A 576,716-nucleotide genomic window follows, 5' to 3' on the forward strand; every position below is an offset into this window, starting at 1 on the left:
ATCGAAACTCTAGTAACGAGGCATTGGCTACCTTAAGAGAGACATAGTTACTCGTCCCAATTGCTCACCCAGTCCAACATTTTCTCTTACTGCAGCCAGTCTGCCAGAAGCAATTTGTCACTAGTTGTATATCATAAAAGAGTCATCGTTACTCCTCCCAGGGCTTATTCGAGATATCTTAATCGAAACCCTAGTAACGAGGCATTGGCTACCTAAAGAGAGTCATAGTTACTCGTCCCAATTGCTCACCGATTCTGCCATTTTTTCTTACTGTGGCCAGTCTGCCAGAAGCGATATGTCACTAGCTGTGTATCGTAAAAGAGTCATCGTTATTCCTCAAAGGGGTTATTCGAGATATCTTAATCGAAACCCTAGTAACGAGGCATTGGCTACCTTAAGAGAGTCATAGTTACTCGTCCCAATTGCTCACCCAGTCCAACATTTTTTCTTACTGCGACCTGTCTGCCAGAAGCGATATGTCACTAGTTGTGTATCATAAAAGAGTGATCGTTACTCCTCCCAGGGGTTATTCGAGATATCTAAATCGAAACCCTAGTAACGAGGCATTGGCTACCTTAAGAGAGTCATAGTTACTCATCCCAATTGCTTACCGATTCTGCAATTTTGTCTTATTGTGGCCAGTCTGCCAGAAGCGATATGTCACTAGTTGTGTATCATAAAAGAATCATCGTTACCCCCCCCCCCCCCAACGGTTATTCGAGATATCTTAATCGAAACCCTTTTAACGAGGCATTGGCTACCTTAAGAGAGTCATAGTTACTTGTCCCAATTGCTCACCCAGTTCAACATTTTTTATGACTGCAGCCAGTCTGCAAGAAGCGATATGTCACTAGTAGTGTATTATAAAAGAGTGATCGTTATTCCCCCCAGGGGTTATTCGAGATATCTTAATCGAAACCCTAGTAACGAGGCATTGGCTACCTTAAGAGAGTCATAGTTACTCGTCCCAATGGCTCACCCAGTAAAACATTTTTTCTAACTGCAGCCAGTCTGCCAGAAGCGATATGTCACTAGTTGTGTATCTTTAAAGAGTGATTGTTACTCCTCCCAAAGGTTATTCGAGATATCTTAATCGAAACCCTAGTAACGAGGCATTGGATACCTTAAGAGAGTCATAGTTACTCGTCGCAATTGCTCACCCAGTCTGCCATTTGTTCTTACTGCAGCCAGTCTGCCAGAAGCGATATGTCACTAGTTGTGTATTATAAAAGAGTCGTCGTTACTCCTCCGAGGGGTTATTCGAGATATCTTAATCGAAACCCTAGTAACGAGGCATTGGCTACCTTAAGAGAGTCGTAGTAACTCGTCCCAATTGCTCACCCAGTCCAACATTTTGTCTTACTGCGGCCAGTCTGCCAGAAGCGATATGTCACTAGTTGTGTATCATAAAAGAGTCATCGTTACTCCACCGATTGGTTATTCGAGATATGTTAATCGAAACCCTAGTAACGAGGCATTGGCTACCTTAAGAGAGTCATAGTTACTCGTCCCAATTGCTCACCGATTCTGCCATTATTTCTTACTGTGGCCAGTCTGCCAGAAGCGATATGTCACTAGTTGTGTATCATAAAAGAGTCATCGTTACTCTTCCCAGGGGTTATTCGAGATATCTAAATCGAAACCCTAGTAACGAGGCATAGGCTACCTTAAGAGGGTCATAGTTACTCGTCCCAATTGCTCACCCAGTCCGACATTTTCTCTTACTGCAGCCAGTCTGCCAGAAGCAATTTGCCGCTAGTTGTGTATCATAAAAGAGTCATCGTTTCTCCTCCCAGGGGTTATTCGAGATATCTTAATCGAAACTCTAGTAACGAGGCATTGGCTACCTTAAGAGAGACATAGTTACTCGTCCCAATTGCTCACCCAGTCCAACATTTTCTCTTACTGCAGCCAGTCTGCCAGAAGCAATTTGTCATTAGTTGTGTATCATAAAAGAGTCATCGTTACTCCTCCCAGGGCTTATTCGAGATATCTTAATCGAAACCCTAGTAACGAGGCATTGGCTACCTAAAGAGAGTCATAGTTACTCGTCCCAAATGCTCACCGATTCTGCCATTTTTTCTTACTGTGGCCAGTCTGCCAGAAGCGATATGTCACTAGCTGTGTATCATAAAAGAGTCATCGTTATTCCTCAAAGGGGTTATTCGAGATATCTTAATCGAAACCCTAGTAACGAGGCATTGGCTACCTTAAGAGAGTCATAGTTACTCGTCCCAATTGCTCACCCAGTCCAACATTTTTTCTTACTGCGACCAGTCTGCCAGAAGCGATATGTCACTAGTTGTGTATCATAAAAGAGTGATCGTTACTCCTCCCAGGGGTTATTCGAGATATCTTAATCGAAACCCTAGTAACGAGGCATTGGCTACCTTAAGAGAGTCATAGTTACTCATCCCAATTGCTTACCGATTCTGCAATTTTGTCTTATTGTGGCCAGTCTGCCAGAAGCGATATGTCACTAGTTGTGTATCATAAAAGAGTCATCGTTACTCTTCCCAGGGGTTATTCGAGATATCTTAATCGAAACCCTAGTAACGAGGCATTGGCTACCTTAAGAGAGTCATAGTTACTCGTCCCAATTGCTCACCCAGTCTGCCATTTTTTCTCACTGCAGCCAGTCTGCAAGAAGCGATATGTCACTAGTTGTGTATCATAAAAGAATCATCGTTACCCCCCCCCCCCCCCAGCGGTTATTCGAGATATCTTAATCGAAACCCTAGTAACGAGGCATTGGCTACCTTAAGAGAGTCATAGTTACTTGTCCCAATTGCTCACCCAGTTCAACATTTTTTATGACTGCAGCCAGTCTGCAAGAAGCGATATGTCACTAGTAGTGTATTATAAAAGAGTGATCGTTATTCCCCCCAGGGGTTATTCGAGATATCTTAATCGAAACCCTAGTAACGAGGCATTGGCTACCTTAAGAGAGTCATAGTTACTCGTCCCAATGGCTCACCCAGTCTGCCATTTGTTCTTACTGCAGCCAGTCTGCCAGAAGCGATATGTCACTAGTTGTGTATTATAAAAGAGTCGTCGTTACTCCTCCGAGGGGTTGTTCGAGATATCTTAATCGAAACCCTAGTAACGAGGCATTGGCTACCTTAAGAGAGTCGTAGTAACTCGTCCCAATTGCTCACCCAGTCCAACATTTTGTCTTACTGCGGCCAGTCTGCCAGAAGCGATATGTCACTAGTTGTGTATCATAAAAGAGTGATTGTTACTCCTCCCAGAGGTTATTCGAGATATCTTAATCGAAACCCTAGTAACGAGGCATTGGCTACCTTAAGAGAGTCATAGTTACTCGACCCAATTGCTCACTCAGTCTGCCATTTTTTCTTACTGCGGCCAGTCTGCCAGAAGCGATATGTCACTAGTTGTGTATCATAAAAGAGTGATCGTTACTCCTCCCAGGGGTTATTCGAGATATCTTAATCGAAACCCTAGTAACGAGGCATTGGCTACCTTAAGAGAGTCATAGTTACTCGTCTCAATAGCTCAACCAGTCCAACATTTTTTCTTACTGCAGCCAGTCTGCCAGCAACGAAATGTCACTAGTTGTGTATCATAAAAGAGTCATCGTTACTCCACCGATTGGTTATTCGAGATATCTTGATCGAAACCCTAGTAACGAGGCATTGGCTACCTTAAGAGAGTCATAGTTACTCGTCGCAATTGCTCACCGATTCTGCCATTATTTCTTACTGTGGCCAGTCTGCCAGAAGCGATATGTCACTAGTTGTGTATCATAAAAGAGTCATCGTTACTCTTCCCAGGGGTTATTCGAGATATCTAATTCGAAACCCTAGTAACGAGGCATAGGCTACCTTAAGAGAGTCATAGTTACTCGTCCCAATTGCTCACCCAGTCCGACATATTCTCTTACTGCAGCCAGTCTGCCAGAAGCAATTTGTCACTAGTTGTGTATCATAAAAGAGTCATCGTTACTCCTCCGATTGGTTATTCGAGATATCTTAATCGAAACCCTAGTAACGAGGCATTGGCTACCTTAAGAGAGTCATAGTTACTCATCCCAATTGCTCACCGATTCTGCCATTTTGTCTTATTGTGGCCAGTCTGCCAGAAGCGATATGTCACTAGTTGTGTATCATAAAAGAGTCATCGTTACTCTTCCCAGGGGTTATTCGAGATATCTTAATCGAAACCCTAGTAACGAGGCATTGGCTACCTTAAGAGAGTCATAGTTACTCGTCCCTATTGCTCACACAGTCCTACATTTTCTCTTACTGCAGCCAGTCTGCCAGAAGCAATTTGTCGCTAGTTGTGTATCATAAAAGAGTCATCGTTTCTCCTCCCAGGGGTTATTCGAGATATCTTAATCGAAACTCTAGTAACGAGGCATTGGCTACCTTAAGAGAGACATAGTTACTCGTCCCAATTGCTCACCCAGTCCAACATTTTCTCTTACTGCAGCCAGTCTGCCAGAAGCAATTTGTCACTAGTTGTATATCATAAAAGAGTCATCGTTACTCCTCCCAGGGCTTATTCGAGATATCTTAATCGAAACCCTAGTAACGATGCATTGGCTACCTAAAGAGAGTCATAGTTACTCGTCCCAATTGCTCACCGATTCTGCCATTTTTTCTTACTGTGGCCAGTCTGCCAGAAGCGATATGTCACTAGCTGTGTATCATAAAAGAGTCATCGTTATTCCTCAAAGGGGTTATTCGAGATATCTTAATCGAAACCCTAGTAACGAGGCATTGGCTACCTTAAGAGAGTCATAGTTACTCGTCCCAATTGCTCACCCAGTCCAACATTTTTTCTTACTGCGACCTGTCTGCCAGAAGCGATATGTCACTAGTTGTGTATCATAAAAGAGTGATCGTTACTCCTCCCAGGGGTTATTCGAGATATCTTAATCGAAACCCTAGTAACGAAGCATTGGCTACATTAAGAGAGTCATAGTTACTCATCCCAATTGCTTACCGATTCTGCAATTTTGTCTTATTGTGGCCAGTCTGCCAGAAGCGATATGTCACTAGTTGTGTATCATAAAAGAGTCATCGTTACTCTTCCCAGGGGTTATTCGAGATATCTTAATCGAAACCCTAGTAACGAGGCATTGGCTACCTTAAGAGAGTCATAGTTACTCGTCCCAATTGCTCACCCAGTCTGCCATTTTTTCTCACTGCAGCCAGTCTGCAAGAAGCGATATGTCACTAGTTGTGTATCATAAAAGAATCATCGTTACCCCCCCCCCCCCCCAACGGTTATTCGAGATATCTTAATCGAAACCCTAGTAACGAGGCATTGGCTACCTTAAGAGAGTCATAGTTACTTGTCCCAATTGCTCACCCAGTTCAACATTTTTTATGACTGCAGCCAGTCTGCAAGAAGCGATATGTCACTAGTAGTGTATTATAAAAGAGTGATCGTTATTCCCCCCAGGGGTTATTCGAGATATCTTAATCGAAACCCTAGTAACGAGGCATTGGCTACCTTAAGAGAGTCATAGTTACTCGTCCCAATGGCTCACCCAGTAAAACATTTTTTCTTACTGCAGCCAGTCTGCCAGAAGCGATATGTCACTAGTTGTGTATCTTTAAAGAGTGATTGTTACTCCTCCCAAAGGTTATTCGAGATATCTTAATCGAAACCCTAGTAACGAGGCATTGGATACCTTAAGAGAGGCATAGTTACTCGTCGCAATTGCTCACCCAGTCTGCCATTTGTTCTTACTGCAGCCAGTCTGCCAGAAGCGATATGTCACTAGTTGTGTATTATAAAAGAGTCGTCGTTACTCCTCCGAGGGGTTATTCGAGATATCTTAATCGAAACCCTAGTAACGAGGCATTGGCTACCTTAAGAGAGTCGTAGTAACTCGTCCCAATTGCTCACCCAGTCCAACATTTTGTCTTACTGCGGCCAGTCTGCCAGAAGCGATATGTCACTAGTTGTGTATCATAAAAGAGTCATCGTTACTCCACCGATTGGTTATTCGAGATATGTTAATCGAAACCCTAGTAACGAGGCATTGGCTACCTTAAGAGAGTCATAGTTACTCGTCCCAATTGCTCACCGATTCTGCCATTATTTCTTACTGTGGCCAGTCTGCCAGAAGCGATATGTCACTAGTTGTGTATCATAAAAGAGTCATCGTTACTCTTCCCAGGGGTTATTCGAGATATCTAAATCGAAACCCTAGTAACGAGGCATAGGCTACCTTAAGAGAGTCATAGTTACTCGTCCCAATTGCTCACCCAGTCCGACATTTTCTCTTACTGCAGCCAGTCTGCCAGAAGCAATTTGCCGCTAGTTGTGTATCATAAAAGAGTCATCGTTTCTCCTCCCAGGGGTTATTCGAGATATCTTAATCGAAACTCTAGTAACGAGGCATTGGCTACCTTAAGAGAGACATAGTTACTCGTCCCAATTGCTCACCCAGTCCAACATTTTCTCTTACTGCAGCCAGTCTGCCAGAAGCAATTTGTCATTAGTTGTGTATCATAAAAGAGTCATCGTTACTCCTCCCAGGGCTTATTCGAGATATCTTAATCGAAACCCTAGTAACGAGGCATTGGCTACCTAAAGAGAGTCATAGTTACTCGTCCCAATTGCTCACCGATTCTGCCATTTTTTCTTACTGTGGCCAGTCTGCCAGAAGCGATATGTCACTAGTTGTGTATCATAAAAGAGTGATCGTTACTCCTCCCAGGGGTTATTCGAGATATCTTAATCGAAACCCTAGTAACGAGGCATTGGCTACCTTAAGAGAGTCATAGTTACTCATCCCAATTGCTTACCGATTCTGCAATTTTGTCTTATTGTGGCCAGTCTGCCAGAAGCGATATGTCACTAGTTGTGTATCATAAAAGAGTCATCGTTCCTCTTCCCAGGGGTTATTCGAGATATCTTAATCGAAACCCTAGTAACGAGGCATTGGCTACCTTAAGAGAGTCATAGTTACTCGTCCCAATTGCTCACCCAGTCTGCCATTTTTTCTCACTGCAGCCAGTCTGCAAGAAGCGATATGTCACTAGTTGTGTATCATAAAAGAATCATCGTTACCCCCCCCCCCCCAGCGGTTATTCGAGATATCTTAATCGAAACCCTAGTAACGAGGCATTGGCTACCTTAAGAGAGTCATAGTTACTTGTCCGAATTGCTCACCCAGTTCAACATTTTTTATGACTGCAGCCAGTCTGCAAGAAGCGATATGTCACTAGTAGTGTATTATAAAAGAGTGATCGTTATTCCCCCCAGGGGTTATTCGAGATATCTTTATCGAAACCCTAGTAACGAGGCATTGGCTACCTTAAGAGAGTCATAGTTACTCGTCCCAATGGCTCACCCAGTAAAACATTTTTTCTTACTGCAGCCAGTCTGCCAGAAGCGATATGTCACTAGTTGTGTATCTTTAAAGAGTGATTGTTACTCCTCCCAAAGGTTATTCGAGATATCTTAATCGAAACCCTAGTAACGAGGCATTGGATACCTTAAGAGAGTCATAGTTACTCGTCCCAATTGCTCACCCAGTCTGCCATTTGTTCTTACTGCAGCCAGTCTGCCAGAAGCGATATGTCACTAGTTGTGTATTATAAAAGAGTCGTCGTTACTCCTCCGAGGGGTTATTCGAGATATCTTAATCGAAACCCTAGTAACGACGCATTGGCTACCTTAAGAGAGTCGTAGTAACTCGTCCCAATTGCTCACCCAGTCCAACATTTTGTATTACTGCGGCCAGTCTGCCAGAAGCGATATGTCACTAGTTGTGTATCATAAAAGAGTGATTGTTACTCCTCCCAGAGGTTATTCGAGATATCTTAATCGAAACCCTAGTAACGAGGCATTGGCTACCTTAAGAGAGTCATAGGTACTCGACCCAATTGCTCACTCAGTCTGCCATTTTTTCTTACTGCGGCCAGTCTGCCAGAAGCGATATGTCACTAGTTGTGTATCATAAAAGAGTGATCGTTACTCCTCCCAGGGGTTATTCGAGATATCTTAATCGAAACCCTAGTAACGAGGCATTGGCTACCTTAAGAGAGTCATAGTTACTCGTCTCAATAGCTCAACCAGTCCAACATTTTTTCTTACTGCAGCCAGTCTGCCAGCAACGAAATGTCACTAGTTGTGTATCATAAAAGAGTCATCGTTACTCCACCGATTGGTTATTCGAGATATCTTAATCGAAACCCTAGTAACGAGGCATTGGCTACCTTAAGAGAGTCATAGTTACTCGTCCCAATTGCTCACCGATTCTGCCATTATTTCCTACTGTGGCCAGTCTGCCAGAAGCGATATGTCACTAGTTGTGTATCATAAAAGAGTCATCGTTACTCTTCCCAGGGGTTATTCGAGATATCTAAATCGAAACCCTAGTAACGAGGCATAGGCTACCTTAAGAGAGTCATAGTTACTCGTCCCAATTGCTCACCCAGTCCGACATATTCTCTTACTGCAGCCAGTCTGCCAGAAGCAATTTGTCACTAGTTGTGTATCATAAAAGAGTCATCGTTACTCCTCCCAGGGCTTATTCGAGATATCTTAATCGAAACCCTAGTAACGAGGCATTGGCTACCTAAAGAGAGTCATAGTTACTCGTCCCAATTGCTCACCGATTCTGCCATTTGTTCTTACTGTGGCCAGTCTGCCAGAAGCGATATGTCACTAGTTGTGTATCATAAAAGAGTGATCGTTACTCCTCCCAGGGGTTATTCGAGATATCTTAATCGAAACCCTAGTAACGAGGCATTGGCTACCTTAAGAGAGTCATAGTTACTCATCCCAATTGCTTACCGATTCTGCAATTTTGTCTTATTGTGGCCAGTCTGCCAGAAGCGATATGTCACTAGTTGTGTATCATAAAAGAGTCATCGTTACTCTTCCCAGGGGTTATTCGAGATATCTTAATCGAAACCCTAGTAACGAGGCATTGGCTACCTTAAGAGAGTCATAGTTACTCGTCCCAATTGCTCACCCAGTCTGCCATTTTTTCTCACTGCAGCCAGTCTGCAAGAAGCGATATGTCACTAGTTGTGTATCATAAAAGAATCATCGTTACCCCCCCCCCCCCCCAGCGGTTATTCGAGATATCTTAATCGAAACCCTAGTAACGAGGCATTGGCTACCTTAAGAGAGTCATAGTTACTTGTCCGAATTGCTCACCCAGTTCAACATTTTTTATGACTGCAGCCAGTCTGCAAGAAGCGATATGTCACTAGTAGTGTATTATAAAAGAGTGATCGTTATTCCCCCCAGGGGTTATTCGAGATATCTTTATCGAAACCCTAGTAACGAGGCATTGGCTACCTTAAGAGAGTCATAGTTACTCGTCCCAATGGCTCACCCAGTAAAACATTTTTTCTTACTGCAGCCAGTCTGCCAGAAGCGATATGTCACTAGTTGTGTATCTTTAAAGAGTGATTGTTACTCCTCCCAAAGGTTATTCGAGATATCTTAATCGAAACCCTAGTAACGAGGCATTGGATACCTTAAGAGAGTCATAGTTACTCGTCCCAATTGCTCACCCAGTCTGCCATTTGTTCTTACTGCAGCCAGTCTGCCAGAAGCGATATGTCACTAGTTGTGTATTATAAAAGAGTCGTCGTTACTCCTCCGAGGGGTTATTCGAGATATCTTAATCGAAACCCTAGTAACGAGGCATTGGCTACCTTAAGAGAGTCGTAGTAACTCGTCCCAATTGCTCACCCAGTCCAACATTTTGTATTACTGCGGCCAGTCTGCCAGAAGCAATATGTCACTAGTTGTGTATCATAAAAGAGTGATTGTTACTCCTCCCAGAGGTTATTCGAGATATCTTAATCGAAACCCTAGTAACGAGGCATTGGCTACCTTAAGAGAGTCATAGGTACTCGACCCAATTGCTCACTCAGTCTGCCATTTTTTCTTACTGCGGCCAGTCTGCCAGAAGCGATATGTCACTAGTTGTGTATCATAAAAGAGTCATCGTTACTCCACCGATTGGTTATTCGAGATATCTTAATCGAAACCCTAGTAACGAGGCATTGGCTACCTTAAGAGAGTCATAGTTACTCGTCCCAATTGCTCACCGATTCTGCCATTATTTCCTACTGTGGCCAGTCTGCCAGAAGCGATATGTCACTAGTTGTGTATCATAAAAGAGTCATCGTTACTCTTCCCAGGGGTTATTCGAGATATCTAAATCGAAACCCTAGTAACGAGGCATAGGCTACCTTAAGAGAGTCATAGTTACTCGTCCCAATTGCTCACCCAGTCCGACATATTCTCTTACTGCAGCCAGTCTGCCAGAAGCAATTTGTCACTAGTTGTGTATCATAAAAGAGTCATCGTTACTCCTCCCAGGGCTTATTCGAGATATCTTAATCGAAACCCTAGTAACGAGGCATTGGCTACCTAAAGAGAGTCATAGTTACTCGTCCCAATTGCTCACCGATTCTGCCATTTGTTCTTACTGTGGCCAGTCTGCCAGAAGCGATATGTCACTAGCTGTGTATCATAAAAGAGTCATCGTTACTCCTCAAAGGGTTTATTCGAGATATCTTAATCGAAACCCTAGTAACGAGGCATTGGCTACCTTAAGAGAGTCATAGTTACTCGTCCCAATTGCTCACCCAGTCCAACATTTTTTCTTACTGCGACCAGTCTGCCAGAAGCGATATGTCACTAGTTGTGTATCATAAAAGAGTCATCGTTACTCTTCCCAGGGGTTATTCGAGATATCTTAATCGAAACCCTAGTAACGAGGCATTGGCTACCTTAAGAGAGTCATAGTTACTCGTCCCAATTGCTCACCCAGTCCTACATTTTCTCTTACTGCAGCCAGTCTGCCAGAAGCAATTTGTCACTAGTTGTGTATCATTAAAGAGTCATCGTTTCTCCTCCCAGGGGTTATTCGAGATATCTTAATCGAAACCCTAGTAACGAGGCATTGGCTACCTTAAGAGAGTCATAGTTACTCGTCCCAATTGCTCACCCAGTCTGCCATTTTTTCTCACTGCAGCCAGTCTGCCAGAAGCGATATGTCACTAGTTGTGTATCATAAAAGAGTGATCGTTACTCCTCCCAGGGGTTATTCGAGATATCTTAATCGAAACCCTAGTAACGAGGCATTGGCTACCTTAAGAGAGTCATAGTTACTCGTCCCAATTTCTCACCCAGTCCAACATTTTTTCTTACTGCGACCAGTCTGCCAGAAGCGATATGTTACTAGCTGTGTATCATAAAAGAGTCATCGTTACTCCTCGCAGGGATTATTCGATATATCTTAATCGAAACCCTAGTAACGATGCATTAGCTACCTTAAGAGAGTCATAGTTACTCGACCCAATTGCTCACTCAGTCTGCCATTTTTTCTTACTGCGGCCAGTCTGCCAGAAGCGATATGTCACTAGTTGTGTATCATAAAATAGTGATCGTTACTCCTCCCAGTGGTTATTCGAGATATCTTAATCGAAACCCTAGTAACGAGGCATTGGCTACCTTAAGAGAGTCATAGTTACTCGTCCCAATAGCTCAACCAGTCCAACATTTTTTCTTACTGCAGCCAGTCTGCCAGAAGCGAAATGTCACTAGTTGTGTATCATAAAAGAGTCATCGTTACTCTCCGATTGGTTATTCGAAATATCTTAATCGAAACCCTAGTAACGAGGGCATTAGCTACCTTAAGAGAGTCATAGTTACTCGTCCCAATTGCTCACCGATTCTGCCATTTTGTCTTACTGTGGCCAGTCTGCCAGAAGCGATATGTCACTAGTTGTGTATCATAAAAGAGACATCGTTACTCTCTGATTGGTTATTCGAGATATCTTAATCGGAACCCTAGTAACGAGGCATTGGCTACCTTAAGAGAGTCATAGTTACTCGTCCCAATTGCTCACCGATTTTGCCATTTTGTCTTACTGTGGCCAGTCTGCCAGAAGCGATATGTCACTAGTTGTGTATCATAAAAGAGTCATCGTTACTCTTCCCAGGGGTTATTCGAGATATCTTAATCGAAACCCTAGTAACGAGGCATTGGCTACCTTAAGAGAGTCATAGTTACTCGTCCCAATTTCTCACCCAGTCCAACATTTTTTCTTACTGCGACCAGTCTGCCAGAAGCGATATGTCACTAGTTGTGTATCATAAAAGAGAGATCGTTACTCCTCCCAGGGGTTATTCGAGATATCTTAATCGAAACCCTAGAAACGAGGCATTGGCTACCTTAAGAGAGTCATAGTTACACGTCCCAATTGCTCACCCAGTCTGCCATTTTTTGTTACTGCAGCCAGTCTGCCAGAAGCGATATGTCACTTGTTGTGTATCATAAAAGAGTGATTGTTACTCCTCCCAGGGGTTATTCGAGATATCTTAATCGAAACCCTAGTAACAAGGCATTGGATACCTTAAGAGATTCATAGTTACTCGTCCCAATTGCTCACCCAGTCTGCCATTTTTTTCTTAAAGTGGCCAGTCGGCCAGAAGCGATATGTCACTAGTTGTGTATCATAAAAGAGTCATCGTTACCCCCCCCCCCCCCAGGAGTTATTCGAGATATCTTAATCGAAGCCCTAGTAACGAGGCATTGGCTACCTTAAGAGAGTCATAGTTACTCGTCCCAATTGCTCACCCAGTCCAACATTTTTTCTTACTGCAGCCAGTCTGCAGGAAGCGATATGTCACTAGTTGTGTATTACAAAAGAGTGATCGTTATTCCTCCCAGGGGTTATTCGAGATATCTTAATCGAAACCCTAGTAACGAGGCATTGGCTACCTTAAGAGAGTCATAGTTACTCGTCCCAATTTCTCACGCAGTCTGCCATTTTTTCTTACTGCAGCCAGTCTGCCAGAAGCGATATGTCACTAGTTGTGTATCATAAAATAGTGATGGTTACTCCTCCCAAGGCTTATTCGAGATATCTTAATCGAAACCCTAGTAACGAGGCATTGGCTACCTAAAGAGAGTCATAGTTACTCGTCCCAATTGCTCACCGATTCTGCCATTTGTTCTTACTGTGGCCAGTCTGCCAGAAGCGATATATCACTAGCTGTGTATCATAAAAGAGTCATCGTTACTCCTCAAAGGGGTTATTCGAGATATCTTAATCGAAACCCTAGTAACGAGGCATTGGCTACCTTAAGAGAGTCATAGTTACTCGTCCCAATTGCTCACCCAGTCCAACATTTTTTCTTACTGCGACCAGTCTGCCAGAAGCGATATGTCACTAGTTGTGTATCATAAAAGAGTCATCGTTACTCTTCCCAGGGGTTATTCGAGATATCTTAATCGAAACCCTAGTAACGAGGCATTGGCTACCTTAAGAGAGTCATAGTTACTCGTCCCAATTGCTCACCCAGTCCTACATTTTCTCTTACTGCAGCCAGTCTGCCAGAAGCAATTTGTCACTAGTTGTGTATCATAAAAGAGTCATCGTTTCTCCTCCCAGGGGTTATTCGAGATATCTTAATCGAAACCCTAGTAACGAGGCATTGGCTACCTTAAGAGTGTCATAGTTACTCGTCCCAATTGCTCACCCAGTCTGCCATTTTTTCTCACTGCAGCCAGTCTGCCAGAAGCGATATGTCACTAGTTGTGTATCATAAAAGAGTGATTGTTACTCCTCCCAGGGGTTATTCGAGATATCTTAATCGAAACCCCAGTAACGAGGCATTGGATACCTTAAGAGCGTCATAGTTACTCGTCCCAATTGCTCACCCAGTCTGCCATTTTCTCTTACTGTGGCCAGTCTGCCAGAAGCGATATGTCACTAGTTGTGTATCATAAAAGAGTCATCGTTACCCCCCCCCCCAGGGGTTATTCGAGATATCTTAATCGAAACCCTAGTAACTAGGCATTGGCTACCTTAAGAGAGTCATAGTTACTCGTCCCAATTGCTCACCCAGTCCAACATTTTGTCTTACTGCGGCCAGTCTGCCAGAAGCGATATGTCACTAGTTGTGTATCATAAAAGAGTGATCGTTACTCCTCCCAGGGGTTATTCGAGATATCTTAATCGAAACCCTAGTAACGAGTCATTGGCTACCTTAAGAGAGTCATAGTTACTCGTCCCAATAGCTCAACCAGTCCAACATTTTTTCCTACTGCTGCCAGTCTGCCAGAAGCGATATGTCACTAGTTGTGTATCATAAAAGAGTCATCGTTACTCTTCCCAAGGGTTATTCGAGATATCTTAATCGAAACCCTAGTAACGAGGCATTGGCTACCTTAAGAGAGTCATAGTTACTCGTCCCAATTGCTCACCCAGTCCTACATTTTCTCTTACTGCAGCCAGTCTGCCAGAAGCAATTTGTCACTAGTTGTGTATCATAAAAGAGTCATCGTTTCTCCTCCCAGGGGTTATTCGAGATATCTTAATCGAAACCCTAGTAACGAGGCATTGGCTACCTTAAGAGAGTCATAGTTACTCGTCCCAATTGCTCACCCAGTCTGCCATTTTTTCTCACTGCAGCCAGTCTGCCAGAAGCGATATGTCACTAGTTGTGTATCATAAAAGAGTGATTGTTACTCCTCCCAGGGGTTATTCGAGATATCTTAATCGAAACCCCAGTAACAAGGCATTGGATACCTTAAGAGCGTCATAGTTACTCGTCCCAATTGCTCACCCAGTCTGCCATTTCCTCTTACTGTGGCCAGTCTGCCAGAAGCGATATGTCACTAGTTGTGTATCATAAAAGAGTCATCGTTACCCCCCCCCCCCCCCAGGGGTTATTCGAGATATCTTATTCGAAACCCTAGTAACGAGGCATTGGCTACCTTAAGAGAGTCATAGTTACTCGTCCCAATTGCTCACCCAGTCCAACATTTTGTCTTACTGCGGCCAGTCTGCCAGAAGCGATATGTCACTAGTTGTGTGTCATAAAAGAGTGATTGTTACTCCTCCCAGAGGTTATTCGAGATATCTTAATCGAAACCCTAGTAACGAGGCATTGGCTACCTTAAGAGAGTCATAGTTACTCGACCCAATTGCTCACTCAGTCTGCCATTTTTTCTTACTGCGCCCAGTCTGCCAGAAGCCATATGTCACTAGTTATGTATCATAAAAGAGTGATCGTTACTCCTCCCAGGGGTTATTCGAGATATCTTAATCGAAACCCTAGTAACGAGGCATTGGCTACCTTAAGAGAGTCATAGTTACTCGTCCCAATAGCTCAACCAGTCCAACATTTTTTCTTACTGCAGCCAGTCTGCCAGAAGCGAAATGTCACTAGTTGTGTATCATAAAAGAGTCATCGTTACTCTCCGATTGGTTATTCGAAATATCTTAATCGAAACCCTAGTAACGAGGGCATTAGCTACCTTAAGAGAGTCATAGTTACTCGTCCCAATTGCTCACCGATTCTGCCATTTTGTCTTACTGTGGCCAGTCTGCCAGAAGCGATATGTCACTAGTTGTGTATCATAAAAGAGTCATCGTTACTCTCCGATTGGTTATTCGAGATATCTTAATCGAAACCCTAGTAACGAGGCATTGGCTACCTTAAGAGAGTCATAGTTACTCGTCCCAATCGCTCACCGATTTTGCCATTTTGTCTTACTGTGGCCAGTCTGCCAGAAGCGATATGTCACTAGTTGTGTATCATAAAACAGTCATCGTTACTCTTCCCAGGGGTTATTCGAGATATCTTAATCGAAACCCTAGTAACGAGGCATTGGCTACCTTAAGAGAGTCATAGTTACTCGTCCCAATTTCTCACCCAGTCCAACATTTTTTCTTACTGCGACCAGTCTGCCAGAAGCGATATGTCACTAGTTGTGTATCATAAAAGAGAGATCGTTACTCCTCCCAGGGGTTATTCGAGATATCTTAATCGAAACCCTAGTAACGAGGCATTGGCTACCTTAAGAGAGTCATAGTTACTCGTCCAAATTGCTCACCGATTCTGCCATTTTGTTTTATTGTGGCCAGTCTGCCAGAAGCGATATGTCACTAGTTGTGTATCATAAAAGAGTCATCGTTACACTTCCCAGTGGTTATTCGAGATATCTTAATCGAAACCCTTGTAACGAGGCATTGGCTACCTTAAGAGAGTCATAGTTACTCGTCCCAAATGCTCACCCAGTCCAACATTTTCTCTTACTGCAGCCAGTCTGCCAGAAGCAATTTGTCACTAGTTGTGTATCATAAAAGAGTCATCGTTTCTCTTCCCAGGGGTTATTCGAGATATCTTAATCGAAACCCTAGTAACGAGGCATTGGCTACCTTAAGAGAGTCATAGTTACTCGTCCCAATTTCTCACGCAGTCTGCCATTTTTTCTTACTGCAGCCAGTCTGCCAGAAGCGATATGTCACTAGTTGTGTATCATAAAATAGTGATTGTTACTCCTCCCAGGGGTTATTCGAGATATCTTAATCAAAACCCTAGTAACGAGGCATTGGCTACCTTAAGAGAGACATAGTTACTCGTCCCAATGGCTCACCCAGTAAAACGTTTTTTCTTACTGCAGCCAGTCTGCCAGATGCGATATGTCACTAGTTGTGTATCTTTAAAGAGTGATTGTTACTCCTCCCAGGGGTTACTCGAGATATCTTAATCGAAACCCTAGTAACGAGGCATTGGATACCTTAAGAGAGTCATAATTACTCGTCCCAATTGCTCACCCAGTCTGCCATTTGTTCTTACTGTGGCCAGTCTGCCAGAAGCGATATGTCACTAGTTGTGTATCATCAAAGAGTCATCGTTACTCTTCCCAGGGGTTATTCGAGATATCTTAATCGAAACCCTAGTATCGAGGCATTGGCTACCATAAGAGAATCATAGTTACTCGTCCCAATTGCTCACCCAGTCCAACATTTTTTCTTACTGCAGCCAGTCTGCCAGAAGCGATATGTCACTAGTTGTGTATTATAAAAGAGTCGTCGTTATTCCTCCGAAGGGTTAGTTGAGATATCTTAATCGAAACCCTAGTAACGAGGCATTGGCTACCTTAAGAGAGTCATAGTTACTCGTCCCAATTGCTCACCCAGTCCAACATTTTGTCTTACTGCGGCCAGTCTGCCAGAAGCGATATGTCACTAGTTGTGTATCATAAAAGAGTGATTGTTACTCCTCCCAGAGGTTATTCGAGATATCTTAATCGAAACCATAGTAACGAGGAATTGGCTACCTTAAGAGAGTCATAGTTACTCGACCCAATTGCTCACTCAGTCTGCCATTTTTTCTTACTGCGGCCAGTCTGCCAGAAGCGATATGTCACTAGTTGTGTATCATAAAAGAGTGATCGTTACTCCTCCCAGGGGTTATTCGAGATATCTTAATCGAAACCCTAGTAACGAGTCATTGGCTACCTTAAGAGAGTCATAGTTACTCGTCCCAATAGCTCAACCAGTCCAACATTTTTTCTTACTGCAGCCAGTCTGCCAGAAGCGAAATGTCACTAGTTGTGTATCATAAAAGAGTCATCGTTACTCTCCGATTGGTTATTCGAGATATCTTAATCGAAACCCTAGTAACGAGGCATTGGCTACCTTAAGAGAGTCATAGTTACTCGTCCCAATTGCTCACCCAGTCTGCCATTTTGTCTTACTGTGGCCAGTCTGCCAGAAGCGATATGTCACTAGTTGTGTATCATAAAAGAGTCATCGTTACTCTTCCCATGGGTTGTTCGAGATATCTTAATCGAAACCCTAGTAACGAGGCATTGGCTACCTTAAGAGAGTCGTAGTTACTCGTCCCAATTGCTCACCCAGTCCAACATTTTCTCTTACTGCAGCCAGTCTGCCAGAAGCAATTTGTCACTAGTTGTGTATCATAAAAGAGTCATCATTTCTCCTCCCAGGGGTTATTCGAGATATCTTAATCGAAACCCTAGTAACGAGGCATTGGCTACCTTAAGAGAGTCATAGTTACTCGTCCCAATTGCTCACCCAGTCTGCCATTTTGTCTTACTGTGGCCAGTCTGCCAGAAGCGATATGTCACTAGTTGTGTATCATAAAAGAGTCATCGTTACTCCTCCCAGGGGTTATTCGAGATATCTTAATCGAAACCCTAGTAACGAGGCATTGGCTACCTAAAGAGAGTCATAGTTACTCGTCCCAATTGCTCACCAATTCTGCCATTTTTTCTTACTGTGGCCAGTCTGCCAGAAGCGATATGTCAGTAGTTGTGTATCATAAAAGAGTCATCGTTACTCTCCGATTGGTTATTCGAGATATCTTAATCGGAACCCTAGTAACGAGGCATTGGCTACCTTAAGAGAGTCATAGTTACTCGTCCCAATTGCTCACCGATTTTGCCATTTTGTCTTACTGTGGCCAGTCTGCCAGAAGCGATATGTCACTAGTTGTGTATCATAAAAGAGTCATCGTTACTCTTCCCAGGGGTTATTCGAGATATCTTAATCGAAACCCTAGTAACGAGGCATTGGCTACCTTAAGAGAGTCATAGTTACTCGTCCCAATTTCTCACCCAGTCCAACATTTTTTCTTACTGCGACCAGTCTGCCAGAAGCGATATGTCACTAGTTGTGTATCATAAATGATTAGATTAGATTAGATTAGATTAATACTTGTTCCATAGATCATGAATACGACACTTCGTAATGATGTGGAACGTGTCAGGTTAATAAAAGATGTCTGTACAAGAAATTACATTACACAAAATATTGCATGACACTAATGATTAAGTTTTTTTTTTTTTTTTTTTTTTTTTTTTTACTTACTTTATATCTAAAAATTCAGCCAATGAGTAGAAGGAGTTGTCATCTAGAAATTCTTTTAATTTATTTTTAAATGTTAGTTGGCTATCTGTCAGGCTTTTGATGCTGTTTGGTAGGTGCCCAAAGACTTTTGTGGCAGCATAATTTACCCCTTTCTGTGCCAAAGTCAGATTTAACCCTGCATAGTGAAGATCATCCTTTCTCCTGGTGTTATAGGTATGCACACTGCTATTACTTTTGAATTGGGTTGGATTATTATCAACAAATTTCATAAGGGAATATATATACTGTGAGGTTACTGTGAGGATCCCTAGATCCTTAAATAGATGTCTGCAGGATGACCGTGGGTGGGCTCCAGCAATTATTCTGATTACACGTTTTTGTGCAATGAATACTTTTCTACTCAACGATGAATTACCCCAGAATATGATGCCATACGAAAGCAGTGAATGAAAGTAGGCATAGTAAGCTAATTTACTGAGATTCTTATCACCAAAATTTGCAATAACCCTAATAGCATACGTAGCTGAACTCAGACGTTTCAGCAGACCATCAATGTGTTGCTTCCAGTTTAACCTCTCATCAATGGACACACCTAAAAATTTTGAAAATTCTACCTTAGCTACAGACTTCTGTTCAAATTCTATATTTATTACTGGAGTTTTGCCATTTACTGTACGGAACTGTATATACTGTGTTTTATCAAAATTTAAAGAGAGTCCGTTTGCTGAGAACCACTTAATAATTTTGTGAAAAACATCATTTACAATTACATCACTTAGTTCTTGGTTTTTGGATGTTATTACTATACTTGTATCATCAGCAAAAAGAACTAACTTTGCATCTTCATCAATGTGGAATGGTAAGTCATTAATGTATATCAAGAACAGTAAAGGACCTAAGACCGAACCCTGTGGGACCCCGTGCTTGATAGCACCCCAGTTTGAGGAATCAGCTGTTTTAACATTACACGAACCACTTATTTCAACTTTCTGCATTCTTCCAGTTAAGTATGAATTAAACCATTTGTGCACTGCCCCACTCAAACCATAATGATTTAGCTTATCTAAAAGAATTCCATGATTTACACAATCAAAGGCCTTTGAGAGATCACAAAAAATACCAATGGGTGATGTCCGGTTATTCAGAGCATTTAATATTTGATCAGTGAAAGCATATATAGCATTTTCTGTTGAAAAGCCTTTCTGAAAACCAAACTGACATTTTGTTAGTACTTTATTTTTACAAATATGGGAGGCTACTCTTGAATACATTACTTTCTCAAAAATTTTTGATAGAGCTGTCAGAAGAGAGATTGGGCGGTAGTTGTTGACATCCGACATATCCCCCTTTTTATGCAATGGTTTTACAATGGCATATTTCAGTCTATCAGGGAAAACACCCTGCTCCAAAGAGCTATTACATACGTGGCTGAGAATTCTACTTATCTGTGGGGAACAAGCTTTAAGTACTTTGCTGGAAATGCCATCAATTCCGTAAGAGCTTTTACTTTTCAGTGAGTTTATTATTTTACTGATTTCAGAGGGAGAGGTTGGTGGAATTACAGCTGTTTCAAACTGTGCAGGTATGGCCTCTTCTATTAATAGCCTTGCCTCTTCTAGTGAAGATCTAGATCCTATTTTCTCCACAACATTTAAAAAATGATTATTCAAAATATTTTCAATTTCTGATTGTTTGTTAGTGCACTTGTCATTCAATTTTATTGCACTAAAGTCTTCCTGTGCTCTTGGTTGCCCTGTTTCCCTTTCAATAATATTCCAAATTGCTTTAATTTTATTATCAGAGTTACTGATCTCAGACATGATACACATGCTTCTGGACTTTTTAATAACTTTTCTTAGTACCGCACAATAGTTTTTATAATATTGAACAATTTCGGGGTCAGTACTCCATCTTGCTGTTAGATACAGTTCTCTTTTGCGGTTGCAAGATATTCTTATTCCTTTAGTTAGCCAAGGTTTTTTATATGTTTTCTTGGAATTATGTTTAACTATTTTCTTGGGAAAACAATTTTCAAATACCCTTAAAAATGTATTGTGAAATAAGTTATATTTCAAGTTTGCATCGGGTTCCTTATACACTTCATCCCAGTCTAGCTGCTGTAGGCTTTCCCTAAAGTTTGCAATATTTATATTGTTAATTGAACGCACTGCTTTGAAAGTCTGATTTATTATACTGCATGGAGCTATGTCATGTACTGTAACAAGCTGTGCACTATGATCTGAAAGACCATTCTCAACAGGATAAGCATTTATGTCCTTAAACTTATCTTGGTCTATAAAAAAGTTATCTATCAATGTACTGCTGTTCTTTGTTATCCGAGTAGGAAAATCAATGACGGAGCTCAAATTGAAAGAACTGAGTAATACTAAAAGGTCATTCTTCCTATTACACTCTTTCAGGGAATCAACATTGAAATCCCCACAAATGATAATTTGCTTCCCCCTGTCTGACAGATAGCACAACAAAGCATCCAAGTTTTCCAGAAATAGCTGGAAATTCCCTGAGGGGGACCTATACACTGTTACAATTATGAAAGTGCCATCCTTTAGTTTAAGTTCAGTGGCACATGCTTCCATATGTTGCTCTACACAAAATTTTTTAGTTTCTAAATTTTTTGCACTGTGGAAGCTTTTGACATATATGGCAACTCCTCCTCTCATCATATTATCTCTACTTACATGTGCAGCTAATTTGTACCCATTGATGCTAACCTTTTGCATATCAGTGACAATGTGATGCTCAGACAGGCATAGTACATCTATTACATTCTCAGTTTCTATATCTTCTAAACAAAGCAGAAGCTCATCAATTTTATTGTTCAATCCCCCAATATTTTGATGAAATATACTAACATTTTTCATTTTACTTTTGCAACTATCTTGAACTTTTTTGACATCTTTAGTACTTGCATGGCTGAGTTTCCCACTGGACACTGATCTTACACTAAAAAAGAGTTTCCACCATGAGATGTAGTTCCTCCCCCCTTTAAATTTCCTGCTATCAGCCCAGCCAGTTTACCCTTCCCTTTCCTGTTGAGGTGTAGGCCATGTCTAGTATAGTCCCACCTACAGAGTGAATCAACACGAACCACACCAATGTGTGACCCCGCACCAGATCCAAGTAGCCGTTCCAACTCCAAATTAACTCTCCTGACAGAAGAGGTCAAATGAGGTCGGTCGTGGCGCTCCAGAACCGACACAAACCCAACACTGGTATGATTCGATGCCGATGCAATCTTTGCCAGGTCACACTCTATGCTGTACCCCGGATCTCTGTCAATACTGTTGCCCGGCCCACCCACAATAACCACGGTGTCTTCCTTAGTAAAACCTTTACATAGTGAACCTAAATCCTCTGTAACCTGCCCAAGTTCAGCACTAGGTTTGAAAAAACTTGTGACCTGGTAATCCAACCCTAATTCATCCTGCAGAAGTTGGCCCACACCCCTAGCATGCGAACTACCTAGCAACAAGACTTTCTTTCTCTTTGCAGACTTCCCTACATTCTTAATCAATTTGCTGCTGAAAGCTTGTTGAGCCCTGTGTACATCTACTTCTGTGAGAGGCTCATCAGTTTCTGACTGAGGCAACAGGTCAAACCTATTTTGTACATTAATAACAAAGCGGTCAGAAGAATTTCTTGGCCTGTTCCTCATGCCTGTTGCCACTTCCCACCCCTGTTTACCCTTCTCCCCCCTTAACCTGCCCAGTTCTCGCCTAGCCTCATCTAACTCAGCCTGAAGGGCAGCAATTTTCCCCTCCTGTTCCACAATCTTCCTATCTCTACTGCATAGCCTACAGAACCACTGATGAGTCTCGCTCATTTTCCCAATTCCCACGCCACTACAGTCGCCCCAATGAAAAAAGTTACTACATCCATCACACCAGACCCCGGAGCTAACGATCCTACGGCACGTCAGGCACTTTACACTCATGGTACAAATCTATTTTAGTGACAGAAAGACAATTAAGTTACCGGAAAACAATGAAAATACGTGTACGAAAAATTAGGCCTACTCGCGACTATGTAAACAGTGGTTCAGAAGTTTTTTACTGGAAATTACTTAAGAGATGACGATACTCTACAGATATAAAGGGGCAGCAAACGTATTTAGCACACTAAACTATCAGTAAATGCACTTAAGATTGCGGTATGAAGTTTAATCTGAAAACTCAAAAGTTCGGCCTGGCCGCGATATGTAAACAAAATGAACTTTACGTGATTACTGTGAAAATACGCGAGTAAGACAAAAACCTTTAATGGTATGCTTGCAGAGCACTATAATTAACGTAATAAATTAGTTTAAAGTGTTAAAAAACAGTTTATTACTACTTAAATTACTTATCTTGTACAAGAGCTGTGACTCAGACGTCCGTGTAGCAGGCGCAGGGCTACCAACTTGAGAGATCGTTACTCCTCCCAGGGGTTATTCGAGATATCTTAATCGAAACCCTAGTAACGAGGCATTGGCTACATTAAGAGAGTCATAGTTACTCGTCCCAATAGCTCAACCAGTCCAACATTTTTTCTTACTGCAGCCAGTCTGCCAGAAGCGAAATGTCACTAGTTGTGTATCATAAAAGAGTCATCGTTACTCCTCCGATTGGTTATTCGAGATATCTTAATCGAAACCCTAGTAACGAGGCATTGGCTACCTTAAGAGAGTCATAGTTACTCGTCCAAATTGCTCACCGATTCTGCCATTTTGTTTTATTGTGGCCAGTCTGCCAGAAGCGATATGTCACTAGTTGTGTACCATAAAAGAGTCATCTTTACTCTTCCCAGGGGTTATTCGAGATATCTTAATCGAAACCCTTGTAACGAGGCATTGGCTACCTTAAGAGAGTCATAGTTACTCGTCCCAAATGCTCACCCAGTCCAACATTTTCTCTTACTGCAGCCAGTCTGCCAGAAGCAATTTGTCACTAGTTGTGTATCATAAAAGAGTCATCGATTCTCCTCCCAGGGGTTATTCGAGATATCTTAATCGAAACCCTAGTAACGAGGCATTGGCTACCTTAAGAGAGTCATAGTTACTCGTCCCAATTTCTCACGCAGTCTGCCATTTTTTCTTACTGCAGCCAGTCTGCCAGAAGCGATATGTCACTAGTTGTGTATCATAAAATAGTGATTGTTACTCCTCCCAGGGCTTATTCGAGATATCTTAATGGAAACCCTAGTAACGAGGCATTGGCTACCTAAAGAGAGTCATAGTTACTCGTCCCAATTGCTCACCGATTCTGCCATTTGTTCTAACTGTGGCCAGTCTGCCAGAAGCGATATGTCACTAGCTGTGTATCATAAAAGAGTCATCGTTACTCCTCAAAGGGGTTATTCGAGATATCTTAATCGAAACCCTAGTAACGAGGCATTGGCTACCTTAAGAGAGTCATAGTTACTCGTCCCAATTGCTCACCCAGTCCAACATTTTTTCTTACTGCGACCAGTCTGCCAGAAGCGATATGTCACTAGTTGTGTATCATAAAAGAGTCATCGTTACTCCTCCGATTGGTTATTCGAGATATCTTAATCGAAACCCTAGTAACGAGGCATTGGCTACCTTAAGAGAGTCATAGTTACTCGTCCAAATTGCTCACCGATTCTGCCATTTTGTTTTATTGTGGCCAGTCTGCCAGAAGCGATATGTCACTAGTTGTGTATCATAAAAGAGTCATCGTTACACTTCCCAGTGGTTATTCGAGATATCTTAATCGAAACACTTGTAACGAGGCATTGGCTACCTTAAGAGAGTCATAGTTACTCGTCCCAAATGCTCACCCAGTCCAACATTTTCTCTTACTGCAGCCAGTCTGCCAGAAGCAATTTGTCACTAGTTGTGTATCATAAAAGAGTCATCGTTTCTCTTCCCAGGGGTTATTCGAGATATCTTAATCGAAACCCTAGTAACGAGGCATTGGCTACCTTAAGAGAGTCATAGTTACTCGTCCCAATTTCTCACGCAGTCTGCCATTTTTTCTTACTGCAGCCAGTCTGCCAGAAGCGATATGTCACTAGTTGTGTATCATAAAATAGTGATTGTTACTCCTCCCAGGGGTTATTCGAGATATCTTAGTCAAAACCCTAGTAACGAGGCATTGGCTACCTTAAGAGAGACATAGTTACTCGTCCCAATGGCTCACCCAGTAAAACGTTTTTTCTTACTGCAGCCAGTCTGCCAGATGCGATATGTCACTAGTTGTGTATCTTTAAAGAGTGATTGTTACTCCTCCCAGGGGTTACTCGAGATATCTTAATCGAAACCCTAGTAACGAGGCATTGGATACCTTAAGAGAGTCATAATTACTCGTCCCAATTGCTCACCCAGTCTGCCATTTGTTCTTACTGTGGCCAGTCTGCCAGAAGCGATATGTCACTAGTTGTGTATCATCAAAGAGTCATCGTTACTCTTCCCAGGGGTTATTCGAGATATCTTAATCGAAACCCTAGTAACGAGGCATTGGCTACCATAAGAGAATCATAGTTACTCGTCCCAATTGCTCACCCAGTCCAACATTTTTTCTTACTGCAGCCAGTCTGCCAGAAGCGATATGTCACTAGTTGTGTATTATAAAAGAGTCGTCGTTATTCCTCCGAAGGGTTAGTTGAGATATCTTAATCGAAACCCTAGTAACGAGGCCTTGGCTACCTTAAGAGAGTCATAGTTACTCGTCCCAATTGCTCACCCAGTCCAACATTTTGTCTTACTGCGGCCAGTCTGCCAGAAGCGATATGTCACTAGTTGTGTATCATAAAAGAGTGATTGTTACTCCTCCCAGAGGTTATTCGAGATATCTTAATCGAAACCATAGTAACGAGGAATTGGCTACCTTAAGAGAGTCATAGTTACTCGACCCAATTGCTCACTCAGTCTGCCATTTTTTCTTACTGCGGCCAGTCTGCCAGAAGCGATATGTCACTAGTTGTGTATCATAAAAGAGTGATCGTTACTCCTCCCAGGGGTTATTCGAGATATCTTAATCGAAACCCTAGTAACGAGTCATTGGCTACCTTAAGAGAGTCATAGTTACTCGTCCCAATAGCTCAACCAGTCCAACATTTTTTCTTACTGCAGCCAGTCTGCCAGAAGCGAAATGTCACTAGTTGTGTATCATAAAAGAGTCATCGTTACTCTCCGATTGGTTATTCGAGATATCTTAATCGAAACCCTAGTAACGAGGCATTGGCTACCTTAAGAGAGTCATAGTTACTCGTCCCAATTGCTCACCCAGTCTGCCATTTAGTCTTACTGTGGCCAGTCTGCCAGAAGCGATATGTCACTAGTTGTGTATCATAAAAGAGTCATCGTTACTCTTCCCATGGGTTGTTCGAGATATCTTAATCGAAACCCTAGTAACGAGGCATTGGCTACCTTAAGAGAGTCGTAGTTACTCGTCCCAATTGCTCACCCAGTCCAACATTTTCTCTTACTGCAGCCAGTCTGCCAGAAGCAATTTGTCACTAGTTGTGTATCATAAAAGAGTCATCATTTCTCCTCCCAGGGGTTATTCGAGATATCTTAATCGAAACCCTAGTAACGAGGCATTGGCTACCTTAAGAGAGTCATAGTTACTCGTCCCAATTGCTCACCCAGTCTGCCATTTTGTCTTACTGTGGCCAGTCTGCCAGAAGCGATATGTCACTAGTTGTGTATCATAAAAGAGTCATCGTTACTCCTCCCAGGGGTTATTCGAGATATCTTAATCGAAACCCTAGTAACGAGGCATTGGCTACCTAAAGAGAGTCATAGTTACTCGTCAGAATTGCTCACCAATTCTGCCATTTTTTCTTACTGTGGCCAGTCTGCCAGAAGCGATATGTCAGTAGTTGTGTATCATAAAAGAGTCATCGTTACTCTCCGATTGGTTATTCGAGATATCTTAATCGGAACCCTAGTAACGAGGCATTGGCTACCTTAAGAGAGTCATAGTTACTCGTCCCAATTGCTCACCGATTTTGCCATTTTGTCTTACTGTGGCCAGTCTGCCAGAAGCGATATGTCACTAGTTGTGTATCATAAAAGAGTCATCGTTACTCTTCCCAGGGGTTATTCGAGATATCTTAATCGAAACCCTAGTAACGAGGCATTGGCTACCTTAAGAGAGTCATAGTTACTCGTCCCAATTTCTCACCCAGTCCAACATTTTTTCTTACTGCGACCAGTCTGCCAGAAGCGATATGTCACTAGTTGTGTATCATAAATGAGAGATCGTTACTCCTCCCAGGGGTTATTCGAGATATCTTAATCGAAACCCTAGTAACGAGGCATTGGCTACATTAAGAGAGTCATAGTTACTCGTCCCAATAGCTCAACCAGTCCAACATTTTTTCTTACTGCAGCCAGTCTGCCAGAAGCGAAATGTCACTAGTTGTGTATCATGAAAGAGTCATCGTTACTCCTCCGATTGGTTATTCGAGATATCTTAATCGAAACCCTAGTAACGAGGCATTGGCTACCTTAAGAGAGTCATAGTTACTCGTCCAAATTGCTCACCGATTCTGCCATTTTGTTTTATTGTGGCCAGTCTGCCAGAAGCGATATGTCACTAGTTGTGTACCATAAAAGAGTCATCTTTACTCTTCCCAGGGGTTATTCGAGATATATTAATCGAAACCCTTGTAACGAGGCATTGGCTACCTTAAGAGAGTCATAGTTACTCGTCCCAAATGCTCACCCAGTCCAACATTTTCTCTTACTGCAGCCAGTCTGCCAGAAGCAATTTGTCACTAGTTGTGTATCATAAAAGAGTCATCGTTTCTCCTCCAGGGGTTATTCGAGATATCTTAATCGAAACCCTAGTAACGAGGCATTGGCTACCTTAAGAGAGTCATAGTTACTCGTCCCAATTTCTCACGCAGTCTGCCATTTTTTCTTACTGCAGCCAGTCTGCCAGAAGCGATATGTCACTAGTTGTGTATCATAAAATAGTGATTGTTACTCCTCCCAGGGCTTATTCGAGATATCTTAATGGAAACCCTAGTAACGAGGCATTGGCTACCTAAAGAGAGTCATAGTTACTCGTCCCAATTGCTCACCGATTCTGCCATTTGTTCTTACTGTGGCCAGTCTGCCAGAAGCGATATGTCACTAGCTGTGTATCATAAAAGAGTCATCGTTACTCCTCAAAGGGGTTATTCGAGATATCTTAATCGAAACCCTAGTAACGAGGCATTGGCTACCTTAAGAGAGTCATAGTTACTCGTCCCAATTGCTCACCCAGTCCAACATTTTTTCTTACTGCGACCAGTCTGCCAGAAGCGATATGTCACTAGTTGTGTATCATAAAAGAGTCATCGTTACTCTTCCCAGTGATTATTCGAGATATCTTAATCGAAACCCTAGTAACGAGGCATTGGCAACCTTAAGAGAGTCATAGTTACTCGTCCCAATTGCTCACCCAGTCCTACATTTTCTCTTACTGCAGCCAGTCTGCCAGAAGCAATTTGTCACTAGTTGTGTATCATAAAAGAGTCATCGTTTCTCCTCCCAGGGGTTATTCGAGATATCTTAATCGAAACCCTAGTAACGAGGCATTGGCTATCTTAAGAGAGTCATAGTTACTCGTCCCAATTGCTCACCCAGTCTGCCATTTTTTCTCACTGCAGCCAGTCTGCCAGAAGCGATATGTCACTAGTTGTGTATCATAAAAGAGTGATTGTTACTCCTCCCAGGGGTTATTCGAGATATCTTAATCGAAACCCCAGTAACGAGGCATTGGATACCTTAAGAGCGTCATAGTTACTCGTCCCAATTGCTCACCCAGTCTGCCAATTTCTCTTACTGTGGCCAGTCTGCCAGAAGCGATATGTCACTAGTTGTGTATCATAAAAGAGTCATCGTTACCCCCCCCCCCAGGGGTTATTCGAGATATCTTAATCGAAACCCTAGTAACGAGGCATTGGCTACCTTAAGAGAGTCATAGTTACTCGTCCCAATTGCTCACCCAGTCCTACATTTTCTCTTACTGCAGCCAGTCTGCCAGAAGCAATTTGTCACTAGTTGTGTATCATAAAAGAGTCATCGTTTCTCCTCGCAGGGGTTATTCGAGATATCTTAATCGAAACCCTAGTAACGAGGCATTGGCTACCTTAAGAGAGTCATAGTTACTCGTCCCAATTGCTCACCCAGTCTGCCATTTTTTCTCACTGCAGCCAGTCTGCCAGAAGCGATATGTCACTAGTTGTGTATCATAAAAGAGTGATTGTTACTCCTCCCAGGGGTTATTCGAGATATCTTAATCGAAACCCCAGTAACAAGGCATTGGATACCTTAAGAGCGTCATAGTTACTCGTCCCAATTGCTCACCCAGTCTGCCATTTCCTCTTACTGTGGCCAGTCTGCCAGAAGCGATATGTCACTAGTTGTGTATCATAAAAGAGTCATCGTTACCCCCCCCCCCCCCAGGGGTTATTCGAGATATCTTATTCGAAACCCTAGTAACGAGGCATTGGCTACCTTAAGAGAGTCATAGTTACTCGTCCCAATTGCTCACCCAGTCCAACATTTTGTCTTACTGCGGCCAGTCTGCCAGAAGCGATATGTCACTAGTTGTGTATCATAAAAGAGTGATTGTTACTCCTCCCAGAGGTTATTCGAGATATCTTAATCGAAACCCTAGTAACGAGGCATTGGCTACCTTAAGAGAGTCATAGTTACTCGACCCAATTGCTCACTCAGTCTGCCATTTTTTCTTACTGTGGCCAGTCTGCCAGAAGCGATATGTCACTAGTTGTGTATCATAAAAGAGTGATCGTTACTCCTCCCAGGGGTTATTCGAGATATCTTAATCGAAACCCTAGTAACGAGGCATTGGCTACCTTAAGAGAGTCATAGTTACTCGTCCCAATAGCTCAACCAGTCCAACATTTTTTCTTACTGCAGCCAGTCTGCCAGAAGCGAAATGTCACTAGTTGTGTATCATAAAAGAGTCATCGTTACTCTCCGATTGGTTATTCGAAATATCTTAATCGAAACCCTAGTAACGAGGGCATTAGCTACCTTAAGAGAGTCATAGTTACTCGTCCCAATTGCTCACCGATTCTGCCATTTTGTCTTACTGTGGCCAGTCTGCCAGAAGCGATATGTCACTAGTTGTGTATCATAAAAGAGTCATCGTTACTCTCCGATTGGTTATTCGAGATATCTTAATCGAAACCCTAGTAACGAGGCATTGGCTACCTTAAGAGAGTCATAGTTACTCGTCCCAATTGCTCACCGATTTTGCCATTTTGTCTTACTGTGGCCAGTCTGCCAGAAGCGATATGTCACTAGTTGTGTATCATAAAAGAGTCATCGTTACTCTTCCCAGGGGTTATTCGAGATATCTTAATCGAAACCCTAGTAACGAGGCATTGGCTACCTTAAGAGAGTCATAGTTACTCGTCCCAATTTCTCACCCAGTTCAACATTTTTTCTTACTGCGACCAGTCTGCCAGAAGCGATATGTCACTAGTTGTGTATCATAAAAGAGAGATCGTTACTCCTCCCAGGGATTATTCGAGATATCTTAATCGAAACCCTAGTAACGAGGCATTGGCTACCTTAAGAGAGTCATAGTTACTCGTCCCAATAGCTCAACCAGTCCAACATATTTTCTTACTGCAGCCAGTCTGCCAGAAGCGAAATGTCACTAGTTGTGTATCATAAAAGAGTCATCGTTACTCCTCCGATTGGTTATTCGAGATATCTTAATCGAAATCCTAGTAACGAGGCATTGGCTACCTTAAGAGAGTCATAGTTACTCGTCCCAATTTCTCACGCAGTCTGCCATTTTTTCTTACTGCAGCCAGTCTGCCAGAAGCGATATGTCACTAGTTGTGTATCATAAAATAGTGATTGTTACTCCTCCCAGGGGTTATTCGAGATATCTTAATCAAAACCCTAGTAACGAGGCATTGGCTACCTTAAGAGAGACATAGTTACTCGTCCCAATGGCTCACCCAGTAAAACGTTTTTTCTTACTACTGCCAGTCTGTCAGATGCGATATGTCACTAGTTGTGTATCTTTAAAGAGTGATTGTTACTCCTCCCAGGGGTTACTCGAGATATCTTAATCGAAACCCTAGTAACGAGGCATTGGATACCTTAAGAGAGTCATAGTTACTCGACCCAATTGCTCACTCAGTCTGCCATTTTTTCTTACTGCGGCCAGTCTGCCAGAAGCGATATGTCACTAGTTGTGTATCATAAAAGAGTGATCGTTACTCCTCCCAGGGGTTATTCGAGATATCTTAATCGAAACCCTAGTAACGAGGCATTGGCTACCTTAAGAGAGTCATAGTTACTCGTCCAAATTGCTCACCGATTCTGCCATTTTGTTTTATTGTGGCCAGTCTGCCAGAAGCGATATGTCACTAGTTGTGTATCATAAAAGAGTCATCGTTACTCTTCCCAGTGGTTATTCGTGATATCTTAATCGAAACCCTTGTAACGAGGCATTGGCTACCTTAAGAGAGTCATAGTTACTCGTCCCAAATGCTCACCCAGTCCAACATTTTCTCTTACTGCAGCCAGTCTGCCAGAAGCAATTTGTCACTAGTTGTGTATCATAAAAGAGTCATCGTTTCTCCTCCCAGGGGTTATTCGAGATATCTTAATCGAAACCCTAGTAACGAGGCATTGGCTACCTTAAGAGAGTCATAGTTACTCGTCCCAATTTTTCACGCAGTCTGCCATTTTTTCTTACTGCAGCCAGTCTGCCAGAAGCGATATGTCACTAGTTGTGTATCATAAAATAGTGATTGTTACTCCTCCCAGGGGTTATTCGAGATATCTTAATCAAAACCCTAGTAACGAGGCATTGGCTACCTTAAGAGAGACATAGTTACTCGTCCCAATGGCTCACCCAGTAAAACGTTTTTTCTTACTACAGCCAGTCTGCCAGATGCGATATGTCACTAGTTGTGTATCTTTAAAGAGTGATTGTTACTCCTCCCAGGGGTTACTCGAGATATCTTAATCGAAACCCTAGTAACGAGGCATTGGATACCTTAAGAGAGTCATAGTTACTCGTCCCAATTGCTCACCCAGTCTGCCATTTGTTCTTACTGTGGCCAGTCTGCCAGAAGCGATATGTCACTAGTTGTGTATCATCAAAGAGTCATCGTTACTCTTCCCAGGGGTTATTCGAGATATCTTAATCGAAACCCTAGTAACGAGGCATTGGCTACCATAAGAGAATCATAGTTACTCGTCCCAATTGCTCACCCAGTCCAACATTTTTTCTTACTGCAGCCAGTCTGCCAGAAGCGATATGTCACTAGTTGTGTATTAAAAAAGAGTCGTCGTTATTCCTCCGAGGGGTTATTCGAGATATCTTAATCGAAACCCTAGTAACGAGGCATTGGCTACCTTAAGAGAGTCATAGTTACTCGTCCCAATTGCTCACCCAGTCCAACATTTTGTCTTACTGCGGCCAGTCAGCCAGAAGCGATATGTCACTAGTTGTGTATCATAAAAGAGTGATTGTTACTCCTCCCAGAGGTTATTCGAGATATCTTAATCGAAACCCTAGTAACGAGAAATTGGCTACCTTAAGAGAGTCATAGTTACTCGACCCAATTGCTCACTCAGTCTGCCATTTTTTCTTACTGCGGCCAGTCTGCCAGAAGCGATATGTCACTAGTAGTGTATCATAAAAGAGTGATCGTTACTCCTCCCAGGGGTTATTCGAGATATCTTAATCGAAACCCTAGTAACGAGTCATTGGCTACCTTAAGAGAGTCATAGTTACTCGTCCCAATAGCTCAACCAGTCCAACATTTTTTCTTACTGCAGCCAGTCTGCCAGAAGCGAAATGTCACTAGTTGTGTATCATAAAAGAGTCATCGTTACTCTCCGATTGGTTATTCGAGATATCTTAATCGAAACCCTAGTAACGCGGCATTGGCTACCTTAAGAGAGTCATAGTTACTCGACCCAATTGCTCACTCAGTCTGCCATTTTGTCTTACTGCGGCCAGTCTGCCAGAAGCGATATGTCACTAGTTGTGTATCATAAAAGAGTGATTGTTACTCCTCCCAGAGGTTATTCGAGATATCTTAATCGAAACCCTAGTAACGAGGAATTGGCTACCTTAAGAGAGTCATAGTTACTCGACCCAATTGCTCACTCAGTCTGCCATTTTTTCTTACTGCGGCCAGTCTGCCAGAAGCGATATGTCACTAGTTGTGTATCATAAAAGAGTGATCGTTACTCCTCCCAGGGGTTATTCGAGATATCTTAATCGAAACCCTAGTAACGAGTCATTGGCTACCTTAAGAGAGTCATAGTTACTCGTCCCAATAGCTCAACCAGTCCAACATTTTTTCTTACTGCAGCCAGTCTGCCAGAAGCGAAATGTCACTAGTTGTGTATCATAAAAGAGTCATCGTTACTCTCCGATTGGTTATTCGAGATATCTTAATCGAAACCCTAGTAACGCGGCATTGGCTACCTTAAGAGAGTCATAGTTACTCGACCCAATTGCTCACTCAGTCTGCCATTTTGTCTTACTGCGGCCAGTCTGCCAGAGGCGATATGTCACTAGTTGTGTATCATAAAAGAGTGATTGTTACTCCTCCCAGAGGTTATTCGAGATATCTTAATCGAAACCCTAGTAACGAGGAATTGGCTACCTTAAGAGAGTCATAGTTACTCGACCCAATTGCTCACTCAGTCTGCCATTTTTTCTTACTGCGGCCAGTCTGCCAGAAGCGATATGTCACTAGTTGTGTATCATAAAAGAGTGATCGTTACTCCTCCCAGGGGTTATTCGAGATATCTTAATCGAAACCCTAGTAACGAGTCATTGGCTACCTTAAGAGAGTCATAGTTACTCGTCCCAATAGCTCAACCAGTCCAACATTTTTTCTTACTGCAGCCAGTCTGCCAGAAGCGAAATGTCACTAGTTGTGTATCATAAAAGAGTCATCGTTACTCTCCGATTGGTTATTCGAGATATCTTAATCGAAACCCTAGTAACGAGGCATTGGCTACCTTAAGAGAGTCATAGTTACTCGTCCCAATTGCTCACCCAGTCTGCCATTTTGTCTTACTGTGGCCAGTCTGCCAGAAGCGATATGTCACTAGTTGTGTATCATAAAAGAGTCATCGTTACTCTTCCCATGGGTTATTCGAGATATCTTAATCGAAACCCTAGTAACGAGGCATTGGCTACCTTAAGAGAGTCATAGTTACTCGTCCCAATTGCTCACCCAGTCCAACATTTTCTCTTACTGCAGCCAGTCTGCCAGAAGCAATTTGTCACTAGTTGTGTATCATAAAAGAGTCATCATTTCTCCTCCCAGGGGTTATTCGAGATATCTTAATCGAAACCCTAGTAACGAGGCATTGGCTACCTTAAGAGAGTCATAGTTACTCGTCCCAATTGCTCACCCAGTCTGCCATTTTGTCTTACTGTGGCCAGTCTGCCAGAAGCGATATGTCACTAGTTGTGTATCATAAAAGAGTCATCGTTACTCCTCCCAGGGGTTATTCGAGATATCTTAATCGAAACCCTAGTAACGAGGCATTGGCTACCTAAAGAGAGTCATAGTTACTCGTCAGAATTGCTCACCAATTCTGCCATTTTTTCTTACTGTGGCCAGTCTGCCAGAAGCGATATGTCACTAGCTGTGTATCATAAAAGAGTCATCGTTAGTCCTCAAAGGGGTTATTCGAGATATCTTACTCGAAACCCTAGTAACGAGGCATTGGCTACTTTAAGAGAGTCATAGTTACTCGTCCCAATTTCTCACTCAGTCCAACATTTTTTCTTACAGCGACCAGTCTGCCAGAAGCGATATGTCACTAGTTGTGTATCATAAAAGAGAGATCGTTACTCCTCCCAGGGGTTATTCGAGATATCTTTATCGAAACCCTAGTAACGAGGCATTGGCTACCTTAAGAGACTCATAGTTACTCGTCCCAATTGCTCACCGATTCTGCCATTTTGTCTTACTGTGGCCAGTCTGCCAGAAGCGATATGTCACTAGTTGTGTATCATAGAAGAGTCATCGTTACTCTCCGATTGGTTATTCGAGATATCTTAATCGAAACCCTAGTAACGAGGCATTGGCTACCTTAAGAGAGTCATAGTTACTCGTCCCAATTGCTCACCGATTTTGCCATTTTGTCTTACTGTGGCCAGTCTGCCAGAAGCGATATGTCACTAGTTGTGTATCATAAAAGAGAGATCGTTACTCCTCCCAGGGGTTATTCGAGGTATCTTAATCGAAACCCTAGTAACAAGGCATTGGCTACCTTAAGAGAGTCATAGTTACTCGTCCCAATAGCTCAACCAGTCCAACATATTTTCTTACTGCAGCCAGTCTGCCAGAAGCGAAATGTCACTAGTTGTGTATCATAAAAGAGTCATCGTTACTCCTCCGATTGGTTATTCGAGATATCTTAATCGAAATCCTAGTAACGAGGCATTGGCTACCTTAAGAGAGTCATAGTTACTCGTCCAAATTGCTCACCGATTCTGCCATTTTGTTTTATTGTGGCCAGTCTGCCAGAAGCGATATGTCACTAGTTGTGTATCATAAAAGAGTCATCGTTTCTCCTCCCAGGGGTTATTCGAGATATCTTAATCGAAACCCTAGTAACGAGGCATTGGCTACCTTAAGAGAGTCATAGTTACTCGTCCCAATTTCTCACGCAGTCTGCCATTTTTTCTTACTGCAGCCAGTCTGCCAGAAGCGATATGTCACTAGTTGTGTATCATAAAATAGTGATTGTTACTCCTCCCAGGGGTTATTCGAGATATCTTAATCAAAACCCTAGTAACGAGGCATTGGCTACCTTAAGAGAGACATAGTTACTCGTCCCAATGGCTCACCCAGTAAAACGTTTTTTCTTACTACAGCCAGTCTGCCAGATGCGATATGTCACTAGTTGTGTATCTTTAAAGAGTGATTGTTACTCCTCCCAGGGGTTACTCGAGATATCTTAATCGAAACCCTAGTAACGAGGCATTGGATACCTTAAGAGAGTCATAGTTACTCGTCCCAATTGCTCACCCAGTCTGCCATTTGTTCTTACTGTGGCCAGTCTGCCAGAAGCGATATGTCACTAGTTGTGTATCATCAAAGAGTCATCGTTACTCTTCCCAGGGGTTATTCGAGATATCTTAATCGAAACCCTAGTAACGAGGCATTGGCTACCATAAGAGAATCATAGTTACTCGTCCCAATTGCTCACCCAGTCCAACATTTTTTCTTACTGCAGCCAGTCTGCCAGAAGCGATATGTCACTAGTTGTGTATTATAAAAGAGTCGTCGTTATTCCTCCGAGGGGTTATTCGAGATATCTTAATCGAAACCCTAGTAACGAGGCATTGGCTACCTTAAGAGAGTCATAGTTACTCGTCCCAATTGCTCACCCAGTCCAACATTTTGTCTTACTGCGGCCAGTCTGCCAGAAGCGATATGTCACTAGTTGTGTATCATAAAAGAGTGATTGTTACTCCTCCCAGAGGTTATTCGAGATATCTTAATCGAAACCCTAGTAACGAGGAATTGGCTACCTTAAGAGAGTCATTGTTACTCGACCCAATTGCTCACTCAGTCTGCCATTTTTTCTTACTGCGGCCAGTCTGCCAGAAGCGATATGTCACTAGTTGTGTATCATAAAAGAGTGATCGTTACTCCTCCCAGGGGTTATTCGAGATATCTTAATCGAAACCCTAGTAACGAGTCATTGGCTACCTTAAGAGAGTCATAGTTACTCGTCCCAATAGCTCAACCAGTCCAACATTTTTTCTTACTGCAGCCAGTCTGCCAGAAGCGAAATGTCACTAGTTGTGTATCATAAAAGAGTCATCGTTACTCTCCGATTGGTTATTCGAGATATCTTAATCGAAACCCTAGTAACGAGGCATTGGCTACCTTAAGAGAGTCATAGTTACTCGTCCCAATTGCTCACCCAGTCTGCCATTTTGTCTTACTGTGGCCAGTCTGCCAGAAGCGATATGTCACTAGTTGTGTATCATAAAAGAGTCATCGTTACTCTTCCCATGGGTTATTCGAGATATCTTAATCGAAACCCTAGTAACGAGGCATTGGCTACCTTAAGAGAGTCATAGTTACTCGTCCCAATTGCTCACCCAGTCCAACATTTTCTCTTACTGCAGCCAGTCTGCCAGAAGCAATTTGTCACTAGTTGTGTATCATAAAAGAGTCATCATTTCTCCTCCCAGGGGTTATTCGAGATATCTTAATCGAAACCCTAGTAACGAGGCATTGGCTACCTTAAGAGAGTCATAGATACTCGTCCCAATTGCTCACCCAGTCTGCCATTTTGTCTTACTGTGGCCAGTCTGCCAGAAGCGATATGTCACTAGTTGTGTATCATAAAAGAGTCATCGTTACTCCTCCCAGGGGTTATTCGAGATATCTTAATCGAAACCCTAGTAACGAGGCATTGGCTACCTAAAGAGAGTCATAGTTACTCGTCAGAATTGCTCACCAATTCTGCCATTTTTTCTTACTGTGGCCAGTCTGCCAGAAGCGATATGTCACTAGCTGTGTATCATAAAAGAGTCATCGTTAGTCCTCAAAGGGGTTATTCGAGATATCTTAATCGAAACCCTAGTAACGAGGCATTGGCTACTTTAAGAGAGTCATAGTTACTCGTCCCAATTTCTCACCCAGTCCAACATTTTTTCTTACTGCGACCAGTCTGCCAGAAGCGATATGTCACTAGTTGTGTATCATAAAAGAGAGATCGTTACTCCTCCCAGGGGTTATTCGAGATATCTTTATCGAAACCCTAGTAACGAGGCATTGGCTACCTTAAGAGACTCATAGTTACTCGTCCCAATTGCTCACCGATTCTGCCATTTTGTCTTACTGTGGCCAGTCTGCCAGAAGCGATATGTCACTAGTTGTGTATCATAGAAGAGTCATCGTTACTCTCCGATTGGTTATTCGAGATATCTTAATCGAAACCCTAGTAACGAGTCATTGGCTACCTTAAGAGAGTCATAGTTACTCGTCCCAATTGCTCACCGATTTTGCCATTTTGTCTTACTGTGGCCAGTCTGCCAGAAGCGATATGTCACTAGTTGTGTATCATAAAAGAGTCATCGTTACTCTTCCCAGGGGTTATTCGAGATATCTTAATCGAAACCCTAGTAACGAGGCATTGGCTACCTTAAGAGAGTCATAGTTACTCGTCCCAATTTCTCACCCAGTCCAACATTTTTTCTTACTGCGACCAGTCTCCCAGAAGCGATATGTCACTAGTTGTGTATCATAAAAGAGAGATCGTTACTCCTCCCAGGGGTTATTCGAGGTATCTTAATCGAAACCCTAGTAACGAGGCATTGGCTACCTTAAGAGAGTCATAGTTACTCGTCCCAATAGCTCAACCAGTCCAACATTTTTTCTTACTGCAGCCTGTCTGCCAGAAGCGAAATGTCACTAGTTGTGTATCATAAAAGAATCATCGTTACTCCTCCGATTGGTTATTCGAGATATCTTAATCGAAACCCTAGTAACGAGGCATTGGCTACCTTAAGAGAGTCATAGTTACTCGTCCAAATTGCTCACCGATTCTGCCATTTTGTTTTATTGTGGCCAGTCTGCCAGAAGCGATATGTCACTAGTTGTGTATCATAAAAGAGTCATCGTTACTCTTCCCAGGGGTTATTCGAGATATCTTAATCGAAACCCTTGTAACGAGGCATTGGCTACCTTAAGAGAGTCATAGTTACTCGTCCCAAATGCTCACCCAGTCCAACATTTTCTCTTACTGCAGCCAGTCTGCCAGAAGCAATTTGTCACTAGTTGTGTATCATAAAAGAGTCATCGTTTCTCCTCCCAGGGGTTATTCGAGATATCTTAATCGAAACCCTAGTAACGAGGCATTGGCTACCTTAAGAGAGTCATAGTTACTCGTCCCAATTGCTCACGCAGTCTGCCATTTTTTCTTACTGCAGCCAGTCTGCCAGAAGCGATATGTCACTAGTTGTGTATCATAAAATAGTGATTGTTACTCCTCCCAGGGGTTATTCGAGATATCTTAATCAAAACCCTAGTAACGAGGCATTGGCTACCTTAAGAGAGTCATAGTTACTCGTCCCAATGGCTCACCCAGTAAAACGTTTTTTCTTACTGCTGCCAGTCTGCCAGATGCGATATGTCACTAGTTGTGTATCTTTAAAGAGTGATTGTTACTCCTCCCAGGGGTTATTCGAGATATCTTAATCGAAACCCTAGTAACGAGGCATTGGATACCTTAAGAGAGTCATAGTTACTCGTCCCAATTGCTCACCTAGTCTGCCATTTCCTCTTACTGTGGCCAGTCTGCCAGAAGCGATATGTCACTAGTTGTGTATCATAAAAGAGTCATCGTTACCCCCCCCCCAGGGGTTATTCGAGATATCTTATTCGAAACCCTAGTAACGAGGCATTGGCTACCTTAAGAGAGTCATAGTTACTCGTCCCAATTGCTCACCCAGTCCAACATTTTGTCTTACTGCGGCCAGTCTGCCAGAAGCGATATGTCAGTAGTTGTGTATCATAAAAGAGTGATTGTTACTCCTCCCAGAGGTTATTCGAGACATCTTAATCGAAACCCTAGTAACGCGGCATTGGCTACCTTAAGAGAGTCATAGTTACTCGACCCAATTGCTCACTCAGTCTGCCATTTTTTCTTACTGCGGCCAGTCTGCCAGAAGCGATATGTCACTAGTTGTGTATCATAAAAGAGTGATCGTTACTCCTCCCAGGGGTTATTCGAGATATCTTAATCGAAACCCTAGTAACGAGGCATTGGCTACCTCAAGAGAGTCATAGTTACTCGTCCCAATAGCTCAACCAGTCCAACATTTTTTCTTACTGCAGCCAGTCTGCCAGAAGCGAAATGTCACTAGTTGTGTATCATAAAAGAGTCATCGTTACTCTCCGATTGGTTATTCGAAATATCTTAATCGAAACCCTAGTAACGAGGGCATTAGCTACCTTAAGAGAGTCATAGTTACTCGTCCCAATTGCTCACCGATTCTGCCATTTTGTCTTACTGTGGCCAGTCTGCCAGAAGCGATATGTCACTAGTTGTGTATCATAAAAGAGTCATCGTTACTCTCCGATTGGTTATTCGAGATATCTTAATCGAAACCCTAGTAACGAGGCATTGGCTACCTTAAGAGAGTCATAGTTACTCGTCCCAATTGCTCACCGATTTTGCCATTTTGTCTTACTGTGGCCAGTCTGCCAGAAGCGATATGTCACTAGTTGTGTATCATAAAAGAGTCATCGTTACTCTTCCCAGGGGTTATTCGAGATATCTTAATCGAAACCCTAGTAACGAGGCATTGGCTACCTTAAGAGAGTCATAGTTACTCGTCCCAATTTCTCACCCAGTCCAACATTTTTTCTTACTGCGACCAGTCTGCCAGAAGCGATATGTCACTAGTTGTGTATCATAAAAGAGAGATCGTTACTCCTCCCAGGGGTTATTCGAGATATCTTAATCGAAACCCTAGTAACGAGGCATTGGCTACCTAAAGAGAGTCATAGTTACTCGTCAGAATTGCTCACCAATTCTGCCATTTTTTCTTACTGTGGCCAGTCTGCCAGAAGCGATATGTCACTAGCTGTGTATCATAAAAGAGTCATCGTTAGTCCTCAAAGGGGTTATTCGAGATATCTTAATCGAAACCCTAGTAACGAGGCATTGGCTACTTTAAGAGAGTCATAGTTACTCGTCCCAATTTCTCACCCAGTCCAACATTTTTTCTTACTGCGACCAGTCTGCCAGAAGCGATATGTCACTAGTTGTGTATCATAAAAGAGAGATCGTTACTCCTCCCAGGGGTTATTCGAGATATCTTTATCGAAACCCTAGTAACGAGGCATTGGCTACCTTAAGAGACTCATAGTTACTCGTCCCAATTGCTCACCGATTCTGCCATTTTGTCTTACTGTGGCCAGTTTGCCAGAAGCGATATGTCACTAGTTGTGTATCATAGAAGAGTCATCGTTACTCTCCGATTGGTTATTCGAGATATCTTAATCGAAACCCTAGTAACGAGGCATTGGCTACCTTAAGAGAGTCATAGTTACTCGTCCCAATTGCTCACCGATTTTGCCATTTTGTCTTACTGTGGCCAGTCTGCCAGAAGCGATATGTCACTAGTTGTGTATCATAAAAGAGTCATCGTTACTCTTCCCAGGGGTTATTCGAGATATCTTAATCGAAACCCTAGTAACGAGGCATTGGCTACCTTAAGAGAGTCATAGTTACTCGTCCCAATTTCTCACCCAGTCCAACATTTTTTCTTACTGCGACCAGTCTGCCAGAAGCGATATGTCACTAGTTGTGTATCATAAAAGAGAGATCGTTACTCCTCCCAGGGGTTATTCGAGGTATCTTAATCGAAACCCTAGTAACGAGGCATTGGCTACCTTAAGAGAGTCATAGTTACTCGTCCCAATAGCTCAACCAGTCCAACATTTTTTCTTACTGCAGCCTGTCTGCCAGAAGCGAAATGTCACTAGTTGTGTATCATAAAAGAGTCATCGTTACTCCTCCGATTGGTTATTCGAGATATCTTAATCGAAACCCTAGTAACGAGGCATTGGCTACCTTAAGAGAGTCATAGTTACTCGTCCAAATTGCTCACCGATTCTGCCATTTTGTTTTATTGTGGCCAGTCTGCCAGAAGCGATATGTCACTAGTTGTGTATCATAAAAGAGTCATCGTTACTCTTCCCAGGGGTTATTCGAGATATCTTAATCGAAACCCTTGTAACGAGGCATTGGCTACCTTAAGAGAGTCATAGTTACTCGTCCCAAATGCTCACCCAGTCCAACATTTTCTCTTACTGCAGCCAGTCTGCCAGAAGCAATTTGTCACTAGTTGTGTATCATAAAAGAGTCATCGTTTCTCCTCCCAGGGGTTATTCGAGATATCTTAATCGAAAACCTAGTAACGAGGCATTGGCTACCTTAAGAGAGTCATAGTTACTCGTCCCAATTGCTCACGCAGTCTGCCATTTTTTCTTACTGCAGCCAGTCTGCCAGAAGCGATATGTCACTTGTTGTGTATCATAAAATAGTGATTGTTACTCCTCCCAGGGGTTATTCGAGATATCTTAATCAAAACCCTAGTAACGAGGCATTGGCTACCTTAAGAGAGTCATAGTTACTCGTCCCAATGGCTCACCCAGTAAAACGTTTTTTCTTACTGCTGCCAGTCTGCCAGATGCGATATGTCACTAGTTGTGTATCTTTAAAGAGTGATTGTTACTCCTCCCAGGGGTTATTCGAGATATCTTAATCGAAACCCTAGTAACGAGGCATTGGATACCTTAAGAGAGTCATAGTTACTCGTCCCAATTGCTCACCTAGTCTGCCATTTCCTCTTACTGTGGCCAGTCTGCCAGAAGCGATATGTCACTAGTTGTGTATCATAAAAGAGTCATCGTTACTCTTCCCATGGGTTATTCGAGATATCTTAATCGAAACCCTAGTAACGAGGCATTGGCTACCTTAAGAGAGTCATAGTTACTCGTCCCAATTGCTCACCCAGTCCAACATTTTGTCTTACTGCGGCCAGTCTGCCAGAAGCGATATGTCAGTAGTTGTGTATCATAAAAGAGTGATTGTTACTCCTCCCAGAGGTTATTCGAGACATCTTAATCGAAACCCTAGTAACGAGGCATTGGCTACCTTAAGAGAGTCATAGTTACTCGACCCAATTGCTCACTCAGTCTGCCATTTTTTCTTACTGCGGCCAGTCTGCCAGAAGCGATATGTCACTAGTTGTGTATCATAAAAGAGTGATCGTTACTCCTCCCAGGGGTTATTCGAGATATCTTAATCAAAACCCTAGTAACGAGGCATTGGCTACCTCAAGAGAGTCATAGTTACTCGTCCCAATAGCTCAACCAGTCCAACATTTTTTCTTACTGCAGCCAGTCTGCCAGAAGCGAAATGTCACTAGTTGTGTATCATAAAAGAGTCATCGTTACTCTCCGATTGGTTATTCGAAATATCTTAATCGAAACCCTAGTAACGAGGGCATTAGCTACCTTAAGAGAGTCATAGTTACTCGTCCCAATTGCTCACCGATTCTGCCATTTTGTCTTACTGTGGCCAGTCTGCCAGAAGCGATATGTCACTAGTTGTGTATCATAAAAGAGTCATCGTTACTCTCCGATTGGTTATTCGAGATATCTTAATCGAAACCCTAGTAACGAGGCATTGGCTACCTTAAGAGAGTCATACTTACTCGTCCCAATTGCTCACCGATTTTGCCATTTTGTCTTACTGTGGCCAGTCTGCCAGAAGCGATATGTCACTAGTTGTGTATCATAAAAGAGTCATCGTTACCCCCCCCCCCCCCAAGGGGTTATTCGAGATATCTTATTCGAAACCCTAGTAACGAGGCATTGGCTACCTTAAGAGAGTCATAGTTACTCGTCCCAATTGCTCACCCAGTCCAACATTTTGTCTTACTGCGGCCAGTCTGCCAGAAGCGATATGTCAGTAGTTGTGTATCATAAAAGAGTGATTGTTACTCCTCCCAGAGGTTATTCGAGACATCTTAATCGAAACCCTAGTAACGAGGCATTGGCTACCTTAAGAGAGTCATAGTTACTCGACCCAATTGCTCACTCAGTCTGCCATTTTTTCTTACTGCGGCCAGTCTGCCAGAAGCGATATGTCACTAGTTGTGTATCATAAAAGAGTGATCGTTACTCCTCCCAGGGGTTATTCGAGATATCTTAATCAAAACCCTAGTAACGAGGCATTGGCTACCTCAAGAGAGTCATAGTTACTCGTCCCAATAGCTCAACCAGTCCAACATTTTTTCTTACTGCAGCCAGTCTGCCAGAAGCGAAATGTCACTAGTTGTGTATCATAAAAGAGTCATCGTTACTCTCCGATTGGTTATTCGAAATATCTTAATCGAAACCCTAGTAACGAGGGCATTAGCTACCTTAAGAGAGTCATAGTTACTCGTCCCAATTGCTCACCGATTCTGCCATTTTGTCTTACTGTGGCCAGTCTGCCAGAAGCGATATGTCACTAGTTGTGTATCATAAAAGAGTCATCGTTACTCTCCGATTGGTTATTCGAGATATCTTAATCGAAACCCTAGTAACGAGGCATTGGCTACCTTAAGAGAGTCATACTTACTCGTCCCAATTGCTCACCGATTTTGCCATTTTGTCTTACTGTGGCCAGTCTGCCAGAAGCGATATGTCACTAGTTGTGTATCATAAAAGAGTCATCGTTACTCTTCCCAGGGGTTATTCGAGATATCTTAATCGAAACCCTAGTAACGAGGCATTGGCTACCTTAAGAGAGTCATAGTTACTCGTCCCAATTTCTCACCCAGTCCATCATTTTTTCTTACTGCGACCAGTCTGCCAGAAGCGATATGTCACTAGTTGTGTATCATAAAAGAGAGATCGTTACTCCTCCCAGGGGTTATTCGAGATATCTTAATCGAAACCCTAGTAACGAGGCATTGGCTACCTTAAGAGAGTCATAGTTACTCGTCCCAATAGCTCAACCAGTCCAACATATTTTCTTACTGCAGCCAGTCTGCCAGAAGCGAAATGTCACTAGTTGTGTATCATAAAAGAGTCAACGTTACTCCTCCGATTGGTTATTCGAGATATCTTAATCGAAATCCTAGTAACGAGGCATTGGCTACCTTAAGAGAGTCATAGTTACTCGTCCAAATTGCTCACCGATTCTGCCATTTTGTTTTATTGTGGCCAGTCTGCCAGAAGCGATATGTCACTAGTTGTGTATCATAAAAGAGTCATCGTTACCCTTCCCAGTGGTTATTCGAGATATCTTAATCGAAACCCTTGTAACGAGGCATTGGCTACCTTAAGAGAGTCATAGTTACTCGTCCCAAATGCTCACCCAGTCCAACATTTTCTCTTACTGCAGCCAGTCTGCCAGAAGCAATTTGTCACTAGTTGTGTATCATAAAAGAGTCATCGTTTCTCCTCCCAGGGGTTATTCGAGATATCTTAATCGAAACCCTAGTAACGAGACATTGGCTACCTTAAGAGAGTCATAGTTACTCGTCCCAATTTCTCACGCAGTCTGCCATTTTTTCTTACTGCAGCCAGTCTGCCAGAAGCGATATGTCACTAGTTGTGTATCATAAAATAGTGATTGTTACTCCTCCCAGGGGTTATTCGAGATATCTTAATCAAAACCCTAGTAACGAGGCATTGGCTACCTTAAGAGAGACATAGTTACTCGTCCCAATGGCTCACCCAGTAAAACGTTTTTTCTTACTGCAGCCAGTCTGCCAGATGCGATATGTCACTAGTTGTGTATCTTTAAAGAGTGATTGTTACTCCTCCCAGGGGTTACTCGAGATATCTTAATCGAAACCCTAGTAACGAGGCATTGGATACCTTAAGAGAGTCATAGTTACTCGTCCCAATTGCTCACCCAGTCTGCCATTTGTTCTTACTGTGGCCAGTCTGCCAGAAGCGATATGTCACTAGTTGTGTATCATCAAAGAGTCATCGTTACTCTTCCCAGGGGTTATTCGAGATATCTTAATCGAAACCCTAGTAACGAGGCATTGGCTACCATAAGAGAATCATAGTTACTCGTCCCAATTGCTCACCCAGTCCAACATTTTTTCTTACTGCAGCCAGTCTGCCAGAAGCGATATGTCACTAGTTGTGTATTATAAAAGAGTCGTCGTTATTCCTCCGAGGGGTTATTCGAGATATCTTAATCGAAACCCTAGTAACGAGGCATTGGCTACCTTAAGAGAGTCATAGTTACTCGTCCCAATTGCTCACCCAGTCCAACATTTTGTCTTACTGCGGCCAGTCTGCCAGAAGCGATATGTCACTAGTTGTGTATCATAAAAGAGTGATTGTTACTCCTCCCAGAGGTTATTCGAGATATCTTAATCGAAACCCTAGTAACGAGGAATTGGCTACCTTAAGAGAGTCATAGTTACTCGTCCCAATTGCTCACCCAGTCTGCCATTTTGTCTTACTGTGGCCAGTCTGCCAGAAGCGATATGTCACTAGTTGTGTATCATAAAAGAGTCATCGTTACTCTTCCCATGGGTTATTCGAGATATCTTAATCGAAACCCTAGTAACGAGGCATTGGCTACCTTAAGAGAGTCATAGTTACTCGTCCCAATTGCTCATCCAGTCCAACATTTTCTCTTACTGCAGCCAGTCTGCCAGAAGCAATTTGTCACTAGTTGTGTATCATAAAAGAGTCATCATTTCTCCTCCCAGGGGTTATTCGAGATATCTTAATCGAAACCCTAGTAACGAGGCATTGGCTACCTTAAGAGAGTCATAGTTACTCGTCCCAATTGCTCACCCAGTCTGCCATTTTGTCTTACTGTGGCCAGTCTGCCAGAAGCGATATGTCACTAGTTGTGTATCATAAAAGAGTCATCGTTACTCCTCCCAGGGGTTATTCGAGATATCTTAATCGAAACCCTAGTAACGAGGCATTGGCTACCTAAAGAGAGTCATAGTTACTCGTCAGAATTGCTCACCAATTCTGCCATTTTTTCTTACTGTGGCCAGTCTGCCAGAAGCGATATGTCACTAGCTGTGTATCATAAAAGAGTCATCGTTAGTCCTCAAAGGGGTTATTCGAGATATCTTAATCGAAACCCTAGTAACGAGGCATTGGCTACTTTAAGAGAGTCATAGTTACTCGTCCCAATTTCTCACTCAGTCCAACATTTTTTCTTACTGCGACCAGTCTGCCAGAAGCGATATGTCACTAGTTGTGTATCATAAAAGAGAGATCGTTACTCCTCCCAGGGGTTATTCGAGATATCTTTATCGAAACCCTAGTAACGAGGCATTGGCTACCTTAAGAGACTCATAGTTACTCGTCCCAATTGCTCACCGATTCTGCCATTTTGTCTTACTGTGGCCAGTCTGCCAGAAGCGATATGTCACTAGTTGTGTATCATAGAAGAGTCATCGTTACTCTCCGATTGGTTATTCGAGATATCTTAATCGAAACCCTAGTAACGAGGCATTGGCTACCTTAAGAGAGTCATAGTTACTCGTCCCAATTGCTCACCGATTTTGCCATTTTGTCTTACTGTGGCCAGTCTGCCAGAAGCGATATGTCACTAGTTGTGTATCATAAAAGAGTCATCGTTACTCTTCCCAGGGGTTATTCGATTTATCTTAATCGAAACCCTAGTAACGAGGCATTGGCTACCTTAAGAGAGTCATAGTTACTCGTCCCAATTTCTCACCCAGTCCAACATTTTTTCTTACTGCGACCAGTCTGCCAGAAGCGATATGTCACTAGTTGTGTATCATAAAAGAGAGATCGTTACTCCTCCCAGGGGTTATTCGAGGTATCTTAATCGAAACCCTAGTAACGAGGCATTGGCTACCTTAAGAGAGTCATAGTTACTCGTCCCAATAGCTCAACCAGTCCAACATTTTTTCTTACTGCAGCCAGTCTGCCAGAAGCGAAATGTCACTAGTTGTGTATCATAAAAGAGTCATCGTTACTCCTCCGATTGGTTATTCGAGATATCTTAATCGAAACCCTAGTAACGAGGCATTGGCTACCTTAAGAGAGTCATAGTTACTCGTCCAAATTGCTCACCGATTCTGCCATTTTGTTTTATTGTGGCCAGTCTGCCAGAAGCGATATGTCACTAGTTGTGTATCATAAAAGAGTCATCGTTACTCTTCCCAGGGGTTATTCGAGATATCTTAATCGAAACCCTTGTAACGAGGCATTGGCTACCTTAAGAGAGTCATAGTTACTCGTCCCAAATGCTCACCCAGTCCAACATTTTCTCTTACTGCAGCCAGTCTGCCAGAAGCAATTTGTCACTAGTTGTGTATCATAAAAGAGTCATCGTTTCTCCTCCCAGGGGTTATTCGAGATATCTTAATCGAAACCCTAGTAACGAGGCATTGGCTACCTTAAGAGAGTCATAGTTACTCGTCCCAATTGCTCACGCAGTCTGCCATTTTTTCTTACTGCAGCCAGTCTGCCAGAAGCGATATGTCACTAGTTGTGTATCATAAAATAGTGATTGTTACTCCTCCCAGGGGTTATTCGAGATATCTTAATCAAAACCCTAGTAACGAGGCATTGGCTACCTTAAGAGAGTCATAGTTACTCGTCCCAATGGCTCACCCAGTAAAACGTTTTTTCTTACTGCTGCCAGTCTGCCAGATGCGATATGTCACTAGTTGTGTATCTTTAAAGAGTGATTGTTACTCCTCCCAGGGGTTATTCGAGATATCTTAATCGAAACCCTAGTAACGAGGCATTGGATACCTTAAGAGAGTCATAGTTACTCGTCCCAATTGCTCACCTAGTCTGCCATTTCCTCTTACTGTGGCCAGTCTGCCAGAAGCGATATGTCACTAGTTGTGTATCATAAAAGAGTCATCGTTACCCCCCCCCCCCAGGGGTTATTCGAGATATCTTATTCGAAACCCTAGTAACGAGGCATTGGCTACCTTAAGAGAGTCATAGTTACTCGTCCCAATTGCTCACCCAGTCCAACATTTTGTCTTACTGCGGCCAGTCTGCCAGAAGCGATATGTCAGTAGTTGTGTATCATAAAAGAGTGATCGTTACTCCTCCCAGGGGTTATTCGAGATATCTTAATCGAAACCCTAGTAACGAGGCATTGGCTACCTCAAGAGAGTCATAGTTACTCGTCCCAATAGCTCAACCAGTCCAACATTTTTTCTTACTGCAGCCAGTCTGCCAGAAGCGAAATGTCACTAGTTGTGTATCATAAAAGAGTCATCGTTACTCTCCGATTGGTTATTCGAAATATCTTTATCGAAACCCTAGTAACGAGGCATTGGCTACCTTAAGAGAGTCATAGTTACTCGTCCCAATTGCTCACCGATTTTGCCATTTTGTCTTACTGTGGCCTGTCTGCCAGAAGCGATATGTCACTAGTAGTGTATCATAAAAGAGTCATCGTTACTCTTCCCAGGGGTTATTCGAGATATCTTAATCGAAACCCTAGTAACGAGGCATTGGCTACCTTAAGAGAGTCATAGTCACTCGTCCCAATTTCTCACCCAGTCCAACATTTTTTCTTACTGCGACCAGACTGCCAGAAGCGATATGTCACTAGTTGTGTATCATAAAAGAGAGATCGTTACTCCTCCCAGGGGTTATTCGAGATATCTTAATCGAAACCCTAGTAACGAGGCATTGGCTACCTTAAGAGAGTCATAGTTACTCGTCCCAATAGCTCAACCAGTCCAACATATTTTCTTACTGCAGCCAGTCTGCCAGAAGCGAAATGTCACTAGTTGTGTATCATAAAAGAGTCAACGTTACTCCTCCGATTGGTTATTCGAGATATCTTAATCGAAATCCTAGTAACGAGGCATTGGCTACCTTAAGAGAGTCATAGTTACTCGTCCAAATTGCTCACCGATTCTGCCATTTTTTTTATTGTGGCCAGTCTGCCAGAAGCGATATGTCACTAGTTCTGTATCATAAAAGAGTCATCGTTACCCTCCCAGTGGTTATTCGAGATATCTTAATCGAAACCCTTGTAACGAGGCATTGGCTACCTTAAGAGAGTCATAGTTACTCGTCCCAAATGCTCACCCAGTCCAACATTTTCTCTTACTGCAGCCAGTCTGCCAGAAGCAATTTGTCACTAGTTGTGTATCATAAAAGAGTCATCGTTTCTCCTCCCAGGGGTTATTCGAGATATCTTAATCGAAACCCTAGTAACGAGGCATTGGCTACCTTAAGAGAGTCATAGTTACTCGTCCCAATTTCTCACGCAGTCTGCCATTTTTTCTTACTGCAGCCAGTCTGCCAGAAGCGATATGTCACTAGTTGTGTATCATAAAATAGTGATTGTTACTCCTCCCAGGGGTTATTCGAGATATCTTAATCAAAACCCTAGTAACGAGGCATTGGCTACCTTAAGAGAGACATAGTTACTCGTCCCAATGGCTCACCCAGTAAAACGTTTTTTCTTACTGCAGCCAGTCTGCCAGATGCGATATGTCACTAGTTGTGTATCTTTAAAGAGTGATTGTTACTCCTCCCAGGGGTTACTCGAGATATCTTAATCGAAACCCTAGTAACGAGGCATTGGATACCTTAAGAGAGTCATAGTTACTCGTCCCAATTGCTCACCCAGTCTGCCATTTGTTCTTACTGTGGCCAGTCTGCCAGAAGCGATATGTCACTAGTTGTGTATCATCAAAGAGTCATCGTTACTCTTCCCAGGGGTTATTCGAGATATCTTAATCGAAACCCTAGTAACGAGGCATTGGCTACCATAAGAGAATCATAGTTACTCGTCCCAATTGCTCACCATTCCAACATTTTTTCTTACTGCAGCCAGTCTGCCAGAAGCGATATGTCACTAGTTGTGTATTATAAAAGAGTCGTCGTTATTCCTCCGAGGGGTTATTCGAGATATCTTAATCGAAACCCTAGTAACGAGGCATTGGCTACCTTAAGAGAGTCATAGTTACTCGTCCCAATTGCTCACCCAGTCCAACATTTTGTCTTACTGCGGCCAGTCTGCCAGAAGCGATATGTCACTAGTTGTGTATCATAAAAGAGTGATTGTTACTCCTCCCAGAGGTTATTCGAGATATCTTAATCGAAACCCTAGTAACGAGGAATTGGCTACCTTAAGAGAGTCATAGTTACTCGACCCAATTGCTCACTCAGTCTGCCATTTTTTCTTACTGCGGCCAGTCTGCCAGAAGCGATATGTCACTAGTTGTGTATCATAAAAGAGTGATCGTTACTCCTCCCAGGGGTTATTCGAGATATCTTAATCGAAACCCTAGTAACGAGTCATTGGCTACCTTAAGAGAGTCATAGTTACTCGTCCCAATAGCTCAACCTGTCCAACATTTTTTCTTACTGCAGCCAGTCTGCCAGAAGCGAAATGTCACTAGGTGTATCATAAATGAGTCATCGTTACTCTCCGATTGGTTATTCGAGATATCTAAATCGAAACCCTAGTAACGAGGCATTGGCTACCTTAAGAGAGTCATAGTTACTCGTCCCAATTGCTCACCCAGTCTGCCATTTTATCTTACTGTGGCCAGTCTGCCAGAAGCGATATGTCACTAGTTGTGTATCATAAAAGAGTCATCGTTACTCTTCCCATGGGTTATTCGAGATATCTTAATCGAAACCCTAGTAACGAGGCATTGGCTACCTTAAGAGAGTCATAGTTACTCGTCCCAATTGCTCACCCAGTCCAACATTTTCTCTTACTGCAGCCAGTCTGCCAGAAGCAATTTGTCACTAGTTGTGTATCATAAAAGAGTCATCATTTCTCCTCCCAGGGGTTATTCGAGATATCTTAATCGAAACCCTAGTAACGAGGCATTGGCTACCTTAAGAGAGTCATAGTTACTCGTCCGAATTGCTCACCCATTCTGCCATTTTGTCTTACTGTGGCCAGTCTGCCAGAAGCGATATGTCACTAGTTGTGTATCATAAAAGAGTCATCGTTACTCTCCGATTGGTTATTCGAGATATCTTAATCGAAACCCTAGTAACGAGGCATTGGCTACCTTAAGAGAGTCATAGTTACTCGTCCCAATTGCTCACCGATTTTGCCATTTTGTCTTACTGTGGCCAGTCTGCCAGAAGCGATATGTCACTAGTTGTGTATCATAAAAGAGTCATCGTTACTCTTCCCAGGGGTTATTCGAGATATCTTAATCGAAACCCTAGTAACGAGGCATTGGCTACCTTAAGAGAGTCATAGTTACTCGTCCCAATTTCTCACCCAGTCCAACATTTTTTCTTACTGCGACCAGTCTGCCAGAAGCGATATGTCACTAGTTGTGTATCAAAAAAGAGAGATCGTTACTCCTCCCAGGGGTTATTCGAGATATCTTAATCGAAACCCTAGTAACGAGGCATTGGCTACCTTAAGAGAGTCATAGTTACTCGTCCCAATAGCTCAACCAGTCCAACATTTTTTCTTACTGCAGCCAGTCTGCCAGAAGCGAAATGTCACTAGTTGTGTATCATAAAACAGTCATCGTTACTCCTCCGATTGGTTATTCGAGATATCTTAATCGAAACCCTAGTAACGAGGCATTGGCTACCTTAAGAGAGTCATAGTTACTCGTCCAAATTGCTCACCGATTCTGCCATTTTGTTTTATTGTGGCCAGTCTGCCAGAAGCGATATGTCACTAGTTGTGTATCATAAAAGAGTCATCGTTACTCTTCCCAGGGGTTATTCGAGATATCTTAATCGAAACCCTTGTAACGAGGCATTGGCTACCTTAAGAGAGTCATAGTTACTCGTCCCAAATGCTCACCCAGTCCAAGATTTTCTCTTACTGCAGCCAGTCTGCCAGAAGCAAATTGTCACTAGTTGTGTATCATAAAAGAGTCATCGTTTCTCCTCCCAGGGGTTATTCGAGATATCTTAATCGAAACCCTAGTAACGAGGCATTGGCTACCTTAAGAGAGTCATAGTTACTCGTCCCAATTGCTCACGCAGTCTGCCATTTTTTCTTACTGCAGCCAGTCTGCCAGAAGCGATATGTCACTAGTTGTGTATCATAAAATAGTGATTGTTACTCCTCCCAGGGGTTATTCGAGATATCTTAATCAAAACCCTAGTAACGAGGCATTGGCTACCTTAAGAGAGTCATAGTTACTCGTCCCAATGGCTCACCCAGTAAAACGTTTTTTCTTACTGCTGCCAGTCTGCCAGATGCGATATGTCACTAGTTGTGTATCTTTAAAGAGTGATTGTTACTCCTCCCAGGGGTTATTCGAGATATCTTAATCGAAACCCTAGTAACGAGGCATTGGATACCTTAAGAGAGTCATAGTTACTCGTCCCAATTGCTCACCCAGTCTGCCATTTGTTCCTACTGTGGCCAGTCTGCCAGAAGCGATATGTCACTAGTTGTGTATCATAAAAGAGTCATCGTTACTCTTCCCAGGGGTTATTCGAGATATCTTAATCGAAACCCTAGTAACGAGGCATTGGCTACCATAAGAGAATCATAGTTACTCGTCCCAATTGCTCACCCAGTCCAACATTTTTTCTTACTGCAGCCAGTCTGCCAGAAGCGATATGTCACTAGTTGTGTATTATAAAAGAGTCGTCGTTATTCCTCCGAGCGGTTTTTCGAGATATCTTAATCGAAACCCTAGTAACGAGGCATTGGCTACCTTAAGAGAGTCATAGTTACTCGTCCCAATTGCTCACCCAGTCCAACATTTTGTCTTACTGCGGCCAGTCTGCCAGAAGCGATATGTCACTAGTTGTGTATCATAAAAGAGTGATTGTTACTCCTCCCAGAGGTTATTCGAGATATCTTAATCGAAACCCTAGTAACGAGGAATTGGCTACCTTAAGAGAGTCATAGTTACTCGACCCAATTGCTCACTCAGTCTGCCATTTTTTCTTACTGCGGCCAGTCTGCCAGAAGCGATATGTCACTAGTTGTGTATCATAAAAGAGTGATCGTTACTCCTCCCAGGGGTTATTCGAGATATCTTAATCGAAACCCTAGTAACGAGTCATTGGCTACCTTAAGAGAGTCATAGTTACTCGTCCCAATAGCTCAAGCAGTCCAACATTTTTTCTTACTGCAGCCAGTCTGCCAGAAGCGAAATGTCACTAGTTGTGTATCATCAAAGAGTCATCGTTACTCTCCGATTGGTTATTCGAGATATCTTAATCGAAACCCTAGTAACGAGGCATTGGCTACCTTAAGAGAGTCATAGTTACTCGTCCCAATTGCTCACCCAGTCTGCCATTTTGTCTTACTGTGGCCAGTCTGCCAGAAGCGATATGTCACTAGTTGTGTATCATAAAAGACTCATCGTTACTCTTCCCATGGGTTATTCGAGATATCTTAATCGAAACCCTAGTAACGAGGCATTGGCTACCTTAAGAGAGTCATAGTTACTCGTCCCAATTGCTCACCCAGTCCAACATTTTCTCTTACTGCAGCCAGTCTGCCAGAAGCAATTTGTCACTAGTTGTGTATCATAAAAGAGTCATCATTTCTCCTCACAGGGGTTATTCGAGATATCTTAATCGAAACCCTAGTAACGAGGCATTGGCTACCTTAAGAGAGTCATAGTTACTCGTCCCAATTGCTCACCCAGTCTGCCATTTTGTCTTACTGTGGCCAGTCTGCCAGAAGCGATATGTCACTAGTTGTGTATCATAAAAGAGTCATCGTTACTCCTCCCAGGGGTTATTCGAGATATCTTAATCGAAACCCTAGTAACGAGGCATTGGCTACCTAAAGAGAGTCATAGTTACTCGTGAGAATTGCTCACCAATTCTGCCATTTTTCTTACTGTGGCCAGTCTGCCAGAAGCGATATGTCACTAGCTGTGTATCATAAAAGAGTCATCGTTACTCCTCAAAGGGGTTATTCGAGATATCTTAATCGAAACCCTAGTAACGAGGCATTGGCTACTTTAAGAGAGTCATAGTTACTCGTCCCAATTTCTCACCCAGTCCAACATTTTTTCTTACTGCGACCAGTCTGCCAGAAGCGATATGTCACTAGTTGTGTATCATAAAAGAGAGATCGTTACTCCTCCCTGGGGTTATTCGAGATATCTTTATCGAAACCCTAGTAACGAGGCATTGGCTACCTTAAGAGAGTCATAGTTACTCGTCCCAATAGCTCAACCAGTCCAACATTTTTTCTTACTGCAGCCAGTCTGCCAGAAGCGAAATGTCACTAGTTGTGTATCATAAAAGAGTCATCGTTACTCCTCCGATTGGTTATTCGAGATATCTTAATCGAAACCCTAGTAACGAGGCATTGGCTACCTTAAGAGAGTCATAGTTACTCGTCCCAATTGCTCACCGATTCTGCCATTTTGTCTTATTGTGGCCAGTCTGCCAGAAGCGATATGTCACTAGTTGTGTATCATAAAAGAGTCATCGTTACTCTTCCCAGGGGTTATTCGAGATATCTTAATCGAAACCCTAGTAACGAGGCATTGGCTACCTTAAGAGAGTCATAGTTACTCGTCCCAAATGCTCACCCAGTCCAACATTTTCTCTTACTGCAGCCAGTCTGCCAGAAGCAATTTGTCACTAGTTGTGTATCATAAAAGTGACATCGTTTCTCCTCCCAGGGGTTATTCGAGATATCTTAATCTAAACCCTAGTAACGAGGCATTGGCTACCTTAAGAGAGTCGTAGTTACTCGTCCCAATTGCTCACGCAGTCTGTCATTTTTTCTTACTGCAGCCAGTCTGCCAGAAGCGATATGTCACTAGTTGTGTTTCATAAAAGAGTGATTGTTACTCCTCCCAGGGGTTATTCGAGATATCTTAATCGAAACCCTAGTAACGAGGCATTGGATACCTTAAGAGAGTCATAGTTACTTATCCCAATTGCTCACCCAGTCTGCCATTTTTTCATACTGTGGCCAGTCTGCCAGAAGCAATATGTCACTAGTTGTGTATCATAAAAGAGTCATCGTTACCCCCCCCCCCCCCCCCCAGTGGTTATTCGAGATATCTTAATCGAAACCCTAGTAACGAGGAATTGGCTACCTTAAGAGAGTCATAGTTACTCGACCCAATTGCTCACTCAGTCTGCCATTTTTTCTTACTGCGGCCAGTCTGCCAGAAGCGATATGTCACTAGTTGTGTATCATAAAAGAGTGATCGTTACTCCTCCCAGGGGTTATTCGAGATATCTTAATCGAAACCCTAGTAACGAGTCATTGGCTACCTTATGAGAGTCATAGTTACTCGTCCCAATAGCTCAACCAGTCCAACATTTTTTCTTACTGCAGCCAGTCTGCCAGAAGCGAAATGTCACTAGTTGTGTATCATCAAAGAGTCATCGTTACTCTCCGATTGGTTATTCGAGATATCTTAATCGAAACCCTAGTAACGAGGCATTGGCTACCTTAAGAGAGTCATAGTTACTCGTCCCAATTGCTCACCCAGTCTGCCATTTTGTCTTACTGTGGCCAGTCTGCCAGAAGCGATATGTCACTAGTTGTGTATCATAAAAGAGTCATCGTTACTCTTCCCATGGGTTATTCGAGATATCTTAATCGAAACCCTAGTAACGAGGCATTGGCTACCTAAAGAGAGTCATAGTTACTCGTGAGAATTGCTCACCAATTCTGCCATTTTTCTTACTGTGGCCAGTCTGCCAGAAGCGATATGTCACTAGCTGTGTATCATAAAAGAGTCATCGTTACTCCTCAAAGGGGTTATTCGAGATATCTTAATCGAAACCCTAGTAACGAGGCATTGGCTACTTTAAGAGAGTCATAGTTACTCGTCCCAATTTCTCACCCAGTCCAACATTTTTTCTTACTGCGATCAGTCTGCCAGAAGCGATATGTCACTAGTTGTGTATCATAAAAGAGAGATCGTTACTCCTCCCTGGGGTTATTCGAGATATCTTAATCGAAACCCTAGTAACGAGGCATTGGCTACCTTAAGAGAGTCATAGTTACTCGTCCCAATTGCTCACCTAGTCTGCCATTTCCTCTTACTGTGGCCAGTCTGCCAGAAGCGATATGTCACTAGTTGTGTATCATAAAAGAGTCATCGTTACCCCCCCCCCCCCCCAGGGGTTATTCGAGATATCTTATTCGAAACCCTAGTAACGAGGCATTGGCTACCTTAAGAGAGTCATAGTTACTCGTCCCAATTGCTCACCCAGTCCAACATTTTGTCTTACTGCGGCCAGTCTGCCAGAAGCGATATGTCAGTAGTTGTGTATCATAAAAGAGTGATTGTTACTCCTCCCAGAGGTTATTCGAGACATCTTAATCGAAACCCTAGTAACGAGGCATTGGCTACCTTAAGAGAGTCATAGTTACTCGACCCAATTGCTCACTCAGTCTGCCATTTTTTCTTACTGCGGCCAGTCTGCCAGAAGCGATATGTCACTAGTTGTGTATCATAAAAGAGTGATCGTTACTCCTCCCAGGGGTTATTCGAGATATCTTAATCGAAACCCTAGTAACGAGTCATTGGCTACCTTAAGAGAGTCATAGTTACTCGTCCCAATAGCTCAAGCAGTCCAACATTTTTTCTTACTGCAGCCAGTCTGCCAGAAGCGAAATGTCACTAATTGTGTATCATCAAAGAGTCATCGTTACTCTCCGATTGGTTATTCGAGATATCTTAATCGAAACCCTAGTAACGAGGCATTGGCTACCTTAAGAGAGTCATAGTTACTCGTCCCAATTGCTCACCCAGTCCAACATTTTGTCTTACTGCGGCCAGTCTGCCAGAAGCGATATGTCACTAGTTGTGTATCATAAAAGAGTGATTGTTACTCCTCCCAGAGGTTATTCGAGATATCTTAATCGAAACCCTAGTAACGAGGAATTGGCTACCTTAAGAGAGTCATAGTTACTCGACCCAATTGCTCACTCAGTCTGCCATTTTTTCTTACTGCGGCCAGTCTGCCAGAAGCGATATGTCACTAGTTGTGTATCATAAAAGAGTGATCGTTACTCCTCCCAGGGGTTATTCGAGATATCTTAATCGAAACCCTAGTAACGAGTCATTGGCTACCTTAAGAGAGTCATAGTTACTCGTCCCAATAGCTCAACCTGTCCAACATTTTTTCTTACTGCAGCCAGTCTGCCAGAAGCGAAATGTCACTAGTTGTGTATCATCAAAGAGTCATCGTTACTCTCCGATTGGTTATTCGAGATATCTTAATCGAAACCCTAGTAACGAGGCATTGGCTACCTTAAGAGAGTCATAGTTACTCGTCCCAATTGCTCACCCAGTCTGCCATTTTGTCTTACTGTGGCCAGTCTGCCAGAAGCGATATGTCACTAGTTGTGTATCATAAAAGACTCATCGTTACTCTTCCCATGGGTTATTCGAGATATCTTAATCGAAACCCTAGTAACGAGGCATTGGCTACCTTAAGAGAGTCATAGTTACTCGTCCCAATTGCTCACCCAGTCCAACATTTTCTCTTACTGCAGCCAGTCTGCCAGAAGCAATTTGTCACTAGTTGTGTATCATAAAAGAGTCATCATTTCTCCTCACAGGGGTTATTCGAGATATCTTAATCGAAACCCTAGTAACGAGGCATTGGCTACCTTAAGAGAGTCATAGTTACTCGTCCCAATTGCTCACCCAGTCTGCCATTTTGTCTTACTGTGGCCAGTCTGCCAGAAGCGATATGTCACTAGTTGTGTATCATAAAAGAGTCATCGTTACTCCTCCCAGGGGTTATTCGAGATATCTTAATCGAAACCCTAGTAACGAGGCATTGGCTACCTAAAGAGAGTCATAGTTACTCGTGAGAATTGCTCACCAATTCTGCCATTTTTCTTACTGTGGCCAGTCTGCCAGAAGCGATATGTCACTAGCTGTGTATCATAAAAGAGTCATCGTTACTCCTCAAAGGGGTTATTCGAGATATCTTAATCGAAACCCTAGTAACGAGGCATTGGCTACTTTAAGAGAGTCATAGTTACTCGTCCCAATTTCTCACCCAGTCCAACATTTTTTCTTACTGCGACCAGTCTGCCAGAAGCGATATGTCACTAGTTGTGTATCATAAAAGAGAGATCGTTACTCCTCCCTGGGGTTATTCGAGATATCTTTATCGAAACCCTAGTAACGAGGCATTGGCTACCTTAAGAGAGTCATAGTTACTCGTCCCAATAGCTCAACCAGTCCAACATTTTTTCTTACTGCAGCCAGTCTGCCAGAAGCGAAATGTCACTAGTTGTGTATCATAAAAGAGTCATCGTTACTCCTCCGATTGGTTATTCGAGATATCTTAATCGAAACCCTAGTAACGAGGCATTGGCTACCTTAAGAGAGTCATAGTTACTCGTCCCAATTGCTCACCGATTCTGCCATTTTGTCTTATTGTGGCCAGTCTGCCAGAAGCGATATGTCACTAGTTGTGTATCATAAAAGAGTCATCGTTACTCTTCCCAGGGGTTATTCGAGATATCTTAATCGAAACCCTAGTAACGAGGCATTGGCTACCTTAAGAGAGTCATAGTTACTCGTCCCAAATGCTCACCCAGTCCAACATTTTCTCTTACTGCAGCCAGTCTGCCAGAAGCAATTTGTCACTAGTTGTGTATCATAAAAGTGACATCGTTTCTCCTCCCAGGGGTTATTCGAGATATCTTAATCTAAACCCTAGTAACGAGGCATTGGCTACCTTAAGAGAGTCGTAGTTACTCGTCCCAATTGCTCACGCAGTCTGTCATTTTTTCTTACTGCAGCCAGTCTGCCAGAAGCGATATGTCACTAGTTGTGTTTCATAAAAGAGTGATTGTTACTCCTCCCAGGGGTTATTCGAGATATCTTAATCGAAACCCTAGTAACGAGGCATTGGATACCTTAAGAGAGTCATAGTTACTTATCCCAATTGCTCACCCAGTCTGCCATTTTTTCATACTGTGGCCAGTCTGCCAGAAGCAATATGTCACTAGTTGTGTATCATAAAAGAGTCATCGTTACCCCCCCCCCCCCCAGTGGTTATTCGAGATATCTTAATCGAAACCCTAGTAACGAGGAATTGGCTACCTTAAGAGAGTCATAGTTACTCGACCCAATTGCTCACTCAGTCTGCCATTTTTTCTTACTGCGGCCAGTCTGCCAGAAGCGATATGTCACTAGTTGTGTATCATAAAAGAGTGATCGTTACTCCTCCCAGGGGTTATTCGAGATATCTTAATCGAAACCCTAGTAACGAGTCATTGGCTACCTTATGAGAGTCATAGTTACTCGTCCCAATAGCTCAACCAGTCCAACATTTTTTCTTACTGCAGCCAGTCTGCCAGAAGCGAAATGTCACTAGTTGTGTATCATCAAAGAGTCATCGTTACTCTCCGATTGGTTATTCGAGATATCTTAATCGAAACCCTAGTAACGAGGCATTGGCTACCTTAAGAGAGTCATAGTTACTCGTCCCAATTGCTCACCCAGTCTGCCATTTTGTCTTACTGTGGCCAGTCTGCCAGAAGCGATATGTCACTAGTTGTGTATCATAAAAGAGTCATCGTTACTCTTCCCATGGGTTATTCGAGATATCTTAATCGAAACCCTAGTAACGAGGCATTGGCTACCTAAAGAGAGTCATAGTTACTCGTGAGAATTGCTCACCAATTCTGCCATTTTTCTTACTGTGGCCAGTCTGCCAGAAGCGATATGTCACTAGCTGTGTATCATAAAAGAGTCATCGTTACTCCTCAAAGGGGTTATTCGAGATATCTTAATCGAAACCCTAGTAACGAGGCATTGGCTACTTTAAGAGAGTCATAGTTACTCGTCCCAATTTCTCACCCAGTCCAACATTTTTTCTTACTGCGATCAGTCTGCCAGAAGCGATATGTCACTAGTTGTGTATCATAAAAGAGAGATCGTTACTCCTCCCTGGGGTTATTCGAGATATCTTAATCGAAACCCTAGTAACGAGGCATTGGCTACCTTAAGAGAGTCATAGTTACTCGTCCCAATTGCTCACCTAGTCTGCCATTTCCTCTTACTGTGGCCAGTCTGCCAGAAGCGATATGTCACTAGTTGTGTATCATAAAAGAGTCATCGTTACCCCCCCCCCCCCCCCAGGGGTTATTCGAGATATCTTATTCGAAACCCTAGTAACGAGGCATTGGCTACCTTAAGAGAGTCATAGTTACTCGTCCCAATTGCTCACCCAGTCCAACATTTTGTCTTACTGCGGCCAGTCTGCCAGAAGCGATATGTCAGTAGTTGTGTATCATAAAAGAGTGATTGTTACTCCTCCCAGAGGTTATTCGAGACATCTTAATCGAAACCCTAGTAACGAGGCATTGGCTACCTTAAGAGAGTCATAGTTACTCGACCCAATTGCTCACTCAGTCTGCCATTTTTTCTTACTGCGGCCAGTCTGCCAGAAGCGATATGTCACTAGTTGTGTATCATAAAAGAGTGATCGTTACTCCTCCCAGGGGTTATTCGAGATATCTTAATCGAAACCCTAGTAACGAGGCATTGGCTACCTCAAGAGAGTCATAGTTACTCGTCCCAATAGCTCAACCAGTCCAACATTTTTTCTTACTGCAGCCAGTCTGCCAGAAGCGAAATGTCACTAGTTGTGTATCATAAAAGAGTCATCGTTACTCTCCGATTGGTTATTCGAAATATCTTTATCGAAACCCTAGTAACGAGGCATTGGCTACCTTAAGAGAGTCATAGTTACTCGTCCCAATTGCTCACCGATTTTGCCATTTTGTCTTACTGTGGCCTGTCTGCCAGAAGCGATATGTCACTAGTAGTGTATCATAAAAGAGTCATCGTTACTCTTCCCAGGGGTTATTCGAGATATCTTAATCGAAACCCTAGTAACGAGGCATTGGCTACCTTAAGAGAGTCATAGTCACTCGTCCCAATTTCTCACCCAGTCCAACATTTTTTCTTACTGCGACCAGTCTGCCAGAAGCGATATGTCACTAGTTGTGTATCATAAAAGAGAGATCGTTACTCCTCCCAGGGGTTATTCGAGATATCTTAATCGAAACCCTAGTAACGAGGCATTGGCTACCTTAAGAGAGTCATAGTTACTCGTCCCAATAGCTCAACCAGTCCAACATATTTTCTTACTGCAGCCAGTCTGCCAGAAGCGAAATGTCACTAGTTGTGTATCATAAAAGAGTCAACGTTACTCCTCCGATTGGTTATTCGAGATATCTTAATCGAAATCCTAGTAACGAGGCATTGGCTACCTTAAGAGAGTCATAGTTACTCGTCCAAATTGCTCACCGATTCTGCCATTTTTTTTATTGTGGCCAGTCTGCCAGAAGCGATATGTCACTAGTTGTGTATCATAAAAGAGTCATCGTTACCCTCCCAGTGGTTATTCGAGATATCTTAATCGAAACCCTTGTAACGAGGCATTGGCTACCTTAAGAGAGTCATAGTTACTCGTCCCAAATGCTCACCCAGTCCAACATTTTCTCTTACTGCAGCCAGTCTGCCAGAAGCAATTTGTCACTAGTTGTGTATCATAAAAGAGTCATCGTTTCTCCTCCCAGGGGTTATTCGAGATATCTTAATCGAAACCCTAGTAACGAGGCATTGGCTACCTTAAGAGAGTCATAGTTACTCGTCCCAATTTCTCACGCAGTCTGCCATTTTTTCTTACTGCAGCCAGTCTGCCAGAAGCGATATGTCACTAGTTGTGTATCATAAAATAGTGATTGTTACTCCTCCCAGGGGTTATTCGAGATATCTTAATCAAAACCCTAGTAACGAGGCATTGGCTACCTTAAGAGAGACATAGTTACTCGTCCCAATGGCTCACCCAGTAAAACGTTTTTTCTTACTGCAGCCAGTCTGCCAGATGCGATATGTCACTAGTTGTGTATCTTTAAAGAGTGATTGTTACTCCTCCCAGGGGTTACTCGAGATATCTTAATCGAAACCCTAGTAACGAGGCATTGGATACCTTAAGAGAGTCATAGTTACTCGTCCCAATTGCTCACCCAGTCTGCCATTTGTTCTTACTGTGGCCAGTCTGCCAGAAGCGATATGTCACTAGTTGTGTATCATCAAAGAGTCATCGTTACTCTTCCCAGGGGTTATTCGAGATATCTTAATCGAAACCCTAGTAACGAGGCATTGGCTACCATAAGAGAATCATAGTTACTCGTCCCAATTGCTCACCCAGTCCAACATTTTTTCTTACTGCAGCCAGTCTGCCAGAAGCGATATGTCACTAGTTGTGTATTATAAAAGAGTCGTCGTTATTCCTCCGAGGGGTTATTCGAGATATCTTAATCGAAACCCTAGTAACGAGGCATTGGCTACCTTAAGAGAGTCATAGTTACTCGTCCCAATTGCTCACCCAGTCCAACATTTTGTCTTACTGCGGCCAGTCTGCCAGAAGCGATATGTCACTAGTTGTGTATCATAAAAGAGTGATTGTTACTCCTCCCAGAGGTTATTCGAGATATCTTAATCGAAACCCTAGTAACGAGGAATTGGCTACCTTAAGAGAGTCATAGTTACTCGACCCAATTGCTCACTCAGTCTGCCATTTTTTCTTACTGCGGCCAGTCTGCCAGAAGCGATATGTCACTAGTTGTGTATCATAAAAGAGTGATCGTTACTCCTCCCAGGGGTTATTCGAGATATCTTAATCGAAACCCTAGTAACGAGTCATTGGCTACCTTAAGAGAGTCATAGTTACTCGTCCCAATAGCTCAACCTGTCCAACATTTTTTCTTACTGCAGCCAGTCTGCCAGAAGCGAAATGTCACTAGGTGTATCATAAATGAGTCATCGTTACTCTCCGATTGGTTATTCGAGATATCTAAATCGAAACCCTAGTAACGAGGCATTGGCTACCTTAAGAGAGTCATAGTTACTCGTCCCAATTGCTCACCCAGTCTGCCATTTTGTCTTACTGTGGCCAGTCTGCCAGAAGCGATATGTCACTAGTTGTGTATCATAAAAGAGTCATCGTTACTCTTCCCATGGGTTATTCGAGATATCTTAATCGAAACCCTAGTAACGAGGCATTGGCTACCTTAAGAGAGTCATAGTTACTCGTCCCAATTGCTCACCCAGTCCAACATTTTCTCTTACTGCAGCCAGTCTGCCAGAAGCAATTTGTCACTAGTTGTGTATCATAAAAGAGTCATCATTTCTCCTCCCAGGGGTTATTCGAGATATCTTAATCGAAACCCTAGTAACGAGGCATTGGCTACCTTAAGAGAGTCATAGTTACTCGTCCGAATTGCTCACCCAGTCTGCCATTTTGTCTTACTGTGGCCAGTCTGCCAGAAGCGATATGTCACTAGTTGTGTATCATAAAAGAGTCATCGTTACTCCCCCCAGGGGTTATTCGAGATATCTTAATCGAAACCCTAGTAACGAGGCATTGGCTACCTAAAGAGAGTCATAGTTACTCGTCAGAATTGCTCACCAATTCTGCCATTTTTTCTTACTGTGGCCAGTCTGCCAGAAGCGATATGTCACTAGCTGTGTATCATAAAAGAGTCATCGTTAGTCCTCAAAGGGGTTATTCGAGATATCTTAATCGAAACCCTAGTAACGAGGCATTGGCTACTTTAAGAGAGTCATAGTTACTCGTCCCAATTTCTCACCCAGTCCAACATTTTTTCTTACTGCGACCAGTCTGCCAGAAGCGATATGTCACTAGTTGTGTATCATAAAAGAGAGATCGTTACTCCTCCCAGGGGTTATTCGAGATATCTTTATCGAAACCCTAGTAACGAGGCATTAGCTACCTTAAGAGACTCATAGTTACTCGTCCCAATTGCTCACCGATTCTGCCATTTTGTCTTACTGTGGCCAGTCTGCCAGAAGCGATATGTCTCTAGTTGTGTATCATAAAAGAGTCATCATTACTCTCCGATTGGTTATTCGAGATATCTTAATCGAAACCCTAGTAACGAGGCATTGGCTACCTTAAGAGAGTCATAGTTACTCGTCCCAATTGCTCACCGATTTTGCCATTTTGTCTTACTGTGGCCAGAGTGCCAGAAGCGATATGTCACTAGTTGTGTATCATAAAAGAGTCATCGTTACTCTTCCCAGGGGTTATTCGAGATATCTTAATCGAAACCCTAGTAACGAGGCATTGGCTACCTTAAGAGAGTCATAGTTACTCGTCCCAATTTCTCACCCAGTCCAACATTTTTTCTTACTGCGACCAGTCTGCCAGAAGCGATATGTCACTAGTTGTGTATCAAAAAAGAGAGATCGTTACTCCTCCCAGGGGTTATTCGAGATATCTTAATCGAAACCCTAGTAACGAGGCATTGGCTACCTTAAGAGAGTCATAGTTACTCGTCCCAATAGCTCAACCAGTCCAACATTTTTTCTTACTGCAGCCAGTCTGCCAGAAGCGAAATGTCACTAGTTGTGTATCATAAAACAGTCATCGTTACTCCTCCGATTGGTTATTCGAGATATCTTAATCGAAACCCTAGTAACGAGGCATTGGCTACCTTAAGAGAGTCATAGTTACTCGTCCAAATTGCTCACCGATTCTGCCATTTTGTTTTATTGTGGCCAGTCTGCCAGAAGCGATATGTCACTAGTTGTGTATCATAAAAGAGTCATCGTTACTCTTCCCAGGGGTTATTCGAGATATCTTAATCGAAACCCTTGTAACGAGGCATTGGCTACCTTAAGAGAGTCATAGTTACTCGTCCCAAATGCTCACCCAGTCCAAGATTTTCTCTTACTGCAGCCAGTCTGCCAGAAGCAAATTGTCACTAGTTGTGTATCATAAAAGAGTCATCGTTTCTCCTCCCAGGGGTTATTCGAGATATCTAAATCGAAACCCTAGTAACGAGGCATTGGCTACCTTAAGAGAGTCATAGTTACTCGTCCCAATTGCTCACGCAGTCTGCCATTTTTTCTTACTGCAGCCAGTCTGCCAGAAGCGATATGTCACTAGTTGTGTATCATAAAATAGTGATTGTTACTCCTCCCAGGGGTTATTCGAGATATCTTAATCAAAACCCTAGTAACGAGGCATTGGCTACCTTAAGAGAGTCATAGTTACTCGTCCCAATGGCTCACCCAGTAAAACGTTTTTTCTTACTGCAGCCAGTCTGCCAGAAGCGATATGTCACTAGTTGTGTATTATAAAAGAGTCGTCGTTATTCCTCCGAGCGGTTTTTCGAGATATCTTAATCGAAACCCTAGTAACGAGGCATTGGCTACCTTAAGAGAGTCATAGTTACTCGTCCCAATTGCTCACCCAGTCCAACATTTTGTCTTACTGCGGCCAGTCTGCCAGAAGCGATATGTCACTAGTTGTGTATCATAAAAGAGTGATTGTTACTCCTCCCAGAGGTTATTCGAGATATCTTAATCGAAACCCTAGTAACGAGGAATTGGCTACCTTAAGAGAGTCATAGTTACTCGACCCAATTGCTCACTCAGTCTGCCATTTTTTCTTACTGCGGCCAGTCTGCCAGAAGCGATATGTCACTAGTTGTGTATCATAAAAGAGTGATCGTTACTCCTCCCAGGGGTTATTCGAGATATCTTAATCGAAACCCTAGTAACGAGTCATTGGCTACCTTAAGAGAGTCATAGTTACTCGTCCCAATAGCTCAACCAGTCCAACATTTTTTCTTACTGCAGCCAGTCTGCCAGAAGCGAAATGTCACTAGTTGTGTATCATCAAAGAGTCATCGTTACTCTCCGATTGGTTATTCGAGATATCTTAATCGAAACCCTAGTAACGAGGCATTGGCTACCTTAAGAGAGTCATAGTTACTCGTCCCAATTGCTCACCCAGTCTGCCATTTTGTCTTACTGTGGCCAGTCTGCCAGAAGCGATATGTCACTAGTTGTGTATCATAAAAGACTCATCGTTACTCTTCCCATGGGTTATTCGAGATATCTTAATCGAAACCCTAGTAACGAGGCATTGGCTACCTTAAGAGAGTCATAGTCACTCGTCCCAATTGCTCACCCAGTCCAACATTTTCTCTTACTGCAGCCAGTCTGCCAGAAGCAATTTGTCACTAGTTGTGTATCATAAAAGAGTCATCATTTCTCCTCACAGGGGTTATTCGAGATATCTTAATCGAAACCCTAGTAACGAGGCATTGGCTACCTTAAGAGAGTCATAGTTACTCGTCCCAATTGCTCACCCAGTCTGCCATTTTGTCTTACTGTGGCCAGTCTGCCAGGAGCGATATGTCACTAGTTGTGTATCATAAAAGAGTCATCGTTACTCCTCCCAGGGGTTATTCGAGATATCTTAATCGAAACCCTAGTAACGAGGCATTGGCTACTTTAAGAGAGTCATAGTTACTCGTCCCAATTTCTCACCCAGTCCAACATTTTTTCTTACTGCGACCAGTCTGCCAGAAGCGATATGTCACTAGTTGTGTATCATAAAAGAGAGATCGTTACTCCTCCCTGGGGTTATTCGAGATATCTTTATCGAAACCCTAGTAACGAGGCATTGGCTACCTTAAGAGAGTCATAGTTACTCGTCCCAATAGCTCAACCAGTCCAACATTTTTTCTTACTGCAGCCAGTCTGCCAGAAGCGAAATGTCACTAGTTGTGTATCATAAAAGAGTCATCGTTACTCCTCCGATTGGTTATTCGAGATATCTTAATCGAAACCCTAGTAACGAGGCATTGGCTACCTTAAGAGAGTCATAGTTACTCGTCCCAATTGCTCACCGATTCTGCCATTTTGTCTTATTGTGGCCAGTCTGCCAGAAGCGATATGTCACTAGTTGTGTATCATAAAAGAGTCATCGTTACTCTTCCCAGGGGTTATTCGAGATATCTTAATCGAAACCCTAGTAACGAGGCATTGGCTACCTTAAGAGAGTCATAGTTACTCGTCCCAAATGCTCACCCAGTCCAACATTTTCTCTTACTGCAGCCAGTCTGCCAGAAGCAATTTGTCACTAGTTGTGTATCATAAAAGTGACATCGTTTCTCCTCCCAGGGGTTATTCGAGATATCTTAATCTAAACCCTAGTAACGAGGCATTGGCTACCTTAAGAGAGTCGTAGTTACTCGTCCCAATTGCTCACGCAGTCTGTCATTTTTTCTTACTGCAGCCAGTCTGCCAGAAGCGATATGTCACTAGTTGTGTTTCATAAAAGAGTGATTGTTACTCCTCCCAGGGGTTATTCGAGATATCTTAATCGAAACCCTAGTAACGAGGCATTGGATACCTTAAGAGAGTCATAGTTACTTATCCCAATTGCTCACCCAGTCTGCCATTTTTTCATACTGTGGCCAGTCTGCCAGAAGCAATATGTCACTAGTTGTGTATCATAAAAGAGTCATCGTTACCCCCCCCCCCCAGTGGTTATTCGAGATATCTTAATCGAAACCCTAGTAACGAGGAATTGGCTACCTTAAGAGAGTCATAGTTACTCGACCCAATTGCTCACTCAGTCTGCCATTTTTTCTTACTGCGGCCAGTCTGCCAGAAGCGATATGTCACTAGTTGTGTATCATAAAAGAGTGATCGTTACTCCTCCCAGGGGTTATTCGAGATATCTTAATCGAAACCCTAGTAACGAGTCATTGGCTACCTTAAGAGAGTCATAGTTACTCGTCCCAATAGCTCAACCAGTCCAACATTTTTTCTTACTGCAGCCAGTCTGCCAGAAGCGAAATGTCACTAGTTGTGTATCATCAAAGAGTCATCGTTACTCTCCGATTGGTTATTCGAGATATCTTAATCGAAACCCTAGTAACGAGGCATTGGCTACCTTAAGAGAGTCATAGTTACTCGTCCCAATTGCTCACCCAGTCTGCCATTTTGTCTTACTGTGGCCAGTCTGCCAGAAGCGATATGTCACTAGTTGTGTATCATAAAAGAGTCATCGTTACTCTTCCCATGGGTTATTCGAGATATCTTAATCGAAACCCTAGTAACGAGGCATTGGCTACCTAAAGAGAGTCATAGTTACTCGTGAGAATTGCTCACCAATTCTGCCATTTTTCTTACTGTGGCCAGTCTGCCAGAAGCGATATGTCACTAGCTGTGTATCATAAAAGAGTCATCGTTACTCCTCAAAGGGGTTATTCGAGATATCTTAATCGAAACCCTAGTAACGAGGCATTGGCTACTTTAAGAGAGTCATAGTTACTCGTCCCAATTTCTCACCCAGTCCAACATTTTTTCTTACTGCGATCAGTCTGCCAGAAGCGATATGTCACTAGTTGTGTATCATAAAAGAGAGATCGTTACTCCTCCCTGGGGTTATTCGAGATATCTTAATCGAAACCCTAGTAACGAGGCATTGGCTACCTTAAGAGAGTCATAGTTACTCGTCCCAATAGCTCAACCAGTCCAACATTTTTTCTTACTGCAGCCAGTCTGCCAGAAGCGAAATGTCACTAGTTGTGTATCATAAAAGAGTCATCGTTACTCCTCCGATTGGTTATTCGAGATATCTTAATCGAAACCCTAGTAACGAGGCATTGGCTACCTTAAGAGAGTCATAGTTACTCGTCCCAATTGCTCACCGATTCTGCCATTTTGTCTTATTGTGGCCAGTCTGCCAGAAGCGATATGTCACTAGTTGTGTATCATAAAAGAGTCATCGTTACTCTTCCCAGGGGTTATTCGAGATATCTTAATCGAAACCCTAGTAACGAGGCATTGGCTACCTTAAGAGAGTCATAGTTACTCGTCCCAAATGCTCACCCAGTCCAACATTTTCTCTTACTGCAGCCAGTCTGCCAGAAGCAATTTGTCACTAGTTGTGTATCATAAAAGTGACATCGTTTCTCCTCCCAGGGGTTATTCGAGATATCTTAATCGAAACCCTAGTAACGAGGCATTGGCTACCTTAAGAGAGTCATAGTTACTCGTCCCAATTGCTCACCCAGTCCAACATTTTTTCTTACTGCAGCCAGTCTGCCAGAAGCGATATGTCACTAGTTGTGTATTATAAAAGAGTCGTCGTTATTCCTCCGAGCGGTTTTTCGAGATATCTTAATCGAAACCCTAGTAACGAGGCATTGGCTACCTTAAGAGAGTCATAGTTACTCGTCCCAATTGCTCACCCAGTCCAACATTTTGTCTTACTGCGGCCAGTCTGCCAGAAGCGATATGTCACTAGTTGTGTATCATAAAAGAGTGATTGTTACTCCTCCCAGAGGTTATTCGAGATATCTTAATCGAAACCCTAGTAACGAGGAATTGGCTACCTTAAGAGAGTCATAGTTACTCGACCCAATTGCTCACTCAGTCTGCCATTTTTTCTTACTGCGGCCAGTCTGCCAGAAGCGATATGTCACTAGTTGTGTATCATAAAAGAGTGATCGTTACTCCTCCCAGGGGTTATTCGAGATATCTTAATCGAAACCCTAGTAACGAGTCATTGGCTACCTTAAGAGAGTCATAGTTACTCGTCCCAATAGCTCAACCAGTCCAACATTTTTTCTTACTGCAGCCAGTCTGCCAGAAGCGAAATGTCACTAGTTGTGTATCATCAAAGAGTCATCGTTACTCTCCGATTGGTTATTCGAGATATCTTAATCGAAACCCTAGTAACGAGGCATTGGCTACCTTAAGAGAGTCATAGTTACTCGTCCCAATTGCTCACCCAGTCTGCCATTTTGTCTTACTGTGGCCAGTCTGCCAGAAGCGATATGTCACTAGTTGTGTATCATAAAAGACTCATCGTTACTCTTCCCATGGGTTATTCGAGATATCTTAATCGAAACCCTAGTAACGAGGCATTGGCTACCTTAAGAGAGTCATAGTCACTCGTCCCAATTGCTCACCCAGTCCAACATTTTCTCTTACTGCAGCCAGTCTGCCAGAAGCAATTTGTCACTAGTTGTGTATCATAAAAGAGTCATCATTTCTCCTCACAGGGGTTATTCGAGATATCTTAATCGAAACCCTAGTAACGAGGCATTGGCTACCTTAAGAGAGTCATAGTTACTCGTCCCAATTGCTCACCCAGTCTGCCATTTTGTCTTACTGTGGCCAGTCTGCCAGGAGCGATATGTCACTAGTTGTGTATCATAAAAGAGTCATCGTTACTCCTCCCAGGGGTTATTCGAGATATCTTAATCGAAACCCTAGTAACGAGGCATTGGCTACTTTAAGAGAGTCATAGTTACTCGTCCCAATTTCTCACCCAGTCCAACATTTTTTCTTACTGCGACCAGTCTGCCAGAAGCGATATGTCACTAGTTGTGTATCATAAAAGAGAGATCGTTACTCCTCCCTGGGGTTATTCGAGATATCTTTATCGAAACCCTAGTAACGAGGCATTGGCTACCTTAAGAGAGTCATAGTTACTCGTCCCAATAGCTCAACCAGTCCAACATTTTTTCTTACTGCAGCCAGTCTGCCAGAAGCGAAATGTCACTAGTTGTGTATCATAAAAGAGTCATCGTTACTCCTCCGATTGGTTATTCGAGATATCTTAATCGAAACCCTAGTAACGAGGCATTGGCTACCTTAAGAGAGTCATAGTTACTCGTCCCAATTGCTCACCGATTCTGCCATTTTGTCTTATTGTGGCCAGTCTGCCAGAAGCGATATGTCACTAGTTGTGTATCATAAAAGAGTCATCGTTACTCTTCCCAGGGGTTATTCGAGATATCTTAATCGAAACCCTAGTAACGAGGCATTGGCTACCTTAAGAGAGTCATAGTTACTCGTCCCAAATGCTCACCCAGTCCAACATTTTCTCTTACTGCAGCCAGTCTGCCAGAAGCAATTTGTCACTAGTTGTGTATCATAAAAGTGACATCGTTTCTCCTCCCAGGGGTTATTCGAGATATCTTAATCTAAACCCTAGTAACGAGGCATTGGCTACCTTAAGAGAGTCGTAGTTACTCGTCCCAATTGCTCACGCAGTCTGTCATTTTTTCTTACTGCAGCCAGTCTGCCAGAAGCGATATGTCACTAGTTGTGTTTCATAAAAGAGTGATTGTTACTCCTCCCAGGGGTTATTCGAGATATCTTAATCGAAACCCTAGTAACGAGGCATTGGATACCTTAAGAGAGTCATAGTTACTTATCCCAATTGCTCACCCAGTCTGCCATTTTTTCATACTGTGGCCAGTCTGCCAGAAGCAATATGTCACTAGTTGTGTATCATAAAAGAGTCATCGTTACCCCCCCCCCCCCCCCAGTGGTTATTCGAGATATCTTAATCGAAACCCTAGTAACGAGGAATTGGCTACCTTAAGAGAGTCATAGTTACTCGACCCAATTGCTCACTCAGTCTGCCATTTTTTCTTACTGCGGCCAGTCTGCCAGAAGCGATATGTCACTAGTTGTGTATCATAAAAGAGTGATCGTTACTCCTCCCAGGGGTTATTCGAGATATCTTAATCGAAACCCTAGTAACGAGTCATTGGCTACCTTAAGAGAGTCATAGTTACTCGTCCCAATAGCTCAACCAGTCCAACATTTTTTCTTACTGCAGCCAGTCTGCCAGAAGCGAAATGTCACTAGTTGTGTATCATCAAAGAGTCATCGTTACTCTCCGATTGGTTATTCGAGATATCTTAATCGAAACCCTAGTAACGAGGCATTGGCTACCTTAAGAGAGTCATAGTTACTCGTCCCAATTGCTCACCCAGTCTGCCATTTTGTCTTACTGTGGCCAGTCTGCCAGAAGCGATATGTCACTAGTTGTGTATCATAAAAGAGTCATCGTTACTCTTCCCATGGGTTATTCGAGATATCTTAATCGAAACCCTAGTAACGAGGCATTGGCTACCTAAAGAGAGTCATAGTTACTCGTGAGAATTGCTCACCAATTCTGCCATTTTTCTTACTGTGGCCAGTCTGCCAGAAGCGATATGTCACTAGCTGTGTATCATAAAAGAGTCATCGTTACTCCTCAAAGGGGTTATTCGAGATATCTTAATCGAAACCCTAGTAACGAGGCATTGGCTACTTTAAGAGAGTCATAGTTACTCGTCCCAATTTCTCACCCAGTCCAACATTTTTTCTTACTGCGATCAGTCTGCCAGAAGCGATATGTCACTAGTTGTGTATCATAAAAGAGAGATCGTTACTCCTCCCTGGGGTTATTCGAGATATCTTAATCGAAACCCTAGTAACGAGGCATTGGCTACCTTAAGAGAGTCATAGTTACTCGTCCCAATAGCTCAACCAGTCCAACATTTTTTCTTACTGCAGCCAGTCTGCCAGAAGCGAAATGTCACTAGTTGTGTATCATAAAAGAGTCATCGTTACTCCTCCGATTGGTTATTCGAGATATCTTAATCGAAACCCTAGTAACGAGGCATTGGCTACCTTAAGAGAGTCATAGTTACTCGTCCCAATTGCTCACCGATTCTGCCATTTTGTCTTATTGTGGCCAGTCTGCCAGAAGCGATATGTCACTAGTTGTGTATCATAAAAGAGTCATCGTTACTCTTCCCAGGGGTTATTCGAGATATCTTAATCGAAACCCTAGTAACGAGGCATTGGCTACCTTAAGAGAGTCATAGTTACTCGTCCCAAATGCTCACCCAGTCCAACATTTTCTCTTACTGCAGCCAGTCTGCCAGAAGCAATTTGTCACTAGTTGTGTATCATAAAAGTGACATCGTTTCTCCTCCCAGGGGTTATTCGAGATATCTTAATCGAAACCCTAGTAACGAGGCATTGGCTACCTTAAGAGAGTCGTAGTTACTCGTCCCAATTGCTCACGCAGTCTGTCATTTTTTCTTACTGCAGCCAGTCTGCCAGAAGCGATATGTCACTAGTTGTGTTTCATAAAAGAGTGATTGTTACTCCTCCCAGGGGTTATTCGAGATATCTTAATCGAAACCCTAGTAACGAGGCATTGGATACCTTAAGAGAGTCATAGTTACTTATCCCAATTGCTCACCCAGTCTGCCATTTTTTCATACTGTGGCCAGTCTGCCAGAAGCAATATGTCACTAGTTGTATATCATAAAAGAGTCATCGTTACCCCCCCCCCCCCCCCAGTGGTTATTCGAGATATCTCAATCGAAACCCTAGTAACGAGGCATTGGCTACCTTAAGAGAGTCATAGTTACTCGTCCCAATTGCTCACCCAGTCCAACATTTTTTCTTACTGCAGCCAGTCTGCAAGAAGCGATATGTCTCTAGTTGTGTATTATAAAAGAGTGATCGATATTCCTCCCAGGGGTTATTCGAGATATCTTAATCGAAACCCTAGTAACGAGGCATTGGCTACCTTAAGAGAGTCATAGTTACTCGTCCCAATTGCTCACCCAGTAAAACGTTTTTTCTTACTACAGCCAGTCTGCCAGAAGCGATATGTCACTAGTTGTGTATCATAAAAGAGTGATTGTTACTCCTCCCAGGGGTTATTCGAGATATCTTAATCGAAACCCTAGTAACGAGGCATTGGATACCTTAAGAGAGTCATAGTTACTCGTCCCAATTGCTCACCCAGTCCAACATTTTTTCTTACTGCAGCCAGTCTGCAAGAAGCGATATGTCACTAGTTGTGTATTATAAAAGAGTGATCGTTATTCCTCCCAGGGGTTATTCGAGATATCTTAATCGAAACCCTAGTAACGAGGCATTGGCTACCTTAAGAGGGTCATAGTTACTCGTCCCAATTGCTCACCCAGTAAAACGTTTTTTCTTACTGCAGCCAGTCTGCCAGAAGCGATATGTCACTAGTTGTGTATCTTAAAAGAGTGATTGTTACTCCTCCCAGGGGTTATTCGAGATATCTTAATCGAAACCCTAGTAACGAGGCATTGGCTACCTTAAGAGAGTCATAGTTACTCGTCCCAATTGCTCACCCAGTAAAACATTTTTTCTTACTGCAGCCAGTCTGCCAGAAGCAATATGTCACTAGTTGTGTATCTTAAAAGAGAGATCGTTACTCCTCCCAGGGGTTATTCGAGATATCTTAATCGAAACCCTAGTAACGAGGCATTGGCTACCTTAAGAGAGTCATAGTTACTCGTCCCAATAGCTCAACCAGTCCAACATTTTTTCTTACTGCAGCCAGTCTGCCAGAAGCGAAATGTCACTAATTGTGTATCATAAAAGAGTCATCGTTACTCCTCCAATTGGTTATTCGAGATATCTTAATCGAAACCCTAGTAACGAGGCATTGGCTACGTTAAGAGAGTCATAGTTACTCGGCCAAATTGCTCACCGATTCTGCCATTTTGTCTTATTGTGGTCAGTCTGCCAGAAGCGATATGTCACTAGTAGTGTATCATAAAAGAGTCATCGTTACTCTTCCCAGGGGTTATTCGAGATATCTTAATCGAAACCCTAGTAACGAGGCATTGGCTACCTTAAGAGAGTCATAGGTACTCGTCCCAAATGCTCACCCAGGCCAACATTTTCTCTTACTGCAGCCAGTCTGCCAGAAGCAATTTGTCACTAGTTGTGTATCATAAAAGAGTCATCGTTTCTCCTCAACGGTGTTATTCGAGATATCTTAATCGAAACCCTAGTAACGAGGCATTGGCTACCTTAAGAGAGTCATAGTTACTCGTCCCAATTGCTCACGCAGTCTGCCATTTTTTCTTACAGCAGCCAGTCTGCCAGAAGCGATATGTCACTAGTTGTGTATCATAAAAGAGTGATTGTTACTCCTCCCAGGGGTTATTCGAGATATCTTAATCGAAACCCTAGTAACGAGGCATTGGATACCTTAAGAGAGTCATAGTTACTCGTCCCAATTGCTCATCCAGTCTGCCATTTTTTCATACTGTGGCCAGTCTGCCAGAAGCGATATGTCACTAGTTGTGTATCATAAAAGAGTCATCGTTACCCCCCCCCCCCCCCACAGGTTATAAGAGATATCTTAATCGAAACCCTAGTAACGAGGCATTGGCTACCTTAAGAGAGTCATAGTTACTCGTCAGAATTGCTCACCCAGTCCAACATTTTTTCTTACTGCAGCCAGTCTGCCAGAAGCGATATATCACTAGTTGTGTATTATAAAAGAGTGATCGTTCTTCCTCCCAGGGGTTATTCGAGATATCTTAATCGAAACCCTAGTAACGAGGCATTGGCTACCTTAAGAGAGTCATAGTTACTCGTCCCAATTGCTCACTCAGTTTGCCATTTTTTCTTACTGCGGCCAGACTGCCAGAAGCGAAATGTCACAAGTTGTGTATCATAAAAGAGTGATCGTTTCTCCTCCCAGGGGTTATTCGAGATATCTTAATCGAAACCCTAGTAACGAGGCATTGGCTACCTTATGAGAGTCATAGGTACTCATCCCAATTGCTCACCCGGTCTGCCATTTTTTCTTACTGCGGCCAGTCTGCCAGAAGCGATATGTCGCTACTTGTGTATCATAACAGAGTGATCGTTACTCCTCCCAGGGGTTATACGAGATATCTTAATCGAAACCCTAGTAACGAAGCATTGGCTACCTTAAGAGAGTCATAGTTACTCGTCCCAATTGCTCACCCAGTAAAACGTTTTTTCTTACTGCAGCCAGTCTGCCAGAAGCGATATGTCACTAGTTGTGTATCATAAAAGAGTGATTGTTACTCCTCCCAGGGGTTATTCGAGATATCTTAATCGAAACCCTAGTAACGAGGTATTGGCTACCTTAAGAGAGTCATAGTTACTCGTCCCAATTGCTCAACCAGTCCAACATTTTTTCTTACTGCAGCCAGTCTGCCAGAAGCGATATGTCACTAGTTGTGTATCATAAAAGAGTGATTGTTACTCCTCCCAGGGGTTATTCGAGATATCTTAATCGAAACCCTAGTAACGAGGCATTGGCTACCTTAAGAGAGTCATAGTTACTCGTAACAATTGCTCACCCAGTAAAACGTCTTTTCTTACTGCAGCCAGTCTGCCAGAAGCGATATGTCACTAGTTGTGTATCTTAAAAGAGAGATCGTTACTCCTCCCAGGGGTTATTCGAGATATCTTAATCGAAACCCTAGTAACGAGGCATTGGCTACCTTAAGAGAGTCATAGTTACTCGTCCCAATAGCTCAACCAGTCCAACATTTTTTCTTACTGCAGCCAGTCTGCCAGAAGCGAAATGTCACTAGTTGTGTATCATAAAAGAGTCATCGTTACTCCTCCGATTGGTTATTCGAGATATCTTAATCGAAACCCTAGTAACGAGGCATTGGCTACGTTAAGAGAGTCGTAGTTACTCGGCCCAATTGCTCACCGATTCTGCCATTTTGTCTTATTGTGGTAAGTCTGCCAGAAGCGATATGTCACTAGTAGTGTATCATAAAAGAGTCATCGTTACTCTTCCCAGGGGTTATTCGAGATATCTTAATCGAAACCCTTGTAACGAGGCATTGGATACCTTAAGAGAGTCATAGTTACTCGCCCCAATTGCTCACCCAGTCTGCCATTTTTTCTTACTGTGGCCAGTCTGCCAGAAGCGATATGTCACTAGTTGTGTATCATAAAAGAGTCATCGTTTCTCCTCCCAGGGGTTATTCGAGATATCTTAATCGAAACCCTAGTAACGAGGCATTGGCTACCTTAAGAGAGTCATAGTTACTCGTCCCAATTGCTCACCCAGTAAAACGTCTTTTCTTACTGCAGCCAGTCTACCAGAAGCGATATGTCACTAGTTGTGTATCACAAAAGAGTGATTGTTACTCCTCCCAGGGGTTATTCGAGATATCTTAATCGAAACCCTAGTAACGAGGCATTGGATACCTTAAGAGAGTCATAGTTACTCGTCCCAATTGCTCACCCAGTCTGCCATTTTTTCTTACTGTGGCCAGTCTGCCAGAAGCGATATGTCACTAGTTGTGTATCATAAAAGAGTCATCGTTACTCCTCCCAGGGGTTATTCGAGATATCTTAATCGAAACCCTAGTAACGAGGCATTGGCTACCAAAAGAGAGTCATAGTTACTCGTCCCAATTGCTCACCCAGTCCAACATTTTTTCTTACTGCAGCCAGTCTGCCAGAAGCGATATGTCACTAGTTGTGTATTATAAAAGAGTCGTCGTTATTCCTCCGAGGGGTTATTCGAGATATCTTAATCGTAACCCTAGTAACGAGGCATTGGCTACCTTAAGAGAGTCATAGTTACTCGTCCTAATTGCTCACTCAGTCTGCAATTTTTTCTTACTGCGGCCAGACTGCCAGAAGCGAAATGTCACTAGTGGTGTATCATAAAAGAGTGATCGTTTCTCCTCCCAGGGGTTATTCGAGATATCTTAATCGAAACCCTAGTAACGAGGCATTGGCTACCTTATGAGAGTCATAGGTACTCATCCCAATTGCTCACCCGGTCTGCCATTTTTTCTTACTGCGGCCTGACTGCCAGAAGCGATATGTCGCTACTTGTGTATCATAACAGAGTGATCGTTACTCCTCCCAGGGGTTATACGAGATATCTTAATCGAAACCCTAGTAACGAAGCATTGGCTTCCTTAAGAGGGTCATAGTTACTCGTCCCAATTGCTCACCCAGTAAAACGTTTTTTCTTACTGCAGCCAGTCTGCCAGAAGCGATATGTCACTAGTTGTGTATCATAAAAGAGTGATCGTTTCTCCTCCCAGGGGTTATTCGAGATATCTTAATCGAAACCCTAGTAACAAGGCATTGGCTACCTTAAGACAGTCATAGTTACTCGTCCCAATTGCTCACTCAGTCTGCCATTTTTTCTTACTGCGGCCAGTCTGCCAGAAGCGATATGTCACTAGCTGTGTATCATAAAAGAGTGATCGTTTCTCCTCCCAGGGGTTATTCGAGATATCTTAATCGAAACCCTAGTAACGAGGCATTGGCTACCTTAAGAGAGTCATAGTTACTCGTCCCAATTGCTCACCCAGTAAAACGTCTTTTCTTACTGCAGCCAGTCTGCCAGATGCGATATGTCACTAGTTGTGTATCATAAAAGAGTGATTGTTACTCCTCCCAGGGGTTATTCGAGATATCTTAATCGAAACCCTAGTAACGAGGCATTGGCTACCTTAAGAGAGTCATAGCTACTCGTCCCAATTGCTCACCCAGTCTGCCATTTTTTCTTACTGTGGCCAGTCTGCCAGAAGCGATATGTCACTAGTTGTGTATCATAAAAGAGTCATCGTTACTCCTCCGAGGGGTTATTCGGGATATCTTAATCAAAACCCTAGTAACGAGGCATTGGCTACCTTAAGAGAGTCATAGTTACTCGTCCCAATTGCTCACACAGTCTGCCATTTTTTCTTACTGCAGCCAGTCTGGCAGAAGCGATATGTCACTAGTTGTGTATCGTAAAAGAGTGATTGTTACTCCTCCCAGGGGTTATTCGAGATATCTTAATCGAAACCCTAGTAACGAGGCATTGGCTACCTAATGAGAGTCATAGTTACTCGTCCCAATTGCTCACCGATTCTGCCATTTTTTCTTACTGCAGCCAGTCTGCCAGAAGCGATGTGTCACTAGTTGTGTATCATAAAAGAGTGATTGTTACTCCTCCCAGGGGTTATTCGAGATATCTTAATCGAAACTCTAGTAACGAGGCATTGGCTACCTAAAGAGAGTCATAGTTACTCGTCCCAATTGCTCACCGATTCTGCAATTTTTTCTTACTGCAGCCAGTCTGCCAGAAGCGATATGTCACTAGTTGTGTATCATAAAAGAGTCATCGTTTCTCCTCCCAGGGGTTATTCGAGATATCTTAATCGAAACCCTAGTAACGAGGCATTGGCTACCTTAAGAGAGTCATAGTTACTCGTCCCAATTGCTCACCCAGTAAAACGTCTTTTCTTACTGCAGCCAGTCTACCAGAAGCGATATGTCACTAGTTGTGTATCACAAAAGAGTGATTGTTACTCCTCCCAGGGGTTATTCGAGATATCTTAATCGAAACCCTAGTAACGAGGCATTGGATACCTTAAGAGAGTCATAGTTACTCGTCCCAATTGCTCACCCAGTCTGCCATTTTTTCTTACTGTGGCCAGTCTGCCAGAAGCGATATGTCACTAGTTGTGTATCATAAAAGAGTCATCGTTACTCCTCCCAGGGGTTATTCGAGATATCTTAATCGAAACCCTAGTAACGAGGCATTGGCTACCATAAGAGAGTCATAGTTACTCGTCCCAATTGCTCACCCAGTCCAACATTTTTTCTTACTGCAGCCAGTCTGCCAGAAGCGATATGTCACTAGTTGTGTATTATAAAAGAGTCGTCGTTATTCCTCCGAGGGGTTATTCGAGATATCTTAATCGTAACCCTAGTAACGAGGCATTGGCTACCTTAAGAGAGTCATAGTTACTCGTCCTAATTGCTCACTCAGTCTGCAATTTTTTCTTAATGCGGCCACACTGCCAGAAGCGAAATGTCACTAGTTGTGTATCATAAAAGAGTGATCGTTTCTCCTCCCAGGGGTTATTCGAGATATCTTAATCGAAACCCTAGTAACGAGGCATTGGCTACCTTATGAGAGTAATAGGTACTCATCCCAATTGCTCACCCGGTCTGCCATTTTTTCTTACTGCGGCCTGACTGCCAGAAGCGATATGTCGCTACTTGTGTATCATAACAGAGTGATCGTTACTCCTCCCAGGGGTTATACGAGATATCTTAATCGAAACCCTAGTAACGAAGCATTGGCTACCTTAAGAGAGTCATAGTTACTCGTCCCAATTGCTCACCCAGTAAAACGTTTTTTCTTACTGCAGCCAGTCTGCCAGAAGCGATATGTCACTAGTTGTGTATCATAAAAGAGTGATTGTTACTCCTCGAAGGGGTTATTCGAGATATCTTAATCGAAACCCTAGTAACGAGGTATTGGCTCCCTTAAGAGAGTCATAGTTTCTCGTCCCAATTGCTCAACCAGTCCAACATTTTTTCTTACTGCAGCCAGTCTGCCAAAAGCGATATGTCACTAGTTGTGTATCATAAAAGAGTCATCGTTACTCCTCCGAGGGGTTATTCGAGATATCTTAATCGAAACCCTAGTAACGAGGCATTGGATACCTTAAGAGAGTCATAGTTACTCGTCCCAATTGCTCACCCAGTCTGCCATTTTTTCATACTGTGGCCAGTCTGCCAGAAGCGATATGTCACTAGTTGTGTATCATAAAAGAGTGATCGTTTCTCCTCCCAGGGGTTATTCGAGATATCTTAATCGAAACCCTAGTAACGAGGCATTGGCTACCTTAAGACCGTCATAGTTACTCGTCCCAATTGCTCACCCAGTCTGCCATTTTTTCTTACTGTGGCCAGTCTGCCAGAAGCGATATGTCACTAGTTGTGTATCATAAAAGAGTCATCGTTACTCCTCCCAGGGGTTATTCGAGATATCTTAATCGAAACCCTAGTAACGAGGCATTGGCTACCATAAGAGAGTCATAGTTACTCGTCCCAATTGCTCACCCAGTCCAACATTTTTTCTTACTGCAGCCAGTCTGGCAGAAGCGATATGTCACTAGTTGTGTATCGTAAAAGAGTGATTGTTACTCCTCCCAGGGGTTATTCGAGATATCTTAATCGAAACCCTAGTAACGAGGCATTGGCTACCTAATGAGAGTCATAGTTACTCGTCCCAATTGCTCACCGATTCTGCCATTTTTTCTTACTGCAGCCAGTCTGCCAGAAGCGATGTGTCACTAGTTGTGTATCATAAAAGAGTGATTGTTACTCCTCCCAGGGGTTATTCGAGATATCTTAATCGAAACTCTAGTAACGAGGCATTGGCTACCTAAAGAGAGTCATAGTTACTCGTCCCAATTGCTCACCGATTCTGCAATTTTTTCTTACTGCAGCCAGTCTGCCAGAAGCGATATGTCACTAGTTGTGTATCATAAAAGAGTGATTGTTACTCCTCCCAGGGGTTATTCGAGATATCTTAATCGAAACTCTAGTAACGAGGCATTGGCTACCTAAAGAAAGTCATAGTTACTCGTCCCAATTGCTCACCGATTCTGCAATTTTTTCTTACTGTGGCCAGTCTGCCAGAAGCGATATGTCACTAGCTGTGTATCATAAAAGAGTCATCGTTACTCCTCAAAGGGGTTATTCGAGATATCTTAATCGAAACACTAGTAACGAGGCATTGGCTACCTTAAGAAAGTCAGAGTTACTCGCCCCAATTGCTCACCCAGTCCAACACTTTTTCTTACTGCGACCAGTCTGCCAGAAGCGATATGTCACTAGTTGTGTATCATAAAAGAGTGATCGCTACTCCTCCCAGGGGTTATTCGAGATATCTTAATCGAAACCCTAGTAACGAGGCATTGGCTACCTTAAGAGAGTCATAGTTACTCGTCCCAATTGCTCACCCAGTCTGCCATTTTTTCTTACTGTAGCCAATCTGCCAGAAGCGATATGTCACTAGTTGTGTATCATAAAAGAGTGATTGTTACTCCTCCCAGGTGTTATTCGAGATATCTTAATCGAAACCCTAGTAACGAGGCATTGGCTACCTCAAGAGAGTCATAGTTACTCGTCCCAATTGCTCACCCAATCTGCCATTTTTTCTTACTGCAGCCAGTCTGCCAGAAGCAATATGTCACTAGTTGTGTATCATAAAAGAGTGATAGTTACTCCTCCCAGGGGTTATTCGAGATATCTTAATCGAAACTCTAGTAACGGGGCAATGGCTACCTAAAGAGAGTCACAGTTACTCGTCCCAATTGCTCACCGATTCTGCCATTTTTTCTTACTGTGGCCAGTCTGCCAGAAGCGATATGTCACTAGTTGTGTATCATAAAAGAGTGATTGTTACTCCTCCCAGGGGTTATTCGAGATATCTTAATCGAAACTCTAGTGACGAGGCATTGGCTACCTAAAGAGAGTCATAGTTACTCGTCCCAATTGCTTACCCAGTCCAACATTTTTTCTTACTGCAGCCAGTCTGCCAGAAGCGATATGTCACTAGTTGTGTATCATAAAAGAGTTATCGTTACTCCTCCCAGGGGTTATTCGAGATATCTTAATCGAAACCCTAGTAACGAGGCATTGGCTACCTTAAGAGAGTCATAGTTACTGGTCCCAATTGCTCGAACAGTCCAACATTTTTTCTTACTGCAGCCAGTCTGCCAGAAGCGATATGTCACTAGTTGTGTATCATAAAAGAGTCATCGTTACTCCTCCCAGGGGTTATTCGAGATATCTTAATCGAAACTCTAGTAACGAGGCATTGGCTACCTTAAGAGAGTCATAGTTACTCGTCCCAATTGCTCACCCAGTCAAACATTTTTTCTTACTGCGACCAGTCTGCCAGAAGCGATATGTCACTAGTTGTGCACCATAAAAGAGTGATTGTTACTCCTCCCAGGGGTTATTCGAGATATCTTAATCGAAACCCTAGTAACGAGGCATTGGCTACCTTAAGAGAGTCATAGTTACTCGTCCCAATTGCTCACCCAGTCTGCCATTTTTTCTTACTGTGGCCAGTCTGCCAGAAGCGATATGTCACTAGTTGTGTATCATAAAAGAGTCATCGTTACTCCCCCGAGGGGTTATTCGAGATATCTTAATCAAAACCCTAGTAACGAGGCATTGGCTACCTTAAGAGAGTCATAGTTACTCGTCCCAATTGCTCACCCAGTCTGCCATTTTTTCTTACTGCAGCCAGTCTGCCAGAAGCGATATGTCACTAGTTGTGTATCATAAAAGAGTGATTGTTACTCCTCCCAGGGGTTATTCGAGATATCTTAATCGAAACTCTAGTAACGAGGCATTGGCTAACTAAAGAGAGTCATAGTTACTCGTCCCAATTGCTCACCGATTCTGCCATTTTTTCTTACTGCAGCCAGTCTGCCAGAAGCGATATGTCACTAGTTGTGTATCATAAAAGAGTGATAGTTACTCCTCCCAGGGGTTATTCGAGATATCTTAATCGAAACTCTAGTAACGAGGCATTGGCTACCTAAAGAGAGTCATAGTTACTCGTCCCAATTGCTCACCGATTCTGCTATTTTTTCTTACTGCAGCCAGTATGCCAGAAGTGATATGTCACTAGTTGTGTATCATAAAAGAGTGATTGTTACTCCTCCCAGGGGTTATTCGAGATATCTTAATCGAAACTCTAGTAACGAGGCATTGTCTACCTAAAGAGAGTCATAGTTACTCGTCCCAATTGCTTACACAGTCCAACATTTTTTCTTACTGCAGCCAGTCTGCCAGAAGCGATATGTCACTAGTTGTGTATCATAAAAGAGTCATCGTTACTCCTCCGAGGGGTTATTCGAGATATCTTAATCAAAACCCTAGTAACGAGGCATTGGCTACCTTAAAAGAGTCATAGTTACTCGTCCCAATTGCTCACCCAGTCTGCCATTTTTTCTTACTGCAGCCAGTCTGGCAGAAGCGATATGTCACTAGTTGTGTATCGTAAAAGAGTGATTGTTACTCCTCCCAGGGGTTATTCGAGATATCTTAATCGAAACCCTAGTAACGAGGCATTGGCTACCTTAAGAGAGTCATAGTTACTCGACCCAATTGCTCACCCAGTCTGCCATTTTTTCTTACTGCAGCCAGTCTGCCAGAAGCGATATGTCACTAGTTGTGTATCATAAAAGAGTGATTGTTACTCCTCCCAGGGGTTATTCGAGATATCTTAATCGAAACTCTAGTAACGAGGCATTGGCTACCTAATGAGAGTCATAGTTACTCGTCCCAATTGCTCACCGATTCTGCCATTTTTTCTTACTGCAGCCAGTCTGCCAGAAGCGATATGTCACTAGTTGTGTATCATAAAAGAGTCATCGTTACTCCTCCCAGGGGTTATTCGAGATATCTTAATCGAAACTCTAGTAACGAGGCATTGGCTACCTTAAGAGAGTCATAGTTACTCGTCCCAATTGCTCACCCAGTCAAACATTTTTTCTTACTGCGACCAGTCTGCCAGAAGCGATATGCCACTAGTTGTGCACCATAAAAGAGTGATCGCTACTCCTCCCAGGGGTTATTCGAGATATCTTAATCGAAACCCTAGTAACGAGGCATTGGCTACCTTAAGAGAGTCATAGTTACTCGTCCCAATTGCTCACCCAGTCTGCCATTTTTTCTTACTGTGGCCAGTCTGCCAGAAGCGATATGTCACTAGTTGTGTATCATAAAAGAGTCTTCGTTACTCCCCCGAGGGGTTATTCGAGATATCTTAATCAAAACCCTAGTAACGAGGCATTGGCTACCTTAAGAGGGTCATAGTTACTCGTCCCAATTGCTCACCCAGTCTGCCATTTTTTCTTACTGCAGCCAGTCTGCCAGAAGCGATATGTCACTAGTTGTGTATCATAAAAGAGTGATTGTTACTCCTCCCAGGGGTTATTCGAGATATCTTAATCGAAACTCTAGTAACGAGGCATTGGCTAACTAAAGAGAGTCATAGTTACTCGTCCCAATTGCTCACCGATTCTGCCATTTTTTCTTACTGCAGCCAGTCTGCCAGAAGCGATATGTCACTAGTTGTGTATCATAAAAGAGTGATAGTTACTCCTCCCAGGGGTTATTCGAGATATCTTAATCGAAACTCTAGTAACGAGGCATTGGCTACCTAAAGAGAGTCATAGTTACTCGTCCCAATTGCTCACCGATTCTGCTATTTTTTCTTACTGCAGCCAGTCTGCCAGAAGTGATAAGTCACTAGTTGTGTATCATAAAAGAGTGATTGTTACTCCTCCCAGGGGTTATTCGAGATATCTTAATCGAAACTCTAGTAACGAGGCATTGTCTACCTAAAGAGAGTCATAGTTACTCGTCCCAATTGCTTACACAGTCCAACATTTTTTCTTACTGCAGCCAGTCTGCCAGAAGCGATATGTCACTAGTTGTGTATCATGAAAGAGTCATCGTTACTCCTCCGAGGGGTTATTCGAGATATCTTAATCAAAACCCTAGTAACGAGGCATTGGCTACCTTAAAAGAGTCATAGTTACTCGTCCCAATTGCTCACCCAGTCTGCCATTTTTTCTTACTGCAGCCAGTCTGGCAGAAGCGATATGTCACTAGTTGTGTATCGTAAAAGAGTGATTGTTACTCCTCCCAGGGGTTATTCGAGATATCTTAATCGAAACCCTAGTAACGAGGCATTGGCTACCTTAAGAGAGACATAGTTACTCGACCCAATTGCTCACCCAGTCTGCCATTTTTTCTTACTGCAGCCAGTCTGCCAGAAGCGATATGTCACTAGTTGTGTATCATAAAAGAGTGATTGTTACTCCTCCCAGGGGTTATTCGAGATATCTTAATCGAAACCCTAGTAACGAGGCATTGGCTACCTTAAGAGAGTCATAGTTACTCGTCCCAATTGCTCGACCAGTCCAACATTTTTTCTTACTGCAGCCAGTCTGCCAGAAGCGATATGTCACTAGTTGTGTATCATAAAAGAGTCATCGTTACTCCTCCCAGAGGTTATTCGAGATATCTTAATCGAAACTCTAGAAACGAGGCATTGGCTACCTTAAGAGAGTCATAGTTACTCGTCCCAATTGCTCACCCAGTCCATCATTTTTTCTTACTGCGACCAGTCTGACAGAAGCGATATGTCACTAGTTGTGTATCATAAAAGAGTGATCGCTACTCCTCCCAGGGGTTATTCGAGATATCTTAATCGAAACCCTAGTAACGAGGCATTGGCTACCTTAAGAGAGTCATAGTTACTCGTCCCAATTGCTCATCCAGTCTGCCATTTTTTGTTACTGTGGCCAGTCTGCCAGAAGCGATATGTCACTAGTTGTGTATCATAAAAGAGTCATCGTTACTCCTCCGAGGGGTTATTCGAGATATCTTAATCAAAACCCTAGTAACGAGGCATTGGCTACCTTAAGAGAGTCATAGTTACTCGTCCCAATTGCTCACCCAGTCTGCCATTTTTTCTTACTGCAGCCAGTCTGGCAGAAGCGATATGTCACTAGTTGTGTATCGTAAAAGAGTGATTGTTACTCCTCCCAGGGGTTATTCGAGATAACTTAATCGAAACCCTAGTAACGAGGCATTGGCTACCTTAAGAGAGTCATAGTTACTCGACCCAATTGCTCACCCAGTCTGCCATTTTTTCTTACTGCAGCCAGTCTGCCAGAAGCGATATGTCACTAGTTCTGTATCATAAAAGAGTGATTGTTACTCCTCCCAGGGGTTATTCGAGATATCTTAATCGAAACTCTAGTAACGAGGCATTGGCTAACTAAAGAGAGTCATAGTTACTCGTCCCAATTGCTCACCGATTCTGCCATTTTTTCTTACTGCAGCCAGTCTGCCAGAAGCGATATGTCACTAGTTGTGTATCATAAAAGAGTGATAGTTACTCCTCCCAGGGGTTATTCGAGATATCTTAATCGAAACTCTAGTAACGAGGCATTGGCTACCTAAAGAGAGTCATAGTTACTCGTCCCAATTGCTCACCGATTCTGCTATTTTTTCTTACTGCAGCCAGTCTGCCAGAAGTGATATGTCACTAGTTGTGTATCATAAAAGAGTGATTGTTACTCCTCCCAGGGGTTATTCGAGATATCTTAATCGAAACTCTAGTAACGAGGCATTGTCTACCTAAAGAGAGTCATAGTTACTCGTCCCAATTGCTTACACAGTCCAACATTTTTTCTTACTGCAGCCAGTCTGCCAGAAGCGATATGTCACTAGTTGTGTATCATAAAAGAGTCATCGTTACTCCTCCGAGGGGTTATTCGAGATATCTTAATCAAAACCCTAGTAACGAGGCATTGGCTACCTTAAGAGAGTCATAGTTACTCGTCCCAATTGCTCACCCAGCCTGCCATTTTTTCTTACTGCAGCCAGTCTGGCAGAAGCGATATGTCACTAGTTGTGTATCGTAAAAGAGTGATTGTTACTCCTCCCAGGGGTTATTCGAGATATCTTAATCGAAACACTAGTAACGAGGCATTGGCTACCTTAAGAGAGTCATAGTTACTCGACCCAATTGCTCACCCAGTCTGCCATTTTTTCTTACTGCAGCCAGTCTGCCAGAAGCGATATGTCACTAGTTGTGTATCATAAAAGAGTGATTGTTACTCCTCCCAGGGGTTATTCGAGATATCTTAATCGAAACCCTAGTAACGAGGCATTGGCTACCTAAAGAGAGTCATAGTTACTCGTCCCAATTGCTCACCGATTCTGCCATTTTTTCTTACTGCAGCCAGTCTGCCAGAAGCGATATGTCACTAGTTGTGTATCATAAAAGAGTGATTGTTACTCCTCCCAGGGGTTATTCGAGATATCTTAATCGAAACTCTAGTAACGAGGCATTGGCTACCTAAAGGGAGTCATAGTTACTCGTCCCAATTGCTCACCGATTCTGCCATTTTTTCTTACTGCAGCCAGTCTGCCAGAAGCGATATGTCACTAGTTGTGTATCATAAAAGAGTGATTGTTACTCCTCCCAGGGGTTATTCGAGATATCTTAATCGAAACTCTAGTAACGAGGCATTGGCTACCTAAAGAGAGTCATAGTTACTCGTCCCAATTGCTCACCGATTCTGCCATTTTTTCTTACTGCAGCCAGTCTGCCAGAAGCGATATGTCACTAGTTGTGTATCATAAAAGAGTGATAGTCACTCCTCCCAGGGGTTATTCGAGATATCTTAATCGAAACTCTAGTAACGAGGCATTGGCTACCTAAAGAGAGTCGTAGTTACTCGTCCCAATTGCTCAGCGATTCTGATATTTTTTCTTACTGTGGCCAGTCTGCCAGAAGCGATATGTCACTAGCTGTGTATCATAAAAGAGTCATCGGTACTCCTCAAAGGGGTTATTCGAGATATCTTAATCGAAACCCTAGTAACGAGGCATTGGCTACCTTAAGAGGTTCATAGTTACTCGCCCCAATTGCTCACCCAGTCCAACACTTTTTCTTACTGCGACCAGTCTGCCAGAAGCGATATGTCACTAGTTGTGTATCATAAAAGAGTGATCGCTACTCCTCCCAGGGGTTATTCGAGATATCTTAATCGAAACCCTAGTAACGAGGCATTGGCTACCTTAAGAGAGTCATAGTTACTCGTCCCAATTGCTCACCCAGTCTGCCATTTTTTCTTACTGTGGCCAGTCTGCCAGAAGCGATATGTCACTAGTTGTGTATCATAAAAGAGTCATCATTACTCCTCCGAGGGGTTATTCGAGATATCTTAATCAAAACGCTAGTAACGAGGCACTGGCTACCTTAAGAGAGTCATAGTTACTCGTCCCAATTGCTCACCCAGTCTGCCATTTTTTCTTACTGCAGCCAGTCTGCCAGAAGCGATATGTCACTAGTTGTGTATCATAAAAGCGTGATTGTTACTCCTCCCAGGGGTTATTCGAGATATCTTAATCGAAACCCTAGTAACGAGGCATTGGCTACCTTAAGAGAGTCATAGTTACTCGTCCCAATTGCTCACCCAGTCTGCCATTTTTTCTTACTGCAGCCAGTCTGCCAGAAGCGATATGTCACTAGTTGTGTATCATAAAAGAGTGATTGTTACTCCTCCCAGGGGTTATTCGAGATATCTTAATCGAAACTCTAGTAACGAGGCATTGGCTACCTAAAGAGAGTCATAGTTACTCGTCCCAATTGCTCACCGATTCTGCCATTTTTTCTTACTGCAGCCAGTCTGCCAGAAGCGATATGTCACTAGTTGTGTATCATAAAAGAGTGATTGTTACTCCTCCCAGGGGTTATTCGAGATATCTTAATCGAAACTCTAGTAACGAGGCATTGGCTACCTAAAGAGAGTCATAGTTACTCGTCCCAATTGCTTACCCAGTCCAACATTTTTTCTTACTGCAGCCAGTCTGCCAGAAGCGATATGTCACTAGTTGTGTATCATAAAAGAGTTATCGTTACTCCTCCCAGGGGTTATTCGAGATATCTTAATCGAAACCCTAGTAACGAGGCATTGGCTACCTTAAGAGAGTCATAGTTACTCGTCTCAATTGCTCACCCAGTCCAACATTTTTTCTTAATGCAGCCAGTCTGCCAGAAGCGATATGTCACTAGTTGTGTATCATAAAAGAGTGATTGTTACTCCTCCCAGGGGTTATTCGAGATATCTTAATCGAAACTCTAGTAACGAGGCATTGGCTACCTAAAGAGAGTCATAGTTACTCGTCCCAATTGCTCACCCAGTCTGCCATTTTTTCTTACTGTGGCCAGTCTGCCAGAAGCGATATGTCACTAGCTGTGTATCATAAAAGAGTCATCGTTACTCCTCAAAGGGGTTATTCGAGATATCTTAATCAAAACCCTAGTAACGAGGCATTGGCTACCTTAAGAGAGTCATAGTTACTCGCCCCAATTGCTCACCCAGTCCAAAACTTTTTCTTACTGCGACCAGTCTGCCAGAAGCGATATGTCACTAGTTGTGTATCATAAAAGAGTGATCGCTACTCCTACCAGGGGTTATTCAAGATATCTTAATCGAAACCCTAGTAACGAGGCATTGGCTACCTTAAGAGAGTCATAGTTACTCGTCCCAATTGCTCACCGATTCTGCCATTTTTTCTTACTGCAGCCAGTCTGCCAGAAGCGATATGTCACTAGTTGTGTATCATAAAAGAGTGATAGTTACTCCTCCCAGGGGTTATTCGAGATATCTTAATCGAAACTCTAGTAACGAGGCATTGGCTACCTAAAGAGAGTCATAGTTACTCGTCCCAATTGCTCACCGATTCTGCTATTTTTTCTTACTGCAGCCAGTCTGCCAGAAGTGATATGTCACTAGTTGTGTATCATAAAAGAGTGATTGTTACTCCTCCCAGGGGTTATTCGAGATATCTTAATCGAAACTCTAGTAACGAGGCATTGTCTACCTAAAGAGAGTCATAGTTACTCGTCCCAATTGCTTACACAGTCCAACATTTTTTCTTACTGCAGCCAGTCTGCCAGAAGCGATATGTCACTAGTTGTGTATCATAAAAGAGTCATCGTTACTCCTCCGAGGGGTTATTCGAGATATCTTAATCAAAACCCTAGTAACGAGGCATTGGCTACCTTAAGAGAGTCATAGTTACTCGTCCCAATTGCTCACCCAGCCTGCCATTTTTTCTTACTGCAGCCAGTCTGGCAGAAGCGATATGTCACTAGTTGTGTATCGTAAAAGAGTGATTGTTACTCCTCCCAGGGGTTATTCGAGATATCTTAATCGAAACACTAGTAACGAGGCATTGGCTACCTTAAGAGAGTCATAGTTACTCGACCCAATTGCTCACCCAGTCTGCCATTTTTTCTTACTGCAGCCAGTCTGCCAGAAGCGATATGTCACTAGTTGTGTATCATAAAAGAGTGATTGTTACTCCTCCCAGGGGTTATTCGAGATATCTTAATCGAAACCCTAGTAACGAGGCATTGGCTACCTAAAGAGAGTCATAGTTACTCGTCCCAATTGCTCACCGATTCTGCCATTTTTTCTTACTGCAGCCAGTCTGCCAGAAGCGATATGTCACTAGTTGTGTATCATAAAAGAGTGATTGTTACTCCTCCCAGGGGTTATTCGAGATATCTTAATCGAAACTCTAGTAACGAGGCATTGGCTACCTAAAGGGAGTCATAGTTACTCGTCCCAATTGCTCACCGATTCTGCCATTTTTTCTTACTGCAGCCAGTCTGCCAGAAGCGATATGTCACTAGTTGTGTATCATAAAAGAGTGATTGTTACTCCTCCCAGGGGTTATTCGAGATATCTTAATCGAAACTCTAGTAACGAGGCATTGGCTACCTAAAGAGAGTCATAGTTACTCGTCCCAATTGCTCACCGATTCTGCCATTTTTTCTTACTGCAGCCAGTCTGCCAGAAGCGATATGTCACTAGTTGTGTATCATAAAAGAGTGATAGTCACTCCTCCCAGGGGTTATTCGAGATATCTTAATCGAAACTCTAGTAACGAGGCATTGGCTACCTAAAGAGAGTCGTAGTTACTCGTCCCAATTGCTCAGCGATTCTGATATTTTTTCTTACTGTGGCCAGTCTGCCAGAAGCGATATGTCACTAGCTGTGTATCATAAAAGAGTCATCGGTACTCCTCAAAGGGGTTATTCGAGATATCTTAATCGAAACCCTAGTAACGAGGCATTGGCTACCTTAAGAGGTTCATAGTTACTCGCCCCAATTGCTCACCCAGTCCAACACTTTTTCTTACTGCGACCAGTCTGCCAGAAGCGATATGTCACTAGTTGTGTATCATAAAAGAGTGATCGCTACTCCTCCCAGGGGTTATTCGAGATATCTTAATCGAAACCCTAGTAACGAGGCATTGGCTACCTTAAGAGAGTCATAGTTACTCGTCCCAATTGCTCACCCAGTCTGCCATTTTTTCTTACTGTGGCCAGTCTGCCAGAAGCGATATGTCACTAGTTGTGTATCATAAAAGAGTCATCATTACTCCTCCGAGGGGTTATTCGAGATATCTTAATCAAAACCCTAGTAACGAGGCACTGGCTACCTTAAGAGAGTCATAGTTACTCGTCCCAATTGCTCACCCAGTCTGCCATTTTTTCTTACTGCAGCCAGTCTGCCAGAAGCGATATGTCACTAGTTGTGTATCATAAAAGCGTGATTGTTACTGCTCCCAGGGGTTATTCGAGATATCTTAATCGAAACCCTAGTAATGAGGCATTGGCTACCTTAAGAGAGTCATAGTTACTCGTCCCAATTGCTCACCCAGTCTGCCATTTTTTCTTACTGCAGCCAGTCTGCCAGAAGCGATATGTCACTAGTTGTGTATCATAAAAGAGTGATAGTCACTCCTCCCAGGGGTTATTCGAGATATCTTAATCGAAACTCTAGTAACGAGGCATTGGCTACCTAAAGAGAGTCGTAGTTACTCGTCCCAATTGCTCAGCGATTCTGATATTTTTTCTTACTGTGGCCAGTCTGCCAGAAGCGATATGTCACTAGCTGTGTATCATAAAAGAGTCATCGGTACTCCTCAAAGGGGTTATTCGAGATATCTTAATCGAAACCCTAGTAACGAGGCATTGGCTACCTTAAGAGGTTCATAGTTACTCGCCCCAATTGCTCACCCAGTCCAACACTTTTTCTTACTGCGACCAGTCTGCCAGAAGCGATATGTCACTAGTTGTGTATCATAAAAGAGTGATCGCTACTCCTCCCAGGGGTTATTCGAGATATCTTAATCGAAACCCTAGTAACGAGGCATTGGCTACCTTAAGAGAGTCATAGTTACTCGTCCCAATTGCTCACCCAGTCTGCCATTTTTTCTTACTGTGGCCAGTCTGCCAGAAGCGATATGTCACTAGCTGTGTATCATAAAAGAGTCATCGTTACTCCTCAAAGGGGTTATTCGAGATATCTTAATCAAAACCCTAGTAACGAGGCATTGGCTACCTTAAGAGAGTCATAGTTACTCGCCCCAATTGCTCACCCAGTCCAAAACTTTTTCTTACTGCGACCAGTCTGCCAGAAGCGATATGTCACTAGTTGTGTATCATAAAAGAGTGATCGCTACTCCTACCAGGGGTTATTCAAGATATCTTAATCGAAACCCTAGTAACGAGGCATTGGCTACCTTAAGAGAGTCATAGTTACTCGTCCCAATTGCTCACCGATTCTGCCATTTTTTCTTACTGCAGCCAGTCTGCCAGAAGCGATATGTCACTAGTTGTGTATCATAAAAGAGTGATAGTTACTCCTCCCAGGGGTTATTCGAGATATCTTAATCAAAACTCTAGTAACGAGGCATTGGCTACCTAAAGAGAGTCATAGTTACTCGTCCCAATTGCTCACCGATTCTGCTATTTTTTCTTACTGCAGCCAGTCTGCCAGAAGTGATATGTCACTAGTTGTGTATCATAAAAGAGTGATTGTTACTCCTCCCAGGGGTTATTCGAGATATCTTAATCGAAACTCTAGTAACGAGGCATTGTCTACCTAAAGAGAGTCATAGTTACTCGTCCCAATTGCTTACACAGTCCAACATTTTTTCTTACTGCAGCCAGTCTGCCAGAAGCGATATGTCACTAGTTGTGTATCATAAAAGAGTCATCGTTACTCCTCCGAGGGGTTATTCGAGATATCTTAATCAAAACCCTAGTAACGAGGCATTGGCTACCTTAAGAGAGTCATAGTTACTCGTCCCAATTGCTCACCCAGCCTGCCATTTTTTCTTACTGCAGCCAGTCTGGCAGAAGCGATATGTCACTAGTTGTGTATCGTAAAAGAGTGATTGTTACTCCTCCCAGGGGTTATTCGAGATATCTTAATCGAAACACTAGTAACGAGGCATTGGCTACCTTAAGAGAGTCATAGTTACTCGACCCAATTGCTCACCCAGTCTGCCATTTTTTCTTACTGCAGCCAGTCTGCCAGAAGCGATATGTCACTAGTTGTGTATCATAAAAGAGTGATTGTTACTCCTCCCAGGGGTTATTCGAGATATCTTAATCGAAACCCTAGTAACGAGGCATTGGCTACCTAAAGAGAGTCATAGTTACTCGTCCCAATTGCTCACCGATTCTGCCATTTTTTCTTACTGCAGCCAGTCTGCCAGAAGCGATATGTCACTAGTTGTGTATCATAAAAGAGTGATTGTTACTCCTCCCAGGGGTTATTCGAGATATCTTAATCGAAACTCTAGTAACGAGGCATTGGCTACCTAAAGGGAGTCATAGTTACTCGTCACAATTGCTCACCGATTCTGCCATTTTTTCTTACTGCAGCCAGTCTGCCAGAAGCGATATGTCACTAGTTGTGTATCATAAAAGAGTGATTGTTACTCCTCCCAGGGGTTATTCGAGATATCTTAATCGAAACTCTAGTAACGAGGCATTGGCTACCTAAAGAGAGTCATAGTTACTCGTCCCAATTGCTCACCGATTCTGCCATTTTTTCTTACTGCAGCCAGTCTGCCAGAAGCGATATGTCACTAGTTGTGTATCATAAAAGAGTGATAGTCACTCCTCCCAGGGGTTATTCGAGATATCTTAATCGAAACTCTAGTAACGAGGCATTGGCTACCTAAAGAGAGTCGTAGTTACTCGTCCCAATTGCTCAGCGATTCTGATATTTTTTCTTACTGTGGCCAGTCTGCCAGAAGCGATATGTCACTAGCTGTGTATCATAAAAGAGTCATCGGTACTCCTCAAAGGGGTTATTCGAGATATCTTAATCGAAACCCTAGTAACGAGGCATTGGCTACCTTAAGAGGTTCATAGTTACTCGCCCCAATTGCTCACCCAGTCCAACACTTTTTCTTACTGCGACCAGTCTGCCAGAAGCGATATGTCACTAGTTGTGTATCATAAAAGAGTGATCGCTACTCCTCCCAGGGGTTATTCGAGATATCTTAATCGAAACCCTAGTAACGAGGCATTGGCTACCTTAAGAGAGTCATAGTTACTCGTCCCAATTGCTCACCCAGTCTGCCATTTTTTCTTACTGTGGCCAGTCTGCCAGAAGCGATATGTCACTAGTTGTGTATCATAAAAGAGTCATCATTACTCCTCCGAGGGGTTATTCGAGATATCTTAATCAAAACCCTAGTAACGAGGCACTGGCTACCTTAAGAGAGTCATAGTTACTCGTCCCAATTGCTCACCCAGTCTGCCATTTTTTCTTACTGCAGCCAGTCTGCCAGAAGCGATATGTCACTAGTTGTGTATCATAAAAGCGTGATTGTTACTGCTCCCAGGGGTTATTCGAGATATCTTAATCGAAACCCTAGTAATGAGGCATTGGCTACCTTAAGAGAGTCATAGTTACTCGTCCCAATTGCTCACCCAGTCTGCCATTTTTTCTTACTGCAGCCAGTCTGCCAGAAGCGATATGTCACTAGTTGTGTATCATAAAAGAGTGATTGTTACTCCTCCCAGGGGTTATTCGAGATATCTTAATCGAAACTCTAGTAACGAGGCATTGGCTACCTAAAGAGAGTCATAGTTACTCGTCCCAATTGCTCACCGATTCTGCCATTTTTTCTTACTGCAGCCAGTCTGCCAGAAGCGATATGTCACTAGTTGTGTATCATAAAAGAGTGATTGTTACTCCTCCCAGGGGTTATTCGAGATATCTTAATCGAAACTCTAGTAACGAGGCATTGGCTACCTAAAGAGAGTCATAGTTACTCGTCCCAATTGCTTACCCAGTCCAACATTTTTTCTTACTGCAGCCAGTCTGCCAGAAGCGATATGTCACTAGTTGTGTATCATAAAAGAGTTATCGTTACTCCTCCCAGGGGTTATTCGAGATATCTTAATCGAAACCCTAGTAACGAGGCATTGGCTACCTTAAGAGAGTCATAGTTACTCGTCTCAATTGCTCACCAAGTCCAACATTTTTTCTTAATGCAGCCAGTCTGCCAGAAGCGATATGTCACTAGTTGTGTATCATAAAAGAGTGATTGTTACTCCTCCCAGGGGTTATTCGAGATATCTTAATCGAAACTCTAGTAACGAGGCATTGGCTACCTAAAGAGAGTCATAGTTACTCGTCCCAATTGCTCACCCAGTCTGCCATTTTTTCTTACTGTGGCCAGTCTGCCAGAAGCGATATGTCACTAGCTGTGTATCATAAAAGAGTCATCGTTACTCCTCAAAGGGGTTATTCGAGATATCTTAATCAAAACCCTAGTAACGAGGCATTGGCTACCTTAAGAGAGTCATAGTTACTCGCCCCAATTGCTCACCCAGTCCAAAACTTTTTCTTACTGCGACCAGTCTGCCAGAAGCGATATGTCACTAGTTGTGTATCATAAAAGAGTGATCGCTACTCCTACCAGGGGTTATTCGAGATATCTTAATCGAAACCCTAGTAACGAGGCATTGGCTACCTTAAGAGAGTCATAGTTACTCGTCCCAATTGCTCACCCAGTCTGCCATTTTTTCTTACTGTGGCCAGTCTGCCAGAAGCGATATGTCACTAGTTGTGTATCATAAAAGAGTCATCATTACTCCTCCGAGGGGTTATTCGAGATATCTTAATCAAAACCCTAGTAACGAAGCATTGGCTACCTTAAGAGAGTCATAGTTACTCGTCCCAATTGCTCACCCAGTCTGCCATTTTTTCTTACTGCAGCCAGTCTGCCAGAAGCGATATGTCACTAGTTGTGTATCATAAAAGCGTGATTGTTACTCCTCCCACGGGTTATTCGAGATATCTTATTCGAAACCCTAGTAACGACGCATTGGCTGCCTTAAGAGAGTCATACTTACTCGTCCCAATTGCTCACCGATTCTGCCATTTTTTCTTACTGCAGCCAGTCTGCCAGAAGCGATATGTCACTAGTTGTGTATCATAAAAGAGTGATTGTTACTCCTCCCAGGGGGTTATTCGAGATATCTTAATCGAAACTCTAGTAACGAGGCATTGGCTACCTAAAGAGAGTCATAGTTACTCGTCCCAATTGCTCACCGATTCTGCCATTTTTTCTTACTGCAGCCAGTCTGCCAGAAGCGATATGTCACTAGTTGTGTATCATAAAAGAGTGATTGTTACTCCTCCCAGGGGTTATTCGAGATATCTTAATCGAAACTCTAGTAACGAGGCATTGGCAACCAAAAGAGTGTCATAGTTACTCGTCCCAATTGCTTACCCAGTCCAACATTTTTTCTTACTGCAGCCAGTCTGCCAGAAGCGATATGTCACTAGTTGTGTATCATAAAAGAGTGATTGTTACTCCTCCCAGGGGTTATTCGAGATATCTTAATCGAAACTCTAGTAACGAGGCATTGGCTACCAAAAGAGAGTCATAGTTACTCGTCCCAATTGCTTACCCAGTCCAACATTTTTTCTTACTGCAGCCAGTCTGCCAGAAGGGATATGTCACTAGTTGTGTATCATAAAAGAGTGATTGTTACTCCTCCCAGGGGTTATTCGAGATATCTTAATCGAAACTCTAGTAACGAGGCATTGGCTACCAAAAGAGAGTCATAGTTACTCGTCCCAATTGCTTACCCAGTCCAACATTTTTTCTTACTGCAGCCAGTCTGCCAGAAGCGATATGTCACTAGTTGTGTATCATAAAAGAGTGATTGTTACTCCTCCCAGGGGTTATTCGAGATATCTTAATCGAAACTCTAGTAACGAGGCATTGGCTACCTAAAGAGAGTCATAGTTACTCGTCCCAATTGCTCACCGATTCTGCCATTTTTTCTTACTGTGGCCAGTCTGCCAGAAGCGATATGTCACTAGCTGTGTATCATAAAAGAGTCATCGTTACTCCTCAAAGGGGTTATTCGAGATATCTTAATCGAAACCCTAGTAACGTGGCATTGGCTACCTTAAGAGAGTCATAGTTACTCGCCCCAATTGCTCACCCAGTCCAACACTTTTTCTTACTGCGACCAGTCTGCCAGAAGCGATATGTCACTAGTTGTGTATCATAAAAGAGTGATCGCTACTCCTCCCAGGGGTTATTCGAGATATCTTAATCGAAACCCTAGTAACGAGGCATTGGCTACCTTAAGAGAGTCATAGTTACTCGTCCCAATTGCTCACCCAGTCTGCCATTTTTTCTTACTGTGGCCAGTCTGCCAGAAGCGATAAGTCACTAGTTGTGTATCATAAAAGAGTTATCGTTACTCCTCCCAGGGGTTATTCGAGATATCTTAATCGAAACTCTAGTAACGAGGCATTGGCTACCTAAAGAGAGTCATAGTTACTCGTCCCAATTGCTCACCGATTCTGCCATTTTTTCTTACTGTGGGAGTCTGCCAGAAGCGATATGTCACTAGTTGTGTATCATAAAAGAGTGATTGTTACTCCTCCCAGGGGTTATTCGAGATATCTTAATCGAAACTCTAGTAACGAGGCATTGGCTACCTAAAGAGAGTCATAGTTACTCGTCACAATTGCTCACCGATTCTGCCATTTTTTCTTACTGCAGCCAGTCTGCCAGAAGCGATATGTCACTAGTTGTGTATCATAAATGCGTGATTGTTACTCCTCCCAGGGGTTATTCGAGATATCTTAATCGAAACCCTAGTAACGAGGCATTGGCTACCTTAAGAGAGTCATAGTTACTCGTCCCAATTGCTCACCCAGTCTGCCATTTTTTCTTACTGCAGCCAGTCTGCCAGAAGCGATATGTCACTAGTTGTGTATCATAAAAGAGTGATTGTTACTCCTCCCAGGGGTTATTCGAGATATCTTAATCGAAACTCTAGTAACGAGGCATTGGCTACCTAAAGAGAGTCATAGTTACTCGTCCCAATTGCTTACCCAGTCCAACATTTTTTCTTACTGCAGCCAGTCTGCCAGAAGCGATATGTCACTAGTTGTGTATCATAAAAGAGTTATCGTTACTCCTCCCAGGGGTTATTCGAGATATCTTAATCGAAACTCTAGTAACGAGGCATTGGCTACCTAAAGAGAGTCATAGTTACTCGTCCCAATTGCTCACCCAGTCCAACATTTTTTCTTAATGCAGCCAGTCTGCCAGAAGCGATATGTCACTAGTTGTGTATCATAAAAGAGTGATTGTTACTCCTCCCAGGGGTTATTCGAGATATCTTAATCGAAACTCTAGTAACGAGGCATTGGCTACCTAAAGAGAGTCATAGTTACTCGTCCCAATTGCTCACCGATTCTGCCATTTTTTCTTACTGTGGCCAGTCTGCCAGAAGCGATATGTCACTAGCTGTGTATCATAAAAGAGTCATCGTTACTCCTCAAAGGGGTTATTCGAGATATCTTAATCGAAACCCTAGTAACGTGGCATTGGCTACCTTAAGAGAGTCATAGTTACTCGTCCCAATTGCTCACCCAGTCTACCATTTTTTCTTACTGCAGCCAGTCTGCCAGAAGCGATATGTCACTAGTTGTGTATCATAAAAGAGTGATCGCTACTCCTCCCAGGGGTTATTCGAGATATCTTAATCAAAACCCTAGTAACGAGGCATTGGCTACCTTAAGAGAGTCATAGTTACTCGTCCCAATTGCTCACCCAGTCTGCCATTTTTTCTTACTGCAGCCAGTCTGCCAGAAGCGATATGTCACTAGTTGTGTATCATAAAAGCGTGATTGTTACTCCTCCCAGGGGTTATTCGAGATATCTTAATCGAAACCCTAGTAACGAGGCATTGGCTACCTTAAGAGAGTCATAGTTACTCGTCCCAATTGCTCACCCAGTCTGCCATTTTTTCTTACTGCAGCCAGTCTGCCAGAAGCGATATGTCACTAGTTGTGTATCATAAAAGAGTGATTGTTACTCCTCCCAGGGGTTATTCGAGATATCTTAATCGAAACTCTAGTAACGAGGCATTGGCTACCTAAAGAGAGTCATAGTTACTCGTCCCAATTGCTTACCCAGTCCAACATTTTTTCTTACTGCAGCCAGTCTGCCAGAAGCGATATGTCACTAGTTGTGTATCATAAAAGAGTTATCGTTACTCCTCCCAGGGGTTATTCGAGATATCTTAATCGAAACTCTAGTAACGAGGCATTGGCTACCTAAATAGATTCATAGTTACTCGTCCCAATTGCTCACCGATTCTGCCATTTTTTCTTACTGTGGGAGTCTGCCAGAAGCGATATGTCACTAGTTGTGTATCATAAAAGAGTGATTGTTACTCCTCCCAGGGGTTATTCGAGATATCTTAATCGAAACTCTAGTAACGAGGCATTGGCTACCTAAAGAGAGTCATAGTTGCTCGTCCCAATTGCTCACCGATTGTGCCATTTTTTTCTTACTGCAGCCAGTCTGCCAGAAGCGATATGTCACTAGTTGTGTTTCATAAAAGAGTGATTGTTACTCCTCCCAGGGGTTATTCGAGATATCTTAATCGAAACTCTAGTAACGAGGCATTGGCTACCAAAAGAGAGTCATAGTTACTCGTCCCAATTGCTTACCCAGTCCAACATTTTTTCTTACTGCAGCCAGTCTGCCAGAAGCGATATGTCACTAGTTGTGTATCATAAAAGAGTTATCGTTACTCCTCCCAGGGGTTATTCGAGATATCTTAATCGAAACCCTAGTAACGTGGCATTGGCTACCTTAAGAGAGTCATAGTTACTCGCTCCAATTGCTCACCCAGTCCAACACTTTTTCTTACTGCGACCAGTCTGCCAGAAGCGATATGTCACTAGTTGTGTATCATAAAAGAGTGATCGCTACTCCTCCCAGGGGTTATTCGAGATATCTTAATCGAAACCCTAGTAACGAGGCATTGGCTACCTTAAGAGAGTCATAGTTACTCGTCCCAATTGCTCACCCAGTCTGCCATTTTTTCTTACTGTGGCCAGTCTGCCAGAAGCGATAAGTCACTAGTTGTGTATCATAAAAGAGTTATCGTTACTCCTCCCAGGGGTTATTCGAGATATCTTAATCGAAACTCTAGTAACGAGGCATTGGCTACCTAAAGAGAGTCATAGTTACTCGTCCCAATTGCTCACCGATTCTGCCATTTTTTCTTACTGTGGGAGTCTGCCAGAAGCGATTTGTCACTAGTTGTGTATCATAAAAGAGTGATTGTTACTCCTCCCAGGGGTTATTCGAGATATCTTAATCGAAACTCTAGTAACGAGGCATTGGCTACCTAAAGAGAGTCATAGTTACTCGTCCCAATTGCTCACCGATTCTGCCATTTTTTCTTACTGCAGCCAGTCTGCCAGAAGCGATATGTCACTAGTTGTGTATCATAAAAGCGTGATTGTTACTCCTCCCAGGGGTTATTCGAGATATCTTAATCGAAACCCTAGTAACGAGGCATTGGCTACCTTAAGAGAGTCATAGTTACTCGTCCCAATTGCTCACCCAGTCTGCCATTTTTTCTTACTGCAGCCAGTCTGCCAGAAGCGATATGTCACTAGTTGTGTATCATAAAAGAGTGATTGTTACTCCTCCCAGGGGTTATTCGAGATATCTTAATCGAAACTCTAGTAACGAGGCATTGGCTACCTAAAGAGAGTCATAGTTACTCGTCCCAATTGCTTACCCAGTCCAACATTTTTTCTTACTGCAGCCAGTCTGCCAGAAGCGATATGTCACTAGTTGTGTATCATAAAAGAGTTATCGTTACTCCTCCCAGGGGTTATTCGAGATATCTTAATCGAAACCCTAGTAACGAGGCATTGGCTACCTTAAGAGAGTCATAGTTACTCGTCCCAATTGCTCACCCAGTCTGCCATTTTTTCTTACTGCAGCCAGTCTGCCAGAAGCGATATGTCACTAGTTGTGTATCATAAAAGAGTGATTGTTACTCCTCCCAGGGGTTATTCGAGATATCTTAATCGAAACTCTAGTAACGAGGCATTGGCTACCTAAAGAGAGTCATAGTTACTCGTCCCAATTGCTCACCGATTCTGCCATTTTTTCTTACTGCAGCCAGTCTGCCAGAAGCGATATGTCACTAGTTGTGTATCATAAAAGAGTGATTGTTACTCCTCCCAGGGGTTATTCGAGATATCTTAATCGAAACTCTAGTAACGAGGCATTGGCTACCTAAAGAGAGTCATAGTTACTCGTCCCAATTGCTCACCCAGTCCAACGTTTTTTCTTAATGCAGCCAGTCTGCCAGAAGCGATATGTCACTAGTTGTGTATCATAAAAGAGTGATTGTTACTCCTCCCAGGGGTTATTCGAGATATCTTAATCGAAACTCTAGTAACGAGGCATTGGCTACCTAAAGAGAGTCATAGTTACTCGTCCCAATTGCTCACCGATTCTGCCATTTTTTCTTACTGTGGCCAGTCTGCCAGAAGCGATATGTCACTAGCTGTGTATCATAAAAGAGTCATCGTTACTCCTCAAAGGGGTTATTCGAGATATCTTAATCGAAACCCTAGTAACGTGGCATTGGCTACCTTAAGAGAGTCATAGTTACTCGTCCCAATTGCTCACCCAGTCTGCCATTTTTTCTTACTGCAGCCAGTCTGCCAGAAGCGATATGTCACTAGTTGTGTATCATAAAAGAGTGATCGCTACTCCTCCCAGGGGTTATTCGAGATATCTTAATCAAAACCCTAGTAACGAGGCATTGGCTACCTTAAGAGAGTCATAGTTACTCGTCCCAATTGCTCACCCAGTCTGCCATTTTTTCTTACTGCAGCCAGTCTGCCAGAAGCGATATGTCACTAGTTGTGTATCATAAAAGCGTGATTGTTACTCCTCCCAGGGGTTATTCGAGATATCTTAATCGAAACCCTAGTAACGAGGCATTGGCTACCTTAAGAGAGTCATAGTTACTCGTCCCAATTGCTCACCCAGTCTGCCATTTTTTCTTACTGCAGCCAGTCTGCCAGAAGCGATATGTCACTAGTTGTGTATCATAAAAGAGTGATTGTTACTCCTCCCAGGGGTTATTCGAGATATCTTAATCGAAACTCTAGTAACGAGGCATTGGCTACCTAAAGAGAGTCATAGTTACTCGTCCCAATTGCTTACCCAGTCCAACATTTTTTCTTACTGCAGCCAGTCTGCCAGAAGCGATATGTCACTAGTTGTGTATCATAAAAGAGTTATCGTTACTCCTCCCAGGGGTTATTCGAGATATCTTAATCGAAACTCTAGTAACGAGGCATTGGCTACCTAAATAGATTCATAGTTACTCGTCCCAATTGCTCACCGATTCTGCCATTTTTTCTTACTGTGGGAGTCTGCCAGAAGCGATATGTCACTAGTTGTGTATCATAAAAGAGTGATTGTTACTCCTCCCAGGGGTTATTCGAGATATCTTAATCGAAACTCTAGTAACGAGGCATTGGCTACCTAAAGAGAGTCATAGTTGCTCGTCCCAATTGCTCACCGATTGTGCCATTTTTTTCTTACTGCAGCCAGTCTGCCAGAAGCGATATGTCACTAGTTGTGTTTCATAAAAGAGTGATTGTTACTCCTCCCAGGGGTTATTCGAGATATCTTAATCGAAACTCTAGTAACGAGGCATTGGCTACCAAAAGAGAGTCATAGTTACTCGTCCCAATTGCTTACCCAGTCCAACATTTTTTCTTACTGCAGCCAGTCTGCCAGAAGCGATATGTCACTAGTTGTGTATCATAAAAGAGTTATCGTTACTCCTCCCAGGGGTTATTCGAGATATCTTAATCGAAACCCTAGTAACGAGGCATTGGCTACCTTAAGAGAGTCATAGTTACTCGTCCCAATTGCTCACCCAGTCCAACATTTTTTCTTAATGCAGCCAGTCTGCCAGAAGCGATATGTCACTATTTGTGTATCATAAAAGAGTGATTGTTACTCCTCCCAGGGGTTATTCGAGATATCTTAATCGAAACTCTAGTAACGAGGCATTGGCTACCTAAAGAGAGTCATAGTTACTCGTCCCAATTGCTCACCGATTCTGCCATTTTTTCTTACTGCAGCCAGTCTGCCAGGAGCGATATGTCACTAGTTGTGTATCATAAAAGAGTGATTGTTACTCTTCCCAGGGGTTATTCGAGATATCTTAATCGAAACTCTAGTAACGAGTCATTGGCCACCTAAAGAGAGTCATAGTTACTCGTCCCAATTGCTCACCGATTCTGCCATTTTTTCTTACTGTGGCCAGTCTGCCAGAAGCGATATGTCACTAGCTGTGTATCATAAAAGAGTCATCGTTAATCCTCAAATGGGTTATTCGAGATATCTTAATCGAAACCCTAGTAACGAGGCATTGGCTACCTTAAGAGAGTCATAGTTACTCGCCCCAATTGCTCACCCAGTCCAAAACTTTTTCTTACTGCGACCAGTCTGCCAGAAGCAATATGTCACTAGTTGTGTATCATAAAAGAGTGATCGCTACTCCTCCCAGGGGTTATTCGAGATATCTTAATCAAAACCCTAGTAACGAGGCATTGGCTACCTAAAGAGAGTCATAGTTACTCGTCCCAATTGCTCACCGATTCTGCCATTTTTTCTTACTGTGGCCAGTCTGCCAGAAGCGATATGTCACTAGCTGTGTATCATAAAAGAGTCATCGTTACTCCTCAAAGGGGTTATTCGAGATATCTTAATCGAAACCCTAGTAACGTGGCATTGGCTACCTTAAGAGAGTCATAGTTACTCGTCCCAATTGCTCACCCAGTCTGCCATTTTTTCTTACTGTGGCCAGTCTGCCAGAAGCGATATGTCACTAGCTGTGTATCATAAAAGAGTCATCGTTACTCCTCAAAGGGGTTATTCGAGATATCTTAATCGAAACCTTAGTAACGAGGCATTGGCTACCTTAAGAGAGTCATAGTTACTCGCCCCAATTGCTCACCCAGTCCAAAACTTTTTCTTACTGCGACCAGTCTGCCAGAAGCGATATGTCACTAGTTGTGTATCATAAAAGAGTGATCGCTACTCCTCCCAGGGGTTATACGAGATATCTTAATCAAAACCCTAGTAACGAGGCATTGGCTACCTTAAGAGAGTCATAGTTACTCGTCCCAATTGCTCACCCAGTCTGCCATTTTTTCTTACTGCAGCCAGTCTGCCAGAAGCGATATGTCACTAGTTGTGTATCATAAAAGCGTGATTGTTACTCCTCCCAGGGGTTATTCGAGATATCTTAATCGAAACCCTAGTAACGAGGCATTGGCTACCTTAAGAGAGTCATAGTTACTCGTCCCAATTGCTCACCCAGTCTGCCATTTTTTCTTACTGCAGCCAGTCTGCCAGAAGCGATATGTCACTAGTTGTGTATCATAAAAGAGTGATTGTTACTCCTCCCAGGGGTTATTCGAGATATCTTAATCGAAACTCTAGTAACGAGGCATTGGCTACCTAAAGAGAGTCATAGTTACTCGTCCCAATTGCTTACCCAGTCCAACATTTTTTCTTACTGCAGCCAGTCTGCCAGAAGCGATATGTCACTAGTTGTGTATCATAAAAGAGTTATCGTTACTCCTCCCAGGGGTTATTCGAGATATCTTAATCGAAACTCTAGTAACGAGGCATTGGCTACCTAAATAGATTCATAGTTACTCGTCCCAATTGCTCACCGATTCTGCCATTTTTTCTTACTGTGGGAGTGTGCCAGAAGCGATATGTCACTAGTTGTGTATCATAAAAGAGTGATTGTTACTCCTCCCAGGGGTTATTCGAGATATCTTAATCGAAACTCTAGTAACGAGGCATTGGCTACCTAAAGAGAGTCATAGTTGCTCGTCCCAATTGCTCACCGATTCTGCCATTTTTTTCTTACTGCAGCCAGTCTGCCAGAAGCGATATGTCACTAGTTGTGTATCATAAAAGAGTGATTGTTACTCCTCCCAGGGGTTATTCGAGATATCTTAATCGAAACTCTAGTAACGAGGCATTGGCTACCAAAAGAGAGTCATAGTTACTCGTCCCAATTGCTTACCCAGTCCAACATTTTTTCTTACTGCAGCCAGTCTGCCAGAAGCGATATGTCACTAGTTGTGTATCATAAAAGAGTTATCGTTACTCCTCCCAGGGGTTATTCGAGATATCTTAATCGAAACCCTAGTAACGAGGCATTGGCTACCTTAAGAGAGTCATAGTTACTCGCCCCAATTGCTCACCCAGTCCAAAACTTTTTCTTACTGCGACCAGTCTGCCAGAAGCGATATGTCACTAGTTGTGTATCATAAAAGAGTGATCGCTACTCCTCCCAGGGGTTATTCGAGATATCTTAATCGAAACCCTAGTAACGAGGCATTGGCTACCTTAAGAGAGTCATAGTTACTCGTCCCAATTGCTCACCCAGTCTGCCATTTTTTCTTACTGTGGCCAGTCTGCCAGAAGCGATATGTCACTAGTTGTGTATCATAAAAGAGTCATCGTTACTCCTCCGAGGGTTATTCGAGATATCTTAATCAAAACCCTAGTAACGAGGCATTGGCTACCTTAAGAGAGTCATAGTTACTCGTCCCAATTGCTCACCCAGTCTGCCATTTCTTCTTACTGCAGCCAGTCTGCCAGAAGCGATATGTCACTAGTTGTGTATCATAAAAGCGTGATTGTTACTCCTCCCAGGGGTTATTCGAGATATCTTAATCGAAACCCTAGTAACGAGGCATTGGCTACCTTAAGAGAGTCATAGTTACTCGTCCCAATTGCTCACCGATTCTGCCATTTTTTCTTACTGCAGCCAGTCTGCCAGAAGCGATATGTCACTAGTTGAGTATCATAAAAGAGTGATTGTTACTCCTCCCAGGGGTTATTCGAGATATCTTAATCGAAACTCTAGTAACGAGGCATTGGCTACCTAAAGAGAGTCATAGTTACTCGTCCCAATTGCTCACCGATTATGCCATTTTTTCTTACTGCAGCCAGTCTGCCAGAAGCGATATGTCACTAGTTGTGTATCATAAAAGAGTGATTGTTACTCCTCCCAGGGGTTATTCGAGATATCTTAATCGAAACTCTAGTAACGAGGCATTGGCTACCTAAAGAGAGTCATAGTTACTCGTCCCAATTGCTTACCCAGTCCAACATTTTTTCTTACTGCAGCCAGTCTGCCAGAAGCGATATGTCACTAGTTGTGTATCATAAAAGAGTTATCGTTACTCCTCCCAGGGGTTATTCGAGATATCTTAATCGAAACTCTAGTAACGAGGCATTGGCTACCTAAATAGATTCATAGTTACTCGTCCCAATTGCTCACCGATTCTGCCATTTTTTCTTACTGTGGGAGTCTGCCAGAAGCGATATGTCACTAGTTGTGTATCATAAAAGAGTGATTGTTACTCCTCCCAGGGGTTATTCGAGATATCTTAATCGAAACTCTAGTAACGAGGCATTGGCTACCTAAAGAGAGTCATAGTTGCTCGTCCCAATTGCTCACCGATTCTGCCATTTTTTTCTTACTGCAGCCAGTCTGCCAGAAGCGATATGTCACTAGTTGTGTATCATAAAAGAGTGATTGTTACTCCTCCCAGGGGTTATTCGAGATATCTTAATCGAAACTCTAGTAACGAGGCATTGGCTACCAAAAGAGAGTCATAGTTACTCGTCCCAATTGCTTACCCAGTCCAACATTTTTTCTTACTGCAGCCAGTCTGCCAGAAGCGATATGTCACTAGTTGTGTATCATAAAAGAGTTATCGTTACTCCTCCCAGGGGTTATTCGAGATATCTTAATCGAAACCCTAGTAACGAGGCATTGGCTACCTTAAGAGAGTCATAGTTACTCGTCCCAATTGCTCACCCAGTCCAACATTTTTTCTTAATGCAGCCAGTCTGCCAGAAGCGATATGTCACTATTTGTGTATCATAAAAGAGTGATTGTTACTCCTCCCAGGGGTTATTCGAGATATCTTAATCGAAACTCTAGTAACGAGGCATTGGCTACCTAAAGAGAGTCATAGTTACTCGTCCCAATTGCTTACCCAGTCCAACATTTTTTCTTACTGCAGCCAGTCTGCCAGAAGCGATATGTCACTAGTTGTGTATCATAAAAGAGTTATCGTTACTCCTCCCAGGGGTTATTCGAGATATCTTAATCGAAACCCTAGTAACGAGGCATTGGCTACCTTAAGAGAGTCATAGTTACTCGTCCCAATTGCTCACCCAGTCCAACATTTTTTCTTAATGCAGCCAGTCTGCCAGAAGCGATATGTCACTATTTGTGTATCATAAAAGAGTGATTGTTACTCCTCCCAGGGGTTATTCGAGATATCTTAATCGAAACTCTAGTAACGAGGCATTGGCTACCTAAAGAGAGTCATAGTTACTCGTCCCAATTACTCACCGATTCTGCCATTTTTTCTTACTGCAGCCAGTCTGCCAGGAGCGATATGTCACTAGTTGTGTATCATAAAAGAGTGATTGTTACTCTTCCCAGGGGTTATTCGAGATATCTTAATCGAAACTCTAGTAACGAGTCATTGGCCACCTAAAGAGAGTCATAGTTACTCGTCCCAATTGCTCACCGATTCTGCCATTTTTTCTTACTGTGGCCAATCTGCCAGAAGCGATATGTCACTAGCTGTGTATCATAAAAGAGTCATCGTTAATCCTCAAATGGGTTATTCGAGATATCTTAATCGAAACCCTAGTAACGAGGCATTGGCTACCTTAAGAGAGTCATAGTTACTCGCCCCAATTGCTCACCCAGTCCAAAACTTTTTCTTACTGCGACCAGTCTGCCAGAAGCAATATGTCACTAGTTGTGTATCATAAAAGAGTGATCGCTACTCCTCCCAGGGGTTATTCGAGATATCTTAATCAAAACCCTAGTAACGAGGCATTGGCTACCTAAAGAGAGTCATAGTTACTCGTCCCAATTGCTCACCGATTCTGCCATTTTTTCTTACTGTGGCCAGTCTGCCAGAAGCGATATGTCACTAGCTGTGTATCATAAAAGAGTCATCGTTACTCCTCAAAGGGGTTATTCGAGATATCTTAATCGAAACCCTAGTAACGTGGCATTGGCTACCTTAAGAGAGTCATAGTTACTCGTCCCAATTGCTCACCCAGTCTGCCATTTTTTCTTACTGTGGCCAGTCTGCCAGAAGCGATATGTCACTAGCTGTGTATCATAAAAGAGTCATCGTTACTCCTCAAAGGGGTTATTCGAGATATCTTAATCGAAACCTTAGTAACGAGGCATTGGCTACCTTAAGAGAGTCATAGTTACTCGCCCCAATTGCTCACCCAGTCCAAAACTTTTTCTTACTGCGACCAGTCTGCCAGAAGCGATATGTCACTAGTTGTGTATCATAAAAGAGTGATCGCTACTCCTCCCAGGGGTTATTCGAGATATCTTAATCAAAACCCTAGTAACGAGGCATTGGCTACCTTAAGAGAGTCATAGTTACTCGTCCCAATTGCTCACCCAGTCTGCCATTTTTTCTTACTGCAGCCAGTCTGCCAGAAGCGATATGTCACTAGTTGTGTATCATAAAAGCGTGATTGTTACTCCTCCCAGGGGTTATTCGAGATATCTTAATCGAAACCCTAGTAACGAGGCATTGGCTACCTTAAGAGAGTCGTAGTTACTCGTCCCAATTGCTCACCCAGTCTGCCATTTTTTCTTACTGCAGCCAGTCTGCCAGAAGCGATATGTCACTAGTTGTGTATCATAAAAGAGTGATTGTTACTCCTCCCAGGGGTTATTCGAGATATCTTAATCGAAACTCTAGTAACGAGGCATTGGCTACCTAAAGAGAGTCATAGTTACTCGTCCCAATTGCTTACCCAGTCCAACATTTTTTCTTACTGCAGCCAGTCTGCCAGAAGCGATATGTCACTAGTTGTGTATCATAAAAGAGTTATCGTTACTCCTCCCAGGGGTTATTCGAGATATCTTAATCGAAACTCTAGTAACGAGGCATTGGCTACCTAAATAGATTCATAGTTACTCGTCCCAATTGCTCACCGATTCTGCCATTTTTTCTTACTGTGGGAGTCTGCCAGAAGCGATATGTCACTAGTTGTGTATCATAAAAGAGTGATTGTTACTCCTCCCAGGGGTTATTCGAGATATCTTAATCGAAACTCTAGTAACGAGGCATTGGCTACCTAAAGAGAGTCATAGTTGCTCGTCCCAATTGCTCACCGATTCTGCCATTTTTTTCTTACTGCAGCCAGTCTGCCAGAAGCGATATGTCACTAGTTGTGTATCATAAAAGAGTGATTGTTACTCCTCCCAGGGGTTATTCGAGATATCTTAATCGAAACTCTAGTAACGAGGCATTGGCTACCAAAAGAGAGTCATAGTTACTCGTCCCAATTGCTTACCCAGTCCAACATTTTTTCTTACTGCAGCCAGTCTGCCAGAAGCGATATGTCACTAGTTGTGTATCATAAAAGAGTTATCGTTACTCCTCCCAGGGGTTATTCGAGATATCTTAATCGAAACCCTAGTAACGAGGCATTGGCTACCTTAAGAGAGTCATAGTTACTCGTCCCAATTGCTCACCGATTCTGCCATTTTTTCTTACTGCAGCCAGTCTGCCAGAAGCGATATGTCACTAGTTGAGTATCATAAAAGAGTGATTGTTACTCCTCCCAGGGGTTATTCGAGATATCTTAATCGAAACTCTAGTAACGAGGCATTGGCTACCTAAAGAGAGTCATAGTTACTCGTCCCAATTGCTCACCGATTATGCCATTTTTTCTTACTGCAGCCAGTCTGCCAGAAGCGATATGTCACTAGTTGTGTATCATAAAAGAGTGATTGTTACTCCTCCCAGGGGTTATTCGAGATATCTTAATCGAAACTCTAGTAACGAGGCATTGGCTACCTAAAGAGAGTCGTAGTTACTCGTCCCAATTGCTCACCGATTCTGCCATTTTTTCTTACTGCAGCCAGTCTGCCAGTAGCGATATGTCACTAGTTGTGTATCATAAAAGAGTGATTGTTACTCCTCCCAGGGGTTATTCGAGATATCTTAATCGAAACGCTAGTAACGAGGCATTGGCTACCAAAAGAGAGTCATAGTTACTCGTCCCAATTGCTTACCCAGTCCAACATTTTTTCTTACTGCAGCCAGTCTGCCAGAAGCGATATGTCACTAGTTGTGTATCATAAAAGAGTTATCGTTACTCCTCCCAGGGGTTATTCGAGATATCTTAATCGAAACCCTAGTAACGAGGCATTGGCTACCTTAAGAGAGTCATAGTTACTCGTCCCAATTGCACACCCAGTCCAACATTTTTTCTTAATGCAGCCAGTCTGCCAGAAGCGATATGTCACTAGTTGTGTATCATAAAAGAGTGATTGTTACTCCTCCCAGGGGTTATTCGAGATATCTTAATCGAAACTCTAGTAACGAGGCATTGGCTACCTAAAGAGAGTCATAGTTACTCGTCCCAATTGCTCACCGATTCTGCCATTTTTTCTTACTGCAGCCAGTCTGCCAGAAGCGATATGTCACTAGTTGTGTATCATAAAAGAGTGATTGTTACTCCTCCCAGGGGTTATTCGAGATATCTTAATCGAAACTCTAGTAACGAGGCATTGGCTACCTAAAGAGAGGCATAGTTACTCGTCCCAATTGCTCACCGATTCTGCCATTTTTTCTTACTGCAGCCAGTCTGCCAGAAGCGATATGTCACTAGTTGTGTATCATAAAAGAGTGATTGTTACTCCTCCCAGGGGTTATTCGAGATATCTTAATCGAAACTCTAGTAACGAGGCATTGGCTACTTAAAGAGAGTCATAGTTACTCGTCCCAATTGCTTACCCAGTCCAACATTTTTTCTTACTGCAGCCAGTCTGCCAGAAGCGATATGTCACTAGTTGTGTATCATAAAAGAGTTATCGTTACTCCTCCCAGGGATTATTCGAGATATCTTAATCGAAACTCTAGTAACGAGGCATTGGCTACCTAAAGAGAATCATAGTTACTCGTCCCAATTGCTCACCGATTCTGCCATTTTTTCTTACTGTGGGAGTCTGCCAGAAGCGATATGTCACTAGCTGTGTATCATAAAAGAGCCATCGTTACTCCTCAAAGGGGTTATTCGAGATATCTTAATCGAAACACTAGTAACGAGGCATTGGCTACCTAAAGAGAGTCATAGTTACTCGTCCCAATTGCTCACCCAGTCTGCCATTTTTTCTTACTGCATCCAGAATGCCAGAAGCGATATGTCATTAGTTGTGTATCATAAAAGAGTGATTGTTACTCCTCCCAGGGGTTATTCGAGATATCTTAATCGAAACCCTAGTAACGAGGCATTGGCTACCTTAAGAGAGTCATAGTTACTCGTCCCAATTGCTCACCCAGTCTGCCATTTATTCTTACTGCAGCCAGTCTGCCAGAAGCGATATGTCACTAGTTGTGTATCATAAAAGAGTGATTGTTACTCCTCCCAGGGGTTATTCGAGATATCTTAATCGAAACTCTAGTAACGAGGCATTGGCTACCTAAAGAGAGTCATAGTTACTCGTCCCAATTGCTTACCCAGTCCAACATTTTTTCTTACTGCAGCCAGTCTACCAGAAGCGATATGTCACTAGTTGTGTATCATAAAAGAGTTATCGTTACTCCTCCCAGGGGTTATTCGAGATATCTTAATCGAAACCCTAGTAACGAGGCATTGGCTACCTTAAGAGAGTCATAGTTACTCGTCCCAATTGCTCACCCAGTCCAACATTTTTTCTTAATGCAGCCAGTCTGCCAGAAGCGATATGTCACTATTTGTGTATCATAAAAGAGTGATTGTTACTCCTCCCAGGGGTTATTCGAGATATCTTAATCGAAACTCTAGTAACGAGGCATTGGCTACCTAAAGAGAGTCATAGTTACTCGTCCCAATTGCTCACCGATTCTGCCATTTTTTCTTACTGCAGCCAGTCTGCCAGGAGCGATATGTCACTAGTTGTGTATCATAAAAGAGTGATTGTTACTCTTCCCAGGGGTTATTCGAGATATCTTAATCGAAACTCTAGTAACGAGTCATTGGCTACCTAAAGAGAGTCATAGTTACTCGTCCCAATTGCTCACCGATTCTGCCATTTTTTCTTACTGTGGCCAGTCTGCCAGAAGCGATATGTCACTAGCTGTGTATCATAAAAGAGTCATCGTTAATCCTCAAATGGGTTATTCGAGATATCTTAATCGAAACCCTAGTAACGAGGCATTGGCTACCTTAAGAGAGTCATAGTTACTCGCCCCAATTGCTCACCCAGTCCAAAACTTTTTCTTACTGCGACCAGTCTGCCAGAAGCGATATGTCACTAGTTGTGTATCATAAAAGAGTGATCGCTACTCCTCCCAGGGGTTATTCGAGATATCTTAATCGAAACCCTAGTAACGAGGCATTGGCTACCTTAAGAGAGTCATAGTTACTCGTCCCAATTGCTCACCCAGTCTGCCATTTTTTCTTACTGTGGCCAGTCTGCCAGAAGCGATATGTCACTAGTTGTGTATCATAAAAGAGTCATCGTTACTCCTCCGAGGGGTTATTCGAGATATCTTAATCAAAACCCTAGTAACGAGGCATTGGCTACCTTAAGAGAGTCATAGTTACTCGTCCCAATTGCTCACCCAGTCTGCCATTTCTTCTTACTGCAGCCAGTCTGCCAGAAGCGATATGTCACTAGTTGTGTATCATAAAAGCGTGATTGTTACTCCTCCCAGGGGTTATTCGAGATATCTTAATCGAAACCCTAGTAACGAGGCATTGGCTACCTTAAGAGAGTCATAGTTACTCGTCCCAATTGCTCACCGATTCTGCCATTTTTTCTTACTGCAGCCAGTCTGCCAGAAGCGATATGTCACTAGTTGAGTATCATAAAAGAGTGATTGTTACTCCTCCCAGGGGTTATTCGAGATATCTTAATCGAAACTCTAGTAACGAGGCATTGGCTACCTAAAGAGAGTCATAGTTACTCGTCCCAATTGCTCACCGATTATGCCATTTTTTCTTACTGCAGCCAGTCTGCCAGAAGCGATATGTCACTAGTTGTGTATCATAAAAGAGTGATTGTTACTCCTCCCAGGGGTTATTCGAGATATCTTAATCGAAACTCTAGTAACGAGGCATTGGCTACCTAAAGAGAGTCGTAGTTACTCGTCCCAATTGCTCACCGATTCTGCCATTTTTTCTTACTGCAGCCAGTCTGCCAGAAGCGATATGTCACTAGTTGTGTATCATAAAAGAGTGATTGTTACTCCTCCCAGGGGTTATTCGAGATATCTTAATCGAAACGCTAGTAACGAGGCATTGGCTACCAAAAGAGAGTCATAGTTACTCGTCCCAATTGCTTACCCAGTCCAACATTTTTTCTTACTGCAGCCAGTCTGCCAGAAGCGATATGTCACTAGTTGTGTATCATAAAAGAGTTATCGTTACTCCTCCCAGGGGTTATTCGAGATATCTTAATCGAAACCCTAGTAACGAGGCATTGGCTACCTTAAGAGAGTCATAGTTACTCGTCCCAATTGCACACCCAGTCCAACATTTTTTCTTAATGCAGCCAGTCTGCCAGAAGCGATATGTCACTAGTTGTGTATCATAAAAGAGTGATTGTTACTCCTCCCAGGGGTTATTCGAGATATCTTAATCGAAACTCTAGTAACGAGGCATTGGCTACCTAAAGAGAGTCATAGTTACTCGTCCCAATTGCTCACCGATTCTGCCATTTTTTCTTACTGCAGCCAGTCTGCCAGAAGCGATATGTCACTAGTTGTGTATCATAAAATAGTGATTGTTACTCCTCCCAGGGGTTATTCGAGATATCTTAATCGAAACTCTAGTAACGAGGCATTGGCTACCTAAAGAGAGGCATAGTTACTCGTCCCAATTGCTCACCGATTCTGCAATTTTTTCTTACTGCAGCCAGTCTGCCAGAAGCGATATGTCACTAGTTGTGTATCATAAAAGAGTGATTGTTACTCCTCCCAGGGGTTATTCGAGATATCTTAATCGAAAATCTAGTAACGAGGCATTGGCTACTTAAAGAGAGTCATGGTTACTCGTCCCAATTGCTTACCCAGTCCAACATTTTTTCTTACTGCAGCCAGTCTGCCAGAAGCGATATGTCACTAGTTGTGTATCATAAAAGAGTTATCGTTACTCCTCCCAGGGGTTATTCGAGATATCTTAATCGAAACTCTAGTAACGAGGCATTGGCTACCTAAAGAGAATCATAGTTACTCGTCCCAATTGCTCACCGATTCTGCCATTTTTTCTTACTGTGGGAGTCTGCCAGAAGCGATATGTCACTAGCTGTGTATCATAAAAGAGTCATCGTTACTCCTCAAAGGGGTTATTCGAGATATCTTAATCGAAACCCTAGTAACGAGGCATTGGCTACCTAAAGAGAGTCATAGTTACTCGTCCCAATTGCTCACCCAGTCTGCCATTTTTTCTTACTGCATCCAGAATGCCAGAAGCGATATGTCATTAGTTGTGTATCATAAAAGAGTGATTGTTACTCCTCCCAGGGGTTATTCGAGATATCTTAATCGAAACTGTAGTAACGAGGCATTGGCTACCTTAAGAGAGTCATAGTTACTCGTCCCAATTGCTCACCCAGTCTGCCATTTATTCTTACTGCAGCCAGTCTGCCAGAAGCGATATGTCACTAGTTGTGTATCATAAAAGAGTGATTGTTACTCCTCCCAGGGGTTATTCGAGATATCTTAATCGAAACTCTAGTAACGAGGCATTGGCTACCTAAAGAGTGTCATAGTTACTCGTCCCAATTGCTCACCGATTCTGCCATTTTTTCTTACTGCAGCCAGTCTGCCAGAAGCGATATGTCACTAGTTGTGTATCATAAAAGAGTGATTGTTACTCTTCCCAGGGGTTATTCGAGATATCTTAATCGAAACTCTAGTAACGAGGCATTGGCTACCTAAATAGAGTCATAGTTACTCGTCCCAATTGCTCACCGATTCTGCCATTTTTTCTTACTGTGGGAGTCTGCCAGAAGCGATATGTCACTAGTTGTGTATCATAAAAGAGTGATTGTTACTCCTCCCAGGGGTTATTCGAGATATCTTAATCGAAACTCTAGTAACGAGGCATTGGCTACCTAAAGAGAGTCATAGTTACTCGTCCCAATTGCTCACCGATTCTGCCATTTTTTTCTTACTGCAGCCAGTCTGCCAGAAGCGATATGTCACTAGTTGTGTATCATAAAAGAGTGATTGTTACTCCTCCCAGGGGTTATTCGAGATATCTTAATCGAAACTCTAGTAACGAGGCATTGGCTACCAAAAGAGAGTCATAGTTACTCGTCCCAATTGCTTACCCAGTCCAACATTTTTTCTTACTGCAGCCAGTCTGCCAGAAGCGATATGTCACTAGTTGTGTATCATAAAAGAGTTATCGTTACTCCTCCCAGGGGTTATTCGAGATATCTTAATCGAAACCCTAGTAACTTGGCATTGGCTACCTTAAGAGAGTCATAGTTACTCGTCCCAATTGCTCACCCAGTCCAACATTTTTTCTTAATGCAGCCAGTCTGCCAGAAGCGATATGTCACTATTTGTGTATCATAAAAGAGTGATTGTTACTCCTCTTAGGGGTTATTCGAGATATCTTAATCGAAACTCTAGTAACGAGTCATTGGCTACCTAAAGAGAGTCATAGTTACTCGTCCCATTTGCTCACCGATTCTGCCATTTTTTCTTACTGTGACCAGTCTGCCAGAAGCGATATGTCACTAGCTGTGTATCATAAAAGAGTCATCGTTAATCCTCAAAGGGGTTATTCGAGATATCTTAATCGAAACCCTATTAACGAGGCATTGGCTACCTTAAGAGTGTCATAGTTACTCGCCCCAATTGCTCACCCAGTCTGCCATTTTTTCTTACTGTGGCCAGTCTGCCAGAAGCGATATGTCACTAGTTGTGTATCATAAAAGAGTCATCGTTACTCCTCCGAGGGCATATTCGAGATATCTTAATCAAAACCCTAGTAACGAGGCATTGGCTACCTTAAGAGAGTCATAGTTACTCGTCCCAATTGCTCACCCAGTCTGCCATTTCTTCTTACTGCAGCCAGTCTGCCAGAAGCGATATGTCACTAGTTGTGTATCATAAAAGAGTGATTGTTACTCCTCCCAGGGGTTATTCGAGATATCTTAATCGAAACTCTAGTAACGAGGCATTGGCTACCTAAATAGAGTCATAGTTACTCGTCCCAATTGCTCACCGATTCTGCCATTTTTTCTTACTGTGGGAGTCTGCCAGAAGCGATATGTCACTAGTTGTGTATCATAAAAGAGTGATTGTTACTCCTCCCAGGGGTTATTCGAGATATCTTAATCGAAACTCTAGTAACGAGTCATTGGCTACCTAAAGAGAGTCATAGTTACTCGTCCCATTTGCTCACCGATTCTGCCATTTTTTCTTACTGTGACCAGTCTGCCAGAAGCGATATGTCACTAGCTGTGTATCATAAAAGAGTCATCGTTAATCCTCAAAGGGGTTATTCGAGATATCTTAATCGAAACCCTATTAACGAGGCATTGGCTACCTTAAGAGTGTCATAGTTACTCGCCCCAATTGCTCACCCAGTCCAAAACTTTTTCTTACTGCGACCAGTCTGCCAGAAGCGATATGTCACTAGTTGTGTATCATAAAAGAGTGATCGCTACTCCTCCCAGGGGTTATTCGAGATATCTTAATCGAAACCCTAGTAACGAGGCATTGGCTACCTTAAGAGAGTCATAGTTACTCGTCCCAATTGCTCACCCAGTCTGCCATTTTTTCTTACTGTGGCCAGTCTGCCAGAAGCGATATGTCACTAGTTGTGTATCATAAAAGAGTCATCGTTACTCCTCCGAGGGGTTATTCGAGATATCTTAATCAAAACCCTAGTAACGAGGCATTGGCTACCTTAAGAGAGTCATAGTTACTCGTCCCAATTGCTCACCCAGTCTGCCATTTCTTCTTACTGCAGCCAGTCTGCCAGAAGCGATATGTCACTAGTTGTGTATCATAAAAGCGTGATTGTTACTCCTCGCAGGGGTTATTCGAGATATCTTAATCGAAACCCTAGTAACGAGGCATTGGCTACCTTAAGAGAGTCATAGTTACTCGTCCCAATTGCTCACCCAGTCTGCCATTTTTTCTTACTGCAGCCAGTCTGCCAGAAGCGATATGTCACTAGTTGTGTATCATAAAAGAGTGATTGTTACTCCTCCCAGGGGTTATTCGAGATATCTTAATCGAAACTCTAGTAACGAGGCATTGGCTACCTAAAGAGAGTCATAGTTACTCGTCCCAATTGCTCACCCAGTCTGCCATTTTTTCTTACTGCAGCCAGTCTGCCAGAAGCGATATGTCACTAGTTGTGTATCATAAAAGAGTGATTGTTACTCCTCCCAGGGGTTATTCGAGATATCTTAATCGAAACTCTAGTAACGAGGCATTGGCTACCTAAAGAGAGTCATACTTACTCGTCCCAATTGCTCACCGATTCTGCAATTTTTTCTTACTGCAGCCAGTCTGCCAGAAGCGATATGTCACTAGTTGTGTATCATAAAAGAGGGATTGTTACTCCTCCCAGGGGTTATTCGAGATATCTTAATCGAAACGCTAGTAACGAGGCATTGGCTACCAAAAGAGAGTCATAGTTACTCGTCCCAATTGCTTACCCAGTCCAACATTTTTTCTTACTGCAGCCAGTCTGCCAGAAGCGATATGTCACTAGTTGTGTATCATAGAAGAGTTATCGTTACTCCTCCCAGGGGTTATTCGAGATATCTTAATCGAAACCCTAGTAACGAGGCATTGGCTACCTTAAGAGAGTCATAGTTACTCGTCCCAATTGCTCACCCAGTCCAACATTTTTTCTTAATGCAGCCAGTCTGCCAGAAGCGATATGTCACTAGTTGTGTATCATAAAAGAGTGATTGTTACTCCTCCAAGGGGTTATTCGAGATATCTTAATCGAAACTCTAGTAACGAGGCATTGGCTACCTAAAGAGAGTCATAGTTACTCGTCCCAATTGCTCACCGATTCTGCCATTTTTTCTTACTGCAGCAAGTCTGCCAGAAGCGATATGTCACTAGTTGTGTATCATAAAAGAGTGATTGTTACTCCTCCCAGGGGTTATTCGAGATATCTTAATCGAAACTCTAGTAACGAGGCATTGGCTACCTAAAGAGAGGCATAGTTACTCGTCCCAATTGCTCACCGATTCTGCCATTTTTTCTTACTGCAGCCAGTCTGCCAGAAGCGATATGTCACTAGTTGTGTATCATAAAAGAGTGATTGTTACTCCTCCCAGGGGTTATTTGAGATATCTTAATCGAAACTCTAGTAACGAGGCATTGGCTACCTAAAGAGAGTCATAGTTACTCGTCCCAACTGCACACCGATTCTGCCATTTTTTCTTACTGCAGCCAGTCTGCCAGAAGCGATATGTCACTAGTTGTGTATCATAAAAGAGTGATTGTTACTCCTCCCAGGGGTTATTCGAGATATCTTAAACGAAACTCTAGTAACGAGGCATTGGCTACCTAAAGAGAGTCATAGTTACTCGTCCCAATTGCTTACCCAGTCCAACATTTTTTCTTACTGCAGCCAGTCTGCCAGAAGCGATATGTCACTAGTTGTGTATCATAAAAGAGTTATCGTTACTCATCGCAGGGTTTATACGAGATATCTTAATCGAAACCCTAGTAACGAGGCATTGGCTACCTTAAGAGAGTCATAGTTACTCGTCCCAATTGCTCACCCAGTCCAACATATTTTCTTACTGCATCCAGTCTGCCAGAAGCGATATGTCACTAGTTGTGTATCATAAAAGAGTCATCGTTACTCCTCCCAGGGGTTATTCGAGATATCTTAATCGAAACTCTAGTAACGAGTCATTGGCTACCTTAAGAGAGTCATAGTTACTCGTCCCAATATTTACCCAGTCCAACATTTTTTCTTACTGCGACCAGTCTGCCAGAAGCGATATGTCACTAGTTGTGTATCATAAAAGAGTGATTGCTACTCCTCCCAGGGGTTATTCGAGATATCTTAATCGAAACCCTAGTAACGAGGCATTGGCTACCTTAAGAGAGTCATAGTTACTCGTCCCAACTGCTCACCCAGTCTGCCATATTTTCTTACTGTGGCCAGTCTGCCAGAAGCGATATGTCACTAGTTGTGTATCATAAAAGAGTGATTGTTACTCCTCCCAGGGGTTATTCGAGATATCTTAATCGAAACTCTAGTAACGAGGCATTGGCTACCTAAAGAGAGTCATAGTTACTCGTCCCAATTGCTCACCGGTTCTGCAATTTTTTCTTACTGTGGCCAGTCTGCCAGAAGCGATATGTCACTAGCTGTGTATCATAAAAGAGTCATCGTTACTCCTCAAAGGGGTTATTCGAGATATCTTAATCGAAACACTAGTAACGAGGCATTGGCTACCTTAAGAGAGTCAGAGTTACTCGCCCCAATTGCTCACCCAGTCCAACACTTTTTCTTACTGCGACCAGTCTGCCAGAAGCGATATGTCACTAGTTGTGTATCATAAAAGAGTGATCGCTACTCCTCCCAGGGGTTATTCGAGATATCTTAATCGAAACCCTAGTAACGAGGCATTGGCTACCTTAAGAGAGTCATAGTTACTCGTCCCAATTGCTCACCCAGTCTGCCATTTTTTCTTACTGTGGCCAGTCTGCCAGAAGCGATATGTCACTAGCTGTGTATCATAAAAGAGTCATCGTTACTCCTCCCAGGGGTTATTCGAGATATCTTAATCGAAACTCTAGTAACGAGGCATTGGCTACCTAAAGAGAGTCATAGTTACTCGTCCCAATTGCTCACCGATTCTGCCATTTTTTGTTACTGCAGCCAGTCTGCCAGAAGCGATATGTCACTAGTTGTGTATCATAAAAGAGTGATTGTTACTCCTACCAGGGGTTATTGGAGATATCATAATCGAAACTCTAGTAACGAGGCATTGGCTACATAAAGAGAGTCATAGTTACTCGTCCCAATTGCTCACCGATTCTGCCATTTTTTCTTACTGCAGCCAGTCTGCCAGAAGCGATATGTCACTAGTTGTGTATCATAAAAGAGTGATTGTTACTCCTCCCAGGGGTTATTCGAGATATCTTAATCGAAACTCTAGTAACGAGGCATTGGCTACCTAAAGAGAGTCATAGTTACTCGTCCCAATTGCTTACCCAGTCCAACATTTTTTCTTACTGCAGCCAGTCTGCCAGAAGCGATATGTCACTAGTTGTGTATCATAAAAGAGTTATCGTTACTCCTCCCAGGGGTTATTCGAGATATCTTAATCGAAACCCTAGTAACGAGGCATTAGCTACCTTAAAAGAGACATAGTTACTCGTCCCAATTGCTCACCCAGTCCAATATTTTTTCTTAATGCAGCCAGTCTGCCAGAAGCGATATGTCACTAGTTGTGTATCATAAAAGAGTGATTGTTACTCCTCCCAGGGGTTATTCGAGATATCTTAATCGAAACTCTAGTAACGAGGCATTGGCTACCTAAAGAGAGTCATAGTTACTCGTCCCAATTGCTCACCGATTCTGCATTTTTTCTTACTGTGGCCAGTCTGCCAGAAGCGATATGTCACTAGCTGTGTATCATAAAAGAGTCATCGTTACTCCTCAAAGGGGTTATTCGAGATATCTTAATCGAAACCCTAGTAACGAGGCATTGGCTACCTTAAGAGAGTCATAGTTACTCGTCCCAATTGCTCACCCAGTCTGCCATTTTTTCTTACTGCAGCCAGTCTGGCAGAAGCGATATGTCACTAGTTGTGTATCGTAAAAGAGTGATCGCTACTCCTCCCAGGGGTTATTCGAGATATCTTAATCGAAACTCTAGTAACGAGTCATTGGCTACCTTAAGAGAGTCATAGGTACTCGCCCCAATTGCTCACCCAGTCCAACATTTTTTCTTACTGCGACCAGTCTGCCAGAAGCGATATGTCACTAGTTGTGTATCATAAAAGAGTGATCGCTACTCCTCCCAGGGGTTATTCGAGATATCTTAATCGAAACCCTAGTAACGAGGCATTGGCTACCTTAAGAGAGTCATAGTTACTCGTCCCAATTGCTCACCCAGTCTGCCATTTTTTCATACTGTGGCCAGACTGCCAGAAGCGATATGTCACAAGTTGTGTATCATAAAAGAGTCATCGTTACTCCTCCGAGGGGTTATTCGATATTTCTTAATCAAAACCCTAGTAACGAGGCATTGGCTACCTTAAGAGAGTCATAGTTACTCGTCCCAATTGCTCACCCAGTCTGCCATTTTTTCTTACTGCAGCCAGTCTGCCAGAAGCGATATGTCACTAGTTGTGTATCATAAAAGAGTGATTGTTACTCCTCCCAGGGGTTATTCGAGATACCTTAATCGAAACCCTAGTAACGAGGCATTGGCTACCTTAAGAGAGTCGTAGTTACTCGTCCCAATTGCTCACCCAGTCCGCCATTTTTTCTTACTGCAGCCAGTCTGCCAGAAGCGATATGTCACTAGTTGTGTATCATAAAAGAGTGATTGTTACTCCTCCCAGGGGTTATTCGAGATATCTTAATCGAAACTGTAGTAACGAGGCATTGGCTACCTAAAGAGAGTAATAGTTACTCGTCCCAATTGCTCACCGATTCTGCCATTTGTTCTTACTGCAGCCAGTCTGCCAGAAGCGATATGTCACTAGTTGTGTATCATAAAAGAGTCAACATTACTCCTCCGAGGGGTTATTCGAGATATCTTAATCAAAACCCTAGTAACGAGGCATTGGCTACCTTAAGAGAGTCATAGTTACTCGTCCCAATTGCTCACCCAGTCTGCCATTTTTTCTTACTGTGGGAGTCTGCCAGAAGCGATATGTCACTAGCTGTGTATCATAAAAGAGTCATCGTTACTCCTCAAAGGGGTTATTCGAGATATCTTAATCGAAACCCTAGTAACGAGGCATTGGCTACCTTAAGAGAGTCATAGATACTCGCCCCAATTGCTCACCCAGTCCAACACTTTTTCTTACTGCGACCAGTCTGCCAGAAGCGATATGTCACTAGTTGTGTATCATAAAAGAGTGATTGTTACTCCTACCAGGGGTTATTGGAGATATCATAATCGAAACTCTAGTAACGAGGCATTGGCTACATAAAGAGAGTCATAGTTACTCGTCCCAATTGCTCACCGATTCTGCCATTTTTTCTTACTGCAGCCAGTCTGCCAGAAGCGATATGTCACTAGTTGTGTATCATAAAAGAGTGATTGTTACTCCTCCCAGGGGTTATTCGAGATATCTTAATCGAAACTCTAGTAACGAGGCATTGGCTACCTAAAGAGAGTCATAGTTACTCGTCCCAATTGCTTACCCAGTCCAACATTTTTTCTTACTGCAGCCAGTCTGCCAGAAGCGATATGTCACTAGTTGTGTATCATAAAAGAGTTATCGTTACTCCTCCCAGGGGTTATTCGAGATATCTTAATCGAAACCCTAGTAACGAGGCATTAGCTACCTTAAAAGAGACATAGTTACTCGTCCCAATTGCTCACCCAGTCCAATATTTTTTCTTATCGCAGCCAGTCTGCCAGAAGCGATATGTCACTAGTTGTGTATCATAAAAGAGTGATTGTTACTCCTCCCAGGGGTTATTCGAGATATCTTAATCGAAACTCTAGTAACGAGGCATTGGCTACCTAAAGAGAGTCATAGTTACTCGTCCCAATTGCTCACCGATTCTGCATTTTTTCTTACTGTGGCCAGTCTGCCAGAAGCGATATGTCACTAGCTGTGTATCATAAAAGAGTCATCGTTACTCCTCAAAGGGGTTATTCGAGATATCTTAATCGAAACCCTAGTAACGAGGCATTGGCTACCTTAAGAGAGTCATAGTTACTCGTCCCAATTGCTCACCCAGTCTGCCATTTTTTCTTACTGCAGCCAGTCTGGCAGAAGCGATATGTCACTAGTTGTGTATCGTAAAAGAGTGATCGCTACTCCTCCCAAGGGTTATTCGAGATATCTTAATCGAAACTCTAGTAACGAGTCATTGGCTACCTTAAGAGAGTCATAGGTACTCGTCCCAATTGCTCACCCAGTCCAACATTTTTTCTTACTGCGACCAGTCTGCCAGAAGCGATATGTCACTAGTTGTGTATCATAAAAGAGTGATCGCTACTCCTCCCAGGGGTTATTCGAGATATCTTAATCGAAACCCTAGTAACGAGGCATTGGCTACCTTAAGAGAGTCATAGTTACTCGTCCCAATTGCTCACCCAGTCTGCCATTTTTTCATACTGTGGCCAGACTGCCAGAAGCGATATGTCACTAGTTGTGTATCATAAAAGAGTCATCGTTACTCCTCAAAGGGGTTATTCGAGATATCTTAATCGAAACCCTAGTAACGAGGCATTGGCTACCTAAAGAGAGTCATAGTTACTCGTCCCAATTGCTCACCCAGTCTGCCATTTTTTCTTACTGCATCCAGAATGCCAGAAGCGATATGTCATTAGTTGTGTATCATAAAAGAGTGATTGTTACTCCTCCCAGGGGTTATTCGAGATATCTTAATCGAAACCCTAGTAACGAGGCATTGGCTACCTTAAGAGAGTCATAGTTACTCGTCCCAATTGCTCACCCAGTCTGCCATTTATTCTTACTGCAGAAAGTCTGCCAGAAGCGATATGTCACTAGTTGTGTATCATAAAAGAGTGATTGTTACTCCTCCCAGGGGTTATTCGAGATATCTTAATCGAAACTCTAGTAACGAGGCATTGGCTACCTAAAGAGAGTCATAGTTACTCGTCCCAATTGCTCACCGATTCTGCCATTTTTTCTTACTGCAGCCAGTCTGCCAGAAGCGATATGTCACTAGTTGTGTATCATAAAAGAGTGATTGTTACTCTTCCCAGGGGTTATTCGAGATATCTTAATCGAAACTCTAGTAACGAGGCATTGGCTACCTAAATAGAGTCATAGTTACTCGTCCCAATTGCTCACCGATTCTGCCATTTTTTCTTACTGTGGGAGTCTGCCAGAAGCGATATGTCACTAGTTGTGTATCATAAAAGAGTGATTGTTACTCCTCCCAGGGGTTATTCGAGATATCTTAATCGAAACTCTAGTAACGAGGCATTGGCTACCTAAAGAGAGTCATAGTTACTCGTCCCAATTGCTCACCGATTCTGCCATTTTTTTCTTACTGCAGCCAGTCTGCCAGAAGCGATATGTCACTAGTTGTGTATCATAAAAGTGTGATTGTTACTCCTCCCAGGGGTTATTCGAGATATCTTAATCGAAACTCTAGTAACGAGGCATTGGCTACCAAAAGAGAGTCATAGTTACTCGTCCCAATTGCTTACCCAGTCCAACATTTTTTCTTACTGCAGCCAGTCTGCCAGAAGCGATATGTCACTAGTTGTGTATCATAAAAGAGTTATCGTTACTCCTCCCAGGGGTTATTCGAGATATCTTAATCGAAACCCTAGTAACTTGGCATTGGCTACCTTAAGAGAGTCATAGTTACTCGTCCCAATTGCTCACCCAGTCCAACATTTTTTCTTAATGCAGCCAGTCTGCCAGAAGCGATATGTCACTATTTGTGTATCATAAAAGAGTGATTGTTACTCCTCTTAGGGGTTATTCGAGATATCTTAATCGAAACTCTAGTAACGAGGCATTGGCTACCTAAAGAGAGTCATATTTACTCGTCCCAATTGCTCACCGATTCTGCCATTTTTTCTTACTGCAGCCAGTCTGCCAGAAGCGATATGTCACTAGTTGTGTATCATAAAAGAGTGATTGTTACTCTTCCCAAGGGTTATTCGAGATATCTTAATCGAAACTCTAGTAACGAGTCATTGGCTACCTAAAGAGAGTCATAGTTACTCGTCCCAATTGCTCACCGATTCTGCCATTTTTTCTTACTGTGACCAGTCTGCCAGAAGCGATATGTCACTAGCTGTGTATCATAAAAGAGTCATCGTTAATCCTCAAAGGGGTTATTCGAGATATCTTAATCGAAACCCTATTAACGAGGCATTGGCTACCTTAAGAGTGTCATAGTTACTCGCCCCAATTGCTCACCCAGTCCAAAACTTTTTCTTACTGCGACCAGTCTGCCAGAAGCGATATGTCACTAGTTGTGTATCATAAAAGAGTGATCGCTACTCCTCCCAGGGGTTATTCGAGATATCTTAATCGAAACCCTAGTAACGAGGCATTGGCTACCTTAAGAGAGTCATAGTTACTCGTCCCAATTGCTCACCCAGTCTGCCATTTTTTCTTACTGTGGCCAGTCTGCCAGAAGCGATATGTCACTAGTTGTGTATCATAAAAGAGTCATCGTTACTCCTCCGAGGGGTTATTCGAGATATCTTAATCAAAACCCTAGTAACGAGGCATTCGCTACCTTAAGAGAGTCATAGTTACTCGTCCCAATTGCTCACCCAGTCTGCCATTTCTTCTTACTGCAGCCAGTCTGCCAGAAGCGATATGTCACTAGTTGTGTATCATAAAAGCGTGATTGTTACTCCTCGCAGGGGTTATTCGAGATATCTTAATCGAAACCCTAGTAACGAGGCATTGGCTACCTTAAGAGAGTCATAGTTACTCGTCCCAATTGCTCACCCAGTCTGCCATTTTTTCTTACTGCAGCCAGTCTGCCAGAAGCGATATGTCACTAGTTGTGTATCATAAAAGAGTGATTGTTACTCCTCCCAGGGGTTATTCGAGATATCTTAATCGAAACTCTAGTAACGAGGCATTGGCTACCTAAAGAGAGTCATAGTTACTCGTCCCAATTGCTCACCCAGTCTGCCATTTTTTCTTACTGCAGCCAGTCTGCCAGAAGCGATATGTCACTAGTTGTGTATCATAAAAGAGTGATTGTTACTCCTCCCAGGGGTTATTCGAGATATCTTAATCGAAACTCTAGTAACGAGGCATTGGCTACCTAAAGAGAGTCATACTTACTCGTCCCAATTGCTCACCGATTCTGCAATTTTTTCTTACTGCAGCCAGTCTGCCAGAAGCGATATGTCACTAGTTGTGTATCATAAAAGAGGGATTGTTACTCCTCCCAGGGGTTATTCGAGATATCTTAATCGAAACGCTAGTAACGAGGTATTGGCTACCAAAAGAGAGTCATAGTTACTCGTCCCAATTGCTTACCCAGTCCAACATTTTTTCTTACTGCAGCCAGTCTGCCAGAAGCGATATGTCACTAGTTGTGTATCATAGAAGAGTTATCGTTACTCCTCCCAGGGGTTATTCGAGATATCTTAATCGAAACCCTAGTAACGAGGCATTGGCTACCTTAAGAGAGTCATAGTTACTCGTCCCAATTGCTCACCCAGTCCAACATTTTTTCTTAATGCAGCCAGTCTGCCAGAAGCGATATGTCACTAGTTGTGTATCATAAAAGAGTGATTGTTACTCCTCCAAGGGGTTATTCGAGATATCTTAATCGAAACTCTAGTAACGAGGCATTGGCTACCTAAAGAGAGTCATAGTTACTCGTCCCAATTGCTCACCGATTCTGCCATTTTTTCTTACTGCAGCAAGTCTGCCAGAAGCGATATGTCACTAGTTGTGTATCATAAAAGAGTGATTGTTACTCCTCCCAGGGGTTATTCGAGATATCTTAATCGAAACTCTAGTAACGAGGCATTGGCTACCTAAAGAGAGGCATAGTTACTCGTCCCAATTGCTCACCGATTCTGCCATTTTTTCTTACTGCAGCCAGTCTGCCAGAAGCGATATGTCACTAGTTGTGTATCATAAAAGAGTGATTGTTACTCCTCCCAGGGGTTATTTGAGATATCTTAATCGAAACTCTAGTAACGAGGCATTGGCTACCTAAAGAGAGTCATAGTTACTCGTCCCAACTGCACACCGATTCTGCCATTTTTTCTTACTGCAGCCAGTCTGCCAGAAGCGATATGTCACTAGTTGTGTATCATAAAAGAGTGATTGTTACTCCTCCCAGGGGTTATTCGAGATATCTTAAACGAAACTCTAGTAACGAGGCATTGGCTACCTAAAGAGAGTCATAGTTACTCGTCCCAATTGCTTACCCAGTCCAACATTTTTTCTTACTGCAGCCAGTCTGCCAGAAGCGATATGTCACTAGTTGTGTATCATAAAAGAGTTATCGTTACTCATCGCAGGGTTTATACGAGATATCTTAATCGAAACCCTAGTAACGAGGCATTGGCTACCTTAAGAGAGTCATAGTTACTCGTCCCAATTGCTCACCCAGTCCAACATTTTTTCTTACTGCATCCAGTCTGCCAGAAGCGATATGTCACTAGTTGTGTATCATAAAAGAGTCATCGTTACTCCTCCCAGGGGTTATTCGAGATATCTTAATCGAAACTCTAGTAACGAGTCATTGGCTACCTTAAGAGAGTCATAGTTACTCGTCCCAATATTTACCCAGTCCAACATTTTTTCTTACTGCGACCAGTCTGCCAGAAGCGATATGTCACTAGTTGTGTATCATAAAAGAGTGATTGCTACTCCTCCCAGGGGTTATTCGAGATATCTTAATCGAAACCCTAGTAACGAGGCATTGGCTACCTTAAGAGAGTCATAGTTACTCGTCCCAACTGCTCACCCAGTCTGCCATATTTTCTTACTGTGGCCAGTCTGCCAGAAGCGATATGTCACTAGTTGTGTATCATAAAAGAGTGATTGTTACTCCTCCCAGGGGTTATTCGAGATATCTTAATCGAAACTCTAGTAACGAGGCATTGGCTACCTAAAGAGAGTCATAGTTACTCGTCCCAATTGCTCACTGGTTCTGCAATTTTTTCTTACTGTGGCCAGTCTGCCAGAAGCGATATGTCACTAGCTGTGTATCATAAAAGAGTCATCGTTACTCCTCAAAGGGGTTATTCGAGATATCTTAATCGAAACACTAGTAACGAGGCATTGGCTACCTTAAGAGAGTCAGAGTTACTCGCCCCAATTGCTCACCCAGTCCAACACTTTTTCTTACTGCGACCAGTCTGCCAGAAGCGATATGTCACTAGTTGTGTATCATAAAAGAGTGATCGCTACTCCTCCCAGGGGTTATTCGAGATATCTTAATCGAAACCCTAGTAACGAGGCATTGGCTACCTTAAGAGAGTCATAGTTACTCGTCCCAATTGCTCACCCAGTCTGCCATTTTTTCTTACTGTGGCCAGTCTGCCAGAAGCGATATGTCACTAGCTGTGTATCATAAAAGAGTCATCGTTACTCCTCAAAGGGGTTATTCGAGATATCTTAATCGAAACCCTAGTAACGAGGCATTGGCTACCTTAAGAGAGTCATAGTTACTCGTCCCAATTGCTCACCCAGTCTGCCATTTTTTCTTACTGCAGCCAGTCTGGCAGAAGCGATATGTCACTAGTTGTGTATCGTAAAAGAGTGATCGCTACTCCTCCCAGGGGTTATTCGAGATATCTTAATCGAAACTCTAGTAACGAGTCATTGGCTACCTTAAGAGAGTCATAGGTACTCGCCCCAATTGCTCACCCAGTCCAACATTTTTTCTTACTGCGACCAGTCTGCCAGAAGCGATATGTCACTAGTTGTGTATCATAAAAGAGTGATCGCTACTCCTCCCAGGGGTTATTCGAGATATCTTAATCGAAACCCTAGTAACGAGGCATTGGCTACCTTAAGAGAGTCATAGTTACTCGCCCCAATTGCTCACCCAGTCTGCCATTTTTTCATACTGTGGCCAGACTGCCAGAAGCGATATGTCACAAGTTGTGTATCATAAAAGAGTCATCGTTACTCCTCCGAGGGGTTATTCGATATTTCTTAATCAAAACCCTAGTAACGAGGCATTGGCTACCTTAAGAGAGTCATAGTTACTCGTCCCAATTGCTCACCCAGTCTGCCATTTTTTCTTACTGCAGCCAGTCTGCCAGAAGCGATATGTCACTAGTTGTGTATCATAAAAGAGTGATTGTTACTCCTCCCAGGGGTTATTCGAGATACCTTAATCGAAACCCTAGTAACGAGGCATTGGCTACCTTAAGAGAGTCATAGTTACTCGTCCCAATTGCTCACCCAGTCCGCCATTTTTTCTTACTGCAGCCAGTCTGCCAGAAGCGATATGTCACTAGTTGTGTATCATAAAAGAGTGATTGTTACTCCTCCCAGGGGTTATTCGAGATATCTTAATCGAAACTGTAGTAACGAGGCATTGGCTACCTAAAGAGAGTAATAGTTACTCGTCCCAATTGCTCACCGATTCTGCCATTTGTTCTTACTGCAGCCAGTCTGCCAGAAGCGATATGTCACTAGTTGTGTATCATAAAAGAGTCAACATTACTCCTCCGAGGGGTTATTCGAGATATCTTAATCAAAACCCTAGTAACGAGGCATTGGCTACCTAAAGAGAGTCATAGTTACTCGTCCCAATTGCTCACCGATTCTGCCATTTTTTTCTTACTGCAGCCAGTCTGCCAGAAGCGATATGTCACTAGTTGTGTATCATAAAAGTGTGATTGTTACTCCTCCCAGGGGTTATTCGAGATATCTTAATCGAAACTCTAGTAACGAGGCATTGGCTACCAAAAGAGAGTCATAGTTACTCGTCCCAATTGCTTACCCAGTCCAACATTTTTTCTTACTGCAGCCAGTCTGCCAGAAGCGATATGTCACTAGTTGTGTATCATAAAAGAGTTATCGTTACTCCTCCCAGGGGTTATTCGAGATATCTTAATCGAAACCCTAGTAACTTGGCATTGGCTACCTTAAGAGAGTCATAGTTACTCGTCCCAATTGCTCACCCAGTCCAACATTTTTTCTTAATGCAGCCAGTCTGCCAGAAGCGATATGTCACTATTTGTGTATCATAAAAGAGTGATTGTTACTCCTCTTAGGGGTTATTCGAGATATCTTAATCGAAACTCTAGTAACGAGGCATTGGCTACCTAAAGAGAGTCATATTTACTCGTCCCAATTGCTCACCGATTCTGCCATTTTTTCTTACTGCAGCCAGTCTGCCAGAAGCGATATGTCACTAGTTGTGTATCATAAAAGAGTGATTGTTACTCTTCCCAAGGGTTATTCGAGATATCTTAATCGAAACTCTAGTAACGAGTCATTGGCTACCTAAAGAGAGTCATAGTTACTCGTCCCAATTGCTCACCGATTCTGCCATTTTTTCTTACTGTGACCAGTCTGCCAGAAGCGATATGTCACTAGCTGTGTATCATAAAAGAGTCATCGTTAATCCTCAAAGGGGTTATTCGAGATATCTTAATCGAAACCCTATTAACGAGGCATTGGCTACCTTAAGAGTGTCATAGTTACTCGCCCCAATTGCTCACCCAGTCCAAAACTTTTTCTTACTGCGACCAGTCTGCCAGAAGCGATATGTCACTAGTTGTGTATCATAAAAGAGTGATCGCTACTCCTCCCAGGGGTTATTCGAGATATCTTAATCGAAACCCTAGTAACGAGGCATTGGCTACCTTAAGAGAGTCATAGTTACTCGTCCCAATTGCTCACCCAGTCTGCCATTTTTTCTTACTGTGGCCAGTCTGCCAGAAGCGATATGTCACTAGTTGTGTATCATAAAAGAGTCATCGTTACTCCTCCGAGGGGTTATTCGAGATATCTTAATCAAAACCCTAGTAACGAGGCATTGGCTACCTTAAGAGAGTCATAGTTACTCGTCCCAATTGCTCACCCAGTCTGCCATTTCTTCTTACTGCAGCCAGTCTGCCAGAAGCGATATGTCACTAGTTGTGTATCATAAAAGCGTGATTGTTACTCCTCGCAGGGGTTATTCGAGATATCTTAATCGAAACCCTAGTAACGAGGCATTGGCTACCTTAAGAGAGTCATAGTTACTCGTCCCAATTGCTCACCCAGTCTGCCATTTTTTCTTACTGCAGCCAGTCTGCCAGAAGCGATATGTCACTAGTTGTGTATCATAAAAGAGTGATTGTTACTCCTCCCAGGGGTTATTCGAGATATCTTAATCGAAACTCTAGTAACGAGGCATTGGCTACCTAAAGAGAGTCATAGTTACTCGTCCCAATTGCTCACCCAGTCTGCCATTTTTTCTTACTGCAGCCAGTCTGCCAGAAGCGATATGTCACTAGTTGTGTATCATAAAAGAGTGATTGTTACTCCTCCCAGGGGTTATTCGAGATATCTTAATCGAAACTCTAGTAACGAGGCATTGGCTACCTAAAGAGAGTCATACTTACTCGTCCCAATTGCTCACCGATTCTGCAATTTTTTCTTACTGCAGCCAGTCTGCCAGAAGCGATATGTCACTAGTTGTGTATCATAAAAGAGGGATTGTTACTCCTCCCAGGGGTTATTCGAGATATCTTAATCGAAACGCTAGTAACGAGGTATTGGCTACCAAAAGAGAGTCATAGTTACTCGTCCCAATTGCTTACCCAGTCCAACATTTTTTCTTACTGCAGCCAGTCTGCCAGAAGCGATATGTCACTAGTTGTGTATCATAGAAGAGTTATCGTTACTCCTCCCAGGGGTTATTCGAGATATCTTAATCGAAACCCTAGTAACGAGGCATTGGCTACCTTAAAAGAGTCATAGTTACTCGTCCCAATTGCTCACCCAGTCCAACATTTTTTCTTAATGCAGCCAGTCTGCCAGAAGCGATATGTCACTAGTTGTGTATCATAAAAGAGTGATTGTTACTCCTCCAAGGGGTTATTCGAGATATCTTAATCGAAACTCTAGTAACGAGGCATTGGCTACCTAAAGAGAGTCATAGTTACTCGTCCCAATTGCTCACCGATTCTGCCATTTTTTCTTACTGCAGCAAGTCTGCCAGAAGCGATATGTCACTAGTTGTGTATCATAAAAGAGTGATTGTTACTCCTCCCAGGGGTTATTCGAGATATCTTAATCGAAACTCTAGTAACGAGGCATTGGCTACCTAAAGAGAGGCATAGTTACTCGTCCCAATTGCTCACCGATTCTGCCATTTTTTCTTACTGCAGCCAGTCTGCCAGAAGCGATATGTCACTAGTTGTGTATCATAAAAGAGTGATTGTTACTCCTCCCAGGGGTTATTTGAGATATCTTAATCGAAACTCTAGTAACGAGGCATTGGCTACCTAAAGAGAGTCATAGTTACTCGTCCCAACTGCACACCGATTCTGCCATTTTTTCTTACTGCAGCCAGTCTGCCAGAAGCGATATGTCACTAGTTGTGTATCATAAAAGAGTGATTGTTACTCCTCCCAGGGGTTATTCGAGATATCTTAAACGAAACTCTAGTAACGAGGCATTGGCTACCTAAAGAGAGTCATAGTTACTCGTCCCAATTGCTTACCCAGTCCAACATTTTTTCTTACTGCAGCCAGTCTGCCAGAAGCGATATGTCACTAGTTGTGTATCATAAAAGAGTTATCGTTACTCATCGCAGGGTTTATACGAGATATCTTAATCGAAACCCTAGTAACGAGGCATTGGCTACCTTAAGAGAGTCATAGTTACTCGTCCCAATTGCTCACCCAGTCCAACATTTTTTCTTACTGCATCCAGTCTGCCAGAAGCGATATGTCACTAGTTGTGTATCATAAAAGAGTCATCGTTACTCCTCCCAGGGGTTATTCGAGATATCTTAATCGAAACTCTAGTAACGAGTCATTGGCTACCTTAAGAGAGTCATAGTTACTCGTCCCAATATTTACCCAGTCCAACATTTTTTCTTACTGCGACCAGTCTGCCAGAAGCGATATGTCACTAGTTGTGTATCATAAAAGAGTGATTGCTACTCCTCCCAGGGGTTATTCGAGATATCTTAATCGAAACCCTAGTAACGAGGCATTGGCTACCTTAAGAGAGTCATAGTTACTCGTCCCAACTGCTCACCCAGTCTGCCATATTTTCTTACTGTGGCCAGTCTGCCAGAAGCGATATGTCACTAGTTGTGTATCATAAAAGAGTGATTGTTACTCCTCCCAGGGGTTATTCGAGATATCTTAATCGAAACTCTAGTAACGAGGCATTGGCTACCTAAAGAGAGTCATAGTTACTCGTCCCAATTGCTCACCGGTTCTGCAATTTTTTCTTACTGTGGCCAGTCTGCCAGAAGCGATATGTCACTAGCTGTGTATCATAAAAGAGTCATCGTTACTCCTCAAAGGGGTTATTCGAGATATCTTAATCGAAACACTAGTAACGAGGCATTGGCTACCTTAAGAGAGTCAGAGTTACTCGCCCCAATTGCTCACCCAGTCCAACACTTTTTCTTACTGCGACCAGTCTGCCAGAAGCGATATGTCACTAGTTGTGTATCATAAAAGAGTGATCGCTACTCCTCCCAGGGGTTATTCGAGATATCTTAATCGAAACCCTAGTAACGAGGCATTGGCTACCTTAAGAGAGTCATAGTTACTCGTCCCAATTGCTCACCCAGTCTGCCATTTTTTCTTACTGTGGCCAGTCTGCCAGAAGCGATATGTCACTAGCTGTGTATCATAAAAGAGTCATCGTTACTCCTCAAAGGGGTTATTCGAGATATCTTAATCGAAACCCTAGTAACGAGGCATTGGCTACCTTAAGAGAGTCATAGTTACTCGTCCCAATTGCTCACCCAGTCTGCCATTTTTTCTTACTGCAGCCAGTCTGGCAGAAGCGATATGTCACTAGTTGTGTATCGTAAAAGAGTGATCGCTACTCCTCCCAGGGGTTATTCGAGATATCTTAATCGAAACTCTAGTAACGAGTCATTGGCTACCTTAAGAGAGTCATAGGTACTCGCCCCAATTGCTCACCCAGTCCAACATTTTTTCTTACTGCGACCAGTCTGCCAGAAGCGATATGTCACTAGTTGTGTATCATAAAAGAGTGATCGCTACTCCTCCCAGGGGTTATTCGAGATATCTTAATCGAAACCCTAGTAACGAGGCATTGGCTACCTTAAGAGAGTCATAGTTACTCGTCCCAATTGCTCACCCAGTCTGCCATTTTTTCATACTGTGGCCAGACTGCCAGAAGCGATATGTCACAAGTTGTGTATCATAAAAGAGTCATCGTTACTCCTCCGAGGGGTTATTCGATATTTCTTAATCAAAACCCTAGTAACGAGGCATTGGCTACCTTAAGAGAGTCATAGTTACTCGTCCCAATTGCTCACCCAGTCTGCCATTTTTTCTTACTGTGGCCAGTCTGCCAGAAGCGATATGTCACTAGTTGTGTATCATAAAAGAGTGATTGTTACTCCTCCCAGGGGTTATTCGAGATACCTTAATCGAAACCCTAGTAACGAGGCATTGGCTACCTTAAGAGAGTCATAGTTACTCGTCCCAATTGCTCACCCAGTCCGCCATTTTTTCTTACTGCAGCCAGTCTGCCAGAAGCGATATGTCACTAGTTGTGTATCATAAAAGAGTGATTGTTACTCCTCCCAGGGGTTATTCGAGATATCTTAATCGAAACTGTAGTAACGAGGCATTGGCTACCTAAAGAGAGTAATAGTTACTCGTCCCAATTGCTCACCGATTCTGCCATTTGTTCTTACTGCAGCCAGTCTGCCAGAAGCGATATGTCACTAGTTGTGTATCATAAAAGAGTCAACATTACTCCTCCGAGGGGTTATTCGAGATATCTTAATCAAAACCCTAGTAACGAGGCATTGGCTACCTTAAGAGAGTCATAGTTACTCGTCCCAATTGCTCACCGATTCTGCCATTTTTTCTTACTGTGGGAGTCTGCCAGAAGCGATATGTCACTAGCTGTGTATCATAAAAGAGTCATCGTTACTCCTCAAAGGGGTTATTCGAGATATCTTAATCGAAACCCTAGTAACGAGGCATTGGCTACCTTAAGAGAGTCATATATACTCGCCCCAATTGCTCACCCAGTCCAACACTTTTTCTTACTGCGACCAGTCTGCCAGAAGCGATATGTCACTAGTTGTGTATCATAAAAGAGTGATTGTTACTCCTACCAGGGGTTATTGGAGATATCATAATCGAAACTCTAGTAACGAGGCATTGGCTACATAAAGAGAGTCATAGTTACTCGTCCCAATTGCTCACCGATTCTGCCATTTTTTCTTACTGCAGCCAGTCTGCCAGAAGCGATATGTCACTAGTTGTGTATCATAAAAGAGTGATTGTTACTCCTCCCAGGGGTTATTCGAGATATCTTAATCGAAACTCTAGTAACGAGGCATTGGCTACCTAAAGAGAGTCATAGTTACTCGTCCCAATTGCTTACCCAGTCCAACATTTTTTCTTACTGCAGCCAGTCTGCCAGAAGCGATATGTCACTAGTTGTGTATCATAAAAGAGTTATCGTTACTCCTCCCAGGGGTTATTCGAGATATCTTAATCGAAACCCTAGTAACGAGGCATTAGCTACCTTAAAAGAGACATAGTTACTCGTCCCAATTGCTCACCCAGTCCAATATTTTTTCTTATCGCAGCCAGTCTGCCAGAAGCGATATGTCACTAGTTGTGTATCATAAAAGAGTGATTGTTACTCCTCCCAGGGGTTATTCGAGATATCTTAATCGAAACTCTAGTAACGAGGCATTGGCTACCTAAAGAGAGTCATAGTTACTCGTCCCAATTGCTCACCGATTCTGCATTTTTTCTTACTGTGGCCAGTCTGCCAGAAGCGATATGTCACTAGCTGTGTATCATAAAAGAGTCATCGTTACTCCTCAAAGGGGTTATTCGAGATATCTTAATCGAAACCCTAGTAACGAGGCATTGGCTACCTTAAGAGAGTCATAGTTACTCGTCCCAATTGCTCACCCAGTCTGCCATTTTTTCTTACTGCAGCCAGTCTGCCAGAAGCGATATGTCACTAGTTGTGTATCGTAAAAGAGTGATCGCTACTCCTCCCAGGGGTTATTCGAGATATCTTAATCGAAACTCTAGTAACGAGTCATTGGCTACCTTAAGAGAGTCATAGGTACTCGCCCCAATTGCTCACCCAGTCCAACATTTTTTCTTACTGCGACCAGTCTGCCAGAAGCGATATGTCACTAGTTGTGTATCATAAAAGAGTGATCGCTACTCCTCCCAGGGGTTATTCGAGATATCTTAATCGAAACCCTAGTAACGAGGCATTGGCTACCTTAAGAGAGTCATAGTTACTCGTCCCAATTGCTCACCCAGTCTGCCATTTTTTCATACTGTGGCCAGACTGCCAGAAGCGATATGTCACAAGTTGTGTATCATAAAAGAGTCATCGTTACTCCTCCGAGGGGTTATTCGATATTTCTTAATCAAAACCCTAGTAACGAGGCATTGGCTACCTTAAGAGAGTCATAGTTACTCGTCCCAATTGCTCACCCAGTCTGCCATTTTTTCTTACTGCAGCCAGTCTGCCAGAAGCGATATGTCACTAGTTGTGTATCATAAAAGAGTGATTGTTACTCCTCCCAGGGGTTATTCGAGATACCTTAATCGAAACCCTAGTAACGAGGCATTGGCTACCTTAAGAGAGTCATAGTTACTCGTCCCAATTGCTCACCCAGTCCGCCATTTTTTCTTACTGCAGCCAGTCTGCCAGAAGCGATATGTCACTAGTTGTGTATCATAAAAGAGTGATTGTTACTCCTCCCAGGGGTTATTCGAGATATCTTAATCGAAACTGTAGTAACGAGGCATTGGCTACCTAAAGAGAGTAATAGTTACTCGTCCCAATTGCTCACCGATTCTGCCATTTGTTCTTACTGCAGCCAGTCTGCCAGAAGCGATATGTCACTAGTTGTGTATCATAAAAGAGTCAACATTACTCCTCCGAGGGGTTATTCGAGATATCTTAATCAAAACCCTAGTAACGAGGCATTGGCTACCTTAAGAGAGTCATAGTTACTCGTCCCAATTGCTCACCGATTCTGCCATTTTTTCTTACTGTGGGAGTCTGCCAGAAGCGATATGTCACTAGCTGTGTATCATAAAAGAGTCATCGTTACTCCTCAAAGGGGTTATTCGAGATATCTTAATCGAAACCCTAGTAACGAGGCATTGGCTACCTTAAGAGAGTCATAGATACTCGCCCCAATTGCTCACCCAGTCCAACACTTTTTCTTACTGCGACCAGTCTGCCAGAAGCGATATGTCACTAGTTGTGTATCATAAAAGAGTGATTGTTACTCCTACCAGGGGTTATTGGAGATATCATAATCGAAACTCTAGTAACGAGGCATTGGCTACATAAAGAGAGTCATAGTTACTCGTCCCAATTGCTCACCGATTCTGCCATTTTTTCTTACTGCAGCCAGTCTGCCAGAAGCGATATGTCACTAGTTGTGTATCATAAAAGAGTGATTGTTACTCCTCCCAGGGGTTATTCGAGATATCTTAATCGAAACTCTAGTAACGAGGCATTGGCTACCTAAAGAGAGTCATAGTTACTCGTCCCAATTGCTTACCCAGTCCAACATTTTTTCTTACTGCAGCCAGTCTGCCAGAAGCGATATGTCACTAGTTGTGTATCATAAAAGAGTTATCGTTACTCCTCCCAGGGGTTATTCGAGATATCTTAATCGAAACCCTAGTAACGAGGCATTAGCTACCTTAAAAGAGACATAGTTACTCGTCCCAATTGCTCACCCAGTCCAATATTTTTTCTTATCGCAGCCAGTCTGCCAGAAGCGATATGTCACTAGTTGTGTATCATAAAAGAGTGATTGTTACTCCTCCCAGGGGTTATTCGAGATATCTTAATCGAAACTCTAGTAACGAGGCATTGGCTACCTAAAGAGAGTCATAGTTACTCGTCCCAATTGCTCACCGATTCTGCATTTTTTCTTACTGTGGCCAGTCTGCCAGAAGCGATATGTCACTAGCTGTGTATCATAAAAGAGTCATCGTTACTCCTCAAAGGGGTTATTCGAGATATCTTAATCGAAACCCTAGTAACGAGGCATTGGCTACCTTAAGAGAGTCATAGTTACTCGTCCCAATTGCTCACCCAGTCTGCCATTTTTTCTTACTGCAGCCAGTCTGGCAGAAGCGATATGTCACTAGTTGTGTATCGTAAAAGAGTGATCGCTACTCCTCCCAAGGGTTATTCGAGATATCTTAATCGAAACTCTAGTAACGAGTCATTGGCTACCTTAAGAGAGTCATAGGTACTCGTCCCAATTGCTCACCCAGTCCAACATTTTTTCTTACTTCGACCAGTCTGCCAGAAGCGATATGTCACTAGTTGTGTATCATAAAAGAGTGATCGCTACTCCTCCCAGGGGTTATTCGAGATATCTTAATCGAAACCCTAGTAACGAGGCATTGGCTACCTTAAGAGAGTCATAGTTACTCGTCCCAATTGCTCACCCAGTCTGCCATTTTTTCATACTGTGGCCAGACTGCCAGAAGCGATATGTCACAAGTTGTGTATCATAAAAGAGTCATCGTTACTCCTCCGAGGGGTTATTCGATATTTCTTAATCAAAACCCTAGTAACGAGGCATTGGCTACCTTAAGAGAGTCATAGTTACTCGTCCCAATTGCTCACCCAGTCTGCCATTTTTTCTTACTGCAGCCAGTCTGCCAGAAGCGATATGTCACTAGTTGTGTATCATAAAAGAGTGATTGTTACTCCTCCCAGGGGTTATTCGAGATACCTTAATCGAAACCCTAGTAACGAGGCATTGGCTACCTTAAGAGAGTCATAGTTACTCGTCCCAATTGCTCACCCAGTCCGCCATTTTTTCTTACTGCAGCCAGTCTGCCAGAAGCGATATGTCACTAGTTGTGTATCATAAAAGAGTGATTGTTACTCCTCCCAGGGGTTATTCGAGATATCTTAATCGAAACTGTAGTAACGAGGCATTGGCTACCTAAAGAGAGTAATAGTTACTCGTCCCAATTGCTCACCGATTCTGCCATTTGTTCTTACTGCAGCCAGTCTGCCAGAAGCGATATGTCACTAGTTGTGTATCATAAAAGAGTCAACATTACTCCTCCGAGGGGTTATTCGAAATATCTTAATCAAAACCCTAGTAACGAGGCATTGGCTACCTTAAGAGAGTCATAGTTACTCGTCCCAATTGCTCACCGATTCTGAAATTTTTTCTTACTGTGGGAGTCTGCCAGAAGCGATATGTCACTAGCTGTGTATCATAAAAGAGTCATCGTTACTCCTCAAAGGGGTTATTCGAGATATCTTAATCGAAACCCTAGTAACGAGGCATTGGCTACCTTAAGAGAGTCATAGATACTCGCCCCAATTGCTCACCCAGTCCAACACTTTTTCTTACTGCGACCAGTCTGCCAGAAGCGATATGTCACTAGTTGTGTATCATAAAAGAGTGATCGCTACTCCTCCTAGGGGTTATTCGAGATATCTTAATTGAAACACTAGTAATGAGGCATTGGCTAACTTAAGAGAGTCATAGTTACTCGTCCCAATTGCTCACCGATTCTGCCATTTTTTCTTACTGCAGCCAGTCTGCCAGAAGCGATATGTCACTAGTTGTGTATCATAAAAGAGTGATTGTTACTCCTCCCAGGGGTTATTCGAGATATCTTAATCGAAACTCTAGTAATGAGGCATTGGCTACCAAAAGAGAGTCATAGTTACTCGTCCCAATTGCTTACCCAGTCCAACATTTTTTCTTACTGCAGCCAGTCTGCCAGAAGCGATATGTCACTAGTTGTGTATCATAAAAGAGTTATCGTTACTCCTCCCAGGGGTTATTCGAGATATCTTAATCGAAACCCTAGTAACGAGGCATTGGCTACCTTAAGAGAGTCATAGTTACTCGTCCCAATTGCTCACCCAGTCTGCCATTTTTTCTTACTGCAGCCAGTCTGCCAGAAGCGATATGTCACTAGTTGTGTATCATAAAAGAGTGATTGTTACTCCTCCCAGCGGTTATTCGAGATATCTTAATCGAAACTCTAGTAACGAGGCATTGGCTACCTAAAGAGAGTCATAGTTACTCGTCCCAATTGCTCACCGATTCTGCCATTTTTTCTTACTGCAGCCAGTCTGCCAGAAGCGATATGTCACTAGCTGTGTATCATAAAAGAGTCATCGTTAATCCTCAAAGGGGTTATTCGAGATGTCTTAATCGAAACCCTAGTAACGAGGCATTGGCTACCTTAAGAGAGTCATAGTTACTCGCCCCAATTGCTCACCCAGTCCAAAACTTTTTCTTACTGCGACCAGTCTGCCAGAAGCGATATGTCATGAGTTGTGTATCATTAAAGAGTGATCGCTACTCCTCCCAGGGGTTATTCGAGATATCTTAATCGAAACCCTAGTAACGAGGCATTGGCTACCTTAAGAGAGTCATAGTTACTCGTCCCAATTGCTCACCCAGTCTGCCATTTTTTCTTACTGTGGCCAGTCTGCCAAAAGCGATATGTCACTAGTTGTGTATCATAAAAGAGTCATCGTTACTCCTCCGAGGGGTTATTCGAGATATCTTAATCAAAACCCTAGTAACGAGGCATTGGCTACCTTAAGAGAGTCATAGTTACTCGTCCCAATTGCTCACCCAGTCTGCCATTTCTTCTTACTGCAGCCAGTCTGCCAGAAGCGATATGTCACTAGTTGTGTATCATAAAAGCGTGATTGTTACTCCTCCCAGGGGTTATTCGAGATATCTTAATCGAAACCCTAGTAACGAGGCATTGGCTACTTTATGAGAGTCATAGTTACTCGTCCCAATTGCTCACCCAGTCTGCCATTTTTTCTTACTGCAGCCAGTCTGCCAGAAGCGATATGTCACTAGTTGTGTATCATAAAAGAGTGATTGTTACTCCTCCCAGGGGTTATTCGAGATATCTTAATCGAAACTCTAGTAACGAGGCATTGGCTACCTAAAGAGAGTCATAGTTACTCGTCCCAATTGCTCACCGATTCTGCCATTTTTTCTTACTGCAGCCAGTCTGCCAGAAGCGATATGTCACTAGTTGTGTATCATAAAAGAGTGGTTGTACTCCTCCCAGGGGTTATTCGAGATATCTTAATCGAAACTCTAGTAACGAGGCATTGGCTACCTAAAGAGAGTCATACTTACTCGTCCCAATTGCTCACCGATTCTGCCATTTTTTCTTACTGCAGCCAGTCTGCCAGAAGCGATATGTCACTAGTTGTGTATCATAAAAGAGTGATTGTTACTCCTCCCAGGGGTTATTCGAGATATCTTAATCGAAACGCTAGTAACGAGGCATTGGCTACCAAAAGAGTGTCATAGTTACTCGTCCCAATTGCTTACCCAGTCCAACATTTTTTCTTACTGCAGCCAGTCTGCCAGAAGCGATATGTCACTAGTTGTGTATCATAAAAGAGTTATCGTTACTCCTCCCAGGGGTTATTCGAGATATCTTAATCGAAACCCTAGTAACGAGGCATTGGCTACCTTAAGAGAGTCATAGTTACTCGTCCCAATTGCTCACCCAGTCCAACATTTTTTCTTAATGCAGCCAGTCTGCCAGAAGCGATATGTCACTAGTTGTGTATCATAAAAGAGTGATTGTTACTCCTCCCAGGGGTTATTCGAGATATCTTAATCGAAACTCTAGTAACGAGGCATTGGCTACCTAAAGAGAGTCATAGTTACTCGTCCCAATTGCTCACCGATTCTGCCATTTTTTCTTACTGCAGCAAGTCTGCCAGAAGCGATATGTCACTAGTTGTGTATCATAAAAGAGTGATTGTTACTCCTACCAGCGGTTATTCGAGATATCTTAATCGAAACTCTAGTAACGAGGCATTGGCTACCTAAAGAGAGTCATAGTTACTCGTCCCAATTGCTCACCGATTCTGCCATTTTTTCTTACTGCAGCCAGTCTGCCAGAAGCGATATGTCACTAGCTGTGTATCATAAAAGAGTCATCGTTAATCCTCAAAGGGGTTATTCGAGATATCTTAATCGAAACCCTAGTAACGAGGCATTGGCTACCTTAAGAGAGTCATAGTTACTCGCCCCAATTGCTCACCCAGTCCAAAACTTTTTCTTACTGCGACCAGTCTGCCAGAAGCGATATGTCATGAGTTGTGTATCATTAAAGAGTGATCGCTACTCCTCCCAGGGGTTATTCGAGATATCTTAATCGAAACCCTAGTAACGAGGCATTGGCTACCTTAAGAGAGTCATAGTTACTCGTCCCAATTGCTCACCCAGTCTGCCATTTTTTCTTACTGTGGCCAGTCTGCCAAAAGCGATATGTCACTAGTTGTGTATCATAAAAGAGTCATCGTTACTCCTCCGAGGGGTTATTCGAGATATCTTAATCAAAACCCTAGTAACGAGGCATTGGCTACCTTAAGAGAGTCATAGTTACTCGTCCCAATTGCTCACCCAGTCTGCCATTTCTTCTTACTGCAGCCAGTCTGCCAGAAGCGATATGTCACTAGTTGTGTATCATAAAAGCGTGATTGTTACTCCTCCCAGGGGTTATTCGAGATATCTTAATCGAAACCCTAGTAACGAGGCATTGGCTACTTTATGAGAGTCATAGTTACTCGTCCCAATTGCTCACCCAGTCTGCCATTTTTTCTTACTGCAGCCAGTCTGCCAGAAGCGATATGTCACTAGTTGTGTATCATAAAAGAGTGATTGTTACTCCTCCCAGGGGTTATTCGAGATATCTTAATCGAAACTCTAGTAACGAGGCATTGGCTACCTAAAGAGAGTCATAGTTACTCGTCCCAATTGCTCACCGATTCTGCCATTTTTTCTTACTGCAGCCAGTCTGCCAGAAGCGATATGTCACTAGTTGTGTATCATAAAAGAGTGGTTGTACTCCTCCCAGGGGTTATTCGAGATATCTTAATCGAAACTCTAGTAACGAGGCATTGGCTACCTAAAGAGAGTCATACTTACTCGTCCCAATTGCTCACCGATTCTGCCATTTTTTCTTACTGCAGCCAGTCTGCCAGAAGCGATATGTCACTAGTTGTGTATCATAAAAGAGTGATTGTTACTCCTCCCAGGGGTTATTCGAGATATCTTAATCGAAACGCTAGTAACGAGGCATTGGCTACCAAAAGAGAGTCATAGTTACTCGTCCCAATTGCTTACCCAGTCCAACATTTTTTCTTACTGCAGCCAGTCTGCCAGAAGCGATATGTCACTAGTTGTGTATCATAAAAGAGTTATCGTTACTCCTCCCAGGGGTTATTCGAGATATCTTACTCGAAACCCTAGTAACGAGGCATTGGCTACCTTAAGAGAGTCATAGTTACTCGTCCCAATTGCTCACCCAGTCCAACATTTTTTCTTAATGCAGCCAGTCTGCCAGAAGCGATATGTCACTAGTTGTGTATCATAAAAGAGTGATTGTTACTCCTCCCAGGGGTTATTCGAGATATCTTAATCGAAACTCTAGTAACGAGGCATTGGCTACCTAAAGAGAGTCATAGTTACTCGTCCCAATTGCTCACCGATTCTGCCATTTTTTCTTACTGCAGCAAGTCTGCCAGAAGCGATATGTCACTAGTTGTGTATCATAAAAGAGTGATTGTTACTCCTACCAGGGGTTATTCGAGATATCTTAATCGAAACTCTAGTAACGAGGCATTGGCTACCTAAAGAGAGGCATAGTTACTCGTCCCAATTGCTCACCGATTCTGCCATTTTTTCTTACTGCAGCCAGTCTGCCAGAAGCGATATGTCACTAGTTGTGTATCATAAAAGAGTGATTGTTACTCCTCCCAGGGGTTATTCGAGATATCTTAATCGAAACTCTAGTAACGAGGCATTGGCTACTTAAAGAGAGTCATAGTTACTCGTCCCAATTGCTTACCCAGTCCAACATTTTTTCTTACTGCAGCCAGTCTGCCAGAAGCGATATGTCACTAGTTGTGTATCATAAAAGAGTTATCGTTACTCCTCCCAGGGGTTATTCGAGATATCTTAATCGAAACTCTAGTAACGAGGCATTGGCTACCTTAAGAGAGTCATAGTTACTCGTCCCAATTGCTCACCCAGTCTGCCATTTTTTCTTACTGCAGCCAGTCTGCCAGAAGCGATATGTCACTAGTTGTGTATCATAAAAGAGTGATTGTTACTCCTCCCAGCGGTTATTCGAGATATCTTAATCGAAACTCTAGTAACGAGGCATTGGCTACCTAAAGAGAGTCATAGTTACTCGTCCCAATTGCTCACCGATTCTGCCATTTTTTCTTACTGCAGCCAGTCTGCCAGAAGCGATATGTCACTAGCTGTGTATCATAAAAGAGTCATCGTTAATCCTCAAAGGGGTTATTCGAGATATCTTAATCGAAACCCTAGTAACGAGGCATTGGCTACCTTAAGAGAGTCATAGTTACTCGCCCCAATTGCTCACCCAGTCCAAAACTTTTTCTTACTGCGACCAGTCTGCCAGAAGCGATATGTCATGAGTTGTGTATCATTAAAGAGTGATCGCTACTCCTCCCAGGGGTTATTCGAGATATCTTAATCGAAACCCTAGTAACGAGGCATTGGCTACCTTAAGAGAGTCATAGTTACTCGTCCCAATTGCTCACCCAGTCTGCCATTTTTTCTTACTGTGGCCAGTCTGCCAAAAGCGATATGTCACTAGTTGTGTATCATAAAAGAGTCATCGTTACTCCTCCGAGGGGTTATTCGAGATATCTTAATCAAAACCCTAGTAACGAGGCATTGGCTACCTTAAGAGAGTCATAGTTACTCGTCCCAATTGCTCACCCAGTCTGCCATTTCTTCTTACTGCAGCCAGTCTGCCAGAAGCGATATGTCACTAGTTGTGTATCATAAAAGCGTGATTGTTACTCCTCCCAGGGGTTATTCGAGATATCTTAATCGAAACCCTAGTAACGAGGCATTGGCTACTTTATGAGAGTCATAGTTACTCGTCCCAATTGCTCACCCAGTCTGCCATTTTTTCTTACTGCAGCCAGTCTGCCAGAAGCGATATGTCACTAGTTGTGTATCATAAAAGAGTGATTGTTACTCCTCCCAGGGGTTATTCGAGATATCTTAATCGAAACTCTAGTAACGAGGCATTGGCTACCTAAAGAGAGTCATAGTTACTCGTCCCAATTGCTCACCGATTCTGCCATTTTTTCTTACTGCAGCCAGTCTGCCAGAAGCGATATGTCACTAGTTGTGTATCATAAAAGAGTGGTTGTACTCCTCCCAGGGGTTATTCGAGATATCTTAATCGAAACTCTAGTAACGAGGCATTGGCTACCTAAAGAGAGTCATACTTACTCGTCCCAATTGCTCACCGATTCTGCCATTTTTTCTTACTGCAGCCAGTCTGCCAGAAGCGATATGTCACTAGTTGTGTATCATAAAAGAGTGATTGTTACTCCTCCCAGGGGTTATTCGAGATATCTTAATCGAAACGCTAGTAACGAGGCATTGGCTACCAAAAGAGAGTCATAGTTACTCGTCCCAATTGCTTACCCAGTCCAACATTTTTTCTTACTGCAGCCAGTCTGCCAGAAGCGATATGTCACTAGTTGTGTATCATAAAAGAGTTATCGTTACTCCTCCCAGGGGTTATTCGAGATATCTTAATCGAAACCCTAGTAACGAGGCATTGGCTACCTTAAGAGAGTCATAGTTACTCGTCCCAATTGCTCACCCAGTCCAACATTTTTTCTTAATGCAGCCAGTCTGCCAGAAGCGATATGTCACTAGTTGTGTATCATAAAAGAGTGATTGTTACTCCTCCCAGGGGTTATTCGAGATATCTTAATCGAAACTCTAGTAACGAGGCATTGGCTACCTAAAGAGAGTCATAGTTACTCGTCCCAATTGCTCACCGATTCTGCCATTTTTTCTTACTGCAGCAAGTCTGCCAGAAGCGATATGTCACTAGTTGTGTATCATAAAAGAGTGATTGTTACTCCTACCAGGGGTTATTCGAGATATCTTAATCGAAACTCTAGTAACGAGGCATTGGCTACCTAAAGAGAGGCATAGTTACTCGTCCCAATTGCTCACCGATTCTGCCATTTTTTCTTACTGCAGCCAGTCTGCCAGAAGCGATATGTCACTAGTTGTGTATCATAAAAGAGTGATTGTTACTCCTCCCAGGGGTTATTCGAGATATCTTAATCGAAACTCTAGTAACGAGGCATTGGCTACTTAAAGAGAGTCATAGTTACTCGTCCCAATTGCTTACCCAGTCCAACATTTTTTCTTACTGCAGCCAGTCTGCCAGAAGCGATATGTCACTAGTTGTGTATCATAAAAGAGTTATCGTTACTCCTCCCAGGGGTTATTCGAGATATCTTAATCGAAACTCTAGTAACGAGGCATTGGCTACCTAAAGAGAGTCATAGTTACTCGTCCCAATTGCTCACCGATTCTGCCATTTTTTCTTACTGTGGGAGTCTGCCAGAAGCGATATGTCACTAGCTGTGTATCATAAAAGAGTCATCGTTACTCCTCAAAGGGGTTATTCGAGATATCTTAATCGAAACCCTAGTAACGAGGCATCGGCTACCTTATGAGAGTCATAGTTACTCGTCCCAATTGCTCACCCAGTCTGCCATTTTTTCTTACTGCATCCAGAATGCCAGAAGCGATATGTCATTAGTTGTGTATCATAAAAGAGTGATTGTTACTCCTCCCAGGGGTTATTCGAGATATCTTAAACGAAACTCTAGTAACGAGGCATTGGCTACCTAAAGAGAGTCATAGTTACTCGTCCCAATTGCTTACCCAGTCCAACATTTTTTCTTACTGCAGCCAGTCTGCCAGAAGCGATATGTCACTAGTTGTGTATCATAAAAGAGTTATCGTTACTCATCGCAGGGGTTATACGAGATATCTTAATCGAAACCCTAGTAACGAGGCATTGGCTACCTTAAGAGAGTCATAGTTACTCGTCCCAATTGCTCACCCAGTGCAACATTTTTTCTTACTGCATCCAGTCTGCCAGAAGCGATATGTCACTAGTTGTGTATCATAAAAGAGTCATCGTTACTCCTCCCAGGGGTTATTCGAGATATCTTAATCGAAACTCTAGTAACGAGTCATTGGCTACCTTAAGAGGGTCATAGTTACTCGTCCCAATATTTACCCAGTCCAACATTTTTTCTTACTGCGACCAGTCTGCCAGAAGCGATATGTCACTAGTTGTGTATCATAAAAGAGTGATTGTTACTCCTCTTAGGGGTTATTCGAGATATCTTAATCGAAACCCTAGTAACGAGGCATTGGCTACCTTAAGAGAGTCATAGTTACTCGTCCCAATTGCTCACCCAGTCTGCCATTTTTTCTTACTGTGGCCAGTCTGCCAGAAGCGATATGTCACAAGTTGTGTATCATAAAAGAGTCATCGTTACTCCTACGAGGGGTTATTCGATATTTCTTAATCAAAACCCTAGTAACGAGGCATTGGCTACCTTAAGAGAGTCATAGTTACTCGTCCCAATTGCTCATCCAGTCTGCCATTTTTTCTTACTGCAGCCAGTCTGCCAGAAGCGATATGTCACTAGTTGTGTATCATAAAAGAGTGATTGTTACTCCTCCCAGGGGTTATTCGAGATACCTTAATCGAAACCCTAGTAACGAGGCATTGGCTACCTTAAGAGAGTCATAGTTACTCGTCCCAATTGCTCACCCAGTCTGCCATTTTTTCTTACTGCAGCCAGTCTGCCAGAAGCGATATGTCACTAGTTGTGTATCATAAAAGAGTGATTGTTACTCCTCCCAGGGGTTATTCGAGATATCTTAATCGAAACTCTAGTAACGAGGCATTGGCTACCTAAAGAGAGTCATAGTTACTCGTCCCAATTGCTCACCGGTTCTGCAATTTTTTCTTACTGTGGACAGTCTGCCAGAAGCGATATGTCACTAGCTGTGTATCATAAAAGAGTCATCGTTACTCCTCAAAGGGGTTATTCGAGATATCTTAATCGAAACACTAGTAACGAGGCATTGGCTACCTTAAGAGAGTCAGAGTTACTCGCCCCAATTGCTCACCCAGTCCAACACTTTTTCTTACTGCGACCAGTCTGCCAGAAGCGATATGTCACTAGTTGTGTATCATAAAAGAGTGATCGCTACTCCTCCCAGGGGTTATTCGAGATATCTTAATCGAAACCCTAGTAACGAGGCATTGGCTACCTTAAGAGAGTCATAGTTACTCGTCCCAATTGCTCACCCAGTCTGCCATTTTTTCTTACTGTGGCCAGTCTGCCAGAAGCGATATGTCACTAGCTGTGTATCATAAAAGAGTCATCGTTACTCCTCCCAGGGGTTATTCGAGATATCTTAATCGAAACTCTAGTAACGAGGCATTGGCTACCTAAAGAGAGTCATAGTTACTCGTCCCAATTGCTCACCGATTCTGCCATTTTTTGTTACTGCAGCCAGTCTGCCAGAAGCGATATGTCACTAGTTGTGTATCATAAAAGAGTGATTGTTACTCCTACCAGGGGTTATTCGAGATATCATAATCGAAACTCTAGTAACGAGGCATTGGCTACATAAAGAGAGTCATAGTTACTCGTCCCAATTGCTCACCGATTCTGCCATTTTTTCTTACTGCAGCCAGTCTGCCAGAAGCGATATGTCACTAGTTGTGTATCATAAAAGAGTGATTGTTACTCCTCCCAGGGGTTATTCGAGATATCTTAATCGAAACTCTAGTAACAAGGCATTGGCTACCTAAAGAGAGTCATAGTTACTCGTCCCAATTGCTTACCCAGTCCAACATTTTTTCTTACTGCAGCCAGTCTGGCAGAAGCGATATGTCACTAGTTGTGTATCGTAAAAGAGTGATCGCTACTCCTCTAAGGGGTTATTCGAGATATCTTAATCGAAACTCTAGTAACGAGTCATTGGCTACCTTAAGAGAGTCATAGGTACTCGTCCCAATTGCTCACCCAGTCCAACATTTTTTCTTACTGCGACCAGTCTGCCAGAAGCGATATGTCACTAGTTGTGTATCATAAAAGAGTGATCGCTACTCCTCCCAGGGGTTATTCGAGATATCTTAATCGAAACCCTAGTAACGAGGCATTGGCTACCTTAAGAGAGTCATAGTTACTCGTCCCAATTGCTCACCCAGTCTGCCATTTTTTCATACTGTGGCCAGACTGCCAGAAGCGATATGTCACAAGTTGTGTATCATAAAAGAGTCATCGTTACTCCTCCGAGGGGTTATTCGATATTTCTTAATCAAAACCCTAGTAACGAGGCATTGGCTACCTTAAGAGAGTCATAGTTACTCGTCCCAATTGCTTACCCAGTCTGCCATTTTTTCTTACTGCAGCCAGTCTGCCAGAAGCGATATGTCACTAGTTGTGTATCATAAAAGAGTGATTGTTACTCCTCCCAGGGGTTATTCGAGATACCTTAATCGAAACCCTAGTAACGAGGCATTGGCTACCTTAAGAGAGTCATAGTTACTCGTCCCAATTGCTCACCCAGTCTGCCATTTTTTCTTACTGCAGCCAGTCTGCCAGAAGCGATATGTCACTAGTTGTGTATCATAAAAGAGTGATTGTTACTCCTCCCAGGGGTTATTCGAGATATCTTAATCGAAACTCTAGTAACGAGGCATTGGCTACCTAAAGAGAGTCATAGTTACTCGTCCCAATTGCTCACCGATTCTGCCATTTTTTCTTACTGCAGCCAGTCTGCCAGAAGCGATATGTCACTAGTTGTGTATCATAAAAGAGTGATTGTTACTCCTCCCAGGGGTTATTCGAGATATCTTAATCGAAACTCTAGTAACGAGGCATTGGCTACCTAAAGAGAGTCATAGTTACTCGTCCCAATTGCTCACCGGTTCTGCAATTTTTTCTTACTGTGGCCAGTCTGCCAGAAGCGATATGTCACTAGCTGTGTATCATAAAAGAGTCATCGTTACTCCTCAAAGGGGTTATTCGAGATATCTTAATCGAAACACTAGTAACGAGGCATTGGCTACCTTAAGAGAGTCAGAGTTACTCGCCCCAATTGCTCACCCAGTCCAACACTTTTTCTTACTGCGACCAGTCTGCCAGAAGCGATATGTCACTAGTTGTGTATCATAAAAGAGTGATCGCTACTCCTCACAGGGGTTATTTGAGATATCTTAATCGAAACCCTAGTAACGAGGCATTGGCTACCTTAAGAGAGTCATAGTTACTCGTCCCAATTGCTCACCCAGTCTGCCATTTTTTCTTACTGTGGCCAGTCTGCCAGAAGCGATATGTCACTAGCTGTGTATCATAAAAGAGTCATCGTTACTCCTCCCAGGGGTTATTCGAGATATCTTAATCGAAACTCTAGTAACGAGGCATTGGCTACCTAAAGAGAGTCATAGTTACTCGTCCCAATTGCTCACCCAGTCTGCCATTTTTTCTTACTGCAGCCAGTCTGGCAGAAGCGATATGTCACCAGTTGTGTATCATAAAAGAGTGATTGTTACTCCTACCAGGGGTTATTCGAGATATCATAATCGAAACTCTAGTAACGAGGCATTGGCTACATAAAGAGAGTCATAGTTACTCGTCCCAATTGCTCACCGATTCTGCCATTTTTTCTTACTGCAGCCAGTCTGCCAGAAGCGATATGTCACTAGTTGTGTATCATAAAAGAGTGATTGTTACTCCTCCCAGGGGTTATTCGAGATATCTTAATCGAAACTCTAGTAACGAGGCATTGGCTACCTAAAGAGAGTCATAGTTACTCGTCCCAATTGCTCACCGATTCTGCATTTTTTCTTACTGTGGCCAGTCTGCCAGAAGCGATATGTCACTAGCTGTGTATCATAAAAGAGTCATCGTTACTCCTCAAAGGGGTTATTCGAGATATCTTAATCGAAACCCTAGTAACGAGGCATTGGCTACCTTAAGAGAGTCATAGTTACTCGTCCCAATTGCTCACCCAGTCTGCCATTTTTTCTTACTGCAGCCAGTCTGGCAGAAGCGATATGTCACTAGTTGTGTATCGTAAAAGAGTGATCGCTACTCCTCCCAGGGGTTATTCGAGATATCTTAATCGAAACTCTAGTAACGAGTCATTGGCTACCTTAAGAGAGTCATAGGTACTCGTCCCAATTGCTCACCCAGTCCAACATTTTTTCTTACTGCGACCAGTCTGCCAGAAGCGATATGTCACTAGTTGTGTATCATAAAAGAGTGATCGCTACTTCTCCCAGGGGTTATTCGAGATATCTTAATCGAAACCCTAGTAACGAGGCATTGGCTACCTTAAGAGAGTCATAGTTACTCGTCCCAATTGCTCACCCAGTCTGCCATTTTTTCATACTGTGGCCAGACTGCCAGAAGCGATATGTCACAAGTTGTGTATCATAAAAGAGTCATCGTTACTCCTCCGAGGGGTTATTCGATATTTCTTAATCAAAACCCTAGTAACGAGGCATTGGCTACCTTAAGAGAGTCATAGTTACTCGTCCCAATTGCTCACCGATTCTGCCATTTTTTCTTACTGCAGCCAGTCCGCCAGAAGCGATATGTCACTAGTTGTGTATCATAAAAGAGTGATTGTTACTCCTCCCAGGGGTTATTCGAGATATCTTAATCGAAACCCTAGTAACGAGGCATTGGCTACCAAAAGAGAGTCATAGTTACTCGTCCCAATTGCTTACCCAGTCCAACATTTTTTCTTACTGCAGCCAGTCTGCCAGAAGCGATATGTCACTAGTTGTGTATCATAAAAGAGTTATCGTTACTCCTCCCAGGGGTTATTCGAGATATCTTAATCGAAACCCTAGTAACGAGGCATTGGCTACCTTAAGAGAGTCATAGTTACTCGTCCCAATTGCTCACCCAGTCTGCCATTTTTTCTTACTGCAGCCAGTCAGCCAGAAGCGATATGTCACTAGTTGTGTATCATAAAAGAGTGATTGTTACTCCTCCCAGGGGTTATTCGAGATATCTTAATCGAAACTCTAGTAACGGGGCATTGGCTACCTAAAGAGAGTCATAGTTACTCGTCCCAATTGCTCACCGATTCTGCCATTTTTTCTTACTGCAGCCAGTCTGCCAGAAGCGATATGTCACTAGTTGTGTATCATAAAAGAGTGATTGTTACTCCTCCCAGGGGTTATTCGAGATATCTTAATCGAAACTCTAGTAACGAGGCATTGGCTACCTAAAGAGAGTCATAGTTACTCGTCCCAATTGCTCACCGATTCTGCTATTTTTTCTTACTGCAGCCATTCTGCCAGAAGCGATATGTCACTAGTTGTGTATCATAAAAGAGTGATTGTTACTCCTCCCAGGGTTATTCGAGATATCTTAATCGAAACTCTAGTAACGAGGCATTGGCTACCTAAAGAGAGTCATAGTTACTCGTCCCAATTGCTTACCCAGTCCAACATTTTTTCTTACTGCAGCCAGTCTGCCAGAAGCGATATGTCACTAGTTGTGTATCATAAAAGAGTGATTGTTACTCCTCCCAGGGGTTATTCGAGATATCTTAATCGAAACTCTAGTAACGAGGCATTGGCTACCTAATGAGAGTCATAGTTACTCGTCCCAATTGCTCACCGATTCTGCCATTTTTTCTTACTGCAGCCAGTCTGCCAGAAGCGATATGTTACTAGTTGTGTATTAGAAAAGAGTGATTGTTACTCCTCCCAGGGGTTATTCGAGATATCTTAATCGAAACTCTAGTAGCGAGGCATTGGCTACCTAAAGAGAGTCATAGTTACTCGTCCGAATTGCTCAGCGGTTCTGCAATTTTTTCTTACTGTGGCCAGTCTGCCAGAAGCGATATGTCACTAGCTGTGTATCATAAAAGAGTCATCGTTACTCCTCAAAGGGGTTATTCGAGATATCTTAATCGAAACTCTAGTAACGAGTCATTGGCTACCTTAAGAGAGTCATAGGTACTCGTCCCAATTGCTCACACAGTCCAACATTTTTTCTTACTGCGACCAGTCTGCCAGAAGCGATATGTCACTAGTTGTGTATCATAAAAGAGTGATCGCTACTCCTCCCAGGGGTTATTCGAGATATCTTAATCGAAACCCTAGTAACGAGGCATTGGCTACCTTAAGAGAGTCATAGTTACTCGTCCCAATTGCTCACCCAGTCTGCCATTTTTTCTTACTGCGGCCAGACTGCCAGAAGCGATATGTCACAAGTTGTGTATCATAAAAGAGTCATCGTTACTCCTCCGAGGGGTTATTCGATATTTCTTAATCAAAACCCTAGTAACGAGGCATTGGCTACCTTAAGAGAGTCATAGTTACTCGTCCCAATTGCTCACCCAGTCTGCCATTTTTTCTTACTGCAGCCAGTCTGCCAGAAGCGATATGTCACTAGTTGTGTATCATAAAAGAGTGATTGTTACTCCTCCCAGGGGTTATTCGAGATACCTTAATCGAAACCCTAGTAACGGTGCATTGGCTACCTTAAGAGAGTCATAGTTACTCGTCACAATTGCTCACCCAGTCCGCCATTTTTTCTTACTGCAGCCAGTCTGCCAGAAGCGATATGTCACTAGTTGTGTATCATAAAAGAGTGATTGTTACTCCTCCCAGGGGTTATTCGAGATATCTTAATCGAAACTGTAGTAACGAGGCATTGGCTACCTAAAGAGAGTAATAGTTACTCGTCCCAATTGCTCACCGATTCTGCCATTTGTTCTTACTGCAGCCAGTCTGCCAGAAGCGATATGTCACTAGTTGTGTATCATAAAAGAGTCATCATTACTCCTCCGAGGGGTTATTCGAGATATCTTAATCAAAACCCTAGTAACGAGGCATTGGCTACCTTAAGAGAGTCATAGTTACTCGTCCCAATTGCTCACCGATTCCGCCATTTTTTCTTACTGTGGGAGTCTGCCAGAAGCGATATGTCACTAGCTGTGTATCATAAAAGAGTCATCGTTACTCCTCAAAGGGGTTATTCGAGATATCTTAATCGAAACCCTAGTAACGAGGCATTGGCTACCTTAAGAGAGTCATAGATACTCGCCCCAATTGCTCACCCAGTCCAACACTTTTTCTTACTGCGACCAGTCTGCCAGAAGCGATATGTCACTAGTTGTGTATCATAAAAGAGTGATTGTTACTCCTCCCAGGGGTTATTCGAGATATCTTAATCGAAACTCTAGTAACGAGGCATTGGCTACCAAAAGAGAGTCATAGTTACTCGTCCCAATTGCTTACCCAGTCCAACATTTTTTCTTACTGCAGCCAGTCTGCCAGAAGCGATATGTCACTAGTTGTGTATCATAAAAGAGTTATCGTTACTCCTCCCAGGGGTTATTCGAGATATCTTAATCGAAACCCTAGTAACGAGGCATTGGCTACCTTAAGAGAGTCATAGTTACTCGTCCCAATTGCTCACCCAGTCTGCCATTTTTTCTTACTGCAGCCAGTCTGCCAGAAGCGATATGTCACTAGTTGTGTATCATAAAAGAGTGATTGTTACTCCTCCCAGGGGTTATTCGAGATATCTTAATCGAAACTCTAGTAACGAGGCATTGGCTACCTAAAGAGAGTCATAGTTACTCGTCCCAATTGCTCACCGATTCTGCCATTTTTTCTTACTGCAGCCAGTCTGCCAGAAGCGATATGTCACTAGTTGTGTATCATAAAAGAGTGATTGTTACTCCTCCCAGGGGTTATTCGAGATATCTTAATCGAAACTCTAGTAACGAGGCATTGGCTACCTAAAGAGAGTCATAGTTACTCGTCCCAATTGCTCACCGATTCTGCCATTTTTTCTTCCTGCAGCCATTCTGCCAGAAGCGATATGTCACTAGTTGTGTATCATAAAAGAGTGATTGTTACTCCTCCCAGGGGTTATTCGAGATATCTTAATCGAAACTCTAGTAACGAGGCATTGGCTACCTAAAGAGGGTCATAGTTACTCGTCCCAGTTGCTTACCCAGTCCAACATTTTTTCTTACTGCAGCCAGTCTGGCAGAAGCGATATGTCACTAGTTGTGTATCATAAAAGAGTGATTGTTACTCCTCCCAGGGGTTATTCGAGATATCTTAATCGAAACTCTAGTAACGAGGCATTGGCTACCTAAAGAGAGTCATAGTTACTCGTCCCAATTGCTCACTGATTCTGCCATTTTTTCTTACTGCAGCCAGTCTGCCAGAAGCGATATGTTACTAGTTGTGTATCATAAAAGAGTGATTGTTACTCCTCCCAGGGGTTATTCGAGATATCTTAATCGAAACTCTAGTAACGAGGCATTGGCTACCTAAAGAGAGTCATAGTTACTCGTCCCAATTGCTCAGCGGTTCTGCAATTTTTTCTTACTGTGGCCAGTCTGCCAGAAGCGATATGTCACTAGCTGTGTATCATAAAAGAGTCATCGTTACTCCTCAAAGGGGTTATACGAGATATCTTAATCGAAACACTAGTAACGAGGCATTGGCTACGTTAAGAGAGTCAGAGTTACTCGCCCCAATTGCTCACCCAGTCCAACACTTTTTCTTACTGCGACCAGTCTGCCAGAAGCGATATGTCACTAGTTGTGTATCATAAAAGAGTGATCGCTACTCCTCCTAGGGGTTATTCGAGATATCTTAATCGAAACCCTAGTAATGAGGCATTGGCTAACTTAAGAGAGTCATAGTTACTCTTCCCAATTGCTCACCCAGTCTGCCATTTTCTCTTACTGTGGCCAGTCTGCCAGAAGCGATATGTCACTAGTTGTGTATCATAAAAGAGTCATCGTTACTCCTCCGAGAGGTTATTCGAGATATCTTAATCAAAACCCTAGTAACGAGGCATTGGCTACCTTAAGAGAGTCATAGTTACTCGTCCCAATTGCTCACCCAGACTGCCATTTTTTCTTACTGCATCCAGAATGCCAGAAGCGATATGTCATTAGTTGTGTATCATAAAAGAGTGATTGTTACTCCTCCCAGGGGTTATTCGAGATATCTTAATCGAAACCCTAGTAACGAGGCATTGGCTACCTTAAGAGAGTAATAGTTACTCGTCCCAATTGCTCACCCAGTCTGCCATTTATTCTTACTGCAGCCAGTCTGCCAGAAGCGATATGTCACTAGTTGTGTATCTTAAAAGAGTGATTGTTACTCCTCCCAGGGGTTATTCGAGATATCTTAATCGAAACTCTAGTAACGAGGCATTCGCTACCTAAAGAGAGTCATAGTTACTCGTCCCAATTGCTCACCGATTCTGCCATTTTTTCTTACTGCAGCCAGTCTGCCAGAAGCGATATGTCACTAGTTGTGTATCATAAAAGAGTGATTGTTACTCCTCCCAGGGGTTATTTGAGATATCTTAATCGAAAATCTAGTAACGAGGCATTGGCTACCTAAAGAGAGTCATAGTTACCCGTCCCAACTGCTCACCGATTCTGCCATTTTTTCTTACTGCAGCCAGTCTGCCAGAAGCGATATGTCACTAGTTGTGTATCATAAAAGAGTGATTGTTACTCCTCCCAGGGGTTATTCGAGATATCTTAAACGAAACTCTAGTAACGAGGCATTGGCTACCTAAAGAGAGTCATAGTTACTCGTCCCAATTGCTTACCCAGTCCAACATTTTTTCTTACTGCAGCCAGTCTGCCAGAAGCGATATGTCACTAGTTGTGTATCATAAAAGAGTTATCGTTACTCATCCCAGGGGTTATACGAGATATCTTAATCGAAACCCTAGTAACGAGGCATTGGCTACCTTAAGAGAGTCATAGTTACTCGTCCCAATTGCTCACCCAGTCCAACATTTTTTCTTACTGCAGCCAGTCTGCCAGAAGCGATATGTCACTAGTTGTGTATCATAAAAGAGTCATCGTTACTCCTCCCAGGGGTTATTCGAGATATCTTAATCGAAACTCTAGTAACGAGTCATTGGCTACCTTAACAGAGTCATAGTTACTCGTCCCAATTGCTCACCCAGTCCAACATTTTTTCTTACTGCGACCAGTCTGCCAGAAGCGATATGTCACTAGTTGTGTATCATAAAAGAGTGATCGCTACTCCTCCCAGGGGTTATTCGAGATATCTTAATCGAAACCCTAGTAACGAGGCATTGGCTACCTTAAGAGAGTCATAGTTACTCGTCCCAATTGCTCACCCAGTCTGCCATTTTTTCTTACTGTGGCCAGTCTGCCAGAAGCGATATGTCACAAGTTGTGTATCATAAAAGAGTCATCGTTACTCCTCCGAGGGGTTATTCGATATTTCTTAATCAAAACCCTAGTAACGAGGCATTGGCTACCTTAAGAGAGTCATAGTTACTCGTCCCAATTGCTCACCCAGTCTGCCATTTTTTCTTACTGCAGCCAGTCTGCCAGAAGCGATATGTCACTAGTTGTGTATCATAAAAGAGTGATTGTTACTCCTCCCAGGGGTTATTCGAGATACCTTAATCGAAACCCTAGTAACGAGGCATTGGCTACCTTAACAGAGTCATAGTTACTCGTCCCAATTGCTCACCCAGTCTGCCATTTTTTCTTACTGCAGCCAGTCTGCCAGAAGCGATATGTCACTAGTTGTGTATCATAAAAGAGTGATTGTTACTCCTCCCAGGGGTTATTCGAGATATCTTAATCGAAATTCTAGTAACGAGGCATTGGCTACCTAAAGAGAGTCATAGTTATTCGTCCCAATTGCTCACCGATTCTGCCATTTTTTCTTACTGCAGCCAGTCTGCCAGAAGCGATATGTCACTAGTTGTGTATCATAAAAGAGTGATTGTTACTCCTCCCAGGGGTTATTCGAGATATCTTAATCGAAACTCTAGTAACGAGGCATTGGCTACCTAAAGAGAGTCATAGTTACTCGTCCCAATTGCTCGTCGGTTCTGCAATTTTTTCTTACTGTGGCCAGTCTGCCAGAAGCGATATGTCACTAGCTGTGTATCATAAAAGAGTCATCGTTACTCCTCAAAGGGGTTATTCGAGATATCTTAATCGAAACACTAGTAACGAGGCATTGGCTACCTTAAGAGAGTCAGAGTTACTCGCCCCAATTACTCACCCAGTCCAACACTTTTTCTTACTGCGACCAGTCTGCAAGAAGCGATATGTCACTAGTTGTGTATCATAAAAGAGTGATCGCTACTCCTCCCAGGGGTTATTCGAGATATCTTAATCGAAACCCTAGTAACGAGGCATTGGCTACCTTAAGAGAGTCATAGTTACTCGTACCAATTGCTCACCCAGTCTGCCATTTTTTCTTACTGTGGCCAGTCTGCCAGAAGCGATATGTCACTAGTTGTGTATCATAAAAGAGTCATCGTTACTCCTCCGAGGGGTTACTCGAGATATCTTAATCAAAACCCTAGTAACGAGGCATTGGCTACATAAAGAGAGTCATAGTTACTCGTCCCAATTGCTCACCGATTCTGCCATTTTTTCTTACTGCAGCCAGTCTGCCAGAAGCGATATGTCACTAGGTGTGTATCATAAAAGAGTGATTGTTACTCCTCCCAGGGGTTATTCGAGATATCTTAATCGAAACTCTAGTAACGAGGCATTGGCTACCTAAAGAGAGTCATAGTTACTCGTCCCAATTGCTTACCCAGTCCAACATTTTTTCTTACTGCAGCCAGTCTGCCAGAAGCGATATGTCACTAGTTGTGTATCATAAAAGAGTTATCGTTACTCCTCCCAGGGGTTATTCGAGATATCTTAATCGAAACCCTAGTAACGAGGCATTGGCTACCTTAAAAGAGTCATAGTTACTCGTCGCAATTGCTCACCCAGTCCAATATTTTTTCTTAATGCAGCCAGTCTGCCAGAAGCGATATGTCACTAGTTGTGTATCATAAAATAGTGATTGTTACTCCTCCCAGGGGTTATTCGAGATATCTTAATCGAAACTCTAGTAACGAGGCATTGGCTACCTAAAGAGAGTCATAGTTACTCGTCCCAATTGCTCACCGATTCTGCATTTTTTCTTACTGTGGCCAGTCTGCCAGAAGCGATATGTCACTAGCTGTGTATCATAAAAGAGTCATCGTTACTCCTCAAAGGGGTTATTCGAGATATCTTAATCGAAACCCTAGTAACGAGGCATTGGCTACCTTAAGAGAGTCATAGTTACTCGTCCCAATTGCTCACCCAGTCTGCCATTTTTTCTTACTGCAGCCAGTCTGGCAGAAGCGATATGTCACTAGTTGTGTATCGTAAAAGAGTGATCGCTACTCCTCCCAGGTGTTATTCGAGATATCTTAATCGAAACCCTAGTAATGAGGCATTGGCTAACTTAAGAGAGTCATAGTTACTCTTCCCAATTGCTCACCCAGTCTGCCATTTTCTCTTACTGTGGCCAGTCTGCCAGAAGCGATATGTCACTAGTTGTGTATCATAAAAGAGTCATCGTTACTCCTCCGAGAGGTTATTCGAGATATCTTAATCAAAACCCTAGTAACGAGGCATTGGCTACCTTAAGAGAGTCATAGTTACTCGTCCCAATTGCTCACCCAGACTGCCATTTTTTCTTACTGCATCCAGAATGCCAGAAGCGATATGTCATTAGTTGTGTATCATAAAAGAGTGATTGTTACTCCTCCCAGGGGTTATTCGAGATATCTTAATCGAAACCCTAGTAACGAGGCATTGGCTACCTTAAGAGAGTAATAGTTACTCGTCCCAATTGCTCACCCAGTCTGCCATTTATTCTTACTGCAGCCAGTCTGCCAGAAGCGATATGTCACTAGTTGTGTATCTTAAAAGAGTGATTGTTACTCCTCCCAGGGGTTATTCGAGATATCTTAATCGAAACTCTAGTAACGAGGCATTCGCTACCTAAAGAGAGTCATAGTTACTCGTCCCAATTGCTCACCGATTCTGCCATTTTTTCTTACTGCAGCCAGTCTGCCAGAAGCGATATGTCACTAGTTGTGTATCATAAAAGAGTGATTGTTACTCCTCCCAGGGGTTATTTGAGATATCTTAATCGAAAATCTAGTAACGAGGCATTGGCTACCTAAAGAGAGTCATAGTTACCCGTCCCAACTGCTCACCGATTCTGCCATTTTTTCTTACTGCAGCCAGTCTGCCAGAAGCGATATGTCACTAGTTGTGTATCATAAAAGAGTGATTGTTACTCCTCCCAGGGGTTATTCGAGATATCTTAAACGAAACTCTAGTAACGAGGCATTGGCTACCTAAAGAGAGTCATAGTTACTCGTCCCAATTGCTTACCCAGTCCAACATTTTTTCTTACTGCAGCCAGTCTGCCAGAAGCGATATGTCACTAGTTGTGTATCATAAAAGAGTTATCGTTACTCATCCCAGGGGTTATACGAGATATCTTAATCGAAACCCTAGTAACGAGGCATTGGCTACCTTAAGAGAGTCATAGTTACTCGTCCCAATTGCTCACCCAGTCCAACATTTTTTCTTACTGCAGCCAGTCTGCCAGAAGCGATATGTCACTAGTTGTGTATCATAAAAGAGTCATCGTTACTCCTCCCAGGGGTTATTCGAGATATCTTAATCGAAACTCTAGTAACGAGTCATTGGCTACCTTAACAGAGTCATAGTTACTCGTCCCAATTGCTCACCCAGTCCAACATTTTTTCTTACTGCGACCAGTCTGCCAGAAGCGATATGTCACTAGTTGTGTATCATAAAAGAGTGATCGCTACTCCTCCCAGGGGTTATTCGAGATATCTTAATCGAAACCCTAGTAACGAGGCATTGGCTACCTTAAGAGAGTCATAGTTACTCGTCCCAATTGCTCACCCAGTCTGCCATTTTTTCTTACTGTGGCCAGTCTGCCAGAAGCGATATGTCACAAGTTGTGTATCATAAAAGAGTCATCGTTACTCCTCCGAGGGGTTATTCGATATTTCTTAATCAAAACCCTAGTAACGAGGCATTGGCTACCTTAAGAGAGTCATAGTTACTCGTCCCAATTGCTCACCCAGTCTGCCATTTTTTCTTACTGCAGCCAGTCTGCCAGAAGCGATATGTCACTAGTTGTGTATCATAAAAGAGTGATTGTTACTCCTCCCAGGGGTTATTCGAGATACCTTAATCGAAACCCTAGTAACGAGGCATTGGCTACCTTAACAGAGTCATAGTTACTCGTCCCAATTGCTCACCCAGTCTGCCATTTTTTCTTACTGCAGCCAGTCTGCCAGAAGCGATATGTCACTAGTTGTGTATCATAAAAGAGTGATTGTTACTCCTCCCAGGGGTTATTCGAGATATCTTAATCGAAATTCTAGTAACGAGGCATTGGCTACCTAAAGAGAGTCATAGTTATTCGTCCCAATTGCTCACCGATTCTGCCATTTTTTCTTACTGCAGCCAGTCTGCCAGAAGCGATATGTCACTAGTTGTGTATCATAAAAGAGTGATTGTTACTCCTCCCAGGGGTTATTCGAGATATCTTAATCGAAACTCTAGTAACGAGGCATTGGCTACCTAAAGAGAGTCATAGTTACTCGTCCCAATTGCTCGTCGGTTCTGCAATTTTTTCTTACTGTGGCCAGTCTGCCAGAAGCGATATGTCACTAGCTGTGTATCATAAAAGAGTCATCGTTACTCCTCAAAGGGGTTATTCGAGATATCTTAATCGAAACACTAGTAACGAGGCATTGGCTACCTTAAGAGAGTCAGAGTTACTCGCCCCAATTACTCACCCAGTCCAACACTTTTTCTTACTGCGACCAGTCTGCAAGAAGCGATATGTCACTAGTTGTGTATCATAAAAGAGTGATCGCTACTCCTCCCAGGGGTTATTCGAGATATCTTAATCGAAACCCTAGTAACGAGGCATTGGCTACCTTAAGAGAGTCATAGTTACTCGTACCAATTGCTCACCCAGTCTGCCATTTTTTCTTACTGTGGCCAGTCTGCCAGAAGCGATATGTCACTAGTTGTGTATCATAAAAGAGTCATCGTTACTCCTCCGAGGGGTTACTCGAGATATCTTAATCAAAACCCTAGTAACGAGGCATTGGCTACATAAAGAGAGTCATAGTTACTCGTCCCAATTGCTCACCGATTCTGCCATTTTTTCTTACTGCAGCCAGTCTGCCAGAAGCGATATGTCACTAGGTGTGTATCATAAAAGAGTGATTGTTACTCCTCCCAGGGGTTATTCGAGATATCTTAATCGAAACTCTAGTAACGAGGCATTGGCTACCTAAAGAGAGTCATAGTTACTCGTCCCAATTGCTTACCCAGTCCAACATTTTTTCTTACTGCAGCCAGTCTGCCAGAAGCGATATGTCACTAGTTGTGTATCATAAAAGAGTTATCGTTACTCCTCCCAGGGGTTATTCGAGATATCTTAATCGAAACCCTAGTAACGAGGCATTGGCTACCTTAAAAGAGTCATAGTTACTCGTCGCAATTGCTCACCCAGTCCAATATTTTTTCTTAATGCAGCCAGTCTGCCAGAAGCGATATGTCACTAGTTGTGTATCATAAAATAGTGATTGTTACTCCTCCCAGGGGTTATTCGAGATATCTTAATCGAAACTCTAGTAACGAGGCATTGGCTACCTAAAGAGAGTCATAGTTACTCGTCCCAATTGCTCACCGATTCTGCATTTTTTCTTACTGTGGCCAGTCTGCCAGAAGCGATATGTCACTAGCTGTGTATCATAAAAGAGTCATCGTTACTCCTCAAAGGGGTTATTCGAGATATCTTAATCGAAACCCTAGTAACGAGGCATTGGCTACCTTAAGAGAGTCATAGTTACTCGTCCCAATTGCTCACCCAGTCTGCCATTTTTTCTTACTGCAGCCAGTCTGGCAGAAGCGATATGTCACTAGTTGTGTATCGTAAAAGAGTGATCGCTACTCCTCCCAGGTGTTATTCGAGATATCTTAATCGAAACTCTAGTAACGAGTCATTGGCTACCTTAAGAGAGTCATAGTTACTCGTCCCAATTGCTCACCCAGTCCAACATTTTTTCTTACTGCGACCAGACTGCCAGAAGCGATATGTCACTAGTTGTGTATCATAAAAGAGTGATCGCTACTCCTCCCAGGGGTTATTCGAGATATCTTAATCGAAACCCTAGTAACGAGGCATTGGCTACCTTAAGAGAGTCATAGTTACTCGTCCCAATTGCTCACCCAGTCTGCCATTTTTTCTTACTGTGGCCAGACTGCCAGAAGCGATATGTCACAAGTTGTGTATCATAAAAGAGTCATCGTTACTCCTCCGAGGGGTTATTCGATATTTCTTAATCAAAACCCTAGTAACGAGGCATTGGCTACCTTAAGAGAGTCATAGTTACTCGTCCCAATTGCTCACCCAGTCTGCCATTTTTTCTTACTGCAGCCAGTCTGCCAGAAGCGATATGTCACTAGTTGTGTATCATAAAAGAGTGATTGTTACTCCTCCCAGGGGTTATTCGAGATACCTTAATCGAAACCCTAGTAACGAGGCATTGGCTACCTTAAGAGAGTCATAGTTACTCATCCCAATTGCTCACCCAGTCTGCCATTTTTTCTTACTGCAGCCAGTCTGCCAGAAGCGATATGTCACTAGTTGTGTATCATAAAAGAGTGATTGTTACTCCTCCCAGGGGTTATTCGAGATATCTTAATCGAAACTGTAGTAACGAGGCATTGGCTACCTAAAGAGAGTCATAGTTACTCGTCCCAATTGCTCACCGATTCTGCCATTTTTTCTTACTGCAGCCAGTCTGCCAGAAGCGATATGTCACAAGCTGTGTATCATAAAAGAGTCATCGTTACTCCTCAAAGTGGTTATTCGAGATATCTTAATGGAAACACTAGTAACGAGGCATTGGCTACCTTAAGAGAGTCAGAGTTACTCGCCCCAATTGCTCACCCAGTCCAACACTTTTTCTTACTGCGACCAGTCTGCCAGAAGCGATATGTCACTAGTTGTGTATCATAAAAGAGTGATCGCTACTCCTCCCAGGGGTTATTCGAGATATCTTAATCGAAACCCTAGTAACGAGGCATTGGCTACCTTAAGAGACTCATAGTTACTCGTCCCAATTGCTCACCCAGTCTGCCATTTTTTCTTACTGTGGCCAGTCTGCCAGAAGCGATATGTCACTAGTTGTGTATCATAAAAGAGTCCTCATTACTCCTCCGAGGGGTTATTCGAGATATCTTAATCAAAACCCTAGTAACGAGGCATTGGCTACCTTAAGAGAGTCATAGTTACTCGTCCCAATTGCTCACCCAGTCTGCCATTTTTTCTTACTGCAGCCAGTCTGCCAGAAGCGATATGTCACTAGTTGTGTATCATAAAAGCGTGATTGTCACTCCTCCCAGGGGTTATTCGAGATATCTTAATCGAAACCCTAGTAACGAGGCATTGGCTACCTTAAGAGAGTCATAGTTACTCGTCCCAATTGCTCACCCAGTCTGCCATTTTTTCTTACTGCAGCCAGTCTGCCAGAAGCGATATGTCACTAGTTGTGTATCATAAAAGAGTGATTGTTACTCCTTCCAGGGGTTATTCGAGATATCTTAATCGAAACTCTAGTAACGAGGCATTGGCTACCTAAAGAGAGTCATAGTTACTCGTCCCAATTGCTCACCGATTCTGCCATTTTTTCTTACTGCAGCCATTCTGCCAGAAGCGATATGTCACTAGTTGTGTATCATAAAAGAGTGATTGTTACTCCTCTCAGGGGTTATTCGAGACATCTTAATCGAAACTCTAGTAATGAGGCATTGGCTACCTAAAGAGAGTCACAGTTACTCGTCCCAATTGCTTACCCAGTCCAACATTTTTTCTTACTGCAGCCAGTCTGCCAGAAGCGATATGTCACTAGTTGTGTATCATAAATGAGTTATCGTTACTCCTCCCAGGGGTTATTCGAGATATCTTAATCGAAACCCTAGTAACGAGGCATTGGCTACCTTAAGAGAGTCATAGTTACTCGTCCCAATTGCTCACCCAGTCCAACATCTTTTCTTACTGCAGCCAGTCTGCCAGAAGCGATATGTCACTAGTTGTGTATCATAAAAAAGTGATTGTTACTCCTCCCAGGGGTTATTCGAGATATCTTAATCGAAACTCTAGTAACGAGGCATTGGCTACCTAAAGAGAGTCATAGTTACTCGTCCCAATTGCTCACCGATTCTGCCATTTTTTCTTACTGCAGCCAGTCTGCCAGAAGCGATATGTCACTAGTTGTGTATCATAAAAGAGTGATTGTTACTCCTCCCAGGGGTTATTCGAGATATCTTAATCGAAACTCTAGTAACGAGGCATTGGATACCTAAAGAGAGTCATAGTTACTCGTCCCAATTGCTCACCGGTTCTGCAATTTTTTCTTACTGTGGCCAGTCTGCCAGAAGCGATATGTCACTAGCTGTGTATCATAAAAGAGTCATCATTACTCCTCAAAGGGGTTATTCGAGATATCTTAATCGAAACACTAGTAACGAGGCATTGGCTACCTTAAGAGAGTCAGAGTTACTCGCCCCAATTGCTCACCCAGTCCAACACGTTTTCTTACTGCGACCAGTCTGCCAGAAGCGATATGTCACTAGTTGTGTATCATAAAAGAGTGATCGCTACTCCTCCCAGGGGTTATTCGAGATATCTTAATCGAAACCCTAGTAACGAGGCATTGGCTACCTTAAGAGAGTCATAGTTACTCGTCCCAATTGCTCACCCAGTCTGCCATTTTTTCTTACTGTGGCCAGTCTGCCAGAAGCGATATGTCACTAGTTGTGTATCATAAAAGAGTCATCGTTACTCCTCCGAGGGGTTACTCGAGATATCTTAATCAAAACCCTAGTAACGAGGCATTGGCTACCTTAAGAGAGTCATAGTTACTCGTCCCAATTGCTCACCCAGTCTGCCTTTTTTTCTTACTGCAGCCAGTCTCCCAGAAGCGATAAGTCACTAGTTGTGTATCATAAAAGAGTGATTGTTACTCCTCCCAGGGGTTATTCGAGCTATCTTAATCGAAACCCTAGTAACGAGGCATTGGCTACCTTAAGAGAGTCATAGTTACTCGTCCCAATTGCTCACCCAGTCTGCCATTTTTTCTTACTGCAGCCAGTCTGCCAGAAGCGATATGTCACTAGTTGTGTATCATAAAAGAGTGATTGTTACTCCTCCCAGGGGTTATTCGAGATATCTTAATCGAAACTCTAGTAACGAGGCATTGGCTACCTAAAGAGAGTCATAGTTACTCGTCCCAATTGCTCACCGGTTCTGCAATTTTTTCTTACTGTGGCCAGTCTGCCAGAAGCGATATGTCACTAGCTGTGTATCATAAAAGAGTCATCGTTACTCCTCAAAGTGGTTATTCGAGATATCTTAATCGAAACACTAGTAACGAGGCATTGGCTACCTTAAGAGAGTCAGAGTTACTCGCCCCAATTGCTCACACAGTCCAACACTTTTTCTTACTGCGACCAGTCTGCCAGAAGCGATATGTCACTAGTTGTGTATCATAAAAGAGTGATCGCTACTCCTCCCAGGGGTTATTCGAGATATCTTAATCGAAACCCTAGTAACGAGGCATTGGCTACCTTAAGAGAGTCATAGTTACTCGTCCCAATTGCTTACCCAGTCCAACATTTTTTCTTACTGCAGCCAGTCTGCCAGAAGCGATATGTCACTAGTTGTGTATCATAAAAGAGTTATCGTTACTCCTCCCAGGGGTTATTCGAGATATCTTAATCGAAACCCTAGTAACGAGGCATTGGCTACCTTAAGAGAGTCATAGTTACTCGTCCCAATTGCTCACCCAGTCCAACATTTTTTCTTACTGCAGCCAGTCTGCCAGAAGCGATATGTCACTAGTTGTGTATCATAAAAAAGTGATTGTTACTCCTCCCAGGGGTTATTCGAGATATCTTAATCGAAACTCTAGTAACGAGGCATTGGCTACCTAAAGAGAGTCATAGTTACTCGTCCCAATTGCTCACCGGTTCTGCAATTTTTTCTTACTGTGGCCAGTCTGCCAGAAGCGATATGTCACTAGCTGTGTATCATAAAAGAGTCATCGTTACTCCTCAAAGTGGTTATTCGAGATATCTTAATCGAAACACTAGTAACGAGGCATTGGCTACCTTAAGAGAGTCAGAGTTACTCGCCCCAATTGCTCACCCAGTCCAACACTTTTTCTTACTGCGACCAGTCTGCCAGAAGCGATATGTCACTAGTTGTGTATCATAAAAGAGTGATCGCTACTCCTCCCAGGGGTTATTCGAGATATCTTAATCGAAACCCTAGTAACGAGGCATTGGCTACCTTAAGAGAGTCATAGTTACTCGTCCCAATTGCTTACCCAGTCCAACATTTTTTCTTACTGCAGCCAGTCTGCCAGAAGCGATATGTCACTAGTTGTGTATCATAAAAGAGTTATCGTTACTCCTCCCAGGGGTTATTCGAGATATCTTAATGGAAACCCTAGTAACGAGGCATTGGCTACCTTAAGAGAGTCATAGTTACTCGTCCCAATTGCTCACCCAGTCCAACATCTTTTCTTACTGCAGCCAGTCTGCCAGAAGCGATATGTCACTAGTTGTGTATCATAAAAAAGTGATTGTTACTCCTCCCAGGGGTTATTCGAGATATCTTAATCGAAACTCTAGTAACGAGGCATTGGCTACCTAAAGAGAGTCATAGTTACTCGTCCCAATTGCTCACCGATTCTGCCATTTTTTCTTACTGCAGCCAGTCTGCCAGAAGCGATATGTCACTAGCTGTGTGTCATAAAAGAGTGATTGTTACTCCTCCCAGGGGTTATTCGAGATATCTTAATCGAAACTCTAGTAACGAGGCATTGGATACCTAAAGAGAGTCATAGTTACTCGTCCCAATTGCTCACCGGTTCTGCAATTTTTTCTTACTGTGGCCAGTCTGCCAGAAGCGATATGTCACTAGCTGTGTATCATAAAAGAGTCATCATTACTCCTCAAAGGGGTTATTCGAGATATCTTAATCGAAACACTAGTAACGAGGCATTGGCTACCTTAAGAGAGTCAGAGTTACTCGCCCCAATTGCTCACCCAGTCCAACACGTTTTCTTACTGCGACCAGTCTGCCAGAAGCGATATGTCACTAGTTGTGTATCATAAAAGAGTGATCGCTACTCCTCCCAGGGGTTATTCGAGATATCTTAATCGAAACCCTAGTAACGAGGCATTGGCTACCTTAAGAGAGTCATAGTTACTCGTCCCAATTGCTCACCCAGTCTGCCATTTTTTCTTACTGTGGCCAGTCTGCCAGAAGCGATATGTCACTAGTTGTGTATCATAAAAGAGTCATCGTTACTCCTCCGAGGGGTTACTCGAGATATCTTAATCAAAACCCTAGTAACGAGGCATTGGCTACCTTAAGAGAGTCATAGTTACTCGTCCCAATTGCTCACCCAGTCTGCCTTTTTTTCTTACTGCAGCCAGTCTGCCAGAAGCGATAAGTCACTAGTTGTGTATCATAAAAGAGTGATTGTTACTCCTCCCAGGGGTTATTCGAGCTATCTTAATCGAAACCCTAGTAACGAGGCATTGGCTACCTTAAGAGAGTCATAGTTACTCGTCCCAATTGCTCACCCAGTCTGCCATTTTTTCTTACTGCAGCCAGTCTGCCAGAAGCGATATGTCACTAGTTGTGTATCATAAAAGAGTGATTGTTACTCCTCCCAGGGGTTATTCGAGATATCTTAATCGAAACTCTAGTAACGAGGCATTGGCTACCTAAAGAGAGTCATAGTTACTCGTCCCAATTGCTCACCGGTTCTGCAATTTTTTCTTACTGTGGCCAGTCTGCCAGAAGCGATATGTCACTAGCTGTGTATCATAAAAGAGTCATCGTTACTCCTCAAAGTGGTTATTCGAGATATCTTAATCGAAACACTAGTAACGAGGCATTGGCTACCTTAAGAGAGTCAGAGTTACTCGCCCCAATTGCTCACACAGTCCAACACTTTTTCTTACTGCGACCAGTCTGCCAGAAGCGATATGTCACTAGTTGTGTATCATAAAAGAGTGATCGCTACTCCTCCCAGGGGTTATTCGAGATATCTTAATCGAAACCCTAGTAACGAGGCATTGGCTACCTTAAGAGAGTCATAGTTACTCGTCCCAATTGCTTACCCAGTCCAACATTTTTTCTTACTGCAGCCAGTCTGCCAGAAGCGATATGTCACTAGTTGTGTATCATAAAAGAGTTATCGTTACTCCTCCCAGGGGTTATTCGAGATATCTTAATCGAAACCCTAGTAACGAGGCATTGGCTACCTTAAGAGAGTCATAGTTACTCGTCCCAATTGCTCACCCAGTCCAACATTTTTTCTTACTGCAGCCAGTCTGCCAGAAGCGATATGTCACTAGTTGTGTATCATAAAAAAGTGATTGTTACTCCTCCCAGGGGTTATTCGAGATATCTTAATCGAAACTCTAGTAACGAGGCATTGGCTACCTAAAGAGAGTCATAGTTACTCGTCCCAATTGCTCACCGGTTCTGCAATTTTTTCTTACTGTGGCCAGTCTGCCAGAAGCGATATGTCACTAGCTGTGTATCATAAAAGAGTCATCGTTACTCCTCAAAGTGGTTATTCGAGATATCTTAATCGAAACACTAGTAACGAGTCATTGGCTACCTTAAGAGAGTCAGAGTTACTCGCCCCAATTGCTCACCCAGTCCAACACTTTTTCTTACTGCGACCAGTCTGCCAGAAGCGATATGTCACTAGTTGTGTATCATAAAAGAGTGATCGCTACTCCTCCCAGGGGTTATTCGAGATATCTTAATCGAAACCCTAGTAACGAGGCATTGGCTACCTTAAGAGAGTCATAGTTACTCGTCCCAATTGCTCACCCAGTCTGCCATTTTTTCTTACTGTGGCCAGTCTGCCAGAAGCGATATGTCACTAGTTGTGTATCATAAAAAAGTCATCGTTACTCCTCCGAGGGGTTACTCGAGATATCTTAATCGAAACCCTAGTAACGAGGCATTGGCTACCTTAAGAGAGTCATAGTTACTCGTCCCAATTGCTTACCCAGTCCAACATTTTTTCTTACTGCAGCCAGTCTGCCAGAAGCGATATGTCACTAGTTGTGTATCATAAAAGAGTTATCGTTACTTCTCCCAGGGGTTATTCGAGATATCTTAATCGAAACCCTAGTAGCGAGGCATTGGCTACCTTAAGAGAGTCATAGTTACTCGTCCCAATTGCTCACCCAGTCCAACATTTTTTCTTACTGCAGCCAGTCTGCCAGAAGCGATATGTCACTAGTTGTGTATCATAAAAAAGTGATTGTTACTCCTCCCAGGGGTTATTCGAGATATCTTAATCGAAACTCTAGTAACGAGGCATTGGCTACCTAAAGAGAGTCATAGTTACTCGTCCCAATTGCTCACCGATTCTGCCATTTTTTCTTACTGCAGCCAGTCTGCCAGAAGCGATATGTCACTAGTTGTGTATCATAAAAGAGTGATTGTTACTCCTCCCAGGGGTTATTCGAGATATCTTAATCGAAACTCTAGTAACGAGGCATTGGATACCTAAAGAGAGTCATAGTTACTCGTCCCAATTGCTCACCGGTTCTGCAAGTTTTTCTTACTGTGGCCAGTCTGCCAGAAGCGATATGTCACTAGCTGTGTGTCATAAAAGAGTCATCATTACTCCTCAAAGGGGTTATTCGAGATATCTTAATCGAAACACTAGTAACGAGGCATTGGCTACCTAAAGAGAGTCAGAGTTACTCGCCCCAATTGCTCACCCAGTCCAACACTTTTTCTTACTGCGACCAGTCTGCCAGAAGCGATATGTCACTAGTTGTGTATCATAAAAGAGTGATCGCTACTCCTCCCAGGGGTTATTCGAGATATCTTAATCGAAACCCTAGTAACGAGGCATTGGCTACCTTAAGAGAGTCATAGTTACTCGTCCCAATTGCTCACCCAGTCTGCCATTTTTTCTTACTGTGGCCAGTCTGCCAGAAGCGATATGTCACTAGTTGTGTATCATAAAAGAGTCATCGTTACTCCTCCGAGGGGTTACTCGAGATATCTTAATCAAAACCCTAGTAACGAGGCATTGGCTACCTTAAGAGAGTCATAGTTACTCGTCCCAATTGCTCACCCAGTCTGCCTTTTTTTCTTACTGCAGCCAGTCTGCCAGAAGCGATATGTCACTAGTTGTGTATCATAAAAGAGTGATTGTTACTCCTCCCAGGGGTTATTCGAGCTATCTTAATCGAAACCCTAGTAACGAGGCATTGGCTACCTTAAGAGAGTCATAGTTACTCGTCCCAATTGCTCACCCAGTCTGCCATTTTTTCTTACTGCAGCCAGTCTGCCAGAAGCGATATGTCACTAGTTGTGTATCATAAAAGAGTCATCGTTACTCCTCCCAGGGGTTATTCGAGATATCTTAATCGAAACTCTAGTAACGAGGCATTGGCTACCTAAAGAGAGTCATAGTTACTCGTCCCAATTGCTCACCGATTCTGCCATTTTTTCTTACTGCAGCCAGTCTGCCAGAAGCGATATGTCACTAGTTGTGTATCATAAAAGAGTGATTGTTACTCCTCCCAGGGGTTATTCGAGATATCTTAATCGAAACTCTAGTAACGAGGCATTGGCTACCTAAAGAGAGTCATAGTTACTCGTCCCAATTGCTCACCGGTTCTGCAATTTTTTCTTACTGTGGCCAGTCTGCCAGAAGCGATATGTCACTAGCTGTGTATCATAAAAGAGTCATCGTTACTCCTCAAAGTGGTTATTCGAGATGTCTTAATCGAAACACTAGTAACGAGGCATTGGCTACCTTAAGAGAGTCAGAGTTACTCGCCCCAATTGCTCACCCAGTCCAACACTTTTTCTTACTGCGACCAGTCTGCCAGAAGCGATATGTCACTAGTTGTGTATCATAAAAGAGTGATCGCTACTCCTCCCAGGGGTTATTCGAGATATCTTAATCGAAACCCTAGTAACGAGGCATTGGCTACCTTAAGAGAGTCATAGTTACTCGTCCCAATTGCTCACCCAGTCTGCCATTCTTTCTTACAGTGGCCAGTCTGCCAGAAGCGATATGTCACTAGTTGTGTATCATAAAAGAGTCTTCATTACTCCTCCGAGGGGTTATTCGAGATATCTTAATCAAAACCCTAGTAACGAGGCATTGGCTACCTTAAGAGAGTCATAGTTACTCGTCCCAATTGCTCACCCAGTCTGCCATTTTTTCTTACTGCAGCCAGTCTGCCAGAAGCGATATGTCACTAGTTGTGTATCATAAAAGAGTGATTGTTACTCCTCCCAGGGGTTATTCGAGCTATCTTAATCGAAACCCTAGTAACGAGGCATTGGCTACCTTAAGAGAGTCATAGTTACTCGTCCCAATTGCTCACCCAGTCTGCCATTTTTTCTTACTGCAGCCAGTCTGCCAGAAGCGATATGTCACTAGTTGTGTATCATAAAAGAGTGATTGTTACTCCTCCCAGGGGTTATTCGAGATATCTTAATCGAAACTCTAGTAACGAGGCATTGGATACCTAAAGAGAGTCATAGTTACTCGTCCCAATTGCTCACCGGTTCTGCAATTTTTTCTTACTGTGGCCAGTCTGCCAGAAGCGATATGTCACTAGCTGTGTATCATAAAAGAGTCATCGTTACTCCTCAAAGTGGTTATTCGAGATATCTTAATCGAAACACTAGTAACGAGGCATTGGCTACCTTAAGAGAGTCAGAGTTACTCGCCCCAATTGCTCACCCAGTAAAACACTTTTTCTTACTGCGACCAGTCTGCCAGAAGCGATATGTCACTAGTTGTGTATCATAAAAGAGTGATCGCTACTCCTCCCAGGGGTTATTCGAGATATCTTAATCGAAACCCTAGTAACGAGGCATTGGCTACCTTAAGAGAGTCATAGTTACTCGTCCCAATTGCTTACCCAGTCCAACATTTTTTCTTACTGCAGCCAGTCTGCCAGAAGCGATATGTCACTAGTTGTGTATCATAAAAGAGTTATCGTTACTCCTCCCAGGGGTTATTCGAGATATCTTAATCGAAACCCTAGTAGCGAGGCATTGGCTACCTTAAGAGAGTCATAGTTACTCGTCCCAATTGCTCACCCAGTCCAACATTTTTTCTTACTGCAGCCAGTCTGCCAGAAGCGATATGTCACTAGTTGTGTATCATAAAAAAGTGATTGTTACTCCTCCCAGGGGTTATTCGAGATATCTTAATCGAAACTCTAGTAACGAGGCATTGGCTACCTAAAGAGAGTCATAGTTACTCGTCCCAATTGCTCACCGATTCTGCCATTTTTTCTTACTGCAGCCAGTCTGCCAGAAGCGATATGTCACTAGTTGTGTATCATAAAAGAGTGATTGTTACTCCTCCCAGGGGTTATTCGAGATATCTTAATCGAAACTCTAGTAACGAGGCATTGGATACCTAAAGAGAGTCATAGTTACTCGTCCCAATTGCTCACCGGTTCTGCAAGTTTTTCTTACTGTGGCCAGTCTGCCAGAAGCGATATGTCACTAGCTGTGTGTCATAAAAGAGTCATCATTACTCCTCAAAGGGGTTATTCGAGATATCTTAATCGAAACACTAGTAACGAGGCATTGGCTACCTTAAGAGAGTCAGAGTTACTCGCCCCAATTGCTCACCCAGTCCAACACTTTTTCTTACTGCGACCAGTCTGCCAGAAGCGATATGTCACTAGTTGTGTATCATAAAAGAGTGATCGCTACTCCTCCCAGGGGTTATTCGAGATATCTTAATCGAAACCCTAGTAACGAGGCATTGGCTACCTTAAGAGAGTCATAGTTACTCGTCCCAATTGCTCACCCAGTCTGCCATTTTTTCTTACTGTGGCCAGTCTGCCAGAAGCGATATGTCACTAGTTGTGTTTCATAAAAGAGTCATCGTTACTCCTCCGAGGGGTTACTCGAGATATCTTAATCAAAACCCTAGTAACGAGAGATTGGCTACCTTAAGAGAGTCATAGTTACTCGTCCCAATTGCTCACCCAGTCTGCCTTTTTTTCTTACTGCAGCCAGTCTGCCAGAAGCGATATGTCACTAGTTGTGTATCATAAAAGAGTGATTGTTACTCCTCCCAGGGGTTATTCGAGCTATCTTAATCGAAACCCTAGTAACGAGGCATTGGCTACCTTAAGAGAGTCATAGTTACTCGTCCCAATTGCTCACCCAGTCTGCCATTTTTTCTTACTGCAGCCAGTCTGCCAGAAGCGATATGTCACTAGTTGTGTATCATAAAAGAGTCATCGTTACTCCTCCCAGGGGTTATTCGAGATATCTTAATCGAAACTCTAGTAACGAGGCATTGGCTACCTAAAGAGAGTCATAGTTACTCGTCCCAATTGCTCACCGATTCTGCCATTTTTTCTTACTGCAGCCAGTCTGCCAGAAGCGATATGTCACTAGTTGTGTATCATAAAAGAGTGATTGTTACTCCTCCCAGAGGTTATTCGAGATATCTTAATCGAAACTCTAGTAACGAGGCATTGGCTACCTAAAGAGAGTCATAGTTACTCGTCCCAATTGCTCACCGGTTCTGCAATTTTTTCTTACTGTGGCCAGTCTGCCAGAAGCGATATGTCACTAGCTGTGTATCATAAAAGAGTCATTGTTACTCCTCAAAGTGGTTATTCGAGATATCTTAATCGAAACACTAGTAACGAGGCATTGGCTACCTTAAGAGAGTCAGAGTTACTCGCCCCAATTGCTCACCCAGTCCAACACTTTTTCTTACTGCGACCAGTCTGCCAGAAGCGATATGTCACTAGTTGTGTATCATAAAAGAGTGATCGCTACTCCTCTCAGGGGTTATTCGAGATATCTTAATCGAAACCCTAGTAACGAGGCATTGGCTACCTTAAGAGAGTCATAGTTACTCGTCCCAATTGCTCACCCAGTCTGCCATTCTTTCTTACAGTGGCCAGTCTGCCAGAAGCGATATGTCACTAGTTGTGTATCATAAAAGAGTCTTCATTACTCCTCCGAGGGGTTATTCGAGATATCTTAATCAAAACCCTAGTAACGAGGCATTGGCTACCTTAAGAGAGTCATAGTTACTCGTCCCAATTGCTCACCCAGTCTGCCATTTTTTCTTACTGCAGCCAGTCTGCCAGAAGCGATATGTCACTAGTTGTGTATCATAAAAGCGTGATTGTCACTCCTCCCAGGGGTTATTCGAGATATCTTAATCGAAACCCTAGTAACGAGGCATTGGCTACCTTAAGAGAGTCATAGTTACTCGTCCCAATTGCTCACCCAGTCTGCCATTTTTTCTTACTGCAGCCAGTCTGCCAGAAGCGATATGTCACTAGTTGTGTATCATAAAAGAGTGATTGTTACTCCTCCCAGGGGTTATTCGAGATATCTTAATCGAAACTCTAGTAACGAGGCATTGGCTACCTAAAGAGAGTCATAGTTACTCGTCCCAATTGCTCACCGATTCTGCCATTTTTTCTTACTGCAGCCATTCTGCCAGAAGCGATATGTCACTAGTTGTGTATCATAAAAGAGTGATTGTTACTCCTCCCAGGGGTTATTCGAGATATCTTAATCGAAACTCTAGTAACGAGGCATTGGCTACCTAAAGAGAGTCATAGTTACTCGTCCCAATTGCTTACCCAGTCCAACATTTTTTCTTACTGCAGCCAGTCTGCCAGAAGCGATATGTCACTAGTTGTGTATCATAAAAGAGTTATCGTTACTCCTCCCAGGGGTTATTCGAGATATCTTAATCGAAACCCTAGTAACGAGGCATTGGCTACCTTAAGAGAGTCATAGTTACTCGTCCCAATTGCTCACCCAGTCCAACATTTTTTCTTACTGCAGCCAGTCTGCCAGAAGCGATATGTCACTAGTTGTGTATCATAAAAGAGTGATTGTTACTCCTCCCAGGGGTTATTCGAGCTATCTTAATCGAAACCCTAGTAACGAGGCATTGGCTACCTTAAGAGAGTCATAGTTACTCGTCCCAATTGCTCACCCAGTCTGCCATTTTTTCTTACTGCAGCCAGTCTGCCAGAAGCGATATGTCACTAGTTGTGTATCATAAAAGAGTCATCGTTACTCCTCCCAGGGGTTATTCGAGATATCTTAATCGAAACTCTAGTAACGAGGCATTGGCTACCTAAAGAGAGTCATAGTTACTCGTCCCAATTGCTCACCGATTCTGCCATTTTTTCTTACTGCAGCCAGTCCGCCAGAAACGATATGTCACTAGTTGTGTATCATAAAAGAGTGATTGTTACTCCTCCCAGGGGTTATTCGAGATATCTTAATCGAAACTCTAGTAACGAGGCATTGGCTACCTAAAGAGAGTCATAGTTACTCGTCCCAATTGCTCACCGGTTCTGCAATTTTTTCTTACTGTGGCCAGTCTGCCAGAAGCGATATGTCACTAGCTGTGTATCATAAAAGAGTCATCGTTACTCCTCAAAGTGGTTATTCGAGATATCTTAATCGAAACACTAGTAACGAGGCATTGGCTACCTTAAGAGAGTCATAGTTACTCGTCCCAATTGCTTACCCAGTCCAACATTTTTTCTTACTGCAACCAGTCTGCCAGAAGCGATATGTCACTAGTTGTGTATCATAAAAGAGTTATCGTTACTCCTCCCAGGGGTTATTCGAGATATCTTAATCGAAACCCTAGTAGCGAGGCATTGGCTATCTTAAGAGAGTCATAGTTACTCGTCCCAATTGCTCACCCAGTCCAACATTTTTTCTTACTGCAGCCAGTCTGCCAGAAGCGATATGTCACTAGTTGTGTATCATAAAAAAGTGATTGTTACTCCTCCCAGGGGTTATTCGAGATATCTTAATCGAAACTCTAGTAACGAGGCATTGGCTACCTAAAGAGAGTCATAGTTACTCGTCCCAATTGCTCACCGATTCTGCCATTTTTTCTTACTGCAGCCAGTCTGCCAGAAGCGATATGTCACTAGTTGTGTATCATAAAAGAGTGATTGTTACTCCTCCCAGGGGTTATTCGAGATATCTTAATCGAAACTCTAGTAACGAGGCATTGGATACCTAAAGAGAGTCATAGTTACTCGTCCCAATTGCTCACCGGTTCTGCAATTTTTTCTTACTGTGGCCAGTCTGCCAGAAGCGATATGTCACTAGCTGTGTGTCATAAAAGAGTCATCATTACTCCTCAAAGGGGTTATTCGAGATATCTTAATCGAAACACTAGTAACGAGGCATTGGCTACCTTAAGAGAGTCAGAGTTACTCGCCCCAATTGCTCACCCAGTCCAACACTTTTTCTTACTGCGACCAGTCTGCCAGAAGCGATATGTCACTAGTTGTGTATCATAAAAGAGTGATCGCTACTCCTCCCAGGGGTTATTCGAGATATCTTAATCGAAACCCTAGTAACGAGGCATTGGCTACCTTAAGAGAGTCATAGTTACTCGTCCCAATTGCTCACCCAGTCTGCCATTTTTTCTTACTGTGGCCAGTCTGCCAGAAGCGATATGTCACTAGTTGTGTATCATAAAAGAGTCATCGTTACTCCTCCGAGGGGTTACTCGAGATATCTTAATCAAAACCCTAGTAACGAGGCATTGGCTACCTTAAGAGAGTCATAGTTACTCGTCCCAATTGCTCACCCAGTCTGCCTTTTTTTCTTACTGCAGCCAGTCTGCCAGAAGCGATATGTCACTAGTTGTGTATCATAAAAGAGTGATTGTTACTCCTCCCAGGGGTTATTCGAGCTATCTTAATCGAAACCCTAGTAACGAGGCATTGGCTACCTTAAGAGAGTCATAGTTACTCGTCCCAATTGCTCACCCAGTCTGCCATTTTTTCTTACTGCAGCCAGTCTGCCAGAAGCGATATGTCACTAGTTGTGTATCATAAAAGAGTCATCGTTACTCCTCCCAGGGGTTATTCGAGATATCTTAATCGAAACTCTAGTAACGAGGCATTGGCTACCTAAAGAGAGTCATAGTTACTCGTCCCAATTGCTCACCGATTCTGCCATTTTTTCTTACTGCAGCCAGTCTGCCAGAAGCGATATGTCACTAGTTGTGTATCATAAAAGAGTGATTGTTACTCCTCCCAGAGGTTATTCGAGATATCTTAATCGAAACTCTAGTAACGAGGCATTGGCTACCTAAAGAGAGTCATAGTTACTCGTCCCAATTGCTCACCGGTTCTGCAATTTTTTCTTACTGTGGCCAGTCTGCCAGAAGCGATATGTCACTAGCTGTGTATCATAAAAGAGTCATCGTTACTCCTCCCAGGGGTTATTCGAGATATCTTAATCGAAACACTAGTAACGAGGCATTGGCTACCTTAAGAGAGTCAGAGTTACTCGCCCCAATTGCTCACCCAGTCCAACACTTTTTCTTACTGCGACCAGTCTGCCAGAAGCGATATGTCACTAGTTGTGTATCATAAAAGAGTGATCGCTACTCCTCCCAGGGGTTATTCGAGATATCTTAATCGAAACCCTAGTAACGAGGCATTGGCTACCTTAAGAGAGTCATAGTTACTCGTCCCAATTGCTCACCCAGTCTGCCATTCTTTCTTACAGTGGCCAGTCTGCCAGAAGCGATATGTCACTAGTTGTGTATCATAAAAGAGTCTTCATTACTCCTCCGAGGGGTTATTCGAGATATCTTAATCAAAACCCTAGTAACGAGGCATTGGCTACCTTAAGAGAGTCATAGTTACTCGTCCCAATTGCTCACCCAGTCTGCCATTTTTTCTTACTGCAGCCAGTCTGCCAGAAGCGATATGTCACTAGTTGTGTATCATAAAAGAGTGATTGTTACTCCTCCCAGGGGTTATTCGAGCTATCTTAATCGAAACCCTAGTAACGAGGCATTGGCTACCTTATGAGAGTCATAGTTACTCGTCCCAATTGCTCACCCAGTCTGCCATTTTTTCTTACTGCAGCCAGTCTGCCAGAAGCGATATGTCACTAGTTTTGTATCATAAAAGAGTGATTGTTACTCCTCCCAGGGGTTATTCGAGATATCTTAATCGAAACTCTAGTAACGAGGCATTGGATACCTAAAGAGAGTCATAGTTACTCGTCCCAATTGCTCACCGGTTCTGCAACTTTTTCTTACTGTGGCCAGTCTGCCAGAAGCGATATGTCACTAGCTGTGTATCATAAAAGAGTCATCATTACTCCTCAAAGGGGTTATTCGAGATATCTTAATCGAAACACTAGTAACGAGGCATTGGCTACCTAAAGAGAGTCAGAGTTACTCGCCCCAATTGCTCACCCAGTCCAACACTTTTTCTTACTGCGACCAGTCTGCCAGAAGCGATATGTCACTAGTTGTGTATCATAAAAGAGTGATCGCTACTCCTCCCAGGGGTTATTCGAGATATCTTAATCGAAACCCTAGTAACGAGGCATTGGCTACCTTAAGAGAGTCATAGTTACTCGTCCCAATTGCTCACCCAGTCTGCCATTTTTTCTTACTGTGGCCAGTCTGCCAGAAGCGATATGTCACTAGTTGTGTATCATAAAAAAGTCATCGTTACTCCTCCGAGGGGTTACTCGAGATATCTTAATCAAAACCCTAGTAACGAGGCATTGGCTATCTTAAGAGAGTCTTAGTTACTCGTCCCAATTGCTCACCCAGTCTGCCTTTTTTTCTTACTGCAGCCAGTCTGCCAGAAGCGATATGTCACTAGTTGTGTATCATAAAAGAGTGATTGTTACTCCTCCCAGGGGTTATTCGAGCTATCTTAATCGAAACCCTAGTAACGAGGCATTGGCTACCTTAAGAGAGTCATAGTTACTCGTCCCAATTGCTCACCCAGTCTGCCATTTTTTCTTACTGCATCCAGTCTGCCAGAAGCGATATGTCACTAGTTGTGTATCATAAAAGAGTCATCGTTACTCCTCCCAGGGGTTATTCGAGATATCTTAATCGAAACTCTAGTAACGAGGCATTGGCTACCTAAAGAGAGTCATAGTTACTCGTCCCAATTGCTCACCGATTCTGCCATTTTTTCTTACTGCAGCCAGTCCGCCAGAAACGATATGTCACTAGTTGTGTATCATAAAAGAGTGATTGTTACTCCTCCCAGGGGTTATTCGAGATATCTTAATCGAAACTCTAGTAACGAGGCATTGGCTACCTAAAGAGAGTCATAGTTACTCGTCCCAATTGCTCACCGGTTCTGCAATTTTTTCTTACTGTGGCCAGTCTGCCAGAAGCGATATGTCACTAGCTGTGTATCATAAAAGAGTCATCGTTACTCCTCAAAGTGGTTATTCGAGATATCTTAATCGAAACACTAGTAACGAGGCATTGGCTACCTTAAGAGAGTCAGAGTTACTCGCCCCAATTGCTCACCCAGTCCAACACTTTTTCTTACTGCGACCAGTCTGCCAGAAGCGATATGTCACTAGTTGTGTATCATAAAAGAGTGATCGCTACTCCTCCCAGGGGTTATTCGAGATATCTTAATCGAAACCCTAGTAACGAGGCATTGGCTACCTTAAGAGAGTCATAGTTACTCGTCCCAATTGCTTACCCAGTCCAACATTTTTTCTTACTGCAGCCAGTCTGCCAGAAGCGATATGTCACTAGTTGTGTATCATAAAAGAGTTATCGTTACTCCTCCCAGGGGTTATTCGAGATATCTTAATCGAAACCCTAGTAGCGAGGCATTGGCTACCTTAAGAGAGTCATAGTTACTCGTCCCAATTGCTCACCCAGTCCAACATTTTTTCTTACTGCAGCCAGTCTGCCAGAAGCGATATGTCACTAGTTGTGTATCATAAAAAAGTGATTGTTACTCCTCCCAGGGGTTATTCGAGATATCTTAATCGAAACTCTAGTAACGAGGCATTGGCTACCTAAAGAGAGTCATAGTTACTCGTCCCAATTGCTCACCGATTCTGCCATTTTTTCTTACTGCAGCCAGTCTGCCAGAAGCGATATGTCACTAGTTGTGTATCATAAAAGAGTGATTGTTACTCCTCCCAGGGGTTATTCGAGATATCTTAATCGAAACTCTAGTAACGAGGCATTGGATACCTAAAGAGAGTCATAGTTACTCGTCCCAATTGCTCACCGGTTCTGCAAGTTTTTCTTACTGTGGCCAGTCTGCCAGAAGCGATATGTCACTAGCTGTGTGTCATAAAAGAGTCATCATTACTCCTCAAAGGGGTTATTCGAGATATCTTAATCGAAACACTAGTAACGAGGCATTGGCTACCTTAAGAGAGTCAGAGTTACTCGCCCTAATTGCTCACCCAGTCCAACACTTTTTCTTACTGCGACCAGTCTGCCAGAAGCGATATGTCACTAGTTGTGTATCATAAAAGAGTGATCGCTACTCCTTCCAGGGTTATTCGAGATATCTTAATCGAAACCCTAGTAACGAGGCATTGGCTACCTTAAGAGAGTCATAGTTACTCGTCCCAATTGCTCACCCAGTCTGCCATTTTTTCTTACTGTGGCCAGTCTGCCAGAAGCGATATGTCACTAGTTGTGTATCATAAAAGAGTCATCGTTACTCCTCCGAGGGGTTACTCGAGATATCTTAATCAAAACCCTAGTAACGAGGCATTGGCTACCTTAAGAGAGTCATAGTTACTCGTCCCAATTGCTCACCCAGTCTGCCATTTTTTCTTACTGCAGCCAGTCTGCCAGAAGCGATATGTCACTAGTTGTGTATCATAAAAGAGTGATTGTTACTCCTCCCAGGGGTTATTCGAGATATCTTAATCGAAACTCTAGTAACGAGGCATTGGATACCTAAAGAGAGTCATAGTTACTCGTCCCAATTGCTCACCGGTTCTGCAACTTTTTCTTACTGTGGCCAGTCTGCCAGAAGCGATATGTCACTAGCTGTGTATCATAAAAGAGTCATCATTACTCCTCAAAGGGGTTATTCGAGATATTTTAATCGAAACACTAGTAACGAGGCATTGGCTACCTAAAGAGAGTCAGAGTTACTCGCCCCAATTGCTCACCCAGTCCAACACTTTTTCTTACTGCGACCAGTCTGCCAGAAGCGATATGTCACTAGTTGTGTATCATAAAAGAGTGATCGCTACTCCTCCCAGGGGTTATTCGAGATATCTTAATCGAAACCCTAGTAACGAGGCATTGGCTACCTTAAGAGAGTCATAGTTACTCGTCCCAATTGCTCACCCAGTCTGCCATTTTTTCTTACTGTGGCCAGTCTGCCAGAAGCGATATGTCACTAGTTGTGTATCATAAAAAAGTCATCGTTACTCCTCCGAGGGGTTACTCGAGATATCTTAATCAAAACCCTAGTAACGAGGCATTGGCTATCTTAAGAGAGTCTTAGTTACTCGTCCCAATTGCTCACCCAGTCTGCCTTTTTTTCTTACTGCAGCCAGTCTGCCAGAAGCGATATGTGACTAGTTGTGTATCATAAAAGAGTGATTGTTACTCCTCCCAGGGGTTATTCGAGCTATCTTAATCGAAACCCTAGTAACGAGGCATTGGCTACCTTAAGAGAGTCATAGTTACTCGTCCCAATTGCTCACCCAGTCTGCCATTTTTTCTTACTGCAGCCAGTCTGCCAGAAGCGATATGTCACTAGTTGTGTATCATAAAAGAGTCATCGTTACTCCTCCCAGGGTTTATTCGAGATATCTTAATCGAAACTCTAGTAACGAGGCATTGGCTACCTAAAGAGAGTCATAGTTACTCGTCCCAATTGCTCACCGATTCTGCCATTTTTTCTTACTGCAGCCAGTCCGCCAGAAACGATATGTCACTAGTTGTGTATCATAAAAGAGTGATTGTTACTCCTCCCAGGGGTTATTCGAGATATCTTAATCGAAACTCTAGTAACGAGGCATTGGCTACCTAAAGAGAGTCATAGTTACTCGTCCCAATTGCTCACCGGTTCTGCAATTTTTTCTTACTGTGGCCAGTCTGCCAGAAGCGATATGTCACTAGCTGTGTATCATAAAAGAGTCATCGTTACTCCTCAAAGTGGTTATTCGAGATATCTTAATCGAAACACTAGTAACGAGGCATTGGCTACCTTAAGAGAGTCAGAGTTACTCGCCCCAATTGCTCACCCAGTCCAACACTTTTTCTTACTGCGACCAGTCTGCCAGAAGCGATATGTCACTAGTTGTGTATCATAAAAGAGTGATCGCTACTCCTCCCAGGGGTTATTCGAGATATCTTAATCGAAACCCTAGTAACGAGGCATTGGCTACCTTAAGAGAGTCATAGTTACTCGTCCCAATTGCTTACCCAGTCCAACATTTTTTCTTACTGCAGCCAGTCTGCCAGAAGCGATATGTCACTAGTTGTGTATCATAAAAGAGTTATCGTTACTCCTCCCAGGGGTTATTCGAGATATCTTAATCGAAACCCTAGTAGCGAGGCATTGGCTACCTTAAGAGAGTCATAGTTACTCGTCCCAATTGCTCACCCAGTCCAACATTTTTTCTTACTGCAGCCAGTCTGCCAGAAGCGATATGTCACTAGTTGTGTATCATAAAAAAGTGATTGTTACTCCTCCCAGGGGTTATTCGAGATATCTTAATCGAAACTCTAGTAACGAGGCATTGGCTACCTAAAGAGAGTCATAGTTACTCGTCCCAATTGCTCACCGATTCTGCCATTTTTTCTTACTGCAGCCAGTCTGCCAGAAGCGATATGTCACTAGTTGTGTATCATAAAAGAGTGATTGTTACTCCTCCCAGGGGTTATTCGAGATATCTTAATCGAAACTCTAGTAACGAGGCATTGGATACCTAAAGAGAGTCATAGTTACTCGTCCCAATTGCTCACCGGTTCTGCAAGTTTTTCTTACTGTGGCCAGTCTGCCAGAAGCGATATGTCACTAGCTGTGTGTCATAAAAGAGTCATCATTACTCCTCAAAGGGGTTATTCGAGATATCTTAATCGAAACACTAGTAACGAGGCATTGGCTACCTTAAGAGAGTCAGAGTTACTCGCCCCAATTGCTCACCCAGTCCAACACTTTTTCTTACTGCGACCAGTCTGCCAGAAGCGATATGTCACTAGTTGTGTATCATAAAAGAGTGATCGCTACTCCTTCCAGGGGTTATTCGAGATATCTTAATCGAAACCCTAGTAACGAGGCATTGGCTACCTTAAGAGAGTCATAGTTACTCGTCCCAATTGCTCACCCAGTCTGCCATTTTTTCTTACTGTGGCCAGTCTGCCAGAAGCGATATGTCACTAGTTGTGTATCATAAAAGAGTCATCGTTACTCCTCCGAGGGGTTACTCGAGATATCTTAATCAAAACCCTAGTAACGAGGCATTGGCTACCTTAAGAGAGTCATAGTTACTCGTCCCAATTGCTCACCCAGTCTGCCTTTTTTTCTTACTGCAGCCAGTCTGCCAGAAGCGATATGTCACTAGTTGTGTATCATAAAAGAGTGATTGTTACTCCTCCCAGGGGTTATTCGAGCTATCTTAATCGAAACCCTAGTAACGAGGCATTGGCTACCTTAAGAGAGTCATAGTTACTCGTCCCAATTGCTCACCCAGTCTGCCATTTTTTCTTACTGCAGCCAGTCTGCCAGAAGCGATATGTCACTAGTTGTGTATCATAAAAGAGTCATCGTTACTCCTCCCAGGGGTTATTCGAGATATCTTAATCGAAACTCTAGTAACGAGGCATTGGCTACCTAAAGAGAGTCATAGTTACTCGTCCCAATTGCTCACCGATTCTGCCATTTTTTCTTACTGCAGCCAGTCTGCCAGAAGCGATATGTCACTAGTTGTGTATCATAAAAGAGTGATTGTTACTCCTCCCAGGGGTTATTCGAGATATCTTAATCGAAACTCTAGTAACGAGGCATTGGCTACCTAAAGAGAGTCATAGTTACTCGTCCCAATTGCTCACCGGTTCTGCAATTTTTTCTTACTGTGGCCAGTCTGCCAGAAGCGATATGTCACTAGCTGTGTATCATAAAAGAGTCATCGTTACTCCTCAAAGTGGTTATTCGAGATATCTTAATCGAAACACTAGTAACGAGGCATTGGCTACCTTAAGAGAGTCAGAGTTACTCGCCCCAATTGCTCACCCAGTCCAACACTTTTTCTTACTGCGACCAGTCTGCCAGAAGCGATATGTCACTAGTTGTGTATCATAAAAGAGTGATCGCTACTCCTCCCAGGGGTTATTCGAGATATCTTAATCGAAACCCTAGTAACGAGGCATTGGCTACCTTAAGAGAGTCATAGTTACTCGTCCCAATTGCTCACCCAGTCCAACATTTTTTCTTACTGCAGCCAGTCTGCCAGAAGCGATATGTCACTAGTTGTGTATCATAAAAAAGTGATTGTTACTCCTCCCAGGGGTTATTCGAGATATCTTAATCGAAACTCTAGTAACGAGGCATTGGCTACCTAAAGAGAGTCATAGTTACTCGTCCCAATTGCTCACCGATTCTGCCATTTTTTCTTACTGCAGCCAGTCTGCCAGAAGCGATATGTCACTAGTTGTGTATCATAAAAGAGTGATTGTTACTCCTCCCAGGGGTTATTCGAGATATCTTAATCGAAACTCTAGTAACGAGGCATTGGATACCTAAAGAGAGTCATAGTTACTCGTCCCAATTGCTCACCGGTTCTGCAATTTTTTCTTACTGTGGCCTGTCTGCCAGAAGCGATATGTCACTAGCTGTGTATCATAAAAGAGTCATCATTACTCCTCAAAGGGGTTATTCGAGATATCTTAATCGAAACACTAGTAACGAGGCATTGGCTACCTTAAGAGAGTCAGAGTTACTCGCCCCAATTGCTCACCCAGTCCAACACTTTTTCTTACTGCGACCAGTCTGCCAGAAGCGATATGTCACTAGTTGTGTATCATAAAAGAGTGAGCGCTACTCCACCCAGGGGTTATTCGAGATATCTTAATCGAAACCCTAGTAACGAGGCATTGGCTACCTTAAGAGAGTCATATTTACTCGTCCCAATTGCTCACCCAGTCTGCCATTTTTTCTTACTGTGGCCAGTCTGCCAGAAGCGATATGTCACTAGTTGTGTATCATAAAAGAGTCATCGTTACTCCTCCGAGGGGTTACTCGAGATATCTTAATCAAAACCCTAGTAACGAGGCATTGGCTACCTTAAGAGAGTCATAGTTACTCGTCCCAATTGCTCACCCAGTCTGCCTTTTTTTCTTACTGCAGCCAGTCTGCCAGAAGCGATATGTCACTAGTTGTGTATCATAAAAGAGTGATTGTTACTCCTCCCAGGGGTTATTCGAGCTATCTTAATCGAAACCCTAGTAACGAGGCATTGGCTACCTTAAGAGAGTCATAGTTACTCGTCCCAATTGCTCACCCAGTCTGCCATTTTTTCTTACTGCAGCCAGTCTGCCAGAAGCGATATGTCACTAGTTGTGTATCATAAAAGAGTCATCGTTACTCCTCCCAGGGGTTATTCGAGATATCTTAATCGAAACTCTAGTAACGAGGCATTGGCTACCTAAAGAGAGTCATAGTTACTCGTCCCAATTGCTCACCGATTCTGCCATTTTTTCTTACTGCAGCCAGTCTGCCAGAAGCGATATGTCACTAGTTGTGTATCATAAAAGAGTGATTGTTACTCCTCCCAGGGGTTATTCGAGATATCTTAATCGAAACTCTAGTAACGAGGCATTGGCTACCTAAAGAGAGTCATAGTTACTCGTCCCAATTGCTCACCGGTTCTGCAATTTTTTCTTACTGTGGCCAGTCTGCCAGAAGCGATATGTCACTAGCTGTGTATCATAAAAGAGTCATCGTTACTCCTCAAAGTGGTTATTCGAGATATCTTAATCGAAACACTAGTAACGAGGCATTGGCTACCTTAAGAGAGTCAGAGTTACTCGCCCCAATTGCTCACCCAGTCCAACACTTTTTCTTACTGCGACCAGTCTGCCAGAAGCGATATGTCACTAGTTGTGTATCATAAAAGAGTGATCGCTACTCCTCCCAGGGGTTATTCGAGATATCTTAATCGAAACCCTAGTAACGAGGCATTGGCTACCTTAAGAGAGTCATAGTTACTCGTCCCAATTGCTCACCCAGTCCAACATTTTTTCTTACTGCAGCCAGTCTGCCAGAAGCGATATGTCACTAGTTGTGTATCATAAAAAAGTGATTGTTACTCCTCCCAGGGGTTATTCGAGATATCTTAATCGAAACTCTAGTAACGAGGCATTGGCTACCTAAAGAGAGTCATAGTTACTCGTCCCAATTGCTCACCGATTCTGCCATTTTTTCTTACTGCAGCCAGTCTGCCAGAAGCGATATGTCACTAGTTGTGTATCATAAAAGAGTGATTGTTACTCCTCCCAGGGGTTATTCGAGATATCTTAATCGAAACTCTAGTAACGAGGCATTGGATACCTAAAGAGAGTCATAGTTACTCGTCCCAATTGCTCACCGGTTCTGCAATTTTTTCTTACTGTGGCCTGTCTGCCAGAAGCGATATGTCACTAGCTGTGTATCATAAAAGAGTCATCATTACTCCTCAAAGGGGTTATTCGAGATATCTTAATCGAAACACTAGTAACGAGGCATTGGCTACCTTAAGAGAGTCAGAGTTACTCGCCCCAATTGCTCACCCAGTCCAACACTTTTTCTTACTGCGACCAGTCTGCCAGAAGCGATATGTCACTAGTTGTGTATCATAAAAGAGTGAGCGCTACTCCACCCAGGGGTTATTCGAGATATCTTAATCGAAACCCTAGTAACGAGGCATTGGCTACCTTAAGAGAGTCATATTTACTCGTCCCAATTGCTCACCCAGTCTGCCATTTTTTCTTACTGTGGCCAGTCTGCCAGAAGCGATATGTCACTAGTTGTGTATCATAAAAGAGTCATCGTTACTCCTCCGAGGGGTTACTCGAGATATCTTAATCAATACCCTAGTAACGAGGCATTGGCTACCTTAAGAGAGCCATAGTTACTCGTCCCAATTGCTCACCCAGTCTGCCTTTTTTTCTTACTGCAGCCAGTCTGCCAGAAGCGATATGTCACTAGTTGTGTATCATAAAAGAGTGATTGTTACTCCTCCCAGGGGTTATTCGAGCTATCTTAATCGAAACCCTAGTAACGAGGCATTGGCTACCTTAAGAGAGTCATAGTTACTCGTCCCAATTGCTCACCCAGTCTGCCATTTTTTCTTACTGCAGCCAGTCTGCCAGAAGCGATATGTCACTAGTTGTGTATCATAAAAGAGTCATCGTTACTCCTCCCAGGGGTTATTCGAAATATCTTAATCGAAACTCTAGTAACGAGGCATTGGCTACCTAAAGAGAGTCATAGTTACTCGTCCCAATTGCTCACCGATTCTGCCATTTTTTCTTACTGCAGCCAGTCTGCCAGAAGCGATATGTCAGTAGTTGTGTATCATAAAAGAGTGATTGTTACTCCTCCCAGGGGTTATTCGAGACATCTTATTCGAAACTCTAGTAACGAGGCATTGGCTACATAAACAGAGTCATAGTTACTCGACCCAATTGCTCACCGATTCTGCCATTTTTTCTTACTGCAGCCAGTCTGCCAGAAGCGATATGTCACTAGTTGTGTATCATAAAAGAGTGATTGTTACTCCTCCCAGGGGTTATTCGAGATATCTTAATCGAAACTCTAGTAACGAGGCATTGGCTACCTAAAGAGAGTCATAGTTACTCGTCCCAATTGCTTACCCAGTCCAACATTTTTTCTTACTGCAGCCAGTCTGCCAGAAGCGATATGTCACTAGTTGTGTATCATAAAAGAGTTATCGTTACTCCTCCCAGGGGTTATTCGAGATATCTTAATCCAAACCCTAGTAACGAGGCATTGGCTTCCTTAAAAGAGTCATAGTTACTCGTCCCAATTGCTCACCCAGTCCTACATTTGTTCTTAATGCAGCCAGTCTGCCAGAAGCGATATGTCACTAGTTGTGTATCATAAAAGAGTGATTGTTACTCCTCCCAGGGGTTATTCGAGATATCTTAATCGAAACTCTAGTAACGAGGCATTGGCTACCTTAAGAGAGTCATAGTTACTCGTCCCAATTGCTCACCGATTCTGCCATTTTTTCTTACTGTGGCCAGTCTGCCAGAAGCGATATGTCACTAGCTGTGTATCATAAAAGAGTCATCGTTACTCCTCAAAGGGGTTATTCGAGATATCTTAATCGAAACCCTAGTAACGAGGCATTGGCTACCTTAAGAGAGTCATAGTTACTCGCCCCAATTGCTCACCCAGTCCAACACTTTTTCTTACTGCGACCAGTCTGCCAGAAGCGATATGTCACTAGTTGTGTATCATAAAAGAGTGATCGCTACTCCTCCCAGGGGTTATTCGAGATATCTTAATCGAAACCCTAGTAACGAGGCATTGGCTACCTTAAGAGAGTCATAGTTACTCGTCCCAATTGCTCACCCAGTCTGCCATTTTTTCTTACTGTATCCAGTCTGCCAGAAGCGATATGTCACTAGTTGTGTATCATAAAAGAGTGATTGTTACTCCTCCCAGGGGTTATTCGAGATATCTTAATCGAAACTCTAGTAACGAGGCATTGGCTACCTTAAGAGAGTCATAGTTACTCGTCCCAATTGCTCACCGATTCTGCCATTTTTTCTTACTGTGGCCAGTCTGCCAGAAGCGATATGTCACTAGCTGTGTATCATAAAAGAGTCATCGTTACTCCTCAAAGTGGTTATTCGAGATATCTTAATCGAAACCCTAGTAACGAGGCATTGGCTACCTTAAGAGAGTCATAGTTACTCGCCCCAATTGCTCACCCAGTCCAACACTTTTTCTTACTGCGACCAGTCTGCCAGAAGCGATATGTCACTAGTTGTGTATCATAAAAGAGTGATCGCTACTCCTCCCAGGGGTTATTCGAGATATCTTAATCGAAACCCTAGTAACGAGGCATTGGCTACCTTAAGAGAGTCATAGTTACTCGTCCCAATTGCTCACCCAGTCTGCCATTTTTTCTTACTGTATCCAGTCTGCCAGAAGCGATATGGCACTAGTTGTGTATCATAAAAGAGTCATCATTACTCCTCCGAGGGGTTATTCGAGATATCTTAATCAAAACCCTAGTAACGAGGCATTGGCTACCTTAAGAGAGTCATAGTTACTCGTCCCAATTGCTCACCCAGTCTGCCATTTTTTCTTACTGCAGCCAGTCTGCCAGAAGCGATATGTCACTAGTTGTGTATCATAAAAGCGTGATTGTCACTCCTCCCAGGGGTTATTCGAGAAATCTTAATCGAAACCCTAGTAACGAGGCATTGGCTACCTTAAGAGAGTCATAGTTACTCGTCCCAATTGCTCACCCAGTCTGCCATTTTTTCTTACTGCAGCCAGTCTGCCAGAAGCGATATGTCACTAGATGTGTATCATAAAAGAGTGATTGTTACTCCTCCCAGGGGTTATTCGAGATATCTTAATCGAAACTCTAGTAACGAGGCATTGGCTACCTAAAGAGAGTCATAGTTACTCGTCCCAATTGCTCACCGATTCTGCCATTTTTTCATACTGCAGCCAGTCTGCCAGAAGCGATATGTCACTAGTTGTGTATCATAAAAGAGTGATTGTTACTCCTCCCAGGGGTTATTCGAGATATCTTAATCGAAACTCTAGTAACGAGGCATTGGCTACCTAAAGAGAGTCATAGTTACTCGTCCCAATTGCTCACCGATTCTGCCATTTTTTCCTACTGCAGCCATTCTGCCAGAAGCGATATGTCACTAGTTGTGTATCATAAAAGAGTGATTGTTACTCCTCCCAGGGGTTATTCGAGATATCTTAATCGAAACACTAGTAACGAGGCATTGGCTACCTAAAGAGAGTCATAGTTACTCGTCCCAATTGCTTACCCAGTCCAACATTTTTTCTTACTGCAGCCAGTCTGCCAGAAGCGATATGTCACTAGTTGTGTATCATAAAAGAGTCATCGTTACTCTTCCCAGGGGTTATTCGAAATATCTTAATCGAAACTCTAGTAACGAGGCATTGGCTACCTAAAGAGAGTCATAGTTACTCGTCCCAATTGCTCACCGATTCTGCCATTTTTTCTTACTGCAGCCAGTCTGCCAGAAGCGATATGTCACTAGTTGCGTATCATAAAAGAGTGATTGTTACTCCTCCCAGGGGTTATTCGAGATATCTTAATCGAAACTCTAGTAACGAGGCATTGGCTACCTAAAGAGAGTCATAGTTACTCGTCCCAATTGCTTACCCAGTCCAACATTTTTTCTTACTGCAGCCAGTCTGCCAGAAGCGATATGTCACTAGTTGTGTATCATAAAAGAGTTATCGTTACTCCTCCCAGGGGTTATTCGAGATATCTTAATCCAACCCTAGTAACGAGGCATTGGCTACCTTAAAAGAGTCATAGTTACTCGTCCCAATTGCTCACCCAGTCCTACATTTGTTCTTAATGCAGCCAGTCTGCCAGAAGCGATATGTCACTAGTTGTGTATCATAAAAGAGTGATTGTTACTCCTCCCAGGGGTTATTCGAGATATCTTAATCGGAACTCTAGTAACGAGGCATTGGCTACCTTAAGAGAGTCATAGTTACTCGTCCCAATTGCTCACCGATTCTGCCATTTTTTCTTACTGTGGCCAGTCTGCCAGAAGCGATATGTCACTAGCTGTGTATCATAAAAGAGTCATCGTTACTCCTCAAAGGGGTTATTCGAGATATCTTAATCGAAACCCTAGTAACGAGGCATTGGCTACCTTAAGAGAGTCATAGTTACTCGCCCCAATTTCTCACCCAGTCCAACACTTTTTCTTACTGCGACCAGTCTGCCAGAAGCGATATGTCACTAGTTGTGTATCATAAAAGAGTGATCGCTACTCCTCCCAGGGGTTATTCGAGATATCTTAATCGAAACCCTAGTAACGAGGCATTGGCTACCTTAAGAGAGTCATAGCTACTCGTCCCAATTGCTCACCCAGTCTGCCATTTTTTCTTACTGTATCCAGTCTGCCAGAAGCGATATGTCACTAGTTGTGTATCATAAAAGAGTGATTGTTACTCCTCCCAGGGGTTATTCGAGATATCTTAATCGAAACTCTAGTAACGAGGCATTGGCTACCTTAAGAGAGTCATAGTTACTCGTCCCAATTGCTCACCGATTCTGCCATTTTTTCTTACTGTGGCCAGTCTGCCAGAAGCGATATGTCACTAGCTGTGTATCATAAAAGAGTCATCGTTACTCCTCCCAGGGGTTATTCGAGATATCTTAATCGAAACCCTAGTAACGAGGCATTGGCTACCTTAAGAGAGTCATAGTTACTCGCCCCAATTGCTCACCCAGTCCAACACTTTTTCTTACTGCGACCAGTCTGCCAGAAGCGATATGTCACTAGTTGTGTATCATAAAAGAGTGATCGCTACTCCTCCCAGGGGTTATTCGAGATATCTTAATCGAAACCCTAGTAACGAGGCATTGGCTACCTTAAGAGAGTCATAGTTACTCGTCCCAATTGCTCACCCAGTCTGCCATTTTTTCTTACTGTATCCAGTCTGCCAGAAGCGATATGTCACTAGTTGTGTATCATAAAAGAGTCATCATTACTCCTCCGAGGGGTTATTCGAGATATCTTAATCAAAACCCTAGTAACGAGGCATTGGCTACCTTAAGAGAGTCATAGTTACTCGTCCCAATTGCTCACCCAGTCTGCCATTTTTTCTTACTGCAGCCAGTCTGCCAGAAGCGATATGTCACTAGTTGTGTATCATAAAAGCGTGATTGTCACTCCTCCCAGGGGTTATTCGAGAAATCTTAATCGAAACCCTAGTAACGAGGCATTGGCTACCTTAAGAGAGTCATAGTTACTCGTCCCAATTGCTCACCCAGTCTGCCATTTTTTCTTACTGCAGCCAGTCTGCCAGAAGCGATATGTCACTAGATGTGTATCATAAAAGAGTGATTGTTACTCCTCCCAGGGGTTATTCGAGATATCTTAATCGAAACTCTAGTAACGAGGCATTGGCTACCTAAAGAGAGTCATAGTTACTCGTCCCAATTGCTCACCGATTCTGCCATTTTTTCATACTGCAGCCAGTCTGCCAGAAGCGATATGTCACTAGTTGTGTATCATAAAAGAGTGATTGTTACTCCTCCCAGGGGTTATTCGAGATATCTTAATCGAAACTCTAGTAACGAGGGATTGGCTACTTAAAGAGAGTCATAGTTACTCGTCCCAATTGCTCACCGATTCTGCCATTTTTTCCTACTGCAGCCATTCTGCCAGAAGCGATATGTCACTAGTTGTGTATCATAAAAGAGTGATTGTTACTCCTCCCAGGGGTTATTCGAGATATCTTAATCGAAACTCTAGTAACGAGGCATTGGCTACCTAAAGAGAGTCATAGTTACTCGTCCCAATTGCTTACCCAGTCCAACATTTTTTCTTACTGCAGCCAGTCTGCCAGAAGCGATATGTCACTAGTTGTGTATCATAAAAGAGTCATCGTTACTCCTCCCAGGGGTTATTCGAAATATCTTAATCGAAACTCTAGTAACGAGGCATTGGCTACCTAAAGAGAGTCATAGTTACTCGTCCCAATTGCTCACCGATTCTGCCATTTTTTCTTACTGCAGCCAGTCTGCCAGAAGCGATATGTCACTAGTTGTGTATCATAAAAGAGTGATTGTTACTCCTCCCAGGGGTTATTCGAGACATCTTATTCGAAACTCTAGTAACGAGGCATTGGCTACATAAAGAGAGTCATAGTTACTCGTCCCAATTGCTCACCGATTCTGCCATTTTTTCTTACTGCAGCCAGTCTGCCAGAAGCGATATGTCACTAGTTGTGTATCATAAAAGAGTGATTGTTACTCCTCCCAGGGGTTATTCGAGATATCTTAATCGAAACTCTAGTAACGAGGCATTGGCTACCTAAAGAGAGTCATAGTTACTCGTCCCAATTGCTTACCCAGTCCAACATTTTTTCTTACTGCAGCCAGTCTGCCAGAAGCGATATGTCACTAGTTGTGTATCATAAAAGAGTTATCGTTACTCCTCCCAGGGGTTATTCGAGATATCTTAATCCAAACCCTAGTAACGAGGCATTGGCTACCTTAAAAGAGTCATAGTTACTCGTCCCAATTGCTCACCCAGTCCTACATTTGTTCTTAATGCAGCCAGTCTGCCAGAAGCGATATGTCACTAGCTGTGTATCATAAAAGAGTGATTGTTACTCCTCCCAGGGGTTATTCGAGATATCTTAATCGAAACTCTAGTAACGAGGCATTGGCTACCTTAAGAGAGTCATAGTTACTCGTCCCAATTGCTCACCGATTCTGCCATTTTTTCTTACTGTGGCCAGTCTGCCAGAAGCGATATGTCACTAGCTGTGTATCATAAAAGAGTCATCGTTACTCCTCAAAGGGGTTATTCGAGATATCTTAATCGAAACCCTAGTAACGAGGCATTGGCTACCTTAAGGGAGTCATAGTTACTCGTCCCAATTGCTCACAGATTCTGCCATTTTTTCTTACTGCAGCCAGTCTGCCAGAAGCGATATGTCACTAGTTGTGTATCATAAAAGAGTGATTGTTACTCCTCCCAGGGGTTATTCGAGATATCTTAATCGAAACTCTAGTAACGAGGCATTGGCTACCTAAAGAGAGTCATAGTTACTCGTCCCAATTGCTCACCGGTTCTGCAATTTTTTCTTACTGTGGCCAGTCTGCCAGAAGCGATATGTCACTAGCTGTGTATCATAAAAGAGTCATCGTTACTCCTCAAAGTGGTTATTCGAGATATCTTAATCGAAACACTAGTAACGAGGCATTGGCTACCTTAAGAGAGTCAGAGTTACTCGCCCCAATTGCTCACCCAGTCCAACACTTTTTCTTACTGCGACCAGTCTGCCAGAAGCGATATGTCACTAGTTGTGTATCATAAAAGAGTGATTGCTACTCCTCCCAGGGGTTATTCGAGATATCTTAATCGAAACCCTAGTAACGAGGCATTGGCTACCTTAAGAGAGTCATAGTTACTCGTCCCAATTGCTCACCCAGTCTGCCATTTTTTCTTACTGTATCCAGTCTGCCAGAAGCGATATGTCACTAGTTGTGTATCATAAAAGAGTCATCATTACCCCTCCGAGGGGTTATTCGAGATATCTTAATCAAAACCCTAGTAACGAGGCATTGGCTACCTTAAGAGAGTCATAGTTACTCGTCCCAATTGCTCACCCAGTCTGCCATTTTTTCTTACTGCAGCCAGTCTGCCAGAAGCGATATGTCACTAGTTGTGTATCATAAAAGCGTGATTGTCACTCCTCCCAGGGGTTATTCGAGAAATCTTAATCGAAACCCTAGTAACGTGGCATTGGCTACCTTAAGAGAGTCATAGTTACTCGTCCCAATTGCTCACCCAGTCTGCCATTTTTTCTTACTGCAGCCAGTCTGCCAGAAGCGATATGTCACTAGATGTGTATCATAAAAGAGTGATTGTTACTTCTCCCAGGGGTTATTCGAGATATCTTAATCGAAACTCTAGTAACGAGGCATTGGCTACCTAAAGAGAGTCATAGTTACTCGTCCCAATTGCTCACCGATTCTGACATTTTTTCATACTGCAGCCAGTCTGCCAGAAGCGATATGTCACTAGTTGTGTATCATAAAAGAGTGATTGTTACTCCTCCCAGGGGTTATTCGAGATATCTTAATCGAAACTCTAGTAACGAGGCATTGGCTACCTAAAGAGAGTCATAGTTACTCGTCCCAATTGCTCACCGATTCTGCCATTTTTTCCTACTGCAGCCATTCTGCCAGAAGCGATATGTCACTAGTTGTGTATCATAAAAGAGTGATTGTTACTCCTCCCAGGTGTTATTCGAGATATCTTATTCGAAACTCTAGTAACGAGGCATTGGCTACCTAAAGAGAGTCATAGTTACTCGTCCCAATTGCTTACACAGTCCAACATTTTTTCTTACTGCAGCCAGTCTGCCAGAAGCGATATGTCACTAGTTGTGTATCATAAAAGAGTTATCGTTACTCCTCTTAGGGGTTATTCGAGATATCTTAATCGAAACCCTAGTAACGAGGCATTGTCTACCTTAAGAGAGTCATAGTTACTTGTCCCAATTGCTCACCCAGTCCAACATTTTTTCTTACTGCAGCCAGTCTGCCAGAAGCGATATGTCACTAGTTCTGTATCATAAAATTGTCATCGTTACTCTTCCCAGGGGTTATTCGAGATATCTTAATCGAAACTCTAGTAACGAGGCATTGGCTACCTAAAGAGAGTCATAGTTACTCGTCCCAATTGCTCACCGATTCTGCCATTTTTTCTTACTGTGGCCAGTCTGCCAGAAGCGATATGTCACTAGCTGTGTATCATAAAAGAGTCATCGTTACTCCTCATAGGGGTTATTCGAGATATCTTAATCGAAACCCTAGTAACGAGGCATTGGCTACCTTAAGAGAGTCATAGTTACTCGAGCCAATTGCTCACCGATTCTGCCATTTTTTCTTACTGTGGCCAGTCTGCCAGAAGCGATATGTCACTAGTTGTGTATCATAAAAGAGTGATTGTTACTCCTCCCAGGGGTTATTCGAGATATCTTAATCGAAACTCTAGTAACGACGCATTGGCTACCTAAAGAGAGTCATAGTTACTCGTCCCAATTGCTCACCCAGTCCAACACTTTTTCTTACTGCGACCAGTCTGCCAGAAGCGATATGTCACTAGTTGTGTATCATAAAAGAGTGATCGCTACTACTCCCAGGGGTTATTCGAGATATCTTAATCGAAACCCTAGTAACGAGGCATTGGCTACCTTAAGAGAGTCATAGTTACTCGCCCCAATTGCTCACCCAGTCCAACACTTTTTCTTACTGTTACCAGTCTGCCAGAAGCGATATGTCACTAGTTGTGTATCATAAAATTGTCATCGTTACCCTTCCCAGGGGTTATTCGAGATATCTTAATCGAAACTCTAGTAACGAGGCATTGGCTACCTAAATAGAGTCATAGTTACTCGTCCCAATTGCTCACCGATTCTGCCATTTTTTCTTACTGTGGCCAGTCTGCCAGAAGCGATATATCACTAGCTGTGTATCATAAAAGAGTCATCGTTACTCCTCATAGGGGTTATTCGATATATCTTAATCGAAACCCTAGTAACGAGGCATTGGCTACCTTAAGAGAGTCATAGTTACTCGCCCCAATTGCTCACCCAGTCCAACACTTTTTCTTACTGTTACCAGTCTGCCAGAAGCGATATGTCACTAGTTGTGTATCATAAAAGAGTGATCGCTACTCCTCCCAGGGGTTATTCGAGATATCTTAATCGAAACCCTAGTAACGAGGCATTGGCTACCTTAAGAGAGTCATAGTTACTCGTCCCAATTGCTCACCCAGTCTGCCATTTTTTCTTACTGTGGCCAGTCTGCCAGAAGCGATATGTCACTAGTTGTGTATCATAAAAGAGTGATTGTTACTCCTCCCAGGGGTTATTCGAGATATCTTAATCGAAACTCTAGTAACGAGGCATTGGCTACCTAAAGAGAGTCATAGTTACTCGTCTGAATTGCTCACCGATTCTGCCATTTTTTCCTACTGCAGCCAGTCTGCCAGAAGCGATATGTCACTAGTTGTGTATCATAAAAGAGTTATCGTTACTCCTCCCAGGGGTTATTCGAGATATCTTAATCGAAACCCTAGTAACGAGGCATTGGCTACCTTAAGAGAGTCATAGTTACTTGTCCCAATTGCTCACCCAGTCCAACATTTTTTCTTACTGCAGCCAGTCTGCCAGAAGCGATATGTCACTAGTTGTGTATCATAAAATTGTCATCGTTACTCTTCCCAGGGGTTATTCGAGATATCTTAATCGAAACTCTAGTAACGAGGCATTGGCTACCTAAAGAGAGTCATAGTTACTCGTCCCAATTGCTCACCGATTCTGCCATTTTTTGTTACTGTGGCCAGTCTGCCAGAAGCGATATGTCACTAGCTGTGTATCATAAAAGAGTCATCGTTACTCCTCAAAGGGGTTATTCGAGATATCTTAATCGAAACCCTAGTAACGAGGCATTGGCTACCTTAAGAGAGTCATAGTTACCCGCCCCAATTGCTCACCCAGTCCAACACTTTTTCTTACTGTTACCAGTCTACCAGAAGCGATATGTCACTAGTTGTGTATCATAAAAGAGTGATCGCTACTCCTCCCAGGGGTTATTCGAGATATCTTAATCGAAACCCTAGTAACGAGGCATTGGCTACCTTAAGAGAGTCATAGTTACTCGCCCCAATTGCTCACCCAGTCCAACACTTTTTCTTACTGCGACCAGTCTGCCAGAAGCGATATGTCATTAGTTGTGTATCATAAAAGATCGATCGCTACTCCTCCCAGGGGTTATTCGAGATATCTTAATCGAAACCCTAGGAACGAGGCATTGGCTACCTTAAGAGAGTCATAGTTACTTGTCCCAATTGCTCACCCAGTCTGCCATTTTTTCTTACTGTGGCCAGTCTGCCAGAAGCGATATGTCACTAGTTGTGTATCATAAAAGAGTCATCGTTACTCCTCCGAGGGGTTATTCGAGATATCTTAATCAAAACCCTAGTAACGAGGCATTGGCTACCTTAAGAGAGTCATAGTTACTCGTCCCAATTGCTCATACAGTCTGCCATTTTTTCTTACTGCAGCCAGTCTGCCAGAAGCGATATGTCACTAGTTGTGTATCATAAAAGAGTGATTGTTACTCCTCCCAGGGGTTATTCGGGATATCTTAATCGAAACCCTAGTAACGAGGCATTGGCTACCTTAAGAGAGTCATAGTTACTCGTCCCAATTGCTCACCCAGTCTGCCATTTTTTCTTACTGCAGCCAGTCTGCCAGAAGCGATATGTCACTAGTTGTGTATCATAAAAGAGTGATTGTTACTCCTCCCAGGGGTTATTCGAGATATCTTAATCGAAACTCTAGTAACGAGGCATTGGCTACCTAAAGAGAGTCATAGTTACTCGCCCCAATTGCTCACCGATTCTGCCATTTTTTCTTACTGCATCCAGTCTGCCAGAAGCGATATGTCACTAGTTGTATATCATAAAAGAGTGATTGTTACTCCTCCCAGGGGTTATTCGAGATATCTTAATCGAAACCCTAGTAACGAGGCATTGGCTACCTTAAGAGAGTCATAGTTACTCGTCCCAATTGCTCACCCAGTCCAACATTTTTTCTTACTGCAGCCAGTCTGCCAGAAGCGATATGTCACTAGTTGTGTATCATAAAAGAGTGATTGTTACTCCTCCCAGGGGTTATTCGAGATATCTTAATCGAAACTCTAGTAACGAGGCATTGGCTACCTAAAGAGAGTCATAGCTACTCGTCCCAATTGCTCACCGATTCTGCCATTTTTTCTTACTGTGGCCAGTCTGCCAGAAGCGATATGTCACTAGCTGTGTATCATAAAAGAGTCATCGTTACTCCCTCCAGGGGTTATTCGAGATATCTTAATCGAAACCCTAGTAACGAGGCATTGGCTACCTTAAGAGAGTCATAGTTACTCGCCCCAATTGCTCACCCAGTCCAACACTTTTTCTTACTGCGACCAGTCTGCCAGAAGCGATATGTCACTAGTTGTGTATCATAAAAGAGTGATCGCTACTCCTCCCAGGGGTTATTCGAGATATCTTAATCGAAACCCTAGTAACGAGGCATTGGCTACATTAAGAGAGTCATAGTTACTCGTCCCAATTGCTCACCCAGTCTGCCATTTTTTCTTACTGCAGCCAGTCTGCCAGAAGCGATATGTCACTAGTTGTGTATCATAAAAGAGTGATTGTTACTCCTCCCAGGGGTTATTCGAGATATCTTAGTTGAAACCCTAGTAACGAGGCATTGGCTACCTTAAGAGAGTCATAGTTACTCGTCCCAATTGCTCACCCAGTCTATCATTTTGTCTTACTGCAGCCAGTCTGCCAGAAGCGATATGTCACTAGTTGTGTATCATAAAAGAGTGATTGTTACTCCTCCCAGGGGTTATTCGAGATATTTTAATCGAAACCCTAGTAACGAGGCATTGGATACCTTAAGAGAGTCATAGTTACTCGTCCCAATTGCTCACCCAGTCTGCCATTTTTTCTTACTGTGGCCAGTCTGCCAGAAGCGATATGTCACTAGTTGTGTATCATAAAAGAGTCATCTTTACTCCTCCCAGGGGTTATTCGAGATATCTTAATGGAAACCCTAGTAACGAGGCATTGGCTACCTTAAGAGAGTCATAGTTACTCGTCCCAATTGCTCACCCAGTCTGCCATTTTTTCTTACTGCAGCCAGTCTGCCAGAAGCGATATGTCACTAGTTGTGTAACACAAAAGAGTGATTGTTACTCCTCCCAGGGGTTATTCGAGATATCTTAGTTGAAACCCTAGTAACGAGGCATTGGCTACCTAAAGAGAGTCATAGCTACTCGTCCCAATTGCTCACCGATTCTGCCATTTTTTCTTACTGTGGCCAGTCTGCCAGAAGCGATATGTCACTAGTTGTGTATCATAAAATTGTCATCGTTACCCTTCCCAGGGGTTATTCGAGATATCTTAATCGAAACTCTAGTAACGAGGCATTGGCTACCTAAAAAGAGTCATAGTTACTCGTCCCAATTGCTCACCGATTCTGCCATTTTTTCTTACTGTGGCCAGTCTGCCAGAAGCGATATGTCACTAGCTGTGTATCATAAAAGAGTCATCGTTACTCCTCATAGGGGTTATTCGATATATCTTAATCGAAACCCTAGTAACGAGGCATTGGCTACCTTAAGAGAGTCATAGTTACTCGCCCCAATTGCTCACCCAGTCCAACACTTTTTCTTACTGTTACCAGTCTGCCAGAAGCGATATGTCACTAGTTGTGTATCATAAAAGAGTGATCGCTACTCCTCCCAGGGGTTATTCGAGATATCTTAATCGAAACCCTAGTAACGAGGCATTGGCTACCTTAAGAGAGTCATAGTTACTCGTCCCAATTGCTCACCCAGTCTGCCATTTTTTCTTACTGTGGCCAGTCTGCCAGAAGCGATATGTCACTAGTTGTGTATCATAAAAGAGTGATTGTTACTCCTCCCAGGGGTTATTCGAGATATCTTAATCGAAACTCTAGTAACGAGGCATTGGCTACCTAAAGAGAGTCATAGTTACTCGTCTGAATTGCTCACCGATTCTGCCATTTTTTCCTACTGCAGCCATTCTGCCAGAAGCGATATGTCACTAGTTGTGTATCATAAAAGAGTTATCGTTACTCCTCCCAGGGGTTATTCGAGATATCTTAATCGAAACCCTAGTAACGAGGCATTGGCTACCTTAAGAGAGTCATAGTTACTTGTCCCAATTGCTCACCCAGTCCAACATTTTTTCTTACTGCAGCCAGTCTGCCAGAAGCGATATGTCACTAGTTGTGTATCATAAAATTGTCATCGTTACTCTTCCCAGGGGTTATTCGAGATATCTTAATCGAAACTCTAGTAACGAGGCATTGGCTACCTAAAGAGAGTCATAGTTACTCGTCCCAATTGCTCACCGATTCTGCCATTTTTTGTTACTGTGGCCAGTCTGCCAGAAGCGATATGTCACTAGCTGTGTATCATAAAAGAGTCATCGTTACTCCTCAAAGGGGTTATTCGAGATATCTTAATCGAAACCCTAGTAACGAGGCATTGGCTACCTTAAGAGAGTCATAGTTACCCGCCCCAATTGCTCACCCAGTCCAACACTTTTTCTTACTGTTACCAGTCTGCCAGAAGCGATATGTCACTACTTGTGTATCATAAAAGAGTGATCGCTACTCCTCCCAGGGGTTATTCGAGATATCTTAATCGAAACCCTAGTAACGAGGCATTGGCTACCTTAAGAGAGTCATAGTTACTCGCCCCAATTGCTCACCCAGTCCAACACTTTTTCTTACTGCGACCAGTCTGCCAGAAGCGATATGTCATTAGTTGTGTATCATAAAAGATCGATCGCTACTCCTCCCAGGGGTTATTCAAGATATCTTAATCGAAACCCTAGGAACGAGGCATTGGCTACCTTAAGAGAGTCATAGTTACTTGTCCCAATTGCTCACCCAGTCTGCCATTTTTTCTTACTGTGGCCAGTCTGCCAGATGCGATATGTCACTAGTTGTGTATCATAAAAGAGTCATCGTTACTCCTCCGAGGGGTTATTCGAGATATCTTAATCAAAACCCGAGTAACGAGGCATTGGCTACCTTAAGAGAGTCATAGTTACTCGTCCCAATTGCTCATCCAGTCTGCCATTTTTTCTTACTGCAGCCAGTCTGCCAGAAGCGATATGTCACTAGTTGTGTATCATAAAAGAGTGATTGTTACTCCTCCCAGGGGTTATTCGGGATATCTTAATCGAAACCCTAGTAACGAGGCATTGGCTACCTTAAGAGAGTCATAGTTACTCGTCCCAATTGCTCACCGATTCTGCCATTTTTTCTTACTGCAGCCAGTCTGCCAGAAGCGATATGTCACTAGTTGTGTATCATAAAAGAGTGATTGTTACTCCTCCCAGGGGTTATTCGAGATATCTTAATCGAAACTCTAGTAACGAGGCATTGGCTACCTAAAGAGAGTCATAGTTACTCGCCCCAATTGCTCACCGATTCTGCCATTTTTTCTTACTGCATCCAGTCTGCCAGAAGCGATATGTCACTAGTTGTATATCATAAAAGAGTGATTGTTACTCCTCCCAGGGGTTATTCGAGATATCTTAATCGAAACCCTAGTAACGAGGCATTGGCTACCTTAAGAGAGTCATAGTTACTCGTCCCAATTGCTCACCCAGTCCAACATTTTTTCTTACTGCAGCCAGTCTGCCAGAAGCGATATGTCACTAGTTGTGTATCATAAAAGAGTGATTGTTACTCCTCCCAGGGGTTATTCGAGATATCTTAATCGAAACTCTAGTAACGAGGCATTGGCTACCTAAAGAGAGTCATAGCTACTCGTCCCAATTGCTCACCGATTCTGCCATTTTTTCTTACTGTGGCCAGTCTGCCAGAAGCGATATGTCACTAGCTGTGTATCATAAAAGAGTCATCGTTACTCCCTCCAGGGGTTATTCGAGATATCTTAATCGAAACCCTAGTAACGAGGCATTGGCTACCTTAAGAGAGTCATAGTTACTCGCCCCAATTGCTCACCCAGTCCAACACTTTTTCTTACTGCGACCAGTCTGCCAGAAGCGATATGTCACTAGTTGTGTATCATAAAAGAGTGATCGCTACTCCTCCCAGGGGTTATTCGAGATATCTTAATCGAAACCCTAGTAACGAGGCATTGGCTACCTTAAGAGAGTCATAGTTACTCGTCCCAATTACTCACCCAGTCTGCCATTTTTTCTTACTGCAGCCAGTCTGCCAGAAGCGATATTTCACTAGTTGTGTATCATAAAAGAGTGATTGTTACTCCTCCCAGGGGTTATTCGAGATATCTTAGTTGAAACCCTAGTAACGAGGCATTGGCTACCTTAAGAGAGTCATAGTTACTCGTCCCAATTGCTCACCCAGTCTATCATTTTGTCTTACTGCAGCCAGTCTGCCAGAAGCGATATGTCACTAGTTGTGTATCATAAAAGAGTGATTGTTACTCCTCCCAGGGGTTATTCGAGATATTTTAATCGAAACCCTAGTAACGAGGCATTGGATACCTTAAGAGAGTCATAGTTACTCGTCCCAATTGCTCACCCAGTCTGCCATTTTTTCTTACTGTGGCCAGTCTGCCAGAAGCGATATGTCACTAGTTGTGTATCATAAAAGAGTCATCTTTACTCCTCCCAGGGGTTATTCGAGATATCTTAATGGAAACCCTAGTAACGAGGCATTGGCTACCTTAAGAGAGTCATAGTTACTCGTCCCAATTGCTCACCCAGTCTGCCATTTTTTCTTACTGCAGCCAGTCTGCCAGAAGCGATATGTCACTAGTTGTGTAACACAAAAGAGTGATTGTTACTCCTCCCAGGGGTTATTCGAGATATCTTAGTTGAAACCCTAGTAACGAGGCATTGGCTACCTAAAGAGAGTCATAGCTACTCGTCCCAATTGCTCACCGATTCTGCCATTTTTTCTTACTGTGGCCAGTCTGCCAGAAGCGATATGTCACTAGCTGTGTATCATAAAAGAGTCATCGTTACTCCCTCCAGGGGTTATTCGAGATATCTTAATCGAAACCCTAGTAACGAGGCATTGGCTACCTTAAGAGAGTCATAGTTACTCGCCCCAATTGCTCACCCAGTCCTACACTTTTTCTTACTGCGACCAGTCTGCCAGAAGCAATATGTCACTAGTTGTGTATCATAAAAGAGTGATCGCTACTCCTCCCAGGGGTTATTCGAGATATCTTAATCGAAACCCTAGTAACGAGGCATTGGCTACCTTAAGAGAGTCATAGTTACTCGTCCCAATTGCTCACCCAGTCTGCCATTTTTTCTTACTGTGGCCAGTCTGCCAGAAGCGATATGTCACTAGTTGTGTATCATAAAATTGTCATCGTTACCCTTCCCAGGGGTTATTCGAGATATCTTAATCGAAACTCTAGTAACGAGGCATTGGCTACCTAAAAAGAGTCATAGTTACTCGTCCCAATTGCTCACCGATTCTGCCATTTTTTCTTACTGTGGCCAGTCTGCCAGAAGCGATATGTCACTAGCTGTGTATCATAAAAGAGTCATCGTTACTCCTCATAGGGGTTATTCGATATATCTTAATCGAAACCCTAGTAACGAGGCATTGGCTACCTTAAGAGAGTCATAGTTACTCGCCCCAATTGCTCACCCAGTCCAACACTTTTTCTTACTGTTACCAGTCTGCCAGAAGCGATATGTCACTAGTTGTGTATCATAAAAGAGTGATCGCTACTCCTCCCAGGGGTTATTCGAGATATCTTAATCGAAACCCTAGTAACGAGGCATTGGCTACCTTAAGAGAGTCATAGTTACTCGTCCCAATTGCTCACCCAGTCTGCCATTTTTTCTTACTGTGGCCAGTCTGCCAGAAGCGATATGTCACTAGTTGTGTATCATAAAAGAGTGATTGTTACTCCTCCCAGGGGTTATTCGAGATATCTTAATCGAAACTCTAGTAACGAGGCATTGGCTACCTAAAGAGAGTCATAGTTACTCGTCTGAATTGCTCACCGATTCTGCCATTTTTTCCTACTGCAGCCATTCTGCCAGAAGCGATATGTCACTAGTTGTGTATCATAAAAGAGTTATCGTTACTCCTCCCAGGGGTTATTCGAGATATCTTAATCGAAACCCTAGTAACGAGGCATTGGCTACCTTAAGAGAGTCATAGTTACTTGTCCCAATTGCTCACCCAGTCCAACATTTTTTCTTACTGCAGCCAGTCTGCCAGAAGCGATATGTCACTAGTTGTGTATCATAAAATTGTCATCGTTACTCTTCCCAGGGGTTATTCGAGATATCTTAATCGAAACTCTAGTAACGAGGCATTGGCTACCTAAAGAGAGTCATAGTTACTCGTCCCAATTGCTCACCGATTCTGCCATTTTTTGTTACTGTGGCCAGTCTGCCAGAAGCGATATGTCACTAGCTGTGTATCATAAAAGAGTCATCGTTACTCCTCAAAGGGGTTATTCGAGATATCTTAATCGAAACCCTAGTAACGAGGCATTGGCTACCTTAAGAGAGTCATAGTTACCCGCCCCAATTGCTCACCCAGTCCAACACTTTTTCTTACTGTTACCAGTCTGCCAGAAGCGATATGTCACTACTTGTGTATCATAAAAGAGTGATCGCTACTCCTCCCAGGGGTTATTCGAGATATCTTAATCGAAACCCTAGTAACGAGGCATTGGCTACCTTAAGAGAGTCATAGTTACTCGCCCCAATTGCTCACCCAGTCCAACACTTTTTCTTACTGCGACCAGTCTGCCAGAAGCGATATGTCATTAGTTGTGTATCATAAAAGATCGATCGCTACTCCTCCCAGGGGTTATTCAAGATATCTTAATCGAAACCCTAGGAACGAGGCATTGGCTACCTTAAGAGAGTCATAGTTACTTGTCCCAATTGCTCACCCAGTCTGCCATTTTTTCTTACTGTGGCCAGTCTGCCAGATGCGATATGTCACTAGTTGTGTATCATAAAAGAGTCATCGTTACTCCTCCGAGGGGTTATTCGAGATATCTTAATCAAAACCCGAGTAACGAGGCATTGGCTACCTTAAGAGAGTCATAGTTACTCGTCCCAATTGCTCATCCAGTCTGCCATTTTTTCTTACTGCAGCCAGTCTGCCAGAAGCGATATGTCACTAGTTGTGTATCATAAAAGAGTGATTGTTACTCCTCCCAGGGGTTATTCGGGATATCTTAATCGAAACCCTAGTAACGAGGCATTGGCTACCTTAAGAGAGTCATAGTTACTCGTCCCAATTGCTCACCGATTCTGCCATTTTTTCTTACTGCAGCCAGTCTGCCAGAAGCGATATGTCACTAGTTGTGTATCATAAAAGAGTGATTGTTACTCCTCCCAGGGGTTATTCGAGATATCTTAATCGAAACTCTAGTAACGAGGCATTGGCTACCTAAAGAGAGTCATAGTTACTCGCCCCAATTGCTCACCGATTCTGCCATTTTTTCTTACTGCATCCAGTCTGCCAGAAGCGATATGTCACTAGTTGTATATCATAAAAGAGTGATTGTTACTCCTCCCAGGGGTTATTCGAGATATCTTAATCGAAACCCTAGTAACGAGGCATTGGCTACCTTAAGAGAGTCATAGTTACTCGTCCCAATTGCTCACCCAGTCCAACATTTTTTCTTACTGCAGCCAGTCTGCCAGAAGCGATATGTCACTAGTTGTGTATCATAAAAGAGTGATTGTTACTCCTCCCAGGGGTTATTCGAGATATCTTAATCGAAACTCTAGTAACGAGGCATTGGCTACCTAAAGAGAGTCATAGCTACTCGTCCCAATTGCTCACCGATTCTGCCATTTTTTCTTACTGTGGCCAGTCTGCCAGAAGCGATATGTCACTAGCTGTGTATCATAAAAGAGTCATCGTTACTCCCTCCAGGGGTTATTCGAGATATCTTAATCGAAACCCTAGTAACGAGGCATTGGCTACCTTAAGAGAGTCATAGTTACTCGCCCCAATTGCTCACCCAGTCCAACACTTTTTCTTACTGCGACCAGTCTGCCAGAAGCGATATGTCACTAGTTGTGTATCATAAAAGAGTGATCGCTACTCCTCCCAGGGGTTATTCGAGATATCTTAATCGAAACCCTAGTAACGAGGCATTGGCTACCTTAAGAGAGTCATAGTTACTCGTCCCAATTACTCACCCAGTCTGCCATTTTTTCTTACTGCAGCCAGTCTGCCAGAAGCGATATTTCACTAGTTGTGTATCATAAAAGAGTGATTGTTACTCCTCCCAGGGGTTATTCGAGATATCTTAGTTGAAACCCTAGTAACGAGGCATTGGCTACCTTAAGAGAGTCATAGTTACTCGTCCCAATTGCTCACCCAGTCTATCATTTTGTCTTACTGCAGCCAGTCTGCCAGAAGCGATATGTCACTAGTTGTGTATCATAAAAGAGTGATTGTTACTCCTCCCAGGGGTTATTCGAGATATTTTAATCGAAACCCTAGTAACGAGGCATTGGATACCTTAAGAGAGTCATAGTTACTCGTCCCAATTGCTCACCCAGTCTGCCATTTTTTCTTACTGTGGCCAGTCTGCCAGAAGCGATATGTCACTAGTTGTGTATCATAAAAGAGTCATCTTTACTCCTCCCAGGGGTTATTCGAGATATCTTAATGGAAACCCTAGTAACGAGGCATTGGCTACCTTAAGAGAGTCATAGTTACTCGTCCCAATTGCTCACCCAGTCTGCCATTTTTTCTTACTGCAGCCAGTCTGCCAGAAGCGATATGTCACTAGTTGTGTAACACAAAAGAGTGATTGTTACTCCTCCCAGGGGTTATTCGAGATATCTTAGTTGAAACCCTAGTAACGAGGCATTGGCTACCTAAAGAGAGTCATAGCTACTCGTCCCAATTGCTCACCGATTCTGCCATTTTTTCTTACTGTGGCCAGTCTGCCAGAAGCGATATGTCACTAGCTGTGTATCATAAAAGAGTCATCGTTACTCCCTCCAGGGGTTATTCGAGATATCTTAATCGAAACCCTAGTAACGAGGCATTGGCTACCTTAAGAGAGTCATAGTTACTCGCCCCAATTGCTCACCCAGTCCTACACTTTTTCTTACTGCGACCAGTCTGCCAGAAGCAATATGTCACTAGTTGTGTATCATAAAAGAGTGATCGCTACTCCTCCCAGGGGTTATTCGAGATATCTTAATCGAAACCCTAGTAACGAGGCATTGGCTACCTTAAGAGAGTCATAGTTACTCGTCCCAATTGCTCACCCAGTCTGCCATTTTTTCTTACTGCAGCCAGTCTGCCAGAAGCGATATGTCACTAGTTGTGTATCATAAAAGAGTGATTGTTACTCCTCCCAGGGGTTATTCGAGATATCTTAGTTGAAACCCTAGTAACGAGGCATTGGCTACCTTAAGAGAGTCATAGTTACTCGTCCCAATTGCTCACCCAGTCCATCATTTTGTCTTACTGCAGCCAGTCTGCCGGAAGCGATATGTCACTAGTTGTGTATCATAAAAGAGTGATTGTTACTCCTCCCAGGGGTTATTCGAGATATTTTAATCGAAACCCTAGTAACGAGGCATTGGATACCTTAAGAGAGTCATAGTTACTCGTCCCAATTGCTCACCCAGTCTGCCATTTTTTCTTACTGTGGCCAGTCTGCCAGAAGCGATATGTCACTAGTTGTGTATCATAAAAGAGTCATCTTTACTCCTCCCAGGGGTTATTCGAGATATCTTAATGGAAACCCTAGTAACGAGGCATTGGCTACCTTAAGAGAGTCATAGTTACTCGTCCCAATTGCTCACCCAGTCTGCCATTTTTTCTTACTGCAGCCAGTCTGCCAGAAGCGATATGTCACTAGTTGTGTAACACAAAAGAGTGATTGTTACTCCTCCCAGGGGTTATTCGAGATATCTTAATCGAAACCCTAGTAACGAGGCATTGGCTACCTTAAGAGAGTCATAGTTACTCGCCCCAATTGCTCACCCAGTCCAACACTTTTTCTTACTGCGACCAGTCTGCCAGAAGCGATATGTCACTAGTTGTGTATCATAAAAGAGTGATCGCTACTACTCCCAGGGGTTATTCGAGATATCTTAATCGAAACCCTAGTAACGAGGCATTGGCTACCTTAAGAGAGTCATAGTTACTCGTCCCAATTGCTCACCCAGTCTGCCATTTTTTCTTACTGCAGCCAGTCTGCCAGAAGCGATATGTCACTAGTTGTGTATCATAAAAGACTGATTGTTACTCCTCCCAGGGATTATTCGAGATATCTTAATCGAAACCCTAGTAACGAGGCATTGGATACCTTAAGAGAGTCATAGTTACTCGTCCCAATTGCTCACCGTCTCTGCCATTTTTTCTTACTGTGGCCAGTCTGCCACAAGCGGTATGTCACTAGTTGTGTATCATAAAAGAGTCATCGTTACTCCTCAAAGGGGTTATTCGAGATATCTTAATCGAAACCCTAGTAACGAGGCATTGGCTACCTTAAGAGAGTCATAGTTACTCGCCCCAATTGCTCACCCAGTCCAACACTTTTTCTTACTGCGACCAGTCTGCCAGAAGCGATATGTCACTAGTTGTGTATCATAAAAGAGTGATCGCTACTCCTCCCAGGGGTTATTCGAGATATCTTAATCGAAACCCTAGTAACGAGGCATTGGCTACCTTAAGAGAGTCATAGTTACTCGTCCCAATTGCTCACCCAGTCTGCCATTTTTTCTTACTGTGGCCAGTCTGCCAGAAGCGATATGTCACTAGTTGTGTATCATAAAAGAGTCATCGTTACTCCTCCGAGGGGTTATTCGAGATATCTTAATCAAAACCCTAGTAACGAGGCATTGGCTACCTTAAGAGAGTCATAGTTACTGGTCCCAATTGCTCACCCAGTCTGCCATTTTTTCTTACTGCAGCCAGTCTGCCAGAAGCGATATGTCACTAGTTGTGTATCATAAAAGAGTGATTGTTACTCCTCCGAGGGGTTATTCGGGATATCTTAATCGAAACCCTAGTAACGAGGCATTGGCTACCTTAAGAGAGTCATAGTTACTCGCCCCAATTGCTCAACCAGGCCAACACTTTTTCTTATTGCGACCAGTCTGCCAGAAGCGATATGTCACTAGTTGTGTATCATAAAAGAGTGATCGCTACTCCTCCCAGGGGTTATTCGAGATATCTTAATCTAAATCCTAGTAACGAGGCATTGGCTACCTTAAGAGAGTCATAATTACTCGTCCCAATTGCTCACCCAGTCTGCCATTTTTTCTTACTGTGGCCAGTCTGCCAGAAGCGATATGTCACTAGTTGTGTATCATAAAAGAGTGATCGCTACTCCTCCCAGGGGTTATTCGAGATATCTTAATCGAAACCCTAGTAACGAGGCATTGGCTACCTTAAGAGAGTCATAGTTACTCGTCCCAATTGCTCACCCAGTCTGCCATTTTTTCTTACTGCAGCCAGTCTGCCAGAAGCGATATGTCACTAGTTGTGTATCATAAAAGAGTGATTGTTACTCCTCCCAGGGGTTATTCGAGATATCTTAATCGAAAACCTAGTAACGAGGCATTGGCTTCCTTAAGAGAGTCATAGTTACTCGTCCCAATTGCTCACCCAGTCTATCATTTTTTCTTACTGCAGCCAGTCTGCCAGAAGCGATATGTCACTAGTTGTGTATCATAAAAGAGTGATTGTTACTCCTCCCAGGGGTTATTCGAGATATCTTAATCGAAACCCTAGTAACGAGGCATTGGCTACCTTAAGAGAGTCATAGTTACTCGCCCCAATTGCTCACCCAGTCCAACACTTTTTCTTACTGCGACCAGTCTGCCAGAAGCGATATGTCACTAGTTGTGTATCATAAAAGAGTGATCGCTACTACTCCCAGGGGTTATTCGAGATATCTTAATCGAAACCCTAGTAACGAGGCATTGGCTACCTCAAGAGAGTCATAGTTACTCGTCCCAATTGCTCACCCAGTCTGCCATTTTTTCTTACTGCAGCCAGTCTGCCAGAAGCGATATGTCACTAGTTGTGTATCATAAAAGAGTGATTGTTACTCCTCCCAGGGATTATTCGAGATATCTTAATCGAAACTCTAGTAACGAGGCATTGGCTACCTAAAGAGAGTCATAGTTACTCGTCCCAATTGCTCACCGATTCTGCCATTTTTTCTTACTTTGGCCAGCCTGCCAGAAGCGATATGTCACTAGCTGTGTATCATAAAAGAGTCATCGTTACTCCTCAAAGGGGTTATTCGAGATATCTTAATCGAAACCCTAGTAACGAGGCATTGGCTACCTTAAGAGAGTCATAGTTACTCGCCCCAATTGCTCACCCAGTCCAACACTTTTTCTTACAGCGACCAGTCTGCCAGAAGCGATATGTCACTAGTTGTGTATCATAAAAGAGTGATCGCTACTCCTCCCAGGGGTTATTCGAGATATCTTAATCGAAACCCTAGTAACGAGGCATTGGCTACCTTAAGAGAGTCATAGTTACTCGTCCCAATTGCTCACCCAGTCTGCCATTTTTTCTTACTGCAGCCAGTCTGCCTGAAGCGATATGTCACTAGTTGTGTATCATAAAAGAGTGATTGTTACTCCTCCCAGGGGTTATTCGAGATATCTTAGTTGAAACCCTAGTAACGAGGCATTGGCTACCTTAAGAGAGTCATAGTTACTCGTCCCAATTGCTCACCCAGTCTATCATTTTGTCTTACTGCAGCCAGTCTGCCAGAAGCGATATGTCACTAGTTGTGTATCATCTTATTGTGATTGTTACTCCTCCCAGGGGTTATTCGAGATATCTTAATCGAAACCCTAGTAACGAGGCATTGGATACCTTAAGAGAGTCATAGTTACTCGTCCCAATTGCCCACCCAGTCTGCCATTTTTTCTTACTGTGGCCAGTCTGCCAGAAGCGATATGTCACTAGTTGTGTATCATAAAAGAGTCATCTTTACTCCTCCAAGGGGTTATTCGAGATATCTTAATGGAAACCCTAGTAACGAGGCATTGGCTACCTTAAGAGAGTCATAGTTACTCGCCCCAATTGCTCACCCAGTCCAACACTTTTTCTTACTGCGACCAGTCTGCCAGAAGCGATATGTCGCTAGTTGTGTATCATAAAAGAGTGATCGCTACTCCTCCCAGGGGTTATGCGAGATATCTTAATCGAAACCCTAGTAACGAGGCATTGGCTACCTTAAGAGAGTCATAGTTACTCGTCCCAATTGCTCACCCAGTCTGCCATTTTTTCTTACTGCAGCCAGTCTGCCAGAAGCGATATGTCACTAGTTGTGTATCATAAAAGAGTGATTGTTACTCCTCCCAGGGGTTATTCGAGATATCTTAGTTGAAACCCTAGTAACGAGGCTTTGGCTACCTTAAGAGAGTCATAGTTACTCGTCCCAATTGCTCACCCAGTCTATCATTTTGTCTTACTGCAGCCAGTCTGCCAGAAGCGATATGTCACTAGTTGTGTATCATAAAAGAGTGATTGTTACTCCTCCCAGGGGTTATTCGAGATATCTTCATCGAAACCCTAGTAACGAGGCATTGGATACCTTAAGAGAGTCATAGTTACTCGTCCCAATTGCTCACCCAGTCTGCCATTATTTCTTACTGTGGCCAGTCTGCCAGAAGCGATATGTCACTAGTTGTGTATCATAAAAGAGTCATCTTTACTCCTCCCAGGGGTTATTCGAGATATCTTAATGGAAACCCTAGTAACGAGGCATTGGCTACCTTAAGAGAGTCATAGTTACTCGTCCCAATTGCTCACCCAGTCTGCCATTTTTTTTACTGCAGCCAGTCTGCCAGAAGCGATATGTCACTAGTTGTGTAACACAAAAGAATGATTGTTACCCCTCCCAGGGGTTATTCGAGATAACTTAATCGAAACCCTAGTAACGAGGCATTGGCTACTTTAAGAGAGTCATAGTTACACGCCCCAATTGCTCACCCAGTCCAACACTTTTTCTTACTGCGACCAGTCTGCCAGAAGCGATATGTCACTAGTTGTGTATCATAAAAGAGTGATCGCTACTACTCCCAGGGGTTATTCGAGATATCTTAATCGAAACCCTAGTAACGAGGCATTGGCTACCTTAAGAGAGTCATAGTTACTCGTCTCAATTGCTCACCCAGTCTGCCATTTTTTCTTACTGCAGCCAGTCTGCCAGAAGCGATATGTCACTAGTTGTGTATCATAAAAGAGTGATTGTTACTCCTCCCAGGGATTATTCGAGATAATTTAATCGAAACCCTAGTAACGAGGCATTGGATACCTTAAGAGAGTCATAGTTACTCGTCCCAATTGCTCACCAGTCCAACACTTTTTCTTACTGCGACCAGTCTGCCAGAAGCGATATGTCACTAGTTGTGTATCATAAAAGAGTGATCGCTACTACTCCCAGGGGTTATTCGAGACATCTTAATCGAAACCCTAGTAACGAGACATTGGCTACCTTAAGAGAGTCATAGTTACTCGTCCCAATTGCTCACCCAGTCTGCCATTTTTTCTTAGTGCAGCCAGTCTGCCAGAAGCGATATGTCACTAGTTGTGTATCATAAAAGAGTGATTGTTACTCCTCCCAGGAGTTATTCGAGATATCTTAATCGAAACTCTAGTAACGAGGCATTGGCTACCTAAAGAGAGTCATAGTTACTCGTCCCAATTGCTCACCGATTCTGCCATTTTTTCTTACTGTGGCCAGTCTGCCACAAGCGATATGTCACTAGTTGTGTATCATAAAAGAGTCATCGTTACTCCTCAAAGAGGTTATTCGAGATATCTTAATCGAAACCCTAGTAACGAGGCATTGGCTACCTTAAGAGAGTCATAGTTACTCGCCCCAATTGCTCACCCAGTCCAACACTTTTTCTTACTGCGACCAGTCTGCCAGAAGCGATATGTCACTAGTTGTGTATCATAAAAGAGTGATCGCTACTCCTCCCAGGGGTTATTCGAGATATCTTAATCGAAACCCTAGTAACGAGGCATTGGCTACCTTAAGAGAGTCATAGTTACTCGTCCCAATTGCTCACCCAGTCTGCCATTTTTTCTTACTGTGGCCAGTCTGCCAGAAGCGATATGTCACTAGTTGTGTATCATAAAAGAGTCATCGTTACTCCTCCGAGGGGTTATTCGAGATATCTTAATCAAAACCCTAGTAACGAGGCATTGGCTACCTTAAGAGAGTCATAGTTACTCGTCCCAATTGCTCACCCAGTCTGCCATTTTTTCTTACTGCAGCCAGTCTGCCAGAAGCGATATGTCACTAGTTGTGTATCATAAAAGAGTGATTGTTACCTCTCCGAGGGGTTATTCGGGATATCTTAATCGAAACCCTAGTAACGAGGCATTGGCTACCTTAAGAGAGTCATAGTTACTCGCCCCAATTGCTCACCCAGGCCAACACTTCTTCTTATTGCGACCAGTCTGCCAGAAGCGATGTGTCACTAGTTGTGTATCATAAAAGAGTGATCGCTACTCCTCCCAGGGGTTATTCGAGATATCTTAATCTAAATCCTAGTAACGAGGCATTGGCTACCTTAAGAGAGTCATAGTTACTCGCCCCAATTGCTCACCCAGGCCAACACTTCTTCTTATTGCGACCAGTCTGCCAGAAGCGATATGTCACTAGTTGTGTATCATAAAAGAGTGATCGCTACTACTCCCAGGGGTTATTCGAGATATCTTAATCGAAACCCTAGTAACGAGGCATTGGCTACCTTAAGAGAGTCATAGTTACTCGTCCCAATTGCTCACCCAGTCTGCCATTTTTTCTTACTGCAGCCAATCTGCCAGAAGCGATATGTCACTAGTTGTGTATCATAAAAGAGTGATTGTTACTCCTCCCAGGGGTTATTCGAGATATCTTTGTTGAAACCCTAGTAACGAGGCATTGGCTACCTTAAGAGAGTCATAGTTACTCGTCCCAATTGCTCACCCAGTCTATCATTTTGTCTTACTGCAGCCAGTCTGCCAGAAGCGATATGTCACTAGTTGTGTATCATAAAAGAGTGATTGTTACTCCTCCCAGGGGTTATTCGAGATATCTTAATCGAAACCCTAGTAACGAGGCATTGGATACCTTAAGAGATTCATAGTTACTCGTCCCAATTGCTCACCCAGTCGGCCATTTTTTCTTACTGTGGCCAGTCTGCCAGAAGCGATATGTCACTAGTTGTGTATCATAAAAGAGTCATGTTTACTCCTCCAAGGGGTTATTCGAGATATCTTAATGGAAACCCTAGTAACGAGGCATTGGCTACCATAAGAGAGTCATAGTTACTCGTCCCAATTGCTCACCCAGTCTGCCATTTTTTCTTACTGCAGCCAGTCTGCCAGAAGCGATATGTCACTAGTTGTGTAACACAAAAGAGTGATTGTTACTCCTCCCAGGGGTTATTCGAGATATCTTAATCGAAACCCTAGTAACGAGGCATTGGCTACCTTAAGAGAGTCATAGTTACTCGCCCCAATTGCTCACCCAGTCCAACACTTTTTCTTACTGCGACCAGTCTGCCAGAAGCGATATGTCACTAGTTGTGTATCATAAAAGAGTGATCGCTACTACTCCCAGGGGTTATTCGAGATATCTTAATCGAAACCCTAGTAACGAGGCATTGGCTACCTTAAGAGAGTCATAGTTACTCGTCCCAATTGCTCACCCAGTCTGCCATTTTTTCTTACTGCAGCCAGTCTGCCAGAAGCGATATGTCACTAGTTGTGTATCATAAAAGAGTGATTGTTACTCCTCCCAGGGATTATTCGAGATATCTTAATCGAAACCCTAGTAACGAGGCATTGGATACCTTAAGAGAGTCATAGTTACTCGTCCCAATTGCTCACCCAGTCCAACACTTTTTCTTACTGCGACCAGTCTGCCAGAAGCGATATGTCACTAGTTGTGTATCATAAAAGAGTGATCGCTACTACTCTTAGGGGTTATTCGAGATATCTTAATCGAAACCCTAGTAACGAGGCATTGGCTACCTTAAGAGAGTCATAGTTACTCGTCCCAATTGCTCACCCAGTCTGCCATTTTTTCTTAGTGCAGCCAGTCTGCCAGAAGCGATATGTCACTAGTTGTGTATCATGAAAGAGTGATTGTTAATCCTCCCAGGGGTTATTCGAGATATCTTAATCGAAACTCTAGTAACGAGGCATTGGCTACCTAAAGAGAGTCATAGTTACTCGTCCCAATTGCTCACCGATTCTGCCATTTTTTCTTACTGTGGCCAGTCTGCCAGAAGCGATATGTCACTAGTTGTGTATCATAAAAGAGTCATCGTTACTCCTCAAAGGGGTTATTCGAGATATCTTAATCGAAACCCTAGTAACGAGGCATTGGCTACCTTAAGAGAGTCATAGTTACTCGCCCCAATTGCTCACCCAGTCCAACACTTTTTCTTACTGCGACCAGTCTGCCAGAAGCGATATGTCACTAGTTGTGTATCATAAAAGAGTGATCGCTACTCCTCCCAGGGGTTATTCGAGATATCTTAATCGAAACCCTAGTAACGAGGCATTGGCTACCTTCAGAGAGTCATAGTTACTCGTTCCAATTGCTCACCCAGTCTGCCATTTTTTCTTACTGTGGCCAGTCTGCCAGAAGCGATATGTAACTAGTTGTGTATCATAAAAGAGTCATCGTTACTCCTCCGAGGGGTTATTCGAGATATCTTAATCAAAACCCTAGTAACGAGGCATTGGCTACCTTAAGAGAGTCATAGTTACTCGTCCCAATTGCTCACCCAGTCTGCCATTTTTTCTTACTGCAGCCAGTCTGCCAGAAGCGATATGTCACTAGTTGTGTATCATAAAAGAGTGATTGTTACTCCTCCCAGGGGTTATTCGGGATATCTTAATCGAAACCCTAGTAACGAGGCATTGGCTACCTTAAGAGAGTCATAGTTACTCGCCCCAATTGCTCACCCAGGCCAACACTTTTTCTTATTGCGACCAGTCTGCCAGAAGCGATATGTCACTAGTTGTGTATCATAAAAGAGTGATCGCTACTCCTCCCAGGGGTTATTCGAGATATCTTAATCTAAATCCTAGTAACGAGGCATTGGCTACCTTAAGAGAGTCATAATTACTCGTCCCAATTGCTCACCCGGTCTGCCATTTTTTCTTACTGTGGCCAGTCTGCCAGAAGCGATATGTCACTAGTTGTGTATCATAAAAGAGTGATCGCTACTCCTCCCAGGGGTTATTCGAGATATCTTAATCGAAACCCTAGTAACAAGGCATTGGCTACCTTAAGAGAGTCATAGTTACTCGTCCCAATTGCTCACCCAGTCTGCCATTTTTTCTTACTGCAGCCAGTCTGCCAGAAGCGATATGTCACTAGTTGTGTATCATAAAAGAGTGATTGTTACTCCTCCCAGGGGTTATTCGATACATCTTAAACGAAACCCTAGTAATAAGGCATTGGCTACCTTAAGAGAGTCATAGTTACTCGTCCCAATTGCTCACCCAGTCTATCATTTTTTCTTACTGCAGCCAGTCTGCCAGAAGCGATATGTCACTAGTTGTGTATCATAAAAGAGTGATTGTTACTCCTCCCAGGGGTTATTCGAGATATCTTAATCGAAACCCTAGTAACGAGGCATTGGATACCTTAAGAGAGTCATAGTTACTCGTCCCAATTGCTCACCCAGTCTGCCATTTTTACTGACTGTGGCCAGTCTGCCAGAAGCATTATGTCACTAGTTGTGTATCATAAAAGAGTCATATACTCCTCCCAGGGGTTATTCGAGATATCTTAATGGAAACCCTAGTAACGAGGCATTGGCTACCTTAAGAGAGTCATAGTTACTCGTCCCAATTGCTCACCCAGTCTGCCATTTTTTCTTACTGCTGCCAGTCTGCCAGAAGCGATATGTCACTAGTTGTGTAACACAAAAGAGTGATTGTTACTCCTCCCAGAGGTTATTCGAGATATCTTAATCGAAACCCTAGTAACGAGGCATTGGCTACCTTAAGAGAGTAATAGTTACTCGCCCAAATTACTCACCCAGTCCAACACCTTTTCTTACTGCGACCAGTCTGCCAGAAGCGATATGTCACTAGTTGTGTATCATAAAAGAGTGATCGCTACTACTCCCAGGGGTTATTCGAGATATCTTAATCGAAACCCTAGTAACGAGGCATTGGCTACCTTAAGAGAGTCATAGTTACTGGTCCTAATTGCTCACCCAGTCTGCCATTTTTTCTTACTGCAGCCAGTCTGCCCGAAGCGATATGTCACTAGTTGTGTATCATAAAAGAGTGATTGTTACTCCTCCCAGGGATTATTCGAGATATCTTAATCGAAACTCTAGTAACGAGGCATTGGCTACCTAAAGAGAGTCATAGCTACTCGTCCCAATTGCTCACCGATTCTGCCATTTTTTCTTACTGTGGCCAGTCTGCCAGAAGCGATATGTCACTAGCTGTGTATCATAAAAGAGTCATCGTTACTCCTCAATGGGGTTATTCGAGATATCTTAATCGAAACCCTAGTAACGAGGCATTGGCTACCTTAAGAGAGTCATAGTTACTCGTCCCAATTGCTCACCCATTCTGCATTTTTTCTTACTGCAGCCAGTCTGCTAGAAGCGATATGTCACTAGTTGTGTATCATAAAAGAGTGATTGTTACTCCTCCCAGGGGTTATTCGAGAAATCTTAATCGAAACCCTAGTAACGAGGCATTGGCTACCTTAAGAGAGGCATAGTTACTCGTCCCAATTGCTCACCGATTCTGCCACTTTTCTTACTGTGGGAGTCTGCCAGAAGCGATACGTAACTAGCTGTGTATCATTAAAGAGTAATCGTTACTCCTCAAAGGGGTTATTCGAGATATCTTAATCGAAAACCCTAGTAACGAGGCATTGGCTACCTTAAGAGAGTCATAGTTACTCGTTCCAATTGCTCACCCAGTCTGCCATTTTTTCTTACTGCAGCCAGTCTGCCAGAAGCGATATGTCACTAGTTGTGTATCATAAAAGAGTGATTGTTACTCCTCCCAGGGGTTATTCGAGATATCTTAATCGAAACCCTAGTAACGAGGCATTGGCTACCTTAAGAGAGTCATAGTTACTCGCCCCAATTGCTCACCCAGTCCAACACTTTTTCTTACTGCGACCAGTCTGCCAGAAGCGATATGTCACTAGTTGTGTATCATAAAAGAGTGATCGCTACTACTCCCAGGGGTTATTCGAGATATCTTAATCGAAACCCTAGTAACGAGGCATTGGCTACCTTAAGAGAGTCATAGTTACTCGTCCCAATTGCTCACCCAGTCTGCCATTTTTTCTTACTGCTGCCAGTCTGCCAGAAGCGATATGTCACTAGTTGTGTAACACAAATAAGTGATTGTTACTCCTCCCAGGGGTTATTCGAGATATCTTAATCGAAACCCTAGTAACGAGGCATTGGCTACCTTAAGAGAGTAATAGTTACTCGCCCAAATTGCTCACCCAGTCCAACACCTTTTCTTACTGCGACCAGTCTGCCAGAAGCGATATGTCACTAGTTGTGTATCATAAAAGAGTGATCGCTACTACTCCCAGGGGTTATTCGAGATATCTTAATCGAAACCCTAGTAACGAGGCATTGGCTACCTTAAGAGAGTCATAGTTACTCGTCCCAATTGCTCACCCAGTCTGCCATTTTTTCTTACTGCAGCCAGTCTGCCCGAAGCGATATGTCACTAGTTGTGTATCATAAAAGAGTGATTGTTACTCCTCCCAGGGATTATTCGAGATATCTTAATCGAAACTCTAGTAACGAGGCATTGGCTACCTAAAGAGAGTCATAGCTACTCGTCCCAATTGCTCACCGATTCTGCCATTTTTTCTTACTGTGGCCAGTCTGCCAGAAGCGATATGTCACTAGCTGTGTATCATAAAAGAGTCATCGTTACTCCTCAATGGGGTTACTCGAGATATCTTAATCGAAACCCTAGTAACGAGGCATTGGCTACCTTAAGAGAGTCATAGTTACTCTCCCCAATTGCTCACCCAGTCCAACACTTTTTCTTACTGCGACCAGTCTGCCAGAAGCGATATGTCACTAGTTGTGTATCATAAAAGAGTGATCGCTACTCCTCCCAGGGGTTATTCGAGATATCTTAATCGAAACCCTAGTAACGAGGCATTGGCTACCTTAAGAGAGTCATAGTTACTCGTCCCAATTGCTCACCCATTCTGCATTTTTTCTTACTGCAGCCAGTCTGCTAGAAGCGATATGTCACTAGTTGTGTATCATAAAAGAGTGATTGTTACTCCTCCCAGGGGTTATTCGAGAAATCTTAATCGAAACCCTAGTAACGAGGCATTGGCTACCTTAAGAGAGGCATAGTTACTCGTCCCAATTGCTCACCGATTCTGCCATTTTTTCTTACTGTGGCCAGTCTGCCACAAGTGATATGTCACTAGTTGTGTATCATAAAAGAGTCATCGTTACTCCTCAAAGGGGTTATTCGAGATATCTTAATCGAAACCCTAGTAACGAGGCATTGGCTACCTTAAGAGAGTCATAGTTACTCGCCCCAATTGCTCACCCAGTCCAACACTTTTTCTTACTGCGACCAGTCTGCCAGAAGCGATATGTCACTAGTTGTGTATCATAAAAGAGTGATCGCTACTCCTCCCAGGGGTTATTCGAGATATCTTAATCGAAACCCTAGTAATGAGGCATTGGCTACCTTAAGAGAGTCATAGTTACTCGTCCCAATTGCTCACCCAGTCTGCCATTTTTTCTTACTGCAGCCAGTCTGCCAGAAGCGATATGTCACTAGTTGTGTATCATAAAAGAGTGATTGTTACTCCTCCCAGGTGTTATTCGATACATCTTAAACGAAACCCTAGTAATAAGGCATTGGCTACCTTAAGAGAGTCATAGTTACTCGTCCCAATTGCTCACCCAGTCTATCATTTTTTCTTACTGCAGCCAGTCTGCCAGAAGCGATATGTCACTAGTTGTGTATCATAAAAGAGTGATTGTTACTCCTCCCAGGGGTTATTCGAGATATCTTAATCGAAACCCTAGTAACGAGGCATTGGATACCTTAAGAGAGTCATAGTTACTCGTCCCAATTGCTCACCCAGTCTGCCATTTTTACTTACTGTGGCCAGTCTGCCAGAAGCATTATGTCACTAGTTGTGTATCATAAAAGAGTCATATACTCCTCCCAGGGGTTATTCGAGATATCTTAATGGAAACCCTAGTAACGAGGCATTGGCTACCTTAAGAGAGTCATAGTTACTCGTCCCAATTGCTCACCCAGTCTGCCATTTTTTCTTACTGCTGCCAGTCTGCCAGAAGCGATATGTCACTAGTTGTGTAACACAAAAGAGTGATTGTTACTCCTCCCAGGGGTTATTCGAGATATCTTAATCGAAACCCTAGTAACGAGGCATTGGCTACCTTAAGAGAGTAATAGTTACTCGCCCAAATTGCTCACCCAATCCAACACCTTTTCTTACTGCGACCAGTCTGCCAGAAGCGATATGTCACTAGTTGTGTATCATAAAAGAGTGATCGCTACTACTCCCAGGGGTTGTTCGAGATATCTTAATCGAAACCCTAGTAACGAGGCATTGGCTACCTTAAGAGAGTCATAGTTACTGGTCCCAATTGCTCACCCAGTCTGCCATTTTTTCTTACTGCAGCCAGTCTGCCCGAAGCGATATGTCACTAGTTGTGTATCATAAAAGAGTGATTGTTACTCCTCCCAGGGATTATTCGAGATATCTTAATCGAAACTCTAGTAACGAGGCATTGGCTACCTAAAGAGAGTCATAGTTACTCGTCCCAATTGCTCACCGATTCTGCCATTTTTTCTTACTGTGGCCAGTCTGCCACAAGTGATATGTCACTAGTTGTGTATCATAAAAGAGTCATCGTTACTCCTCAAAGGTGTTATTCGAGATATCTTAATCGAAACCCTAGTAACGAGGCATTGGCTACCTTAAGAGAGTCATAGTTACTCGCCCCAATTGCTCACCCAGTCCAACACTTTTTCTTACTGCGACCAGTCTGCCAGAAGCGATATGTCACTAGTTGTGTATCATAAAAGAGTGATCGCTACTCCTCCCAGGGGTTATTCGAGATATCTTAATCGAAACCCTAGTAATGAGGCATTGGCTACCTTAAGAGAGTCATAGTTACTCGTCCCAATTGCTCACCCAGTCTGCCATTTTTTCTTACTGCAGCCAGTCTGCCAGAAGCGATATGTCACTAGTTGTGTATCATAAAAGAGTGATTGTTACTCCTCCCAGGTGTTATTCGATACATCTTAAACGAAACCCTAGTAATAAGGCATTGGCTACCTTAAGAGAGTCATAGTTACTCGTCCCAATTGCTCACCCAGTCTATCATTTTTTCTTACTGCAGCCAGTCTGCCAGAAGCGATATGTCACTAGTTGTGTATCATAAAAGAGTGATTGTTACTCCTCCCAGGGGTTATTCGAGATATCTTAATCGAAACCCTAGTAACGAGGCATTGGATACCTTAAGAGAGTCATAGTTACTCGTCCCAATTGCTCACCCAGTCTGCCATTTTTACTTACTGTGGCCAGTCTGCCAGAAGCATTATGTCACTAGTTGTGTATCATAAAAGAGTCATATACTCCTCCCAGGGGTTATTCGAGATATCTTAATGGAAACCCTAGTAACGAGGCATTGGCTACCTTAAGAGAGTCATAGTTACTCGTCCCAATTGCTCACCCAGTCTGCCATTTTTTCTTACTGCTGCCAGTCTGCCAGAAGCGATATGTCACTAGTTGTGTAACACAAAAGAGTGATTGTTACTCCTCCCAGGGGTTATTCGAGATATCTTAATCGAAACCCTAGTAACGAGGCATTGGCTACCTTAAGAGAGTAATAGTTACTCGCCCAAATTGCTCACCCAGTCCAACACCTTTTCTTACTGCGACCAGTCTGCCAGAAGCGATATGTCACTAGTTGTGTATCATAAAAGAGTGATCGCTACTACTCCCAGGGGTTATTCGAGATATCTTAATCGAAACCCTAGTAACGAGGCATTGGCTACCTTAAGAGAGTCATAGTTACTGGTCCCAATTGCTCACCCAGTCTGCCATTTTTTCTTACTGCAGCCAGTCTGCCCGAAGCGATATGTCACTAGTTGTGTATCATAAAAGAGTGATTGTTACTCCTCCCAGGGATTATTCGAGATATCTTAATCGAAACTCTAGTAACGAGGCATTGGCTACCTAAAGAGAGTCATAGCTACTCGTCCCAATTGCTCACCGATTCTGCCATTTTTTCTTACTGTGGCCAGTCTGCCAGAAGCGATATGTCACTAGCTGTGTATCATAAAAGAGTCATCGTTACTCCTCAATGGGGTTACTCGAGATATCTTAATCGAAACCCTAGTAACGAGGCATTGGCTACCTTAAGAGAGTCATAGTTACTCTCCCCAATTGCTCACCCAGTCCAACACTTTTTCTTACTGCGCCCAGTCTGCCAGAAGCGATATGTCACTAGTTGTGTATCATAAAAGAGTGATCGCTACTCCTCCCAGGGGTTATTCGAGATATCTTAATCGAAACCCTAGTAACGAGGCATTGGCTACCTTAAGAGAGTCATAGTTACTCGTCCCAATTGCTCACCCATTCTGCATTTTTTCTTACTGCAGCCAGTCTGCTAGAAGCGATATGTCACTAGTTGTGTATCATAAAAGAGTGATTGTTACTCCTCCCAGGGGTTATTCGAGAAATCTTAATCGAAACCCTAGTAACGAGGCATTGGCTACCTTAAGAGAGGCATAGTTACTCGTCCCAATTGCTCACCGATTCTGCCATTTTTTCTTACTGTGGGAGTCTGCCAGAAGCGATACGTAACTAGCTGTGTATCATAAAAGAGTAATCGTTACTCCTCAAAGGGGTTATTCGAGATATCTTAATCGAAAACCCTAGTAACGAGGCATTGGCTACCTTAAGAGAGTCATAGTTACTCGTTCCAATTGCTCACCCAGTCTGCCATTTTTTCTTACTGCAGTCAGTCTGCCAGAAGCGATATGTCACTAGTTGTGTATCATAAAAGAGTGATTGTTACTCCTCCCAGGGGTTATTCGAGATATCTTAATCGAAACTCTAGTAACGAGGCATTGGCTACCTTAAGAGAGTCATAGTTACTCGTCCCAATTGCTCACCCAGTCTGCCATTTTTTCTTACTGCAGCCAGTCTGCCCGAAGCGATATGTCACTAGTTGTGTATCATAAAAGAGTGATTGTTACTCCTCCCAGGGATTATTCGAGATATCTTAATCGAAACCCTAATAACGAGGCATTGGATACCTTAAGAGAGTCATAGTTACTCGTCCCAATTGCTCACCCAGTCCAACACTTTTTCTTACTGCGACCAGTCTGCCAGAAGCGATATGTCACTAGATGTGTATCATAAAAGAGTGATCGCTACTACTCCCAGGGGTTATTCGAGATATCTTAATCGAAACCCTAGTAATGAGGCATTGCCTACCTTAAGAGAGGCATAGTTACTCGTCCCAATTGCTCACCGATTCTGCCATTTTTTCTTACTGTGGGAGTCTGCCAGAAGCGATACGTAACTAGCTGTGTATAATAAAAGAGTAATCGTGACTCCTCAAAGGGGTTATTCGAGATATCTTAATCGAAACCCTAGTAACGAGGCATTGGCTACCTTAAGAGAGTCATAGTTACTCGTCCCAATTGCTCACCCAGTCTGCAATTTTTTTTTACTGCAGTCAGTCTGCCAGAAGCGATATGTCACTAGTTGTGTATCATAAAAGAGTGATTGTTACTCCTCCCAGGGGTTATTCGAGATATCTTAATCGAAACTCTAGTAACGAGGCATTGGCTACCTAAAGAGAGTCATAGTTACTCGTCCCAATTGCTCACCGATTCTGCCATTTTTTCTTACTGTGGCCAGTCTGCCAGAAGCGATATGTCACTAGCTGTGTATCATAAAAGAGTCATCGTTACTCCTCAAAGGGGTTATTCGAGATATCTTAATCGAAACCCTAGTAACGAGGCATTGGCTACCTTAAGAGAGTCATAGTTACTCGCCCCAATTGCTCACCCAGTCCAACACTTTTTCTTACTGCGACCAGTCTGCCAGAAGCGATATGTCACTAGTTGTGTATCATAAAAGAGTGATTGTTACTCCTCCCAGGGGTTATTCGAGATATCTTAATCGAAACCCTAGTAGCGAGGCATTGGATACCTTAAGAGTGTCATAGTTACTCGTCCCAATTGTTCACCCAGTCTGCCATTTTTTCTTACTGTGGCCAGTCTGCCAGAAGCGATATGTCACTAGTTGTGTATCATAAAAGAGTCATCGTTACTCCTCCCACGGGTTATTCTAGATATCTTAATCGAAACCCTAGTAACGAGGCATTGGCTACCTTAAGAGTGTCATAGTTACTGGTCCCAATTGCTTACCCAGTCCAACATTTTTTCTTACTGCAGCCAGTCTGCTAGAAGCGATATGTCACTAGTTGTGTATCATAAAAGAGTTATCGTTACTCCTCCCAGGGGTTATTCGAGATATCTTAATCGAAACCCTAGTAACGAGGCATTGGCTACCTTAAGAGAGTCATAGTTACTCGTCCAAATTGCTCACCCAGTCCAACATTTTTTCTTACTGCAGCCAGTCTGCCAGAAGCGATATGTCACTAGTTGTGTATCATAAAAGAGTCATCGTTACTCCTCCCAGGGGTTATTCGAGATATCTTAATCGAAACTCTAGTAACGAGCCATTGGCTACCTAAAAAGAGTCATAGTTATTCGTCCCAATTGCTCACCGATTCTGCAATTTTTTCTTACTGTGGCCTGTCTGCCAGAAGCGATATGTCACTAGCTGTGTATCATAAAAGAGTCATCGGTACTTCTCAAAGGGGTTATTCGAGATATCTTAATCGAAACCCTAGTAACGAGGCATTGGCTACCTTAAGAGAGTCATAGTTACTCGTCCCAATTGCTCACCCAGTCTGCCATTTTTTCTTACTGTGGCCAGTCTGCCAGAAGCGATATGTCACTAGTTGTGTATCATAAAAGAGTCATCGTTACTCCTCCGAGGGGTTATTCGAGATATCTTAATCAAAACCCTAGTAACGAGGCATTGGCTACCTTCAGAGAGTTATAGTTACTCGTCCCAATTGCTCACCCAGTCTGCCATTTTTTCTTACTGCAGCCAGTCTGCCAGAAGCGATATGTCACTAGTTGTGTATCATAAAAGAGTGATTGTTACTCCTCCCAGGGGTTATTCGAGATATCTTAATCGAAACTCTAGTAACGAGGCATTGGCTACCTAAAGAGAGTCATAGTTACTCGTCCCAATTGCTCACCGATTCTGGCATTTTTTCTTACTGTGGCCAGTCTGCCACAAGCGATATGTCACTAGTTGTGTATCATAAAAGAGTCATCGTTACTCCTCAAAGGGGTTATTCGAGATATCTTAATCGAAACCCTAGTAACGAGGCATTGGCTACCTTAAGAGAGTCATAGTTACTCGCCCCAATTGCTCACCCAGTCCAACACTATTTCTTACTGCGACCAGTCTGCCAGAAGCGATATGTCACTAGTTGTGTATCATAAAAGAGTGATCGCTACTCCTCCCAGGGGTTATTCGAGATATCTTAATCGAAACCCTAGTAACGACGCATTGGCTACCTTAAGAGAGTCATAGTTACTCTCCCCAATTGCTCACCCAGTCCAACACTTTTTCTTACTGCGACCAGTCTGCCAGAAGCGGTATGTCACTAGTTGTGTATCATAAAAGAGTGATTGTTACTCCTCCCAGGGGTTATTCGAGAAATCTTAATCGAAACCCTAGTAACGAAGCATTGGCTACCTTAAGAGAGGCATAGTTACTCGTCCCAATTGCTCACCGATTCTGCCATTATTTCTTACTGTGGGAGTCTGCCAGAAGCGATACGTAACTAGCTGTGTATCATAAAAGAGTAATCGTTACTCCTCAAAGGGGTTATTCGAGATATCTTAATCGAAAACCCTAGTAACGAGGCATTGGCTACCTTAAGAGAGTCATAGTTACTCGTCCCAATTGCTCACCCAGTCTGCCATTTTTTCTTACTGCAGTCAGTCTGCCAGAAGCGATATGTCACTAGTTGTGTATCATAAAAGAGTGATTGTTACTCCTCCCAGGGGTTATTCGAGATATCTTAATCGAAACTCTAGTAACGAGGCATTGGCTACCTTAAGAGGGTCATAGTTACTCGTCCCAATTGCTCACCCAGTCTGCCATTTTTTCTTACTGCAGCCAGTCTGCCCGAAGCGATATGTCACTAGTTGTGTATCATAAAAGAGTGATTGTTACTCCTCCCAGGGATTATTCGAGATATCTTAATCGAAACCCTAGTAACGAGCCATTGGATACCTTAAGAGAGTCATAGTTACTCGTCCCAATTGCTCACCCAGTCCAACACTTTTTCTTACTGCGACCAGTCTGCCAGAAGCGATATGTCACTAGTTGTGTATCATAAAAGAGTGATCGCTACTACTCCCAGGGGTTATTCGAGATATCTTAATCGAAACCCTAGTAACGAGGCATTGGCTACCTTAAGAGAGGCATAGTTACTCGTCCCAATTGCTCACCGATTCTGCCATTTTTTCTTACTGCAGTCAGTCTGCCAGAAGCGATATGTCACTAGTTGTGTATCATAAAAGAGTGATTGTTACTCCTCCCAGGGGTTATTCGAGATATCTTAATCGAAACTCTAGTAACGAGGCATTGGCTACCTTAAGAGAGTCATAGTTACTCGTCCCAATTGCTCACCCAGTCTGCCATTTTTTCTTACTGCAGCCAGTCTGCCCGAAGCGATATGTCACTAGTTGTGTATCATAAAAGAGTGATTGTTACTCCTCCCAGGGATTATTCGAGATATCTTAATCGAAACCCTAATAACGAGGCATTGGATACCTTAAGAGAGTCATAGTTACTCGTCCCAATTGCTCACCCAGTCCAACACTTTTTCTTACTGCGACCAGTCTGCCAGAAGCGATATGTCACTAGTTGTGTAACACAAAAGAGTGATTGTTACTCCTCCCAGGGGTTATTCGAGATATCTTAATCGAAACCCTAGTAACGAGGCATTGGCTACCTTAAGAGAGTAATAGTTACTCGCCCAAATTGCTCACCCAGTCCAACACCTTTTCTTACTGCGACCAGTCTGCCAGAAGCGATATGTCACTAGTTGTGTATCATAAAAGAGTGATCGCTACTACTCCCAGGGGTTATTCGAGATATCTTAATCGAAACCCTAGTAACGAGGCATTGGCTACCTTAAGAGAGTCATAGTTACTGGTCCCAATTGCTCACCCAGTCTGCCATTTTTTCTTACTGCAGCCAGTCTGCCCGAAGCGATATGTCACTAGTTGTGTATCATAAAAGAGTGATTGTTACTCCTCCCAGGGATTATTCGAGATATCTTAATCGAAACTCTAGTAACGAGGCATTGGCTACCTAAAGAGAGTCATAGCTACTCGTCCCAATTGCTCACCGATTCTGCCATTTTTTCTTACTGTGGCCAGTCTGCCAGAAGCGATATGTCACTAGCTGTGTATCATAAAAGAGTCATCGTTACTCCTCAATGGGGTTACTCGAGATATCTTAATCGAAACCCTAGTAACGAGGCATTGGCTACCTTAAGAGAGTCATAGTTACTCTCCCCAATTGCTCACCCAGTCCAACACTTTTTCTTACTGCGACCAGTCTGCCAGAAGCGATATGTCACTAGTTGTGTATCATAAAAGAGTGATCGCTACTCCTCCCAGGGGTTATTCGAGATATCTTAATCGAAACCCTAGTAACGAGGCATTGGCTACCTTAAGAGAGTCATAGTTACTCGTCCCAATTGCTCACCCATTCTGCATTTTTTCTTACTGCAGCCAGTCTGCTAGAAGCGATATGTCACTAGTTGTGTATCATAAAAGAGTGATTGTTACTCCTCCCAGGGGTTATTCGAGAAATCTTAATCGAAACCCTAGTAACGAGGCATTGGCTACCTTAAGAGAGGCATAGTTACTCGTCCCAATTGCTCACCGATTCTGCCATTTTTTCTTACTGTGGGAGTCTGCCAGAAGCGATACGTAACTAGCTGTGTATCATAAAAGAGTAATCGTTACTCCTCAAAGGGGTTATTCGAGATATCTTAATCGAAAACCCTAGTAACGAGGCATTGGCTACCTTAAGAGAGTCATAGTTACTCGTTCCAATTGCTCACCCAGTCTGCCATTTTTTCTTACTGCAGTCAGTCTGCCAGAAGCGATATGTCACTAGTTGTGTATCATAAAAGAGTGATTGTTACTCCTCCCAGGGGTTATTCGAGATATCTTAATCGAAACTCTAGTAACGAGGCATTGGCTACCTTAAGAGAGTCATAGTTACTCGTCCCAATTGCTCACCCAGTCTGCCATTTTTTCTTACTGCAGCCAGTCTGCCCGAAGCGATATGTCACTAGTTGTGTATCATAAAAGAGTGATTGTTACTCCTCCCAGGGATTATTCGAGATATCTTAATCGAAACCCTAATAACGAGGCATTGGATACCTTAAGAGAGTCATAGCTACTCGTCCCAATTGCTCACCCAGTCCAACACTTTTTCTTACTGCGACCAGTCTGCCAGAAGCGATATGTCACTAGTTGTGTATCATAAAAGAGTGATCGCTACTACTCCCAGGGGTTATTCGAGATATCTTAATCGAAACCCTAGTAACGAGGCATTGCCTACCTTAAGAGAGGCATAGTTACTCGTCCCAATTGCTCACCGATTCTGCCATTTTTTCTTACTGTGGGAGTCTGCCAGAAGCGATACGTAACTAGCTGTGTATAATAAAAGAGTAATCGTGACTCCTCAAAGGGGTTATTCGAGATATCTTAATCGAAACCCTAGTAACGAGGCATTGGCTACCTTAAGAGAGTCATAGTTACTCGTCCCAATTGCTCACCCAGTCTGCAATTTTTTTTTACTGCAGTCAGTCTGCCAGAAGCGATATGTCACTAGTTGTGTATCATAAAAGAGTGATTGTTACTCCTCCCAGGGGTTATTCGAGATATCTTAATCGAAACTCTAGTAACGAGGCATTGGCTACCTAAAGAGAGTCATAGTTACTCGTCCCAATTGCTCACCGATTCTGCCATTTTTTCTTACTGTGGCCAGTCTGCCAGAAGCGATATGTCACTAGCTGTGTATCATAAAAGAGTCATCGTTACTCCTCAAAGGGGTTATTCGAGATATCTTAATCGAAACCCTAGTAACGAGGCATTGGCTACCTTAAGAGAGTCATAGTTACTCGCCCCAATTGCTCACCCAGTCCAACACTTTTTCTTACTGCGACCAGTCTGCCAGAAGCGATATGTCACTAGTTGTGTATCATAAAAGAGTGATTGTTACTCCTCCCAGGGGTTATTCGAGATATCTTAATCGAAACCCTAGTAACGAGGCATTGGATACCTTAAGAGTGTCATAGTTACTCGTCCCAATTGTTCACCCAGTCTGCCATTTTTTCTTACTGTGGCCAGTCTGCCAGAAGCGATATGTCACTAGTTGTGTATCATAAAAGAGTCATCGTTACTCCTCCCACGGGTTATTCTAGATATCTTAATCGAAACCCTAGTAACGAGGCATTGGCTACCTTAAGAGTGTCATAGTTACTGGTCCCAATTGCTTACCCAGTCCAACATTTTTTCTTACTGCAGCCAGTCTGCTAGAAGCGATATGTCACTAGTTGTGTATCATAAAAGAGTTATCGTTACTCCTCCCAGGGGTTATTCGAGATATCTTAATCGAAACCCTAGTAACGAGGCATTGGCTACCTTAAGAGAGTCATAGTTACTCGTCCAAATTGCTCACCCAGTCCAACATTTTTTCTTACTGCAGCCAGTCTGCCAGAAGCGATATGTCACTAGTTGTGTATCATAAAAGAGTCATCGTTACTCCTCCCAGGGGTTATTCGAGATATCTTAATCGAAACTCTAGTAACGAGCCATTGGCTACCTAAAAAGAGTCATAGTTATTCGTCCCAATTGCTCACCGATTCTGCAATTTTTTCTTACTGTGGCCTGTCTGCCAGAAGCGATATGTCACTAGCTGTGTATCATAAAAGAGTCATCGGTACTTCTCAAAGGGGTTATTCGAGATATCTTAATCGAAACCCTAGTAACGAGGCATTGGCTACCTTAAGAGAGTCATAGTTACTCGTCCCAATTGCTCACCCAGTCTGCCATTTTTTCTTACTGTGGCCAGTCTGCCAGAAGCGATATGTCACTAGTTGTGTATCATAAAAGAGTCATCGTTACTCCTCCGAGGGGTTATTCGAGATATCTTAATCAAAACCCTAGTAACGAGGCATTGGCTACCTTCAGAGAGTTATAGTTACTCGTCCCAATTGCTCACCCAGTCTGCCATTTTTTCTTACTGCAGCCAGTCTGCCAGAAGCGATATGTCACTAGTTGTGTATCATAAAAGAGTGATTGTTACTCCTCCCAGGGGTTATTCGAGATATCTTAATCGAAACTCTAGTAACGAGGCATTGGCTACCTAAAGAGAGTCATAGTTACTCGTCCCAATTGCTCACCGATTCTGGCATTTTTTCTTACTGTGGCCAGTCTGCCACAAGCGATATGTCACTAGTTGTGTATCATAAAAGAGTCATCGTTACTCCTCAAAGGGGTTATTCGAGATATCTTAATCGAAACCCTAGTAACGAGGCATTGGCTACCTTAAGAGAGTCATAGTTACTCGCCCCAATTGCTCACCCAGTCCAACACTATTTCTTACTGCGACCAGTCTGCCAGAAGCGATATGTCACTAGTTGTGTATCATAAAAGAGTGATCGCTACTCCTCCCAGGGGTTATTCGAGATATCTTAATCGAAACCCTAGTAACGACGCATTGGCTACCTTAAGAGAGTCATAGTTACTCTCCCCAATTGCTCACCCAGTCCAACACTTTTTCTTACTGCGACCAGTCTGCCAGAAGCGGTATGTCACTAGTTGTGTATCATAAAAGAGTGATTGTTACTCCTCCCAGGGGTTATTCGAGAAATCTTAATCGAAACCCTAGTAACGAAGCATTGGCTACCTTAAGAGAGGCATAGTTACTCGTCCCAATTGCTCACCGATTCTGCCATTATTTCTTACTGTGGGAGTCTGCCAGAAGCGATACGTAACTAGCTGTGTATCATAAAAGAGTAATCGTTACTCCTCAAAGGGGTTATTCGAGATATCTTATTCGAAAACCCTAGTAACGAGGCATTGGCTACCTTAAGAGAGTCATAGTTACTCGTCCCAATTGCTCACCCAGTCTGCCATTTTTTCTTACTGCAGTCAGTCTGCCAGAAGCGATATGTCACTAGTTGTGTATCATAAAAGAGTGATTGTTACTCCTCCCAGGGGTTATTCGAGATATCTTAATCGAAACTCTAGTAACGAGGCATTGGCTACCTTAAGAGGGTCATAGTTACTCGTCCCAATTGCTCACCCAGTCTGCCATTTTTTCTTACTGCAGCCAGTCTGCCCGAAGCGATATGTCACTAGTTGTGTATCATAAAAGAGTGATTGTTACTCCTCCCAGGGATTATTCGAGATATCTTAATCGAAACCCTAGTAACGAGCCATTGGATACCTTAAGAGAGTCATAGTTACTCGTCCCAATTGCTCACCCAGTCCAACACTTTTTCTTACTGCGACCAGTCTGCCAGAAGCGATATGTCACTAGTTGTGTATCATAAAAGAGTGATCGCTACTACTCCCAGGGGTTATTCGAGATATCTTAATCGAAACCCTAGTAACGAGGCATTGGCTACCTTAAGAGAGGCATAGTTACTCGTCCCAATTGCTCACCGATTCTGCCATTTTTTCTTACTGTGGGAGTCTGCCAGAAGCGATACGTAACTAGCTGTGTATAATAAAAGAGTAATCGTGACTCCTCAAAGGGGTTATTCGAGATATCTTAATCGAAACCCTAGTAACGAGGCATTGGCTACCTTAAGAGAGTCATAGTTACTCGTCCCAATTGCTCACCCAGTCTGCCATTTTTTCTTACTGCAGTCAGTCTGCCAGAAGCGATATGTCACTAGTTGTGTATCATAAAAGAGTGATCGCTACTCCTCCCAGGGGTTATTCGAGATATCTTAATCGAAACCCTAGTAACGACGCATTGGCTACCTTAAGAGAGTCGTAGTTACTCGTCCCAATTGCTCACCCAGTCTGCCATTTTTTCTTACTGTGGCCAGTCTGCCAGAAGCGATATGTCACTAGCTGTGTATCATAAAAGAGTCATCGTTACTCCTCAATGGGGTTATTCGAGATATCTTAATCGAAACCCTAGTAACGAGGCATTGGCTACCTTAAGAGAGTCATAGTTACTCTCCCCAATTGCTCACCCAGTCCAACACTTTTTCTTACTGCGACCAGTCTGCCAGAAGCGGTATGTCACTAGTTGTGTATCATAAAAGAGTGATCGCTACTCCTCCCAGGGGTTATTCGAGATATCTTAATCGAAACCCTAGTAACGAGGCATTGGCTACCTTAAGAGAGTCATAGTTACTCGTCCCAATTGCTCACCCATTCTGCCATTTTTTCTTACTGCAGCCAGTCTGCTAGAAGCGATATGTCACTAGTTGTGTATCATAAAAGAGTGATTGTTACTCCTCCCAGGGGTTATTCGAGAAATCTTAATCGAAACCCTAGTAACGAAGCATTGGCTACCTTAAGAGAGGCATAGTTACTCGTCCCAATTGCTCACCGATTCTGCCATTTTTTCTTACTGTGGGAGTCTGCCAGAAGCGATACGTAACTAGCTGTGTATCATAAAAGAGTAATCGTTACTCCTCAAAGGGGTTATTCGAGATATCTTAATCGAAAACCCTAGTAACGAGGCATTGGCTACCTTAAGAGAGTCATAGTTACTCGTCCCAATTGCTCACCCAGTCTGCCATTTTTTCTTACTGCAGTCAGTCTGCCAGAAGCGATATGTCACTAGTTGTGTATCATAAAAGAGTGATTGTTACTCCTCCCAGGGGTTATTCGAGATATCTTAATCGAAACTCTAGTAACGAGGCATTGGCTACCTTAAGAGAGTCATAGTTACTCGTCCCAATTGCTCACCCAGTCTGCCATTTTTTCTTACTGCAGCCAGTCTGCCCGAAGCGATATGTCACTAGTTGTGTATCATAAAAGAGTGATTGTTACTCCTCCCAGGGATTATTCGAGATATCTTAATCGAAACCCTAGTAACGAGCCATTGGATACCTTAAGAGAGTCATAGTTACTCGTCCCAATTGCTCACCCAGTCCAACACTTTTTCTTACTGCGACCAGTCTGCCAGAAGCGATATGTCACTAGTTGTGTATCATAAAAGAGTGATCGCTACTACTCCCAGGGGTTATTCGAGATATCTTAATCGAAACCCTAGTAACGAGGCATTGGCTACCTTAAGAGAGGCATAGTTACTCGTCCCAATTGCTCACCGATTCTGCCATTTTTTCTTACTGTGGGAGTCTGCCAGAAGCGATACGTAACTAGCTGTGTATAATAAAAGAGTAATCGTGACTCCTCAAAGGGGTTATTCGAGATATCTTAATCGAAACCCTAGTAACGAGGCATTGGCTACCTTAAGAGAGTCATAGTTACTCGTCCCAATTGCTCACCCAGTCTGCCATTTTTTCTTACTGCAGTCAGTCTGCCAGAAGCGATATGTCACTAGTTGTGTATCATAAAAGAGTGATTGTTACTCCTCCCAGGGGTTATTCGAGAAATCTTAATCGAAACCCTAGTAACGAGGCATTGGCTACCTTAAGAGAGGCATAGTTACTCGTCCCAATTGCTCACCGATTCTGCCATTTTTTCTTACTGTGGGAGTCTGCCAGAAGCGATACGTAACTAGCTGTGTATCATAAAAGAGTAATCGTTACTCCTCAAAGGGGTTATTCGAGATATCTTAATCGAAAACCCTAGTAACGAGGCATTGGCTACCTTAAGAGAGTCATAGTTACTCGTTCCAATTGCTCACCCAGTCTGCCATTTTTTCTTACTGCAGTCAGTCTGCCAGATGCGATATGTCACTAGTTGTGTATCATAAAAGAGTGATTGTTACTCCTCCCAGGGGTTATTCGAGATATCTTAATCGAAACTCTAGTAACGAGGCATTGGCTACCTTAAGAGAGTCATAGTTACTCGTCCCAATTGCTCACCCAGTCTGCCATTTTTTCTTACTGCAGCCAGTCTGCCCGAAGCGATATGTCACTAGTTGTGTATCATAAAAGAGTGATTGTTACTCCTCCCAGGGATTATTCGAGATATCTTAATCGAAACCCTAGTAACGAGGCATTGGATACCTTAAGAGAGTCATAGTTACTCGTCCCAATTGCTCACCCAGTCCAACACTTTTTCTTACTGCGACCAGTCTGCCAGAAGCGATATGTCACTAGTTGTGTATCATAAAAGAGTGATCGCTACTACTCCCAGGGGTTATTCGAGATATCTTAATCGAAACCCTAGTAACGAGGCATTGCCTACCTTAAGAGAGGCATAGTTACTCTTCCCAATTGCTCACCGATTCTGCCATTTTTTCTTACTGTGGGAGTCTGCCAGAAGCGATACGTAACTAGCTGTGTATAATAAAAGAGTAATCGTGACTCCTCAAAGGGGTTATTCGAGATATCTTAATCGAAACCCTAGTAACGAGGCATTGGCTACCTTAAGAGAGTCATAGTTACTCGTCCCAATTGCTCACCCAGTCTGCCATTTTTTCTTACTGCAGTCAGTCTGCCAGAAGCGATATGTCACTAGTTGTGTATCATAAAAGAGTGATTGTTACTCCTCCCAGGTGTTATTCGAGATATCTTAATCGAAACTCTAGTAACGAGGCATTGGCTACCTAAAGAGAGTCATAGTTACTCGTCCCAATTGCTCACCGATTCTGCCATTTTTTCTTACTGTGGCCAGTCTGCCAGAAGCGATATGTCACTAGCTGTGTATCATAAAAGAGTCATCGTTACTCCTCAAAGGGGTTATTCGAGATATCTTAATCGAAACCCTAGTAACGAGGCATTGGCTACCTTAAGAGAGTCATAGTTACTCGCCCCAATTGCTCACCCAGTCCAACACTTTTTCTTACTGCGACCAGTCTGCCAGAAGCGATATGTCACTAGTTGTGTATCATAAAAGAGTGATTGTTACTCCTCCCAGGGGTTATTCGAGATATCTTAATCGAAACCCTAGTAACGAGGCATTGGATACCTTAAGAGTGTCATAGTTACTCGTCCCAATTGTTCACCCAGTCTGCCATTTTTTCTTACTGTGGCCAGTCTGCCAGAAGCGATATGTCACTAGTTGTGTATCATAAAAGAGTCATCGTTACTCCTCCCACGGGTTATTCTAGATATCTTAATCGAAACCCTAGTAACGAGGCATTGGCTACCTTAAGAGTGTCATAGTTACTCGTCCCAATTGCTTACCCAGTCCAACATTTTTTCTTACTGCAGCCAGTCTGCTAGAAGCGATATGTCACTAGTTGTGTATCATAAAAGAGTTATCGTTACTCCTCCCAGGGGTTATTCGAGATATCTTAATCGAAACCCTAGTAACGAGGCATTGGCTACCTTAAGAGAGTCATAGTTTCTCGTCCAAATTGCTCACCCAGTCCAACATTTTTTCTTACTGCAGCCAGTCTGCCAGAAGCGATATGTCACTAGTTGTGTATCATAAAAGAGTCATCGTTACTCCTCCCAGGGGTTATTCGAGATATCTTAATCGAAACTCTAGTAACGAGCCATTGGCTACCTAAAAAGAGTCATAGTTACTCGTCCCAATTGCTCACCGATTCTGCCATTTTTTCTTACTGTGGCCTGTCTGCCAGAAGCGATATGTCACTAGCTGTGTATCATAAAAGAGTCATCGGTACTTCTCAAAGGGGTTATTCGAGATATCTTAATCGAAACCCTAGTAACGAGGCATTGGCTACCTTAAGAGAGTCATAGTTACTCGTCCCAATTGCTCACCCAGTCTGCCATTTTTTCTTACTGCAGCCAGTCTGCCAGAAGCGATATGTCACTAGTTGTGTATCATAAAAGAGTGATTGTTACTCCTCCCAGGGGTTATTCGAGATATCTTAATCGAAACTCTAGTAACGAGGCATTGGCTATCTAAAGAGAGTCATAGTTACTCGTCCCAATTGCTCACCGATTCTGCCATTTTTTCTTACTGTGGCCAGTCTGCCACAAGCGATATGTCACTAGCTGTGTATCATAAAAGAGTCATCGTTACTCCTCAAAGGGGTTATTCGAGATATCTTAATCGAAACCCTAGTAACGAGGCATTGGCTACCTTAAGAGAGTCATAGTTACTCGCCCCAATTGCTCACCCAGTCCAACACTTTTTCTTACTGCGACCAGTCTGCCAGAAGCGATATGTCACTAGTTGTGTATCATAAAAGAGTGATCGCTACTCCTCCCAGGGGTTATTCGAGATATCTTAATCGAAACCCTAGTAACGACGCATTGGCTACCTTAAGAGAGTCGTAGTTACTCGTCCCAATTGCTCACCCAGTCTGCCATTTTTTCTTACTGTGGCCAGTCTGCCAGAAGCGATATGTCACTAGCTGTGTATCATAAAACAGTCATCGTTACTCCTCAATGGGGTTATTCGAGATATCTTAATCGAAACCCTAGTAACGAGGCATTGGCTACCTTAAGAGAGTCATAGTTACTCTCCCCAATTGCTCACCCAGTCCAACACTTTTTCTTACTGCGACCAGTCTGCCAGAAGCGATATGTCACTAGTTGTGTATCATAAAAGAGTGATCGCTACGCCTCCCAGGGGTTATTCGAGATATCTTAATCGAAACCCTAGTAACGAGGCATTGGCTACCTTAAGAGAGGCATAGATACTCGTCCCAATTGCTCACCGATTCTGCCACTTTTTCTTACTGTGGGAGTCTGCCAGAAGCGATACGTAAGTAGCTGTGTATCATAAAAGAGTAATCGTTACTCCTCAAAGGGGTTATTCGAGATATCTTAATCGAAAACCCTAGTAACGAGGCATTGGCTACCTTAAGAAAGTCATAGTTACTCGTCCCAATTGCTCACCCAGTCTGCCATTTTTTCTTACTGCAGTCAGTCTGCCAGAAGCGATATGTCACTAGTTGTGTATCATAAAAGAGTGATCGCTACTCCTCCCAGGGGTTATTCGAGATATCTTAATCGAAACCCTAGTAACGACGCATTGGCTACCTTAAGAGAGTCGTAGTTACTCGTCCCAATTGCTCACCCAGTCTGCCATTTTTTCTTACTGTGGCCAGTCTGCCAGAAGCGATATGTCACTAGCTGTGTATCATAAAAGAGTCATCGTTACTCCTCAATGGGGTTATTCGAGATATCTTAATCGAAACCCTAGTAACGAGGCATTGGCTACCTTAAGAGAGTCATAGTTACTCTCCCCAATTGCTCACCCAGTCCAACACTTTTTCTTACTGCGACCAGTCTGCCAGAAGCGGTATGTCACTAGTTGTGTATCATAAAAGAGTGATCGCTACTCCTCCCAGGGGTTATTCGAGATATCTTAATCGAAACCCTAGTAACGAGGCATTGGCTACCTTAAGAGAGTCATAGTTACTCGTCCCAATTGCTCACCCATTCTGCCATTTTTTCTTACTGCAGCCAGTCTGCTAGAAGCGATATGTCACTAGTTGTGTATCATAAAAGAGTGATTGTTACTCCTCCCAGGGGTTATTCGAGAAATCTTAATCGAAACCCTAGTAACGAAGCATTGGCTACCTTAAGAGAGGCATAGTTACTCGTCCCAATTGCTCACCGATTCTGCCATTTTTTCTTACTGTGGGAGTCTGCCAGAAGCGATACGTAACTAGCTGTGTATCATAAAAGAGTAATCGTTACTCCTCAAAGGGGTTATTCGAGATATCTTAATCGAAAACCCTAGTAACGAGGCATTGGCTACCTTAAGAGAGTCATAGTTACTCGTCCCAATTGCTCACCCAGTCTGCCATTTTTTCTTACTGCAGTCAGTCTGCCAGAAGCGATATGTCACTAGTTGTGTATCATAAAAGAGTGATTGTTACTCCTCCCAGGGGTTATTCGAGATATCTTAATCGAAACTCTAGTAACGAGGCATTGGCTACCTTAAGAGAGTCATAGTTACTCGTCCCAATTGCTCACCCAGTCTGCCATTTTTTCTTACTGCAGCCAGTCTGCCCGAAGCGATATGTCACTAGTTGTGTATCATAAAAGAGTGATTGTTACTCCTCCCAGGGATTATTCGAGATATCTTAATCGAAACCCTAGTAACGAGCCATTGGATACCTTAAGAGAGTCATAGTTACTCGTCCCAATTGCTCACCCAGTCCAACACTTTTTCTTACTGCGACCAGTCTGCCAGAAGCGATATGTCACTAGTTGTGTATCATAAAAGAGTGATCGCTACTACTCCCAGGGGTTATTCGAGATATCTTAATCGAAACCCTAGTAACGAGGCATTGGCTACCTTAAGAGAGGCATAGTTACTCGTCCCAATTGCTCACCGATTCTGCCATTTTTTCTTACTGTGGGAGTCTGCCAGAAGCGATACGTAACTAGCTGTGTATAATAAAAGAGTAATCGTGACTCCTCAAAGGGGTTATTCGAGATATCTTAATCGAAACCCTAGTAACGAGGCATTGGCTACCTTAAGAGAGTCATAGTTACTCGTCCCAATTGCTCACCCAGTCTGCCATTTTTTCTTACTGCAGTCAGTCTGCCAGAAGCGATATGTCACTAGTTGTGTATCATAAAAGAGTGATTGTTACTCCTCCCAGGGGTTATTCGAGAAATCTTAATCGAAACCCTAGTAACGAGGCATTGGCTACCTTAAGAGAGGCATAGTTACTCGTCCCAATTGCTCACCGATTCTGCCATTTTTTCTTACTGTGGGAGTCTGCCAGAAGCGATACGTAACTAGCTGTGTATCATAAAAGAGTAATCGTTACTCCTCAAAGGGGTTATTCGAGATATCTTAATCGAAAACCCTAGTAACGAGGCATTGGCTACCTTAAGAGAGTCATAGTTACTCGTTCCAATTGCTCACCCAGTCTGCCATTTTTTCTTACTGCAGTCAGTCTGCCAGATGCGATATGTCACTAGTTGTGTATCATAAAAGAGTGATTGTTACTCCTCCCAGGGGTTATTCGAGATATCTTAATCGAAACTCTAGTAACGAGGCATTGGCTACCTTAAGAGAGTCATAGTTACTCGTCCCAATTGCTCACCCAGTCTGCCATTTTTTCTTACTGCAGCCAGTCTGCCCGAAGCGATATGTCACTAGTTGTGTATCATAAAAGAGTGATTGTTACTCCTCCCAGGGATTATTCGAGATATCTTAATCGAAACCCTAGTAACGAGGCATTGGATACCTTAAGAGAGTCATAGTTACTCGTCCCAATTGCTCACCCAGTCCAACACTTTTTCTTACTGCGACCAGTCTGCCAGAAGCGATATGTCACTAGTTGTGTATCATAAAAGAGTGATCGCTACTACTCCCAGGGGTTATTCGAGATATCTTAATCGAAACCCTAGTAACGAGGCATTGCCTACCTTAAGAGAGGCATAGTTACTCTTCCCAATTGCTCACCGATTCTGCCATTTTTTCTTACTGTGGGAGTCTGCCAGAAGCGATACGTAACTAGCTGTGTATAATAAAAGAGTAATCGTGACTCCTCAAAGGGGTTATTCGAGATATCTTAATCGAAACCCTAGTAACGAGGCATTGGCTACCTTAAGAGAGTCATAGTTACTCGTCCCAATTGCTCACCCAGTCTGCCATTTTTTCTTACTGCAGTCAGTCTGCCAGAAGCGATATGTCACTAGTTGTGTATCATAAAAGAGTGATTGTTACTCCTCCCAGGTGTTATTCGAGATATCTTAATCGAAACTCTAGTAACGAGGCATTGGCTACCTAAAGAGAGTCATAGTTACTCGTCCCAATTGCTCACCGATTCTGCCATTTTTTCTTACTGTGGCCAGTCTGCCAGAAGCGATATGTCACTAGCTGTGTATCATAAAAGAGTCATCGTTACTCCTCAAAGGGGTTATTCGAGATATCTTAATCGAAACCCTAGTAACGAGGCATTGGCTACCTTAAGAGAGTCATAGTTACTCGCCCCAATTGCTCACCCAGTCCAACACTTTTTCTTACTGCGACCAGTCTGCCAGAAGCGATATGTCACTAGTTGTGTATCATAAAAGAGTGATTGTTACTCCTCCCAGGGGTTATTCGAGATATCTTAATCGAAACCCTAGTAACGAGGCATTGGATACCTTAAGAGTGTCATAGTTACTCGTCCCAATTGTTCACCCAGTCTGCCATTTTTTCTTACTGTGGCCAGTCTGCCAGAAGCGATATGTCACTAGTTGTGTATCATAAAAGAGTCATCGTTACTCCTCCCACGGGTTATTCTAGATATCTTAATCGAAACCCTAGTAACGAGGCATTGGCTACCTTAAGAGTGTCATAGTTACTGGTCCCAATTGCTTACCCAGTCCAACATTTTTTCTTACTGCAGCCAGTCTGCTAGAAGCGATATGTCACTAGTTGTGTATCATAAAAGAGTTATCGTTACTCCTCCCAGGGGTTATTCGAGATATCTTAATCGAAACCCTAGTAACGAGGCATTGGCTACCTTAAGAGAGTCATAGTTTCTCGTCCAAATTGCTCACCCAGTCCAACATTTTTTCTTACTGCAGCCAGTCTGCCAGAAGCGATATGTCACTAGTTGTGTATCATAAAAGAGTCATCGTTACTCCTCCCAGGGGTTATTCGAGATATCTTAATCGAAACTCTAGTAACGAGCCATTGGCTACCTAAAAAGAGTCATAGTTACTCGTCCCAATTGCTCACCGATTCTGCCATTTTTTCTTACTGTGGCCTGTCTGCCAGAAGCGATATGTCACTAGCTGTGTATCATAAAAGAGTCATCGGTACTTCTCAAAGGGGTTATTCGAGATATCTTAATCGAAACCCTAGTAACGAGGCATTGGCTACCTTAAGAGAGTCATAGTTACTCGTCCCAATTGCTCACCCAGTCTGCCATTTTTTCTTACTGCAGCCAGTCTGCCAGAAGCGATATGTCACTAGTTGTGTATCATAAAAGAGTGATTGTTACTCCTCCCAGGGGTTATTCGAGATATCTTAATCGAAACTCTAGTAACGAGGCATTGGCTATCTAAAGAGAGTCATAGTTACTCGTCCCAATTGCTCACCGATTCTGCCATTTTTTCTTACTGTGGCCAGTCTGCCACAAGCGATATGTCACTAGCTGTGTATCATAAAAGAGTCATCGTTACTCCTCAAAGGGGTTATTCGAGATATCTTAATCGAAACCCTAGTAACGAGGCATTGGCTACCTTAAGAGAGTCATAGTTACTCGCCCCAATTGCTCACCCAGTCCAACACTTTTTCTTACTGCGACCAGTCTGCCAGAAGCGATATGTCACTAGTTGTGTATCATAAAAGAGTGATCGCTACTCCTCCCAGGGGTTATTCGAGATATCTTAATCGAAACCCTAGTAACGACGCATTGGCTACCTTAAGAGAGTCGTAGTTACTCGTCCCAATTGCTCACCCAGTCTGCCATTTTTTCTTACTGTGGCCAGTCTGCCAGAAGCGATATGTCACTAGCTGTGTATCATAAAACAGTCATCGTTACTCCTCAATGGGGTTATTCGAGATATCTTAATCGAAACCCTAGTAACGAGGCATTGGCTACCTTAAGAGAGTCATAGTTTTCTCCCCAATTGCTCACCCAGTCCAACACTTTTTCTTACTGCGACCAGTCTGCCAGAAGCGATATGTCACTAGTTGTGTATCATAAAAGAGTGATCGCTACGCCTCCCAGGGGTTATTCGAGATATCTTAATCGAAACCCTAGTAACGAGGCATTGGCTACCTTAAGAGAGGCATAGATACTCGTCCCAATTGCTCACCGATTCTGCCACTTTTTCTTACTGTGGGAGTCTGCCAGAAGCGATACGTAAGTAGCTGTGTATCATAAAAGAGTAATCGTTACTCCTCAAAGGGGTTATTCGAGATATCTTAATCGAAAACCCTAGTAACGAGGCATTGGCTACCTTAAGAAAGTCATAGTTACTCGTCCCAATTGCTCACCCAGTCTGCCATTTTTTCTTACTGCAGTCAGTCTGCCAGAAGCGATATGTCACTAGTTGTGTATCATAAAAGAGTGATTGTTACTCCTTTCAGGGGTTATTCGAGATATCTTAATCGAAACTCTAGTAACGAGGCATTGGCTACCTTAAGAGAGTCATAGTTACTCGTCCCAATTGCTCACCCAGTCTGCCATTTTTTCTTACTGCAGCCAGTCTGCCCGAAGCGATATGTCACTAGTTGTGTATCATAAAAGAGTGATTGTTACTCCTCCCAGGGATTATTCGAGATATCTTAATCGAAACCCTAGTAACGATTCATTGGATACCTTAAGAGAGTCATAGTTACTCGTCCCAATTGCTCACCCAGTCCAACACTTTTTCTTACTGCGACCAGTCTGCCAGAAGCGATATGTCACTAGTTGTGTATCATAAAAGAGTGATCGCTACTACTCCCAGAGGTTATTCGAGATATCTTAATCGAAACCCTAGTAACGAGGCATTGGCTACCTTAAGAGAGGCATAGTTACTCTTCCCAATTGCTCACCGATTCTGCCATTTTTTCTTACTGTGGGAGTCTGCCAGAAGCGATACGTAACTAGCTGTGTATAATAAAAGAGTAATCGTGACTCCTCAAAGGGGTTATTCGAGATATCTTAATCGAAACCCTAGTAACGAGGCATTGGCTACCTTAAGAGAGTCATAGTTACTCGTCCCAATTGCTCACCCAGTCTGCCATTTTTTCTTACTGCAGTCAGTCTGCCAGAAGCGATATGTCACTAGTTGTGTATCATAAAAGAGTGATTGTTACTCCTCCCAGGTGTTATTCGAGATATCTTAATCGAAACTCTAGTAACGAGGCATTGGCTACCTAAAGAGAGTCATAGTTACTCGTCCCAATTGCTCACCGATTCTGCCATTTTTTCTTACTGTGGCCAGTCTGCCAGAAGCGATATGTCACTAGCTGTGTATCATAAAAGAGTCATCGTTAGTCCTCAAAGGGGTTATTCGAGATATCTTAATCGAAACCCTAGTAACGAGGCATTGGCTACCTTAAGAGAGTCATAGTTACTCGCCCCAATTGCTCACCCAGTCCAACACTTTTTCTTACTGCGACCAGTCTGCCAGAAGCGATATGTCACTAGTTGTGTATCATAAAAGAGTGATTGTTACTCCTCCCAGGGGTTATTCGAGATATCTTAATCGAAACCCTAGTAACGAGGCATTGGATACCTTAAGAGTGTCATAGTTACTCGTCCCAATTGTTCACCCAGTCTGCCATTTTTTCTTACTGTGGCCAGTCTGCCAGAAGCGATATGTCACTAGTTGTGTATCATAAAAGAGTCATCGTTACTCCTCCCACGGGTTATTCTAGATATCTTAATCGAAACCCTAGTAACGAGGCATTGGCTACCTTAAGAGTGTCATAGTTACTGGTCCCAATTGCTTACCCAGTCCAACATTTTTTCTTACTGCAGCCAGTCTGCTAGAAGCGATATGTCACTAGTTGTGTATCATAAAAGAGTTATCGTTACTCCTCCCAGGGGTTATTCGAGATATCTTAATCGAAACCCTAGTAACGAGGCATTGGCTACCTTAAGAGAGTCATAGTTTCTCGTCCAAATTGCTCACCCAGTCCAACATTTTTTCTTACTGCAGCCAGTCTGCCAGAAGCGATATGTCACTAGTTGTGTATCATAAAAGAGTCATCGTTACTCCTCCCAGGGGTTATTCGAGATATCTTAATCGAAACTCTAGTAACGAGCCATTGGCTACCTAAAAAGAGTCATAGTTACTCGTCCCAATTGCTCACCGATTCTGCCATTTTTTCTTACTGTGGCCTGTCTGCCAGAAGCGATATGTCACTAGCTGTGTATCATAAAAGAGTCATCGGTACTTCTCAAAGGGGTTATTCGAGATATCTTAATCGAAACCCTAGTAACGAGGCATTGGCTACCTTAAGAGAGTCATAGTTACTCGTCCCAATTGCTCACCCAGTCTGCCATTTTTTCTTACTGTGGCCAGTCTGCCAGAAGCGATATGTCACTAGTTGTGTATCATAAAAGAGTCATCGTTACTCCTCCGAGGGGTTATTCGAGATATCTTAATCGAAAACCCTAGTAACGAGGCATTGGCTACCTTCAGAGAGTTATAGTTACTCGTCCCAATTGCTCACCCAGTCTGCCATTTTTTCTTACTGCAGCCAGTCTGCCAGAAGCGATATGTCACTAGTTGTGTATCATAAAAGAGTGATTGTTACTCCTCCCAGGGGTTATTCGAGATATCTTAATCGAAACTCTAGTAACGAGGCATTGGCTATCTAAAGAGAGTCATAGTTACTCGTCCCAATTGCTCACCGATTCTGCCATTTTTTCTTACTGTGGCCAGTCTGCCACAAGCGATATGTCACTAGCTGTGTATCATAAAAGAGTCATCGTTACTCCTCAAAGGGGTTATTCGAGATATCTTAATCGAAACCCTAGTAACGAGGCATTGGCTACCTTAAGAGAGTCATAGTTACTCGCCCCAATTGCTCACCCAGTCCAACACTTTTTCTTACTGCGACCAGTCTGCCAGAAGCGATATGTCACTAGTTGTGTATCATAAAAGAGTGATCGCTACTCCTCCCAGGGGTTATTCGAGATATCTTAATCGAAACCCTAGTAACGACGCATTGGCTACCTTAAGAGAGTCGTAGTTACTCGTCCCAATTGCTCACCCAGTCTGCCATTTTTTCTTACTGTGGCCAGTCTGCCAGAAGCGATATGTCACTAGCTGTGTATCATAAAACAGTCATCGTTACTCCTCAATGGGGTTATTCGAGATATCTTAATCGAAACCCTAGTAACGAGGCATTGGCTACCTTAAGAGAGTCATAGTTACTCTCCCCAATTGCTCACCCAGTCCAACACTTTTTCTTACTGCGACCAGTCTGCCAGAAGCGATATGTCACTAGTTGTGTATCATAAAAGAGTGATCGCTACGCCTCCCAGGGGTTATTCGAGATATCTTAATCGAAACCCTAGTAACGAGGCATTGGCTACCTTAAGAGAGGCATAGATACTCGTCCCAATTGCTCACCGATTCTGCCACTTTTTCTTACTGTGGGAGTCTGCCAGAAGCGATACGTAAGTAGCTGTGTATCATAAAAGAGTAATCGTTACTCCTCAAAGGGGTTATTCGAGATATCTTAATCGAAAACCCTAGTAACGAGGCATTGGCTACCTTAAGAAAGTCATAGTTACTCGTCCCAATTGCTCACCCAGTCTGCCATTTTTTCTTACTGCAGTCAGTCTGCCAGAAGCGATATGTCACTAGTTGTGTATCATAAAAGAGTGATTGTTACTCCTCCCAGGGGTTATTCGAGATATCTTAATCGAAACTCTAGTAACGAGGCATTGGCTACCTTAAGAGAGTCATAGTTACTCGTCCCAATTGCTCACCCAGTCTGCCATTTTTTCTTACTGCAGCCAGTCTGCCCGAAGCGATATGTCACTAGTTGTGTATCATAAAAGAGTGATTGTTACTCCTCCCAGGGATTATTCGAGATATCTTAATCGAAACCCTAGTAACGATTCATTGGATACCTTAAGAGAGTCATAGTTACTCGTCCCATTTGCTCACCCAGTCCAACACTTTTTCTTACTGCGACCAGTCTGCCAGAAGCGATATGTCACTAGTTGTGTATCATAAAAGAGTGATCGCTACTACTCCCAGGGGTTATTCGAGATATCTTAATCGAAACCCTAGTAACGAGGCATTGGCTACCTTAAGAGAGGCATAGTTACTCGTCCCAATTGCTCACCGATTCTGCCATTTTTTCTTACTGTGGGAGTCTGCCAGAAGCGATACGTAACTAGCTGTGTATAATAAAAGAGTAATCGTGACTCCTCAAAGGGGTTATTCGAGATATCTTAATCGAAACCCTAGTAACGAGGCATTGGCTACCTTAAGAGAGTCATAGTTACTCGTCCCAATTGCTCACCCAGTCTGCCATTTTTTCTTACTGCAGTCAGTCTGCCAGAAGCGATATGTCACTAGTTGTGTATCATAAAAGAGTGATTGTTACTCCTCCCAGGGGTTATTCGAGATATCTTAATCGAAACTCTAGTAACGAGGCATTGGCTACCTAAAGAGAGTCATAGTTACTCGTCCCAATTGCTCACCGATTCTGCCATTTTTTCTTACTGTGGCCAGTCTGCCAGAAGCGATATGTCACTAAATGTGTATCATAAAAGAGTCATCGTTACTCCTCAAAGGGGTTATTCGAGATATCTTAATCGAATCCCTAGTAACGAGGCATTGGCTACCTTAAGAGAGTCATAGTTACTCGCCCCAATTGCTCACCCAGTCCAACACTTTTTCTTACTGCGACCAGTCTGCCAGAAGCGATATGTCACTAGTTGTGTATCATAAAAGAGTGATTGTTACTCCTCCCAGGGGTTATTCGAGATATCTTAATCGAAACCCTAGTAACGAGGCATTGGATACCTTAAGAGTGTCATAGTTACTCGTCCCAATTGTTCACCCAGTCTGCCATTTTTTCTTACTGTGGCCAGTCTGCCAGAAGCGATATGTCACTAGTTGTGTATCATAAAAGAGTCATCGTTACTCCTCCCACGGGTTATTCTAGATATCTTAATCGAAACCCTAGTATCGAGGCATTGGCTACCTAAGGAGTGTCATAGTTACTGGTCCCAATTGCTTACCCAGTCCAACATTTTTTCTTACTGCAGCCAGTCTGCTAGAAGCGATATGTCACTAGTTGTGTATCATAAAAGAGTTATCGTTACTCCTCCCAGGGGTTATTCGAGATATCTTAATCGAAACCCTAGTAACGAGGCATTGGATACCTTAAGAGAGTCATAGTTACTCGTCCCAATTGCTCACCCAGTCCAACACTTTTTCTTACTGCGACCAGTCTGCCAGAAGCGATATGTCACTAGTTGTGTATCATAAAAGAGTGATCGCTACTACTCCCAGGGGTTATTCGAGATATCTTAATCGAAACCCTAGTAACGAGGCATTGGCTACCTTAAGGGAGGCATAGTTACTCGTCCCAATTGCTCACCGATTCTGCCATTTTTTCTTACTGTGGCCTGTCTGCCAGAAGCGATATGTCACTAGCTGTGTATCATAAAAGAGTCATCGGTACTTCTCAAAGGGGTTATTCGAGATATCTTAATCGAAACCCTAGTAACGAGGCATTGGCTACCTTAAGAGAGTCATAGTTACTCGTCCCAATTGCTCACCCAGTCTGCCATTTTTTCTTACTGTGGCCAGTCTGCCAGAAGCGATATGTCACTAGTTGTGTATCATAAAAGAGTCATCGTTACTCCTCCGAGGGGTTATTCGAGATATCTTAATCAAAACCCTAGTAACGAGGCATTGGCTACCTTCAGAGAGTTATAGTTACTCGTCCCAATTGCTCACCCAGTCTGCCATTTTTTCTTACTGCAGCCAGTCTGCCAGAAGCGATATGTCACTAGTTGTGTATCATAAAAGAGTGATTGTTACTCCTCCCAGGGGTTATTCGAGATATCTTAATCGAAACTCTAGTAACGAGGCATTGGCTACCTAAAGAGAGTCATAGTTACTCGTCCCAATTGCTCACCGATTCTGCCATTTTTTCTTACTTTGGCCAGTCTGCCACAAGCGATATGTCACTAGTTGTGTATCATAAAAGAGTCATCGTTACTCCTCAAAGGGGTTATTCGAGATATCTTAATCGAAACCCTAGTAACGAGGCATTGGCTACCTTAAGAGAGTCATAGTTACTCGCCCCAATTGCTCACCCAGTCCAATACTTTTTCTTACTGCGACCAGTCTGCCAGAAGCGATATGTCACTAGTTGTGTATCATAAAAGAGTGATCGCTACTCCTCCCATCGGTTATTCGAGATATCTTAATCGAAACCCTAGTAACGACGCATTGGCTACCTTAAGAGAGTCGTAGTTACTCGTCCCAATTGCTCACCCAGTCTGCTATTTTTTCTTACTGTGGCCAGTCTGCCAGAAGCGATATGTCACTAGTTGTGTATCATAAAAGAGTCATCGTTACTCCTCCGAGGGGTTATTTGAGATATCTTAATCAAAACCCTAGTAACGAGGCATTGGCTACCTTAAGAGAGTCATAGTTACTCGACCCAATTGCTCACCCAGTCTGCCATTTTTTCTTACTGCAGCCAGTCTGCCAGAAGCGATATGTCACTAGTTGTGTATCATAAAAGAGTGATTGTTACTCCTCCCAGGGTTATTCGAGATATCTTAATCGAAACCCTAGTAACGAGGCATTGGCTACCTTAAGAGAGTCACCCAGTCCAACACTTTTTCTTACTGCGACCAGTGTGCCAGAAGCGATATATCACTATATGTGTATCATAAAAGAGTGATCGCTACTCCTCCCAGGGGTTATTCGAGATATCTTAATCGAAACCCTAGTAACGAGGCATTGGCTACCTTAAGAGAGTCATAGTTACTCGTCCCAATTGCTCACCCAGTCTATCATTTTTTCTTACTGCAGCCAGTCTGCCAGAAGCGATATGTCACTAGTTGTGTATCATAAAAGAGTGATTGTTACTCCTCCCAGGGGTTATTCGAGATATCTTAATCGAAACCCTAGTAACGAGGCATTGGATACCTTAAGAGAGTCATAGTTACTCGTCCCAATTGCTCACCGATTCTGCCATTTTTTCTTACTGTGGGAGTCTGCCAGAAGCGATATGTCAATAGCTGTGTATCATAAAAGAGTAATCGTTACTCCTCAAAGGGGTTATTCGAGATATCTTAATCGAAACCCTAGTAACGAGGCATTGGCTACCTTAAGAGAGTCATAGTTACTCGTCCCAATTGCTCACCCAATCTGCCATTTTTTCTTACTGCAGCCAGTCTGCCAGAAACGATATGTCACTAGTTGTGTATCATAAAAGAGTGATTGTTACTCCTCCCAGTGGTTATTCGAGATATCTTAATCGAAACTCTAGTAACGAGGCATTGGCTACCTAAAGAGAGTCATAGTTACTCGTCCCAATTGCTCATCGATTCTGCCATTTTTTCTTACTGTGGCCAGTCTGCCAGAAGCGATATGTCACTAGCTGTGTATCATAAAAGAGTCATCGTTACTCCTCAAAGGGGTTATTCGAGATATCTTAATCGAAACCCTAGTAACGAGGCATTGGCTACCTTAAGAGAGTCATAGTTACTCGCCCCAATTGCTCACCCAGTCCAACACTTTTTCTTACTGCGACCAGTCTGCCAGAAGCGATATGTCACTAGTTGTGTATCATAAAAGTGTGATCGCTACTACTCCCAGGCGTTATTCGAGATATCTTAATCGAAACCCTAGTAACGAGGCATTGGCTACCTTAAGAGAGTCATAGTTACTCGTCCCAATTGCTCACCCAGTCTGCCATTTTTTCTTACTGCAGCCAGTCTGCCAGAAGCGATATGTCACTAGTTGTGTATCATAAAAGAGTGATTGTTACTCCTCCCAGGGGTTATTCGAGATATCTTAATCGAAACCCTAGTAACGAGGCATTGGATACCTTAAGAGAGTCATAGTTACTCGTCCCAATTGTTCACCCAGTCTGCCATTTTTTCTTACTGTGGCCAGTCTGCCAGAAGCGATATGTCACTAGTTGTGTATCATAAAAGAGTCATCGTTACTCCTCCCACGGGTTATTCGAGATATCTTAATCGAAACCCTAGTAACGAGGCATTGGCTACCTTAAGAGAGTCATAGTTACTCGTCCCAATTGCTTACCCAGTCCAACATTTTTTCTTACTGCAGCCAGTCTGCTAGAAGCGATATGTCACTTGTTGTGTATTATAAAAGAGTTATCGTTACTCCTCCCAGGGGTTATTCGAGATATCTTAATCGAAACCCTAGTAACGAGGCATTGGCTACCTTAAGAGAGTCATAGTTACTCGTCCAAATTGCTCACCCAGTCCAACATTTTTTCTTACTGTGGCCAGTCTGCCAGAAGCGATATGTCACTAGTTGTGTATCATAAAAGAGTCATCGTTACTCCTCCCAGGGGTTATTCGAGATATCTTAATCGAAACTCTAGTAACGAGCCATTGGCTACCTAAAAAGAGTCATAGTTACTCGTCCCAATTGCTCACCGATTCTGCCATTTTTTCTTACTGTGGCCTGTCTGCCAGAAGCGATATGTCACTAGCTGTGTATCATAAAAGAGTCATCGTTACTCCTCTAAGGGGTTATTCGAGATATCTTAATCGAAACCCTAGTAAAGAGGCATTGGCTACCTTAAGAGAGTCATAGTTACTCGTCACAATTGCTCACCCAGTCTGCCATTTTTTCTTACTGTGTCCAGTCTGCCAGAAGCGATATGTCACTAGTTGTGTATCATAAAAGAGTGATTGTTACTCCTCCGAGGGGTTATTCGAGATATCTTAATCAAAACCCTAGTAACGAGGCATTGGCTACCTTAAGAGAGTCATAGTTACTCGTCCCAATTGCTCACACAGTCTGCCATTTTTTCTTACTGTGGCCAGTCTGCCAGAAGCGATATGACACTAGTTGTGTATCATAAAAGAGTCATCGTTACTCCTCCCACGGGTTATTCGAGATATCTTAATCGAAACCCTAGTAACGAGGCATTGGCTACCTTAAGAGAGTCATAGTTACTCGTCCCAATTGCTTACCCAGTCCAACATTTTTTCTTACTGCAGCCAGTCTGCTAGAAGCGATATGTCACTAGTTGTGTATCATAAAAGAGTTATCGTTACTCCTCCCACGGGTTATTCGAGATATCTTAATCGAAACCCTAGTAACGAGGCATTGGCTACCTTAAGAGAGTCATAGTTACTCGTCCAAATTGCTCACCCAGTCCTACATTTTTTCTTACTGCAGCCAGTCTGCCAGAAGCGATATGTCACTAGTTGTGTATCATAAAAGAGTCATCGTTACTCCTCCCAGGGGTTATTCGAGATATCTTAATCGAAACTCTAGTAACGAGCCATTGGCTACCTAAAAAGAGTCATAGTTACTCGTCCCAATTGCTCACCGATTCTGCCATTTTTTCTTACTGTGGCCTGTCTGCCAGAAGCGATATGTCACTAGCTGTGTATCATAAAAGAGTCATCGTTACTCCTCAAAGGGGTTATTCGAGATATCTTAATCGAAACCCTAGTAACGAGGCATTGGCTACCTTAAGAGAGTCATAGTTACTCGTCACAATTGCTCACCCAGTCTGCCATTTTTTCTTACTGTGGCCAGTCTGCCAGAAGCGATATGTCACTAGTTGTGTATCATAAAAGAGTCATCGTTACTCCTCCGAGGGGTTATTCGAGATATCTTAATCAAAACCCTAATAACTAGGCATTGGCTACCTTAAGAGAGTCATAGTTACTCGTCCCAATTGCTCACCCAGTCTGCCATTTTTTCTTACTGCAGCCAGTCTGCCAGAAGCGATATGTCACTAGTTGTGTATCATAAAAGAGTGATTGTTACTCCTCCCAGGGGTTATTCGAGATATCTTAATCGAAACCCTAGTAACGAGGCATTGGCTACCTTAAGAGAGTCATAGTTACTCGTCCCAATTGCTCACCCAGTCTGCCATTTTTTCTTACTGCAGCCAGTCTGCCAGAAGCGATATGTCACTAGTTGTGTATCATAAAAGAGTGACTGTTACTACTCTCACTGGTTATTCGAGATATCTTAATCGAAACTCTAGTAACGAGGCATTGGCTACCTAAAGAGGGTCATAGTTACTCGTCCCAATTGCTCACCGATTCTGCCATTTTTTCTTACTGCAGCCAGTCTGCCAGAAGCGATATGTCACTAGTTGTGTATCATAAAAGAGTGATCGCTACTCCTCCCAGGGGTTATTCGAGATATCTTAATCGAAACTCTAGTAACGAGGCATTGGCTACCTAAAGAGAGTCATAGTTACTCCTCCCAATTGCTCACCGATTCTGCCATTTTTTCTTACTGTGGCCAGTCTGCCAGAAGCGATATGTCACTAGCTGTGTATCATAAAAGAGTCATCGTTACTCCTCAAAGGGGTTATTCGAGATATCTTAATCGAAACCCTAGTAACGAGGCATTGGCTACCTTAAGAGAGTCATAGTTACTCGCTCCAATTGCTCACCCAGTCCAACACTTTTTCTTACTGCGACCAGTCTGCCAGAAGCGATATGTCACTAGTTGTGTATCATAAAAGTGTGATCGCTACTACTCCCAGGCGTTATTCGAGATATCTTAATCGAAACCCTAGTAACGAGGCATTGGCTACCTTAAGAGAGTCATAGTTACTCGTTCCAATTGCTCACCCAGTCTGCCATTTTTTCTTACTGCAGCCAGTCTGCCAGAAGCGATATGTCACTAGTTGTGTATCATAAAAGAGTGATTGTTACTCCTCCCAGGGGTTATTCGAGATATCTTAATCGAAACCCTAGTAACGAGGCATTGGATACCTTAAGAGAGTCATAGTTACTCGTCCCAATTGTTCACCCAGTCTGCCATTTTTTCTTACTGTGGCCAGTCTGCCAGAAGCGATATGTCACAAGTTGTGTATCATAAAAGAGTCATCGTTACTCCTCCCACGGGTTATTCGAGATATCTTAATCGAAACCCTAGTAACGAGGCATTGGCTACCTTAAGAGAGTCATAGTTACTCGTCTAAATTGCTTACCCAGTCCAACATTTTTTCTTACTGCAGCCAGTCTGCTAGAAGCGATATGTCACTAGTTGTGTATCATAAAAGAGTCATCGTTACTCCTCCGAGGGGTTATTCGAGATATCTTAATCAAAACCCTAATAACTAGGCATTGGCTACCTTAAGAGAGTCATAGTTACTCGTCCCAATTGCTCACCCAGTCTGCCATTTTTTCTTACTGCAGCCAGTCTGCCAGAAGCGATATGTCACTAGTTGTGTATCATAAAAGAGTGATTGTTACTCCTCCCAGGGGTTATTCGAGATATCTTAATCGAAACCCTAGTAACGAGGCATTGGCTACCTTAAGAGAGTCATAGTTACTCGTCCCAATTGCTCACCCAGTCTGCCATTTTTTCTTACTGCAGCCAGTCTGCCAGAAGCGATATGTCACTAGTTGTGTATCATAAAAGAGTGACTGTTACTCCTCTCACTGGTTATTCGAGATATCTTAATCGAAACTCTAGTAACGAGGCATTGGCTACCTAAAGAGGGTCATAGTTACTCGTCCCAATTGCTCACCGATTCTGCCATTTTTTCTTACTGCAGCCAGTCTGCCAGAAGCGATATGTCACTAGTTGTGTATCATAAAAGAGTGATCGCTACTCCTCCCAGGGGTTATTCGAGATATCTTAATCGAAACTCTAGTAACGAGGCATTGGCTACCTAAAGAGAGTCATAGTTACTCGTCCCAATTGCTCACCGATTCTGCCATTTTTTCTTACTGTGGCCAGTCTGCCAGAAGCGATATGTCACTAGCTGTGTATCATAAAAGAGTCATCGTTACTCCTCAAAGGGGTTATTCGAGATATCTTAATCGAAACCCTAGTAACGAGGCATTGGCTACCTTAAGAGAGTCATAGTTACTCGCTCCAATTGCTCACCCAGTCCAACACTTTTTCTTACTGCGACCAGTCTGCCAGAAGCTATATGTCACTAGTTGTGTATCATAAAAGAGTGATCGCTACTACTCCCAGGGGTTATTCGAGATATCTTAATCGAAACCCTAGTAACGAGGCATTGGCTACCTTAAGAGAGTCATAGTGACTCGTCCAAATTGCTCACCCAGTCTGCCATTTTTTCTTACTGCAGCCAGTCTGCCAGAAGCGATATGTCACTAGTTGTGTATCATAAAAGAGTGATTGTTACTCCTCCCAGGGGTTATTCGAGATATCTTAATCGAAACCCAAGTAACGAGGCATTGGATACCTTAAGAGAGTCATAGTTACTCGTCCCAATTGCTCACCCTGTCCAACATTTTTTCTTACTGCAGCCAGTCTGCCAGAAGCGATATGTCACTAGTTGTGTATCATAAAAGAGTGACTGTTACTCCTCTCACTGGTTATTCGAGATATCTTAATCGAAACTCTAGTAACGAGGCATTGGCTACCTAAAGAGGGTCATAGTTACTCGTCCCAATTGCTCACCGATTCTGCCATTTTTTCTTACTGCAGCCAGTCTGCCAGAAGCGATATGTCACTAGTTGTGTATCATAAAAGAGTGATCGCTACTCCTCCCAGGGGTTATTCGAGATATCTTAATCGAAACTCTAGTAACGAGGCATTGGCTACCTAAAGAGAGTCATAGTTACTCCTCCCAATTGCTCACCGATTCTGCCATTTTTTCTTACTGTGGCCAGTCTGCCAGAAGCGATATGTCACTAGCTGTGTATCATAAAAGAGTCATCGTTACTCCTCAAAGGGGTTATTCGAGATATCTTAATCGAAACCCTAGTAACGAGGCATTGGCTACCTTAAGAGAGTCATAGTTACTCGCTCCAATTGCTCACCCAGTCCAACACTTTTTCTTACTGCGACCAGTCTGCCAGAAGCAATATGTCACTAGTTGTGTATCATAAAAGTGTGATCGCTACTACTCCCAGGCGTTATTCGAGATATCTTAATCGAAACCCTAGTAACGAGGCATTGGCTACCTTAAGAGAGTCATAGTTACTCGTTCCAATTGCTCACCCAGTCTGCCATTTTTTCTTACTGCAGCCAGTCTGCCAGAAGCGATATGTCACTAGTTGTGTATCATAAAAGAGTGATTGTTACTCCTCCCAGGGGTTATTCGAGATATCTTAATCGAAACCCTAGTAACGAGGCATTGGATACCTTAAGAGAGTCATAGTTACTCGTCCCAATTGTTCACCCAGTCTGCCATTTTTTCTTACTGTGGCCAGTCTGCCAGAAGCGATATGTCACAAGTTGTGTATCATAAAAGAGTCATCGTTACTCCTCCCACGGGTTATTCGAGATATCTTAATCGAAACCCTAGTAACGAGGCATTGGCTACCTTAAGAGAGTCATAGTTACTCGTCCCAATTGCTTACCCAGTCCAACATTTTTTCTTACTGCAGCCAGTCTGCTAGAAGCGATATGTCACTAGTTGTGTATCATAAAAGAGTCATCGTTACTCCTCCGAGGGGGTATTCGAGATATCTTAATCAAAACCCTAATAACTAGGCATTGGCTACCTTAAGAGAGTCATAGTTACTCGTCCCAATTGCTCACCCAGTCTGCCATTTTTTCTTACTGCAGCCAGTCTGCCAGAAGCGATATGTCACTAGTTGTGTATCATAAAAGAGTGATTGTTACTCCTCCCAGGGTTTATTCGAGATATCTTAATCGAAACCCTAGTAACGAGGCATTGGCTACCTTAAGAGAGTCATAGTTACTCGTCCCAATTGCTCACCCAGTCTGCCATTTTTTCTTACTGCAGCCAGTCTGCCAGAAGCGATATGTCACTAGTTGTGTATCATAAAAGAGTGACTGTTACTCCTCTCACTGGTTATTCGAGATATCTTAATCGAAACTCTAGTAACGAGGCATTGGCTACCTAAAGAGGGTCATAGTTACTCGTCCCAATTGCTCACCGATTCTGCCATTTTTTCTTACTGCAGCCAGTCTGCCAGAAGCGATATGTCACTAGTTGTGTATCATAAAAGAGTGATCGCTACTCCTCCCAGGGGTTATTCGAGATATCTTAATCGAAACTCTAGTAACGAGGCATTGGCTACCTAAAGAGAGTCATAGTTACTCGTCCCAATTGCTCACCGATTCTGCCATTTTTTCTTACTGTGGCCAGTCTGCCAGAAGCGATATGTCACTAGCTGTGTATCATAAAAGAGTCATCGTTACTCCTCAAAGGGGTTATTCGAGATATCTTAATCGAAACCCTAGTAACGAGGCATTGGCTACCTTAAGAGAGTCATAGTTACTCGCTCCAATTGCTCACCCAGTCCAACACTTTTTCTTACTGCGACCAGTCTGCCAGAAGCTATATGTCACTAGTTGTGTATCATAAAAGAGTGATCGCTACTACTCCCAGGGGTTATTCGAGATATCTTAATCGAAACCCTAGTAACGAGGCATTGGCTACCTTAAGAGAGTCATAGTGACTCGTCCAAATTGCTCACCCAGTCTGCCATTTTTTCTTACTGCAGCCAGTCTGCCAGAAGCGATATGTCACTAGTTGTGTATCATAAAAGAGTGATTGTTACTCCTCCCAGGGGTTATTCGAGATATCTTAATCGAAACCCAAGTAACGAGGCATTGGATACCTTAAGAGAGTCATAGTTACTCGTCCCAATTGCTCACCCTGTCCAACATTTTTTCTTACTGCAGCCAGTCTGCCAGAAGCGATATGTCACTAGTTGTGTATCATAAAAGTGTGATCGCTACTACTCCCAGGCGTTATTCGAGATATCTTAATCGAAACCCTAGTAACGAGGCATTGGCTACTTTAAGAGAGTCATAGTTACTCGTCCCAATTGCTCACCCAGTCTGCCATTTTTTCTTACTGCAGCCAGTCTGCCAGAAGCGATATGTCACTAGTTGTGTATCATAAAAGAGTGATTGTTACTCCTCCCAGGGGTTATTCGAGATATCTTAATCGAAACCCTAGTAACGAGGCATTGGATACCTTAAGAGAGTCATAGTTACTCGTCCCAATTGTTCACCCAGTCTGCCATTTTTTCTTACTGTGGCCAGTCTGCCAGAAGCGATATGTCACAAGTTGTGTATCATAAAAGAGTCATCGTTACTCCTCCCACGGGTTATTCGAGATATCTTAATCGAAACCCTAGTAACGAGGCATTGGCTACCTTAAGAGAGTCATAGTTACTCGTCCCAATTGCTTACCCAGTCCAACATTTTTTCTTACTGCAGCCAGTCTGCTAGAAGCGATATGTCACTAGTTGTGTATCATAAAAGAGTCATCGTTACTCCTCCGAGGGGTTATTCGAGATATCTTTATCAAAACCCTAATAACTAGGCATTGGCTACCTTAAGAGAGTCATAGTTACTCGTCCCAATTGCTCACCCAGTCTGCCATTTTTTCTTACTGCAGCCAGTCTGCCAGAAGCGATATGTCACTAGTTGTGTATCATAAAAGAGTGATTGTTACTCCTCCCAGGGGTTATTCGAGATATCTTAATCGAAACCCTAGTAACGAGGCATTGGCTACCTTAAGAGAGTCATAGTTACTCGTCCCAATTGCTCACCCAGTCGGCCATTTTTTCTTACTGCAGCCAGTCTGCCAGAAGCGATATGTCACTAGTTGTGTATCACAAAAGAGTGACTGTTACTCCTCTCACTGGTTATTCGAGATATCTTAATCGAAACTCTAGTAACGAGGCATTGGCTACCTAAAGAGGGTCATAGTTACTCGTCCCAATTGCTCACCGATTCTGCCATTTTTTCTTACTGCAGCCAGTCTGCCAGAAGCGATATGTCACTAGTTGTGTATCATAAAAGAGTGATCGCTACTCCTCCCAGGGGTTATTCGAGATATCTTAATCGAAACCCTAGTAACGAGGCATTGGCTACCTAAAGAGAGTCATAGTTACTCTTCCCAATTGCTCACCGATTCTGCCATTTTTTCTTACTGTGGCCAGTCTGCCAGAAGCGATATGTCACTAGCTGTGTATCATAAAAGAGTCATCGTTACTCCTCAAAGGGGTTATTCGAGATATCTTAATCGAAACCCTAGTAACGAGGCATTGGCTACCTTAAGAGAGTCATAGTTACTCGCTCCAATTGCTCACCCAGTCCAACACTTTTTCTTACTGCGACCAGTCTGCCAGAAGCGATATGTCACTAGTTGTGTATCATAAAAGAGTCATCGTTACTCCTCCCAGGGGTTATTCGAGATATCTTAATCGAAACTCTAGTAACGAGCCATTTGCTACCTAAAAAGAGTCATAGTTACTCGTCCCAATTGCTCACCGATTCTGCCATTTTTTCTTACTGTGTCCAGTCTGCCAGAAGCGATATGTCACTAGTTGTGTATCATAAAAGAGTGATTGTTACTCCTCCGAGGGGTTATTCGAGATATCTTAATCAAAACCCTAGTAACGAGGCATTGGCTACCTTAAGAGAGTCATAGTTACTCGTCCCAATTGCTCACCCAGTCTGCCATTTTTTCTTACTGTGGCCAGTCTGCCAGAAGCGATATGTCACTAGTTGTGTATCATAAAAGAGTCATCGTTACTCCTCCCACGGGTTATTCGAGATATCTTAATCGAAACCCTAGTAACGAGGCATTGGCTACCTTAAGAGAGTCATAGTTACTCGTCCCAATTGCTTACCCAGTCCAACATTTTTTCTTACTGCAGCCAGTCTGCTAGAAGCGATATGTCACTAGTTGTGTATCATAAAAGAGTTATCGTTACTCCTCCCACGGGTTATTCGAGATATCTTAATCGAAACCCTAGTAACGAGGCATTGGCTACCTTAAGAGAGTCATAGTTACTCGTCCAAATTGCTCACCCAGTCCTACATTTTTTCTTACTGCAGCCAGTCTGCCAGAAGCGATATGTCACTAGTTGTGTATCATAAAAGAGTCATCGTTACTCCTCCCAGGGGTTATTCGAGATATCTTAATCGAAACTCTAGTAACGAGCCATTGGCTACCTAAAAAGAGTCATAGTTACTCGTCCCAATTGCTCACCGATTCTGCCATTTTTTCTTACTGTGGCCTGTCTGCCAGAAGCGATATGTCACTAGCTGTGTATCATAAAAGAGTCATCGTTACTCCTCAAAGGGGTTATTCGAGATATCTTAATCGAAACCCTAGTAACGAGGCATTGGCTACCTTAAGAGAGTCATAGTTACTCGTCACAATTGCTCACCCAGTCTGCCATTTTTTCTTACTGTGGCCAGTCTGCCAGAAGCGATATGTCACTAGTTGTGTATCATAAAAGAGTCATCGTTACTCCTCCGAGGGGTTATTCGAGATATCTTAATCAAAACCCTAATAACGAGGCATTGGCTACCTTAAGAGAGTCATAGTTACTCGTCCCAATTGCTCACCCAGTCTGCCATTTTTTCTTACTGCAGCCAGTCTGCCAGAAGCGATATGTCACTAGTTGTGTATCATAAAAGAGTGATTGTTACTCCTCCCAGGGGTTATTCGAGATATCTTAATCGAAACCCTAGTAACGAGGCATTGGCTACCTTAAGAGAGTCATAGTTACTCGTCCCAATTGCTCACCCAGTCTGCCATTTTTTCTTACTGCAGCCAGTCTGCCAGAAGCGATATGTCACTAGTTGTGTATCATAAAAGAGTGACTGTTACTCCTCTCACTGGTTATTCGAGATATCTTAATCGAAACTCTAGTAACGAGGCATTGGCTACCTAAAGAGGGTCATAGTTACTCGTCCCAATTGCTCACCGATTCTGCCATTTTTTCTTACTGCAGCCAGTCTGCCAGAAGCGATATGTCACTAGTTGTGTATCATAAAAGAGTGATCGCTACTCCTCCCAGGGGTTATTCGAGATATCTTAATCGAAACTCTAGTAACGAGGCATTGGCTACCTAAAGAGAGTCATAGTTACTCGTCCCAATTGCTCACCGATTCTGCCATTTTTTCTTACTGTGGCCAGTCTGCCAGAAGCGATATGTCACTAGCTGTGTATCATAAAAGAGTCATCGTCACTCCTCAAAGGGGTTATTCGAGATATCTTAATCGAAACCCTAGTAACGAGGCATTGGCTACCTTAAGAGAGTCATAGTTACTCGCTCCAATTGCTCACCCAGTCCAACACTTTTTCTTACTGCGACCAGTCTGCCAGAAGCGATATGTCACTAGTTGTGTATCATAAAAGAGTGATCGCTACTACTCCCAGGGGTTATTCGAGATATCTTAATCGAAACCCTAGTAACGAGGCATTGGCTACCTTAAGAGAGTCATAGTGACTCGTCCAAATTGCTCACCCAGTCTGCCATTTTTTCTTACTGCAGCCAGTCTGCCAGAAGCGATATGTCACTAGTTGTGTATCATAAAAGAGTGATTGTTACTCCTCCCAGGGGTTATTCGAGATATCTTAATCGAAACCCAAGTAACGAGGCATTGGATACCTTAAGAGAGTCATAGTTACTCGTCCCAATTGCTCACCCTGTCCAACATTTTTTCTTACTGCAGCCAGTCTGCCAGAAGCGATATGTCACTAGTTGTGTATCATAAAAGAGTCATCGTTACTCCTCCCAGGGGTTATTCGAGATATCTTAATCGAAACTCTAGTAACGAGCCATTGGCTACCTAAAGAGAGTCATAGTTACTCGTCCCAATTGCTCACCGATTCTGCCATTGTTTCTTACTGTGGCCAGTCTGCCAGAAGCGATATGTCACTAGCTGTGTATCATAAAAGAGTCATCGTTACTCCTCAAAGGGGTTATTCGAGATATCTTAATCGAAACCCTAGTAACGAGGCATTGGCTACCTTAAGAGAGTCATAGTTACTCGCCCCAATTGCTCACCCTGTCCAACACTTTTTCTTACTGCGACCAGTCTGCCAGAAGCGATATGTCACAAGTTGTGTATCATTAAAGAGTGATCGCTACTCCTCCCAGGGGTTATTCGAGATATCTTAATCGAAACCCTAGTAACGAGCCATTGGCTACCTTAAGAGAGTCATAGTTACTCGTCCCAATTGCTCACCCAGTCTGCCATTTTTTCTTACTGCAGCCAGTCTGCCAGAAGCGATATGTCACTAGTTGTGTATCATAAAAGAGTGATTGTTACTCCTCCCAGGGGTTATTCGAGATATCTTAATCGAAACCCTAGTAACGAGGCATTGGCTACCTTAAGAGAGTCATAGTTACTCGTCCCAATTGCTCACCCAGTCTATCATTTTTTCTTACTGCAGCCAGTCTGCCAGAAGCGATATGTCACTAGTTGTGTATCATAAAAGAGTGATTGTTACTCCTCCCAGGGGTTTTCGATATATCTTAATCGAAACCCTAGTAACGAGGCATTGGATACCTTAAGAGAGTCATAGTTACTCGTCCCAATTGCTCACCGATTCTGCCATTTTTTCTTACTGTGGGAGTCTGCCAGAAGCGATATGTCACTAGCTGTGTATCATAAAAGAGTAATCGTTACTCCTCAAAGGGGTTATTCGAGATATCTTAATCGAAACCCTAGTAACGAGGCATTGGCTACCTTAAGAGAGTCATAGTTACTCGTCCCAATTGCTCACCCAATCTGCCATTTTTTCTTACTGCAGCCAGTCTGCCAGAAGCGATATGACACTAGTTGTGTATCATGAAAGAGTGATTGTTACTCCTCCCAGGGGTTATTCGAGATATCTTAATCGAAACTCTAGTAACGAGGCATTGGCTACCTAAAGAGAGTCATAGTTACTCGTCCCAATTGCTCATCGATTCTGCCATTTTTTCTTACTGTGGCCAGTCTGCCAGAAGCGATATGTCACTAGCTGTGTATCATAAAAGAGTCATCGTTACTCCTCAAAGGGGTTATTCGAGATATCTTAATCGAAACCCTAGTAACGAGGCATTGGCTACCTTAAGAGAGTCATAGTTACTCGCCCCAATTGCTCACCCAGTCCAACACTTTTTCTTACTGCGACCAGTCTGCCAGAAGCGATATGTCACTAGTTGTGTATCATAAAAGTGTGATCGCTACTACTCCCAGGCGTTATTCGAGATATCTTAATCGAAACCCTAGTAACGAGGCATTGGCTACCTTAAGAGAGTCATAGTTACTCGTCCCAATTGCTCACCCAGTCTGCCATTTTTTCTTAATGCAGAAAGTCTGCCAGAAGCGATATGTCACTAGTTGTGTATCATAAAAGAGTGATTGTTACTCCTCCCAGCGGTTATTCGAGATATCTTAATCGAAACCCTAGTAACGAGGCATTGGATACCTTAAGAGAGTCATAGTTACTCGTCCCAATTGTTCACCCAGTCTGCCATTTTTTCTTACTGTGGCCAGTCTGCCAGAAGCGATATGTCACTAGTTGTGTATCATAAAAGAGTCATCGTTACTCCTCCCACGGGTTATTCGAGATATCTTAATCGAAACCCTAGTAACGAGGCATTGGCTACCTTAAGAGAGTCATAGTTACTCGTCACAATTGCTCACCCAGTCTGCCATTTTTTCTTACTGTGGCCAGTCTGCCAGAAGCGATATGTCGCTAGTTGTGTATCATAAAAGAGTCATCGTTACTCCTCCGAGGGGTTATTCGAGATATCTTAATCAAAACCCTAGTAACGAGGCATTGGCTACCTTAAGAGAGTCATAGTTACTCGTCCCAATTGCTCACCCAGTCTGCCATTTTTTCTTACTGCAGCCAGTCTGCCAGAAGCGATATGTCACTAGTTGTGTATCATAAAAGAGTGATTGTTACTCCTCCCAGGGGTTATTCGAGATATCTTAATCGAAACCCTAGTAACGAGGCATTGGCTACCTTAAGAGAGTCATAGTTACTCGTCCCAATTGCTCACCCAGTCTGCCATTTTTTCTTACTGCAGCCAGTCTGCCAGAAGCGATATGTCACTAGTTGTGTATCATAAAAGAGTGACTGTTACTCCTCTCACTGGTTATTCGAGATATCTTAATCGAAACTCTAGTAACGAGGCATTGGCTACCTAAAGAGAGTCATAGTTACTCGTCCCAATTGCTCACCGATTCTGCCATTTTTTCTTACTGCAGCCAGTCTGCCAGAAGCGATATGTCACTAGTTGTGTATCATAAAAGAGTGATTGTTACTCCTCCCAGGGGTTATTCGAGATATCTTAATCGAAACTCTAGTAACGAGGCATTGGCTACCTAAAGAGAGTCATAGTTACTCGTCCCAATTGCTCACCGATTCTGCCATTTTTTCTTACTGTGGCCAGTCTGCCAGAAGCGATATGTCACTAGCTGTGTATCATAAAAGAGTCATCGTTACTCCTCAAAGGGGTTATTCGAGATATCTTAATCGAAACCCTAGTAACGAGGCATTGACTACCTTAAGAGAGTCATAGTTACTCGCTCCAATTGCTCACCCAGTCCAACACTTTTTCTTACTGCGACCAGTCTGCCAGAAGCGATATGTCACTAGTAGTGTATCATAAAAGAGTGATCGCTACTACTCCCAGGGGTTATTCGAGATATCTTAATCGAAACCCTAGTTACGAGGCATTGGCTACCTTAAGAGAGTCATAGTGACTCGTCCCAATTGCTCACCCAGTCTGCCATTTTTTCTTACTGCAGCCAGTCTGCCAGAAGCGATATGTCACTAGTTGTGTATCATAAAAGAGTGATTGTTACTCCTCCCAGGGGTTATTCGAGATATCTTAATCGAAACCCAAGTAACGAGGCATTGGATACCTTAAGAGAGTCATAGTTACTCGTCCCAATTGCTCACCCTGTCCAACATTTTTTCTTACTGCAGCCAGTCTGCCAGAAGCGATATGTCACTAGTTGTGTATCATAAAAGAGTCATCGTTACTCCTCCCAGGGGTTATTCGAGATATCTTAATCGAAACTCTAGTAACGAGCCATTGGCTACCTAAAGGGAGTCATAGTTACTCGTCCCAATTGCTCACCGATTCTGCCATTTTTTCTTACTGTGGCCAGTCTGCCAGAAGCGATATGTCACTAGCTGTGTATCATAAAAGAGTCATCGTTACTCCTCAAAGGGGTTATTCGAGATATCTTAATCGAAACCCTAGTAACGAGGCATTGGCTACCTTAAGAGAGTCATAGTTACTCGCCCCAATTGCTCACCCAGTCCAACACTTTTTCTTACTGCGACCAGTCTGCCAGAAGCGATATGTCACAAGTTGTGTATCATAAAAGAGTGATCGCTACTGCTCCCAGGGGTTATTCGAGATATCTTAATCGAAACCCTAGTAACGAGGCATTGGCTACCTTAAGAGAGTCATAGTTACTCGTCCCAATTGCTCACCCAGTCTGCCATTTTTTCTTACTGTGGCCAGTCTGCCAGAAGCGATATGTCACTAGTTGTGTATCATAAAAGAGTGACTGTTACTCCTCCCAGGGGTTATTCGAGATATCTTAATCGAAACTCTAGTAACGAGGCATTGGCTACCTAAAGAGAGTCATAGTTACTCGTCCCAATTGCTCACCGATTCTGCCATTTTTTCTTACTGCAGCCAGTCTGCCAGAAGCGATATGTAACTAGTTGTGTATCATAAAAGAGTGATTGTTACTCCTCCCAGGGGTTATTCGAGATATCTTAATCGAAACTCTAGTAACGAGGCATTGGCTACCTAAAGAGAGTCATAGTTACTCGTCCCAATTGCTCACCGATTCTGCAATTTTTTCTTACTGTGGCCAGTCTGCCAGAAGCGATATGTCACTAGCTGTGTATCATAAAAGAGTCATCGTTACTCCTCAAAGGGGTTATTCGAGATATCTTAATCGAAACCCTAGTAACGAGGCATTGGCTACCTTAAGAGAGTCATAGTTACTCGTCACAATTGCTCACCCAGTCTGCCATTTTTTCTTACTGTGGCCAGTCTGCCAGAAGCGATATGTCACTAGTTGTGTATCATAAAAGAGTCATCGTTACTCCTCCGAGGGGTTATTCGAGATATCTTAATCAAAACCCTAATAACGAGGCATTGGCTACCTTAAGAGAGTCATAGTTACTCGTCCCAATTGCTCACCCAGTCTGCCATTTTTTCTTACTGCAGCCAGTCTGCCAGAAGCGATATGTCACTAGTTGTGTATCATAAAAGAGTGATTGTTACTCCTCCCAGGGGTTATTCGAGATATCTTAATCGAAACCCTAGTAACGAGGCATTGGCTACCTTAAGAGAGTCATAGTTACTCGTCCCAATTGCTCACCCAGTCTGCCATTTTTTCTTACTGCAGCCAGTCTGCCAGAAGCGATATGTCACTAGTTGTGTATCATAAAAGAGTGACTGTTACTCCTCTCACTGGTTATTCGAGATATCTTAATCGAAACTCTAGTAACGAGGCATTGGCTACCTAAAGAGGGTCATAGTTACTCGTCCCAATTGCTCACCGATTCTGCCATTTTTTCTTACTGCAGCCAGTCTGCCAGAAGCGATATGTCACTAGTTGTGTATCATAAAAGAGTGATCGCTACTCCTCCCAGGGGTTATTCGAGATATCTTAATCGAAACTCTAGTAACGAGGCATTGGCTACCTAAAGAGAGTCATAGTTACTCGTCCCAATTGCTCACCGATTCTGCCATTTTTTCTTACTGTGGCCAGTCTGCCAGAAGCGATATGTCACTAGCTGTGTATCATAAAAGAGTCATCGTCACTCCTCAAAGGGGTTATTCGAGATATCTTAATCGAAACCCTAGTAACGAGGCATTGGCTACCTTAAGAGAGTCATAGTTACTCGCTCCAATTGCTCACCCAGTCCAACACTTTTTCTTACTGCGACCAGTCTGCCAGAAGCGATATGTCACTAGTTGTGTATCATAAAAGAGTGATCGCTACTACTCCCAGGGGTTATTCGAGATATCTTAATCGAAACCCTAGTAACGAGGCATTGGCTACCTTAAGAGAGTCATAGTGACTCGTCCAAATTGCTCACCCAGTCTGCCATTTTTTCTTACTGCAGCCAGTCTGCCAGAAGCGATATGTCACTAGTTGTGTATCATAAAAGAGTGATTGTTACTCCTCCCAGGGGTTATTCGAGATATCTTAATCGAAACCCAAGTAACGAGGCATTGGATACCTTAAGAGAGTCATAGTTACTCGTCCCAATTGCTCACCCTGTCCAACATTTTTTCTTACTGCAGCCAGTCTGCCAGAAGCGATATGTCACTAGTTGTGTATCATAAAAGAGTCATCGTTACTCCTCCCAGGGGTTATTCGAGATATCTTAATCGAAACTCTAGTAACGAGCCATTGGCTACCTAAAGAGAGTCATAGTTACTCGTCCCAATTGCTCACCGATTCTGCCATTGTTTCTTACTGTGGCCAGTCTGCCAGAAGCGATATGTCACTAGCTGTGTATCATAAAAGAGTCATCGTTACTCCTCAAAGGGGTTATTCGAGATATCTTAATCGAAACCCTAGTAACGAGGCATTGGCTACCTTAAGAGAGTCATAGTTACTCGCCCCAATTGCTCACCCTGTCCAACACTTTTTCTTACTGCGACCAGTCTGCCAGAAGCGATATGTCACAAGTTGTGTATCATTAAAGAGTGATCGCTACTCCTCCCAGGGGTTATTCGAGATATCTTAATCGAAACCCTAGTAACGAGCCATTGGCTACCTTAAGAGAGTCATAGTTACTCGTCCCAATTGCTCACCCAGTCTGCCATTTTTTCTTACTGCAGCCAGTCTGCCAGAAGCGATATGTCACTAGTTGTGTATCATAAAAGAGTGATTGTTACTCCTCCCAGGAGTTATTCGAGATATCTTAATCGAAACCCTAGTAACGAGGCATTGGCTACCTTAAGAGAGTCATAGTTACTCGTCCCAATTGCTCACCCAGTCTATCATTTTTTCTTACTGCAGCCAGTCTGCCAGAAGCGATATGTCACTAGTTGTGTATCATAAAAGAGTGATTGTTACTCCTCCCAGGGGTTATTCGAGATATCTTAATCGAAACCCTAGTAACGAGGCATTGGATACCTTAAGAGAGTCATAGTTACTCGTCCCAATTGCTCACCGATTCTGCCATTTTTTCTTACTGTGGGAGTCTGCCAGAAGCGATATGTCACTAGCTGTGTATCATAAAAGAGTAATCGTTACTCCTCAAAGGGGTTATTCGAGATATCTTAATCGAAACCCTAGTAACGAGGCATTGGCTACCTTAAGAGAGTCATAGTTACTCGTCCCAATTGCTCACCCAATCTGCCATTTTTTCTTACTGCAGCCAGTCTGCCAGAAGCGATATGTCACTAGTTGTGTATCATGAAAGAGTGATTGTTACTCCTCCCAGGGGTTATTCGAGATATCTTAATCGAAACTCTAGTAACGAGGCATTGGCTACCTAAAGAGAGTCATAGTTACTCGTCCCAATTGCTCATCGATTCTGCCATTTTTTCTTACTGTGGCCAGTCTGCCAGAAGCGATATGTCACTAGCTGTGTATCATAAAAGAGTCATCGTTACTCCTCAAAGGGGTTATTCGAGATATCTTAATCGAAACCCTAGTAACGAGGCATTGGCTACCTTAAGAGAGTCATAGTTACTCGCCCCAATTGCTCACCCAGTCCAACACTTTTTCTTACTGCGACCAGTCTGCCAGAAGCGATATGTCACTAGTTGTGTATCATAAAAGTGTGATCGCTACTACTCCCAGGCGTTATTCGAGATATCTTAATCGAAACCCTAGTAACGAGGCATTGGCTACCTTAAGAGAGTCATAGTTACTCGTCCCAATTGCTCACCCAGTCTGCCATTTTTTCTTAATGCAGAAAGTCTGCCAGAAGCGATATGTCACTAGTTGTGTATCATAAAAGAGTGATTGTTACTCCTCCCAGCGGTTATTCGAGATATCTTAATCGAAACCCTAGTAACGAGGCATTGGATACCTTAAGAGAGTCATAGTTACTCGTCCCAATTGTTCACCCAGTCTGCCATTTTTTCTTACTGTGGCCAGTCTGCCAGAAGCGATATGTCACAAGTTGTGTATCATAAAAGAGTGATCGCTACTGCTCCCAGGGGTTATTCGAGATATCTTAATCGAAACCCTAGTAACGAGGCATTGGCTACCTTAAGAGAGTCATAGTTACTCGTCCCAATTGCTCACCCAGTCTGCCATTTTTTCTTACTGCGACCAGTCTGCCAGAAGCGATATGTCACTAGCTGTGTATCATAAAAGAGTCATCGTTACTCCTCAAAGGGGTTATTCGAGATATCTTAATCGAAACCCTAGTAACGAGGCATTGGCTACCTTAAGAGAGTCATAGTTACTCGTCACAATTGCTCACCCAGTCTGCCATTTTTTCTTACTGTGGCCAGTCTGCCAGAAGCGATATGTCACTAGTTGTGTATCATAAAAGAGTCATCGTTACTCCTCCGAGGGGTTATTCGAGATATCTTAATCAAAACCCTAATAACGAGGCATTGGCTACCTTAAGAGAGTCATAGTTACTCGTCCCAATTGCTCACCCAGTCTGCCATTTTTTCTTACTGCAGCCAGTCTGCCAGAAGCGATATGTCACTAGTTGTGTATCATAAAAGAGTGATTGTTACTCCTCCCAGGGGTTATTCGAGATATCTTAATCGAAACCCTAGTAACGAGGCATTGGCTACCTTAAGAGAGTCATAGTTACTCGTCCCAATTGCTCACCCAGTCTGCCATTTTTTCTTACTGCAGCCAGTCTGCCAGAAGCGATATGTCACTAGTTGTGTATCATAAAAGAGTGACTGTTACTCCTCTCACTGGTTATTCGAGATATCTTAATCGAAACTCTAGTAACGAGGCATTGGCTACCTAAAGAGGGTCATAGTTACTCGTCCCAATTGCTCACCGATTCTGCCATTTTTTCTTACTGCAGCCAGTCTGCCAGAAGCGATATGTCACTAGTTGTGTATCATAAAAGAGTGGTCGCTACTCCTCCCAGGGGTTATTCGAGATATCTTAATCGAAACTCTAGTAACGAGGCATTGGCTACCTAAAGAGAGTCATAGTTACTCGTCCCAATTGCTCACCGATTCTGCCATTTTTTCTTACTGTGGCCAGTCTGCCAGAAGCGATATGTCACTAGCTGTGTATCATAAAAGAGTCATCGTCACTCCTCAAAGGGGTTATTCGAGATATCTTAATCGAAACCCTAGTAACGAGGCATTGGCTACCTTAAGAGAGTCATAGTTACTCGCTCCAATTGCTCACCCAGTCCAACACTTTTTCTTACTGCGACCAGTCTGCCAGAAGCGATATGTCACTAGTTGTGTATCATAAAAGAGTGATCGCTACTACTCCCAGGGGTTATTCGAGATATCTTAATCGAAACCCTAGTAACGAGGCATTGGCTACCTTAAGAGAGTCATAGTGACTCGTCCAAATTGCTCACCCAGTCTGCCATTTTTTCTTACTGCAGCCAGTCTGCCAGAAGCGATATGTCACTAGTTGTGTATCATAAAAGAGTGATTGTTACTCCTCCCAGGGGTTATTCGAGATATCTTAATCGAAACCCAAGTAACGAGGCATTGGATACCTTAAGAGAGTCATAGTTACTCGTCCCAATTGCTCACCCTGTCCAACATTTTTTCTTACTGCAGCCAGTCTGCCAGAAGCGATATGTCACTAGTTGTGTATCATAAAAGAGTCATCGTTACTCCTCCCAGGGGTTATTCGAGATATCTTAATCGAAACTCTAGTAACGAGCCATTGGCTACCTAAAGAGAGTCATAGTTACTCGTCCCAATTGCTCACCGATTCTGCCATTGTTTCTTACTGTGGCCAGTCTGCCAGAAGCGATATGTCACTAGCTGTGTATCATAAAAGAGTCATCGTTACTCCTCAAAGGGGTTATTCGAGATATCTTAATCGAAACCCTAGTAACGAGGCATTGGCTACCTTAAGAGAGTCATAGTTACTCGCCCCAATTGCTCACCCTGTCCAACACTTTTTCTTACTGCGACCAGTCTGCCAGAAGCGATATGTCACAAGTTGTGTATCATTAAAGAGTGATCGCTACTCCTCCCAGGGGTTATTCGAGATATCTTAATCGAAACCCTAGTAACGAGCCATTGGCTACCTTAAGAGAGTCATAGTTACTCGTCCCAATTGCTCACCCAGTCTGCCATTTTTTCTTACTGCAGCCAGTCTGCCAGAAGCGATATGTCACTAGTTGTGTATCATAAAAGAGTGATTGTTACTCCTCCCAGGGGTTATTCGAGATATCTTAATCGAAACCCTAGTAACGAGGCATTGGCTACCTTAAGAGAGTCATAGTTACTCGTCCCAATTGCTCACCCAGTCTATCATTTTTTCTTACTGCAGCCAGTCTGCCAGAAGCGATATGTCACTAGTTGTGTATCATAAAAGAGTGATTGTTACTCCTCCCAGGGGTTATTCGAGATATCTTAATCGAAACCCTAGTAACGAGGCATTGGATACCTTAAGAGAGTCATAGTTACTCGTCCCAATTGCTCACCGATTCTGCCATTTTTTCTTACTGTGGGAGTCTGCCAGAAGCGATATGTCACTAGCTGTGTATCATAAAAGAGTAATCGTTACTCCTCAAAGGGGTTATTCGAGATATCTTAATCGAAACCCTAGTAACGAGGCATTGGCTACCTTAAGAGAGTCATAGTTACTCGTCCCAATTGCTCACCCAATCTGCCATTTTTTCTTACTGCAGCCAGTCTGCCAGAAGCGATATGTCACTAGTTGTGTATCATGAAAGAGTGATTGTTACTCCTCCCAGGGGTTATTCGAGATATCTTAATCGAAACTCTAGTAACGAGGCATTGGCTACCTAAAGAGAGTCATAGTTACTCGTCCCAATTGCTCATCGATTCTGCCATTTTTTCTTACTGTGGCCAGTCTGCCAGAAGCGATATGTCACTAGCTGTGTATCATAAAAGAGTCATCGTTACTCCTCAAAGGGGTTATTCGAGATATCTTAATCGAAACCCTAGTAACGAGGCATTGGCTACCTTAAGAGAGTCATAGTTACTCGCCCCAATTGCTCACCCAGTCCAACACTTTTTCTTACTGCGACCAGTCTGCCAGAAGCGATATGTCACTAGTTGTGTATCATAAAAGTGTGATCGCTACTACTCCCAGGCGTTATTCGAGATATCTTAATCGAAACCCTAGTAACGAGGCATTGGCTACCTTAAGAGAGTCATAGTTACTCGTCCCAATTGCTCACCCAGTCTGCCATTTTTTCTTAATGCAGAAAGTCTGCCAGAAGCGATATGTCACTAGTTGTGTATCATAAAAGAGTGATTGTTACTCCTCCCAGCGGTTATTCGAGATATCTTAATCGAAACCCTAGTAACGAGGCATTGGATACCTTAAGAGAGTCATAGTTACTCGTCCCAATTGTTCACCCAGTCTGCCATTTTTTCTTACTGTGGCCAGTCTGCCAGAAGCGATATGTCACTAGTTGTGTATCATAAAAGAGTCATCGTTACTCCTCCCACGGGTTATTCGAGATATCTTAATCGAAACCCTAGTAACGAGGCATTGGCTACCTTAAGAGAGTCATAGTTACTCGTCACAATTGCTCACCCAGTCTGCCATTTTTTCTTACTGTGGCCAGTCTGCCAGAAGCGATATGTCGCTAGTTGTGTATCATAAAAGAGTCATCGTTACTCCTCCGAGGGGTTATTCGAGATATCTTAATCAAAACCCTAGTAACGAGGCATTGGCTACCTTAAGAGAGTCATAGTTACTCGTCCCAATTGCTCACCCAGTCTGCCATTTTTTCTTACTGCAGCCAGTCTGCCAGAAGCGATATGTCACTAGTTGTGTATCATAAAAGAGTGATTGTTACTCCTCCCAGGGGTTATTCGAGATATCTTAATCGAAACCCTAGTAACGAGGCATTGGCTACCTTAAGAGAGTCATAGTTACTCGTCCCAATTGCTCACCCAGTCTGCCATTTTTTCTTACTGCAGCCAGTCTGCCAGAAGCGATATGTCACTAGTTGTGTATCATAAAAGAGTGACTGTTACTCCTCTCACTGGTTATTCGAGATATCTTAATCGAAACTCTAGTAACGAGGCATTGGCTACCTAAAGAGAGTCATAGTTACTCGTCCCAATTGCTCACCGATTCTGCCATTTTTTCTTACTGCAGCCAGTCTGCCAGAAGCGATATGTCACTAGTTGTGTATCATAAAAGAGTGATTGTTACTCCTCCCAGGGGTTATTCGAGATATCTTAATCGAAACTCTAGTAACGAGGCATTGGCTACCTAAAGAGAGTCATAGTTACTCGTCCCAATTGCTCACCGATTCTGCCATTTTTTCTTACTGTGGCCAGTCTGCCAGAAGCGATATGTCACTAGCTGTGTATCATAAAAGAGTCATCGTTACTCCTCAAAGGGGTTATTCGAGATATCTTAATCGAAACCCTAGTAACGAGGCATTGACTACCTTAAGAGAGTCATAGTTACTCGCTCCAATTGCTCACCCAGTCCAACACTTTTTCTTACTGCGACCAGTCTGCCAGAAGCGATATGTCACTAGTAGTGTATCATAAAAGAGTGATCGCTACTACTCCCAGGGGTTATTCGAGATATCTTAATCGAAACCCTAGTTACGAGGCATTGGCTACCTTAAGAGAGTCATAGTGACTCGTCCCAATTGCTCACCCAGTCTGCCATTTTTTCTTACTGCAGCCAGTCTGCCAGAAGCGATATGTCACTAGTTGTGTATCATAAAAGAGTGATTGTTACTCCTCCCAGGGGTTATTCGAGATATCTTAATCGAAACCCAAGTAACGAGGCATTGGATACCTTAAGAGAGTCATAGTTACTCGTCCCAATTGCTCACCCTGTCCAACATTTTTTCTTACTGCAGCCAGTCTGCCAGAAGCGATATGTCACTAGTTGTGTATCATAAAAGAGTCATCGTTACTCCTCCCAGGGGTTATTCGAGATATCTTAATCGAAACTCTAGTAACGAGCCATTGGCTACCTAAAGGGAGTCATAGTTACTCGTCCCAATTGCTCACCGATTCTGCCATTTTTTCTTACTGTGGCCAGTCTGCCAGAAGCGATATGTCACTAGCTGTGTATCATAAAAGAGTCATCGTTACTCCTCAAAGGGGTTATTCGAGATATCTTAATCGAAACCCTAGTAACGAGGCATTGGCTACCTTAAGAGAGTCATAGTTACTCGCCCCAATTGCTCACCCAGTCCAACACTTTTTCTTACTGCGACCAGTCTGCCAGAAGCGATATGTCACAAGTTGTGTATCATAAAAGAGTGATCGCTACTGCTCCCAGGGGTTATTCGAGATATCTTAATCGAAACCCTAGTAACGAGGCATTGGCTACCTTAAGAGAGTCATAGTTACTCGTCCCAATTGCTCACCCCGTCTGCCATTTTTTCTTACTGTGGCCAGTCTGCCAGAAGCGATATGTCACTAGTTGTGTATCATAAAAGAGTGACTGTTACTCCTCCCAGGGGTTATTCGAGATATCTTAATCGAAACTCTAGTAACGAGGCATTGGCTACCTAAAGAGAGTCATAGTTACTCGTCCCAATTGCTCACCGATTCTGCCATTTTTTCTTACTGCAGCCAGTCTGCCAGAAGCGATATGTAACTAGTTGTGTATCATAAAAGAGTGATTGTTACTCCTCCCAGGGGTTATTCGAGATATCTTAATCGAAACTCTAGTAACGAGGCATTGGCTACCTAAAGAGAGTCATAGTTACTCGTCCCAATTGCTCACCGATTCTGCAATTTTTTCTTACTGTGGCCAGTCTGCCAGAAGCGATATGTCACTAGCTGTGTATCATAAAAGAGTCATCGTTACTCCTCAAAGGGGTTATTCGATATATCTTAATCGAAACCCTAGTAACGAGGCATTGGCTACCTTAAGAGAGTCATAGTTACTCGCCCCAATTGCTCACCCAGGCCAACATTTTTTCTTACTGCGACCAGTCTGCCAGAAGCGATATGTCACTAGTTGTGTATCATAAAAGAGTGATCGCTACTCCTCCCAGGGGTTATTCGAGATATCTTAATCTAAACCCTAGTAACGAGGCATTGGCTACCTTAAGAGAGTCATAGTTACTCGTCCCAATTGCTCACCCAGTCTGCCATTTTTTCTTACTGTGGCCAGTCTGCCAGAAGCGATATGTCACTAGTTGTGTATCATAAAAGAGTCATCGTTACTCCTCCGAGGGGTTATTCGAGATATCTTAATCGAAACCCTAGTAACGAGGCATTGGCTACCTTAAGAGTGTCATAGTTACTCGCCCCAATTGCTCACCCAGTCCAACACTTTTTCTTACTGCGACCAGTCTGCCAGAAGCGATATGTCACTAGTTGTGTATCATAAAAGAGTGATCGCTACTCCTCCCAGGGGTTATTCGAGATATCTTAATCGAAACCCTAGTAATGAGGCATTGGCTACCTTAAGAGAGTCATAGTTACTCGTCCCAATTGCTCACCCAGTCTGCCATTTTTTCTTACTGCAGCCAGTCTGCCAGAAGCGATATGTCACTAGTTGTGTATCATAAAAGAGTGATTGTTACTCCTCCCAGGGGTTATTCGAGATATCTTAATCGAAACCCTAGTAACGAGGCATTGGCTACCTTAAGAGAGTCATAGTTACTCGTCCCAATTGCTCACCCAGTCTGCCATTTTTTCTTACTGCAGCCAGTCTGCCAGAAGCGATATGTCACTAGTTGTGTATCATAAAAGAGTGATTGTTACTCCTCCCAGGGGTTATTCGAGATATCTTCATTGAAACTCTTGTAACGAGGCATTGGCTACCTAAAGAGAGTCGTAGTTACTCGTCCCAATTGCTCACCGATTCTGCCATTTTTTCATACTGTGGCCAGTCTGCCAGAAGCGATATCTCACTAGCTGTGTATCATAAAAGAGTCATCGTTACTCCTCAAAGGGGTTATTCGAGATATCTTAATCGAAACCCTAGTAACGAGGCATTGGCTACCTTAAGAGTGTCATAGTTACTCGCCCCAATTGCTCACCCAGTCCAACACTTTTTCTTACTGCGACCAGTCTGCCAGAAGCGATATGTCACTAGTTGTGTATCATAAAAGAGTGATCGCTACTCCTCCCAGGGGTTATTCGAGATATCTTAATCGAAACCCTAGTAATGAGGCATTGGCTACCTTAAGAGAGTCATAGTTACTCGTCCCAATTGCTCACCCAGTCTGCCATTTTTTCTTACTGCAGCCAGTCTGCCAGAAGCGATATGTCACTAGTTGTGTATCATAAAAGAGTGATTGTTACTCCTCCCAGGGGTTATTCGAGATATCTTAATCGAAACCCTAGTAACGAGGCATTGGCTACCTTAAGAGAGTCATAGTTACTCGTCCCAATTGCTCACCCAGTCTATCATTTTTTCTTACTGCAGCCAGTCAGCCAGAAGCGATATGTCACTAGTTGTTATCATAAAAGAGTGATTGTTACTCCTCCCAGGGGTTATTCGAGATATCTTAATCGACACCCTAGTAACGAGGCATTGGATACCTTAAGAGAGTCATAGTTACTCGTCCCAGTTGCTCACCCAGTCTGCCATTTTTTCTTACTGTGGCCAGTCTGCCAGAAGCGATATGTCACTAGTTGTGTATCATAAAAGAGTCATCTTTACTCCTCCCAGGGGTTATTCGAGATATCTTAATCGAAACCCTAGTAACGAGGCATTGGCTACCTTAAGAGAGTCATAGTTACTCGTCCCAATTGCTCACCCAGTCTGCCATTTTTTCTTACTGCAGCCAGTCTGCCAGAAGCGATATGTCACTAGTTATGTATCACAAAAGAGTGATTGTTACTCCTCCCAGGGGTTATTCGAGATATCTTAATCGAAACCCTAGTAACGAGGCATTGGCTACCTTAAGAGAGTCATGGTTACTCGTCCCAATTGCTCACCCAGTCTGCCATTTTTTCTTACTGCAGCTAGTCTGCCAGAAGCGATATGTCACTAGTTGTGTATCATAAAAGAGTGATTGTTACTCCTCCCAGGGGGTATTCGAGATATCTTAATCGAAACTCTAGTAACGAGGCATTGGCTACATAAAGAGAGTCATAGTTACTCGTCCCAATTGCTCACCGATTCTGCCATTTTTTCTTACTGTTGCCAGTCTGCCAGAAGCGATATGTCACTAGCTGTGTATCATAAAAGAGTCATCGTTACTCCTCAAAGGGGTTATTCGAGATATCTTAATCGAAACCCTAGAAACGAGGCATTGGCTACCTTAAGAGAGTCATAGTTACTCGCCCCAATTGCTCACCCAGTCCAACACTTTTTCTTACTGCGACCAGTCTGCCAGAAGCGATATGTCACTAGTTGTGTATCATAAAAGAGTGATCGATACTACTCCCAGGGGTTATTCGGGATATCTTAATCGAAACCCTAGTAACGAGGCATTGGCTACCTAAAGAGAGTCGTAGTTACTCGTCCCAATTGCTCACCGATTCTGCCATTTTTTCTTACTGTGGCCAGTCTGCCAGAAGCGATATGTCACTAGCTGTGTATCATAAAAGAGTCATCGTTACTCCTCAAAGGGGTTATTCGAGATATCTTAATCGAAACCCTAGTAACGAGGCATTGACTACCTTAAGAGAGTCATAGTTACTCGCTCCAATTGCTCACCCAGTCCAACACTTTTTCTTACTGCGACCAGTCTGCCAGAAGCGATATGTCACTAGTTGTGTATCATAAAAGAGTGATCGCTACTACTCCCAGGGGTTATTCGAGATATCTTAATCGAAACCCTAGTTACGAGGCATTGGCTACCTTAAGAGAGTCATAGTGACTCGTCCCAATTGCTCACCCAGTCTGCCATTTTTTCTTACTGCAGCCAGTCTGCCAGAAGCGATATGTCACTAGTTGTGTATCATAAAAGAGTGATTGTTACTCCTCCCAGGGGTTATTCGAGATATCTTAATCGAAACCCAAGTAACGAGGCATTGGATACCTTAAGAGAGTCATAGTTACTCGTCCCAATTGCTCACCCTGTCCAACATTTTTTCTTACTGCAGCCAGTCTGCCAGAAGCGATATGTCACTAGTTGTGTATCATAAAAGAGTCATCGTTACTCCTCCCAGGGGTTATTCGAGATATCTTAATCGAAACTCTAGTAACGAGCCATTGGCTACCTAAAGGGAGTCATAGTTACTCGTCCCAATTGCTCACCGATTCTGCCATTTTTTCTTACTGTGGCCAGTCTGCCAGAAGCGATATGTCACTAGCTGTGTATCATAAAAGAGTCATCGTTACTCCTCAAAGGGGTTATTCGAGATATCTTAATCGAAACCCTAGTAACGAGGCATTGGCTACCTTAAGAGAGTCATAGTTACTCGCCCCAATTGCTCACCCAGTCCAACACTTTTTCTTACTGCGACCAGTCTGCCAGAAGCGATATGTCACAAGTTGTGTATCATAAAAGAGTGATCGCTACTGCTCCCAGGGGTTATTCGAGATATCTTAATCGAAACCCTAGTAACGAGGCATTGGCTACCTTAAAAGAGTCATAGTTACTCGTCCCAATTGCTCACCCAGTCTGCCATTTTTTCTTACTGTGGCCAGTCTGCCAGAAGCGATATGTCACTAGTTGTGTATCATAAAAGAGTGACTGTTACTCCTCCCAGGGGTTATTCGAGATATCTTAATCGAAACTCTAGTAACGAGGCATTGGCTACCTAAAGAGAGTCATAGTTACTCGTCCCAATTGCTCACCGATTCTGCCATTTTTTCTTACTGCAGCCAGTCTGCCAGAAGCGATATGTAACTAGTTGTGTATCATAAAAGAGTGATTGTTACTCCTCCCAGGGGTTATTCGAGATATCTTAATCGAAACTCTAGTAACGAGGCATTGGCTACCTAAAGAGAGTCATAGTTACTCGTCCCAATTGCTCACCGATTCTGCAATTTTTTCTTACTGTGGCCAGTCTGCCAGAAGCGATATGTCACTAGCTGTGTATCATAAAAGAGTCATCGTTACTCCTCAAAGGGGTTATTCGATATATCTTAATCGAAACCCTAGTAACGAGGCATTGGCTACCTTAAGAGAGTCATAGTTACTCGCCCCAATTGCTCACCCAGGCCAACATTTTTTCTTACTGCGACCAGTCTGCCAGAAGCGATATGTCACTAGTTGTGTATCATAAAAGAGTGATCGCTACTCCTCCCAGGGGTTATTCGAGATATCTTAATCTAAACCCTAGTAACGAGGCATTGGCTACCTTAAGAGAGTCATAGTTACTCGTCCCAATTGCTCACCCAGTCTGCCATTTTTTCTTACTGTGGCCAGTCTGCCAGAAGCGATATGTCACTAGTTGTGTATCATAAAAGAGTCATCGTTACTCCTCCGAGGGGTTATTCGAGATATCTTAATCAAAACCCTAGTAACGAGGCATTGGCTACCTTAAGAGAGTCATAGTTACTCGTCCCAATTGCTCACCCAGTCTGCCATTTTTTCTTACTGCAGCCAGTCTGCCAGAAGCGATATGTCACTAGTTGTGTATCATAAAAGAGTGATTGTTACTCCTCCCAGGGGTTATTCGAGATATCTTAATCGAAACCCTAGTAACGAGGCATTGGCTACCTTAAGAGAGTCATAGTTACTCGTCCCAATTGCTCACCCAGTCTGCCATTTTTTCTTACTGCAGCCAGTCTGCCAGAAGCGATATGTCACTAGTTGTGTATCATGAAAGAGTGATTGTTACTCCTCCCAGGGGTTCTTCGAGATATCTTAATCGAAACTCTAGTAACGAGGCATTGGCTACCTAAAGAGTGTCATAGTTACTTGTCCCAATTGCTCACCGATTCTGCCATTTTTTCTTACTGCAGCCAGTCTGCCAGAAGCGATATGTCACTAGTTGCGTATCATAAAAGAGTGATTGTTACTCCTCCCAGGGGTTATTCGAGATATCTTAATCGAAACCCTAGTAACGAGGCATTGGCTACCTTAAGAGAGTCATAGTTACTCGTCCCAATTGCTCACCCAGTCCAACATTTTTCTTACTGGCGCCAGTCTGCCAGAAGCGATATGTCACTAGTTGTGTATCATAAAAGAGCCATCGTTACTCCTCCCAGGGGTTATTCGAGATATCTTCATTGAAACTCTTGTAACGAGGCATTGGCTACCTAAAGAGAGTCGTAGTTACTCGTCCCAATTGCTCACCGATTCTGCCATTTTTTCATACTGTGGCCAGTCTGCCAGAAGCGATATCTCACTAGCTGTGTATCATAAAAGAGTCATCGTTACTCCTCAAAGGGGTTATTCGAGATATCTTAATCGAAACCCTAGTAACGAGGCATTGGCTACCTTAAGAGTGTCATAGTTACTCGCCCCAATTGCTCACCCAGTCCAACACTTTTTCTTACTGCGACCAGTCTGCCAGAAGCGATATGTAACTAGTTGTGTATCATAAAAGAGTGATCGCTACTCCTCCCAGGGGTTATTCGAGATATCTTAATCGAAACCCTAGTAATGAGGCATTGGCTACCTTAAGAGAGTCATAGTTACTCGTCCCAATTGCTCACCCAGTCTGCCATTTTTTCTTACTGCAGCCAGTCTGCCAGAAGCGATATGTCACTAGTTGTGTATCATAAAAGAGTGATTGTTACTCCTCCCAGGGGTTATTCGAGATATCTTAATCGAAACCCTAGTAACGAGGCATTGGCTACCTTAAGAGAGTCATAGTTACTCGTCCCAATTGCTCACCCAGTCTATCATTTTTTCTTACTGCAGCCAGTCAGCCAGAAGCGATATGTCACTAGTTGTGTATCATAAAAGAGTGATTGTTACTCCTCCCAGGGGTTATTCGAGATATCTTAATCGAAACCCTAGTAACGAGGCATTGGCTACCTTAAGAGAGTCATAGTTACTCGTCCCAATTGCTCACCCAGTCTGCCATTTTTTCTTACTGCAGCCAGTCTGCCAGAAGCGATATGTCACTAGTTGTGTATCATGAAAGAGTGATTGTTACTCCTCCCAGGGGTTCTTCGAGATATCTTAATCGAAACTCTAGTAACGAGGCATTGGCTACCTAAAGAGTGTCATAGTTACTTGTCCCAATTGCTCACCGATTCTGCCATTTTTTCTTACTGCAGCCAGTCTGCCAGAAGCGATATGTCACTAGTTGCGTATCATAAAAGAGTGATTGTTACTCCTCCCAGGGGTTATTCGAGATATCTTAATCGAAACCCTAGTAACGAGGCATTGGCTACCTTAAGAGAGTCATAGTTACTCGTCCCAATTGCTCACCCAGTCCAACATTTTTCTTACTGGCGCCAGTCTGCCAGAAGCGATATGTCACTAGTTGTGTATCATAAAAGAGCCATCGTTACTCCTCCCAGGGGTTATTCGAGATATCTTCATTGAAACTCTTGTAACGAGGCATTGGCTACCTAAAGAGAGTCGTAGTTACTCGTCCCAATTGCTCACCGATTCTGCCATTTTTTCATACTGTGGCCAGTCTGCCAGAAGCGATATCTCACTAGCTGTGTATCATAAAAGAGTCATCGTTACTCCTCAAAGGGGTTATTCGAGATATCTTAATCGAAACCCTAGTAACGAGGCATTGGCTACCTTAAGAGTGTCATAGTTACTCGCCCCAATTGCTCACCCAGTCCAACACTTTTTCTTACTGCGACCAGTCTGCCAGAAGCGATATGTAACTAGTTGTGTATCATAAAAGAGTGATCGCTACTCCTCCCAGGGGTTATTCGAGATATCTTAATCGAAACCCTAGTAATGAGGCATTGGCTACCTTAAGAGAGTCATAGTTACTCGTCCCAATTGCTCACCCAGTCTGCCATTTTTTCTTACTGCAGCCAGTCTGCCAGAAGCGATATGTCACTAGTTGTGTATCATAAAAGAGTGATTGTTACTCCTCCCAGGGGTTATTCGAGATATCTTAATCGAAACCCTAGTAACGAGGCATTGGCTACCTTAAGAGAGTCATAGTTACTCGTCCCAATTGCTCACCCAGTCTATCATTTTTTCTTACTGCAGCCAGTCAGCCAGAAGCGATATGTCACTAGTTGTTATCATAAAAGAGTGATTGTTACTCCTCCCAGGGGTTATTCGAGATATCTTAATCGACACCCTAGTAACGAGGCATTGGATACCTTAAGAGAGTCATAGTTACTCGTCCCAGTTGCTCACCCAGTCTGCCATTTTTTCTTACTGTGGCCAGTCTGCCAGAAGCGATATGTCACTAGTTGTGTATCATAAAAGAGTCATCTTTACTCCTCCCAGGGGTTATTCGAGATATCTTAATCGAAACCCTAGTAACGAGGCATTGGCTACCTTAAGAGAGTCATAGTTACTCGTCCCAATTGCTCACCCAGTCTGCCATTTTTTCTTACTGCAGCCAGTCTGCCAGAAGAGATATGTCACTAGTTATGTATCACAAAAGAGTGATTGTTACTCCTCCCAGGGGTTATTCGAGATATCTTAATCGAAACCCTAGTAACGAGGCATTGGCTACCTTAAGAGAGTCATGGTTACTCGTCCCAATTGCTCACCCAGTCTGCCATTTTTTCTTACTGCAGCTAGTCTGCCAGAAGCGATATGTCACTAGTTGTGTATCATAAAAGAGTGATTGTTACTCCTCCCAGGGGTTATTCGAGATATCTTAATCGAAACTCTAGTAACGAGGCATTGGCTACCTAAAGAGAGTCATAGTTACTCGTCCCAATTGCTCACCGATTCTGCCATTTTTTCTTACTGTGGCCAGTCTGCCAGAAGCGATATGTCACTAGCTGTGTATCATAAAAGAGTCATCGTTACTCCTCAAAGGGGTTATTCGAGATATCTTAATCGAAACCCTAGAAACGAGGCATTGGCTACCTTAAGAGAGTCATAGTTACTCGCCCCAATTGCTCACCCAGTCCAACACTTTTTCTTACTGCGACCAGTCTGCCAGAAGCGATATGTCACTAGCTGTGTATCATAAAAGAGTCATCGTTACTCCTCAAAGGGGTTATTCGATATATCTTAATCGAAACCCTAGTAACGAGGCATTGGCTACCTTAAGAGTGTCATAGTTACTCGCCCCAATTGCTCACCCAGTCCAACACTTTTTCTTACTGTGACCAGTCTGCCAGAAGCGATATGTCACTAGTTGTGTATCATAAAAGAGTGATCGCTACTCCTCCCAGGGGTTATTCGAGATATCTTAATCGAAACCCTAGTAACGAGGCATTGGCTACCTTAAGAGAGTCATAGTTACTCGTCCCAATTGCTCACCCAGTCTGCCATTTTTTCTTACTGCAGCCAGTCTGCCAGAAGCGATATGTCACTAGTTGTGTATCATAAAAGAGTGATTGTTACTCCTCCCAGGGGTTATTCGAGATATCTTAATCGAAACCCTAGTAACGAGGCATTGGCTACCTTAAGAGAGTCATAGTTACTCGTCCCAATTGCTCACCCAGTCTATCATTTTTTCTTACTGCAGCCAGTCAGCCAGAAGCGATATGTCACTAGTTGTGTATCATAAAAGAGTGATTGTTACTCCTCCCAGGGGTTATTCGAGATATCTTAATCGACACCCTAGTAACGAGGCATTGGATACCTTAAGAGAGTCACAGTTACTCGTCCCAATTGCTCATCCAGTCTGCCATTTTTTCTTACTGTGGCCAGTCTGCCAGAAGCGATATGTCACTAGTTGTGTATCATAAAAGAGTCATCTTTACTCCTCCCAGGGGTTATTCGAGATATCTTAATCGAAACCCTAGTAACGAGGCATTGGCTACCTTAAGAGAGTCATAGTTACTCGTCCCAATTGCTCACCCAGTCTGCTATTTTTTCTTACTGCAGCCAGTCTGCCAGAAGCGATATGTCACTAGTTATGTATCACAAAAGAGTGATTGTTACTCCTCCCAGGGGTTATTCGAGATATCTTAATCGAAACCCTAGTAACGAGGCATTGGCTACCTTAAGAGAGTCATGGTTACTCGTCCCAATTGCTCACCCAGTCTGCCATTTTTTCTTACTGCAGCTAGTCTGCCAGAAGCGATATGTCACTAGTTGTGTATCATAAAAGAGTGATTGTTACTCCTCCCAGGGGTTATTCGAGATATCTTAATCGACACTCTAGTAACGAGGCATTGGCTACCTAAAGAGAGTCATAGTTACTCGTCCCAATTGCTCACCGATTCTGCCATTTTTTCTTCCTGTGGCCAGTCTGCCAGAAGCGATATGTCACTAGCTGTATATCATAAAAGAGTCATCGTTACTCCTCAAAGGGGTTATTCGAGATATCTTAATCGAAACCCTAGAAACGAGGCATTGGCTACCTTAAGAGAGTCATAGTTACTCGCCCCAATTGCTCACCCAGTCCAACACTTTTTCTTACTGCGACCAGTCTGCCAGAAGCGATATGTCACTAGTTGTGTATCATAAAAGAGTGATCGATACTACTCCCAGGGGTTATTCGAGATATCTTAATCGAAACCCTAGTAACGAGGCATTGGCTACCTTAAGAGAGTCACCCAGTCTGCCATTTTTTCTTACTGCAGCGAATCTGCCAGAAGCGATATGTCACTAGTTGTGTATCATAAAAGAGTGATTGTTGCTCCTCCCAGGGGTTATTCGAGATATCTTAATCGAAACCCTAGTAACGAGGCATTGGATACCTTAAGAGAGTCATAGTTACTCGTCCCAATTGCTCACCCAGTCTGCCATTTTTTCTAACTGTGGCCAGTCTGCCAGAAGCGATATGTCACTAGTTGTGTATCATAAAAGAGTCATCGTTACTCCTCCCAGGGGTTATTCGAGATATCTTAATCGAAATAATAGTAACGAGGCATTGGCTACCTTAAGAGAGTCATAGTTACTCGTCCCAATTGCTTACCCAGTCCAACATTTTTTCTTACTGCAGCCAGTCTGACAGAAGCGATATGTCACTAGTTGTGTATCATAAAAGAGTCATCTTTACTCCTCCCAGGGGTTATTCGAGATATCTTAATCGAAACCCTAGTAATGAGGCATTGGCTACCTTAAGAGTGTCATAGTTACTCGTCCCAATTGCTCAACCAGTCCAACACTTTTTCTTACTGCGACCAGTCTGCCAGAAGCGATATGTCACTAGTTGTGTATCATAAAAGAGTGATCGCTACTCCTCCCAGGGATTATTCGAGATATCTTAATCGAAACCCTAGTAACGAGGCATTGGCTACCTTAAGAGAGTCATAGTTACTCGACCCAATTGCTCACCCAGTCTGCCATTTTTTCTTACTGTGGCCAGTCTGCCAGAAACGATATGTCACTAGCTGTGTATCATAAAAGAGTCATCGTTACTCCTCCCAGGGGTTATTCGAGATATCTTAATCGAAACCCTAGTAACGAGGCATTGGCTACCTTAAGAGAGTCATAGTTACTCGTCCCAATTGCTCACCCAGTCCAACATTTTTCTTACTGGCGCCAGTCTGCCAGAAGCGATATGTCACTAGTTGTGTATCATAAAAGAGCCATCGTTACTCCTCCCAGGGGTTATTCGAGATATCTTCATTGAAACTCTTGTAACGAGGCATTGGCTACCTAAAGAGAGTCGTAGTTACTCGTCCCAATTGCTCACCGATTCTGCCATTTTTTCTTACTGTGGCCAGTCTGCCAGAAGCGATATCTCACTAGCTGTGTATCATAAAAGAGTCATCGTTACTCCTCAAAGGGGTTATTCGAGATATCTTAATCGAAACCCTAGTAACGAGGCATTGGCTACCTTAAGAGTGTCATAGTTACTCGCCCCAATTGCTCACCCAGTCCAACACTTTTTCTTACTGCGACCAGTCTGCCAGAAGCGATATGTCACTAGTTGTGTATCATAAAAGAGTGATCGCTACTCCTCCCAGGGGTTATTCGAGATATCTTAATCTAAACCCTAGTAACGAGGCATTGGCTACCTTAAGAGAGTCATAGTTACTCGTCCCAATTGCTCACCCAGTCTGCCATTTTTTCTTACTGTGGCCAGTCTGCCAGAAGCGATATGTCACTAGTTGTGTATCATAAAAGAGTCATCGTTACTCCTCCGAGGGGTTATTCGAGATATCTTAATCAAAACCCTAGTAACGAGGCATTGGCTACCTTAAGAGAGTCATAGTTACTCGTCCCAATTGCTCACCCAGTCTGCCATTTTTTCTTACTGCAGCCAGTCTGCCAGAAGCGATATGTCACTAGTTGTGTATCATAAAAGAGTGATTGTTACTCCTCCCAGGGGTTATTCGAGATATCTTAATCGAAACCCTAGTAACGAGGCATTGGCTACCTTAAGAGAGTCATAGTTACTCGTCCCAATTGCTCACCCAGTCTGCCATTTTTTCTTACTGCAGCCAGTCTGCCAGAAGCGATATGTCACTAGTTGTGTATCATGAAAGAGTGATTGTTACTCCTCCCAGGGGTTCTTCGAGATATCTTAATCGAAACTCTAGTAACGAGGCATTGGCTACCTAAAGAGAGTCATAGTTACTCGTCCCAATTGCTCACCGATTCTGCCATTTTTTCTTACTGCAGCCAGTCTGCCAGAAGCGATATGTCACTAGTTGCGTATCATAAAAGAGTGATTGTTACTCCTCCCAGGGGTTATTCGAGATATCTTAATCGAAACCCTAGTAACGAGGCATTGGCTACCTTAAGAGAGTCATAGTTACTCGTCCCAATTGCTCACCCAGTCCAACATTTTTTCTTACTGGCGCCAGTCTGCCAGAAGCGATATGTCACTAGTTGTGTATCATGAAAGAGTGATTGTTACTCCTCCCAGGGGTTCTTCGAGATATCTTAATCGAAACTCTAGTAACGAGGCATTGGCTACCTAAAGAGTGTCATAGTTACTTGTCCCAATTGCTCACCGATTCTGCCATTTTTTCTTACTGCAGCCAGTCTGCCAGAAGCGATATGTCACTAGTTGCGTATCATAAAAGAGTGATTGTTACTCCTCCCAGGGGTTATTCGAGATATCTTAATCGAAACCCTAGTAACGAGGCATTGGCTACCTTAAGAGAGTCATAGTTACTCGTCCCAATTGCTCACCCAGTCCAACATTTTTCTTACTGGCGCCAGTCTGCCAGAAGCGATATGTCACTAGTTGTGTATCATAAAAGAGCCATCGTTACTCCTCCCAGGGGTTATTCGAGATATCTTCATTGAAACTCTTGTAACGAGGCATTGGCTACCTAAAGAGAGTCGTAGTTACTCGTCCCAATTGCTCACCGATTCTGCCATTTTTTCATACTGTGGCCAGTCTGCCAGAAGCGATATCTCACTAGCTGTGTATCATAAAAGAGTCATCGTTACTCCTCAAAGGGGTTATTCGAGATATCTTAATCGAAACCCTAGTAACGAGGCATTGGCTACCTTAAGAGTGTCATAGTTACTCGCCCCAATTGCTCACCCAGTCCAACACTTTTTCTTACTGCGACCAGTCTGCCAGAAGCGATATGTCACTAGTTGTGTATCATAAAAGAGTGATCGCTACTCCTCCCAGGGGTTATTCGAGATATCTTAATCGAAACCCTAGTAATGAGGCATTGGCTACCTTAAGAGAGTCATAGTTACTCGTCCCAATTGCTCACCCAGTCTGCCATTTTTTCTTACTGCAGCCAGTCTGCCAGAAGCGATATGTCACTAGTTGTGTATCATAAAAGAGTGATTGTTACTCCTCCCAGGGGTTATTCGAGATATCTTAATCGAAACCCTAGTAACGAGGCATTGGCTACCTTAAGAGAGTCATAGTTACTCGTCCCAATTGCTCACCCAGTCTATCATTTTTTCTTACTGCAGCCAGTCAGCCAGAAGCGATATGTCACTAGTTGTTATCATAAAAGAGTGATTGTTACTCCTCCCAGGGGTTATTCGAGATATCTTAATCGACACCCTAGTAACGAGGCATTGGATACCTTAAGAGAGTCATAGTTACTCGTCCCAGTTGCTCACCCAGTCTGCCATTTTTTCTTACTGTGGCCAGTCTGCCAGAAGCGATATGTCACTAGTTGTGTATCATAAAAGAGTCATCTTTACTCCTCCCAGGGGTTATTCGAGATATCTTAATCGAAACCCTAGTAACGAGGCATTGGCTACCTTAAGAGAGTCATAGTTACTCGTCCCAATTGCTCACCCAGTCTGCCATTTTTTCTTACTGCAGCCAGTCTGCCAGAAGCGATATGTCACTAGTTATGTATCACAAAAGAGTGATTGTTACTCCTCCCAGGGGTTATTCGAGATATCTTAATCGAAACCCTAGTAACGAGGCATTGGCTACCTTAAGAGAGTCATGGTTACTCGTCCCAATTGCTCACCCAGTCTGCCATTTTTTCTTACTGCAGCTAGTCTGCCAGAAGCGATATGTCACTAGTTGTGTATCATAAAAGAGTGATTGTTACTCCTCCCAGGGGTTATTCGAGATATCTTAATCGAAACTCTAGTAACGAGGCATTGGCTACCTAAAGAGAGTCATAGTTACTCGTCCCAATTGCTCACCGATTCTGCCATTTTTTCTTACTGTGGCCAGTCTGCCAGAAGCGATATGTCACTAGCTGTGTATCATAAAAGAGTCATCGTTACTCCTCAAAGGGGTTATTCGAGATATCTTAATCGAAACCCTAGAAACGAGGCATTGGCTACCTTAAGAGAGTCATAGTTACTCGCCCCAATTGCTCACCCAGTCCAACACTTTTTCTTACTGTGACCAGTCTGCCAGAAGCGATATGTCACTAGTTGTGTATCATAAAAGAGTGATCGATACTACTCCCAGGGGTTATTCGGGATATCTTAATCGAAACCCTAGTAACGAGGCATTGGCTACCTAAAGAGAGTCATAGTTACTCGTCCCAATTGCTCACCGATTCTGCCATTTTTTCTTACTGTGGCCAGTCTGCCAGAAGCGATATGTCACTAGCTGTGTATCATAAAAGAGTCATCGTTACTCCTCAAAGGGGTTATTCGATATATCTTAATCGAAACCCTAGTAACGAGGCATTGGCTACCTTAAGAGTGTCATAGTTACTCGCCCCAATTGCTCACCCAGTCCAACACTTTTTCTTACTGTGACCAGTCTGCCAGAAGCGATATGTCACTAGTTGTGTATCATAAAAGAGTGATCGCTACTCCTCCCAGGGGTTATTCGAGATATCTTAATCGAAACCCTAGTAACGAGGCATTGGCTACCTTAAGAGAGTCATAGTTACTCGTCCCAATTGCTCACCCAGTCTGCCATTTTTTCTTACTGCAGCCAGTCTGCCAGAAGCGATATGTCACTAGTTGTGTATCATAAAAGAGTGATTGTTACTCCTCCCAGGGGTTATTCGAGATATCTTAATCGAAACCCTAGTAACGAGGCATTGGCTACCTTAAGAGAGTCATAGTTACTCGTCCCAATTGCTCACCCAGTCTATCATTTTTTCTTACTGCAGCCAGTCAGCCAGAAGCGATATGTCACTAGTTGTGTATCATAAAAGAGTGATTGTTACTCCTCCCAGGGGTTATTCGAGATATCTTAATCGACACCCTAGTAACGAGGCATTGGATACCTTAAGAGAGTCACAGTTACTCGTCCCAATTGCTCATCCAGTCTGCCATTTTTTCTTACTGTGGCCAGTCTGCCAGAAGCGATATGTCACTAGTTGTGTATCATAAAAGAGTCATCTTTACTCCTCCCAGGGGTTATTCGAGATATCTTAATCGAAACCCTAGTAACGAGGCATTGGCTACCTTAAGAGAGTCATAGTTACTCGTCCCAATTGCTCACCCAGTCTGCTATTTTTTCTTACTGCAGCCAGTCTGCCAGAAGCGATATGTCACTAGTTATGTATCACAAAAGAGTGATTGTTACTCCTCCCAGGGGTTATTCGAGATATCTTAATCGAAACCCTAGTAACGAGGCATTGGCTACCTTAAGAGAGTCATGGTTACTCGTCCCAATTGCTCACCCAGTCTGCCATTTTTTCTTACTGCAGCTAGTCTGCCAGAAGCGATATGTCACTAGTTGTGTATCATAAAAGAGTGATTGTTACTCCTCCCAGGGGTTATTCGAGATATCTTAATCGACACTCTAGTAACGAGGCATTGGCTACCTAAAGAGAGTCATAGTTACTCGTCCCAATTGCTCACCGATTCTGCCATTTTTTCTTCCTGTGGCCAGTCTGCCAGAAGCGATATGTCACTAGCTGTATATCATAAAAGAGTCATCGTTACTCCTCAAAGGGGTTATTCGAGATATCTTAATCGAAACCCTAGAAACGAGGCATTGGCTACCTTAAGAGAGTCATAGTTACTCGCCCCAATTGCTCACCCAGTCCAACACTTTTTCTTACTGCGACCAGTCTGCCAGAAGCGATATGTCACTAGTTGTGTATCATAAAAGAGTGATCGATACTACTCCCAGGGGTTATTCGAGATATCTTAATCGAAACCCTAGTAACGAGGCATTGGCTACCTTAAGAGAGTCACCCAGTCTGCCATTTTTTCTTACTGCAGCGAATCTGCCAGAAGCGATATGTCACTAGTTGTGTATCATAAAAGAGTGATTGTTGCTCCTCCCAGGGGTTATTCGAGATATCTTAATCGAAACCCTAGTAACGAGGCATTGGATACCTTAAGAGAGTCATAGTTACTCGTCCCAATTGCTCACCCAGTCTGCCATTTTTTCTAACTGTGGCCAGTCTGCCAGAAGCGATATGTCACTAGTTGTGTATCATAAAAGAGTCATCGTTACTCCTCCCAGGGGTTATTCGAGATATCTTAATCGAAATAATAGTAACGAGGCATTGGCTACCTTAAGAGAGTCATAGTTACTCGTCCCAATTGCTTACCCAGTCCAACATTTTTTCTTACTGCAGCCAGTCTGACAGAAGCGATATGTCACTAGTTGTGTATCATAAAAGAGTCATCTTTACTCCTCCCAGGGGTTATTCGAGATATCTTAATCGAAACCCTAGTAATGAGGCATTGGCTACCTTAAGAGTGTCATAGTTACTCGTCCCAATTGCTCAACCAGTCCAACACTTTTTCTTACTGCGACCAGTCTGCCAGAAGCGATATGTCACTAGTTGTGTATCATAAAAGAGTGATCGCTACTCCTCCCAGGGATTATTCGAGATATCTTAATCGAAACCCTAGTAACGAGGCATTGGCTACCTTAAGAGAGTCATAGTTACTCGACCCAATTGCTCACCCAGTCTGCCATTTTTTCTTACTGTGGCCAGTCTGCCAGAAACGATATGTCACTAGCTGTGTATCATAAAAGAGTCATCGTTACTCCTCCCAGGGGTTATTCGAGATATCTTAATCGAAACCCTAGTAACGAGGCATTGGCTACCTTAAGAGAGTCATAGTTACTAGTCCCAATTGCTCACCCAGTCCAACATTTTTCTTACTGGCGCCAGTCTGCCAGAAGCGATATGTCACTAGTTGTGTATCATAAAAGAGTCATCGTTACTCCTCCGAGGGGTTATTCGAGATATCTTAATCAAAACCCTAGTAACGAGGCATTGGCTACCTTAAGAGAGTCATAGTTACTCGTCCCAATTGCTCACCCAGTCTGCCATTTTTTCTTACTGCAGCCAGTCTGCCAGAAGCGATATGTCACTAGTTGTGTATCATAAAAGAGTGATTGTTACTCCTCCCAGGGGTTATTCGAGATATCTTAATCGAAACCCTAGTAACGAGGCATTGGCTACCTTAAGAGAGTCATAGTTACTCGTCCCAATTGCTCACCCAGTCTGCCATTTTTTCTTACTGCAGCCAGTCTGCCAGAAGCGATATGTCACTAGTTGTGTATCATGAAAGAGTGATTGTTACTCCTCCCAGGGGTTCTTCGAGATATCTTAATCGAAACTCTAGTAACGAGGCATTGGCTACCTAAAGAGAGTCATAGTTACTCGTCCCAATTGCTCACCGATTCTGCCATTTTTTCTTACTGCAGCCAGTCTGCCAGAAGCGATATGTCACTAGTTGCGTATCATAAAAGAGTGATTGTTACTCCTCCCAGGGGTTATTCGAGATATCTTAATCGAAACCCTAGTAACGAGGCATTGGCTACCTTAAGAGAGTCATAGTTACTCGTCCCAATTGCTCACCCAGTCCAACATTTTTTCTTACTGGCGCCAGTCTGCCAGAAGCGATATGTCACTAGTTGTGTATCATGAAAGAGTGATTGTTACTCCTCCCAGGGGTTCTTCGAGATATCTTAATCGAAACTCTAGTAACGAGGCATTGGCTACCTAAAGAGTGTCATAGTTACTTGTCCCAATTGCTCACCGATTCTGCCATTTTTTCTTACTGCAGCCAGTCTGCCAGAAGCGATATGTCACTAGTTGCGTATCATAAAAGAGTGATTGTTACTCCTCCCAGGGGTTATTCGAGATATCTTAATCGAAACCCTAGTAACGAGGCATTGGCTACCTTAAGAGAGTCATAGTTACTCGTCCCAATTGCTCACCCAGTCCAACATTTTTCTTACTGGCGCCAGTCTGCCAGAAGCGATATGTCACTAGTTGTGTATCATAAAAGAGCCATCGTTACTCCTCCCAGGGGTTATTCGAGATATCTTCATTGAAACTCTTGTAACGAGGCATTGGCTACCTAAAGAGAGTCGTAGTTACTCGTCCCAATTGCTCACCGATTCTGCCATTTTTTCATACTGTGGCCAGTCTGCCAGAAGCGATATCTCACTAGCTGTGTATCATAAAAGAGTCATCGTTACTCCTCAAAGGGGTTATTCGAGATATCTTAATCGAAACCCTAGTAACGAGGCATTGGCTACCTTAAGAGTGTCATAGTTACTCGCCCCAATTGCTCACCCAGTCCAACACTTTTTCTTACTGCGACCAGTCTGCCAGAAGCGATATGTCACTAGTTGTGTATCATAAAAGAGTGATCGCTACTCCTCCCAGGGGTTATTCGAGATATCTTAATCGAAACCCTAGTAATGAGGCATTGGCTACCTTAAGAGAGTCATAGTTACTCGTCCCAATTGCTCACCCAGTCTGCCATTTTTTCTTACTGCAGCCAGTCTGCCAGAAGCGATATGTCACTAGTTGTGTATCATAAAAGAGTGATTGTTACTCCTCCCAGGGGTTATTCGAGATATCTTAATCGAAACCCTAGTAACGAGGCATTGGCTACCTTAAGAGAGTCATAGTTACTCGTCCCAATTGCTCACCCAGTCTATCATTTTTTCTTACTGCAGCCAGTCAGCCAGAAGCGATATGTCACTAGTTGTTATCATAAAAGAGTGATTGTTACTCCTCCCAGGGGTTATTCGAGATATCTTAATCGACACCCTAGTAACGAGGCATTGGATACCTTAAGAGAGTCATAGTTACTCGTCCCAGTTGCTCACCCAGTCTGCCATTTTTTCTTACTGTGGCCAGTCTGCCAGAAGCGATATGTCACTAGTTGTGTATCATAAAAGAGTCATCTTTACTCCTCCCAGGGGTTATTCGAGATATCTTAATCGAAACCCTAGTAACGAGGCATTGGCTACCTTAAGAGAGTCATAGTTACTCGTCCCAATTGCTCACCCAGTCTGCCATTTTTTCTTACTGCAGCCAGTCTGCCAGAAGCGATATGTCACTAGTTATGTATCACAAAAGAGTGATTGTTACTCCTCCCAGGGGTTATTCGAGATATCTTAATCGAAACCCTAGTAACGAGGCATTGGCTACCTTAAGAGAGTCATGGTTACTCGTCCCAATTGCTCACCCAGTCTGCCATTTTTTCTTACTGCAGCTAGTCTGCCAGAAGCGATATGTCACTAGTTGTGTATCATAAAAGAGTGATTGTTACTCCTCCCAGGGGTTATTCGAGATATCTTAATCGAAACTCTAGTAACGAGGCATTGGCTACCTAAAGAGAGTCATAGTTACTCGTCCCAATTGCTCACCGATTCTGCCATTTTTTCTTACTGTGGCCAGTCTGCCAGAAGCGATATGTCACTAGCTGTGTATCATAAAAGAGTCATCGTTACTCCTCAAAGGGGTTATTCGAGATATCTTAATCGAAACCCTAGAAACGAGGCATTGGCTACCTTAAGAGAGTCATAGTTACTCGCCCCAATTGCTCACCCAGTCCAACACTTTTTCTTACTGTGACCAGTCTGCCAGAAGCGATATGTCACTAGTTGTGTATCATAAAAGAGTGATCGATACTACTCCCAGGGGTTATTCGGGATATCTTAATCGAAACCCTAGTAACGAGGCATTGGCTACCTAAAGAGAGTCATAGTTACTCGTCCCAATTGCTCACCGATTCTGCCATTTTTTCTTACTGTGGCCAGTCTGCCAGAAGCGATATGTCACTAGCTGTGTATCATAAAAGAGTCATCGTTACTCCTCAAAGGGGTTATTCGATATATCTTAATCGAAACCCTAGTAACGAGGCATTGGCTACCTTAAGAGTGTCATAGTTACTCGCCCCAATTGCTCACCCAGTCCAACACTTTTTCTTACTGTGACCAGTCTGCCAGAAGCGATATGTCACTAGTTGTGTATCATAAAAGAGTGATCGCTACTCCTCCCAGGGGTTATTCGAGATATCTTAATCGAAACCCTAGTAACGAGGCATTGGCTACCTTAAGAGAGTCATAGTTACTCGTCCCAATTGCTCACCCAGTCTGCCATTTTTTCTTACTGCAGCCAGTCTGCCAGAAGCGATATGTCACTAGTTGTGTATCATAAAAGAGTGATTGTTACTCCTCCCAGGGGTTATTCGAGATATCTTAATCGAAACCCTAGTAACGAGGCATTGGCTACCTTAAGAGAGTCATAGTTACTCGTCCCAATTGCTCACCCAGTCTATCATTTTTTCTTACTGCAGCCAGTCAGCCAGAAGCGATATGTCACTAGTTGTGTATCATAAAAGAGTGATTGTTACTCCTCCCAGGGGTTATTCGAGATATCTTAATCGACACCCTAGTAACGAGGCATTGGATACCTTAAGAGAGTCACAGTTACTCGTCCCAATTGCTCATCCAGTCTGCCATTTTTTCTTACTGTGGCCAGTCTGCCAGAAGCGATATGTCACTAGTTGTGTATCATAAAAGAGTCATCTTTACTCCTCCCAGGGGTTATTCGAGATATCTTAATCGAAACCCTAGTAACGAGGCATTGGCTACCTTAAGAGAGTCATAGTTACTCGTCCCAATTGCTCACCCAGTCTGCTATTTTTTCTTACTGCAGCCAGTCTGCCAGAAGCGATATGTCACTAGTTATGTATCACAAAAGAGTGATTGTTACTCCTCCCAGGGGTTATTCGAGATATCTTAATCGAAACCCTAGTAACGAGGCATTGGCTACCTTAAGAGAGTCATGGTTACTCGTCCCAATTGCTCACCCAGTCTGCCATTTTTTCTTACTGCAGCTAGTCTGCCAGAAGCGATATGTCACTAGTTGTGTATCATAAAAGAGTGATTGTTACTCCTCCCAGGGGTTATTCGAGATATCTTAATCGACACTCTAGTAACGAGGCATTGGCTACCTAAAGAGAGTCATAGTTACTCGTCCCAATTGCTCACCGATTCTGCCATTTTTTCTTCCTGTGGCCAGTCTGCCAGAAGCGATATGTCACTAGCTGTATATCATAAAAGAGTCATCGTTACTCCTCAAAGGGGTTATTCGAGATATCTTAATCGAAACCCTAGAAACGAGGCATTGGCTACCTTAAGAGAGTCATAGTTACTCGCCCCAATTGCTCACCCAGTCCAACACTTTTTCTTACTGCGACCAGTCTGCCAGAAGCGATATGTCACTAGTTGTGTATCATAAAAGAGTGATCGATACTACTCCCAGGGGTTATTCGAGATATCTTAATCGAAACCCTAGTAACGAGGCATTGGCTACCTTAAGAGAGTCACCCAGTCTGCCATTTTTTCTTACTGCAGCGAATCTGCCAGAAGCGATATGTCACTAGTTGTGTATCATAAAAGAGTGATTGTTGCTCCTCCCAGGGGTTATTCGAGATATCTTAATCGAAACCCTAGTAACGAGGCATTGGATACCTTAAGAGAGTCATAGTTACTCGTCCCAATTGCTCACCCAGTCTGCCATTTTTTCTAACTGTGGCCAGTCTGCCAGAAGCGATATGTCACTAGTTGTGTATCATAAAAGAGTCATCGTTACTCCTCCCAGGGGTTATTCGAGATATCTTAATCGAAATAATAGTAACGAGGCATTGGCTACCTTAAGAGAGTCATAGTTACTCGTCCCAATTGCTTACCCAGTCCAACATTTTTTCTTACTGCAGCCAGTCTGACAGAAGCGATATGTCACTAGTTGTGTATCATAAAAGAGTCATCTTTACTCCTCCCAGGGGTTATTCGAGATATCTTAATCGAAACCCTAGTAATGAGGCATTGGCTACCTTAAGAGTGTCATAGTTACTCGTCCCAATTGCTCAACCAGTCCAACACTTTTTCTTACTGCGACCAGTCTGCCAGAAGCGATATGTCACTAGTTGTGTATCATAAAAGAGTGATCGCTACTCCTCCCAGGGATTATTCGAGATATCTTAATCGAAACCCTAGTAACGAGGCATTGGCTACCTTAAGAGAGTCATAGTTACTCGTCCCAATTGCTCACCCAGTCTGCCATTTTTTCTTACTGTGGCCAGTCTGCCAGAAACGATATGTCACTAGCTGTGTATCATAAAAGAGTCATCGTTACTCCTCAAAGGGGTTATTCGAGATATCTTAATCGAAACCCTAGTAACGAGGCATTGGCTACCTTAAGAGAGTCATAGTTACTCGCCCCAATTGCTCACCCAGGCCAACATTTTTTCTTACTGCGACCAGTCTGCCAGAAGCGATATGTCACTAGTTGTGTATCATAAAAGAGTGATCGCTACTCCTCCCAGGGGTTATTCGAGATATCTTAATCTAAACCCTAGTAACGAGGCATTGGCTACCTTAAGAGAGTCATAGTTACTCGTCCCAATTGCTCACCCAGTCTGCCATTTTTTCTTACTGTGGCCAGTCTGCCAGAAGCGATATGTCACTAGTTGTGTATCATAAAAGAGTCATCGTTACTCCTCCGAGGGGTTATTCGAGATATCTTAATCAAAACCCTAGTAACGAGGCATTGGCTACCTTAAGAGAGTCATAGTTACTCGCCCCAATTGCTCACCCAGTCTGCCATTTTTTCTTACTGCAGCCAGTCTGCCAGAAGCGATATGTCACTAGTTGTGTATCATAAAAGAGTGATTGTTACTCCTCCCAGGGGTTATTCGAGATATCTTAATCGAAACCCTAGTAACGAGGCATTGGCTACCTTAAGAGAGTCATAGTTACTCGTCCCAATTGCTCACCCAGTCTGCCATTTTTTCTTACTGCAGCCAGTCTGCCAGAAGCGATATGTCACTAGTTGTGTATCATGAAAGAGTGATTGTTACTCCTCCCAGGGGTTCTTCGAGATATCTTAATCGAAACTCTAGTAACGAGGCATTGGCTACCTAAAGAGAGTCATAGTTACTCGTCCCAATTGCTCACCGATTCTGCCATTTTTTCTTACTGCAGCCAGTCTGCCAGAAGCGATATGTCACTAGTTGCGTATCATAAAAGAGTGATTGTTACTCCTCCCAGGGGTTATTCGAGATATCTTAATCGAAACCCTAGTGACGAGGCATTGGCTACCTTAAGAGAGTCATAGTTACTCGTCCCAATTGCTCACCCAGTCCAACATTTTTTCTTACTGGCGCCAGTCTGCCAGAAGCGATATGTCACTAGTTGTGTATCATAAAAGAGCCATCGTTACTCCTCCCAGGGGTTATTCGAGATATCTTCATTGAAACTCTTGTAACGAGGCATTGGCTACCTAAAGAGAGTCGTAGTTACTCGTCCCAATTGCTCACCGATTCTGCCATTTTTTCTTACTGTGGCCAGTCTGCCAGAAGCGATATGTCACTAGCTGTGTATCATAAAAGAGTCATCGTTACTCCTCAAAGGGGTTATTCGAGATATCTTAATCGAAACCCTAGTAACGAGGCATTGGCTACCTTAAGAGTGTCATAGTTACTCGCCCCAATTGCTCACCCAGTCCAACACTTTTCCTTACTGCGACCAGTCTGCCAGAAGCGATATGTCACTAGTTGTGTATCATAAAAGAGTGATCGCTATTCCTCCCAGGGGTTATTCGAGATATCTTAATCGAAACCCTAGTAACGAGGCATTGGCTACCTTAAGAGAGTCATAGTTACTCGTCCCAATTGCTCACCCAGTCTGCCATTTTTTCTTACTGCAGCCAGTCTGCCAGAAGCGATATGTCACTAGTTGTGTATCATAAAAGAGTGATTGTTACTCCTCCCAGGGGTTATTCGAGATATCTTAATCGAAACCCTAGTAACGAGGCATTGGCTACCTTAAGAGAGTCATAGTTACTCGTCCCAATTGCTCACCCAGTCTATCATTTTTTCTTACTGCAGCCAGTCAGCCAGAAGCGATATGTCACTAGTTGTGTATCATAAAAGAGTGATTGTTACTCCTCCCAGGGGTTATTCGAGATATCTTAATCGACACCCTAGTAACGAGGCATTGGATACCTTAAGAGAGTCGTAGTTACTCGTCCCAATTGCTCACCCAGTCTGCCATTTTTTCTTACTGTGGCCAGTCTGCCAGAAGCGATATGTCACTAGTTGTGTATCATAAAAGAGTCATCTTTACTCCTCCGAGGGGTTATTCGAGATATCTTAATCTAAACCCTAGTAACGAGGCATTGGCTACCTTAAGAGAGTCATAGTTACTCGTCCCAATTGCTCACCCAGTCTGCCATTTTTTCTTACTGTGGCCAGTCTGCCAGAAGCGATATGTCACTAGCTGTGTATCATAAAAGAGTCATCGTTACTCCTCAAAGGGGTTATTCGAGATATCTTAATCGAAACCCTAGAAACGAGGCATTGGCTACCTTAAGAGAGTCATAGTTACTCGCCCCAATTGCTCACCCAGTCCAACACTTTTTCTTACTGCGACCAGTCTGCCAGAAGCGATATGTCACTAGTTGTGTATCATAAAAGAGTGATCGATACTACTCCCAGGGGTTATTCGGGATATCTTAATCGAAACCCTAGTAACGAGGCATTGGCTACCTAAAGAGAGTCGTAGTTACTCGTCCCAATTGCTCACTGATTCAGCCATTTTTTCTTACTGTGGCCAGTCTGCCAGAAGCGATATGTCACTAGCTGTGTATCATAAAATAGTCATCGTTACTCCTCAAAGGGGTTATTCGAGATATCTTAATCGAAACCCTAGTAACGAGGCATTGGCTACCTTAAGAGTGTCATAGTTACTCGCCCCAATTGCTCACCCAGTCCAACACTTTTTCTTACTGCGACCAGTCTGCCAGAAGCGATATGTCACTAGTTGTGTATCATAAAAGAGTGATCGCTACTCCTCCCAGGGGTTATTCGAGATATCTTAATCGAAACCCTAGTAACGAGGCATTGGCTACCTTAAGAGAGTCATAGTTACTCGTCCCAACTGCTCACCCAGTCTGCCATTTTTTCTTACTGCAGCCAGTCTGCCAGAAGCGATATGTCACTAGTTGTGTATCATAAAAGAGTGATTGTTACTCCTCCCAGGGGTTATTCGAGATATCTTAATAGAAACCCTAGTAACGAGGCATTGGCTACCTTAAGAGAGTCATAGTTACTCGTCCCAATTGCTCACCCAGTCTATCATTTTTTCTTACTGCAGCCAGTCAGCCAGAAGCGATATGTAACTAGTTGTGTATCATAAAAGAGTGATTGTTACTCCTCCCAGGGGTTATTCGGGATATCTTAATCGACACCCTAGTAACGAGGCATTGGATACCTTAAGAGAGTCACAGTTACTCGTCCCAATTGCTCACCCAGTCTGCCATTTTTTCTTACTGTGGCCAGTCTGCCAGAAGCGATATGTCACTAGTTGTGTATCATAAAAGAGTCATCTTTACTCCTCCCAGGGGTTATTCGAGATATCTTAATCGAAACCCTAGTAACGAGGCATTGGCTACCTTAAGAGAGTCATAGTTACTCGTCCCAATTGCTCACCCAGTCTGCCATTTTTTCTTACTGCAGCCAGTCTGCCAGAAGCGATATGTCACTAGTTATGTATCACAAAAGAGTGATTGTTACTCCTCCCAGGGGTTATTCGAGATATCTTAATCGAAACCCTAGTAACGAGGCATTGGCTACCTTAAGAGAGTCATGGTTACTCGTCCCAATTGCTCACCCAGTCTGCCATTTTTTCTTACTGCAGCTAGTCTGCCAGAAGCGATATGTCACTAGTTGTGTATCATAAAAGAGTGATTGTTACTCCTCCCAGGGGTTATTCGAGATATCTTAATCGACACTCTAGTAACGAGGCATTGGCTACCTAAAGAGAGTCATAGTTACTCGTCCCAATTGCTCACCGATTCTGCCATTTTTTCTTCCTGTGGCCAGTCTGCCAGAAGCGATATGTCACTAGCTGTATATCATAAAAGAGTCATCGTTACTCCTCAAAGGGGTTATTCGAGATATCTTAATCGAAACCCCAGAAACGAGGCATTGGCTACCTTAAGAGAGTCATAGTTACTCGCCCCAATTGCTCACCCAGTCCAACACTTTTTCTTACTGCGACCAGTCTGCCAGAAGCGATATGTCACTAGTTGTGTATCATAAAAGAGTGATCGATACTACTCCCAGGGTTATTCGAGATATCTTAATCGAAACCCTAGTAACGAGGCATTGGCTACCTTAAGAGAGTCACCCAGTCTGCCATTTTTTCTTACTGCAGCGAGTCTGCCAGAAGCGATATGTCACTAGTTGTGTATCATAAAAGAGTGATTGTTACTCCTCCCAGGGGTTATTCGAGATATCTTAATCGAAACCCTAGTAACGAGGCATTGGATACCTTAAGAGAGTCATAGTTACTCGTCCCAATTGCTCACCCAGTCTGCCATTTTTCTAACTGTGGCCAGTCTGCCAGAAGCGATATGTCACTAGTTGTGTATCATAAAAGAGTCATCGTTACTCCTCCCAGGGGTTATTCGAGATATCTTAATCGAAATAATAGTAACGAGGCATTGGCTACTTTAAGAGAGTCATAGTTACTCGTCCCAATTGCTTACCCAGTCCAACATTTTTTCTTACTGCAGCCAGTCTGACAGAAGCGATATGTCACTAGTTGTGTATCATAAAAGAGTCATCTTTACTCCTCCCAGGGGTTATTCGAGATATCTTAATCGAAACCCTAGTAATGAGGCATTGGCTACCTTAAGAGTGTCATAGTTACTCGTCCCAATTGCTCAACCAGTCCAACACTTTTTCTTACTGCGACCAGTCTGCCAGAAGCGATATGTCACTAGTTGTGTATCATAAAAGAGTGATCGCTACTCCTCCCAGGGACTATTCGAGATATCTTAATCGAAACCCTAGTAACGAGGCATTGGCTACCTTAAGAGAGTCATAGTTACTCGTCCCAATTGCTCACCCAGTCTGCCATTTTTTCTTACTGTGGCCAGTCTGCCAGAAGCGGTATGTCACTAGTTGTGTATCATAAAAGAGTCAACGTTACTCCTCCCAGGTTTTATTCGAGATATCTTAATCAAAACCCTAGTAACGAGGCATTGGCTACCTTAAGAGAGTCATGGTTACTCGTCCCAATTGCTCACCCAGTCTGCCATTTTTTCTTACTGCAGCCAGTCTGCCAGAAGCGATATGTCACTAGTTGTGTGTCATAAAAGAGTGATTGTTACTCCTCAAAGGGGTTATTCGAGATATCTTAATCGAAACTCTAGTAACGAGGCATTGGCTACCTAAAGAGAGTCATAGTTACTCGTCCCAATTGTTCACCGATTCTGCCATTTTTTCTTACTGTGGCCAGTCTGCCAGAAGCGATATGTCACTAGCTGTGTATCATAAAAGAGTCATCGTTACTCCTCTAAGGGGTTATTCGAGATATCTTAATCGAAACCCTAGTAACGAGGCATTGGCTACCTTAAGAGAGTCATAGTTACTCGCCCCAATTGCTCACCCAGTCCAACACTTTTTCTTACTGCGACCAGTCTGCCAGAAGCGATATGTCACTAGTTGTGTATCATAAAAGAGTGATCGCTACTCCTCCCAGGGGTTATTCGAGATATCTTAATCGAAACCCTAGTAACGAGGCATTGGCAACCTTAAGAGAGTCATAGTTACTCGTCCCAATTGCTCATCCAGTCTGCCATTTTTTCTTACTGCAGCCAGTCTGCCAGAAGCGATATGTCACTAGTTGTGTATCATAAAAGAGTGATTGTTACTACTCCCAGGGGTTATTCGAGATATCTTAATCGAAACCCTAGTAACGAGGCATTGGATACCTTAAGAGAGTCATAGTTACTCGCCCCAATTGCTCACCCAGTCCAACACTTTTTCTTACTGCGACCAGTCTGCCAGAAGCGATATGTCACCAGTTGTTTCTCATAAAAGAGTGATCGCTACTCCTCCCAGGGGTTATTCGAAATATCTTAATCGATACCCTAGTAACGAGGCATTGGCTACCTTAAGAGAGTCATAGTTACTCGTCCAAATTGCTCACCCAGTCTGCCATTTTTTCTTACTGTGGCCAGTCTGACAGAATCGATATGTCACTAGTTGTGTATCATAAAAGAGTCATCGTTACTCCTCCGAGGGGTTATTCGAGATATCTTAATCAAAACCCTAGTAACAAGGCATTGGCTACCTTAAGAGAGTCATAGTTACTCGTCCCAATTGCTCACCCAGTCTGCCATTTTTCTTACTGCAGCCAGTCTGCCAGAAGCGATATGTCACTAGTTGTGTATCATAAAAGAGTGATTGTTACTCCTCCCAGGGGTTATTCGAGATATCTTAATCGAAACCCTAGTAACGAGGCATTGGCTACCTTAAGAGAGTCATAGTTACTCGTCCCAATTGCTCACCGATTCTGCCATTTTTTCTTACTGTGGCCAGTCTGCCAGAAGCGATATGTCACTAGCTGTGTATCATAAAAGAGTCATCGTTACTCCTCTAAGGGGTTATTCGAGATATCTCAATCGAAACCCTAGTAACGAGGCATTGGCTAGCTTAAGAGAGTCATAGTTACTGGCCCCAATTGCTCACCCAGTCCAACACTTTTTCTTACTGCAGCCAGTCTGCCAGAAGCGATATGTCACTAGTTGTGTATCATAAAAGAGTCCTCGTTTCTCCTCCCAGGGGTTATTCGAAATATCTTAATAGAAACTCTAGTAACGAGGCATTGGATACCTTAAGAGAGTCATAGTTACTCGTCCCAATTGCTCACCCAGAATGCCATTTTTTCTTACTGTGGCCAGTCTGCCAGAAGCGATATGTCACTAGTTGTGTATCATAAAAGAGCCATCGTTACTCCTCCCAGGGGTTATTCGAGATAAATTTATCGAAACCCTAGTAACGAGGCATTGGCTACCTTAAGAGAGTCATAGTTACTCGTCCCAATTGCTTACCCAGTCCAACATTTTTTCTTACTGCAGCCAGTCTGCCAGAAGCGATATGTCACTAGTTGTGTATCATAAAAGAGTCATCGTTACTCCTCCCAGGGGTTATTCGAGATATCTTAATCGAAACCCTAGTAATGAGGCATTGGCTACCTTACGAGGTTCATAGTTACTCGTCCCAATTGCTCACCTAGTCCAACATTTTTTCTTACTGCAGCCAGTCTGCCAGAAGCGATATGTCACTAGTTGTGTATCATAAAAGAGTCATCGTTTCTCCTCCCAGGGGTTATTCGAAATATCTTAATAGAAACTCTAGTAACGAGGCATTGGCTACCTAAAGAGAGTCATAGTTACTCGTCCCAATTGCTCACCGATTCTGCCATTTTTTCTTACTGTGGCCAGTCTGCCAGAAGCGATATGACACTAGCTGTGTATCATAAAAGAGTCATCGTTACTCCTCAAATGGGTTATTCGAGATATCTTAATCGAAACCCTAGTAACGAGGCATTGGCTACCTTAAGAGAGTCATAGTTACTCGCCCCAATTGCTCACCCAGTCCAACACTTTTTCTTACTGCGACCAGTCTGCCAGAAGCGATATGTCACTAGTTGTGTATCATAAAAGAGTGATCGCTACTCCTCCCAGGGGTTATTCGAGATATCTTAATCGAAACCCTAGTAACGAGGCATTGGCTACCTAAAGAGAGTCATAGTTACTCGTCCCAATTGCTCACCGATTCTGCCATTTTTTCTTACTGTGGCCAGTCTGCCAGAAGCGATATGTCACTAGCTGTGTATCATAAAAGAGTCATCGTTACTCCTCAAAGGGGTTATTCGAGATATCTTAATCGAAACCCTAGTAACGAGGCATTGGCTACCTTAAGAGAGTCATAGTTACTCGTCCCAATTGCTCATCCAGTCTGCCATTTTTTCTTACTGCAGCCAGTCTGCCAGAAGCGATATGTCACTAGTTGTGTATCATAAAAGAGTGATTGTTACTCCTCCCAGGGGTTATTCGAGATATCTTAATCGAAACCCTAGTAACGAGGCATTGGATACCTTAAGAGAGTCATAGTTACTCGCCCCAATTGCTCACCCAGTCCAACACTTTTTCTTACTGCGACCAGTCTGCCAGAAGCGATATGTCACTAGTTGTGTATCATAAAAGAGTGATCGCTACTCCTCCCAGGGGCTTTTCGAAATATCTTAATCGAAACCCTAGTAACGAGGCATTGGCTACCTTAAGAGAGTCATAGTTACTCGTCCCAATTGCTCACCCAGTCTGCCATTTTTTCTTACTGTGGCCAGTCTGACAGAATCGATATGTCACTAGTTGTGTATCATAAAAGAGTCATCGTTACTCCTCCGAGGGGTTATTCGAGATATCTTAATCAAAACCCTAGTAACGAGGCATTGGCTACCTTAAGAGAGTCATAGTTACTCGTCCCAATTGCTCACCCAGTCTGCCATTTTTCTTACTGCAGCCAGTCTGCCAGAAGCGATATGTCACTAGTTGTGTATCATAAAAGAGTGATTGTTACTCCTCCCAGGGGTTATTCGAGATATCTTAATCGAAACCCTAGTAACGAGGCATTGGCTACCTTAAGAGAGTCATAGTTACTCGTCCCAATTGCTCACCGATTCTGCCATTTTTTCTTACTGTGGCCAGTCTGCCAGAAGCGATATGTCACTAGCTGTGTATCATAAAAGAGTCATCGTTACTCCTCTAAGGGGTTATTCGAGATATCTTAATCGAAACCCTATTAACGAGGCATTGGCTACCTTAAGAGAGTCATAGTTACTGGCCCCAATTGCTCACCCAGTCCAACACTTTTTCTTACTGCGACCAATCTGCCAGAAGCGATATATCACTAGTTGTGTATCATAAAAGAGTGATCGATACTACTCACAGGGGTTATTCGAGATATCTTAATCGAAACCCTAGTAACGAGGCATTGGCTACCTTAAGAGAGTCATAGTTACTCGTCCCAATTGCTCACCCAGTCTGCCATTTTTTCTTACTGTGGCCAGTCTGCCAGAAGCGATATGTCACTAGTTGTATATCATAAAAGAGTGATCGCTACTCCTCCCTGGGGTTATTCGAGATTTCTTAATCGAAACCCTAGTAACGAGCCATTGGCTACCTTAAGAGAGTCATAGTTACTCGTCCCAATTGCTCATCCAGTCTGCCATTTTTTCTTACTGCAGCCAGTCTGCCAGAAGCGATATGTCACTAGTTGTGTATCATAAAAGAGTGATTGTTACTCCTCCCAGGGGTTATTCGAGATATCTTAATCGAAACCCTAGTAACGAGGCATTGGATACCTTAAGAGAGTCATAGTTACTCGCCCCAATTGCTCACCCAGTCCAACACTTTTTCTTACTGCGACCAGTCTGCCAGAAGCGATATGTCACTAGTTGTGTATCATAAAAGAGTGATCGCTACTCCTCCCAGGGGTTATTCGAAATATCTTAATCGAAACCCTAGTAACGAGGCATTGGCTACCTTAAGAGAGTCATAGTTACTCGTCCCAATTGCTCACCCAGTCTGCCATTTTTTCTTACTGTGGCCAGTCTGACAGAATCGATATGTCACTAGTTGTGTATCATAAAAGAGTCATCGTTACTCCTCCGAGGGGTTATTCGAGATATCTTAATCAAAACCCTAGTAACGAGGCATTGGCTACCTTAAGAGAGTCATAGTTACTCGTCCCAATTGCTCACCCAGTCTGCCATTTTTCTTACTGCAGCCAGTCTGCCAGAAGCGATATGTCACTAGTTGTGTATCATAAAAGAGTGATTGTTACTCCTCCCAGGGGTTATTCGAGATATCTTAATCGAAACCCTAGTAACGAGGCATTGGCTACCTTAAGAGAGTCATAGTTACTCGTCCCAATTGCTCACCGATTCTGCCATATTTTCTTACTGTGGCCAGTCTGCCAGAAGCGATATGTCACTAGCTGTGTATCATAAAAGAGTCATCGTTACTCCTCTAAGGGGTTATTCGAGATATCTTAATCGAAACCCTAGTAACGAGGCATTGGCTACCTTAAGAGAGTCATAGTTACTGGCCCCAATTGCTCACCCAGTCCAACACTTTTTCTTACTGCGACCAGTCTGCCAGAAGCGATATATCACTAGTTGTGTATCATAAAAGAGTGATCGATACTACTCCCAGGGGTTATTCGAGATATCTTAATCGAAACCCTAGTAACGAGGCATTGGCTACCTTAAGAGAGTCATAGTTACTCGTCCCAATTGCTCACCCAATCTGCCATTTTTTCTTACTGCAGCCAGTCTGCCAGAAGCGATATGTCACTAGTTGTGTATCATAAAAGGGTGATTGTTACTCCTCCCAGGGGTTATTCGAGATATCTTAATCGAAACCCTAGTAACGAGGCATTGGATACCTTAAGAGAGTCATAGTTACTCGTCCCAATTGCTCACCCAGAATGCCATTTTTTCTTACTGTGGCGAGTCTGCCAGAAGCGATATGTCACTAGTTGTGTATCATAAAAGAGCCATCGTTACTCCTCCCAGGGGATATTCGAGATAAATTAATCGAAACCCTAGTAACGAGGCATTGGCTACCTTAAGAGAGTCATAGTTACTCGTCCCAATTGCTTACCCAGTCCAACATTTTTTCTTACTGCAGCCAGTCTGCCAGAAGCGATATGTCACTAGTTGTGTATCATAAAAGAGTCATCGTTACTCCTCCCAGGGGTTATTCGAGATATCTTAATCGAAACCCTAGTAATGAGGCATTGGCTACCTTACGAGGTTCATAGTTACTCGTCCCAATTGCTCACCCAGTCCAACATTTTTTCTTACTGCAGCCAGTCTGCCAGAAGCGATATGTCACTAGTTGTGTATCATAAAAGAGTCATCGTTACTCCTCCCAGGGGTTATTCCAAATATCTTAATAGAAACTCTAGTAACGAGGCATTGGCTACCTAAAGAGAGTCATAGTTACTCGTCCCAATTGCTCACCGATTCTGCCATTTTTTCTTACTGTGGCCAGTCTGCCAGAAGCGATATGTCACTAGCTGTGTATCATAAAAGAGTCATCGTTACTCCTCAAAGGGGTTATTCGAGATATCTTAATCGAAACCCTAGTAACGAGGCATTGGCTACCTTAAGAGAGTCATAGTTACTCGCCCCAATTGCTCACCCAGACCAACACTTTTTCTTACTGCGACCAGTCTGCCAGAAGCGATATGTCACTAGTTGTGTATCATAAAAGAGTGATCGCTACTCCTCCCAGGGGTTATTCGAGATATCTTAATCGAAACCCTAGTAACGAGGCATTGGCTACCTAAAGAGAGTCATAGTTACTCGTCCCAATTGCTCACCGATTCTGCCATTTTTTCTTACTGTGGCCAGTCTGCCAGAAGCGATATGTCACTAGCTGTGTATCATAAAAGAGTCATCGTTACTCCTCCCAGGGGTTATTCGAGATATCTTAATCGAAACCCTAGTAACGAGGCATTGGATACCTTAAGAGAGTCATAGTTACTCGTCCCAATTGCTCACCCAGTCTGCCATTTTTTCTTACTGTGGCCAGTCTGCCAGAAGCGATATGTCACTAGTTGTGTATCATAAAAGAGTCATCGTTACTCCTCCCAGGGGTTATTCGAGATATCTTAATCAAAACCCTAGTAACGTGGCATTGGCTACCTTAAGAGAGTCATAGTTACTCGTCCCAATTGCTCACCCAGTCTGCCATTTTTTCTTACTGCAGCCAGTCTGCCACAAGCGATATGTCACTAGTTGTGTATCATAAAAGAGTGATTGTTACTCCTCCCAGGGGTTATTCGAGATATCTTAATCGAAACCCTAGTAACGAGGCATTGGCTACCTTAAGAGAGTCATAGTTACTCGTCCCAATTGCTCACCCAGTCTGCCATTTTTTCTTACTGCAGCCAGACTGCCAGAAGCGATATGTCAATAGTTGTGTATCACAAAAGAGTGATTGTTACTCCTCCCAGGGGTTATTCGAGATATCTTAATCGAAACCATAGTAACGAGGCATTGGCTACCTTAAGAGAGTCGTAGTTACTCGTCCCAATTGCTCACCCAGTCTGCCATTTTTTCTTACTGCAGCCAATCTGCCAGAAGCGATATGTCACTAGTTGTGTATCATAAAAGAGTGATTGTTACTCCTCCCAGGGGTTATTCGAGATATCTTAATCGAAACCCTAGTAACGAGGCATTTGCTACCTTAAGAGAGTCATAGTTACTCGTCCCAATTGCTCACCGATTCTGCCATTTTCTCTTACTGTGGCCAGTCTGCCAGAAGCGATATGTCACTAGCTGTGTATCATAAAAGAGTCATCGTTACTCCTCTAAGGGGTTATTCGAGATATCTTAATCGAAACCCTAGTAACGAGGCATTGGCTACCTTAAGAGAGTCATAGTTACTGGCCCCAATTGCTCACCCAGTCCAACACTTTTTCTTACTGCGACCAGTCTGCCAGAAGCGATATATCACTAGTTGTGTATCATAAAAGAGTGATCGATACTACTCCCAGGGGTTATTCGAGATATCTTAATCGAAACCCTAGTAACGAGACATTGGCTACCTTAAGAGAGTCATAGTTACTCGTCCCAATTGCTCACCCAGTCTGCCATTTTTTCTTACTGCAGCCAGTCTGCCAGAAGCGATATGTCACTAGTTGTGTATCATAAAAGGGTGATTGTTACTCCTCCCAGGGGTTATTCGAGATATCTTAATCGAAACCCTAGTAACGAGGCATTGGATACCTTAAGACAGTCATAGTTACTCGTCCCAATTGCTCACCCAGAATGCAATTTTTTCTTACTGTGGCCAGTCTGCCAGAAGCGATATGTCACTAGTTGTGTATCATAAAAGAGCCATCGTTACTCCTCCCAGGGGTTATTCGAGATAAATTAATCGAAACCCTAGTAACGAGGCATTGGCTACCTTAAGAGAGTCATAGTTACTCGTCCCAATTGCTTACCCAGTCCAACATTTTTTCTTACTGCAGCCAGTCTGCCAGAAGCGATATGTCACTAGTTGTGTATCATAAAAGAGTCATCGTTACTCCTCCCAGGGGTTATTCGAGATATCTTAATCGAAACCCTAGTAATGAGGCATTGGCTACCTTACGAGGTTCATAGTTACTCGTCCCAATTGCTCACCCAGTCCAACATTTTTTCTTACTGCAGCCAGTCTGCCAGAAGCGATATGTCACTAGTTGTGTATCATAAAAGAGTCATCGTTACTCCTCCCAGGGGTTATTCGAAATATCTTAATAGAAACTCTAGTAACGAGGCATTGGCTACCTAAAGAGAGTCATAGTTACTCGTCCCAATTGCTCACCGATTCTGCCATTTTTTCTTACTGTGGCCAGTCTGCCAGAAGCGATATGTCACTAGCTGTGTATCATAAAAGAGTCATCGTTACTCCTCAAAGGGGTTATTCGAGATATCTTAATCGAAACCCTAGTAACGAGGCATTGGCTACCTTAAGAGAGTCATAGTTACTCGCCCCAATTGCTCACCGATTCTGCCATTTTTTCTTACTGTGGCCAGTCTGCCAGAAGCGATATGTCACTAGCTGTGTATCATAAAAGAGTCATCGTTACTCCTCTAAGGGGTTATTCGAGATATCTTAATCGAAACCCTAGTAACGAGGCATTGGCTACCTTAAGAGAGTCATAGTTACTGGCCCCAATTGCTCACCCAGTCCAACACTTTTTCTTACTGCGACCAGTCTGCCAGAAGCGATATATCACTAGTTGTGTATCATAAAAGAGTGATCGATACTACTCCCAGGGGTTATTCGAGATATCTTAATCGAAACCCTAGTAACGAGGCATTGGCTACCTTAAGAGAGTCATAGTTGCTCGTCCCAATTGCTCACCCAGTCTGCCATTTTTTCTTACTGCAGCCAGTCTGCCAGAAGCGATATGTCACTAGTTGTGTATCATAAAAGGGTGATTGTTACTCCTCCCAGGGGTTATTCGAGATATCTTAATCGAAACCCTAGTAACGAGGCATTGGATACCTTAAGAGAGTCATAGTTACTCGTCCCAATTGCTCACCCAGAATGCCATTTTTTCTTACTGTGGCCAGTCTGCCAGAAGCGATATGTCACTAGTTGTGTATCATAAAAGAGCCATCGTTACTCCTCCCAGGGGTTATTCGAGATAAATTAATCGAAACCCTAGTAACGAGGCATTGGCTACCTTAAGAGAGTCATAGTTACTCGTCCCAATTGCTTACCCAGTCCAACATTTTTTCTTACTGCAGCCAGTCTGCCAGAAGCGATATGTCACTAGTTGTGTATCATAAAAGAGTCATCGTTACTCCTCCCAGGGGTTATTCGAGATATCTTAATCGAAACCCTAGTAATGAGGCATTGGCTACCTTACGAGGTTCATAGTTACTCGTCCCAATTGCTCACCCAGTCCAACATTTCTTCTTACTGCAGCCAGTGTGCCAGAAGCGATATGTCACTAGTTGTGTATCATAAAAGAGTCATCGTTACTCCTCCCAGGGGTTATTCGAAATATCTTAATAGAAACTCTAGTAACGAGGCATTGGCTACCTAAAGAGAGTCATAGTTACTCGTCCCAATTGCTCACCGATTCTGCCATTTTTTCTTACTGTGGCCAGTCTGCCAGAAGCGATATGTCACTAGCTGTGTATCATAAAAGAGTCATCGTTACTCCTCAAAGGGGTTATTCGAGATATCTTAATCGAAACCCTAGTAACGAGGCATTGGCTACCTTAAGAGAGTCATAGTTACTCGCCCCAATTGCTCACCCAGACCAACACTTTTTCTTACTGCGACCAGTCTGCCAGAAGCGATATGTCACTAGTTGTGTATCATAAAAGAGTGATCGCTACTCCTCCCAGGGGTTATTCGAGATATCTTAATCAAAACCCTAGTAACGAGGCATTGGCTACCTTAAGAGAGTCATAGTTACTCGTCCCAATTGCTCACCCAGTCTGCCATTTTTTCTTACTGCAGCCAGTCTGCCAGAAGCGATATGTCACTAGTTGTGTATCATAAAAGAGTGATTGTTACTCCTCCCAGGGGTTATTCGAGATATCTTAATCGAAACCCTAGTAACGATTCATTGGCTACCTTAAGAGAGTCATAGTTACTCGTCCCAATTGCTCACCCAGTCTGCCATTTTTTCTTACTGCAGCCAGACTGCCAGAAGCGATATGTCACTAGTTGTGTATCACAAAAGAGTGATTGTTACTCCTCCCAGGGGTTATTCGAGATATCTTAATCGAAACCCTAGTAACGAGGCATTGGCTACCTTAAGAGAGTCGTAGTTACTCGTCCCAATTGCTCACCCAGTCTGCCATTTTTTCTTACTGCAGCCAATCTGCCAGAAGCGATATGTCACTAGTTGTGTATCATAAAAGAGTGATTGTTACTCCTCCCAGGGGTTATTCGAGATATCTTAATCGAAACTCTAGTAACGAGGCATTGGCTACCTAAAGAGAGTCATAGTTACTCGTCCCAATTGCTCACCGATTCTGCATTTTTTCTTACTGTGGCCTGTCTGCCAGAAGCGATATGTCACTAGCTGTGTATCATAAAAGAGTCATCGTTACAGCTCAAAGGGGTTATTCGAGATATCTTAATCGAAACCCTAGTAACGAGGCATTGGCTACCTTAAGAGAGTCATAGTTACTCGCCCCAATTGCTCACCCAGTCCAACACTTTTTCTTACTGCGACCAGTCTGCCAGAAGCGATATGTCACTAGTTGTGTATCATAAAAGAGTGATCGATACTACTCCCAGGGGTTATTCGAGATATCTTAATCGAAACCCTAGTAACGAGGCATTGGCTACCTTAAGAGAGTCATAGTTACTCGTCCCAATTGCTCACCCAGTCTGCCATTTTTTCTTACTGCAGCCAGTCTGCCAGAAGCGATATGTCACTAGTTGTGTATCATAAAAGAGTGATTGTTACTCCTCCCAGGGGTTATTCGAGATATCTTAATCGAAACCCTAGTAACGAGGCATTGGATACCTTAAGAGAGTCATAGTTACTCGTCCCAATTGCTCACCCAGAATGCCATTTTTTCTTACTGTGGCCAGTCTGCCAGAAGCGATATGTCACTAGTTGTGTATCATAAAAGAGCCATCGTTACTCCTCCCAGGGGTTATTCGAGATAAATTAATCGAAACCCTAGTAACGAGGCATTGGCTACCTTAAGAGAGTCATAGTTACTCGTCCCAATTGCTTACCCTGTCCAACATTTTTCTTACTGCAGCCAGTCTCCAGAAGCGATATGTCACTAGTTGTGTATCATAAAAGAGTCATCGTTACTCCTCCCAGGGGTTATTCGAGATATCTTAATCGAAACCCTAGTAATGAGGCATTGGCTACCTTACGAGGTTCACAGTTACTCGTCCCAATTGCTCACATAGTCCAACATTTTTTCTTACTGCAGCCAGTCTGCCAGAAGCGATATGTCACTAGTTGTGTATCATAAAAGAGTCATCGTTACTCCTCCCAGGGGTTATTCGAAATATCTTAATAGAAACTCCAGTAACGAGGCATTGGCTACCTAAAGAGAGTCATAGTTACTCGTCCCAATTGCTCACCGATTCTGCCATTTTTTCTTACTGTGGCCAGTCTGCCAGAAGCGATATGTCACTAGTTGTGTATCATAAAAAGTGATCGCTACTCCTCCCAGGGGTTATTCGAGATATCTTAATCGAAACCCTAGTAACGAGGCATTGGCTACCTTAAGAGAGTCATAGTTACTCGTCCCAATTGCTCACCCAGTCTGCCATTTTTTCTTACTGTGGCCAGTCTGCCAGAAGTGATATGTCACTAGTTGTGTATCATAAAAGAGTCATCGTTACTCCTCCCAGGGGTTATTCGAGATATCCTAATCAAATCCCTAGTAACGAGGCATTGGCTACCTTAAGAGAGTCATAGTTACTCGTCCCAATTGCTCATCCAGTCTGCCATTTTTTCTTACTTCAGCCAGTCTGCCAGAAGCGATATGTCACTAGTTGTGTATCATAAAAGAGTGATTGTTACTCCTCCCAGGGGTTATTCGAGATATCTTAATCGAAACCCTAGTAACGAGGCATTGGCTACCTTAAGAGAGTCATAGTTACTCGTCCCAATTGCTCACCCAGTCTGCCATTTTTTCTTATTGCAGCCAGTCTGCCAGAAGCGATATGTCACTAGTTGTGTATCATAAAAGAGTGATTGTTACTCCTCCCAGGGGTTATTCGAGATATCTTAATCAAAACCCTAGTAACGAGGCATTGGATACCTTAAGAGAGTCATAGTTACTCGCCCCAATTGCTCACCCAGTCCAACACTTTTTCTTACTGCGACCAGTCTGCCAGAAGCGATATGTCACTAGTTGTGTATCATAAAAGAGTGATCGCTACTCCTCCCAGGGGTTATTCGAAATATCTTAATCGAAACCCTAGTAACGAGGCATTGGCTACCTTAAGAGAGTCATAGTTACTCGTCCCAATTGCTCACCCAGTCTGCCATTTTTTCTTACTGCAGCCAGTCTGCAAGAAGCGATATGTCACTAGTTGTGTATCACAAAAGAGTGATTGTTACTCCTCCCAGGGGTTCTTCGAGATATCTTAATCGAAACCCTAGTAACGAGGCATTGGATACCTTAAGAGAGTCATAGTTACTCGTCCCAATTGCTCACCCAGTCTGCCATTTTTTCTTACTGCAGCTAGTCTGCCAGAAGCGATATGTCACTAGTTGTGTATCATAAAAGAGTGATTGTTACTCCTCCCAGGGGTTATTCGAGATATCTTAATCGAAACTCTAGTAACGAGGCATTGGCTACCTAAAGAGAGTCATAGTTACTCGTCCCAATTGCTCACCGATTCTGCCATTTTTCCTTACTGTCTCCAGTCTGCCAGAAGCGATATGTCACTAGCTGTGTATCATAAAAGAGTGATTGTTACTCCTCCCAGGGGTTATTCGAGATATCTTAATCGAAACCCTAGTAACGAGGCATTGGCTACCTTAAGAGAGTCATAGTTACTCGTCCCAATTGCTCACCCAGTCTGCCATTTTTTCTTACTGCAGCCAGTCTGCCAGAAGCGATATGTCACTAGTTGTATATCATAAAAGAGTGATTGTTACTCCTCCCAGGGGTTATTCGAGATATCTTAATCGAAACTCTAGTAACGAGGCATTGGCTACCTAAAGAGAGTCATAGTTACTCGTCCCAATTGCTCACCGATTCTGCCATTTTTTCTTACTGTGGCCAGTCTGCCAGAAGCGATATGTCACTAGCTGTGTATCATAAAAGAGTCATCGTTACTCCTCAAAGGGGTTATTCGAGATATCTTAATCGAAACCCTAGTAACGAGGCATTGGCAACCTTAAGAGAGTCATAGTTACTCGCCCCAATTGCTCACCCAGTCCAACACTTTTTCTTACTGCGACCAGTCTGCCAGAAGCGATATGTCACTAGTTGTGTATCATAAAAGAGTGATCGATACTACTCCCAGGGGTTATTCGAGATATCTTAATCGAAACCCTAGTAACGAGGCATTGGCTACCTTAAGAGAGTCATAGTTACTCGTCCCAATTGCTCACCCAGTCTGCCATTTTTTCTTACTGCAGCCACACTGCCAGAAGCGATATGTCACTAGTTGTGTATCACAAAAGAGTGATTGTTACTCCTCCCAGGGGTTATTCGAGATATCTTAATCGAAACCCTAGTAACGAGGCATTGGCTACCTTAAGAGAGTCGTAGTTACTCGTCCCAATTGCTCACCCAGTCTGCCATTTTTTCTTACTGCAGCCAGTCTGCCAGAAGCGATATGTCACTAGTTGTGTATCATAAAAGAGTGATTGTTACTCCTCCCAGGGGTTATTCGAGATATCTTAATCGAAACTCTAGTAACGAGGCATTGGCTACCTAAAGAGAGTCATAGTTACTCGTCCCAATTGCTCACCGATTCTGCATTTTTTCTTACTGTGGCCTGTCTGCCAGAAGCGATATGTCACTAGCTGTGTATCATAAAAGAGTCATCGTTACACCTCAAAGGGGTTATTCGAGATATCTTAATCGAAACCCTAGTAACGAGGCATTGGCTACCTTAAGAGAGTCATAGTTACTCGCCCCAATTGCTCACCCAGTCCAACACTTTTTCTTACTGCGACCAGTCTGCCAGAAGCGATATGTCACTAGTTGTGTATCATAAAAGAGTGATCGATACTACTCCCAGGGGTTATTCGAGATATCTTAATCGAAACCCTAGTAACGAGGCATTGGCTACCTTAAGAGAGTCATAGTTACTCGTCCCAATTGCTCACCCAGTCTGCCATTTTTTCTTACTGCAGCCAGTCTGCCAGAAGCGATATGTCACTAGTTGTGTATCATAAAAGAGTGATTGTTACTCCTCCCAGGGGTTATTCGAGATATCTTAATCGAAACCCTAGTAACGAGGCATTGGATACCTTAAGAGAGTCATAGTTACTCGTCCCAATTGCTCCCCCAGAATGCCATTTTTTCTTACTGTGGCCAGTCTGCCAGAAGCGATATGTCACTAGTTGTGTATCATAAAAGAGCCATCGTTACTCCTCCCAGGGGTTATTCGAGATAAATTAATCGAAACCCTAGTAACGAGGCATTGGCTACCTTAAGAGAGTCATAGTTACTCGTCCCAATTGCTTACCCTGTCCAACAGTTTTTCTTACTGCAGCCAGTCTCCAGAAGCGATATGTCACTAGTTGTGTATCATAAAAGAGTCATCGTTACTCCTCCCAGGGGTTATTCGAGATATCTTAATCGAAACCCTAGTAATGAGGCATTGGCTACCTTACGAGGTTCATAGTTACTCGTCCCAATTGCTCACCCTGTCCAACATTTTTTCTTACTGCAGCCAGTCTGCCAGAAGCGATATGTCACTAGTTGTGTATCATAAAAGAGTCATCGTTACTCCTCCCAGGGGTTATTCGAAATATCTTAATAGAAACTCCAGTAACGAGGCATTGGCTACCTAAAGAGAGTCATAGTTACTCGTCCCAATTGCTCACCGATTCTGCCATTTTTTCTTACTGTGGCCAGTCTGACAGAAGCGATATGTCACTAGCTGTGTATCATAAAAGAGTCATCGTTACTCCTCAAAGGGGTTATTCGAGATAACTTAATCGAAACCCTAGTAACGAGGCATTGGCTACCTTAAGAGAGTCATAGTTACTCGTCCCAATTGCTCACCGATTCTGCATTTTTTCTTACTGTGGCCAGTCTGCCAGAAGTGATATGTCACTAGTTGTGTATCATAAAAGAGTCATCGTTACTCCTCCCAGGGGTTATTCGAGATATCTTAATCAAAACCCTAGTAACGAGGCATTGGCTACCTTAAGAGAGTCATAGTTACTCGTCCCAATTGCTCATCCAGTCTGCCATTTTTTCTTACTGCAGCCAGTCTGCCAGAAGCGATATGTCACTAGTTGTGTATCATAAAAGAGTGATTGTTACTCCTCCCAGGGGTTATTCGAGATATCTTAATCGAAACCCTAGTAACGAGGCATTGGCTACCTAAAGAGAGTCATAGTTACTCGTCCCAATTGCTCACCGATTCTGCATTTTTTCTTACTGTGGCCAGTCTGCCAGAAGCGATATGTCACTAGCTGTGTATCATAAAAGAGTCATCGTTACACCTCAAAGGGGTTATTCGAGATATCTTAATCGAAACCCTAGTAACGAGGCATTGGCTACCTTAAGAGAGTCATAGTTACTCGCCCCAATTGCTCACCCAGTCCAACACTTTTTCTTACTGCGACCAGTCTGCCAGAAGCGATATGTCACTAGTTGTGTATCATAAAAGAGTGATCGATACTACTCCCAGGGGTTATTCGAGATATCTTAATCGAAACCCTAGTAACGAGGCATTGGCTACCTTAAGAGAGTCATAGTTACTCGTCCCAATTGCTCACCCAGTCTGCCATTTTTTCTTACTGCAGCCAGTCTGCTAGAAGCGATATGTCACTAGTTGTGTATCATAAAAGAGTGATTGTTACTACTCCCAGGGGTTATTCGAGATATCCTAATCGAAACCCTAGTAACGAGGCATTGGATACCTTAAGAGAGTCATAGTTACTCGTCCCAATTGCTCACCCAGTTTGCTATTTTTTCTTACTGTGGCCAGTCTGCCAGAAGCGATATGTCACTAGTTGTGTATCATAAAAGAGTCATCGTTACTCCTCCCAGGGGTTATTCGAGATATCTTAATCGAAACCCTAGTAACGAGGCATTGGCTACCTTAAGAGAGTCATAGTCACTCGTCCCAATTGCTTACCCAGTCCAACATTTTTTCTTACTGCAGCCAGTCTGACAGAAGCGATATGTCACTAGTTGTGTATCATAAAAGTGTCATCGTTACTCCTCCCAGGGGTTATTCGAGATATCTTAATCGAAACCCTAGTAATGAGGCATTGGCTACCTTAAGAGAGTCATAGTTACTCGCCCCAATTGCTCACCCAGTCCAACACTTTTTCTTACTGCGACCAGTCTGCCAGAATCGATATGTCACTAGTTGTGTATCATAAAAGAGTGATCGCTACTCCTCCCTGGGGTTATTCGAGATATCTTAATCGAAACCCTAGTAACGAGGCATTGGCTACCTTAAGAGAGTCGTAGTTACTCGTCCCAATTGCTCACCCAGTCTGCCATTTTTTCTTACTGCAGCCAGTCTGCCAGAAGCGATATGTCACTAGTTGTGTATCATAAAAGAGTGATCGCTACTCCTCCCAGGGGTTATTCGAGATATCTTAATCAAAACCCTAGTAACGAGGCATTGGCTACCTTAAGAGAGTCATAGTTACTCGTCCCAATTGCTCACCCAGTCTGCCATTTTTTCTTACTGCAGCCAGTCTGCCAGAAGCGATATGTCACTAGTTGTGTATCACAAAAGAGTGATTGTTACTCCTCCCAGGGGTTATTCGAGATATCTTAATCGAAACCCTAGTAACGAGGCATTGGATACCTTAAGAGAGTCATAGTTACTCGTCCCAATTGCTCACCCAGTCTGCCATTTTTTCTTACTGCAGCCAGTCTGCCAGAAGCGATATGTCACTAGTTGTGTATCATAAAAGAGTGATTGTTACTCCTCCCAGGGGTTATTCGAGATATCTTAATCGAAACTCTAGTAACGAGGCATTGGCTACCTAAAGAGAGTCATAGTTACTCGTCCCAATTGCTCACCGATTCTGCATTTTTTCTTACTGTGGCCAGTCTGCCAGAAGCGATATGTCACTAGCTGTGTATCATAAAAGAGTCATCGTTACACCTCAAAGGGGTTATTCGAGATATCTTAATCGAAACCCTAGTAACGAGGCATTGGCTACCTTAAGAGAGTCATAGTTACTCGCCCCAATTGCTCACCCAGTCCAACACTTTTTCTTACTGCGACCAGTCTGCCAGAACCGATATGTCACTAGTTGTGTATCATAAAAGAGTGATCGATACTACTCCCAGGGGTTATTCGAGATATCTTAATCGAAACCCTAGTAACGAGGCATTGGCTACCTTAAGAGAGTCATAGTTACTCGTCCCAATTGCTCACCCAGTCTGCCATTTTTTCTTACTGCAGCCAGTCTGCTAGAAGCGATATGTCACTAGTTGTGTATCATAAAAGAGTGATTGTTACTACTCCCAGGGGTTATTCGAGATATCCTAATCGAAACCCTAGTAACGAGGCATTGGATACCTTAAGAGAGTCATAGTTACTCGTCCCAATTGCTCACCCAGTCTGCTATTTTTTCTTACTGTGGCCAGTCTGCCAGAAGCGATATGTCACTAGTTGTGTATCATAAAAGAGTCATCGTTACTCCTCCCAGGGGTTATTCGAGATATCTTAATCGAAACCCTAGTAACGAGGCATTGGCTACCTTAAGAGAGTCATAGTCACTCGTCCCAATTGCTTACCCAGTCCAACATTTTTTCTTACTGCAGCCAGTCTGACAGAAGCGATATGTCACTAGTTGTGTATCATAAAAGTGTCATCGTTACTCCTCCCAGGGGTTATTCGAGATATCTTAATCGAAACCCTAGTAATGAGGCATTGGCTACCTTAAGAGAGTCATAGTTACTCGCCCCAATTGCTCACCCAGTCCAACACTTTTTCTTACTGCGACCAGTCTGCCAGAATCGATATGTCACTAGTTGTGTATCATAAAAGAGTGATCGCTACTCCTCCCAGGGGTTATTCGAGATATCTTAATCGAAACCCTAGTAACGAGGCATTGGCTACCTTAAGAGAGTCATAGTTACTCGTCCCAATTGCTCACCCAGTCTGCCATTTTTTCTTACTGCAGCCAGTCTGCCAGAAGCGATATGTCACTAGTTGTGTATCATAAAAGAGTGATTGTTACTCCTCCCAGGGGTTATTCGAGATATCTTAATCAAAACCCTAGTAACGAGGCATTGGATACCTTAAGAGAGTCATAGTTACTCGCCCCAATTGCTCACCCAGTCCAACACTTTTTCTTACTGCGACCAGTCTGCCAGAAGCGATATGTCACTAGTTGTGTATCATAAAAGAGTGATCGATACTACTCCCAGGGGTTATTCGAGATATCTTAATCGAAACCCTAGTAACGAGGCATTGGCTACCTTAAGAGAGTCATAGTTACTCGTCCCAATTGCTCACCCAGTCTGCCATTTTTTCTTACTGCAGCCAGTCTGCTAGAAGCGATATGTCACTAGTTGTGTATCATAAAAGAGTGATTGTTACTACTCCCAGGGGTTATTCGAGATATCCTAATCGAAACCCTAGTAACGAGGCATTGGATACCTTAAGAGAGTCATAGTTACTCGTCCCAATTGCTCACCCAGTCTGCTATTTTTTCTTACTGTGGCCAGTCTGCCAGAAGCGATATGTCACTAGTTGTGTATCATAAAAGAGTCATCGTTACTCCTCCCAGGGGTTATTCGAGATATCTTAATCGAAACCCTAGTAACGAGGCATTGGCTACCTTAAGAGAGTCATAGTCACTCGTCCCAATTGCTTACCCAGTCCAACATTTTTTCTTACTGCAGCCAGTCTGACAGAAGCGATATGTCACTAGTTGTGTATCATAAAAGTGTCATCGTTACTCCTCCCAGGGGTTATTCGAGATATCTTAATCGAAACCCTAGTAATGAGGCATTGGCTACCTTAAGAGAGTCATAGTTACTCGCCCCAATTGCTCACCCAGTCCAACACTTTTTCTTACTGCGACCAGTCTGCCAGAATCGATATGTCACTAGTTGTGTATCATAAAAGAGTGATCGCTACTCCTCCCAGGGGTTATTCGAGATATCTTAATCGAAACCCTAGTAACGAGGCATTGGCTACCTTAAGAGAGTCATAGTTACTCGTCCCAATTGCTCACCCAGTCTGCCATTTTTTCTTACTGCAGCCAGTCTGCCAGAAGCGATATGTCACTAGTTGTGTATCATAAAAGAGTGATTGTTACTCCTCCCAGGGGTTATTCGAGATATCTTAATCAAAACCCTAGTAACGAGGCATTGGATACCTTAAGAGAGTCATAGTTACTCGCCCCAATTGCTCACCCAGTCCAACACTTTTTCTTACTGCGACCAGTCTGCCAGAAGCGATATGTCACTAGTTGTGTATCATAAAAGAGTGATCGCTACTCCTCCCAGGGGTTATTCGAAATATCTTAATCGAAACCCTAGTAACGAGGCATTGGCTACCTTAAGAGAGTCATAGTTACTCGTCCCAATTGCTCACCCAGTCTGCCATTTTTTCTTACTGCAGCCAGTCTGCCAGAAGCGATATGTCACTAGTTGTGTATCACAAAAGAGTGATTGTTACTCCTCCCAGGGGTTATTCGAGATATCTTAATCGAAACCCTAGTAACGAGGCATTGGATACCTTAAGAGAGTCATAGTTACTCGTCCCAATTGCTCACCCAGTCTGCCATTTTTTCTTACTGCAGCCAGTCTGCCAGAAGCGATATGTCACTAGTTGTGTATCACAAAAGAGTGATTGTTACTCCTCCCAGGGGTTATTCGAGATATCTTAATCGAAACCCTAGTAACGAGGCATTGGATACCTTAAGAGAGTCATAGTTACTCGTCCCAATTGCTCACCCAGTCTGCCATTTTTTCTTACTGCAGCCAGTCTGCCAGAAGCGATATGTCACTAGTTGTGTATCATAAAAGAGTGATTGTTACTCCTCCCAGGGGTTATTCGAGATATCTTAATCGAAACTCTAGTAACGAGGCATTGGCTACCTAAAGAGAGTCATAGTTACTCGTCCCAATTGCTCACCGATTCTGCATTTTTTCTTACTGTGGCCAGTCTGCCAGAAGCGATATGTCACTAGCTGTGTATCATAAAAGAGTCATCGTTACACCTCAAAGGGGTTATTCGAGATATCTTAATCGAAACCCTAGTAACGAGGCATTGGCTACCTTAAGAGAGTCATAGTTACTCGCCCCAATTGCTCACCCAGTCCAACACTTTTTCTTACTGCGACCAGTCTGCCAGAAGCGATATGTCACTAGTTGTGTATCATAAAAGAGTGATCGATACTACTCCCAGGGGTTATTCGAGATATCTTAATCGAAACCCTAGTAACGAGGCATTGGCTACCTTAAGAGAGTCATAGTTACTCGTCCCAATTGCTCACCCAGTCTGCCATTTTTTCTTACTGCAGCCAGTCTGCTAGAAGCGATATGTCACTAGTTGTGTATCATAAAAGAGTGATTGTTACTACTCCCAGGGGTTATTCGAGATATCCTAATCGAAACCCTAGTAACGAGGCATTGGATTCCTTAAGAGAGTCATAGTTACTCGTCCCAATTGCTCACCCAGTCTGCTATTTTTTCTTACTGTGGCCAGTCTGCCAGAAGCGATATGTCACTAGTTGTGTATCATAAAAGAGTCATCGTTACTCCTCCCAGGGGTTATTCGAGATATCTTAATCGAAACCCTAGTAACGAGGCATTGGCTACCTTAAGAGAGTCATAGTCACTCGTCCCAATTGCTTACCCAGTCCAACATTTTTTCTTACTGCAGCCAGTCTGACAGAAGCGATATGTCACTAGTTGTGTATCATAAAAGTGTCATCGTTACTCCTCCCAGGGGTTATTCGAGATATCTTAATCGAAACCCTAGTAATGAGGCATTGGCTACCTTAAGAGAGTCATAGTTACTCGCCCCAATTGCTCACCCAGTCCAACACTTTTTCTTACTGCGACCAGTCTGCCAGAATCGATATGTCACTAGTTGTGTATCATAAAAGAGTGATCGCTACTCCTCCCAGGGGTTATTCGAGATATCTTAATCGAAACCCTAGTAACGAGGCATTGGCTACCTTAAGAGAGTCATAGTTACTCGTCCCAATTGCTCACCCAGTCTGCCATTTTTTCTTACTGCAGCCAGTCTGCCAGAAGCGATATGTCACTAGTTGTGTATCATAAAAGAGTGATTGTTACTCCTCCCAGGGGTTATTCGAGATATCTTAATCAAAACCCTAGTAACGAGGCATTGGATACCTTAAGAGAGTCATAGTTACTCGCCCCAATTGCTCACCCAGTCCAACACTTTTTCTTACTGCGACCAGTCTGCCAGAAGCGATATGTCACTAGTTGTGTATCATAAAAGAGTGATCGCTACTCCTCCCAGGGGTTATTCGAAATATCTTAATCGAAACCCTAGTAACGAGGCATTGGCTACCTTAAGAGAGTCATAGTTACTCGTCCCAATTGCTCACCCAGTCTGCCATTTTTTTTTACTGCAGCCAGTCTGCCAGAAGCGATATGTCACTAGTTGTGTATCACAAAAGAGTGATTGTTACTCCTCCCAGGGGTTATTCGAGATATCTTAATCGAAACCCTAGTAACGAGGCATTGGATACCTTAAGAGAGTCATAGTTACTCGTCCCAATTGCTCACCCAGTCTGCCATTTTTTCTTACTGCAGCCAGTCTGCCAGAAGCGATATGTCACTAGTTGTGTATCATAAAAGAGTGATTGTTACTCCTCCCAGGGGTTATTCGAGATATCTTAATCGAAACTCTAGTAACGAGGCATTGGCTACCTAAAGAGAGTCATAGTTACTCGTCCCAATTGCTCACCGATTCTGCCATTTTTTCTTACTGTGGCCAGTCTGCCAGAAGCGATATGTCACTAGCTGTGTATCATAAAAGAGTGATTGTTACTCCTCCCAGGGGTTATTCGAGATATCTTAATCGAAACCCTAGTAACGAGGCATTGGCTACCTTAAGAGAGTCATAGTTACTCGTCCCAATTGCTCACCCAGTCTGCCATTTTTTCTTACTGCAGCCAGTCTGCCAGAAGCGATATGTCACTAGTTGTGTATCATAAAAGAGTCATCGTTACACCTCAAAGGGGTTATTCGAGATATCTTAATCGAAACCCTAGTAACGAGGCATTGGCTACCTTAAGAGAGTCATAGTTACACGCCCCAATTGCTCACCCAGTCCAACACTTTTTCTTACTGCGACCAGTCTGCCAGAAGCGATATGTCACTAGTTGTGTATCATAAAAGAGTGATCGATACTACTCCCAGGGGTTATTCGAGATATCTTAATCGAAACCCTAGTAACGAGGCATTGGCTACCTTAAGAGAGTCATAGTTACTCGTCCCAATTGCTCACCCAGTCTGCCATTTTTTCTTACTGCATCCAGTCTGCCAGAAGCGATATGTCACTAGTTGTGTATCATAAAAGAGTGATTGTTACTCCTCCCAGGGGTTATTCGAGATATCTTAATCGAAACCCTAGTAACGAGGCATTGGATACCTTAAGAGAGTCATAGTTACTCGTCCCAATTGCTCACCGATTCTGCCATTTTTTCTTACTGTGGCCAGTCTGCCAGAAGCGATATGTCACAAGTTGTGTATCATAAAAGAGCCATCGTTACTCCTCCCAGGGGTTATTTGAGATAAATTAATCGAAACCCTAGTAACGAGGCATTGGCTACCTTAAGAGAGTCATAGTTACTCGTCCCAATTGCTTACCCTGTCCAACATTTTTTCTTACTGCAGCCAGTCTCCAGAAGCGATATGTCACTAGTTGTGTATCATAAAAGAGTCATCGTTACTCCTCCCAGGGGTTATTCGAGATATCTTAATCGAAACCCTAGTAATGAGGCATTGGCTACCTTACGAGGTTCATAGTTACTCGTCCCAATTGCTCACCCAGTCCAACATTTTTTCTTACTGCAGCCAGTCTGCCAGAAGCGATATGTCACTAGTTGTGTATCATAAAAGAGTCATCGTTACTCCTCCCAGGGGTTATTCGAAATATCTTAATAGAAACTCCAGTAACGAGGCATTGGCTACCTAAAGAGAGTCATAGTTACTCGTCCCAATTGCTCACCGATTCTGCCATTTTTTCTTACTGTGGCCAGTCTGACAGAAGCGATATGTCACTAGCTGTGTATCATAAAAGAGTCATCGTTACTCCTCAAAGGGGTTATTCGAGATATCTTAATCGAAACCCTAGTAACGAGGCATTGGCTACCTTAAGAGAGTCATAGTTACTCGTCCCAATTGCTCACCCAGTCTGCCATTTTTTCTTACTGTGGCCAGTCTGCCAGAAGTGATATGTCACTAGTTGTGTATCATAAAAGAGTCATCGTTACTCCTCCCAGGGGTTATTCGACATATCTTAATCAAAACCCTAGTAACGAGGCATTGGCTACCTTAAGAGAGTCATAGTTACTCGTCCCAATTGCTCACCCAGTCTGCCATTTTTTCTTACTGCAGCCAGTCTGCCAGAAGCGATATGTCACTAGTTGTGTATCACAAAAGAGTGATTGTTACTCCTCCCAGGGGTTATTCGAGATATCTTAATCGAAACCCTAGTAACGAGGCATTGGATACCTTAAGAGAGTCATAGTTACTCGTCCCAATTGCTCACCCAGTCTGCCATTTTTTCTTACTGCAGCCAGTCTGCCAGAAGCGATATGTCACTAGTTGTGTATCATAAAAGAGTGATTGTTACTCCTCCCAGGGGTTATTCGAGATATCTTAATCGAAACTCTAGTAACGAGGCATTGGCTACCTAAAGAGAGTCATAGTTACTCGTCCCAATTGCTCACCGATTCTGCATTTTTTCTTACTGTGGCCAGTCTGCCAGAAGCGATATGTCACTAGCTGTGTATCATAAAAGAGTCATCGTTACACCTCAAAGGGGTTATTCGAGATATCTTAATCGAAACCCTAGTAACGAGGCATTGGCTACCTTAAGAGAGTCATAGTTACTCGCCCCAATTGCTCACCCAGTCCAACACTTTTTCTTACTGCGACCAGTCTGCCAGAAGCGATATGTCACTAGTTGTGTATCATAAAAGAGTGATCGATACTACTCCCAGGGGTTATTCGAGATATCTTAATCGAAACCCTAGTAACGAGGCATTGGCTACCTTAAGAGAGTCATAGTTACTCGTCCCAATTGCTCACCCAGTCTGCCATTTTTTCTTACTGCAGCCAGTCTGCTAGAAGCGATATGTCACTAGTTGTGTATCATAAAAGAGTGATTGTTACTACTCCCAGGGGTTATTCGAGATATCCTAATCGAAACCCTAGTAACGAGGCATTGGATACCTTAAGAGAGTCATAGTTACTCGTCCCAATTGCTCACCCAGTCTGCTATTTTTTCTTACTGTGGCCAGTCTGCCAGAAGCGATATGTCACTAGTTGTGTATCATAAAAGAGTCATCGTTACTCCTCCCAGGGGTTATTCGAGATATCTTAATCGAAACCCTAGTAACGAGGCATTGGCTACCTTAAGAGAGTCATAGTCACTCGTCCCAATTGCTTACCCAGTCCAACATTTTTTCTTACTGCAGCCAGTCTGACAGAAGCGATATGTCACTAGTTGTGTATCATAAAAGTGTCATCGTTACTCCTCCCAGGGGTTATTCGAGATATCTTAATCGAAACCCTAGTAATGAGGCATTGGCTACCTTAAGAGAGTCATAGTTACTCGCCCCAATTGCTCACCCAGTCCAACACTTTTTCTTACTGCGACCAGTCTGCCAGAATCGATATGTCACTAGTTGTGTATCATAAAAGAGTGATCGCTACTCCTCCCAGGGGTTATTCGAGATATCTTAATCGAAACCCTAGTAACGAGGCATTGGCTACCTTAAGAGAGTCATAGTTACTCGTCCCAATTGCTCACCCAGTCTGCCATTTTTTCTTACTGCAGCCAGTCTGCCAAAAGCGATATGTCACTAGTTGTGTATCATAAAAGAGTGATTGTTACTCCTCCCAGGGGTTATTCGAGATATCTTAATCAAAACCCTAGTAACGAGGCATTGGATACCTTAAGAGAGTCATAGTTACTCGCCCCAATTGCTCACCCAGTCCAACACTTTTTCTTACTGCGACCAGTCTGCCAGAAGCGATATGTCACTAGTTGTGTATCATAAAAGAGTGATCGCTACTCCTCCCAGGGGTTATTCGAAATATCTTAATCGAAACCCTAGTAACGAGGCATTGGCTACCTAAAGAGAGTCATAGTTACTCGTCCCAATTGCTCACCGATTCTGCATTTTTTCTTACTGTGGCCAGTCTGCCAGAAGCGATATGTCACTAGCTGTGTATCATAAAAGAGTCATCGTTACACCTCAAAGGGGTTATTCGAGATATCTTAATCGAAACCCTAGTAACGAGGCATTGGCTACCTTAAGAGAGTCATAGTTACTCGCCCCAATTGCTCACCCAGTCCAACACTTTTTCTTACTGCGACCAGTCTGCCAGAAGCGATATGTCACTAGTTGTGTATCATAAAAGAGTGATCGATACTACTCCCAGGGGTTATTCGAGATATCTTAATCGAAACCCTAGTAACGAGGCATTGGCTACCTTAAGAGAGTCATAGTTACTCGTCCCAATTGCTCACCCAGTCTGCCATTTTTTCTTACTGCAGCCAGTCTGCTAGAAGCGATATGTCACTAGTTGTGTATCATAAAAGAGTGATTGTTACTACTCCCAGGGGTTATTCGAGATATCCTAATCGAAACCCTAGTAACGAGGCATTGGATTCCTTAAGAGAGTCATAGTTACTCGTCCCAATTGCTCACCCAGTCTGCTATTTTTTCTTACTGTGGCCAGTCTGCCAGAAGCGATATGTCACTAGTTGTGTATCATAAAAGAGTCATCGTTACTCCTCCCAGGGGTTATTCGAGATATCTTAATCGAAACCCTAGTAACGAGGCATTGGCTACCTTAAGAGAGTCATAGTCACTCGTCCCAATTGCTTACCCAGTCCAACATTTTTTCTTACTGCAGCCAGTCTGACAGAAGCGATATGTCACTAGTTGTGTATCATAAAAGTGTCATCGTTACTCCTCCCAGGGGTTATTCGAGATATCTTAATCGAAACCCTAGTAATGAGGCATTGGCTACCTTAAGAGAGTCATAGTTACTCGCCCCAATTGCTCACCCAGTCCAACACTTTTTCTTACTGCGACCAGTCTGCCAGAATCGATATGTCACTAGTTGTGTATCATAAAAGAGTGATCGCTACTCCTCCCAGGGGTTATTCGAGATATCTTAATCGAAACCCTAGTAACGAGGCATTGGCTACCTTAAGAGAGTCATAGTTACTCGTCCCAATTGCTCACCCAGTCTGCCATTTTTTCTTACTGCAGCCAGTCTGCCAGAAGCGATATGTCACTAGTTGTGTATCATAAAAGGGTGATTGTTACTCCTCCCAGGGGTTATTCGAGATATCTTAATCAAAACCCTAGTAACGAGGCATTGGATACCTTAAGAGAGTCATAGTTACTCGCCCCAATTGCTCACCCAGTCCAACACTTTTTCTTACTGCGACCAGTCTGCCAGAAGCGATATGTCACTAGTTGTGTATCATAAAAGAGTGATCGCTACTCCTCCCAGGGGTTATTCGAAATATCTTAATCGAAACCCTAGTAACGAGGCATTGGCTACCTTAAGAGAGTCATAGTTACTCGTCCCAATTGCTCACCCAGTCTGCCATTTTTTTTTACTGCAGCCAGTCTGCCAGAAGCGATATGTCACTAGTTGTGTATCACAAAAGAGTGATTGTTACTCCTCCCAGGGGTTATTCGAGATATCTTAATCGAAACCCTAGTAACGAGGCATTGGATACCTTAAGAGAGTCATAGTTACTCGTCCCAATTGCTCACCCAGTCTGCCATTTTTTCTTACTGCAGCCAGTCTGCCAGAAGCGATATGTCACTAGTTGTGTATCATAAAAGAGTGATTGTTACTCCTCCCAGGGGTTATTCGAGATATCTTAATCGAAACTCTAGTAACGAGGCATTGGCTACCTAAAGAGAGTCATAGTTACTCGTCCCAATTGCTCACCGATTCTGCCATTTTTTCTTACTGTGGCCAGTCTGCCAGAAGCGATATGTCACTAGCTGTGTATCATAAAAGAGTGATTGTTACTCCTCCCAGGGGTTATTCGAGATATCTTAATCGAAACCCTAGTAACGAGGCATTGGCTACCTTAAGAGAGTCATAGTTACTCGTCCCAATTGCTCACCCAGTCTGCCATTTTTTCTTACTGCAGCCAGTCTGCCAGAAGCGATATGTCACTAGTTGTGTATCATAAAAGAGTCATCGTTACACCTCAAAGGGGTTATTCGAGATATCTTAATCGAAACCCTAGTAACGAGGCATTGGCTACCTTAAGAGAGTCATAGTTACTCGCCCCAATTGCTCACCCAGTCCAACACTTTTTCTTACTGCGACCAGTCTGCCAGAAGCGATATGTCACTAGTTGTGTATCATAAAAGAGTGATCAATACTACTCCCAGGGGTTATTCGAGATATCTTAATCGAAACCCTAGTAACGAGGCATTGGCTACATTAAGAGAGTCATAGTTACTCGTCCCAATTGCTCACCCAGTCTGCCATTTTTTCTTACTGCAGCCAGTCTGCCAGAAGCGATATGTCACTAGTTGTGTATCATAAAAGAGTGATTGTTACTCCTCCCAGGGGTTATTCGAGATATCTTAATCGAAACCCTAGTAACGAGGCATTGGATACCTTAAGAGAGTCATAGTTACTCGTCCCAATTGCTCACCCAGAATGCCATTTTTTCTTACTGTGGCCAGTCTGCCAGAAGCGATATGTCACAAGTTGTGTATCATAAAAGAGCCATCGTTACTCCTCCCAGGGGTTATTCGAGATAAATTAATCGAAACCCTAGTAACGAGGCATTGGCTACCTTAAGAGAGTCATAGTTACTCGTCCCAATTGCTTACCCTGTCCAACATTTTTTCTTACTGCAGCCAGTCTCCAGAAGCGATATGTCACTAGTTGTGTATCATAAAAGAGTCATCGTTACTCCTCCCAGGGGTTATTCGAGATATCTTAATCGAAACCCTAGTAATGAGGCATTGGCTACCTTACGAGGTTCATAGTTACTCGTCCCAATTGCTCACCCAGTCCAACATTTTTTCTTACTGCAGCCAGTCTGCCAGAAGCGATATGTCACTAGTTGTGTATCATAAAAGAGTCATCGTTACTCCTCCCAGGGGTTATTCGAAATATCTTAATAGAAACTCCAGTAACGAGGCATTGGCTACCTTAAGAGAGTCATAGTTACTCGTCCCAATTGCTCACCCAGTCTGCCATTTTTTCTTACTGCAGCCAGTCTGCCAAAAGCGATATGTCACTAGTTGTGTATCATAAAAGAGTGATTGTTACTCCTCCCAGGGGTTATTCGAGATATCTTAATCAAAACCCTAGTAACGAGGCATTGGATACCTTAAGAGAGTCATAGTTACTCGCCCCAATTGCTCACCCAGTCCAACACTTTTTCTTACTGCGACCAGTCTGCCAGAAGCGATATGTCACTAGTTGTGTATCATAAAAGAGTGATCGCTACTCCTCCCAGGGGTTATTCGAAATATCTTAATCGAAACCCTAGTAACGAGGCATTGGCTACCTTAAGAGAGTCATAGTTACTCGTCCCAATTGCTCACCCAGTCTGCCATTTTTTCTTACTGCAGCCAGTCTGCCAGAAGCGATATGTCACTAGTTGTGTATCACAAAAGAGTGATTGTTACTCCTCCCAGGGGTTATTCGAGATATCTTAATCGAAACCCTAGTAACGAGGCATTGGATACCTTAAGAGAGTCATAGTTACTCGTCCCAATTGCTCACCCAGTCTGCCATTTTTTCTTACTGCAGCCAGTCTGCCAGAAGCGATATGTCACTAGTTGTGTATCACAAAAGAGTGATTGTTACTCCTCCCAGGGGTTATTCGAGATATCTTAATCGAAACCCTAGTAACGAGGCATTGGATACCTTAAGAGAGTCATAGTTACTCGTCCCAATTGCTCACCCAGTCTGCCATTATTTCTTACTGCAGCCAGTCTGCCAGAAGCGATATGTCACTAGTTGTGTATCATAAAAGAGTGATTGTTACTCCTCCCAGGGGTTATTCGAGATATCTTAATCGAAACTCTAGTAACGAGGCATTGGCTACCTAAAGAGAGTCATAGTTACTCGTCCCAATTGCTCACCGATTCTGCATTTTTTCTTACTGTGGCCAGTCTGCCAGAAGCGATATGTCACTAGCTGTGTATCATAAAAGAGTCATCGTTACACCTCAAAGGGGTTATTCGAGATATCTTAATCGAAACCCTAGTAACGAGGCATTGGCTACCTTAAGAGAGTCATAGTTACTCGCCCCAATTGCTCACCCAGTCCAACACTTTTTCTTACTGCGACCAGTCTGCCAGAAGCGATATGTCACTAGTTGTGTATCATAAAAGAGTGATCGATACTACTCCCAGGGGTTATTCGAGATATCTTAATCGAAACCCTAGTAACGAGGCATTGGCTACCTTAAGAGAGTCATAGTTACTCGTCCCAATTGCTCACCCAGTCTGCCATTTTTTCTTACTGCAGCCAGTCTGCTAGAAGCGATATGTCACTAGTTGTGTATCATAAAAGAGTGATTGTTACTACTCCCAGGGGTTATTCGAGATATCCTAATCGAAACCCTAGTAACGAGGCATTGGATTCCTTAAGAGAGTCATAGTTACTCGTCCCAATTGCTCACCCAGTCTGCTATTTTTTCTTACTGTGGCCAGTCTGCCAGAAGCGATATGTCACTAGTTGTGTATCATAAAAGAGTCATCGTTACTCCTCCCAGGGGTTATTCGAGATATCTTAATCGAAACCCTAGTAACGAGGCATTGGCTACCTTAAGAGAGTCATAGTCACTCGTCCCAATTGCTTACCCAGTCCAACATTTTTTCTTACTGCAGCCAGTCTGACAGAAGCGATATGTCACTAGTTGTGTATCATAAAAGTGTCATCGTTACTCCTCCCAGGGGTTATTCGAGATATCTTAATCGAAACCCTAGTAACGAGGCATTGGCTACCTTAAGAGAGTCATAGTTACTCGTCCCAATTGCTCACCCAGTCTGCCATTTTTTTTTACTGCAGCCAGTCTGCCAGAAGCGATATGTCACTAGTTGTGTATCACAAAAGAGTGATTGTTACTCCTCCCAGGGGTTATTCGAGATATCTTAATCGAAACCCTAGTAACGAGGCATTGGATACCTTAAGAGAGTCATAGTTACTCGTCCCAATTGCTCACCCAGTCTGCCATTTTTTCTTACTGCAGCCAGTCTGCCAGAAGCGATATGTCACTAGTTGTGTATCATAAAAGAGTGATTGTTACTCCTCCCAGGGGTTATTCGAGATATCTTAATCGAAACTCTAGTAACGAGGCATTGGCTACCTAAAGAGAGTCATAGTTACTCGTCCCAATTGCTCACCGATTCTGCCATTTTTTCTTACTGTGGCCAGTCTGCCAGAAGCGATATGTCACTAGCTGTGTATCATAAAAGAGTGATTGTTACTCCTCCCAGGGGTTATTCGAGATATCTTAATCGAAACCCTAGTAACGAGGCATTGGCTACCTTAAGAGAGTCATAGTTACTCGTCCCAATTGCTCACCCAGTCTGCCATTTTTTCTTACTGCAGCCAGTCTGCCAGAAGCGATATGTCACTAGTTGTGTATCATAAAAGAGTCATCGTTACACCTCAAAGGGGTTATTCGAGATATCTTAATCGAAACCCTAGTAACGAGGCATTGGCTACCTTAAGAGAGTCATAGTTACTCGCCCCAATTGCTCACCCAGTCCAACACTTTTTCTTACTGCGACCAGTCTGCCAGAAGCGATATGTCACTAGTTGTGTATCATAAAAGAGTGATCAATACTACTCCCAGGGGTTATTCGAGATATCTTAATCGAAACCCTAGTAACGAGGCATTGGCTACATTAAGAGAGTCATAGTTACTCGTCCCAATTGCTCACCCAGTCTGCCATTTTTTCTTACTGCAGCCAGTCTGCCAGAAGCGATATGTCACTAGTTGTGTATCATAAAAGAGTGATTGTTACTCCTCCCAGGGGTTATTCGAGATATCTTAATCGAAACCCTAGTAACGAGGCATTGGATACCTTAAGAGAGTCATAGTTACTCGTCCCAATTGCTCACCCAGAATGCCATTTTTTCTTACTGTGGCCAGTCTGCCAGAAGCGATATGTCACAAGTTGTGTATCATAAAAGAGCCATCGTTACTCCTCCCAGGGGTTATTCGAGATAAATTAATCGAAACCCTAGTAACGAGGCATTGGCTACCTTAAGAGAGTCATAGTTACTCGTCCCAATTGCTTACCCTGTCCAACATTTTTTCTTACTGCAGCCAGTCTCCAGAAGCGATATGTCACTAGTTGTGTATCATAAAAGAGTCATCGTTACTCCTCCCAGGGGTTATTCGAGATATCTTAATCGAAACCCTAGTAATGAGGCATTGGCTACCTTACGAGGTTCATAGTTACTCGTCCCAATTGCTCACCCAGTCCAACATTTTTTCTTACTGCAGCCAGTCTGCCAGAAGCGATATGTCACTAGTTGTGTATCATAAAAGAGTCATCGTTACTCCTCCCAGGGGTTATTCGAAATATCTTAATAGAAACTCCAGTAACGAGGCATTGGCTACCTTAAGAGAGTCATAGTTACTCGTCCCAATTGCTCACCCAGTCTGCCATTTTTTCTTACTGCAGCCAGTCTGCCAAAAGCGATATGTCACTAGTTGTGTATCATAAAAGAGTGATTGTTACTCCTCCCAGGGGTTATTCGAGATATCTTAATCAAAACCCTAGTAACGAGGCATTGGATACCTTAAGAGAGTCATAGTTACTCGCCCCAATTGCTCACCCAGTCCAACACTTTTTCTTACTGCGACCAGTCTGCCAGAAGCGATATGTCACTAGTTGTGTATCATAAAAGAGTGATCGCTACTCCTCCCAGGGGTTATTCGAAATATCTTAATCGAAACCCTAGTAACGAGGCATTGGCTACCTTAAGAGAGTCATAGTTACTCGTCCCAATTGCTCACCCAGTCTGCCATTTTTTCTTACTGCAGCCAGTCTGCCAGAAGCGATATGTCACTAGTTGTGTATCACAAAAGAGTGATTGTTACTCCTCCCAGGGGTTATTCGAGATATCTTAATCGAAACCCTAGTAACGAGGCATTGGATACCTTAAGAGAGTCATAGTTACTCGTCCCAATTGCTCACCCAGTCTGCCATTTTTTCTTACTGCAGCCAGTCTGCCAGAAGCGATATGTCACTAGTTGTGTATCACAAAAGAGTGATTGTTACTCCTCCCAGGGGTTATTCGAGATATCTTAATCGAAACCCTAGTAACGAGGCATTGGATACCTTAAGAGAGTCATAGTTACTCGTCCCAATTGCTCACCCAGTCTGCCATTATTTCTTACTGCAGCCAGTCTGCCAGAAGCGATATGTCACTAGTTGTGTATCATAAAAGAGTGATTGTTACTCCTCCCAGGGGTTATTCGAGATATCTTAATCGAAACTCTAGTAACGAGGCATTGGCTACCTAAAGAGAGTCATAGTTACTCGTCCCAATTGCTCACCGATTCTGCATTTTTTCTTACTGTGGCCAGTCTGCCAGAAGCGATATGTCACTAGCTGTGTATCATAAAAGAGTCATCGTTACACCTCAAAGGGGTTATTCGAGATATCTTAATCGAAACCCTAGTAACGAGGCATTGGCTACCTTAAGAGAGTCATAGTTACTCGCCCCAATTGCTCACCCAGTCCAACACTTTTTCTTACTGCGACCAGTCTGCCAGAAGCGATATGTCACTAGTTGTGTATCATAAAAGAGTGATCGATACTACTCCCAGGGGTTATTCGAGATATCTTAATCGAAACCCTAGTAACGAGGCATTGGCTACCTTAAGAGAGTCATAGTTACTCGTCCCAATTGCTCACCCAGTCTGCCATTTTTTCTTACTGCAGCCAGTCTGCTAGAAGCGATATGTCACTAGTTGTGTATCATAAAAGAGTGATTGTTACTACTCCCAGGGGTTATTCGAGATATCCTAATCGAAACCCTAGTAACGAGGCATTGGATTCCTTAAGAGAGTCATAGTTACTCGTCCCAATTGCTCACCCAGTCTGCTATTTTTTCTTACTGTGGCCAGTCTGCCAGAAGCGATATGTCACTAGTTGTGTATCATAAAAGAGTCATCGTTACTCCTCCCAGGGGTTATTCGAGATATCTTAATCGAAACCCTAGTAACGAGGCATTGGCTACCTTAAGAGAGTCATAGTCACTCGTCCCAATTGCTTACCCAGTCCAACATTTTTTCTTACTGCAGCCAGTCTGACAGAAGCGATATGTCACTAGTTGTGTATCATAAAAGTGTCATCGTTACTCCTCCCAGGGGTTATTCGAGATATCTTAATCGAAACCCTAGTAATGAGGCATTGGCTACCTTAAGAGAGTCATAGTTACTCGCCCCAATTGCTCACCCAGTCCAACACTTTTTCTTACTGCGACCAGTCTGCCAGAATCGATATGTCACTAGTTGTGTATCATAAAAGAGTGATCGCTACTCCTCCCAGGGGTTATTCGAGATATCTTAATCGAAACCCTAGTAACGAGGCATTGGCTACCTTAAGAGAGTCATAGTTACTCGTCCCAATTGCTCACCCAGTCTGCCATTTTTTCTTACTGCAGCCAGTCTGCCAGAAGCGATATGTCACTAGTTGTGTATCATAAAAGGGTGATTGTTACTCCTCCCAGGGGTTATTCGAGATATCTTAATCAAAACCCTAGTAACGAGGCATTGGATACCTTAAGAGAGTCATAGTTACTCGCCCCAATTGCTCACCCAGTCCAACACTTTTTCTTACTGCGACCAGTCTGCCAGAAGCGATATGTCACTAGTTGTGTATCATAAAAGAGTGATCGCTACTCCTCCCAGGGGTTATTCGAAATATCTTAATCGAAACCCTAGTAACGAGGCATTGGCTACCTTAAGAGAGTCATAGTTACTCGTCCCAATTGCTCACCCAGTCTGCCATTTTTTTTACTGCAGCCAGTCTGCCAGAAGCGATATGTCACTAGTTGTGTATCACAAAAGAGTGATTGTTACTCCTCCCAGGGGTTATTCGAGATATCTTAATCGAAACCCTAGTAACGAGGCATTGGATACCTTAAGAGAGTCATAGTTACTCGTCCCAATTGCTCACCCAGTCTGCCATTTTTTCTTACTGCAGCCAGTCTGCCAGAAGCGATATGTCACTAGTTGTGTATCATAAAAGAGTGATTGTTACTCCTCCCAGGGGTTATTCGAGATATCTTAATCGAAACTCTAGTAACGAGGCATTGGCTACCTAAAGAGAGTCATAGTTACTCGTCCCAATTGCTCACCGATTCTGCCATTTTTTCTTACTGTGGCCAGTCTGCCAGAAGCGATATGTCACTAGCTGTGTATCATAAAAGAGTGATTGTTACTCCTCCCAGGGGTTATTCGAGATATCTTAATCGAAACCCTAGTAACGAGGCATTGGCTACCTTAAGAGAGTCATAGTTACTCGTCCCAATTGCTCACCCAGTCTGCCATTTTTTCTTACTGCAGCCAGTCTGCCAGAAGCGATATGTCACTAGTTGTGTATCATAAAAGAGTCATCGTTACACCTCAAAGGGGTTATTCGAGATATCTTAATCGAAATCCTAGTAACGAGGCATTGGCTACCTTAAGAGAGTCATAGTTACTCGCCCCAATTGCTCACCCAGTCCAACACTTTTTCTTACTGCGACCAGTCTGCCAGAAGCGATATGTCACTAGTTGTGTATCATAAAAGAGTGATCAATACTACTCCCAGGGGTTATTCGAGATATCTTAATCGAAACCCTAGTAACGAGGCATTGGCTACCTTAAGAGAGTCATAGTTACTCGTCCCAATTGCTCACCCAGTCTGCCATTTTTTCTTACTGCAGCCAGTCTGCCAGAAGCGATATGTCACTAGTTGTGTATCATAAAAGAGTGATTGTTACTCCTCCCAGGGGTTATTCGAGATATCTTAATCGAAACCCTAGTAACGAGGCATTGGATACCTTAAGAGAGTCATAGTTACTCGTCCCAATTGCTCACCCAGAATGCCATTTTTTCTTACTGTGGCCAGTCTGCCAGAAGCGATATGTCACAAGTTGTGTATCATAAAAGAGCCATCGTTACTCCTCCCAGGGGTTATTCGAGATAAATTAATCGAAACCCTAGTAACGAGGCATTGGCTACCTTAAGAGAGTCATAGTTACTCGTCCCAATTGCTTACCCTGTCCAACATTTTTTCTTACTGCAGCCAGTCTCCAGAAGCGATATGTCACTAGTTGTGTATCATAAAAGAGTCATCGTTACACCTCCCAGGGGTTATTCGAGATATCTTAATCGAAACCCTAGTAATGAGGCATTGGCTACCTTACGAGGTTCATAGTTACTCGTCCCAATTGCTCACCCAGTCCAACATTTTTTCTTACTGCAGCCAGTCTGCCAGAAGCGATATGTCACTAGTTGTGTATCATAAAAGAGTCATCGTTACTCCTCCCAGGGGTTATTCGAAATATCTTAATAGAAACTCCAGTAACGAGGCATTGGCTACCTAAAGAGAGTCATAGTTACTCGTCCCAATTGCTCACCGATTCTGCCATTTTTTCTTACTGTGGCCAGTCTGACAGAAGCGATATGTCACTAGCTGTGTATCATAAAAGAGTCATCGTTACTCCTCAAAGGGGTTATTCGAGATATCTTAATCGAAACCCTAGTAACGAGGCATTGGCTACCTTAAGAGAGTCATAGTTACTCGTCCCAATTGCTCACCCAGTCTGCCATTTTTTCTTACTGTGGCCAGTCTGCCAGAAGTGATATGTCACTAGTTGTGTATCATAAAAGAGTCATCGTTACTCCTCCCAGGGGTTATTCGACATATCTTAATCAAAACCCTAGTAACGAGGCATTGGCTACCTTAAGAGAGTCATAGTTACTCGTCCCAATTGCTCATCCAGTCTGCCATTTTTTCTTACTGCAGCCAGTCTGCCAGAAGCGATATGTCACTAGTTGTGTATCATAAAAGAGTGATTGTTACTCCTCCCAGGGGTTATTCGAGATATCTTAATCGAAACCCTAGTAACGAGGCATTGGCTACCTTAAGAGAGTCATAGTTACTCGTCCCAATTGCTCACCCAGTCTGCCATTTTTTCTTACTGCAGCCAGACTGCCAGAAGCGATATGTCACTAGTTGTGTATCACAAAAGAGTGATTGTTACTCCTCCCAGGGGTTATTCGAGATATCTTAATCGAAACCCTAGTAACGAGGCATTGGCTACCTTAAGAGAGTCATAGTTACTCGTCCCAATTGCTCACCCAGTCTGCCATTTTTTCTTACTGCAGCCAGTCTGCCAGAAGCGATATGTCACTAGTTGTGTATCATAAAAGAGTGATTGTTACTCCTCCCAGGGGTTATTCGAGATATCTTAATCGAAACTCTAGTAACGAGGCATTGGCTACCTAAAGAGAGTCATAGTTACTCGTCCCAATTGCTCACCGATTCTGCATTTTTTCTTACTGTGGCCAGTCTGCCAGAAGCGATATGTCACTAGCTGTGTATCATAAAAGAGTCATCGTTACACCTCAAAGGGGTTATTCGAGATATCTTAATCGAAACCCTAGTAACGAGGCATTGGCTACCTTAAGAGAGTCATAGTTACTCGCCCCAATTGCTCACCCAGTCCAACACTTTTTCTTACTGCGACCAGTCTGCCAGAAGCGATATGTCACTAGTTGTGTATCATAAAAGAGTGATCGATACTACTCCCAGGGGTTATTCGAGATATCTTAATCGAAACCCTAGTAACGAGGCATTGGCTACCTTAAGAGAGTCATAGTTACTCGTCCCAATTGCTCACCCAGTCTGCCATTTTTTCTTACTGCAGCCAGTCTGCTAGAAGCGATATGTCACTAGTTGTGTATCATAAAAGAGTGATTGTTACTACTCCCAGGGGTTATTCGAGATATCCTAATCGAAACCCTAGTAACGAGGCATTGGATACCTTAAGAGAGTCATAGTTACTCGTCCCAATTGCTCACCCAGTCTGCTATTTTTTCTTACTGTGGCCAGTCTGCCAGAAGCGATATGTCACTAGTTGTGTATCATAAAAGAGTCATCGTTACTCCTCCCAGGGGTTATTCGAGATATCTTAATCGAAACCCTAGTAACGAGGCATTGGCTACCTTAAGAGAGTCATAGTCACTCGTCCCAATTGCTTACCCAGTCCAACATTTTTTCTTACTGCAGCCAGTCTGACAGAAGCGATATGTCACTAGTTGTGTATCATAAAAGTGTCATCGTTACTCCTCCCAGGGGTTATTCGAGATATCTTAATCGAAACCCTAGTAATGAGGCATTGGCTACCTTAAGAGAGTCATAGTTACTCGCCCCAATTGCTCACCCAGTCCAACACTTTTTCTTACTGCGACCAGTCTGCCAGAATCGATATGTCACTAGTTGTGTATCATAAAAGAGTGATCGCTACTCCTCCCAGGGGTTATTCGAGATATCTTAATCGAATCCCTAGTAACGAGGCATTGGCTACCTTAAGAGAGTCATAGTTACTCGTCCCAATTGCTCACCCAGTCTGCCATTTTTTCTTACTGCAGCCAGTCTGCCAGAAGCGATATGTCACTAGTTGTGTATCATAAAAGAGTGATTGTTACTCCTCCCAGGGGTTATTCGAGATATCTTAATCAAAACCCTAGTAACGAGGCATTGGATACCTTAAGAGAGTCATAGTTACTCGCCCCAATTGCTCACCCAGTCCAGCACTTTTTCTTACTGCGACCAGTCTGCCAGAAGCGATATGTCACTAGTTGTGTATCATAAAAGAGTGATCGCTACTCCTCCCAGGGGTTATTCGAAATATCTTAATCGAAACCCTAGTAACGAGGCATTGGCTACCTTAAGAGAGTCATAGTTACTCGTCCCAATTGCTCACCCAGTGTGCCATTTTTTCTTACTGCAGCCAGTCTGCCAGAAGCGATATGTCACTAGTTGTGTATCACAAAAGGGTGATTGTTACTCCTCCCAGGGGTTATTCGAGATATCTTAATCGAAACCCTAGTAACGAGGCATTGGATACCTTAAGAGAGTCATAGTTACTCGTCCCAATTGCTCACCCAGTCTGCCATTTTTTCTTACTGCAGCCAGTCTGAAAGAAGCGATATGTCACTAGTTGTGTATCATAAAAGAGTGATTGTTACTCCTCCCAGGGGTTATTCGAGATATCTTAATCGAAACTCTAGTAACGAGGCATTGGCTACCTAAAGAGAGTCACAGTTACTCGTCCCAATTGCTCACCGATTCTGCCATTTTTTCTTACTGTGGCCAGTCTGCCAGAAGCGATATGTCACTAGCTGTGTATTATAAAAGAGTGATTGTTACTCCTTCCAGGGGTTATTCGAGATATCTTAATCGAAACCCTAGTAACGAGGCATTGGCTACCTTAAGAGAGTCATAGTTACTCGCCCCAATTGCTCACCCAGTCCAACACTTTTTCTTACTGCGACCAGTCTGCCAGAAGCGATATGTCACTAGTTGTGTATCATAAAAGAGTGATCGATACTACTCCCAGGGGTTATTCGAGATATCTTAATCGAAACCCTAGTAACGAGGCATTGGCTACCTTAAGAGAGTCATAGTTACTCGTCCCAATTGCTCACCCAGTCAGCCATTTTTTCTTACTGCAGCCAGTCTGCTAGAAGCGATATGTCACTAGTTGTGTATCATAAAAGAGTGATTGTTACTACTCCCAGGGGTTATTCGAGATATCCTAATCGAAACCCTAGTAACGAGGCATTGGATACCTTAAGAGAGTCATAGTTACTCGTCCCAATTGCTCACCCAGTCTGCTATTTTTTCTTACTGTGGCCAGTCTGCCAGAAGCGATATGTCACTAGTTGTGTATCATAAAAGAGTCATCGTTACTCCTCCCAGGGGTTATTCGAGATATCTTAATCGAAACCCTAGTAACGAGGCATTGGCTACCTTAAGAGAGTCATAGTCACTCGTCCCAATTGCTTACCCAGTCCAACATTTTTTCTTACTGCAGCCAGTCTGACAGAAGCGATATGTCACTAGTTGTGTATCATAAAAGTGTCATCGTTACTCCTCCCAGGGGTTATTCGAGATATCTTAATCGAAACCCTAGTAATGAGGCATTGGCTACCTTAAGAGAGTCATAGTTACTCGCCCCAATTGCTCACCCAGTCCAACACTTTTTCTTACTGCGACCAGTCTGCCAGAATCGATATGTCACTAGTTATGTATCATAAAAGAGTGATCGCTACTCCTCCCAGGGGTTATTCGAGATATCTTAATCGAAACCCTAGTAACGAGGCATTGGCTACCTTAAGAGAGTCATAGTTACTCGTCCCAATTGCTCACCCAGTCTGCCATTTTTTCTTACTGCAGCCAGTCTGCCAGAAGCGATATGTCACTAGTTGTGTATCATAAAAGAGTGATTGTTACTCCTCCCAGGGGTTATTCGAGATATCTTAATCAAAACCCTAGTAACGAGGCATTGGATACCTTAAGAGAGTCATAGTTACTCGCCCCAATTGCTCACCCAGTCCAGCACTTTTTCTTACTGCGACCAGTCTGCCAGAAGCGATATGTCACTAGTTGTGTATCATAAAAGAGTGATCGCTACTCCTCCCAGGGGTTATTCGAAATATCTTAATCGAAACCCTAGTAACGAGGCATTGGCTACCTTAAGAGAGTCATAGTTACTCGTCCCAATTGCTCACCCAGTGTGCCATTTTTTCTTACTGCAGCCAGTCTGCCAGAAGCGATATGTAACTAGTTGTGTATCATAAAAGAGTGATTGTTACTACTCCGAGGGGTTATTCGAGATATCTTAATCTAAACCCTAGTAACGAGGCATTGGATACCTTAAGAGAGTCATAGTTACTCGTCCGAATTGCTCACCCAGTCCAACATTTTTTCTTACTGCAGCCAGTCTGCCAGAAGCGATATGTCACTAGTTGTGTATCATAAAAGAGTCATCGTTACTCATCCCATAGGTTATTCGAGATATCTTAATCGAAACTCTAATAACGAGGCATTGGCTACCTAAAGAGAGTCATAGTTACTCGTCTCAATTGCTCGCCGATTCTGCCATTTTTTCTTACTGTGGCCAGTCTGCCAGAAGCGATATGTCACTAGCTGTGTATCATAAAAGAGTCATCGTTACTCCTCAAAGGGGTTATTCGAGATATCTTAATCGAAACCCTAGTAACGAGGCATTGGCTACCTTAAGAGAGTCATAGTTACTCGCCCCAATTGCTCACCCAGTCCAACACTTTTTCTTACTGCGACCAGTCTGCCAGAAGCGATATGTCACTAGCTGTGTATCATAAAAGAGTGATCGCTACTCCTCCCAGGGGTTATTCGAGATATCTTAATCGAAACCCTAGTAACGAGGCATGGGCTACCTTAAGAGAGTCATAGTTACTCGTCCCAATTGCTCACCCACTCTGCCATTTTTTCTTACTGTGGCCAGTCTGCCAGAAGCGATATGTAACTAGTTGTGTATCATAAAAGAGTCATCGTTACTCCTCCCAGGGGTTATTCGAGATATCTTAATCAAAACCCTAGTAACGAGGCATTGGCTACCTTAAGAGAGTCATAGTTACTCGTCCCAATTGCTCACCCAGTCTGCCATTTTTTTTTACTGCAGCCAGTCTGCCAGAAGAGATATGTCACTAGTTGTGTATCATAAAAGAGTGATTGTTACTCCTCCCAGGGGTTATTCGAGATATCTTAATCGAAACCCTAGTAACGAGACATTGGCTACCTTAAGAGAGTCATAGTTACTCGTCCCAATTGCTCACCCAGTCTGCCATTTTTTCTTACTGCAGCCAGTCTGCCAGAAGCGATATGTCACTAGTTGTGTATCATAAAAGAGTGATTGTTACTCCTCAAAGGGGTTATTCGAGATATCTTAATCGAAACTCTAGTAACGAGGCATTGGCTACCTAAAGAGAGTCATAGTTACTCGTCCCAATTGCTCACCGATTCTACCATTTTTTCTTACTGTGGCCAGTCTGCCAGAAGCGATATGTCACTAGCTGTGTATCATAAAAGAGTCATCGTTACTCCTCTAAGGGGTTATTCGAGATATCTTAATCGAAACCCTAGTAACGAGGCATTGGCTACCTTAAGAGAGTCGTAGTTACTCGCCCCAATTGCTCACCCAGTCCAACACTTTTTCTTACTGCGACCAGTCTGCCAGAAGCGATATGTCACTAGTTGTGTATCATAAAAGAGTGATCGCTACTCCTCCCAGGGGTTATTCGAGATATCTTAATCGAAACCCTAGTAACGAGGCATTGGCTACCTTAAGAGAGTCATAGTTACTCGTCCCAATTGCTCACCCAGTGTGCCATTTTTTCTTACTGCAGCCAGTCTGCCAGAAGCGATATGTCACTAGTTGTGTATCATAAAAGAGTGATTGTTATTCCTCCCAGGGGTTATTCGAGATATCTTAATCGAAACCCTAGTAACGAGGCATTGGCTACCTTAAGAGAGTCATAGGTACTCGTCCCAATTGCTCACCCAGTCTATCATTTTTTCTTACTGCAGCCAGTCTGCCAGAAACGATATGTCACTAGTTGTGTATCATAAAAGAGTGATTGTTACTCCTCCCAGGGGTTATTCGAGATATCTTAATCGAAACCCTAGTAACGAGGCATTGGCTACCTTAAGAGAGTCATAGTTACTCGTCCCAATTGCTCACCCAGTCTGCCATTTTTTCTTACTGCAGCCAGTCTGCCAGAAACGATATGTCACTAGTTGTGTATCATAAAAGAGTGATTGTTACTCCTCCCAGGGGTTATTCGAGATATCTTAATCGAAACTCTAGTAACGAGGCATTGGCTACCTAAAGAGAGTCATAGTTACTCGTCCCAATTGCTCACCGATTCTGCCATTTTTTCTTACTGTGGCCAGTCTGCCAGAAGCGATATGTCACTATCTGTGTATCATAAAAGAGTCATCGTTACTCCTCAAAGGGGTTATTCGAGATATTTTAATCGAAACCCTAGTAACGAGGCATTGGCTACCTTAAGAGAGTCATAGTTACTCGCCCCAATTGCTCACCCAGTCCAACACTTTTTCTTACTGCGACCAGTCTGCCAGAAGCGATATGTCACTAGTTGTGTATCATAAAAGAGTGATCGCTACTCCTCCCAGGGGTTATTCGTGATATCTTAATCGAAACCCTAGTAACGAGGCATTGGCTACCTTAAGAGAGTCATAGTTACTCGTCCCAATTGCTCACCCAGTCTGTCATTTTTTCTTACTGCAGCCAGTCTGCCAGAAGCGATATGTCACTAGTTGTGTATCATAAAAGAGTGATTGTTACTCCTCCCAGGGGTTATTCGAGATATCTTAATCGAAACTCTAGTAACGAGGCATTGGCTACCTAAAGAGAGTCATAGTTACTCGTCCCAATTGCTCACCGATTCTGCCATTTTTTCTTACTGTGGCCAGTCTGCCAGAAGCGATATGTCACTAGCTGTATATCATAAAAGAGTCATCGTTACTCGTCAAAGGGGTTATTCGAGATATCTTAATCGAAACCCTAGTAACGAGGCATTGGCTACCTTAAGAGAGTCATAGTTACTCGCCCCAATTGCTCACCCAGTCCAACACTTTTTCTTACTGCGACCAGTCTGCCAGAAGCGATATGTCACTAGTTGTGTATCATAAAAGAGTGATCGCTACTCCTCCCAGGGGTTATTCGAGATATCTTAATCGAAACCCTAGTAACGAGGCACTGGCTACCTTAAGAGAGTCATAGTTACTCGTCCCAATTGCTCACCCAGTCTGCCATTTTTTCTTACTGCAGCCAGTCTGCCAGAAGCGATATGTCACTAGTTGTGTATCATAAAAGAGTGATTGTTACTCCTCCCAGGGGTTATTCGAGATATCTTAATCAAAACCCTAGTAACGAGGCATTGGATACCTTAAGAGAGTCATAGTTACTCGCCCCAATTGCTCACCAAGTCCAACACATTTTCTTACTGAGACCAGTCTGCCAGAAGCGATATGTCACTAGTTGTGTATCATAAAAGAGTGATCGCTACTCCTCCCAGGGGTTATTCGAAATATCTTAATGGAAACCCTAGTAACGAGGCATTGGCTACCTTAAGAGAGTCATAGTTACTCGTCCCAATTGCTCACCCAGTCTGCCATTTTTTCTTACTGTGGCCAGTCTGACAGAAGCGATATGTCACTAGTTCTGTATCACAAAAGAGTCATCGTTACTCCTCCGAGGGGTTATTCGAGATATCTTAATCAAAACCCTAGTAACGAGGCATTGGCTACCTTAAGAGAGTCATAGTTACTCTTCCCAATTGCTCACCGATTCTGCCATTTTTTCTTACTGTGGCCAGTCTGCCAGAAGCGATATGTCACTAGCTGTGTATCATAAAAGAGTCATCGTTACTCCTCTAAGGGGTTATTCGAGATATCTTAATCGAAACCCTAGTAACGAGGCATTGGCTACCTTAAGAGAGTCATAGTTACTCGCCCCAATTGCTCACCCAGTCCAACACTTTTTCTTACTGCGACCAGTCTGCCAGAAGCGATATGTCACTAGTTGTGTATCATAAAAGAGTGATCGCTACTCCTCCCAGGGGTTATTCGAGATATCTTAATCGAAACCCTAGTAACGAGGCACTGGCTACCTTAAGAGAGTCATAGTTACTCGTCCCAATTGCTCAACCAGTCTGCCATTTTTTCTTACTGCAGCCAGTCTGCCAGAAGCGATATGTCACTAGTTGTGTATCATAAAAGAGTGATTGTTACTCCTCCCAGGGGTTATTCGAGATATCTTAATCAAAACCCTAGTAACGAGGCATTGGATACCTTAAGAGAGTCATAGTTACTCGCCCCAATTGCTCACCAAGTCCAACACATTTTCTTACTGAGACCAGTCTGCCAGAAGCGATATGTCACTAGTTGTGTATCATAAAAGAGTGATCGCTACTCCTCCCAGGGGTTATTCGAAATATCTTAATGGAAACCCTAGTAACGAGGCATTGGCTACCTTAAGAGAGTCATAGTTACTCGTCCCAATTGCTCACCCAGTCTGCCATTTTTTCTTACTGTGGCCAGTCTGACAGAAGCGATATGTCACTAGTTCTGTATCACAAAAGAGTCATCGTTACTCCTCCGAGGGGTTATTCGAGATATCTTAATCAAAACCCTAGTAACGAGGCATTGGCTACCTTAAGATAGTCATAGTTACTCGTCCCAATTGCTCACCCAGTCTGCCATTTTTCTTGCTGCAGCCAGTCTGCCAGAAGCGATATGTCACTAGTTGTGTATCATAAAAGAGTGATTGTTACTCCTCCCAGGGGTTATTCGAGATATCTTAATCGAAACCCTAGTAACGAGGCATTGGCTACCTTAAGAGAGTCATAGTTACTCTTCCCAATTGCTCACCGATTCTGCCATTTTTTCTTACTGTGGCCAGTCTGCCAGAGCGATAAGTCACTAGTTGTGTATCATAAAAGAGTGATCGATACTACTCCCAGGGGTTATTCCAGATATCTTAATCGAAACCCTAGTAACGAGGCATTGGCTACCTTAAGAGAGTCATAGTTACTCGTCCCAATTGCTCACCCAGTCTGCCATTTTTTCTTACTGCAGCCAGTCTGCCAGAAGCGATATGTCACTAGTTGTGTATCATAAAATAGTGATTGTTACTCCTCCCAGGGGTTATTCGAGATATCTTAATCGAAACCCTAGTAACGAGGCATTGGATACCTGAAGAGAGTCATAGTTACTCGTCCCAATTGCTCACCCAGTCTGCCATTTTTTCTTACTGTGGCCAGTCTGAAAGAAGCGATATGTCACTAGTTGTGTATCATAAAAGAGTCATCGTTACTCCTCCCAGGGGTTATTCGAGATATCTTAATCGAAACCCTAGTAACGAGGCATTGGCTACCTTAAGAGAGTCATAGTTACTCGTCCCAATTGCTTACCCAGTCCAACATTTTTTCTTACTGCAGCCAGTCTGCCAGAAGCGATATGTCACTAGTTGTGTATCATAAAAGAGTCATCGTTACTCCTCCCAGGGGTTATTCGAGATATCTTAATCGAAACCCTAGTAATGAGGCATTGGCTACCTTAAGAGGGTCATAGTTACTCGTCCCAATTGGTCACCCAGTCCAACATTTTTTCTTACTGCAGCCAGTCTGCCAGAAGCGATATGTCACTAGTTGTGTATCATAAAAGAGTCATCGTTACTCCTCCCAGGGGTTATTCGAGATATCTTAATCGAAACTCTAGTAACGAGGCATTGGCTACATAAAGAGAGTCATAGTTACTCGTCCCAATTGCTCACCGATTCTGCCATTTTTTCTTACTGTGGCCAGTCTGCCAGAAGCGATATGTCACTAGCTGTGTATCATAAAAGAGTCATCGTTACTCCTCAAAGGGGTTATTCGAGATATCTTAATCGAAACCCTAGTAACGAGGCATCTTAAGAGAGTCATAGTTACTCGCCCCAATTGCTCACCCAGTCCAACACTTTTTCTTACTGCGACCAGTCTGCCAGAAGCGATATGTCACTAGTTGTGTATCATAAAAGAGTGATCGTTACTCCTCCCAGGTGTTATTCGAGATATCTTAATCGAAACCCTAGTAACGAGGCATTGGCTATCTTAAGAGAGTCATAGTTACTCGTCCCAATTGCTCACCCAGTCTGCCATTTTTTCTTACTGTGGCCAGTCTGCCAGAAGCGATATGTCACTAGTTGTGTATCATAAAAGAGTCATCGTTACTCCTCCCAGGGGTTATTCGAGATATCTTAATCAAAACCCTAGTAACGAGGCATTGGCTACCTTAAGAGAGTCATAATAACTCGTCCCAATTGCTCACCCAGTCTGCCATTTTTTCTTACTGCAGCCAGTCTGCCAGAAGCGATATGTCACTAGTTGTGTATCATAAAAGAGTGATTGTTACTCCTCCCAGGGGTTATTCGAGATATCTTAATCGTAACCCTAGTAACGAGGCATTGGATACCTTAAGAGAGCCATAGTTACTCGTCCCAAATGCTCACCCAGTCTGCCATTTTTTCTTACTGCAGCCAGTCTGCCAGAGGCGATATGTCACTAGTTGTGTATCATAAAAGAGTGATTGTTACTCCTCCCAGGGGTTATTCGAGATATCTTAATCGAAACTCTAGTAACGAGGCATTGGCTACCTAAAGAGAGTCATAGTTACTCGTCCCAATTGCTCACCGATTCTGACATTTTTTCTTACTGTGGCCAGTCTGCCAGAAGCGATATGTCACTATATGTGTATCATAAAAGAGTCATCGTTACTCCTCAAAGGGGTTATTCGAGATATCTTAATCGAAACCCTAGTAACGAGGCATTGGCTACCTTAAGAGAGTCATAGTTACTCGCCACAATTGCTCACCCAGTCCAACACTTTTTCTTAGTGCGACCAGTCTCCCAGAAGCGATATGTCACTAGTTGTGTATCATAAAAAGTGATCGCTACTCCTCCCAGGGGTTATTCGAGATATCTTAATCGAAACCCTAGTAACGAGGCATTGGCTACCTTTAGAGAGTCATAGTTACTCGTCCCAATTGCTCACCCAGTCTGCCATTTTTTCTTACTGCAGCCAGTCTGCCAGAAGCGATATGTCACTAGTTGTGTATCATAAAAGAGTGATTGTTACTCCTCCCAGGGGTTATTCGAGATATCTTAATCGAAACTCTAGTAACGAGCATTGGCTACCTAAAGAGAGTCATAGTTACTCGTCCCAATTGCTCACCGATTCTGCCATTTTTTCTTACTGTGGCCAGTCTGCCAGAAGCGATATGTCACTAGCTGTATATCATAAAAGAGACATCGTTACTCGTCAAAGGGGTTATTCGAGATATCTTAATCGAAACCCTAGTAACGAGGCATTGGCTACCTTAAGAGAGTCATAGTTACTCACCCCAATTGCTCACCCAGTCCAACACTTTTTCTTACTGCGACCAGTCTGCCAGAAGCGATATGTCACTAGTTGTGTATCATAAAAGAGTGATCGATACTACTCCCAGGGGTTATTCGAGATATCTTAATCGAATCCCTAGTAACGAGGCATTTGCTACCTTAAGAGAGTCATAGTTACTCGTCCCAATTGCTCACCCAGTCTGCCATTTTTTCTTACTGCAGCCAGTCTGCCAGAAGCGATATGTCACTAGTTGTGTATCATAAAAGAGTGATTGTTACTCCTCCCAGCGGTTATTCGAGATATCTTAATCGAAACCCTAGTAATGAGGCATTGGCTACCTTAAGAGAGTCATAGTTACTCGTCAAAATTGCTCACCCAGTCCAACATTTTTTCTTACTGCAGCCAGTCTGCCAGAAGCGATATGTCACTAGCTGTGTATCATAAAAGAGTCATCGTTACTCCTCAAAGGGGTTATTCGAGATATCTTAATCGAAACCCTAGTAACGAGGCATAGGCTACCTTAAGAGAGTCATAGTTACTCGCCCCAATTGCTCACCCAGTCCAACACTTTTTCTTACTGCGACCAGTCTGCCAGAAGCGATATGTCACTAGTTGTGTATCATAAAAGAGTGATTGTTACTCCTCCCAGGGGTTATTCGAGATATCTTAATCAAAACCCTAGTAACGAGGCATTGGATACCTTAAGAGAGTCATAGTTACTCGCCCCAATTGCTCACCAAGTCCAACACATTTTCTTACTGAGACCAGTCTGCCAGAAGCGATATGTCACTAGTTGTGTATCATAAAAGAGTGATCGCTACTCCTCCCAGGGGTTATTCGAAATATCTTAATGGAAACCCTAGTAACGAGGCATTGGCTACCTTAAGAGAGTCATAGTTACTCGTCCCAATTGCTCACCCAGTCTGCCATTTTTTCTTACTGTGGCCAGTCTGACAGAAGCGATATGTCACTAGTTCTGTATCACAAAAGAGTCATCGTTACTCCTCCGAGGGGTTATTCGAGATATCTTAATCAAAACCCTAGTAACGAGGCATTGGCTACCTTAAGAGAGTCATAGTTACTCGTCCCAATTGCTCACCCAGTCTGCCATTTTTCTTGCTGCAGCCAGTCTGCCAGAAGCGATATGTCACTAGTTGTGTATCATAAAAGAGTGATTGTTACTCCTCCCAGGGGTTATTCGAGATATCTTAATCGAAACCCTAGTAACGAGGCATTGGCTACCTTAAGAGAGTCATAGTTACTCTTCCCAATTGCTCACCGATTCTGCCATTTTTTCTTACTGTGGCCAGTCTGCCAGAAGCGATAAGTCACTAGTTGTGTATCATAAAAGAGTGATCGATACTACTCCCAGGGGTTATTCCAGATATCTTAATCGAAACCCTAGTAACGAGGCATTGGCTACCTTAAGAGAGTCATAGTTACTCGTCCCAATTGCTCACCCAGTCTGCCATTTTTTCTTACTGCAGCCAGTCTGCCAGAAGCGATATGTCACTAGTTGTGTATCATAAAATAGTGATTGTTACTCCTCCCAGGGGTTATTCGAGATATCTTAATCGAAACCCTAGTAACGAGGCATTGGATACCTTAAGAGAGTCATAGTTACTCGTCCCAATTGCTCACCCAGTCTGCCATTTTTTCTTACTGTGGCCAGTCTGAAAGAAGCGATATGTCACTAGTTGTGTATCATAAAAGAGTCATCGTTACTCCTCCCAGGGGTTATTCGAGATATCTTAATCGAAACCCTAGTAACGAGGCATTGGCTACCTTAAGAGAGTCATAGTTACTCGTCCCAATTGCTTACCCAGTCCAACATTTTTTCTTACTGCAGCCAGTCTGCCAGAAGCGATATGTCACTAGTTGTGTATCATAAAAGAGTCATCGTTACTCCTCCCAGGGGTTATTCGAGATATCTTAATCGAAACCCTAGTAATGAGGCATTGGCTACCTTAAGAGGGTCATAGTTACTCGTCCCAATTGGTCACCCAGTCCAACATTTTTTCTTACTGCAGCCAGTCTGCCAGAAGCGATATGTCACTAGTTGTGTATCATAAAAGAGTCATCGTTACTCCTCCCAGGGGTTATTCGAGATATCTTAATCGAAACTCTAGTAACGAGGCATTGGCTACATAAAGAGAGTCATAGTTACTCGTCCCAATTGCTCACCGATTCTGCCATTTTTTCTTACTGTGGCCAGTCTGCCAGAAGCGATATGTCACTAGCTGTGTATCATAAAAGAGTCATCGTTACTCCTCAAAGGGGTTATTCGAGATATCTTAATCGAAACCCTAGTAACGAGGCATCTTAAGAGAGTCATAGTTACTCGCCCCAATTGCTCACCCAGTCCAACACTTTTTCTTACTGCGACCAGTCTGCCAGAAGCGATATGTCACTAGTTGTGTATCATAAAAGAGTGATCGTTACTCCTCCCAGGTGTTATTCGAGATATCTTAATCGAAACCCTAGTAACGAGGCATTGGCTATCTTAAGAGAGTCATAGTTACTCGTCCCAATTGCTCACCCAGTCTGCCATTTTTTCTTACTGTGGCCAGTCTGCCAGAAGCGATATGTCACTAGTTGTGTATCATAAAAGAGTCATCGTTACTCCTCCCAGGGGTTATTCGAGATATCTTAATCAAAACCCTAGTAACGAGGCATTGGCTACCTTAAGAGAGTCATAATAACTCGTCCCAATTGCTCACCCAGTCTGCCATTTTTTCTTACTGCAGCCAGTCTGCCAGAAGCGATATGTCACTAGTTGTGTATCATAAAAGAGTGATTGTTACTCCTCCCAGGGGTTATTCGAGATATCTTAATCGTAACCCTAGTAACGAGGCATTGGATACCTTAAGAGAGCCATAGTTACTCGTCCCAAATGCTCACCCAGTCTGCCATTTTTTCTTACTGCAGCCAGTCTGCCAGAGGCGATATGTCACTAGTTGTGTATCATAAAAGAGTGATTGTTACTCCTCCCAGGGGTTATTCGAGATATCTTAATCGAAACTCTAGTAACGAGGCATTGGCTACCTAAAGAGAGTCATAGTTACTCGTCCCAATTGCTCACCGATTCTGACATTTTTTCTTACTGTGGCCAGTCTGCCAGAAGCGATATGTCACTATATGTGTATCATAAAAGAGTCATCGTTACTCCTCAAAGGGGTTATTCGAGATATCTTAATCGAAACCCTAGTAACGAGGCATTGGCTACCTTAAGAGAGTCATAGTTACTCGCCACAATTGCTCACCCAGTCCAACACTTTTTCTTAGTGCGACCAGTCTCCCAGAAGCGATATGTCACTAGTTGTGTATCATAAAAAGTGATCGCTACTCCTCCCAGGGGTTATTCGAGATATCTTAATCGAAACCCTAGTAACGAGGCATTGGCTACCTTTAGAGAGTCATAGTTACTCGTCCCAATTGCTCACCCAGTCTGCCATTTTTTCTTACTGCAGCCAGTCTGCCAGAAGCGATATGTCACTAGTTGTGTATCATAAAAGAGTGATTGTTACTCCTCCCAGGGGTTATTCGAGATATCTTAATCGAAACTCTAGTAACGAGCATTGGCTACCTAAAGAGAGTCATAGTTACTCGTCCCAATTGCTCACCGATTCTGCCATTTTTTCTTACTGTGGCCAGTCTGCCAGAAGCGATATGTCACTAGCTGTATATCATAAAAGAGACATCGTTACTCGTCAAAGGGGTTATTCGAGATATCTTAATCGAAACCCTAGTAACGAGGCATTGGCTACCTTAAGAGAGTCATAGTTACTCACCCCAATTGCTCACCCAGTCCAACACTTTTTCTTACTGCGACCAGTCTGCCAGAAGCGATATGTCACTAGTTGTGTATCATAAAAGAGTGATCGATACTACTCCCAGGGGTTATTCGAGATATCTTAATCGAATCCCTAGTAACGAGGCATTTGCTACCTTAAGAGAGTCATAGTTACTCGTCCCAATTGCTCACCCAGTCTGCCATTTTTTCTTACTGCAGCCAGTCTGCCAGAAGCGATATGTCACTAGTTGTGTATCATAAAAGAGTGATTGTTACTCCTCCCAGCGGTTATTCGAGATATCTTAATCGAAACCCTAGTAATGAGGCATTGGCTACCTTAAGAGAGTCATAGTTACTCGTCAAAATTGCTCACCCAGTCCAACATTTTTTCTTACTGCAGCCAGTCTGCCAGAAGCGATATGTCACTAGCTGTGTATCATAAAAGAGTCATCGTTACTCCTCAAAGGGGTTATTCGAGATATCTTAATCGAAACCCTAGTAACGAGGCATAGGCTACCTTAAGAGAGTCATAGTTACTCGCCCCAATTGCTCACCCAGTCCAACACTTTTTCTTACTGCGACCAGTCTGCCAGAAGCGATATGTCACTAGTTGTGTATCATAAAAGAGTGATTGTTACTCCTCCCAGGGGTTATTCGAGATATCTTAATCAAAACCCTAGTAACGAGGCATTGGATACCTTAAGAGAGTCATAGTTACTCGCCCCAATTGCTCACCAAGTCCAACACATTTTCTTACTGAGACCAGTCTGCCAGAAGCGATATGTCACTAGTTGTGTATCATAAAAGAGTGATCGCTACTCCTCCCAGGGGTTATTCGAAATATCTTAATGGAAACCCTAGTAACGAGGCATTGGCTACCTTAAGAGAGTCATAGTTACTCGTCCCAATTGCTCACCCAGTCTGCCATTTTTTCTTACTGTGGCCAGTCTGACAGAAGCGATATGTCACTAGTTCTGTATCACAAAAGAGTCATCGTTACTCCTCCGAGGGGTTATTCGAGATATCTTAATCAAAACCCTAGTAACGAGGCATTGGCTACCTTAAGAGAGTCATAGTTACTCGTCCCAATTGCTCACCCAGTCTGCCATTTTTCTTGCTGCAGCCAGTCTGCCAGAAGCGATATGTCACTAGTTGTGTATCATAAAAGAGTGATTGTTACTCCTCCCAGGGGTTATTCGAGATATCTTAATCGAAACCCTAGTAACGAGGCATTGGCTACCTTAAGAGAGTCATAGTTACTCTTCCCAATTGCTCACCGATTCTGCCATTTTTTCTTACTGTGGCCAGTCTGCCAGAAGCGATAAGTCACTAGTTGTGTATCATAAAAGAGTGATCGATACTACTCCCAGGGGTTATTCCAGATATCTTAATCGAAACCCTAGTAACGAGGCATTGGCTACCTTAAGAGAGTCATAGTTACTCGTCCCAATTGCTCACCCAGTCTGCCATTTTTTCTTACTGCAGCCAGTCTGCCAGAAGCGATATGTCACTAGTTGTGTATCATAAAATAGTGATTGTTACTCCTCCCAGGGGTTATTCGAGATATCTTAATCGAAACCCTAGTAACGAGGCATTGGATACCTTAAGAGAGTCATAGTTACTCGTCCCAATTGCTCACCCAGTCTGCCATTTTTTCTTACTGTGGCCAGTCTGAAAGAAGCGATATGTCACTAGTTGTGTATCATAAAAGAGTCATCGTTACTCCTCCCAGGGGTTATTCGAGATATCTTAATCGAAACCCTAGTAACGAGGCATTGGCTACCTTAAGAGAGTCATAGTTACTCGTCCCAATTGCTTACCCAGTCCAACATTTTTTCTTACTGCAGCCAGTCTGCCAGAAGCGATATGTCACTAGTTGTGTATCATAAAAGAGTCATCGTTACTCCTCCCAGGGGTTATTCGAGATATCTTAATCGAAACCCTAGTAATGAGGCATTGGCTACCTTAAGAGGGTCATAGTTACTCGTCCCAATTGGTCACCCAGTCCAACATTTTTTCTTACTGCAGCCAGTCTGCCAGAAGCGATATGTCACTAGTTGTGTATCATAAAAGAGTCATCGTTACTCCTCCCAGGGGTTATTCGAGATATCTTAATCGAAACTCTAGTAACGAGGCATTGGCTACATAAAGAGAGTCATAGTTACTCGTCCCAATTGCTCACCGATTCTGCCATTTTTTCTTACTGTGGCCAGTCTGCCAGAAGCGATATGTCACTAGCTGTGTATCATAAAAGAGTCATCGTTACTCCTCAAAGGGGTTATTCGAGATATCTTAATCGAAACCCTAGTAACGAGGCATCTTAAGAGAGTCATAGTTACTCGCCCCAATTGCTCACCCAGTCCAACACTTTTTCTTACTGCGACCAGTCTGCCAGAAGCGATATGTCACTAGTTGTGTATCATAAAAGAGTGATCGTTACTCCTCCCAGGTGTTATTCGAGATATCTTAATCGAAACCCTAGTAACGAGGCATTGGCTATCTTAAGAGAGTCATAGTTACTCGTCCCAATTGCTCACCCAGTCTGCCATTTTTTCTTACTGTGGCCAGTCTGCCAGAAGCGATATGTCACTAGTTGTGTATCATAAAAGAGTCATCGTTACTCCTCCCAGGGGTTATTCGAGATATCTTAATCAAAACCCTAGTAACGAGGCATTGGCTACCTTAAGAGAGTCATAATAACTCGTCCCAATTGCTCACCCAGTCTGCCATTTTTTCTTACTGCAGCCAGTCTGCCAGAAGCGATATGTCACTAGTTGTGTATCATAAAAGAGTGATTGTTACTCCTCCCAGGGGTTATTCGAGATATCTTAATCGTAACCCTAGTAACGAGGCATTGGATACCTTAAGAGAGCCATAGTTACTCGTCCCAAATGCTCACCCAGTCTGCCATTTTTTCTTACTGCAGCCAGTCTGCCAGAGGCGATATGTCACTAGTTGTGTATCATAAAAGAGTGATTGTTACTCCTCCCAGGGGTTATTCGAGATATCTTAATCGAAACTCTAGTAACGAGGCATTGGCTACCTAAAGAGAGTCATAGTTACTCGTCCCAATTGCTCACCGATTCTGACATTTTTTCTTACTGTGGCCAGTCTGCCAGAAGCGATATGTCACTATATGTGTATCATAAAAGAGTCATCGTTACTCCTCAAAGGGGTTATTCGAGATATCTTAATCGAAACCCTAGTAACGAGGCATTGGCTACCTTAAGAGAGTCATAGTTACTCGCCACAATTGCTCACCCAGTCCAACACTTTTTCTTAGTGCGACCAGTCTCCCAGAAGCGATATGTCACTAGTTGTGTATCATAAAAAGTGATCGCTACTCCTCCCAGGGGTTATTCGAGATATCTTAATCGAAACCCTAGTAACGAGGCATTGGCTACCTTTAGAGAGTCATAGTTACTCGTCCCAATTGCTCACCCAGTCTGCCATTTTTTCTTACTGCAGCCAGTCTGCCAGAAGCGATATGTCACTAGTTGTGTATCATAAAAGAGTGATTGTTACTCCTCCCAGGGGTTATTCGAGATATCTTAATCGAAACTCTAGTAACGAGCATTGGCTACCTAAAGAGAGTCATAGTTACTCGTCCCAATTGCTCACCGATTCTGCCATTTTTTCTTACTGTGGCCAGTCTGCCAGAAGCGATATGTCACTAGCTGTATATCATAAAAGAGACATCGTTACTCGTCAAAGGGGTTATTCGAGATATCTTAATCGAAACCCTAGTAACGAGGCATTGGCTACCTTAAGAGAGTCATAGTTACTCACCCCAATTGCTCACCCAGTCCAACACTTTTTCTTACTGCGACCAGTCTGCCAGAAGCATTATGTCACTAGTTGTGTATCATAAAAGAGTGATCGCTACTCCTCCCAGGTGTTATTCGAGATATCTTAATCGAAACCCTAGTAACGAGGCATTGGCTACCTTAAGAGAGTCATAGTTACTCGTCCCAATTGCTCACCCAGTCTGCCATTTTTTGTTACTGCAGCCAGTCTGCCAGAAGCGATATGTCACTAGTTGTGTATCATAAAAGAGTGATTGTTACCCCTCCCAGGGGTTATTCGAGATATCTTAATCGAAACCCTCGTAACGAGGCATTGGATACCTTAAGAGACTCATAGTCACTCGCCCCAATTGCTCACCCAGTCCAACACTTTTTCTTACTGCGACCAGTCTGCCAGAAGCGATATGTCACTAGTTGTGTATCATAAAAGAGTGATCGCTACTCCTCCCAGGGGTTGTTCGAGATATCTTAATCGAAACCCTAGTAACGAGGCATTGGCTACCTTAAGAGAGTCATAGTTACTCGTCCCAATTGCTCACCCAGTCTGCCATTATTTCTTACTGTGGCCAGTCTGACAGAAGCGATATGTCACTAGTTGTGTATCATAAAAGAGTCATCGTTACTCCTCTGAGGGGTTATTCGAGATATCTTAATCAAAACCCTAGTAACGAGGCATTGGCTACCGTAAGAGAGTCATAGTTACTCGTCCCAATTGCTCACCCAGTCTGCCATTTTTTCTTACTGCAGCCAGTCTGCCAGAAGCGATATGTCACTAGTTGTGTATCATAAAAGAGTGATTGTTACTCCTCCCAGGGGTTATTCGAGATATCTTAATCGAAACCCTAGTAACGAGGCATTGGCTACCTTAAGAGAGTCATAGTTACTCGTCCCAATTGCTCACCCAGTCCAAAATTTTTTCTTACTGCAGCCAGTCTGCCAGAAGCGATATGTCACTAGTTGTGTATCATAAAAAAATGATTGTTACTCCTCCGAGGGGTTATTCGAGATATCTTAATCGAAACTCTAGTAACGAGGCATTAGCTACCTAAAGAGAGTCATAGTTACTCGTCCCAATTGCTCACCGATTATGCCATTTTTTCTTACTGTGGCCAGTCTGCCAGAAGCGATATGTCACTAGCTGTGTATCATAAAAGAGTCATCGTTACTCCTCTAAGGGGTTATTCGAGATATCTTAATCGAAACCATAGTAACGAGGCATTGGCTACCTTAAGTGAGTCATAGTTTCTGGCCCCAATTGCTCACCCAGTCCAACACTTTTTCTTACTGCGACCAGTCTGCCAGAAGCGATATGTCACTAGTTGTGTATCATAAAAGAGTGATCGATACTACTCCCAGGGGTTATTCGAGATATCTTAATCGAATCCCTAGTAACGAGGCATTTGCTACCTTAAGAGAGTCATAGTTACTCGTCCCAATTGCTCACCCAGTCTGCCATTTTTTCTTACTGCAGCCAGTCTGCCAGAAGCGATATGTCACTAGTTGTGTATCATAAAAGAGTGATTGTTACTCCTCCCAGCGGTTATACGAGATATCTTAATCGAAACCCTAGTAATGAGGCATTGGCTACCTTAAGAGAGTCATAGTTACTCGTCAAAATTGCTCACCCAGTCCAACACTTTTTCTTACTGCGACCAGTCTGCCAGAAGCATTATGTCACTAGTTGTGTATCATAAAAGAGTGATCGCTACTCCTCCCAGGTGTTATTCGAGATATCTTAATCGAAACCCTAGTAACGAGGCATTGGCTACCTTAAGAGAGTCATAGTTACTCGTCCCAATTGCTCACCCAGTCTGCCATTTTTTGTTACTGCAGCCAGTCTGCCAGAAGCGATATGTCACTAGTTGTGTATCATAAAAGAGTGATTGTTACCCCTCCCAGGGGTTATTCGAGATATCTTAATCGAAACCCTCGTAACGAGGCATTGGATACCTTAAGAGACTCATAGTCACTCGCCCCAATTGCTCACCCAGTCCAACACTTTTTCTTACTGCGACCAGTCTGCCAGAAGCGATATGTCACTAGTTGTGTATCATAAAAGAGTGATCGCTACTCCTCCCAGGGGTTGTTCGAGATATCTTAATCGAAACCCTAGTAACGAGGCATTGGCTACCTTAAGAGAGTCATAGTTACTCGTCCCAATTGCTCACCCAGTCTGCCATTTTTTCTTACTGTGGCCAGTCTGACAGAAGCGATATGTCACTAGTTGTGTATCATAAAAGAGTCATCGTTACTCCTCTGAGGGGTTATTCGAGATATCTTAATCAAAACCCTAGTAACGAGGCATTGGCTACCGTAAGAGAGTCATAGTTACTCGTCCCAATTGCTCACCCAGTCTGCCATTTTTTCTTACTGCAGCCAGTCTGCCAGAAGCGATATGTCACTAGTTGTGTATCATAAAAGAGTGATTGTTACTCCTCCCAGGGGTTATTCGAGATATCTTAATCGAAACCCTAGTAACGAGGCATTGGCTACCTTAAGAGAGTCATAGTTACTCGTCCCAATTGCTCACCCAGTCCAAAATTTTTTCTTACTGCAGCCAGTCTGCCAGAAGCGATATGTCACTAGTTGTGTATCATAAAAAAATGATTGTTACTCCTCCGAGGGGTTATTCGAGATATCTTAATCGAAACTCTAGTAACGAGGCATTAGCTACCTAAAGAGAGTCATAGTTACTCGTCCCAATTGCTCACCGATTATGCCATTTTTTCTTACTGTGGCCAGTCTGCCAGAAGCGATATGTCACTAGCTGTGTATCATAAAAGAGTCATCGTTACTCCTCTAAGGGGTTATTCGAGATATCTTAATCGAAACCATAGTAACGAGGCATTGGCTACCTTAAGTGAGTCATAGTTTCTGGCCCCAATTGCTCACCCAGTCCAACACTTTTTCTTACTGCGACCAGTCTGCCAGAAGCGATATGTCACTAGTTGTGTATCATAAAAGAGTGATCGATACTACTCCCAGGGGTTATTCGAGATATCTTAATCGAATCCCTAGTAACGAGGCATTTGCTACCTTAAGAGAGTCATAGTTACTCGTCCCAATTGCTCACCCAGTCTGCCATTTTTTCTTACTGCAGCCAGTCTGCCAGAAGCGATATGTCACTAGTTGTGTATCATAAAATAGTGATTGTTACTCCTCCCAGCGGTTATTCGAGATATCTTAATCGAAACCCTAGTAATGAGGCATTGGCTACCTTAAGAGAGTCATAGTTACTCGTCAAAATTGCTCACCCAGTCCAACATTTTTTCTTACTGCAGCCAGTCTGCCAGAAGCGATATGTCACTAGCTGTGTATCATAAAAGAGTCATCGTTACTCCTCAAAGGGGTTATTCGAGATATCTTAATCGAAACCCTAGTAACGAGGCATAGGCTACCTTAAGAGAGTCATAGTTACTCGCCCCAATTGCTCACCCAGTCCAACACTTTTTCTTACTGCGACCAGTCTGCCAGAAGCGATATGTCACTAGTTGTGTATCATAAAAGAGTGATCGCTACTCCTCCCAGGGGTTATTCGAGATATCTTAATCGAAACCCTAGTAACGAGTCATTGGCTACCTTAAGAGGGTCATAGTTACTCGTCCCAATTGCTCACCGATTCTGCCATTTTTTCTTACTGTGGCCAGTCTGCCAGAAGCGATATGTCACTAGTTGTGTATCATAAAAGAGTGATTGTTACTCCTCCCAGGGGTTATTCGAGATATCTTAATCGAAACCCTAGTAACGAGGCATTGGCTACCTTAAGAGAGTAATAGCTACTCGTCCCAATTGCTCACCCAGTCTATCATTTTTTCTTACTGCAGCCTGTCTGCCAGAAGCGATATGTCACTAGTTGTGTATCATAAAAGAGTGATTGTTACTCCTCCCAGGGGTTATTCGAGATATCTTAATCGAAACCCTAGTAACGAGGCATTGGATACCTTAAGAGAGTCATAGTTACTCGTCCCAATTGCTCACCCAGTCTGCCATTTTTTCTTACTGTGGCCAGTCTGCCAGAAGCGATATGTCACTAGTTGTGTATCATAAAAGAGTCATCGTTACTCCTCCCAGGGGTTATTCGAGATATCTTAATGAAAACCCGTGTAACGAGGCATTGGCTACCTTAAGAGAGTCATAGTTACTCGTCCCAATTGCTCACCCAGTCTGCCATTTTTTCTTACTGCAGCCAGCCTGCCAGAAGCGATATGTCACTAGTTGTGTATCATAAAAGAGTGATCGATACTACTCCCAGGGGTTATTCGAGATATCTTAATCGAATCCCTAGTAACGAGGCATTGGCTACCTTAAGAGAGTCATAGTTACTCGTCCCAATTGCTCACCCAGTCCAACACTTTTTCTTACTGCGACCAGTCTGCCAGAAGCGATATGTCACTAGTTGTGTATCATAAAAGAGTGATCGCTACTCCTCCCAGGGGTTATTCGAGATATCTTAATCGAAACCCTAGTAACGAGGCATTGGCTACCTTAAGAGGGTCATAGTTACTCGTCCCAATTGCTCACCGATTCTGCCATTTTTTCTTACTGCAGCCAGTCTGCCAGAAGCGATATGTCACTAGTTGTGTATCATAAAAGAGTGATTGTTACTCCTCCCAGGGGTTATTCGAGATATCTTAATCGAAACCCTAGTAAAGAGGCATTGGCTACCTTAAGAGAGTAATAGCTACTCGTCCCAATTGCTCACCCAGTCTATCATTTTTTCTTACTGCAGCCTGTCTGCCAGAAGCGATATGTCACTAGTTGTGTATCACAAAAGAGTGATTGTTACTCCTCCCAGGGGTAATTCGAGATATCTTAATCGAAACCCTAGTAACGAGGCATTGGATACCTTAAGAGAGTCATAGTTACTCGTCCCAATTGCTCACCCAGTCTGCCATTTTTTCTTACTGTGGCCAGTCTGCCAGAAGCGATATGTCACTAGTTGTGTATCATAAAAGAGTCATCGTTACTCCTCCCAGGGGTTATTCGAGATATCTTAATCAAAACCCGAGTAACGAGGCATTGGCTACCTTAAGAGAGTCATAGTTACTCGTCCCAATTGCTCACCCAGTCTGCCATTTTTTCTTACTGCAGCCAGTCTGCCAGAAGCGATATGTCACTAGTTGTGTATCATAAAAGAGTGATTGTTACTCCTCCCAGGGGTTATTCGAGATATCTTAATCGAAACCCTAGTAACGAGGCATTGGCTACCTTAAGAGAGTCATAGATACTTGTCCCAATTGCTCACCCAGTCTGCCATTTTTTCTTACTGTGGCCAGTCTGACAGAAGCGATATGTCACTAGTTGTGTATCATAAAAGAGTCATCGTTACTCCTCCGAGGGGTTATTCGAGATATCTTAATCAAAACCCTAGTAACGAGGCATTGGCTACCTTATGAGAGTCATAGTTACTCGTCCCAATTGCTCACCCAGTCTGCCATTTTTTCTTACTGCAGCCAGCCTGCCAGAAGCGATATGTCACTAGTTGTGTATCATAAAATAGTGAATGTTACTCCTCCCAGGGGTTATTCGAGATATCTTAATCGAAACCCTTGTAACGAGGCATTGGATACCTTAAGAGAGTCATAGTTACTCGTCCCAATTGCTCACCCAGTCTGCCATTTTTTCTTACTGTGGCCAGTCTGAAAGAAGCGATATGTCACTAGTTGTGTATCATAAAAGAGTCATCGTTACTCCTCCCAGGGGTTATTCGAGATATCTTAATCGAAACCCTAGTAACGAGGCATTGGCTACCTTAAGAGAGTCATAGTTACTCGTCCCAATTGCTTACCCAGTCCAACATTTTTTCTTACTGCAGCCAGTCTGCCAGAAGCGATATGTCACTAGTTGTGTATCATAAAAGAGTCATCGTTACTCCTCCCAGGGGTTATTCGAGATATCTTAATCGAAACCCTAGTAATGAGGCATTGGCTACCTTAAGAGGGTCATAGTTACTCGTCCCAATTGGTCAATCAGTCCAATATTTTTTCTTACTGCAGCGAGTCTGCCAGAAGCGATATGTCACTAGTTGTGTATCATAAAAGAGTCATCGTTACTCCTCCCAGGGGTTATTCGAGATATCTTAATCGAAACTCTAGTAACGAGGCATTGGCTACATAAAGAGAGTCATAGTTACTCGTCCCAATTGCTCACCGATTCTGCCATTTTTTCTTACTGTGGCCAGTCTGCCAGAAGCGATATGTCACTAGCTGTGTATCATAAAAGAGTCATCGTTACTCCTCAAAGGGGTTATTCGAGATATCTTAATCGAAACCCTAGTAACGAGGCATCTTAAGAGAGTCATAGTTACTCGCCCCAATTGCTCACCCAGTCCAACACTTTTTCTTACTGCGACCAGTCTGCCAGAAGCGATATGTCACTAGTTGTGTATCATAAAAGAGTGATCGTTACTCCTCCCAGGGGTTATTCGAGATATCTTAATCGAAACCCTAGTAACGAGGCATTGGCTATCTTAAGAGAGTCATAGTTACTCGTCCCAATTGCTCACCCAGTCTGCCATTTTTTCTTACTGTGGCCAGTCTGCCAGAAGCGATATGTCACTAGTTGTGTATCATAAAAGAGTCATCGTTACTCCTCCCAGGGGTTATTCGAGATATCTTAATCAAAACCCTAGTAACGAGGCATTGGCTACCTTAAGAGAGCCATAATTACTCGTCCCAATTGCTCACCCAGTCTGCCATTTTTTCTTACTGCAGCCAGTCTGCCAGAAGCGATATGTCACTAGTTGTGTATCATAAAAGAGTGATTGTTACTCCTCCCAGGGGTTATTCGAGATATCTTAATCGTAACCCTAGTAACGAGGCATTGGATACCTTAAGAGAGCCATAGTTACTCGTCCCAAATGCTCACCCAGTCTGCCATTTTTTCTTACTGCAGCCAGTCTGCCAGAGGCGATATGTCACTAGTTGTGTATCATAAAAGAGTGATTGTTACTCCTCCCAGGGGTTATTCGAGATATCTTAATCGAAACTCTAGTAACGAGGCATTGGCTACCTAAAGAGAGTCTTAGTTACTCGTCCCAATTGCTCACCGATTCTGACATTTTTTCTTACTGTGGCCAGTCTGCCAGAAGCGATATGTCACTATATGTGTATCATAAAAGAGTCATCGTTACTCCTCAAAGGGGTTATTCGAGATATCTTAATCGAAACCCTAGTAACGAGGCATTGGCTACCTTAAGAGAGTCATAGTTACTCGCCACAATTGCTCACCCAGTCCAACACTTTTTCTTAGTGCGACCAGTCTGCCAGAAGCGATATGTCACTAGTTGTGTATCATAAAAAGTGATCGCTACTCCTCCCAGGGGTTATTCGAGATATCTTAATCGAAACCCTAGTAACGAGGCATTGGCTACCTTTAGAGAGTCATAGTTACTCGTCCCAATTGCTCACCCAGTCTGCCATTTTTTCTTACTGCAGCCAGTCTGCCAGAAGCGATATGTCACTAGTTGTGTATCATAAAAGAGTGATTGTTACTCCTCCCAGGGGTTATTCGAGATATCTTAATCGAAACTCTAGTAACGAGCATTGGCTACCTAAAGAGAGTCATAGTTACTCGTCCCAATTGCTCACCGATTCTGCCATTTTTTCTTACTGTGGCCAGTCTGCCAGAAGCGATATTTCACTAGCTGTATATCATAAAAGAGACATCGTTACTCGTCAAAGGGGTTATTCGAGATATCTTAATCGAAACACTAGTAACGAGGCATTGGCTACCTTAAGAGAGTCATAGTTACTCACCCCAATTGCTCACCCAGTCCAACACTTTTTCTTACTGCGACCAGTCTGCCAGAAGCATTATGTCACTAGTTGTGTATCATAAAAGAGTGATCGCTACTCCTCCCAGGTGTTATTCGAGATATCTTAATCGAAACCCTAGTAACGAGGCATTGGCTACCTTAAGAGAGTCATAGTTACTCGTCCCAATTGCTCACCCAGTCTGCCATTTTTTGTTACTGCAGCCAGTCTGCCAGAAGCGATATGTCACTAGTTGTGTATCATAAAAGAGTGATTGTTACCCCTCCCAGGGGTTATTCGAGATATCTTAATCGAAACCCTCGTAACGAGGCATTGGATACCTTAAGAGACTCATAGTTACTCGCCCCAATTGCTCACCCAGTCCAACACTTTTTCTTACTGCGACCAGTCTGCCAGAAGCGATATGTCACTAGTTGTGTATCATAAAAGAGTGATCGCTACTCCTCCCAGGGGTTGTTCGAGATATCTTAATCGAAACCCTAGTAACGAGGCATTGGCTACCTTAAGAGAGTCATAGTTACTCGTCCCAATTGCTCACCCAGTCTGCCATTTTTTCTTACTGTGGCCAGTCTGACAGAAGCGATATGTCACTAGTTGTGTATCATAAAAGAGTCATCGTTACTCCTCTGAGGGGTTATTCGAGATATCTTAATCAAAACCCTAGTAACGAGGCATTGGCTACCGTAAGAGAGTCATAGTTACTCGTCCCAATTGCTCACCCAGTCTGCCATTTTTTCTTACTGCAGCCAGTCTGCCAGAAGCGATATGTCACTAGTTGTGTATCATAAAAGAGTGATTGTTACTCCTCCCAGGGGTTATTCGAGATATCTTAATCGAAACCCTAGTAACGAGGCATTGGCTACCTTAAGAGAGTCATAGTTACTCGTCCCAATTGCTCACCCAGTCCAAAATTTTTTCTTACTGCAGCCAGTCTGCCAGAAGCGATATGTCACTAGTTGTGTATCATAAAAGAGTGATTGTTACTCCTCCGAGGGGTTATTCGAGATATCTTAATCGAAACTCTAGTAACGAGGCATTAGCTACCTAAAGAGAGTCATAGTTACTCGTCCCAATTGCTCACCGATTATGCCATTTTTTCTTACTGTGGCCAGTCTGCCAGAAGCGATACGTCACTAGCTGTGTATCATAAAAGAGTCATCGTTACTCCTCTAAGGGGTTATTCGAGATATCTTAATCGAAACCCTAGTAACGAGGCATTGGCTACCTTAAGTGAGTCATAGTTTCTATCCCCAATTGCTCACCCAGTCCAACACTTTTTCTTACTGCGACCAGTCTGCCAGAAGCGATATGTCACTAGTTGTGTATCATAAAAGAGTGATCGATACTACTCCCAGGGGTTATTCGAGATATCTTAATCGAATCCCTAGTAACGAGGCATTGGCTACCTTAAGAGAGTCATAGTTACTCGTCCCAATTGCTCACCCAGTCTGCCATTTTTTCTTACTGCAGCCAGTCTGCCAGAAGCGATATGTCACTAGTTGTGTATCAGAAAAGAGTGATTGTTACTCCTCCCAGCGGTTATTCGAGATATCTTAATCGAAACCCTAGTAATGAGGCATTGGCTACCTTAAGAGAGTCATAGTTACTCGTCAAAATTGCTCACCCAGTCCAACATTTTTTCTTACTGCAGCCAGTCTGCCAGAAGCGATATGTCACTAGCTGTGTATCATAAAAGAGTCATCGTTACTCCTCAAAGGGGTTATTCGAGATATCTTAATCGAAACCCTAGTAACGAGGCATAGGCTACCTTAAGAGAGTCATAGTTACTCGCCCCAATTGCTCACCCAGTCCAACACTTTTTCTTACTGCGACCAGTCTGCCAGAAGCGATATGTCACTAGTTGTGTATCATAAAAGAGTGATCGCTACTCCTCCCAGGGGTTATTCGAGATATCTTAATCGAAACAATAGTAACGAGGCATTGGCTACCTTAAGAGGGTCATAGTTACTCGTCCCAATTGCTCACCGATTCTGCCATTTTTTCTTACTGCAGCCAGTCTGCCAGAAGCGATATGTCACTAGTTGTGTATCATAAAAGAGTGATTGTTACTCCTCCCAGGGGTTATTCGAGATATCTTAATCGAAACCCTAGTAACGAGGCATTGGCTACCTTAAGAGAGTAATAGCTACTCGTCCCAATTGCTCACCCAGTCTATCATTTTTTCTTACTGCAGCCAGTCTGCCAGAAGCGATATGTCACTAGTTGTGTATCATAAAAGAGTGATTGTTACTCCTCCCAGGGGTTATTCGAGATATCTTAATCGAAACCCTAGTAACGAGGCATTGGATACCTTAAGAGAGTCATAGTTACTCGTCCCAATTGCTCACCCAGTCTGCCATTTTTTCTTACTGTGGCCAGTCTGCCAGAAGCGATATGTCACTAGTTGTGTATCATAAAAGAGTCATCGTTACTCCTCCGAGGGGTTATTCGAGATATCTTAATCAAAACCCTAGTAACGAGGCATTGGCCACCTTAAGAGAGTCATAGTTACTCGTCCCAATTCCTCACCCAGTCTGCCATTTTTTCTTACTGCAGCCAGTCTGCCAGAAGCGATATGTCACTAGTTGTGTATCATAAAAGAGTGATTGTTACTCCTCCCAGGGGTTATTCGAGATATCTTAATCGAAACCCTAGTAACGAGGCATTGGCTACCTTAAGAGTGTCATAGTTACTCGTCCCAATTGCTCACCCAGTCTGCCATTTTTTCTTACTGCAGCCAGTCTGCCAGAAGCGATATGTCACTAGTTGTGTATCATAAAAGAGTGATTGTTACTCCTCCCAGGGGTTATTCGAGATATCTTAATCGAAACCCTAGTAACGAGGCATTGGCTACCTTAAGAGAGTCATAGTTACTCGTCCCAATTGCTTACCCAGTCCAACATTTTTTCTTACTGCAGCCAGTCTGCCAGAAGCGATATGTCACTAGTTGTGTATCATAAAAGAGTCGTCGTTACTCCTCCCAGGGGTTATTCGAGATATCTTAATCGAAACCCTAGTAATGAGGCATTGGCTACCTTAAGAGAGTCATAGTTACTCGTCCCAATTGCTCACCCAGTCCAACATTTTTTCTTACTGCAGCCAGTCTGCCAGAAGCGATATGTCACTAGTTGTGTATCATAAAAGAGTGATTGTTACTCCTCCCAGGGGTTATTCGAGATATCTTAATCGAAACCCTAGTAACGAGGCATTGGCTACCTTAAGAGAGTCATAGTTACTCGTCCCAATTGCTCACCCAGTCTGCCATTTTTTCTTACTGCAGCCAGTCTGCCAGAAGCGATATGTCACTAGTTGTGTATCATAAAAGAGTGATTGTTATTCCTCCCAGGGGTTATTCGAGATATCTTAATCGAAACTCTAGTAACGAGGCATTGGCTACCTAAAGAGAGTCATAGTTACTCGTCCCAATTGCTCACCGATTCTGCCATTTTTTCTTACTGTGGCCAGTCTGCCAGAAGCGATATGTCACTAGCTGTGTATCATAAAAGAGTCATCGTTACTCCTCAAAGGGGTTATTCGAGATATCTTAATCGAAACCCTAGTAACGAGGCATTGGCTACCTTAAGAGAGTCATAGTTACTCGCCCCAATTGCTCACCCAGTCCAACACTTTTTCTTACTGCGACCAGTCTGCCAGAAGCGATATGTCACTAGTTGTGTATCATAAAAGAGTGATCGATACTACTCCCAGGGGTTATTCGAGATATCTTAACCGAAACCCTAGTAACGAGGCATTGGCTACCTTAAGAGAGTCATAGTTACTCGTCCCAATTGCTCACCCAGTCTGCCATTTTTTCTTACTGCAGCCAGTCTGCTAGAAGCGATATGTCACTAGTTGTGTATCATAAAAGAGTGATTGTTACTACTCCCAGGGGTTATTCAAGATATCTTAATCGAAACCCTAGTAACGAGGCATTGGATACCTTAAGAGAGTCATAGTTACTCGTCCCAATTGCTCACCCAGTCTGCTATTTTTTCTTACTGTGGCCAGTCTGCCAGAAGCGATATGTCACTAGTTGTGTATCATAAAAGAGTCATCGTTACTCCTCCCAGGGGTTATTCGAGATATTTTAATCGAAACTCTAGTAACGAGTCATTGGCTACCTTAAGAGAGTCATAGTTACTCGTCCCAATATTTACCCAGTCCAACATTTTTTCTTACTGCGACCAGTCTGCCAGAAGCGATATGTCACTAGTTGTGTATCATAAAAGAGTGATCGCTACTCCTCCCAGGGGTTATTCGAGATATCTTAATCGAAACCCTAGTAACGAGGCATTGGCTACCTTAAGAGAGTCATAGTTACTCGTCCCAATTGCTTACCCAGTCCAACATTTTTTCTTACTGCAGCCAGTCTGACAGAAGCGATATGTCACTAGTTGTGTATCATAAAAGAGTCATCGTTACTCCTCCCAGGGGTTATTCGAGATATCTTAATCGAAACCCTAGTAATGAGGCATTGGCTACCTTAAGAGAGTCATAGTTACTCGTCCGAATTGCTTACCCAGTCCAACATTTTTTCTTACTGCAGCCAGTCTGCCAGAAGCGATATGTCACTAGTTGTGTAACATAAAAGAGTCATCGTTACTCATCCCAGGGGTTATTCGAGATATCTTAATCGAAACTCTAATAACGAGGCATTGGCTACCTAAAGAGAGTCATAGTTACTCGTCCCAATTGCTCACCGATTCTGCCATTTTTTCTTACTGTGGCCAGTCTGCCAGAAGCGATATGTCACTAGCTGTGTATCATAAAAGAGTCATCGTTACTCCTCAAAGGGGTTATTCGAGATATCTTAATCGAAACCCTAGTAACGAGGCATTGGCTACCTTAAGAGAGTCATAGTTACTCGCCCCAATTGCTCACCCAGTCCAACACTTTTTCTTACTGCGACCAGTCTGCCAGAAGCGATATGTCACTAGTTGTGTATCATAAAAGAGTGATCGCTACTCCTCCCAGGGGTTATTCGAGATATCTTAATCGAAACCCTAGTAACGAGGCATGGGCTACCTTAAGAGAGTCATAGTTACTCGTCCCAATTGCTCACCCAGTCTGCCATTTTTTCTTACTGCAGCCAGTCTGCCAGAAGCGATATGTCACTAGTTGTGTATCATAAAAGAGTGATTGTTACTCCCCCCAGGGGTTATTCGAGATATCTTAATCGAAACCCTAGTAACGAGGCATTGGCTACCTTAAGAGAGTCATAGTTACTCGTCCCAATTGCTCACCCAGTCTGCCATTTTTTCTTACTGCAGCCAGTCTGCCAGAAGCGATATGTCACTAGTTGTGTATCATAAAAGAGTGATTGTTACTCCTCAAAGGGGTTATTCGAGATATATTAATCGAAACTCTAGTAACGAGGCATTGGCTACCTAAAGAGAGTCATAGTTACTCGTCCCAATTGCTCACCGATTCTACCATTTTTTCTTACTGTGGCCAGTCTGCCAGAAGCGATATGTCACTAGCTGTGTATCATAAAAGAGTCATCGTTACTCCTCTAAGGGGTTATTCGAAATATCGTAATCGAAACCCTAGTAACGAGGCATTGGCTACCTTAAGAGAGTCATAGTTACTCGCCCCAATTGCTCACCCAGTCCAACACTTTTTCTTACTGCGACCAGTCTGCCAGATGCGATATGTCACTAGTTGTGTATCATAAAAGAGTGATCGCTACTCCTCCCAGGGGTTATTCGAGATATCTTAATCAAAACCCTAGTAACGAGGCATTGGCTACCTTAAGAGAGTCATAGTTACTCGTCCCAATTGCTCACCCAGTCCAAAATTTTTTCTTACTGCAGCCAGTCTGCCAGAAGCGATATGTCACTAGTTGTGTATCATAAAAGAGTGATTGTTACTCCTCCGAGGGGTTATTCGAGATATCTTAATCGAAACTCTAGTAACGAGGCATTAGCTACCTAAAGAGAGTCATAGTTACTCGTCCCAATTGCTCACCGATTATGCCATTTTTTCTTACTGTGGCCAGTCTGCCAGAAGCGATACGTCACTAGCTGTGTATCATAAAAGAGTCATCGTTACTCCTCTAAGGGGTTATTCGAGATATCTTAATCGAAACCCTAGTAACGAGGCATTGGCTACCTTAAGTGAGTCATAGTTTCTATCCCCAATTGCTCACCCAGTCCAACACTTTTTCTTACTGCGACCAGTCTGCCAGAAGCGATATGTCACTAGTTGTGTATCATAAAAGAGTGATCGATACTACTCCCAGGGGTTATTCGAGATATCTTAATCGAATCCCTAGTAACGAGGCATTGGCTACCTTAAGAGAGTCATAGTTACTCGTCCCAATTGCTCACCCAGTCTGCCATTTTTTCTTACTGCAGCCAGTCTGCCAGAAGCGATATGTCACTAGTTGTGTATCAGAAAAGAGTGATTGTTACTCCTCCCAGCGGTTATTCGAGATATCTTAATCGAAACCCTAGTAATGAGGCATTGGCTACCTTAAGAGAGTCATAGTTACTCGTCAAAATTGCTCACCCAGTCCAACATTTTTTCTTACTGCAGCCAGTCTGCCAGAAGCGATATGTCACTAGCTGTGTATCATAAAAGAGTCATCGTTACTCCTCAAAGGGGTTATTCGAGATATCTTAATCGAAACCCTAGTAACGAGGCATAGGCTACCTTAAGAGAGTCATAGTTACTCGCCCCAATTGCTCACCCAGTCCAACACTTTTTCTTACTGCGACCAGTCTGCCAGAAGGGATATGTCACTAGTTGTGTATCATAAAAGAGTGATCGCTACTCCTCCCAGGGGTTATTCGAGATATCTTAATCGAAACAATAGTAACGAGGCATTGGCTACCTTAAGAGGGTCATAGTTACTCGTCCCAATTGCTCACCGATTCTGCCATTTTTTCTTACTGCAGCCAGTCTGCCAGAAGCGATATGTCACTAGTTGTGTATCATAAAAGAGTGATTGTTACTCCTCCCAGGGGTTATTCGAGATATCTTAATCGAAACCCTAGTAACGAGGCATTGGCTACCTTAAGAGAGTAATAGCTACTCGTCCCAATTGCTCACCCAGTCTATCATTTTTTCTTACTGCAGCCAGTCTGCCAGAAGCGATATGTCACTAGTTGTGTATCATAAAAGAGTGATTGTTACTCCTCCCAGGGGTTATTCGAGATATCTTAATCGAAACCCTAGTAACGAGGCATTGGATACCTTAAGAGAGTCATAGTTACTCGTCCCAATTGCTCACCCAGTCTGCCATTTTTTCTTACTGTGGCCAGTCTGCCAGAAGCGATATGTCACTAGTTGTGTATCATAAAAGAGTCATCGTTACTCCTCCCAGGGGTTATTCGAGATATCTTAATCAAAACCCGAGTAACGAGGCATTGGCTACCTTAAGAGAGTCATAGTTACTCGTCCCAATTGCTCACCCAGTCTGCCATTTTTTCTTACTGCAGCCAGTCTGCCAGAAGCGATATGTCACTAGTTGTGTATCATAAAAGAGTGATTGTTACTCCTCCCAGGGGTTATTCGAGATATCTTAATCGAAACCCTAGTAACGAGGCATTGGCTACCTTAAGAGAGTCATAGTTACTCGTCCCAATTGCTCACCCAGTCTGCCATTTTTTCTTACTGTGGCCAGTCTGACAGAAGCGATATGTCACTAGTTGTGTATCATAAAAGAGTCATCGTTACTCCTCCGAGGGGTTATTCGAGATATCTTAATCAAAACCCTAGTAACGAGGCATTGGCCACCTTAAGAGAGTCATAGTTACTCGTCCCAATTCCTCACCCAGTCTGCCATTTTTTCTTACTGCAGCCAGTCTGCCAGAAGCGATATGTCACTAGTTGTGTATCATAAAAGAGTGATTGTTACTCCTCCCAGGGGTTATTCGAGATATCTTAATCGAAACCCTAGTAACGAGGCATTGGCTACCTTAAGAGTGTCATAGTTACTCGTCCCAATTGCTCACCCAGTCTGCCATTTTTTCTTACTGCAGCCAGTCTGCCAGAAGCGATATGTCACTAGTTGTGTATCATAAAAGAGTGATTGTTACTCCTCCCAGGGGTTATTCGAGATATCTTAATCGAAACTCTAGTAACGAGGCATTGGCTACCTAAAGAGAGTCATAGTTACTCGTCCCAATTGCTCACCGATTCTGCCATTTTTTCTTACTGTGCCCAGTATGCCAGAAGCGATATGTCACTAGCTGTGTATCATAAAAGAGTCATCGTTACTCCTCCCAGGGGTTATTCGAGATATCTTAATCGAAACCCTAGTAACGAGGCATTGGCTACCTTAAGAGAGTAATAGCTACTCGTCCCAATTGCTCACCCAGTCTATCATTTTTTCTTACTGCAGCCAGTCTGCCAGAAGCGATATGTCACTAGTTGTGTATCATAAAAGAGTGATTGTTACTCCTCCCAGGGGTTATTCGAGATATCTTAATCGAAACCCTAGTAACGAGGCATTGGATACCTTAAGAGAGTCATAGTTACTCGTCCCAATTGCTCACCCAGTCTGCCATTTTTTCTTACTGTGGCCAGTCTGCCAGAAGCGATATGTCACTAGTTGTGTATCATAAAAGAGTCATCGTTACTCCTCCCAGGGGTTATTCGAGATATCTTAATCAAAACCCGAGTAACGAGGCATTGGCTACCTTAAGAGAGTCATAGTTACTCGTCCCAATTGCTCACCCAGTCTGCCATTTTTTCTTACTGCAGCCAGTCTGCCAGAAGCGATATGTCACTAGTTGTGTATCATAAAAGAGTGATTGTTACTCCTCCCAGGGGTTATTCGAGATATCTTAATCGAAACCCTAGTAACGAGGCATTGGCTACCTTAAGAGAGTCATAGTTACTCGTCCCAATTGCTCACCCAGTCTGCCATTTTTTCTTACTGTGGCCAGTCTGACAGGAGCGATATGTCACTAGTTGTGTATCATAAAAGAGTCATCGTTACTCCTCCGAGGGGTTATTCGAGATATCTTAATCAAAACCCTAGTAACGAGGCATTGGCCACCTTAAGAGAGTCATAGTTACTCGTCCCAATTCCTCACCCAGTCTGCCATTTTTTCTTACTGCAGCCAGTCTGCCAGAAGCGATATGTCACTAGTTGTGTATCATAAAAGAGTGATTGTTACTCCTCCCAGGGGTTATTCGAGATATCTTAATCGAAACCCTAGTAACGAGGCATTGGCTACCTTAAGAGTGTCATAGTTACTCGTCCCAATTGCTCACCCAGTCTGCCATTTTTTCTTACTGCAGCCAGTCTGCCAGAAGCGATATGTCACTAGTTGTGTATCATAAAAGAGTGATTGTTACTCCTCCCAGGGGTTATTCGAGATATCTTAATCGAAACCCTAGTAACGAGGCATTGGCTACCTTAAGAGAGTCATAGTTACTCGTCCCAATTGCTTACCCAGTCCAACATTTTTTCTTACTGCAGCCAGTCTGCCAGAAGCGATATGTCACTAGTTGTGTATCATAAAAGAGTCGTCGTTACTCCTCCCAGGGGTTATTCGAGATATCTTAATCGAAACCCTAGTAATGAGGCATTGGCTACCTTAAGAGAGTCATAGTTACTCGTCCCAATTGCTCACCCAGTCCAACATTTTTTCTTACTGCAGCCAGTCTGCCAGAAGCGATATGTCACTAGTTGTGTATCATAAAAGAGTGATTGTTACTCCTCCCAGGGGTTATTCGAGATATCTTAATCGAAACCCTAGTAACGAGGCATTGGCTACCTTAAGAGAGTCATAGTTACTCGTCCCAATTGCTCACCCAGTCTGCCATTTTTTCTTACTGCAGCCAGTCTGCCAGAAGCGATATGTCACTAGTTGTGTATCATAAAAGAGTGATTGTTATTCCTCCCAGGGGTTATTCGAGATATCTTAATCGAAACTCTAGTAACGAGGCATTGGCTACCTAAAGAGAGTCATAGTTACTCGTCCCAATTGCTCACCGATTCTGCCATTTTTTCTTACTGTGGCCAGTCTGCCAGAAGCGATATGTCACTAGCTGTGTATCATAAAAGAGTCATCGTTACTCCTCAAAGGGGTTATTCGAGATATCTTAATCGAAACCCTAGTAACGAGGCATTGGCTACCTTAAGAGAGTCATAGTTACTCGCCCCAATTGCTCACCCAGTCCAACACTTTTTCTTACTGCGACCAGTCTGCCAGAAGCGATATGTCACTAGTTGTGTATCATAAAAGAGTGATCGATACTACTCCCAGGGGTTATTCGAGATATCTTAACCGAAACCCTAGTAACGAGGCATTGGCTACCTTAAGAGAGTCATAGTTACTCGTCCCAATTGCTCACCCAGTCTGCCATTTTTTCTTACTGCAGCCAGTCTGCTAGAAGCGATATGTCACTAGTTGTGTATCATAAAAGAGTGATTGTTACTACTCCCAGGGGTTATTCAAGATATCTTAATCGAAACCCTAGTAACGAGGCATTGGATACCTTAAGAGAGTCATAGTTACTCGTCCCAATTGCTCACCCAGTCTGCTATTTTTTCTTACTGTGGCCAGTCTGCCAGAAGCGATATGTCACTAGTTGTGTATCATAAAAGAGTCATCGTTACTCCTCCCAGGGGTTATTCGAGATATTTTAATCGAAACTCTAGTAACGAGTCATTGGCTACCTTAAGAGAGTCATAGTTACTCGTCCCAATATTTACCCAGTCCAACATTTTTTCTTACTGCGACCAGTCTGCCAGAAGCGATATGTCACTAGTTGTGTATCATAAAAGAGTGATCGCTACTCCTCCCAGGGGTTATTCGAGATATCTTAATCGAAACCCTAGTAACGAGGCATTGGCTACCTTAAGAGAGTCATAGTTACTCGTCCCAATTGCTTACCCAGTCCAACATTTTTTCTTACTGCAGCCAGTCTGACAGAAGCGATATGTCACTAGTTGTGTATCATAAAAGAGTCATCGTTACTCCTCCCAGGGGTTATTCGAGATATCTTAATCGAAACCCTAGTAACGAGGCATTGGCTACCTTAAGAGTGTCATAGTTACTCGTCCCAATTGCTCACCCAGTCTGCCATTTTTTCTTACTGCAGCCAGTCTGCCAGAAGCGATATGTCACTAGTTGTGTATCAGAAAAGAGTGATTGTTACTCCTCCCAGCGGTTATTCGAGATATCTTAATCGAAACCCTAGTAATGAGGCATTGGCTACCTTAAGAGAGTCATAGTTACTCGTCAAAATTGCTCACCCAGTCCAACATTTTTTCTTACTGCAGCCAGTCTGCCAGAAGCGATATGTCACTAGCTGTGTATCATAAAAGAGTCATCGTTACTCCTCAAAGGGGTTATTCGAGATATCTTAATCGAAACCCTAGTAACGAGGCATAGGCTACCTTAAGAGAGTCATAGTTACTCGCCCCAATTGCTCACCCAGTCCAACACTTTTTCTTACTGCGACCAGTCTGCCAGAAGCGATATGTCACTAGTTGTGTATCATAAAAGAGTGATCGCTACTCCTCCCAGGGGTTATTCGAGATATCTTAATCGAAACAATAGTAACGAGGCATTGGCTACCTTAAGAGGGTCATAGTTACTCGTCCCAATTGCTCACCGATTCTGCCATTTTTTCTTACTGCAGCCAGTCTGCCAGAAGCGATATGTCACTAGTTGTGTATCATAAAAGAGTGATTGTTACTCCTCCCAGGGGTTATTCGAGATATCTTAATCGAAACCCTAGTAACGAGGCATTGGCTACCTTAAGAGAGTAATAGCTACTCGTCCCAATTGCTCACCCAGTCTATCATTTTTTCTTACTGCAGCCAGTCTGCCAGAAGCGATATGTCACTAGTTGTGTATCATAAAAGAGTGATTGTTACTCCTCCCAGGGGTTATTCGAGATATCTTAATCGAAACCCTAGTAACGAGGCATTGGATACCTTAAGAGAGTCATAGTTACTCGTCCCAATTGCTCACCCAGTCTGCCATTTTTTCTTACTGTGGCCAGTCTGCCAGAAGCGATATGTCACTAGTTGTGTATCATAAAAGAGTCATCGTTACTCCTCCCAGGGGTTATTCGAGATATCTTAATCAAAACCCGAGTAACGAGGCATTGGCTACCTTAAGAGAGTCATAGTTACTCGTCCCAATTGCTCACCCAGTCTGCCATTTTTTCTTACTGCAGCCAGTCTGCCAGAAGCGATATGTCACTAGTTGTGTATCATAAAAGAGTGATTGTTACTCCTCCCAGGGGTTATTCGAGATATCTTAATCGAAACCCTAGTAACGAGGCATTGGCTACCTTAAGAGAGTCATAGTTACTCGTCCCAATTGCTCACCCAGTCTGCCATTTTTTCTTACTGTGGCCAGTCTGACAGAAGCGATATGTCACTAGTTGTGTATCATAAAAGAGTCATCGTTACTCCTCCGAGGGGTTATTCGAGATATCTTAATCAAAACCCTAGTAACGAGGCATTGGCCACCTTAAGAGAGTCATAGTTACTCGTCCCAATTCCTCACCCAGTCTGCCATTTTTTCTTACTGCAGCCAGTCTGCCAGAAGCGATATGTCACTAGTTGTGTATCATAAAAGAGTGATTGTTACTCCTCCCAGGGGTTATTCGAGATATCTTAATCGAAACCCTAGTAACGAGGCATTGGCTACCTTAAGAGTGTCATAGTTACTCGTCCCAATTGCTCACCCAGTCTGCCATTTTTTCTTACTGCAGCCAGTCTGCCAGAAGCGATATGTCACTAGTTGTGTATCATAAAAGAGTGATTGTTACTCCTCCCAGGGGTTATTCGAGATATCTTAATCGAAACCCTAGTAACGAGGCATTGGCTACCTTAAGAGAGTCATAGTTACTCGTCCCAATTGCTTACCCAGTCCAACATTTTTTCTTACTGCAGCCAGTCTGCCAGAAGCGATATGTCACTAGTTGTGTATCATAAAAGAGTCGTCGTTACTCCTCCCAGGGGTTATTCGAGATATCTTAATCGAAACCCTAGTAATGAGGCATTGGCTACCTTAAGAGAGTCATAGTTACTCGTCCCAATTGCTCACCCAGTCCAACATTTTTTCTTACTGCAGCCAGTCTGCCAGAAGCGATATGTCACTAGTTGTGTATCATAAAAGAGTGATTGTTACTCCTCCCAGGGGTTATTCGAGATATCTTAATCGAAACCCTAGTAACGAGGCATTGGCTACCTTAAGAGAGTCATAGTTACTCGTCCCAATTGCTCACCCAGTCTGCCATTTTTTCTTACTGCAGCCAGTCTGCCAGAAGCGATATGTCACTAGTTGTGTATCATAAAAGAGTGATTGTTATTCCTCCCAGGGGTTATTCGAGATATCTTAATCGAAACTCTAGTAACGAGGCATTGGCTACCTAAAGAGAGTCATAGTTACTCGTCCCAATTGCTCACCGATTCTGCCATTTTTTCTTACTGTGGCCAGTCTGCCAGAAGCGATATGTCACTAGCTGTGTATCATAAAAGAGTCATCGTTACTCCTCAAAGGGGTTATTCGAGATATCTTAATCGAAACCCTAGTAACGAGGCATTGGCTACCTTAAGAGAGTCATAGTTACTCGCCCCAATTGCTCACCCAGTCCAACACTTTTTCTTACTGCGACCAGTCTGCCAGAAGCGATATGTCACTAGTTGTGTATCATAAAAGAGTGATCGATACTACTCCCAGGGGTTATTCGAGATATCTTAACCGAAACCCTAGTAACGAGGCATTGGCTACTTTAAGAGAGTCATAGTTACTCGTCCCAATTGCTCACCCAGTCTGCCATTTTTTCTTACTGCAGCCAGTCTGCTAGAAGCGATATGTCACTAGTTGTGTATCATAAAAGAGTGATTGTTACTACTCCCAGGGGTTATTCAAGATATCTTAATCGAAACCCTAGTAACGAGGCATTGGATACCTTAAGAGAGTCATAGTTACTCGTCCCAATTGCTCACCCAGTCTGCTATTTTTTCTTACTGTGGCCAGTCTGCCAGAAGCGATATGTCACTAGTTGTGTATCATAAAAGAGTCATCGTTACTCCTCCCAGGGGTTATTCGAGATATTTTAATCGAAACTCTAGTAACGAGTCATTGGCTACCTTAAGAGAGTCATAGTTACTCGTCCCAATATTTACCCAGTCCAACATTTTTTCTTACTGCGACCAGTCTGCCAGAAGCGATATGTCACTAGTTGTGTATCATAAAAGAGTGATCGCTACTCCTCCCAGGGGTTATTCGAGATATCTTAATCGAAACCCTAGTAACGAGGCATTGGCTACCTTAAGAGAGTCATAGTTACTCGTCCCAATTGCTTACCCAGTCCAACATTTTTTCTTACTGCAGCCAGTCTGACAGAAGCGATATGTCACTAGTTGTGTATCATAAAAGAGTCATCGTTACTCCTCCCAGGGGTTATTCGAGATATCTTAATCGAAACCCTAGTAATGAGGCATTGGCTACCTTAAGAGAGTCATAGTTACTCGTCCGAATTGCTTACCCAGTCCAACATTTTTTCTTACTGCAGCCAGTCTGCCAGAAGCGATATGTCACTAGTTGTGTAACATAAAAGAGTCATCGTTACTCATCCCAGGGGTTATTCGAGATATCTTAATCGAAACTCTAATAACGAGGCATTGGCTACCTAAAGAGAGTCATAGTTACTCGTCCCAATTGCTCACCGATTCTGCCATTTTTTCTTACTGTGGCCAATCTGCCAGAAGCGATATGTCACTAGCTGTGTATCATAAAAGAGTCATCGTTACTCCTCAAAGGGGTTATTCGAGATATCTTAATCGAAACCCTAGTAACGAGGCATTGGCTACCTTAAGAGAGTCATAGTTACTCGCCCCAATTGCTCACCCAGTCCAACACTTTTTCTTACTGCGACCAGTCTGCCAGAAGCGATATGTCACTAGTTGTGTATCATAAAAGAGTGATCGCTACTCCTCCCAGGGGTTATTCGAGATATCTTAATCGAAACCCTAGTAACGAGGCATGGGCTACCTTAAGAGAGTCATAGTTACTCGTCCCAATTGCTCACCCAGTCTGCCATTTTTTCTTACTGCAGCCAGTCTGCCAGAAGCGATATGTCACTAGTTGTGTATCATAAAAGAGTGATTGTTACTCCCCCCAGGGGTTATTCGAGATATCTTAATCGAAACCCTAGTAACGAGGCATTGGCTACCTTAAGAGAGTCATAGTTACTCGTCCCAATTGCTCACCCAGTCTGCCATTTTCTCTTACTGCAGCCAGTCTGCCAGAAGCGATATGTCACTAGTTGTGTATCATAAAAGAGTGATTGTTACTCCTCAAAGGGGTTATTCGAGATATATTAATCGAAACTCTAGTAACGAGGCATTGGCTACCTAAAGAGAGTCATAGTTACTCGTCCCAATTGCTCACCGATTCTACCATTTTTTCTTACTGTGGCCAGTCTGCCAGAAGCGATATGTCACTAGCTGTGTATCATAAAAGAGTCATCGTTACTCCTCTAAGGGGTTATTCGAGATATCGTAATCGAAACCCTAGTAACGAGGCATTGGCTACCTTAAGAGAGTCATAGTTACTCGCCCCAATTGCTCACCCAGTCCAACACTTTTTCTTACTGCGACCAGTCTGCCAGATGCGATATGTCACTAGTTGTGTATCATAAAAGAGTGATCGCTACTCCTCCCAGGGGTTATTCGAGATATCTTAATCAAAACCCTAGTAACGAGGCATTGGCTACCTTAAGAGAGTCATAGTTACTCGTCCCAATTGCTCACCCAGTCCAAAATTTTTTCTTACTGCAGCCAGTCTGCCAGAAGCGATATGTCACTAGTTGTGTATCATAAAAGAGTGATTGTTACTCCTCCGAGGGGTTATTCGAGATATCTTAATCGAAACTCTAGTAACGAGGCATTAGCTACCTAAAGAGAGTCATAGTTACTCGTCCCAATTGCTCACCGATTATGCCATTTTTTCTTACTGTGGCCAGTCTGCCAGAAGCGATACGTCACTAGCTGTGTATCATAAAAGAGTCATCGTTACTCCTCTAAGGGGTTATTCGAGATATCTTAATCGAAACCCTAGTAACGAGGCATTGGCTACCTTAAGTGAGTCATAGTTTCTATCCCCAATTGCTCACCCAGTCCAACACTTTTTCTTACTGCGACCAGTCTGCCAGAAGCGATATGTCACTAGTTGTGTATCATAAAAGAGTGATCGATACTACTCCCAGGGGTTATTCGAGATATCTTAATCGAATCCCTAGTAACGAGGCATTGGCTACCTTAAGAGAGTCATAGTTACTCGTCCCAATTGCTCACCCAGTCTGCCATTTTTTCTTACTGCAGCCAGTCTGCCAGAAGCGATATGTCACTAGTTGTGTATCAGAAAAGAGTGATTGTTACTCCTCCCAGCGGTTATTCGAGATATCTTAATCGAAACCCTAGTAATGAGGCATTGGCTACCTTAAGAGAGTCATAGTTACTCGTCAAAATTGCTCACCCAGTCCAACATTTTTTCTTACTGCAGCCAGTCTGCCAGAAGCGATATGTCACTAGCTGTGTATCATAAAAGAGTCATCGTTACTCCTCAAAGGGGTTATTCGAGATATCTTAATCGAAACCCTAGTAACGAGGCATAGGCTACCTTAAGAGAGTCATAGTTACTCGCCCCAATTGCTCACCCAGTCCAACACTTTTTCTTACTGCGACCAGTCTGCCAGAAGCGATATGTCACTAGTTGTGTATCATAAAAGAGTGATCGCTACTCCTCCCAGGGGTTATTCGAGATATCTTAATCGAAACAATAGTAACGAGGCATTGGCTACCTTAAGAGGGTCATAGTTACTCGTCCCAATTGCTCACCGATTCTGCCATTTTTTCTTACTGCAGCCAGTCTGCCAGAAGCGATATGTCACTAGTTGTGTATCATAAAAGAGTGATTGTTACTCCTCCCAGGGGTTATTCGAGATATCTTAATCGAAACCCTAGTAACGAGGCATTGGCTACCTTAAGAGAGTAATAGCTACTCGTCCCAATTGCTCACCCAGTCTATCATTTTTTCTTACTGCAGCCAGTCTGCCAGAAGCGATATGTCACTAGTTGTGTATCATAAAAGAGTGATTGTTACTCCTCCCAGGGGTTATTCGAGATATCTTAATCGAAACCCTAGTAACGAGGCATTGGATACCTTAAGAGAGTCATAGTTACTCGTCCCAATTGCTCACCCAGTCTGCCATTTTTTCTTACTGTGGCCAGTCTGCCAGAAGCGATATGTCACTAGTTGTGTATCATAAAAGAGTCATCGTTACTCCTCCCAGGGGTTATTCGAGATATCTTAATCAAAACCCGAGTAACGAGGCATTGGCTACCTTAAGAGAGTCATAGTTACTCGTCCCAATTGCTCACCCAGTCTGCCATTTTTTCTTACTGCAGCCAGTCTGCCAGAAGCGATATGTCACTAGTTGTGTATCATAAAAGAGTGATTGTTACTCCTCCCAGGGGTTATTCGAGATATCTTAATCGAAACCCTAGTAACGAGGCATTGGCTACCTTAAGAGAGTCATAGTTACTCGTCCCAATTGCTCACCCAGTCTGCCATTTTTTCTTACTGTGGCCAGTCTGACAGAAGCGATATGTCACTAGTTGTGTATCATAAAAGAGTCATCGTTACTCCTCCGAGGGGTTATTCGAGATATCTTAATCAAAACCCTAGTAACGAGGCATTGGCCACCTTAAGAGAGTCATAGTTACTCGTCCCAATTCCTCACCCAGTCTGCCATTTTTTCTTACTGCAGCCAGTCTGCCAGAAGCGATATGTCACTAGTTGTGTATCATAAAAGAGTGATTGTTACTCCTCCCAGGGGTTATTCGAGATATCTTAATCGAAACCCTAGTAACGAGGCATTGGCTACCTTAAGAGTGTCATAGTTACTCGTCCCAATTGCTCACCCAGTCTGCCATTTTTTCTTACTGCAGCCAGTCTGCCAGAAGCGATATGTCACTAGTTGTGTATCATAAAAGAGTGATTGTTACTCCTCCCAGGGGTTATTCGAGATATCTTAATCGAAACTCTAGTAACGAGGCATTGGCTACCTAAAGAGAGTCATAGTTACTCGTCCCAATTGCTCACCGATTCTGCCATTTTTTCTTACTGTGCCCAGTATGCCAGAAGCGATATGTCACTAGCTGTGTATCATAAAAGAGTCATCGTTACTCCTCCCAGGGGTTATTCGAGATATCTTAATCGAAACCCTAGTAACGAGGCATTGGCTACCTTAAGAGAGTAATAGCTACTCGTCCCAATTGCTCACCCAGTCTATCATTTTTTCTTACTGCAGCCAGTCTGCCAGAAGCGATATGTCACTAGTTGTGTATCATAAAAGAGTGATTGTTACTCCTCCCAGGGGTTATTCGAGATATCTTAATCGAAACCCTAGTAACGAGGCATTGGATACCTTAAGAGAGTCATAGTTACTCGTCCCAATTGCTCACCCAGTCTGCCATTTTTTCTTACTGTGGCCAGTCTGCCAGAAGCGATATGTCACTAGTTGTGTATCATAAAAGAGTCATCGTTACTCCTCCCAGGGGTTATTCGAGATATCTTAATCAAAACCCGAGTAACGAGGCATTGGCTACCTTAAGAGAGTCATAGTTACTCGTCCCAATTGCTCACCCAGTCTGCCATTTTTTCTTACTGCAGCCAGTCTGCCAGAAGCGATATGTCACTAGTTGTGTATCATAAAAGAGTGATTGTTACTCCTCCCAGGGGTTATTCGAGATATCTTAATCGAAACCCTAGTAACGAGGCATTGGCTACCTTAAGAGAGTCATAGTTACTCGTCCCAATTGCTCACCCAGTCTGCCATTTTTTCTTACTGTGGCCAGTCTGACAGAAGCGATATGTCACTAGTTGTGTATCATAAAAGAGTCATCGTTACTCCTCCGAGGGGTTATTCGAGATATCTTAATCAAAACCCTAGTAACGAGGCATTGGCCACCTTAAGAGAGTCATAGTTACTCGTCCCAATTCCTCACCCAGTCTGCCATTTTTTCTTACTGCAGCCAGTCTGCCAGAAGCGATATGTCACTAGTTGTGTATCATAAAAGAGTGATTGTTACTCCTCCCAGGGGTTATTCGAGATATCTTAATCGAAACCCTAGTAACGAGGCATTGGCTACCTTAAGAGTGTCATAGTTACTCGTCCCAATTGCTCACCCAGTCTGCCATTTTTTCTTACTGCAGCCAGTCTGCCAGAAGCGATATGTCACTAGTTGTGTATCATAAAAGAGTGATTGTTACTCCTCCCAGGGGTTATTCGAGATATCTTAATCGAAACCCTAGTAACGAGGCATTGGCTACCTTAAGAGAGTCATAGTTACTCGTCCCAATTGCTTACCCAGTCCAACATTTTTTCTTACTGCAGCCAGTCTGCCAGAAGCGATATGTCACTAGTTGTGTATCATAAAAGAGTCGTCGTTACTCCTCCCAGGGGTTATTCGAGATATCTTAATCGAAACCCTAGTAATGAGGCATTGGCTACCTTAAGAGAGTCATAGTTACTCGTCCCAATTGCTCACCCAGTCCAACATTTTTTCTTACTGCAGCCAGTCTGCCAGAAGCGATATGTCACTAGTTGTGTATCATAAAAGAGTGATTGTTACTCCTCCCAGGGGTTATTCGAGATATCTTAATCGAATACCTAGTAACGAGGCATTTGCTACCTTAAGAGAGTCATAGTTACTCGTCCCAATTGCTCACCCAGTCTGCCATTTTTTCTTACTGCAGCCAGTCTGCCAGAAGCGATATGTCACTAGTTGTGTATCATAAAAGAGTGATTGTTACTCCTCCCAGCGGTTATTCGAGATATCTTAATCGAAACCCTAGTAATGAGGCATTGGCTACCTTAAGAGAGTCATAGTTACTCGTCAAAATTGCTCACCCAGTCCAACATTTTTTCTTACTGCAGCCAGTCTGCCAGAAGCGATATGTCACTAGCTGTGTATCATAAAAGAGTCATCGTTACTCCTCAAAGGGGTTATTCGAGATATCTTAATCGAAACCCTAGTAACGAGGCATAGGCTACCTTAAGAGAGTCATAGTTACTCGCCCCAATTGCTCACCCAGTCCAACACTTTTTCTTACTGCGACCAGTCTGCCAGAAGCGATATGTCACTAGTTGTGTATCATAAAAGAGTGATCGCTACTCCTCCCAGGGGTTATTCGAGATATCTTAATCGAAACCCTAGTAACGAGTCATTGGCTACCTTAAGAGGGTCATAGTTACTCGTCCCAATTGCTCACCGATTCTGCCATTTTTTCTTACTGTGGCCAGTCTGCCAGAAGCGATATGTCACTAGTTGTGTATCATAAAAGAGTGATTGTTACTCCTCCCAGGGGTTATTCGAGATATCTTAATCGAAACCCTAGTAACGAGGCATTGGCTACCTTAAGAGAGTAATAGCTACTCGTCCCAATTGCTCACCCAGTCTATCATTTTTTCTTACTGCAGCCTGTCTGCCAGAAGCGATATGTCACTAGTTGTGTATCATAAAAGAGTGATTGTTACTCCTCCCAGGGGTTATTCGAGATATCTTAATCGAAACCCTAGTAACGAGGCATTGGATACCTTAAGAGAGTCATAGTTACTCGTCCCAATTGCTCACCCAGTCTGCCATTTTTTCTTACTGTGGCCAGTCTGCCAGAAGCGATATGTCACTAGTTGTGTATCATAAAAGAGTCATCGTTACTCCTCCCAGGGGTTATTCGAGATATCTTAATGAAAACCCGTGTAACGAGGCATTGGCTACCTTAAGAGAGTCATAGTTACTCGTCCCAATTGCTCACCCAGTCTGCCATTTTTTCTTACTGCAGCCAGCCTGCCAGAAGCGATATGTCACTAGTTGTGTATCATAAAAGAGTGATCGATACTACTCCCAGGGGTTATTCGAGATATCTTAATCGAATCCCTAGTAACGAGGCATTGGCTACCTTAAGAGAGTCATAGTTACTCGTCCCAATTGCTCACCCAGTCCAACACTTTTTCTTACTGCGACCAGTCTGCCAGAAGCGATATGTCACTAGTTGTGTATCATAAAAGAGTGATCGCTACTCCTCCCAGGGGTTATTCGAGATATCTTAATCGAAACCCTAGTAACGAGGCATTGGCTACCTTAAGAGGGTCATAGTTACTCGTCCCAATTGCTCACCGATTCTGCCATTTTTTCTTACTGCAGCCAGTCTGCCAGAAGCGATATGTCACTAGTTGTGTATCATAAAAGAGTGATTGTTACTCCTCCCAGGGGTTATTCGAGATATCTTAATCGAAACCCTAGTAACGAGGCATTGGCTACCTTAAGAGAGTAATAGCTACTCGTCCCAATTGCTCACCCAGTCTATCATTTTTTCTTACTGCAGCCTGTCTGCCAGAAGCGATATGTCACTAGTTGTGTATCACAAAAGAGTGATTGTTACTCCTCCCAGGGGTAATTCGAGATATCTTAATCGAAACCCTAGTAACGAGGCATTGGATACCTTAAGAGAGTCATAGTTACTCGTCCCAATTGCTCACCCAGTCTGCCATTTTTTCTTACTGTGGCCAGTCTGCCAGAAGCGATATGTCACTAGTTGTGTATCATAAAAGAGTCATCGTTACTCCTCCCAGGGGTTATTCGAGATATCTTAATCAAAACCCGAGTAACGAGGCATTGGCTACCTTAAGAGAGTCATAGTTACTCGTCCCAATTGCTCACCCAGTCTGCCATTTTTTCTTACTGCAGCCAGTCTGCCAGAAGCGATATGTCACTAGTTGTGTATCATAAAAGAGTGATTGTTACTCCTCCCAGGGGTTATTCGAGATATCTTAATCGAAACCCTAGTAACGAGGCATTGGCTACCTTAAGAGAGTCATAGTTACTTGTCCCAATTGCTCACGCAGTCTGCCATTTTTTCTTACTGTGGCCAGTCTGACAGAAGCGATATGTCACTAGTTGTGTATCATAAAAGAGTCATCGTTACTCCTCCGAGGGGTTATTCGAGATATCTTAATCAAAACCCTAGTAACGAGGCATTGGCTACCTTATGAGAGTCATAGTTACTCGTCCCAATTGCTCACCCAGTCTGCCATTTTTTCTTACTGCAGCCAGCCTGCCAGAAGCGATATGTCACTAGTTGTGTATCATAAAATAGTGAATGTTACTCCTCCCAGGGGTTATTCGAGATATCTTAATCGAAACCCTTGTAACGAGGCATTGGATACCTTAAGAGAGTCATAGTTACTCGTCCCAATTGCTCACCCAGTCTGCCATTTTTTCTTACTGTGGCCAGTCTGAAAGAAGCGATATGTCACTAGTTGTGTATCATAAAAGAGTCATCGTTACTCCTCCCAGGGGTTATTCGAGATATCTTAATCGAAACCCTAGTAACGAGGCATTGGCTACCTTAAGAGAGTCATAGTTACTCGTCCCAATTGCTTACCCAGTCCAACATTTTTTCTTACTGCAGCCAGTCTGCCAGAAGCGATATGTCACTAGTTGTGTATCATAAAAGAGTCATCGTTACTCCTCCCAGGGGTTATTCGAGATATCTTAATCGAAACCCTAGTAATGAGGCATTGGCTACCTTAAGAGGGTCATAGTTACTCGTCCCAATTGGTCAATCAGTCCAATATTTTTTCTTACTGCAGCGAGTCTGCCAGAAGCGATATGTCACTAGTTGTGTATCATAAAAGAGTCATCGTTACTCCTCCCAGGGGTTATTCGAGATATCTTAATCGAAACTCTAGTAACGAGGCATTGGCTACATAAAGAGAGTCATAGTTACTCGTCCCAATTGCTCACCGATTCTGCCATTTTTTCTTACTGTGGCCAGTCTGCCAGAAGCGATATGTCACTAGCTGTGTATCATAAAAGAGTCATCGTTACTCCTCAAAGGGGTTATTCGAGATATCTTAATCGAAACCCTAGTAACGAGGCATCTTAAGAGAGTCATAGTTACTCGCCCCAATTGCTCACCCAGTCCAACACTTTTTCTTACTGCGACCAGTCTGCCAGAAGCGATATGTCACTAGTTGTGTATCATAAAAGAGTGATTGCTACTCCTCCCAGGGTTTATTCGAGATATCTTAATCGAAACCCTAGTAACGAGGCATTGGCTACCTTAAGAGAGTCATAGTTACTCGTCCCAATTGCTCACCCAGTCTGCCATTTTTTCTTACTGCAGCCAGACTGCCAGAAGCGATATGTCACTAGTTGTGTATCATAAAAGAGTGATTGTTACTCCTCCCAGGGGTTATTCGAGATATCTTAATCGAAACTCTAGTAACGAGGCATTGGCTACCTAAAGAGAGTCATAGTTACTCGTCCCAATTGATCACCCAGTGTGCCATTTTTTCTTACTGCAGCCAGTCTGCCAGAAGCGATATGTCACTAGTTGTGTATCATAAAAGAGTGATTGTTATTCCTCCCAGGGGTTATTCGAGATATCTTAATCGAAACCCTAGTAACGAGGCATTGGCTACCTTAAGAGAGTCATAGGTACTCGTCCCAATTGCTCACCCAGTCTATCATTTTTTCTTACTGCAGCCAGTCTGCCAGAAGCGATATGTCACTAGTTGTGTATCTTAAAAGAGTGATTGTTACTCCTCCGAGGGGTTATTCGAGATATCTTAATCGAAACCCTAGTAACGAGGCATTGGATACCTTAAGAGAGTCATAGTTACTCGTCCCAATTGCACACCCAGTCTGCCATTTTTTCTTACTGTGGCCAGTCTGCCAGAAGCGATATGTCACTAGTTGTGTATCATAAAAGAGTCATCGTTACCCCCCCCCCCCAGGGGTTATTAGAGATATCTTAATCGAAACCCTAGTAACGAGGCATTGGCTACCTTCAGAGAGTCATAGTTACTCGTCCCAATTGCTCACCCAGTCCAACATTTTTTCTTACTGCAGCCAGTCTGCACGAAGCGATATGTCACTAGTTGTGTATTATTAAAGAGTGATCGTTATTCCTCCCAGGGGTTATTCGAGATATCTTAAACGAAACCCTAGTAACGAGGCATTGGCAACCTTAAGAGAGTCATAGTTACTCGTCCCAATTGCTCACCCAGTAAAACGTTTTTTCTTACTGCAGCCAGTCTGCCAGAAGCGATATGTCACTAGTTGTGTATCTTAAAAGAGTGATTGTTACTCCTCCCAGGGGTTATTCGAGATATCTTAATCGAAACCCTAGTAACGAGGCATTGGCTACCTTAAGAGAGTCATAGTTACTCGTCCCAATTGCTCATCCAGTCTGCCATTTTTTCTTACTGCAGCCAGTCTGCTAGAAGCGATATGTCACTAGTTGTGTATCATAAAAGAGTGATTGTTACTCCTCCCAGGGGTTATTCGAGATATCTTAATCGAAACTCTAGTAACGAGGCATTGGCTACCTAAAGAGAGTCATAGTTACTCGTCCCAATTGCTCACCGATTCTGCCATTTTTTCTTACTGTGGCCAGTCTGCCAGAAGCGATATGTCACTAGCTGTATATCATAAAAGAGTCATCGTTACTCGTCAAAGGGGTTATTCGAGATATCTTAATCGAAACCCTAGTAACGAGGCATTGGCTACCTTAAGAGAGTCATAGTTACTCGCCCCAATTGCTCACCCAGTCCAGCACTTTTTCTTACTGCGACCAGTCTGCCAGAAGCGATATGTCACTAGTTGTGTATCATAAAAGAGTGATTGCTACTCCTCCCAGGGTTTATTCGAGATATCTTAATCGAAACCCTAGTAACGAGGCATTGGCTACCTTAAGAGAGTCATAGTTACTCGTCCCAATTGCTCACCCAGTCTGCCATTTTTTCTTACTGCAGCCAGTCTGCCAGAAGCGATATGTCACTAGTTGTGTATCATAAAAGAGTGATTGTTACTCCTCCCAGGGGTTATTCGAGATATCTTAATCAAAACACTAGTAACGAGGCATTGGATACCTTAAGAGAGTCATAGTTACTCGCCCCAATTGCTCACCCAGTCCAACACTTTTTCTTACTGCGACCAGTCTGCCAGAAGCGATATGTCACTAGTTGTGTATCATAAAAGAGTGATCGCTACTCCTCCCAGGGGTTATTCGAAATATCTTAATCGAAACCCTAGTAACGAGGCATTGGCTACCTAAAGAGAGTCATAGTTACTCGTCCCAATTGCTCACCCAGTCTGCCATTTTTTCTTACTGTGGCCAGTCTGACAGAAGCGATATGTCACTAGTTCTGTATCACAAAAGAGTCATCGTTACTCCTCCGAGGGGTAATTCGAGATATCTTAATCAAAACCCTAGTAACGAGGCATTGGCTACCTTAAGAGAGTCATAGTTACTCGTCCCAATTGCTCACCCAGTCTGCCATTTTTTCTTACTGCAGCCAGCCTGCCAGAAGAGATATGTCACTAGTTGTGTATCATAAAATAGTGATTGTTACTCCTCCCAGGGGTTATTCGAGATATCTTAATCGAAACCCTAGTAACGAGGCATTGGATACCTTAAGAGAGTCATAGTTACTCGTCCCAATTGCTCACCCAGTCTGCCATTTTTTCTTACTGTGGCCAGTCTGCCAGAAGCGATATGTCACTAGTTGTATATCATAAAAGAGTCATCGTTACTCCTCACAGGGGTTATTCGAGATATCTTAATCGAAACCCTAGTAACGAGGCATTGGCTACCTTAAGAGAGTCATAGTTACTCGTCCCAATTGCTTACCCAGTCCAACATTTTTTCTTACTGCAGCCAGTCTGCCAGAAGCGATATGTCACTAGTTGTGTATCATAAAAGAGTCATCGTTACTCCTCCCAGGGGTTATTCGAGATATCTTAATCGAAACCCTAGTAATGAGGCATTGGCTACCTTAAGAGGGTCATAGTTACTCGTCCCAATTGCTCACCCAGTCCAACATTTTTTCTTACTGCAGCCAGTCTGCCAGAAGCGATATGTCACTAATTGTGTATCATAAAAGAGTCATCGTTACTCCTCCCAGGGGTTATTCGAGATATCTTAATCAAAACTCTAGTAACGAGGCATTGGCTACATAAAGAGAGTCATAGTTACTCTTCCCAATTGCTCACCGATTCTGCCATTTCTTCTTACTGTGGCCAGTCTGCCAGAAGCGATATGTCACTAGCTGTGTATCATAAAAGAGTCATCGTTACTCCTCAAAGGGGTTATTCGAGATATCTTAATCGAAACCCTAGTAACGAGGCATCTTAAGAGAGCCATAGTTAGTCGCCCCAATTGCTCACCCAGTCCAACACTTTTTCTTACTGCGACCAGTCTGCCAGAAGCGATATGTCACTAGTTGTGTATCATAAAAGAGTGATCGTTACTCCTCCCAGGGGTTATTCGAGATATCTTAATCGAAACCCTAGTAACGAGGCATTGGCTATCTTAAGAGAGTCATAGTTACTCGTCCCAGTTGCTCACCCAGTCTGCCATTTTTTCTTACTGCAGCCAGCCTGCCAGAAGCGATATGTCACTAGTTGTGTATCATAAAATAGTGATTGTTACTCCTCCCAGGGGTTATTCGAGATATCTTAATCGAAACCCTAGTAACGAGGCATTGGATACCTTAAGAGAGTCATAGTTACTCGTCCCAATTGCTCACCCAGTCTGCCATTTTTTCTTACTGTGGCCAGTCTGCCAGAAGCGATATGTCACTAGTTGTATATCATAAAAGAGTCATCGTTACTCCTCACAGGGGTTATTCGAGATATCTTAATCGAAACCCTAGTAACGAGGCATTGGCTACCTTAAGAGAGTCATAGTTACTCGTCCCAATTGCTTACCCAGTCCAACATTTTTTCTTACTGCAGCCAGTCTGCCAGAAGCGATATGTCACTAGTTGTGTATCATAAAAGAGTCATCGTTACTCCTCCCAGGGGTTATTCGAGATATCTTAATCGAAACCCTAGTAATGAGGCATTGGCTACCTTAAGAGGGTCATAGTTACTCGTCCCAATTGCTCACCCAGTCCAACATTTTTTCTTACTGCAGCCAGTCTGCCAGAAGCGATATGTCACTAATTGTGTATCATAAAAGAGTCATCGTTACTCCTCCCAGGGGTTATTCGAGATATCTTAATCGAAACTCTAGTAACGAGGCATTGGCTACATAAAGAGAGTCATAGTTACTCTTCCCAATTGCTCACCGATTCTGCCATTTCTTCTTACTGTGGCCAGTCTGCCAGAAGCGATATGTCACTAGCTGTGTATCATAAAAGAGTCATCGTTACTCCTCAAAGGGGTTATTCGAGATATCTTAATCGAAACCCTAGTAACGAGGCATCTTAAGAGAGCCATAGTTAGTCGCCCCAATTGCTCAATCAGTCCAACACTTTTTCTTACTGCGACCAGTCTGCCAGAAGCGATATGTCACTAGTTGTGTATCATAAAAGAGTGATCGTTACTCCTCCCAGGGGTTATTCGAGATATCTTAATCGAAACCCTAGTAACGAGGCATTGGCTATCTTAAGAGAGTCATAGTTACTCGTCCCAGTTGCTCACCCAGTCTGCCATTTTTTCTTACTGTGGCCAGTCTGCCAGAAGCGATATGTCACTAGTTGTGTATCATAAAAGAGTCATCGTTACTCCTCCCAGGGGTTATTCGAGATATCTTAATCGAAACCCTAGTAACGAGGCATTGGCTACCTTAAGAGAGTCATAATTACTCGTCCCAATTGCTCACCCAGTCTTTCATTTTTTCTTACTGCGACCAGTCTGCCAGAAGCGATATGTCACTAGTTGTGTATCATAAAAGAGTGATCGCTACTCCTCCCAGGTGTTATTCGAGATATCTTAATCGAAACCCTAGTAACGAGGCATTTGCTACCTTAAGAGAGTCATAGTTACTCGTCCCAATTGCTCACCCAGTCTGCCATTTTTTCTTACTGCAGCCAGCCTGCCAGAAGCGATATGTCACTAGTTGTGTATCATAAAAGTGTGATTGTTACTCCTCCCAGGGGTTATTCCAGATATCTTAATCGAAACCCTAGTAACGAGGCATTGGCTACCTTAAGAGAGTCATAGTTACTCGTCCCAATTGCTCACCGATTCTGCCATTTTTTCTTACTGTGGCCAGTCTGCCAGAAGCGATATGTCACTAGCTGTATATCCTAAAAGAGACATCGTTACTCGTCAAAGGGGTTATTCGAGATATCTTAATCGAAACCCTAGTAACGAGGCATTGGCTACCTTAAGAGAGTCATAGTTACTCGTCCCAATTGCTCACCCAGTCTGCCATTTTTTCTTACTGCAGCCAGTCTGCCAGAAGCGATATGTCACTAGTTGTGTATCATAAAAGAGTGATTGTTACTCCTCCCAGGGGTTATTCGAGATATCTTAATCGAAACCCTAGTAACGAGGCATTGGCTACCTTAAGAGAGTCATAGTTACTCGTCCCAATTGCTCACCCAGTCCAACATTTTTTCTTACTGCAGCCAGTCTCCCAGAAGCGATATGTCACTAGTTGTGTATCATAAAAGAGTGATTGTTACTCCTCCGAGGGGTTATTCGAGATATCTTAATCGAAACTCTAGTAACGAGGCATTGGCTACCTAAAGAGAGTCATAATTACTCGTCCCAATTGCTCACCGATTCTGCCATTTTTTCTTACCGTGGCCAGTCTGCCAGAAGCGATATGTCACTAGCTGTGTATCATAAAAGAGTCATCGTTACTCCTCTAAGGGGTTATTCGAGATATCTTAATCGAAACCATAGTAACGAGGCATTGGCTACCTTAAGTGAGTCATAGTTTCTGGCCCCAATTGCTCACCCAGTCCAACACTTTTTCTTACTGCGACCAGTCTGCCAGAAGCGATATGTCACTAGTTGTGTATCATAAAAGAGTGATCGATACTACTCCCAGGGGTTATTCGAGATATCTTAATCGAATCCCTAGTAACGAGGCATTGGCTACCTTAAGAGAGTCATAGTTACTCGTCCCAATTGCTCACCCAGTCTGCCATTTTTTCTTACTGCAGCCAGTCTGCCAGAAGCGATATGTCACTAGTTGTGTATCATAAAAGAGTGATTGTTACTCCTCCCAGGGGTTATTCGAGATATCTTAATCGAAACTCTAGTAACGAGGCATTGGCTACATAAAGAGAGTCATAGTTACTCGTCCCAATTGCTCACCGATTCTGCCATTTTTTTTACTGTGGCCAGTCTGCCAGAAGCGATATGTCACTAGCTGTGTATCATAAAAGAGTCATCGTTACTCCTCAAAGGGGTTATTCGAGATATCTTAATCGAAACCCTAGTAACGAGGCATCTTAAGAGAGTCATAGTTACTCGCCCCAATTGCTCACCCAGTCCAACACTTTTTCTTACTGCGACCAGTCTGCCAGAAGCGATATGTCACTAGCTGTGTATCATAAAAGAGTCATCGTTACTCCTCTAAGGGGTTATTCGAGATATCTTAATCGAAACCCTAGTAACGAGGCATTGGCTACCTTAAGAGAGTCATAGTTACTCGTCCCAATTGCTCACCCAGTCTGCCATTTTTTCTTACTGTGGCCAGTCTGACAGAAGCGATATGTCACTAGTTGTGTATCATAAAAGAGTCATCGTTACTCCTCCGAGGGGTTATTCGAGATATCTTAATCAAAACCCTAGTAACGAGGCATTGGCTACCTTAAGAGAGTCATAGTTACTCGTCCCAATTGCTCACCCAGTCTGCCATTTTTTCTTACTGCAGCCAGTCTGCCAGAAGCGATATGTCACTAGTTGTGTATCATAAAAGAGTGATTGTTACTCCTCCCAGGGGTTATTCGAGATATCTTAATCGAAACCCTAGTAACGAGGCATTGGCTACCTTAAGAGAGTCATAGTTACTCGTCCCAATTGCTCACCCAGTCCAACATTTTTTCTTACTGCAGCCAGTCTGCCAGAAGCGATATGTCACTAGTTGTGTATCATAAAAGAGTGATTGTTACTCCTCCGAGGGGTTATTCGAGATATCTTAATCGAAACTCTAGTAACGAGGCATTGGCTACCTAAAGAGAGTCATAATTACTCGTCCCAATTGCTCACCGATTCTGCCATTTTTTCTTACTGTGGCCAGTCTGCCAGAAGCGATATGTCACTAGCTGTGTATCATAAAAGAGTCATCGTTACTCCTCTAAGGGGTTATTCGAGATATCTTAATCGAAACCATAGTAACGAGGCATTGGCTACCTTAAGTGAGTCATAGTTTCTGGCCCCAATTGCTCACCCAGTCCAACACTTTTTCTTACTGCGACCAGTCTGCCAGAAGCGATATGTCACTAGTTGTGTATCATAAAAGAGTGATCGATACTACTCCCAGGGGTTATTCGAGATATCTTAATCGAATCCCTAGTAACGAGGCATTGGCTACCTTAAGAGAGTCATAGTTACTCGTCCCAATTGCTCACCCAGTCTGCCATTTTTTCTTACTGCAGCCAGTCTGCCAGAAGCGATATGTCACTAGTTGTGTATCATAAAAGAGTGATTGTTACTCCTAACAGCGGTTATTCGATATATCTTAATCGAAACCCTAGTAAAGAGGCATTGGCTACCTTAAGAGAGTCATAGTTACTCGTCCCAATTGCTCACCCAGTCCAACATTTTTTCTTACTGCAGCCAGTCTGCCAGAAGCGATATGTCACTAGCTGTGTATCATAAAAGAGTCATCGTTACTCCTCAAAGGGGTTATTCGAGATATCTTAATCGAAACCCTAGTAACGAGGCATTGGCTACCTTAAGAGAGTCATAGTTACTCGCCCCAATTGCTCACCCAGTCCAACACTTTTTCTTACTGCGACCAGTCTGCCAGAAGCGATATGTCACTAGTTGTGTATCATAAAAGTATGATCGCTACTCCTCCCAGGGGTTATTCGAGATATCTTAATCGAAACCCTAGTAACGATGCATTGGCTACCTTAAGAGAGTCATAGTTACTCGTCCCAATTGCTCACCCAGTCTGCCATTTTTTCTTACTGCAGCCAGTCTGCCAGAAGCGATATGTCACTAGTTGTGTATCATAAAAGAGTGATTGTTACTCCTCCCAGAGGTTATTCGAGATATCTTAATCGAAACCCTAGTAACGAGGCATTGGCTACCTTAAGAGAGTCATAATTACTCGTCCCAATTGCTCACCCAGTCTTTCATTTTTTCTTACTGCGACCAGTCTGCCAGAAGCGATATGTCACTAGTTGTGTATCATAAAAGAGTGATCGCTACTCCTCCCAGGTGTTATTCGAGATATCTTAATCGAAACCCTAGTAACGAGGCATTTGCTACCTTAAGAGAGTCATAGTTACTCGTCCCAATTGCTCACCCAGTCTGCCATTTTTTCTTACTGCAGCCAGCCTGCCAGAAGCGATATGTCACTAGTTGTGTATCATAAAAGTGTGATTGTTACTCCTCCCAGGGGTTATTCCAGATATCTTAATCGAAACCCTAGTAACGAGGCATTGGCTACCTTAAGAGAGTCATAGTTACTCGTCCCAATTGCTCACCGATTCTGCCATTTTTTCTTACTGTGGCCAGTCTGCCAGAAGCGATATGTCACTAGCTGTATATCCTAAAAGAGACATCGTTACTCGTCAAAGGGGTTATTCGAGATATCTTAATCGAAACCCTAGTAACGAGGCATCTTAAGAGAGTCATAGTTACTCGCCCCAATTGCTCACCCAGTCCAACACTTTTTCTTACTGCGACCAGTCTGCCAGAAGCGATATGTCACTAGTTGTGTATCATAAATGAGTGATCGTTACTCCTCCCAGGGGTTATTCGAGATATCTTAATCGAAACCCTCGTAACGAGGCATTGGATACCTTAAGAGAGTCATAGTTACTCGCCCCAATTGCTCACCCAGTCCAACACTTTTTCTTACTGCGACCAGTCTGCCAGAAGCGATATGTCACTAGTTGTGTATCATAAAAGAGTGATCGCTACTCCTCCCAGGGGTTATTCGAGATATCTTAATCGAAACCCTAGTAACGAGGCATTGGCTACCTTAAGAGAGTCATAGTTACTCGTCCCAATTGCTCACCCAGTCTGCCATTTTTTCTTACTGCAGCCAGTCTGCCAGAAGCGATATGTCACTAGTTGTGTATCATAAAAGAGTGATTGTTACTCCTCCCAGGGGTTATTCGAGATATCTTAATCGAAACCCTAGTAACGAGGCATTGGCTACCTTAAGAGAGTCATAGTTACTCGTCCCAATTGCTCACCCAGTCCAACATTTTTTCTTACTGCAGCCAGTCTGCCAGAAGCGATATGTCACTAGTTGTGTATCATAAAAGAGTGATTGTTACTCCTCCGAGGGGTTATTCGAGATATCTTAATCGAAACTCTAGTAACGAGGCATTGGCTACCTAAAGAGAGTCATAATTACTCGTCCCAATTCCTCACCGATTCTGCCATTTTTTCTTACTGTGGCCAGTCTGCCAGAAGCGATATGTCACTAGCTGTGTATCATAAAAGAGTCATCGTTACTCCTCTAAGGGGTTATTCGAGATATCTTAATCGAAACCATAGTAACGAGGCATTGGCTACCTTAAGTGAGTCATAGTTTCTGGCCCCAATTGCTCACCCAGTCCAACACTTTTTCTTACTGCGACCAGTCTGCCAGAAGCGATATGTCACTAGTTGTGTATCATAAAAGAGTGATCGATACTACTCCCAGGGGTTATTCGAGATATCTTAATCGAATCCCTAGTAACGAGGCATTGGCTACCTTAAGAGAGTCATAGTTACTCGTCCCAATTGCTCACCCAGTCTGCCATTTTTTCTTACTGCAGCCAGTCTGCCAGAAGCGATATGTCACTAGTTGTGTATCATAAAAGAGTGATTGTTACTCCTCCCAGGGGTTATTCGAGATATCTTAATCGAAACTCTAGTAACGAGGCATTGGCTACATAAAGAGAGTCATAGTTACTCGTCCCAATTGCTCACCGATTCTGCCATTTTTTTTACTGTGGCCAGTCTGCCAGAAGCGATATGTCACTAGCTGTGTATCATAAAAGAGTCATCGTTACTCCTCAAAGGGGTTATTCGAGATATCTTAATCGAAACCCTAGTAACGAGGCATCTTAAGAGAGTCATAGTTACTCGCCCCAATTGCTCACCCAGTCCAACACTTTTTCTTACTGCGACCAGTCTGCCAGAAGCGATATGTCACTAGTTGTGTATCATAAAAGAGTGATCGTTACTCCTCCCAGGGGTTATTCGAGATATCTTAATCGAAACCCTCGTAACGAGGCATTGGATACCTTAAGAGAGTCATAGTTACTCGCCCCAATTGCTCACCCAGTCCAACACTTTTTCTTACTGCGACCAGTCTGCCAGAAGCGATATGTCACTAGTTGTGTATCATAAAAGAGTGATCGCTACTCCTCCCAGGGGTTATTCGAGATATCTTAATCGAAAACCTAGTAACGAGGCATTGGCTACCTTAAGAGAGTCATAGTTACTCGTCCCAATTGCTCACCCAGTCTGCCATTTTTTCTTACTGTGGCCAGTCTGACAGAAGCGATATGTCACTAGTTGTGTATCATAAAAGAGTCATCGTTACTCCTCCGAGGGGTTATTCGAGATATCTTAATCAAAACCCTAGTAACGAGGCATTGGCTACCTTAAGAGAGTCATAGTTACTCGTCCCAATTGCTCACCCAGTCTGCCATTTTTTCTTACTGCAGCCAGTCTGCCAGAAGCGATATGTCACTAGTTGTGTATCATAAAAGAGTGATTGTTTCTCCTCCTAGGGGTTATTCGAGATATCTTAATCGAAACCCTAGTAACGAGGCATTGGCTACCTTAAGAGAGTCATAGTTACTCGTCCCAATTGCTCACCCAGTCCAACATTTTTTCTTACTGCAGCCAGTCTGCCAGAAGCGATATGTCACTAGTTGTGTATCATAAAAGAGTGATTGTTACTCCTCCGAGGGGTTATTCGAGATATCTTAATCGAAACTCTAGTAACGAGGCGTTGGCTACCTAAAGAGAGTCATAATTACTCGTCCCAATTGCTCACCGATTCTGCCATTTTTTCTTACTGTGGCCAGTCTGCCAGAAGCGATATGTCACTAGCTGTGTATCATAAAAGAGTCATCGTTACTCCTCTAAGGGGTTATTCGAGATATCTTAATCGAAACCATAGTAACGAGGCATTGGCTACCTTAAGTGAGTCATAGTTTCTGGCCCCAATTGCTCACCCAGTCCAACACTTTTTCTTACTGCGACCAGTCTGCCAGAAGCGATATGTCACTAGTTGTGTATCATAAAAGAGTGATCGATACTACTCCCAGGGGTTATTCGAGATATCTTAATCGAATCCCTAGTAACGAGGCATTGGCTACCTTAAGAGAGTCATAGTTACTCGTCCCAATTGCTCACCCAGTCTGCCATTTTTTCTTACTGCAGCCAGTCTGCCAGAAGCGATATGTCACTAGTTGTGTATCATAAAAGAGTGATTGTTACTCCTAACAGCGGTTATTCGAGATATCTTAATCGAAACCCTAGTAAAGAGGCATTGGCTACCTTAAGAGAGTCATAGTTACTCGTCCCAATTGCTCACCCAGTCCAACATTTTTTCTTACTGCAGCCAGTCTGCCAGAAGCGATATGTCACTAGCTGTGTATCATAAAAGAGTCATCGTTACTCCTCAAAGGGGTTATTCGAGATATCTTAATCGAAACCCTAGTAACGAGGCATTGGCTACCTTAAGAGAGTCATAGTTACTCGCCCCAATTGCTCACCCAGTCCAACACTTTTTCTTACTGCGACCAGTCTGCCAGAAGCGATATGTCACTAGTTGTGTATCATAAAAGAGTGATCGCTACTCCTCCCAGGGGTTATTCGAGATATCTTAATCGAAACCCTAGTAACGATGCATTGGCTACCTTAAGAGAGTCATAGTTACTCGTCCCAATTGCTCACCCAGTCTGCCATTTTTTCTTACTGCAGCCAGTCTGCCAGAAGCGATATGTCACTAGTTGTGTATCATAAAAGAGTGATTGTTACTCCTCCCAGGGGTTATTCGAGATATCTTAATCGAAACCCTAGTAACGAGGCATTGGCTACCTTAAGAGAGTAATAGTTACTCGTCCCAATTGCTCACCCAGTCTATCATTTTTTCTTACTGCAGCCAGTCTGCCAGAAGCGATATGTCACTAGTTGTGTATCATAAAAGAGTGATTGTTACTCCTCCCAGGGGTTATTCGAGATATCTTAATCGAAACCCTAGTAACGAGGCATTAGATACCTTAAGAGAGTCATAGTTACTCGTCCCAATTGCTCACCCAGTCTGCCATTTTTTCTTACTGTGGCCAGTCTGCCAGAAGCGATATGTCACTAGTTGTGTATCATAAAAGAGTCATCGTTACTCCTCCCAGGGGTTATTCGAGATATCTTAATCGAAACCCTAGTAACGAGGCATTGGCTACCTTAAGAGAGTCATAGTTACTCGTCCCAATTGCTCACCCAGTCTGCCATTTTTTCTTACTGCAGCCAGTCTGCCAGAAGCGATATGTCACTAGTTGTGTATCATAAAAGAGTGATTGTTACTCCTCCCAGGGGTTATTCGAGATATCTTAATCGAAACCCTAGTAACGAGGCATTGGCTACCTTAAGAGAGTCATAGTTACTCGTCCCAATAGCTCACCCAGTCTGCCATTTTTTCTTACTGTGGCCAGTCTGACAGAAGCGATATGTCACTAGTTGTGTATCATAAAAGAGTCATCGTTACTCCTCCGAGGGGTTATTCGAGATATCTTAATCAAAACCCTAGTAACGAGGCATTGGCTACCTTAAGAGAGTCATAGTTACTCGTCCCAATTCCTCACCCAGTCTGCCATTTTTTCTTACTGCAGCCAGTCTGCCAGAAGCGATATGTCACTAGTTGTGTATCATAAAAGAGTGATTGTTATTCCTCCCAGGGGTTATTCGAGATATCTTAATCGAAACCCAAGTAACGAGGCATTGGCTACCTTGAGAGTGTCATAGTTACTCGTCCCAATTGCTCACCCAGTCTGCCATTTTTTCTTACTGCAGCCAGTCTGCCAGAAGCGATATGTCACTAGTTGTGTATCATAAAAGAGTGATTGTTACTCCTCCCAGGGGTTATTCGAGATATCTTAATCGAAACTCTAGTAACGAGGCATTGGCTACCTAAAGAGAGTCATAGTTACTCGTCCCAATTGCTCACCGATTCTGCCATTTTTTCTTACTGTGCCCAGTATGCCAGAAGCGATATGTCACTAGCTGTGTATCATAAAAGAGTCATCGTTACTCCTCCCAGGGGTTATTCGAGATATCTTAATCGAAACCATAGTAATGAGGCATTGGCTACCTTAAGAGAGTCATAGTTACTCGTCCCAATTGCTCACCCAGTCCAACATTTTTTCTTACTGCAGCCAGTCTGCCAGAAGCGATATGTCACTAGTTGTGTATCATAAAAGAGTCATCGTTACTCCTCCCAGGGGTTATTCGAGATATCTTAATTGAAACTCTAGTATTGAGGCATTGACTACCTAAAGAGAGTCATAGTTACTCGTCCCAATTGCTCATCGATTCTGCCATTTTTTCTTTCTGTGGCCAGTCTGCCAGAAGCGATATGTCACTAGCTGTGTATCATAAAAGAGTCATCGTTACTCCTCAAAGGGGTTATTCGAGATATCTTAATCGAAACCCTAGTAATGAGGCATTGGCTACCTTAAGAGAGTCATAGTTACTCGCCCCAATTGCTCACCCAGTCCAACACTTTCTCTTACTGCGACCAGTCTGCCAGAAGCGATATGTCACTAGTTGTGTATCATAAAAGAGCGATCGCTACTCCTCCCAGAGGTTACTCGAGATATCTTAATCGAAACCCTAGTAACAAGGCATTGGCTACCTTAAGAGAGTCATAGTTACTCGTCCCAATTGCTCACCCAGTCTGCCATTTTTTCTTACTGTGGCCAGTCTGCCAGAAGCGATATGTCACTAGTTGTGTATCATAAATAGTCATCGTTACTCCACCCAGGGGTTATTCGAGATATCTTAATCAAAACCCTAGTAACGAGGCATTGGCTACCTTAAGAGAGTCATAGTTACTCGTCCCAATTGCTCACCCAGTCTGCCATTTTTTCTTACTGCAGCCAGTCTGCCAGAAGCGGTATGTCACTAGTTGTGTATCTTAAAAGAGTGATTGTTACTCCTCCCAGGGGTTATTCGAGATATCTTAATCGAAACCCTAGTAACGAGGCATTGGATACCTTAAGAGAGTCATAGTTACTCGTCCCAATTGCACACCCAGTCTGCCATTTTTTCTTACTGTGGCCAGTCTGCCAGAAGCGATATGTCACTAGTTGTGTAGCATAAAAGAGTCATCGTTACCCCCCCCCCCCCCAGGGGTTATTAGAGATATCTTAATCGAAACCCTAGTAACGAGGCATTGGCTACCTTAAGAGAGTCATAGTTACTCGTCCCAATTGCTCACCCAGTCCAACATTTTTTCTTACTGCAGCCAGTCTGCACGGAGCGATATGTCACTAGTTGTGTATTATAAAAGAGTGATCGTTATTCCTCCCAGGGGTTATTCGAGATATCTTAAACGAAACCCTAGTAACGAGGCATTGGCAACCTTAAGAGAGTCATAGTTACTCGTCCCAATTGCTCACCCAGTAAAACGTTTTTTCTTACTGCAGCCAGTCTGCCAGAAGCGATATGTCACTAGTTGTGTATCTTAAAAGAGTGATTGTTACTCCTCCCAGGGGTTATTCGAGATATCTTAATCGAAACCCTAGTAACGAGGCATTGGATACCTTAAGAGAGTCATAGTTACTCGTCCCAATTGCTCACCCAGTCTGCCATTTTTTCTTACTGTGGCCAGTCTGCCAGAGGCGATATGTCACTAGTTGTGTATCATAAAAGAGTCATCATCACTCCTCCCAGGGGTTATTCGAGATATCTTAATCGAAACCCTAGTAACGAGGCATTGGCTACCATAAGAGAGTCATAGTTACTCGTCCCAATTGCTCATCCAGTCTGCCATTTTTTCTTACTGCAGCCAGTCTGCCAGAAGCGATATGTCACTAGTTGTGTATCATAAATAGTCATCGTTACTCCACCCAGGGGTTATTCGAGATATCTTAATCAAAACCCTAGTAACGAGGCATTGGCTACCTTAAGAGAGTCATAGTTACTCGTCCCAATTGCTCACCCAGTCTGCCATTTTTTCTTACTGCAGCCAGTCTGCCAGAAGCGGTATGTCACTAGTTGTGTATCTTAAAAGAGTGATTGTTACTCCTCCCAGGGGTTATTCGAGATATCTTAATCGAAACCCTAGTAATGAGGCATTGGATACCTTAAGAGAGTCATAGTTACTCGTCCCAATTGCACACCCAGTCTGCCATTTTTTCTTACTGTGGCCAGTCTGCCAGTAGCGATATGTCACTAGTTGTGTAGCATAAAGGAGTCATCGTTACCCCCCCCCCCAGGGGTTATTAGAGATATCTTAATCGAAACCCTAGTAACGAGGCATTGGCTACCTTAAGAGAGTCATAGTTACTCGTCCCAATTGCTCACCCAGTCCAACATTTTTTCTTACTGCAGCCAGTCTGCACGGAGCGATATGTCACTAGTTGTGTATTATAAAAGAGTGATCGTTATTCCTCCCAGGGGTTATTCGAGATATCTTAAACGAAACCCTAGTAACGAGGCATTGGCAACCTTAAGAGAGTCATAGTTACTCGTCCCAATTGCTCACCCAGTAAAACGTTTTTTCTTACTGCAGCCAGTCTGCCAGAAGCGATATGTCACTAGTTGTGTATCTTAAAAGAGTGATTGTTACTCCTCCCAGGGGTTATTCGAGATATCTTAATCGAAACCCTAGTAACGAGGCATTGGATACCTTAAGAGAGTCATAGTTACTCGTCCCAATTGCTCACCCAGTCTGCCATTTTTTCTTACTGTGGCCAGTCTGCCAGAGGCGATATGTCACTAGTTGTGTATCATAAAAGAGTCATCATCACTCCTCCCAGGGGTTATTCGAGATATCTTAATCGAAACCCTAGTAACGAGGCATTGGCTACCATAAGAGAGTCATAGTTACTCGTCCCAATTGCTCACCCAGTCTGCCATTTTTTCTTACTGCAGCCAGTCTGCCAGAAGCGATATGTCACTAGTTGTGTATTATAAAAGAGTCGTCGTTACTCCTCCGAGGGGTTATTCGAGATATCTTAATCGAAACCCTAGTAACGAGGCATTGGCTACCTTAAGAGAGTCATAGTTAATCGTCCCAATTGCTCACCCAGTCTGCCATTTTTTCTTACTGCAGCCAGTCTGCACGAAGCGATATGTCACTAGTTGTGTATTATAAAAGAGTGATCGTTATTCCTCCCAGGGGTTATTCGAGATATCTTAAACGAAACCCTAGTAACGAGGCATTGGCTACCTTAAGAGAGTCATAGTTACTCGTCCCAATTGCTCACCCAGTAAAACGTTTTTTCTTACTGCAGCCAGTCTGCCAGAAGCGATATGTCACTAGTTGTGTATCATAAAAGAGTCATCGTTACTCCTCCCAGGGGTTATTCGAGATATCTTAATCGAAACCCTAGTAATGAGGCATTGGCTACCTTAAGAGAGTCATAGTTACTCGTCCCAATTGCTCACCCAGTCCAACATTTTTTCTTACTGCAGCCAGTCTGCCAGAAGCGATATGTCACTAGTTGTGTATCATAAAAGAGTCATCGTTACTCCTCCCAGGGGTTATTCGAGATATATTAATCGAAACTCTAGTAACGAGGCATTGACTACCTAAAGAGAGTCATAGTTACTCGTCCCAATTGCTCATCGATTCTGCCATTTTTTCTTACTGTGACCAGTCTGCCAGAAGCGATATGTCACTAGTTGTGTATCATAAATAGTCATCGTTACTCCACCCAGGGGTTATTCGAGATATCTTAATCAAAACCCTAGTAACGAGGCATTGGCTACCTTAAGAGAGTCATAGTTACTCGTCCCAATTGCTCACCCAGTCTGCCATTTTTTCTTACTGCAGCCAGTCTGCCAGAAGCGGTATGTCACTAGTTGTGTATCTTAAAAGAGTGATTGTTACTCCTCCCAGGGGTTATTCGAGATATCTTAATCGAAACCCTAGTAACGAGGCATTGGATACCTTAAGAGAGTCATAGTTACTCGTCCCAATTGCACACCCAGTCTGCCATTTTTTCTTACTGTGGCCAGTCTGCCAGAAGCGATATGTCACTAGTTGTGTAGCATAAAAGAGTCATCGTTACACCCCCCCCAGGGGTTATTAGAGATATCTTAATCGAAACCCTAGTAACGAGGCATTGGCTACCTTAAGAGAGTCATAGTTACTCGTCCCAATTGCTCACCCAGTCCAACATTTTTTCTTACTGCAGCCAGTCTGCACGGAGCGATATGTCACTAGTTGTGTATTATAAAAGAGTGATCGTTATTCCTCCCAGGGGTTATTCGAGATATCTTAAACGAAACCCTAGTAACGAGGCATTGGCAACCTTAAGAGAGTCATAGTTACTCGTCCCAATTGCTCACCCAGTAAAACGTTTTTTCTTACTGCAGCCAGTCTGCCAGAAGCGATATGTCACTAGTTGTGTATCTTAAAAGAGTGATTGTTACTCCTCCCAGGGGTTATTCGAGATATCTTAATCGAAACCCTAGTAACGAGGCATTGGATACCTTAAGAGAGTCATAGTTACGCGTCCCAATTGCTCACCCAGTCTGCCATTTTTTCTTACTGTGGCCAGTCTGCCAGAGGCAATATGTCACTAGTTGTGTATCATAAAAGAGTCATCATCACTCCTCCCAGGGGTTATTCGAGATATCTTCATCGAAACCCTAGTAACGAGGCATTGGCTACCATAAGAGAGTCATAGTTACTCGTCCCAATTGCTCACCCAGTCTGCCATTTTTTCTTACTGCAGCCAGTCTGCCAGAAGCGATATGTCACTAGTTGTGTATTATAAAAGAGTCGTCGTTACTCCTCCGAGGGGTTATTCGAGATATCTTAATCGAAACCCTAGTAACGAGGCATTGGCTACCTTAAGAGAGTCATAGTTAATCGTCCCAATTGCTCACCCAGTCTGCCATTTTTTCTTACTGCAGCCAGTCTGCATGAAGCGATATGTCACTAGTTGTGTATTATAAAAGAGTGATCGTTATTCCTCCCAGGGGTTATTCGAGATATCTTAAACGAAACCCTAGTAACGAGGCATTGGCTACTTTAAGAGAGTCATAGTTACTCGTCCCAATTGCTCACCCAGTAAAACGTTTTTTCTTACTGCAGCCAGTCTGCCAGAAGCGATATGTCACTAGTTGTGTATCTTAAAAGATTGATTGTTACTCCTCCCAGGGGTTATTCGAGATATCTTAATCGAAACCCTAGTAACGAGGCATTGGATACCTTAAGAGAGTCATAGTTACTCGTCCCAATTGCTCACCCAGTCTGCCATTTTTTCTTACTGTGGCCAGTCTGCCAGAGGCGATATGTCATTAGTTGTGTATCATAAAAGAGTCATCATCACTCCTATCAGGGGTTATTCGAGATATCTTAATCGAAATTCTAGTAACGAGGCATTGGCTACCATAAGAGAGTCATAGTTACTCGTCCCAATTGCTCACCCAGTCCAACATTTTTTCTTACTGCAGCCAGTCTGCACGAAGCGATATGTCACTAGTTGTGTATTATAAAAGAGTGATCGTTATTCCTCCCAGGGGTTATTCGAGATATCTTAAACGAAACCCTAGTAACGAGGCATTGGCTACCTTAAGAGAGTCATAGTTACTCGTCCCAATTGCTCACCCAGTAAAACGTTTTTTCTTACTGCAGCCAGTCTGCCAGAAGCGATATGTCACTAGTTGTGTATCATAAAAGAGTCATCGTTACTCCTCCCAGGGGTTATTCGAGATATCTTAATCGAAACCCTAGTAATGAGGCATTGGCTACCTTAGGAGAGTCATAGTTACTCGTCCCAATTGCTCACCCAGTCCAACATTTTTTCTTACTGCAGCCAGTCTGCCAGAAGCGATATGTCACTAGTTGTGTATCATAAAAGAGTCATCGTTACTCCTCCCAGGGGTTATTCGAGATATATTAATCGAAACTCTAGTAACGAGGCATTGACTACCTAAAGAGAGTCATAGTTACTCGTCCCAATTGCTCATCGATTCTGCCATTTTTTCTTACTGTGACCAGTCTGCCAGAAGCGATATGTCACTAGTTGTGTATCATAAATAGTCATCGTTACTCCACCCAGGGGTTATTCGAGATATCTTAATCAAAACCCTAGTAACGAGGCATTGGCTACCTTAAGAGAGTCATAGTTACTCGTCCCAATTGCTCACCCAGTCTGCCATTTTTTCTTACTGCAGCCAGTCTGCCAGAAGCGGTATGTCACTAGTTGTGTATCTTAAAAGAGTGATTGTTACTCCTCCCAGGGGTTATTCGAGATATCTTAATCGAAACCCTAGTAACGAGGCATTGGATACCTTAAGAGAGTCATAGTTACTCGTCCCAATTGCACACCCAGTCTGCCATTTTTTCTTACTGTGGCCAGTCTGCCAGAAGCGATATGTCACTAGTTGTGTAGCATAAAAGAGTCATCGTTACACCCCCCCCAGGGGTTATTAGAGATATCTTAATCGAAACCCTAGTAACGAGGCATTGGCTACCTTAAGAGAGTCATAGTTACTCGTCCCAATTGCTCACCCAGTCCAACATTTTTTCTTACTGCAGCCAGTCTGCACGGAGCGATATGTCACTAGTTGTGTATTATAAAAGAGTGATCGTTATTCCTCCCAGGGGTTATTCGAGATATCTTAAACGAAACCCTAGTAACGAGGCATTGGCAACCTTAAGAGAGTCATAGTTACTCGTCCCAATTGCTCACCCAGTAAAACGTTTTTTCTTACTGCAGCCAGTCTGCCAGAAGCGATATGTCACTAGTTGTGTATCTTAAAAGAGTGATTGTTACTCCTCCCAGGGGTTATTCGAGATATCTTAATCGAAACCCTAGTAACGAGGCATTGGATACCTTAAGAGAGTCATAGTTACTCGTCCCAATTGCTCACCCAGTCTGCCATTTTTTCTTACTGTGGCCAGTCTGCCAGAGGCAATATGTCACTAGTTGTGTATCATAAAAGAGTCATCATCACTCCTCCCAGGGGTTATTCGAGATATCTTCATCGAAACCCTAGTAACGAGGCATTGGCTACCATAAGAGAGTCATAGTTACTCGTCCCAATTGCTCACCCAGTCTGCCATTTTTTCTTACTGCAGCCAGTCTGCCAGAAGCGATATGTCACTAGTTGTGTATTATAAAAGAGTCGTCGTTACTCCTCCGAGGGGTTATTCGAGATATCTTAATCGAAACCCTAGTAACGAGGCATTGGCTACCTTAAGAGAGTCATAGTTAATCGTCCCAATTGCTCACCCAGTCTGCCATTTTTTCTTACTGCAGCCAGTCTGCACGAAGCGATATGTCACTAGTTGTGTATTATAAAAGAGTGATCGTTATTCCTCCCAGGGGTTATTCGAGATATCTTAAACGAAACCCTAGTAACGAGGCATTGGCTACTTTAAGAGAGTCATAGTTACTCGTCCCAATTGCTCACCCAGTAAAACGTTTTTTCTTACTGCAGCCAGTCTGCCAGAAGCGATATGTCACTAGTTGTGTATCTTAAAAGATTGATTGTTACTCCTCCCAGGGGTTATTCGAGATATCTTAATCGAAACCCTAGTAACGAGGCATTGGATACCTTAAGAGAGTCATAGTTACTCGTCCCAATTGCTCACCCAGTCTGCCATTTTTTCTTACTGTGGCCAGTCTGCCAGAGGCGATATGTCATTAGTTGTGTATCATAAAAGAGTCATCATCACTCCTATCAGGGGTTATTCGAGATATCTTAATCGAAATTCTAGTAACGAGGCATTGGCTACCATAAGAGAGTCATAGTTACTCGTCCCAATTGCTCACCCAGTCCAACATTTTTTCTTACTGCAGCCAGTCTGCACGAAGCGATATGTCACTAGTTGTGTATTATAAAAGAGTGATCGTTATTCCTCCCAGGGGTTATTCGAGATATCTTAAACGAAACCCTAGTAACGAGGCATTGGCTACCTTAAGAGAGTCATAGTTACTCGTCCCAATTGCTCACCCAGTAAAACGTTTTTTCTTACTGCAGCCAGTCTGCCAGAAGCGATATGTCACTAGTTGTGTATCATAAAAGAGTCATCGTTACTCCTCCCAGGGGTTATTCGAGATATCTTAATCGAAACCCTAGTAATGAGGCATTGGCTACCTTAGGAGAGTCATAGTTACTCGTCCCAATTGCTCACCCAGTCCAACATTTTTTCTTACTGCAGCCAGTCTGCCAGAAGCGATATGTCACTAGTTGTGTGTTATAAAAGAGTCATCGTTACTCCTCCCAGGGGTTATTCGAGATATCTTAATCGAAACTCTAGTAACGAGGCATTGACTACCTAAAGAGAGTCATAGTTACTCGTCCCAATTGCTCATCGATTCTGCCATTTTTTCTTACTGTGGCCAGTCTGCCAGAAGTGATATGTCACTAGCTGTGTATCATAAAGGGTCATCGTTACTCCTCAAAGGGGTTATTCGAGATATCTTAATCGAAACCCTAGTAACAAGGCATTGGCTACCTTAAGAGAGTCATAGTTACTCGCCCCAATTGCTCACCCAGTCCAACACTTTCTCTTACTGCGACCAGTCTGCCAGAAGCGATATGTCACTAGTTGTGTATCATAAAAGAGTGATCGCTACTCCTCCCAGGGGTTATTCGAGATATCTTAATCGAAACCCTAGTAACAAGGCATTGGCTACCTTAAGAGAGTCATAGTTACTCGTCCCAATTGCTCACCCAGTCTGCCATTTTTTCTTACTGTGGCCAGTCTGGCAGAAGCGATATGTCACTAGTTGTGTATCATAAAAGAGTCATCGTTACTCCACCCAGGGGTTATTCGAGATATCTTAATCAAAACCCTAGTAACGAGGCATTGGCTACCTTAAGAGAGTCATAGTTACTCGTCCCAATTGCTCACCCAGTCTGCCATTTTTTCTTACTGCAGCCAGTCTGCCAGAAGCGATATGTCACTAGTTGTGTATCTTAAAAGAGTGATTGTTACTCCTCCCAGGGGTTATTCGAGATATCTTAATCGAAACCCTAGTAACGAGGCATTGGATACCTTAAGAGAGTCATAGTTACTCGTCCCAATTGCTCACCCAGTCTGCCACTTCTTCTTACTGTGGCCAGTCTGCCAGAGGCGATATGTCACTAGTTGTGTATCATAAAAGAGTCATCATCACTCCTCCCAGTGGTTATTCGAGATATCTTAATCGAAACTCTAGTAACGAGGCATTGGCTACCTTAAGAGGGTCATAGTTACTCGTCCCAATTGCTCACCCAGTCTGCCATTTTTTCTTACTGCAGCCAGTCTGCCAGAAGCGATATGTCACTAGTTGTGTATTATAAAAGAGTCGTCGTTACTCCTCCGAGGGGTTATTCGAGATATCTTAATCGAAACCCTAGTAACGAGACATTGGCTACCTTAAGAGAGTCATAGTTACTCGTCCCAATTGCTCACCCAGTCCAACATTTTTTCTTACTGCAGCCAGTCTGCACGAAGCGATATGTCACTAGTTGTGTATTATAAAAGAGTGATCGTTATTCCTCCCAGGGGTTATTCGAGATATCTTAAACGAAACCCTAGTAACGATGCATTGGCTACCTTAAGAGAGTCATAGTTACTCGTCCCAATTGCTCACCCAGTAAAACGTTTTTTCTTACTGCAGCCAGTCTGCCAGAAGCGATATGTCACTAGTTGTGTATCTTAAAAGAGTGATTGTTACTCCTCCCAGGGGTTATTCGAGATATCTTAATCGAAACCCTAGTAACGAGGCATTGGATACCTTAAGAGAGTCATAGTTACTCGTCCCAATTGCTCACCCAGTCTGCCATTTTTTCTTACTGTGGCCAGTCTGCCAGAGGCGATATGTCACTAGTTGTGTATCATAAAAGAGTCATCATCACTCCTCCCAGGGGTTATTCGAGATATCTTAATCGAAACCCTAGTAATGAGGCATTGGCTACCATAAGAGAGTCATAGTTACTCGTCCCAATTGCTCACCCAGTCCAACATTTTTCTTACTGCAGCCAGTCTGCACGAAGCGATATGTCACTAGTTGTGTATTATAAAAGAGTGATCGTTATTCCTCCCAGGGGTTATTCGAGATATCTTAAACGAAACCCTAGTAACGATGCATTGGCTACCTTAAGAGAGTCATAGTTACTCGTCCCAATTGCTCACCCAGTAAAACGTTTTTTCTTACTGCAGCCAGTCTGCCAGAAGCGATATGTCACTAGTTGTGTATCTTAAAAGAGTGATTGTTACTCCTCCCAGGGGTTATTCGAGATATCTTAATCGAAACCCTAGTAACGAGGCATTGGATACCTTAAGAGAGTCATAGTTACTCGTCCCAATTGCTCACCCAGTCTGCCATTTTTTCTTACTGTGGCCAGTCTGCCAGAGGCGATATGTCACTAGTTGTGTATCATAAAAGAGTCATCATCACTCCTCCCAGGGGTTATTCGAGATATCTTAATCGAAACCCTAGTAATGAGGCATTGGCTACCATAAGAGAGTCATAGTTACTCGTCCCAATTGCTCACCCAGTCCAACATTTTTCTTACTGCAGCCAGTCTGCCAGAAGCGATATGTCATTAGTTGTGTATCATAAAAGAGTCATCGTTACTCCTCCCAGGGGTTATTCGAGATATCTTAATCGAAACCCTAGTAATGAGGCATTGGCTACCTTAAGAGAGTCATAGTTACTCGTCCCAATTGCTCACCCAGTCCAACATTTTTTCTTACTGCAGCCAGTCTGCCAGAAGCGATATGTCACTAGTTGTGTATCATAAAAGAGTCATCGTTACTCCTCCCAGGGGTTATTCGAGATATCTTAATCGAAACTCTAGTAACGAGGCATTGACTACCTAAAGAGAGTCATAGTTACTCGTCCCAATTGCTCATCGATTCTGCCATTTTTTCTTACTGTGGCCAGTCTGCCAGAAGCGATATGTCACTAGCTGTGTATCATAAAAGAGTCATCGTTACTCCTCAAAGGGGTAATTCGAGATATCTTAATCGAAACCCTAGTAACGAGGCATTGGCTACCTTAAGAGAGTCATAGTTACTCGTCCCAATTGCTCACCCAGTAAAACGTTTTTTCTTACTGCAGCCAGTCTGCCAGAAGCGATATGTCACTAGTTGTGTATCATAAAAGAGTCATCGTTACTCCTCCCAGGGGTTATTCGAGATATCTTAATCGAAACCCTAGTAATGAGGCATTGGCTACCTTAAGAGAGTCATAGTTACTCGTCCCAATTGCTCACCCAGTCCAACATTTTTTCTTACTGCAGCCAGTCTGCCAGAAGCGATATGTCACTAGTTGTGTATCATAAAAGAGTCATCGTTACTCCTCCCAGGGGTTATTCGAGATATCTTAATCGAAACTCTAGTAACGAGGCATTGACTACCTAAAGAGAGTCATAGTTACTCGTCCCAATTGCTCATCGATTCTGCCATTTTTTCTTACTGTGGCCAGTCTGCCAGAAGCGATATGTCACTAGCTGTGTATCATAAAAGAGTCATCGTTACTCCTCAAAGGGGTTATTCGAGATATCTTAATCGAAACCCTAGTATCGAGGCATTGGCTACCTTAAGAGAGTCATAGTTACTCGCCCCAATTGCTCACCCAGTCCAACACTTTCTCTTACTGCGACCAGTCTGCCAGAAGCGATATGTCACTAGTTGTGTATCATAAAAGAGTGATCGCTACTCCTCCCAGGGGTTATTCGAGATATCTTAATCGAAACCCTAGTAACAAGGCATTGGCTACCTTAAGAGAGTCATAGTTACTCGTCCCAATTGCTCACCCAGTCTGCCATTTTTTCTTACTGTGGCCAGTCTGCCAGAAGCGATATGTCACTAGTTGTGTATCATAAAAGAGTCATCGTTACTCCACCCAGGGGTTATTCGAGATATCTTAATCAAAACCCTAGTAACGAGGCATTGGCTACCTTAAGAGAGTCATAGTTACTCGTCCCAATTGCTCACACAGTCTGCCATTTTTTCTTACTGCAGCCAGTCTGCCAGAAGCGATATGTCACTAGTTGTGTATCTTAAAAGAGTGATTGTTACTCCTCCCAGGGGTTATTCGAGATATCTTAATCGAAACCCTAGTAACGAGGCATTGGATACCTTAAGAGAGTCATAGTTACTCGTCCCAATTGCTCACCCAGTCTGCCATTTTTTCTTACTGTGGCCAGTCTGCCAGAGGCGATATGTCACTAGTTGTGTATCATAAAAGAGTCATCATCACTCCTCCCAGGGGTTATTCGAGATATCTTAATCGAAACTCTAGTAACGAGGCATTGGCTACCTTAAGAGGGTCATAGTTACTCGTCCCAATTGCTCACCCAGTCTGCCATTTTTTCTTACTGCAGCCAGTCTGCCAGAAGCGATATGTCACTAGTTGTGTATTACAAAAGAGTCATCGTTACCCCCCCCCCCCAGGGGTTATTCGAGATATCTTAATCGAAACCCTAGTAACGAGGCATTGGCTACTATAAGAGAGTCATAGTTACTCGTCCCAATTGCTCACCCAGTCTGCCATTTTTTCTTACTGCAGCCAGTCTGCCAGAAGCGATATGTCACTAGTTGTGTATTATAAGAGAGTCGTCGTTACTCCTCCGAGGGGTTATTCGAGATATCTTAATCGAAACCCTAGTAACGAGGCATTGGCTACCTTAAGAGAGTCATAGTTACTCGTCCCAATTGCTCACCCAGTCTGCCATTTTTTCTTACTGCAGCCAGTCTGCCAGAAGCGATATGTCACTAGTTGTGTATCTTAAAAGAGTGATTGTTACTCCTCCCAGGGGTTATTCGAGATATCTTAATCGAAACCCTAGTAACGAGGCATTGGATACCTTAAGAGAGTCATAGTTACTCGTCCCAATTGCTCACCCAGTCTGCCATTTTTTCTTACTGTGGCCAGTCTGACAGAAGCGATATGTCACTAGTTGTGTATCATAAAAGAGTCATCGTTACACCCCCCCCCCCCCAGGGGTTATTAGAGATATCTTAATCGAAACTCTAGTAACGAGGCATTGGCTACCTTAAGAGAGTCATAGTTACTCGTCCCAATTGCTCACCCAGTCTGCCATTTTTTCTTACTGTGGCCAGTGTGACAGAAGCGATATGTCACTAGTTGTGTATCGTAAAAGAGTCATCATTACTCCTCCGAGGGGTTATTCGAGATATCTTAATCAAAACCCTAGTAACGAGGCATTGGCTACCTTAAGAGAGTCATAGTTACTCGTCCCAATTGCTCACCCAGTCTGCCATTTTTTCTTACTGCAGCCAGTCTGCCAGAAGCGATATGTCACTAGTTGTGTATCATAAAAGAGTGATTGTTACTCCTCCCAGGGGTTATTCGAGATATCTTCATCGAAACCCTAGTAACGAGGCATTGGCTACCTTAAGAGAGTCATAGTTACTCGTCCCAATTGCTCACCCAGTCTGCCATTTTTTCTTACTGCAGCCAGTCTGCCAGAAGCGATATGTAACTAGTTGTGTATCATAAAAGAGTGATTGTTACTCCTCCCAGGGGTTATTCGAGATATCTTAATCGAAACTCTAGTAACGAGGCATTGGCTACCTAAAGAGAGTCATAGTTACTCGTCCCAATTGCTCACCGATTCTGCCATTTTTTATTACTGTGCCCAGTCTGCCAGAAGCGATATGTCACTAGCTGTGTATCATAAAAGAGTCATCGTTACTCCTCCCAGGGGTTATTCGAGATATCTTAATCGAAACCCTAGTAACGAGGCATTGGCTACCTTAAGAGAGTCATAGTTACTCGTCCCAATTGCTTACCCAGTCCAACATTTTTTCTTACTGCAGCCAGTCTGCCAGAAGCGATATGTCACTAGTTGTGTATCATAAAAGAGTCATCGTTACTCCTCCCAGGGGTTATTCGAGATATCTTAATCGAAACCCTAGTAATGAGGCATTGGCTACCTTAAGAGAGTCATAGTTACTCGTCCCAATTGCTCACCCAGTCCAACATTTTTTCTTACTGCAGCCAGTCTGCCAGAAGCGATATGTCACTAGTTGTGTATCATAAAAGAGTCATCGTTACTCCTCCCAGGGGTTATTCGAGATATCTTAATCGAAACTCTAGTAACGAGGCATTGACTACCTAAAGAGAGTCATAGTTACTCGTCCCAATTGCTCACCGATTCTGCCATTTTTTCTTACTGTGGCCAGTCTGCCAGAAGCGATATGTCACTAGCTGTGTATCATAAAAGAGTCATCGTTACTCCTCAAAGGGGTTATTCGAGATATCTTAATCGAAACCCTAGTAACGAGGCATTGGCTACTTTAAGAGAGTCATAGTTACTCGCCCCAATTGCTCACCCAGTCCAACACTTTTTCTTACTGCGACCAGTCTGCCAGAAGCGATATGTCACTAGTTGTGTATTATAAAAGAGTGATCGCTACTCCTCCAAGGGTTATTCGAGATATCTTAATCGAAACCCTAGTAACAAGGCATTGGCTACCTTAAGAGAGTCATAGTTACTCGTCCCAATTGCTCACCCAGTCTGCCATTTTTTCTTACTGTGGCCAGTCTGCCAGAAGCGATATGTCACTAGTTGTGTATCATAAAAGAGTCATCGTTACTCCACCCAGGGGTTATTCGAGATATCTTAATCAAAACCCTAGTAACGAGGCATTGGCTACCTTAAGAGAGTCATAGTTACTTTTCCCAATTTCTCACCCAGTCTGCCATTTTTTCTTACTGCAGCCAGTCTGCCAGAAGCGATATGTCACTAGTTGTATATCTTAAAACAGTGATTGTTACTCCTCCCAGGGGTTATTCGAGATATCTTAATCGAAACCCTAGTAACGAGTCATTGGATACCTTAAGAGAGTCATAGTTACTCGTCCCAATTGCTCACCCAGTCTGCCATTTTTTCTTACTGTGGCCAGTCTGCCAGAAGCGATATGTCACTAGTTGTGTATCATAAAAGAGTGATCGCTACTCCTCCCAGGGGTTATTCGAGATATCTTAATCGAAACCCTAGTAACAAGGCATTGCCTACCTTAAGAGAGTCATAGTTACTCGTCCCAATTGCTCACCCAGTCTGCCATTTTTTCTTACTGTGGCCAGTCTGCCAGAAGCGATATGTCACTAGTTGTGTATCATAAAAGAGTCATCGTTACTCCACCCAGGGGTTATTCGAGATATCTTAATCAAAACCCTAGTAACGAGGCATTGGCTACCTTAAGAGAGTCATAGTTACTCGTCCCAATTGCTCACCCAGTCTGCCATTTTTTCTTACTGCAGCCAGTCTGCCAGAAGCGATATATCACTAGTTGTGTATCTTAAAAGAGTGATTGTTACTCCTCCCAGGGGTTATTCGAGATATCTTAATCGAAGCCCTAGCAACGAGGCATTGGATACCTTAAGAGAGTCATAGTTACTCGTCCCAATTGCTCACCCAGTCTGCCATTTTTTCTTACTGCAGCCAGTCTGCACGAAGCGATATGTCACTAGTTGTGTATTATAAAAGAGTGATCGTTATTCCTCCCAGGGGATATTCGAGATATCTTAAACGAAACCCTAGTAACGAGGCATTGGATTCCTTAAGAGAGTCATAGTTACTCGTCCCAATTGCTCACCCAGTAAAACGTTTTTTCTTAGTGCAGCCAGTCTGCCAGAAGCGATATGTCACTAGTTGTGTATCTTAAAAGAGTGATTGTTACTCCTCCCAGGGGTTATTCGAGATATCTTAATCGAAACCCTAGTAACGAGGCATTGGATACCTTAAGAGAGTCATAGTTACTCGTCCCAATTGCTCACCCAGTCTGCCATTTTTTCTTACTGTGGCCAGTCTGCCAGAGGCGATATGTCACTAGTTGTGTATCATAAAAGAGTCATCATCACTCCTCCCAGGGGTTATTCGAGATATCTTAATCGAAACCCTAGTAACGAGGCATTGGCTACTATAAGAGAGTCATAGTTACTCGTCCCAATTGCTCAACCAGTCTGCCATTTTTTCTTACTGCAGCCAGTCTGCCAGAAGCGATATGTCACTAGTTGTGTATTATAAAAGAGTCGTCGTTACTCCTCCGAGGGATTATTCGAGATATCTTAATCGAAACCCTAGTAACGAGGCATTGGCTACTTTAAGAGAGTCATAGTTACTCGCCCCAATTGCTCACCCAGTCCAACACTTTTTCTTACTGCGACCAGTCTGCCAGAAGCGATATGTCACTAGTTGTGTATTATAAAAGAGTGATCGCTACTCCTCCAAGGGTTATTCGAGATATCTTAATCGAAACCCTAGTAACAAGGCATTGGCTACCTTAAGAGAGTCATAGTTACTCGTCCCAATTGCTCACCCAGTCTGCCATTTTTTCTTACTGTGGCCAGTCTGCCAGAAGCGATATGTCACTAGTTGTGTATCATAAAAGAGTCATCGTTACTCCACCCAGGGGTTATTCGAGATATCTTAATCAAAACCCTAGTAACGAGGCATTGGCTACCTTAAGAGAGTCATAGTTACTTTTCCCAATTTCTCACCCAGTCTGCCATTTTTTCTTACTGCAGCCAGTCTGCCAGAAGCGATATGTCACTAGTTGTATATCTTAAAACAGTGATTGTTACTCCTCCCAGGGGTTATTCGAGATATCTTAATCGAAACCCTAGTAACGAGTCATTGGATACCTTAAGAGAGTCATAGTTACTCGTCCCAATTGCTCACCCAGTCTGCCATTTTTTCTTACTGTGGCCAGTCTGCCAGAAGCGATATGTCACTAGTTGTGTATCATAAAAGAGTGATCGCTACTCCTCCCAGGGGTTATTCGAGATATCTTAATCGAAACCCTAGTAACAAGGCATTGCCTACCTTAAGAGAGTCATAGTTACTCGTCCCAATTGCTCACCCAGTCTGCCATTTTTTCTTACTGTGGCCAGTCTGCCAGAAGCGATATGTCACTAGTTGTGTATCATAAAAGAGTCATCGTTACTCCACCCAGGGGTTATTCGAGATATCTTAATCAAAACCCTAGTAACGAGGCATTGGCTACCTTAAGAGAGTCATAGTTACTCGTCCCAATTGCTCACCCAGTCTGCCATTTTTTCTTACTGCAGCCAGTCTGCCAGAAGCGATATATCACTAGTTGTGTATCTTAAAAGAGTGATTGTTACTCCTCCCAGGGGTTATTCGAGATATCTTAATCGAAGCCCTAGCAACGAGGCATTGGATACCTTAAGAGAGTCATAGTTACTCGTCCCAATTGCTCACCCAGTCTGCCATTTTTTCTTACTGCAGCCAGTCTGCACGAAGCGATATGTCACTAGTTGTGTATTATAAAAGAGTGATCGTTATTCCTCCCAGGGGATATTCGAGATATCTTAAACGAAACCCTAGTAACGAGGCATTGGATTCCTTAAGAGAGTCATAGTTACTCGTCCCAATTGCTCACCCAGTAAAACGTTTTTTCTTAGTGCAGCCAGTCTGCCAGAAGCGATATGTCACTAGTTGTGTATCTTAAAAGAGTGATTGTTACTCCTCCCAGGGGTTATTCGAGATATCTTAATCGAAACCCTAGTAACGAGGCATTGGATACCTTAAGAGAGTCATAGTTACTCGTCCCAATTGCTCACCCAGTCTGCCATTTTTTCTTACTGTGGCCAGTCTGCCAGAGGCGATATGTCACTAGTTGTGTATCATAAAAGAGTCATCATCACTCCTCCCAGGGGTTATTCGAGATATCTTAATCGAAACCCTAGTAACGAGGCATTGGCTACTATAAGAGAGTCATAGTTACTCGTCCCAATTGCTCAACCAGTCTGCCATTTTTTCTTACTGCAGCCAGTCTGCCAGAAGCGATATGTCACTAGTTGTGTATTATAAAAGAGTCGTCGTTACTCCTCCGAGGGATTATTCGAGATATCTTAATCGAAACCCTAGTAACGAGGCATTGGCTACCTTAATAGAGTCATAGTTACTCGTCCCAATTGCTCACCCAGTCTGCCATTTTTTCTTACTGCAGCCAGTCTGCCAGAAGCGATATGTCACTAGTTGTGTATCTTAAAAGAGTGATTGTTACTCCTCCCAGGGGTTATTCGAGATATCTTAATCGAAACCCTAGTAACGAGGCATTGGATACCTTAAGAGAGTCATAGTTACTCGTCCCAATTGCTCACCCAGTCTGCCATTTTTTCTTACTGTGGCCAGTCTGCCAGAGGCGATATGTCACTAGTTGTGTATCATAAAAGAGTCATCATCACTCCTCCCAGGGGTTATTCGAGATATCTTAATCGAAACCCTAGTAACGAGGCATTGGCTACTATAAGAGTGTCATAGTTACTCGTCCCAATTGCTCACCCAGTCTGCCATTTTTTCTTACTGCAGCCAGTCTGCCAGAAGCGATATGTCACTAGTTGTGTATCATAAAAGAGTCATCGTTACCCCCCCCCCCCAGGGGTTATTAGAGATATCTTAATCGAAACTCTAGTAACGAGGCATTGGCTACCTTAAGAGAGTCATAGTTGCTCACCCAGTCTGCCATTTTTTCTTACTGTGGCCAGTCTGACAGAAGCGATATGTCACTAGTTGTGTATCGTAAAAGAGTCATCGTTACTCCTCCGAGGGGTTATTCGAGATATCTTAATCAAAACCCTAGTAACGAGGCATTGGCTACCTTAAGAGAGTCATAGTTACTCGTCCCAATTGCTCACCCAGTCTGCCATTTTTTCTTACTGCAGCCAGTCTGCCAGAAGCGATATGTCACTAGTTGTGTATCATAAAAGAGTGATTGTTACTCCTCCCAGGGGTTATTCGAGATATCTTAATCGAAACCCTAGTAACGAGGCATTGGCTACCTTAAGAGAGTCATAGTTACTCGTCCCAATTGCTCACCCAGTCTGCCATTTTTTCTTACTGCAGCCAGTCTGCCAGAAGCGATATGTAACTAGTTGTGTATCATAAAAGAGTGATTGTTACTCCTCCCAGGGGTTATTCGAGATATCTTAATCGAAACTCTAGTAACGAGGCATTGGCTACCTTAAGAGAGTCATAGTTACTCTTCCCAATTGCTCACCGATTCTGCCATTTTTTCTTACTGTGCCCATTCTGCCAGAAGCGATATGTCACTAGCTGTGTATCATAAAAGAGTCATCCTTACTCCTCCCAGGGGTTATTCGAGATATCTTAATCGAAACCCTAGTAACGAGGCATTGGCTACCTTAAGAGGGTCATAGATACTCGTCCCAATTGCTTACCCAGTCCAACATTTTTTCTTACTGCAGCCAGTCTGCCAGAAGCGATATGTCACTAGTTGTGTATCATAAAAGAGTCATCGTTACTCCACCCAGGGGTTATTCGAGATATCTTAATCAAAACCCTAGTAACGAGGCATTGGCTACCTTAAGAGAGTCATAGTTACTCGTCCCAATTGCTCACCCAGTCTGCCATTTTTTCTTACTGCAGCCAGTCTGCCAGAAGCGATATATCACTAGTTGTGTATCTTAAAAGAGTGATTGTTACTCCTCCCAGGGGTTATTCGAGATATCTTAATCGAAGCCCTAGCAACGAGGCATTGGATACCTTAAGAGAGTCATAGTTACTCGTCCCAATTGCTCACCCAGTCTGCCATTTTTTCTTACTGCAGCCAGTCTGCACGAAGCGATATGTCACTAGTTGTGTATTATAAAAGAGTGATCGTTATTCCTCCCAGGGGATATTCGAGATATCTTAAACGAAACCCTAGTAACGAGGCATTGGATTCCTTAAGAGAGTCATAGTTACTCGTCCCAATTGCTCACCCAGTAAAACGTTTTTTCTTAGTGCAGCCAGTCTGCCAGAAGCGATATGTCACTAGTTGTGTATCTTAAAAGAGTGATTGTTACTCCTCCCAGGGGTTATTCGAGATATCTTAATCGAAACCCTAGTAACGAGGCATTGGATACCTTAAGAGAGTCATAGTTACTCGTCCCAATTGCTCACCCAGTCTGCCATTTTTTCTTACTGTGGCCAGTCTGCCAGAGGCGATATGTCACTAGTTGTGTATCATAAAAGAGTCATCATCACTCCTCCCAGGGGTTATTCGAGATATCTTAATCGAAACCCTAGTAACGAGGCATTGGCTACTATAAGAGAGTCATAGTTACTCGTCCCAATTGCTCAACCAGTCTGCCATTTTTTCTTACTGCAGCCAGTCTGCCAGAAGCGATATGTCACTAGTTGTGTATTATAAAAGAGTCGTCGTTACTCCTCCGAGGGATTATTCGAGATATCTTAATCGAAACCCTAGTAACGAGGCATTGGCTACCTTAATAGAGTCATAGTTACTCGTCCCAATTGCTCACCCAGTCTGCCATTTTTTCTTACTGCAGCCAGTCTGCCAGAAGCGATATGTCACTAGTTGTGTATCTTAAAAGAGTGATTGTTACTCCTCCCAGGGGTTATTCGAGATATCTTAATCGAAACCCTAGTAACGAGGCATTGGATACCTTAAGAGAGTCATAGTTACTCGTCCCAATTGCTCACCCAGTCTGCCATTTTTTCTTACTGTGGCCAGTCTGCCAGAGGCGATATGTCACTAGTTGTGTATCATAAAAGAGTCATCATCACTCCTCCCAGGGGTTATTCGAGATATCTTAATCGAAACCCTAGTAACGAGGCATTGGCTACTATAAGAGTGTCATAGTTACTCGTCCCAATTGCTCACCCAGTCTGCCATTTTTTCTTACTGCAGCCAGTCTGCCAGAAGCGATATGTCACTAGTTGTGTATCATAAAAGAGTCATCGTTACCCCCCCCCCCCCCAGGGGTTATTAGAGATATCTTAATCGAAACTCTAGTAACGAGGCATTGGCTACCTTAAGAGAGTCATAGTTGCTCACCCAGTCTGCCATTTTTTCTTACTGTGGCCAGTCTGACAGAAGCGATATGTCACTAGTTGTGTATCGTAAAAGAGTCATCGTTACTCCTCCGAGGGGTTATTCGAGATATCTTAATCAAAACCCTAGTAACGAGGCATTGGCTACCTTAAGAGAGTCATAGTTACTCGTCCCAATTGCTCACCCAGTCTGCCATTTTTTCTTACTGCAGCCAGTCTGCCAGAAGCGATATGTCACTAGTTGTGTATCATAAAAGAGTGATTGTTACTCCTCCCAGGGGTTATTCGAGATATCTTAATCGAAACCCTAGTAACGAGGCATTGGCTACCTTAAGAGAGTCATAGTTACTCGTCCCAATTGCTCACCCAGTCTGCCATTTTTTCTTACTGCAGCCAGTCTGCCAGAAGCGATATGTAACTAGTTGTGTATCATAAAAGAGTGATTGTTACTCCTCCCAGGGGTTATTCGAGATATCTTAATCGAAACTCTAGTAACGAGGCATTGGCTACCTTAAGAGAGTCATAGTTACTCTTCCCAATTGCTCACCGATTCTGCCATTTTTTCTTACTGTGCCCATTCTGCCAGAAGCGATATGTCACTAGCTGTGTATCATAAAAGAGTCATCCTTACTCCTCCCAGGGGTTATTCGAGATATCTTAATCGAAACCCTAGTAACGAGGCATTGGCTACCTTAAGAGGGTCATAGATACTCGTCCCAATTGCTTACCCAGTCCAACATTTTTTCTTACTGCAGCCAGTCTGCCAGAAGCGATATGTCACTAGTTGTGTATCATAAAAGAGTCATCGTTACTCCTCCCAGGGGTTATTCGAGATATCTTAATCGAAACCCTAGTAATGAGGCATTGGCTACCTTAAGAGAGTCATAGTTACTCGTCCCAATTGCTCACCCAGTCCAACATTTTTCTTACTGCAGCCAGTCTGCCAGAAGCGATATGTCACTAGTTGTGTATCATAAAAGAGTCATCGTTACTCCTCCCAGGGGTTATTCGAGATATCTTAATCGAAACTCTAGTAACGAGGCATTGACTACCAAAAGAGAGTCATAGTTACTCGTCCCAATTGCTCACCGATTCTGCCATTTTTTCTTACTGTGGCCAGTCTGCCAGAAGCGATATGTCACTAGCTGTGTATCATAAAAGAGTCATCGTTACTCCTCAAAGGGGTTATTCGAGATATCTTAATGGAAACCCTAGTAACGAGGCATTGGCTACCTTAAGAGAGTCATAGTTACTCGCCCCAATTGCTCACCCAGTCCAACACTTTTTCTTACTGCGACCAGTCTGCCAGAAGCGATATGTCACTAGCTGTGTATCATAAAAGAGTCATCGTTACTCCTCCCAGGGGTTATTCGAGATATCTTAATCGAAACCCTAGTAACGAGGCATTGGCTACCTTAAGAGAGTCATAGTTACTCGTCCCAATTGCTTACCCAGTCCAACATTTTTTCTTACTGCAGCCAGTCTGCCAGAAGCGATATGTCACTAGTTGTGTATCATAAAAGAGTCATCGTTACTCCTCCCAGGGGTTATTCGAGATATCTTAATCGAAACCCTAGTAATGAGGCATTGGCTACCTTAAGAGAGTCATAGTTACTCGTCCCAATTGCTCACCCAGTCCAACATTTTTTCTTACTGCAGCCAGTCTGCCAGAAGCGATATGTCACTAGTTGTGTATCATAAAAGAGTCATCGTTACTCCTCCCAGGGGTTATTCGAGATATCTTAATCGAAACCCTAGTAACAAGGCATTGGCTACCTTAAGAGAGTCATAGTTACTCGTCCCAATTGCTCACCCAGTCTGCCATTTTTTCTTACTGTGGCCAGTCTGCCAGAAGCGATATGTCACAAGTTGTGTATCATAAAAGAGTCATCGTTACTCCACCCAGGGGTTATTCGAGATATCTTAATCAAAACCCTAGTAACGAGGCATTGGCTACCTTAAGAGAGTCATAGTTACTTTTCCCAATTTCTCACCCAGTCTGCCATTTTTTCTTACTGCAGCCAGTCTGCCAGAAGCGATATGTCACTAGTTGTATATCTTAAAACAGTGATTGTTACTCCTCCCAGGGGTTATTCGAGATATCTTAATCGAAACCCTAGTAACGAGGCATTGGATACCTTAAGAGAGTCATAGTTACTCGTCCCAATTGCTCACCCAGTCTGCCATTTTTTCTTACTGTGGCCAGTCTGCCAGAAGCGATATGTCACTAGTTGTGTATCATAAAAGAGTGATCGCTACTCCTCCCAGGGGTTATTCGAGATATCTTAATCGAAACCCTAGTAACAAGGCATTGGCTACCTTAAGAGAGTCATAGTTACTCGTCCCAATTGCTCACCCAGTCTGCCATTTTTTCTTACTGTGGCCAGTCTGCCAGAAGTGATATGTCACTAGCTGTGTATCATAAAAGAGTCATCGTTACTCCACCCAGGGGTTATTCGAGATATCTTAATCAAAACCCTAGTAACGAGGCATTGGCTACCTTAAGAGAGTCATAGTTACTCGTCCCAATTGCTCACCCAGTCTGCCATTTTTTCTTACTGCAGCCAGTCTGCCAGAAGCGATATGTCACTAGTTGTGTATCTTAAAAGATTGATTGTTACTCCTCCCAGGGGTTATTCGAGATATCTTAATCGAAACCCTAGTAACGAGGCATTGGATACCTTAAGAGAGTCATAGTTACTCGTCCCAATTGCTCACCCAGTCTGCCATTTTTTCTAACTGTGGCCAGTCTGCCAGAGGCGATATGTCACTAGTTGTGTATCATAAAAGAGTCATCATCACTCCTCCCAGGGGTTATTCGAGATATCTTAATCGAAAGCCTAGTAACGAGGCATTGGCAACCTTAAGAGAGTCATAGTTACTCGTCCCAATTGCTCACCCAGTCCAACATTTTTTCTTACTGCGACCAGTCTGCCAGAAGCGATATGTCACTAGTTGTGTATCATAAAACAGTGATCGTTACTCCTCCCAGGGGTTATTCGAGATATCTAAATCGAAACCCTAGTAACGAGGCATTGGCTACCTTAAGAAAGTCATAGTTACTCGTCCCAATTGCTCACCCAGTCTGCCATTTTTTCTTACTGCGGCCAGTCTGCCAGTAGCGATATGTCACTAGTTGTGTATCATAAAAGAGTCATCGTTTCTCCTCCCAGGGGTTATTCGAGATATCTTAATCGAAACCCTAGTAACGCGGCACTGGCTACCTTAAGAGAGTCATACTTACTCGTCCCAATTGCTCACACAGTCTGCCATTTTTTCTTACTGTGGCCAGTCTGCCAGAAGCAATATGTCACTAGTTGTGTATCATAAAAGAGTCATCGTTACTCCTCCGAGGGGTTATTCGAGATATCTTAATCGAAACCCTAGTAACGAGGCATTGGCTACCTTAATAGAGTCATAGTTACTCGTCCCAATTGCTCACCCAGTCTGCCATTTTTTCTTACTGCAGCCAGTCTGCCAGAAGCGATATGTCACTAGTTGTGTATCTTAAAAGAGTGATTGTTACTCCTCCCAGGGGTTATTCGAGATATCTTAATCGAAACCCTAGTAACGAGGCATTGGATACCTTAAGAGAGTCATAGTTACTCGTCCCAATTGCTCACCCAGTCTGCCTTTTTTTCTTACTGTGGCCAGTCTGCCAGAAGCGATATGTCACTAGTTGTGTATCATAAAAGAGTCATCGTTACCCCCCCCAGGGGTTATTAGAGATATCTTAATCGAAACTCTAGTAACGAGGCATTGGCTACCTTAAGAGAGTCATAGTTGCTCACCCAGTCTGCCATTTTTTCTTACTGTGGCCAGTCTGACAGAAGCGATATGTCACTAGTTGTGTATCGTAAAAGAGTCATCGTTACTCCTCCGAGGGGTTATTCGAGATATCTTAATCAAGACCCTAGTAACGAGGCATTGGCTACCTTAAGAGAGTCATAGTTACTCGTCCCAATTGCTCACCCAGTCTGCCATTTTTTCTTACTGCAGCCAGTCTGCCAGAAGCGATATGTCACTAGTTGTGTATCATAAAAGAGTGATTGTTACTCCTCCCAGGGGTTATTCGAGATATCTTAATCGAAACCCTAGTAACGAGGCATTGGCTACCTTAAGAGAGTCATAGTTACTCGTCCCAATTGCTCACCCAGTCTGCCATTTTTTCTTACTGCAGCCAGTCTGCCAGAAGCGATATGTAACTAGTTGTGTATCATAAAAGAGTGATTGTTACTCCTCCCAGGGGTTATTCGAGATATCTTAATCGAAACTCTAGTAACGAGGCATTGGCTACCTTAAGAGAGTCATAGTTACTCGTCCCAATTGCTCACCGATTCTGCCATTTTTTCTTACTGTGCCCATTCTGCCAGAAGCGATATGTCACTAGCTGTGTATCATAAAAGAGTCATCCTTACTCCTCCCAGGGGTTATTCGAGATATCTTAATCGAAACCCTAGTAACGAGGCATTGGCTACCTTAAGAGGGTCATAGTTACTCGTCCCAATTGCTTACCCAGTCCACCATTTTTTCTTACTGCAGCCAGTCTGCCAGAAGCGATATGTCACTAGTTGTGTATCATAAAAGAGTCATCGTTACTCCTCCCCGGGGTTATTCGAGATATCTTAATCGAAACCCTAGTAATGAGGCATTGGCTACCTTAAGAGAGTCATAGTTACTCGTCCCAATTGCTCACCCAGTCCAACATTTTTTCTTACTGCAGCCAGTCTGCCAGAAGCGATACGTCACTAGTTGTGTATCATAAAAGAGTCATCGTTACTCCTCCCAGGGGTTATTCGAGATATCTTAATCGAAACTCTAGTAACGAGGCATTGACTACCTAAAGAGAGTCATAGTTACTCGTCCCAATTGCTCACCGATTCTGCCATTTTTTCTTACTGTGGCCAGTCTGCCAGAAGCGATATGTCACTAGCTGTGTATCATAAAAGAGTCATCGTTACTCCTCAAAGGGGTTATTCGAGATATCTTAATGGAAACCCTAGTAACGAGGCATTGGCTACCTTAAGAGAGTCATAGTTACTCGGCCCAATTGCTCACCAAGTCCAACACTTTTTCTTACTGCGACCAGTCTGCCAGAAGCGATATGTCACTAGTTGTGTATCATAAAAGAGTGATCGCTACTCCTCCCAGGGGTTATTCGAGATATCTTAATCGAAACCCTAGTAACAAGGCATTGGCTACCTTAAGAGAGTCATAGTTACTCGTCCCAATTGCTCACCCAGTCTGCCATTTTTTCTTACTGTGGCCAGTCTGACAGAAGCGATATGTCACTAGTTGTGTATCGTAAAAGAGTCATCGTTACTCCTCCGAGGGGTTATTCGAGATATCTTAATCAAAACCCTAGTAACGAGGCATTGGCTACCTTAAGAGAGTCATAGTTACTCGTCCCAATTGCTCACCCAGTCTGCCATTTTTTCTTACTGCAGCCAGTCTGCCAGAAGCGATATGTCACTAGTTGTGTATCATAAAAGAGTGATTGTTACTCCTCCCAGGGGTTATTCGAGATATCTTAATCGAAACCCTAGTAACGAGGCATTGGCTACCTTAAGAGAGTCATAGTTACTCGTCCCAATTGCTCACCCAGTCTGCCATTTTTTCTTACTGCAGCCAGTCTGCCAGAAGCGATATGTAACTAGTTGTGTATCATAAAAGAGTGATTGTTACTCCTCCCAGGGGTTATTCGAGATATCTTAATCGAAACTCTAGTAACGAGGCATTGGCTACCTTAAGAGAGTCATAGTTACTCGTCCCAATTGCTCACCGATTCTGCCATTTTTTCTTACTGTGCCCATTCTGCCAGAAGCGATATGTCACTAGCTGTGTATCATAAAAGAGTCATCCTTACTCCTCCCAGGCGTTATTCGAGATATCTTAATCGAAACCCTAGTAACGAGGCATTGGCTACCTTAAGAGGGTCATAGTTACTCGTCCCAATTGCTTACCCAGTCCAACTATTTTCTTACTGCAGCCAGTCTGCCAGAAGCGATATGTCACTAGTTGTGTATCATAAAAGAGTCATCGTTACTCCTCCCAGGGGTTATTCGAGATATCTTAATCGAAACCCTAGTAATGAGGCATTGGCTACCTTAAGAGAGTCATAGTTACTCGCCCCAATTGCTCACTCAGTCCAACATTTTTTCTTACTGCAGCCAGTCTGCCAGAAGCGATATGTCACTAGTTGTGTATCATAAAAGAGTCATCGTTACTCCTCCCAGGGGTTATTCGAGATATCTTAATCGAAACTCTAGTAACGAGGCATTGACTACCTAAAGAGAGTCATAGTTACTCGTCCCAATTGCTCACCGATTCTGCCATTTTTTCTTACTGTGGCCAGTCTGCCAGAAGCGATATGTCACTAGCTGTGTATCATAAAAGAGTCATCGTTACTCCTCAAAGGGGTTATTCGAGATATCTTAATGGAAACCCTAGTAACGAGGCATTGGCTACCTTAAGAGAGTCATAGTTACTCGCCCCAATTGCTCACCCAGTCCAACACTTTTTCTTACTGCGACCAGTCTGCCAGAAGCGATATGTCACTAGTTGTGTATCATAAAAGAGTGATCGCTACTCCTCCCAGGGGTTATTCGAGATATCTTAATCGAAACCCTAGTAACAAGGCATTGGCTACCTTAAGAGAGTCATAGTTACTCGTCCCAATTGCTCACCCAGTCTGCCATTTTTTCTTACTGTGGCCAGTCTGCCAGAAGCGATATGTCACTAGTTGTGTATCATAAAAGAGTCATCGTTACTCCACCTAGGGGTTATTCGAGATATCTTAATCAAAACCCTAGTAACGAGGCATTGGCTACCTTAAGAGAGTCATAGTTACTCGTCCCAATTTCTCACCCAGTCTGCCATTTTTTCTTACTGCAGCCAGTCTGCCAGAAGCGATATGTCACTAGTTGTATATCTTAAAACAGTGATTGTTACTCCTCCCAGGGGTTATTCGAGATATCTTAATCGAAACCCTAGTAACGAGGCATTGGCTACCTTAAGAGAGTCATAGTTGCTCACCCAGTCTGCCATTTTTTCTTACTGTGGCCAGTCTGCCAGAAGCGATATGTCACTAGCTGTGTATCATAAAAGAGTCATCGTTACTCCTCAAAGGGGTTATTCGAGATATCTTAATGGAAACCCTAGTAACGAGGCATTGGCTACCTTAAGAGAGTCATAGTTACTCGCCCCAATTGCTCACCCAGTCCAACACTTTTTCTTACTGCGACCAGTCTGCCAGAAGCGATATGTCACTAGTTGTGTATCATAAAAGAGTGATCGCTACTCCTCCCAGGGGTTATTCGAGATATCTTAATCAAAACCCTAGTAACGAGGCATTGGCTACCTTAAGAGAGTCATAGTTACTCGTCCCAATTTCTCACCCAGTCTGCCATTTTCTCTTACTGCAGCCAGTCTGCCACAAGCGATATGTCACTAGTTGTATATCTTAAAACAGTGATTGTTACTCCTCCCAGGGGTTATTCGAGATATCTTAATCGAAACTCTAGTAACGAGGCATTGGCTACCTTAAGAGAGTCATAGTTGCTCACCCAGTCTGCCATTTTTTCTTACTGTGGCCAGTCTGACAGAAGCGATATGTCACTAGTTGTGTATCGTAAAAGAGTCATCGTTACTCCTCCGAGGGGTTATTCGAGATATCTTAATCAAAACCCTAGTAACGAGGCATTGGCTTCCTTAAGAGAGTCATAGTTACTCGTCCTAATTGCTCACCCAGTCTGCCATTTTTTCTTACTGCAGCCAGTCTGCCAGAAGCGATATGTCACTAGTTGTGTATCATAAAAGAGTGATTGTTACTCCTCCCAGGGGTTATTCGAGATATCTTAATCGAAACCCTAGTAACGAGGCATTGGCTACCTTAAGAGAGTCATAGTTACTCGTCCCAATTGCTCACCCAGTCTGCCATTTTTTCTTACTGCGACCAGTCTGCCAGAAGCGATATGTCACTAGTTGTGTATCATAAAAGAGTGATCGTTACTCCTCCCAGGGGTTATTCGAGATATCTTAATCGAAACCCTAAAAACGAGGCATTGGCTGCCTTAAGAGAGTCATAGTTACTCGTCCCAATTGCTTACCCAGTCCAACTATTTTCTTACTGCAGCCAGTCTGCCAGAAGCGATATGTCACTAGTTGTGTATCATAAAAGAGTCATCGTTACTCCTCCCAGGGGTTATTCGAGATATCTTAATCGAAACCCTAGTAATGAGGCATTGGCTACCTTAAGAGAGTCATAGTTACTCGTCCCAATTGCTCACCCAGTCCAACATTTTTTCTTACTGCAGCCAGTCTGCCAGAAGCGATATGTCACTAGTTGTGTATCATAAAAGAGTCATCGTTACTCCTCCCAGGGGTTATTCGAGATATCTTAATCGAAACTCTAGTAACGAGGCATTGACTACCTAAAGAGAGTCATAGTTACTCGTCCCAATTGCTCACCGATTCTGCCATTTTTTCTTACTGTGGCCAGTCTGCCAGAAGCGATATGTCACTAGCTGTGTATCATAAAAGAGTCATCGTTACTCCTCAAAGGGGTTATTCGAGATATCTTAATGGAAACCCTAGTAACGAGGCATTGGCTACCTTAAGAGAGTCATAGTTACTCGCCCCAATTGCTCACCCAGTCCAACACTTTTTCTTACTGCGACCAGTCTGCCAGAAGCGATATGTCACTAGTTGTGTATCATAAAAGAGTGATCGCTACTCCTCCCAGGGGTTATTCGAGATATCTTAATCGAAACCCTAGTAACAAGGCATTGGCTACCTTAAGAGAGTCATAGTTACTCGTCCCAATTGCTCACCCAGTCTGCCATTTTTTCTTACTGTGGCCAGTCTGCCAGAAGCGATATGTCACTAGTTGTGTATCATAAAAGAGTCATCGTTACTCCACCTAGGGGTTATTCGAGATATCTTAATCAAAACCCTAGTAACGAGGCATTGGCTACCTTAAGAGAGTCATAGTTACTCGTCCCAATTTCTCACCCAGTCTGCCATTTTTTCTTACTGCAGCCAGTCTGCCAGAAGCGATATGTCACTAGTTGTATATCTTAAAACAGTGATTGTTACTCCTCCCAGGGGTTATTCGAGATATCTTAATCGAAACCCTAGTAACGAGGCATTGGCTACCTTAAGAGAGTCATAGTTGCTCACCCAGTCTGCCATTTTTTCTTACTGTGGCCAGTCTGCCAGAAGCGATATGTCACTAGCTGTGTATCATAAAAGAGTCATCGTTACTCCTCAAAGGGGTTATTCGAGATATCTTAATGGAAACCCTAGTAACGAGGCATTGGCTACCTTAAGAGAGTCATAGTTACTCGCCCCAATTGCTCACCCAGTCCAACACTTTTTCTTACTGCGACCAGTCTGCCAGAAGCGATATGTCACTAGTTGTGTATCATAAAAGAGTGATCGCTACTCCTCCCAGGGGTTATTCGAGATATCTTAATCAAAACCCTAGTAACGAGGCATTGGCTACCTTAAGAGAGTCATAGTTACTCGTCCCAATTTCTCACCCAGTCTGCCATTTTCTCTTACTGCAGCCAGTCTGCCACAAGCGATATGTCACTAGTTGTATATCTTAAAACAGTGATTGTTACTCCTCCCAGGGGTTATTCGAGATATCTTAATCGAAACTCTAGTAACGAGGCATTGGCTACCTTAAGAGAGTCATAGTTGCTCACCCAGTCTGCCATTTTTTCTTACTGTGGCCAGTCTGACAGAAGCGATATGTCACTAGTTGTGTATCGTAAAAGAGTCATCGTTACTCCTCCGAGGGGTTATTCGAGATATCTTAATCAAAACCCTAGTAACGAGGCATTGGCTTCCTTAAGAGAGTCATAGTTACTCGTCCTAATTGCTCACCCAGTCTGCCATTTTTTCTTACTGCAGCCAGTCTGCCAGAAGCGATATGTCACTAGTTGTGTATCATAAAAGAGTGATTGTTACTCCTCCCAGGGGTTATTCGAGATATCTTAATCGAAACCCTAGTAACGAGGCATTGGCTACCTTAAGAGAGTCATAGTTACTCGTCCCAATTGCTCACCCAGTCTGCCATTTTTTCTTACTGCAGCCAGTCTGCCAGAAGCGATATGTAACTAGTTGTGTATCATAAAAGAGTGATTGTTACTCCTCCCAGGGGTTATTCGAGATATCTTAATCGAAACTCTAGTAACGAGGCATTGGCTACCTTAAGAGAGTCATAGTTACTCGTCCCAATTGCTCACCGATTCTGCCATTTTTTCTTACTGTGCCCACTCTGCCAGAAGCGATATGTCACTAGCTGTGTATCATAAAAGAGTCATCCTTACTCCTCCCAGGGGTTATTCGAGATATCTTAATCGAAACCCTAGTAACGAGGCATTGGCTACCTTAAGAGGGTCATAGTTACTCGTCCCAATTGCTTACCCAGTCCAACATTTTTTCTTACTGCAGCCAGTCTGCCAGAAGCGATATGTCACTAGTTGTGTATCATAAAAGAGTCATCGTTACTCCTCCCAGGGGTTATTCGAGATATCTTCATCGAAACCCTAGTAATGAGGCATTGGCTACCTTAAGAGAGTCATAGTTACTCGTCCCAATTGCTCACCCAGTCCAACATTTTTTCTTACTGCAGCCAGTCTGCCAGAAGCGATATGTCACTAGTTGTGTATCATAAAAGAGTCATCGTTACTCCTCCCAGGGGTTATTCGAGATATCTTAATCGAAACTCTAGTAACGAGGCATTGACTACCTAAAGAGAGTCATAGTTACTCGTCCCAATTGCTCACCGATTCTGCCATTTTTTCTTACTGTGGCCAGTCTGCCAGAACCGATATGTCACTAGTTGTGTATCATAAAAGAGTCATCGTTACTCCACCCAGGGGTTATTCGAGATATCTTAATCAAAACCCTAGTAACGAGGCATTGGCTACCTTAAGAGAGTCATAGTTACTCGTCCCAATTTCTCACCCAGTCTGCCATTTTTTCTTACTGCAGCCAGTCTGCCAGAAGCGATATGTCACTAGTTGTATATCTTAAAACAGTGATTGTTACTCCTCCCAGGGGTTATTCGAGATATCTTAATCGAAACCCTAGTAACGAGGCATTGGATACCTTAAGAGAGTCATAGTTACTCGTCCCAATTGCTCACACAGTCTGCCATTTTTTCTTACTGTGGCCAGTCTGCCAGAAGCGATATGTCACTAGTTGTGTATCATAAAAGAGTCATCGTTTCAGCCCCCCCAGGGGTTATTAGAGATATCTTAATCGAAACCCTAGTAACGAGGCACTGGCTACCTTAAGAGAGTCATAGTTACTCGTCCCAATTGCTCACCCAGTCCAACATTTTTTCTTACTGCAGCCAGTCTGTACGAAGCGATATGTCACTAGTTGTGTATTATAAAAGAGTGATCGTTATTCCTCCCAGGGGTTATTCGAGATATCTTAAACGAAACCCTAGTAACGAGGCATTGGCTACCATAAGAGAGTCATAGTTACTCGTCCCAATTGCTCAACCAGTCCAACATTTTTTCTTACTGCAGCCAGTCTGCCAGAAGCGATATGTCACTAGTTGTGTATCATAAAAGAGTCATCGTTACTCCTCCCAGGGGTTATTCGAGATATCTTAATCGAAACTCTAGTATCGAGGCATTGACTACCTAAAGAGAGTCATAGTTACTCGTCCCAATTGCTCATCGATTCTGCCATTTTTTCTTACTGTGGCCAGTCTGCCAGAAGCGATATGTCACTAGCTGTGTATCATAAAAGAGTCATCGTTACTCCTCAAAGGGGTTATTCGAGATATCTTAATCGAAACCCTAGTAACGAGGCATTGGCTACCTTAAGAGAGTCATAGTTACTCGCCAAAATTGCTCACCCAGTCCAACACTTTCTCTTACTGCGACCAGTCTGCCAGAAGCTATATGTCACTAGTTGTGTATCATAAAAGAGTGATCGCTACTCCTCCCAGGGGTTATTCGAGATATCTTAAACGAAACCCTAGTAACGAGGCATTGGCTACCTTAAGAGAGTCATAGTTACTCGTCCCAATTGCTCACCCAGTAAAACGTTTTTTCTTACTGCAGCCAGTCTGCCAGAAGCGATATGTCACTAGTTGTGTATCTTAAAAGAGTGATTGTTACTCCTCCCAGGGGTTATTCGAGATATCTTAATCGAAACACTAGTAACGAGGCATTGGCTACCTTAAGAGAGTCATAGTTACTCGTCCCAATTGCTCACCCAGTCTGCCATTTTTTCTTACTGTGGCCAGTCTGCCAGAAGCGATATGTCACTAGTTGTGTATCATAAAAGAGTGATCGCTACTCCTCCCAGGGGTTATTCGAGATATCTTAATCGAAACCCTAGTAACAAGGCATTGGCTACCTTAAGAGAGTCATAGTTACTCGTCCCAATTGCTCACCCAGTCTGCCATTTTTTCTTACTGTGGCCAGTCTGCCAGAAGTGATATGTCACTAGTTGTGTATCATAAAAGAGTCATCGTTACTCCACCCAGGGGTTATTCGAGATATCTTAATCAAAACCCTAGTAACGAGGCATTGGCTACCTTAAGAGAGTCATAGTTACTCGTCCCAATTGCTCACCCAGTCTGCCATTTTTTCTTACTGCAGCCAGTCTGCCAGAAGCGATATGTCACTAGTTGTGTATCTTAAAAGATTGATTGTTACTCCTCCCAGGGGTTATTCGAGATATCTTAATCGAAACCCTAGTAACGAGGCATTGGATACCTTAAGAGAGTCATAGTTACTCGTCCCAATTGCTCACCCAGTCTGCCATTTTTTCTAACTGTGGCCAGTCTGCCAGAGGCGATATGTCACTAGTTGTGTATCATAAAAGAGTCATCATCACTCCTCCCAGGGGTTATTCGAGATATCTTAATCGAAAGCCTAGTAACGAGGCATTGGCAACCTTAAGAGAGTCATAGTTACTCGTCCCAATTGCTCACCCAGTCCAACATTTTTTCTTACTGCGACCAGTCTGCCAGAAGCGATATGTCACTAGTTGTGTATCATAAAACAGTGATCGTTACTCCTCCCAGGGGTTATTCGAGATATCTAAATCGAAACCCTAGTAACGAGGCATTGGCTACCTTAAGAAAGTCATAGTTACTCGTCCCAATTGCTCACCCAGTCTGCCATTTTTTCTTACTGCGGCCAGTCTGCCAGTAGCGATATGTCACTAGTTGTGTATCATAAAAGAGTCATCGTTTCTCCTCCCAGGGGTTATTCGAGATATCTTAATCGAAACCCTAGTAACGCGGCACTGGCTACCTTAAGAGAGTCATACTTACTCGTCCCAATTGCTCACACAGTCTGCCATTTTTTCTTACTGTGGCCAGTCTGCCAGAAGCAATATGTCACTAGTTGTGTATCATAAAAGAGTCATCGTTACTCCTCCGAGGGGTTATTCGAGATATCTTAATCGAAACCCTAGTAACGAGGCATTGGCTACCTTAATAGAGTCATAGTTACTCGTCCCAATTGCTCACCCAGTCTGCCATTTTTTCTTACTGCAGCCAGTCTGCCAGAAGCGATATGTCACTAGTTGTGTATCTTAAAAGAGTGATTGTTACTCCTCCCAGGGGTTATTCGAGATATCTTAATCGAAACCCTAGTAACGAGGCATTGGATACCTTAAGAGAGTCATAGTTACTCGTCCCAATTGCTCACCCAGTCTGCCTTTTTTTCTTACTGTGGCCAGTCTGCCAGAAGCGATATGTCACTAGTTGTGTATCATAAAAGAGTCATCGTTACCCCCCCCCAGGGGTTATTAGAGATATCTTAATCGAAACTCTAGTAACGAGGCATTGGCTACCTTAAGAGAGTCATAGTTGCTCACCCAGTCTGCCATTTTTTCTTACTGTGGCCAGTCTGACAGAAGCGATATGTCACTAGTTGTGTATCGTAAAAGAGTCATCGTTACTCCTCCGAGGGGTTATTCGAGATATCTTAATCAAGACCCTAGTAACGAGGCATTGGCTACCTTAAGAGAGTCATAGTTACTCGTCCCAATTGCTCACCCAGTCTGCCATTTTTTCTTACTGCAGCCAGTCTGCCAGAAGCGATATGTCACTAGTTGTGTATCATAAAAGAGTGATTGTTACTCCTCCCAGGGGTTATTCGAGATATCTTAATCGAAACCCTAGTAACGAGGCATTGGCTACCTTAAGAGAGTCATAGTTACTCGTCCCAATTGCTCACCCAGTCTGCCATTTTTTCTTACTGCAGCCAGTCTGCCAGAAGCGATATGTAACTAGTTGTGTATCATAAAAGAGTGATTGTTACTCCTCCCAGGGGTTATTCGAGATATCTTAATCGAAACTCTAGTAACGAGGCATTGGCTACCTTAAGAGAGTCATAGTTACTCGTCCCAATTGCTCACCGATTCTGCCATTTTTTCTTACTGTGCCCATTCTGCCAGAAGCGATATGTCACTAGCTGTGTATCATAAAAGAGTCATCCTTACTCCTCCCAGGGGTTATTCGAGATATCTTAATCGAAACCCTAGTAACGAGGCATTGGCTACCTTAAGAGGGTCATAGTTACTCGTCCCAATTGCTTACCCAGTCCACCATTTTTTCTTACTGCAGCCAGTCTGCCAGAAGCGATATGTCACTAGTTGTGTATCATAAAAGAGTCATCGTTACTCCTCCCCGGGGTTATTCGAGATATCTTAATCGAAACCCTAGTAATGAGGCATTGGCTACCTTAAGAGAGTCATAGTTACTCGTCCCAATTGCTCACCCAGTCCAACATTTTTTCTTACTGCAGCCAGTCTGCCAGAAGCGATACGTCACTAGTTGTGTATCATAAAAGAGTCATCGTTACTCCTCCCAGGGGTTATTCGAGATATCTTAATCGAAACTCTAGTAACGAGGCATTGACTACCTAAAGAGAGTCATAGTTACTCGTCCCAATTGCTCACCGATTCTGCCATTTTTTCTTACTGTGGCCAGTCTGCCAGAAGCGATATGTCACTAGCTGTGTATCATAAAAGAGTCATCGTTACTCCTCAAAGGGGTTATTCGAGATATCTTAATGGAAACCCTAGTAACGAGGCATTGGCTACCTTAAGAGAGTCATAGTTACTCGGCCCAATTGCTCACCAAGTCCAACACTTTTTCTTACTGCGACCAGTCTGCCAGAAGCGATATGTCACTAGTTGTGTATCATAAAAGAGTGATCGCTACTCCTCCCAGGGGTTATTCGAGATATCTTAATCGAAACCCTAGTAACAAGGCATTGGCTACCTTAAGAGAGTCATAGTTACTCGTCCCAATTGCTCACCCAGTCTGCCATTTTTTCTTACTGTGGCCAGTCTGACAGAAGCGATATGTCACTAGTTGTGTATCGTAAAAGAGTCATCGTTACTCCTCCGAGGGGTTATTCGAGATATCTTAATCAAAACCCTAGTAACGAGGCATTGGCTACCTTAAGAGAGTCATAGTTACTCGTCCCAATTGCTCACCCAGTCTGCCATTTTTTCTTACTGCAGCCAGTCTGCCAGAAGCGATATGTCACTAGTTGTGTATCATAAAAGAGTGATTGTTACTCCTCCCAGGGGTTATTCGAGATATCTTAATCGAAACCCTAGTAACGAGGCATTGGCTACCTTAAGAGAGTCATAGTTACTCGTCCCAATTGCTCACCCAGTCTGCCATTTTTTCTTACTGCAGCCAGTCTGCCAGAAGCGATATGTAACTAGTTGTGTATCATAAAAGAGTGATTGTTACTCCTCCCAGGGGTTATTCGAGATATCTTAATCGAAACTCTAGTAACGAGGCATTGGCTACCTTAAGAGAGTCATAGTTACTCGTCCCAATTGCTCACCGATTCTGCCATTTTTTCTTACTGTGCCCATTCTGCCAGAAGCGATATGTCACTAGCTGTGTATCATAAAAGAGTCATCCTTACTCCTCCCAGGCGTTATTCGAGATATCTTAATCGAAACCCTAGTAACGAGGCATTGGCTACCTTAAGAGGGTCATAGTTACTCGTCCCAATTGCTTACCCAGTCCAACTATTTTCTTACTGCAGCCAGTCTGCCAGAAGCGATATGTCACTAGTTGTGTATCATAAAAGAGTCATCGTTACTCCTCCCAGGGGTTATTCGAGATATCTTAATCGAAACCCTAGTAATGAGGCATTGGCTACCTTAAGAGAGTCATAGTTACTCGCCCCAATTGCTCACTCAGTCCAACATTTTTTCTTACTGCAGCCAGTCTGCCAGAAGCGATATGTCACTAGTTGTGTATCATAAAAGAGTCATCGTTACTCCTCCCAGGGGTTATTCGAGATATCTTAATCGAAACTCTAGTAACGAGGCATTGACTACCTAAAGAGAGTCATAGTTACTCGTCCCAATTGCTCACCGATTCTGCCATTTTTTCTTACTGTGGCCAGTCTGCCAGAAGCGATATGTCACTAGCTGTGTATCATAAAAGAGTCATCGTTACTCCTCAAAGGGGTTATTCGAGATATCTTAATGGAAACCCTAGTAACGAGGCATTGGCTACCTTAAGAGAGTCATAGTTACTCGCCCCAATTGCTCACCCAGTCCAACACTTTTTCTTACTGCGACCAGTCTGCCAGAAGCGATATGTCACTAGTTGTGTATCATAAAAGAGTGATCGCTACTCCTCCCAGGGGTTATTCGAGATATCTTAATCGAAACCCTAGTAACAAGGCATTGGCTACCTTAAGAGAGTCATAGTTACTCGTCCCAATTGCTCACCCAGTCTGCCATTTTTTCTTACTGTGGCCAGTCTGCCAGAAGCGATATGTCACTAGTTGTGTATCATAAAAGAGTCATCGTTACTCCACCTAGGGGTTATTCGAGATATCTTAATCAAAACCCTAGTAACGAGGCATTGGCTACCTTAAGAGAGTCATAGTTACTCGTCCCAATTTCTCACCCAGTCTGCCATTTTTTCTTACTGCAGCCAGTCTGCCAGAAGCGATATGTCACTAGTTGTATATCTTAAAACAGTGATTGTTACTCCTCCCAGGGGTTATTCGAGATATCTTAATCGAAACCCTAGTAACGAGGCATTGGCTACCTTAAGAGAGTCATAGTTGCTCACCCAGTCTGCCATTTTTTCTTACTGTGGCCAGTCTGCCAGAAGCGATATGTCACTAGCTGTGTATCATAAAAGAGTCATCGTTACTCCTCAAAGGGGTTATTCGAGATATCTTAATGGAAACCCTAGTAACGAGGCATTGGCTACCTTAAGAGAGTCATAGTTACTCGCCCCAATTGCTCACCCAGTCCAACACTTTTTCTTACTGCGACCAGTCTGCCAGAAGCGATATGTCACTAGTTGTGTATCATAAAAGAGTGATCGCTACTCCTCCCAGGGGTTATTCGAGATATCTTAATCAAAACCCTAGTAACGAGGCATTGGCTACCTTAAGAGAGTCATAGTTACTCGTCCCAATTTCTCACCCAGTCTGCCATTTTCTCTTACTGCAGCCAGTCTGCCACAAGCGATATGTCACTAGTTGTATATCTTAAAACAGTGATTGTTACTCCTCCCAGGGGTTATTCGAGATATCTTAATCGAAACTCTAGTAACGAGGCATTGGCTACCTTAAGAGAGTCATAGTTGCTCACCCAGTCTGCCATTTTTTCTTACTGTGGCCAGTCTGACAGAAGCGATATGTCACTAGTTGTGTATCGTAAAAGAGTCATCGTTACTCCTCCGAGGGGTTATTCGAGATATCTTAATCAAAACCCTAGTAACGAGGCATTGGCTTCCTTAAGAGAGTCATAGTTACTCGTCCTAATTGCTCACCCAGTCTGCCATTTTTTCTTACTGCAGCCAGTCTGCCAGAAGCGATATGTCACTAGTTGTGTATCATAAAAGAGTGATTGTTACTCCTCCCAGGGGTTATTCGAGATATCTTAATCGAAACCCTAGTAACGAGGCATTGGCTACCTTAAGAGAGTCATAGTTACTCGTCCCAATTGCTCACCCAGTCTGCCATTTTTTCTTACTGCGACCAGTCTGCCAGAAGCGATATGTCACTAGTTGTGTATCATAAAAGAGTGATCGTTACTCCTCCCAGGGGTTATTCGAGATATCTTAATCGAAACCCTAAAAACGAGGCATTGGCTGCCTTAAGAGAGTCATAGTTACTCGTCCCAATTGCTTACCCAGTCCAACTATTTTCTTACTGCAGCCAGTCTGCCAGAAGCGATATGTCACTAGTTGTGTATCATAAAAGAGTCATCGTTACTCCTCCCAGGGGTTATTCGAGATATCTTAATCGAAACCCTAGTAATGAGGCATTGGCTACCTTAAGAGAGTCATAGTTACTCGTCCCAATTGCTCACCCAGTCCAACATTTTTTCTTACTGCAGCCAGTCTGCCAGAAGCGATATGTCACTAGTTGTGTATCATAAAAGAGTCATCGTTACTCCTCCCAGGGGTTATTCGAGATATCTTAATCGAAACTCTAGTAACGAGGCATTGACTACCTAAAGAGAGTCATAGTTACTCGTCCCAATTGCTCACCGATTCTGCCATTTTTTCTTACTGTGGCCAGTCTGCCAGAAGCGATATGTCACTAGCTGTGTATCATAAAAGAGTCATCGTTACTCCTCAAAGGGGTTATTCGAGATATCTTAATGGAAACCCTAGTAACGAGGCATTGGCTACCTTAAGAGAGTCATAGTTACTCGCCCCAATTGCTCACCCAGTCCAACACTTTTTCTTACTGCGACCAGTCTGCCAGAAGCGATATGTCACTAGTTGTGTATCATAAAAGAGTGATCGCTACTCCTCCCAGGGGTTATTCGAGATATCTTAATCGAAACCCTAGTAACAAGGCATTGGCTACCTTAAGAGAGTCATAGTTACTCGTCCCAATTGCTCACCCAGTCTGCCATTTTTTCTTACTGTGGCCAGTCTGCCAGAAGCGATATGTCACTAGTTGTGTATCATAAAAGAGTCATCGTTACTCCACCTAGGGGTTATTCGAGATATCTTAATCAAAACCCTAGTAACGAGGCATTGGCTACCTTAAGAGAGTCATAGTTACTCGTCCCAATTTCTCACCCAGTCTGCCATTTTTTCTTACTGCAGCCAGTCTGCCAGAAGCGATATGTCACTAGTTGTATATCTTAAAACAGTGATTGTTACTCCTCCCAGGGGTTATTCGAGATATCTTAATCGAAACCCTAGTAACGAGGCATTGGCTACCTTAAGAGAGTCATAGTTGCTCACCCAGTCTGCCATTTTTTCTTACTGTGGCCAGTCTGCCAGAAGCGATATGTCACTAGCTGTGTATCATAAAAGAGTCATCGTTACTCCTCAAAGGGGTTATTCGAGATATCTTAATGGAAACCCTAGTAACGAGGCATTGGCTACCTTAAGAGAGTCATAGTTACTCGCCCCAATTGCTCACCCAGTCCAACACTTTTTCTTACTGCGACCAGTCTGCCAGAAGCGATATGTCACTAGTTGTGTATCATAAAAGAGTGATCGCTACTCCTCCCAGGGGTTATTCGAGATATCTTAATCAAAACCCTAGTAACGAGGCATTGGCTACCTTAAGAGAGTCATAGTTACTCGTCCCAATTTCTCACCCAGTCTGCCATTTTCTCTTACTGCAGCCAGTCTGCCACAAGCGATATGTCACTAGTTGTATATCTTAAAACAGTGATTGTTACTCCTCCCAGGGGTTATTCGAGATATCTTAATCGAAACTCTAGTAACGAGGCATTGGCTACCTTAAGAGAGTCATAGTTGCTCACCCAGTCTGCCATTTTTTCTTACTGTGGCCAGTCTGACAGAAGCGATATGTCACTAGTTGTGTATCGTAAAAGAGTCATCGTTACTCCTCCGAGGGGTTATTCGAGATATCTTAATCAAAACCCTAGTAACGAGGCATTGGCTTCCTTAAGAGAGTCATAGTTACTCGTCCTAATTGCTCACCCAGTCTGCCATTTTTTCTTACTGCAGCCAGTCTGCCAGAAGCGATATGTCACTAGTTGTGTATCATAAAAGAGTGATTGTTACTCCTCCCAGGGGTTATTCGAGATATCTTAATCGAAACCCTAGTAACGAGGCATTGGCTACCTTAAGAGAGTCATAGTTACTCGTCCCAATTGCTCACCCAGTCTGCCATTTTTTCTTACTGCAGCCAGTCTGCCAGAAGCGATATGTAACTAGTTGTGTATCATAAAAGAGTGATTGTTACTCCTCCCAGGGGTTATTCGAGATATCTTAATCGAAACTCTAGTAACGAGGCATTGGCTACCTTAAGAGAGTCATAGTTACTCGTCCCAATTGCTCACCGATTCTGCCATTTTTTCTTACTGTGCCCACTCTGCCAGAAGCGATATGTCACTAGCTGTGTATCATAAAAGAGTCATCCTTACTCCTCCCAGGGGTTATTCGAGATATCTTAATCGAAACCCTAGTAACGAGGCATTGGCTACCTTAAGAGGGTCATAGTTACTCGTCCCAATTGCTTACCCAGTCCAACATTTTTTCTTACTGCAGCCAGTCTGCCAGAAGCGATATGTCACTAGTTGTGTATCATAAAAGAGTCATCGTTACTCCTCCCAGGGGTTATTCGAGATATCTTCATCGAAACCCTAGTAATGAGGCATTGGCTACCTTAAGAGAGTCATAGTTACTCGTCCCAATTGCTCACCCAGTCCAACATTTTTTCTTACTGCAGCCAGTCTGCCAGAAGCGATATGTCACTAGTTGTGTATCATAAAAGAGTCATCGTTACTCCTCCCAGGGGTTATTCGAGATATCTTAATCGAAACTCTAGTAACGAGGCATTGACTACCTAAAGAGAGTCATAGTTACTCGTCCCAATTGCTCACCGATTCTGCCATTTTTTCTTACTGTGGCCAGTCTGCCAGAACCGATATGTCACTAGTTGTGTATCATAAAAGAGTCATCGTTACTCCACCCAGGGGTTATTCGAGATATCTTAATCAAAACCCTAGTAACGAGGCATTGGCTACCTTAAGAGAGTCATAGTTACTCGTCCCAATTTCTCACCCAGTCTGCCATTTTTTCTTACTGCAGCCAGTCTGCCAGAAGCGATATGTCACTAGTTGTATATCTTAAAACAGTGATTGTTACTCCTCCCAGGGGTTATTCGAGATATCTTAATCGAAACCCTAGTAACGAGGCATTGGATACCTTAAGAGAGTCATAGTTACTCGTCCCAATTGCTCACACAGTCTGCCATTTTTTCTTACTGTGGCCAGTCTGCCAGAAGCGATATGTCACTAGTTGTGTATCATAAAAGAGTCATCGTTTCAGCCCCCCCAGGGGTTATTAGAGATATCTTAATCGAAACCCTAGTAACGAGGCACTGGCTACCTTAAGAGAGTCATAGTTACTCGTCCCAATTGCTCACCCAGTCCAACATTTTTTCTTACTGCAGCCAGTCTGCACGAAGCGATATGTCACTAGTTGTGTATTATAAAAGAGTGATCGTTATTCCTCCCAGGGGTTATTCGAGATATCTTAAACGAAACCCTAGTAACGAGGCATTGGCTACCATAAGAGAGTCATAGTTACTCGTCCCAATTGCTCAACCAGTCCAACATTTTTTCTTACTGCAGCCAGTCTGCCAGAAGCGATATGTCACTAGTTGTGTATCATAAAAGAGTCATCGTTACTCCTCCCAGGGGTTATTCGAGATATCTTAATCGAAACTCTAGTATCGAGGCATTGACTACCTAAAGAGAGTCATAGTTACTCGTCCCAATTGCTCATCGATTCTGCCATTTTTTCTTACTGTGGCCAGTCTGCCAGAAGCGATATGTCACTAGCTGTGTATCATAAAAGAGTCATCGTTACTCCTCAAAGGGGTTATTCGAGATATCTTAATCGAAACCCTAGTAACGAGGCATTGGCTACCTTAAGAGAGTCATAGTTACTCGCCAAAATTGCTCACCCAGTCCAACACTTTCTCTTACTGCGACCAGTCTGCCAGAAGCTATATGTCACTAGTTGTGTATCATAAAAGAGTGATCGCTACTCCTCCCAGGGGTTATTCGAGATATCTTAAACGAAACCCTAGTAACGAGGCATTGGCTACCTTAAGAGAGTCATAGTTACTCGTCCCAATTGCTCACCCAGTAAAACGTTTTTTCTTACTGCAGCCAGTCTGCCAGAAGCGATATGTCACTAGTTGTGTATCTTAAAAGAGTGATTGTTACTCCTCCCAGGGGTTATTCGAGATATCTTAATCGAAACACTAGTAACGAGGCATTGGATACCTTAAGAGAGTCATAGTTACTCGTCCCAATTGCTCACCCAGTCTGCCATTTTTTCTTACTGTGGCCAGTCTGCCAGAAGCGATATGTCACTAGTTGTGTATCATAAAAGAGTCATCGTTACTCCACCCAGGGGTTATTCGAGATATCTTAATCAAAACCCTAGTAACGAGGCATTGGCTACCTTAAGAGAGTCATAGTTACTCGCCCCAATTGCTCACCCAGTCCAACACTTTTTCTTACTGCGACCAGTCTGCCAGAAGCGATATGTCACTAGTTGTGTATCATAAAAGAGTGATCGCTACTCCTCCCAGGGGTTATTCGAGATATCTTAATCGAAACCCTAGTAACAAGGCATTGGCTACCTTAAGAGAGTCATAGTTACTCGTCCCAATTGCTCACCCAGTCTGCCATTTTTTCTTACTGTGGCCAGTCTGCCAGAAGCGATATGTCACTAGTTGTGTATCATAAAAGAGTCATCGTTACTCCACCTAGGGGTTATTCGAGATATCTTAATCAAAACCCTAGTAACGAGGCATTGGCTACCTTAAGAGAGTCATAGTTACTCGTCCCAATTTCTCACTCAGTCTGCCATTTTTTCTTACTGCAGCCAGTCTGCCAGAAGCGATATGTCACTAGTTGTATATCTTAAAACAGTGATTGTTACTCCTCCCAGGGGTTATTCGAGATATCTTAATCGAAACCCTAGTAACGAGGCATTGGCTACCTTAAGAGAGTCATAGTTGCTCACCCAGTCTGCCATTTTTTCTTACTGTGGCCAGTCTGCCAGAAGCGATATGTCACTAGCTGTGTATCATAAAAGAGTCATCGTTACTCCTCAAAGGGGTTATTCGAGATATCTTAATGGAAACCCTAGTAACGAGGCATTGGCTACCTTAAGAGAGTCATAGTTACTCGCCCCAATTGCTCACCCAGTCCAACACTTTTTCTTACTGCGACCAGTCTGCCAGAAGCGATATGTCACTAGTTGTGTATCATAAAAGAGTGATCGCTACTCCTCCCAGGGGTTATTCGAGATATCTTAATCAAAACCCTAGTAACGAGGCATTGGCTACCTTAAGAGAGTCATAGTTACTCGTCCCAATTTCTCACCCAGTCTGCCATTTTCTCTTACTGCAGCCAGTCTGCCACAAGCGATATGTCACTAGTTGTATATCTTAAAACAGTGATTGTTACTCCTCCCAGGGGTTATTCGAGATATCTTAATCGAAACTCTAGTAACGAGGCATTGGCTACCTTAAGAGAGTCATAGTTGCTCACCCAGTCTGCCATTTTTTCTTACTGTGGCCAGTCTGACAGAAGCGATATGTCACTAGTTGTGTATCGTAAAAGAGTCATCGTTACTCCTCCGAGGGGTTATTCGAGATATCTTAATCAAAACCCTAGTAACGAGGCATTGGCTTCCTTAAGAGAGTCATAGTTACTCGTCCTAATTGCTCACCCAGTCTGCCATTTTTTCTTACTGCAGCCAGTCTGCCAGAAGCGATATGTCACTAGTTGTGTATCATAAAAGAGTGATTGTTACTCCTCCCAGGGGTTATTCGAGATATCTTAATCGAAACCCTAGTAACGAGGCATTGGCTACCTTAAGAGAGTCATAGTTACTCGTCCCAATTGCTCACCCAGTCTGCCATTTTTTCTTACTGCAGCCAGTCTGCCAGAAGCGATATGTAACTAGTTGTGTATCATAAAAGAGTGATTGTTACTCCTCCCAGGGGTTATTCGAGATATCTTAATCGAAACTCTAGTAACGAGGCATTGGCTACCTTAAGAGAGTCATAGTTACTCGTCCCAATTGCTCACCGATTCTGCCATTTTTTCTTACTGTGCCCACTCTGCCAGAAGCGATATGTCACTAGCTGTGTATCATAAAAGAGTCATCCTTACTCCTCCCAGGGGTTATTCGAGATATCTTAATCGAAACCCTAGTAACGAGGCATTGGCTACCTTAAGAGGGTCATAGTTACTCGTCCCAATTGCTTACCCAGTCCAACATTTTTTCTTACTGCAGCCAGTCTGCCAGAAGCGATATGTCACTAGTTGTGTATCATAAAAGAGTCATCGTTACTCCTCCCAGGGGTTATTCGAGATATCTTCATCGAAACCCTAGTAATGAGGCATTGGCTACCTTAAGAGAGTCATAGTTACTCGTCCCAATTGCTCACCCAGTCCAACATTTTTTCTTACTGCAGCCAGTCTGCCAGAAGCGATATGTCACTAGTTGTGTATCATAAAAGAGTCATCGTTACTCCTCCCAGGGGTTATTCGAGATATCTTAATCGAAACTCTAGTAACGAGGCATTGACTACCTAAAGAGAGTCATAGTTACTCGTCCCAATTGCTCACCGATTCTGCCATTTTTTCTTACTGTGGCCAGTCTGCCAGAACCGATATGTCACTAGTTGTGTATCATAAAAGAGTCATCGTTACTCCACCCAGGGGTTATTCGAGATATCTTAATCAAAACCCTAGTAACGAGGCATTGGCTACCTTAAGAGAGTCATAGTTACTCGTCCCAATTTCTCACCCAGTCTGCCATTTTTTCTTACTGCAGCCAGTCTGCCAGAAGCGATATGTCACTAGTTGTATATCTTAAAACAGTGATTGTTACTCCTCCCAGGGGTTATTCGAGATATCTTAATCGAAACCCTAGTAACGAGGCATTGGATACCTTAAGAGAGTCATAGTTACTCGTCCCAATTGCTCACACAGTCTGCCATTTTTTCTTACTGTGGCCAGTCTGCCAGAAGCGATATGTCACTAGTTGTGTATCATAAAAGAGTCATCGTTTCAGCCCCCCCAGGGGTTATTAGAGATATCTTAATCGAAACCCTAGTAACGAGGCACTGGCTACCTTAAGAGAGTCATAGTTACTCGTCCCAATTGCTCACCCAGTCCAACATTTTTTCTTACTGCAGCCAGTCTGCACGAAGCGATATGTCACTAGTTGTGTATTATAAAAGAGTGATCGTTATTCCTCCCAGGGGTTATTCGAGATATCTTAAACGAAACCCTAGTAACGAGGCATTGGCTACCATAAGAGAGTCATAGTTACTCGTCCCAATTGCTCACCCAGTCCAACATTTTTTCTTACTGCAGCCAGTCTGCCAGAAGCGATATGTCACTAGTTGTGTATCATAAAAGAGTCATCGTTACTCCTCCCAGGGGTTATTCGAGATATCTTAATCGAAACTCTAGTATCGAGGCATTGACTACCTAAAGAGAGTCATAGTTACTCGTCCCAATTGCTCATCGATTCTGCCATTTTTTCTTACTGTGGCCAGTCTGCCAGAAGCGATATGTCACTAGCTGTGTATCATAAAAGAGTCATCGTTACTCCTCAAAGGGGTTATTCGAGATATCTTAATCGAAACCCTAGTAACGAGGCATTGGCTACCTTAAGAGAGTCATAGTTACTCGCCAAAATTGCTCACCCAGTCCAACACTTTCTCTTACTGCGACCAGTCTGCCAGAAGCTATATGTCACTAGTTGTGTATCATAAAAGAGTGATCGCTACTCCTCCCAGGGGTTATTCGAGATATCTTAAACGAAACCCTAGTAACGAGGCATTGGCTACCTTAAGAGAGTCATAGTTACTCGTCCCAATTGCTCACCCAGTAAAACGTTTTTTCTTACTGCAGCCAGTCTGCCAGAAGCGATATGTCACTAGTTGTGTATCTTAAAAGAGTGATTGTTACTCCTCCCAGGGGTTATTCGAGATATCTTAATCGAAACACTAGTAACGAGGCATTGGATACCTTAAGAGAGTCATAGTTACTCGTCCCAATTGCTCACCCAGTCTGCCATTTTTTCTTACTGTGGCCAGTCTGCCAGAAGCGATATGTCACTAGTTGTGTATCATAAAAGAGTCATCGTTACTCCACCCAGGGGTTATTCGAGATATCTTAATCAAAACCCTAGTAACGAGGCATTGGCTACCTTAAGAGAGTCATAGTTACTCGTCCCAATTGCTCACCCAGTCTGCCATTTTTTCTTACTGCAGCCAGTCTGTCAGAAGCGATATGTCACTAGTTGTGTATCTTAAAAGAGTGATTGTTACTCCTCCCAGAGGTTATTCGAGATATCTTAATCGAAACCCTAGTAACGAGGCATTGGATACCTTAAGAGAGTCATAGTTACTCGTCCCAATTGCTCACCCAGTCTGCCATTTTTTCTTACTGTGGCCAGTCTGCCAGAAGCGATATGTCACTAGTTGTGTATTATAAAAGAGTCATCGTTACCCCCCCCCCCCCAGGGGTTATTAGAGATATCTTAATCGAAACCCTAGTAACGAGGCATTGGCTACCTTAAGAGAGTCATAGTTACTCGTCCCAATTGCTCACCCAGTCCAACATTTTTTCTTACTGCAGCCAGTCTGCACGAAGCGATATGACACTAGTTGTGTATTATAAAAGAGTGATCGTTATTCCTCCCAGGGGTTATTCGAGATATCTTAAACGAAACCCTAGTAACGAGGCATTGGCTACCTTAAGAGAGTCATAGTTACTCGTCCCAATTGCTCACCCAGTAAAACGTTTTTTCTTACTGCAGCCAGTCTGCCAGAAGCGATATGTCACTAGTTGTGTATCATAAAAGAGTGATTGTTACTCCTCCCAGGGGTTATTCGAGATATCTTCATCGAAACCCTAGTAACGAGGCATTGGCTACCTTAAGAGAGTCATAGTTACTCGTCCCAATTGCTCACCCAGTCTGCCATTTTTTCTTACTGCAGCCAGTCTGCCAGAAGCGATATGTAACTAGTTGTGTATCATAAAAGAGTGATTGTTACTCCTCCCAGGGGTTATTCGAGATATCTTAATCGAAACTCTAGTAACGAGGCATTGGCTACCTATAGAGAGTCATAGTTACTCGTCCCAATTGCTCACCGATTCTGCCATTTTTTCTTACTGTGCCCAGTCTGCCAGAAGCGATATGTCACAAGCTGTGTATCATAAAAGAGTCATCGTTACTCCTCCCAGGGGTTATTCGAGATATCTTAATCGAAACCCTAGTAACGAGGCATTGGCTACCTTAAGAGAGTCATAGTTACTCGTCCCAATTGCTTACCCAGTCCAACATTTTTTCTTACTGCAGCCAGTCTGCCAGAAGCGATATGTCACTAGTTGTGTATCATAAAAGAGTCATCGTTACTCCTCCCAGGGGTTATTCGAGATATCTTAATCGAAACCCTAGTAATGAGGCATTGGCTACCTTAAGAGAGTCATAGTTACTCGTCCCAATTGCTCACCCAGTCCAACATTTTCTCTTACTGCAGCCAGTCTGCCAGAAGCGATATGTCACTAGTTGTGTATCATAAAAGAGTCATCGTTACTCCTCCCAGGGGTTATTCGAGATATCTTAATCGAAACTCTAGTAACGAGGCATTGACTACCTAAAGAGAGTCATAGTTACTCGTCCCAATTGCTCACCGATTCTGCCATTTTTTCTTACTGTGGCCAGTCTGCCAGAAGCGATATGTCACTAGCTGTGTATCATAAAAGAGTCATCGTTACTCCTCCCAGGGGTTATTCGAGATATCTTAATCGAAACCCTAGTAACGAGGCATTGGCTACTTTAAGAGAGTCATAGTTACTCGCCCCAATTGCTCACCCAGTCCAACACTTTTTCTTACTGCGACCAGTCTGCCAGAGGCGATATGTCACTAGTTGTGTATTATAAAAGAGTCGTCGTTACTCCTCCGAGGGGTTATTCGAGATATCTTAATCGAAACCCTAGTAACGAGGCATTGGCTACCTTAATAGAGTCATAGTTACTCGTCCCAATTGCTCACCCAGTCTGCCATTTTTTCTTACTGCAGCCAGTCTGCCAGAAGCGATGTCACTAGTTGTGTATCTTAAAAGAGTGATTGTTACTCCTCCCAGGGGTTATTCGAGATATCTTAATCGAAACCCTAGTAACGAGGCATTGGATACCTTAAGAGAGTCATAGTTACTCGTCCCAATTGCTCACCCAGTCTGCCTTTTTTTCTTACTGTGGCCAGTCTGCCAGAAGCGATATGTCACTAGTTGTGTATCATAAAAGAGTCATCGTTACCCCCCCCCCCCCCCCAGGGGTTATTAGAGATATCTTAATCGAAACTCTAGTAACGAGGCATTGGCTACCTTAAGAGAGTCATAGTTGCTCACCCAGTCTGCCATTTTTTCTTACTGTGGCCAGTCTGACAGAAGCGATATGTCACTAGTTGTGTATCGTAAAAGAGTCATCGTTACTCCTCCGAGGGGTTATTCGAGATATCTTAATCAAAACCCTAGTAACGAGGCATTGGCTACCTTAAGAGAGTCATAGTTACTCGTCCCAATTGCTCACCCAGTCTGCCATTTTTTCTTACTGCAGCCAGTCTGCCAGAAGCGATATGTCACTACTTGTGTATCATAAAAGAGTGATTGTTGCTCCTCCCAGGGGTTATTCGAGATATCTTAATCGAAACCCTAGTAACGAGGCATTGGCTACCTTAAGAGAGTCATAGTTACTCGTCCCAATTACTCACCCAGTCTGCCATTTTTTCTTACTGCAGCCAGTCTGCCAGAAGCGATATGTAACTAGTTGTGTATCATAAAAGAGTGATTGTTACTCCTCCCAGGGGTTATTCGAGATATCTTAATCGAAACTCTAGTAACGAGGCATTGGCTACCTTAAGAGAGTCATAGTTACTCGTCCCAATTGCTCACCGATTCTGCCATTTTTTCTTACTGTGCCCATTCTGCCAGAAGCGATATGTCACTAGCTGTGTATCATAAAAGAGTCATCCTTACTCCTCCCAGGGGTTATTCGAGATATCTTAATCGAAACCCTAGTAACGAGGCATTGGCTACCTTAAGAGGGTCATAGTTACTCGTCCCAATTGCTTACCCAGTCCAACATTTTTTCTTACTGCAGCCAGTCTGCCAGAAGCGATATGTCACTAGTTGTGTATCATAAAAGAGTCATCGTTACTCCTCCCAGGGGTTATTCGAGATATCTTAATCGAAACCCTAGTAATGAGGCATTGGCTACCTTAAGAGAGTCATAGTTACTCGTCCCAATTGCTCACCCAGTCCAACATTTTTTCTTACTGCAGCCAGTCTGCCAGAAGCGATATGTCACTAGTTGTGTATCATAAAAGAGTCATCGTTACTCCTCCCAGGGGTTATTCGAGATATCTTAATCGAAACTCTAGTAACGAGGCATTGACTACCTAAAGAGAGTCATAGTTACTCGTCCCAATTGCTCACCGATTCTGCCATTTTTTCTTACTGTGGCCAGTCTGCCAGAAGCGATATGTCACTAGCTGTGTATCATAAAAGAGTCATCGTTACTCCTCAAAGGGGTTATTCGAGATATCTTAATGGAAACCCTAGTAACGAGGCATTGGCTACCTTAAGAGAGTCATAGTTACTCGCCCCAATTGCTCACCCAGTCCAACACTTTTTCTTACTGCGACCAGTCTGCCAGAAGCGATATGTCACTAGTTGTGTATCATAAAAGAGTGATCGCTACTCCTCCCAGGGGGTTATTCGAGATATCTTAATCGAAACCCTAGTAACAAGGCATTGGCTACCTTAAGAGAGTCATAGTTACTCGTCCCAATTGCTCACCCAGTCTGCCATTTTTTCTTACTGTGGCCAGTCTGCCAGAAGCGATATGTCACTAGTTGTGTATCATAAAAGAGTCATCGTTACTCCACCCAGGGGTTATTCGAGATATCTTAATCAAAACCCTAGTAACGAGGCATTGGCTACCTTAAGAGAGTCATAGTTACTCGTCCCAATTTCTCACCCAGTCTGCCATTTTTTCTTCCTGCAGCCAGTCTGCCAGAAGCGATATGTCACTAGTTGTATATCTTAAAACAGTGATTGTTACTCCTCCCAGGGGTTATTCGAGATATCTTAATCGAAACCCTAGTAACGAGGCATTGGATACCTTAAGAGAGTCATAGTTACTCGTCCCAATTGCTCACCCAGTCTGCCATTTTTTCTTACTGTGGCCAGTCTGCCAGATGCGATATGTCACTAGTTGTGTATCATAAAAGAGTCATCGTTTCAGCCCCCCCAGGGGTTATTAGAGATATCTTAATCGAAACCCTAGTAACGAGGCATTGGCTACCTTAAGAGGGTCATAGTTACTCGTCCCAATTGCTTACCCAGTCCAACATTTTTTCTTACTGCAGCCAGTCTGCCAGAAGCGATATGTCACTAGTTGTGTATCATAAAAGAGTCATCGTTACTCCTCCCAGGGGTTATTCGAGATATCTTAATCGAAACCCTAGTAATGAGGCATTGGCTACCTTAAGAGAGTCATAGTTACTCGTCCCAATTGCTCACCCAGTCCAACATTTTTTCTTACTGCAGCCAGTCTGCCAGAAGCGATATGTCACTAGTTGTGTATCATAAAAGAGTCATCGTTACTCCTCCCAGGGGTTATTCGAGATATCTTAATCGAAACTCTAGTAACGAGGCATTGGCTACCTTAAGAGAGTCATAGTTACTCGTCCCAATTGCTCACCGATTCTGCCATTTTTTCTTACTGTGCCCATTCTGCCAGAAGCGATATGTCACTAGCTGTGTATCATAAAAGAGTCATCCTTACTCCTCCCAGGGGTTATTCGAGATATCTTAATCGAAACCCTAGTAACGAGGCATTGGCTACCTTAAGAGGGTCATAGTTACTCGTCCCAATTGCTTACCCAGTCCAACATTTTTTCTTACTGCAGCCAGTCTGCCAGAAGCGATATGTCACTAGTTGTGTATCATAAAAGAGTCATCGTTACTCCTCCCAGGGGTTATTCGAGATATCTTAATCGAAACCCTAGTAATGAGGCATTGGCTACCTTAAGAGAGTCATAGTTACTCGTCCCAATTGCTCACCCAGTCCAACATTTTTTCTTACTGCAGCCAGTCTGCCAGAAGCGATATGTCACTAGTTGTGTATCATAAAAGAGTCATCGTTACTCCTCCCAGGGGTTATTCGAGATATCTTAATCGAAACCCTAGTAACGAGGCATTGACTACCTAAAGAGAGTCATAGTTACTCGTCCCAATTGCTCACCGATTCTGCCATTTTTTCTTACTGTGGCCAGTCTGCCAGAAGCGATATGTCACTAGCTGTGTATCATAAAAGAGTCATCGTTACTCCTCAAAGGGGTTATTCGAGATATCTTAATGGAAACCCTAGTAACGAGGCATTGGCTACCTTAAGAGAGTCATAGTTACTCGCCCCAATTGCTCACCCAGTCCAACACTTTTTCTTACTGCGACCAGTCTGCCAGAAGCGATATGTCACTAGTTGTGTATCATAAAAGAGTGATCGCTACTCCTCCCAGGGGGTTATTCGAGATATCTTAATCGAAACCCTAGTAACAAGGCATTGGCTACCTTAAGAGAGTCATAGTTACTCGTCCCAATTGCTCACCCAGTCTGCCATTTTTTCTTACTGTGGCCAGTCTGCCAGAAGCGATATGTCACTAGTTGTGTATCATAAAAGAGTCATCGTTACTCCACCCAGGGGTTATTCGAGATATCTTAATCAAAACCCTAGTAACGAGGCATTGGCTACCTTAAGAGAGTCATAGTTACTCGTCCCAATTTCTCACCCAGTCTGCCATTTTTTCTTCCTGCAGCCAGTCTGCCAGAAGCGATATGTCACTAGTTGTATATCTTAAAACAGTGATTGTTACTCCTCCCAGGGGTTATTCGAGATATCTTACTCGAAACCCTAGTAACGAGGCATTGGATACCTTAAGAGAGTCATAGTTACTCGTCCCAATTGCTCACCCAGTCTGCCATTTTTTCTTACTGTGGCCAGTCTGCCAGAAGCGATATGTCACTAGTTGTGTATCATAAAAGAGTCATCGTTTCAGCCCCCCCAGGGGTTATTAGAGATATCTTAATCGAAACCCTAGTAACGAGGCATTGGCTACCTTAAGAGGGTCATAGTTACTCGTCCCAATTGCTTACCCAGTCCAACATTTTTTCTTACTGCAGCCAGTCTGCCAGAAGCGATATGTCACTAGTTGTGTATCATAAAAGAGTCATCGTTACTCCTCCCAGGGGTTATTCGAGATATCTTAATCGAAACCCTAGTAATGAGGCATTGGCTACCTTAAGAGAGTCATAGTTACTCGTCCCAATTGCTCACCCAGTCCAACATTTTTTCTTACTGCAGCCAGTCTGCCAGAAGCGATATGTCACTAGTTGTGTATCATAAAAGAGTCATCGTTACTCCTCCCAGGGGTTATTCGAGATATCTTAATCGAAACTCTAGTAACGAGGCATTGACTACCTAAAGAGAGTCATAGTTACTCGTCCCAATTGCTCACCGATTCTGCCATTTTTTCTTACTGTGGCCAGTCTGCCAGAAGCGATATGTCACTAGCTGTGTATCATAAAAGAGTCATCGTTACTCCTCAAAGGGGTTATTCGAGATATCTTAATGGAAACCCTAGTAACGAGGCATTGGCTACCTTAAGAGAGTCATAGTTACTCGCCCCAATTGCTCACCCAGTCCAACACTTTTTCTTACTGCGACCAGTCTGCCAGAAGCGATATGTCACTAGTTGTGTATCATAAAAGAGTGATCGCTACTCCTCCCAGGGGGTTATTCGAGATATCTTAATCGAAACCCTAGTAACAAGGCATTGGCTACCTTAAGAGAGTCATAGTTACTCATCCCAATTGCTCACCCAGTCTGCCATTTTTTCTTACTGTGGCCAGTCTGCCAGAAGCGATATGTCACTAGTTGTGTATCATAAAAGAGTCATCGTTACTCCACCCAGGGGTTATTCGAGATATCTTAATCAAAACCCTAGTAACGAGGCATTGGCTACCTTAAGAGAGTCATAGTTACTCGTCCCAATTTCTCACCCAGTCTGCCATTTTTTCTTCCTGCAGCCAGTCTGCCAGAAGCGATATGTCACTAGTTGTATATCTTAAAACAGTGATTGTTACTCCTCCCAGGGGTTATTCGAGATATCTTAATCGAAACCCTAGTAACGAGGCATTGGATACCTTAAGAGAGTCATAGTTACTCGTCCCAATTGCTCACCCAGTCTGCCATTTTTTCTTACTGTGGCCAGTCTGCCAGAAGCGATATGTCACTAGTTGTGTATCATAAAAGAGTCATCGTTTCAGCCCCCCCAGGGGTTATTAGAGATATCTTAATCGAAACCCTAGTAACGAGGCATTGGCTACCTTAAGAGAGTCATAGTTACTCGTCCCAATTGCTCACCCAGTCCAACATTTTTTCTTACTGCAGCCAGTCTGCACGAAGCGATATGTCACTAGTTGTGTATTATAAAAGAGTGATCGTTATTCCTCCCAGGGGTTATTCGAGATATCTTAAACGAAACCCTAGTAACGAGGCATTGGCTACCATAAGAGAGTCATAGTTACTCGTCCCAATTGCTCACCCAGTAAAACGTTTTTGCTTACTGCAGCCAGTCAGCCAGAAGCGATATGTCACTAGTTGTGTATCTTAAAAGAGTGATTGTTACTCCTCCCAGGGGTTATTCGAGATATCTTAATCGAAACCCTAGTAACGAGGCATTGGATACCTTAAGAGAGTCATAGTTACTCGTCCCAATTGCTCACCCAGTCCAACATTTTTTCTTACTGCAGCCAGTCTGCCAGAAGCGATATGTCACTAGTTGTGTATCATAAAAGAGTCATCGTTACTCCTCCCAGGGGTTATTCGAGATATCTTAATCGAAACTCTAGTAACGAGGCATTGACTACCTAAAGAGAGTCATAGTTACTCGTCCCAATTGCTCATCGATTCTGCCATTTTTTCTTACTGTGGCCAGTCTGCCAGAAGCGATATGTCACTAGCTGTGTATCATAAAAGAGTCATCGTTACTCCTCAAAGGGGTTATTCGAGATATCTTAATCGAAACCCTAGTAACGAGGCATTGGCTACCTTAAGAGAGTCATAGTTACTCGCCAAAATTGCTCACCCAGTCCAACACTTTCTCTTACTGCGACCAGTCTGCCAGAAGCGATATGTCACTAGTTGTATATCATAAAAGAGTGATCGCTACACCTCCCAGGGGTTATTCGAGATATCTTAATCGAAACCCTAGTAACAAGGCATTGGCTACCTTAAGAGAGTCATAGTTACTCGTCCCAATTGCTCACCCAGTCTGCCATTTTTTCTTACTGTGGCCAGTCTGAGAGAAGCGATATGTCACTAGTTGTGTATCATAAAAGAGTCATCGTTACTCCACCCAGGGGTTATTCGAGATATCTTAATCAAAACCCTAGTAACGAGGCATTGGCTACCTTAAGAGAGTCATAGTTACTCGTCCCAATTGCTCACCCAGTCCAACATTTTTTCTTACTGCAGCCAGTCTGCACGAAGCGATATGTCACTAGTTGTGTATTATAAAAGAGTGATCGTTATTCCTCCCAGGGGTTATTCGAGATATCTTAATCGAAACCCTAGTAACGAGGCATTGGCTACCTTAAGAGAGTCATAGTTACTCGTCCCAATTGCTCACCCAGTCTGCCATTTTTTCTTACTGCAGCCAGTCTGCCAGAAGCGATATGTCACTAGTTGTGTATCTTAAAAGAGTGATTGTTACTCCTCCCAGGGGTTATTCGAGATATCTTAATCGAAACCCTAGTAACGAGGCATTGGATACCTTAAGAGAGTCATAGTTACTCGTCCCAATTTCTCACCCAGTCTGCCATTTTTTCTTACTGTGGCCAGTCTGCCAGAAGCGATATGTCACTAGTTGTGTATTATAAAAGAGTCATCGTTACCCCCCCCCAGGGGTTATTAGAGATATCTTAATCGAAACCCTAGTAACGAGGCATTGGCTACCTTAAGAGAGTCATAGTTACTCGTCCCAATTGCTCACCCAGTCCAACATTTTTTCTTACTGCAGCCAGTCTGCACGAAGCGATATGTCACTAGTTGTGTATTATAAAAGAGTGATCGTTATTCCTCCCAGGGGTTATTCGAGATATCTTAAACGAAACCCTAGTAACGAGGCATTGGCTACCTTAAGAGAGTCATAGTTACTCGTCCCAATTGCTCACCCAGTAAAACGTTTTTTCTTACTGCAGCCAGTCTGCCAGAAGCGATATGTCACTAGTTGTGTATCTTAAAAGAGTGATTGTTACTCCTCCCAGGGGTTATTCGAGATATCTTAATCGAAACACTAGTAACGAGGCATTGGATACCTTAAGAGAGTCATAGTTACTCGTCCCAATTGCTCACCCAGTCTGCCATTTTTTCTTACTGTGGCCAGTCTGCCAGAGGCGATATGTCACTAGTTGTGTATCATAAAAGAGTCATCATCACTCCTCCCAGGGGTTATTCGAGATATCTTAATCGAAACCCTAGTAACGAGGCATTGGCTACTATAAGAGAGTCATAGTTACTCGTCCCAATTGCTCACCCAGTCTGCCATTTTTTCTTACTGCAGCCAGTCTGCCAGAAGCGATATGTCACTAGTTGTGTATTATAAAAGAGTCGTCGTTACTCCTCCGAGGGGTTATTCGAGATATCTTAATCGAAACCCTAGTAACGAGGCATTGGCTACCTTAAGAGAGTCATAGTTACTCGTCCCAATTGCTCACCCAGTCTGCCATTTTTTCTTACTGCAGCCAGTCTGCCAGAAGCGATATGTCACTAGTTGTGTATCTTAAAAGAGTGATTGTTACTCCTCCCAGGGGTTATTCGAGATATCTTAATCGAAACCCTAGTAACAAGGCATTGGGTACCTTAAAAGAGTCATAGTTACTCGTCCCAATTGCTCACCCAGTCTGCCATTTTTTCTTACTGTGGCCAGTCTGCCAGAAGCGATATGTCACTAGTTGTGTATCATAAAAGAGTCATCGTTACCCCCCCCCCCCAGGGGTTATTAGAGATATCTTAATCGAAACTCTAGTAACGATGCATTGGCTACGTTAAGAGAGTCATAGTTACTCGTCCCAATTGCTCACCCAGTCTGCCATTTTTTCTTACTGCAGCCAGTCTGCCAGAAGCGATATGTCACTAGTTGTGTATCATAAAAGAGTGATTGTTACTCCTCCCAGGGGTTATTCGAGATATCTTCATCGAAACCCTAGTAACGAGGCATTGGCTACCTTAAGAGGGTCATAGTTACTCGTCCCAATTGCTCACCCAGTCTGCCATTTTTTCTTACTGCAGCCAGTCTGCCAGAAGCGATATGTAACTAGTTGTGTATCATAAAAGAGTCATCGTTACTCCACCCAGGGGTTATTCGAGATATCTTAATCAAAACCCTAGTAACGAGGCATTGGCTACCTTAAGAGAGTCATAGTTACTCGTCCCAATTTCTCACCCAGTCTGCCATTTTTTCTTCCTGCAGCCAGTCTGCCAGAAGCGATATGTCACTAGTTGTATATCTTAAAACAGTGATTGTTACTCCTCCCAGGGGTTATTCGAGATATCTTAATCGAAACCCTAGTAACGAGGCATTGGATACCTTAAGAGAGTCATAGTTACTCGTCCCAATTGCTCACCCAGTCTGCCATTTTTTCTTACTGTGGCCAGTCTGCCAGAAGCGATATGTCACTAGTTGTGTATCATAAAAGAGTCATCGTTTCAGCCCCCCCAGGGGTTATTAGAGATATCTTAATCGAAACCCTAGTAACGAGGCATTGGCTACCTTAAGAGGGTCATAGTTACTCGTCCCAATTGCTTACCCAGTCCAACATTTTTTCTTACTGCAGCCAGTCTGCCAGAAGCGATATGTCACTAGTTGTGTATCATAAAAGAGTCATCGTTACTCCTCCCAGGGGTTATTCGAGATATCTTAATCGAAACCCTAGTAATGAGGCATTGGCTACCTTAAGAGAGTCATAGTTACTCGTCCCAATTGCTCACCCAGTCCAACATTTTTTCTTACTGCAGCCAGTCTGCCAGAAGCGATATGTCACTAGTTGTGTATCATAAAAGAGTCATCGTTACTCCTCCCAGGGGTTATTCGAGATATCTTAATCGAAACTCTAGTAACGAGGCATTGACTACCTAAAGAGAGTCATAGTTACTCGTCCCAATTGCTCACCGATTCTGCCATTTTTTCTTACTGTGGCCAGTCTGCCAGAAGCGATATGTCACTAGCTGTGTATCATAAAAGAGTCATCGTTACTCCTCAAAGGGGTTATTCGAGATATCTTAATGGAAACCCTAGTAACGAGGCATTGGCTACCTTAAGAGAGTCATAGTTACTCGCCCCAATTGCTCACCCAGTCCAACACTTTTTCTTACTGCGACCAGTCTGCCAGAAGCGATATGTCACTAGTTGTGTATCATAAAAGAGTGATCGCTACTCCTCCCAGGGGGTTATTCGAGATATCTTAATCGAAACCCTAGTAACAAGGCATTGGCTACCTTAAGAGAGTCATAGTTACTCGTCCCAATTGCTCACCCAGTCTGCCATTTTTTCTTACTGTGGCCAGTCTGCCAGAAGCGATATGTCACTAGTTGTGTATCATAAAAGAGTCATCGTTACTCCACCCAGGGGTTATTCGAGATATCTTAATCAAAACCCTAGTAACGAGGCATTGGCTACCTTAAGAGAGTCATAGTTACTCGTCCCAATTTCTCACCCAGTCTGCCATTTTTTCTTCCTGCAGCCAGTCTGCCAGAAGCGATATGTCACTAGTTGTATATCTTAAAACAGTGATTGTTACTCCTCCCAGGGGTTATTCGAGATATCTTAATCGAAACCCTAGTAACGAGGCATTGGATACCTTAAGAGAGTCATAGTTACTCGTCCCAATTGCTCACCCAGTCTGCCATTTTTTCTTACTGTGGCCAGTCTGCCAGAAGCGATATGTCACTAGTTGTGTATCATAAAAGAGTCATCGTTTCAGCCCCCCCAGGGGTTATTAGAGATATCTTAATCGAAACCCTAGTAACGAGGCATTGGCTACCTTAAGAGAGTCATAGTTACTCGTCCCAATTGCTCACCCAGTCCAACATTTTTTCTTACTGCAGCCAGTCTGCACGAAGCGATATGTCACTAGTTGTGTATTATAAAAGAGTGATCGTTATTCCTCCCAGGGGTTATTCGAGATATCTTAAACGAAACCCTAGTAACGAGGCATTGGCTACCATAAGAGAGTCATAGTTACTCGTCCCAATTGCTCACCCAGTAAAACGTTTTTGCTTACTGCAGCCAGTCAGCCAGAAGCGATATGTCACTAGTTGTGTATCTTAAAAGAGTGATTGTTACTCCTCCCAGGGGTTATTCGAGATATCTTAATCGAAACCCTAGTAACGAGGCATTGGATACCTTAAGAGAGTCATAGTTACTCGTCCCAATTGCTCACCCAGTCCAACATTTTTTCTTACTGCAGCCAGTCTGCCAGAAGCGATATGTCACTAGTTGTGTATCATAAAAGAGTCATCGTTACTCCTCCCAGGGGTTATTCGAGATATCTTAATCGAAACCCTAGTAACGAGGCATTGGCTACCTTAAGAGAGTCATAGTTACTCGCCAAAATTGCTCACCCAGTCCAACACTTTCTCTTACTGCGACCAGTCTGCCAGAAGCGATATGTCACTAGTTGTATATCATAAAAGAGTGATCGCTACACCTCCCAGGGGTTATTCGAGATATCTTAATCGAAACCCTAGTAACAAGGCATTGGCTACCTTAAGAGAGTCATAGTTACTCGTCCCAATTGCTCACCCAGTCTGCCATTTTTTCTTACTGTGGCCAGTCTGAGAGAAGCGATATGTCACTAGTTGTGTATCATAAAAGAGTCATCGTTACTCCACCCAGGGGTTATTCGAGATATCTTAATCAAAACCCTAGTAACGAGGCATTGGCTACCTTAAGAGAGTCATAGTTACTCGTCCCAATTGCTCACCCAGTCCAACATTTTTTCTTACTGCAGCCAGTCTGCACGAAGCGATATGTCACTAGTTGTGTATTATAAAAGAGTGATCGTTATTCCTCCCAGGGGTTATTCGAGATATCTTAATCGAAACCCTAGTAACGAGGCATTGGCTACCTTAAGAGAGTCATAGTTACTCGTCCCAATTGCTCACCCAGTCTGCCATTTTTTCTTACTGCAGCCAGTCTGCCAGAAGCGATATGTCACTAGTTGTGTATCTTAAAAGAGTGATTGTTACTCCTCCCAGGGGTTATTCGAGATATCTTAATCGAAACCCTAGTAACGAGGCATTGGATACCTTAAGAGAGTCATAGTTACTCGTCCCAATTGCTCACCCAGTCTGCCATTTTTTCTTACTGTGGCCAGTCTGCCAGAAGCGATATGTCACTAGTTGTGTATTATAAAAGAGTCATCGTTACCCCCCCCCAGGGGTTATTAGAGATATCTTAATCGAAACCCTAGTAACGAGGCATTGGCTACCTTAAGAGAGTCATAGTTACTCGTCCCAATTGCTCACCCAGTCCAACATTTTTTCTTACTGCAGCCAGTCTGCACGAAGCGATATGTCACTAGTTGTGTATTATAAAAGAGTGATCGTTATTCCTCCCAGGGGTTATTCGAGATATCTTAAACGAAACCCTAGTAACGAGGCATTGGCTACCTTAAGAGAGTCATAGTTACTCGTCCCAATTGCTCACCCAGTAAAACGTTTTTTCTTACTGCAGCCAGTCTGCCAGAAGCGATATGTCACTAGTTGTGTATCTTAAAAGAGTGATTGTTACTCCTCCCAGGGGTTATTCGAGATATCTTAATCGAAACACTAGTAACGAGGCATTGGATACCTTAAGAGAGTCATAGTTACTCGTCCCAATTGCTCACCCAGTCTGCCATTTTTTCTTACTGTGGCCAGTCTGCCAGAGGCGATATGTCACTAGTTGTGTATCATAAAAGAGTCATCATCACTCCTCCCAGGGGTTATTCGAGATATCTTAATCGAAACCCTAGTAACGAGGCATTGGCTACTATAAGAGAGTCATAGTTACTCGTCCCAATTGCTCACCCAGTCTGCCATTTTTTCTTACTGCAGCCAGTCTGCCAGAAGCGATATGTCACTAGTTGTGTATTATAAAAGAGTCGTCGTTACTCCTCCGAGGGGTTATTCGAGATATCTTAATCGAAACCCTAGTAACGAGGCATTGGCTACCTTAAGAGAGTCATAGTTACTCGTCCCAATTGCTCACCCAGTCTGCCATTTTTTCTTACTGCAGCCAGTCTGCCAGAAGCGATATGTCACTAGTTGTGTATCTTAAAAGAGTGATTGTTACTCCTCCCAGGGGTTATTCGAGATATCTTAATCGAAACCCTAGTAACAAGGCATTGGGTACCTTAAAAGAGTCATAGTTACTCGTCCCAATTGCTCACCCAGTCTGCCATTTTTTCTTACTGTGGCCAGTCTGCCAGAAGCGATATGTCACTAGCTGTGTATCATAAAAGAGTCATCGTTACTCCTCAAAGGGGTTATTCGAGATATCTTAATGGAAACCCTAGTAACGAGGCATTGGCTACCTTAAGAGAGTCATAGTTACTCGCCCCAATTGCTCACCCAGTCCAACACTTTTTCTTACTGCGACCAGTCTGCCAGAAGCGATATGTCACTAGTTGTGTATCATAAAAGAGTGATCGCTACTCCTCCCAGGGGGTTATTCGAGATATCTTAATCGAAACCCTAGTAACAAGGCATTGGCTACCTTAAGAGAGTCATAGTTACTCGTCCCAATTGCTCACCCAGTCTGCCATTTTTTCTTACTGTGGCCAGTCTGCCAGAAGCGATATGTCACTAGTTGTGTATCTTAAAAGAGTGATTGTTACTCCTCCCAGGGGTTATTCGAGATATCTTAATCGAAACACTAGTAACGAGGCATTGGATACCTTAAGAGAGTCATAGTTACTCGTCCCAATTGCTCACCCAGTCTGCCATTTTTTCTTACTGTGGCCAGTCTGCCAGAAGCGATATGTCACTAGTTGTGTATTATAAAAGAGTCATCGTTACCCCCCCCCAGGGGTTATTAGAGATATCTTAATCGAAACCCTAGTAACGAGGCATTGGCTACCTTAAGAGAGTCATAGTTACTCGTCCCAATTGCTCACCCAGTCCAACATTTTTTCTTACTGCAGCCAGTCTGCACGAAGCGATATGTCACTAGTTGTGTATTATAAAAGAGTGATCGTTATTCCTCCCAGGGGTTATTCGAGATATCTTAAACGAAACCCTAGTAACGAGGCATTGGCTACCTTAAGAGAGTCATAGTTACTCGTCCCAATTGCTCACCCAGTAAAACGTTTTTTCTTACTGCAGCCAGTCTGCCAGAAGCGATATGTCACTAGTTGTGTATCTTAAAAGAGTGATTGTTACTCCTCCCAGGGGTTATTCGAGATATCTTAATCGAAACACTAGTAACGAGGCATTGGATACCTTAAGAGAGTCATAGTTACTCGTCCCAATTGCTCACCCAGTCTGCCATTTTTTCTTACTGTGGCCAGTCTGCCAGAGGCGATATGTCACTAGTTGTGTATCATAAAAGAGTCATCATCACTCCTCCCAGGGGTTATTCGAGATATCTTAATCGAAACCCTAGTAACGAGGCATTGGCTACTATAAGAGAGTCATAGTTACTCGTCCCAATTGCTCACCCAGTCTGCCATTTTTTCTTACTGCAGCCAGTCTGCCAGAAGCGATATGTCACTAGTTGTGTATTATAAAAGAGTCGTCGTTACTCCTCCGAGGGGTTATTCGAGATATCTTAATCGAAACCCTAGTAACGAGGCATTGGCTACCTTAAGAGAGTCATAGTTACTCGTCCCAATTGCTCACCCAGTCTGCCATTTTTTCTTACTGCAGCCAGTCTGCCAGAAGCGATATGTCACTAGTTGTGTATCTTAAAAGAGTGATTGTTACTCCTCCCAGGGGTTATTCGAGATATCTTAATCGAAACCCTAGTAACAAGGCATTGGGTACCTTAAAAGAGTCATAGTTACTCGTCCCAATTGCTCACCCAGTCTGCCATTTTTTCTTACTGTGGCCAGTCTGCCAGAAGCGATATGTCACTAGTTGTGTATCATAAAAGAGTCATCGTTACCCCCCCCCCCCCAGGGGTTATTAGAGATATCTTAATCGAAACTCTAGTAACGATGCATTGGCTACCTTAAGAGAGTCATAGTTACTCGTCCCAATTGCTCACCCAGTCTGCCATTTTTTCTTACTGCAGCCAGTCTGCCAGAAGCGATATGTCACTAGTTGTGTATCATAAAAGAGTGATTGTTACTCCTCCCAGGGGTTATTCGAGATATCTTCATCGAAACCCTAGTAACGAGGCATTGGCTACCTTAAGAGGGTCATAGTTACTCGTCCCAATTGCTCACCCAGTCTGCCATTTTTTCTTACTGCAGCCAGTCTGCCAGAAGCGATATGTAACTAGTTGTGTATCATAAAAGAGTGATTGTTACTCCTCCCAGGGGTTATTCGAGATATCTTAATCGAAACTCTAGTAACGAGGCATTGGCTACCTATAGAGAGTCATAGTTACTCGTCCCAATTGCTCACCGATTCTGCCATTTTTTCTTACTGTGCCCAGTCTGCCAGAAGCGATATGTCACAAGCTGTGTATCATAAAAGAGTCATCGTTACTCCTCCCAGGGGTTATTCGAGATATCTTAATCGAAACCCTAGTAACGAGGCATTGGCTACCTTAAGAGAGTCATAGTTACTCGTCCCAATTGCTTACCCAGTCCAACATTTTTTCTTACTGCAGCCAGTCTGCCAGAAGCGATATGTCACTAGTTGTGTATCATAAAAGAGTCATCGTTACTCCTCCCAGGGGTTATTCGAGATATCTTAATCGAAACCCTAGTAATGAGGCATTGGCTACCTTAAGAGAGTCATAGTTACTCGTCCCAATTGCTCACCCAGTCCAACATTTTTTCTTACTGCAGCCAGTCTGCCAGAAGCGATATGTCACTAGTTGTGTATCATAAAAGAGTCATCGTTACTCCTCCCAGGGGTTATTCGAGATATCTTAATCGAAACTCTAGTAACGAGGCATTGACTACCTAAAGAGAGTCATAGTTACTCGTCCCAATTGCTCACCGATTCTGCCATTTTTTCTTACTGTGGCCAGTCTGCCAGAAGCGATATGTCACTAGCTGTGTATCATAAAAGAGTCATCGTTACTCCTCAAAGGGGTTATTCGAGATATCTTAATCGAAACCCTAGTAACGAGGCATTGGCTACTTTAAGAGAGTCATAGTTACTCGCCCCAATTGCTCACCCAGTCCAACACTTTTTCTTACTGCGACCAGTCTGCCAGAGGCGATATGTCACTAGTTGTGTATTATAAAAGAGTCGTCGTTACTCCTCCGAGGGGTTATTCGAGATATCTTAATCGAAACCCTAGTAACAAGGCATTGGCTACATTAATAGAGTCATAGTTACTCGTCCCAATTGCTCACCCAGTCTGCCATTTTTTCTTACTGCAGCCAGTCTGCCAGAAGCGATGTCACTAGTTGTGTATCTTAAAAGAGTGATTGTTACTCCTCCCAGGGGTTATTCGAGATATCTTAATCGAAACCCTAGTAACGAGGCATTGGATACCTTAAGAGAGTCATAGTTACTCGTCCCAATTGCTCACCCAGTCTGCCTTTTTTTCTTACTGTGGCCAGTCTGCCAGAAGCGATATGTCACTAGTTGTGTATCATAAAAGAGTCATCGTTACCCCCCCCCCCCCCCCCAGGGGTTATTAGAGATATCTTAATCGAAACTCTAGTAACGAGGCATTGGCTACCTTAAGAGAGTCATAGTTGCTCACCCAGTCTGCCATTTTTTCTTACTGTGGCCAGTCTGACAGAAGCGATATGTCACTAGTTGTGTATCGTAAAAGAGTCATCGTTACTCCTCCGAGGGGTTATTCGAGATATCTTAATCAAAACCCTAGTAACGAGGCATTGGCTACCTTAAGAGAGTCATAGTTACTCGTCCCAATTGCTCACCCAGTCTGCCATTTTTTCTTACTGCAGCCAGTCTGCCAGAAGCGATATGTCACTAGCTGTGTATCATAAAAGAGTCATCGTTACTCCTCAAAGGGGTTATTCGAGATATCTTAATCGAAACCCTAGTAACGAGGCATTGGCTACCTTAAGAGAGTCATAGTTACTCGCCAAAATTGCTCACCCAGTCCAACACTTTCTCTTACTGCGACCAGTCTGCCAGAAGCGATATGTCACTAGTTGTATATCATAAAAGAGTGATCGCTACACCTCCCAGGGGTTATTCGAGATATCTTAATCGAAACCCTAGTAACAAGGCATTGGCTACCTTAAGAGAGTCATAGTTACTCGTCCCAATTGCTCACCCAGTCTGCCATTTTTTCTTACTGTGGCCAGTCTGAGAGAAGCGATATGTCACTAGTTGTGTATCATAAAAGAGTCATCGTTACTCCACCCAGGGGTTATTCGAGATATCTTAATCAAAACCCTAGTAACGAGGCATTGGCTACCTTAAGAGAGTCATAGTTACTCGTCCCAATTGCTCACCCAGTCCAACATTTTTTCTTACTGCAGCCAGTCTGCACGAAGCGATATGTCACTAGTTGTGTATTATAAAAGAGTGATCGTTATTCCTCCCAGGGGTTATTCGAGATATCTTAATCGAAACCCTAGTAACGAGGCATTGGCTACCTTAAGAGAGTCATAGTTACTCGTCCCAATTGCTCACCCAGTCTGCCATTTTTTCTTACTGTGGCCAGTCTGCCAGAGGCGATATGTCACTAGTTGTGTATCATAAAAGAGTCATCATCACTCCTCCCAGGGGTTATTCGAGATATCTTAATCGAAACCCTAGTAACGAGGCATTGGCTACTATAAGAGAGTCATAGTTACTCGTCCCAATTGCTCACCCAGTCTGCCATTTTTTCTTACTGCAGCCAGTCTGCCAGAAGCGATATGTCACTAGTTGTGTATTATAAAAGAGTCGTCGTTACTCCTCCGAGGGGTTATTCGAGATATCTTAATCGAAACCCTAGAAACGAGGCATTGGCTACCTTAAGAGAGTCATAGTTACTCGTCCCAATTGCTCACCCAGTCTGCCATTTTTTCTTACTGCAGCCAGTCTGCCAGAAGCGATATGTCACTAGTTGTGTATCTTAAAAGAGTGATTGTTACTCCTCCCAGGGGTTATTCGAGATATCTTAATCGAAACCCTAGTAACAAGGCATTGGGTACCTTAAAAGAGTCATAGTTACTCGTCCCAATTGCTCACCCAGTCTGCCATTTTTTCTTACTGTGGCCAGTCTGCCAGAAGCGATATGTCACTAGTTGTGTATCATAAAAGAGTCATCGTTACCCCCCCCCCCCCCCCCAGGGGTTATTAGAGATATCTTAATCGAAACTCTAGTAACGATGCATTGGCTACCTTAAGAGAGTCATAGTTACTCGTCCCAATTGCTCACCCAGTCTGCCATTTTTTCTTACTGCAGCCAGTCTGCCAGAAGCGATATGTCACTAGTTGTGTATCATAAAAGAGTGATTGTTACTCCTCCCAGGGGTTATTCGAGATATCTTCATCGAAACCCTAGTAACGAGGCATTGGCTACCTTAAGAGGGTCATAGTTACTCGTCCCAATTGCTCACCCAGTCTGCCATTTTTTCTTACTGCAGCCAGTCTGCCAGAAGCGATATGTAACTAGTTGTGTATCATAAAAGAGTGATTGTTACTCCTCCCAGGGGTTATTCGAGATATCTTAATCGAAACTCTAGTAACGAGGCATTGGCTACCTATAGAGAGTCATAGTTACTCGTCCCAATTGCTCACCGATTCTGCCATTTTTTCTTACTGTGCCCAGTCTGCCAGAAGCGATATGTCACAAGCTGTGTATCATAAAAGAGTCATCGTTACTCCTCCCAGGGGTTATTCGAGATATCTTAATCGAAACCCTAGTAACGAGGCATTGGCTACCTTAAGAGAGTCATAGTTACTCGTCCCAATTGCTTACCCAGTCCAACATTTTTTCTTACTGCAGCCAGTCTGCCAGAAGCGATATGTCACTAGTTGTGTATCATAAAAGAGTCATCGTTACTCCTCCCAGGGGTTATTCGAGATATCTTAATCGAAACCCTAGTAATGAGGCATTGGCTACCTTAAGAGAGTCATAGTTACTCGTCCCAATTGCTCACCCAGTCCAACATTTTTTCTTACTGCAGCCAGTCTGCCAGAAGCGATATGTCACTAGTTGTGTATCATAAAAGAGTCATCGTTACTCCTCCCAGGGGTTATTCGAGATATCTTAATCGAAACTCTAGTAACGAGGCATTGACTACCTAAAGAGAGTCATAGTTACTCGTCCCAATTGCTCACCGATTCTGCCATATTTTCTTACTGTGGCCAGTCTGCCAGAAGCGATATGTCACTAGCTGTGTATCATAAAAGAGTCATCGTTACTCCTCAAAGGGGTTATTCGAGATATCTTAATCGAAACCCTAGTAACGAGGCATTGGCTACTATAAGAGAGTCATAGTTACTCGTCCCAATTGCTCACCCAGTCTGCCATTTTTTCTTACTGCAGCCAGTCTGCCAGAAGCGATATGTCACTAGTTGTGTATTATAAAAGAGTCGTCGTTACTCCTCCGAGGGGTTATTCGAGATATCTTAATCGAAACCCTAGTAACGAGGCATTGGCTACCTTAAGAGAGTCATAGTTACTCGTCCCAATTGCTCACCCAGTCTGCCATTTTTTCTTACTGCAGCCAGTCTGCCAGAAGCGATATGTCACTAGTTGTGTATCTTAAAAGAGTGATTGTTACTCCTCCCAGGGGTTATTCGAGATATCTTAATCGAAACCCTAGTAACAAGGCATTGGGTACCTTAAAAGAGTCATAGTTACTCGTCCCAATTGCTCACCCAGTCTGCCATTTTTTCTTACTGTGGCCAGTCTGCCAGAAGCGATATGTCACTAGTTGTGTATCATAAAAGAGTCATCGTTACCCCCCCCCCAGGGGTTATTAGAGATATCTTAATCGAAACTCTAGTAACGATGCATTGGCTACCTTAAGAGAGTCATAGTTACTCGTCCCAATTGCTCACCCAGTCTGCCATTTTTTCTTACTGCAGCCAGTCTGCCAGAAGCGATATGTCACTAGTTGTGTATCATAAAAGAGTGATTGTTACTCCTCCCAGGGGTTATTCGAGATATCTTCATCGAAACCCTAGTAACGAGGCATTGGCTACCTTAAGAGGGTCATAGTTACTCGTCCCAATTGCTCACCCAGTCTGCCATTTTTTCTTACTGCAGCCAGTCTGCCAGAAGCGATATGTAACTAGTTGTGTATCATAAAAGAGTGATTGTTACTCCTCCCAGGGGTTATTCGAGATATCTTAATCGAAACTCTAGTAACGAGGCATTGGCTACCTATAGAGAGTCATAGTTACTCGTCCCAATTGCTCACCGATTCTGCCATTTTTTCTTACTGTGCCCAGTCTGCCAGAAGCGATATGTCACAAGCTGTGTATCATAAAAGAGTCATCGTTACTCCTCCCACGGGTTATTCGAGATATCTTAATCGAAACCCTAGTAACGAGGCATTGGCTACCTTAAGAGAGTCATAGTTACTCGTCCCAATTGCTTACCCAGTCCAACATTTTTTCTTACTGCAGCCAGTCTGCCAGAAGCGATATGTCACTAGTTGTGTATCATAAAAGAGTCATCGTTACTCCTCCCAGGGGTTATTCGAGATATCTTAATCGAAACCCTAGTAATGAGGCATTGGCTACCTTAAGAGAGTCATAGTTACTCGTCCCAATTGCTCACCCAGTCCAACATTTTTTCTTACTGCAGCCAGTCTGCCAGAAGCGATATGTCACTAGTTGTGTATCATAAAAGAGTCATCGTTACTCCTCCCAGGGGTTATTCGAGATATCTTAATCGAAACTCTAGTAACGAGGCATTGACTACCTAAAGAGAGTCATAGTTACTCGTCCCAATTGCTCACCGATTCTGCCATATTTTCTTACTGTGGCCAGTCTGCCAGAAGCGATATGTCACTAGCTGTGTATCATAAAAGAGTCATCGTTACTCCTCAAAGGGGTTATTCGAGATATCTTAATCGAAACCCTAGTAACGAGGCATTGGCTACTATAAGAGAGTCATAGTTACTCGTCCCAATTGCTCACCCAGTCTGCCATTTTTTCTTACTGCAGCCAGTCTGCCAGAAGCGATATGTCACTAGTTGTGTATTATAAAAGAGTCGTCGTTACTCCTCCGAGGGGTTATTCGAGATATCTTAATCGAAACCCTAGTAACGAGGCATTGGCTACCTTAAGAGAGTCATAGTTACTCGTCCCAATTGCTCACCCAGTCTGCCATTTTTTCTTACTGCAGCCAGTCTGCCAGAAGCGATATGTCACTAGTTGTGTATCTTAAAAGAGTGATTGTTACTCCTCCCAGGGGTTATTCGAGATATCTTAATCGAAACCCTAGTAACAAGGCATTGGGTACCTTAAAAGAGTCATAGTTACTCGTCCCAATTGCTCACCCAGTCTGCCATTTTTTCTTACTGTGGCCAGTCTGCCAGAAGCGATATGTCACTAGTTGTGTATCATAAAAGAGTCATCGTTACCCCCCCCCAGGGGTTATTAGAGATATCTTAATCGAAACTCTAGTAACGATGCATTGGCTACCTTAAGAGAGTCATAGTTACTCGTCCCAATTGCTCACCCAGTCTGCCATTTTTTCTTACTGCAGCCAGTCTGCCAGAAGCGATATGTCACTAGTTGTGTATCATAAAAGAGTGATTGTTACTCCTCCCAGGGGTTATTCGAGATATCTTCATCGAAACCCTAGTAACGAGGCATTGGCTACCTTAAGAGGGTCATAGTTACTCGTCCCAATTGCTCACCCAGTCTGCCATTTTTTCTTACTGCAGCCAGTCTGCCAGAAGCGATATGTAACTAGTTGTGTATCATAAAAGAGTGATTGTTACTCCTCCCAGGGGTTATTCGAGATATCTTAATCGAAACTCTAGTAACGAGGCATTGGCTACCTATAGAGAGTCATAGTTACTCGTCCCAATTGCTCACCGATTCTGCCATTTTTTCTTACTGTGCCCAGTCTGCCAGAAGCGATATGTCACAAGCTGTGTATCATAAAAGAGTCATCGTTACTCCTCCCAGGGGTTATTCGAGATATCTTAATCGAAACCCTAGTAACGAGGCATTGGCTACCTTAAGAGAGTCATAGTTACTCGTCCCAATTGCTTACCCAGTCCAACATTTTTTCTTACTGCAGCCAGTCTGCCAGAAGCGATATGTCACTAGTTGTGTATCATAAAAGAGTCATCGTTACTCCTCCCAGGGGTTATTCGAGATATCTTAATCGAAACCCTAGTAATGAGGCATTGGCTACCTTAAGAGAGTCATAGTTACTCGTCCCAATTGCTCACCCAGTCCAACATTTTTTCTTACTGCAGCCAGTCTGCCAGAAGCGATATGTCACTAGTTGTGTATCATAAAAGAGTCATCGTTACTCCTCCCAGGGGTTATTCGAGATATCTTAATCGAAACTCTAGTAACGAGGCATTGACTACCTAAAGAGAGTCATAGTTACTCGTCCCAATTGCTCACCGATTCTGCCATATTTTCTTACTGTGGCCAGTCTGCCAGAAGCGATATGTCACTAGCTGTGTATCATAAAAGAGTCATCGTTACTCCTCAAAGGGGTTATTCGAGATATCTTAATCGAAACCCTAGTAACGAGGCATTGGCTACTATAAGAGAGTCATAGTTACTCGTCCCAATTGCTCACCCAGTCTGCCATTTTTTCTTACTGCAGCCAGTCTGCCAGAAGCGATATGTCACTAGTTGTGTATTATAAAAGAGTCGTCGTTACTCCTCCGAGGGGTTATTCGAGATATCTTAATCGAAACCCTAGTAACGAGGCATTGGCTACCTTAAGAGAGTCATAGTTACTCGTCCCAATTGCTCACCCAGTCTGCCATTTTTTCTTACTGCAGCCAGTCTGCCAGAAGCGATATGTCACTAGTTGTGTATCTTAAAAGAGTGATTGTTACTCCTCCCAGGGGTTATTCGAGATATCTTAATCGAAACCCTAGTAACAAGGCATTGGGTACCTTAAAAGAGTCATAGTTACTCGTCCCAATTGCTCACCCAGTCTGCCATTTTTTCTTACTGTGGCCAGTCTGCCAGAAGCGATATGTCACTAGTTGTGTATCATAAAAGAGTCATCGTTACCCCCCCCCAGGGGTTATTAGAGATATCTTAATCGAAACTCTAGTAACGATGCATTGGCTACCTTAAGAGAGTCATAGTTACTCGTCCCAATTGCTCACCCAGTCTGCCATTTTTTCTTACTGCAGCCAGTCTGCCAGAAGCGATATGTCACTAGTTGTGTATCATAAAAGAGTGATTGTTACTCCTCCCAGGGGTTATTCGAGATATCTTCATCGAAACCCTAGTAACGAGGCATTGGCTACCTTAAGAGGGTCATAGTTACTCGTCCCAATTGCTCACCCAGTCTGCCATTTTTTCTTACTGCAGCCAGTCTGCCAGAAGCGATATGTAACTAGTTGTGTATCATAAAAGAGTGATTGTTACTCCTCCCAGGGGTTATTCGAGATATCTTAATCGAAACTCTAGTAACGAGGCATTGGCTACCTATAGAGAGTCATAGTTACTCGTCCCAATTGCTCACCGATTCTGCCATTTTTTCTTACTGTGCCCAGTCTGCCAGAAGCGATATGTCACAAGCTGTGTATCATAAAAGAGTCATCGTTACTCCTCCCAGGGGTTATTCGAGATATCTTAATCGAAACCCTAGTAACGAGGCATTGGCTACCTTAAGAGAGTCATAGTTACTCGTCCCAATTGCTTACCCAGTCCAACATTTTTTCTTACTGCAGCCAGTCTGCCAGAAGCGATATGTCACTAGTTGTGTATCATAAAAGAGTCATCGTTACTCCTCCCAGGGGTTATTCGAGATATCTTAATCGAAACCCTAGTAATGAGGCATTGGCTACCTTAAGAGAGTCATAGTTACTCGTCCCAATTGCTCACCCAGTCCAACATTTTTTCTTACTGCAGCCAGTCTGCCAGAAGCGATATGTCACTAGTTGTGTATCATAAAAGAGTCATCGTTACTCCTCCCAGGGGTTATTCGAGATATCTTAATCGAAACTCTAGTAACGAGGCATTGACTACCTAAAGAGAGTCATAGTTACTCGTCCCAATTGCTCACCGATTCTGCCATTTTTTTTTACTGTGGCCAGTCTGCCAGAAGCGATATGTCACTAGCTGTGTATCATAAAAGAGTCATCGTTACTCCTCAAAGGGGTTATTCGAGATATCTTAATCGAAACCCTAGTAACGAGGCATTGGCTACTTTAAGAGAGTCATAGTTACTCGCCCCAATTGCTCACCCAGTCCAACACTTTTTCTTACTGCGACCAGTCTGCCAGAGGCGATATGTCACTAGTTGTGTATTATAAAAGAGTCGTCGTTACTCCTCCGAGGGGTTATTCGAGATATCTTAATCGAAACCCTAGTAACAAGGCATTGGCTACATTAATAGAGTCATAGTTACTCGTCCCAATTGCTCACCCAGTCTGCCATTTTTTCTTACTGCAGCCAGTCTGCCAGAAGCGATGTCACTAGTTGTGTATCTTAAAAGAGTGATTGTTACTCCTCCCAGGGGTTATTCGAGATATCTTAATCGAAACCCTAGTAACGAGGCATTGGATACCTTAAGAGAGTCATAGTTACTCGTCCCAATTGCTCACCCAGTCTGCCTTTTTTTCTTACTGTGGCCAGTCTGCCAGAAGCGATATGTCACTAGTTGTGTATCATAAAAGAGTCATCGTTACCCCCCCCCCCCCCAGGGGTTATTAGAGATATCTTAATCGAAACTCTAGTAACGAGGCATTGGCTACCTTAAGAGAGTCATAGTTGCTCACCCAGTCTGCCATTTTTTCTTACTGTGGCCAGTCTGACAGAAGCGATATGTCACTAGTTGTGTATCGTAAAAGAGTCATCGTTACTCCTCCGAGGGGTTATTCGAGATATCTTAATCAAAACCCTAGTAACGAGGCATTGGCTACCTTAAGAGAGTCATAGTTACTCGTCCCAATTGCTCACCCAGTCTGCCATTTTTTCTTACTGCAGCCAGTCTGCCAGAAGCGATATGTCACTAGCTGTGTATCATAAAAGAGTCATCGTTACTCCTCAAAGGGGTTATTCGAGATATCTTAATCGAAACCCTAGTAACGAGGCATTGGCTACCTTAAGAGAGTCATAGTTACTCGCCAAAATTGCTCACCCAGTCCAACACTTTCTCTTACTGCGACCAGTCTGCCAGAAGCGATATGTCACTAGTTGTATATCATAAAAGAGTGATCGCTACACCTCCCAGGGGTTATTCGAGATATCTTAATCGAAACCCTAGTAACAAGGCATTGGCTACCTTAAGAGAGTCATAGTTACTCGTCCCAATTGCTCACCCAGTCTGCCATTTTTTCTTACTGTGGCCAGTCTGAGAGAAGCGATATGTCACTAGTTGTGTATCATAAAAGAGTCATCGTTACTCCACCCAGGGGTTATTCGAGATATCTTAATCAAAACCCTAGTAACGAGGCATTGGCTACCTTAAGAGAGTCATAGTTACTCGTCCCAATTGCTCACCCAGTCTGCCATTTTTTCTTACTGCAGCCAGTCTGCCAGAAGCGATATGTCACTAGTTGTGTATCTTAAAAGAGTGATTGTTACTCCTCCCAGGGGTTATTCGAGATATCTTAATCGAAACCCTAGTAACAAGGCATTGGGTACCTTAAAAGAGTCATAGTTACTCGTCCCAATTGCTCACCCAGTCTGCCATTTTTTCTTACTGTGGCCAGTCTGCCAGAAGCGATATGTCACTAGTTGTGTATCATAAAAGAGTCATCGTTACCCCCCCCCCCCCAGGGGTTATTAGAGATATCTTAATCGAAACTCTAGTAACGATGCATTGGCTACCTTAAGAGAGTCATAGTTACTCGTCCCAATTGCTCACCCAGTCTGCCATTTTTTCTTACTGCAGCCAGTCTGCCAGAAGCGATATGTCACTAGTTGTGTATCATAAAAGAGTGATTGTTACTCCTCCCAGGGGTTATTCGAGATATCTTCATCGAAACCCTAGTAACGAGGCATTGGCTACCTTAAGAGGGTCATAGTTACTCGTCCCAATTGCTCACCCAGTCTGCCATTTTTTCTTACTGCAGCCAGTCTGCCAGAAGCGATATGTAACTAGTTGTGTATCATAAAAGAGTGATTGTTACTCCTCCCAGGGGTTATTCGAGATATCTTAATCGAAACTCTAGTAACGAGGCATTGGCTACCTATAGAGAGTCATAGTTACTCGTCCCAATTGCTCACCGATTCTGCCATTTTTTCTTACTGTGCCCAGTCTGCCAGAAGCGATATGTCACAAGCTGTGTATCATAAAAGAGTCATCGTTACTCCTCCCAGGGGTTATTCGAGATATCTTAATCGAAACCCTAGTAACGAGGCATTGGCTACCTTAAGAGAGTCATAGTTACTCGTCCCAATTGCTTACCCAGTCCAACATTTTTTCTTACTGCAGCCAGTCTGCCAGAAGCGATATGTCACTAGTTGTGTATCATAAAAGAGTCATCGTTACTCCTCCCAGGGGTTATTCGAGATATCTTAATCGAAACCCTAGTAATGAGGCATTGGCTACCTTAAGAGAGTCATAGTTACTCGTCCCAATTGCTCACCCAGTCCAACATTTTTTCTTACTGCAGCCAGTCTGCCAGAAGCGATATGTCACTAGTTGTGTATCATAAAAGAGTCATCGTTACTCCTCCCAGGGGTTATTCGAGATATCTTAATCGAAACTCTAGTAACGAGGCATTGACTACCTAAAGAGAGTCATAGTTACTCGTCCCAATTGCTCACCGATTCTGCCATATTTTCTTACTGTGGCCAGTCTGCCAGAAGCGATATGTCACTAGCTGTGTATCATAAAAGAGTCATCGTTACTCCTCAAAGGGGTTATTCGAGATATCTTAATCGAAACCCTAGTAACGAGGCATTGGCTACTTTAAGAGAGTCATAGTTACTCGCCCCAATTGCTCACCCAGTCCAACACTTTTTCTTACTGCGACCAGTCTGCCAGAGGCGATATGTCACTAGTTGTGTATTATAAAAGAGTCGTCGTTACTCCTCCGAGGGGTTATTCGAGATATCTTAATCGAAACCCTAGTAACAAGGCATTGGCTACATTAATAGAGTCATAGTTACTCGTCCCAATTGCTCACCCAGTCTGCCATTTTTTCTTACTGCAGCCAGTCTGCCAGAAGCGATGTCACTAGTTGTGTATCTTAAAAGAGTGATTGTTACTCCTCCCAGGGGTTATTCGAGATATCTTAATCGAAACCCTAGTAACGAGGCATTGGATACCTTAAGAGAGTCATAGTTACTCGTCCCAATTGCTCACCCAGTCTGCCTTTTTTTCTTACTGTGGCCAGTCTGCCAGAAGCGATATGTCACTAGTTGTGTATCATAAAAGAGTCATCGTTACCCCCCCCCCCAGGGGTTATTAGAGATATCTTAATCGAAACTCTAGTAACGAGGCATTGGCTACCTTAAGAGAGTCATAGTTGCTCACCCAGTCTGCCATTTTTTCTTACTGTGGCCAGTCTGACAGAAGCGATATGTCACTAGTTGTGTATCGTAAAAGAGTCATCGTTACTCCTCCGAGGGGTTATTCGAGATATCTTAATCAAAACCCTAGTAACGAGGCATTGGCTACCTTAAGAGAGTCATAGTTACTCGTCCCAATTGCTCACCCAGTCTGCCATTTTTTCTTACTGCAGCCAGTCTGCCAGAAGCGATATGTCACTAGCTGTGTATCATAAAAGAGTCATCGTTACTCCTCAAAGGGGTTATTCGAGATATCTTAATCGAAACCCTAGTAACGAGGCATTGGCTACCTTAAGAGAGTCATAGTTACTCGCCAAAATTGCTCACCCAGTCCAACACTTTCTCTTACTGCGACCAGTCTGCCAGAAGCGATATGTCACTAGTTGTATATCATAAAAGAGTGATCGCTACACCTCCCAGGGGTTATTCGAGATATCTTAATCGAAACCCTAGTAACAAGGCATTGGCTACCTTAAGAGAGTCATAGTTACTCGTCCCAATTGCTCACCCAGTCTGCCATTTTTTCTTACTGTGGCCAGTCTGAGAGAAGCGATATGTCACTAGTTGTGTATCATAAAAGAGTCATCGTTACTCCACCCAGGGGTTATTCGAGATATCTTAATCAAAACCCTAGTAACGAGGCATTGGCTACCTTAAGAGAGTCATAGTTACTCGTCCCAATTGCTCACCCAGTCCAACATTTTTTCTTACTGCAGCCAGTCTGCACGAAGCGATATGTCACTAGTTGTGTATTATAAAAGAGTGATCGTTATTCCTCCCAGGGGTTATTCGAGATATCTTAATCGAAACCCTAGTAACGAGGCATTGGCTACCTTAAGAGAGTCATAGTTACTCGTCCCAATTGCTCACCCAGTCTGCCATTTTTTCTTACTGCAGCCAGTCTGCCAGAAGCGATATGTCACTAGTTGTGTATCTTAAAAGAGTGATTGTTACTCCTCCCAGGGGTTATTCGAGATATCTTAATCGAAACCCTAGTAACGAGGCATTGGATACCTTAAGAGAGTCATAGTTACTCGTCCCAATTGCTCACCCAGTCTGCCATTTTTTCTTACTGTGGCCAGTCTGCCAGAAGCGATATGTCACTAGTTGTGTATTATAAAAGAGTCATCGTTACCCCCCCCCCAGGGGTTATTAGAGATATCTTAATCGAAACCCTAGTAACGAGGCATTGGCTACCTTAAGAGAGTCATAGTTACTCGTCCCAATTGCTCACCCAGTCCAACATTTTTTCTTACTGCAGCCAGTCTGCACGAAGCGATATGTCACTAGTTGTGTATTATAAAAGAGTGATCGTTATTCCTCCCAGGGGTTATTCGAGATATCTTAAACGAAACCCTAGTAACGAGGCATTGGCTACCTTAAGAGAGTCATAGTTACTCGTCCCAATTGCTCACCCAGTAAAACGTTTTTTCTTACTGCAGCCAGTCTGCCAGAAGCGATATGTCACTAGTTGTGTATCTTAAAAGAGTGATTGTTACTCCTCCCAGGGGTTATTCGAGATATCTTAATCGAAACACTAGTAACGAGGCATTGGATACCTTAAGAGAGTCATAGTTACTCGTCCCAATTGCTCACCCAGTCTGCCATTTTTTCTTACTGTGGCCAGTCTGCCAGAGGCGATATGTCACTAGTTGTGTATCATAAAAGAGTCATCATCACTCCTCCCAGGGGTTATTCGAGATATCTTAATCGAAACCCTAGTAACGAGGCATTGGCTACTATAAGAGAGTCATAGTTACTCGTCCCAATTGCTCACCCAGTCTGCCATTTTTTCTTACTGCAGCCAGTCTGCCAGAAGCGATATGTCACTAGTTGTGTATTATAAAAGAGTCGTCGTTACTCCTCCGAGGGGTTATTCGAGATATCTTAATCGAAACCCTAGTAACGAGGCATTGGCTACCTTAAGAGAGTCATAGTTACTCGTCCCAATTGCTCACCCAGTCTGCCATTTTTTCTTACTGCAGCCAGTCTGCCAGAAGCGATATGTCACTAGTTGTGTATCTTAAAAGAGTGATTGTTACTCCTCCCAGGGGTTATTCGAGATATCTTAATCGAAACCCTAGTAACAAGGCATTGGGTACCTTAAAAGAGTCATAGTTACTCGTCCCAATTGCTCACCCAGTCTGCCATTTTTTCTTACTGTGGCCAGTCTGCCAGAAGCGATATGTCACTAGTTGTGTATCATAAAAGAGTCATCGTTACCCCCCCCCCCCCAGGGGTTATTAGAGATATCTTAATCGAAACTCTAGTAACGATGCATTGGCTACCTTAAGAGAGTCATAGTTACTCGTCCCAATTGCTCACCCAGTCTGCCATTTTTTCTTACTGCAGCCAGTCTGCCAGAAGCGATATGTCACTAGTTGTGTATCATAAAAGAGTGATTGTTACTCCTCCCAGGGGTTATTCGAGATATCTTCATCGAAACCCTAGTAACGAGGCATTGGCTACCTTAAGAGGGTCATAGTTACTCGTCCCAATTGCTCACCCAGTCTGCCATTTTTTCTTACTGCAGCCAGTCTGCCAGAAGCGATATGTAACTAGTTGTGTATCATAAAAGAGTGATTGTTACTCCTCCCAGGGGTTATTCGAGATATCTTAATCGAAACTCTAGTAACGAGGCATTGGCTACCTATAGAGAGTCATAGTTACTCGTCCCAATTGCTCACCGATTCTGCCATTTTTTCTTACTGTGCCCAGTCTGCCAGAAGCGATATGTCACAAGCTGTGTATCATAAAAGAGTCATCGTTACTCCTCCCAGGGGTTATTCGAGATATCTTAATCGAAACCCTAGTAACGAGGCATTGGCTACCTTAAGAGAGTCATAGTTACTCGTCCCAATTGCTTACCCAGTCCAACATTTTTTCTTACTGCAGCCAGTCTGCCAGAAGCGATATGTCACTAGTTGTGTATCATAAAAGAGTCATCGTTACTCCTCCCAGGGGTTATTCGAGATATCTTAATCGAAACCATAGTAATGAGGCATTGGCTACCTTAAGAGAGTCATAGTTACTCGTCCCAATTGCTCACCCAGTCCAACATTTTTTCTTACTGCAGCCAGTCTGCCAGAAGCGATATGTCACTAGTTGTGTATCATAAAAGAGTTATCGTTACTCCTCCCAGGGGTTATTCGAGATATCTTAATCGAAACTCTAGTAACGAGGCATTGACTACCTAAAGAGAGTCATAGTTACTCGTCCCAATTGCTCACCGATTCTGCCATTTTTTCTTACTGTGGCCAGTCTGCCAGAAGCGATATGTCACTAGCTGTGTATCATAAAAGAGTCATCGTTACTCCTCAAAGGGGTTATTCGAGATATCTTAATCGAAACCCTAGTAACGAGGCATTGGCTACTTTAAGAGAGTCATAGTTACTCGCCCCAATTGCTCACCCAGTCCAACACTTTTTCTTACTGCGACCAGTCTGCCAGAGGCGATATGTCACTAGTTGTGTATTATAAAAGAGTCGTCGTTACTCCTCCGAGGGGTTATTCGAGATATCTTAATCGAAACCCTAGTAACAAGGCATTGGCTACATTAATAGAGTCATAGTTACTCGTCCCAATTGCTCACCCAGTCTGCCATTTTTTCTTACTGCAGCCAGTCTGCCAGAAGCGATGTCACTAGTTGTGTATCTTAAAAGAGTGATTGTTACTCCTCCCAGGGGTTATTCGAGATATCTTAATCGAAACCCTAGTAACGAGGCATTGGATACCTTAAGAGAGTCATAGTTACTCGTCCCAATTGCTCACCCAGTCTGCCTTTTTTTCTTACTGTGGCCAGTCTGCCAGAAGCGATATGTCACTAGTTGTGCATCATAAAAGAGTCATCGTTACCCCCCCCCCCCCCCAGGGGTTATTAGAGATATCTTAATCGAAACTCTAGTAACGAGGCATTGGCTACCTTAAGAGAGTCATAGTTGCTCACCCAGTCTGCCATTTTTTCTTACTGTGGCCAGTCTGACAGAAGCGATATGTCACTAGTTGTGTATCGTAAAAGAGTCATCGTTACTCCTCCGAGGGGTTATTCGAGATATCTTAATCAAAACCCTAGTAACGAGGCATTGGCTACCTTAAGAGAGTCATAGTTACTCGTCCCAATTGCTCACCCAGTCTGCCATTTTTTCTTACTGCAGCCAGTCTGCCAGAAGCGATATGTCACTAGTTGTGTATCATAAAAGAGTGATTGTTACTCCTCCCAGGGGTTATTCGAGATATCTTAATCGAAACCCTAGTAACGAGGCATTGGCTACCTTAAGAGAGTCATAGTTACTCGTCCCAATTACTCACCCAGTCTGCCATTTTTTCTTACTGCAGCCAGTCTGCCAGAAGCGATATGTAACTAGTTGTGTATCATAAAAGAGTGATTGTTACTCCTCCCAGGGGTTATTCGAGATATCTTAATCGAAACTCTAGTAACGAGGCATTGGCTACCTTAAGAGAGTCATAGTTACTCGTCCCAATTGCTCACCCAGTCTGCCATTTTTTCTTACTGTGCCCATTCTGCCAGAAGCGATATGTCACTAGCTGTGTATCATAAAAGAGTCATCCTTACTCCTCCCAGGGGTTATTCGAGATATCTTAATCGAAACCCTAGTAACGAGGCATTGGCTACCTTAAGAGGGTCATAGTTACTCGTCCCAATTGCTTACCCAGTCCAACATTTTTTCTTACTGCAGCCAGTCTGCCAGAAGCGATATGTCACTAGTTGTGTATCATAAAAGAGTCATCGTTACTCCTCCCAGGGGTTATTCGAGATATCTTAATCGAAACCCTAGTAATGAGGCATTGGCTACCTTAAGAGAGTCATAGTTACTCGTCCCAATTGCTCACCCAGTCCAACATTTTTTCTTACTGCAGCCAGTCTGCCAGAAGCGATATGTCACTAGTTGTGTATCATAAAAGAGTCATCGTTACTCCTCCCAGGGGTTATTCGAGATATCTTAATCGAAACTCTAGTAACGAGGCATTGACTACCTAAAGAGAGTCATAGTTACTCGTCCCAATTGCTCACCGATTCTGCCATTTTTTCTTACTGTGGCCAGTCTGCCAGAAGCGATATGTCACTAGCTGTGTATCATAAAAGAGTCATCGTTACTCCTCAAAGGGGTTATTCGAGATATCTTAATGGAAACCCTAGTAACGAGGCATTGGCTACCTTAAGAGAGTCATAGTTACTCGCCCCAATTGCTCACCCAGTCCAACACTTTTTCTTACTGCGACCAGTCTGCCAGAAGCGATATGTCACTAGTTGTGTATCATAAAAGAGTGATCGCTACTCCTCCCAGGGGTTATTCGAGATATCTTAATCGAAACCCTAGTAACGAGGCATTGGCTACTATAAGAGAGTCATAGTTACTCGTCCCAATTGCTCACCCAGTCTGCCATTTTTTCTTACTGCAGCCAGTCTGCCAGAAGCGATATGTCACTAGTTGTGTATTATAAAAGAGTCGTCGTTACTCCTCCGAGGGGTTATTCGAGATATCTTAATCGAAACCCTAGTAACGAGGCATTGGCTACCTTAAGAGAGTCATAGTTACTCGTCCCAATTGCTCACCCAGTCTGCCATTTTTTCTTACTGCAGCCAGTCTGCCAGAAGCGATATGTCACTAGTTGTGTATCTTAAAAGAGTGATTGTTACTCCTCCCAGGGGTTATTCGAGATATCTTAATCGAAACCCTAGTAACGAGGCATTGGATACCTTAAGAGAGTCATAGTTACTCGTCCCAATTGCTCACCCAGTCTGCCATTTTTTCTTACTGTGGCCAGTCTGCCAGAAGCGATATGTCACTAGTTGTGTATCATAAAAGAGTCATCGTTACCCCCCCCCCAGGGGTTATTAGAGATATCTTAATCGAAACTCTAGTAACGATGCATTGGCTACCTTAAGAGAGTCATAGTTACTCGTCCCAATTGCTCACCCAGTCTGCCATTTTTTCTTACTGTGGCCAGTCTGACAGAAGCGATATGTCACTAGTTGTGTATCATAAAAGAGTCATCGTTACTCCTCCGAGGGGTTATTCGAGATATCTTAATCGAAACCCTAGTAACGAGGCATTGGCTACCTTAAGAGAGTCATAGTTACTCGTCCCAATTGCTCACCCAGTCTGCCATTTTTTCTTACTGCAGCCAGTCTGCCAGAAGCGATATGTCACTAGTTGTGTATCTTAAAAGAGTGATTGTTACTCCTCCCAGGGGTTATTCGAGATATCTTAATCGAAACCCTAGTAACGAGGCATTGGATACCTTAAGAGAGTCATAGTTACTCGTCCCAATTGCTCACCCAGTCTGCCATTTTTTCTTACTGTGGCCAGTCTGCCAGAAGCGATATGTCACTAGCTGTGTATCATAAAAGAGTCATCGTTACTCCTCCCAGGGGTTATTCGAGATATCTTAATCGAAACCCTAGTAACGAGGCATTGGCTACCTTAAGAGAGTCATAGTTACTCGTCCCAATTGCTTACCCAGTCCAACATTTTTTCTTACTGCAGCCAGTCTGCCAGAAGCGATATGTCACTAGTTGTGTATCATAAAAGAGTCATCGTTACTCCTCCCAGGGGTTATTCGAGATATCTTAATCGAAACCCTAGTAATGAGGCATTGGCTACCTTAAGAGAGTCATAGTTACTCGTCCCAATTGCTCACCCAGTCTAACATTTTTTCTTACTGCAGCCAGTCTGCCAGAAGCGATATGTCACTAGTTGTGTATCATAAAAGAGTCATCGTTACTCCTCCCAGGGGTTATTCGAGATATCTTAATCGAAACTCTAGTAACGAGGCATTGACTACCTAAAGAGAGTCATAGTTACTCGTCCCAATTGCTCACCGATTCTGCCATTTTTTCTTACTGTGGCCAGTCTGCCAGAAGCGATATGTCACTAGCTGTGTATCATAAAAGAGTCATCGTTACTCCTCAAAGGGGTTATTCGAGATATCTTAATGGAAACCCTAGTAACGAGGCATTGGCTACCTTAAGAGAGTCATAGTTACTCGCCCCAATTGCTCACCCAGTCCAACACTTTTTCTTACTGCGACCAGTCTGCCAGAAGCGATATGTCACTAGTTGTGTATCATAAAAGAGTGATCGCTACTCCTCCCAGGGGTTATTCGAGATATCTTAATCGAAACCCTAGTAACAAGGCATTGGCTACCTTAAGAGAGTCATAGTTACTCGTCCCAATTGCTCACCCAGTCCAACATTTTTTCTTACTGCAGCCAGTCTGCACGAAGCGATATGTCACTAGTTGTGTATTATAAAAGAGTGATCGTTATTCCTCCCAGGGGTTATTCGAGATATCTTAAACGAAACCCTAGTAACGAGGCATTGGCTACCATAAGAGAGTCATAGTTACTCGTCCCAATTGCTCACCCAGTAAAAACGTTTTTGCTTACTGCAGCCAGTCAGCCAGAAGCGATATGTCACTAGTTGTGTATCTTAAAAGAGTGATTGTTACTCCTCCCAGGGGTTATTCGAGATATCTTAATCGAAACCCTAGTAACGAGGCATTGGATACCTTAAGAGAGTCATAGTTACTCGTCCCAATTGCTCACCCAGTCCAACATTTTTTCTTACTGCAGCCAGTCTGCCAGAAGCGATATGTCACTAGTTGTGTATCATAAAAGAGTCATCGTTACTCCTCCCAGGGGTTATTCGAGATATCTTAATCGAAACTCTAGTAACGAGGCATTGACTACCTAAAGAGAGTCATAGTTACTCGTCCCAATTGCTCATCGATTCTGCCATTTTTTCTTACTGTGGCCAGTCTGCCAGAAGCGATATGTCACTAGCTGTGTATCATAAAAGAGTCATCGTTACTCCTCAAAGGGGTTATTCGAGATATCTTAATCGAAACCCTAGTAACGAGGCATTGGCTACCTTAAGAGAGTCATAGTTACTCGCCAAAATTGCTCACCCAGTCCAACACTTTCTCTTACTGCGACCAGTCTGCCAGAAGCGATATGTCACTAGTTGTATATCATAAAAGAGTGATCGCTACTCCTCCCAGGGGTTATTCGAGATATCTTAATCGAAACCCTAGTAACAAGGCATTGGCTACCTTAAGAGAGTCATAGTTACTCGTCCCAATTGCTCACCCAGTCTGCCATTTTTTCTTACTGTGGCCAGTCTGAGAGAAGCGATATGTCACTAGTTGTGTATCATAAAAGAGTCATCGTTACTCCACCCAGGGGTTATTCGAGATATCTTAATCAAAACCCTAGTAACGAGGCATTGGCTACCTTAAGAGAGTCATAGTTACTCGTCCCAATTGCTCACCCAGTCCAACATTTTTTCTTACTGCAGCCAGTCTGCACGAAGCGATATGTCACTAGTTGTGTATTATAAAAGAGTGATCGTTATTCCTCCCAGGGGTTATTCGAGATATCTTAAACGAAACCCTAGTAACGAGGCATTGGCTACCTTAAGAGAGTCATAGTTACTCGTCCCAATTGCTCACCCAGTAAAACGTTTTTTCTTACTGCAGCCAGTCTGCCAGAAGCGATATGTCACTAGTTGTGTATCTTAAAAGAGTGATTGTTACTCCTCCCAGGGGTTATTCGAGATATCTTAATCGAAACACTAGTAACGAGGCATTGGATACCTTAAGAGAGTCATAGTTACTCGTCCCAATTGCTCACACAGTCTGCCATTTTTTCTTACTGTGGCCAGTCTGCCAGAGGCGATATGTCACTAGTTGTGTATCATAAAAGAGTCATCATCACTCCTCCCAGGGGTTATTCGAGATATCTTAATCGAAACCCTAGTAACGAGGCATTGGCTACTATAAGAGAGTCATAGTTACTCGTCCCAATTGCTCACCCAGTCTGCCATTTTTTCTTACTGCAGCCAGTCTGCCAGAAGCGATATGTCACTAGTTGTGTATTATAAAAGAGTCGTCGTTACTCCTCCGAGGGGTTATTCGAGATATCTTAATCGAAACCCTAGTAACGAGGCATTGGCTACCTTAAGAGAGTCATAGTTACTCGTCCCAATTGCTCACCCAGTCTGCCATTTTTTCTTACTGCAGCCAGTCTGCCAGAAGCGATATGTCACTAGTTGTGTATCTTAAAAGAGTGATTGTTACTCCTCCCAGGGGTTATTCGAGATATCTTAATCGAAACCCTAGTAACGAGGCATTGGATACCTTAAGAGAGTCATAGTTACTCGTCCCAATTGCTCACCCAGTCTGCCATTTTTTCTTACTGTGGCCAGTCTGCCAGAAGCGATATGTCACTAGTTGTGTATCATAAAAGAGTCATCGTTACCCCCCCCCCCCCCAGGGGTTATTAGAGATATCTTAATCGAAACTCTAGTAACGATGCATTGGCTACCTTAAGAGAGTCATAGTTACTCGTCCCAATTGCTCACCCAGTCTGCCATTTTTTCTTACTGTGGCCAGTCTGACAGAAGCGATATGTCACTAGTTGTGTATCATAAAAGAGTCATCGTTACTCCTCCGAGGGGTTATTCGAGATATCTTAATCGAAACCCTAGTAACGAGGCATTGGCTACCTTAAGAGAGTCATAGTTACTCGTCCCAATTGCTCACCCAGTCTGCCATTTTTTCTTACTGCAGCCAGTCTGCCAGAAGCGATATGTCACTAGTTGTGTATCTTAAAAGAGTGATTGTTACTCCTCCCAGGGGTTATTCGAGATATCTTAATCGAAACCCTAGTAACGAGGCATTGGATACCTTAAGAGAGTCATAGTTACTCGTCCCAATTGCTCACCCAGTCTGCCATTTTTTCTTACTGTGGCCAGTCTGCCAGAAGCGATATGTCACTAGCTGTGTATCATAAAAGAGTCATCGTTACTCCTCCCAGGGGTTATTCGAGATATCTTAATCGAAACCCTAGTAACGAGGCATTGGCTACCTTAAGAGAGTCATAGTTACTCGTCCCAATTGCTTACCCAGTCCAACATTTTTTCTTACTGCAGCCAGTCTGCCAGAAGCGATATGTCACTAGTTGTGTATCATAAAAGAGTCATCGTTACTCCTCCCAGGGGTTATTCGAGATATCTTAATCGAAACCCTAGTAATGAGGCATTGGCTACCTTAAGAGAGTCATAGTTACTCGTCCCAATTGCTCACCCAGTCTAACATTTTTTCTTACTGCAGCCAGTCTGCCAGAAGCGATATGTCACTAGTTGTGTATCATAAAAGAGTCATCGTTACTCCTCCCAGGGGTTATTCGAGATATCTTAATCGAAACTCTAGTAACGAGGCATTGACTACCTAAAGAGAGTCATAGTTACTCGTCCCAATTGCTCACCGATTCTGCCATTTTTTCTTACTGTGGCCAGTCTGCCAGAAGCGATATGTCACTAGCTGTGTATCATAAAAGAGTCATCGTTACTCCTCAAAGGGGTTAATCGAGATATCTTAATCGAAACCCTAGTAACGAGGCATTGGCTACTTTAAGAGAGTCATAGTTAGTCGCCCCAATTGCTCACCCAGTCCAACACTTTTTCTTACTGCGACCAGTCTGCCAGAGGCGATATGTCACTAGTTGTGTATTATAAAAGAGTGATCGCTACTCCTCCCAGGGGTTATTCGAGATATCTTAATCGAAACCCTAGTAACAAGGCATTGGCTACCTTAAGAGAGTCATAGTTACTCGTCCCAATTGCTCACCCAGTCTGCCATTTTTTCTTACTGTGGCCAGTCTGCCAGAAGCGATATGTCACTAGTTGTGTATCATAAAAGAGTCATCGTTACTCCACCCAGGGGTTATTCGAGATATCTTAATCAAAACCCTAGTAACGAGGCATTGGCTACCTTAAGAGAGTCATAGTTACTCGTCCCAATTTCTCACCCAGTCTGCCATTTTTTCTTACTGCAGCCAGTCTGCCAGAAGCGATATGTCACTAGTTGTATATCTTAAAACAGTGATTGTTACTCCTCCCAGGGGTTATTCGAGATATCTTAATCGAAACCCTAGTAACGAGGCATTGGATACCTTAAGAGAGTCATAGTTACTCGTCCCAATTGCTCACCAAGTCTGCCATTTTTTCTTACTGTGGCCAGTCTGCCAGAAGCGATATGTCACTAGTTGTGTATCATAAAAGAGTGATCGCTACTCCTCCCAGGGGTTATTCGAGATATCTTAATCGAAACCCTAGTAACAAGGCATTGGCTACCTTAAGAGAGTCATAGTTACTCGTCCCAATTGCTCACCCAGTCTGCCATTTTTTCTTACTGTGGCCAGTCTGCCAGAAGCGATATGTCACTAGTTGTGTATCATAAAAGAGTCATCGTTACTCCACCCAGGGGTTATTCGAGATATCTTAATCAAAACCCTAGTAACGAGGCATTGGCTACCTTAAGAGAGTCATAGTTACTCGTCCCAATTGCTCACCCAGTCTGCCATTTTTTCTTACTGCAGCCAGTCTGCCAGAAGCGATATGTCACTAGTTGTGTATCTTAAAAGAGTGATTGTTACTCCTCCCAGGGGTTATTCGAGATATCTTAATCGAAACCCTAGTAACGAGGCATTGGATACCTTAAGAGAGTCATAGTTACTCGTCCCAATTGCTCACCCAGTCTGCCATTTTTTCTTACTGCAGCCAGTCTGCACGAAGCGATATGTCACTAGTTGTGTATTATAAAAGAGTGATCGTTATTCCTCCCAGGGGTTATTCGAGATATCTTAAACGAAACCCTAGTAACGAGGCATTGGCTACCTTAAGAGAGTCATAGTTACTCGTCCCAATTGCTCACCCAGTAAAACGTTTTTTCTTACTGCAGCCAGTCTGCCAGAAGCGATATGTCACTAGTTGTGTATCTTAAAAGAGTGATTGTTACTCCTCCCAGGGGTTATTCGAGATATCTTAATCGAAACCCTAGTAACGAGGCATTGGATACCTTAAGAGAGTCATAGTTACTCGTCCCAATTGCTCACCCAGTCTGCCAATTTTTCTTACTGTGGCCAGTCTGCCAGAGGCGATATGTCACTAGTTGTGTATCATAAAAGAGTCATCATCACTCCTCCCAGGGGTTATTCGAGATATCTTAATCGAAACCCTAGTAACGAGGCATTGGCTACTATAAGAGAGTCATAGTTACTCGTCCCAATTGCTCAACCAGTCTGCCATTTTTTCTTACTGCAGCCAGTCTGCCAGAAGCGATATGTCACTAGTTGTGTATTATAAAAGAGTCGTCGTTACTCCTCCGAGGGGTTATTCGAGATATCTTAATCGAAACCCTAGTAACGAGGCATTGGCTACCTTAAGAGAGTCATAGTTACTCGTCCCAATTGCTCACCCAGTCTGCCATTTTTTCTTACTGCAGCCAGTCTGCCAGAAGCGATATGTCACTAGTTGTGTATCTTAAAAGAGTGATTGTTACTCCTCCCAGGGGTTATTCGAGATATCTTAATCGAAACCCTAGTAACGAGGCATTGGATACCTTAAGAGAGTCATAGTTACTCGTCCCAATTGCTCACCCATTCTGCCATTTTTTCTTACTGTGGCCAGTCTGCCAGAAGCGATATGTCACTAGTTGTGTATCATAAAAGAGTCATCGTTACCCCCCCCCCCCCAGGGGTTATTAGAGATATCTTAATCGAAACTCTAGTAACGAGGCATTGGCTACCTTAAGAGAGTCATAGTTGCTCACCCAGTCTGCCATTTTTTCTTACTGTGGCCAGTCTGACAGAAGCGATATGTCACTAGTTGTGTATCGTAAAAGAGTCATCGTTACTCCTCCGAGGGGTTATTCGAGATATCTTAATCAAAACCCTAGTAACGAGGCATTGGCTACCTTAAGAGAGTCATAGTTACTCGTCCCAATTGCTCACCCAGTCTGCCATTTTTTCTTACTGCAGCCAGTCTGCCAGAAGCGATATGTCACTAGTTGTGTATCATAAAAGAGTGATTGTTACTCCTCCCAGGGGTTATTCGAGATATCTTAATCGAAACCCTAGTAACGAGGCATTGGCTACCTTAAGAGAGTCATAGTTACTCGTCCCAATTGCTCACCCAGTCTGCCATTTTTTCTTACTGCAGCCAGTCTGCCAGAAGCGATATGTAACTAGTTGTGTATCATAAAAGAGTGATTGTTACTCCTCCCAGGGGTTATTCGAGATATCTTAATCGAAACTCTAGTAACGAGGCATTGGCTACGTTAAGAGAGTCATAGTTACTCGTCCCAATTGCTCACCGATTCTGCCATTTTTTCTTACTGTGCCCAGTCTGCCAGAAGCGATATGTCACTAGCTGTGTATCATAAAAGAGTCATCGTTACTCCTCCCAGGGGTTATTCGAGATATCTTAATCGAAACCCTAGTAACGAGGCATTGGCTACCTTAAGAGGGTCATAGTTACTCGTCCCAATTGCTTACCCAGTCCAACATTTTTTCTTACTGCAGCCAGTCTGCCAGAAGCGATATGTCACTAGTTGTGTATCATAAAAGAGTCATCGTTACTCCTCCCAGGGGTTATTCGAGATATCTTAATCGAAACCCTAGTAACGAGGCATTGGCTACCTTAAGAGAGTCATAGTTACTCGCCCCAATTGCTCACCCAGTCCAACACTTTTTCTTACTGCGACCAGTCTGCCAGAAGAGATATGTCACTAGTTGTGTATCATAAAAGAGTGATCGCTACTCCTCCCAGGGGTTATTCGAGATATCTTAATCGAAACCCTAGTAACAAGGCATTGGCTACCTTAAGAGAGTCATAGTTACTCGTCCCAATTGCTCACCCAGTCCAACATTTTTTCTTACTGTGGCCAGTCTGCCAGAAGCGATATGTCACTAGTTGTGTATCATAAAAGAGTCATCGTTACCCCCCCCCCCCAGGGGTTATTAGAGATATCTTAATCGAAACTCTAGTAACGAGGCATTGGCTACCTTAAGAGAGTCATAGTTGCTCACCCAGTCTGCCATTTTTTCTTACTGTGGCCAGTCTGACAGAAGCGATATGTCACTAGTTGTGTATCGTAAAAGAGTCATCGTTACTCCTCCGAGGGGTTATTCGAGATATCTTAATCAAAACCCTAGTAACGAGGCATTGGCTACCTTAAGAGAGTCATAGTTACTCGTCCCAATTGCTCACCCAGTCTGCCATTTTTTCTTACTGTGGCCAGTCTGCCAGAAGCGATATGTCACTAGTTGTGTATCATAAAAGAGTCATCGTTTCCGCCCCCCCAGGGGTTATTAGAGATATCTTAATCGAAACCCTAGTAACGAGGCATTGGCTACCTTAAGAGAGTCATAGTTACTCGTCCCAATTGCTCACCCAGTCCAACATTTTTTCTTACTGCAGCCAGTCTGCACGAAGCGATATGTCACTAGTTGTGTATTATAAAAGAGTGATCGTTATTCCTCCCAGGGATTATTCGAGACCCTAGTAACGAGGCATTGGCTACCATAAGAGAGTCATAGTTACTCGTCCCAATTGCTCACCCAGTAAAACGTTTTTTCTTACTGCAGCCAGTCAGCCAGAAGCGATATGTCACTAGTTGTGTATCTTAAAAGAGTGATTGTTACTCCTCCCAGGGGTTATTCGAGATATCTTAATCGAAACCCTAGTAACGAGGCATTGGATACCTTAAGAGAGTCATAGTTACTCGTCCCAATTGCTCACCCAGTCTGCCATTTTTTCTTACTGTGGCCAGTCTGCCAGAAGCGATATGTCACTAGTTGTTTATCATAAAATAGTCATCATCACTCCTCCCAGGGGTTATTCGAGATATCTTAATCGAAACCCTAGTAACGAGGCATTGGCTACCATAAGAGAGTCATAGTTACTCGTCCCAATTGCTCACCAAGTCTGCCATTTTTTCTTACTGCAGCCAGTCTGCCAGAAGCGATATGTCACTAGTTGTGTATTATAAAAGAGTCGTCGTTACTCCTCCGAGGGGTTATTCGAGATATCTTAAACGAAACCCTAGTAACGAGGCATTGGCTACCTTAAGAGAGTCATAGTTACTCGTCCCAATTGCTCACCCAGTCCAACATTTTGTCTTACTGCGGCCAGTCTGCCAGAATCGATATGTCACTAGTTGTGTATCATAAAAGAGTGATTGTTACTCCTCCCAGAGGTTATTCGAGATATCTTAATCAAACCATAGTAACGAGGCATTGGCTACCTTAAGAGAGTCATAGTTACTCGAACCAATTGCTCACTCAGTCTGCCATTTTTTCTTACTGCTGCCAGTCTGCCAGAAGCGATATGTCACTAGTTGTGTATCTTAAAAGAGTGATCGTTACTCCTCCCAGGGGTTATTCGAGATATCTTAATCGAAACCCTAGTAACGAGGCATTGGCTACCTTAAGAGAGTCATAGTTACTCGTCCCAATTGCTCACCCAGTCTGCCATTTTTTCTTACTGCAGCCAGTCTCCCAGAAGCGATATGTCACTAGTTGTGTATCATAAAAGAGTGATTGTTACTCCTCCCAGGGGTTATTCGAGATATCTTAATCGAAACTCTAGTAACGAGGCATTGGCTACCTTAAGAGAGTCATAGTTACTCGTCCCAATTGCTCACCCAGTCTGCCATTTTTTCTTACTGCAGCCAGTCTGCCAGAAGCGATATGTCACTAGTTGTGTATCTTAAAAGAGTGATTGTTACTCCTCCCAGGGGTTATTCGAGATATCTTAATCGAAACCCTAGTAACGAGGCATTGGCTACCTTAAGAGAGTCATAGTTACTCGTCCCAATTGCTCACCCAGTCTAACATTTTTTCTTACTGCAGCCAGTCTGCCAGAAGCGATATGTCACTAGTTGTGTATCTTAAAAGAGTGATTGTTACTCCTCCCAGGGGTTATTCGAGATATCTTAATCGAAACCCTAGTAACGAGGCATTGGATACCTTAAGAGAGTCATAGTTACTCGTCCCAATTGCTCACCCAGTCTGCCATTTTTTCTTACTGTGGCCAGTCTGCCAGAAGCGATATGTCACTAGTTGTGTATCATAAAAGAGTCATCGTTACCCCCCCCCCCCAGGGGTTATTAGGGATATCTTAATCGAAACCCTAGTAACGAGGCATTGGCTACCTTAAGAGAGTCATAGTTACTCGTCCCAATTGCTCAACCAGTCCAACATTTTTTCTTACTGCAGCCAGTCTGCAAGAAGCGATATGACACTAGTTGTGTATTATAAAAGAGTGATCGTTATTCCTCCCAGGGGTTATTCGAGATATCTTAAACGAAACCCTAGTAACGAGGCATTGGCTACCTTAAGAGCGTCATAGTTACTCGTCCCAATTGCTCACCCAGTAAAACGTTTTTTCTTACTGCAACCAGTCTGCCAGAAGCGATATGTCACTAGTTGTGTATCTTAAAAGAGTGATTGTTACTCCTCCCAGGGGTTATTCGAGATATCTTAATCGAAACATTAGTAACGAGGCATTGGATACCTTAAGAGAGTCATAGTTACTCGTCCCAATTGCTCACCCAGTCTGCGATTTTTTCTTACTGTGGCCAGTCTGCCAGAAGCGATATGTCACTAGTTGTGTATCATAAAAGAGTCATCATCAGTCCTCCCAGGGGTTATTCGAGATATCTTAATAGAAACTCTAGTAACGAGGCATTGGCTGCCAAAAGAGAGTCATAGTTACTCGTCCCAATTGCTCACCCAGTCTGCCATTTTTTCTTACTGCAGCCAGTCTGCCAGAAGCGATATGTCACTAGTTGTGTATCATAAAAGAGTCATCGTTACTCCTCCCAGGGGTTATTCGAGATATCTTAATCGAAACTCTAGTAACGAGGCATTAGCTACCTAAAGAGAGTCATAGTTACTCGTCCCAATAGCTCATCGATTCTGCCATTTTTTCTTACTGTGGCCAGTCTGCCAGAAGCGATATGTCACTAGCTGTGTATCATAAAAGAGTCATCGTTACTCATCAAAGGGGTTATTCGAGATATCTTAATCGAAACTCTAGTAACGAGGCATTGGCTACCTTAAGACAGTCATAGTTACTCGCCCCAATTGCTCACCCAGTCCAACACTTTTTCTTACTGCGACCAGTCTGCCAGAAGCGATATGTCACTAGTCGTGTATCATAAAAGAGTGATCGCTACTCCTCCCAGGGGTTATTCGAGATATCTTAATCGAAACCCTAGTAACGAGGCATTGGCTACCTTAAGAGAGTCATAGTTACTCGTCCCAATTGCTCACCCAGTCTGCCATTTTTTCTTACTGTGGCCAGTCTGCCAGAATCGATATGTCACTAGTTCGTATCATAAAAGAGTCATCGTTACTCCACCCAGGGGTTATTCGAGATATCTTAATCAAAACCCTAGTAACGAGGCATTGGCTACCTTAAGAGAGGCTTAGTTACTCGTCCCAATTGCTCACCCAGTCTGCCATTTTTTCTTACTGCAGCCATTCTGCCAGAAGCGATATGTCACTAGTTGTGTATCTTAAAAGAGTGATTGTTACTCCTCCCAGGGGTTATTCGAGATATCTTAATCGAAACCCTAGAAACGAGGCATTGGATACCTTAAGAGAGTCATAGTTACTCGTCCCAATTGCTCACCCAGTCTGCCATTCTTTCTTACTGTGGCCAGTCTGCCAGAAGCGATATGTCACTAGTTGTGTATCATAAAAGAGTCATCGTTACCCCACCCCCCCCAGGGGTTATTAGAGATATCTTAATCGAAACTCTAGTAACGAGGCATTGGCTACCTTAAGAGAGTCATAGTTACTCGTCCCAATTGCTCACCCAGTCTGCCATTTTTTCTTACTGTGGCCAGTCTGCCAGAAGCGATATGTCACTAGTTGTGTATCATAAAAGAGTCATCATCACTCCTCCCAGGGGTTATTCGAGATATCTTAATCGAAACTCTAGTAACGAGGCATTGGCTGCCTAAAGAGAGTCATAGTTACTCGTCCCAATTGCTCACCGATTCTGCCATTTTTTCTTACTGTGGCCAGTCTGCCAGAAGCGATATGTCACTAGCTGTGTATCATAAAAGAGTCATCGTTACTCCTCCCAGGGGTTATTCGAGATATCTTAATCGAAACCCTAGTAACGAGGCATTGGCTACCTTAAGAGAGTCATAGTTACTCGTCCCAATTGCTTACCCAGTCCAACATTTTTTCTTACTGCAGCCAGTCTGCCAGAAGCGATATGTCACTAGTTGTGTATCATAAAAGAGTCATCGTTACTCCTCCCAGGGGTTATTCGAGATATCTTAATCGAAACCCTAGTAATGAGGCATTGGCTACCTTAAGAGAGTCACAGTTACTCGTCCCAATTGCTCACCCAGTCCAACATTTTTTCTTACTGCAGCCAGTCTGCCAGAAGCGATATGTCACTAGTTGTGTATCATAAAAGAGTCATCGTTACTCCTCCCAGGGGTTATTCGAGATATCTTAATCGAAACTCTAGTAACGAGGCATTAGCTACCTAAAGAGAGTCATAGTTACTCGTCCCAATAGCTCATCGATTCTGCCATTTTTTCTTACTGTGGCCAGTCTGCCAGAAGCGATATGTCACTAGCTGTGTAACATAAAAGAGTCATCGTTACTCATCAAAGGGGTTATTCGAGATATCTTAATCGAAACTCTAGTAACGAGGCATTGGCTACCTTAAGACAGTCATAGTTACTCGCCCCAATTGCTCACCCAGTCCAACACTTTTTCTTACTGCGACCAGTCTGCCAGAAGCGATATGTCACTAGTCGTGTATCATAAAAGAGTGATCGCTACTCCTCCCAGGGGTTATTCGAGATATCTTAATCGAAACCCTAGTAACGAGGCATTGGCTACCTTAAGAGAGTCATAGTTACTCGTCCCAATTGCTCACCCAGTCTGCCATTTTTTCTTACTGTGGCCAGTCTGCCAGAATCGATATGTCACTAGTTCGTATCATAAAAGAGTCACCGTTACTCCACCCAGGGGTTATTCGAGATATCTTAATCAAAACCCTAGTAACGAGGCATTGGCTACCTTAAGAGAGGCTTAGTTACTCGTCCCAATTGCTCACCCAGTCTGCCATTTTTTCTTACTGCAGCCATTCTGCCAGAAGCGATATGTCACTAGTTGTGTATCTTAAAAGAGTGATTGTTACTCCTCCCAGGGGTTATTCGAGATATCTTAATCGAAACCCTAGAAACGAGGCATTGGATACCTTAAGAGAGTCATAGTTACTCGTCCCAATTGCTCACCCAGTCTGCCATTCTTTCTTACTGTGGCCAGTCTGCCAGAAGCGATATGTCACTAGTTGTGTATCATAAAAGAGTCGTCGTTACCCCACCCCCCCCAGGGGTTATTAGAGATATCTTAATCGAAACTCTAGTAACGAGGCATTGGCTACCTTAAGAGAGTCATAGTTACTCGTCCCAATTGCTCACCCAGTCTGCCATTTTTTCTTACTGTGGCCAGTCTGCCAGAAGCGATATGTCACTAGTTGTGTATCATAAAAGAGTCATCATCACTCCTCCCAGGGGTTATTCGAGATATCTTAATCGAAACTCTAGTAACGAGGCATTGGCTGCCTAAAGAGAGTCATAGTTACTCGTCCCAATTGCTCACCGATTCTGCCATTTTTTCTTACTGTGGCCAGTCTGCCAGAGGCGATATGTCACTAGCTGTGTATCATAAAAGAGTCATCGTTACTCCTCCCAGGGGTTATTCGAGATATCTTAATCGAAACCCTAGTAACGAGGCATTGGCTACCTTAAGAGAGTCATAGTTACTCGTCCCAATTGCTTACCCAGTCCAACATTTTTTCTTACTGTGGCCAGTCTGCCAGAAGCGATATGTCACTAGTTGTTTATCATAAAATAGTCATCATCACTCCTCCCAGGGGTTATTCGAGATATCTTAATCGAAACCCTAGTAACGAGGCATTGGCTACCATAAGAGAGTCATAGTTACTCGTCCCAATTGCTCACCCATTCTGCCATTTTTTCTTACTGCAGCCAGTCTGCCAGAAGCGATATGTCACTAGTTGTGTATTATAAAAGAGTCGTCGTTACTCCTCCGAGGGGTTATTCGAGATATCTTAAACGAAACCCTAGTAACGAGGCATTGGCTACCTTAAGAGAGTCATAGTTACTCGTCCCAATTGCTCACCCAGTCCAACATTTTGTCTTACTGCGGTCAGTCTGCCAGAATCGATATGTCACTAGTTGTGTATCATAAAAGAGTGATTGTTACTCCTCCCAGAGGTTATTCGAGATATCTTAATCAAACCATAGTAACGAGGCATTGGCTACCTTAAGAGAGTCATAGTTACTCGACCCAATTGCTCACTCAGTCTGCCATTTTTTCTTACTGCTGCCAGTCTGCCAGAAGCGATATGTCACTAGTTGTGTATCTTAAAAGAGTGATCGTTACTCCTCCCAGGGGTTATTCGAGATATCTTAATCGAAACCCTAGTAACGAGGCATTGGCTACCTTAAGAGAGTCATAGTTACTCGTCCCAATTGCTCACCCAGTCTGCCATTTTTTCTTACTGCAGCCAGTCTCCCAGAAGCGATATGTCACTAGTTGTGTATCATAAAAGAGTGATTGTTACTCCTCCCAGGGGTTATTCGAGATATCTTAATCGAAACTCTAGTAACGAGGCATTGGCTACCTTAAGAGAGTCATAGTTACTCGTCCCAATTGCTCACCCAGTCTGCCATTTTTTCTTACTGCAGCCAGTCTGCCAGAAGCGATATGTCACTAGTTGTGTATCTTAAAAGAGTGATTGTTACTCCTCCCAGGGGTTATTCGAGATATCTTAATCGAAACCCTAGTAACGAGGCATTGGCTACCTTAAGAGAGTCATAGTTACTCGTCCCAATTGCTCACCCAGTCTGCCATTTTTTCTTACTGCAGCCAGTCTGCCAGAAGCGATATGTCACTAGTTGTGTATCTTAAAAGAGTGATTGTTACTCCTCCCAGGGGTTATTCGAGATATCTTAATCGAAACCCTAGTAACGAGGCATTGGATACCTTAAGAGAGTCATAGTTACTCGTCCCAATTGCTCACCCAGTCTGCCATTTTTTCTTACTGTGGCCAGTCTGCCAGAAGCGATATGTCACTAGTTGTGTATCATAAAAGAGTCATCGTTTCCCCCCCCCCCCCCCCCAGGGGTTATTAGGGATATCTTAATCGAAACCCTAGTAACGAGGCATTGGCTACCTTAAGAGAGTCATAGTTACTCGTCCCAATTGCTCACCCAGTCCAACATTTTTTCTTACTGCAGCCAGTCTGCAAGAAGCGATATGTCACTAGTTGTGTATTATAAAAGAGTGATCGTTATTCCTCCCAGGGGTTATTCGAGATATCTTAAACGAAACCCTAGTAACGAGGCATTGGCTACCTTAAGAGCGTCATAGTTACTCGTCCCAATTGCTCACCCAGTAAAACGTTTTTTCTTACTGCAACCAGTCTGCCAGAAGCGATATGTCACTAGTTGTGTATCTTAAAAGAGTGATTGTTACTCCTCCCAGGGGTTATTCGAGATATCTTAATCGAAACATTAGTAACGAGGCATTGGATACCTTAAGAGAGTCATAGTTACTCGTCCCAATTGCTCACCCAGTCTGCCATTTTTTCTTACTGTGGCCAGTCTGCCAGAAGCGATATGTCACTAGTTGTGTATCATAAAAGAGTCATCATCAGTCCTCCCAGGGGTTATTCGAGATATCTTAATCGAAACTCTAGTAACGAGGCATTGGCTGCCAAAAGAGAGTCATAGTTACTCGTCCCAATTGCTCACCGATTCTGCCATTTTTTCTTACTGTGGCCAGTCTGCCAGAAGCGATATGTCACTAGCTGTGTATCATAAAAGAGTCATCGTTACTCCTCCCAGGGGTTATTCGAGATATCTTAATCGAAACCCTAGTAACGAGGTATTGGCTACCTTAAGAGAGTCATAGTTACTCGTCCCAATTGCTTACCCAGTCCAACATTTTTTCTTACTGCAGCCAGTCTGCCAGAAGCGATATGTCACTAGTTGTGTATCATAAAAGAGTCATCGTTACTCCTCCCAGGGGTTATTCGAGATATCTTAATCGAAACCCTAGTAATGAGGCATTGGCTACCTTAAGAGAGTCATAGTTACTCGTCCCAATTGCTCACCCAGTCCAACATTTTTTCTTACTGCAGCCAGTCTGCCAGAAGCGATATGTCACTAGTTGTGTATCATAAAAGAGTCATCGTTACTCCTCCCAGGGGTTATTCGAGATATCTTAATCGAAACTCTAGTAACGAGGCATTAGCTACCTAAAGAGAGTCATAGTTACTCGTCCCAATAGCTCATCGATTCTGCCATTTTTTCTTACTGTGGCCAGTCTGCCAGAAGCGATATGTCACTAGCTGTGTATCATAAAAGAGTCATCGTTACTCATCAAAGGGGTTATTCGAAATATCTTAATCGAAACTCTAGTAACGAGGCATTGGCTACCTTAAGACAGTCATAGTTACTCGCCCCAATTGCTCACCCAGTCCAACACTTTTTCTTACTGCGACCAGTCTGCCAGAAGCGATATGTCACTAGTCGTGTATCATAAAAGAGTGATCGCTACTCCTCCCAGGGGTTATTCGAGATATCTTAATCAAACCCTAGTAACGAGGCATTGGCTACCTTAAGAGAGTCATAGTTACTCGTCCCAATTGCTCACCCAGTCTGCCATTTTTTCTTACTGTGGCCAGTCTGCCAGAATCGATATGTCACTAGTTCGTATCATAAAAGAGTCATCGTTACTCCACCCAGGGGTTATTCGAGATATCTTAATCAAAACCCTAGTAACGAGGCATTGGCTACCTTAAGAGAGGCTTAGTTACTCGTCCCAATTGCTCACCCAGTCTGCCATTTTTTCTTACTGCAGCCATTCTGCCAGAAGCGATATGTCACTAGTTGTGTATCTTAAAAGAGTGATTGTTACTCCTCCCAGGGGTTATTCGAGATATCTTAATCGAAACCCTAGAAACGAGGCATTGGATACCTTAAGAGAGTCATAGTTACTCGTCCCAATTGCTCACCCAGTCTGCCATTCTTTCTTACTGTGGCCAGTCTGCCAGAAGCGATATGTCACTAGTTGTGTATCATAAAAGAGTCATCGTTACCCCACCCCCCCCAGGGGTTATTAGAGATATCTTAATCGAAACTCTAGTAACGAGGCATTGGCTACCTTAAGAGAGTCATAGTTACTCGTCCCAATTGCTCACCCAGTCTGCCATTTTTTCTTACTGTGGCCAGTCTGCCAGAAGCGATATGTCACTAGTTGTGTATCATAAAAGAGTCATCATCACTCCTCCCAGGGGTTATTCGAGATATCTTAATCGAAACTCTAGTAACGAGGCATTGGCTGCCTAAAGAGAGTCATAGTTACTCGTCCCAATTGCTCACCGATTCTGCCATTTTTTCTTACTGTGGCCAGTCTGCCAGAAGCGATATGTCACTAGCTGTGTATCATAAAAGAGTCATCGTTACTCCTCCCAGGGGTTATTCGAGATATCTTAATCGAAACCCTAGTAACGAGGCATAGGCTACCTTAAGAGTGTCATAGTTACTCGTCCCAATTGCTTACCCAGTCCAACATTTTTTCTTACTGCAGCCAGTCTGCCAGAAGCGATATGTCACTAGTTGTGTATCATAAAAGAGTCATCGTTACTCCTCCCAGGGGTTATTCGAGATATCTTAATCGAAACCCTAGTAATGAGGCATTGGCTACCTTAAGAGAGTCACAGTTACTCGTCCCAATTGCTCACCCAGTCCAACATTTTTTCTTACTGCAGCCAGTCTGCCAGAAGCGATATGTCACTAGTTGTGTATCATAAAAGAGTCATCGTTACTCCTCCCAGGGGTTATTCGAGATATCTTAATCGAAACTCTAGTAACGAGGCATTAGCTACCTAAAGAGAGTCATAGTTACGCGTCCCAATAGCTCATCGATTCTGCCATTTTTTCTTACTGTGGCCAGTCTGCCAGAAGCGATATGTCACTAGCTGTGTATCATAAAAGAGTCATCGTTACTCATCAAAGGGGTTATTCGAGATATCTTAATCGAAACTCTAGTAACGAGCCATTGGCTACCTTAAGAGAGTCATAGTTACTCGCCCCAATTGCTCACCCAGTCCAACACTTTTTCTTACTGCGACCAGTCTGCCAGAAGCGATATGTCACTAGTCGTGTATCATAAAAGAGTGATCGCTACTCCTCCCAGGGGTTATTCGAGATATCTTAATCGAAACCCTAGTAACGAGGCATTGGCTACCTTAAGAGAGTCATAGTTACTCGTCCCAATTGCTCACACAGTCTGCCATTTTTTCTTACTGTGGCCAGTCTGCCAGAAGCGATATGTCACTAGTTCGTATCATAAAAGAGTCATCGTTACTCCACCCAGGGGTTATTCGAGATATCTTAATCAAAACCCTAGTAACGAGGCATTGGCTACCTTAAGAGAGGCTTAGTTACTCGTCCCAATTGCTCACCCAGTCTGCCATTTTTTCTTACTGCAGCCATTCTGCCAGAAGCGATATGTCACTAGTTGTGTATCTTAAAAGAGTGATTGTTACTCCTCCCAGGGGTTATTCGAGATATCTTAATCGAAACCCTAGTAACGAGGCATTGGATACCTTAAGAGTGTCATAGTTACTCGTCCCAATTGCTCACCCAGTCTGCCATTCTTTCTTACTGTGGCCAGTCTGCCAGAAGCGATATGTCACTAGTTGTGAATCATAAAAGAGTCATCGTTACCCCACCCCCCCAGGGGTTATTAGAGATATCTTAATCGAAACTCTAGTAACGAGGCATTGGCTACCTTAAGAGAGTCATAGTTACTCGTCCCAATTGCTCACCCAGTCTGCCATTTTCTCTTACTGTGGCCAGTCTGACAGAAGCGATATGTCACTAGTTGTGTATCGTAAAAGAGTCATCGTTACTCCTCCGAGGGGTTATTCGAGATATCTTAATCAAAACCCTAGTAACGAGGCATTGGCTACCTTAAGAGAGTCATAGTTACTCGTCCCAATTGCTCACCCAGTCTGCCATTTTTTCTTACTGCAGCCAGTCTGCCAGAAGCGATATGTCACTAGTTGTGTATCATAAAAGAGTGATTGTTACTCCTCCCAGGGGTTATTCGAAATATCTTAATCGAAACCCTAGTAACGAGGCATTGGCTACCTTAAGAGAGTCATAGTTACTCGTCCCAATTGCTCACCCAGTCTGCCATTTTTTCTTACTGCAGCCAGTCTGCCAGAAGCGATATGTAACTAGTTGTGTATCATAAAAGAGTGATTGTTACTCCTCCCAGGGGTTATTCGAGATATCTTAATCGAAACTCTAGTAACTAGGCATTGGCTACCTAAAGAGAGTCATAGTTACTCGTCCCAATTGCTCACCGATTCTGCCATTTTTCTTACTGTGCCCAGTCTGCCAGAAGCGATATGTCACTAGCTGTGTATCATAAAAGAATCATCGTTACTCCTCCCAGGGGTTATTCGAGATATCTTAATCGAAACCCTAGTAACGAGGCATTGGCTACCTTAAGAGAGTCATAGTTACTCGTCCCAATTGCTTACCCAGTCCAACATTTTTTCTTACTGCAGCCAGTCTGCCAGAAGCGATATGTCACTAGTTGTGTATCATAAAAGAGTCATCGTTACTCCTCCCAGGGGTTATTCGAGATATCTTAATCGAAACCCTAGTAATGAGGCATTGGCTACCTTAAGAGAGTCATAGTTACTCGTCCCAATTGCTCACCCAGTCCAACATTTTTTCTTACTGCAGCCAGTCTGCCAGAAGCGATATGTCACTAGTTGTGTATCATAAAAGAGTCATCGTTACTCCTCCCAGGGGATATTCGAGATATCTTAATCGAAACACTAGTAACGAGGCATTGACTACCTAAAGAGAGTCATAGTTACTCGTCCCAATTGCTCACCCAGTCCAACATTTTTTCTTACTGCAACCAGTCTGCCAGAAGCGATATGTCACTAGCTGTGTATCATAAAAGAGTCATCGTTACTCCTCAAAGGGGTTATTCGAGATATCTTAATCGAAACCCTAGTAACGAGGCATTGGCTACCTTAAGAGAGTCATAGTTACTCGCCCCAATTGCTCACCCAGTCCAACACTTTTTCTTACTGCGACCAGTCTGCCAGAAGCGATATGTCACTAGTTGTGTATCATAAAAGAGTGATCGCTACTCCTCCCAGGGGTTATTCGAGATATCTTAATCGAAACCCTAGTAACAAGGCATTGGCTACCTTAAGAGTGTCATAGTTACTCGTCCCAATTGCTCACCCAGTCTGCCCTTTTTTCTTACTGTGGCCAGTCTGCCAGAAGCGATATGTCACTAGTTGTGTATCATAAAAGAGTGATTGTTACTCCTCCCAGAGGTTATTCGAGATATCTTAATCAAACCATAGTAACGAGGCATTGGCTATCGTAAGAGAGTCATAGTTACTCGACCCAATTGCTCACTCAGTCTGCCATTTTTTCTTACTGCTGCCAGTCTGCCAGAAGCGATATGTCACTAGTTGTGTATCTTAAAAGAGTGATCGTTACTCCTCCCAGGGGTTATTCGAGATATCTTAATCGAAACCCTAGTAACGAGGCATTGGCTACCTTAAGAGAGTCATAGTTACTCGTCCCAATTGCTCATCCAGTCTGCCATTTTTTCTTACTGTGGCCAGTCTGCCAGAAGCGATATGTCACTAGTTGTGTATCATAAAAGAGTGATTGTTACTCCTCCCAGAGGTTATTCGAGATATCTTAATCAAACCATAGTAACGAGGCATTGGCTATCGTAAGAGAGTCATAGTTACTCGACCCAATTGCTCACTCAGTCTGCCATTTTTTCTTACTGCTGCCAGTCTGCCAGAAGCGATATGTCACTAGTTGTGTATCATAAAAGAGTCATCGTTACACCTCCCAGGGGTTATTCGAGATATCTTAATCGAAACCCTAGTAACGAGGCATTGGCTACCTTAAGAGAGTCATACACTCCTGGAAATTGAAATAAGAACACCGTGAATTCATTGTCCCAGGAAGGGGAAACTTTATTGTCACATTCCTGGGATCAGATACATCACATGATCACACTGACAGAACCACAGGCACATAGACACAGGCAACAGAGCATGCACAATGTCGGCACTAGTACAGTGTATATCCACCTTTCGCAGCAATGCAGGCTGCTATTCTCCCATGGAGACGATCGTAGAGATGCTGGATGTAGTCCTGTGGAACGGCTTGCCATGCCATTTCCACCTGGCGCCTCAGTTGGACCAGCGTTCGTGCTGGACGTGCAGACCGCGTGAGACGACGCTTCATCCAGTCCCAAACATGCTCAATGGGGGACAGATCCAGAGATCCTGCTGGCCACGGCAGTTGACTTACACCTTCTAGAGCACGTTGGGTGGCACGGGATACATGCGGACGTGCATTGTCCTGTTGGAACAGCAAGTTCCCTTGCCGGTCTAGGAATGGTAGAACGATGGGTTCCATGACGGTTTGGATGTACCGTGCACTATTCAGTGTCCCCTCGACGATCACCAGAGGTGTACGGCCAGTGTAGGAGATCGCTCCCCACACCATGATGCTGGGTGTTGGCCCTGTGTGCCTCGGTCGTATGCAGTCCTGATTGTGGCGCTCACCTGCACGGCGCCAAACACGCATACGACCATCATTGGCACCAAGGCAGAAGCGACTCTCATCGCTGAAGACGACACGTCTCCATTCGTCCCTCCATTCACGCCTATCGCGACACCACTGGAGGCGGGCTGCACGATGTTGGGGCGTGAGCGGAAGACGGCCTAACGGTGTGCCGGAGCGTAGCCCAGCTTCATGGAGACGGTTGCGAATGGTCCTCGCCGATACCCCAGGAGCAACAGTGTCCCTAATTTGCTGGGAAGTGGCGGTGCGGTCCCCTACGGCACTGCGTGGGATCCTACGGTCTTGGCGTGCATCCGTGCGTCGCTGCGGTCCGGTCCCACGTCGACGGGCACGTGCACCTTCCGCCGACCACTGGCGACAACATCGATGTACTGTGGAGACCTCACGCCCCACGTGTTGAGCAATTCGGCAGTACGTCCACCCGGCCTCCCGCATGCCCACTATACGCCATCGCTCAAAGTCCGTCAACTGCACATACGGTTCACGTCCACGCTGTCGCGGCATGCTACCAGTGTTAAAGACTGCGATGGAGCTCCGTATGCCACGGCAAACTGGCTGACACTGACGGCGGCGGTGCACAAATGCTGCGCAGCTAGCGCCATTCGACGGCGAACATCGCGGTTCCTGGTGTGTCCGCTGTGCCGTGCGTGTGATCATTGCTTGTACAGCCCTCTCGCAGTGTCCGGATCAAGTATGGTGGGTCTGACACACCGGTGTCAATGCGTTCTTTTTTCCATTTCCAGGAGTGTAGTTACTCGTCCCAATTGCTCACAAAGTCGATCATTTTTTCTTACTGCAGCCAGTCTGCCAGAAGCGATATGTCACTAGTTGTGTATCATAAAAGAGTCGTCGTTACTCCTCTAAGGGGTTATTCGAGATATCTTAATCGAAAGCCTAGTAACGAGGCATTGGCTACCTTAAGAGAGTCATAGTTACTCGTCCCAATTGCTCACCCAGTAAAACGTTTTTTCTTACTGCAGCCAGTCTGCCAGAAGCGATACGTCACTAGTTGTGTATCATGAAAGAGTGATTATTACTCCTCCCAGGGTTTATTCGAGGTATCTTAATCAAAACCCTAGTAACAAGGCATTGGCTACCTTAAGAGAGTCATAGTTAGTCGTCCCAATTGCTCACAAAGTAAAACGTTTTTTCTTACTGCGGCCAGTCTGCCAGAAGCGATATGTCACTAGTTGTGTATCATAAAAGAGTCATCGTTTCTTCTCCCAGGGGTTATTCGAGATATCTTAATCGAAACCCTAGTAACAAGGCATTGGCTACCTTAAGAGAGTCATACTTACTCGTCCCAATTGCTCACACAGTCTGCCATTTTTTCTTACTGTGGCCAGTCTGCCAGAAGCGATATGTCACTAGTTGTGTATCATAAAAGAGCGATCGTTACTCCTCCCAGGGGTTATTCGAGATATCTTATTCGAAACCCTAGTAACGAGGCATTGGCTACCTTAAGAGAGTCATAGTTACTCGTCCCAATTGCTCACCCAGTCCAACATTTTTTCTTAGTGCGGGCAGTCTGCCAGAAGCGATATGTCACTAGGTGTGTATCATAAAAGAGTCATCGTTACTCCTCTCGGGGGATATTCGAGATACCTTAATCGAAACCCTAGTAACGAGGCATTGGATACCTAAAGAGAGTCATAGTTACTCGTCCCAATTGCTCACACAGTCGATCATTTTTTCTTACTGCAGCCAGTCTGCCAGAAGCGATATGTCACTAGTTGTGTATCATAAAAGAGTCGTCGTTACTCCTCTAAGGGGTTATTCGAGATATCTTAATCGAAAGCCTAGTAACGAGGCATTGGCTACCTTAAGAGAGTCATAGTTACTCGTCCCAATTGCTCACCCAGTCCAACATTTTTTCTTACTGCGACCAGTCTGCCAGAAGAGATATGTCACTAGTTGTGTATCATAAAAGAGTGATCGTTACTCCTCCGAGGGGTTATTCGAGATATCTTAATCGAAACCCTAGTAACGAGGCATTGGCTACCTTAAGAGAGTCATAGTTAGTCGTCCCAATTGCTCACAAAGTAAAGCGTTTTTTCTTACTGCGGCCAGTCTGCCAGAAGCGATATGTCAGTAGTTGTGTATCATAAAAGAGTGATTGTTACTCCTCCCAGGGGTTATTCGAGATATCTTAATCGAAACCCTAGTAACAAGGCATTGGCTACCTTAAGAGAGTCATAGTTAGTCGTCCCAATTGCTCACAAAGTAAAACGTTTTTTCTTACTGCGGCCAGTCTGCCAGAGGCGATATGTCACTAGTTGTGTATCATAAAAGAGTCATCGTTTCTCCTCCCAGGGGTTATTCGAGATATGTTAATCGAAACCCTAGTAACGAGGCATTGGCTACCTTAAGAGAGTCATACTTACTCGTCCCAATTGCTCACACAGTCTGCCATTTTTTCTTACTGCGGCCTGTCTGCCAGAAGCGATATGTCACTAGTTGTGTATCATAAAAGAGCGATCGTTACTCCTCCCAGGGGTTATTCGAGATATCTTAATCGAAACCCTAGTAACGAGGCATTGGCTACCTTAAGAGAGTCATAGTTACTCGTCCCAATTGCTCACCCAGTCCAACATTTTTTCTTACTGCGACCAGTCTGCCAGAAGAGATATGTCACTAGTTGTGTATCATAAAAGAGTGATCGTTACTCCTCCGAGGGGTTATTCGAGATATCTTAATCGAAACCCTAGTAACGAGGCATTGGCTACCTTAAGAGAGTCATAGTTAGTCGTCCCAATTGCTCACAAAGTAAAGCGTTTTTTCTTACTGCGGCCAGTCTGCCAGAAGCGATATGTCAGTAGTTGTGTATCATAAAAGAGTGATTGTTACTCCTCCCAGGGGTTATTCGAGATATCTTAATCGAAACCCTAGTAACAAGGCATTGGCTACCTTAAGAGAGTCATAGTTAGTCGTCCCAATTGCTCACAAAGTAAAACGTTTTTTCTTACTGCGGCCAGTCTGCCAGAGGCGATATGTCACTAGTTGTGTATCATAAAAGAGTCATCGTTTCTCCTCCCAGGGGTTATTCGAGATATCTTAATCGAAACCCTAGTAACGAGGCATTGGCTACCTTAAGAGAGTCATAGTTACTCGTCCCAATTGCTCACCCAGTCCCACATTTTTTCTTCCTGCGAACAGTCTGCCAGAAGCGATATGTCACTAGTTGTGTATCATAAAAGAGTGATCGTTACTCCTCCCAGGGGTTATTCGAGATATCTTAATTGAAACCCTAGTAACGAGGCATTGGCTACCTTAAGAGAGTCATAGTTACTCGTCCCAATTGCTCACCCAGTAAAACGTTCTTTCTTACTGCGGCCAGTCTGCCAGAAGCGATATGTCACTAGTTGTGTATCATAAAAGAGTGATCGTTACTCCTCCGAGGGGTTATTCGAGATATCTTAATCGAAACCCTAGTAACGAGGCATTGGCTACCTTAAGAGAGTCATAGTTAGTCGTCCCAATTGCTCACAAAGTAAAGCGTTTTTTCTTACTGCGGCCAGTCTGCCAGAAGCGATATGTCAGTAGTTGTGTATCATAAAAGAGTGATTGTTACTCCTCCCAGGGGTTATTCGAGATATCTTAATCGAAACCCTAGTAACAAGGCATTGGCTACCTTAAGAGAGTCATACTTACTCGTCCCAATTGCTCACACAGTCTGCCATTTTTTCTTACTGTGGCCAGTCTGCCAGAAGCGATATGTCACTAGTTGTGTATCATAAAAGAGCGATCGTTACTCCTCCCAGGGGTTATTCGAGATATCTTATTCGAAACCCTAGTAACGAGGCATTGGCTACCTTAAGAGAGTCATAGTTACTCGTCCCAATTGCTCACCCAGTCCAACATTCTTTCTTACTGCGGGCAGTCTGCAAGAAGCGATATGTCACTAGTTGTGTATCATAAAAGAGTCATCGTTACACCTCCCAGGGGTTATTCGAGATATCTTAATCGAAACCCTAGTAACGAGGCATTGGCTACCTTAAGAGAGTCATAGTTACTCGTCCCAATTGCTCACACAGTCGATCATTTTTTCTTACTGCAGCCAGTCTGCCAGAAGCGATATGTCACTAGTTGTGTATCATAAAAGAGTCGTCGTTACTCCTCTAAGGGGTTATTCGAGATATCTTAATCGAAAGCCTAGTAACGAGGCATTGGCTACCTTAAGAGAGTCATAGTTACTCGTCCCAATTGCTCACCCAGTCCAACATTTTTTCTTACTGCGACCAGTCTGCCAGAAGAGATATGTCACTAGTTGTGTATCATAAAAGAGTGATCGTTACTCCTCCGAGGGGTTATTCGAGATATCTTAATCGAAACCCTAGTAACGAGGCATTGGCTACCTTAAGAGAGTCATAGTTAGTCGTCCCAATTGCTCACAAAGTAAAGCGTTTTTTCTTACTGCGGCCAGTCTGCCAGAAGCGATATGTCAGTAGTTGTGTATCATAAAAGAGTGATTGTTACTCCTCCCAGGGGTTATTCGAGATATCTTAATCGAAACCCTAGTAACAAGGCATTGGCTACCTTAAGAGAGTCATAGTTAGTCGTCCCAATTGCTCACAAAGTAAAACGTTTTTTCTTACTGCGGCCAGTCTGCCAGAGGCGATATGTCACTAGTTGTGTATCATAAAAGAGTCATCGTTTCTCCTCCCAGGGGCTATTCGAGATATGTTAATCGAAACCCTAGTAACGAGGCATTGGCTACCTTAAGAGAGTCATACTTACTCGTCCCAATTGCTCACACAGTCTGCCATTTTTTCTTACTGCGGCCTGTCTGCCAGAAGCGATATGTCACTAGTTGTGTATCATAAAAGAGCGATCGTTACTCCTCCCAGGGGTTATTCGAGATATCTTAATCGAAACCCTAGTAACGAGGCATTGGCTACCTTAAGAGAGTCATAGTTACTCGTCCCAATTGCTCACCCAGTCCAACATTTTTTCTTACTGCGACCAGTCTGCCAGAAGAGATATGTCACTAGTTGTGTATCATAAAAGAGTGATCGTTACTCCTCCGAGGGGTTATTCGAGATATCTTAATCGAAACCCTAGTAACGAGGCATTGGCTACCTTAAGAGAGTCATAGTTAGTTGTCCCAATTGCTCACAAAGTAAAGCGTTTTTTCTTACTGCGGCCAGTCTGCCAGAAGCGATATGTCAGTAGTTGTGTATCATAAAAGAGTGATTGTTACTCCTCCCAGGGGTTATTCGAGATATCTTAATCGAAACCCTAGTAACAAGGCATTGGCTACCTTAAGAGAGTCATAGTTAGTCGTCCCAATTGCTCACAAAGTAAAACGTTTTTTCTTACTGCGGCCAGTCTGCCAGAGGCGATATGTCACTAGTTGTGTATCATAAAAGAGTCATCGTTTCTCTTCCCAGGGGTTATTCGAGATATCTTAATCGAAACCCTAGTAACGAGGCATTGGCTACCTTAAGAGAGTCATACTTACTCGTCCCAATTGCTCACACAGTCTGCCATTTTTTCTTACTGCGGCCTGTCTGCCAGAAGCGATATGTCACTAGTTGTGTATCATAAAAGAGCGATCGTTACTCCTCCCAGGGGTTATTCGAGATATCTTAATCGAAACCCTAGTAACGAGGCATTGGCTACCTTAAGAGAGTCATAGTTACTCGTCCCAATTGCTCACCTAGTCCAACATTTTTTTTAGGGGCGGCCAGTCTGCCAGAAGCGATATGTCACTAGGTGTGTATCATAAAAGAGTCATCGTTACTCGTCTCAGGGGTTATTCGAGATATCTTAATCGAAACCCTAGTAACGAGGCATTGGATACCTTAAGAGAGTCATAGTTAGTCGTCCCAATTGCTCACAAAGTAAAGCGTTTTTTCTTACTGCGGCCAGTCTGCCAGAAGCGATATGTCACTAGTTGTGTATCATAAAAGAGTGATTGTTACTCCTCCCAGGGGTTATTCGAGATATCTTAATCGAAACCCTAGTAACAAGGCATTGGCTACCTTAAGAGAGTCATAGTTAGTCGTCCCAATTGCTCACAAAGTAAAACGTTTTTTCTTACTGCGGCCAGTCTGCCAGAAGCGATATGTCACTAGTTGTGTATCATAAAAGAGTCATCGTTTCTCCTCCCAGGGTTTATTCGAGATATCTTAATCGAAACCCTAGTAACGAGGCATTGGCTACCTTAAGAGAGTCATACTTACTCGTCCCAATTGCTCACACAGTCTGCCATTTTTTCTTACTGTGGCCAGTCTGCCAGAAGCGATATGTCACTAGTTGTGTATCATAAAAGAGCGATCGTTACTCCTCCCAGGGGTTATTCGAGATATCTTAATCGAAACCCTAGTAACGAGGCATTGGCTACCTTAAGAGAGTCATAGTTACTCGTCCCAATTGCTCACCTAGTCCAACATTTTTTCTTAGTGCGGCCAGTCTGCCAGAAGCGATATGTCACTAGGTGTGTATCATAAAAGAGTCATCGTTACTCCTCTCAGGGGTTATTCGAGATATCTTAATCGAAACCCTAGTAACGAGGCATTGGCTACCTTAAGAGAGTCATAGTTACTCGTCCCAATTGCTCACACAGTCGATAATTTTTTCTTACTGCATCCAGTCTGCCAGAAGCGATATGTCCCTTGTTGTGTATCATAAAAGAGTCGTCGTAACTCCTCTAAGGGGTTATTCGAGATATCTTAATCGAAAGCCTAGTAACGAGGCATTGGCTACCTTAAGAGAGTCATAGTTACTCGTCCCAATTGCTCACCCAGTCCAACATTTTTTCTTACTGCGACCAGTCTGCCAGAAGAGATATGTCACTAGTTGTGTATCATAAAAGAGTGATCGTTACTCCTCCGAGGGGTTATTCGAGATATCTTAATCGAAACCCTAGTAACGAGGCATTGGCTACCTTAAGAGAGTCATACTTACTCGTCCCAATTGCTCACACAGTCTGCCATTTTTTCTTACTGTGGCCAGTCTGCCAGAAGCGATATGTCACTAGTTGTGTATCATAAAAGAGCGATCGTTACTCCTCCCAGGGGTTATTCGAGATATCTTAATCGAAACCCTAGTAACGAGGCATTGGCTACCTTAAGAGAGTCATAGTTACTCGTCCCAATTGCTCACCTAGTCCAACATTTTTTCTTAGTGCGGCCAGTCTGCCAGAAGCGATATGTCACTAGGTGTGTATCATAAAAGAGTCATCGTTACTCCTCTCAGGGGTTATTCGAGATATCTTAATCGAAACCCTAGTAACGAGGCATTGGCTACCTTAAGAGAGTCATAGTTACTCGTCCCAATTGCTCACACAGTCGATCATTTTTTCTTACTGCATCCAGTCTGCCAGAAGCGATATGTCACTAGTTGTGTATCATAAAAGAGTCGTCGTTACTCCTCTAAGGGGTTATTCGAGATATCTTAATCGAAAGCCTAGTAACGAGGCATTGGCTACCTTAAGAGAGTCATAGTTACTCGTCCCAATTGCTCACCCAGTCCAACATTTTTTCTTACTGCGACCAGTCTGCCAGAAGAGATATGTCACTAGTTGTGTATCATAAAAGAGTGATCGTTACTCCTCCGAGGGGTTATTCGAGATATCTTAATCGAAACCCTAGTAACGAGGCATTGGCTACCTTAAGAGAGTCATAGTTACTGGTCCCAATTGCTCACCCAGTCCAACATTTTTTCTTACTGCAGCCAGTCTGCCAGAAGCGATATGTCACTAGTTGTGTATCATAAAAGAGTGATTGTTACTCCTCCCAGGGGTTATTCGAGATATCTTAATCGAAACCCTAGTAACGAGGCATTGGATACCTTAAGAGAGTCATAGTTACTCGTCCCAATTGCTCACCCAGTCTGCCATTTTTTCTTACTGCACCCAGTCTGCCAGAAGCGATATGTCACTAGTTGTGTAATATAAAAGAGTGATCGTTATTCCTCCCAGGGGTTATTCGAGATATCTTAATCGAAACCCTAGTAACGAGGCATTGGCTACCTTAAGAGAGTCATAGTTACTCGTTCCAATTGCTCACCCAGTAAAACGTTTTTTCTTACTGCAGCCAGTCTGCCAGAAGCGATATGTCACTAGTTGTGTATCATAAAAGAGTGATTGTTACTCCTCCCAGGGGTTATTCGAGATATCTTAATCGAAACTCCAGTAACGAGGCATTGGCTACCATAAGAGGGTCATAGTTACTCGTCCCAATTGCTCACCCAATCCAACATTTTTTCTTACTGCAGCCAGTCTGCCAGAAGCGATGTGTCACTAGCTGTGTATCATAAAAGAGTCATCGTTACTCCTCGCAGGGGTTATTCGAGATATCTTAATCGAAACCCTAGTAACGAGGCATTGGCTACCTTAAGGGAGTCATAGTTACTCGCCCCAATTGCTCACCCAGTCCAACACTTTTTCTTACTGCGACCAGTCTGCCAGAAGCGATATGTCCCTAGTTGTGTATCATAAAAGAGTGATCGTTACTTCTCCGATTGGTTATTCGATATATTTTAATCGAAACCCTAGTAACGAGGCATTGGCCACCTTAAGAGAGTCATAGTTACTCGTCCCAATTGCTCATTCAGTCTGCCATTTTTTCTTACTGCACCCAGTCTGCCAGAAGCGATATGTCACTAGTTGTGTATCATAAAAGAGTGATTGTTACTCCTCCCAGGGGTTATTCGAGATATCTTAATCGAAACCCTAGTAACGAGGCATTGGCTACCTTAAGAGAGTCATAGTTACTGGTCCCAATTGCTCACCCAGTCCAACATTTTTTCTTACTGCAGCCAGTCTGCCAGAAGCGATATGTCACTAGTTGTGTATCATAAAAGAGTGATTGTTACTCCTCCCAGGGGTTATTCGAGATATCTTAATCGAAACCCTAGTAACGAGGCATTGGATACCTTAAGAGAGTCATAGTTACTCGTCCCAATTGCTCACCCAGTCTGCCATTTTTTATTACTGCACCCAGTCTGCCAGAAGCGATATGTCACTAGTTGTGTAATATAAAAGAGTGATCGTTATTCCTCCCAGGGGTTATTCGAGATATCTTAATCGAAACCCTAGTAACGAGGCATTGGCTACCTTAAGAGAGTCATAGTTACTCGTCCCAATTGCTCACCCAGTAAAACGTTTTTTCTTACTGCAGCCAGTCTGCCAGAAGCGATATGTCACTAGTTGTGTATCATAAAAGAGTGATTGTTACTCCTCCCAGGGGTTATTCGAGATATCTTAATCGAAACCCCAGTAACGAGGCATTGGCTACCATAAGAGGGTCATAGTTACTCGTCCCAATTGCTCACCCAGTCTGCCATTTTTTCTTACTGCAGCCAGTCTGCCAGAAGCTATATGTCACTAGTTGTGTATCATAAAAGAGTGATTGTTACTCCTCCCAGGGGTTATACGAGATACCTTAATCGAAACCCTAGTAACGAGGCATTGGCTACCTTAAGAGAGTCATAGTTACTCGTCCCAATTGCTCACCCAGTCCAACATTTTTTCTTACTGCGACCAGTCTGCCAGAAGCGATATGTCACTAGTTGTGTATCATAAAACAGTGATTGTGACTCCTCCCAGGGGTTATTCGAGATATCTTAATCGAAACCCTAGTAACGAGGCATTGGCTACCTTAAGAGAGTCATAGTTACTCGTCCCAATTGCTCATTCAGTCTGCCATTTTTTCTTACTGCGGCCAGTCTGCCAGAAGCGATATGTCACTAGTTGTGTATCATAAAAGAGTCATCGTTTCTCCTCCCAGGGGTTATTCGAGATATCTTAATCGAAACCCTAGTAACGAGGCATTGACTACCTTAAGAGAGTCATACTTCCTCGTCCCAATTGCTCACACAGTCTGCCATTTTTTCTTAATGTGGCCAGTCTGCCAGGAGCAAAATGTCACTAGTTGTGTATCATAAAAAAGTCATCGTTACTCCTCCGAGGGGTTATTCGAGATATCTTAATCGAAACCCTAGTAACAAGGCATTGGCTACCTTAAGAGAGTCATAGTTAGTCGTCCCAATTGCTCACAAAGTAAAACGTTTTTTCTTACTGCGGCCAGTCTGCCAGAAGCGATATGTCGCTAGTTGTGTATCATAAAAGAGTCATCGTTTCTCCTCCCAGGGGTTATTCGAGATATCTTAATCGAAACCCTAATAACGATGCATTGGCTACCTTAAGAGAGTCATAGTTACTCGTCCCAATTGCTCACCCAGTCCAACATTTATTCTTAGTGCGGCCAGTCTGCCAGATGCGATATGTCACTAGTTGTGTATCATAAAAGAGTCATCGTTACTCCTCTCAGGGGTTATTCGAGATATCTTAATCGAAACCCTAGTAACGAGGCATTGGATACCTTAAGAGAGTCATAGTTACTCGTCCCAATTGCTCACCCAGTCCAACATTTTTTCTTACTGCAGCCAGTCGGCCAGAAGCGATATGAAACTAGTTGTGTATCATAAAAGGGTCGTCGTTACTCCTCCCAGGGGTTATTCGAGATATCTTAATCGAAACCCTAGTAACGAGGCATTGGCTACCTTAAGAGAGTCATAGTTACTCGTCCCAATAGCTCACCCAGTCCAACATTTTTTCTTACTGCGACCGGTCTGCCAGAAGCGATATGTCACTAGTTGTGTATCATAAAAGAGTTCAAAAAAATGGTTCAAATGGCTCTGAGCACTATGGGACTCAACTGCTGTGGTCATTATCATAAAAGAGTCATCGTTACACCTCCCAGGGGTTATTCGAGATATCTTAATCGAAACCCTAGTAACGAGGCATTGGCTACCTTAAGAGAGTCATAGTTACTCGTCCCAATTGCTCACACAGTCGATCATTTTTTTCTTACTGCAGCCAGTCTGCTAGAAGCGATATGTCACTAGTTGTGTATCATAAACGAGTCGTCGTTACTCCTCTAAGGGGTTATTCGAGATATCTTAATCGAAACCCTAGTAACGAGGCATTGGCTACCTTAAGAGAGTCATAGTTACTCGTCCCAATTGCTCACCCAGTCCAACATTTTTTCTTACTGCGACCAGTCTGCCAGAATAGGTATGTCACTAGTTGTGTATCATAAAAGAGTGATCGTTACTCCTCCCACGGGTAATTCGAGATATCTTAATCGAAACCCTAGTAACGAGGCATTGGCTACCTTAAGAGAGTCATAGTTAGTCGTCATAATTGCTCACCCAGTAAAACGTTTTTTCTTACTGCGGCCAGTCTGCCAGAAGCGATATGTCACTAGTTGTGTACCATAAAAGAGTCGTCGTTACTCCTCCCAGGGGTTTTTCGATATATCTTAATCGAAACCCTAGTATCGAGGCATTTTCTACCTTAAGAGAGTCATAGTTACTCGTCCCAATTGCTCACCCAGTCCAACATTTTTTCTTACTGCAGCCAGTCTGCCAGAAGCGATATGTCACTAGTTGTGTATCATAAAAGGGTCGTCGTTACTCCTCCCAGGGGTTATTCGAGATATCTTAATCGAAACCCTAATAACGAGGCATTGGCTACCTTAAGAGAGTCATAGTTACTCGTCCCAATTGCTCACCCAGTCCAACATTTTTTCTTAGTGCGGCCAGTCTGCCAGATGCGATATGTCACTAGTTGTGTATCATAAAAGAGTCATCGTTACTCCTCTCAGGGGTTATTCGAGATATCTTTATCGAAACCCTAGTAACGAGGCATTGGATACCTTAAGAGAGTCATAGTTACTCGTCCCAATTGCTCACCCAGTCCAACATTCTTTCTTACTGCAGCCAGTCTGCCAGAAGCGATATGTCACTAGTTGTGTATCATAAAAGAGCCATCGTTACTCCTCTCAGGGGTTATTCGAGATATCTTAATCGAAACCCTAGTAACGAGGCATTGGATACCTTAAGAGAGTCATAGTTACTCGTCCCAATTGCTCACCCAGTCCAACATTCTTTCTTACTGCGGGCAGTCTGCAAGAAGCGATATGTCACTAGTTGTGTATCATAAAAGAGTCATCGTTACACCTCCCAGGGGTTACTCGAGACATCTTAATCGAAACCCTAGTAACGAGGCATTGGCTACCTTAAGAGAGTCATAGTTACTCGTCCCAATTGCTCACCCAGTCCAACATTTTTTCTTCCTGCGAACAGTCTGCCAGAAGCGATATGTCACTAGTTGTGTATCATAAAAGAGTGATCGTTACTCCTCCCAGGGTTTATTCGTGATATCTTAATCGAAACCCTAGTAACGAGGCATTGGCTACCTTAAGAGAGTCATAGTTACTCGTCCCAATTGCTCACCCAGTAAAACGTTTTTTCTTACTGCAGCCAGTCTGCCAGAAGCGATATGTCACTAGTTGTGTATCATGAAAGAGTGATTGTTACTCCTCCCAGGGTTTATTCGAGATATCTTAATCGAAACCCTAGTAACAAGGCATTGGCTACCTTAAGAGAGTCATAGTTAGTCGTCCCAATTGCTCACAATGTAAAACGTTTTTTCTTACTGCGGCCAGTCTGCCAGAAGCGATATGTCACTAGTTGTGTATCATAAAAGAGTCATCGTTTCTTCTCCCAGGGTTTATTCGAGATATCTTAATCGAAACCCTAGTAACGAGGCATTGGCTATCTTAAGAGAGTCATACTTACTCGTCCGAATTGCTCACCCAGTCCAACATTTTTTCTTAGTGCGGCCAGTCTGCCAGAAGCGATATGTCACTAGGTGTGTATCATAAAAGAGTCATCGTTACTCCTCTCAGGGGTTATTCGAGATATCTTAATCGAAACCCTAGTAACGAGGCATTGGATACCTTAAGAGAGTCATAGTTACTCGTCCCAATTGCTCACCCAGTCCAACATTCTTTCTTACTGCGGGCAGTCTGCAAGAAGCGATATGTCACTAGTTGTGTATCATAAAAGAGTCATCGTTACACCTCCCAGGGGTTATTCGAGATATCTTAATCGAAACCCTAGTAACGAGGCATTGGCTACCTTAAGAGAGTCATAGTTACTCGTCCCAATTGCTCACACAGTCGATCATTTTTTCTTACTGCAGCCAGTCTGCCAGAAGCGATATGTCACTAGTTGTGTATCATAAAAGAGTCGTCGTTACTCCTCTAAGGGTTTATTCGAGATATCTTAATCGAAAGCCTAGTAACGAGGCACTGGCTACCTTAAGAGAGTCATAGTTACTCGTCCCAATTGCTCACCCAGTCCAACATTTTTTCTTACTGCGACCAGTCTGCCAGAAGAGATATGTCACTAGTTGTGTATCATAAAAGAGTGATCGTTACTCCTCCGAGGGGTTATTCGAGATATCTTAATCGAAACCCTAGTAACGAGGCATTGGCTACCTTAAGAGAGTCATAGTTAGTCGTCCCAATTGCTCACAAAGTAAAACGTTTTTTCTTACTGCGGCCAGTCTGCCAGAAGCGATATGTCACTAGTTGTGTATCATAAAAGAGTGATTGTTACTCCTCCCAGGGGTTATTCGAGATATCTTAATCGAAACCCTAGTAACAAGGCATTGGCTACATTAAGAGAGTCATAGTTAGTCGTCCCAATTGCTCACAAAGTAAAACGTTTTTTCTTACTGCGGCCAGTCTGCCAGAAGCGATATGTCACTAGTTGTGTATCATAAAAGAGTCATCGTTTCTCCTCCCAGGGGTTATTCGAGATATCTTAATCGAAACCTTAGTAACGAGGCATTGGCTACCTTAAGAGAGTCATACTTACTCGTCCCAATTGCTCACACAGTCTGCCATTTTTTCTTACTGTGGCCAGTCTGCCAGAAGCGATATGTCACTAGTTGTGTATCATAAAAGAGCGATCGTTACTCCTCCCAGGGGTTATTCGAGATATCTTAATCGAAACCCTAGTAACGAGGCATTGGCTACCTTAAGAGAGTCATAGTTACTCGTCCCAATTGCTCACCTAGTCCAACATTTTTTCTTAGTGCGGCCAGTCTGCCAGAAGCGATATGTCACTAGGTGTGTATCATAAAAGAGTCAACGTTGCTCCTCTCAGGGGTTATTCGAGATATGTTAATCGAAACCCTAGTAACGAGGCATTGGATACCTTAAGAGAGTCATAGTTACTCGTCCCAATTGCTCACCCAGTCCAACATTCTTTCTTACTGCGGGCAGTCTGCAAGAAGCGATATGTCACTAGTTGTGTATCATAAAAGAGTCATCGTTACTCCTCTCAGGGGTTATTCGAGATATCTTAATCGAAACCCTAGTAACGAGGCATTGGATACCTTAAGAGAGTCATAGTTACTCGTCCCAATTGCTCACCCAGTCCAACATTCTTTCTTACTGCGGCCAGTGTGCCAGAAGCGATATGTCACTAGTTGTGTATCATAAAAGAGTCGTCGTTACTCCTCCCAGGGGTTATTCGATATATCTTAATCGAAACACTAGTATCGAGGCATTTTCTACCTTAAGAGAGTCATAGTTACTCGTCCCAATTGCTCACCCAGTCCAACATTTTTTCTTACTGCAGCCAGTCGGCCAGAAGCGATATGACACTAGTTGTGTATCATAAAAGGGTCGTCGTTACTCCTCCCAGGGGTTATTCGAGATATCTTAATCGAAACCCTAGTAACGAGGCATTGGCTACCTTAAGAGAGTCATAGTTACTCGTCCCAATAGCTCACCCAGTCCAACATTTTTTCTTACTGCGACCGGTCTGCCAGAAGCGATATGTCACTAGTTGTGTATCATAAAAGAGTTCAAAAAAATGGTTCAAATGGCTCTGAGCACTATGGGACTCAAGTGCTGTGGTCATTATCATAAAAGAGTCATCGTTACACCTCCCAGGGGTTATTCGAGATATCTTAATCGAAAGCCTAGTAACGAGGCATTGGCTACCTTAAGAGAGTCATAGTTACTCGTCCCAATTGCTCACACAGTCGATCATTTTTTTCTTACTGCATCCAGTCTGCTAGAAGCGATATGTCACTAGTTGTGTATCATAAACGAGTCGTCGTTACTCCTCTAAGGGGTTATTCGAGATATCTTAATCGAAACCCTAGTAACGAGGCATTGGCTACCTTAAGAGAGTCATAGTTACTCGTCCCAATTGCTCACCCAGTCCAACATTTTTTCTTACTGCTACCAGTCTGCCAGAATAGGTATGTCACTAGTTGTGTATCATAAAAGAGTGATCGTTACTCCTCCCACGGGTAATTCGAGATATCTTAATCGAAACCCTAGTAACGAGGCATTGGCTACCTTAAGAGAGTCATAGTTATTCGTCATAATTGCTCACCCAGTAAAACGTTTTTTCTTACTGCGGCCAGTCTGCCAGAAGCGATATGTCACTAGTTGTGTACCATAAAAGAGTCGTCGTTACTCCTCCCAGGGGTTTTTCGATATATCTTAATCGAAACCCTAGTATCGAGGCATTTTCTACCTTAAGAGAGTCATAGTTACTCGTCCCAATTGCTCACCCAGTCCAACATTTTTTCTTACTGCAGCCAGTCTGCCAGAAGCGATATGTCACTAGTTGTGTATCATAAAAGGGTCGTCGTTACTCCTCCCAGGGGTTATACAAGATATCTTAATCGAAACCCTAATAACGAGGCATCGGCTACCTTAAGAGAGTCATAGTTACTCGTCCCAATTGCTCACCCAGTCCAACATTTTTTCTTAGTGCGGCCAGTCTGCCAGATGCGATATGTCACTAGTTGTGTATCATAAAAGAGTCATCGTTACTCCTCTCAGGGGTTATTCGAGATATCTTTATCGAAACCCTAGTAACGAGGCATTGGATACCTTAAGAGAGTCATAGTTACTCGTCCCAATTGCTCACCCAGTCTAACATTCTTTCTTACTGCAGCCAGTCTGCCAGAAGCGATATGTCACTAGTTGTGTATCATAAAAGAGTCATCGTTACTCCTCTCAGGGGTTATTCGAGATATCTTAATCGAAACCCTAGTAACGAGGCATTGGATACCTTAAGAGAGTCATAGTTACTCGTCCCAATTGCTCACCCAGTCCAACATTCTTTCTTACTGCGGGCAGTCTGCAAGAAGCGATATGTCACTAGTTGTGTATCATAAAAGAGTCATCGTTACACCTCCCAGGGGTTATTCGAGACATCTTAATCGAAACCCTAGTAACGAGGCATTGGCTACCTTAAGAGAGTCATAGTTACTCGTCCCAATTGCTCACAAAGTCGATCATTTTTTCTTACTGCAGCCAGTCTGCCAGAAGCGATATGTCACTAGTTGTGTATCATAAAAGAGTCGTCGTTACTCCTCTAAGGGGTTATTCGAGATATCTTAATCGAAAGCCTAGTAACGAGGCATTGGCTACCTTAAGAGAGTCATAGTTACTCGTCCCAATTGCTCACCCAGTAAAACGTTTTTTCTTACTGCAGCCAGTCTGCCAGAAGCGATATGTCACTAGTTGTGTATCATGAAAGAGTGATTGTTACTCCTCCCAGGGTTTATTCGAGATATCTTAATCGAAACCCTAGTAACAAGGCATTGGCTACCTTAAGAGAGTCATAGTTAGTCGTCCCAATTGCTCACAATGTAAAACGTTTTTTCTTACTGCGGCCAGTCTGCCAGAAGCGATATGTCACTAGTTGTGTATCATAAAAGAGTCATCGTTTCTCCTCCCAGGGGTTATTCGAGATATCTTAATCGAAACCCTAGTAACGAGGCATTGGCTACCTTAAGAGAGTCATACTTACTCGTCCCAATTGCTCACACAGTCTGCCATTTTTTCTTACTGTGGCCAGTCTGCCAGAAGCGATATGTCACTAGTTGTGTATCATAAAAGAGCGATCGTTACTCCTCCCAGGGGTTATTCGAGATATCTTAATCGAAACCCTAGTAACGAGGCATTGGCTACCTTAAGAGAGTCATAGTTACTCGTCCCAATTGCTCACCTAGTCCAACATTTTTTCTTAGTGCGGCCAGTCTGCCAGAAGCGATATGTCACTAGGTGTGTATCATAAAAGAGTCATCGTTGCTCCTCTCAGGGGTTATTCGAGATATGTTAATCGAAACCCTAGTAACGAGGCATTGGATACCTTAAGAGAGTCATAGTTACTCGTCCCAATTGCTCACCCAGTCCAACATTCTTTCTTACTGCGGGCAGTCTGCAAGAAGCGATATGTCACTAGTTGTGTATCATAAAAGAGTCATCGTTACACCTCCCAGGGGTTATTCGAGATATCTTAATCGAAACCCTAGTAACGAGGCATTGGCTACCTTAAGAGAGTCATAGTTACTCGTCCCAATTGCTCACACAGTTGATCATTTTTTCTTACTGCAGCCAGTCTGCCAGAAGCGATATGTCACTAGTTGTGTATCATAAAAGAGTCGTCGTTACTCCTCTAAGGGGTTATTCGAGATATCTTAATCGAAAGCCTAGTAACGAGGCATTGGCTACCTTAAGAGAGTCATAGTTACTCGTCCCAATTGCTCACCCAGTCCAACATTTTTTTTTACTGCGACCAGTCTGCCAGAAGAGATATGTCACTAGTTGTGTATCATAAAAGAGTGATCGTTACTCCTCCGAGGGGTTATTCGAGATATCTTAATCGAAACCATAGTAACGAGGCATTGGCTACCTTAAGAGAGTCATAGTTACTCGTCCCAATTGCTCACAAAGTAAAACGTTTTTTCTTACTGCGGCCAGTCTGCCAGAAGCGATATGTCACTAGTTGTGTATCATAAAAGAGTCATCGTTTCTCCTCCCAGGGGTTATTCGAGATATCTTAATCGAAACCCTAGTAACGAGGCATTGACTACCTTAAGAGAGTCATACTTACTCGTCCCAATTGCTCACACAGTCTGCCATTTTTTCTTAATGTGGCCAGTCTGCCAGAAGCAAAATGTCACTATTTGTGTATCATAAAAAAGTCATCGTTACTCCTCCGAGGGGTTATTCGAGATATCTTAATCGAAACCCTAGTAACAAGGCATTGGCTACCTTAAGAGAGTCATAGTTAGTCGTCCCAATTGCTCACAAAGTAAAACGTTTTTTCTTACTGCGGCCAGTCTGCCAGAAGCGATATGTCACTAGTTGTGTATCATAAAAGAGTCATCGTTTCTCCTCCCAGGGGTTAGTCGAGATATCTTAATCGAAACCCTAGTAACGAGGCATTGGCTACCTTAAGAGAGTCATAGTTACTCGTCCCAATTGCTCACCCAGTCTGCCATTTTTTCTTACTGTGGCCAGTCTGCCAGAAGCGATATGTCACTAGTTGTGTATCATAAAAGAGTGATCGTTACTACTCCCAGGGGTTATTCGAGATATCTTAATCGAAACCCTAATAACGAGGCATTGGCTACCTTAAGAGAGTCATAGTTAGTCGTCATAATTGCTCACCCAGTAAAACGTTTTTTCTTACTGCGGCCAGTCTGCCAGAAGCGATATGTCACTAGTTGTGTACGATAAAAGAGTCGTCGTTACTCCTCCCAGGGGTTATTCGATATATCTTAATCGAAACCCTAGTATCGAGGCATTTTCTACCTTAAGAGAGTCATAGTTACTCGTCCCAATTGCTCACCCAGTCCAACATTTTTTCTTACTGCAGCCAGTCTGCCAGAAGCGATATGTCACTAGTTGTGTATCATAAAAGGGTCGTCGTTACTCCTCCCAGGGGTTATTCGAGATATCTCAATCGAAACCCTAGTAACGAGGCATTGGCTACCTTAAGAGAGTCATACTTACTCGTCCCAATTGCTCACACAGTCTGCCATTTTTTCTTACTGTGGCCAGTCTGCCAGAAGCGATATTTCACTAGTTGTGTATCATAAAAGAGCGATCGTTACTCATCCCAGGGGTTATTCGATATATCTTATTCGAAACCCTAGTAACGAGGCATTGGCTACCTTAAGAGAGTCATAGTTACTCGTCCCAATTGCTCACCCAGTCCAACATTTTTTCTTAGTGCGGCCAGTCTGCCAGAAGCGATATGTCACTAGGTGTGTATCATAAAAGAGTCATCGTTACTCCTCTCAGGGGTTATTCGAGATATCTTAATCGAAACCCTAGTAACGAGGCATTGGATACCTTAAGAGAGTCATAGTTACTCGTCCCAATTGCTCACCCAGTTCAACATTCTTTCTTACTGCGGGCAGTCTGCAAGAAGCGATATGTCACTAGTTGTGTATCATAAAAGAGTCATCGTTACACCTCCCAAGGGTTATTCGAGATATCTTAATCGAAACCCTAGTAACGAGGCATTGGCTACCTTAAGAGAGTCATAGTTACTCGTCCCAATTGCTCACACAGTCGATCATTTTTTCTTACTGCAGCCAGTCTGCCAGAAGCGATATGTCACTAGTTGTGTATCATAAAAGAGTCGTCGTTACTCCTCTAAGGGGTTATTCGAGATATCTTAATCGAAAGCCTAGTAACGAGGCATTGGCTACCTTAAGAGAGTCATAGTTACTCGTCCCAATTGCTCACCCAGTCCAACATTTTTTCTTACTGCGACCAGTCTGCCAGAAGAGATATGTCACTAGTTGTGTATCATAAAAGAGTGATCGTTACTCCTCCGAGGGGTTATTCGAGATATCTTAATCGAAACCCTAGTAACGAGGCATTGGCTACCTTAAGAGAGTCATAGTTAGTCGTCCCAATTGCTCACAAAGTAAAACGTTTTTTCTTACTGCGGCCAGTCTGCCAGAAGCGATATGTCACTACTTGTGTATCATAAAAGAGTGATTGTTACTCCTCCCAGGGGTTATTCGAGATATCTTAATCGAAACCCTAGTAACAAGGCATTGGCTACCTTAAGAGAGTCATAGTTAGTCGTCCCAATTGCTCACAAAGTAAAACGTTTTTTCTTACTGCGGACAGTCTGCCAGAAGCGATATGTCACTAGTTGTGTATCATAAAAGAGTCATCGTTTCTCCTCCCAGGGGTTATTCGAGATATCTTAATCGAAACCCTAGTAACGAGGCATTGACTACCTTAAGAGAGTCATACTTACTCGTCCCAATTGCTCACACAGTCTGCCATTTTTTCTTAATGTGGCCAGTCTGCCAGAAGCAAAATGTCACTAGTTGTGTATCATAAAAAAGTCATCGTTACTCCTCCGAGGGGTTATTCGAGATATCTTAATCGAAACCCTAGTAACAAGGCATTGGCTACCTTAAGAGAGTCATAGTTAGTCGTCCCAATTGCTCACAAAGTAAAACGTTTTTTCTTACTGCGGCCAGTCTGCCAGAAGCGATATGTCACTAGTAGTGTATCATAAAAGAGTCATCGTTTCTCCTCTCAGGGGTTAGTCGAGATATCTTAATCGAAACCCTAGTAACGAGGCATTGGCTACCTTAAGAGAGTCATAGTTACTCGTCCCAATTGCTCACCCAGTCTGCCATTTTTTCTTACTGTGGCCAGTCTGCCAGAAGCGATATGTCACTAGTTGTGTATCATAAAAGAGTGATCGTTACTACTCCCAGGGGTTATTCGAGATATCTTAATCGAAACCCTAATAACGAGGCATTGGCTACCTTAAGAGAGTCATAGTTAGTCGTCATAATTGCTCACCCAGTAAAACGTTTTTTCTTACTGCGGCCAGTCTGCCAGAAGCGATATGTCACTAGTTGTGTACCATAAAAGAGTCGTCGTTACTCCTCCCAGGGGTTATTCGATATATCTTAATCGAAACCCTAGTAACGAGGCATTGGCTACCTTAAGAGAGTCATAGTTACTCGTCCCAATTGCTCACCCAGTCCAACATTTTTTCTTAGTGCGGCCAGTCTGCCAGAAGCGATATGTCACTAGGTGTGTATCATAAAAGAGTCATCGTTACACCTCTCAGGGGTTATTCGAGATATCTTAATCGAAACCCTAGTAACGAGGCATTGGATACCTTAAGAGAGTCATAGTTACTCGTCCCAATTGCTCACCCAGTTCAACATTCTTTCTTACTGCGGGCAGTCTGCAAGAAGCGATATGTCACTAGTTGTGTATCATAAAAGAGTCATCGTTACACCTCCCAAGGGTTATTCGAGATATCTTAATCGAAACCCTAGTAACGAGGCATTGGCTACCTTAAGAGAGTCATAGTTACTCGTCCCAATTGCTCACACAGTCGATCATTTTTTCTTACTGCAGCCAGTCTGCCAGAAGCGATATGTCTTTAGTTGTGTATCATAAAAGAGTCGTCGTTACTCCTCTAAGGGGTTATTCGAGATATCTTAATCGAAAGCCTAGTAACGAGGCATTGGCTACCTTAAGAGAGTCATAGTTACTCGTCCCAATTGCTCACCCAGTCCAACATTTTTTCTTACTGCGACCAGTCTGCCAGAAGAGATATGTCACTAGTTGTGTATCATAAAAGAGTGATCGTTACTCCTCCGAGGGGTTATTCGAGATATCTTAATCGAAACCCTAGTAACGAGGCATTGGCTACCTTAAGAGAGTCATAGTTAGTCGTCCCAATTGCTCACAAAGTAAAACGTTTTTTCTTACTGCGGCCAGTCTGCCAGAAGCGATATGTCACTACTTGTGTATCATAAAAGAGTGATTGTTACTCCTCCCAGGGGTTATTCGAGATTTCTTAATCGAAACCCTAGTAACAAGGCATTGGCTACCTTAAGAGAGTCATAGTTAGTCGTCCCAATTGCTCACAAAGTAAAACGTTTTTTCTTACTGCGGACAGTCTGCCAGAAGCGATATGTCACTAGTTGTGTATCATAAAAGAGTCATCGTTTCTCCTCCCAGGGGTTATTCGAGATATCTTAATCGAAACCCTAGTAACGAGGCATTGACTACCTTAAGAGAGTCATACTTACTCGTCCCAATTGCTCACACAGTCTGCCATTTTTTCTTAATGTGGCCAGTCTGCCAGAAGCAAAATGTCACTAGTTGTGTATCATAAAAAAGTCATCGTTACTCCTCCGAGGGGTTATTCGAGATATCTTAATCGAAACCCTAGTAACAAGGCATTGGCTACCTTAAGAGAGTCATAGTTAGTCGTCCCAATTGCTCACAAAGTAAAACGTTTTTTCTTACTGCGGCCAGTCTGCCAGAAGCGATATGTCACTAGTTGTGTATCATAAAAGAGTCATCGTTTCTCCTCCCAGGGGTTAGTCGAGATATCTTAATCGAAACCCTAGTAACGAGGCATTGGCTACCTTAAGAGAGTCATAGTTACTCGTCCCAATTGCTCACCCAGTCTGCCATTTTTTCTTACTGTGGCCAGTCTGCCAGAAGCGATATGTCACTAGTTGTGTATCATAAAAGAGTGATCGTTACTACTCCCAGGGGTTATTCGAGATATCTTAATCGAAACCCTAATAACGAGGCATTGGCTACCTTAAGAGAGTCATAGTTAGTCGTCATAATTGCTCACCCAGTAAAACGTTTTTTCTTACTGCGGCCAGTCTGCCAGAAGCGATATGTCACTAGTTGTGTACCATAAAAGAGTCGTCGTTACTCCTCCCAGGGGTTATTCGATATATCTTAATCGAAACCCTAGTATCGAGGCATTTTCTACCTTAAGAGAGTCATAGTTACTCGTCCCAATTGCTCACCCAGTCCAACATTTTTTCTTACTGCAGCCAGTCTGCCAGAAGCGATATGTCACTAGTTGTGTATCATAAAAGGGTCGTCGTTACTCCTCCCAGGGGTTATTCGAGATATCTCAATCGAAACCCTAGTAACGAGGCATTGGCTACCTTAAGAGAGTCATACTTACTCGTCCCAATTGCTCACACAGTCTGCCATTTTTTCTTACTGTGGCCAGTCTGCCAGAAGCGATATGTCACTAGTTGTGTATCATAAAAGAGCGATCGTTACTCATCCCAGGGGTTATTCGATATATCTTATTCGAAACCCTAGTAACGAGGCATTGGCTACCTTAAGAGAGTCATAGTTACTCGTCCCAATTGCTCACCCAGTCCAACATTTTTTCTTAGTGCGGCCAGTCTGCCAGAAGCAATATGTCACTACGTGTGTATCATAAAAGAGTCATCGTTACTCCTCTCAGGGGTTTTTCGAGATATCTTAATCGAAACCCTAGTAACGAGGCATTGGATACCTTAAGAGAGTCATAGTTACTCGTCCCAATTGCTCACCCAGTTCAACATTCTTTCTTACTGCGGGCAGTCTGCAAGAAGCGATATGTCACTAGTTGTGTATCATAAAAGAGTCATCGTTACACCTCCCAAGGGTTATTCGAGATATCTTAATCGAAACCCTAGTAACGAGGCATTGGCTACCTTAAGAGAGTCATAGTTACTCGTCCCAATTGCTCACACAGTCGATCATTTTTTCTTACTGCAGCCAGTCTGCCAGAAGCGATATGTCACTAGTTGTGTATCATAAAAGAGTCGTCGTTACTCCTCTAAGGGGTTATTCGAGATATCTTAATCGAAACCCTAGTAACGAGGCATTGGCTACCTTAAGAGAGTCATAGTTACTGGTCCCAATTGCTCACCCAGTCCAACATTTTTTCTTACTGCAGCCAGTCTGCCAGAAGCGATATGTCACTAGTTGTGTATCATAAAAGAGTGATTGTGACTCCTCCCAGGGGTTATTCGAGATATCTTAATCGAAACCCTAGTAACGAGGCATTGGATACCTTAAGAGAGTCATAGTTACTCGTCCCAATTGCTCACCCAGTCTGCCATTTTTTATTACTGCACCCAGTCTGCCAGAAGCGATAGGTCACTAGTTGTGTAATATAAAAGAGTGATCGTTATTCCTCCCAGGGGTTATTCGAGATATCTTAATCGAAACCCTAGTAACGAGGCATTGGCTACCTTAAGAGAGTCATAGTTACTCGTCCCAATTGCTCACCCAATCCAACTTTTTTTCTTACTGCAGCCAGTCTGCCAGAAGCGATGTGTCACTAGTTGTGTATTATAAAAGAGTCGTCGTTACTCCTCCGAGGGGTTATTCGAAATATCTTAATCGAAACCCTAGTAACGAGGCATTGGCTACCTTAAGAGAGTCATAGTTACTCGTCCCAATTGCTCACCCAGTCCAACATTTTTTCTTAGTGCGGCCAGTCTGCCAGATGCGATATGTCACTAGGTGTGTATCATAAAAGAGTCATCGTTACTCCTCTCAGGGTTATTCGAGATATCTTAATCGAAACCCTAGTAACGAGGCATTGGATACCTTAAGAGAGTCATAGTTACTCGTCCCAATTGCTCACACAGTCGATCATTTTCTCTTACTGCAGCCAGTCTGCCAGAAGCGATATGTCACTAGTTGTGTATCATAAAAGAGTCGTCGTTACTCCTCTAAGGAGTTATTCGAGATATCTTAATCGAAAGCCTAGTAACGAGGCATTGGCTACCTTAAGAGAGTCATAGTTACTCGTCCCAATTGCTCACCCAGTCCAACATTTTTTCTTACTGCGACCAGTCTGCCAGAAGAGATATGTCACTAGTTGTGTATCATAAAAGAGTGATCGTTACTCCTCCGAGGGGTTATTCGAGATATCTTAATCGAAACCCTAGTAACGAGGCATTGGCTACCTTAAGAGAGTCATAGTTAGTCGTCCCAATTGCTCACAAAGTAAAACGTTTTTTCTTACTGCGGCCAGTCTGCCAGAAGCGATATGTCACTACTTGTGTATCATAAAAGAGTGATTGTTACTCCTCCCAGGGGTTATTCGAGATATCTTAATCGAAACCCTAGTAACAAGGCATTGGCTACCTTAAGAGAGTCATAGTTAGTCGTCCCAATTGCTCACAAAGTAAAACGTTTTTTCTTACTGCGGACAGTCTGCCAGAAGCGATATGTCACTAGTTGTGTATCATAAAAGAGTCATCGTTTCTCCTCCCAGGGGTTATTCGAGATATCTTAATCGAAACCCTAGTAACGAGGCATTGACTACCTTAAGAGAGTCATACTTACTCGTCCCAATTGCTCACACAGTCTGCCATTTTTTCTTAATGTGGCCAGTCTGCCAGAAGCAAAATGTCACTAGTTGTGTATCATAAAAAAGTCATCGTTACTCCTCCGAGGGGTTATTCGAGATATCTTAATCGAAACCCTAGTAACAAGGCATTGGCTACCTTAAGAGAGTCATAGTTAGTCGTCCCAATTGCTCACAAAGTAAAACGTTTTTTCTTACTGCGGCCAGTCTGCCAGAAGCGATATGTCACTAGTTGTGTATCATAAAAGAGTCATCGTTTCTCCTCTCAGGGGTTAGTCGAGATATCTTAATCGAAACCCTAGTAACGAGGCATTGGCTACCTTAAGAGAGTCATAGTTACTCGTCCCAATTGCTCACCCAGTCTGCCATTTTTTCTTACTGTGGCCAGTCTGCCAGAAGCGATATGTCACTAGTTGTGTATCATAAAAGAGTGATCGTTACTACTCCCAGGGGTTATTCGAGATATCTTAATCGAAACCCTAATAACGAGGCATTGGCTACCTTAAGAGAGTCATAGTTAGTCGTCATAATTGCTCACCCAGTAAAACGTTTTTTCTTACTGCGGCCAGTCTGCCAGAAGCGATATGTCACTAGTTGTGTACCATAAAAGAGTCGTCGTTACTCCTCCCAGGGGTTATTCGATATATCTTAATCGAAACCCTAGTAACGAGGCATTGGCTACCTTAAGAGAGTCATAGTTACTCGTCCCAATTGCTCACCCAGTCCAACATTTTTTCTTAGTGCGGCCAGTCTGCCAGAAGCGATATGTCACTAGGTGTGTATCATAAAAGAGTCATCGTTACACCTCTCAGGGGTTATTCGAGATATCTTAATCGAAACCCTAGTAACGAGGCATTGGATACCTTAAGAGAGTCATAGTTACTCGTCCCAATTGCTCACCCAGTTCAACATTCTTTCTTACTGCGGGCAGTCTGCAAGAAGCGATATGTCACTAGTTGTGTATCATAAAAGAGTCATCGTTACACCTCCCAAGGGTTATTCGAGATATCTTAATCGAAACCCTAGTAACGAGGCATTGGCTACCTTAAGAGAGTCATAGTTACTCGTCCCAATTGCTCACACAGTCGATCATTTTTTCTTACTGCAGCCAGTCTGCCAGAAGCGATATGTCTTTAGTTGTGTATCATAAAAGAGTCGTCGTTACTCCTCTAAGGGGTTATTCGAGATATCTTAATCGAAAGCCTAGTAACGAGGCATTGGCTACCTTAAGAGAGTCATAGTTACTCGTCCCAATTGCTCACCCAGTCCAACATTTTTTCTTACTGCGACCAGTCTGCCAGAAGAGATATGTCACTAGTTGTGTATCATAAAAGAGTGATCGTTACTCCTCCGAGGGGTTATTCGAGATATCTTAATCGAAACCCTAGTAACGAGGCATTGGCTACCTTAAGAGAGTCATAGTTAGTCGTCCCAATTGCTCACAAAGTAAAACGTTTTTTCTTACTGCGGCCAGTCTGCCAGAAGCGATATGTCACTACTTGTGTATCATAAAAGAGTGATTGTTACTCCTCCCAGGGGTTATTCGAGATTTCTTAATCGAAACCCTAGTAACAAGGCATTGGCTACCTTAAGAGAGTCATAGTTAGTCGTCCCAATTGCTCACAAAGTAAAACGTTTTTTCTTACTGCGGACAGTCTGCCAGAAGCGATATGTCACTAGTTGTGTATCATAAAAGAGTGATCGTTACTACTCCCAGGGGTTATTCGAGATATCTTAATCGAAACCCTAATAACGAGGCATTGGCTACCTTAAGAGAGTCATAGTTAGTCGTCATAATTGCTCACCCAGTAAAACGTTTTTTCTTACTGCGGCCAGTCTGCCAGAAGCGATATGTCACTAGTTGTGTACCATAAAAGAGTCGTCGTTACTCCTCCCAGGGGTTATTCGATATATCTTAATCGAAACCCTAGTATCGAGGCATTTTCTACCTTAAGAGAGTCATAGTTACTCGTCCCAATTGCTCACCCAGTCCAACATTTTTTCTTACTGCAGCCAGTCTGCCAGAAGCGATATGTCACTAGTTGTGTATCATAAAAGGGTCGTCGTTACTCCTCCCAGGGGTTATTCGAGATAGCTCAATCGAAACCCTAGTAACGAGGCATTGGCTACCTTAAGAGAGTCATACTTACTCGTCCCAATTGCTCACACAGTCTGCCATTTTTTCTTACTGTGGCCAGTCTGCCAGAAGCGATATGTCACTAGTTGTGTATCATAAAAGAGCGATCGTTACTCATCCCAGGGGTTATTCGATATATCTTATTCGAAACCCTAGTAACGAGGCATTGGCTACCTTAAGAGAGTCATAGTTACTCGTCCCAATTGCTCACCCAGTCCAACATTTTTTCTTAGTGCGGCCAGTCTGCCAGAAGCAATATGTCACTACGTGTGTATCATAAAAGAGTCATCGTTACTCCTCTCAGGGGTTTTTCGAGATATCTTAATCGAAACCCTAGTAACGAGGCATTGGATACCTTAAGAGAGTCATAGTTACTCGTCCCAATTGCTCACCCAGTTCAACATTCTTTCTTACTGCGGGCAGTCTGCAAGAAGCGATATGTCACTAGTTGTGTATCATAAAAGAGTCATCGTTACACCTCCCAAGGGTTATTCGAGATATCTTAATCGAAACCCTAGTAACGAGGCATTGGCTACCTTAAGAGAGTCATAGTTACTCGTCCCAATTGCTCACACAGTCGATCATTTTTTCTTACTGCAGCCAGTCTGCCAGAAGCGATATGTCACTAGTTGTGTATCATAAAAGAGTCGTCGTTACTCCTCTAAAGGGTTATTCGAGATATCTTAATCGAAACCCTAGTAACGAGGCATTGGCTACCTTAAGAGAGTCATAGTTACTGGTCCCAATTGCTCACCCAGTCCAACATTTTTTCTTACTGCAGCCAGTCTGCCAGAAGCGATATGTCACTAGTTGTGTATCATAAAAGAGTGATTGTGACTCCTCCCAGGGGTTATTCGAGATATCTTAATCGAAACCCTAGTAACGAGGCATTGGATACCTTAAGAGAGTCATAGTTACTCGTCCCAATTGCTCACCCAGTCTGCCATTTTTTATTACTGCACCCAGTCTGCCAGAAGCGATAGGTCACTAGTTGTGTAATATAAAAGAGTGATCGTTATTCCTCCCAGGGGTTATTCGAGATATCTTAATCGAAACCCTAGTAACGAGGCATTGGCTACCTTAAGAGAGTCATAGTTACTCGTCCCAATTGCTCACCCAATCCAACTTTTTTTCTTACTGCAGCCAGTCTGCCAGAAGCGATGTGTCACTAGTTGTGTATTATAAAAGAGTCGTCGTTACTCCTCCGAGGGGTTATTCGAAATATCTTAATCGAAACCCTAGTAACGAGGCATTGGCTACCTTAAGAGAGTCATAGTTACTCGTCCCAATTGCTCACCCAGTCCAACATTTTTTCTTAGTGCGGCCAGTCTGCCAGATGCGATATGTCACTAGGTGTGTATCATAAAAGAGTCATCGTTACTCCTCTCAGGGTTATTCGAGATATCTTAATCGAAACCCTAGTAACGAGGCATTGGATACCTTAAGAGAGTCATAGTTACTCGTCCCAATTGCTCACACAGTCGATCATTTTTTCTTACTGCAGCCAGTCTGCCAGAAGCGATATGTCACTAGTTGTGTATCATAAAAGAGTCGTCGTTACTCCTCTAAGGAGTTATTCGAGATATCTTAATCGAAAGCCTAGTAACGAGGCATTGGCTACCTTAAGAGAGTCATAGTTACTCGTCCCAATTGCTCACCCAGTCCAACATTTTTTCTTACTGCGACCAGTCTGCCAGAAGAGATATGTCACTAGTTGTGTATCATAAAAGAGTGATCGTTACTCCTCCGAGGGGTTATTCGAGATATCTTAATCGAAACCCTAGTAACGAGGCATTGGCTACCTTAAGAGAGTCATAGTTAGTCGTCCCAATTGCTCACAAAGTAAAACGTTTTTTCTTACTGCGGCCAGTCTGCCAGAAGCGTTATGTCACTAGTTGTGTATCATAAACGAGTCATCGTTTCTCCTCCCAGGGGTTATTCGAGATATCTTAATCGAAACCCTAGTAACGAGGCATTGGCTACCTTAAGAGAGTCATACTTACTCGTCCCAATTGCTCACACAGTCTGCCATTTTTTCTTACTGTGGCCAGTCTGCCAGAAGCGATATGTCACTAATTGTGTATCATAAAAGAGTCATCGTTACTCCTCCCAGGGGTTATTCGAGATATCTTAATCGAAACCCTAGTAACGAGGCATTGGCTACCTTAAGGGAGTCATAGTTACTCGCCCCAATTGCTCACCCAGTCCAACTCTTTTTCTTACTGCGACCAGTCTGCCAGAAGCGATATGTCACTAGTTGTGTATCATAAAAGAGTGATTGTGACTCCTCCCAGGGGTTATTCGAGATATCTTAATCGAAACCCTAGTAACGAGGCATTGGATACCTTAAGAGAGTCATAGTTACTCGTCCCAATTGCTCACCCAGTCTGCCATTTTTTATTACTGCACCCAGTCTGCCAGAAGCGATATGTCACTAGTTGTGTAATATAAAAGAGTGATCGTTATTCCTCCCAGGGGTTATTCGAGATATCTTAATCGAAACCCTAGTAACGAGGCATTGGCTACCTTAAGAGAGTCATACTTACTCGTCCCAATTGCTCACACAGTCTGCCATTTTTTCTTACTGTGGCCAGTCTGCCAGAAGCGATATGTCACTAGTTGTGTATCATAAAAGAGCGATCGTTACTAATCCCAGGGGTTATTCGAGATATCTTAATCGAAACCCTAGTAACGAGGCATTGGCTACCTTAAGAGAGTCATAGTTACTCGTCCCAATTGCTCACCTAGTCCAACATTTTTTCTTAGTGCGGCCAGTCTGCCAGAAGCGATATGTCACTAGGTGTGTATCATAAAAGAGTCATCGTTACTCCTCTCAGGGGTTATTCGAGATACCTTAATCGAAACCCTAGTAACGAGGCATTGGATACCTTAAGAGAGTCATAGTTACTCGTCCCAATTGCTCACCCAGTCCAACATTCTTTCTTACTGCGGGCAGTCTGCAAGATGCGATATGTCACTAGTTGTGTATCATAAAAGAGTCATCGTTACACCTCCCAGGGGTTATTCGAGATATCTTAATCGAAACCCTAGTAACGAAGCATTGGCTACCTTAAGAGAGTCATAGTTACTCGTCCCAATTGCTCACACAGTCGATCATTTTTTCTTACAGCAGCCAGTCTGCCAGAAGCGATATGTCACTAGTTGTGTATCATAAAAGAGTCGTCGTTACTCCTCTAAGGGGTTATTCGAGATATCTTAATCGAAAGCCTAGTAACGAGGCATTGGCTACCTTAAGAGAGTCATAGTTACTCGTCCCAATTGCTCACCCAGTCCAACATTTTTTCTTACTGCGACCAGTCTGCCAGAAGAGATATGTCACTAGTTGTGTATCATAAAAGAGTGATCGTTACTCCTCCGATGGGTTATTCGAGATATCTTAATCGAAACCCTAGTAACGAGGCATTGGCTACCTTAAGAGAGTCATAGTTAGTCGTCCCAATTGCTCACAAAGTAAAACGTTTTTTCTTACTGCGGCCAGTCTGCCAGAAGCGTTATGTCACTAGTTGTGTATCATAAACGAGTCATCGTTTCTCCTGCCAGGGGTTATTCGAGATATCTTAATCGAAACCCTAGTAACGAGGCATTGGCTACCTTAAGAGAGTCATACTTACTCGTCCCAATTGCTCACACAGTCTGCCATTTTTTCTTACTGTGGCCAGTCTGCCAGAAGCGATATGTCACTAATTGTGTATCATAAAAGAGTCATCGTTACTCCTCCCAGGGGTTATTCGAGATATCTTAATCGAAACCCTAGTACCGAGGCATTGGCTACCTTAAGGGAGTCATAGTTACTCGCCCCAATTGCTCACCCAGTCCAACTCTTTTTCTTACTGCGACCAGTCTGCCAGAAGCGATATGTCACTAGTTGTGTATCATAAAAGAGTGATCGTTACTTCTCCGATTGGTTATTCGATATATTTTAAGCGAAACCCTAGTAACGAGGCATTGGCTACCTTAAGAGAGTCATTGTTACTCGTCCCAATTGCTCACCCAGTCTGCCATTTTTTCTTACTGCACCCAGTCTGCCAGAAGCGATATGTCACTAGTTGTGTATCATAAAAGAGTGATTGTTACACCTCCCAGGGGTTATTCGAGATATCTTAATCGAAACCCTAGTAACGAGGCATTGGCTACCTTAAGAGAGTCATAGTTACTCGTCCCAATTGCTCACAAAGTAAAACGTTTTTTCTTACTGCGGCCAGTCTGCCAGAAGCGATATGTCACTAGTTGTGTATCATAAAAGAGTCATCTTTTCTCCTCCCAGGGGTTATTCGAGATATCTTAATCGAAACCCTAGTAACGAGGCATTGACTACCTTAAGAGAGTCATACTTACTCGTCCCAATTGCTCACACAGTCTGCCATTTTTTCTTAATGTGGCCAGTCTGCCAGAAGCAAAATGTCACTAGTTGTGTATCATAAAAAAGTCATCGTTACTCCTCCGAGGGGTTATTCGAGATATCTTAATCGAAACCCTAGTAACAAGGCATTGGCTACCTTAAGAGAGTCATAGTTAGTCGTCCCAATTGCTCACAAAGTAAAACGTTTTTTCTTACTGCGGCCAGTCTGCCAGAAGCGATATGTCACTAGTTGTGTATCATAAAAGAGTCATCGTTTCTCCTCCCAGGGGTTAGTCGAGATATCTTAATCGAAACCCTAGTAACGAGGCATTGGCTACCTTAAGAGAGTCATAGTTACTCGTCCCAATTGCTCACCCAGTCTGCCATTTTTTCTTACTGTGGCCAGTCTGCCAGAAGCGATATGTCACTAGTTGTGTATCATAAAAGAGTGATCGTTACTCCTCCCAGGGGTTATTCGAGATATCTTAATCGAAACCCTAGTAACGAGGCATTGGCTACCTTAAGGGAGTCATAGTTACTCGCCCCAATTGCTCACCCAGTCCAACTCTTTTTCTTACTGCGACCAGTCTGCCAGAAGCGATATGTCACTAGTTGTGTATCATAAAAGAGTGATTGTGACTCCTCCCAGGGGTTATTCGAGATATCTTAATCGAAACCCTAGTAACGAGGCATTGGATACCTTAAGAGAGTCATAGTTACTCGTCCCAATTGCTCACCCAGTCTGCCATTTTTTATTACTGCACCCAGTCTGCCAGAAGCGATATGTCACTAGTTGTGTAATATAAAAGAGTGATCGTTATTCCTCCCAGGGGTTATTCGAGATATCTTAATCGAAACCCTAGTAACGAGGCATTGGCTACCTTAAGAGAGTCATACTTACTCGTCCCAATTGCTCACACAGTCTGCCATTTTTTCTTACTGTGGCCAGTCTGCCAGAAGCGATATGTCACTAGTTGTGTATCATAAAAGAGCGATCGTTACTAATCCCAGGGGTTATTCGAGATATCTTAATCGAAACCCTAGTAACGAGGCATTGGCTACCTTAAGAGAGTCATAGTTACTCGTCCCAATTGCTCACCTAGTCCAACATTTTTTCTTAGTGCGGCCAGTCTGCCAGAAGCGATATGTCACTAGGTGTGTATCATAAAAGAGTCATCGTTACTCCTCTCAGGGGTTATTCGAGATACCTTAATCGAAACCCTAGTAACGAGGCATTGGATACCTTAAGAGAGTCATAGTTACTCGTCCCAATTGCTCACCCAGTCCAACATTCTTTCTTACTGCGGGCAGTCTGCAAGATGCGATATGTCACTAGTTGTGTATCATAAAAGAGTCATCGTTACACCTCCCAGGGGTTATTCGAGATATCTTAATCGAAACCCTAGTAACGAAGCATTGGCTACCTTAAGAGAGTCATAGTTACTCGTCCCAATTGCTCACACAGTCGATCATTTTTTCTTACAGCAGCCAGTCTGCCAGAAGCGATATGTCACTAGTTGTGTATCATAAAAGAGTCGTCGTTACTCCTCTAAGGGGTTATTCGAGATATCTTAATCGAAAGCCTAGTAACGAGGCATTGGCTACCTTAAGAGAGTCATAGTTACTCGTCCCAATTGCTCACCCAGTCCAACATTTTTTCTTACTGCGACCAGTCTGCCAGAAGAGATATGTCACTAGTTGTGTATCATAAAAGAGTGATCGTTACTCCTCCGATGGGTTATTCGAGATATCTTAATCGAAACCCTAGTAACGAGGCATTGGCTACCTTAAGAGAGTCATAGTTAGTCGTCCCAATTGCTCACAAAGTAAAACGTTTTTTCTTACTGCGGCCAGTCTGCCAGAAGCGTTATGTCACTAGTTGTGTATCATAAACGAGTCATCGTTTCTCCTGCCAGGGGTTATTCGAGATATCTTAATCGAAACCCTAGTAACGAGGCATTGGCTACCTTAAGAGAGTCATACTTACTCGTCCCAATTGCTCACACAGTCTGCCATTTTTTCTTACTGTGGCCAGTCTGCCAGAAGCGATATGTCACTAATTGTGTATCATAAAAGAGTCATCGTTACTCCTCCCAGGGGTTATTCGAGATATCTTAATCGAAACCCTAGTACCGAGGCATTGGCTACCTTAAGGGAGTCATAGTTACTCGCCCCAATTGCTCACCCAGTCCAACTCTTTTTCTTACTGCGACCAGTCTGCCAGAAGCGATATGTCACTAGTTGTGTATCATAAAAGAGTGATCGTTACTTCTCCGATTGGTTATTCGATATATTTTAAGCGAAACCCTAGTAACGAGGCATTGGCTACCTTAAGAGAGTCATTGTTACTCGTCCCAATTGCTCACCCAGTCTGCCATTTTTTCTTACTGCACCCAGTCTGCCAGAAGCGATATGTCACTAGTTGTGTATCATAAAAGAGTGATTGTTACACCTCCCAGGGGTTATTCGAGATATCTTAATCGAAACCCTAGTAACGAGGCATTGGCTACCTTAAGAGAGTCATAGTTACTCGTCCCAATTGCTCACAAAGTAAAACGTTTTTTCTTACTGCGGCCAGTCTGCCAGAAGCGATATGTCACTAGTTGTGTATCATAAAAGAGTCATCTTTTCTCCTCCCAGGGGTTATTCGAGATATCTTAATCGAAACCCTAGTAACGAGGCATTGACTACCTTAAGAGAGTCATACTTACTCGTCCCAATTGCTCACACAGTCTGCCATTTTTTCTTAATGTGGCCAGTCTGCCAGAAGCAAAATGTCACTAGTTGTGTATCATAAAAAAGTCATCGTTACTCCTCCGAGGGGTTATTCGAGATATCTTAATCGAAACCCTAGTAACAAGGCATTGGCTACCTTAAGAGAGTCATAGTTAGTCGTCCCAATTGCTCACAAAGTAAAACGTTTTTTCTTACTGCGGCCAGTCTGCCAGAAGCGATATGTCACTAGTTGTGTATCATAAAAGAGTCATCGTTTCTCCTCCCAGGGGTTAGTCGAGATATCTTAATCGAAACCCTAGTAACGAGGCATTGGCTACCTTAAGAGAGTCATAGTTACTCGTCCCAATTGCTCACCCAGTCTGCCATTTTTTCTTACTGTGGCCAGTCTGCCAGAAGCGATATGTCACTAGTTGTGTATCATAAAAGAGTGATCGTTACTCCTCCCAGGGGTTATTCGAGATATCTTAATCGAAACCCTAATAACGAGGCATTGGCTACCTTAAGAGAGTCATAGTTACTCGTCCCAATTGCTCACACAGTCGATCATTTTTTCTTACTGCAGCCAGTCTGCTAGACGCGATATGTCACTAGTTGTGTATCATAATAGAGTCGTCGTTACTCCTCTACGGGGTTATTCGAGATATCTTAATCGAAACCCTAGTAACGAGGCATTGGCTACCTTAAGAGAGTCATAGTTACTCGTCCCAATTGCTCACCCAGTCCAACATTTTTTCTTACTGCGACCAGTCTGCCAGAAGAGGTATGTCACTAGTTGTGTATCATAAAAGAGTGATCGTTACTCCTCCCACGGGTTATTCGAGATATCTTAATCGAAACCCTAGTAACGAGGCATTGGCTACCTTAAGAGAGTCATAGTTAGTCGTCATAATTGCTCACCCAGTAAAACGTTTTTTCTTACTGCGGCCAGTCTGCCAGAAGCGATATGTCACTAGTTGTGTACCATAAAAGAGTCGTCGTTACTCCTCCCAGGGGTTATTCGATATATCTTAATCGAAACCCTAGTATCGAGGCATTTTCTACCTTAAGAGAGTCATAGTTACTCGTCCCAATTGCTCACCCAGTCCAACATTTTTTCTTACTGCAGCCAGTCTGCCAGAAGCGATATGTCACTAGTTGTGTATCATAAAAGGGTCGTCGTTACTCCTCCCAGGGGTTATTCGAGATATCTCAATCGAAACCCTAGTAACGAGGCATTGGCTACCTTAAGAGAGTCATACTTACTCGTCCCAATTGCTCACACAGTCTGCCATTTTTTCTTACTGTGGCCAGTCTGCCAGAAGCGATATGTCACTAGTTGTGTATCATAAAAGAGCGATCGTTACTCATCCCAGGGGTTATTCGATATATCTTATTCGAAACCCTAGTAACGAGGCATTGGCTACCTTAAGAGAGTCATAGTTACTCGTCCCAATTGCTCACCCAGTCCAACATTTTTTCTTAGTGCGGCCAGTCTGCCAGAAGCGATATGTCACTAGGTGTGTATCATAAAAGAGTCATCGTTACTCCTCTCAGGGGTTATTCGAGATATCTTAATCGAAACCCTAGTAACGAGGCATTGGATACCTTAAGAGAGTCATAGTTACTCGTCCCAATTGCTCACCCAGTTCAACATTCTTTCTTACTGCGGGCAGTCTGCAAGAAGCGATATGTCACTAGTTGTGTATCATAAAAGAGTCATCGTTACACCTCCCAAGGGTTATTCGAGATATCTTAATCGAAACCCTAGTAACGAGGCATTGGCTACCTTAAGAGAGTCATAGTTACTCGTCCCAATTGCTCACACAGTCGATCATTTTTTCTTACTGCAGCCAGTCTGCCAGAAGCGATATGTCACTAGTTGTGTATCATAAAAGAGTCGTCGTTACTCCTCTAAGGGGTTATTCGAGATATCTTAATCGAAAGCCTAGTAACGAGGCATTGGCTACCTTAAGAGAGTCATAGTTACTCGTCCCAATTGCTCACCCAGTCCAACATTTTTTCTTACTGCGACCAGTCTGCCAGAAGAGATATGTCACTAGTTGTGTATCATAAAAGAGTGATCGTTACTCCTCCGAGGGGATATTCGAGATATCTTAATCGAAACCATAGTAACGAGGCATTGGCTACCTTAAGAGAGTCATAGTTAGTCGTCCCAATTGCTCACAAAGTAAAACGTTTTTTCTTACTGCGGCCAGTCTGCCAGAAGCGATATGTCACTACTTGTGTATCATAAAAGAGTGATTGTTACACCTCCCAGGGGTTATTCGAGATATCTCAATCGAAACCCTAGTAACAAGGCATTGGCTACCTTAAGAGAGTCATAGTTAGTCGTCCCAATTGCTCACAAAGTAAAACGTTTTTTCTTACTGCGGCCAGTCTGCCAGAAGCCATATGTCACTAGTTGTGTATCATAAAAGAGTCATCGTTTCTCCTCCCAGGGGTTATTGGAGATATCTTAATCGAAACCCTAGTAACGAGGCATTGGCTACCTTAAGAGAGTCATACTTACTCGTCCCAATTGCTCTCACAGTCTGCCATATTTTCTTACTGTGGCCAGTCTGCCAGAAGCGATATGTCACTAGTTGTGTATCATAAAAGAGCGATCGTCACTCCTCCCAGGGGTTATTCGAGATATCTTAATCGAAACCCTAGTAACGAGGCATTGGCTACCTTAAGAGAGTCATAGTTACTCGTCCCAATTGCTCACCTAGTCCAACATTTTTTCTTAGTGCGGCCAGTCTGCCAGAAGCGATATGTCACTAGGTGTGTATCATAAAAGAGTCATCGTTACTCCTCTCAGGGGTTATTCGAGATATCTTAATCGAAACCCTAGTAACGAGGCATTGGATACCTTAAGAGAGTCATAGTTACTCGTCCCAATTGCTCACCCAGTCCAACATTCTTTCTTACTGCGGGCAGTCTGCAAGATGCGATATGTCACTAGTTGTGTATCATAAAAGAGTCATCGTTACACCTCCCAGGGGTTATTCGAGATATCTTAATCGAAACCCTAGTAACGAGGCATTGGCTACCTTAAGAGAGTCATAGTTACTCGTCCCAATTGCTCACACAGTCGATCATTTTTTCTTACTGCAGCCAGTCTGCCAGAAGCGATATGTCACTAGTTGTGTATCATAAAAGAGTCGTCGTTACTCCTCTAAGGGGTTATTCGAGATATCTTAATCGAAAGCCTAGTAACGAGGCATTGGCTACCTTAAGAGAGTCATAGTTACTCGTCCCAATTGCTCACACAGTCCAACATTTTTTCTTACTGCGACCAGTCTGCCAGAAGAGATATGTCACTAGTTGTGTATCATAAAAGAGTGATCGTTACTCCTCCGAGGGGTTATTCGAGATATCTTAATCGAAACCCTAGTAACGAGGCATAGGCTACCTTAAGAGAGTCATAGTTAGTCGTCCCAATTGCTCACAAAGTAAAACGTTTTTTCTTAGTGCGGCCAGTCTGCCAGAAGCGTTATGTCACTAGTTGTGTATCATAAACGAGTCATCGTTTCTCCTCCCAGGGGTTATTCGAGATATCTTAATCGAAACCCTAGTAACGAGGCATTGGCTACCTTAAGAGAGTCATACTTACTCGTCCCAATTGCTCACACAGTCTGCCATTTTTTCTTACTGTGGCCAGTCTGCCAGAAGCGATATGTCACTAATTGTGTATCATAAAAGAGTCATCGTTACTCCTCGAAGGGGTTATGCGAGATATCTTCATCGAAACCCTAGTAACGAGGCATTGGCTACCTTAAGGGAGTCATAGTTACTCGCCCCAATTGCTCACCCAGTCCAATTCTTTTTCTTACTGCGACCAGTCTGCCAGAAGCGATATGTCACTAGTTGTGTATCATAAAAGAGTGATCGTTACTTCTCCGATTGGTTATTCGATATATTTTAATCGAAACCCTAGTAGCGAGGCATTGGCTACCTTAAGAGAGTCATAGTTACTCGTCCCAATTGCTCACCCAGTCTGCCGTTTTTTCTTACTGCACCCAGTCTGCCAGAAGCGATATGTCACTAGTTGTGTATCATAAAAGAGTGATTGTTACTCCTCCCAGGGGTTATTCGAGATATCTTAATCGAAACCCTAGTAACGAGGCATTGGCTACCTTAAGAGAGTCATAGTTACTGGTCCCAATTGCTCACCCAGTCCAACATTTTTTCTTACTGCAGCCAGTCTGCCAGAAGCGATATGTCACTAGTTGTGTATCATAAAAGAGTGATTGTGACTCCTCCCAGGGGTTATTCGAGATATCTTAATCGAAACCCTAGTAACGAGGCATTGGATACCTTAAGAGAGTCATAGTTACTCGTCCCAATTGCTCACCCAGTCTGCCATTTTTTATTACTGCACCCAGTCTGCCAGAAGCGATAGGTCACTAGTTGTGTAATATAAAAGAATGATCGTTATTCCTCCCAGGGGTTATTCGAGATATCTTAATCGAAACCCTAGTAACGAGGCATTGGCTACCTTAAGAGAGTCATAGTTACTCGTCCCAATTGCTCACCCAGTAAAACGTTTTTTCTTACTGCAGCCAGTCTGCCAGAAGCGATATGTCACTAGTTGTGTATCATAAAAGAGTGATTGTTACTCCTCCCAGGGGTTATTCGAGATATCTTAATCGAAACCCCAGTAACGAGGCATTGGCTACCATAAGAGGGTCATAGTTACTCGTCCCAATTGCTCACCCAATCCAACTTTTTTTCTTACTGCAGCCAGTCTGCCAGAAGCGATGTGTCACTAGTTGTGTATTATAAAAGAGTCGTCGTTACTCCTCCGAGGGGTTATTCGAAATATCTTAATCGAAACCCTAGTAACGAGGCATTGGCTACCTTAAGAGAGTCATAGTTACTCGTCCCAATTGCTCACCCAGTCCAACATTTTTTCTTAGTGCGGCCAGTCTGCCAGATGCGATATGTCACTAGGTGTGTATCATAAAAGAGTCATCGTTACTCCTCTCAGGGGTTATTCGAGATATCTTAATCGAAACCCTAGTAACGAGGCATTGGATACCTTAAGAGAGTCATAGTTACTCGTCCCAATTGCTCACACAGTCGATCATTTTTTCTTACTGCAGCCAGTCTGCCAGAAGCGATATGTCACTAGTTGTGTATCATAAAAGAGTCGTCGTTACTCCTCTAAGGAGTTATTCGAGATATCTTAATCGAAAGCCTAGTAACGAGGCATTGGCTACCTTAAGAGAGTCATAGTTACTCGTCCCAATTGCTCACCCAGTCCAACATTTTTTCTTACTGCGACCAGTCTGCCAGAAGAGATATGTCACTAGTTGTGTATCATAAAAGAGTGATCGTTACTCCTCCGAGGGGTTATTCGAGATATCTTAATCGAAACCCTAGTAACGAGGCATTGGCTACCTTAAGAGAGTCATAGTTAGTCGTCCCAATTGCTCACAAAGTAAAACGTTTTTTCTTACTGCGGCCAGTCTGCCAGAAGCGTTATGTCACTAGTTGTGTATCATAAACGAGTCATCGTTTCTCCTCCCAGGGGTTATTCGAGATATCTTAATCGAAACCCTAGTAACGAGGTATTGGCTACCTTAAGAGAGTCATACTTACTCGTCCCAATTGCTCACACAGTCTGCCATTTTTTCTTACTGTGGCCAGTCTGCCAGAAGCGATATGTCACTAATTGTGTATCATAAAAGAGTCATCGTTACTCCTCCCAGGGGTTATTCGAGATTTCTTAATCGAAACCCTAGTAACGAGGCATTGGCTACCTTAAGGGAGTCATAGTTACTCGCCCCAATTGCTCACCCAGTCCAACTCTTTTTCTTACTGCGACCAGTCTGCCAGAAGCGATATGTCACTAGTTGTGTATCATAAAAGAGTGATCGTTACTTCTCCGATTGGTTATTCGATATATTTTAATCGAAGCCCTAGTAACGAGGCATTGGCTACCTTAAGAGAGTCATTGTTACTCGTCCCAATTGCTCACCCAGTCAGCCATTTTTTCTTACTGCACCCAGTCTGCCAGAAGCGATATGTCACTAGTTGTGTATCATAAAAGAGTGATTGTTACTCCTCCCAGGGGTTATTCGAGATGTCTTAATCGAAACCCTAGTAACGAGGCATTGGCTACCTTAAGAGAGTCATAGTTACTGGTCCCAATTGCTCACCCAGTCCAACATTTTTTCTTACTGCAGCCAGTCTGCCAGAAGCGATATGTCACTAGTTGTGTATCATAAAAGAGTGATTGTGACTCCTCCCAGGGGTTATTCGAGATATCTTAATCGAAACCCTAGTAACGAGGCATTGGATACCTTAAGAGAGTCATAGTTACTCGTCCCAATTGCTCACCCAGTCTGCCATTTTTTATTACTGCACCCAGTCTGCCAGAAGCGATATGTCACTAGTTGTGTAATATAAAAGAGTGATCGTTATTCCTCCCAGGGGTTATTCGAGATATCTTAATCGAAACCCTAGTAACGAGGCATTGGCTACCTTAAGAGAGTCATACTTACTCGTCCCAATTGCTCACACAGTCTGCCATTTTTTCTTACTGTGGCCAGTCTGCCAGAAGCGATATGTCACTAGTTGTGTATCATAAAAGAGCGATCGTTACTCCTCCCAGGGGTTATTCGAGATATCTTAATCGAAACCCTAGTAACGAGGCATTTACTACCTTAAGAGAGTCATATTTACTCGTCCCAATTGCTCACCTAGTCCAACATTTTTTCTTAGTGCGGCCAGTCTGCCAGAAGCGATATGTCACTAGGTGTGTATCATAAAAGAGTCATCGTTACTCCTCTCAGGGGTTATTCGAGATACCTTAATCGAAACCCTAGTAACGAGGCATTGGATACCTTAAGAGAGTCATAGTTACTCGTCCCAATTGCTCACACAGTCGATCATTTTTTCTTACAGCAGCCAGTCTGCCAGAAGCGATATGTCACTAGTTGTGTATCATAAAAGAGTCGTCGTTACTCCTCTAAGGGGTTATTCGAGATATCTTAATCGAAAGCCTAGTAACGAGGCAATGGCTACCTTAAGAGAGTCATAGTTACTCGTCCCAATTGCTCACCCAGTCCAACATTTTTTCTTACTGCGACCAGTCTGCCAGAAGAGATATGTCACTAGTTGTGTATCATAAAAGAGTGATCGTTACTCCTCCGAGGGGTTATTCGAGATATCTTAATCGAAACCCTAGTAACGAGGCATTGGCTACCTTAAGAGAGTCATAGTTAGTCGTCCCAATTGCTCACAAAGTAAAACGTTTTTTCTTACTGCGGCCAGTCTGCCAGAAGCGTTATGTCACTAGTTGTGTATCATAAACGAGTCATCGTTTCTCCTGCCAGGCGTTATTCGAGATATCTTAATCGAAACCCTAGTAACGAGGCATTGGCTACCTTAAGAGAGTCATACTTACTCGTCCCAATTGCTCACACAGTCTGCCATTTTTTCTTACTGTGGCCAGTCTGCCAGAAGCGATATGTCACTAATTGTGTATCATAAAAGAGTAATCGTTACTCCTCCCAGGGGTTATTCGAGATATCTTAATCGAAACCCTAGTACCGAGGCATTGGCTACCTTAAGGGAGTCATAGTTACTCGCCCCAATTGCTCACCCAGTCCAACTCTTTTTCTTACTGCGACCAGTCTGCCAGAAGCGAAATGTCACTAGTTGTGTATCATAAAAGAGTGATCGTTACTTCTCCGATTGGTTATTCGATATATTTTAATCGAAACCCTAGTAACGAGGCATTGGCTACCTTAAGAGAGTCATTGTTACTCGTCCCAATTGCTCACCCAGTCTGCCATTTTTTCTTACTGCACCCAGTCTGCCAGAAGCGATATGTCACTAGTTGTGTATCATAAAAGAGTGATTGTTACTCCTCCCAGGGGTTATTCGAGATATCTTAATCGAAACCCTAGTAACGAGGCATTGGCTACCTTAAGAGAGTCATAGTTACTGGTCCCAATTGCTCACCCAGTCCAACATTTTTTCTTACTGCAGCCAGTCTGCCAGAAGCGATATGTCACTAGTTGTGTATCATAAAAGAGTGATTGTGACTCCTCCCAGGGGTTATTCGAGATATCTTAATCGAAACCCTAGTAACGAGGCATTGGATACCTTAAGAGAGTCATAGTTACTCGTCCCAATTGCTCACCCAGTCTGCCATTTTTTATTACTGCACCCAGTCTGCCAGAAGCATTATGTCACTAGTTGTGTAATATAAAAGAGTGATCGTTATTCCTCCCAGGGGTTATTCGAGATATCTTAATCGAAACCCTAGTAACGAGGCATTGGCTACCTTAAGAGAGTCATAGTTACTCGTCCCAATTGCTCACCCAGTAAAACGTTTTTTCTTACTGCAGCCAGTCTGCCAGAAGCGATATGTCACTAGTTATGTATCATAAAAGAGTGATTGTTACTCCTCCCAGGGGTTATTCGAGATATCTTAATCGAAACCCCAGTAACGAGGCATTGGCTACCATAAGAGGGTCATAGTTACTCGTCCCAATTGCTCACCCAATCCAACTTTTTTTCTTTCTGCAGCCAGTCTTCCAGAAGCGATGTGTCACTAGTTGTGTATTATAAAAGAGTCGTCGTTAATCCTCCGAGGGGTTATTCGAAATATCTTAATCGAAACCCTAGTAACGAGGCATTGGCTACCTTAAGAGAGTCATAGTTACTCGTCCCAATTGCTCACCCAGTCCAACATTTTTTCTTACTGCGGCCAGTCTGCCAGAAGCGATATGTCACTAGTTGTGTATCATAAAAGAGTGATTGTGACTCCTCCCAGGGGTTATTCGAGATATCTTAATCGAAACCCTAGTAACGAGGCATTGGCTACCTTAAGAGAGTCATAGTTACTCGTCCCAATTGCTCACCCAGTCCAACATTTTTTCTTACTGCGGCCAGTCTGCCAGAAGCAATATGTCACTAGTTGTGTATCATAAAAGAGTCATCGTTTCTCCTCCCAGGGGTTATTCGAGATATCTTAATCGAAACCCTAGTAACAAGGCACTGGCAACCTTAAGAGAGTCATAGTTACTCGTCCCAATTGCTCACCCAGTCCAACATTTTTTCTTACTGCGGCCAGTCTGCCAGAAGCGATATGTCACTAGTTGTGTATCATAAAAGAGTGATTGTGACTCCTCCCAGGGGTTATTCGAGATATCTTAATCGAAAGCCTAGTAACGAGGCACTGGCAACCTTAAGAGAGTCATAGTTACTCGTCCCAATTGCTCACCCAGTCCAACATTTTTTCTTACTGCGACCAGTCTGCCAGAAGCGATATGTCACTAGTTGTGTATCATAAAAACAGTGATCGTTACTCCTCCCAGGGGTTATTCGAGATATCTAAATCGAAACCCTAGTAACGAGGCATTGGCTACCTTAAGAGAGTCATAGTTACTCGTCCCAATTGCTCACCCAGTCTGCCATTTTTTCTTACTGCGGCCAGTCTGCCAGTAGCGATATGTCACTAGTTGTGTATCATAAAAGAGTCATCGTTTCTCCTCCCAGGGGTTATTCGAGATATCTTAATCGAAACCCTAGTAACGCGGCACTGGCTACCTTAAGAGAGTCATACTTACTCGTCCCAATTGCTCACACAGTCTGCCATTTTTTCTTACTGTGGCCAGTCTGCCAGAAGCAATATGTCACTAGTTGTGTATCATAAAAGAGTCATCGTTACTCCTCCGAGGGGTTATTCGAGATATCTTAATCGAAACCCTAGTAACAAGGCATTGGCTACCTTAAGAGAGTCATAGTTAGTCGTCCCAATTGCTTACAAAGTAAAACGTTTTTTCTTACTGCGGCCAGTCTGCCAGAAGCGATATGTCACTAGTTGTGTATCATAAAAGAGTCATCGTTTCTCCTCCCAGGGGTTATTCGAGATATCTTAATCGAAACCCTAGTAACGAGGCATTGGCTACCTTAAGGGAGTCATACTTACTCGTCCCAATTGCTCACCCAATCCAACACTTTTTCTTACTGCGACCAGTCTGCCAGAAGCGATATGTCACTAGTTGTGTATCATAAAAGAGTGATCGTTACTCCTCCGATTGGTTATTCGATATATCTTAATCGAAACCCTAGTAACGAGGCATTGGCTACCTTAAGAGAGTGATTGTTACTCGTCCAATTCCTCACCCAGTCTGCCATTTTTTCTTACTGCACCCAGTCTGCCAGAAGCGATATGTCACTAGTTGTGTATCATAAAAGAATGATTGTTACTCCTCCCAGGGGTTATTCGAGATATCTTAATCGAAACCCTAGTAACGAGGCATTGGCTACCTTAAGAGAGTCATAGTTACTCGTCCCAATTGCTCACCCAGTCTGCCATTTTTTATTACTGCACCCAGTCTGCCAGAAGCGATATGTCACTAGTTGTGTAATATAAAAGAGTGATCGTTATTCCTCCCAGGGGTTATTCGAGATATCTTAATCGAAACCCTAGTAACGAGGCATTGGCTACCTTAAGAGAGTCATAGTTACTCGTCCCAATTGCTCACCCAGTAAAACGTTTTTTCTTACTGCAGCCAGTCTGCCAGAAGCGATATGTCACTAGTTGTGTATCATAAAAAAGTGATTGTTACTCCTCCCAGGGGTTATTCGAGATATCTTAATCGAAACCCCAGTAACGAGGCATTGGCTACCATAAGAGGGTCATAGTTACTCGTCCCAATTGCTCACCCAATCCAACTTTTTTTCTTACTGCAGCCAGTCTGCCAGAAGCGATGTGTCACTAGTTGTGTATTATAAAAGAGTCGTCGTTACTCCTCCGAGGGGTTATTCGAAATATCTTAATCGAAACCCTAGTAACGAGGCATTGGCTACCTTAAGAGAGTCATAGTTACTCGTCCCAATTGCTCACCCAGTCCAACATTTTTTCTTACTGCGGCCAGTCTGCCAGAAGCGATATGTCACTAGTTGTGTATCATAAAAGAGTGATTGTGACTCCTCCCAGGGGTTATTCGAGATATCTTAATCGAAAGCCTAGTAACGAGGCACTGGCAACCTTAAGAGAGTCATAGTTACTCGTCCCAATTGCTCACCCAGTCCAACATTTTTTCTTACTGCGACCAGTCTGCCAGAAGCGATATGTCACTAGTTGTGTATCATAAAACAGTGATCGTTACTCCTCCCAGGGGTTATTCGAGATATCTAAATCGAAACCCTAGTAACGAGGCATTGGCTACCTTAAGAGAGTCATAGTTACTCGTCCCAATTGCTCACCCAGTCTGCCATTTTTTCTTACTGCGGCCAGTCTGCCAGTAGCGATATGTCACTAGTTGTGTATCATAAAAGAGTCATCGTTTCTCCTCCCAGGGGTTATTCGAGATATCTTAATCGAAACCCTAGTAACGCGGCACTGGCTACCTTAAGAGAGTCATACTTACTCGTCCCAATTGCTCACACAGTCTGCCATTTTTTCTTACTGTGGCCAGTCTGCCAGAAGCAATATGTCACTAGTTGTGTATCATAAAAGAGTGATCGTTACTCCTCCGAGGGGTTATTCGAGATATCTTAATCGAAATCCTAGTAACGAGGCATTGGCTACCTTAAGAGAGTAATACTTACTCGTCCCAATTGCTCACACAGTCTGCCATTTTTTCTTACTGTGGCCAGTCTGCCAGAAGCGATATGTCACTAATTGTGTATCATAAAAGAGTCATCGTTACTCCTCCCAGGGGTTATTCGAGATATCTTAATCGAAACCCTAGTAACGAGGCATTGGCTACCTTAAGGGAGTCATAGTTACTCGCCCCAATTGCTCACCCAGTCCAACTCTTTTTCTTACTGCGACCAGTCTGCCAGAAGCGATATGTCACTAGTTGTGTATCATAAAAGAGTCATCGTTTCTCCTCCCAGGGGTTATTCGAGATATCTTAATCGAAACCCTAGTAACGAGGCATTGGCTACCTTAAGGGAGTCATACTTACTCGTCCCAATTGCTCACCCAGTCCAACACTTTTTCTTACTGCGACCAGTCTGCCAGAAGCGATATGTCACTAGTTGTGTATCAGAAAAGAGTGATCGTTACTCCTCCGATTGGTTATTCGATATATCTTAATCGAAACCCTAGTAACGAGGCATTGGCTACCTTAAGAGAGTGATTGTTACTCGTCCCAATTCCTCACCCAGTCTGCCATTTTTTCTTACTGCACCCAGTCTGCCAGAAGCGATATGTCACTAGTTGTGTATCATAAAAGAATGATTGTTACTCCTCCCAGGGGTTATTCGAGATATCTTAATCGAAACCCTAGTAACGAGGCATTGGCTACCTTAAGAGAGTCATAGTTACTCGTCCCAATTGCTCACCCAGTCTGCCATTTTTTATTACTGCACCCAGTCTGCCAGAAGCGATATGTCACTAGTTGTGTAATATAAAAGAGTGATCGTTATTCCTCCCAGGGGTTATTCGAGATATCTTAATCGAAACCCTAGTAACGAGGCATTGGCTACCTTAAGAGAGTCATAGTTACTCGTCCCAATTGCTCACCCAGTAAAACGTTTTTTCTTACTGCAGCCAGTCTGCCAGAAGCGATATGTCACTAGTTGTGTATCATAAAAAAGTGATTGTTACTCCTCCCAGGGGTTATTCGAGATATCTTAATCGAAACCCCAGTAACGAGGCATTGGCTACCATAAGAGGGTCATAGTTACTCGTCCCAATTGCTCACCCAATCCAACTTTTTTTCTTACTGCAGCCAGTCTGCCAGAAGCGATGTGTCACTAGTTGTGTATTATAAAAGAGTCGTCGTTACTCCTCCGAGGGGTTATTCGAAATATCTTAATCGAAACCCTAGTAACGAGGCATTGGCTACCTTAAGAGAGTCATAGTTACTCGTCCCAATTGCTCACCCAGTCCAACATTTTTTCTTACTGCGGCCAGTCTGCCAGAAGCGATATGTCACTAGTTGTGTATCATAAAAGAGTGATTGTGACTCCTCCCAGGGGTTATTCGAGATATCTTAATCGAAAGCCTAGTAACGAGGCACTGGCAACCTTAAGAGAGTCATAGTTACTCGTCCCAATTGCTCACCCAGTCCAACATTTTTTCTTACTGCGACCAGTCTGCCAGAAGCGATATGTCACTAGTTGTGTATCATAAAACAGTGATCGTTACTCCTCCCAGGGGTTATTCGAGATATCTAAATCGAAACCCTAGTAACGAGGCATTGGCTACTTTAAGAGAGTCATAGTTACTCGTCCCAATTGCTCACCCAGTCTGCCATTTTTTCTTACTGCGGCCAGTCTGCCAGTAGCGATATGTCACTAGTTGTGTATCATAAAAGAGTCATCGTTTCTCCTCCCAGGGGTTATTCGAGATATCTTAATCGAAACCCTAGTAACGCGGCACTGGCTACCTTAAGAGAGTCATACTTACTCGTCCCAATTGCTCACACAGTCTGCCATTTTTTCTTACTGTGGCCAGTCTGCCAGAAGCAATATGTCACTAGTTGTGTATCATAAAAGAGTCATCGTTACTCCTCCGAGGGGTTATTCGAGATATCTTAATCGAAACCCTAGTAACAAGGCATTGGCTACCTTAAGAGAGTCATAGTTAGTCGTCCCAATTGCTTACAAAGTAAAACGTTTTTTCTTACTGCGGCCAGTCTGCCAGAAGCGATATGTCACTAGTTGTGTATCATAAAAGAGTCATCGTTTCTCCTCCCAGGGGTTATTCGAGATATCTTAATCGAAACCCTAGTAACGAGGCATTGGCTACCTTAAGGGAGTCATACTTACTCGTCCCAATTGCTCACCCAGTCCAACACTTTTTCTTACTGCGACCAGTCTGCCAGAAGCGATATGTCACTAGTTGTGTATCATAAAAGAGTGATCGTTACTCCTCCGATTGGTTATTCGATATATCTTAATCGAAACCCTAGTAACGAGGCATTGGCTACCTTAAGAGAGTGATTGTTACTCGTCCCAATTCCTCACCCAGTCTGCCATTTTTTCTTACTGCACCCAGTCTGCCAGAAGCGATATGTCACTAGTTGTGTATCATAAAAGAATGATTGTTACTCCTCCCAGGGGTTATTCGAGATATCTTAATCGAAACCCTAGTAACGAGGCATTGGCTACCTTAAGAGAGTCATAGTTACTCGTCCCAATTGCTCACCCAGTCTGCCATTTTTTATTACTGCACCCAGTCTGCCATAAGCGATATGTCACTAGTTGTGTATTATAAAAGAGTGATCGTTATTCCTCCCAGGGGTTATTCGAGATATCTTAATCGAAACCCTAGTAACGAGGCATTGGCTACCTTAAGAGAGTCATAGTTACTCGACCCAATTGCTCACCCAGTAAAACGTTTTTTCTTACTGCAGCCAGTCTGCCAGAAGCGATATGTCACTAGTTGTGTATCATAAAAGAGTGATTGTTACTCCTCCCAGGGCTTATTCGAGATATCTTAATCGAAACCCTAGTAACGAGGCATTGGCTACCATAAGAGGGTCATAGTTACTCGTCCCAATTGCTCACCCAGTCCAATATTTTTTCTTACTGCAGCCAGTCTGCCAGAAGTGATATGTCACTAGTTGTGTATTATAAAAGAGTCGTCGTTACTCCTCCGAGGGGTTATTAAAGATATCTTAATCGAAACCCTAGTAACGAGGCATTGGCTACCTTAAGAGAGTCATAGTTACTCGTCCCAATTGCTCACCCAGTCCAACATTTTTTCTTACTGCGGCCAGTCTGCCAGAAGCGATATGTCACTAGATGTGTATCATAAAAGAGTGATTGTGACTCCTCCCAGGGGTTATTCGAGATATCTTAATCGAAAGCCTAGTAACGAGGCACTGGCAACCTTAAGAGAGTCATAGTTACTCGTCCCAATTGCTCACCCAGTCCAACATTTTTTCTTACTGCGACCAGTCTGCCAGAAGCGATATGGCACTAGTTGTGTATCATAAAACAGTGATCCTTACTCCTCCCAGGGGTTATTCGAGATATCTTAATCGAAACCCTAGTAACGAGGCATTGGCTACCTTAAGAGAGTCATAGTTACTCGTCCCAATTGCTCACCCAGTCTGCCATTTTTTCTTACTGCTGCCAGTCTGCCAGAAGCGATATGTCACTAGTTGTGTATCATAAAAGAGACATCGTTTGTCCTCCCAGGGGTTATTCGAGATATCTTAATCGAAACCCTAGTAGCGACCCATTGACTACCTTAAGAGAGTCATACTTACTCGTCCCAATTGCTCACACAGTCTGCCATTTTTTCTTAATGTGGCCAGTCTGCCAGAAGCAAAATGTCACTAGTTGTGTATCATAAAAGAGTCATCGTTACTCCTCCGAGGGGTTATTCGAGATATCTTAATCGAAACCCTAGTAACAAGGCATTGGCTACCTTAAGAGAGTCATAGTTAGTCGTCCCAATTGCTCACAAAGTAAAACGTTTTTTCTTACTGCGGCCAGTCTGCCAGAAGCGATATGTCACTAGTTGTGTATCATAAAAGAGTCATCGTTTCTCCTCCCAGGGGTTAGTCGAGATATCTTAATCGAAACCCTAGTAACGAGGCATTGGCTACCTTAAGAGAGTCATAGTTACTCGTCCCAATTGCTCACCCAGTCTGCCATTTTTTCTTACTGTGGCCAGTCTGCCAGAAGCGATATGTCACTAGTTGTGTATCATAAAAGAGTGATCGTTACTCCTCCCAGGGGTTATTCGAGATATCTTAATCGAAACCCTAGTAATGAGGCATTGGCTACCTTAAGAGAGTCATAGTTACTCGTCCCAATTGCTCACCCAGTCCAACATTTTTTCTTACTGCGACCAGTCTGCCAGAAGAGGTATGTCACTAGTTGTGTATCATAAAAGAGTGATCGTTACTCCTCCCACGGGTTATTCGAGATATCTTAATCGAAACCCTTGTAACGAAGCATTGGCTACCTTAAGAGAGTCATAGTTAGTCGTCATAATTGCTCACCCAGTAAAACGTTTTTTCTTACTGCGGCCAGTCTGCCAGAAGCGATATGTCACTAGTTGTGTATCATAAAAGAGTGATTGTTACTCCTCCCAGGGGTTATTCGAGATATCTTAATCGAAACCCTAGTAACGAGGCATTGACTACCTTAAGAGAGTCATACTTACTCGTCCCAATTGCTCACACAGTCTGCCATTTCTTCTTAATGTGGCCAGTCTGCCAGAAGCAAAATGTCACTAGTTGATATCATAAAAAAGTCATCGTTACTCCTCCGAGGGGTTATTCGAGATATCTTAATCGAAACCCTAGTAACAAGGCATTGGCTACCTTAAGAGAGTCATAGTTACTCGTCCCAATTGCTCACCCAGTCCAACATTTTTTCTTAGTGCGGCCAGTCTGCCAGATGCGATATGTCACTAGGTGTGTATCATAAAAGAGTCATCGTTACTCCTCTCAGGGGTTATTCGAGATATCTTAATCGAAACCCTAGTAGCGAGGCATTGGATACCTTAAGAGAGTCATAGTTACTCGTCCCAATTGCTCACCCAGTCCAACATTCTTTCTTACTGCTGCCAGTCTGCCAGAAGCGATATGTCACTAGATGTGTATCATAAAAGAGTCATCGTTACACCTCCCAGGGGTTATTCGAGATATCTTAATCGAAACCCTAGTAACGAGGCATTGGCTACCTTAAGAGAGTCATACTTACTCGTCCCAATTGCTCACCCAGTCCAACACTTTTTCTTACTGCGACCAGTCTGCCAGAAGCGATATGTCACTAGTTGTGTATCATAAAAGAGTGATCGTTACTCCTCCGATTGGTTATTCGATATATCTTAATCGAAACCCTAGTAACGAGGCATTGGCTACCTTAAGAGAGTGATTGTTACTCGTCCCAATTCCTCACCCAGTCTGCCATTTTTTCTTACTGCACCCAGTCTGCCAGAAGCGATATGTCACTAGTTGTGTATCATAAAAGAGTGATTGTTACTCCTCCCAGGGGTTATTCGAGATATCTTAATCGAAACCCTAGTAACGAGGCATTGGCTACCTTAAGAGAGTCATAGTTACTCGTCCCAATTGCTCACCCAGTCTGCCATTATTTATTACTGCACCCAGTCTGCCAGAAGCGATATGTCACTAGTTGTGTATTATAAAAGAGTGATCGTTATTCCTCCCAGGGGTTATTCGAGATATCTTAATCGAAACCCTAGTAACGAGGCATTGGCTACCTTAAGAGAGTCATAGTTACTCGACCCAATTGCTCACCCAGTAAAACGTTTTTTCTTACTGCAGCCAGTCTGCCAGAAGCGATATGTCACTAGTTGTGTATCATAAAAGAGTGATTGTTACTCCTCCCAGGGCTTATTCGAGATATCTTAATCGAAACCCTAGTAACGAGGCATTGGCTACCATAAGAGGGTCATAGTTACTCGTCCCAATTGCTCACCCAGTCCAATATTTTTTCTTACTGCAGCCAGTCTGCCAGAAGTGATATGTCACTAGTTGTGTATTATAAAAGAGTCGTCGTTACTCCTCCGAGGGGTTATTAAAGATATCTTAATCGAAACCCTAGTAACGAGGCATTGGCTACCTTAAGAGAGTCATAGTTACTCGTCCCAATTGCTCACCCAGTCCAACATTTTTTCTTACTGCGGCCAGTCTGCCAGAAGCGATATGTCACTAGATGTGTATCATAAAAGAGTGATTGTGACTCCTCCCAGGGGTTATTCGAGATATCTTAATCGAAAGCCTAGTAACGAGGCACTGGCAACCTTAAGAGAGTCATAGTTACTCGTCCCAATTGCTCACCCAGTCCAACATTTTTTCTTACTGCGACCAGTCTGCCAGAAGCGATATGTCACTAGTTGTGTATCATAAAACAGTGATCCTTACTCCTCCCAGGGGTTATTCGAGATATCTTAATCGAAACCCTAGTAACGAGGCATTGGCTACCTTAAGAGAGTCATAGTTACTCGTCCCAATTGCTCACCCAGTCTGCCATTTTTTCTTACTGCTGCCAGTCTGCCAGAAGCGATATGTCACTAGTTGTGTATCATAAAAGAGACATCGTTTCTCCTCCCAGGGGTTATTCGAGATATCTTAATCGAAATCCTAGTAACGAGGCATTGACTACCTTAAGAGAGTCATACTTACTCGTCCCAATTGCTCACACAGTCTGCCATTTTTTCTTAATGTGGCCAGTCTGCCAGAAGCAAAATGTCACTAGTTGTGTATCATAAAACAGTGATCCTTACTCCTCCCAGGGGTTATTCGAGATATCTTAATCGAAACCCTAGTAACGAGGCATTGGCTACCTTAAGAGAGTCATAGTTACTCGTCCCAATTGCTCACCCAGTCCAACATTTTTTCTTACTGCGGCCAGTCTGCCAGAAGCGATATGTCACTAGATGTGTATCATAAAAGAGTGATTGTGACTCCTCCCAGGGGTTATTCGAGATATCTTAATCGAAAGCCTAGTAACGAGGCACTGGCAACCTTAAGAGAGTCATAGTTACTCGTCCCAATTGCTCACCCAGTCCAACATTTTTTCTTACTGCGACCAGTCTGCCAGAAGCGATATGTCACTAGTTGTGTATCATAAAACAGTGATCCTTACTCCTCCCAGGGGTTATTCGAGATATCTTAATCGAAACCCTAGTAACAAGGCATTGGCTACCTTAAGAGAGTCATAGTTACTCGTCCCAATTGCTCACCCAGTCTGCCATTTTTTCTTACTGCTGCCAGTCTGCCAGAAGCGATATGTCACTAGTTGTGTATCATAAAAGAGACATCGTTTCTCCTCCCAGGGGTTATTCGAGATATCTTAATCGAAATCCTAGTAACGAGGCATTGACTACCTTAAGAGAGTCATACTTACTCGTCCCAATTGCTCACACAGTCTGCCATTTTTTCTTAATGTGGCCAGTCTGCCAGAAGCAAAATGTCACTAGTTGTGTATCATAAAAAAGTCATCGTTACTCCTCCGAGGGGTTATTCGAGATATCTTAATCGAAACCCTAGTAACAAGGCATTGGCTACCTTAAGAGAGTCATAGTTAGTCGTCCCAATTGCTAACAAAGTAAAACGTTTTTTCTTACTGCGGCCAGTCTGCCAGAAGCGATATGTCACTAGTTGTGTATCATAAATGAGTCATCGTTTCTCCTCCCAGGGGTTAGTCGAGATATCTTAATCGAAACCCTAGTAACGAGGCATTGGCTACCTTAAGAGAGTCATAGTTACTCGTCCCAATTGCTCACCCAGTCTGCCATTTTTTCTTACTGTGGCCAGTCTGCCAGAAGCGATATGTCACTAGTTGAGTATCATAAAAGAGTGATCATTACTCCTCCCAGGGGTTATTCGAGATATCTTAATCGAAACCCTAGTAATGAGGCATTGGCTACCTTAAGAGAGTCATAGTTACTCGTCCCAATTGCTCACCCAGTCCAACATTTTTTCTTACTGCGACCAGTCTGCCAGAAGAGGTATGTCACTAGTTGTGTATCATAAAAGAGTGATCGTTACTCCTCCCACGGGTTATTCGAGATATCTTAATCGAAACCCTTGTAACGAAGCATTGGCTACCTTAAGAGAGTCATAGTTAGTCGTCATAATTGCTCACCCAGTAAAACGTTTTTTCTTACTGCGGCCAGTCTGCCAGAAGCGATATGTCACTAGTTGTGTATCATAAAAGAGTGATTGTTACTCCTCCCAGGGGTTATTCGAGATATCTTAATCGAAACCCTAGTAACGAGGCATTGACTACCTTAAGAGAGTCATACTTACTCGTCCCAATTGCTCACACAGTCTGCCATTTCTTCTTAATGTGGCCAGTCTGCCAGAAGCAAAATGTCACTAGTTGATATCATAAAAAAGTCATCGTTACTCCTCCGAGGGGTTATTCGAGATATCTTAATCGAAACCCTAGTAACAAGGCATTGGCTACCTTAAGAGAGTCATAGTTACTCGTCCCAATTGCTCACCCAGTCCAACATTTTTTCTTAGTGCGGCCAGTCTGCCAGATGCGATATGTCACTAGGTGTGTATCATAAAAGAGTCATCGTTACTCCTCTCAGGGGTTATTCGAGATATCTTAATCGAAACCCTAGTAGCGAGGCATTGGATACCTTAAGAGAGTCATAGTTACTCGTCCCAATTGCTCACCCAGTCCAACATTCTTTCTTACTGCTGCCAGTCTGCCAGAAGCGATATGTCACTAGATGTGTATCATAAAAGAGTCATCGTTACACCTCCCAGGGGTTATTCGAGATATCTTAATCGAAACCCTAGTAACGAGGCATTGGCTACCTTAAGAGAGTCATACTTACTCGTCCCAATTGCTCACCCAGTCCAACATTTTTTCTTACTGCGACCAGTCTGCCAGAAGCGATATGTCACAAGTTGTGTATCATAAAAGAGTGATCGTTACTCCTCCGATTGGTTATTCGATATATCTTAATCGAAACCCTAGTAACGAGGCATTGGCTACCTTAAGAGAGTGATTGTTACTCGTCCCAATTCCTCACCCAGTCTGCCATTTTTTCTTACTGCACCCAGTCTGCCAGAAGCGATATGTCACTAGTTGTGTATCATAAAAGAGTGATTGTTACTCCTCCCAGGGGTTATTCGAGATATCTTAATCGAAACCCTAGTAACGAGGCATTGGCTACCTTAAGAGAGTCATAGTTACTCGTCCCAATTGCTCACCCAGTCTGCCATTATTTATTACTGCACCCAGTCTGCCAGAAGCGATATGTCACTAGTTGTGTATTATAAAAGAGTGATCGTTATTCCTCCCAGGGGTTATTCGAGATATCTTAATCGAAACCCTAGTAACGAGGCATTGGCTACCATAAGAGGGTCATAGTTACTCGTCCCAAATGCGCACCCAGTCCAATATTTTTTCTTACTGCAGCCAGTCTGCCAGAAGTGATATGTCACTAGTTGTGTATTATAAAAGAGTCGTCGTTACTCCTCCGAGGGGTTATTAAAGATATCTTAATCGAAACCCTAGTAACGAGACATTGGCTACCTTAAGAGAGTCATAGGTACTCGTCCCAATTGCTCACCCAGTCTGCCATTTTTTATTACTGCACCCAGTCTGCCAGAAGCGATATGTCACTAGTTGTGTATTATAAAAGAGTGATCGTTATTCCTCCCAGGGGTTATTCGAGATATCTTAATCGAAACCCTAGTAACGAGGCATTGGCTACCTTAAGAGAGTCATAGTTACTCGACCCAATTGCTCACCCAGTAAAACGTTTTTTCTTACTGCAGCCAGTCTGCCAGAAGCGATATGTCACTAGTTGCGTATCATAAAAGAGTCATCGTTTCTCCTCCCAGGGGTTATTCGAGATATCTTAATCGAAACCCTAGTAACGAGGCACTGGCTACCTTAAGAGAGTCATACTTACTCGTCCCAATTGCTCACACATTCTGCCATTTTTTCTTACTGTGGCCAGTCTGCCAGAAGCAATATGTCACTAGTTGTGTATCATAAAAGAGTCATCGTTACTCCTCCGAGGGGTTATTCGAGATATCTTAATCGAAACCCTAGTAACAAGGCATTGGCTACCTTAAGAGAGTCATAGTTAGTCGTCCCAATTGCTTACAAAGTAAAACGTTTTTTCTTACTGCGGCCAGTCTGCCAGAAGCGATATGTCACTAGTTGTGTATCATAAAAGAGTCATCGTTTCTCCTCCAAGGGGTTATTCGAGATATCTTAATCGAAACACTAGTAACGAGGCATTGGCTACCTTAAGAGAGTCATACTTACTCGTCCCAATTGCTCACACAGTCTGCCATTTTTTCTTACTGTGGCCAGTCTGCCAGAAGCGATATGTCACTAGTTGTGTATCATAAAAGAGTGATCGTTACTCCTCCCAGGGGTTATTCGAGATATCTTAATCGAAACCCTAGTAACGAGGCATTGGCTACCTTAAGAGAGTCATAGTTACCCGTCCCAATTGCTCACCCAGTCCAACATTTTTTCTTAGTGCGGCCAGTCTGCCAGATGCGATATGTCACTAGGTGTGTATCATAAAAGAGTCATCGTTACTCCTCTCAGGGGTTATTCGAGATATCTTAATCGAAACCCTAGTAACGAGGCATTGGATACCTTAAGAGAGTCATAGTTACTCGTCCCAATTGCTCACCCAGTCCAACATTCTTTCTTACTGCTGCCAGTCTGCCAGAAGCGATATGTCACTAGATGTGTATCATAAAAGAGTCATCGTTACACCTCCCAGGGGTTATTCGAGATATCTTAATCGAAACCCTAGTAACGAGGCATTGGCTACCTTAAGAGAGTCATACTTACTCGTCCCAATTGCTCACCCAGTCTGCCATTTTTTCTTAATGTGGCCAGTCTGCCAGAAGCAAAATGTCACTAGTTGTGTATCATAAAAAAGTCATCGTTACTCCTCCGAGGGGTTATTCGAGATATCTTAATCGAAACCCTAGTAACAAAGCATTGGCTACCTTAAGAGAGTGATTGTTACTCGTCCCAATTCCTCACCCAGTCTGCCATTTTTTCTTACTGCACCCAGTCTGCCAGAAGCGATATGTCACTAGTTGTGTATCATAAAAGAGTGATTGTTACTCCTCCCAGGGGTTATTCGAGATATCTTAATCGAAACCCTAGTAACGAGGCATTGGCTACCTTAAGAGAGTCATAGTTACTCGTCCCAATTGCTCACCCAGTCTGCCATTATTTATTACTGCACCCAGTCTGCCAGAAGCGATATGTCACTAGTTGTGTATTATAAAAGAGTGATCGTTATTCCTCCCAGGGGTTATTCGAGATATCTTAATCGAAACCCTAGTAACGAGGCATTGGCTACCTTAAGAGAGTCATAGTTACTCGACCCAATTGCTCACCCAGTAAAACGTTTTTTCTTACTGCAGCCAGTCTGCCAGAAGCGATATGTCACTAGTTGTGTATCATAAAAGAGTGATTGTTACTCCTCCCAGGGGTTATTCGAGATATCTTAATCGAAACCCTAGTAACGAGACATTGGCTACCATAAGAGGGTCATAGTTACTCGTCCCAAATGCTCACCCAGTCCAATATTTTTTCTTACTGCAGCCAGTCTGCCAGAACTGATATGTCACTAGTTGTGTATTATAAAAGAGTCGTCGTTACTCCTCCGAGGGGTTATTAAAGATATCTTAATCGAAACCCTAGTAACGAGGCATTGGCTACCTTAAGAGAGTCATAGGTACTCGTCCCAATTGCTCACCCAGTCTGCCATTTTTTATTACTGCACCCAGTCTGCCAGAAGCGATATGTCACTAGTTGTGTATTATAAAAGAGTCATCGTTTCTCCTCCCAGGGGTTATTCGAGATATCTTAATCGAAACCCTAGTAACGAGGCACTGGCTACCTTAAGAGAGTCATACTTACTCGTCCCAATTGCTCACACAGTCTGCCATTTTTTTCTTACTGTGGCCAGTCTGCCAGAAGCAATATGTCACTAGTTGTGTATCATAAAAGAGTCATCGTTACTCCTCCGAGGGGTTATTCGAGATATCTTAATCGAAACCCTAGTAACAAGGCATTGGCTACCTTAAGAGAGTCATAGTTAGTCGTCCCAATTGCTTACAAAGTAAAACGTTTTTTCTTACTGCGGCCAGTCTGCCAGAAGCGTTATGTCACTAGTTGTGTATCATAAAAGAGTCATCGTTTCTCCTCCAAGGGGTTATTCAAGATATCTTAATCGAAACCCTAGTAACGAGGCATTGGCTACCTTAAGAGAGTCATACTTACTCGTCCCAATTGCTCACACAGTCTGCCATTTTTTCTTACTGTGGCCAGTCTGCCAGAAGCGATATGTCACTAGTTGTGTATCATAAAAGAGTGATCGTTACTCCTCCCAGGGGTTATTCGAGATATCTTAATCGAAACCCTAGTAACGAGGCATTGGCTACCTTAAGAGAGTCATAGTTACCCGTCCCAATTGCTCACCCAGTCCAACATTTTTTCTTAGTGCGGCCAGTCTGCCAGATGCGATATGTCACTAGGTGTGTATCATAAAAGAGTCATCGTTACTCCTCTCAGGGGTTATTCGAGATATCTTAATCGAAACCCTAGTAACGAGGCATTGGATACCTTAAGAGAGTCATAGTTACTCGTCCCAATTGCTCACCCAGTCCAACATTCTTTCTTACTGCTGCCAGTCTGCCAGAAGCGATATGTCACTAGATGTGTATCATAAAAGAGTCATCGTTACACCTCCCAGGGGTTATTCGAGATATCTTAATCGAAACCCTAGTAACGAGGCATTGGCTACCTTAAGAGAGTCATACTTACTCGTCCCAATTGCTCACCCAGTCCAACACTTTTTCTTACTGCGACCAGTCTGCCAGAAGCGATATGTCACTAGTTGTGTATCATAAAAGAGTAATCGTTACTCCTCCGATTGGTTATTCGATATATCTTAATCAAAACCCTAGTAACGAGGCATTGGCTACCTTAAGAGAGTGATTGTTACTCGTCCCAATTCCTCACCCAGTCTGCCATTTTTTCTTACTGCACCCAGTCTGCCAGAAGCGATATGTCACTAGTTGTGTATCATAAAAGAGTCATCGTTTCTCCTCCCAGGGGTTACTCGAGATATCTTAATCGAAACCCTAGTAACGAGGCATTGGCTACCTTAAGAGAGTCATACTTACTCGACCCAATTGCTCACCCAGTAAAACGTTTTTTCTTACTGCAGCCAGTCTGCCAGAAGCGATATGTCACTAGTTGTGTATCATAAAAGAGTGATTGTTACTCCTCCCAGGGGTTATTCGAGATATCTTAATCGAAACCCTAGTAACGAGGCATTGGCTACCATAAGAGGGTCATAGTTACTCGTCCCAATTGCTCACCCAGTCCAATATTTTTTCTTACTGCAGCCAGTCTGCCAGAAGTGATATGTCACTAGTTGTGTATTATAAAATAGTCGTCGTTACTCCTCCGAGGGGTTATTAAAGATATCTTAATCGAAACACTAGTAACGAGGCATTGGCTACCTTAAGAGAGTCATAGTTACTCGTCCCAATTGCTCACCCAGTCCAACATTTTTTCTTACTACGGCCAGTCTGCCAGAAGCGATATGTCACTAGATGTGTATCATAAAAGAGTGATTGTGACTCCTCCCAGGGGTTATTCGAGATATCTTAATCGAAAGCCTAGTAACGAGGCACTGGCAACCTTAAGAGAGTCATAGTTACTCGTCCCAATTGCTCACCCAGTCCAACATTTTTTCTTACTGCGACCAGTCTGCCAGAAGCGATATGTCACTAGTTGTGTATCATAAAACAGTGATCGTTACTCCTCCCAGGGGTTATTCGAGATATCTTAATCGAAACCCTAGTAACGAGGCATTGGCTACCTTAAGAGAGTCATAGTTACTCGTCCCAATTGCTCACAATGTCTGCCATTTTTCTTACTGTGGCCAGTCTGCCAGAAGCGATATGTCACTAGTTGTGTATCATAAAAGAGTCATCGTTTCTCCTCCCAGGGGTTATTCGAGATATCTTAATCGAAACCCTAGTAACGAGGCATTGACTACCTTAAGAGAGTCATACTTACTCGTCCCAATTGCTCACACAGTCTGCCATTTTTTCTTAATGTGGCCAGTCTGCCAGAAGCAAAATGTCACTAGTTGTGTATCATAAAAAAGTCATCGTTACTCCTCCGAGGGGTTATTCGAGATATCTTAATCGAAACCCTAGTAACAAGGCATTGGCTACCTTAAGAGAGTCATAGTTAGTCGTCCCAATTGCTCACAAAGTAAAACGTTTTTTCTTACTGCGGCCAGTCTGCCAGAAGCGATATGTCACTAGTTGTGTATCATAAAAGAGTCATCGTTTCTCCTCCCAGGGGTTAGTCGAGATATCTTAATCGAAACCCTAGTAACGAGGCATTGGCTACCTTAAGAGAGTCATAGTTACTCGTCCCAATTGCTCACACAGTCTGCCATTTTTTCTTACTGTGGCCAGTCTGCCAGAAGCGATATGTCACTAGTTGTGTATCATAAAAGAGTGATCGTTACTCCTCCCAGGGGTTATTCGAGATATCTTAATCGAAACCCTAGTAATGAGGCATTGGCTACCTTAAGAGAGTCATAGTTACTCGTCCCAATTGCTCACCCAGTCCAAGATTTTTTCTTACTGCGACCAGTCTGCCAGAAGAGGTATGTCACTAGTTGTGTATCATAAAAGAGTGATCGTTACTCCTCCCACGGGTTATTCGAGATATCTTAATTGAAACCCTTGTAACGAAGCATTGGCTACCTTAAGAGAGTCATAGTTAGTCGTCATAATTGCTCACCCAGTAAAACGTTTTTTCTTACTGCGGCCAGTCTGCCAGAAGCGATATGTCACTAGTTGTGTACCATAAAAGAGTCGTCGTTACTCCTCCCAGGGGTTATTCGATATATCTTAATCGAAACCCTAGTATCGAGGCATTTTCTACCTTAAGAGAGTCATAGTTACTCGTCCCAATTGCTCACCCAGTCCAACATTTTTTCTTACTGCAGCCAGTCTGCCAGAAGCGATATGTCACTACTTGTGTATCATAAAAGAGTCATCGTTACACCTCCCAGGGGTTATTCGAGATATCTTAATCGAAACCCTAGTAACGAGGCATTGGCTACCTTAAGAGAGTCATAGTTACTCGTCCCAATTGCTCACACAGTCGAACATTTTTTCTTAGTGCGGCCAGTCTGCCAGAAGCGATATGTCACTAGTTGTGTATCATAAAAGAGTCGTCGTTACTCCTCTAAGGGGTTATTCGAGATATCTTAATCGAAACCCTAGTAACGAGGCATTGGCTACCTTAAGAGAGTCATAGTTAGTCGTCATAATTGCTCACCCAGTAAAACGTTTTTTCTTACTGCGGCTAGTCTGCCAGAAGCGATATGTCACTAGTAGTGAATCATAAAAGAGTCGTCGTTACTCCTCCCAGGGGTTATTCGAGATATCTTAATCGAAACCCTAGTATCGAGGCATTGGATACCTTAAGAGAGTCATAGTTACTCGTCCCAATTGCTCACCCAGTCCAACATTTTTTCTTACTGCAGCCAGTCTGCCAGAAGCGATATGTCACTAGTTGTGTGTTATAAAAGAGTCGTCGTTACTCCTCCCATGGGTTATTCGAGATATCTTAATCGAAACCCTAGTAACGAGGCATTGGCTACCTTAAGAGAGTCATAGTTACTCGTCCCAATTGCTCACCCAGTCGAACATTTTTTCTTACTGCAGCCAGTCTGCCAGAAGCGATATGTCACTAGTTGTGTGTTATAAAAGAGTCGTCGTTACTCCTCCCATGGGTAATTCGAGATATCTTAATCGAAACCCTAGTAACGAGGCATTGGCTACCTTAAGAGAGTCATACTTACTCGACCCAATTGCTCACCCAGTAAAACGTTTTTTCTTACTGCAGCCAGTCTGCCAGAAGCGATATGTCACTAGTTGTGTATCATAAAAGAGTGATTGTTACTCCTCCCAGGGGTTATTCGAGATATCTTAATCGAAACCCTAGTAACGTGGCATTGGCTACCATAAGAGGGTCATAGTTACTCGTCCCAATTGCTCGCCCAGTCCAATATTTTTTCTTACTGCAGCCAGTCTGCCAGAAGTGATATGTCACTAGTTGTGTATTATAAAAGAGTCGTCGTTACTCCTCCGAGGGGTTATTAAAGATATCTTAATCGAAACCCTAGTAACGAGGCATTGGCTACCTTAAGAGAGTCATAGTTACTCGTCCCAATTGCTCACCCAGTCCAACATTTTTTCTTACTGCGGCCAGTCTGCCAGAAGCGATATGTCACTAGATGTGTATCATAAAAGAGTGATTGTGACTCCTCCCAGGGGTTATTCGAGATATCTTAATCGAAAGCCTAGTAACGAGGCACTGGCAACCTTAAGAGAGTCATAGTTACTCGTCCCAATTGCTCACCCAGTCCAACATTTTTTCTTACTGCGACCAGTCTGCCAGAAGCGATATGTCACTAGTTGTGTATCATAAAACAGTGATCGTTACTCCTCCCAGGGGTTATTCGAGATATCTTAATCGAAACCCTAGTAACGAGGCATTGGCTACCTTAAGAGAGTCATAGTTACTCGTCCCAATTGCTCACCCAGTCTGCCATTTTTTCTTACTGCTGCCAGTCTGCCAGAAGCGATATGTCACTAGTTGTGTATCATAAAAGAGTCATCGTTTCTCCTCCCAGGGGTTATTCGAGATATCTTAATCGAAACCCTAGTAACGAGGCATTGACTACCTTAAGAGAGTCATACTTACTCGTCCCAATTGCTCACACAGTCTGCCATTTTTTCTTAATGTGGTCAGTCTGCCAGAAGCAAAATGTCACTAGTTGTGTATCATAAAAAAGTCATCGTTACTCCTCCGAGGGGTTATTCGAGATATCTTAATCGAAACCCTAGTAACAAGGCATTGGCTACCTTAAGAGAGTCATAGTTAGTCGTCCCAATTGCTCACAAAGTAAAACGTTTTTTCTTACTGCGGCCAGTCTGCCAGAAGCGATATGTCACTAGTTGAGTATCATAAAAGAGTCATCGTTTCTCCTCCCAGGGGTTAGTCGAGATATCTTAATCGAAACCCTAGTAACGAGGCATTGGCTACCTTAAGAGAGTCATAGTTACTCGTCCCAATTGCTCACCCAGTCTGCCATTCTTTCTTACTGTGGCCAGTCTGCCAGAAGCGATATGTCACTAGTTGTGTATCATAAAAGAGTGATCGTTACTCCTCCCAGGGGTTATTCGAGATATCTTAATCGAAACCCTAGTAATGAGGCATTGGCTACCTTAAGAGAGTCATAGTTACTCGTCCCAATTGCTCACCCAGTCCAAGATTTTTTCTTACTGCGACCAGTCTGCCAGAAGAGGTATGTCACTAGTTGTGTATCATAAAAGAGTGATCGTTACTCCTCCCACGGGTTATTCGAGATATCTTAATCGAAACCCTTGTAACGAAGCATTGGCTACCTTAAGAGAGTCATAGTTAGTCGTCATAATTGCTCACCCAGTAAAACGTTTTTTCTTACTGCGGCCAGTCTGCCAGAAGCGATATGTCACTAGTTGTGTACCATAAAAGAGTCGTCGTTACTCCTCCCAGGGGTTATTCGATATATCTTAATCGAAACCCTAGTATCGAGGCATTTTCTACCTTAAGAGAGTCATAGTTACTCGTCCCAATTGCTCACCCAGTCCAACATTTTTTCTTACTGCAGCCAGTCTGCCAGAAGCGATATGTCACTAGTTGTGTATCATAAAAGAGTGATCGTTACTCCTCCCAGGGGTTATTCGAGATATCTTCATCGAAACCGTAGTAACGAGGCATTGGATACCTTAAGAGAGTCATAGTTACTCGTCCCAATTGCTCACCCAGTCCAACATTTTTTCTTAGTGCGGCCAGTCTGCCAGAAGCGATATGTCACTAGGTGTGTATCATATAAGAGTCATCGTTACTCCTCTCAGGGGTTATTCGAGATATCTTAATCGAAACCCTAGTAACGAGGCATTGGATACCTTAAGAGTGTCATACTTACTCGTCCCAATTGCTCACCCAGTCCAACATTCTTTCTTACTGCGGCCAGTCTCCCAGAAGCGATATGTCACTACTTGTGTATCATAAAAGAGTCATCGTTACACCTCCCAGGGGTTATTCGAGATATCTTAATCGAAACCCTAGTAACGAGGCATTGGCTACCTTAAGAGAGTCATAGTTACTCGTCCCAATTGCTCACACAGTCGAACATTTTTTCTTAGTGCGGCCAGTCTGCCAGAAGCGATATGTCACTAGTTGTGTATCATAAAAGAGTCGTCGTTACTCCTCTAAGGGGTTATTCGAGATATCTTAATCGAAACCCTAGTAACGAGGCATTGGCTACCTTAAGAGAGTCATAGTTAGTCGTCATAATTGCTCACCCAGTAAAACGTTTTTTCTTACTGCGGCTAGTCTGCCAGAAGCGATATGTCACTAGTAGTGAATCATAAAAGAGTCGTCGTTACTCCTCCCAGGGGTTATTCGAGATATCTTAATCGAAACCCTAGTATCGAGGCATTGGATACCTTAAGAGAGTCATAGTTACTCGTCCCAATTGCTCACCCAGTCCAACATTTTCTCTTACTGCAGCCAGTCTGCCAGAAGCGATATGACACTAGTTGTGTATCATAAAAGAGTCGTCGTTACTCCTCCCAGGGGTTATTCGAGATATCTTAATCGAAACCCTAGTAACGAGGCATTGGCTACCTTAAGAGAGTCATAGTTACTCGTCCCAATTGCTCACCCAGTCGAACATTTTTTCTTACTGCAGCCAGTCTGCCAGAAGCGATATGTCACTAGTTGTGTGTTATAAAAGAGTCGTCGTTACTCCTCCCATGGGTTATTCGAGATATCTTAATCGAAACCCTAGTAACGAGGCATTGGCTACCTTAAGAGAGTCATAGTTACTCGTCCCAATTGCTCACCCAGTCGAACATTTTTTCTTACTGCAGCCAGTCTGCCAGAAGCGATATGTCACTAGTTGTGTGTTATAAAAGAGTCGTCGTCACTCCTCCCATGGGTTATTCGAGATATCTTAATCGAAACCCTAGTAACGAGGCATTGGCTACCTTAAGAGAGTCATAGTTACTCGTCCCAATTGCTCACCCAGTCCAACATTTTTTCTTACTTCGACCAGTCTGCCAGAAGCGATATGTCACTAGGTGTGTATCATAAATGAGTCATCGTTACTCCTCTCTGGGGTTATTCGAGATATCTTAATCGAAACCCTAGTAACGAATCATTGGCTACCTTAAGAGAGTCATAGTTACTCGTCCCAATTGCTCACCCAGTCCAACATTTTTTCTTACTGCTGCCAGTCTGCCAGAAGCGATATGTCACTAGTTGTGTGTTATAAAAGAGTCGTCGTTACTCCTCCCATGGGTTATTCGAGATATCTTAATCGAAACCCTAGTAACGAGGCATTGGCTACCTTAAGAGAGTCATAGTTGCTCGTCCCAATTGCTCACCCAGTCGAACATTTTTTCTTACTGCAGCCAGTCAGCCAGAAGCGATATGTCACTAGTTGTGTGTTATAAAAGAGCCGTCGTTACTCCTCCCATGGGTTATTCGAGATATCTTAATCGAAACCCTAGTAACGAGGCATTGGCTACCTTAAGAGAGTCATAGTTGCTCGTCCCAATTGCTCACCCAGTCGAACATTTTTTCTTACTGCAGCCAGTCAGCCAGAAGCGATATGTCACTAGTTGTGTGTTATAAAAGAGTCGTCGTTACTCCTCCCATGGGTTATTCGAGATATCTTAATCGAAACCCTAGTAACGAGGAATTGGCTACCTTAAGAGAGTCATAGTTACTCGTCCCATTTGCTCACCCAGTCCAACATTTTTTCTTACTGCGACCAGTCTGCCAGAAGCGATATGTCACTAGGTGTGTATCATAAAAGAGTCATCGTTACTCCTCTCAGGGGTTATTCGAGATATCTTAATCGAAACCCTAGTAACGAATCATTGGCTACCTTAAGAGAGTCATAGTTACTCGTCCCAATTGCTCACCCAGTCCAACATTCTTTCTTACTGCGGCCAGTCTGCCAGAAGCGATATGTCACTAGTTGTGTATCATAAAAGAGTCATCATTACACCTCCCAGGGGTTATTCGAGATATCTTAATCGAAACTCTAGTAACGAGGCATTGGCTACATTAAGAGAGTCATACTTACTCGTCCCAATTGCTCACACAATCTGCCATTTTTTCTTACTGTGGCCAGTCTGCCAGAAGCGATATGTCACTAGTTGTGTATCATAAAAGAGTGATCGTTACTCCTCCCACGGGTTATTCGAGATATCTTAATCGAAACCCTAGTAACGAGGCATTGGCTACCTTAAGAGAGTCATAGTTAGTCGTCATAATTGCTCACCCAGTAAAACGTTTTTTCTTACTGCGGCCAGTCTGCCAGAAGCGATATGTCACTGGTTGTGAATCATAAAAGAGTCGTCGTTACTCCTCCCAGGGGTTATTCGAGATATCTTAATCGAAACCCTAGTATCGAGGCATTGGATACCTTAAGAGAGTCATAGTTACTCGTCCCAATTGCTCACACAGTCCAACATATTTTCTTACTGCAGCCAGTCTGCCAGAAGCGATATGACACTAGTTGTGTATCATAAAAGAGTCGTCGTTACTCCTCCCAGGGGTTATTCGAGATATCTTAATCGAAACCCTAGTAACGAGGCATTGGCTACCTTAAGAGAGTCATAGTTACTCGTCCCAATTGCTCACCCAGTACAACATTTTTTTTTACTGCAGCCAGTCTTCCAGAAGCGATATGTCACTGGTTGTGTATCATAAAAGAGTGATTGTTACTCCTCCCAGGGGTTATTCGAGATATCTTAATCGAAACCCTAGTAACGAGGCATTGGATACCTTAAGAGAGTCATAGTTACTCGTCCCAATTGCTCACCCAGTCCAACATACTTTCTTACTGCGGCCAGTCTGCCAGAAGCGATATGTGACTAGTTGTGTATCATAAAAGAGTCATCGTTACTCCTCCTAGGGGTTATTCGAGATATCTTAATCGAAACCCTAGTAACGAGGCATTGGCTACCATAAGAGAGTCATAGTTACTCGTCCCAATTGCTCACCCAGTCCAACATTTTTTCTTACTGCAGCTAGTCTGCCAGAAGCGATATGTCACTAGTTGTGTATTATAAAAGAGTCGTCGTTACTCCTCCGAGGGGTTATTCGAGATATCTTAATCGAAAACCTAGTAACGAGGCATTGGCTACCTTAAGAGAGTCATAGTTACTCGTCCCAATTGCTCACCCAGTCCAACATTTTTTCTTACTGCGGCCAGTCTGCCAGAAACGATATGTCACTAGATGTGTATCATAAAAGAGTGATTGTTACTCCTCCCAGGGGTTATTCGAGATATCTTAATCGAAACCCTAGTAACGAGGCATTGGCTACCATAAGAGAGTCATAGTTACTCGTCCCAATTGCTCACCCAGTCCAACATTTTTTCTTACTGCAGCTAGTCTGCCAGAAGCGATATGTCACTAGTTGTGTATTATAAAAGAGTCGTCGTTACTCCTCCGAGGGGTTATTCGAGATATCTTAATCGAAAACCTAGTAACGAGGCATTGGCTACCTTAAGAGAGTCATTGTTAGTCGTCATAATTGCTCACCCAGTAAAACGTTTTTTCTTACTGCGGCCAGTCTGCCAGAAGCGATATGTCACTGGTTGTGAATCATAAAAGAGTCGTCGTTACTCCTCCCAGGGGTTATTCGAGATATCTTAATCGAAACCCTAGTATCGAGGCATTGGATACCTTAAGAGAGTCATAGTTACTCGTCCCTATTGCTCACACAGTCCAACATATTTTCTTACTGCTGCCAGTCTGCCAGAAGCGATATGACACTAGTTGTGTATCATAAAAGAGTCGTCGTTACTCCTCCCAGTTGTTATTCGAGATATCTTAATCGAAACCATAGTAACGAGGCATTGGCTACCTTAAGAGAGTCATAGTTACTCGTCCCAATTGCTCACCCAGTACAACATTTTTTTTTACTGCAGCCAGTCTTCCAGAAGCGATATGTCACTGGTTGTGTATCATAAAAGAGTGATTGTTACTCCTCCGAGGGGTTATTCGAGATATCTTAATCGAAACCCTAGTAACGAGGCATAGGATACCTTAAGAGAGTCATAGTTACTCGTCCCAATTGCTCACCCAGTCCAACATACTTTCTTACTGCGGCCAGTCTGCCAGAAGCGATATGTGACTAGTTGTGTATCATAAAAGAGTCATCGTTACTCCTCCTAGGGGTTATTCGAGATATCTTAATCGAAACCCTAGTAACGAGGCATTGGCTACCATAAGAGAGTCATAGTTACTCGTCCCAATTGCTCACCCAGTCCAACATTTTTTCTTACTGCAGCTAGTCTGCCAGAAGCGATATGTCACTAGTTGTTTATTATAAAAGAGTCGTCGTTACTCCTCCGAGGGGTTATTCGAGATATCTTAATCGAAAACCTAGTAACGAGGCATTGGCTACCTTAAGAGAGTCATAGTTACTCGTCCCAATTGCTCACCCAGTCCAACATTTTTTCTTACTGCGGCCAGTCTGCCAGAAACGATATGTCACTAGATGTGTATCATAAAAGAGTGATTGTTACTCCTCCCAGGGGTTATTCGAGATATCTTAATCGAAACCCTAGTAACGAGGCATTGGATACCTTAAGAGAGTCATAGTTACTCGTCCCATTTGCTCACCCAGTCCAACATTTTTTCTTACTGCTTCCAGTCTGCCAGAAGCGATATGTCACTAGTTGTGTATCATAAAAGAGTGATCGTTTCTCCTCCCAGGGGTTATTCAAGATATCTTAATCGAAACCCTAGTATCGAGGCATTGGCTACCTTAAGAGAGTCATAGTTACTCGTCCCAATTGCTCACCCAGTCCAACATTTTTTCTTACTGCAGCCAGTCTGCCAGAAGCGATATGTCACCAGTTGTGTATCATAAAAGACTCGTCGTTACTCCTCCCAGGGGTTATTCGAGATATCTTAATCGAAACCCTAGTAACGAGGCATTGGCTACCTTAAGAGAGTCATAGTTACTCGTCCCAATTGCTCACCCAGTCTGCCATTTTTTCTTACTGTGGCCAGTCTGCCAGAAGCGATATGTCACTACTTGTGTATCATAAAAGAGTCGTCGTTACTCCTCCTAGGGGTTATTCGAGATATCTTAATCGAAACCCTAGTAACGAGGCATTGGCTACCTTAAGAGAGTCATAGTTACTCGTCCCAATTGCTCACCCAGTCCAACATTTTTTCTTACTGCGACCAGTCTGCCAGAAGCGATATGTCACTAGTTTTGTATCATAAAAGAGTGATCGTTATTCCTCCCAGGGGTTATTCGAGATATCTTAATCGAAACCCTAGTAACGAGGCATTGGCTACCTTAAGAGAGTCATAGTTGCTCGTCCCATTTGCTCACCCAGTCCAACATTTTTTCTTACTGCTTCCAGTCTGCCAGAAGCGATATGTCACTAGTTGTGTATCATAAAAGAGTGATCGTTTCTCCTCCCAGGGGTTATTCAAGATATCTTAATCGATACCCTAGTATCGAGGCATTGGCTACCTTAAGAGAGTCATAGTTACTCGTCCCAATTGCTCACCCAGTCCAACATTTTTTCTTACTGCAGCCAGTCTGCCAGAAGCGATATGTCACTAGTTGTGTATCATAAAAGACTCGTCGTTACTCCTCCCAGGGGTTATTCGAAATATCTTAATCGAAACCCTAGTAACGAGGCATTGGCAACCTTAAGAGAGTCATAGTTACTCGTCCCAATTGCTCACCCAGTCCAACATTTTTTCTTACTGCGACCAGTCTGCCAGAAGCGATATGTCACTAGGTGTGTATCATAAAAGAGTCATCGTTACTCCTCTCAGGGGTTACTCGAGATATCTTAATCGAAACCCTAGTAACGAATCATTGGCTACCTTAAGAGAGCCATAGTTACTCGTCTCAATTGCTCATCCAGTCCAACATTCTTTCTTACTGCGGCCAGTCTGCCAGAAGCGATATGTCACTAGTTGTGTATCATAAAAGGGTCATCATTACACCTCCCAGGGGTTATTCGAGATATCTTAATCGAAACCCTAGTAACGAGGCATTGGATACCTTAAGAGAGTCATAGTTACTCGTCCCATTTGCTCACCCAGTCCAACATTTTTTCTTACTGCTTCCAGTCTGCCAGAAGCGATATGTCACTAGTTGTGTATCATGAAAGAGTGATCGTTTCTCCTCCCAGGGGTTATTCAAGATATCTTAATCGAAACCCTAGTATCGAGGCATTGGCTACCTTAAGAGAGTCATAGTTACTCGTCCCAATTGCTCACCCAGTCCAACATTTTTTCTTACTGCAGCCAGTCTGCCAGAAGCGATATGTCACCAGTTGTGTATCATAAAAGACTCGTCGTTACTCCTCCCAGGGGTTATTCGAGATATCTTAATCGAAACCCTAGTAACGAGGCATTGGCTACCTTAAGAGAGTCATAGTTACTCGTCCCAATTGCTCACACAGTCTGCCATTTTTTCTTACTGTGGCCAGTCTGCCAGAAGCGATATGTCACTAGTTGTGTATCATATAAGAGTGATCGTTACTCCTCCCACGGGTTATTCGAGATATCTTAATCGAAACCCTAGTAACGAGGCATTGGATACCTTAAGAGAGTCATAGTTAGTCGTCATAATTGCTCACCCAGTAAAACGTTTTTTCTTACTGCGGCCAGTCTGCCAGAAGCGATATGTCACTAGTTGTGAATCATAAAAGAGTCGTCGTTACTCCTCCCAGGGGTTATTCGAGATATCTTAATCGAAACCCTAGTATCGAGGCATTGGATACCTTAAGAGAGTCATAGTTACTCGTCCCAATTGCTCACCCAGTAAAACATTTTTTCTTACTGCAGCCAGTCTGCCAGATCCGATATGACACTAGTTGTGTATCATAAAAGAGTCGTCGTTACTCCTCCCAGGGGTTATTCGAGATATCTTAATCGAAACCCTAGTAACGAGGCATTGGCTACCTTAAGAGAGTCATACTTACTCGTCCCAATTGATCACCCAGTCCAACTTTTTTTCTTAGTGCGGCCAGTCTGCGAGAAGCGATATGTCACTAGGTGTGTATCATAAAAGAGTCATCGTTACTCCTCTCAGGGTTTATTCGAGATATCTTAATCGAAACCCTAGTAACGAGGCATTGGCTACCTTAAGAGAGTCATAGTTACTCGTCCCAATTGCTCACCCAGTCGAACATTTTTTCTTACTGCAGCCAGTCTGCCAGAAGCGATATGTCGCTAGTTGTGTGTTATAAAAGAGTCGTCGTTACTCCTCCCATGGGTTATTCGAGATATCTTAATCGAAACCCTAGTAACGAGGCATTGGCTACCTTAAGAGAGTCATAGTTACTCGTCCCAATTGCTCACCCAGTCCAACATTTTTTCTTACTGCGACCAGTCTGCCAGAAGCGATATGTCACTTGTTGTGTATCATAAAAGAGTGATCGTTACTCCTCCCACGGGTTATTCGAGATATCTTAATCGAAACCCTAGTAACGAGGCATTGGCTACCTTAAGAGAGTCATAGTTACTCGTCCCAATTGCCCACCCAGTCCAACATTTTTTCTTACTGCGACCAGTCTGCCAGAAGCGTTATGTCACTAGTTGTATATCATAAAAGAGTGATCGTTACTCCTCCCAGGGGTTATTCGAGATATCTTAATCGAAACCCTAGTAACGAGGCATTGGCTACCTTAAGAGAGTCATACTTACTCGTCATAATTGCTCACACTGTCTGCCATTTTTTCTTACTGTGGCCAGTCTGCCAGAAGCGATATGTCACTAGTTGTGTATCATAAAAGAGTGATCGTTACTCCTCCCACGGGTTATTCGAGATATCTTAATCGAAACCCTAGTAACGAGGCATTGGCTACCTTAAGAGAGTCATAGTTAGTCGTCATAATTGCTCACCCAGTAAAACGTTTTTTCTTACTGCGGCCAGTCTGCCAGAAGCGATATGTCACTAGTTGTGAATCATAAAAGAGTCGTCGTTACTCCTCCCAGGGGTTATTCGAGATATCTTAATCGAAACCCTAGTATCGAGGCATTGGATACCTTAAGAGAGTCATAGTTACTCGTCCCAATTGCTCACCCAGTCCAACATTTTTTCTTACTGCAGCCAGTCTGCCAGAAGCGATATGACACTAGTTGTGTATCATAAAACACTCGTCGTTACTCCTCCCAGGGGTTATTCGAGATATCTTAATCGAAACCCTAGTAACGAGGCATTGGCTTCCTTAAGAGAGTCATAGTTACTCATCCCAATTGCTCACCCAGTCCAACATTTTTTCTTAATGCGGCCAGTCTGCCAGAAACGATATGTCACTAGTTGTGCATCATAAAACAGTGATCGTTACTACTCCCAAGGGTTATTCGAGATATCTTAATCGAAACAATAGTAACGAGGCATTGGCTACCTTAAGAGTGTCATAGTTACTCGTCCCAATTGCTCACCAAGTCTGCCATTTTTTCTTACTGCGGCCAGTCTGTCATAAGCGATATGTCACTAGTTGTGTATCATAAAAGAGTCATCGTTTCTCCTCCCAGGGGTTATTCGAGATATCTTAATCGAAAACCTAGTAACGAGGCATTGGCTACCTTAGGGGAGTCATAGTTACTCGTCCGAATTGCTCACCCAGTCCAACATTTTTTCTTACTACGGCCAGTCTGCCAGAAGCGATATGTCACTAGATGTGTATCATAAAAGAGTGATTGTTACTCCTCCCTGGGGTTATTCGAGATATCTTAATCGAAACCCTAGTAACGAGGCATTGGCTACCTTAAGAGAGTCATAGTTACTCGCCCCAATTGCTCACCCAGTCCAACATTTTTTCTTACTGCGACCAGTCTGCCAGAAGCGATATGTCACTAGTTGTGTATCATAATAGAGTCATCGTTACTCCTCCCAGGGGTTATTCGAGATATCTTAATCGAAACCCTAGTAACAAGGCATTGGCTACCTTAAGAGAGTCATAGTTAATCGTCCCAATTGCTTACAAAGTAAAACGTTTTTTCTTACTGCGGCCAGTCTGCCAGAAGCGATATGTCACTAGTTGTGTATCATAAAATAGTCATCATTTCTCCTCCCAGGGGTTATTCGAGATATCTTAATCGAAACCCTAGTAACGAGGCATTGGCTACCTTAAGAGAGTCATAGTTACTCGTCCCAATTGCTCACCCAGTCCAACATTTTTTCTTACTGTGGCCAGTCTGCCAGAAGCGATATGTCACTAGTTTTGTATCATAAAAGAGTGATCGTTATTCCTCCCAGGGGTTATTCGAGATATCTTAATCGAAACCCTAGTAACGAGGCATTGGCTACCTTAAGAGAGTCATAGTTGCTCGTCCCATTTGCTCACCCAGTCCAACATTTTTTCTTACTGCTTCCAGTCTGCCAGAAGCGATATGTCACTAGTTGTGTATCATAAAAGAGTGATCGTTTCTCCTCCCAGGGGTTATTCAAGATATCTTAATCGATACCCTAGTATCGAGGCATTGGCTACCTTCAGAGAGCCATAGTTACTCGTCCCAATTGCTCACCCAGTCCAACATTTTTTCTTACTGCAGCCAGTCTGCCAGAAGCGATATGTCACTAGTTGTGTACCATAAAAGACTCGTCGTTACTCCTCCCAGGGGTTATTCGAGATATCTTAATCGAAACCCTAGTAACGAGAA

The sequence above is a fragment of the Schistocerca gregaria genome, chromosome X (assembly GCF_023897955.1).
Source record: "Schistocerca gregaria isolate iqSchGreg1 chromosome X, iqSchGreg1.2, whole genome shotgun sequence".
NCBI classification, from domain to species: domain Eukaryota; kingdom Metazoa; phylum Arthropoda; class Insecta; order Orthoptera; family Acrididae; genus Schistocerca; species Schistocerca gregaria.